Source organism: Prionailurus bengalensis, chromosome D3, assembly GCF_016509475.1.
Source record: "Prionailurus bengalensis isolate Pbe53 chromosome D3, Fcat_Pben_1.1_paternal_pri, whole genome shotgun sequence".
NCBI lineage: Eukaryota > Metazoa > Chordata > Mammalia > Carnivora > Felidae > Prionailurus > Prionailurus bengalensis.
In genome coordinates this window covers 64,938,614-65,515,329 of record NC_057356.1, presented here as the reverse complement: position 1 = coordinate 65,515,329, position 576,716 = coordinate 64,938,614, and the positions used below count along the sequence as shown (strand labels likewise).

At 41.5% G+C, this 576,716-nt stretch overlaps 1 protein-coding gene across 2 annotated transcripts; it reads right to left on the bottom strand.

Moving 5' to 3' along the window:
* Positions 1 to 133,139: 133,139 nt before the first annotated feature.
* Positions 133,140 to 510,386, bottom strand: SETBP1 (SET binding protein 1). 2 transcript variants are annotated; one of them, XM_043558706.1, is made up of 6 exons: positions 509,731 to 510,386; positions 489,078 to 489,734; positions 320,043 to 320,096; positions 242,914 to 246,373; positions 164,114 to 164,284; positions 133,140 to 138,580 (listed from the first exon to the last, which is right to left on the bottom strand). In XM_043558706.1, the coding sequence occupies exons 2-6, from the start codon at positions 489,561 to 489,563 to the stop codon at positions 137,958 to 137,960; spliced, it is 4,794 nt and encodes a 1,597-aa protein (XP_043414641.1). In that variant the 5' UTR covers positions 489,564 to 489,734; positions 509,731 to 510,386; the 3' UTR covers positions 133,140 to 137,957. The 2 variants fall into 2 exon arrangements, with proteins under 2 accessions (XP_043414641.1, XP_043414642.1); XM_043558707.1 differs by lacking the exons at positions 489,078 to 489,734; positions 509,731 to 510,386 and adding exons at positions 320,590 to 320,595; positions 327,627 to 327,670.
* Positions 510,387 to 576,716: the final 66,330 nt, after the last annotated feature.

Sequence of the window (576,716 nt, the reverse complement as noted above, 5' to 3'; positions counted from 1 at the left end):
CCATTAGCCTTCAAAACTGTCAAGGATATCCAAAAATGGAAGTGTGACCTTCTGTCACAGCAAGAGGAGGCTAAGAAGACATGATAACTAAATGTAATGTGGTATCCTCTGTGGGATCCTAGAAGCAAACAAGATAAAAAACAAGGAAATCTGAATAAAAGCATAATAACGTATCAATATTGGTTCACTAATTGAGATAAATATACCATACTGATATAAGATGTTAATATAGGGGCAAAAAGGATGGGCATATGGGAATTCTAGCTTTGCACTGTTTTATAAGTCTAAAATTATTCTAGAATAAAAAGACTGTTTCCTTTAAAAATGTAATTTATTTACTATACCCTAGGCAAAGCTTAAGTGTATGGTACATTGACTTTCAACAAATGTTTGTTGAATGTATGAAAATAAAATTTATTCTTTATTCTGAGTTGACCTTAGTAAATCACCTTCTATTCAGGAGGTCTTCTTTTATTTAATACCAAAATGACTTTGAGGGCAAAAGTGGTATATAAAAAAAAAAGGAATTCTATCGTGGAAAAATGAGAATTTCTTAGCAAGGAAAGTATATATGACATAACTTAAAATCTCCATCACAATAAAACATTAAAAATGATAACATCAATAAGAGGTTAAAATTTTTATGTTCAAAATACTTTCACATTTATTTGCAATGTCAATTCCTATAATAGTGAATTGAAAAAGGCAAAGTAGACATTACTTTCTCCATTGTAAACATCAAGAATCTTGACACAAAGGGAAAATATACAACACATTTAATGTAGAGAAGTGCTTCCTGATCTACATGTTGGCAATAATTAGATTGTAGCTTGGGTCAGTGGTCTCACTTCTCTGGGGTCCAGTTTCCCTATCTGAAAATGAAGGGTACATTCATGATAGAGGAAAGTTCATGTAGAATACAAACCCTCCTCCAATCCAAACACATAGAATATAATAAATTTATTGTAAAATAAATACATAAATGCACTAAATATTATGAAAAAAAAATCCAAGGACCAAAAAGGAAAGGAAAGTATGGTATAGGCAGAGGCTAAAGCCCCCATGGTCACCAAGGGGATAAGACTAGCTGTGTATGTATGGTCCAGGTGGGGCCCTCAGATGGGAATGTGTGGGCTCCAAATGGCTCAGACTATGTGTAACAGAGATTGAAACATCTTCTCTTGTCTGCCCAGGTGGCCTCTAAAAACATGGTCCTTCAGAACCTACTGCCAAGTCAAAATTCTCACATGAGCCTGCTTTCCAGGCTATTGTAGGCATGAGCACTGAGAGTATTGCTGAACTGATAAAATAAGGTTGTCTGTATCCAGACACCAAGAGGCATCGGCTAAAGCAATCATGAAATGGCCTTCCCGGAAAGAGGCATAGGGAGGAACTCCCCAAGAGATGAGTGAAACCAAAGAAATGGGAGAATTCTCATTCAAGGAAATAGAAATAATTGAAAAAAAATCTAAAAAGATGTTTAAAAATCAATTTCTTTGAAATCCTCAAAGAAATATGGGAGGATTGGGAGACTCGATAGTGTGTTAAGTATTAGGCTAACAACCAAAGAAATTGTGAAGTAAAAGCTGAAATTGAGAAAATATCCCAGGATGAAAACAGAAAGACATAGTGACAGAAAAAAAAATGAAAGAAACTGACATCAAGGCTATGAAGTACTAACATGTCTAATAAGAAATTCAGAAGAAAAAATATACAAAGAATGAGAGACAGGGTCAAAAGGAGTTAGGTAATGGCTGAAATTTTCTAGAATTAGAAAGGTAAGAGTCTTCAAATTGGGGAAACCATATTTGCCTAGCAAGACAAATAAAGATACATCCACATATAGACATTGCAATGGATGAAAGACTGTAAATCCCACCAAAGAAGAAAAATTACCTTAAAATAACAGTAACCTGGCTGACCCAGCTCACTTTTCCACTAATAAAAGAATGTGTCAAAGTGCTATGGGAAAAAAATTGTAAATGTAAAATGTTATGCCTTCAAGAATAAATGTAAATGAAGATATCTTCAGGACTAAGTTTATTACTAACTTACTGCAAGAACTATTAAAGGATATAATTCATCAAAACTAAAAATAAATTCAGAAATGAGGAGTGGGATTCAAGAAAATTGTTGAGCAAAGAAACTGGATATAGTGATAAAAATACATACTTACTGTAAACAAAAAAAGAAAATATGCTTCTTTTGTGTTTAAAACATGTTAGAATTAAAATTCTAAACAACAATAGCATGAATTTGAGAGTGAGGAGATCTAAGGAGTATGAGGTATACTAAGGTTCTTCCCTATACACATTGTTAGAAAATTAGTAATGGAATATGTATATTGAAAATTTGAGGGCAACCGCTAAGAGAACAAAAATGCATAATTTACAAACCACTATGAGGGAGAAAAGAACAAAAGACAGAAAATTATATCAACCCAAAAAGACTACTAATGAAGAGGGGAAAAGAAGTAAAGAAAAAGTAACATAAAGAGAATATACAAAATAAGATGATAGAAATAAATCCAAATACATAGAGAGCAGCAATTTTTTTTTTAATTTTTTTTTCAACATTTATTTATTTTTGGGACAGAGAGAGACAGAGCATGAACGGGGGAGGGCCAGAGAGAGAGGGAGACACAGCATCGGAAACAGGCTTCAGGCTGAGCCATCAGCCCGAGCCTGACGCGGGGCTCGAACTCACAGACCGCGAGATCGTGACCTGGCTGAAGTCGGACGCTTAACCGACTGTGCCACCCAGGCGCCCCAGAGCAGCAATTTTTAGAATAATACTTTATACATACCATTGATGCCTATTATGTAAGTTTTAAATCCCTAATACATTATAACGCAGATACATATTTATGTAACCAACTCTATAGAATGTTTTAAATAGACAGAAAGAATCAAACTCATAATAATGGTTGAATATTGAGTGAGAGGTCTAAGAAGACTTTATCTACATTTATTAATTATATATTATTAATATTTAAAAAAGAAAACAAAATATTCACACTTAGTAATTGGAGGTGATGCAAACCCAGGTATTATTAGATTTACGTTTGTATGCCTTACGTTTTTCCATTAAAAAAAATTAGGCTTAGTTATTCTTTCTATGTCTAAAAAAACGTATATATTTCTGAAAATACCAAAAAACAGCCAGGCAGCTACAGGAAGAATCAGAACTAGCACCAAGGTCTCCTAATTCCAAGTCCATACTTTTTCCCTTTACACCAATATTCTAGGTGTTCTGGTTATAACCAATGTTCGCTGCTCCCTGGGGTCCTTAGAGATGACTTTTGAAAGTTCATACAAGTCTGGGCTTTCATCACTTTTTCTTCTACTCTCAATGCCTAGATTGGCACCAATTTACCCTGGAGTGGTTCTTGTGAGCCTTAATTGAGGACCACAAAAGATAGCAAGATCTCTAAGTGAGTAGTCTGAATAATTTCCTCAAGCAGATCACTCTGTGGAATTTCATTTTCAACATGAATGGTCACACTTCAAGCAATGAATGAGATGCATTGTTCAGGGGGAAATGACGCACTCAATTCTGTAGTGCTGCTCAACTGTCCCAGTGCAACTTAGCAGTGCGTCAGCATTTTCATTATAAACCCATCAGCGGGATATAAGTGCCCAGAGGCTACCTCTGAAATCAATTTGCTGAGTCACTGCTGAGAAGGGTTGGCTGGATAGGACCCACAGGATTGTCACAAACGCAAACACGAACCTCTTCTAGTATGACTCTCCTGACCATATTGGTCCTCACCCTGACCTCTTTATAACCCTGAATTTTCCATCCTTCATGATTTGTCCAAGTCCATCTTAGAGAAAGCTTCTCCCTTTGCTCATTAGTTTCCTGTTGTCTTTAAACTCCTTTTGTACTTAATGTTATATGCAGCTTAGCAGTTATTTACAAGTTGTCTTGGCCTGAGTTATTTCAGGGATATTTGTTCTGTTTGCCAAGTAAACAAGAGAGGCCTCTGAAAGCAGCCCCTTGTTTCAGGGACTGAAACACAGTTTGAGAACAGTGCTGACAACTACCAGGCACTAGAGAATTAGCTATGTGTTGCTTGACTGCTTCATGGCAAGTCATATAACTCCAAGTCCTCTGTTGAGAGAAGACACCAGTTCCACTCCTCTGGATCAGCCCTCCTTAAAGTCTTGAAGTTGGTGGAGTAAGATGGGGCACAGACCACTCTCAAATTGTCTATATTCATACTTCTCCATTGTTCCACAAAGGTAGCAGTCTGTTTAAGAAATATTCCTCAACATTACCTTAAGGTTGGCAAACTCAAAGCAGATTTGGACTTACAGGGAGCACCTAAAGGGTAATCAACAATAGCTGTAAACCTTACCTTACTGCCACTTGAGAGAATCAGAGCCTCACAGAGGAAAAGTCCCTTAGCTCAGGAGCTTCAAATTCTTCAAATGTGATCTACAGTAAGAACTCCATTTTACATTGCAGCAGAGTGCATATGTGTGATTGAATGAGAGAGGAAGAAAATGAGAATTAAACAAAAGTTGTAGGAAATTCTAACTACTATATGTGGTTCAGTTGATATTATAGGTCTTGTCTTATCTTCTCCTATTCTATGATAAAATTCTATCCCATTTTAATTCATTTTTTGAATGTTGCATATGACTAAACATATTGAATTTATGATTCTAATACAGAAATTACTTTTCCTATATCCCAGATAAGAATTGCTTATTCTCTTACCATTCAGTAACTGCTTCAACCACTTTAGTGACCTCCTGATCAGTAAGGAGTTCTTTGGAATATTTGATAAGATCTCTTTCTTAGTAACTTCTGTACCTGGCCAGATACGTTTTTGGAGCTTTTCTTGTTGTCTTGAATTGTGTGTAAGGCCAAAGTCCCAACTCAAAATGAAATGTTGCAACTAGACACCTCCTTTTAGGGCTTTCTGAGAGGCCACAGATGGCTTCCCACTCAATAAGCTACAATCCCCTCCTCCTATCCCCAGTTTCAATAGGAAGAAGACTGAAATTGTAAATTAAAACTTAAAAAAAACCTTAAAATACCATAAAAAATGTGATCTTGGGGCACCTAGGTGGCTCAGTTGGTTGAGCATCCCACTCTTGGTTTTGGCTCAGGTCATGATCTCAGGGTTGTAGGATTGAACCCCAGGTCAGCATGGAAACTGCTTCAGATTCTCTCTCTCCCTCTGCCCCTCTCCCCAGCTCACACATGTTCTCTCTCTCTAAAATTATATATATATATATATATATATATATATATATATATATATGTAATATTGAGAGGAATATTTGACAAAATATTTGAGAAATGTACAGTGAAAACTACAAATTACTGAGAGATAGTAAAGAAGACCTAAGTAAATTTGGTCATGGGGTAGAAGATAATATTCCCAAGATGTCAATTTTCTCAAATTCATCTATAGATTCAATGCAATTCCAAGTAAAATCTGAGTAGGCATTTGTAGAAAATGGAAAACTGATTTTAAAATTCATATGGAAATACAGAGAATCTAGAAAAACAAAAACAACTTTGAAAAAGAGCAAAGTTGGATAACTAGCACTACCTGATTTCAAGACTTACTATAAATCCACAGTAATTAAAACAGTATGGTGTTGGCATAAAAGTAGACAAATATACCAATGAATAGAATAGAGAATTCAGAAATAGATCACTACATATATGGACAATCTATTTTCTAAAAAGGTACAAAATTCAATTCAGAAAGACATTCTTTCCTACAAAAGGTACTGGAACAATTGAATATTCACATGCCTAAAGTGACCTTGGATACACATACCATGTGCAAATATTAATTCAAAATAGATCACAGACTAAATGTAAATCCTTAAAGCATAAATTTTTATATATGAACCAAAAGTATAATCCATAAGAAAGAATTTGATAAATTGGACTTTCTCAAATTAAAAATGCTGCTCTTCAAAAGATATTAAGAGAATGAAAAGATAAGTCACAGGGAGAAAATACTGACACATTATATATATCTGATAAAGGACTTATATCCAGAATACATAAAGAACTCTGAAAATGTAATAATAAGAAAATAAGCAACCCAATAGAAATATGAACAAAAGATTTCAACAGACACTTGATCAAAGAAGATTAAAAAAAAATTAAATAAGCACATGAAAAGATACTCATTAGGGAAAGAAAAATAAAACCACATTGAGATACCACACTATACACCTAGAAAGGCTAAAATTAAAAGGCTGACCATATCCAGTGTTGACAAAGATGTAGAGGAACTGGAAGTTGTGTACGTTCCTATGGGGATGTAAAATGATACAAGCATTTTTGAAGATTTTAGTGTTTTTCAGAAAGTTAAGCAACACCTACTATATAATCCAGCCATTCCAATCATAAGTATTTTACCCAAGGGAAATAAAAAAAAACATATGTTTACACAAAGATTTGTACATGGATGCTCATAGCAGCTCTATTGGTAATAGCCAAGAACTTGAAACAGCCCATATGTCTATCAATAGGAAAACAGATAAACAAATTGTGGTATAGGCATATTTCAGAGATATTGCAGGTTTGGTTCCAGACCACTGCAATAAAATGAATATTGCAATAAAGCAGGTTAAATGAATTTTTTGGTTTCCCAATGCCTGCGAAAGTTTTGTTTACACTATGCTGTAGTCTGTTAACTGTGCGGTAGTATTATGTATAAAAAAATAATGCATATTCCTTAATTTAAAAATACTTTATTGCTAAAAAATGCAAACTATCATCTTAGCTTTCAGCAAATTGTAATCTTGTTGCTGGTGTAGGATCTTGCCTCCCTGTTGATGGCTGCCAACTGATCATGGTGGTGGTTACTGGAGGCTGGGGACGCTGTAGCAATTTCTTAAAATAAGACAACAGTGAAGGTTACCTCATCTATTAATTTTTCCTTTCATGAACATATGGTATATGATGTTGTCTGATAGCATTTGAGCACAGAACTTCTTTCAAAATTGGAGTTAATGCCCTCAAACCCTGACAATGCTTTATAAACTAAGTTTATGTAAGATGCTAAACCCTTTCTGGTCATTTCAACAAAGAATATTTATTAGGAGTAGATTCCATGTCAAGAAACTACTTTTTGTGCTCATCCATAAGAAGTAACTCCTCATTCATTAAAGCTGTATCATGAGATTGCAGCAACTCGGCCATCTTTTCAGTCTCCACTTTAATTCTAGTTTTCTTGCTATTTCCACCACATCGGCAGTTACTTCCTCCACCAAAGTCTTGAACCCTTCAAAATCATCCTAGAATCAACTTCTTCAAAACTCCTGTTAACATGGATATTTTGACCTCTTCCCATGAATCACAAATGGTCTCAATAGCATCCATAGGATGGTGAATCCTTTCCAGAAGGTGTTCAATTTCCTTTGCCTAGATTCATCAGAGGAATCAGTGCCAGTGGCAGCTATAGCTATAGCTTGTGGGGAACAAGCCTACAGTGATGGGTTAACAAGGCATAAAGAATTAGAAAGCCACAGATGTCCTCACCCAAGTTTGGGTAAACAAGATTAGGTAAATAAGAATAGGTAAGGCAGAAAAAAAAAAAGAATAGGTAAGGCAAGCAAAGGCCCTAGTATAGACAGGGTGGGGCAAAGGCCCAAAGATATATGAGGTAAACAAGATTAGGTATTCAGAGTGGAAATTCTCCCCAACTTAGTACTACAGCAGAAAGCTGCTTTCATAGGAAGGAAGGACCAAATTAGGTAAACAAGCAAATAGGGATATAGACTGTTGCTGGGAGAAGTTGCCCAGAGCAAGTTAATTAGCAAAAGAAAGGTGCCTTGTTGACCCTGGGGTAGCTTGCTCTTTCTTGTCCCCTAGACCAATTTAGGTAAACAGAGGTGGTGCCTCACATCTGCTGTAAATAACCTTCTGCTCAGTGCCAGGATTTTGTTTTGTATTAACCCAAACCCCTAACCCTGCATATCCTCAAAACCCCCTTTCCTTCATACCCATGAGTTAATGTTCACAGTTTGTCTCTTTGTGCACGTCCATCACCATGTTTGTAAGCTTCTGATCCTAATAAGAATGGAGCAAGGACCCTTAATCGGGACTCTTGTCTTCTCCCGGACACTAGCCACCTGGAGCATTTTTAATCTTGCGTCCCGCTTTCTTGCTGGACAAGAAAGAACTCCAGACTCAGAGTCTACGACACCTTAGAAAATTTATCTCTTAAATAATAAAACTTAAAAGTCAAAATTAGTCCTTGATCCATTCAGAATGGATGCTGTCAGCAAGCATGAAAACAATGTTAATCTTGTTGTACATCAGATCTCTTGGGTGGACAGGCACATTGCCAATGAGCAGTGATATTTTTTAAAATACTTATATTTTAAAAAATAATCTTTAAAAAATTTTTTTTCTGAGAAGTAGGTTTCAACAGTGGGCTTAAAATATTCAGCAACAATGTTGTAAACAGAGGTGCTGTCATCCTGGTCATGTTCCATTTATATAGCATAAGTGGAATAAATTTAGCATAATGCTTAAAGGCCCTAGGATCAGTACCAGCTTATATTTAAGGTCACCATTTAGCTGTCTTAGCCTGTAACAAGAGAGTCAGACAGTCCTTTGAAGCTTTGAAGCCAAGCATTGACTTCTCTCTAGTCATGAAAATCCTAGGTGGCATCTTTCAATATACATCTGTTTCATCATATTGAAAATAGTATAGGCACCTTCATTAATTATCTTAGGTAGACCTTCTGGGTAACTTGCTGCAGCTTCTACATCACCACTTGCTGCTTCACTTTGCACTTTGATGATATGAAATGGTTTCTTTCCATAAACCTCATTAACCAAGCTCTACTAGCTTCAAAGTTTTCTTCTACAGCTCCATCACCTCTCAGTCTTCAAAGAGTTGAAGAGAGTGGGGACCATAATCTACTGGAGGAGAGGACTGGAGTCATACAGGAATCTGGCTTAGAATGTGCCTTGGAGAGACAGACAAGGAAAGGGAGGCTCAGCAGAGATGGAGGTGGCTGTCAGCTGGGAGAAGACAAGGTTGCCCTCCTGGTTCCCCACTGAACTGTAAGCCCTTTGGTGCAAGAACAGTGTCCTCTCTCTCTGGACCATGTTGCATGAAAGCCAAAATTCCCTATCTGGAACAAGGTAAACATTATGCCTTTCCCTTCTAAACAAGGCTACGTGGAATACAGAGAATGGACATGGTTTATAACCTTGCACCTGCAGTTCTTAGCTATGAAGATTTGGACACAGTACTTACCACTTCTCAGTTCTTCATTTTTACATCTATACAACTTGAATAATAACAATACCTTTGCTTTTAGTTGATTAATTCAGTGATATCCTGAAGTTTGTGTGAAAAGTGTAGACCCTGTGTAGATGGCTGGCAGGGTGGACTTTCTTCGTGTTATGGAATTGGCAAGAAGATGTCTTGTTCCCACTGAGCTGGAGACAAGAGGAAGGGAGAGGTGGATTCTGGTGAATTTTATAACACTGCTGCAGCCCATCTTTATCTCTCATGGAGTTAGACCAGTTGACCAACTTGGTAATTGATTCAGTGACAGAAATTCCAAAGAGACTGACCTGAAATGATTCTCCAACCCAACTTCTTACACTAATAATATGGGACACCTATTAAAAATGCAGACTATTAGTAATCAAAATTCTGCCAAAAAACAAGAGTCCAGAGCCAGATGGCTTTCCAGGGGAATTCTACCAAACATTTAAGGAAGAGTTAACATCTATTCTCTTGAAACTGTTCCAAAAAATAGAAATGGAAGGAAAACTTCCAAACTCTTTCTATGAAGCCAGCATTACCTTGATTCCAAAACCAGACAGAGACCCCACTAAAAAGGAGAAGTATAGACCAATTTCCCTGATGAACATGGATGAAAAAATCCTCAACAAGATATTAGCCAACCAGATCCAACAATACATTAAAAAAATTATTCACCACGACCAAGTGGGATTTATACGTGGGATACAGGGCTGGTTCAATATCTGCAAAACAATTAACGTGATTCATCACAACAATAAAAGAAAGGACAAGAACCATATGATCCTCTCAATAGATGCAGAGAAAGCATTTGACAAAATATAGCATCCTTTCTTGATAAAAACCCCGAATAAAGTAGGGATAGAGGGATCATACCTTGAGATCATAAAAGCCATATATGAATGGCCCAACACTAATATCATCCTCAATGGGGAAAAACTGAGAGCTTTCCCCCTAAGGTCAGGAACAAGACAGGGATGTCCACTCTCACCGCTGTTATTCAATACAGTATTGGAAGTCTTAGCCTCTGCAATAAGACAACACAAAATAATAAAAGGCATCCAAATAGGCCAGGAGGAGGTCAAACTTTCACTCTTCGCAGATGACATGATACTGTATATGGAAAACGCAAAAGATTCCACACAAAAAAACCTGCTAGAATTGATTCAGGAATTCAGCAAAGTTGCAGGATATAAAATCAATGCACAGAAATCGGTTGCATTCCTATATACCAAAAATGAAGAGACAGAAAGAGAAATCAAGGAATTGATCCCATTTACATGTGCACAAAAAACCATAAAATACCTAGGAATAAATCTAACCAAAGAGGTGAAAAATCTATACACTGAAAACTATAGAAAGCTTATGAAAGAAATTGAAAAAGACAAAAAAAAAAAAATGGAAAAAGATTCCATGCTCCTGGATACGAAGAACAAATATTGTTATAATGTTGATACTACCCAAAGCAATCTACATATTCAATGCAATCCCTATCAAAATAACACCAGCAATCTTCACAGAGCTAGAACAAATAATCCTAAAATTTGTATGGAACCAGAAAAGACCCCGAATAGCCAAAGCAATCTTGAAATAGAAAAACTAAAGCAGGAGGCATCACAATCCCAGACTTCAAGCTATACTACAAAGCTGTAATAATCAAGACAGTATGGTACTGGCACAAGAAAAGACACTCAGATCAATGGAACAGAATAGAGAACCCAGAAATGGACCCACAAATGTATGGCCAACTAATCTTTGACAAAGCAGGAAAGAATATCCAATGGAATAAAGACAGTCTTGTCAGCAAGTGGTGCTGGGAAAACTGGACAGCAACATGCAAAAGAATGAACCTGGACCACTTTCTTACACCATGCACAAAAATAAACTCAAAATGGATGAAAGACCTCAATGTAAGACAGGAAGCCATCAAAATCCTCAAGGAGAAAGCAGCAACTTCTTACTCAACACGTCTCCGGATGCAAAGGAAACAAAAGCAAAAATGAACTACTGGGAACTCATCAAAATAAAAAGCTTCTGCACAGCGAAGGAAACAATCAGCAAAACTAAAAGGCAACCAAGAGAATGGGAGAAGATATTTGCAAATGACATATCAGATAAAGGGTTAGTATCCAAAATCTATAAAGAACTTATCAAACTCAACACCCAAAAAAAACAAACAATCCAGTGAAGAAATGGGCAAAATACATGAATAGACACTTCTCCAAAGAAGACATCCAGATAGTCAACCAACACATGAAAAAATTCTCAACATCACTCATCATCAGGGAAATACAAATCAAAACCACAATGAGATACCACCTTACACCTGTCAGAATGGCTAACATTAACAACTCAGGCAACAACAGATGTTGGTGAGGATGTGGAGAAAGAGGGATCTCTTTTACTTTGTTAGTAGCAATGCAAGCTGGGGCAGCCACTCTGGAAAACAGTATGGAGGTTCCTCAAAAACTAAAAATAGAACTACCCTACAACCCAGCAATTGCACTACTAGGCATTTATCCACAGGATACAGGTGTGCTGTTTTGAAGGGACACATGCACCCCCATGTTTATAGCAGCACTATCAACAATAGCCAAAGTATGGAAAGAGCCCAAATTCCCATTGATGGATGAATGGATAAAGAAGATGTGGTATACACACACACACACACACACACACACACACACACACACAATGGAGTATTAGTCAGCAATCAAAAAGAATGAAATCTTGCCATTTGCAACTATGTGGATGGAACTGGAGGATATTATGCTAAGTGAAATTAGAGAAAGACAAAAATCATACGACTTCACTCATATGAGGACTTTAGGAGACAAAACAAATGAACATAAGGGAAGGGAAACAAAATATAAAAACAGGGAGGGGGACAAAACAGAAGAGACTCATAAATATGGAGAACAAACTGAGAGTTACTGGAGGGGTTGTGGGAAGGGATGGGCTAAATGGGTAAGGGGCATTAAGGAATCTACCCATGAAATCATTGTTTCACTATATGCTAACTATTTTGGATGTAAATTTTTAAAAATAAAAAATAAAATAAAATTTAAAAAATGCAGACTATTAGACTCATGCAGAAGTTCTGTTTCATTCAACCTACGATATGAGCAGGGAAACTATATTTTAAATGCCTAATGCAAGTAGTCTAAAACAGCATTTGGAAACCTGTGCCCTTGAGGTCTGTCAGTTCCAACACTAAGTGTCAACATTCATTTATTTGTCTGTCCCCCAAAAGGGATTTGCCAACTTTTGTAGTTTGATTTCCTGCTTTCCCAAGCAAGATCTAAAGGAAGGGTTTGTAGAGAAAATTATTGTATAAATAAGGAAAATGTTTAGCCTGCTGAAGATTAAAGGTCAACAAATGATTCCCAAGAAATTATAAAAGCCACTTGGTATGCAAATAATGCCACCAAATGGGAAATGTGCTAATAACAAATTATATTTATCTCACTTGCAAAGCTTTTTCTGATATTCTGATTCATATTACAAACCTGTGCCCCCACTCAAGACCCAGGCATCAGATGTATCTTGGGGAAAACCAGGGCTGCCATCTCAGGCTCTGTGCCTTTGGAGGTCTTCTGGGGCCAGGAGGTGACACTCCACAGGGAACTACTGAGAGAGGAGGACTCTTCTAAATGTAAACTAAGTTGAATTAAGGAATGACACTGCTTGCCTACTTTGACACACACCCTGGGCTCTCCCTTTGTTGTTGGATTTGTGATTTACTTCTATGCTTACTTCCCTAAACAAAGATCCTCAGCTTTTTACACCTAGATTAAGACATAAATTGAATGAGGATCAGTGGCCTGGATGAATTAGCAATAATCATCATTGAACAGGTGCCCAGGGATTCTGTAAATTCTCACCTGTGGACGTTGGCAGTTGAGAAATGGGGATCTGAGCAATACAGAAGACTACTCTTGGTTGCCTACTTGGTTACTTCTCTCTTGTATCTCCTTCAAACTATATTCTTGGTCTACCAACACATTCTCCCCATCTTTTATCATCTCCAACTTAACAGTCTATGTCAGGTTTATAAGGACCTGTAGGTGGGAGCTACATCCAAATAGTTCATTTTTATACCTTCTAAATTATAGTCTCCATACAGGGAATATTGACGTTCCCAGGATATGTAAGCATCCTGTGAACTTTGGCCCAAATCTTCTCTTCTTCATGGAGACTGCTCTGAAGGTCACTTGGCATAAGCAGAGACTGCCTATGGCACAAACTTGTCTTTAGTGAGTTGGGAAATATCCTCTATTAGCATCGACAGGATACTTCCCTGTAGTCTCATGCAATGTTGAAGAAATGGAACCTACTCTCTTTCACAGACTTTTTAAGAAATTTTACTGACCTTGTAATACCCATTGGCATAAGATAACTCAAGCTTGACTCAATAGGATATATTTTCACAAAGATAAACATTTTTTCACAATATTCTCTAAGGATAACACCTTCCTATCACTAAAACAACTTTTTTTTTCCTACCAGAAGCAGAGACTGGGGTAAGAGCATAGTTATCAGAAGATAAGGAAGGAATGATCTGGAAACCCTACATTTGCCCTGAGTCACAGATGTTTTTCTTCAAGGGCATCATTAGTCAACCTCATTTTCTTTTTTGGCAACCACCTATTAATGCTAAAAAGTCCTAGTTTTCTACATTTCTTCCAACACCATAGTGCCAAGACTATCTCCTTCCCAAATTTCAGTGAACAATACTGTTTTTTTTTCCAAGGAGAGTATCCTAGGGAATGTAAATCTCAGTTCATAATTTGAGATCCCCAAAACCAAGAATCATTATTGTTCCACAACTTAATTCCAATTGCAAGTCCATTCTATTGGGGTTGGTGGCAGACATTTAACCTTATTCAGTTTGTCATTCCTTCCACTTCTTTCTCTAGATTATATTTAGATCTTGGTTACATATGCAGTCTCAAGTATTGGGAAGGCCCCATTTAAACTTTGAGGTAGTCTATCTATCCAGTCAAACACAGAACATTACAAATTTTCTCTGGTTCTTCATTATTGGTCTATATAAGTCATGGACTAGGCATTTCTTGTTTCTGCTACAGTTACCAAAGTAGACAAAAACATTTTAAGCTAAAGAAAATACATAATGCTCCCAGGTGGTGAGAACTTGAAGAGCAATCATGCTCTCAAAAGAAGGATTCTTTGGGACAGCAGAAGGGAGTGCTGTGGTGGGCAATAGTGATTTCTGAAGATAATCTAAAGGATCTCACAAGCAACTACAGAGGATTATCCCAGCAGAGGGAGTAACTGAGAAGCCATTTATGTCAAGGAATGGCTTTTAAGAAGACAAAGTCCTGGGATTATAAAAAGTTTCAGTTAGAGGAGACTGATAGAGCAATGAGAAGATCATTTTCAAAGCTTTACCATGGGAACCTGGTAGAAAGTAGAATTCCTGGGTAGAAAGTTCACAAAAATGTAAAGGCTTCCTTTTAAGACTGCAGCCCCCAGGAGTTTCTTACTCTCCCACTCATTCACACTCAGCCTCGAGCAATTCATTAGAATTGCTGGTAAGTATTACCAGGTAAGTATTCCTACCAGTTTGACTCTGGTGGCTTCTGCTCCAGTTAAGCAGACCTCAGCTATCACACTTGGGATGTGCCTGTCTCTTCAGATTTTTGGGTAGCAATTTACCCTGAAACTCCAGTTCTCTGATGGGTCAAAGAAAAATCCTTAATATTCAGTTTATCCAGCTTTTCCTGTAATAAGGAAGAGAGTGTTGAGTTCCAAGTTCTTTACGTGTGGGAGCTGAAATTGGAAGTCTCTAAAGGTTTTTCTCCATATTTTCTTCTGTAAGTTTTATAGATTTAGGATTTACACTTAAGTCTATGATCCATTTTTAATTAATTTTTGTAGTTGGTGCAATATATTAATTGATGTTATTTTTTGTTTCCCTTTTTTTTGTTGTTTGCATATGGATATCTAATTGTTCCAATATCATATATCGAAAAAACTATACTTTCTCCATTTAGTTGTCTTGCACCTCCATCCAAAATCAGTTGTCAATGTATAAGTGGGTCTCTATTTGGTTCTATTTTCCTTATGTCTATATTAAATCCAATGCCATATAGTCTTGGTTACTGTGGATTTATAATAAGTACTGAAATCAGATAGTGTTTCTCTGCAAACTCTGTTCTTTTCAAAGTGCTTTGCATTTCCCTAGGCATTTTAGAACCATCTTGTCAATTCCTACAAAAAAAAAAGACCTCTGGTATTTTGATTGGGATTGTACTGAATTTAGAGGCCAATATGAAGAGAACTGACATCTTAACAATACTGAATATTCTGACATAAGAGCAATGTATATTGCTCCATTTATTTAAATCTTTATTTACTCACAGCAATGCTTTGCAGTTTTCTGTGTACTGGTCTTACAATTTTTGGATCAGATTTTTGCCTAAGTATTTCATATATTTTGATGAAGCAAATACAATTTTTGTGAAACAACACAGTTTCTTATTTAAGCCATTTAACAATTGACTATGTTGTTAATTTCAGCTGAAAATATACTACCTATGCCTTGTTTAATGTTTCAATCATTATTTGTGATTTCTTCCATTACTTTTATACTTAAAAAGTGGCTTCCAATTGTGATATTAAATAAATACCTACCTTTTCCCCACCTTGGCTTAAAAGTTTTAAATTAAACTGCTTCATTTATGTGGATTGTTTTGTGTATATGGTGTGAGGTAAGGATCCAACACTATCTCCATTCCAAATAATTAACTATTGTGTCAGCACAAGTCATTCCTTCACTTTTTAAATTTATCCCTTGATTTGTGATGACATTTTTATAGACATCTCTTCATTATTAACTTTCATAAATAATAATCATGATATGTTCCAGAACAAATTTATGTCAACTACATCTGCACCAAGAGGTGCCATTAGTGGTCATCTGTGGTCATTTTAGTTTATTTACTAAATGTATTTGTATTTTTCATTGCTAATTTTGACTTATTTTACTAATATCATGAAGTCCATCATATAAAAGAAATGTAATTAGCAGTGTGAATATGGTAAAATGAGGACAGAAACAAAGTAGAGATCATTTTTTAAAGCAGAGTCTTAAAAAATAAAACATTACAAACATTTGAAGTTTCTCAGAAACTGACAAAATTGCACACATGAGTTCCACAGTTAGAAATGATTCTGATGGACAAAAACAAATCAATTCAATACAGGAAAGTGCTGGGTTCCTCTGCAATAAATAATAATTCACACTAACAAAGAAAACTAATGGGCAGAATTTTAGGTGTGGGCTAAAGAAATATCAACATCAGAAGCCATTTGTGAAATATTCTGAGAGGATAGGAGTTTGAGAACATAAAATCTCTATGGCAAGATTAGGCTGCTGATTCACTCCAGTTCAAGGCTTATTCATATCAGCACATCAAAATGAGCAGTAAGATAGCAAGTGACGTTATTTTAACTGCTGATGTCTTCAGGTCTCATTCAGGGATATTCAAGGAGACCTGTCTACCTTAGGAGTCTTTATCAGTTTCCACAAAACGGGTTTTCCAAAAGCATAATACATAAGCTAATACATGAGGAAGGCTATCCCTGGGTTTAAAGCACTGAAAGACCACCTCTCAATCTAATTTGGTAGGAATGTATTGGGAGAAGCCATCTTAGACACCACCTTCCTAATCACTTTAAGCTTATGAACAGATGAACCTGTGAACTATATTTCTAAATTTAAGAGGTCATAATTCTAACCTATACTTAACCTCTGTTTTTGGCCATTATACTGTTCCAGTCACCAGTCTATAAAGTCTGGCACCAATACCCTACTGTTGTAATTACTTCCTCATAATTTTTATTTTTTTTAAAAAAATCCTGGCAGTCTGCATCCTTTATTCTTCCAGATAAATTCTAGAGTCACTAGATTGAATTAAACTATAAGCTACAATTGAGATGAATTGTCATATTTATATTTAGTTTTCCTATATACAAACATAGCATATTTCTCATGTATTAAGGCATGTTTATACCCTCAGTCAATTTTTTTGACTTTCTTCATGTGACTATAGCACATTTTATATTTGCCTACATTATGTATTTGGGGTTTTTTTTTTGTTTTTTTGTGTGTGTTTCTTTTTGCTTTATGTATTTTTTTATTTTTTGTATTCATAAATTTGCTTTTTAAAATAATATTTTCTATCTGATTTTTTTTTCCAAATAGAGGCAGATCTGGATTTCTATGTCTTTTTTCTACATTATCAAATACTCATGTTGACTTTGGTAGTTTTTACATTAGTCTTCTTCCTAAATACTATCCATCTTTTTCTATGTTCTGGTACAAGAGGATTAGCTATCTTTCCAAAGTTTAAAATAACATATTTTTCAAGTCAGCTGGAGTCTGGTCTTTGAGGGCCTTTTTTCCCCAATTATTTTTCTTCTCTTTAAATCAATATGGAAAGGTATAGTTTTTCCAAGAAAACCACCCATTTCTTTGAGAATTTCAAATTACCTCCCTAAGGTGTTATATAGTAGTATGTTACTTTAAAAGTATTGTGTCTACATATTCAATGCAATCCCTATCAAAATAACACCAGCATTCTTCACAGAGCTAGAACAAATAATCCTAAATTTGTATGGAACCAGAAAAGACCCCAAATAGCCAAAGCAATCTTGAAAAAGAAAACAAAAGCAGGAGGCATCACAATCCCAGACTTCAAGCTATACTACAAAGCTGTAATCATCAAGACAATATGGTACTGGCACAAGAACAGACACTCAGATCAATAGAACAGAATAGAGAGCCCAGAAATGGACCCACAAACGTATGGCCAACTAATCTTTGACAAAGCAGAAGAGAATATCCAATGGAATAGAGACAGTCTCGTCAGCAAGTGGTGCTGGGAAAACTGGACAGCAACATGCAAAAGAATGAACCTGGATCACTTTCTTACACCATGCACAAAAATAAACTCAAAATGGATGAAAGACCTCAATGTAAGACAGGAAGCCATCAAAATCCTCAAGGAGAAAGCAGGCAAAAACCTCTTTGATCTTGACCGCAGCAACTTCTTACTCAACACGTCTCCGGATGCAAAGGAAAAAAAAGCAAAAATGAACTACTGGGAACTCATCAAAATAAAAAGCTTCCGGGGCGCCTGGGCGGCTCAGTCGGTTGGGCATCCGACTTCAGCTCAGGTCATGATCTCACAGACTGTGAGTTTGAGCCCCGCATCAGGCTCTGTGCTGACAGCTCAGAGCCTGAAGCCTGCTTCAGATTCATGTCTCCCTCTCTTTCTGTCCCCCCCTCTGAAATGAACAAACATTAAAAAAATAAAAATAAAAAGCTTCTGAACAGCGAAGGAAACAATCAGCAAAACTAAAAGGCAACTGACAGAATGGCTAACATGCAAAATATCATTTGCAAATGACATATCAGATAAAGGATTAGTACCCAAAATCTATAAAGAACTTATCAAACTCAACACCCAAAACAACAACCAACCCAGTGAGGAAATGGGCAAAATACATGAATAGACACTTCTCCAAAGAAGACATCCAGATAGTCAACCGACATATGAAAAAATTCTCAACATCACTCATCATCAGGGAAATACAAATCAAAACCACAATGAGATACCACCTTACACCTGTCAGAATGGCTAACATTAACAACTCAGGCAACAACAGATGTTGGCGAGGATGTGGAGAAAGAGGATCTCTTTTACATTGTTGGTGGCAATGCAAGCTGGGACAGCCACTCTGGAAAACAGTATGGAGGTTCCTCAAAAACTAAAAATAGAACTACCTTACAACCCAGCAATTGCACTACTAGGCATTTATCCACAGGATACAGGTGTGCTGTTTTGAAGGGACACATGCACCCCCATGTTTATAGCAGCACTATCAACAATAGCCAAAGTATGGAAAGAGCCCAAATGTCCATTGATGGGTGAATGGATAAAGAAAATGTGGCATATATATACAATGGAGTATTATTCAGAAATCAAAAAGAATGAAATCTTGCCATTTGCAACTACGTGGATGGAACTGGAGGGTATTATGCTAAGTGAAATTAGTCAGAGAAAGATAAAAATCATATGACTTCACTCATATGAGGACTTTAAGAGACAAAACAGATGAACATAAGGGAAGGGAAACAAAAATAAGATAAAAACAGGGAGGGGGACAAAACAGAAGAGACTCATAAATATGGAGAACAAACTGAGGGTCACAGGAGGGGTTATGGGCTAAATGGGTAAGGGACACTAGGGCATCTATTCCTGAAATCATTGTTGCACAATATGCTAATTTGGATGTAAATTAAAAAAAAATAAAAAATAAAATTGAAGTATTGTGTATCTATTATTTTTTCAATTTTGTATTGTAGTAAAATACACAAAACACAAAATCTACTACCTTATTCATTTTTAAGTATACAAGTTAGTGGTGTTAAAATATATTCATAATGTTGTGCAACCATCACCACTGCCCATCTCCATAACTCTTTTCATCTTGTAAAACTAAAACCTTGTACCCATTAGCTTATTTCATTTCTTCCTCCCCCAGCTCATGGAAACCACTACTCCACTTTCAGTTTCTGATTTTGAATACTCTAAGTACTCTTTTAAATGGAATCATACAGTATTTGTCTTTTTGTAAGTGACAAATTTCACTTAGCAAAATGTCATCAAGGTTCATCCATATTCCTTCCTTTTTAAAGCTGAATAATATTTCATTGCATGGATATACCACATTTTATTTATCTGGTTATCTGCCAATGGGCATTTGGGTTGCTTCCATGTTTTAGCTATTGTGAATAATGCTGCTATGAACATGGGTGTACAAATATCCTTTTGAGACCCTGCTTTCAATTCTTTTGTGTATATATCCAAAACTGGAATGGCTGAATCATATGGTAATTCTATTTTTAATTTTTTGAGGAACTGACAGTGTTTTTACAGTGGTTGTACCATTTTGCATTCCTACCAACAATACATGAGAATTCCAATTTCTCCATATCCTCACAACACTTATTATTTTCTTTTTTTGTTGTTGCTTTTGTTTTTGCTTTTGTTTTATGCTATCCATGATAATGGGTGTGAGGTGGTATTTCATTGTAGTTTTGATTTGTATTTACCTAATGATTAGTGATACTGAGCATTTTCTCATGTGCTTATTGGTTATTTGCACGTCTTCTTTAGAGAAATGCCTATTCGATTCCTTTGCTTATTTTTGATTTTGGTTTGGGGTTTTTTGTTGAGTGTTAGGCGTTTTCTATATATTCTGGATATTAATCCCTTATAACTTACATGATTTGTAAATATTTTCTCTGTTTCTATGGGTTGTCTTTTTACTCTGTTGACATTGTCCTTTGATGTACAAAATTATAAAATTTTCATGAAGTCTGATTTGTCTTTCTTCAGTAGATCTCTTTTTATAATACCCTTTTAATTTTTTGTCATATTTTTAAAATCATATTTTCCAGAGATCATTTATTTTGTTGAGATTTTTGCCCCTAATGTACCAGATATTGTAAAAATTCTGTTTATCTAATTTTTCTACTTTGTAATGTACTAATTTCTTTATTTCATATCTATTCTTATACTCCCTTTATTTTTTGGTGTATTAAAGCTTATTAAGCTGGATGCTTAATTCATTACTTTCATTCCTTATTGCTTAATTAAAAACACACACACACATAAAATGGTAGGAGTTTTCCCAGTGATTCTGTTTTGCCCACAAACCATACATTTTGATTAACACTGCTCTTGTTTTCGGTACTAACAATTTTATAATTATAGTTTTTATTTCCTCTCAAATCCAAGAAATTTTTATGGAAATTGCCTGTGTTAAAAAATAAACTCTTATTTAATCTATATTTATGCAACCTCATTATTATATTTAAATCTCTTAATTAGTCTACTTCATACATTAAAGAGTGTCACAGATTTATTAAGGTAAGGTTTGTGCAAATTTCTTCTTATTTCTTATGGGTTTTAAAAATATTTTGATATTTTTGATTGGTACATAAATCTCTGCTTCAGATGACATCTTTTATCAATTAAAAATAACCCTTTGGGGACTCAGTCAGTTAGCCATCCAACTCTTGATTTCAGATCAGGTCATGATGTCATGGTTCATGAGTTCGAGCCCTGCATCAAGCTCTGTGCTGACAGTTCAGAGCCTGCTTGGGATTCCCTCTCTCCCTCCCTCTCTGCCACTCCCCTGCCTGTACTTGTACACGCCCACATGCTCATGCATGTTCATGCACATGTGCTCTCTCTTTCTCGGGGCTCTAGGGTGTCTCAACTTACTTTTTAAAACTTGTTTTATTATTATTTTTTTAAATGACGCTTTGTCTTATTCTGTGTATTTTTTCTTTTTATTTTACTTTATATAAAATTAATATTGTCATTTATTTTTTTCTAATGTCTTAATTTGCTTGATACAGGTTTTTGTTGTTGTTGTTTTAGTTTTAACTTTTTTGAGTGCTGTTTATAAAAGAACACATATTGGAATTTTACAAAGAGAGTCTTTTACAAAAGAAGGGTTAAGATATTTTACATTCACTTTATATCTTGTTTGGCCCTCCTTCAGGGTTATGAAAAGACTATGCAATAATCCTTTGAGTTACATTACTTCCATCTGAAAAGCCACATTGCTGACTCTACTCATACCCTCCTTCCTGGGGCTTTGTACCTCTGCTGGGCTGAGGTAATAGGGCGAGGAAGAGAACTAGATATAGGACTAGACGTAGGAATAAGTAAATGGACTGATTTGGATCAGGCATCTGATCCAAAGAGGCCCTATGAAATTCCCAGACTCAAGAGTCAATAGGGCACTTATATAGTAATGGTGGGGCAGCCCAAACACTCCCTCACCTTACAGGAGTTTGAAAGCATGACAAAGAGAGTCAGCAGTCAATAGAGAATACAAACCTCTGAAATACACTGAGCATATGGAAAAGTTGTAGAAGAGATGAAATGACAGAGCAGGCAGTCCGTAGTATCTGGGGAGGCTGAGAGTCCAGCAGGTGTGCTGCAGTGTGGAACTGATGTGGGAAACAAGCACAACCAGGTCAGAGCTGAATGGCATTTCAGGTCACCATCACATGTGCTGGGTTGGTGTTCTGGGCTGCCCCACTTCCCTGTGCCCCCTTTTCACCTTAGGGAACCCAAGAGTATCTGAATTTGTAATCAAAGGGCCCCAAATAACACATTGCTTCCCACTTTCTATTCATAAACTTCTGTGCTCTTTCCTTTATTTTCTATATTTTGCTATGTGGAATATGTTGTTTGATTTTATATGCTATAATGACTCGAAGGGATTATATCCTGTTTTGAATTCTATTAGTGAATATCTTTCAGTTTTCCAAAAATATCATTTTATTAAGTGTTAGTTGATATTTCTGTAACTATTAAAATCAAGAATGGAGTCTCCTGAGTCTTATTTATACAAGGGAAGGGATTTAGCATCGTTTTATTGCTCTGACTTGATACTTCTTTTAAAATAATAAACTAGCATTTTTATACAGCTTGTTGATAAATCACTATTCTTTTTATGATACATGTATCATCTTTCAAATTCTTCAACATTTAAATTATTTTTAAGCAACTACTTTATAAGATTTAGTTTTAAGTTATTTTGAGAGAGAGAGCATGTCTATGCACAAGTTGGGGAGGGGCAGAGTGAGAAGGAGAGAGAGAATTCCAAGCAGGCTCCACACTGTCAGGACTGAGCCTGATGTGGGGCTCAAACTCATGAAGGGTGAGATCATCACCAGAGCCAAAACCAAGAGTGGGATGCTTAACTGACTGAGCCACCCTGGAGCCCCAAGAATTATTTTAATTCTATGTTTAAGTGAACCATTTCAATGCTTATTTCTCAATCTTTTATACCTCAATGTCCATATTCTTTATTATAATTAGCAAATGACTACATAGTGATCCCTTGGTACCAAGAATTGTAAGCACATAAGAATAAGGACTCATTTAACCCTCATAACAGCCCCATGAAATGAGTGCTAATATTATCCCCATTTTATAGATCAACAAACAGAGGTACAGAATTGTAACGTGCCTACAGTCACATGACTAGTTATTAACAGAGCAGGATGTAAAACTCAGGCAGTGAGGTGCCAAGCCCATGTTTTCAGTCGATCTGCTCTACTGCCTCTCACCTGTAAGCTCTTAATTTTAATTAATTTTTCCATAGGTTCTTGTACCTTTTTTCAAAAACAGTATTGGAGTGGTATATTTTCTGAGTCCCTATATGCCTGAGAATTATTTTTTATTCCTTTCATTTATGAAATACAAATTCATTTAACACAGAGCATATTCTTTAAACAAAAATATATACATATTTTTATTAACAAGGTAGAAAAAATATTCATGGAATAACTTTCAGGGAGAACCCTGGGTTGTTTTTGCTCTTTGCTTTTCTTTGTCAAGAAAGAATACTGATAAACTGCAGGGCCAAGAGGCAAGATTCTAAGAGCATGTTTCTGTGGCAAAGGAAGCTGGTTAGAGTAGTGTGAATGTAGCAAGGGTGGAGACAAAAGAGAAGATTGGGAGGGCAGAGAGAAAGGAAGTGAGAGACAGCAAGATGGCCTATGACCCTACATGATGCTCTGCAAAGGCTCCTTAGGACCTCTCCCAAATATCTAAGCTCATGCATGTGAACAGATGAATCAGCACTCATATCACATGTGGCTCTGTGAAAGCTAATGAAGGTCCTGGGTCTGGCACACAGATTGATAAAGGTAGAACAACAATGCCTGGGAAAGCACAGGAAGTAAGCAAAGAAGTAAAGAGAAGGTAATCTCCCTGGGAATTTTCAGAAATCACCTGGGAAGGCTTCAAACTATCCTAGGCAAAGGAATGGGAGATTGAAGTCCATTTACTTAAATCTGTCTGGGGAAGGAATGCCCTAGCTGACATCTTCAGTAAGTATCTATTTTATAATGTTCTCTGGATATAAACTCGTTGCAGTATTCTAAGTGTGAATTGTGCTGGGAAAGAGATTAATCGCTTCTACTTATGTGATCAGACATTTTCTTCAGCTCAAAAATATGTATTTTCTAATTAATCACAGTGAGCAAAGTTACAGGTGCCAGACTCAAATAGTCAGGGTGTGGGAACAGCTCATTGATGTGTGACTTGTGGAAACTTGTCCAAATTATATCTTCCCGTGCTCAGGTTTTCTCACCCGTAAAGCAAAGGTAAATGCTGCACCTACCTGCACTGTTCTGTGCAACGATGTGAAGATGCTTTAGCATATACCTGACACAAAGTAAGGGGCTTAATAAAAGTTAGCTGTTACTGTGGTTGAATATTTGACTATCAATTCTCTTCCAATTATTCTAGCACCTTCCTCAGGAATGTCTATAATTCTGTTGTTTATTCAGAAGCATTTATACTTACGTTTTTTTCATGATTTACTTTGGTTTTGCTTCATAGTCTGGTAAAACATCTCAGGTTTGCCCTCTAAATCACTGGTTTAATTTTCCATTATGTCTTCCTTGTTCTTTAATGCCAATAATGTATACCTTAATACTGCTACTGTGTTTTTGGTTTTCTTGTGATTGTTTTTTATAGTACCCATCTCTTTCATCTCATCCACCAATGTTTTCATCTCATTACTCTCCCTCCTAATATGACTTTCAATTACTTCTTTTATGGAGACTAGATCCTATTGCTTCCTACTAAGAATGCGAAACTGTTTTCAAATTTTCTGCTTTCCATAGTAAATGATTTTTCATAGCAGTTCACTTTTATTATATTTTGATATGAAATTCTGCTATTATTTTAAGTGTTTTGTCTTTTATGGACCTCAATAACAAATGAATTGTTTCTTCTTCATGGAAGAGAAGAACGGAGATCCTCTGTTGCCCACTGACAGGCTCTTTGCCTGGGGCTCTTCCCTTTGCCCTCTGGGTTGTGGGTCAAATCTTTCTCTTAGGTTTGCAGCTCAACACTGGACTGCAACTCTCAGTGTCTTCTTCTTCTTTAGCTTTGATAGTCTGAACAGATGAAATACATGAAAAAACAGAGGATATCTTGAGAGCAGAACCTTCCCTCTACCTTTACCTGCAGTGCTTTACTTTAGGTCATCCTCTTTCACTCATTCATTCATTCATTCATTCATTCCTATTTCATGTAGACAGGCATTTAATAACTATGAGTTGTATGTATATAATGAGCACTGAGGATAAAACAAAACATCCTTGGTATCTCTCAAGAAGCATACACACATAATATTAACAAGATATAATTGTAAATTTGTGAATACTGTGAGGAGAAAGAGTAATGTGGTGAACATATATATTTTAGAGCAGAAACAAATTCAGTGTCGGTAGCTATCAAGGAAGACTTCTCTGTGGAACTGACATTTAAGCTGATAACTGAAGGCTGAATTGAAGTCATTTAATGGAATAAGAAGAACAACATTCCAGATGGGGGGAACAGTATATGTAAATACACTGATGAAAGACTGAATGCAAGGGGTGTGTGGAATGCAGTGCTCTGTGAAAACAGCCAGGGGCCAGCTTAAGTAGAGTCTGCACATCTTATTAAGGACACTGGTCTCTATTTTAAAAGCAATGGAATACCACTAACCAGATTTTAAGCATTGTAGTGATATGCTACTGATATGGTCTTTAGAAAATCTCCCTGCTTGGAGAGTAAAAATTGAATTAGAGAACTTATCATTGACTCAGTAAAACCAGCTAGGGTTATTTTAGTGTCCTAAGTAAGAAAGAATGGCAGGTTAGTTGTATAGGGACAGAGATGGGTAGATTGGAGAGACATATGAAGGGCAAAAGTAACAGAACTTGGTGAAAGAATGGGGTAGAAGGAGAAAGGAGGTCAAGGATGTCCCCTACATCCTAATTTGTGCAATTTGGCTAGATGGTAGAGTTTTTCACTGAGATCATATTTTAAAATAGGCTTGAAAGAAAAAGCTTGAGATTATTGTTGATAATATTTAAGTTTGAGAAGCTATAGAGACATCTAAGCAACAATTTCAAGAAAACAACTAAAGTGCAGATCTCGAGCTCAAAATAAAGGTTTAGGCTTATTTTGTAAGCTTCGTGAGTCTTTGGTGAATAGGCAGCAGCCAATGCTGTAGATGCCCAAGAGATTTTTTTAAAATTTTTTTTAACACTTATTTGTTTTTGAGACAGAGAGAGACAGAGCATGAACAGGGGAGGGGCAGAGAGAGAGGGAGACACAGAATCTGAAACAGGCTCCAGGCTCTGAGCTGTCAGCACAAAGCCCGACGTGGGGCTTGAACTCACGGATTGTGAGGTCATGACCTGAGCCAAAGTTGGACACTTAACCGACTGAGCCACCCAGGGGCCCCGATGCCCAAGAGATTTCTAAGGAAGAGGAACTGGTGTGCACAAAGAAGCAGGTTAGGACTGGGCCTTGTGAAACCAACTCCACATTTACGAGCTGCGGGAAGAGAATAAAAAAGCAAATCAGACTACAATGTCCATAATGTAGAAGGAAAATCAGGAGAGTAGATGTGAAAGGAACTGAGGGAAGGAAGGGTTTCCAGAAGGACTAATGGCCAACAATGCCAAATAAGAAATTTGTCACCTTAGTTTTCTTATCTTTCTAGCTAGGATTATAAAAATGTTATTCTGGGGGTTTCCATCTGTGAGTACATATGGAAATGGAAGTACTAGCTGGGAGAGGGAGGAAGTGAAAGGAAAAATCTAGGCTGGACAACTAGTAGCTACTGTGTGGAAGCTTTTTGTATGATGCAGATCCTGTGTATCTGAACTAGGGAAGGGGGGCGGGTTCTACGGGGATGGGGAGGCAGGGTTTGGGGACTGGGAGGTAATGGTGATGTGGCAAAATCATCACACTGGTTCTGGAGTTAGACTGAGTTCAAATCCTAGTTCTGCTTCTTCACTAACTAAGGAATCTTGAGCAAGTTTCCTGTGCTCTTCTCCATCTGCCAAATGGGAATCGAAATATGACTTACCACCTGCTGTGGTTGTGAGCATTAAATGAATTAATATTTGCACAGTACTCCTGACAGTGCCTAGCACTTTGGAATACACATTGGGCATCAGCTACAATTTTTAGTTCAAGAGAACAAGCTTATTCTCTTTCCAGGGGGTAGCAGAGGTAGACAACCAGTTCTGCACACCAGTCTGACAGTCTCCCTAGCAGTCTACACTGCCAGGCTCACAACCTGCTTCACCAGGTTGCTAAGATATATTATCTACTCTGGTTCTTATATGAATTTTATATGGAGAAAATAGTAGGTTATTAGTCAGAGACTCTTTTATGCTATAATTTTTCTATTTTATTTATTTCAACAGGTATTTGAAGAAGAAATCAGCTCCTCTTAATAGAATTACTTGTCACATAGACTAACAACAATTAATGGCTCAGCAAACTGATAAGACCCTTATGTTTTACTCCCCTGAACAAATAAGTGTTCAAAGAGTGTGACCCCTTTCAAAAGTACACTGTCAGCACCCTTTACAGCAGGCTCATCAAGGTTGCTAACCCTGTGGTCCAATCATAAGTCAACACCACAGAATATTCCATAATGTTGTAACCCATCACAATGAACAGCTCGCAGTGTGACTTATTGAACCCAAGTCTTATTCCTTCTTGTCTGTCACCTTAGAGAACAGCTTACTCAAGAATTTAGGTCTGTGGTTCTGTTTTCCATGTAACACAACCTATTCTAAGTCACAAAAGTCAAACACTGTGAAGAGGCTCATTCCTCTTCCCTGCCTACCCAGCTATCACACACAAAAGTCTCAGTATTACCACAGGCAACCAAAGCTACAGTCTGTCAGGAATCTTCTGGAGTTGTCAGTTTGTACTACTGTTCCTCTATACCCATTTATTGATTATCAAACGTAGATAACCTTTTCACCTTTTTTTTGTTTTAATTTTGACAGAGAGAGAGAGAGAGAGAGAGAAAGAGAGAGAGAGAGTGTGTGTGTGTGTGTGTGTATGTGCATGTGTGCATGAGCACGTAAGGGGCAGAGAAAGAGTGAGACAGAGAATCCCAAGCAGACTCTGCGGAGCCCAATGTGGGGCTTGGGGCTTGATCTCACAAATCGTGAGATCATGACCTGAGCCGAAATCAAGAGTTGGACACTTAACTGACTGAGCCACCCAGGCACCTCAACCTTCCTTTCTTTTTAAATTTAATATATCTTGGGTATCTTTATATATCAAAATACAGAGAGCTCTCTTCTTTTTTAAAGCTCCATATTATGTCATTATATGGATATATGATGATTTATTTTAAAGGCCCTATTGACAGACTAGTGGTTTGTTTCCAATCTTTTGCTATTACAAACAAGGCTGCAATTAATAACCTTGTAAGTATATTATTTTGCACCTGTGCAAGAATATTTGTGGGATAAATTCCCAGAAGTGGTATTACTAGGTCAAAGCATATTTGCATTTGTAATTTTGACAGATATCACCAAATTGCCCTCCATAGGGGTTGTACTAATATAAATTCCCACCAGCAATGTCTGAAAAGGGTCTATTTCCCCACAGCTTTGCCAACAGGGTATGTTTTTGATCTTTGGATTTTTGCCAATCTGATAAGTAAAAAATGGGATCACAGTCTAATTTTAATTTCCATTTCTCTTATTATGCATGAGTTGTGCATCATTTCATATAAGAGCCTTTTGCATTTTCATTTCTGTTCATATGTATCCATCCATCAGGTTGTTCTTTTTCTCCGATTTTAAACATGTATAGCCCCTTCTTCATAATTTTTAACATACCACCCTGGGACTCAATCCTTATGTTTTTGGTCAGGGCCCTTTCCTGCCTTAATTCCCTACTAATAAACATGTAAGTGTATGTATGTGGTGAAGGGGTACATGAGACTATTATTAGAAGTGGAAAGAAATGAGGAATGGCAATTTATGATTGACATTCAAGCTCTGACTCTTTTTTTTAATGGTGATTCTGGCAGACTCTCTCCACTTATAGCAAGGTTTCATTTCTTCCCAGTTCTGAAAGAAACGTGCAAATTAAAGAATATGTGTAACCTCCCCAGAGTGGTCTTCCTAGAACAATTACTCTCAAGATAGTAGTTAGGAAAATGGTGGAGCAAAGAATGGGATTTGAGGGAACTTGTCCAGGAGGAATCACCTTTACAACCACCTGTCAGTCACCTGGAAATCCAGTAGCAAAGAAGAAAAATGGCCAGGACTCTGTCATCGCTAGGGGGAAGGTAGAGTGAGTGTCATTCTTAATAGAGATGCTGATGTGGTGGGAGAGATCTGCTATGACATGCTCACTGCCACGAAGAAAACTCATTCCCTAGGTGTACATATCTGATCTACCCTGTGCTTTAAAAATAGAAACAGCGAGCCCAGTTGAGGAGCGGCTCAGGGTGGGAAGGAAGCATAATCAAATGCAAGAATTGCCCTGGTAACACATCCATGAGGTAACAGAGTTTACTCCATAATATCATTTAAGGTGAAACTCAGAAAATGATTTGAAAAATGACCACCAACCTAACAGAGTAAAACCAGCAGACTAAGCTCTGTCAGAGCTTATGTGCCCCAGAACAAATTGTTAAAGTATTCCTGGGCTCAGTTTCTGGTTCTGTAAAATGGGGTGGGAGGAGGATGGGGCATCTCAGGACCCTTTGTCAACTTTATTATACTATGATTCCCTGATGGGGCACAGAACTAGGGTGCTATCAAACAGGGCCATGAATTTAGTTTCCAAGAACTTAAAGAAAATTTATACTTAAGTGATACTTATCACTGATTGAAAATAATTGACAATTATTTGTGGTACTCTGCTCATGCTTCAAGTTGCCAGTCAGTTACTAAAGTCTTCCCAGCTGCCACAGGCCAAAGGCCCTCATCTCTTCTACAACCCTCCAGGCCCTAAACACCTATGTTCACAGCAGACCTAGCAGTGTTAAATATCAGGACATTTGGCTGAGTCATCTTCCCACACCCATCCATGAAATTTTGCCTTGCTTTCGTTTTCCTTTACAAATACTTTCTCAGGTGATCTCTACTCTTGACACTTTAGCTCTCAACTGCATGCCAACAAGAGATAAAACAAATTGATATTGGCCTTCTATGTTGAGCAGGGACTACTGCTAGGCATCCTATGCAATGCCTCATTATTATTATTGTCATTGTTTCTAGATTTAAATGACGAGAAATGGGTTTTACTTTAAGACTTCCTAAACTTGATTACAGAATCTTAGAGATGGAAGAAACATTAAAAATATCAGTTGTCTCTCACCCATTTCAAAATTCCTTATGCAGCATTCCTGCCAAAGGGCCATCTAGTTGCTTAACACTCCTGCTGACAGAGAACTCACTACCTGACAGCTAATCGCATTAGCATCTTAACAATGACATTAAGTGGCTTCCCCTTTGCCCTTTTAGAAGAGATGTGACATTGATCCATTGCTCCTCTTGTCTTTACTCATTCTAAGTTAGGAGAGAGCATTTGGCAGTTTGATAGTACCAATTTAGTGTTTATTTAATAGTAAAAGTTCCAAATGCCAGCTGTAATCTTTACTAGCTGTTTTTGTGTTGGTGATACAATTCTAACAATTATATTTTATGAAGTCATTTCCATTAGGGTTGAGGCAATCTAGGAACGAATCAGGATTAGAAAGCAGAAGAACTAGGACTTTGTCACAGTTTTGCTCATAAGTGGAGACTTTAGGGAAAAACCAGCTCTCTTTCTGGTTCTCGATTTTCTAATATGTAAAATAAGGAGAAGAACATGGACAGTTTCTAAATACCTACCTTCCTTTCCCAGCTATAACTTTTTTTTTTTCAACGTTTATTTATTTTTGGGACAGAGAGAGACAGAGCATGAACGGGGGAGGGGCAGAGAGAGAGGAAGACACAGAATCAGAAACAGGCTCCAGGCTCTGAGCCATCAGCCCAGAGCCCGACGCGGGGCTCGAACCCACGGACCGCGAGATTGTGACCTGGCTGAAGTCGGACGCTTAACCGACTGCGCCACCCAGGCGCCCCACAGCTATAACTTTTAATAGGCCATGACATTGCTTTGCAAATGGAAGATACCAAAAATGGTAAATAAATGAAAGCACGAATTTCTATGACTAAGTGAATATGTAGACAAGGTAGATAATCCAGTAGATATAGCTCAGGCTTGCCAGAAAAGCTCCAGTTATTACCAATATCCGTGAAAATTAAGATAAAACAGGATTTCCACATGCTTGATGACTACTGAGATGACAATTCCACTTAGACTCTTTATTATTTTACTGCATTAAGGACATTGGCTCCTAAGAAATATCATCTCACCTAAAAGGGGAACTCTGAATTAACTTTATGGATGATTGGGCTCTTTTCTATAAATTATTTTGATGGTGGCTGGACATATTGGCTGGCATACAGAAGGGAGGAGGCCAACTTGGGAGATAGCCTCAGCCAAATCTCCAGTGCCAGCTTAGTGTGAAGGGAATGCAAGACAAAGGTTAGGGAGGGAGTGAGTAACTAAGGGAATAATTCTTTGAGTGAAGTCAAGACTTATTTACATGCTCAACCCAAGCCAATCACTGCTTACGACATTGATACACATGGAAGATTATTTTCTGGCACAAATCTGTGTGTGGAGAATTTAGTTGTCTATGGAAAATAACAACCACAAGAACTCTGAAGGAAAACAGCTTCTCTAAATTTAGGACGTCAGTGGCAATTTGCCCCCTGAGGGCTAATAAAAGAAGCTGTACCCTAGAGAAATCTGAACACCAGAGGAAGGTTTCCAAAACTGTTTAAGATGATTTGAGGGATTCATGGTGGAACTTTGCAAAAAATTTCATTATTTAGCTTTCACCACTATGTCCCAATAGATTGTTGGTTTGGGCCCACTGGTGGTTTGGAACTACTGGTTTATTTGAGAAATAAGAAACTATAGCATGGTGAAGTGAAAAGAACATTGGCCTGAGAATTAAGAGATCAGAATTATAGTCTCAGCTTTATAAATTTGGGCTGTGCTTTTGTTATCTGTAAACGAGGGGAGAGATGACTGTTAAGATTTCTTCCAGCATTAATTGTCCATGAACTTTCTACATTTATAAAAAATAAAGATTATATCTATCTGACTTTTATATCTTCAACTCTGAGGTCATTGGACCTATCAGTTTTAAATTCCCATGTAATTACAGTGGTGGATTCTGCTAGTCCACCTTTCTCTTCTATATAAGCTCTTAATTCTAGACTACCTGTTTTACTCACCATCCCTTTGCAAATGGTGGCCTCTTTTTAAAATTATACATTTCTTCATTTCTCCAAATATCCAATTATTTCTGCAGGTTTTCACATCCATCAAGCCATAGGAAAAACAGACTTTTTTTTTTAAGTTGACTGATAAAATGCACTACATCCACTTAAATTTGAATTTGAATATTTTAGTGTAAGTATATTTCATGCAATATTTAGGATATGCTTATGGTAAAAATTATTCAGTAATTTTATGAAATTCAAATTTAACTGGGCATCTTATATTTTTATTTTTTAACTTTAGTAACCTTACCTTTGACCAGAGTTCTTTCTCCTCATTCCCAAAGTCCCACAGAACTTCATTTGAACCATTTTATGTACACTTACTTATGTTATCATCCAACATTTTGACTGTATGGGTCCATCCGATTTCCCTAACTAGATTATTAGTCCTGTGAGAGACAGAGCTAGATGCTACACATTTTACATCTCCTCCTACCCCAAGTGGTGCTTCTTATTATTTCAAAATTGGCTGATTCCTTTGAGACTCCTTCACAACCCATGTACTTGCTCCCAATTATTAAGTCACAGTCTGCTTCTTCTTCAAGCTAAGATAACAGAATCATACCACATTAGCCCGGGCCCACAAGAAAATAGGATGGGACTCAATGAAAATTAACATTAAGGTCCACAACAGTTGATCAGTTGTTACCAATGATAATGAAAAATATAAATTGATCAAATTTCTTCTAGTGAATTGAAAATTACTATAAAGTCACTTGCAAAGCTGAATTCTTATTTGCCAGTTTGGTCTTACCTTCTCTTAACTTAAAAGATCCATTTTGCAAGGCACCAAACTTCCTAATGCTTTTGAACGTCTCATATGATAGTGAGTTCCTTTTGTGTCCATATAAAAACATTCAATATTGTGTATTCCTGCCCCTAGAAAAACCAAGGGTACCAACCGACTTCTCTCCGTAAAATAAAGTTCTTTACTTTAACTTCATTTCCATGCTGGTTCTGTTCTCTTTCAAGTCTTACCTACTTGCATGGAGCACTCACCACTTCCCAAACACACCCTGAACCTTTGTTTGCTCTTCTGTCTCCATCTTTAATGCTCACCATCTCTGCCTTTCTAAATCCTACTTATTCATAGTCCCTGCTTTGTGAAGACCTAGGAATCTAGTGTGACACTATCGCTTTAGATATGAAAAAAAGATGGACCTTGGATCTATCTATTCAATACTCTGTAGCAGAGTGAAAGAGCCAAGGCTCAAAAATGTCCCCAGTCTTTTATTTCTGCTTTTTCTTTTTTTTTTTTTAATTTTTTTTAATGTTTATTTCTGAGACAGAGAGAGACAGAGCATGAGTGGGGGAGGGGCAGAGAGAGAGGTGGACACAGAATCTGAAGCAGGCTCCAGGCTCTGAGCTATCAGCACAGAGCCCAATGCAGGGCTCGAACTCACAGACTGCGAGATCATGACCTGAGCTGACGCCGGACACTCAACTGACTGAGCCACCCAGGCGCCCCTATTTCTACCTTTTCTAAGTTCTTTCTTCAAGAACCACCTTGGGGTGCCTTGGTGGTTCAGTCGGTTAAGCAGCTGACTTTTGCTCAAGCCATAATGTCATAATTCTTGAGTTCGCGCCCTGCATCAGGCTCTATGCTAATGCCTGCTTGGGATTCTCTGTTAAAACAAGAACCACCTTTAGCTACCACCTCTTTTTTAAAGGCTTTCCTTATCATCCCAACCAGAAATATTCTTTCTCTCTCCTTTAACTACGGACAGCATTTTATTTGTAGCTCTCTTAAAGTACTTCATCCTTTTTAGGTTGTGTTTTTATTGTTGGCAAGTTTCTAAAATAAAACTATTCCTTTTGCTAAGAGGAGATTGGGTGTCCCTCTGGAGTACTATTTTCCTAAATGCCTGAGGGTTCTGTTGGGAAGAAAAATGGATAGATGGTGTCACCCATTTGCTGTACCCAAGGACTGAGGCTTTCATAAGCAAGGAAGTATGGCTGTACTTCACTCTAGGGAAAGCGTTCAGCACAGAGAAGCATCTGTGGAAAAAGGGAGAAGGAATGCCCTGGATTATTCCAGGGACACAGGCTAAAAATGATAGAAAAGAGACGGCCTTGTGAAGAACTTCACTGTATCTTGTTGTATTCCTACTCCATCAGAGTAACTTGTCATAAATAGGTTAAGAGAGACACATGAAAGAGGTATTATTATGCTAGGGGCATTTTAAAAAACTCATGTAACTGTGACACTGTGATTACAACCCTACCAAAGAGCTTTAGAGGTGACACCAGTGGGAGCAACCTTAAAAATGGAGTGAATCAGTGAGCAGAGGGAGAGGGCTGAATGAGGACCAGGCATGTCAATGTTGGCTGCCAGATCAATGATGGAATCAGCTGCAGAAGGTGACATGTGGCAGTCACAGGTCTCAATGTCAGAATGGACTGGGCTACCAAATAGTTTCAACAAAAATTCCATAGAACACTAAATTAAACTTGGTAGAACTTAAAATATGATATATATATATATTATATTTCATATGGGAAGTTAATCAACAACCAACCTTTTGGCAAATAATTTACTTTAAAGCATATGGCTTTTTATCAATGCCATTTTCTTTCAGAAAACTCTTTTTTTCCCCCAGAATTTTAGAATAAGAGGAATGTGCATAAACAGAGAAACTACATATGGTTAATTTCTTAGTGACTCAAACTCAAACCTTCACTGGTTGTATATCTACCTACTAACCATTTATGGGCCAGCTACTATGTGTCCAGACCTGAGCAGTGGCCCATATAGAACAGTAAACAAAACAGGCATGACCTCTATTCTTAGTGAACTTGGTCCTGTGATCCAACAACATAACATACTATTTATACACCATTTGACACAGGACTTAAAATATATAGTAAGTTTTAATAAATGTGGAGCAGCAGATTTATGCCGAAAATACATTTCTTCATTTTTAAGTCCATTCTATCACCAGAAGCCTTTTCCAAGGCACTGAATGCCTCATAAAAAGACAGCTCTTTTTTCCCAATACAATACCCTGATTAAAATGCTTCATCATCAACACTGAAAAACCGAATAATCAAATTAAAAATGGACAGAAGAATAGACATACAGATGGCCAACAGACACATGAAAAAATCACTCAACATCACTAATCATTAGGGACATGAAAATCAAAAGCACAATGAAGTATCACCTCATACCAGTCAGAATGGTTAGTATCAAAAAAACAAATAAGTGTTGGTGAGGAGAACTGTTACTGGGAATGCAAGTTGATGTAGTCACTATGAATAACACTATGCAAGTTCTTCAAAAAACTAAAATTAGAACTACCATATGATCCAGTATTCCACTTCTAGGTATTTACCCAAAGAAAACAAAAACACTAATTTGGAAAGATACATATACCCCTATGTTTATTGCAGCATTATTTAAAATAGCCAAACATGGAAGCAACCTAAGTTTCCATCAATAGATGAATGCATAAAGAAAATGTGGCATATATACATAATAGAATATTACTCAGCCATAAAAAAGAATGAAATCTTGCCATTCATGATGACATGGCTAGGCCTAGAGGGTATTATGCTAAGTGAAATAAGTCAGACAGAGAAAGATAAATACCATATGATTTCGCTTATGTGTGAAATATAAAAAACAAAACAAATAATAACATAAAAGAGAAAGATATTCATAAATTTAGAGAAGAAGTTTGTGGTTGCCAAAGTAGAGAGTGGGAAGACAGGCAAAATGGGTGAAAGGGATAAAAATAAATAAAAATAAAATACTCCAACAAAAGAAGATTTCTCATGATCAATTATATTCCAAGCACTGAAATCACAATAGGGTAAATTTCTAAAGGAAGTCACTTTTACCAAGATGTAAGGACTTACATGTGTAGGTTTTGTGCTTCAAATGTAAGTCCATGTCAAAAATATTATTAAAAACTATAACTTACTGAGTGCTTCTTATATGGCTAGTACTGTTCTAACCCTTCTTGGTTTTGGTTGAATTCAATCTATACAAACTATAAGAGGTAGGCATTAATTATTATTTCCATCTTACAGATGGGGTAGATGAGGCACTGAGAGATTAACAACTTGCTCATAGACACAAAGCTACCATGTGGTTCACCCAGAATTCAACTAAAAAATTCGGCTTTACAGATGATGTGCTATTGGCTATACAACGTGATAAGTTGTTTACCTTAACCATAAATACTAAAAGTCATATTAGGGTTTTTTTTTTTTTTTTGCCCTAGAGCAATGTAGGAAGTAAATAAAAAGCTTTAAGGCAAAATAGCTCATTTTTCTTCTATCAATTATGCATTACCTTAAACAAAGTTGCAATAAATGAGAAAGATAAAGCTTAACAACAATGACACTGTCATGAACCGTACAATTATGAAAGGGAACTATTCAGCATTATTATGAAGTAGCAGATCCAGGGCAATACCAAGAGTGCATGAACTCTCTACCAAGCTACTCAACAAACTGGCTGTTTGTTGAGCTAGCCATGCTCAGTAGAGGTAGATCTGCAATAACACCTCAGTCAGGCTCATTTAGTTATACAAATGACAAAGGAGCACAACAGCATGTAGGGGAAGCCTACACAGAAAATCTGAGCTCAAATCAGGTTATGACACAGGACAGCAGAACTTAGCTGGAAAATGACAAAGGCTTTTGTCTTAGCTTGTTTCCCATCTGAGCAGAGAGCTCAGATAACATCCCACCTGGTACAAAACCAGACACTACCTGGAAACCCTGAATCAGCACCAGCTGGAGTCATCAGACGGGTAGGCTAGCTGCTGCCAGGAGGGAAGGCAGGAAGGTGGGTTGCTTGGGGCGCTTCAGTGAAAGGTGAGACTTGGAGAAAAAGGGCCTAGGGTCTCCAAGTTCCACTGGCAAGCTCCTCAGCCAGAAACCACCCACTGGCTGTACACTCAGGCTGGTCTATTGTGGAGAATGGAGAGTGTAGATTTATTAATAAACATGCCTCTGGGGCGCCTCGGTGGCGCAGTCGGTTAAGCGTCCGACTTCAGCCAGGTCACGATCTCGCGGTCCGTGAGTTCGAGCCCCGCGTCGGGCTCTGGGCTGATGGCTCAGAGCCTGGAGCCTGTTTCCGAGTCTGTGTCTCCCCCTCTCTCTGTCCCTCCCCCGTTCATGCTCTGTCTCTCTGTCCCAAAAATAAATAAACGTTGAAAAAAAAAATTTAATAAAAAAAAAAATAAACATGCCTCACCACTTCCATAAAAGTAGTGACAGGGGCAGAACACAACTGAAGTCAGGTTACAGCCCCAATGCTTAACACAGTCTGCATACAAGTGTTTGTCAGCTCTGTCTTATCTGTGCCTTCCTGTTTTGAGCTTCTAGGAGAAAAGCATTAGCTCTTAAATTCATGGTTCTCCTTCTTTGTGGTTGTGGTCAGTTCAGTGGCTATTGAGAGGCATGATCAACAGTTTGTGGGGGGACTGACATCCAGGGCTGCGCCCAGGCTTGACATTGACCCAACAGCACATGAAGATTAACAAAGATAGTGACATTATTCAGTAGCATGTAGCATATAGTAAACAAGAAACTGTCAGTATGTTTGAAAGTCATTACATCTCATGCTGTCAACATAAAATATATCAAGTGGCCTATCAAAGAAGTAACCCCTCCTAGTGGAGCAGTAGCAAGTGCAAATAGGGATACTCTGTGGAATTGTCATGATGCAGGGCCAGGTGTGGCTACCTATTTTTCCTCAGTGAGTATAACATTCCCCTGGGAACCATAAGGGACAACCCTGAGTTACTGACACTATCCTAATTCACCACATTCAGAGGGTTATGAGTCAGAACAGAGAGTAACAGAACCCCACAGAGACAGACAGGCTGATGCTGCCCTCTTTGGGCCTTTAGCCAAATCAGTTTGGGGACAGGACCAAGGCCAGAGGCCTCAGAGAATAGGAGTAAGTAACCACATCTCATCTAGGGAGTACAGGACTGTATACTGAGAAAGACTCTCTTCACAGAGCACCCATATGCATTAGTTCATTTATTCATCCCAGGTGTTATGGAATGTTTGTATTGCTTTCAAGGTGACTGGTACAAACAGGGCTTGGCGGGGCAGGGTGGGGGGCTTATGTGAACTGCCTGATGGCACAAACCTATGAGTCATGGAACTGAAATTCAAACTCAGTCTGTGGTTATCAGAGCAGATTGGCGTCTATACCAGGTCCAGCCAATTAAACTCAAGAGTAGAATCTGGGCCAGATTCAGAAAGATCTTAAGACCACGTGCTTATGTTGAGTAATGTTTGTAGTACAGCAGATCACTTTTAAAACCCAGTTTACAAGAAGAGAGAAAGTAATTACAAAACATTTGGTCATATATACTGTGGGTCAGATAATAAATCCTATCACCTTCAGACTTAGGAAACCTTCTCCTCAGACATGATGAGCATTACAACAGGGGCTTGACATTGTCCAGAGTGTGTTCCAATCCTGGTGAGAGGAATCAATCCACGCCAGAGCTGCTGTACTGAATCTGCTTTCAGATTAATTTGCACAGTATTTTTAAAAAATTTTTTTAACGTTTACTTATTTGAGAGAGAGGGGTGGGTCAGAGAGGCAGAAAGAAAGTGAGAGAGAGAATCCCAAGCCCGATCCATGCTGTCAGAGCAGAGCCCAATGCGGGGCTTGAACTCACAAACTGTGAGATCATGACCTGGGCTGAAATCAAGAGTTGGCCACTTAACCTACTGAGCCACCCAGGTGCCCCCATTTGCACAGTATTTTAAACTTTAAACTAGAGACCTTCAAAAACATATATTCTCATCTGCTGGAAGAAATCAGATGGCGTTAGTCTGACAATTCATTTACCTTGACTCCAGGTATAATGTTTAAACACTTTCTAGATATGTATACCACCAAATGCTGTGTGTTCTAAAGAAGTTTTTCCAGCTGACCCAGATCATGACCTTAGACCTTAGTAACTGTTCAACATGCTTTATGGTTTCAGGAATTTGAAAGACTCTTTCTCAAAAGCTATTTCCCTGATTGCCTATTTTACCTTCCATGCAACTCATGAAAGAAATTCAGTTCCCCACTCAAATTCCCAGATGTGGCTCAGTCCTGCTTTATCTCTGGAATCTTCTCCCAAATACAGCAAATACAGGATGAGAAATAGCTAGACTCAGAAAAGAACAATTAGCCAGTGCTGAAGCAAGCCTGCTGACAAGCCTTCTTTAAGATCTTCAGCGTTTGCCTTCAGACACATGCTTCCTATTTTAATTCCCTTTCCTCCTCTTTATAAAAATCTATTCCCAACTGCCTTTATGAAATATTAGTTCTTCAGATGACAGTCATCCCATCACACCTTCCACATGCTTTGTTTGCGCTTTGTATCTGCTGGACCTTCTGGCTCTGGGATCTACTCCTGTGTTTGTGTTGCTGCTAAGGAGGGACAGCCAGAGACAGAAGTGAAAATGTGTCTGGTTGTCAGAAGTGGCCAGGAGAGGGTGTGGCTCAGGGTGGAGGGAAGGGGCCTGTGTGTAACATGCAGGCTGGCCAGACTCAAATCCATCCGGTCACCATCTTGTAAGGATGCTGCTCATTGCTTGTGTCCACTACAACATCGGCAGCTTGCCTCAGAGTGAGGCAGGACCATTCTGTATATAGCAGGGCTCAGAGAGATTATTTGTAGGATTTCATTATTTAGGCAAAAAGACTGTCAAAAATGAATGGCTAATGAGAGGTATACATTTCATTAAAAATTATCTTAAGCTTTTAAATAATTAGCTATAAATACTGTCCAGTAAGTTTCCAATATTACCTCCTAGTTCTTCCCCATAAAGAACACTTTGGTAAAGCATTCAATAACACTCCCCTCCTCTCTGGAACACCCCACAATGCCCTTCTGCTAACCCCACTTCTGTGAGCCATCACAGCCGATCTTCACTGCACTGACTTTTGTTGTTTATTCCAGAGCCCTTATTATTAAGTTTCCAATCTTTCCATCTGCAAATGCCCAAGCTTCCATGTGAACGTGTACTTCTGGAGCCATGAATTGCCTTCCTATGTTTTACAAGATGTTAGCTGCCTGCTTTGCTTGTAAATTCCAGAAATGACTTGATGGGTCTGCAGTTCCCTCTCCAGCTTCAGCATCCTGCCCTGCCTGGATTCTCTCTGCTGAGCTCTTCCTCAATCCTTCACTGTGGTAAAGGCAGGGGATCCAGCTCCTGATTTGGAGCAGCATTAAGCATCTTTCCTGAAGTTATCCATTGGGCAAGCCACCTCCATCTTATATGCAATACCATGTCAATGATAAATGTCAATGGAAACATGAGGTTTCCTCAAGTCACTTTTTAGTGCTGTTGGTAACTTCCTTAAATATTATCTTTTGTTAAGACATTTAGCATTTTCTAATTAATTTCATACATTCATTAATTGAAAATACTGAGTTAATTAGGACTGGTATTATTCCTATTTTGTAAATGAGTAAACTAAGTCCCAGAGAGGTAAATTATGTGTTTAAACTCAAAACTGCTAAGCATCAGAAGATACTGTCTCCTGAAACTTAGTTCACAATTTAGATGTGCTTATGGAAAACTATCGTGTGAAATGATTTCTGGAAAATAAAATCAGTTGGCCCAGGGGAAACTCGCTATTTAAAAGAGACCCATTGTGAGTCATTTTGTAAAGCAAATATTCTCTAATGCATCTATTTTACAAATCTGGATTTGTAAACAACATATACTTGCTGAAAGTGGGGTAGGTGTGAGCCTGAACATTTCAGGGTACTGAATCTTACTTGGAGTTTCTCCTGGCAAGAGGTAGTACACAGGCTGGCAGAGTCCATAATGTGAGTAAAAGGCAGCATCAGAAGGGGCAAATCCCCTACAGACACTTGAGCAAATCTAGCCCCTGAATTTGACCATTGGTTAGCTACTTCCCATTTTCTGTCTGGAAAACTGCTCTTACCAGGACTGAAGTATCGAACATCTAGGCCCAAGTCTGCACCTTGCTTTTGTCCATTACCTCTTTGCCTCAACCTGTCTCACCGTTCTCTGTCTCCTGACCTCCTGTGCCCCATGTTCAGCCCAAGTTGCAAATTTTGCTATTGATACAGCTCCTTGGTCACACCTTTGCCTCTGCTTTGTCTTACCCTTTCGCCCAACTTTCTTCCTCCTGGTCTTGCTACTTGAAAGGTCCTCAGCTCAGATAGATTAGGGATTCTGAGTCCTGGATGTATATGAGAATAACCTGGAGAACTTTAAAATTTCTTCTAATGCCTTGGCTCACCATCAAAATTCTTACTTAATTGGGCTGCTATAGGGGTTGAAGGTAGTGTGTGTGTGTGTGCGTGTGTGTGTGTGTATGTTTTACATCACCTAAATGATGTAATAAAACAGAGAAACCCTTGATCTACTCCATGGCCTGATGTTAACCTGTGACCCCTGGTTACTGGATGGTCTTTGTTATGGGCTTAATCATATCCCCCCAAATTCATATGCCGAGGTTTTAACTTCCAGTCCTTATTTAGAGATAAGGTCTTTACAGAGATAATCAAGTTAAAATGAGGTTATTAGAGTAGAACCTAACCAAATAGAATTGGTGTCCTCATAAAAAAAGGGGAAATTTGGAGATAAACACATATACAGGGAGGATACCATGTGAATGTGAGGATGGTCATCTATTAGCCAAGGAGAGAGGCCTGGAGCAGATGTGAAGGCCTAGCACCTTCAGAGGGAGAAAACACCTTGATTTCAGATTCCTAGCTGCCAGAACCATGAAACAACAAATTTCTGTTGTTTAAGTCTCTCAGTTTGTGGTACTTCATATGGGAGCCCCAGGAAACTAACATAGCCCTCAAGACGGCACTGCAATTGCCCTGATCCTGGAGCATAGCTAGAGTGACCAACGTGCTCCAATTTGCCCAGGATTTTCCCAGATTTACCACTGAAAATCAACCTAATGGTTAAGTGCATAGGCTCCAGATCCAGAAAACCCAGGTTTAAAACCCATCTCTGCTTTTTCTTGGCTATGTTGCTTTGAACCTCAGCATCTTCAGCTGCAAAAAGACCTCTCACAGTACTATTGTGTGGATGATGCGGGCTAAAATGGGTAAAAACATCTAGAACTTCTCCTGGTACAGTGAGCTCTCAATAAATATTAACTAAATCTATATTGTCATACACCATTAAAGTCAGAAAGTAGTCATGTACAAATACCTGCTTTCAAGACAATGAGATAGTTAAGGGGCTTGTTTCAAAAGATGAATGCAGTCAAAGTCCTTTGCCTGCCATTCATTCACTACAATCCTAGTTTTTCTTCCTACTGACTATGAAATGGCCTTGACACTTCTCAACATTTCTGCTATACAATGCACATTTACATCAATTGAAACAAAAATATATTGTTTTAAGCATTGTGTGTTTCTTTCCCATCTGCTTGCAAAACCATGAAGAAGGCAACCCCCAGGAAACAAGTAAAAATCAAGACATGGTTCAATGGTGAACCCTGTAACAAGTCATAACCAAAAGCGCTTATTCAAAAAGGCAGACAGACTTGTAAATGAGGAGGTGTAGTTCTCTGAAGACAGGTGAAGTGCGGAAAAGACTGCAAGAAGGACTGACACTGAAGTTGGGTCTTAAATGAGGCAAAGGCACTGGTGGGTTAGGACTAGTTCAAACAGAGGGGGGCACACCAGTAAAAGCAAGAAGATGTGAAACTGCCTGGCATGTTAGGAAACTAGAAGTCATTTGGTTATCTCCAGAGTGTAGGAGCATGTGGAGGTTTATTAAGAGAAGAATTCAACCCATCCTGATTTCCTCTGACTTTAGAATAATCAATATGAATGAGTTTTGCCTTCGAAGCCAGATTTTAAGTTCAATGACGAATTTAATTACAGTACAGTGGTTTTTACCTCTTGGTATCCTAGTAAATTCTGCCATAAAATTTTGCCAGCTAGTAAAATTTTGCCATAAGTTATTTACTAATAAAAGTAGCTAATTGTGCCAAGAGTACTTTGTAGGATGGATGGATGTTGTATACACATGTACATAGATGCATTAATTCTTTTTTTTAATTAATTAATTTATTTTGAGAGAGACAGAGACAGCATGAGTGGGGGAGGGACAGACAGAAAGGGAGACAGAGAATCCCAAGCAGGCTCCGCACTGTCAGTCACTCTCACGAAACCGTGAGATCATGACCTGAGCTAAAACCGAGAGTCAGATGCTTAACCAACTGAGCCACCCAGGTGCCCCTATACATGCATTAATTCTTAAATTTATTTTTTTGGAATCTATGTGTCACCTTATAGAACTTATTCTGACAACCCCATCCTTCCACCCCTCCCACCCTTGGGCTTGCTTGGAATCAGAATCTGTCTAAATCTACCATGTAGCAACAACCTCGGTGAGCCCTGGTTCCACCAAATGTGGCATATAAACCAAGTTCATACCCATGTTCCCATATACAGCCATTCATATCAGCCTCCTCATTATAGCTGCTCTTGTATTGCTTGATTTTGGATTTAGTTTTCTTTCCTGGTAACTTCTTTTCCTGGTAACTATGCCAACTTACTTTCCTGGTAACATCTTTGCTTTCTCTCTTCTGGACCCATTTGCTCTGCTCCAGTTTATGGATCCTCTGATCTGAAATCATGGCTCTCCTGGATGTGTAGTCATGCATAATCCTCTCTATGTAAAAGGTATGAGGGTTTCTCAAGCCTGGCTGTGCATGAGAATCACATGTAAATCACATGTGAAGTCAGGTGCATAGCCTCTGCCCTGGTTATTTTGATTTAGCAGAAATAGAAGGAGCACAGTTTCCCGTATATGTATAGAGATTATCCCATAGATCATTCTTATGCACAGGCAGGGATAAGAAGCATTTAATTGGACATTAAGTCATGGTTTCCTTAGGCTTTCCCTTTCCCATTGCTGCATAAGTCCAAAATCCTATTTGCCCATTATAGTGTAGCAAAGACAAAAACAGAGGAAACTATATGTTCTCAGGTGCAAGTTAATGGGGCCACTGCAATGACGCTAGTCTTTGCAAGTTTAGTGACAAGGCAACATCCATAGGAAGAGAGGACACAGACATCTAATGTTTCCATCTAGCCCCACTGGTTATACTCTTGATAATCATTAGGAGATATGGAGTAGGAGCCAAAACCCAACCCTAATAATAACTGGAAACCTGTTTGGAAATCCAGCTATAATATTCTCCTGTGAGCTGTTGTGCAGGTCATTGAACATGAACATTCTTTGAAGTCAGGGGCTTTCAATGAAATCTTGAGATACAAGTGTGTAGGCTTTTAGGAAGGAAAAACCAGAGGGTGTTATGGTTATCTTGGTGCCTGCAGTGGGGAACATGGTCCAACCACGGGAGACCATCCTGCTTCAACTGATGTCTCCAGGAAGCACAGCTAATCTCTTCTGCTGCCACATCCCTTTGGTGTGGGTCTTTAATCTCTGAAATGTGCTGACATTGTTCATTATCCCAGATACCAACAAGATTCAATTAGTTTCTACAGGGATGTCCATTTACGAAGCTGAATGTGAATGAAAGACCTTGGTGTAAGTGGTGCACTTATCAAACCAAGATTTTACCATGTTATTCATTAGGCAAATAAATTAATGTCAGGCCTCCTTATCTACCAGGCCATCAAGGGACAGGCCAGCTCCTTGACAGAATTCTTTTATGAACAGTCATTTGTGTGAGAAAGGAAATCTTGGTGAAAGCCCTAATGGAAATGCCAATGAATAAGGGTATTTTCTGCAAAGCAGATGCAGCGTGTTCAGGGAAGGGGAGCTATGGGACCTAAAATTTTGTTAAGACCTAAAATTTCATGTGCTGCCTTGGTATATTTGGGCCCCATGAAGCCAAAAAAGCCCAACTGTGAGTTCTTTTTCTCTCTCCAAATATACTCCCCCATCTGATAGCAAAGCGGCCACCCAGCTAGCTTCCCTATTAGCTGGACCAACTACACCATCTTCAGCCCTTAACCTAGTGGATTCACCTCCCTCACAGACTGAAGACTTATTCAAAGGAGCCAAGCATATCCTCCTTTGGGAATCAGAGGTCACCTCACCCTCTTGTTACAACAAGTCTTGCTTCCCTGTGCCTCTGCTTATTCACTCTATCCTAGGCACCACTCCCATGTGGCCCCACATTGTGTGCAATGTCCTCTCCCCTCTCTCCAATCCCACATTGTGAGTGTATATTACAAACTAACTTCTATCAACCTCATTTGTCCAGTGTCAAAGTGTCAGGTGCTCAAACATCTTGTACTATTTAGGGAGGAGGATCCCCCCTCACCAGAGGTGGTCAGAACAGAGGCTCAGCCCTCTCCATCTGTGGCAGAACTTTGGCCATGGTGATCACAGAATGGACAGTCAGGGCCCTAGATTCCAATCCTAGCATTTCCAATCAGACATGCTACTTAACCCCACTTAGACTCGGCTTCTCTATCTGGAAAATAGCTATAATAACATTGGTCTCCACCTGCTTCATAGGTTTTTATGACATCTAATGTTTTAGAATACTGAAGAAATTAAAAATCTGTGGGGTTGTGCTATAATTACTGAATCCTATTTTTAGAATAGTTTTTTTTCACTTTGTCTAAGATAAATGGGGTCACTAGTGATAGCTAAACAGTTCCTTCTGAGTAACTTGGAAGAGTTCCCCTTCATCCTTCCTACTAGTTCCCCTGAGATGCTACCTAAAAGAAGAGGAGGAGGGAGAAGAAAAAGGAGAGAGACGACAATGGAATCATTTGATCACAGAAATGACAGGGTAGCAATTTTTCTTTGCAATATTCTAAGACAAATATGCCAAATTGTGCCACCACATTTCTTCATCTAAAGCCCTGTTTGGGCATGATGTGTGGGGACAGGGAGAGAGCAAGAGTCAAGAATTAGAAATACCTGAGCTCTGCCTATAAGGAATAATAATATAATGTAGATAACAGACACCTTTAAGTGCCTTATAAAATAATATACAAACACGTAAAAATTGATATATCTTTTTTTCTCCCTTTTTTCCAAACCCCCTTATCCTTCAAATCCCTACTTCTACATAAACAGTCTTCCCTGAAGCTTCATTCCTCAGTGATTGCATAGAATGATAGAATCTTGGGATTGGCACAGACTTAAAGGTCAGTTGCACCAGCCCCAATCTCTGCCTCCCCGTTCCCATGATGTGGAAATGCTACAATAAAGGTTTGCCTGGGTGAGAATAAAGCACTTACAACTGGGGGCATGGAAGTGGAGGGGAAGTTTACATGATGGGTATCTAGGAGGGATTTGCCATATTAAGAAAGGGGGAAACAGAGCTTTAGGTAGAGGGAAGATCACTCTCAAAGTGAAGGAAGAAGCAGAGAGCACAGAACATCTATCTAATGGCAAATAAGTCAGGAGGTCTAGAATGTTAAGTCCACATGAAAGTGAGTTTGGAGGTAAGGTAAAAGGATGGTTGATCCTGGGATAGCATATTCCCTATTTTATTTTTATTTCTTAATTTATTTACTTTTGAGAGAGACAGACAGACAGACAGACATAGCATGAGCAGGGGAGGGCAGAAAGAGACAGAGACACAGAATCTGAAGCAGGCTCCAGGCTCTGAGCTGTTAGAACAGAGCCTGATGTGGGCTTGAACTCACAAGCTGTGATATCGTGACCTGAGCCAAAGTTGACAATCAACCGACTGAGCCACCCAGGCACCCCACGTATTCCCTATTTTGAAGAAACTTTAATTTTATATTGAAGGTAATGGAAAAGAATAAAGGAATTAAATAATGTGTTTATATGTATGCATGTGTATTATACACAGATCCATACTTCAAAAAGCTCCCAGTGGACGTAAGTAGAATGAAGTTGCACAGGTAAATTGCAAGCTAGGAGGAACTAGTGTTAAGACTTCAGATGAGAAATGAGAAGGGGTCAAGATATAGCTGTGGCAGCGATTAAGGAGAAAAGTGGATTTGCTTTAAGCTCTCTCCATGGAAAAGTAAAATTCGGTGTATGGAGTGTAAAGAGCCAATGGGCTCTTACACCAACCCTTCTACTTTGTAGCTGGGTGACCTGAGGCAAGTTCCTCTCTCTATCTAGGACTCTTTTTTTTTTTTTTTTTCATCTGTGAAATGAGAGGGTTGAACTAGATGTGTTACTATCCCTTCCAGCTCTAACACTCTCTAATACTATGATTCTGGTCCAATTTGAATGGCATCCAAGGAAATTTGGTTAGTGAAATTCCCAAAAGACCTCATTATAAAGTGCTCCCATAGATTAGAGCCCCAGGACAGCTATGGCAAGACTTCAGAAGACTATTATTAAAGATAATAATAGTGTTTTGTTTTTACACAACACTTTCACACCTATAATCACCTATAATCTATGTTAATCTTCATCATAGCATTGTGAGGCAAAGAGATATAATGATCGTTATCCACATTTTAAAGATGAGGAATCAGTCCTTGAAAGCTCAAAAGACTTGCCTGAGGTCCCAAACAAGTCCTGGTGGAGTCTGGACTAGCATCCTTGTCTCTGAACTTACCCTGCAGAGTTCTTTACATTACCTTGGGCTGCTTCTGGTCTGATCAGAACCTTTTAGATGCAAGCATAATTAGGACCTCACCCAGTCCACTCCAGTGCACTCTGAGATTAATGGCCACCAGGATCAACTTCCACTTGGCTTGTTAGATTGGCAGGAATGGACTTGAGTATTTGTGACCTACTCATACTAGAGAAGTATTACTGGGAAGAGGTTCCAAGTAGCTTGACTTTGACAGTAAGGGAACCCTCAGTTTGGTTTCATGCAAACAGAATCTGAGATTCCCTCATTTGCTATGTGAATTATAAGTCAAAAATGCAACTTTTAGGGTGTCCAGGCCTAGGAAATGAGATATTGTAGGAGAGTAATTATAGAAATATTTAAGATCAAAGATCTTTCCTTGCCCTATCTGCTGCTCCTCTACTGTATTGTAAGGAGGACCCATCAGGATTTGTGATGAAAGAAGATATTAAATTCCTCACAGAATTCTCACCCTGTAACAGATGGGCAAGATCATGGTAAATTGTTTTCTTGCCCTGCTGACTCTGGATCCAGCCAAATCTACTATTTATTCCACCTCCTCAATCCCCTGTCACATGTTCCATACTGGGTGGTTGGAGATTGAGTGATTTTTGTGGAATGAAGAAAAGAAAGGAGAGAGGGATGAGGGAGGGAGGAGAGATGTTTATATATTTATAACATTTAAAGAGTACCTGCTAGGTGCCAGGCACTTACTTTATATATATATTATCTTTCTTATCCTTATAATAATCCTATTAAATAAATTGCATATTACCATTTTAGAGATGAAATCAAGAAAGTAAAGTAGCTTATTTAAGATTACATGGGCAAATAAACCTAGAATTTGAATCCTGGAATGTATGACTCCAAATTATTTTCACCTCACTATGGTACTTTCCAATTCCATTGGTCAGTTTGCTGCTGACCTTGAAAGTTTATCCAAAAGGACAACCTCAATTTTGCACAGAATGGCTAAAATCTGGGAATCATAAAGGGTAGTAAGACAAGAAATGGGTGGGTGTTAAATAAGAATTTAACTAATAATTACATAGACTTTTACATGTTCTTCACATTATTTTATCTATATTTTCCATTTGTTATTTCTGATGAGAAAACTGAGGCCAGTAAAAGTTATATGCAACACAACCAGTTCATTTCAGAGCCAAGATTCAAACCCAGATTTCCTGGTCCATATTTTGGGGTCAGTTCCACTCCACACCATGCTCTCATATAGAACCCTTCATCCATGGTAAAGAGACAATGATGGCAAATGAAAGATTCTTCAACATTTTAATGATTCTGGTGATACTGACATTCTTGTTTTGCTAAGATCTCTATAAATGCTGTCCTTAAAATTCCCCATGATAAAGGTAATGACGTCACAGACAAAGCTGGAGAAGTACATTCATTGGCACCTTTACCAGTTTCCTTCTTTTTCCAGAACTGTTCAGATATTATAAGATTAAGAAATGTGTTTTTAGGGTGATTTGGTCCAGAAAGTTCCAAAAGGAAATGACAAGAAATGATTTCCACACTTTAAAATTAAAAATACTCATCTTACTCACTTTAAAAGGAAGTGAGGAGGTGGCAAGAGAAGCTGTAACAGACTCTTCACAAAAAAGACTCAATCCCTTGTAATTAATGGGAACCTCTAAAATCAGAAGGCAAGGCCATTAATCATTCAGCCAACTCTCCATGAGGTTGGCATCACCCACTCACCCACACACCTTTAATGACTCAATTCACAACGGGCAAACTTGAACTGCAGGGATGGTCCTCAGAGCAGCATTTTAAAACTACTGCCAGTGAAATGTGAATGCTGTCACTAAATCAATGAGTTTGTTCTCTTTCTAGACCATATATGTGGCTTTTTTTTAAGACTAGGCTGGGAGGTGTTGAAATTGCTTCTAGGATTAGAATTGCTAGGCAGGAAGGTTTTTGTTTTTGTTTTTGTTTTTTCACTATATATTAGGAATTCTTAACAATTAGATCTGAGAAGAGGAAGATGCTTCTTGTCAGACAGCAAGCTTAATATGCTGACAATTGTCCAAGGGAGGCTGAAGGTGCAGGAGGAAGGATATTTCCACTGGGTGGGAGGTTGGCTCCTGTTTCCTTTTAATTCAAAAGTATTTGTGTTCTTTTCTTCGTTATTTCTTGGAGTGACGTAATTAGTCAAGAAGACATATAATGGAGCAAACTCTTCCAGGAAACTCCCAGATGGACTGTAAGAGCACAGGGACTCTCCCAAGAGAAGACTGCCAGGAATAGTGGCCGTTTCCAACTAGATGATTCCCCAAGAATTGCATACAGGGATCACCACCAATCTTCTGGTGAACAGAAAAATGTTTTTCATCCAAATTCTCCTACGGTTTTGTTAAACCTTAATAAGCTAAAGTTCATCTAACTAGAATATTTAACTACTGGATCTCATGACATTGACTGAATATTTTAATTTTATCAGAAAGTGGAAGAAAAACATTATAGATGAAGAAATTTTTTTTAAGTATAGGTTATCTGGAAGTCAACACAGACTCAGCCTCCTCTGCTTCCAACAGATATTTCTGGGCATGGGCAATGAAATGGGATTTGTGCCAGGCAGTTTCCACAGGCATTGCTTCAGAAAACAGCATCATAAAACAGTTATGATATTTCTATTTTATAGTGGAGGACATGGGGATTCAAAGAAGTTCAATGACAATTCCAAGATGACTCTCTAACCTTCTCTATTATTTTAGAAGAAATATTTACTCCCAGACTCTGATGCCTCCTCATTAGTGGGGAAAAACAAGTACTGATACACAACAGACTTCAGTTATAAGGAAATAATGCGGTAAGACCACTGGGATTTCTACTTGTCCTCCAAGTACACAAAGAATTAAATTTAACAGAACTCCTAGCCTCCTAGTATATGAGGAATTGGCTATAATTTTTTTTCAATTCTATAGACGTTATCTGTTATGCGCTGCATTATGTTCCTTCAAAATTCATTTGTTGAAGCTCTGACCCCAGTACTGTATATAACTATATTTGGAGATGGGGCCATGAAATAGGTGCTTAAGTGAAAATGAGGCTGTTAGTGTGGCCCCTAATTCAATATGATTGGTGTCCTCATAAGAAGAGGCAATTTGGACATAGAGAGAGACAGCAGGGATGTGCACACATAGAGAAAAGACCAGGTGAAGAGGCCATCTGCAAGTCAAGGAGAGAGGCCTCAGAAGAAACCAACCCTGCCAGCACCTTAATCTTGGATTTCCAGCTCCAAGAACTGTGAGAAAATATATGTCTGTGATTTAAGCCACCCAGTCTGTTATTTTGTTCTGGAAGCCCTAGAACACTAACACATTATCTTTATGGAAGATGGAAGCAGTTTTATTATTCAGACAAAAATGGTTACAAGATGTAGTTGTTGTTTCTCCTGAAAGATGGAATATATAGGTCTTTTACATTACTGTGATCAATCCTGATTCCTTATCTATAAGGACAGGGAGGTACAAGCCATAGACAGCAATAGAGTTGGGACCACTCCAGTTGGAATTCTACCAGTGAGGAACTCACAGCCTATTCATATGGATAAGTTTTTAGCTAAAGGATCTAAATAAATATATTCAATATATTAAAGAACTATATTCTTGGTGCTTTGCTAGTCATACTCAATATCATTCAGCAAAGAAACTCAACGTTATATGTGAAATCACACAACCACATAAATATAAATACATATATTTGTAAAGACAAATTCTGTTTATATCCCTGGAACCTCAATGATTTAAATCAATATGCTGTCTAAAAGAAATTTCTGTGATGATGAAAATGTTCTATATTTGTGCTGTACTATATGGTAACCACTATCCACATATGGCTACTGAGGACTTGAAATGTGGCTAGTGCTGAGAAACAGAATTTTTAGTTTTTTATTCATTTTAATTAAGTTAAATTTAAATAGCCACATGTACTTAGTGGCTATCATATTGGATAGTACAGTTCTAGATCATATGAAAAAATTAAACATGGCTTTAGTTTTGTTTGGAAATAAACAGAAGTAAAGTGAAAACACAAAGAAAGAAAATTCAGTGTCTTGTAATATTTTACTACAGATTCTGTTTTGCTTGGCAAACACTGATTTGACCTTTTTAAGAAATGAAAAACAAAGACTTAAAACCTATACAATGTTTTTCAATATACAATTATATACCAAAGGGAAGTTAAAGAATTATAGAATTTCAGACCTATAAGAGACCTGAGAAACAGGCAGTTCTGGATTTCTGATTTTAAGAAAGTGGACTGAGCACTTTATAAATATATATACTTCTTGTACCAAATCATCACATGTATAAAAATAAATAAATTACTGCAAAGCCAAATTCAAGAATAAGAAACACATCTATAAAAGAGAAACACAGAATGACAGGAAAAGTCACTGCCATGGTGATAATGAGGACAGATACCTGCTACTTTGCCATCCCACAAAGAGTCTCATGGATAATGCAAACTTGTGTGGGAAAGTTGTGTGGAAAAATTTTCTTAATGACAAACATTTAATCAACAGCCACCAATTATTAGAGGAAAGCTAACACTATAAAAGAAATCAGAGAAACAGAGTAATCTGAAAACCTCTTAAAATATTTAAATTTTTCTCAGGAAAATGATCATATTCCCCCGAAAAGCTATGAAAGCAAAACAGGAGATTATGAAACAAGAGTAAGTGACTATGACAAGGAACCGGATTTTTAAAATGAAAAATATAATGGCAAGAAAAAAAAAGAAGATGAAGGTCTAGCCAAACAGCTAATATAAAGTTGAATTCACACAGACAGATGGCAAGGAGATAGAAAAATGTAAGACAAATATTAAGTGATAGGAAAACTTGATCCAGAAATTCCAAATCCATCTGAGTTCCAGAAACTGCAATCAGAAAAAAAAAAAAAAAAAAAAAAAGATGGGGAAGAGAGAATATTTACAGAAATAATGCAGAAAAATGTCCCCAAACTAAGAGGAAGGGGAGACGTGAGTCTTGGTTTGTACGGACCTGAAAACCTGGGGAGAACTGCCAACGACAACATACCTGGACACACAGCTGTAACATTTCGGAAACTCAAGGGAAGAATAATATCTAAAAGCTGCCAGAGAGGAAAGGCAGACTCCCTACAAGAGATGGGAATGGAGTGACATCAGTCATCTCATTAGGAAATCATGCAGCACGTTTGCACCGGAAGTGTCATTTCTTCTGGAGGAATAGACATTAGCCTCAGAACTTCAGGGGTCATTTGGACGTCTCGCTTCTCTGCAATGTGGAGACACGATGGTAACGCCCACCACCTGCACAATCTCTGTAGCGACAGTGACCCTCTCATAACTGGTTTTCATACCTAAATACTCCCGGAATACTCACGCCCTGTTCGTGGCTCTCCTAACAGGAAGTTTCTACTCCAAGAAAGGGAACTTGCTCACTTGCTCTCTCACACAGGCTACACCTACCCTGGCCTTGAGGAAGCCCCGCCTGCCACGTGTTCTTTCAGTGTTGGTTGCAAACTGCATCCCCGCACTTGGAAGGAGGGCGAGGAGGGCTTAGAGAGAGGACGAGCCCGCAGCCAAGGAGCGTTGGCGGGTTCTGGAGCCCGGAACTCACCCAGGAGACTCGCTCCTCCAGGCACCGCAGGACACGCACCTCCGCACCGCAGGACACGCACCTCCTCACCGCAGGTTCTGGGCGCTCACACGAGGCAGGACTGGCTAACTGCGCGCATGCGTCCAGAGGATCTGAGCACCACCGCTCGCTCCCTGCGTGCTGGAAATGGCTCCGCGGAGGCCTGGCGGGCAGAACGTACATTCCGACCTGCGGGAGAGGGTGAGGAGGTGAGGAGCCTCTGCTTGCAAGGGTCCAGATCCCGGGTCAGCCAGTCGCGTCCCCTCCGGGACCTCCTCCAGCTCTCCAGCCCCCGTGACCCTCTCGTAGTCCAACCACGCCCTGCCCCTCATGCCCGGGGCTGAGCAAGGTTCCCCTCGGGTGGAGGTGGTTCCTTCGGCTGCTACACAGCTGCACCTGAGGCGTCCGCCAGGGCAGCAATCGAGGCTCACGCAGGAGAAAACGGCATCCAGAGAATGATTCCCAAAGTAAGTAACAGTTTTCTTCACCAAGAGCCTCATGATTAAAACCACTGACTCATTAAGCCTCCTGGGCTGGGGTCAGATCACTCAGGTGTTCACTCGAATCCCTATGGGATTTAATGAAGACGGCACATTAGCCAAATCCTAGGGTGTGAACACAGTGTCCTGCTGCCAGTGGCACAGGTGCCTCCTTGTGAGGCAGTGATAGAGTCCAAGGCCATCCCATTTTTGAGGACAGCTTTCTCTGTTAGAGACATCTCAGTATTTGGTGAAGACAGGTTTTGTCAGCTGTCACTGAAGGTTTGCTAGGTGAAATATGTCCTCCAGGCCCATGGAGGGAAGGAAGACAGGGGCCAAAATGATTGATCAGTAGAAAACTGAATGTGCCCACCTGGCCTTGACAAGAGGGAGGTTGGCAGCTTTAGGAACCTGACAAGGTTGTGCCCCCCATACCTGTTGGTGGGGTTCTACACGTAATGGCTACACTATGCCATCTTTTATTTAAAAGATGAACTAATGAGGCCTAGGAAAACCAGTGATTTTTTTTTGAAGTTGACAGAGCTAGTACAACCTGAGCTGACATTTCAGACATTCCATTGCTTTTTCTGCCACCCTACTTGGGTTGCATTCCACTTAGATTTTATTGTACACTATGCATCATTGTTCTCTGAATACTTCTTGTGTCTGTATCATATACCCACAGTAAACTGTGAACTACTTCAGAGCAAGGACCATTTCTTATAGTTATTCTTGTAACATATACCATATGCTCAGGCATACAGAAGATTCCAGCACATGTTTCTTAATTTGAATGGAATAAGTTGCCCCATGACCCTGCAAGTACCTCTACAATAGCACTTGGTTTTGAGAAAACACCCATCTGTACTCATCCTGCTGGGAGTAATATGCCAGTAGCATCCTGCCAAGGAGTAATTCTGTCCTACTTTGGGTCTTTACTGATATCACTGGCTTCTAAATAGAAGCAACCCTATTTTGAAGGCATTCTTAGGAAATTTCCTTTATCTCTTTTTTTTTCCCCATACCAATTCCCTTCTAAAGCAGTATAAAAAAGATTTAAAGAATGACTGTGGAATCAGCCTCAGAGATTCCAAGAATAATAATTCACATATGTCTTGAAAGGTTTAGGTGTAAGATGAACAACATAAGCTCCAGGCATATTTATGGAGTCAAAAAAAGCAATATTATTTTACATAAATATATATTTTATAAAAGAATAAATGGAGGCTCCTAACAAGTCTCATGCCTGAGGTGCCTTAGGTTATGCTTCTGATAAGTGAAGGATCAGAGAATGGATTCCTGGTCTTTCTAACCCTCAGTCTGGTGATGCTTCCTCTCATTACAGCTGCTGTACCCTGGAGGGTGAGGGGAAATGCCATCAAAGGTTACTGCTAGAACATTCCTTCAGACCTATATGAAGGCTAAACCAGATGGACTCCAGGAAGTATGCAACAGGTAAGGCATCTTGGAGAGTTAAAAATAAATTGTCCTGATCATTCTTTAGAAAGTTAGAGGGAGAGATCATATCATAGCCAGGTGAAAGTTCAATAAAATCTTCCCACCAGCTAAGGAAGATGATCAAGAAATTCAGTTCTGACCCCGCTCACGGGCAATTGCAGGCATTCTCAAAAAGCTCCTGTCTTCCCAAAATAAATGTCTGTTCCACTTGAGTTAAAATTAGACACACATTAATTCTGGCTGTTGACATGAGGCCTCTGGCAAGCTGGGTGGAATCCAGAATCCTCTACAGAAATGACCAGGCTCTGTAGACATCTCCCAAGGCACCCAGCTAAAGGATTAAATTGTCTCACCATTTCTCCATCACCAGTGCCCTCTGTCCCTGCCTCACAACTAACCATGTTCCAGCAAATGCCAGGACATGAGCAAAAACTGCCTCTCTCTTTGTGGCTGAAGTTCCAAATGGAATGGCACAAATGTAGGTGGTTTTATTTTTTATAATGTCAATTCCTTGCCCTGACCTTATACTATTCAGTATATAATTTATCCATTCTTTGGACAAATATTTATTGATCATCTATATTGTGCTTAGTGTCAGGGCGTATGACTAGGTCCCTGCCCTCAGTGGCCCCATGACTAAGGTATAGAAATTATTATTGTTTTATGTTCTGCCTTTAATGAATAAGGAAATAGACACAGAAATGTTAAGTGACTTCCCAACACTAGTGTTGGAGTACGAAAAAGTCCAATTTTTTCAGTGTCTCAGAGATGTGACTTCCCTTTTATCCTTATTTCCTTCAAAACAGACAAACCTCATAGCAGCTTTTAGTACTGCCTTATTAATGCTGTTTTTATAGTTTTCCCCAAAAGATATTAAAGATATGTGAATACATGTAAGAGCATTCATGTTTAGATTGGTGAAAGTAATTTTTTATGTGTGTATAAGGAAAGGAAGAAATATAGTTTAACCAAAACTTCCTCTCAAACTGTTTTTTATCTCCATGATCTATATGGATGTAAAAAATTACCTACTGAGACAACTGTTTTAGTTTTGTGTTTGTTTACTATGATTCTGGCCCTCATTGTTTCAGGCCTGCATTCTTGCAATAAATATTCCTAGAAAAGTTTTCTATTTAACTCAGTTTTTCAAGGGACTTAATTGTTTTTTCTGTAGAACAAAGTCTTCCTGTGGGATAGAGTTAAAACTCCTTTGGACTATCCAGTGATCAGACCCAATATTCCTATTAATTCAATTCACTACTTTGAGTATTTAGACTTGGGATACAACAGTGTAAAATTCTGAGCCTTGTACCCAAGGAACTCCTCATCTGGCAATAGAAGAGACCAGTAAGCAAATAGTCACAATCTATGGGGAAATCCCTTGTAGGAGCCTATGGCAAGCAGAGAGACAGCTCCTTGGAGAAGTAACTGGCTCAGTTGGAAGATGTGTGGTCAAGAAAAGCCTCTTGGAAGAAGAGATGTGTGAAAGTTTCTGTAACAAAAGTCCTCCTTTTCAGCCAGGCCAGTCTCCTCACTGTTGTTTGTGCCAGCCATGTGCATTTCTGCCTCCTACTGTCTCTAATTCAATGACTCCTACTGGTCAAGCATTAACTATGTCCTAGATATACGTCACAGATACAAAATCTTACCACACTTGCTCTCAAGGAACTTAGAGTTATTGGGAGAACTTATTTCCTGTGTCTGCCATGCATTTGCTTGATACATTTAGAAGACTTCAAATATGTACAGGATATTGATTTCCAACATCATCATTTACTTTATCCAAATATCCATCTTCAAGAACATGTCTTCCATGAATTCATTCTATAATCTCCCAAGACTCAGAAATACTCCTACCTGCCTGGGATTCCCATTATATACTTTTTGTTCCCTTATGGTATTACATATATAGATTGTACTTTCATATAGTGTCATCGGTCAATGCTGAAGGGATCCACGAGAAAAGTCTCCAAGGATTATGTACTGTGTCACCACCCATCACTTTTGAAAAAGTGCTGTTTATTTTTTTACCAAGAGTCTTCTTCATGGTGCTCCATGAGAGACATTCCTAGCTGGTGTTAGTATTAGGAGAGTTCTGTGTCTCCCTAACAGTCCATATAATTTTACTTGATATGACACTATATAATTTGTGTAATTCATCAGATTTTCCTTTTTAAGGGAGACTAAATGTTTAATAACCAAATTGGTGGCCAACTCATAGGAAGCATCTGTGGGGTGTTTGGATCCATTTACTTCCTTCCTTCTCTCTTCTCACCTAATTTCTCTTTATTTCTCACCATTTTGCATAATTTGGTAAGCTACCTAAGTCTCTTCTAGACTGAACAATCCCTTCTGATTAAATAAGAATCATATTTACACTACTTTTTTATCATCTAAGCCTGTAGCCCAGGGTTAGCATGAGGCTAGGGTTACATTACAGCTTTCAGGGGTGAATTTCCTGAGAACTATTTGCCTGTTTTGCTGCTATACAAGTAGGCAGAGTCCCCTGAAGGAATACAAGAGAAAAATCTCTTCTTTTGTTTCATGATCTTAACAAATTGAAACAAAGCCAAGATGTGAATTTCAAAGACCAATACTGGAGTCTTCAAGTCTGAGCAACAAAAATATAATTTCAGGCCTTGAAGTTCTCATCTACTAGAAGGTAGGAAATGGGGAAAGCTGACCCTTATTTATGTTCCTGATTTGCCAAGCTGTAATGATATTCTTTTCCTTAAATTTTATCGATTTTGATAAACTCTGAACTCTGTCTTGCTTTAGGGAAAGCTATAGAGCTATAGATTTTTATGTCAAAAAAAATTTGTAAGATCAACATTTGTTCTTTGCTGAAGGCCTGTGGAGAATATGGAGAGTATGCTTAGTGAAAAAAAGGCTTCAGTAACCAGCATGCAGAAAAGCCCAGGAAACCACTGATTGGCTCCAGGAAGCTGGACTCAGGCCAAGTCTCAATGACCTTTTCTATAGAATGCATTCCAGCCAATTGAAACTCCCAGCCTAGTCCCCAAAGTGATAATGCTGTCCCTAGCCCAGGTTTCTACCCTCCATTTCTTAGACCACTTAGCAAGTTGTTGATCCAGCATCGAGCTGTCTTCTGTCTATAGCCTACATTGCAGGAATTGGTCTTCTGGGCCAGCTGTTACTTGTCTGTGTAAGAGAGATGGTTAATATCACAGACTGGAGGGTCCCTTGTAAGAGACCCTTTTTGTCTCCCAGTCTTCCACAGACTATTTCCTTTAATAATATGCAGTGAGGGTATGATATTTTATCATAAAAAATTTATTCTTTGGATACAAGTGTCTCATATTCCTGTGTCTTAATGTGTCAGTATGAATGAGACTTTCTGGAGTGTTTGATCCTGACAGCTTACCTTCCTAAAGCTGGGGGATAATTGCCTTGTTATCAAGGAGAACCAGAGAAAAGAGGGGAAATGAATGAGAGACAGAAAGGAGAGAGAATCAGTTCAATCCCAAGTCAATTTTAGTACTTAAAAAGTAGTAAAATAAATATGAACTTTTTCTGGAGGAAAATATCTTCATCCTACAAATAAATTTTCAAGGAAAATGACCAGCCCACAGTCAGTATAAACAAGAACACAAACAAACGAATATGTTTGCAAACTGGCAGAAACAACAGACAATAAAAATATAGTTACAAAGATGTCATGTTTTATAAATATTGCACAAATACTATCAAATAACTGTGTTTACTATATCTATATCTAAAAATATTAAAAGCTCTTGAAAATATCTTCAGGGAACAGACCATAAAAAGTAGGTTAGCAAACTAGACAACAATAAAAATAAATAGTTGGCATCTGTGTAGGATGTAGAAAGCTCAAAAAAAATCATTCTCACCTTTAGAACAAGAAAAGCTGAGTAAACTATGAAAATAAAATTTTTCTTGAAGCCATTAGAGAGCTAAGGTTTCAGGGCTAGCATAGCCTGAAACCCATGGAAAGAAGTATCCAAGAAGAGCAGGGCACCAGCACTTATGCATCTGGGGCAGGTGCTGAGCATCATACAAGCTGGTAGGAAGTACTCAGCTAACATCTGCAACTATTGCAAAAGGCTAAGTATGGCATAGCATGAGAATATGGAAACACCAGAAGCCTCAGACACAAAGAAAATGAGTACTTGTTTTCAGGCTTTTTTTTAATGTTTATTTATTTTTGAGAGAAAGAGGGGGAGAGGGGCAGAGAGAGGGAGGGAGACACAGAATCTGAAACAGGCTCCAGGCTCTGAGCTGTCAGCACAAAGCCTGACACGGGGCTCAAACTTGGGAATGGCGAAATCATGACCTAGGCCAAAGTCAGATGCTTAACTCACAAGAAAGATGGGAGAAAAAAAGATGGTAAGAGAGTAGAGGAAGCCCCCTTCCCCCCCCCACGCCCCCCCCCCCTCTTCCCACTGATGTGGTGCAGGCCTGGAAGGGAGAGCAGCACCAACTGCAGGAAAGGCAAAAAGTCCCACCTAGATTTGGCTCCTGTGTCTTTCCTACAGGACAAAAGGCTTAAGCTGCTAGGAGAATAGCTAAGACCCTGTAACTCTCAAGGTACAAGTGAACATGCATCATGGCTAGGGGAAGAAAACAGAAAAAAAAAAACAACCCTGTATTTCTGGGGAAGAGAGGGGGGACAAGAAAACATGTTTCCAGAACACTAGAGATTCCACACCACTGAGAGAGAGGCAGAGTCATGGAGAAAGCCCCACACATGAGACCCAGGGACAAAGCATCTGCCTAATACTGAGGCTGGTCCAGGACAACAGAGAATTCCTACCTGCTCCTCCTGCTTCCAACCAGGCTAGCAAGAACTGAGTAACAAATAACAGTAGTTTATGAGGAGGGGGCAGGATAAGAATATCCAGAATGACCCTCTCTCTGTGAGTCTCAGACACAAAGAGAAGACTCAGTGCTAATGGTGAATCAGACATGGAGAAAATAAGTCTGACAAAACCAGTTCCTCTCCCATGCGTAAGGTAATAAATGAATCTACAATTAAAGCTAGAGAGTTTAATACTTCTCTCTCCGTATCAACTAGAACAAGCAGGCCGAAAATCAGTAAGGATATAGAAGACATGAACGACATTATCAACCAACTTGATATAACTGAATTTTATTGAATACTTGACCCAATGATGACATATCTCTATCCATTAAAGAGATTGAATTTGTTGTTTAAAAACTGTCAAACAGTGGAATCTCCAGGCTCATCTCCCTTCACTGACAAAAACTTCGTAGGCTACACCAAAAAGATGATTTGCTGTATTTCAGGCCAGAAGAAAATTACCCCTGATGGAAGGGATGAAATGCAAGAAAAGACTGATGAATACAGAGGGGAACATATGGGTGTAAAGCTAAAAAAAACCTATTAACTTTATAATATAATTAACATATCTACTTGGAGGGAAAACTGGCTAAAACTAAGATGCTGGACAACAATGAAACAATGGAATATTAGTTCAGGAGGGTTGATCATATTTAAAATATTCTGAGACCTTTGTATTATTTAGGAAGTGGGCAAACATTTTAGTCATCAGACTTTGTTACAAATGCATGTTCAAATAGTTACTGTAAGCACATGTGTACACTCATACACATGCATACACACCAGAAAAATAGTTTATAAATATAATGAAAAAAATGACCTAATAAAGGGGAAAAGGGGAAAAAATCAACAGAAAGCAAGAAAGAAGGACAAACTGAAGAAAAGGCAAGGCAAATAGAAGCCATGATCAGATGATATAAGTAAGTCCAGATTTATCAGTAATCACAGTAAATTTAGGTACACTAAATTCTCAAAAGGCAAGGATTGGGGTGCCTGAATGGCTCAGTTGGTTAAGCATCTGACTCTTGGTCTCAGCTCAGGTCTTGATCTCAGGGTCATGAGTTTAAGCCCTGGATTGGGCTTTGTGCTAGGCAGGAAGCTACTTCAACAACAGCAAAAAATGCAAGGACTGCCAGACAGCATTTTTTTTATAAACACTAAATCTAGTTATTGACTATTTTCAAAAGATACACCTTAATAAGGATATAGAAAGTTTGAAAGATGATATAAGGGGGAAAAGAGGGATGTGTCCAGAAGTTACTAGCCAAAAGAAAGCTGATGTAGCAATATTGATACAATAATGAAGTCAACAGACTTCAAGACAAAGATTATTAGAAATAAAGTTGATCACAATTCAATGATAAAAGATTCAAAAATATTTAATTCACCAGGAAGATATATAACAATTCTAAATTCATACGTGTTCTCTAAAAGAGCCTAAAAAGATCTGAAGCAAAAATTTTATAATTCTCGAGAAATTGACAGATACATCATTAGAGGTGTGGGAAATTTCAATACATTTCTCTCAGAAATTATAAAATATTAGCAAAGATATTTATATTGCCGTTATTTCCTTTGGTCTAATGGATACATATTGAGTATCAAACTCAAAGTGTGGAGGCTACACGTTTGTTGTACGTGTTCTGGGTTTATTTTCCAGGTTTGATTATGTTTTCTTATTCCAGCTTTATTGAGATACAATTGACACATAACGTGTAAATTTAACGTGTACAATGTGGTGATTAGATAGATAATAGATATGATTGATAGATATCAAAATGTTTATCACAATAAGGGTAGTTACCACATCCCTCACCTTACATAATTGACATTTTGTTATTGTTGCCACTATGGTGAGAATATTAAGGCTCTACTGTCATAGAAACTTCCAAGTATATAATAAAATATTGATTATAGCCCCCATGCTGTACATTAGAACCTCCTGGAAATTATTCATCTTGTAACTGAAAATTTATACCCTTGACCAATGTGTCCCCAATTCCCCAACCCTTCAGCCCCTAGCAACAACCATTCTATTCTGTTTCTTCGAGTTCAGTGTTTTTAGATTCCACATACAAATGAAATCATACAGTATTTTCTTTCTTTGTCTTAATTCAATTAGCATAATGCCCTTAAGTTCCATCCATGTCTCATAAATGGAAAGGTTTCTGTATTTTTATAGCTGAATAATATTCCTTTGTGTATATATACCACATTTTCTTTATCCATTCACTCATCAATGGACACTTAGATTGCTTTCATGTCTTGACTATTGTAAATAATTCTTCAGTGAACATGGGAGTGCAGATTATCTTTTCGAGATAGCGATTTCATCACTAGATTAGAAAGAAAATATGGCACTAGACGGCAAATGGCAGCTTACTCTGGTGTCCTAGTATTAACATTTTTAGCTTGTCACACCTTAGCATGGCACTGGCACTTATACTCTTCTTTCTAGACCCCCACTTTCCTAGTGTCAGCTCTGAAGTCTAGCTTCGTATATAAAAAGCTCTAAAGCCTTCTAGACACCTGCTTCTGCCTTTGCCCATTTAACCATCTCTGTCTCTAAATGCTGAGGCTGATTATTCACTCTGCCTATTTTATCCTGTAACTCTTAGGGACCCCATTTCTGTTGTCCTGATGCTCACACATTACCTGATATCCTCTCTGGGAGCCAAGCCTTTTCCCACACACTCTCAACTTTGATTTCCTGCCTGCGCATCTTCCTCCATATTTTGCCAGCATTTTTGAACATGACTTTTTTGGTCCTTTCTGGCTCATGTCACCATTATACTACAGTAACCCAGTCCTGACAGTTTGAATCCTAAACCGCAAAATACTCTAAGGAGACCAACAAAGGGTTAGGGGAAGCACAGCATCCCAAAAACTTTTAATTATGATGAGATTATAGAAAAGTATAACATGGGCGGACAGTAATTTTGCCATTCAATTTTGCCAGGCCGCCTTTGCAGCAGTCAGTGAAGCATGTTTTATATTTATAATTGGTATGTGCTGCTGCTCAGGGGTGGGCGGTTGCATTCCCACAATACATCACAGTGTAAGTTGCTGACATGCCCTTCCCTCTGGCTTCTCTGGACTAGAAGAAACCCATTTATTATTATTATTATTATTATTATTATTATTATTGATATTGTTTGTGTCTGCCTTTGCTTTTAAGTTTTTCATTGGCATTAATTAAAGGGTCCTTGGGATTGCAAAGCAGGCAGACATCCCAGTCAAAAGGAGGGTTTTATGCAGGCCTTACTCTCTCTGACAGCACAAAAGCAGTTCAAATGAGGAAACATCAAACATCATCATTTTAATTTATAAGGACATGGGGTACTTTGTAATTGGACAGTTCCTGATGACAGGGAAGTCACTTGAAGACTAATCAGGACTGGTGGCAAAACAAGGCTCAGGCCAGATCAGGATGCTTGTCTGCCATGTCAAGGCAGCTAGCAATATAACTATCAGAGAAAGTAAGGTCTTCAGGCTCAGATGAGCAGAGACTAGAATGTGGGGAGATTCCTGTGTTTTAGAGAAATAAATGAGTGAGAATAAGACCCAGAGGAGAGGAAAGGTTTTCAAAAGGGTACACAAAGATTAAGAAACGAGACTAACTACTCAGAAAACAGGCCAGAATATATAATCAGTATTATCCTTCATAGGAGATACCTTAGGGTCTTGAAGAGGTAGAAAGAATATTTTTCTAGGGGTGAGTTCACCAGGGTTCTAATCCACACCGCATGCCTATCTAATTGTGTGTCATGGAGCAATCCATTTCTTCCTGTCTTTGGGTTGCAGTTTCTTCATGTGTAAAATTAAGAGGTAGTACCACACAGTTTCTTAGCCCTCCCTACCCTCTCACATCCTACCATGCTAGTCGACTGACTGTCAAAACAGTTCTAGAATATCTCTCTTTCCATTGCCTTTAGAGATGATTTGCATCCACAGCCACATGTATGGACACACATACATATACACATATACAAGCACACATGTGCACACAGACACATTCCACAGATGAGGCAATCATTTCAACGATACCTCTTGTGAATTTATAACCCAAATGATGTATGTAAGTCTGACTATTTACCTTATTTCTATTTTGGCATCAGTTGGCTTTTAATTTTCTTTAAAAATTAAATCACATATGGAATCAAAGAGCTTCTGTTGAAATACTTACTATATGCCAACATTTTGCCAGGAAGATTCATTTATGTCCTCTTTGATCATTCATATATTATCAAAGATATATAAAGCTAACAATATTATTCCCATTTAATAGTGGAGGAAAACAAGGCTCAATAATCTGCCAGAATTAGACAACTACAAAGGGTAAGCATATTTTAAATAATACTTTCTAGCTATAGTTTAAAGGATAAAGACTTGATCATTGGTATTTATCAAAATCTTAGCAATATTTTCATCCCCATCTAAAATTCTGTCTCCAGCATGATATTCTTCCTATCTATTCCAACCTCTCCCTCCTCAGAAATGATTATTCCACTCACTGGGAATTTCAGAGTCTTCTAATATCTCATCATGAGGTGCATGATTCTTACTTAAACATGAGCTCTTTGACAGCAGAAACCATGTCTTATTTTGTCCTGGAGCCTTCAGTGGAAATCATTAGACTAAGAAAATAGTAAGTACCCAATAAAAGAAGAAATAAATAACAATAACTATTTGAGTGGCCTAGTTGAATTCTATTTTTCCCATGTGTTCCTAGCATCTTTCTGTTAAAGATGTAAAAGAAGATAGAAGTCCCAGTGTATTCATTGCAAATACTTGAGGGAAGGTATCAAAGGCAAAGATTCTGATTGCCTCTTTCTCTCCATTAATGGGGTGGTGAAGGACAGAGCACAACATACTGTACTTAATGCAGATTCTGCTCAGTGAAACAATGATTACAATCAATTTGACTACTAATGTGACTTATCTTGTAAATTGCTGGGTCATTAACTTCAACAACATCAATGTGCTGTCACTATCCAATTCCACCAAATTAGTGTCCGAGGTAATAGGAGAACGAATGTATTAGTGCGTTATTGGTGGCTAATAGAGACAGCAAGTCTTTAATGTGCTACAGAGAGCAGCTGAGGCACCAGAGACTGAGACAACAAGACCAGGGGAATTGGATGAAGAGTCGGGATCCACAACACGGTGGCGCATTAGGGCTGCTACAGGCACTTGGTGCCTTTGAAGGTGAAAGAGCTGGGTACTAGGGAGATCTTAACCTGTGGCAGGGAAAAGTGTACATTCATTGACATTTGGGGCAAAAGTAACAAAACTGTAGCATTTGGATTATCAAAGGATGAAGGGCCTATCTTAAGGTCAGGTGCTTAAAGCAGGGACTTTTGCTGCTAGCCCTGAATTCACAAATGCAAAGGAACATTTATTCCGCACAGAAATGAAGACAATCCTTATAACCTGAATCTAACATTGGATCAATCTCAAGACCTATCCTAGAAATTACTTAGCAAATTGCATTCATATTCAATTTAAAAATTCCTTTGATTTCTAGGGGGAAAAAACCTGAAATATTTATGTCCATGTTCTATAGATACCCTTTACACTCTCACTTGCCATCCTTTCTAGTTGAGAAGCTGCTACTCCCATAGCCCCATGGGAGCAGCATTCAAACCACATGACCCCTCCCTTTTCACCATTCATTGAAGAAGAGATGAATACCTGAATGAGGTGGGTCAGGCATACTCAGATTCTCAGGAGAATGGAGATTGAACCAGTCAGAGATTGTTAGGCACCTAAATGTAACTCCTTTAAGTTGGAGTGGGTGCCAGAATGCCAAAGCCACATTCAAGCTCACATTATGGGGGAGCAGAATCTAAGAACCTTGTGAAAGATGTTCTAATGCAGAAAAGAGAATGAAAGATTTAAGTGTAGAGAGAAGCTGTCTCAGAGAGATGGAGAAAGAATGGCTGCCTGTCTGCTTTCCAGGTCCTGGGCATAAAACCCACTGCATATCTGACAATTGGATTTTATGCATGTTTCCTGTATCTTTTTGCTAACCTGGATTTAGTAGATTTCTGTTTCATCCACTCAAGAAACCTATAAGATACTCTAGTTTCTTCATGATTGTCAACAAACATTTATTGATCACTTGCTGTATGTAGCACATTAAATCCTGCCAGAGACACTCAAAACTGAAAGAAGGGGTTATTGCTTCTTAGGGAGTTATAACTTGAGTTGGAAAGATTTTTCTAAGTATTGGATAGAGTTGCGTCTTTCTTTATTGAAAGCGGGACTTATCGGAGCTCAGGGTCAGCAATCTGTATAGACCTTCAGGACTGGGAGCCAAGGTGGGAAATGTAAAGAGTACATGAGAGGCATCCTGTGTCAAGTTGGGATTTGACAATTCTACAGCCATCATTGCCACCACTACCATAGCCCGTCATTGACTGTAGGCCCCTATGAATGTGACTCTGGGCCTCCATACTTTTCATGGCTATACCATAAGGTAATTCTATGAATATGCCTTTTAAAGGAGGGAAACATGGCACAGCTAACAAGCAACAGAGCTTGAATTTAAACCCCAAGACTATTTCCAGATCCTGCTGGGAGCCATTTTTTCCATCTCCTTTCTGTGTCAGTCTTTCTTCAGAGGCCATGTCTCTTTTCTCTTTTCAGGTGATTGTTGACCTTCCGAATCAAACCTATAATTATTAAAGTGCCTTATACCAGTAACCTAAGTCTTAAGAGAAATTTAAGTCATCATTTATCCACCCCTACCCCTGGGTGGATGTGGGGGTGCTTGCAGAACATCTGATTCCTGCATCTGAAAGAAAAAGCATTGTGCCTTTTCTATGAAAGTTTAGGCATCTAAAGGAGCCGGGTGGTGTGGGGGAGGGTAGGTAAAAACATCTTTAGGACAACCCTGAAACCACACCTTATAAGCCTGCAAATGAAGATTGCTCTAATTTTACATATGGAATGAAACTCCAGGAGACTTCAGAATTTTCTTGAATTCATATATATTCATATGAAGTGATATCTTTTATCATGATATTGGTCAGAAAAGCATCTTTGTTGATACTAGGCTTCAGTTGGTTTATTTTAGAATGTGCTATATTATATTCCCTTCTCTAAAGAAAAGATGCATTAATATGTTGAGATTGGACATGTGGTGTATATCACTCAACATAATCAATGTGCATGCAAAAAAATGAACCTGGACCACTTTCTTACACCATACACAAAAATAAACTCAAAATGGATGAAAGACCTCAATGTAAGACAGGAAGCCATCAAAGTCCTAGAGGAGAAAGCAGGCAAAAACCTCTTTGGCCTCAACCACAGCAGCTTCTTCCTCAACATGTCTCTGGAGGCAAGGGAAACAAAAGCAAAAATGAACTATTGGGACTTCATCAAGATAAAAAGCTTCTGCACAGTGAAGGAAACAGTCAGCAAAACTAAAAGTCAACCTACAGAATGGGAGAAGATATTTGCAAATGACATATCAGATAAAGGGTTAGTATCCAAAATCTATAAAGAACTTATCAAACTCAACACCCAAAAAACAAATAATCTCACAAATGCTCAACATCACTCATCATCAGAAATACAAATTAAAACCACAATGAGATGCCACCTCACACCAGTCAGAATGGCTAAAATTAACAACTCAGGCAACAACAGTTGTTGGCGAGGATGTGGAGAAAGAGGATCTCTTTTGCACTGCTGGTGGGAATGCAAACTGGTGCAGCCACTCTGGAAAACAGTATGGAGTTTCCTCAAAAAGTTAAAAATAGAACTACCCTACAACCCAGCAATTACACTATTAGTTATATATCCAAGGATACAGGTGTACTGTTTTGAAGGGGAACATGCACCACAATGTTTATAGCAGCACTATCAACAGTAGCCAAAGTATGGAAAGAGCCCCAAATGTCCACTGACGGATGAATGGATAAAGAATGGAGAATCACTCAGCAATTAAAAAAAAATGAAATTTTACCATTTGCAACAATGTGGATGGCACTAGAGGGTATTATGCTAAGTGAAATAAGTCAATCAGAGAAAGACAAGTATCATATGACTTCACTCACATGTGGAACTTAAGATACAAAACAGATGAACATAAGGGAAGGGAAGCAAAAATAATATAAAAACAGGGAGGGGGACAAAACATAAGAGACTCTTAAATACAGAGAACTAACGGAGGGTTGCTGGAGAAGTTGTGGGGGGGAGATGGGTAAGGAAGACTTGTTGGGATAAGCACTGGGTGTTATACATAGGAGATGAATCACTGGAATCTACTGAAATAATTATTGCACTATATGCTAACTTGGGTGTGTGTGTGTGTGTGCGTGTATACACACACACACATATGTATAAAATTTATTGTTAATATATACATTGATTATGTATATGTATTGATTATGTATTCATTATGTATGATTATATATATATATAATCAATGTGCATTTCCCATGAACAATTCTATCTTGCCATGATCCATACTATACAAGATATGCAGGGAATTGTGAAGCCAACCATCATAGAACCTGTCACTTTGTCAAGGGTAACAGATGTACCCATGACATGTATTATGGCTTTGAACTATTGAATACTGAATAGATTTTCCACATCCTAGCAAAGAATTACCGACACAGAGCTACTACCAGGTGACAGAGATCATTGAGCATTGACACTTGGCACAATGGGTTGGACATATCAAAATTATAACACATGCATAGAGTTTTAAGAAACTTTTTATTTTGAAATAACTATATTCACAGGAATCTGCAAGGAAATGTGCAGAGAAGTGTAGTGCACCATTCTGTCATGCTCCCTCAGTGTTAACATCTTACACAACTCTACTACGTAATTAAAACCAGGAATTTGACATTAGCATAATCCACTGAGTTTATTAAAATTGTACCAATTATAGATACAATAATTTATTTAGGTGTGTGTTTAAAGTTCTATGGAATATTATCACATTGTAGCCTTGCATAACTGTCACCACAATCAGTATACTCAGCTGTACCATTATGACCAAAGATTTCTCTGATGATATCCCTTTAGAGCCATACTTTCCATGCCCTCCTCAATACCCCTAATCCCTGGAAACCACTAATCTGTTCTCCATCTCTGTAATTATGTTTTTGCATGAGTGGTACATAAATGGAATCATGTTATACTTCCTTTTGAGATTTTTTTAATTCAGAATAATTTTCTTGAGCTTCTTCTACATTTTGTATATACCAATAGTTTGTTCATTGTTATTGCTAAATAGTATTCTATGGTATGGATTACCACAGTTTATTTAACCATGCACCCATTAAAGGATACATGGGTAGTTTCCATGTTTCCAGTCAGGAAGTATCTCAAATATGCTCTAAACATTTGCATAACGTTGTTGCATGAAGATAAGTCTTCCTTTCTCTGAAGTAAATACTCAAGACTGAAATTTCTGGGTTAGATGTTCAGTAGATTTTTTTAGTTTTGAAAGAAACCATTTTCTAACGTAGCTGTATCATTCTACATTCCCACCAGTAGTGATCCAGTTTCTCTGCATCCTCACCACCATTTTTCATTTTAGCCATTCTGATAGGAGTGTAGTGATATCTCACTGCATTTGAAATTTGCATTTCTCTGGGGCGCCTGGGTGGTGCAGTTGGTTAAGCGTCCGACTTCAGCCAGGTCACAATCTCGCGGTCCGTGAGTTCGAGCCCCGCGTCAGGCTCTGGGCTGATGGCTCAGAGCCTGGAGCCTGTTTCCGATTCTGTGTCTCCCTCTCTCTCTGCCCCCCCCCCTCCGTTCATGCTCTGTCTCTGTCCCAAAAATAAATAAACGTTGAAAAAAAAATTTAAAAAAATAAAAAATAAATAAAAAAAAAGAAAGAAATTTGCATTTCTCTAATAGCTGATGATGTTGAACATCTTTTCATGTGTTTATTTGCCATCTGTATACCCTCTTCATTGAAATGTCTGTGCATGTTTTTGCCCATTTTGTAGTTGGATTTTTTATTAATGTTGAGTTTTAAGACACACAAGACTTTTTCATGTAACAAGCATTACTTCAAGCCTTCTACTTGGAGGACAATTTCTACTTTATATATATACTTTATATGTATATATATATATATATATACATATATATACTTTATATATATGCTTTATATATATATATATAAAGTAGACAATTTCTTTATATATGTATATATATATATAGTAGACAATTTCTACTATATATACTTTATATATACTTTATATATATATATAGTAGAAATTGTATATATATGTGTGTGTGTGTGTGTATATATATATAGTAGAAATTGTATATATGTATGTGTGTGTGTGTGTATATACGTATATGTATATGTATATATATACACTTTACATTCTAGGCAAGATTTACTCTTAACCGGGTTATTCTGCTAAAGTGATGCACAGTAGCAGGCACTTCACTGCTTTCCTTTGCATTCATTTAGTATATACCTAATAAGTACCCTGCTTACTTTTATAAATTAATAAGTCATATTTTCTAAATATATTTTAAGCATCTAATTAATTAGTATACTCCTATACAATCTACACCATCCTCCTTCTCCTTCATCTTTTACTATTCTGCCCATTGAATCCTATGTGCACTCAGCCCCAACTTCCAAATCCTCCTCAAATAGCCCATATTCTTCTTGACTCTCTACCTTTGTACATGATGTTTCCTCAGACTAGAATATCCCTTGCCTCCTCCTTCATGTAGAAAACTCCTACTCGAGCCTCAAAATCCAGTTCTAATACCATCACCTCCATGAAGCTGTCTCTAACTTCCCCAGCCAGTTAGACATTTCTATGCCCTTATTTCATTGTGCTGGACTTTCAATTATAGTACCTACTATCCTAAGAATTCTCCCAGCTTTTCAAATAATTAATTTGTCACATTAACGTGTTTTCCTTCTCCTATACAATAACAGATAGGGTACATTGAATGTGCGAGGCTGGCACTGTACTACCTAGTGCATTCTCATACTTTAGTTCCTACCAGCCTTCAAATGGCACACTTCCCAAAAAACAACCATGTTCCTTTCCGAATTTGTTTATGACAATCAAACTTTTCATTGTAATTATGTAATTTAATCATATATTATTTAAACTGATGAGATATGAGTGTGAAATACAAGGAGATATTGTTTCTATGAAAATCAAGTTAATTTGTTTAGAAAGAATTGATAAAAGCAAGTCAAATTAGGGATGGGTGAAAAATTATGAGTAAGAGCAAAAACATAAAATTCCAGAGGTGTTCAAAATTCAGATAGTTTTGATGTATTTTTAACTTTTCCTTTCTTTAAAACGAAAGAAAAATAAAATTGGAAACTGTATATAATGCATTATGGATATGATTTGTGTAAGGAAGACCATATGAAACTCCAATTAGTGAACCCATAAAAAAAAGTCCTTGGACTTACATTAAAACTAGTTAATTACATTTTAAGCAAAATGGATAGCATTTGTAGAATTAGTATTTTTTTATAGTTCTTCTCTTTAACTTTCCAAACATACAAAATACAGGTTTGAGTTGCATTAGCCAAGAAGGCTTTTATTATGTTTTCTATTGAACCTTATCATTCAAAAAACCTTTTTGTTTACATGCTTTCTGACTAGATTGAGAGCTTCTTAATGTCAGGAACCTGGCATTTTGCCTGACACATCATGAGTACTCAATAAATTATTGTTGAATGAATGAAAAGAAATCTGTAAAGCAAATTTATAAAAATCAAAAGGAAATTGTATCTTATGATCTTCATGCAATTATTTAATCCAATTCATTCAAAGAAGTTATCAGTCTTAAATATCAATAGTCAGTTTAGAGGAGTTCATTCTCTCTCCTTACACAACTACACATGTCCAACAGAATTTGAACCTTTTTAATGGTGTTGGTTAGTCTATAAATGTATGTATGTGTGTATATATATGTATATGTATATGTACATATATGTCTATACATGTGTCTCTGCATGTATATAAAATATGGTCCTATAAATTTACCTAGATTTCATTGTAATAAAAAATAAGCCTTTCAGCATGGAGATGTTCTATCTGTCTTAACTATTATTATTTTCCTGCATAGTTTTTGTAATATGGTCATGATATAGTCTACCACAACCTAGATAGCTAAAATGGAACATTTAAAAGGGTGAGCCCAAGTTTAACCCCAGGAATTTCATCCAGAGTACAGTATATTACTCATAAACCAAGTTTTTAATCTAGACATTTTCTCTGAGTAGCATCCATGTGAAATCTAACATGCAAGGTAAGGTGCTTTGCACCAGCTTTTGCCAAGTGTCTGAAAGACCTTAAAGGTTAGAGGGCTCCTCTTAGCATGATCCTTAGTCCACTTAACACAGAATGGACAACTGAGAGGGCTGTTCATAGCTCTACTTCTGCAGTTAAGTGATTTGACTGGTCAGTTATTTTTAGGGCTTCATCAGCAATTATGAAAAGAATCAGTTTCTGTATTGCTGATTACCTTTGGCTTAGCTCTCGTCCTTCCTTTGTCACTTTGGAGAACAGGTGACACAATCCATCTTGGTGCAAGTGTCAACCGTCTTGTCTCTCAACTGGGAAGCTAGAAGTGACAGCTTGGTGTATTAAGAGGTTTCTGCCTGAATAAATTGATGTCAAGTTTTATTACACATAGACCAAGCAAGGAGGCACAAGACAACCACTCAACAACTATGCATTGAACCAACAAATGGTATACAGCAGTATTACCATTTCTTGAAATAAAGATAGAGGCAGGAAAAGTCTGTGTTCTTTAGAATGCTAAAGTCCACCAAAGAAGACATATGATACACACAAACCAAGATATTGGTAAAGTCCTTATGGTGCTGAATGAAAGCACTTCCCTGTCCTTCTAAGCTGGAGCTTGTCCCATGGCTGGAGCTGAGGTTCTCCAAACAAATGCTTCTTGGAAGCACCAAGACTTCTGAAGACTTAAAGAAACAGAGAACTGGAATGGAGTAAGTAGCCTCAGGGAAGTGGCTCACACTCATAACTTAGTTTAAAAGAGAGAGAGATGGGTTAGGGAAAGATTTTTAAGTAAAAACCATTCCCTAGAAGTAAAACAAAAAGATATAAATCAATACCACTAGCATTTTTAATACTTAAGTGAGTAACTCTGTGCTAGATTTTGGAAGAGTACTTTTGAAGGTAAGAGTTGCAATCCAGTAGAGAATTGCAAGATCAGGATTTAAAAAAATATATGAATAGAATAGAATAGAATAGAATAGAATAGAATAGAAAATACGAGAATACCTCATATACTAAAGGTAGATGTATATTTGTTTCAGTTATGGGTGTGTAGAATATTGAGTCACAGTGTAACAATGTATTGCTTACTATTCATAGCAGTATAAGACTAAAATATTGCTCTAGAAAGTTCTTTCCAAACTTGACTAACAATCAAAACCATCTAGGAGCTGTAAAAACATACAAGTTTCCAGGTCCTATCCTAAAAGGAGGAATTCAGGAGCCTGTGGAAGCTGCCTCCGAAAAAGCTATGGTCCATGAATCACTAACTCTATTTAAAATGAGCATATGAAAAACAGAAAATTAACAAAAGTGAGAGAGTATTGTACAACCTGAGCATTCAGATCCACAAGCAGACATAAGGAATGATGAATATAGAAGTTTATCTTAGAAGACTGTTAGGGAAGATACATGGAGCATCTATTCTGAGCAGGATATAAAGGTACCCAAGGCATTGCATTTTGAGGAGGAAGAGATAGAACCCTTACATACAAAAAGCTTGATGCCTCCAGGCCCTATTTCTGACATAAGTACCAATAAGTGAGGAAAAATGATATCTGAGGATAGAGTCCACCAGTGGAAGACTCATGAGGTGAGGCTTGCCTTGGCTGAGCCCTGGAGAATAATTCAACCAAAGACTTCTGGAAGGAAGAGTGTTTTACTTGTGTTGGGCACCAATTGCTAAGAACATGATAATTGTGAATGAGTAGACAAAGTTAGTGGAGGGAAAATAAAAAGATAAGCCAAAAAGGTAGGTCTGAATGGTATGTTCTCATGTAACATTAGCTCCTGCCCTATATATTGAGAAATGTAAGACAGGTAGAATCAGGGGGAAAAATAAACCCTGACAGGACAATTAAGTTTTCCCATCCCTTCTCTTAGTCTCTGCAGCAAAGTTATACAGAGATGTAAAAAGAAAGCATCCAAAGATACCCTCTAAAATACTTGGCCATGGGGCGCCTGGGTGGCCCCGTCGGTTAAGGGTCTGACTTCGGCTCAGGTCATGATCTCACAACTCATGAGCTCGAGCCCCACGTTGGGTTCTGTGCTGACAGCTCAGAGCCTGGAGCCTGCTTCAGATTCTGTGTCTCCCTCTCTCTCTGCCCTCCCCCACTCACACTCTGTCTCTGTCTCTCTCAAAAATAAATAAAACGTTAAAAAAATTTTTTTTAAATAATAAAATGAGATAAAATAAAATACTTGACCATGTTCTTCTGGCTATAAGAGGCTGGATGCTCAGGTTTAAAAAAACAGATTTAGAAAAGCATTTTTGTTTTAAGACCATAAGGAAAGACACACAGTACTAATTTTAACTTCCTCCATTGCAGCTATGGTTCTTGACCCATTGCTGCACATTAGAATAATCTGGGAGATTTCAAAATTCTCAATGCTCGGGCTCCTCCCTCAGGAAATCAAAGCAGAGTTTCCAGGGGTGGATCCAGAGCATTTGTGCCTTTGAATAGTGCCCCAGGTAACAGGCCTGAGAACCATTGAAATGTGAATCCTAAAATCCAGACTGCTAAAGCAGAGCAGAGTTTACGCTCTTTTTTTCTTTGCTTTTCAACAAAAGAAATCAGACTGATATCTATTTTTTTTCCAACCTTGCCTCAGGCTGTAGCTGCAACAGAACCATGGACAGCAAGGATTCTTTTTCTTAACTCGGTAGGCAAAACCAAAGATGAGCTTTTAGGCTGAAGCTCCTGACAGCTGCTCCTGCTCAGTGTCAATTATACTAACCTAGACATCCTCTCCTTCCAGGCACATCTCCCCAGTGGCACACCATTGTTAGACTTTCATGTTTAAAAATTTTCAGTGGTCCTCATTTCTTTAATGGCAAAGCCCAAACTCTTCATCTAGGCATTCCTGGCCCTTCCTGATCTGGCTCTAAATACTTACTCAAGGTGGGGTCTCAGTATTCTGGCTGCACAGATTGCTACACTATTCTGTACTGAATGGAAATGCCACATTCTTGTTTCTACCCTTCTCTTTTACCACATCTGCAATGACAACAGTTCTGTTCTTACTCTCACTTTATCCATTTGTTGCTACTCAATGTCAAAGTCCAGTTTAAGTGTCTACTTGACTATCAATAATCTAACACCCTACAACTTCTATGAAGCTTCTTCCCAGTACTCCAACATTCAGAAATATGTCAGATTTAATGGCACAAAAAGAATTTCAAGATGTTCAGTGAAGAAGTTTCATTGTATTTACATCCTTATTCAGTTTAATGATTATGCCATCCAGCTGCCTGGGACTGAATCCTACTTTAACCAATTTATCATTTGATCTCTCTAAGCTTCGTTTTTTTTTTCACATGTAAAATTGGGGAAATAATTCACAGATCAAATCAGATAATGCAATAAAATTCTTTAGCACAGGGCTTGGTCCCCAGTGAATATTCAATGAATTCTAGGTATTTTTGCTTGTTTGTCTGTCTGTTCATATATTCTTGTCTCTCCAGCAAAACTGCAAGATCATCTAAGGATCAGTTCTATTTCTTAACTTTACCGCCTGGAATATAATACTATACTAAAACAATATGCAGTTTGAAATCAAAGCATCTTGTATGACCTTGGCATACAGTTTGACCTGTTTGAACTTCAGTTCTCTGATGTCTAAAATGGGAATAATAATAATAATAGTATTTCTTGTACTATAGGGATTAAAGAAAATAATATACCAGCAAGTTCTTTGTAATCTTCCAGGTACTATTAAAAAAAGGGTAGTTGTAGTTATCATAGTGAACCTATACATTTATTGAATGTGACATCTAAATTTGAGAACATCAATAAATATATTTACTTACTGAAAATATAGGTTCTTTGTGTATTTATTCATTTAAAATAAAAAAGTAGATGCAAAATCCATGTCTTAATTTCTTCATCTGTAATATAACATTAAACAAGGAGATCATTAATGTGTTGTCTGACTCTAAGTTCTAGATTTTTGGAAAATGCCTATGCTTTTATGTAAGCTTAAAAAATATAAGCAGGAGATTGTGTGTGTGTGTTTGTGTGTGTATGTATAAAGTACATATATATGTATATATGTGTATATGTATGTATGTATATATGGACTTTTTAAATGCATTTACTATACATAAGAAAGTAAATGGAAAAATACATAGGCATATGTTATTAGCGATTATCTCTAGAAGGTAGAATTATGGGTGATTTAAACATATTCTGCTATATATTTTTTGTGTGTGATTTCAGATTTTGTACAATGAAGTTGCAGTAACGTTAGATTTAAAAAAAAGTATTGTTGGGGTGCCTGGGTGACTCAGTCAGTTAAGCACCCGACTTTTGATTTTGGCTCAGGTCATGATCTTGCAGTTCGTGAATTCGAGCCCCACATTGGGCTTTGTGCTGATAGCGTGGAACCTGTGTGGGATTCCTTTTCTCCTTTTCTCTCTGTCCCTCCCCTCTCTGTCCATCCCCTGCTCTCTCTCAAAAATAAATAAATAAGTAAACATTTTAAAGGAACTATATAAAGATAAATAAAAAAATTGTTTAAAAATAATAGTCCTTGAGACATAAAAGTCTGTCCCCAAAATGCACATATATATGTGTGTGTGTGTATCTTTTGGGATGAGTGACTGGTGACATCCTATGACTGCTTCTTGCCAAACATACATTTTTGCTCATTGCTCATCATATTTAGGAAAATGAAAGGACAGAATAAGTAGAGTGGAGGCATACCCCTGAAGCCTTATTTAAGCTTTAAAATAAAATTATTACAATCACATTAAAAAATTTGAAAACACAAAAAATACAAAATTTAAGAATGATTTTCCCAGAGAAGCCTAGCATGTTCCAGCAGCACTTACTGGCCTGATGTAGTACAGTAACCAAGTTCCCTCAGATATTACCAGAGGCTAGGTGACTTTATAACTGTGTGTCAAGGAGGCCCAAAGGAGATCAAGGACCAAGAGCTTAGGTTGCCTTTTGAAAGTACTGAAAAAATAGAAATTTATGTCGAAAGTAATTACTATGCTTTTATAGATAGAAAAATATTTAACATGTTTCCCTAAATAGAAACAGATCTCCCACTTTCAAATGCAAACTATAGAAAACAGGATTTTCTCCATAGATATGAACTGTATAGGCATAACTTTGAAAGTGTATATCGGTTACAGAAAATAATCACTGTATATTGTTGTTCTGCTTTAATTTGGGGAACTTTGAAGTTCATTTTAACCCTTTCATGTGGGCTGTGAGTTACTGAAGGAGCAGCATACTCAGATGGACATAAGATAGTGTGGGTTAGAGATTCTCAGACACTGTATTAGACAGGATCTAAGGGGTTATATCCTATAACTTAAGGTAAAAATTTTCCATAGAAAGTACAGTTTCCATCCTTTTTCCAAGGAGTCTGTGACCCCAAAGGGTATCCAGGACAGTCCTGGCTTATGCCTGTTTCTCTGACATAATTTTTATTAGAATCCCCTTTCACTCTCAAAGTTGTCCCAACTCAGATGATGAATTATTTGGTCACTCTTTTTAAGGTCCGTGGGTCAAGGCATTGCTTTTTCTCTTTTTGTGGAATGCCCCTTGTCAGGAGGAACAGCTTTGAGAGAAGTTTCATGAAATTCTCTGAATATAAATAATACAGTTCTTGATTTAAACTCCCTCATTGTATATTCTGCTTAAATTTAGAAACACAGCAGCTGAATATCTGCCCAGTGGTTCATCCACCACTCCAAAATGTTTCTGTCCATCTCTTTCTTATTTGCATTACATCTGGGTAAACACTAGAAATGGCAGGTAAAGAAAATATTTGTTTTTTATTTTGTGCATTCATTCAAGTAGCATTAGTAAATACCCATTTAATAATAGTTCTCTAGTACTGGAGAGGAAAAAAAAGTAACATATGGTCTAATTTGTCCCTTAGCTTATAATTTGTTGGAGGAAATAAGACTCACACTTATTAAAAAACATGATAATAAAAAGATACTACCATATACCTACTAGAATAGCCAAAAGCAGGAACACTGATAACACCAAATGCTGGCAAGAATATGGAGCAACAGGAACTCTCATTTATTGCTGGTGGAAATGCAAAATGGAAGATAATTTGGTGGTTTCTTACAAAACTAAACATATCCATCAATTCCCTCAGTATTTACCCATAGGAATTGAAAACTCATCCATACAAATATCAGCATACTGGTGTTTATAGCAGCTTGATTGATAATTGCCAAGACTTAGAAGCAACCAAGATGTCTATCAGTAGGCAAATAAATAAACTGGTACATCCAGGGAATGGAGTATTATTCACTGCTAAGAACGAAATGAGCTACCAATACATGAAAGGACATGGAAGAAACATAAATGCATATTATTAAATGATGGAAGCCAATATGAAAAGGTTACATACTGTATAATTCCAATTATATGACATTCTAAAACTATGGAGACAGTGAAAAGATCAGTGGTTGCTAGGGGTTGGGGGGGGAGGGATGAATAGGTTCTGCACAGAGTATTTTTAGGGCAGTGAAGATACTCTGTATGTTACTATAATGATGAATACTATCATTATACATTTGTCCAAACCAATAGAATATATAATACCAAGAGTGAGACATAATGTGAACTGTGGATTTTGGCTGATTATGACGTGTCAATGTAGGTTCATCAGTTGTAACAAATGTACCCTCAGGCAGGGGATGTTGATGATGGGGGAAGCTATGCATATGTGGGAGTAGGAGATATATGGAAAATCTGTGTACCTTCCTCCCAATTTTGCCATGAACCTAAAACTGCTCTAAAACAATAAAGTCTTAATAATTTTAAATTTTTTTTAATGTTTACTTTTTGAGAGAGAGAGAAACAGAGCTTGAGCAGGGGAGGGGCAGAGAAAGAGAGAGAAAGAGAGACAGAATCTGAAGCAGGCTCCAGGCCTGCACTATCAGCATAGAGACTGACGTGGGGCTCAAACCCACAAACTGTGAGATCGTGACCTGAGCTGAAGTCGGACCCTTAACCGACTGAGCCACCCAGGCGCCCCAAGTCTTAATAATTTTTTAAAGACAACTAATGAATGCGAGGTAGATAATTAGTGGTCTAAGACTTTGTAGGGAGAGCTCACTGTAAGTTAGAATAGTTAAAAGGACTGATTGTGATGAGTTTTTGAAAAACCTTGAATGCCAGCCAGGGCTATGGGGAGAGATTATCCTCTAAACAATGGAACGCCTTTGGACATTCTTAAGCAAAAGCTAGAATGTACTAATGTAACTTGAGAAAAGACTCTAAGGCATGACTTCCTGAAAATAAATTAATTCCTTAGTTTTCCCAAAGACAGTCACAATAATTTTCAGGCATTATAGATCTTCCCAGCCCCATAGCACCTGTCTGATTGCTTAATCTTTCCATTTTGGCTTTCTGTAGGCAGTTATTTAAGTATATTTTGAATCTACATGGACTTGTTAGTGGTTCTGTTATCTTTCTAGAGAAACTCTTCAAGTCCAGGGACAATGTCTAATTCTATTGTGCTTCTCTGAATAATATTTCTGTTTCTCTGTCTCTGTCTGTCTGTCTGTCTGTCTCTCTCTCTCTCTCTCTCTCACACACACACACACACACACACACACACTTCATCTCAAATAGAAGCTAGTCCTGAGTCTTGATGCAAGTGGTGGATGAAGATTTGGTTTCATTTTAGTGGTCATTTTTCATATTCAAATTAGCAAGAAAGGCTATTGGTGGGAATCATAATTGTATGTGAGAGAGAAAAAGTCACCTGTGTCACAATGGAAACTCTAAGTAAAATCCCTCATCCTGTTGGATTTTCCAGCAGTATTTGACAGAGTTTATCATTCTCTTATCATCCTGATCTTTAAATATTACAGAACTCTAAGGCTCAGTTCTTGATTATCTTCTCTATTTTCTTTTACCTAGTGAACTCCTTCAGTCCCATGGCTTTAAATAACATTTACATTGATTATGCCCAAATTTATATCTTTACTTCTGACCTCTCTTTCTGATCCCCAAACACATGTCTTTAACTACCTACTTCTCATTCCTACTTGGATATTGATAGGCAACTCAAGCTTTACGTGTTTGAAATGAAACTCTTGATTCAGAGCCTTCCACCAAAGTCCTTATGCTCTCACTCTATTCCTTGTCTCACACATGGCAACTCCATTCTAACAGTTAGCTACTCAGACCAGAAAAACTTAGAGTCATCCTGGTTATGAGTCATCTTTGACATCTGCCTTTCTCTGGTGCCACAAATCCAATCCATCAGCAACTCCTGTAAGCTCAACCTTGGAAATATATTTAGATTCCAGACCACTTCTCTCCATTTCCATTACTGCTTCCCTATTCTAACAGTCATCCATTTCCTCCTGAATTATTTAAATTGCCTCGAAACTGGTCTCCCTGCTTCCATCCTTGCATTTGCATAGTCTGCTCAACACAAAACAGCACAGTAATCCTTCTAAAATGTAAATCAGATTACAACACTCCTCCACTCAAAGCCCTACAATGGCTCCCCTCTCAGAGTAAAAGGTCAAGACCTATCTTCCTATGATAAGACACTATTCTGTCTGGCCCCACTACTGCTCTGACCTCATTTCCTACCACTCTCCTCAATGTTCTCTTGGCCCTAGCCACTAGTTGCTTAGTTGTTCCTTAAACATCCCAGGTACATTGAAAATAGCACCTTCCCCATTCCTGACTGTATATCCTTATCCCACTTTGTTACTTTCTCAGATTATTAACCCTGCCCCACATATTATGTATTTCTTTGTTTGTGTGTTATCCGCCACTACTAGAATATTGGACTATAACTTCATGGGGGGCAGGATTTCTTATTTATTTGTATACAGCTGTATCCCCAGTGCCTAAAAGATTGCCTAGAACATGTTAGATATTCAATAAATATTTGTTGAAGAAGTTAATATGTGAATGAATGAATGAATGAATGAATGAATGAATGAATATACAGGCAAATAAACACATAAATAAACTTCCTGTCTTGCTCATCCACAGAGATTCTACCTTTGTTAGAGTTCAAAAGTTGTTGTACCAGAAACCTAATTCTAACACATAGGTAACTAACTACCCAGGTTTTTTGGTTTGTTTTCAAGAAAAATTGTAAGAGTTCGCATGCCTCCTTGACTGCTCCATACCCTCTTAGGACTATCTGTGATCTTTTCTACTGCAAATCGTCAAATAGTAGAACAATAAGGGTCACGAGACCATCTGGTCCAAATGAGCATTTCAGAAGAGCAGAAGCTGAGGCTCAGGCTCATGAAATAACTTCCTCAAGGTTACAGAGCTGGTTAAAAGCAGATAATTATAATCTTTATGCCCACTGCTTTTTTTCCTACCAGCACAAGGATAAGGAATCTCTCTATTCCGTTCTCTCATTGTCCTTGCTACCACTTTTCTGATGAAAATCCAACAGCAGTAGTCTTTAAAGAGAGTCAGAGTTTCAAGTGCATTTGAGGCTCAGTGATGACTTTCTCAGAGAGCAAGAGGCTGTTGACAGGGTCCCTTTACTTTCATAGAACAGAAGAGGCAGAGATTCATCTGTGGGCATTGGCAGAGCTGATGCTTACTGACAAGGCCCCAGAATGGAAATATCCTGCTTGTCCTTTTAACAGGATTTCAGCCAGAGATTTCAGGGAAAAGTACTGCAGCCTAGTGGGCTGTGAATATGAGTGGAAATGTCAGAGCTATGAATCAGTTAACACATTTTTATTTAGCATCTTCCTGTGAAAGAGGATGAGAAGACATGGCTCCTGCACTCAGATTTCTTACCATTTCAGAGCGGAGTCAAGAACAGAACAAGAACCTGTTAGATCTTAGAGGTTCTAGCACTTTAGACTTGGAAAGCATGACCTGGGTATCAAGAATGGGGATAGTTTTCATGGAGGACAAAATGCTTAATTTTGTCATGAAGGGTAACTTGGATTTAAGTAGTTGAAGAGGATTGTGGTGCAATGCTTTCTTCTGTTCTCTTTGGATTTGAGAAGTACGTTCATATCCTTCAGCTCATGGGACCCTGAAACTCTTTTTCCCAGAGAAATTGAGACTCCAACCTGTGAAGTAACCCGCATTCTCAAATCAGGTTAGAGCCAGAGTCCCTACATCTCCCTCCCAGGACACTTTCTAATAGAATGCTCTACTGGAAGACTGCTCCTCTGATTCTTTTTCTGTATTCTCAAGATGCAGGTACTGACTTAGTCTTGGAAATTCTCAAGGAGATCAAACTTGGCGCCTGTCCTAAGTTCCAAGACATAATTTAAAAAAAGAAAGTTTAAGGCATCCCAAGTTGTCAGTTTCCTCTTTGCTGTTCATAACCCAAATGTTTTAATAGCCCTGAGGTGCCCTCCACCTATGGGGCCCTAACTCTTTGAGGCCTATCTATGGAGGGTGCACAGTTGACCTGGCCCTGCTGATGAGAAAAGCACAGATGTCTACCATCTGGTCAGGGGTCCTTGTGCAAGTGCCAATTTCCTGTCACTGACAGCCAGCCCTTGATTGATGGAATTTGGTACTCCACCTTTTTTTTTTTTTCCTTAGTACAATATAACCTCATGAATTCAGATGGCACTTAGCCAAAATGAGAGAATTTGAACTTGGGCAGGGGTAAAGTTTACCATCAATGAAATGAGGGTCTGTTAAATAAATTACCAATGTAAACAGGATTGTAAAAAGGACAATTTAATCTACTTACAAGAATAAATTGTTTTCAAGCACTTAAATTGCATAAATTTACATACAGTGTGCTAATTACAAATGATTGATAGCCAGTCATTCAAACACATCTGGTAGGAACCCTGTTCTGTAATACATTGCTAGACACTAGACTGCATTACTTAAAGTACTTGAAAATAGTACAAATATATTTTATATATGTATATAGGTATTCACACACACTCATATAAGACAGTCCTTGTTTTTCATCAAACCATATTCCTGGAAACCACACCAGAAAGGATTATCAAACACAGATCACTGAGAGCCAAATTATATTTTCAGATAGGAACAATGTTATGATTGGAACTGGTATGCCAGACCCAGAGATCACACTAAGTAAATCATGTATTCAATCAGCATTTGGTCATAACAACCTAAAGGCTACGGCATCTGCAACTAGAAAAGGCAACTCCTATTTATTGAGCAGCTGCTACATCTGAGTGCCTTACATGTATAATCTCAGTTATCAGTACATGACCATGATGGAGTTACTGCCTCCATTTTCTGGAAACAACACTGAAACTCTAAGAGAATAATTAAGTTACACGCAATCCCATAGTTGTAATCAGTACAGTTAGAAATTAAATCTAGGTCTGGGGCGCCTGGGTGGCTCAGTTGGTTAAGCTTCTGACTTCGGCTCAGGTCATGATCTCACGGTTTGTGGGTTTGAGCCCCACGTCGGGCTCTGTGCTGACAGCTCAGAGCCTGGAGCCTGTTTCAGATTCTGTGTCTCCCTCTCTCTCTGCCCTTCCCTCGCTCTCTCTCTCTCTCTCTCTCAAAAATAAACATTAAAAAAAAAAGAAATTAAATCTAGATCTGATTCCAAATCTCAGTGCTTCCTTTCAAAATGTAATATCTATACTCCATTAAATTATTAAGTTGTATGTAGGTATGCAAAGTCTATATAACCTATTAAATGTCAATAAATATAATTGCTGTTTTCTATGGCCTGGATGAAAGTCCGGTCCTCTACAAAGACTCACTGTTAAACCAAATCTGCCTCCTTTTAGGCAAATATATTTGCCAAACCGTAAAACTTATTCAAATGTAAGATACTAATTTAAAGACATTTGTAGTATCTTCAACATGTGTTATTTTATACATTTTTTTCAATTATTGGTGTACATGTCTTATTGTCCCTAATAGATATTAAGCTCATTAAGAGTAGAAACTAATATCACTAATATCTTTGCACCTACCACCATTATTTATTTTACTCCCTAGAATACGATTTTGGCCAGTAAGGGCTTAGATGTGTTCGTGGCATGAATTAGTAAATGAATTAATTCTTTTTATTATATGTTATAATATACCATAAATTTAAAATCAATATGTGGCTATAATAAATATTTGAGTGCAGTTTTTAAGTTTACTTTAAATATTAGAAAGTTATTGATGGTGGTAGTGGGGAGAGGGAGGACTAGGGAATGATTTGGATCTCTAAGGAATTTGGAAAACAGACTTCTTTTGAAAAAGATTTCCTGTAGCTAGCAAATCAATCAAAATTAATCCCTTGACTTCAAAAGTTATTATTATTTAAGTTAAATAATAATAACAACAGTAGCTTTATTATAGTAAGACATACATAAAAGTGACTATTTTAGCCATTTGTAAGTGTACAATTCAGTGGCATTAAAAACATTCACAATGATGTGCAACTATCACCATCTATCTCCAGAACATTTTCATCTCAAACAGGAAAAATAATTCCCCATTCCCCCTCTCCTAGCCCCTGCAACCTCTATTATATTTTGTGTTTCGAAGAATTTGCCTGTCCTCATGTAAATGGAATCATGCAATATTTGTTTAATACAACATTTACTTCATCTAAATATTTGAAATCCTCATTATCAACTTCAAGATTGATAAATTAGAGTTCAGAGACATCTTGACCCTAGTCCTCTTATTTTTAATATTTGTTTTCTTCTCTCCTTGTATTTGGTAATATAAAAGGCAGGCTGACTGGTACGAATTCAGGAAAGGGAACCAGAAAGAGGTCTAGATGTACAAATAGAAACAGTTGCCTTCATGCTTGAACAAGGGCAATGTTCATATTCATCAATTGATTGCATGTGCACGAGGATCCGTTTAATAGCCTCCTTTTTCCCTCTCCAACTCCCCATGCCCACCTCTTGTCTTTTCCTTCCCTTATTTAATTATCACTGAGAAGATTCAAGTAAATAGATAAAATATCAAAATGGTGAGTATTCATTATGCCAGTGTTAAATAAAAAAAGAAAGAAAACAGCAACAGTGGGTGTCAACATGCCAGGGAATTATCAACATTTTTACTTATTCTGACTATTCTTTTTACTAGTTCACTCAAACCAATTTAAAAGGTGCTGAATGAACCATTAAAATCACTCAGTGTACTATGAGCAGGTCACTAGCCACAGGAACTTAAAATGGAACTAGCCATCAGCTCTTGCTATAAAGTGCCATCTTGTTTTTAACTGCTAAATCAAGGAGTCTCCATTTTCAGTGGAGCCTTTGCGTTACCTGTTCTCCCTACTGAAAAAATGCTCTCTTTGTTAATGTCATGCCATTACTCCTCATCACCTTTCCTTGTACTGGGTTGAATAATTCCTTTGCCTCCTTAGAAGTTAAACACTTCAAATATTTATAGGCTGTAACTTGAAAAGTTTTGGGCTAATGGATCATGTTTCTACCTGAGGGACTCCTTCATTTTCCAAAATTACTGTAGGCGCATAATCTTTAATCCTCCATTATTTCTGATTTCTCCAGGTTAAGCATCTGTGGGCGGCAGCGAATTTAACTGACACCTCCAAGCTGCCTTTTTAAGATAAAGACTTTTCTTCCCTACGTTTAATATTTGAGCTTTCAAGAGAACAAATTGGCTCTGTAGTTTCTGGCATAGGAAATCAGATTTGGCCAAACAAAACATTAAGACTGAGGAGATTCTTGCACTGGAATACAGGTAGATTTTATTACAAAATACTTCTAAAGTTTTATATTATTCAGTGAATAAGCAGCTGTGAATCATCAAATGAGAGATTATCCATGAAAGGGGTTTGAAAAATAAAAAAAAAATATTGTCAAAATAAAAGTTGTATTAGCATTGATATGAATTGTGCCAGATTGTTTGGATATTTGAAGTTTTATTTACTTTATGCTAAAACTTAAAAAGAGTAATAGTGTTGGATATATTCATAAAATTTATTGCACAGAATTTATTCTCTTATTTATAACATAAGGCCATCACACTGAACATTATTACTATAATAAGGGTAGCTCACATTTATTGAAGGTTTATTCCATGTCAGTATATAGAGCTAAGTATTTTACAAAGATTATATCCATGCCTACTATATCTCTCTGAAGGAGACTTTATTTCCCAAATGTTCAAGTGAGAAATATGGAGCTTACAAGGTTGTTACCTCAGGTCATTCTACTGGAGTTGAACCCTGTCAGTTCAATGGCAGTGCCTGGGTTCTTATCAGAGCTTTTTTCTTCTGTGATATTATGAAGCCCTGCAGGTACTGAAGTGCATCCACAACTTTTTGTTTACCTAAATGGGTGCAGCTTCCAAGTTTTGAGTTTCCACATGGGATCTAGGGAGTTTTGCCTTCCTCTTCTACTGTCAAACTATGAGATGTCCTGTCTTTCTCCTCTCTCTGTGACAGTCCCCTCCCTTCTCTTCTGATTTGATTCTGCAGGTCTCCTAAGGACTTAGAATCCATATGAACATGTGAAAATTGTGTAGTAAAAAAAAAGTCAATCTGCACTGAGTGAGGTACTAGGAAGACTGTCCTGAGTGAAATGAGCTACTGAATAAAGTTGTCTTATACACATGTAGCTTCAAGAATGCTGTAGGTGGTGTGGGAGCTGCATTAAGTAGAAATTGGACTAGAGGCTTTCTGTGGGCTTCTCAGTTTAGACATTTTATGAATCTATATGTGAAATTCTTATAAACATACCAGAGTAAACTACTTGTTCATTGATTCACTAATTCCTTTTTCAGTACCTTACTGAACACCTGCTCTGAGCCAGTCACTATTCTGGAAGTCAAACATATAGTGCATATATGGTGAGCAAAACAAAAATAGTCACTGTCCTCAAAAAGGACACTTTCATGGGACAGGAGGGCTCAGGCCACAAACACATAAATAAGCAAGATCATTGCTGAAGAAAAGTACAACCCGGGAATGTAACAGAATGTGGTAGGTCTTGGAAGTGTCTCCCAGGAGGTGGCATTAGAAGTGAGTCTTGAATGACAAGAAGGAACAAATACATGAGGGAATATCTATTTAGGCACTGAAAACAAAAAAGTAAAAAATTCCCAAGGCAGGAATAAGCTGCACTTCTTTACGAAACAGAAGGTCAGTGTGGCTGGAACTTAGAGAAGGAGAACACAGAGGCCAGATCACAGAGGGACTGATAGCTCAGTCTCCACACAATAAGAAACACTAGAGGGTTTTAAGCTGCAAGAAGGCATGACATGATTTACATTTTTAAGATATAGTTTGACTGCTATATGGAGAATAGATTTTGTTGCCATGTACAGCTTCCTAGGATCTATAAACAGCTTTCTTAAACTAAACTTTGATTAGGACACTCATTTTATCTGCTTGAAAAAAAAAAAACTCAAAAGAGTGAGTTTCATCTTATGTCACTTAACAAAGTCCTTCATCACCTCACTCTGGGTGTAGTAATATGCTCATCTCCAAGATACCTGGAGGCACTAAGGGCAGAAGCTTAGGATTTTAGCCATCTTGTATTCTTGGTCCCTCAGGCATCTAATTTAGGAGTACACAAGGACTTTTCTGCCTCACTCCCAAGTCCTGGCCCAATCCTTTCCGCTTTACTCTCTGAGGCTGGAAACACTACCTTTTACATCATTAATGTAAGATTAAGACTCCCTAGTTAAACACGTGTCTCTAAGGGGAGTAACTTGGAGCTTATCGCCTTTGGTCACTGTCATCTCAACTAGAGAATTAGAAATTGAGGGCCAGAGAAGTCAATGGGATATACATTGAGGACCTCTGGATCTACAAAGATGGGGCAAGACCAGATGTAGATGAGAGGAGACATCAAAATCAAAAGCCCCTGAACAGACAAGTTGCCTACAACTGCCATTCACTTTTGCTTTGTTCTACCCTTTTCTTCTGTCTGAATGTTAGTTCTCTTTTTCTTCACCCTGCTTGAGTGAGCAACAGTCTCTTTTGTTTATGGAAAGAATTAAAAGAAAGATTTCTGAAACTCTGTGCCTAAAACCAAAACAGAAAGATAAAGTTGAGTCTCCAGAGAGCCACTCAAGAACCTCTCAATTAGTAGCCAATACTCAATGCAGCAAGAAATCATGTACCTAGTGGAATGAAGAATACCAGGAAAAGACTAATGCCTTTTAAAAATAGATAGTTTGATATAGTGGAAAGAGAACTGGGTGAAACACTGGAGACCTGATCAGGAATGCCAGGTCTAGCATTTACCCATGTGGGACTTTACCAGAAGGAGAGCTTATTTCAAGGAATTTACAGTAAATGAATCAGTGGCCAATGAATTAGCCCTCATAAAAATTCTCAATTTACCAAATAAATCTCCAGTAGACTATCTGGCAGTAGGAAGGCAAACTTGTCATCACCCAAAGCTAACTCCGATGCATAAATTAAACCTCATTCATGTATGTGTGTGTGTATGTATGCATAGTTATAGTCATATATGTGAATATGCACAAGCAAACTTATATGCATGTGACATATAGATATAAATATACACGTTCACATGTGTACATATCTACACACATAAGCAAGCCTATATGCATGTATGTATCTGTGTATGAACATTTGAGTGTGAGTATACAAGTAAACTCATATGTTATGCATGTGTATATATGAGTTTGAACTTCTCTTTAGTAGGGAGACTCCAGCCATGATAGAGTAACTGGTACTTGACTCACCTGCCCACCAAATAACTATAAAACCAGAATAGATCATATAAAATAATTATTTGAATATTTTTAGGAACAATCACATGAAATGTTATGCTCTTTAAGAGAATGAAGGCGGAGAAAAGGATACCCACATTCACTCAGACTTTCTCCCTGAGGATGTTTTCTAGGCTCTAATGAAGGAAAGAGAAACCCAAATAATGAATAGTGATCTTTATAGGCAAAAGAAGAAAATTCAGAGTCTGGATCTACTACCATAACTGGAATTTTGGAGTAGGGTGTCAGAAAAAGGTAAACAATAGGAAGAGCATTTCAAAAATATATGTGGAAATAGGCCCCAGGTCCTGAGCCAATCTCCAGTCTTTGCAGATACAACATGAGACTATAGGAAGGCTGGGTGATAGCAGATGCTGGGGAGCTGAGAGCTCATCAGAGATCACAGAGACCCCGCAGAAGAGTGGGGGTACTTTGGGAAAGACCTTGGACAATTAAAGATCCTAAAAAAACCCTACTATGTAAGGTCCATGCCTTGACAATAAGGGGGAAAAACTGAAAAAGATCTGCTTTAGCAGAGCTTTTACCAGGCTCTGAACAGAATCAAGGAGATTCACCAATAATTTAATCACCTACCAGAATAAAATTCAACTCCTTTTAACAGAAGATAACATAATTCAAAACCTCTGCAAAACATTATTTAAAATGTCCAGCATATCATCAAAATTTACTAGACATAAAATGAAAGAGAAAAAAAGTGACTGACAATAGAGAGATGAGACAAGGAACAGAAGCAAATCCAGAGGGAATTAGATATTGGAATTAACAGACAAGGACATCAAAAAACTATGTTAAATTTAAAAACTAGAGTGGAAAATGGATGGAATGGATAAAAACAAAAAATATTTCCACAGAATCTATTTTTTAAAAATAATTACATTAACACTCTAGAAGTACAAAATACAGTATCTGAAATCGGATGGGTTTAACAATAGCCTGGACACAATAGAAGATAGGATAATTGGAGAGGTTGTTAGAATATACCCAAACTGAAGCACAAGAAGAAAAAAAAAACAGTAAGAAAGAGTGGAAAGAAATGTGTAAGTTGAAATAAACTATCTAACATATATGTGATTGCAATCATAGGAGAAGAAAGGAGAAGGAATAGGAAAAAAATGATATTTGGAGAAAAATGGCCAAAAACGTTCTAATTCTGATGAAAGATACCAACCCACAGGTTTAACAGCTCAGTGAGGCATAAGTGGGAAAATACAAAAACATCATATGTAAGTACCATATAGTTAAACTTTCAGAAACAAAATGAAAGAGAACATTTCAGTAGAGATAGACACTGGAGTAGAGAAGGGAGCTTAATTTCTTTAAATAACCTTTGTATGCCACATTGCTGAGAACCTTTGGCTAATTCTTTGACAATTCTTTAACTGTTCAGATAAAATAGGAGATTGGACTATATGCTCCTTTGGAAGTTACTTAAGAGCTGCCTCAATTTTACTTCTTTCATAAAGTCTTAAACCTAACCATTTCAGCTCCCCTGATTACTGGAACAGAACCAGGAAGTATCTCTTTCTTCTTGTTCTCTCAGTGATCATGCTTCCTCATTCCACTGCTCAGGTCCTTAAGGATGCATGAACATTTCACATAGCTCCTTAGGAATTCTATATCTCCTTAAGGATGCACAAATATTTCATATAACTCCTTTAAAGCTTAGCAATACTAGAATAAATTATACTCTCTATGAAGTTTTGTTACATTGAATTAATTAAATGTATTAGTCCTCATAACAAAAAAAGAATGTGAAGTTTGCAGATATGTTTTCACTCATATAATCCACATATTCTTTCTATCAATATTTATTATGCTCCTTCTATATGTGAAGCACTTGTATCTAAAAAACAATGTACCATTGTTCCATAAATTTTCAAAATGTACATAAAATAGGCCAAATAAATGCCAAATTCAGTATCCTGTTAAACATTATTATCCATTTACAATATCTATTACCCTTTTAAAATTTCAATACCTAAGTCTTCTATAATCAATTGCAATTGCATGAATACACAATAACTTTTTTATTAAATCTGAGTTTAAATATTTGTTGTAGAGCCTTAATTTAAAATCTGACCCTCTTTCAAATGGAATGCCTTTATGAAATTTAATAAAACATGAAGGTCATAAAATGTATTAAACTGTTGTACTTTCCATTTTTAATTCTGAACAGGCAAGATTAAAGAGAGTAGCTTGCTTTCTTATAGCAAGGCAAGGCAGATTGGAAGAAAGGATAATTTCTCTTTTTCTGGGCCCTCACCCTCAGGAAGAGTCCTATCAACTAGTGTGGGAAAGACCGAGTACAAAAAGACAGGGGAACATACCAGATGACCTCCCCAGTATCTTCAAGCCTGAAGATTCCATAACACATTCTCTTATTGAGCAAAATGTGTCCAGAGAAATTTTAACAAATAGCAAGATCCCAGCTGCTTATAGTTAAAAGATCATCAAAAACCATATGAAAGGTCTGTAAGAAACAAATATTCCAACTAGAGCAAGACGACCTCCTCAGAGCAGGACTGACCTGTTTATGAGACACTGGATTTTTGGGAGGGGATTTGAGAAAAAAAATCATAAGAGGTGTTAGCCTTTAAACTATGTTTATTCATTCCTTAATGTCCTCTCTAGCTGATTGTTATGGTATAAGGGCACTTGATAGACAGTTAATAAGTACCTATTGAAGGAACAGATATGCAGACCTCCTCTGCCACATTTTTCTCGTGAATATGATTCAAATCTGAAATGCTTCTGACAACAATTTTGGTTGCTTGAAAAACAGTGGGTTTTGTTTTATTTTTTTTAACATCTTGTAAAGAAGTTCACTGAATAGCTTGGTTCTCAAACATTGGTTATGACCCAAATTAAAGTTGCTGACGCTCTACAAAATGGCTTGGAAACCTCCCCAGAAAAAGAAACAGTCCACCCTCCCTGTTCCCAGCCTCCAGGGCAACTGCAAAAGAGCAAGGAACATGGAGTCTTTTATAAGAGGGAATCCTCTAGAATGTTCTCCACTCATACCACCTGAACTCTGATGAGGGGTAGGGAAAGACATAACACTTTTCTCTTATTAGATAATCACCAGCTGTCCCCAGTTGACTGGCAATGCCATTCTCACTTTTGGCCTGAGATTTTGAGGATAGGAGGATGGAGAGGAAAGAAAGAAAAAAGTATTAATACATTTTTTATTGATCATTTATGATATGGCAGGCATTGTTCAGTGGAATATGAAGACAAGTAAGACACTGCTGTCATTGATTTGGAGGAGTTACCAATTCTCTAGCAGAGAACTGTGCTGGTTAGCTTTCATTTACCCATCCTGACTCACCACCCACCCTCTTCAGTGTCCCAGAAGACTGAGCAGTATGGACCATATCAAGTTCTCTTGCCCTCTGTCTTCTGATTGGTTCCGTTTATGCAGAACCTTGCAGACGCAGTGGACTGGGAGTGAGAGAACTTGGGGAATATTTATTCCCCCAGCTCCCTCCTTGCTTGGTCACCTATGCTGGCTGCATTTCTCAACTTAAAGCCATATCTCCTGTTAGCATTGCTCCCAACATTCTCTCTCCTTAGGCGTCTTGTAACCACAACCTTCCCCCTTACTCCTTTAGGGCTGACAGATGGTAGTACAGCCCCTATCACTAGACCAGGGTGTTGCACTATTCACTGTAGTTCACTGCACCTTGCCCACACCTTTGACAATAGTTCTTTTATTATACCATCCTCAAATGCCCAATTTTATTGTGCCATCTGTGACTGATACAAGGACTTTTGTTTATTTGCTCTGTGATTTTGGCCAAGTTATCTGCCCTGTCTGTATCTCATATTCTGGACACAATAACATATATGTTATATAACTATTTTGAGGATTTGAGAAGTATACAAAGCATCCAATACACAGTAACAACCAGCTGCTTTACTCAGGCATTGGAATTACTCAAATTCAAATATATGTGTTTAGCCAAAATAGTGAGGAAGGTAGAGGGAAGAAGAGAATGGGAGAGGGGAGAACAAGCTATAAAATTTGGTGATTCTGTAGTCATTTCCCTTAATGAGTGTCTGCCTCAAGCTGGTCTTAGTTCTCACGTGACCCTTATTCTGTGAGAATCTTCCCATGTTGACTGGGATTTTGCTGTTTGAAGAGTTGTATTTCGTATTCCACATGACCCCTAAACAAAAGCCAACCACTTCTCTGGTGCCCAGCCAAGGAACAGTTCTCTGGTGGAAAAACTGGCTGAGTTGAATATATTGAGAAGTTGTAAATTGCTGTTTTCTTTGGGATTTCAAGATAATTTTTATTTTGAATCATGTTTTTAGGCTTTAGAAACCACTCTTCAAATAGGATGGCTCTCCAATGTGTTCAGCCACAAGGAAGCTGTCACTCTATCTTTACTGTTTACATGTTGGACTCCACCACCAGATTCCTGTCCTTTGTCCTTGTAGATCTAATCCAAATAGATACTCCATACAAATTTACTGAACAATTGAATAAAAACATAAAAGAGTAGAGTCAGACCACAAAATGTTTTACAAAATCATCAATCCCTAGGAAATATTTATTTTCTTTTCTCCCCCTAATGGAGAAGTGGAATGCATAGTGGATCCAGAGAAGTCAGTGGCTTACTTGGATGTTCACTTAAGGTCAAAATATGGGTGTTTCAGTTCACTACACCTCAAGGATGTGAGTTAGAGGTTTGGAGATTCACAGATATGAATGAGGGGTTCTTCTGTGGCTGCTCTACTATATAAACTAATCATATTTCCTAAAACTAAACTTTTGGCCTCTCCAAGTCTTGATTTATTATTTTTAAATGGAGTATTAAAGTGTTGGTACAACTAAGGTGGTATGAAAGGCTAACAATGTAGCTCTTCGTCTGTCTGCATTTCCTCTATCTTCTTGAGAGTAGACCTCTAGTTTCTTGAGGTGTTCACAGCTCTATGTCCACATGCCAGGGGTATTTTTCTTGGAATAGAGCAGTCTGAATACCAATTCCTACCCTGGAGCAAAGTACACATTTTCTCAATATCCCTTTTAATTCTTTCTGGGCCCCTGGTGTAATCTCCTAGTATGGCAAGCAGTTCTAAAGAGCCTGCAGTTTGTAAACGATGCTAACAAGAAAACCATGACAGAAGAAAATTTTAATTCACTTTCTTAACTTATTTATAGATTTCTCCTCCTACCTGCATTTGTAGCTAGCTGACTAATATATGTTAGCCAAGGAAGTCTGAATAAGCCATCAGTGTTAAGTGACAATGACAAAAGAGAATGTTCTACTCTGAAATTGGATAATTGGATCAATCCACTGGTCTCTCAGTGACCTCAAGACTTTGGGACATAAGTGTTTGAGTAAGTCAAACTTTTGGCCCTTAATAAATTTATGTAATCTTGATCTGTCTAGAAAATCAATTCACTTTATCTAGGAAATTAAACCTCATTTAATATTTAAATTACCTTTAGTTAAATTTCTGGCTGTCATGTGTCATTCATTTAATCATTCATGTATTATTCAACAAATATTAATTGAATTCTGCTGCATAGTACTGTTCTACATACTGGGGATACAGTCATGAATAAAACAAACACAAAAGCAAGTAGAAGTCCTTGCCCTCATAGAGTTTATATGCTAGGGGAACATATGAAAAATGGACAGCATACATAAATAACCATGTAGTATATTCAAAAATAGGAAGTTCTGTGGTGAACAATAAAGGGGAAGGGGGATAAGGATGGCTTGGGTAGAAGCTTCCGGTTAAAAAGGCAACATGGGCAAAGTGCCCAAGGTGGAGTGTGCCTGGCATTTTTGTTGTACCAGGAGGCCATTGTGCTATAAGGACCAAGGCAGAGAAAGCAGTTTTAGAGGTGATGTCTGAGAGGGGAGGGCTCAGATATGTAGGGCCTTGTGGATCTCTATGAAGTAATTTTGGCTTTTACCCTGAATAAAATTAGAAGGCACTGGAGGGTTTTGAGCAAATGAGTGACATGATTTGACTGATATTTTAACAGATGCATTCTGTTAAGGTTAGGATGAAGGGTCTAAGGTTAGAAGTTAGGGAAGTTTGGAGAGGCCTACTATGATCTGAGCAAAATATGAAGACATAATAGTGGTTTTGATCAGGAGGAAGAGGTACAGGTAGTAGGAAGTGGTCATTTGAGCCAACAATTTGATGATGGATAGGATTGGGGTGAGAGAGAGTGAGGGGTCAATGATGACACTGATGTGTTCTGCCTGCACAATCACCAGGATGTTCGTATCACTGTGAGGGAGACAAGTGCAGAGGAGTCAGTTTGGGGAGAAAGGTCAGAAGTTCAGATTTTGACATATCAGGATCTTCCCAGTGGTCCAGTGTTGGGCTGAGAAGGGAATATTGGGAGGACCACACCCAAGGAGTCCAAACCCTGAATGGGTAGTCATTCAATCCATCAACCAATATTTTTGAATGACTAGCATGTGCCAGGCAGGGTTCTAGTCTCTGGGTCTGCAGCAGTGACTAAGACAGATAAATCTTCCTTTATTTCTTTTATTCTTTTTAAGTTTATTTATTTTGAGAGAGACAGAGAAAGTACAAATGGGGGAGGGGCAGAGAGAGAGAGACAGAGAATCCCAAACAGTCTCTGCACTGCCAGAGCAGAGCCTGACACGGGGCTCAAACTCACAAAACTGCTAGATCATGATCCAAGCCGAAACCAAGAGTTGGACGCTTAACCAACTGAGCCACCCAGGAATCCCTAAATCCTCTTTCTTTAAGGGCCTTCGTTATTTTGGGGGTATACAGAGGTGATGGATGGTTGGATGGATAGATGAATGGCCAGATGGACTGATTGATATATATGTGTGAAATAAATTCCGAAAAGTGATAAGTCCTTTGAATAAAAATAAAAGTGTTTAAAAAGAAATAGAGAGGTCCATTGCAGCATTGCAGAAACTTTTTTTAGCTAAAGTGACCAGAAGGAAATGCCTCTCTGAGAAAATGACACATATACTGAGTAGTTCTGAATGATGAGAAAGAGCCAGCCATAGCAAGACGTGGGAGAAGACATTCCAAGCAGAAAAGTCATTAAATGAAGATCCTGAGCTTATGGTAACCCTGAAGTGTTCAAGGGACAGGAGGAAGGCCAATGAGGCTGAAGGGTTGTGTGTATGGGATAGAATGGTGGAGGGAGTTGGGAAGAAAAGTGTGGGAAAGATAGGCAAGCCCCAGGTCAGGTAGAACCTTGCAGGCTACAGAAGTTTAGAATTCATTCCACATTTAAATACAAACACAGGAGGGTTCTGAACAGGGGTCTAAATCTGATTTGTGTTTTTAAATATCTCTCCAACAGCTCTTCAAGTGACCTTATGGAGAGGTAAGAGAAGAAGCATGGGATCTGTTGGTAGCTATTAGAGTGGGTTGTCACATGAAGACAGAAAAGTGTTGGGATGTGGGAATATATTCTCAACCTACTCTATCCAATACAGTAGCTGATAGAGTGTCACATTTGACTATTTACATTTATGTTTAAATTCATTAAAATTAAATACAATGAAAAATTCAGTTCCTTAATCACACTAGCCATATTCCAAGTGCTCAACAGTCACATGTGGCTTGTGGCTTCCTTATTGTACAGCACAGCTATAGAACATTCCAATAATCACAGGAAGTTCTGTTGGACAGTGCTGCTATAAAAATAAAGTCACAAGACTTGATACTGACAAGCTGATATAGCTATAGATGAAGGCGATACAATGATTTGATGCCAAATAGGTCCTCAGGGAAGCGGGAATGGACTAAATGCATTAGATTCAAATAGTCCAGGAAAAGTGGGGCAAAAACTGCAGTGAATGTGATAATTTTCCCTGTTTTATTTGGAATATTGGATTTTCACAGACTAATGCATCCTGACCTCCACATACCATGTTCCTTCTATAAAATAGCCTTTTATCTCAACATATTCCTAATAAGGATCTAGACCTTTATTTTCCCTATATTAGTCAGTTATCCTTTGGTTACAAGTATTAGAAGTCCACACAAAGTAGTTTAAATTTTAGAAAGTGAGTTATAAAGGGGTAAATGCATAACTCAGAACTCAATAGCTACCATAATAGCATGGCATCCTAGGACCTAGAGGGTTGTGAGGTAGAGTTTCTTACTGCTGCTCCATTTTTCTCTACCACAGATGAACTTCTCTATTCATGTATCCATCATGTAAACCAGAGCAGTCCCCAAATGGCCACAACCCCAAGGTTACATAGCCTTCTAGTTGAAGCATTGAGCACTGATTTTTTGATGTATTTAATCTGTGAATTCTTTTTTATATCCCGAGAGACACAACCTGTGGCCAGATTTATGGAACCACTGATACTGGGACTGAGTCTTAAAGAGGAGACTCTCTAGGAGATGGGCATGAATGAGGAGAAAATGACAGGTGGAGGAGTGACTGGCATTTCTGCTAGTGTCTCCTGTTTCTGCTCTGTACTCATGTTAATACCAGAAGATTATACCAGAGCTATAACAAGCCAGAGAGCCATCTATTAATTATACATTTATTTAGCAATAAGTGTGGCATTCTAGAAGACATGATTCCTATGCTGCAGGTGTTTACCAAATGCTAGGCATTACTGAAACAGAATCTGTGGCTTGAGAGACAGGATCAACAGGAATGAATCAGGTAAGCAGCCTCTGGCCAGTGTTATTTACATAAAAAGAGAGGGCCCAACAAAATTGTAACCTCACAAGAGTCATGATGGAAATAGCTGTTCTTGTATCCATCATCAATCAGACCTCTGTCTCACTGATAATTCCTTGCACTGAGTTCGGGTGGCCTCCTGTCATTCCTGGAGAACCTGGGGTAGTTGCTCATTTCTTGATGTTTAAAGACAGAGACCATGATTTCTTTATCCTTCACTCTGTGGCACAGTTTTTGGCATATAGTAGCTATTCCATACATGTTAAATGACTGAGTGGATGGGTGTATGGATGGGTGCATGAATGTATGGGAGGATGGATGGTTGATGATACAGGGCTCAGTTGAAAAGTTTAGCATCACTATGAGCTCTGCCTCGTCTCCTGGAGAGGCCGGATCCTCCTCTTACTGCATGAAAAATCCTCTTTTACCAGTCTCTTTCAAAAGCCAAGGACATGTACTAGTATTACATGAGACTTTGACATTTGTATTAAGTGGTATCAGCAAAAGGCAAACAAAGAGACCATGCCCACATTGGCCTGAGGAGCCAAACAATTCTCAGTATTTAAGGCTAAATAAAATGTTTTCTTCTGGAGGTGGAAGTACACCTTTAATATCAAAAATATACCTTTCATGAAAGGTAGAGGAATTAAATTGTTTATAACAAAAGGCAGGGATTCCTGGTTTGGGTTTCTGTTCAGTAATGGCTATTACGTAGGTTTAGACCTGTGTTGGACTGTTGCTGAGCAGTAAGCATATCTTACCAAAGGCCAGGAAGCTGCTAACACATTTGCCATTCATTCAGCAAGTGCTGTTTAAGTGCTCCTTGTGAGCATGTGAGTATACTTGAGCTAAAGAGCTCATAGCCTAGGTATAACAGGAGCTCCACAGAAAGCCAGTGTGCCACCACCCACACTCTGAACGAATTTTCCAGGAAACAACTCTAAACTGGCCAAGTAGCTTTTAGTTACGGTGATTCCCTCCTACCCTAGTCCTTTTGGAGTTACCGACACTGAGCTTAAAACTCGTTCAGTTCATCCTGTGCAGTGCACCATGTGTACCTTCAGCAGCTAAGCTGACATTTGTTAACGTAATGTAAGACTGAAGCAAATAGGTGGGAAACACGCACTTCGGGTCATTGAATCCAAACCATGCTCTCACTTCAGCCTGTTTTCTGCACAGCAGGCCTTGGCTCTAATGACTCTGTTTCTCATTGAACTCCTAGAATAGCAGCAGTCTCCATTTCCTTTAGTGTGTTGCCCATCCCTCCTTGGGGGAAAATCAGCTCCTTGTGCTTTTCTCATTCTAATGAGCTTCTAGGAGTTGGGAACAAATGCATCTTAGAGACATGAAGAGGACAGAATGCAGCTACCTACATGGGAGGAGGCACAAAAGTGTACAAGTGGTGCTTAATGTAATTAGATTCAGTTCCATGAGCATTTATGGAGTGCCTAGGCTTGGGACAAGGGAGAATTGGGGGTATTAAAATTCTTTGAGAGCTTACTATATCTCAGGCACCAGGACAGGAGCATTACATGAGCCAGATGATTTTATTCTCCCCACTCAGTGAAGATACATTACAGCCTGCATTTTAGAGACAAGAAAGGAGAAGTTAAGCAACTTGCCCAAGTCACACAGCTAGAAATGGCCTCAAAGCCAAAATCTTCTGTCTACACCAAAACCTAATCTCACTCCGCTTTTCTGTCTCTTGGTGCTGACAAGGCAGAGGAAAGATGCAAAAAGATGCAAGTCAAACCTACAAGTAATGACAGCACTATGGAGTTTAACAGGAAATAAGGAGCAGAGAGCATCCCAGGGAACTGAAGGAGGCATGGGATAGAAGGGGCCTGGGTTCAAAGCCCAGTTCTGCCACTTTGTTGTCCTCTTACAAAGCCAGGCAAAGGTGGTACTGAGCACTCTGCCGGCTGTCCCTCCACTCATGGTTCCCACCACATGAGGCCAACTCTTCGGTGCACTAAAGGTTTTGCAGACTATCTGCCCCTCTCCCCTCAGAAGCTCCACCAATTTTTGTATTTTTCACTGAATTCAGCAAGCATTTATTAAATGCCTACTATGTACATACTATGCATGCCTCCTGCTTAAAAAAATTTGCAGCTATTCAGTGTCAAGGATTTATTTGCATGTGTGAAATCAAATGTATATCTGATTATTCACTGCAGCATTATATGAATACCAAACTAGAAAAGTGGATAAATAAACTATAGTGCCTCCATACAGATGACTGTTCTGTAGCTGTCTTTAAAACTGAGGGAAAAACCCCTCCAAACTATATCGTTAAATAAAAGAACAAGTGGCAGAATATTTGGCATGCTACCATTTGTGTGTCACACATATACATGTATGTTTGTGAACTGTGCAAAGACACACAAGAGACCAATAGCTTTGTTTCCTCCAGGAGGGAGCTGGATGGCTGAGGAATTGGAATAGGAGAGAGGCTTTTCACTATATAGCAGTGCTTTTCAAACTACCTGTGGCAGGAAGGGAGCCTCAATATTTTCCATCACATTCATCACAGCCCAGGAGGTAGTCTTGTTGTGCATGTTTGCATACAGCTTGCTCTGCATGTTGCTTACCACATGAATCTGATGACATCTAACTAGTCTCTGACCTTTTCCTGGACTGGAGTCCATTGGTTTTGTGCTTGGTTGACAATGTCACATTGCTATAAAAGTTTCTAACTCTCTAATTCTTACTCTGAATTTCTCTGATGCACCAGAAGCAAACAGTTCATGGACCAGCACTGCTTTCTAAACTTTGACTTTGGATATATTATCTATCCCAAGCAATCTGCTTTTTTTTTTAATTTTTTTTTTAACGTTTATTTATTTTGGGGACAGAGAGAGACAGAGCATGAACGGGGGAGGGGCAGAGAGAGAGGGAGACACCGAATTGGAAGCAGGCTCCAGGCTCTGAGCCATCAGCCCAGAGCCCGACGCGGGGCTCGAACTCATGAACCGTGAGATCGTGACCTGAGCCGAAGTTGGACGCTCAACCGACTGAGCCACCCAGGCGCCCCAGCAATCTGCTTTTTTAAAAAATGCTAATGACCTTCCATTAGCACAGCAACCTTGCAAGGAATGAGAAATAGATTTGGTGATCTTGGATTCCTTTGGATTCTCTCTTCCAGCATCAGCTCTCCGCAAAACTGTGAGATTGATCTAGGGTATAGTTGGCTCTTTCAATACTCTCTGACAGGTGAGCTTTGTAGCCACTCCCCTTCCCCTTAAGGGAACTGCCGTAAAGTCCCTCCCTATCCCCATCCTGACCCTTCCTGTGGCTACCAACTCACACTTACACAGATGTGCAGCCCTAATACAAACATAAAGATTTCCTTTCCCATGTAAACAGAGGAATTGAAAATACAGTTTTCCATACAAGGAAGAAAGGCATCCAGATTGGATGACAGATATCATTCTTGAGTATTTTTAGCTGGCCACCACTTGCCACTGGTCAGCCCCCAGGAAGAGACAGAAAAAACCTAGGGAGCTGGGGAGCTGAGAGTGGGAAACAGGGGTTCTACAGACTGTTCATGGCACGAACAGTATGTGGCATGGAGCTGACAAGGAGGAGACTAAAATGGAAGATTAAGGGAAATGAGACTATCCATTGTAGATTCACATAATCAATAAATTGGTGATTAAAAGAACTAAACTGGGCAGAGTCATCTTAAAAAGCCAAATAGTCACCAGGTCAAAAGAAATCAAGCTGAATATTTTAACCTCTCTAAAGGGAGAATGCATCTATCAGAAGCATACCCTGGAGTCCTGAGGCAGATGTTAGCAGTGTCCATGCAGGCCGTAACCATAGGAGAGACAGCTAGACTCAAGAACATAAACTTCTAGGTCCTTCTGATGTCAGAAGTGTCCCTACTGCAGAGATGGTAGCCTCATCCTTGACCTACCACTTGCCACCAAAGAGCTCATCCCCCTTGAACTCATGACATATGGATAAGCAATCTGTCAATACAGTTTGCATTGCCATGTGTTTTTGCCCAGAGGGAGAGAATGTGTCACCTTTTCTGTTGTATGCCTCATTATAAATCAGTAAGCTGGCTCTGTGCTCTGTATTCCAGGCTCATAAACCCGTATAATGTGAGTCTACTCTGGGGATGCAGATCCACGTTTGGTCAAGAGGAAGAGTCAAGAGTATGAGCTCATAAGGCTGAAGAAATAGCCATGAACTGTGGTTTTATCAACATGGTGTACACAGAGTAATTGTGGGAGCCAGAGAGCTAAAGGCTGAGGAATCAGGATCACAATGACTCTCAAATTTTTCAGGTTCTTTTGGTCAAAGCAGAAGCTGTGGACATAATCCTCATCAGGCTTCTGTACCAGTTTTGATTTGCCATGGCTCAACAATGGAATGGAGTGTATCTGACATGCAATTACACAGTTACAAAAGCTGTATATTTAAGGCCATGTTAAAATACCTCATGTTAAAACAGCCAAGATGAAAAGTCATATATTTGTTAAGACCTGTTTTAAATTTAAAGAAATTTAAGGGATAATCTATGTACATGTTTAAAATATTAAAATGTATTTTTAAATTACAGGCAGAAGTCTCCCACCCTTGCTATATTTGCCCAGTTTTCATTTCTCCCAAAAAGTAACTCCTGTGACTAATTTGCCATTCATTCTTATAAATATTTTGGCATGTGTAAGTCAATGAGGTATATATTTTTTTTCCTTTCCTTTTTACACAAAGTATCATACTCTAGGTTTTTTTTCTGTGTATCATTTTTTTAAGTAGGCTTCATACCCAGCATGGAACCCAATGTGGAACTTGAACTCACGACCGTGAGATGAAGACCTGATCTGAAATCAAGAATCAGACACTTAACTGACTGAGCCACACAGGTGCCCCATTTTCTGTATATCTTATCTTTTTATCAGTATACCTTGCTGATTTTTCCATATCAGTATAAAGTTTTCTCCTTCAGGAAGACACATTGTTCTCAGAGTAGATGAGATAGGAACACAGGATTTGGCATCAGATAGACCCAGCTTCATAACTTTCTATCCATGTGCCTTGAATGGGTTTCTTAACTTTCATAAACTTTGAGTTTCTAAATCTATAAAATAAGGGCAAAAAATATTCAGTTTACAAAATTTTTATGAAGACCAAATATATGTGTGGACATCACATATCCTGATTTCAAACTATGTTATAAAGCTATCATAATCAAAATGCCATATTATTGGCATAAAAATGAATGCATAGATCAATGAAAGAGAACAGAGAGCCCCAAAAAAACCACAAACATGGTTAATTATGGCCAAGGAGCCAGGAATATACTCTAGTGAAAGGACGGTTTCTTCAACAAATAGTGCTGGGAAAACTGTACAGCTACATGTCAGAGAATGAAACTGGACCACTCTCTTATGTCACACATAGAAATCAATTCAAAGTGGATTAAATACTTGAACATAAGACTTGAAACCATAAAACTCCTAGAAGAAAAAACAGGGGGTAAGCTTTGACATTGGTGTTGGCAATGATTTTTTGGATTGGAGATCAAAAGCAAAGGCAACAAAAGCAAAATAAACAAGAGGAATTCTATCAAGCTAAAAACCTTCTTCATAGCAAAGGAAGCCATGAACACAACAAAAAAGCAACCTGTGGAATGAGAGAAAATATTTGCAAGCTGTATATCTGATAAGGGGTTAATATCCAAAATATATAAAGAACTCATACAACTCAATAGCAAACAAACAAGCAAATTATCTGCCTAAAAAATGGACAAAGGAACTGAATACTCTTTTTTCCCCAAAGAAGAAATACAAATGGTCAACAGGTATATGAAAAGGTGCTCAACAAGAAAATGTAAATCGAAACTACAATGAGATACCACTCACATCTGGTAGAATGGCTATTATTGAAAAGATAAGAAATAACAAGTGTTGGCAAGAATATGAAGAAAAAGGAAATCCTCATATACTGTTAGTGGAATGTAAATTGGTGCAGCCACTGTGGGAAACAATATGGAAGTTCCTCAGAAAAGTAAAAATAAAACTAACATATGATCCTGCAATCCCACTTTTGGGTATATACCAGGAAGTGGAAATAGGGTATCAAAGAGATCTCTGCATTCTCATGTTCACTGCAGCATTATTCACAATAGCCAAGGTATGGAAATAACAGAAGTATCCATCAGTGGATGAATGAATAAAGAAAATGTGATACACACACACACACACACACACACACACACCCCTACATACACAATGGAATATTATTTAGCCATGAGAAAGAAGGAAACCCTACCATTTGCAACAGCATTGATATACCTTGAGGACATTATACTAAATGAAATGAGCCAGACAGAGAAAGACAAATACCACCATATATATGTGTGTGGTGGGAGTAAAACTTAAAGAAAGAGTAGAAAAGTGGTTGCAAAGGCTGGGGGTAGGGGGAAGTAAGGATAGGTTAGTAAAGGGTACAAACTTTCAAAAATCAGATAGATGATAGGTAGGTAGGTAGGTATATAGGTAGGTAGGTAGATAGATACGATAGATAGATAGACAGAGTGGAGCCTTAATTACAACATTAGGGACATGAACATTGAGAGGGAAGAGAGAAAGGAAGAAAAAAAGTAGAAGAAAGGGAGAGGATGAAGGAAAAATATCCCATATTAGCCTAATTTCCAGGTTCCTGCAATTTAGCCAACTGGGCACTAGACAGGTCAGTTCCCTCCAGTGGACTCCAGTTTTCTCATTAGTGGATGGTTTACAAAGTTTTGTTTGTACAATTAAGTTAGAATTTGGTACTATGAAAGAATTCATTAAACTTCCCAATTTTTAAATATTTATTTAACGTGTTTTATTGTGAGCCTACTTTGCAGAAAGGGATTAGGAAAACAAACGTAAGACATGTTAGACATGTTTCTTTTCCTCAGAATAATCTACAGGCTAGATATGGACAGAGAAAATAAAAAGAAGGGAGCCAAGAAGAGGAGAGAGAATGCAAGTTTTCCCTCAATTCTTTATCTGAAGGAAGCATACAGAAAGAAGGTTCCACTAGGAACAATGAGGTTGGCCATGAAACTTGTGCTAATGGTATGGCCAATGTCAGTTAATCACCGTAGCTAGTATGTGCAGCTGGCAGTAAAGAAGGCCTAGTGAATGCGATTTTAATTTTTATCTTAGTGACATGTTGGGTAGGAGGGATCATCTTGGATCTAAAGCAGTGCAAATAGTAACACATACTCTGAGAAAATCTGGCTCAGTTCATCCTTGAACTAACAATTCAGTTCAATCCCATGGTTTCACATGCATGAGGCATTGGCACATACAAGCTGTGTAAAACTTGGTTAAGTTGCTTAGTTTCTTTTTTTTTTTAATTTTTTTTAATGTTTATTTTCTTGAGAGAGAGACAGAGCGGGAGCAGCGGAGGAGCAGAGAGAGAGAAAGGGAGACACAGAATCCAAAGCAGGCTCCAGGCTCTGAGCTGTCAGCCCAGAGTCAGACTCAGGACTTGAACTCACAAACTGTGAGATCATGACCTGAGCCAGAGTTGGACACTTAACCAACTGAGCCACCCGGGCGCCACTAAGTTGCTTAGTTTCTTAATGCCTCAATTCCCTTATCTGCAAAATGGGAACACTAATAGAAGCCTACTTCCTAGGACTGTCCATAAGATTAAATTAGCTACTATGTGCAAAGTACTTAGAATAGCACCCAGCACATAGTAAGTAAGTCTTGTAAAAATACCTACCATCACCATAGCTATTGTTACTTAAAGCCAGAAACTGTGCTAATTGCTAGAGGTTATATGAAGATCTAGAAGGTAGCATCCTTGCTCTCAGAGAGAACGACCTATACAAAGGCCTGAAGCCGCTGTCCTTTAGACTTAACATTTATGATGTAGGCCTGGGGTCCACTTATGTTCTCTTAGATAAAGTACTTTTGATTTTTCCAGGCAACAAGTGCTCCCAGGTGATTAGGCTCTCTATATCCTTCCTGACTTTAGACTAACTTAAATCTTTTATATTGTATGTCAATCAGCTACTGTCCACGGGAGGTAGAGAAAGCTGATCAGCACTTTCTAAACTGACTGAAGAACCCCTAGACAAAATGATTAGATGTTCCTTGGTTTGATGCCAAAATGCTATTATTGCATCTTCACTTGGGAATCCAGGAAGATGAAACATTCAGTACATTCTTTCCAGGATGATACAATCCATACCAAGATGGGCACTGGCACACTCCTGTAGTTTTGAGTCATTTATAAATACCACCCCACAAAATTGAAAAGGGTAGTGACTATTCTCCTCAGGCAAACATTTTTTTAAGACTACTTTTTATGGCAATATTAGATTCACAGCAGAATTAAGAGGAAGGTATAGAGATTTCCCATATATTCCCACACATGCATAGCCTACCATGTGATCAACATCCCCCCCACCATCCCATCAGAGTAGTACATTTGTTACAACTAATGAACTTAAATTGACAGATTATAATCACCCAAAGTCCATAGTTGATATTTGGGTCACTCTTGGTGTTGGACATTCTATGGGTTTGGACAAATGTATAATGACATGTATCCATTATTACACATGTGTCTGTATATCCATGTACCCATTTTCACTGCCCTAAAAAGCCTCTTACTCTATTGGGCAAATTCTTGATGGGTCCTTTCTTGTAGATGAAATAAAATCACTTTTTGACCAACTCTAAGACAAATTGCCAACATCCCAACTCATAAATTTTTGTTCCTTCCTTTCTTACTATCTTCAGACATTTTTCCTAAAAATAAACAACAAGAAAAATGGACAGTTCTACATGTTATACATTCTAGAGCCCCTTTCAACTTCCACCTTCCCCCAAAACCATTAGAAACACAAAAATGATCAGGAGTCAACGAGAGCAAAACCAGCTGAAAGTGGTTGATTTGCAGTTGGGTTTTGGGGACCAATTGCTATGATAAATGTCCTTTTAAGTAGCCAGTTCTGCAAAGGATATAGACTGTTTACATATGATTAATTAAGAAATAATTATCTTTGACTGGGGGAATATGAGACAATAAATGGACCATAAAAACTAAATAAATACTCAGGCTGCTGCCTTTAGTTTCAATTGGTGCCAAGAATATTTATGACTTTTATAAAAGACATGATAAACTCTCCCCCCATCCACTCATCATTTCCAAAATCCAAAGGCATTGTGAAATCACTCTTGATAATTCTGTTTTTCCCATGTTCTCTGCCTGTGGATGTGTCACATCAAGAGAGTGAATTATTGCACAATCATTATAATGCTTCCACTCTTTTTCTCTTGGTGAATGCCGTTGACTTAGGGGTCATCACCAATGATCTCCTCCACCTTATCTGCATCTCTTACTGGCATATAGAAATGGCCCAGTAAAGTTTCCTCAGTGCCTAGCTCTCCCCATTACAACCCTTCTTATACATTGCTGTCAGTTGAATCTGCCTTGGGCATGGCATTCTCATGCTCAAAAATAAGCAAATGCCCCCAGAAGTTCAGTCTTTTTCCTTTTTCTTTTTTCTCTAGGGAATAAGATCCAGACTGTTTAGTCTGGCCTTCAAATTGCTATCTTTCATGAATTCAAGCATTTATCATTGAATCCTCACATATGAGAAGCACTGTCTTAAGAATGTAAATACAAGTAATATGTGTTCCTTGATCCATGGACCTTATTGTTCCAGTGGAGTGGGGAAGGACATGTAAATAAACAAATGAGTGCAGCAATGTTGGGTTCAACCAAAGAAATATGTACTGAGCATGGTGGATGCACACACACAAAAGAGCATGTAGCTGCATTGTTTTTGAAAGAATAGAAAAGTTTGCACCAGGAGGTTGAAACTTTCAATGAGAATGTTAAGCTGAAGCATATTGAATGGTGGTGGGTGATTCTCCAGAACACAAGGCAGGAAGGGGGACCCCAAGTGGAGGGTGTAGTGTGAAATAAGAAAATAACTTTGGGAGTGGCCCAAAGCTTAATGTGTGGAGTAGATGGGATAAGGCAAGAAAATAAGTTGGAGACAAAAGCAGATCACAAAGGAGACTATCTAAAGAGGTGTGAATTACCCTAGCATAGCAAAGGCAGTCCAAAGACAAGTTTTAAGCCAGGAAGTAACATGATTGAATTTTCATTTTATATACATTCTCTGACTACAGGTGTGAGAGAGGGATTAGCAGAGGACAAGGAGGATTGTAGGAAGACTGGTTAGAGAAACTTTTCAAGGGGCACCTGGGTGGCTCAGTAGGTTGAGTGTCTGACTTTTGGTTTCAGGTCAGGTCATGATCCCAGGGTCGTGGGATCAAGCCTGACATCGGGTTCCATGCTGACGGTGTAGCCTGCTTGAGGTTCTCTGTCCCCCTCTGCCCTTCTCCCCAGTTCTCTCTATCTCTCTAAAATATAAAAAGAAAAGAAAACAAAAAAACTTTTCAAGAGTCCATATGAAGAATGCTAAGAGCTCAAACAGTAAATTGCAACAGTGCATTTGAAAGAATATTGATTTAGGGACTCGATGGACCTGAGATACTACTTAGAAACTATGTGACCCATGCCAAGGTATTTAGCCTAGTCATGCCTTAAGTATCCTCAGCTATAAAACAGAAATAAGGTTGTCTACCGCCTAAGATTTTGTGAAAATAAACTGAAATAATTTTCAAAAGATGTTTAATACAATGTCTCACATACAAAGGGACTGAATAAAACATAGCCATTATAAATGCATAGCAATGAGGATGAAAGGTGTAAGGATGTATATAAGCACTAAAGAAGCAGAATCTACTGGATAGGTCTTGGTCCGTGATTTCATGTTGAGAGTTAAAGAAAGAGGAATCAAGAATTATATTTCTCTTTTTACAAAAATTGATAGGTAGATAACAAAGGGAAAGGGGAGATTTTGGGGAAAAGTGATTAATTCAAGTGGAAATATCCAAGAGGTGGCTTGATATAAGCCTATGGAATTCACTTTCAAAGCATTAATTTATAGTAAATATTTGAGAACCCAGAGTATACTGATGGCAATGGAAATTTCAGAATTGGGTGAGATTGCCTAAGGAGACAATATAAAGTGAAGGGAGAAGATGACCTCAGAAGAAACTCTTAAGAACTCCAGCATTTAAAGAATTGAGTGGGCTAGAGAGCCCAAGAGTGGCTAGAGGGATGGGAGAAATCTGGAAATAGGGAGGACATCAAACTAGGAGATAAGAGCATTTGAGGAAGAAGGGCATCATGGATAACATCAAATGTAAAAAAAAAAAAAGAGAGAGAAAGATTACGTAAGAAAATCATGGATTTGCATTCATTTGGGTCAGAAAGCTAGGAAGTCATTAATGACACATGGTGGAGAAGTTTCCTTTGGCTGTTGTGGGCCAAAGTTTCCTTTGGCTGTTGTTATGGTGATTGAGATGTGAGCAGATGAAGGAATAATAGAGACAAGTACAGAATATTATTTGGAGGAGAATGTGAAAAAAAGATAAAGAGATAAAGCATTGAGAAAGGATTTCAAAAGATGGGGGTAATAGAAAATTCATACAGGCTTAAGGAATGAACTATGAGGAAACAGCTTAAGAATACATGCTAAAGAGAAAATAACTGATGAATGAAGGCAGGAGAGGAAGAATCCAGATCACACACAGGTGAAGGGATGAGCTCTGAGGCATATTGAAAAAAATATGCCTGTATGCATGCTAGCTATGGCAGTCAGAATAATCTCCCCACAGAGGTCCAGGCCCTAATCTCCAGAACATGTATGTCATGGTACCTGGCAAAAGGGACTTTGCAGATGTAGTTAAGGTTACAGACCTTCAGATAGAGAAACTATCTTGATTATCCAGGTGAACACAATATAATCACATGAGCCCTTGAAAGCCGAGAACTTTCTCCGGCTGAAGTGAGAGATATGGAAGTAAAAGAAGTTCGGGAAATTTGAAGCATGAGAGAGGCAACACGGAAAGCATAAGAAGAAATGCAGGCAGCCTTTAGGAGGAAAGACCAGCTCGTGGATGACAACCAGCAAGGAAACAGTGACCTCAGCCCCCAAGTCACAAGGAACTGAATTTGGCCAGGGTTTCAGGAAGGAACACAACCTTGCCAATACTTTAATTTCAGCCTAGTGAGACTACCCAGAGGACCCAAATAAGCCATGCTGTACCCAGGCTGTAACATACCGAACTGACTGCTGAGTTTGTGATAATTTGTTAAGGCAGCAATAGGAAACTAATACATCAGCTGATAGTCTACAAAGGAAAGAGGGAGGGCGGAGGTGGCAATGAATGCCCAAAGATAAACATTCCCTTGCACCTGCTTTTCAGTTATTCAACCAGTGAGACTTTTGACCTGCCCTGGTCATCTGGGTTCTTGTTGCAGATTTATAGCACAAAGGTTCAGGCAGTCATTGCCCAAAGTTATGCTAACATAGGGAGAGCAAGAGCAGAATATAACCTTTCCCTCCAATTTTATCCCTCACTGCCCTCTGTAGCTGAGCACCTCCCAATACATCAGTCTCCTGAGGATTCCTCACTTGTGATTGTTATTAGTTCCTAGAATTCATGTTAGCTTCTTGTTTCTACAGCTTCTCAAGAGTTGGTCGGTGGGAGGGAGCCAAGGACTGTCCTATTTCCCTATCCTTGCAGAATGGAATCCTTGGATCTGTTCTATGTGCCTGGATATTCTGATCTCATTTAATCAGATACAAACTTCACACGATAAGCGTTTTACTGCTGTTTAACACACAAGCAAACTAAATCATAATATGTAAGTAATTGCCCGAGGGCCAACAGCTAGTCCATAACACAGACAGTTGGTCCTGGGCTTTCCTGAATGTGAAACCTGTTCTCTTAGGGTAGCATGCTGCCACAGAAATATTTGCATTTTAAGTCTTCTCATTTAATAAAGACAGAGATGTTGACCCTGGGCGAAGGTATTTCAAGTGTTGGAGATTCTGGAGGACTGACTGAGACGGTCCATCTTGTTAAACAGCTTCCTATTCTGCCAACTCATGGTGCTGGCCCAATGTGTGCAGAGGAAACACTGACAGTTACGTTAGGAAAGCCAAAGGTGACTACCTCTAGAACTTTCTCAAGCCCAGGGTAAAGAGTAATTCATTGTTGCCTGTAATAGTAACCCTGGATGACTATGGGTAAAAGTTCAAGACAGCTCTCTACTTAGGTTGAAGCCCCGGGTTTGAGCCTTTTGGCCACCACCTGTCAGCTGCATGATCATGACTAACTTGAATTTCTGTGCCTTAGTTTCCTCATCAGGAAATTGGGGATCATAATGATTCTTGGTTTTTGTTTTTGTTTTTTTGTGGGAGATGTCTAAAAAAGGTGATCCTTTGGGGTCCCTCTAGCCCTAAAATATGGAATTCTCTGAATCCCAGTTGATCTTTACCAAGGGTCTGGAACTGTGCCACAGAAGATCTTCCCAGCTGGAAATTAAGCTAACCTGCTTGCATTCTGCATTTGAGTAAATCTCATGTCTTAAACATTTCCCTTTACTTAATGCAGTTTGACAAGCAGCAGTGAACTCCCAAGTTACCTCCCTGTGAATAATGTTCTCTTGCCTATCTGTGTTGTTGTTGCATGTCGCAGAGGAACTCCATAAAGCTAACATATGACCCAGGTGTCAAAACACCATTTCAGGAAATAACTTGGAAATGAATTTTGATCACCAGGACACAGTCCATCCATTCAGCCCAGGGAGCCTTCGCGCTTCCTGTGGCTCACTCCAATCTGAAAATAGCATCCTAAAGCAAATGTGGAGGAAGTAATTAATTGTGTAAAATAACACAGAGATTTTACCCTGAACTGCAGAGTCGCCTGTATTCCAACCCTGCCGGGACTTTCTTAAGAGCTATCTTTTCCCATAGTGAGGAAATCTAAGCCAGCCATGAAAATGACCATTGGCCAAACTGCTCCTGACCTAGGGAAGTGGAGCAGGCAAGTCCTAATGAGACATTAAATATCATCTTTCTTTCTTCTTTTCTTCTCCCAGAGCTTCTAAGTCTAGGAAAATGTTCTCTTTTTCCTCTGTCTTGGCCTCTCTCTTTCCTTCCTTTTACTTTTTTTCTTCTCTAGGTTTAGGATCCTTGTTCTACTACTTTTACCATCAGGTTTTATTGACTGAGATCAGATCATTCCCTAAAAGCAGGTTTGGATGGGGGAGAATATGGAAGAGGATAGGAAGACATTAGTTTTACCTCAGTGAATGCCCTAGAGAAAACAGAATGGAAGAAGCATATAAAATAGTAATTATGATAATGAAGTTAATAGGTAATACAGTATTATATTTGGTGAGAAATTGGTCTTTTCTGACTCCAAGACTCTGGGATTCTATAAAGACCACTGCTACTCAGGTCACTACTGCTGCTACTACCAATACAAATACTATTATTGCCAGTAACAGTAATAATAAAAACCCATCTGAATTACTGTAACATTACATTTGTCACAGTGCCTTTCTATTTTTGTTTTATTTGACCCTCACAAGTATATAAGGCAGGTAGGGAAACTATGGAATTATTATCCCTCACTTTATTGACACTGGAAGCAGCTGGGCCTCAAAGAAGGCAAATGGTGCCACTCAAATGCACAATGAAAGACTCAGAACTGAACCCTAGCCTCTTAAATCACTGTTTGGGCTCATTGAATTATACATTACTCTAAGGCCTAATTAATGATAATAGGATCTTTCATGCAAACAAATTTTGAGGGCCCACAGGAGAGAGAACAATGGTTAAAGAGGTAGAGGAGGGAAAAGGCACACAGGGAAAATCTGTAACTGTATTGCAGTTGAACTTTCCCCACCAAAGGCTGCTTCTGCCGGGAGATACTTGTGGAGAGGTTTGGGGAAGACAACAGGCCAAACTTTGCAACCATTTCTCCTGGCTCAGCATTCCTTCTGTGTGCTGTCAGCAAAAAAGGAACAGACAGAGGTGATGTTTTCATTGAAAATCAATTTGCCCAATGTGCACAAGATCGCCACAACATGGCACCCAAATGGGCCAATTCTCTGTGATTTTCCGCAGAATTACCCTCCATTCGTCTTCACGGTCAACTAAGCTTATCTCTTGGAGAGAACAGAGTCCAGGGTGGCTGAGTTACACTCTGATGCCAACTCTAAAATTTCCCGTTGTCCTGACAGCTTGTGAGACATACAGGAAAATGCAGCATGTGCTGGTTATGCTAACAAGAGCGTCTGACATCAAAGCATCTGAAATCTAGTGCCAGGTAAAGAAAAGGATGTGTGTACCAGGCCTGTATCAGGCCAACTATCAGTTTACCAGGAAAAAGTTAAAGGCTTTGGGGAGAGAAATAAAACAAAACTGACCAAAAACAACAAAATTCAGTTCTTCCTTAGAAAGAAATTTCACACTTTTTGGTTGGTGCTGGCTGCAAACCTAGATGTTCTCCTGTCAGAATTTAAAAAGTCCTGATGTCTGAATAGTGCTTAAAGTCTACATAGTACTTCCTCCTTGGGTTCTACAATATCCCTAGGAGCAAGTTATAAGACACTTTATCACTATCTTCTTTGTGAGTAAACTAAATCAGAGTCTAGAAGGTTTTTCCAAAGCCACAAATGAGTTGGTTATGGAGTTAGGCCTTGAACCAGGCCTCCTGACAGCTGTACATTGGCTTTCTTTTCCTCCCATGCCCTGGATGTTTTGTGTCATGCAAGCTGGTTCTTTATTCGATCTCTGTAATGTATGTAGTTCAGTGACTTCTCAAAGGGCACTGGACTAGGCACTGGCAGGAAGTCACAATTCTTGGTTTTCAGGCATCCACTGCCAGACTACAGTGCAGGGAACATGGCACTGTTTTAAGAATGCATTCTGAAGGAAGTAAGGCCAGGGGCCATGAAGCATAAATCCTGACCATCCAGGGGCAACTCACTCTTATGTGTTCCAGGCCCATATCTACCAGTCCCAGGTCTATTCTCAGGGCTGCATGTCCTCCTCTGTTTTGGATGTGGGCATACTCTTGAATTCTTGAATCTTGAACTTGTGCCCTTTATAGCACTGTTTTCTCTTCTCACAATCTAGAACCTCTCGACCAGTTTGATTTTTCTAGCCTCCCTGTCACTACTTTTAATATTTTATGGTTACTTCTCTGACTTTTGATTATTTGACTGTCCAAATGCTTTCCCTGGACCAATATTTTTGGCTCTACCTTAGACCTACCACACAGTTTCTCTACCCCTGTTCTCTCTAGTTCTTAGTAAATGCCTGGATTTTAACTAGTTAGACCCAGGGACTCTAATTCATTCAACAAATCCTCATGGGACACCTACCAGGGATAGCTGCACAAGCCTGTGCTGTCTCAGCAATGTTTGTAGGGACTAGTGTCTTCTTGGTCTAGTGAAGAGAGAAGATACTGAGGCAACATCTTGTCCCTATTTCAGCATTTCCAAGGCAGAATAAATGGAGCTGGATAGCATTCCCCACTTGGAAGGATGTTGGTATGACTGCTTAATAGATTTGGAAGGAGGGCTCTGTTGCAATTCTTCATTTCCTTTGTCTATTATTGCAGGTTTTCATTAACCTTTGAGGTTTCTTCATTTTGTGGTTTGCATTTTAAGCATTTTCTGGTTTTGAAACTGCCTAGCAAATAATTCCTTTTGATCCAACTGCTTCCCTCAATTACTATTATATTTAACTCTTTTGTAAAATACCAAACTCCACACCCCCTGGATATCTCAAACTACCATCCCACCCATCTGTAGCCCTTATGGTTCAGGGTTTCATTTAAGAACTGAGCTTCATGCACTTGAGGAAATGGTCCACGAATGCTCCTCTCCCCAGCTGTTCAGTCCTCTTGCTTCTCTAATCCTGCCTGAAAAGAAGAAGAAGAAACAAGGAAGGAAGGAAGGAAGGAAGGAAGGAAGGAAGGGGGAGAGAGGGTGGGAAAGAGGATAGATGAGTGAATAGATACTTTGGATGTTTGCCATGTGGTTTCATAAACATGATGGCATACATCTCAGTAGTATACATCCTCCCCTCTACAAATCCTGCCTCACATGAGATTTCTGCATTTACTGTCCAATTCAGGATGATCTTTGATTCCCTCAGTCATTCAAATACTAGCACTTTATAAATTTTACTCAAAGACAACCCTGGACAAAAATATAAATGAGGCAATTTTGTATTGTAGTATTGGTAAAGTAGTTACTAACATTGATGGAGTACTGTGTCTTAGCAATTACAAAAAATCACTCATTATCTCATTTAATTTTTACCAGAAGAGTATGTGGTAAGCCTGTTATGTCCATCTTACAGAAGAGGAAGCTGTGGTTTTGAGAGATGATGTAAGTTGCCTTCTCAAGGTGGCAGCATCAGGAAATGGCAGAATGAGACTGAATCCAGGTGTCTCTGATTCCAGGGTCTGTGGTTTCTCAGTACACTAATGAAAATGGTACTCAACTCCTGTGAGCTACCTCCTGAACTTTGTAAATACTTCAGGAGCCCTAAGTAACCCCTGACAATCAGACAAAAGGACTGGATAAGGACCCTCTGTTGATCTGTACGTTGCTACTATCCACAGATTAATTTTCCTGTTTTTTAGAGAAATATATTCATGGAAGTTATAGTATTTCCTTCCCAGGGTTCTCGTCCTTTAAAGACCATGGTCTTAGCAACAGGGAGCCACTGAAGGTTAATCAACGAGTGGCAGGCTGTGAAGAAGAAGACTGTCATGGAGGTTTCATTCACAGGAGGGATAAGAGGGTTTATAGTGGGGAGGGCAGAAGGCTGTTGCAGCTGTTTAGATAAGATGTGGAGAGGCAGAGGTGATATGGAGGAAGAAGGAGATGGCCAGATGAGATTTTTGGAGGGTGAATTTTAGAACTGCTGGCTGCTTGAATGCAGGCAGTACTGTGTACTCCTGTCAGGAATATTTGCATTTTAAGAGAGGCTGCCTGGGGGAATTGCAGGCTACCTCCAGGGCAAGAGGAGATGTGTTTTAGGCAGGGGAGAGTTACATCATCCTGTCTGCTGTCACCTCTGCCTGGGTGCAAGAACCCTGCTGCTCACCTTGCAGAAGCTCCAAGTGGTCTTGGAAGCTTATAAGTCCAGCTCCCAGGATAGCCAGATCCTGAAATTCACTGGGAAAGTACAGCCAATTCTCAGCCAAGGAATGCTGCTCAGTTAGGGAAAGGATTCACAGGGATTTAGAGGCTCCTTCCATGACCATTCTCTACTTCCAGAGCTAGGCTGAAGGGAGAATCTACATGCAAGTCAAAAACAGATTGATTGTCCCCTTCTGTCCTCTTAATTGCACACCTGTGAAATCATAGTATTCTAGAAGACTCAGAATGATGGAAGCAATAAGAAATGACAGCCATGGCATAGCATCCAACCTCTACCCAATGCTCTGCTCTGCTCTGCTCTAATCTAATCTAATCTAATCTAGTCTAGTCTAGTCTAATCTAAGAGAGCACCTAAAGCACTGCCTGCCATTCAGTGGGCCATCCAGAGAGATTGTTGCATAAGTAACGTCTTTCCATAGAGATGTTCATTTCTTTCCACCTCAACATTTCCAAAGACAATGCCTTCACCATGTCCCAAGGTGGTATTTTGCATTGTTTGACAATTATATTAAGAGTAAATTCTTCTTGTCCTTTAATAAAATATTTCTCCTCGTAATTCTCCATTGTCTTGAGTTTTCACTGGAGGCACTCAGAACAAGGTTACCTCCCTTTCTACATTGCAAAGCTTCAGATCCTTGAAGACAGTTATTTTCCCACTGAGATTTCTGCTTGTGCCAACTCCAGCTGGTTTATTCAACTGTTCCTCTCAGGTATGATGTGGTTTCCAGATTCTTTACCCTTGTTATCCAGCCCTTCGATGAAAATCACTGGTAGTATTAGCAAGACAAGAAGTCATAGTGGTAGCAAGTTTAACAGTAGCAGCTTACATAATATTGCCAGGCATACTAATAATGTTTTCCACTTGTATTGTGGTTAATGAAAGATTTTCACAGCTATTGTCTTATTTTACTCTCATGGTAACACTGAGAGATCGATACTACAGTCTCTCATTTTACAGAAGAGGGAACTGACTATATTGCTTGCCCAAGTTCTCATATCTAGCACTCTGCCTTCAAGCCAGTATATAATACTCTGTCTGCTACATGTCTTTTTTAATGTGTAGCCAAACATTAAATGCTCCAGATGTGGCCAGGAACACCACAAATCTTGATGGCAAAAGAAGCAGAAGAGAAGGCAGAACCAAAACCAAAGAGCTGCCTGGTGTCAGGCGTGGGTAGTGTGTGAAGGAGTGTTGAGCAAGACTGATGCTGATGGCTGATGGTGTGTGCACATGTGTATGCATGTGTGTGCGTGTGTGTGAATGAGACAGATGGCGGGGGTGGGGGAGGAGAACAAGAACCCCAGGGAGTTTTCACTTAACTCCTCCCTTCACCCTCCCTCCACCTCCAGGCTGTGCACCAGACTTTCTTCCCCTTGGCAGCCAGGGGAGAGCCCTCAAAGCAGCCAGCTGGAGAGGTGCTCACCGAGGGCCCACTACAGATTCTTCAGGTTTGACCTGGGCCGTCCCTGGGCACTCGGTCTTCCCCACTTGCTCTCTTGAGTCACCAGTTTATGTTAGCCCCTGGGAAACACTTTCCTGGGTTTTCTCCCGGAAAATTTAACTTAATAAATTCATAATACATACTTCAGTTCACCAGACATACCACTGAACAGTGTTGGGCCATTGAATTTTTCTGCAGATTTCCAAAAGGCCAGAGCTTAGGAAGCATAAAGCACATATGACTTAACCGGCCGGCCCAGCCTACCTGCACTGGGAGAAATCAGCCCACAGTGGGCCTGGATGTGCAGAAACACAATGTTCCCTTTTGATGGGGGTTTCAAAGTGTTTGTTTCCTGGAATGGGGGCCAGCGGCCCAAGTGCTGCGGCTGGAAAAGGCCCTCAGGATTTATGAGCCTGCAGAAACTCTGTGTGCTGCTCATGTAATAAGAGGGAGACAGAACGTTCTGTCACCACGTCAGGTTCTCATGCACCAGGCCTTCTGGAAATGTTTCCCCAGTCTGAGAATTGAAGGCAGATGGAGGCGAGTGAGTTCTTTGGTTCACGTGCACCATCTTCTCTCCTTCTCAAATGCTATTCAAATCCAGCAAACCCAGAAGAACTCCAAGGAGAAAAAGCACAAAACAAACATTGCCCAAGGCAAAGTGTTCATACAAAGGCTTTTCTGATCCCTCTGTTACCCCAGGCTGACACCTCAATGGCTCAACTGCTCAGTCAATCGGTCAGTTAGTCAATCAACAAATACATATTGATCATCTCCAAAGGGGCTGTGACTAGCATTTGATAGAAGGGATAGAACAAAATCCTCAACAGAGGCTGTTGCTTCTAAGGAGGTGTTTACCTTAGGCACGAGTATTTACCCCAAGAGTGGAAATAATAAGAGACAGTTAATTATTAATCAGAACTAGATTACCTGGCTTTAGTGCCTAAAGGCTCCACAAGGGCAGAGAGGCACCTGCTATCATCTGGTAGAACACAGGAGGGAATTCCGGAGGCCAGGAGGCTTTAACTGGACTGGAAACCTAGACACAATGGAAGTATCAAAGGGCCAGTAAGAACTCTCCAAATATAGTTATCTCTTGCTTTTCAAAAGTTTGTGTTATACCACTTCACTTTTATGAAAGACCTACATTAGTACCTGTTTTTGCTAGCCAAAAGAAATTCGAAGAGGATATTTGCTTTTCTTAAAAAAAAAAAAGGAGAAATGCAAACAAGCATTCACTGTTTGTTCTGCAGCCAGCAGTTATGGTTCCAGAGGCAGCGCAAACCCTGAGCAGTGCAAGCCACCCCAGGAACCACAGTCAGCATCTTGGCATCAACCTCCAGAGCTTCACACTGTGCCCAAATGTTTTATCTCAATGGATTTTTGTGCATCCATTAGCAAGATGTGTCCTAAGGTATCAGAAAACCCTAAGAGAGGTTATTTTTGGGGTCTGGGAATGCTCAAACATTTTTCCATATAAATTAATGGTAGCAGCTTCTTCACTTTACGCCGTTTTGGCTTATGAAAGGTTTGAAAGGAACGTGCTTTCAGATAGTGGGAAACCTGTACATACAGCCTAATCTAGGAACTAGAAGCCCCAGTGATTGAGGGCCCCTGAAGCATGGGATGAAAGTGACTGGGGTAGGAAGTTATAAAAATGAGATGAGATTATTGTTCCCTCTCTGGAGCTGAGTAAAATGCTACAAGGCAACGTTCCTAATGAGCTGAATCACGTGCAGACAATCTGTTTTAACTTCCTGGTGACCAATAGTTAGGTTAGCATGCCAGAGGCCAGCACGCGTTTTCTTACAGGGTCAGGCAGTAAACATCGCAGGCTTTGTGGGCTGTATATTCTCTGTTGTAACTACTCAGCTCTGTGGTAGTGGGAATGCAGCCACAGACAATATGTTAATGAATGAGTGGAGCTCAGTTTAAATAAAACTTTATAGATAGACACTAAAATTTAAATTCCATGTAATTTTCATGGGACATGGGATATTATTCTTCTTTTGAATTTTTTTCCCAACCATTTGAAAATGTAAAAACCATTCTTAGCTTGTAGGTCATACAAAAACAGGCAGGAGGCAGGATTTGGCCATGGGCTATAGTTTGCCACCTCCTGGTCTAGGAGAAGCAGCATTGTACTTGTGGTAGAAAAGGAAGGAAGGAAAGGAAGATGGAGAAAAATAGCACTTTTTAAGTACTGACATTTACCTCTATGTGAGTTTAAAGTCATTTGCTCCTTGCTTTCTTCACGTAAGTAAGTCCTTGAAAATGATGTTCTTGAAAAGAACATCTCTTAAAAATATTAAAAAGGAGAGTATTGTTTTATTTTGTTTTGTTTTAATTGAGGGATGGTAATTCATAGCCACACTGGTTTGTGAATAGTTTATCTCAATTATGTTAGCCATCATTGGATATACTTTCCTTGAGGGCCAGCACCTGTGTTATGGCCACTGTATTTATATTGGCTCCCACAGACTTTTTTATGGAGTGGGCCTATGGTAATTTATTATTGTGTTGAATCAGCAAATTTGAGAGTATTCTATGTGCATAGTACTAAGCATTAAAGGGAGCACATAATGAAAATATAAGACTTGGACCATAAACCATAAACCAATCTCTCTGGAATTTTGAATCCTGGTTTATTGTTTTTAAAATGTATCATAAATGCTCAGCAATTTCAGGCCCAATTTTCTTTCTTTTTAACATTATGATGCTTTCCTATTTATTCACTTCTATTCCCCACTGATCCTTTCTTCCTTTTCTGTGATGCCTTCCCCCACCATCCAGTTTGATCTCTCTGTTCTATGATCATAGCATATACATAACCTGCAGCATGTTTGCTTATATTTTCTTCCTCCTGTTTATGACACATGCCAGGGGATGCCTCTTCGCCCTTTCCAGAAGCCTACATCCTCACTTTAGGGTCAGGCTGGGGTCTTATTTTCACTGAGATACATTCTTTTTCTCTTTTTAACTCCTCAAATACTGGTATCCTAGACGCATCATTTTCTTTCATTTTGCATATCAGATCCATAGACAAAGGTGGAGACTACCTTAACTTGTGAGCACAGATGGCCTGTAGGCCCCTTAAATTCTAGCCAGTAGTTAGCATGTGGCCACCGAGAATACACTTGTAAATATACTCATGACAAATCCTTGTGTCATTTAAAATGACATTAGAGGGGTGCCTGGCTGGCTCAGTTGGTAGAGCATGCAACTTTTGATCTTGGGGTTGTAAGTTTGAGCCCCACCTTGGGTATAGAGATTACTTTTAAAAAATTTTACAATACATATGCACTACAATATATGCAGGTGTTATATGTAAGTGATGAATTACTGGGCTCTACTCCTGAAGCTAAGACAACACTCTATGTTAGCTAAGTTGAGGAAAAAAAGAGAGAGAGAGAAAACATGTATAAATAAAAAATAAAACGACACTAGAGAGGATAGGGATAATAAAGAGGATGGAGAAAGAAGGTTCAGAGAAGAGTGGGTGAGGGAAACGGGCAGAATATCGTAGAACATGAACCAACACTATTAACATGATAGGGAAACAGAAGATAGAGTGATGTGGAATTAGAAAAACTGTCCTCACCCTCCTCTCTTTCTCTTTCTAAAAGTTTAGGAAAACTAATTTGAAATAAAAATTAGAAACAGAAAAGTATCAACTTTTAAATCCTTTAAAATCTGTTAAAGTAAAAAAAGAATTAAGAGGTAGAATAAAATATACTTCAGCCTACCATTTCAAAATAAACTAAAAGATATGAAGTAAATGTTAAAACACACAAAAGAAGAATAGCATGAATTAGAAAATCTCAGAAATGAAGTGACAGGGACAGATTTGAAATCAATGAAAATATGTCACAAGTGAAAATGAAAGCAAAAGGAATACCAGAGTGAATAAACACAAAACAAAAATACTTGCAGAGAAATTCAAGGTTAAGTGGAGGAAACAAATTTTAGATAAAAAAGAAGTAAAATCAAGAGAGAAAAAGGGTATGTGATATTGTGACTAAAATTGGAGCTACACAAAGAAAATCCTGGAAGGTAACAGGAGTCCCTGAAGAAGAAAAACAAAGAAACAGAATAAATACTAAAAAATATGATTCAGAAAAATTTTAAAAATTTAAGTCACATAAAAAAAATTTAAGCCACTTATTTATTTATTTATTTATTTATTTATTTATTATAATTTTTTTTCAACATTTATTTATTTTTTTGGAGACAGAGAGAGACAGAGCATGAACGGGGGAGGGGCAGAGAGAGAGGGAGACACAGAATCGGCAACAGGCTCCAGGCTCTGAGCCATCAGCCCAGAGCCTGACGCGGGGCTCGAACTCACGGACCGCGAGATCGTGACCTGGCTGAAGTTGGACGCTTAACCAACTGCGCCACCCAGGCGCCCCAGTCACATATTTAAAGAAAATATTGACAAACACCAAAACATATTCTAGAAAAACGATTGGATTTTAAGGAAAAAGAAAAAGCAAGTGACTTACAAGGAAAGAACATTAGATCATAATTTTCAAAAACAGCATTTCATTCCAGAGGAGATCTATTTCAAAGACAGAAAGAAGATTTGAGACAAGGATTTTGTAAACAACCAATGGACTTGCAAGTGTAAAGGGCATCGATCCATTTACCTGCAAGAACTGAGGAAATTATACTCCCAAGAACCTTTTCTTAGGAATTTACTTGATTTTGAGCTTCAGACACCAAAATGACTAGAGATATTGACTGAGTTCTGGTGGTAAGTACTAAATAGTCAGCTACTTTTTAGAACTAAGATTAAATGTATGTCAAAAGGGAGCAAGTATATGTGCTCCTTATGTTCTAATAATGTGGACATAGAACAGCTATAAAGATGAGAGGAGGAAAGCTCATGTTATTTTTCCCCCACCTTTTAGAAATCATATTGATGATGGTTTTAGGTTATTCCACTGACCTTGTTGTATACATGATGTGGAGTAGAAAAAAATGAATAATTACGGTTATTCTATTTCATTTGCCTTTAATGTCCTTAAGATTCTTGATATGAAGGAAAAACATGGACATAAGTTTTAATAAAATCTCTTCCACTTCACATTTAGGAATTTGAAATGAATTTGATTTAGAAGCATCAGTATGAACATACACCACACACACACACACACGCACCACATGCCAAGACCAAGTTCATACTGATATTTTCAGTTCAAATTTATTTCAGATTATCTATCTATCCCTAGCGCTCAGATTTTGGTCTTGAAATACCGTTTCCCACTTAAAAATGAAACCAGACAAAACAAGAGATCCTAGAGAAATGGCCCATTTAAGGCCTGAACAGAAAAAATTACAAGATAAGCTTAGAACATCTTGTCACATCAGATAGCCAAGAAGCTATCAAAGCCTACTAGGTTATATGAAACTGCTGGGGTTATACAAAAAAGGATTCAGGAGCCAACTTGAAGAGACTCCAACTGGCCACAGATGGGCTAATTTGAGCTTTAATAATGATAATAATTGGAATGGAATGAAACCCTTCAAATAAGTTTAAGTCCCTGAGTTCAAAATAATATTAAAAAAGATTAGTTGGTCACTTTTGGAGGGTGGTAGAGAACTAATTCATTTTCCTTAAAATAAAAGGAAGACTCAAATATTTATTTTTTTCTTTTCTTGTATAAACTGTACCATGAGGTAACTGAAAAGGAGACAAGGGAAAGCACCTCTTTATAAAACCATGCCAACTAATCAGTGAAAAGTAATGACAGTATTAAAATGTCACCACTCTTCAATCCCTAAAATTTAAACTCCAGGCATCAAGCATCAGTAGCTGTTAACATTACAGAGAGATAACAAGACAGTATGTGCCTCTTGATAAATGGATACATTTCCACCTACAATCTGTCCTAAGGGATCAGACCTGAATCCACCTATTTCTGGAATCAGCTCTGGATCTAGTTGCCAATTTGCAGGGGACTCTGAAGACAGAGGAACATGTTGAAGTACACCTGGAGTGTGCAGCATCCACACCATGGGCATCTCTGCAGGACAAATAGCCAAAATTCTTCAACATGAGCATGTTAAGAAGAGTAAGGGATGAAGGGGAGACATGTGGATTCAAAGAGACCTAAAAGACATACCAAATTAAAAAAAAATGGGTAAGACTAACTGTTCATGTCCAGGGATATACATTTGGATGATAAACCATAAAGAAGTGCACTGAAGTGATTTCTGTAAAAGTCCGGAGAATTTTGGAGGAAGAATTGACTGAGTTGGGATGAGGAACATGGAAGCACTTCTGGGGTAACCTAATAGTTTCTATTTTTTGACCTGGGTGGTGCTTATAGAGGATTTACCTTACAATGATTCAAGAAACCATATTTTGTGTGGTTTCTGTATTGGTGTTGTATTTTACAATACAAAGTTTTTTTTAAAAAATGAAATGTCCCCAGGGACCCAGAGTGTTTAGAAAGCCTTTGGGGTTTTCATGGTTATTTCAAATCATGTACATTTCCTTGGTCACCAAGAACACAACGTATAACTGACACTCTCCTAAGCCAAAGGCTCTAACTCTGGCAGAAAGAGAAACAGAGCCTCTTTCCTAGCTATTTGGGTCATCACTACTCCACCCCAGCCTACATTAAGATGTGTGTGTGTGCCTACAGGGTGCCTGGGTGGCTCAGTTGGTTAAGCATCCGACTTTGGCTCAGGTCATGATCTCGTGGTTTGTAAGTTCGAGCTCTATGTCTGGCTCTGTGCTGACAGCTCAGAGCCTGGAGCCTGCTCTGGATTCTCTGTCTCCCTCTCTCTCTGTCCCTGGCCTGCTCACATTCTGTCTCTGTCGCTGTCTCTCAAAAGTAAATAAACATTAACAAAATCTTTTTAAAAAGATGGGTGTGAGAGGGTAGAGGGTGGTGATAGAGCAATGGAATATATATACATAAACTGCTGCACTGAGGAAAATTTACTTATTTAAGAAAAATATATTTTAGTATTTTGAATCAAGAGAACAATAAACTATTAGGCACAAACAGCCTCTTTTAAGATTGTCACAGATATTTCAGGGAAATAAATATCTATTTGGGGATGCAGTGATAACATTCACAGGCCCCATCAGTCCCCTTGCATTCTCATAGGTGAAGCTTCCAAGGCTTCCCTATGTGCCCACATCACTGCCTTTAGTGCCATTCATTTTCTAGGACACTTCTCCACTTTCCCTCACCCATCCCAGGTGAAGAGCTCCTTTCTGAGCTCTCAGGTCGTTTGTTTTCCCTCCCCCTAAGCTCTTAAGATGTGAACATAACAATGGAGAGACTTGAGGAGTACCAAGGGAAGGTATGGTAGGACAGGGAAAAGATCAGACTGGGAGTCCAAGTCCTGGGCTCTAGGCTGGGTTCCATTATTAATTAGTAAACATGTGACTACGTCTGATTCATTTCATCTCCCTGTGCTCAGTTTTATCATTTGTAAATGGCAGGACTTGAGCTATAATCTTTCTCAGGTTTCTTTCAAAATAAGTCTATTATTAATTGAAAGGGTCTTTGGCATGAAGAAAGGGAAACACATTACAAGTGTGACATCACCAAGATTATGGTCTATTATAGAAAAGTACTTGGCTAAGAGTTAGCATGTACAAGTTCTAATCCCAGCTATGCCCTTAATAACTCTGTATTTAAAAAACAAGTCCTTTGTCTTGTTGAGCCTGTTTCCTCATGCTAAAATGTGAATAGCACTCATGTTTTAAGACTTTAAATATAAGTGAAAAGACAAATTACAGACTAGGAAAAAAATATTTGCAAGTCACATACTCAATAAAGCCTTATATTTAGAATATATAAAACATTCCCAAAACTCAGCATTAAAACAAATCTAATTAGAAAAGGGGAAAAATTCATGCATAGACATTTCACTAAAGAGGATATACAGATGGCAAACACATGAAAAGACATTCAGCATTTTTAGCCATTATAGAAATTCAATTTAAACCACAGTGAGTTATTACCATGTACCTGTCAGAATGGCTAAAATGGAAGGTAGTGATAATAAGCATCGAATGCCTATGAGGATGCAGAGAAACTGGATCATTCATACATGCTGGTGGGAATGTAGAATGGTATAACCACTCTAGAAAACAATGTATCTGTTCCATTCAAAACTAAAAATGGAGGGTACCTGGGTGGCTCAGTCAGTTAAGCATCCAACTTGATTTTTTGGCCTAGGTCATAATCCCATGGTTCCTGAGTTCTAGTCCTGCATCAGCATAGAGTCTGCCTGGGATTCTCTCTCATTCTTTCTCTGCCCCTCAGCTGCTTGCATGTATTTTTTTTTCTCTCTCTCTCTCCAATAAATAAATAAAGTTAAAAATTAAAAAAAAAACCCTAAAAATGGATTTACCACATATCCAGCAATTGATGCTTGGGGCAATTTTCCCAGATAAAGTGTATTTTCACCTAGTTATCTATATATCAATGTTCATAGCAAATTTGTTTATAATAGATCCAAATTAGAAACTACCCAAACATCCTTCAATGGGTGAATAGTTGAAAAATCCGGTATATCCATGCATTAGAATACTACTCAGCAATGAGATGAAACCCACTACTGAAACACACAACTTGGACAAATCTCAAAAAAATTATGCCATGCGGAAGACAAAAAGCCAATTTTAAAGGGTAGGTGTAAGTCAACCACTTTGATACTGGTGTACTGGAGTTAAACAGAAGAGTAAATGAAAGGCACATAACATGAACCAGGTTTTTCACTGTTGGAGTAGAAGGGTAGAGATGAACAAGGGAAGAAAACTAGAATGCTCCTGTGGTGACATATTAGACTTAGAGATACTGGTTTAGACTCATGTTTCGCTTAATGCAGATGGTTGCATATAAAAATATTTATATATAGTCTACATACACTGGTTGGTATACACATATAGATTTCTTTGTTTTGCCAGATAAGAGGCCCAAGAAGTTATGACACACCAATAGCAATATGCAAACCTAGTGCCGATATCTTGGCTTCTAATACCATTCTTTAATAAAAGGAGCTTAGATCCTTAGAGAAAAGATTAATTCTAGGACTGGCATAGGAAATACACAAGATGAGCCTGGAGCATCTTATAATGCCAGAAGATAAAATAGTGCTGCCAACCCCCACCAAAAAAAAAAAAATTGTGCACACGTAATGATGGGGATAATTCAAAGGAATATAGGAGCCAATTGAAAGAACTCCCAATAGTTATGATTCTAATAATGTAAGCAACAACAACAAAAAAAGGTGGTATTAGAATATAACCCAGAATGTAAAGTCAATATCCATGAGTCCATATCAATAGAAATAAATCATTGAGTAAATGAATAAATGGGTATAAAAGACAAATTCGGTATGGTTCCACCTATAAGAGATATCTAGAGTAGTCAGACGCAGAGAAACAGAAGGTAGAAGGGTGGTTGTCACGGGCTGGGGGGTAGGGAGAATGGAGAGTTGTTGTTTAATGGGTACAGAGTTTCATTTTTGCAAGATGAATAAAGTTTTGGAGATTATTTGCACAACAGTGTGAATATATGTAACACTACTGAAGTGTGCAGTGAAAAATGGTTGAGGGGCACCTGGGTGGCTCAATCTGTTAAGTGTCCAACTTCAGCTCAGGTCACGATCTCCTGGTTTGTGAGCTCAAGCCCCATGTCCCGAGTCAGGCTCTGTGCTAACAGCTCAGAGCCTGGAGACTGCTTCAGATTATGTGTCTCCCTCTCTCTCTCTGCTGCTGCTGCTCTCTCTCTCTCTCTCTCTCTCTCAAAAATAAACAGTAAAAAATTATTTTAAAAAATGGTTAAGATGATAAATGTTATGTGTATTTTACCACAATTAAAAATTTTTTAAAGATTTTAAAGGACATTTTCGGAAAAACTGATGAAATCTCAAGTCTATTTCAGCTAATAATACTATTTAAAAGTTAATTTCTTAATTTTGATAATTATACTATGGCTATGTAAGATATTAACATTAGGGGAAGCTGAGTGGAGGCATTAAATAGAATCCTGTACAGTTTTAGCAACTTTTCTGTAAGCCTGAATTATTTCTTTTTATTTTTTATTTTGTTAATGTTTATTCATTTTTGAAAGAGAGAGGCAGAGTGTGAGAGGGGTAGGGGCAGAGAGAGAGGGAGACATAGAATCCAAGGCAGGCTCCAGGCTTTGAGTTGTCAGCACAGAGCCCGACATGGGGCTCGAACCCACAAACTGAGAGATCATGACCTGAGCGGAAGTTGGACACTCAACCAACCGAGCCACCTGTGTGCCCAGGACTAAAATTATTTCAGAATAAAAAGTATAAAAAACTCACTCCTCTGTGCATAAGAATTTCAAATAATATATGTAGATACCCAGCCCTGAAGGAGAGAAGCATAATTCTTCATTTCTTTTTTTTTTTTTTCGTCCTTTTTAAAGTAGGCTCCACACCCAGTGTAGGGCTCCAACTCATTACCCTGAGATCAAGAGTCACATGTTCTACCAACTAAACCAGCCAAAAGCCCCCATAACTCTCTGTATCTTAAATGTGGGTTCTGTGTAGTGAATTCCTTCCAAAGAACAAAGTGTGAAAAAGGGTGGGGGGTGGAAACAACTTAACAGTGGGGAAACTGGACCAACACTTCCTCAGCCAGGTGGTCAAGGTTAAACTCAGCAGGGATAAGTCTTGATAGTATGTACACTTTACGTCTGTGATCATATTGTCAAAAACTTATGATCCCAGTCTAATGAGAAACGACATCAGACAAACCCAACTGAGGGACATACATGGCCAATACTCCTCAAAATGGTCAAGGTTATTAAAAACAAGGAAAGTCTGAGAAACTGTCCCAGCTAAGAGGAGCCTAAAGAGACATGACTAAATGTGATGTGGTATTCTGGAAGGGATTCCAGAACATAAAAATGGACATTAGCTAAAATCTAAAGACATCTGAATAATACATAGTCAATAATAGTGTAATAATTTGTTTTATTAACTGTGACATAGATGCCATACCATAATGTAAGATATTAATAATAAGGAAATTGGCCTTGTTACAGGGTTTATGGGAACTCTCTGTACTATCTTCACAACTTTTTGTAAATCTAAAGCTGTTCTAAAAATAGACTTTATTTTAAAAAGGCCACATATTGCACGATTCCATTTATGTAACATTCTTGAAAGAAGAAAATTATCGAGATGGAGCACACATTAGTGGTTGCCAGGGATTAGGATGGTGAGGGAGGGAGTGGTTAGCAGAGGGAAATCTTTGTGGTGATGGTGCTACTGACTGAATGTGGGGGTGGTTACGCAGGGCTGTACATGTGATAACACTGCAGAGATCTGTGCGCGCACACAAGCACACGCGAGTTCGTGCATAATTGGTGACATCTGAATGAGCTCTGCTAATTGTGCCAATGTTAGTTTCTTGGCTTTGTTATTGAACTGGGGCTACATGGCATGTTCATGTGGGGTGGGGGGTGGGTTGCACCGGACGTATTTCTGAGCATCCTCCCCTGAATCTAAAATTCTTTCCAAATAAAAGTTCCAAAAGTCTTTGGCATATTAGAAACCTTCTGAGACATCAGACGTCTACTAGTTTAGCAAATTATATTCATGGGGATGTGACTCGGAAACCACCTGACATGTTTGCACAAAGCTGTTGTCCGGTATATTAGTCAGGGTTCTGCACAGGAGGAATAGAACCGATAGGAGATTATATTTATATATAGACACAGGGAGAGAGAGAGAAATTGATTTATTATAGGAATTGGCTTACATGGTAATGGAGGCAGGGGAGTCCCACAGTCTGCTGTCTGCAAGGTGGAGGCCCAGGAGAACCAGTGGTATAATGCAGTCCACATTCGAAGGCCTGAGAACCAGGGCAGCTGATGGTGTGCATCCCCATCCTCTGACCGCAGAAGATACGCACTGAGGTGTTCATCTCGGCAGTGAGTCAGGAAAAAAAGAGGTGAATTCCCCCTTCCTCCTCCTCCTCTTGTTCTATTCAGGCCCTGGAGGCACCGGATGAGGCCCACCCACACCTGGGAGGGCCATCCACTTAACTCAGTCACTGATTCAAACACTAATCTCACCTGGAAACACCCTCATAGACACACTCGAAAGCAATGTTTCATCTAGGCCAGTCAAGCTGTGGCCAGTCAAGCTGACACATAAAATTAACCATCACATCTGGTTTCACTGTTTTCTTCCAATTGTTTAGTTTGGGGATGGATTTAGGGTCTTCTGGAGTACAGGGGGAAATCGTGGGAGACTGGTCTTGGGGGTCTCAGGGGCAAGGGCAGCATAGATGGTCTGAGAAGGAGCAACAGAGATCATGTCTACCTTCCAGAGATATACAGAGCTCGAATTTCTTTTTAAGTTTTTGTTTTCACAAAATCACTTTTGTGAGAATGAGAAGGAGATGTTGATCTGGGGTGCAGATGCCACACCGAGGGTGCACAGCTTGACAAGGAATGTGCAGGATGGATTTCAGCCCCCACTTCCTTTCTCAGCCAGGTCTGCTTGTGCAGGGAACAACCTGCCCAACCTGACATGGCAGCCCTGGCTGAGGATTATACTCTGTCACATTCGATATTATTAAGAACAGTAACCCAAAGAGTGGTTTTACAGTTTGTGGGTTGTGGCCATGAGACTTCCCAGAGGAGGTGTGGTTTCAATTGAACTTTAAAAGACAAGGAAAGAGATGAATCACTGGGTTCTACTCCTGAAGCCAAGACTACACCGTATATTAACTAACTTGAATTTAAATTAGAAAGGAATAAAAATAAATAAAAAGTCGAGAAGTTGGACAGGCAGAGAATGGGAGCAGGAAGTTCACGATCAGGATTTGCTTAAAGCTCAGCGAGACCTTGTCTTCCTTGCTCATCCTTACATTTTTGATGCTTGGCACTGTGTATAGGGAAGGAATTACGGAAGAAAGGAAGAAAAAAATGTGATTATATGTCCTCATGATTCTACTTTTTTTTCCCACTAATTTCTTTGATACCTCATGCCCTTCAATCAGATTAGCCTAGAATAGACTATGTTGAGGTGATGACCCCGACATATGACCATTACACAATGGTGGGGGTAAAAATGGAAAATAAAGGTGGGAGCTGTTTGGAAGGCACAAAATGACAGCATTGGAAACTTTAGACTTGGAAGGCACTGCAGATGTCCTTGATAGTTTAACCTCCCATTTGAGAGTAAGCAAGTGAAATGCCAATAAGTTTTGCACCTGGGCATAAAATTCCTTAGTGACCAAGCAGAAATACGTCCCAGGTCTCTTGACTCTTATGTTATGGCTCTATTCACTAAAAGCAGAATTACATTTTAAAATATCAAGCTTAATAATGAAAAGAATATGTGTGATTTCTAACTCTTTTGAGGTTTTACTATTTCTAATTTGTTACTTTCCAATTTTAGCAGATATAAATGTCAATTACACTTTGAACTAGTCTCTTTAATTAATTCTGTAAACAAAAGCCCTTGTGACACTTTTAGGGAAGTGTACCACCACCACCGTCTAACAATTAAAACCCAGATACGGGCTTTTCCCATAAAAGTGAAAGCATTAGTAGTAACAATGGAGGTGCACACCACTGCCTCCTTCTCAATCCCTTTCACACCCAGTCATTATCTCATATGACCTATAAAGAGCTTTCTATGACCTTGGGCAAATCCTTTAGCTTTTCATATCCCATTGTCCTCACTCCCGATCACGTGTGTGACAGGTTAAATTTTTTGAAGTCGTAACTGATTTCCAATATCCTCGCTCTGCTACTGGTGTCCTCCCCCCATACAGGCAACTAGGCTGGTTTGTGCTCATTCCCTCAGGGCATGTATCTGACAGCAGAAAGCAAAGGGGAGACCAAAATTAAAAAGACTTTTTTCCCTGGCTTTTCAGTTTCAAATGCCTGGAAACTAGGAAAATAGAAAGAACTTGGGGCACAGAGAAACAATTTGGAAGGAAGTTGGAGCAAGGTTTTCATAGTGACCGTTCCTTTCTTTCCCTCTAGGTTAGAAGAGGGACCCTTAGGTCTGTAACTAAGGTTCTGCTATGCTGGTGGAATGGGGGCTTAAAAATTAATGTTGAGCTGCAGAGAAATTTAAAAATGTATATTCCTTCCACCCATCTATTTGTAGACTGAGGTTCATACCAGCCCCATGTGTGAACACATCTGACTTTCCCAAGAATCATTGTCAGCACATTGCTATTCTGTGGGCTGATTAAAACCCCCAAAGATGGGCCAATCCATTCCAAGGCAACTGCTTTGTCCCTGCTGGCGGGAAGAGATTAGGGGCACTCTGGGAAGTCATTGCTGATTTCAGAAATACCACCAGCCTAATGAACCTGAGTTAGAAAGAGGACTGTATAATGCTTTAAATTTTCCTGGTTCAGTGCAAGATAGTTGGCAGAGAGGGAAAAGAGGGCAAATTCTACTTTGTTAGAAGTGCTGACTAAATTCTCTGAGTCTCAGGAGGCTACCCAAAGCACTAGTGCTCTGACCATCCTGAGGCTTCCCTAATAATCTACTCCTGAAGACTTCCATTCATTCCACCAGACTTCCGTTATTCCACTGTGGGTGCTCCACATACCGAAAGTCCTAATAAATGTCACAGCGGGACGGATTGATAGGGATGAGAGCTGCTCCTGACACTTCCTACATACCTTGTTGGATTTTGAAAGAAGTGCTCTGGAAGACTGCATAAAGAAAGAGAGTGAAAAATACATAAATATATGTATGTTTACATATTCTCAATGTACAATGTGCAAATTATACTTTAAAAGGGCTTTATAAACCAACTTGACTCTAAAAGCAAAATTGGAACAGAGTGGGAAGAGGAGAAAGTGCCAGCATGGGGGCTCCTCGCTTTTTCGGAGGCCCCATCACTCTTACCACTTGCCACATTCAGAACTGCTAGCTCATTTTTCAAACACAGGCCTTGTACATTCCTCCAGAGCAAGGACTTCTTACTCCTGGCCCTTGTCCTCAGGGTCTTGTTCAGACTGGTAGACTTTGGCTAGGTGATCCATAACTGTCTACGGTTGATTAAGTGCCCTTTCCTATCACTCCAAACTTTAAATCCAGCCGGGGATCTATCCTTGAGATATCTGACATCATGGGATATTTAGTAAGAAAGCTTAATCCCCATCCATAATGTTGTAAAAATTTAGGACAGGATGGGTCTCCAACATTATCCAACATACTTTGATTGCTTTCAGCAGAGGTCTGACTGGTTCTTTGAATCTAGCCCTTGGCTTTACATCCAGGTGTAATATATTCTGAACAGTAACCCAGTAAATCAGACTCAAATCTTGCCCAAGATGTACTTCCCAGATTCCTACAAAAGGCAGAAGTTTGGTTAGAATTTTCTCAATGATTCTATATCCAGTTGGTGTGAGCAAAGACCCCCCAAATACTATTAAACTCCTTAGTGATGTGAACCAGATGGAAAATAAAACAAAAGAATTCACAACTCATGTTAGACTGAATTGAATGTCTTTAATTTCACACAATGAATAACATATGAATAGGATTAACTTTTTTTTTTTTTTAATAGTTAAGTGCTCTATACTGTGCTAACCTGATCTGGTAGCGAAAAAGACTGAGCTTTCTTTTAGAAAAAATGTTTAAAACCCAACATCTAAGACCATGGAGGAGCATGACAGTAAAGCATGCCAGATGTATCTACGCCTCAAATAACAGCAAGTCCGTGTTCATTTTAAATGTACAAAAATGCTTTATGAATAAAAACTGTTACAAAAAGAACATTTCAAACAATGTACAATTTTCTTGCCTCTATATTCAATAAAATACAAATACATTTTTTGTTCTAAAATATGTTTACATACAATCAAAGTAGAACATGCAAATTACACTTTAAAAAAGGCTTTTAAAAACCACTTATGAATACAAACTAAAAATTAGCCAGCACGACTTGTAAGACAATCTTGTGCCCCATTTTTTCTTTTGAAATATATATATACATATTTAACACATCATGTGCATTTATTATTATTTAAGAAATAGATTTTTTAAAAAAGGAAGAAAAAGAAAGACACCAACCTAGGTTGGAACTGCCCTTCTGTGTTGACCAGTGGCAGCTCTTTTCAATTTTTCCCCCCTTTAGTGTTTATTATACCTGGGGAAGTGGGCAATAGATATCCAGGAAGTTTCTTCCTTGGTTGATATGTGCTTCTAAGACTGTTCCCCAAATGACTGAGTCCCACCAGAAGGAAGACTCATTAGTGGGGCAAACTCTCCAAGAAACAAGAGGCAGAGGGAGCCTTGTATTGTGGAAAGAAACTTTAAAAAACACCAAGAAAATGCTACGGTATATTACAGTTCGAGTTTCTAGGCACTGTGATGACATTATCTGTAAGCTCTGGCATTTGGACCATTGTGATACTATAGGGTAGTGTTGAGAATAATGTCTATATTTATCTACTTTTACATAATGAGAAGACTGAAAATCCTGCAATGTAACACTTAAATGGCTTTTGAGGCATTTCGGCTTCTGCCACCCCGTCTCTCTCCATGCTACAGTTGGCATTTAAAGGCTTTGGAAATATATGTATAGACTTTAGACAGTTCCCAGGTAAATCTTCCTAGTGGTAGGGAAAAAATATTCTCCAAAAACTCATTATCTGAATATTGTTGGGTAATAAGCTGTAGGAGTGGGATTTTCTACTAAAGTACTAAAACCAAATCCTTTATGATGTGCATGTAGTACATCACCTTATACTATAATTCTGTCACCACTTGCTTATCATATTTATAGAGCCAGCACTGTGCAGAACACAAATTCCGACTGCCATCCAACATGGCCTCCCACTCCGAACAGCAGCCAAGTTAACATGCTAATCCTCTGTCAGCCCTTAGTCACCTACTCTGGGCTGTCAGTGGCTGTTGAGTCCCGGTCCTGCCAAGTCACAAACCAGCTCCTGACATGCTCTCCTTTCTTTTGACCTGTCTTCCTTGGGTTGTAGCCAGAGCCATGCTATTAGAGGAAGTTAAACTTCTCTTTCACATGAGATGAGGGGTTGAAAAGCAAGTGGCTCCTCAGCCACTTAGGAAGTGGATCAGAGACCCATCATCACCTTCAAGGAGGCTTTTACATCTCGATTTCATCCTTTGCTCACCTCTAATCAGACTCCCTGTAAGTGGGTTCATGCCTGCTTGCTGAAGGAAAGTATTCCATAAAAACAAAAACAAAGAACCAAGAGATTTCTTTATGAAATAATTGCTGGAGGTGTTTATGGAGTCCCATGCATACCAAATGACATCTTCTCTAAATAAAAATGCAGCCTCCAGAAGGCAGTGTTGGCTGGCTAGAGACTCCTCAGTCCGGGTCAAGATTGCTGAGTTCTCATCCTGGTTCTGCATCCAATGAGGTGAAACTAGGCTGGCCCAGTGTTGAGCCAGGACAGGAGAGGAGAGACTAATGGAAAGGGGTTACTTAGAAAATAAGAAAATGGTTGTACCAATGAGATGAGTTAAGTTAATGGAAAGTATAAGAAAAAAAAAAAAAGTAACATGATACTGAGTGGGAGCTGGGCAGGGGAGAGAGGAAGCCATACCGTGCCTGGACTAGCTTCCATCTTCCAATGGCTATTTAGCATGTCTCAGTTTGGGTCCTCTGTGGTTTTCTAATCTATTCTTAGGGTCATAAATGTAGAGGATTTGCATTTAAGTCACATGGCAACTGTAGAACTGAATTTATGTAGTTACAACCCTGCTATATCCCTCCTGGATTACCTTACGCTGGTTTGGAAATTCTAATGTATCCTTAAGTTATTTGACATTTCTCTCCAACTAGAAGTTAATGTCAATTAGAGTTTGGGTCCTTCTTTAAGAAGCTTAGAGAGTGCCAGCTCATTCTCTTCTGCAGGAAGACTGAGTCTACTCACAGACCTGCTTGGGTAAATGGTACAACACCAGAAGGAAGAAGGGCAAAATAAAGAATGAAGGAAATGATTTTCAAAGTCTGGCAGGAGAGAAACCCCTTTATGGTTTAATTGGAATGAAAATGGTTGCTCTTTCATAGCCATGGTGGGGTGAACGGGGCTAATTTAAATCTTCCTCTCCGGTGACTTTGGAACCACTCAGACATGGCTTGGGAATGACAGATTGAAAGTGGCTGGTTTGATTTTGCTGTTCAACTTCTGTGAAATGCCAAAGGTCCACCTAGGTCACAAACGGAGTAGCTATGATATAAGCTTTAAAGTACAGGAGGATGCATTCCTTTAAACTTACATATTGCTAGGATTAAATGTGACTGACCTAGTGGGTAGCAAATGATGTTAAGTCCAAGGTGACAGTGCAGAATAGGATGACTCTGTGGGTAATTTCAACCATTGTTGGTGCCATGACAGAGCAGTGATGTTGGCAAGCATATTAACTTGGGATTTTTAAATTTACTCCCATAGATACCCCATCCCTTATTCTCCTGTGTTCCCAGCAAAAATCCATCTCTCTAAGGAAACAGTGTTGTGTTTTGAAGTGATAATACAATTTCCAGCCAGTCCCAACTTCCTGTAAAGAAACTTAATTTGGAGGTAAACCAGATATTCTAATTCCCATTAGAAAATTGAATTCTGTCTCTCAGTGTCTCTCTTTTTATAATCTACCATGCCAGGTGTTTGATGTCTTGGGGAAGGTAAGGGGAGGAGGAAGGGAGAAAATTGAAAATACTTATTTGAAATTTCCACATCTGACTTTTAGAAAACATCTACGGCAATGGAATAACTTCATATTCATTCTGAGTCTTCTTAACATGTTTTACTTGAGCTGTGGAAATGGGTGATAGAGATGGAATATTTGTCCACGCTAAACCAATGGCTAGAGTACAACTTGGATGAGAAATGTACAGTTGAAATTGACCATTTAAAAGACGATTTGTCACACACAGTTTGCATCCATGCAGACTGATAGATTTATAATTACATTATGTACAAAAATGTTTTAGTTTATTAAGGCAACCACAATTTGGATACTTTGTCCAAGGTGGCTTGATACAATTGGAGTGGTGATACCCTTTGAGCATTTTCTTTTCTTTCTTTCTTTTTTTTTTTTTTTTTCAGATAAGAACACTTACTCCCATTTGCTTTTAAGAAACAATTATCAAGAGATAATGGACTTATTCTATTGTCTTTTTGTTTCTTTTTTTTTTGTTTTCCAACAATCTATGATAGCTACTTGTTGAAGGTTCACATACCAAGGCATTGCCAGACATTTGTCTTTCTGGTGGGTCTGGGGTTTCAATTTTTGGTGATTTGTCAGTTATTCCATTTGCTGTGGGTTATTAAAACCGTTCTGTTCTGCCTATTCTCTGCTGATATGTTTTAAGTATAAAAATAACCTGATTGACACCCCGGCCAACATATCCTTGGCTGCTCTAAATCACTTATTAAAAAGGCTCTATCAATACTGAGTATCTGTTTCACAATGATTGGGATTCAAAGCCAAGTTCCTTGGGACAGCATGCCAAGGGTGAACATTACAACACACATAAAGTTTACATTATTTAGGTGTGTACCAAGGAAAAGAAGGCAGCAAGTAAGTTAATGAAAAGGTATATGGAAGTACAATGGGCAAAGGAAAGGTAGGAACAGACTATGCTAAGTATCAGTGTGTGATATAGCAGAGGCATACAGAAGAATATGAATCCATGTCTAAGGTTGCCTATCACTAGAATTCCACCTTCTGATGACGAATCCATCTGAGAAACTGTATGGTTAATGGAAAGATTCAGGTCACCTGAAGATGATGTTGGTGCCCCAAAGCCTAGCCAAGCTTGGAAAAACCAAAATAAAAGTAAAAACCAATTAAATGGAAATGGGTTACAACAAAGCCAGTTGAGAAATTTGCAGCTTTTCTCCCCTTGGAATGTTTCCTAATTGAGGGTGCTTCCCTTTCAATTTTCCTGGCCAGCAAATGCAATGGAATCAAAGGCGCACCTTGGATGCAGGAGGCCCGGTGGCTGTCAAAGAGCACCACCACCGGCTTTCTCCTCCTCGATGGGTCTTCTCGCCTGCAAAGAATCTAGCCATACTGAAGTGCCGCTTGGTTTGGAACTGCTGTAAAGCACAGACCAGCTTCTGTTGAAGGCGTCCCCCTGCTTTGCTTTCCCAAGAGCTACGGATGGCTCAACCCCGTCATCGGGCGCGATTCTGCCTGCCCAGCTTCTGGAGAGAAGGGCATCGGTGTCCCTGCAGCGTGGGATTCCGCCCCCACCCCGGCTCACTGCACTTCCAAGTGTCAGTTCCCCCAGCCCCAGGTTCAGACGCCCAGACCCACCCTAGGGAAGGCCATCGCTCTCACTCCCTCGGGATTTCCTCTGCCTTTTGGCCTTCACCTCCTCTTCCTGGGGCAGGGGCTGCTGCGGGGGCGGCTGCTGCGGGGGCTGGGCAGGAGGCTGAGGTTTGTGTTTCCTCTTCCCTCCTCCTCTGGGGGTCTTGGGCAGGGGCGGGGGCGGGGGCGGCGGCGGCGGCGGCGGGGGCGGGAGGGGCGGTGGCGGGGGCGGGGGCAGGGGCGGTGCCTCCCGGGCCATGTGGATGACCGCCTCGATGGTGGCCATGATGGTGTCTTGGGTGGCGGCCGGCTCCAAGACGAGCGGGCTCAGGCTCGGCTTCTGCCCCCTCTTGCTGGGAAGGTCGATGCATTTTTCCAGCACCGGCATTTGGTCTCTGGAGTCCTCATCGAACTGGGTGGGCTGCTTTCGGGGACGCCCTCTCCTCTTCTTGACGAAGTTGTTGCCTGTCTTTGATTGTCTCTGCAGCCGCTTGGCCTTCAGGATCTTGTTCACGTGGTCCAGGTTCTTCTTGGTGGACAGGATCTTCGTGTAGTTGCACATCTTGCGCACCTCGCACTGGATGGCCTCGATCTCCCGCCGCTTGAATCGCTTCTTCAGGGAGGAGCTGGCTGCAGGAGGGGAAGAGAGAAGATTGAGCACCAGAGGCAAGCTGCCCTAAACCCAGCTATCGCACTGACAACTGGCATTATATTTGGCCAGGAAGATTCTGGAGGAGCGATGCTATGGATGTGACCCAGTATCTAGTCTTCCTTTTCCTTGATGGAAACTGAAAATAGTACAAGTCAACATTGGTTGGCTATCTTCTGTGCACACAGCAATTCTATTTATACTATTTCTTGTTTACAACAATTCTGTGGAATGCTCTTGTTCCTCATGTCTAGGATTTAGAAACAGGCTTACTCCATGTAGGAAGATCTACCCTGGGAGTGAATGTCAGAATCAATATTCCCATTACCTGTTCCTATTATAACTTTTATTTTTTATTTAGCCCTTTGACATTTGATGTGATTCAATTTAGGATTAGGTTATGCCTTTTCTTTTTGTAGAAGATGTTGAATGAAAAAAAATGACAGTCCTTTATAACAAGCAATTTGGATCGTTCACATGTACTATCCACCTCAAAAAAGAGATGCCTTGACCTCACGGGGAGCATGTATGTAAGTGTGCCTATTTATTTCTAACCCTCCTCTACTGACAGGAGGGAGGATTATTTTCTGGGACACCATCTCTCTGATCCCCCCCCCCCCACCTGCTCCCACTCCGCCAATGTTCTAGACTTGTCTAGTTGCCTGATAGTGTCCAGTTGACCAAGTCCTTCTTAACCAATTCATCCTCCGAAAACCTCAAGGGAAACCAGCCGGGTGTTTCTGAATCACTCCCACTATTCCACTACTTGGCTGTGTTGTTTGTAAAGAGCTCCTTTCAGGTCCTGGTGGCCAGATGGACCTGTACTGTATGAGTCAAACCTCTAATCTCCAGAAGTCAGGTACTGCTACCGCTAAATAGCCTTCAGAACTGCTTTGTTTTGACGTTCAGACACTGTAAAGTGTGAATGGCTTCAAGACGTAGCAGACCTTTCCTCCTTTAGGTTATTCTTTCTCCCTGTGCTGTTCATAAGCAGGCAAGCATGTACGTCCATGTGTACACACACACACACACACACACACACACACTCAGGCACTCACACATACTCTTCTGCCCCATCTTCACACCGTCCCCTCCCTTTTTATGAACGTAAGAAGTGTGTCCTCACTTAGTTTTCTGCTGCTGTAATATACCCTAGATGCTCAACCCCAAAGATGCCTATGGAGAAGATGCTGACCCTACTAAACATTACAGGACCATGTATTATGGTTTTAGCATCATAGTTTCTTGTGTTATCCCATGTTTTTTCCACTATGTCCTAAGGAAATAAGGAGAGGGGGCACCTGGGTGGCTCAGTTGGTTGAGCATCTGACTCTTGATTTTGGCTCAGGTCATGATCCAAGGGTCGTAGGATTGAGCCCCTGCACTGGGCTCTGTGCCAAGCATGGAGCCTGCTTAAGATTCTCTCTCCCTCTCCTTTTGCCCCTCTTCCCTGCTCACATGTACTCTCTCTCTCTCTCTCTAAAAAAAAATAATTAAGGGAAATGAGGGGAAAATGCTGAAAACATGGATACCATTCTCACTTATTCTTGGGCACTCCCACTTTATTCCTTTCCCTGCTTCACCCCATTTCTCTTTCATGCTGTGGCTGGCACTGAACTCCAGGAGGGTATTATTTGAAGTTATTTACGCCACTAGCTTTATGGAGTGGGAATCTCTGAGTTCCATAGGACAGGTCAAAATGTTACTGCTTTTGGCCCAAGGTCATTGTAAGACTTACTGAGCAATGAATAACTACTGAACAATCTTTAAAATAAGTTATAAAGATCAAAATAGAACAAAGCCAGAGTGAGCTTCTGAGTACAAAAATAAAATGTTTGTAGTTAGTGTTGTGAAAGAAAAGCATTGCTCAATTGTAAGTTCTCAGATGCAGGGATCAATTTTTGTCCATCTTTATGTCCCTCACAGAGCATAGCGTGGTGCCTTGTCCATGGGCAGGATTTAAAAATTGTTTTTGGACTGATGAATCACACTAATCATTGTGCCTTGTAGTCAGAGTCTTCTCTAAAGGAGTTCAAGTTTGGATTTCTAAAGCATCCGCTACAAAAATAGGGACAGTAGGAGCTAGCAGGTCTCCATGTCCCAGCCAGGTGATCTATCTTGTCCACAAAGTTCATGAGTATTGAGAAGAAGTCAGAAAGACTCCACAAAACCTTTGGCATTATTCCAAGTACAAGTTTCATGTGAAGTTAACCCTTTCTTTGTATCATCTTTGGGGGAAAGAAAACGCTGTGTAGTATATAATACAGCATATATAGGTAGAAAGTAAAACATTTAGAAAATTAGTTGTCAACATCTGACTGACTAAAGATTGACTGGAAAACTCCATGAACTGCAGGTCATTTGGGAGAAATACAAGCATTGGTTTTGTTTCTCTCAGTGTTTTCTTTTTAGCATGAAGTGACAAAAAACAAACAAACAAAAGGAACCTGGTAGATAATACCGTATTCAGTAATTCATTGTATGCTGCATAATATGTTATTAAGCCCTTGTACTGAAAAAATGATTATGAAATAAGTTAATTCTGAGTTATGTAAACATACCTTTACTAAAAATATCATAACCAATTCCTTTGCACCCACTGTTAACATTTAATAAATGTTAACTTTTGCCATATATACTTTAATGTTTATTTATTTTTGAGAAAGAGGGAGACAGAGTGCGAGCAGGGAGAGGCAGAGAGAGAGGGAGACACAGAATCTGAAGTAGGCTTCAGGCTCTGAGCTGTCAGCACAGAGCCCAACATGGGGTTTGAACTCACGAACCTTGAGATCATGACATGAGCTGAAGCTGGACACTTAACTGACTAAGCCACCCAGGTGCCCCTATACATAATTATATTTTTTTAACAGTTTATTTGTTTTTGAGAGACTGAGAGAGCACAAGTGGGGGAGGGGCAGAGAGAGAGGGAGACACAGAATCTGAAGGAGGCTCCAGGCTCTGAGCTGTCAGCACAGAACCTGACGTGGGTCTCGAACCCACGAACCACGAGATCATGACCTGAGCCAAAGTCAGACGCTGAGCCACCCAGGCGCTCCCTATACATTATTTTTTTAAAGAAAGAAAATATTATAGATTCAGCTAAGTCAGACTCCCCTCTCAATTCCATTCCAGTCCTTTCCTTTTCCATGCTTTTATTTATATTTTTACTGCATATGCATGAACCCATATTAGTAAAAATTACAGAGCTGAAACTACCTAATGTTGGTGGTACTGTAAGGAAGTGGGGGTCCTTGTACACTGTTGGTAGGAGTGTAAACTCAACTAATCATATTGGTGAGCAGCTGGGCACTGACCACTAGCACTGAAGATGGGCTTGCTCAATGCCCCAGAGAACCTGTGTCCAGGCTGGCCCCTTTACTTATCTGTAGTGGGAGGCTAAGGATGTGCAAGGATGTTCCCTGAAGCCCAGAAGACTGAAAACAGTCTAAATGTTAAGGAGATAATCCGTTACAATAGATAGACTTAATCTATTGGTTTAATCCGTAAACAATAGAATATTATAGATCTGTTGAAAGGAATAAGCAACATATATCAACATGGTTAAAAGTTGGTAACAAAAGTGAATACAAGTACTTGCAAATATACCATTTGAAAAAGTGTAAAAACACACAGATCCCTTGAATTTTTATTTCATTTTCAGTGTGCAAATGTGGAGGTTTAAAGTGACAACAATGTGGAAGCTCAATTGTGAGCTAAGGATTAGGTGGATGAGATTTCACTCTCCTCTCCAAAGCTACCTCATACCGCATAAGCTTCTAGAGGAGTACCGTCCAGTAGGGTTTTCTGCCATGGTGGAAATGTTCTATATCTGTGCTGTCCCATTTGGTAGTCCTTAGACACATGTGGCTACTAAGCGCTTGAAATGTGGCTAGCGTGACTGAGAAACTACATTTTTAATTTGACTTAAATTTAAATAGCTCCATGTGGCTGGTGGCTACTGTACTGGGCAGCTCAGTTCTAGTCCTAACCACCATGAAATACACTGGGTTCATTCAGTAAAATACAGACTGTGGGAAACTCTGGGCAAACCACCTGGTGCCTTTGACAAATAAGATGCAAGTAGAGAAAGGCAGGGGAGGTGGTGGGACTGTAAATTAAAAGAAACGTAAGAGATAAAATGACCATATTTTGCTGCCAGTTTAAACAAACTGTCAAAAGAGATCTTATTTCATGAATTCATGGACATTTGAATAGTGTCTGGGCATTGCATGATATTATTTAATTCCTGTTTATTTACTTAGGTGTGATAACTGCATTATGACAATGTTTTAAAGTACTAAGCTTTTAGAAATACTTGCTATTTCTTTTTTTTTTTTCAACGTTTATTTATTTTTGGGACACAGAGAGACAGAGCATGAATGGGGGAGGGGCAGAGAGAGAGGGAGACACAGAATCGGAAATAGGTTCCAGGCTCTGAGCCATCAGCCCAGAGCCTGACGCGGGGCTCGAACTCACGGACCGCGAGATCGTGACCTGGCTGAAGTCGGACGCTTAACCGACTGCGCCACCCAGGCGCCCCGCTATTTCTTTTTTAAAGTAGGCTTCACGTCCAGCGTGGAACCCAATGTGGGGCTTGAATTCATGACCCTGAGATCAAGACTTCAGCTGAGATCAAGAGTAGGATGCCCAACCAACTGAGCCACCCAGGTGCCCCTAAAATATTTATAGATGAAGTCACATGATATCCTCTGGAATTGGCTTCAAAATAATGAGGAATAGAGGAGATAAGTAGAAGTACTGATGAAATAGGATTGACTCTTGAGTTAATATTACTGAAGCTGGGTGATGGGTACACTGTGGTTTATTATGCTATTCTGCCTACTTTGGTATATACTTGATAATTCCATAATACCTGGTTGAAAACATATACATGGCAAGTGGCAATAAAACATCTTTCTTTACATCTTAGGACTGTAGGGTGGTCTGGTTTTTCACCCTTTTGGGCTCTGTCACCAAAATAATTTTTGAAAGATAAGAAATGTCCTCAGCAAAAGGCATGTATCATCACCCTAGAAAATTCCTGCTGGTAGCTACCCTCCTGGCTTAATGGGCTGGGAGAATGATTAAGTGCTCTGGCTTTTATGCTGTGACCAACTGAATAAACATATCAGGGCCCAATCTCCATTGATGCCATCAGGGGCTAAGACTTAATATGCCTCTTTCTTTTTTACATTGTAAACTTTGGAGGTGGGGGGGAGGTATCCACATCTACTGAACATCTGAATTGTATTTTGTCCGTATATGTATAATCCAAATATTTCAGTTCAGGTTTGTTACCCCTGCATGAGAACTGCAGCAGAGGGCAGGGCAGTGGGAAGGACTCTGCAGGGGCAGCTAGAAACAAATCTGAACTAGGATGAACATCTTAGCCTCTCTGGATCTCTCCTCATCTATTACATTGGGCAGTTATACTAGATACTCTCAAAATTCCCTTCTAGATTTAAAGATTGCTGTAATTCTTTCCTATTCTCATTATCAGTTGGCTTCCCAAATGTGAGGTGGAATAATTTCAAATTATTTTGAAATCCTAGTGGTGGTGGAGGGGGGTGAGGACTTTGGTCTTGGCAGGATTCGATATTCACAAATCTTTCTCCTTATTGCTTATGATTTCATTGTCCCTCTAAATGTTTTCAGATTTTTCTCTCTTCAAATTGTTTCATTATTAGACAGTAATTTCTGGGCTCTTGCAGCAAAGATTGATTCCATATTTGCTCTCCTTCTTATAATGGGCCCATATCTTGCCTGCTCTTTGTTAGTTTTAAAAAATAATTATGAGTGGCCAAGGCAAAATGAAAATTCATGTCTTCATAACTGGAAAGCAAATCATCTTCTAGACCTTTCTCTGTATTTAAAATTGTCATGCAAATGGTTGACTTGGTTTTGGGCCCAGATGTAGCTTTTCTGTCTTTTAGTTCCCATTATCAGAGGATTGGCTCATCAGCATTTGTTGATTTGGTCACGTCTTTTATGATAATCAAAGACTGGACTTAGCACTGTGTTTTGCACACTGACTTTGCAGATGTAGGATAGGCACTGTGAGCAAGAGAGAGGCTAACAAAGCTTAGTTATATGTAAAGTTCCTCCAAAATAGGTGCTAATGATTTGGAGACTATACTTTGCCCATGTGCAAGACACATCTTAATTTGAGAAGAAAGTTCTGGGTGTGTCCGAAAGGGAAGCAAATTCATCTCTAGATTCGTTAGAATATTTCTTGCTGTTTAAATATCCCTGCAGGGAGGGAGGTAATACTGGGAGGACTGTTGAACTGCCTGGAGTTGCCTTCCAGGGTGGAAAGGGCTGGAACACTCTTTCCCTCAATCAAGGCAGACAGCTGCAGTATGAATTACATTGTATGGTGATCCAAGTTAAGATCCTTCAAAGGCAGAAGCTATGTCATTTCTTCGTACTCCCAGGATCCCCAGTCCAGGCTCATTCACACAGTAGCACATGGAACTGGCATATAGCAACACACGGTCAGCAAATACAAGCTCAAGGGAATTCACTTGTTTAATGTTCTCCCATGAAATTGTGCTTTTTTTTTTTTTTTGGTACTTTGTACTTAACTCAGTAATGATCTCTTGTTTTCCTAATGCAGCCTTTTATTTTTTAATGGGATGTATGAAGCAACTTGCCTTGGCATGCAAACGTTCTTCCTTTTTCCCTAGAATTTAAATTAACCTTATACAATCCTGGCCTTAAAGGCTCTTTTTAAAAAAGATGGCAAGTTGCCTCTGTTGGTGAGGCTTCTGCAAGGCAGGGCACATCTGAGTTGCTGTTGGTCATCAGCATAAGTGCCGTAGTACTGCTTTACAATTTCAAAGCTGTAATTTAGAATTAAGGGTTAGCAGATGTGGGAGATTTGTCATGATATAAAGGTGTCTCCATTCTATTTTTAAAGGCATAATACACTTTGGGGTTTCTTTGAAAATGTGACTGGCTTGTGTGAAGCACACAGTACCTGGTTGATTCTTCCAGGGCAGCTCCCACTTAGGGGTTTAAGGTAAAGCAACATCCTATCTTGGCTGCAGTGCCTTGGTGGTTGGGGGGAGCGGGGGGAAGGTGGGGATCCTGGTTTTGTTTTGCTCTTATTTCTCATTCTCCCTGGGACAAGTGAGGGTTGGAGGCAAAGTGGGCCTTTTGGGTGATGGAGAAAATGAAGCAGCGGGATGTACATGTTCACAAGGAGAGCTCTGAAGCAGCAAGGGCCACCAGGGTGCCTCCCCTACATTTTCTGGGAGACATTATGGCATTAGGGATCCAGGAACTTGTCTCACATTGTCCTTCTGCCTCTGCAACTCTGCCCACATCACTCATAGCCTCTGTGCCTCTCCAGCTCTGATCACCTCTTAATTCAGCCACTTTCTTAGTGAGGTGCATGTTCCCATGGAGGAAGCAGGACTATCTACCTGGCTACAAGAAAAACATATTAATAGTTTTTATTTATATTACTTATATTTGATCTAAAAAGTAAGAACTAAGCTAAGCATTCTAATGCTTAATGTTTGGGGTAACTGTGATGCCCTTATTTGGGCTGTACATCAGATGTGTCACCTGTCACTGCTGGGCAGGAGGTACCTAGGAGAAGGGGGAGAGGTCACGTTCATTTAAGGGGGTTGGCGGGCATATCCATCAGTTTCTTACTTTTGGGAAGGGCACGTCCTATATTCAAAATGCTATAATAGGTCAGCCCTTATGGTTCTTTTTAGGAAATTAAGATCTTTGAAAAGAAAAAAAATCAAACTACTTAGTCATAAGATCAGGAATATCCATGAAATATGTCACATGCCGTGCAGTTTTATTGGTTTCTCTTAGCAAACTATATAAGAGTTGCCATTTTCAGAGATGAATTTTGGCAGTTTCTTGTATAAAAAGACAAGGGTTCTAAATGTTCTCACCTTTGCTGTGCTGTCCATGGGCTGTCAGTGAAAAATACAAACAACTTAATGTCTCTTTAGGGTAAAATGGGAAATAATTTAACCGCTTTTAGGAAGAAACTCATACTTGAGACAGCATTTTTGACAACTGATTGAAAATGTTTCCATTGGCAATTTTGTTACTGAAAATGATATATTATAACCTATAAGATTCCTTAGATCTGCAAATTAAAAAATCTTGTAAACAGAGTTAACCTCCAAATGAAGAGTTTCAGAGATTTGAACTCATGAAACAATGCAATGCCTTTTGACATGCAAGACCATCTGATTGTCAAGGAAGTTGGTTAGACCAATTTCAACCACCTTTGCTTAACTGATGGATGGGACTGAAAAAAAACAGTGCATAAAACCTTGGATTGCAAGTAAGTAACTTGTTTTGGGAGTGTTCCACAAGACAAGCAAACACTTCTAATACATTTTAACTTGATAAACAAGCTATGTCTTGCAGTAGGAGTAGTACAATGTGAGGGTGAATGTCATGAGCCCATGGTTCTTTAAATTAGCTTTGATACACAAGTGCTTTGGATTACAAGCATGTTTCTGGTACAAATTATGCTCACAAACCAAGGTTTGTTATGCTCATAAAAACAAGGTTTTACTGTATTCTGATTTAAGCAAAATGCTGCACTTTGTCCTCTTGGATATATGTTTATGTGAAATACCCTTTCAATCTACAACATCTACTAATGAGTATTGAAACAAACTAAATTTGGAATCAGAGCTTCAAATTGGTTTATCACAAGTGTTAAAAAAAAAACACAAGGTTTTCAAAAGGAAATATTCAAACTCATTTAGTTGGCCCTCCCAAAACATTTTTAGAAAGAAATATTAAAATGAGTGTAAAATTTTGACAACAATTTTGAAATTTTGACAATTTCAAAAATTTGAAAATATTTTTGTTTTGAAATTTTGTTTTGTTTTGTTTCAAAAATTTGTTTCAAAAAAAAATTTGAAGTTTTGTTTTGAAATTTTGACAATTTCAAAAATTTGAAAATATTTTTGTTTCCTTAATACAAAGTTAAATGAAATTTAAAATTATTTTAACAATATGATTTCAGATTTAGCTCAACATTTCAAAGTTTATATTTAAAATTTTTTTTAATGTTTACTTACTTTTGAGAGGGAGAGAGAGACAGAGAGTGAGCAGGGAAGGGGTGCAGAGAGAGGGACACACAGAATCCGAAGCAGGCTCCAGGCTCTAAGCTGGCAACACAGAGCCCAACACGGGGCTCCAACTCACCAACGGTGAGATCATGACCTGAGCCGCAAGTTGGACACTTAACTGACTGAGCCACCCAGAAGCCCCCAAAGTTCATATTTTAAAATATGAGTGTGTATATTCTGAATAGTGTTTACATGGAATTAACTGTTCAAAAGTATGTTAGTGATATCACCACATGATCAAAAATTTGGGCTGCTTTAAAGTTGCCCTTTCTGTTTCTAAACCCCTGAAGAGTTTATTCACTCAGTTTTTAATTCTAGAAGATCTTAACTTTCCATGTGCACAGCGTAAGAAGCATTAAAGCTTCTCAAAGACAGACCACACGTGTTCTTCATACACCTTGTGACAAAGAGCGTGGTGTCTTTTTCACAGTAGATTCTTGCTTAATATATCTTGCTGGATTATTTCACATCATAAGCTCCTAGAGACTAAAGTCTGGGTATCAATAATCTTTATATTCCCTGGAGCAGCTTTAATTGAATTGCATGTAATTCCATGGCAGTTGGAACAGTGTCCTATCCATGGAGAGCTTCTACAGTAAGGTTGGAGGCAGACCTGGATGCCTCTTGGTTAGTCATTTCTGAGCTCCTGCTCCCTAGGTTTTCAGCATCCTTGACTTCTCTGACCACAGGGAAATAACGCCAGTCATTTCATGAGGTGAGCTTTGGGAGAACCACTTGTGGCTTTGGAGTGATAAAGGCAGTGGTAACTCATCTCCAGAGAGAAAGTGCACAGAGGAAGAATGCAGCTAGGTCCCTCAGAGAGCCTCTAGGGGAGGTAACCAGGACTTGGTCAGGCCTAAGAAAGCTAGGTGAAGGGAGAGAGCTCAGAGATCAGGAGATGAACAACAGAGGCGATTTTCTCTGTCTCTAAGGCACACTGGGCATATTCGTTAGTAGGAACTGCCCCGGAAGGGGTCACAGAAGAGTTTCAAAGCTGGGAGTCTTTCTGGGCATGAGGCTTATTAGGGCCACAGTGGCTTCCCAGGCTTTTGGCGAGGAATGAACTGTAAGTAGTGGCACCCTTAAACTGGGAAATATGAGGGCCATTTAGGCTTACTTTGTTTCTTTCAATTAACTTTGGCTTTTGTCTGTTGCATGTGGCTCAAGCCCCAGCAGACTGAGTAGACAACTTGAGAGGCTGGATAGAAATGCAGTTAACGCCAAAAAGTTTGACGCTACATCTGCTGAGTCTCACAGCATGCCAGGTGGTCACACGGCGGGGGTGGTCACACCCTCTCAAAGGCCTCTTTATATTTCTTTTTCCCTTCCTCTCCAACGTGGCATAACTGTATACTTAACCATAAATACCATCCCTTATATAATACACCAATTATTGTAGCTGTGTGTTCATACTTGATTGTGAGAGATTTTCTCGTTTAAATTTTGAAAAAAAAAACAAAGAAAAGAAAAACAGGGAACAAAGAATAATGTGGCAAATATGATTTCATGAAAACATTTACATTTTTAATATTTAGGCTCAGATAAAATAAATCCTGTTGACCATGCTAGAGCTTTAGGAATTCTGTCAAATGGTAGGTATCCGTGCTTTATTTTTCTTCCTAGTTTTAATAATTGCATTTGTTTACTTAAATCCTCAGGCTTGTTATTTATGATCTGATAGAAAACACTGCCTGGGATGTTGTAAGAATAAGGTTCTAGTCTAGACTTTGCACTCCTCAGTTCTGTGTTTCTAGACAAATTTTTGACTCCTTGGCAGGACCCTTACTTGTAAAAAAAAAATTAAAAAGTCATATACCTCCAAGTCTTCCCTGTTCCAGGTAAGACATCCTTACTTCCTTCATCTGTGTTTCATATGAAATGAATTCTAGACTATGTTCCATTTTGATCCTGTTCCTCTGGAGATTTTAGTGTCTGTCAAATCTCATCTTAAATTTTGGTGCCTGGTATTGAACTGATTTTCCAAGTATGAAATGATTATGCAGAAAGATTGGGTTGATTAATTTCTGTGATCAAGGCACTACTACACTTCTGTTAATGAGAACTACATACAAAATAAATAAATAAAACCTGCAAAGTTGTTTTTTTTTCCCCCAGCAACATCACACTGTTGGCTCATATTAAATAGAAGCTCAATTAACTCCCTTAAATGCTTCCATATAAACTGCTACCAAACCTGGCCATTGCTGTGTGGAATGGGTTTTTGAGCTTAAATACAAGCTTTCTATTTAAATCTGCAAAGTTTTATTTTATTGGTTTTCGTCCAGTGTTCTAGTCTGTTATGAAAGTTTTGAATCTTAATTTTGTTTTCTCGGAGACTGCCCAGATTTGTAAAATTTACAGAGGGTTTGAATACCCTCAGAGTTAATAACTGTCCCTTTATCTCCTTCTGGGCATGATTCGTGTGACCCAAATATACGCTATTGCTTTTCTCTTTATTTAAGTTTTTCAAGAAAAAAATGGTAATTTACACACACACACATACACACACACACACACACACACACACAAATCCCTGTATTCATCATAAAAACAACAAGGAATTTATACCCATTGCTTTAGACTTTCACATATTTTTGTGTCTGTCTGGTCAGTAGATGATGGATGTGCTACAGAAACAATGAATTTGCATTGCCTACAGGTGTGTGCCCAACTCTATTATTTCTGAGAGAGAGGATATTGCATCTGATGTTGGATTGGGTGGGGATGGGGAGTCTTACATTTTTCTTTTATCCACAGGCAATTCTCCTGCCCTAGTGAGAAAAGAAAAGAAAGGAAAAGAAAAAAGAAGAAACAAAACAATAGTCAGTATGCATCCAGTGCCTTCTAATTTCTGCTGGAATTCAGTTTAATTGGATATTCCTCTAAAAGCCACCGAGGACTCTCATTTCAATATTAATCTTTTTGGTCCCCTCTACATTGCTTGTATCTCTCTGACAGAATTTCATATAGTCTGTCCTGTGTTAAGATTATGGCATCAATCTGCATTTCTCTCTCCTTTTAAATTATGTTTTCTTAAGGAACAAGGACCATGCCTTATCCATTCTCATTCATTCTTGGAAGAAGCATTGACTAAGCCCACTCTGTGCCAGGCTCTGTGTTAGACACGCCATTCCATGGCTTCCTCCCCCATGTGACCAGTACAGAGTTCAGCTGACTTACTTGAATTGAAATCAATCTATGTGACTTGACCTAAACCAACACTTACTGTCTGTTTTGTAAAGGCTGTGTGTGAAATATGAAAGGATTTATTGAAGGGGATCCAAATCACTGTAAATTAAATTAGATCTTCACATATTTCAGCTGTTCCCTACTCTCCTCAGAGCACCATTAACTGTCTGAAGGATCTAAGCTATGACCATAGCACTGAAGTACTGTGAAATATAGACTGATATCCAAACCACTCCATAGACATGCAGATTCAATGACAAAAATAAGTTTGGAATTTATTAAGTGCCTTTAAGAAAAGCAGCTTGAACATTTAAGCCCACAGATTGATTAAAATGATGGGGCTCCTGAAAAAGGGAGACATTTTAACGTATTATATTTTACTTAGCTACCATCAAAAATAGGAGCCAGAGACAGAGAGGAACAGAGAGACAAGAGAGACAGAGAGACAGGAAGAGAGAGGATGAATGGTCTTTTCATTGCTGAACATTTGGATCAGAATTAAATGGTATATTGTGGGGGAGTGGTCATATGCTGTCTTGGCAAATACCTATACATTCAAGTTCTAAGCACTATGCCAGTAGTGTGTTTTTTTTTTTTTTTAATTTTTGAATTACCTTTTTTTTTTTTTTCCAAATATAAGCTTGGACAGACTCAAGACAGCAAATACTTCTTCCTCAGTTTAAGATTTGACAATTTAAGAGGAAAAGGCTCATTCATCATCTTTCCCTTTTAGAGACCATAAATTATTGGCTCATATACCATGTGGCTTGGATTCTAGGAAAAGTTAGTGTAAACAAACCCAAGTTACAATGCGTGGAGTAAGAGAGTGAGTCATAAACAGAACACAGACATATGCTCTCATATAAATAAGGGCTTGGATCATCAGCTTCCCAAAGTCTGCTTCCCATTAATTACACAACAAAATGAACTTTCCATATGTAAAGCCCAAATCACTTAACTCTGGCAACACGCATGAGACAAAGACCAGGATTGTGGCTTAATATTTAGGCACTAACAAACCTGGATTTTCAAAATAAGAAAAGTCCTCTCAAAATATCTTCAGGTATTGGAAGGCAAGAACATTCCTTGGAGGAGTGTTTTTGAACATTGAAACTATACCTTGCAACCCAGGAACACTGCATGAGGCTGGCCTGCACCCCCCGCTGAATTTAAAGGTAATATCAGGCTTACTCTCTTTTGTTCTCAGCTCTCTCATCTTTATGGGGCAAGCCCTGGGTCCAGGCCACACAGGGTGTTCAGACATTGCTGGGATCATTGAACAGTTGAAATTCCCTCCATTAGTACCTTCTCTCTGTCTTTTGAAACTGCACATGGCGTGTTTCCTCATTATTGTGAGAAGGCTATCTGGTCTCTCTTAGTTGAAAGTGCTATCAAGGAAACATGTAACAATTGCTGGGGAAGAGGATTCAACAGGTGGAAGCCACTGAGTTCTCTCCTTGTGTTCCTTTCAAAAGCAGACATCATAAAAAAAAAAAAAAACACTAACAGAGTTAGTTACAAAGGACATTTAAGTAACAGATGTCACATTGTAGGAGCCCTGGGTGGGGGAGGGGAGGGGAGAACAAGGACTTTCATTCTTTGCTGGGGAGGTGTGCAGCGTCTTTGATTATTCATTTACTCAACATTTACTTTGGTAACAACAACTTTGTATCATACCATGGAGTCTACAGGTAAGATGATACAAGGTAACATTCCTGCTATCATGTGAAAGAGAAAGGGGAAGAAATGAACATTTTTGGGGAACCTACAGTGCAGTTTGCAGTATCTCACATGCATCCTCATTTAATTGTGGTCGCAACCACATGAGAACAGTACTGCCTCTGCTGTACAGAGATGAAAACCGGGACCTCAGAGGTTAAATCGTTTTCCCAAGGGCACACATCTTAGATGTGATGGACTGAAGGATGCAAGCAAGGGCTGCCCTATTTCAAAGCCAGTTTCAAACCATATTTCCTTAAGAAAGTGAAGAAGACAGGGAGCTAGATAGAGTGAGAAAGCCTGGGTTTCCCTGTTACTTTTCTACTATTGACTGCATCAGAGTGCTAAATTTCTCTCAATTTCACAATCTCAAAGGCCTCCTCCAACCTCCAAATTCCATAGTTAAATAACACAAGATGTTACTACAGACTATTCCTGCTACTTCTGCTAGATTAGGAGTTCCTGCACATTGTTTTGATCCTGTTACTTTGTCCAGTCCAAATGCCTTTGATGGCTCCCTGTAGGGGGCCAGGCTGCCAGTCTAATGAGTGAAGTTGGTCAGGACCCTGAAGGAAGATCCGGGGAAGCGTGGGGTGGGCCGGGGGAATAAGAAATGAAAGAGAATATAGCCCATCTAACGGGGCTGAGGTTATTTTGTATCAATCAGTTGTTGCCAGGTAGGAACCTGAGCCCAAAGTTAACCAGATAGTCTGAATTTCAAAAAGCCAAAACTCTTGATTATTAGGTAAATCCGTTGTTCACAAACTGAGTTTTTAAAAATGTATAACCCCCTGTAAGCCAATCAGAGTACAACTGCAGATAGCTATGGGCCCATGGCTGCTATTTTGCGATCACTGCCTCTCAGAAGGTTTACTGTGCCTCATTCTAGAATTTCAGGTTCTCCATATTCTGACCCCAAATCTCTCTTCCAGTCTCACTGGTCATCATTTCCACACATACTCCTATCTCAGAGACATTGTAAACCTGTCCCTCTGCTCCCATCTGCTTATTTAATTCAATCCATCCCCAGAAAGCTTTCAGTCCTTCTCTTCCCAGATTATTTTACCATATCCCCCAATCTCCTCTAGTACCATTTGGTCGGAAATTCATAACGCATCCATTGCTCAGTGATATCTCTGTTAGGATCTGAGATTGTTATTCAGCCTCTTCACTTGTTAATATTATTTGGTCATGTCATGTTTTAGAGTCTGGCCTTCCCAAATAGCATGAAAGTTCCTTAGGGCAGGGGTTAATCGTCTATGTATCAGTGTGGCAGATACTTAAAAAAATATTTGACAATTGTAACAAAGCCTTACAAAAATTCCAGTAAGATGAACTTGATATAGCATTTAACACCCTCATGGGTAGGGAGGCTTTGTGCCCTGAGATATAAAGGTATTTGGAGCAGTGAGTGAGGAAAAAAATTCTAAAGATAGTTAAGGGATGTTACGATTTGAGTCATAACATGACTAAATTATGACTTAATATGCTTAAATCATTACAGGGCATGACTTCATTCTTGACATGAGAGGGGTCAAGATATAGTGATATATTGTTTCGAATATGTGATTGGTGTTTTCATCTGCTATTTCATTTCTTTTGCACCACAGCCTAAAGGTCAGAAATCCCTTTTCCCATTTCACTGATGGGGAAACTGAGACTCACAAGTCTCAGAAGGCTAAGCGACTTAACTAAGAGAATTAGTAAGTTCTGAAAAGCTGTATGATAACCCTGGTCCTTGAATTCCAAATCCACTTTCCACTACATATCCATGTGGTGGCCAGGAGTCCAGGTTTCCTAATTCCTACTCAGGCCAGATTTGTAGTTCAGTTCACCTCTCTGGGTTCAATTTTCTTATCTCTGCCATGAAGGGATTAGTGGAAAGCCCTTCCATGCGGTCTAACCCAGTCTTGTTTGGTCGGACTCCAGTTTATGCAACGAGAGAAGGAGATTCCCTGGGAGGATGCTGGGGCATTATTCTAGTTGCTCCCAAAGGTGGAATGGAGGGGGCTGACCGGTGAGGGATAGTGCGGTCAGCCTGTCTGTCTGTCTGCCACGTCTGTTTTATAATCCTTACTCTCTTTTCCCTCACTGCCTCCTTTCTCCCTATCCCTCTTTCTCTGTCTCTTCTCTGCTGTAGACAGACTATAGCCTGCCTGGACCACTAAAGATCATTCTTAATGACAGTCATTACACAGTTCTTCTACGTTGCCTGAGGCCATTTCCACAGCAATGAGCAGGAAAGACCTCGCCTCCGTTCTCAACAGCTGGGCACAGTATGCCAACTTCACTGGAACCAAGAAGTTTTTCAAAAACTCTCCATTAATTACAGGAAACCCAAAGCACTGTCCCCCCTTCTCATTAACACAGTTGCTTTCAGTGGCCACTAAATTATCTCGCCACCATTAAACCAACAATCTAATTAGACCTGTGGAAATGGAAAGAGCCCGTGAATGAGGCAGGCACACCACTTTCATCTCAAAACGGATCATAAAATATTTGTGCCCTTTCGTTCTTGGCCACATAAAATCTCCCCCTAGAAGAGTCTCTTTTCACTCTCTTCGATTTATAAAGAGGAGCTTGAATATTTGATATAAAATGAGTATCTTAATAGAAATCGCTTCATGTATGGGAGGTTTTCTTTCCCGCATTTCGCTGAGCACGGTGTCCTCATTACAATAATCGCACCTGACTCCCCCTGCGTGTGATGCCTCACAGCCAAACCTCCCACTGGGCTTCAATGGAGGTGTGAATGATACCATCACTGGGAAGAAGATAAAATGTATTATTATCATTACTCTATTTTTAAGAGGGTCTGACTGTGGCAAGAGGTGGTTGGGAAGCATAATCTGTACGAAGCATTCAGAGAAGATAAATTGAGTTAAGTTCCTCACAGACACAGCACTTTCAAACCTGTTATTACACCTTCAGTCTTTCCTAAAATCTCAACTCTGGAGGGGGGAAAAAAAATAGTTAAATCAAGTCCAGGCATGTTTATTGAGTATTTACGATGTACCCAGCACCTTGCAAGGTTCTTGACACCCAAATATGATTACAAGTTGCTCAACAGCCTGGCTTTTGCTTCTCTGATTTTCATCCCATATAACAACACAAGGTTCTGGGGATTTGTGAGATACTTGATACTCACTGAAGGGGGCAAACCTGAAATAGGAAATATGATTGTTGCTCTTGGGAAGCCAACACTCTGGGCACAATGCAAGACTATTATATATAAAATAATTAAATTACAGCCTAGCTTTCCATTGAGTGGCTCATCCCCCAAATATCATAGAAGAACTGAGTGAAGGGAGACACGTGTACAAGTCCCTCCTTCTCCTCTCGGAATAAAAACACACTCGTGTATTATGTATACTGTGCCATATAGGCTGACTCTTTAACTTGAAAATAATCTTGCCTTGTGAATATCCTGGTGGATTATCCAGGACCTGGTCTGCCATTACTGAACAAAAGATTCTGGAGGCCCTGGAGGTCCCTTTCAGGTAGCTGCTTCTGCTGACCATTCTTTGGATGGTTTGCGGTTTCTGGTACTAATGGAAAATAAAGGCAAATCATTGTCTCTCAACTTGAATGAATATAATTCTGAGGTATGTATTTTCATGCACCAGATGGTTTTATGCAGGAAAAAGTTGTTGTTCTGTTCATTTTGACTAATATTTAATGATTATCTATTGTTTGCCCACCTGGGTGCTAGGTACTGGGATTTTAAAGTTGAGTAGGATCTGACAATAGGGGAAGGGACAGTCCAGCATGGGGCACAGGCATGAGCACAGACACCATATTAAATACAGGAGTCAATTATCAATGGGCTTATAATAGGGGGTCATGGAGGGGCGCCTGGGTGGCGCAGTCGGTTAAGCGTCCGACTTCAGCCAGGTCACGATCTCGCGGTCCGGGAGTTCGAGCCCCGCGTCGGGCTCTGGGCTGATGGCTCAGAGCCTGGAGCCTGTTTCCGATTCTGTGTCTCCCTCTCTCTCTGCCCCTCCCCCGTTCATGCTCTGTCTCTCTCTGTCCCAAAAATAAATAAACGTTGAAAAAAAAATTAAAAAAAAATAGGGGGTCATGGAATATAGAAAATGTGGCATAGGGAAGGATTCGTAGAGTTGAAGTCACCATGCTCTGTATTGAAGAATGGTAATGAATTAGCCATCTATATCACTTGAAGGGTGGGTGAAGGGAGAGGGGAACATCCCGCATGGGGAACAGATAATCACTTAATGGCAATGACAATAACAACCACAGCAGTGGCAACAGTGCTCATTTGCTAAACTCTTGTTATGTGCCAGGCACTCTGCTAAGATTTTCACAAGGGCTATCTCATTTATTCTTCACCACAATCCTCTTACACTAGGTAGTATGCTTTCCTCCATTTTACAGATGTGAGCACTGAGGACCAAGATCAGCCAGCTGTTAAGTGTAGCACTGAGATCTCAGTGTAGATGATCTGAAGCAAGGATATATGCATTCAAGTAGAGCAGTGCATGGCCCATGTGTGGTGTGAAGAAAAATAGGCCAAACGTAGAAACAAGGCAAATGGAAGGGTGCATGTCTTTCTGGATTCCTAGAGTACCATTTTACAGGCCTGCCCCCATGATTAATTACCTAGGGAAATGTAGCTTTGTTGCATTTGCTACCCATTACTGATTACAGGCCCAGACTCTGCCAGGAAATATGTTAACTTGAAGATTTTTGCTCAAAAAATATGCAAATGATTTCTGACTGGTAGCAAAGATAAGCCCAGAGGTTATGGTTTTATTGCCCATTAGGACATTAACTGAGCCATCTCGCTTGATGTTCTTTCTTCAGTGCTTACATTCCTATAATGTCCTGTCCCTCTAATTCTTCTCTGGATCAGCTTTATCACCATGTTGGTTTCCTCATTAAAGAGTTGAGTGAATTTTTGACCTGAGTTTTTAGTTTTTTGAAAATCACACTCTTACTGTAGGATTCCCAAGGAATTTGGTGCTGGCTAACATTTCTAAGGAGATGTGGTTGGAGCAGAAGAGGCAGAGGGTAGATTCTGGAGTGTTTGGTGCTTCTCTAGGACGCTTGTAGCTTTGGCCATGGGGACAGCTCAGCTGCTCTAGAGGTCTGTATCAAATCAGAAAAGGGCTTGTTTCTTCCTTATGGGGCAAAAATAAAAATAATTTTTGGAGGTTTTTCGGAAGGCCTTTGGTGTGATGGGATCTTCAAGGAAGCGCAGAAGTTTCCAATCCTACTGGGTCTCTTCACGGCCCAGAGCCAAGGGGAGGGGGCTTTTCATGAGCCTCACATTCAGTAGAGGTCTCCAGGCAAACAGACTCATTCTGTGCTGCTTTAACATGGGCCCATAGGCAGCACTTTTCAGGCAACTTGAAGAATTCATTTTTTAATGACATTTAAATGTTTAAATGTCATTTAATTAATTTTTATGTTTACTTTTGACAGAGAGAGAGAGAGAGAGCGCGCGTGCACAAGCATGAGTGGGGGAGGGGCAGAGAGAGAGGGAGACAGAATCCCAAGCAGATTCCACACTGAGAGCACACAGCCAGATGCTGGGCTCAAACTCATGAACTGCGAGATCAAGACCTGAGCCGAGGTCAGGAATCAAACGCTTAAACTGACTGCACCACCCAGGTGCCCCCGAACAATTGATTTTTAAAAATAAAGCTTTATTTTCTCTACATCTTTTCTGAAGTTTTTCTACTGTATATTTTAAGTGATTAATCTGGCCTTATAGGAATTTATTTTACAATTTGAAGACTTCTTCAGTTTGTATACTTACAGCCCTTAGATGTTCCAAATCCTATTAACTTGCATATTTATTTGCTCTATTTTGGTTGTTTGAAAGACAAGGCTTTTGGCTGAATTGATTCGCTATTTTGGCTAGGAGCGTCAGAGGATGATTCCACGTAGGTTCAAAGCACATAAAAGAAATAGTTTTACAATTCTTGCAAAGGAATTTGTTGCTTTTTGCATCTGAATATTATTTCATTACTCTGGGACCCTCTCCACTGATAGCAGTTGGTTAACTGCAAAGTCAGAAATGCTAGAATTTGGTGGTCAGAAGCAATTTTCATGATTATTTTGCTCCAGCCACTAGAATACTGGACTTCTTTCTAATTCCATTAGAATTAAGAATGTATTCTTTTATTTGTGAATGTAACTTTTTTTTTTAAGATCTATTTATTTAGTTAGTTAGAGAGAGAAAGAGGGAGTGTGAGCAGGATAGGGGCAGAGACAGAGGGAGAGAGAGAGAGAATCCCAAACAGGCTCCATACTACCAGCACAGAGCTCAACGCGGGGCTCAGTCTCAAGAACTGCCAGATCATGACCTGAGCCAAAATCAAGAGTCAGATGCTTAGCCGACTGAGACACCCAGGTGCCCCTATGAAGGTAACTTTTCAGTCTTAAGGTTTTGCATCTTGATTACAGGTATCTGTCAGTTCTGATGGGGTTGATAGTTGGTTAAACGGCTTGCCTAATATCAGGCTTTGCCTTCAGAAGCAAAATGTCAAAGCATTTAATACACTTGTGAAATTTATTTTTTTGTCTTTACAGGTAGTTTGTTTATTTTTTAATTTTGTAATTATTATTAAAGTTTTTATTTAAATTCCAGTTAGATAACAGTGTAATATTAGTTTCAAGTGTACAATATAGTGATTCAACACTTCCATACAACACCTGGTGTTCATCATGGCAATCATACTCCTCTTTAATCCCCCTCACCTATTTTACCCGTCCTCCCACCTGATATTTCTGCTTAGGTTTTGGTAGGTTTTTTTTTCTTAATTTTTAAAGGCTTATTCATTTTTCAGAGACAGAGACAGACAGAGCATGAGTGGGGGAGGGGCAGAGAGAGAGGGAGACACAGAACCTGAAGCAGGTTCCAGGCTCTGAGCTGTCAGCACAGAGCCCAATGCAGGGCTGGAACCCATGAAGTCGGATGCTTAACTGACTGAGCCACCCAGGTGCCCCTAGGTTTTGGTACTTTTAAACAAAGATCACACAGTTTTAGAGAATAATGGATTAGCCTTGATAGGAAACAGATACAAACCAGGAGCTTTGCTCCTCTGCTTTCTCCTGTTAGCTCTAGCCCAGCCACACCTTGAACAGTTAAGATTTGATGATAACAACTGTGATAACAACACATCTTGTTTTTCTCCTGGGATTTAAGATGAGAGGCTATCTAGTATGAATCAGTGTGTGTGTGTGTTTGTGTGTGTGTGTGTGAAAGAGAAAGAGAAGGGCACAATGGATATGCTTGCGCATTTTTCCATCATTATGACTAGTCTTTCAGGTGCAGGACTACAGAGAATTTATTGGTGTTTTACTGAGTTTATAAATAGAGTTTATAAATAGATTATAATCTATTTAATAATATAGTCTCATGTTAAATACAAAGGTTGGGGGGTGTGTTTCAGTAGTGAAATCACACATTTTCTACACGTTGCATGACCTTCCTGAGAAGTTAGTTCAATATGTAGGAAAACAGAAAAATTAGCCTGACTTATTGAGGTATGGATTATCTGATATGGTTATTAAATCATGATTGGGACAGCGCAATAGAAGTTATTTCAAATTATGCATCACTTTGAACAAACTTTATTGAAGCCTTTACTGCATTAGCCCTAATTACTCACAATAATGACGCAGTGCTCCCTTGAATCAGACCCTTCACTGTGGCAGGGGACTGTGGCTGATCGATAGCTATTGAGCAGTTTGATCACGAAGGCTGACCTGCCGGAGCACCGGTGGCAGCCACAGCCATCTCTCCTTCCCGGTAGCTCACAAACTGACATGTTCTCAGTCTGGCCTCCCTCTCCCGCAGCTCGTCGTCTGCCTCTTCCTCCAAATCAATAACTTCATAATCAGCATGCTTCCCAGACTCCGAGAAGCTAAAAATTGCCTTAAACAAAACACACCCTCCCCCTTAACCCCCACCCCCATCCACCCACCCACACACACACTTGAGCTAGAAAAGACATGTTTTTTAACTTCTGACCATATGCATTTCTCCCACATTATAATGTTGATAAAATAAGGTGAGAAATGTCCCCCCCCCTTTTTTAACAAAGATCACCTATTTGAAAAAATACTGTTAGGACTATAGACTGATTAATTATTTGGCAAGTATTTACCAACAACCTACCACATGTCCGTCAAATGTTTTCCATTTGGCTGTTAACTTCCAAGATGGAGCATGTTTTTCTCAGATGTCTCCCACCATGTTTAGTGCTATGTAAGTACACAGCTACCGTCTCACAATGATTATTTCACTCAGTGATTACTTATTCAGTGTCTACTATGTGTCAGGGGCCTGTACTAGATAGGTTAGTATTTATTGTTATTATTTTTATTTCAGAGAGAGGCAGAGGGGGAGAGAGAGAGGGAGAGAGAGAGAGAGAGAGAGAGACAGAATCCCAAGCAGGCTCTATGCTCAGTGCAGAGCCTGATGTGGGCTCAATCCCACTACCTTGGGATCAGGACCTGAGTTGAAAGCAAGAGTTGGATGCTTTACTGACCCAGCCAAGCACCCTGTAGCATTCATTATTTTAAAAGGAAAGGAATTTCTAATTAATTGAATTCTTTCAGTATATATATTTTTTATCTCAATACAGGATTTCTCAAATTAGTTTTTTTTTCTAAGACACTTAGTTTTATTCTCCTTTCCTTTCTCCTCCCTCAGCCCTTGTCTGGATCTTCAAAACCATTCTGTGAAAAGGATGACCTTTTGAAAACAGGCCAGAAGTACGTCTAAATTCCCTTGCTTATGGCCAAAGATGAAAAAGGGACTCTAAAGAAAACAAAAATGAATTGTCTCATCACAAATATATATGACTAATGCAGAAGCATACAACTAAATGAAATCAAACCAAGATACTATTTACTGCCTTTCTACTGTGTGCTTTCCCGTAGTTAAAACATCAAATGATGAGTTTTCCCTCACTATTCCCTAAAAGAAGTAGGGGTCCATAATTAGGGAGAAAGAAATCTGCCTTTTCTAATGTTGAGCCTGTGATAGAAGTGAGATTCCACTGGAAATCAGGCAGTAAATCAAGAAGTTTGGGTTCTAATCCAATTGCATGACCTCAGGCAGATCTCTGAATCTCGGGAGCAATCATGTGTGAATCACATGTGAAACAGGGTATTGGACATGAGCCCAGGCTGTGTGACCCTAACTCTCTCAGGTTTGTGGGAATCCATTTATCTGTGGGGAGTGGAATCTCAGGAAGGTCTGGCCTCCAGCACCTGGGGAAATCTCTGGCTGGTTTTCTCCCCAAAGTTCTGCATCACAGCCTGAGACCCGGAAATGGACCAAATCTGTGAAATTCTCACGAGGGTCTCATTTTAGCACTGCCAAAAATAAACAGCCCATTCCCGCATCCTGAAACACGAGAGCTTTGGCTCAGCTCTGATTACCAGAGAGGCAGGTTTAAAAGTTTAATACCCACCTGGTTTCTACGCCTTTTTGGCATATTTGTAAACAACTGAATGCAAACAGAGGAGGCAAGCCCGTGGAAGCAGGAGGTCCCAAGAACACATTCTCTCACTCTGGATGGAAAGAGCTGAGGGGAGAAAAATGGTGGACCACCTGTCTTTTGCCCCCTGGGAAATATCTGTGCTTGGCAAGCAAAGGCGGAAACATACAGGCTAATTTCTAAATCCATGAAGGGAGGTCTCCAGAGCTTAGCCAACAAGGTTGCATAAGTAATTATCTGCGTGGATAGTGCAGACCCCAACCCAAATCTTTCACTCCAGCCAAGTGATCCCTTCTCAGAGTTCCATGCTTGACACCAGCTCCCGTGTCCTGGACTATGTCCACATCACTCCCTCTGCCTGGACGCTTTCCTGCAAAGGTAGCACCATCTGTCAAGTCTCAGATAACTTCTTCCTCATTCACCTACAACTTTCCCTCTGACCTCTTCCTGTTTCACTGCAGCCATCATTTACCTGGCATTTCCACCAAGAACTTTTCACTTCACACCTAGCGTGTGAAAGGTGGGTAGATTCATGATCACACTTAAGAGACTATCCCATTCCTTCTAAGCGATATTTCTCAAACGGCTGAGGAGAACAGCTCTTCCAAGAGATATTAAGAGCTCTTGCCAGAAAAATGGGTTTTGTGGTCAGACAAGATTGTGAAATTTGGTGTCTCTCCCTCCTGGAACCTCAGAGTACACACTGATCAATTAAAGGATCTGAAAAGCCCTATGGAAGAGAAGCAGGTATAAAGCAGCATTCCCTATATTCGCTTAACTATAAAAATAGCTTTTACCGCAAAACACCTACTAATACTTTGCAGAACTCAATTTGGGAAATGTCACTCCAAATATTTCCTACTGCTATTTCAACTGGGTGCATTTTCTAATTACCAATAATTTCCATGAAGGAGGTAGGTATGAAGACAAGTTGAGTTCTCTGTTCAAAGCAACCTGGTCACTTAGAAGATGAGTTTAGAATGAATACCACTAAAGAGTCTCCTTTTGGGCTTCTAAGTATAATAGGCACTTGTAAATACTATGATATGCTTAACATTTACCAATGCATTAATTCCACAATGTGCCATCATTCTGTGTGCCACGAAGATAGCAAGAACCTAAATCATGGCTTCTACCTCTGAGGTATGTACAATTTCATTGTGAGGGAAAAGAAGTTAATGGAAGACAGTTCTGCAGTCTCTGAGTAGGTAGCAAATGCATGGTGCAGACACTGGGTGCTGTGTGCACTCAGAGGAGGCTGGGCTTTGAAGTTCTGTGGGATGGGGAGATGGGGATGGGAGTTGAGGAAGGCTGTCCTCAAAAAAAGGTGTTAAGCCAAGTCCAAGGCCTGCCTTCTTGGAACAGGGAGGCGCTGCCAGGAGATTATGTGGGGAGCAGAGGAAGGCAGAGCATCTGGGATGCCTGAATAAAGATTTTATATTTTATCAACTGCTAGTGAGGAGTCTGGTGGCTAATGAGGAATTCATGACATCACGGGGTAGGATGAATCAAGGCCTTGGGGAAACTCTGGTTGCCATCTCTCAACCCCAGTGAGCCAGGGAGCAAATAAAATGCAGTGGTGAAGAGCATGGCTACTAGACCGAAGTTGGAATCCTAACTGCCCACAGGTGTCTGGGGGCAAGTTTCTTGACTCTTAGCTTCCTCTTCTGAAATGAGGACATAGGTATTTATTTCACAGACTTATTTCATGAGTTACATGAGATAACATATGTAAAGCCCTTGATGTGGAGATTAGGAATTACTAAGGCTTGATAAAAAATAATTAATACTGCTATCATTCAGTTGCCACTCACAGGCCTCTGCCCCCAGGTCCTGAGCTCATCTCCTTCCTTTCCTTCCACTTGAAATCCAGTGCTGAAGCATTCTCAGTGTCTGTGGGAGGTTGACTACACAGAGAACCTATATGCAACAGCACACGCCCAGTGGGCCTTCCTTCTCCATGCCCACCGTCACAGGGATGAACCGAAAGCATTTGAGAAGTGCTCACCTGCATCGGACGTTGCTGCAGAAGCAGCAAGGAGAGATAACACTGGGGTTGGTGGGATTGCAACACTGTCAACTGCGGCTGGCTTCTTCCTGGTCATCATGGTGGACGCGGAGCCCTCGTTCTTACTATGTGGTGCCGTTTGGTCCACTTTTAGGTGGGGACTTGGCATTCCTAAAAGATAATAACCCCAAAGCTTTCAGTTACTTGAAAGGAACAGGAAAACGGACAACAGAAAACCTGAAAGTGAGTTGAGGAAATGGTTAAATCATCTGACCTCCTTCTGGTCCAACAAGAATGAAATTTTAGAACGTGTAAAAAAAAAAATGTTAGCAGCATGACTGGTTTTGGTTTTGTGGCTGAGATTAGTGGTGACAACATTCCAGTTTGGCTGCCTGGAAGTGGGGGCACAGGTCCAACGAAGCAGTAGGATTTAGCAGGTACCCTTTGTCTTCCACAGGTCAAGGAGCGCGTCTTCACAGAGGCTGTGCTGTGTGCGGGGTGCGAAGGGGAGAAGCAGGCCCCACCCTAGCTTCTCATCGCACCTGGCTGGGGAGGCCAGACTAAAGGAGAAGGAAAAATTGGGTAACACATAAAGACAGGCTTGTGCGTTGTTCATCCTTGGTGCTTGGGGAGTGCTAAGGGGTTAGGGATTAGTGTGGGGAGAAGTTCCAGAGCTCACGCTAAAGCACAAGGAAGAGGGAATGGCTTTCTCAGTGCCGAGAAGAGCATATGCTAAGTTATGGCTGGGGAGGAAGTTGACTCAGATGAGAGGTCAGTCTGCTACAGCAGAAGATGCCCTATGGGGTCTGGTGTGTGACGACAGTCACCAGGCTGAGTGAAAGTTGATTTGGGGGCTTTTCGGGGTCTCTGGTCCTAATAAGCATCATAAGTCATGTCTTTGTGATGCGGAAAAGAACCCCTGTGAGGTGCCTCTGTAAAAGGGCCTGGACATTTACTCTATAACAAACTGTAAGAGCTATTCTGGAACCTTGCTTCCTGGGATCGGATCCAGGCTCTCTTATTTCTTAGCTGTGCGATCACAAGCGAGTTACTTAACCTCTCTAAGCTTTAAGGTTCCTTAACTGTACAAACAGGGCAGAACAGTATAACCTCACAGGGGTGGTTGAGAGCATCCCTGAGTCAATTAATGTAGAGTGCTTACCACAGTGCCTGGCACACAGTCCATGACATAGAAGTGCTTCCTGCTACTATTTATTATTCCTATAATTACTACGGCCAGTACTATAGCCTGCTGCTTCCTCAGGGCAACTGAAATCAGCTGGCAAATCTGCTCTCTTCTCTGACTTGACCAAGGATCTCTGGGCTCCTTCAACAGCGCTGGCTGCAGAAAGGTGAGTCTCCAACTCATCCAAGCCTAAGTCCAGAGGCTAGGGGTATCTGATCCAATGGTCATCTACACAGAGTTTCTTCATTTCTAGGCTACCTGCCACCCACAGCACCAGCAACAAATGAGGCTTTATCACAAGAGTTCTTGACCCTTTGGTTCCAACCCAACCAGCTTGAGCTGTTCAGTCCCTCTCCCAGAGAAACATTCTGTCACCACCACAGTAAGGCCAGCTCAGGTAGGCCTGATGGCAGCCCAGTGAAGTGTGTAGCACGGAAGTTACTATTTGCTTAATTTGGCAGGTGAGGAAAACACATTTCTGAGTGCTTAAGAGAAAACTGAATAAACCCACACAGCCCTAATGTCAGAGCTGGGATTTTGCAAGCAGCCAGATGCTAAATCCTGGACCCATGGATCATCCTGGCCCAGCTGGTCGTCTTCTAACACCTGTCCACCACACCACCCTAGTCTGCCGACAGCATAGTTCACACTGAGGGTGCACAGGCCCTAGTATCTCACCTGGAAAAAGCACCCACCTGTAACCATCTGAGGAAGAAAGTCATGATGACATTTTCATTTACCCTACTACTACCGTCCTCCTATTCTCCATCCCGCCCTCTGAAACTCCCCCTCTTGTGCTGCAAATAACAATACCATTTATGCTTCCTTGGATTTTATATTTCATAGCATTTTGACAGTGGAGGTAGACAGACATCAAATCCCATGACAGGAAGATTGCAAGGCATGACCATCAAGAAATCAGGAAGGGCAGCAAACGTGTATAGTATGCCCATCTGAGAGAAATGCAGGTGTGTCAGGGATAGGTTAGACACACACATATAACCCAGGTAAAATACATACAGAGTCACCCACAAGGGGATATATGCAAATAGTAAACAGTGGTTATTCTCAGGAAGGAGGGCACAGGCAAGATTGGTGAGGAAGAAGAAGGAGTTTTTACTTTTACTCCCTAGCCTTCTTTATCGTTACTGTTTTTTAAACCACAAACATCTTTTTTTTTAATATTTAAAAAAATTTTTAAGGTTTATTTTTGAGAGAGAGAGAGAGAGACAGAGCATGAGCAGGGGAGGGGCAGAGAGAGAGGGAGACACTGAATCTGAAGCAGGCTCCAGACTCTGAGCTGGCAGCACAGAGCCCAACGTGGGGCTCAAACTCACAAACAGTGAAATCACAACCTGAGCCAAAGTCAGACGTTTAATGGCCCCTAAACCGCACACAACTTAAATTCTTTTTCCTTTGAGAAAATAAAAAGACTTTGGGCGAAAATCTAGAAGTCTACCAGAGCATGGGCTTTGGGGTAGAATGATATGCTTGACCAACCGGCAGCTAACAATCTGAACTGGGGACAGCACACCGGGTCTGATGGGGATCCCCCATTTCGGTGCTCTCTACCACCAATGTCCTGCTCCCATTCAACAGATGCAGGTGTGCCTTTCCATAGCACGCCTCTGGAATGCTGAGCCATCAGAGGTCTGTTGGATAACAGGTCCTTTGGAAAAACCCACTGATATGTCGTCTTTGTACCTGTGGACACAGGGTGGGCAGGTAATTCTTTGCTCAAATTATGACATGCTCAGGGAACAAGCCATAAACAGGATTAGCAAGTGGATATTTAACTAACTATCACTTGGGAACAAACTGATTTCAAGTCATTTTCGTTGTACCCATTTTCATGCAAATGTTCACAATCCAAATTAGTCTCAGTCCACATCATTTCATTAAAGTTCATTCGATCATACCTCTATTGGGCATACTTTGCTACTCAAGTGTTTATGTTAAAAGTAATAAAATGACACTTAGAAACTCTATAATTCACATTGTCACTATTTAGCTGTCTTGAAAACCCTAGATAATTCAGGATTTTCTAGATTATAGTACTGTTTGTTAGTTGCCATCCAATGAATTTGAAAACCAATTAGGAAAAAAAAAAAAAAAGAAAGAAAAAGAAAAAAGAGCCATGACGTTTTCTCAGACATTTTTGGGTTTTGAGAGGATTATGGAAACAATCCCAGAAATAGCATACATGAGCAAGTATATTAGATAAGCTTTCAACAAAGACTAATCTAGCAGCATTTGTAATCCAAAAAACCTGCCTGAGAGCACAGGGCTTCGGGGACTGGAATGGGTGACCCCTCATGGGAGAGAGCATTGGGCAGGCGGGCCACCCCACATCTTTGTTTCCCTTCATTCCAGGTGGCAGCTGATGCCCCATGGAGAGGTGCCTAAATGTCCAGACAGGTGTTAAATAGTTCAGAACCAAGTTCTCAGAGATATGGGGTGAGGGCAGAGTGCTGGGGCATTTGGAAAGCTTCTTTTCAGCATGGGCTGGCTTCCTTCTCTCCATGGGAGGGAGATGTCTGAAACTGGAGGTTCACCATTAAGGAAACCCAGATATTTGCACTGTGCTGACTGAGCCACTGAGACATGTCACTGCGACTTACCCTGGGACCTGAGTAAAGGTGGGCATGGCTTTGATCTGGGGAGGGATTGCTTTTCAATCCTGGACAGCAGACTGTATAGAGAGCACACGTGGTGGATGTGTGTTCAGAACCTCCCTAAACCCCAACACAGGACAAACTGTACTGAGGCTCGCACATTTGGAGGCCAGTACGTTTTTAAAGGAGGAAGTAACAATGCTAATAACTGTGGATCCAACATCTGTTCATAATTAAAAGACAGAGCCAAGAGGAAATTTTTTTAAAAAGTTAAACCTATAGGAAAACATTCTGCTAATAACCTGTTGACCTCTATTGATACACTTTTTAAAAAGTCTTTGAAACTGTGCTGTAGTGTATCAAGGGACAGTCACTCATTTTCAAAGGTAATTTCTCATAGACTAGTTATCCCCTCAAACCTCTACCTGCACACCGTGTTTGCATTAGGGACTTGATTTATGGATTCCCACTCCTCCGATGCAGAACCTGACTTCCTGTTGCCTTGGTTACTTGGAGCTTAGTTCAAGGTTAAAGTACTCCCGAATCAGAATCAGTGGCAGGCGCTGCATCTAGCGGCCAGGTTATTGACTGCCCCAGGATGCGAAAAGGTCAGAGACCAAAGCACTGTTTACTGCCTTAAGGGTGAGTCAATAGCTTCAATATTTTGATTCTGTTTCCTCCAAAGTAGTAGTTGCTGTTCAATTACCTCTTCCCCAGGTTGTTCAAGGTCACTGGGGTCATGGACGAAAAGCAGGGTCTATGGTGGCTGACTTTCCCAGGATCCCTTTAATGAGCTCTGTGACCTTGGATAATAAAAACCAGCTTCACCTTAGAGTAATTTGTATGTTGCTCTAGGTTTATAAAGCTACTTTATCTTATTTTCTTTTGGGGAAAACAAACAAACAAACAAACAAACAAACAAACATAAATCTTAGTAGGATGAGTACAGTACAGTCCCCTTTTCTAGATGAGAAAATGGAGGTTTAGAGAGGTTGCGTCACTTCCCTAACATCACACAGCCAGTAGGAAGTGTTAAGAACTAGATTCTGACTTCTAGAAAGGTTCTCATCTCACAATTTCTTTAAAATAAAGGGGCAAATGGAATTATCACCTAGGGATTATATGTAATTCATTTTGTAACATCCACTGCAGACAGCAGTAGACCTAGAAAATGCTATGTGATTAATATGGTCTTGTTGAACACCTTCATTCATTTTTTTAATTATCTGATTTGCAGATGGAGATGTTTCTTGGTGACAAAGCTTAGCCTGGAAGAGCAGGAAAGCCTGACACCACTGAGATGGTGGTTGGATTCTTCAGTCACCTCCCTGGCCCCCTTCATGCTGCAGAATGCAGCTCTTGGCATGCAGTGGGAGGTATATGATATTGAGCAGTCATCAGCTTTTCTTCTTACAAAGAGCTTTGACATAGATAATGCTAGTTGCCCCCTGAAGCATCTCTGCAGATGACAAAAGGCAGGTGGTAAAACTCCAAACACACAAATATGGAAACTGAGCCACAGAGGACCAGATGATTTGCCCAAATGCACATATCACGTGTGCAGGCATGCACACAAGGCATGTGTGCAGAAGTGGAAAATCTTGCCTCTTGACTCAGTTCAATGTTCTTTTCTTTCCCTTTTGGGTAAACCAGTAAATAACGCATTTTTCATAAGACAAAACTCTTGAAAACTTGATAATAATTCCCATTCTCATAACTGGTTGTTGGATTGTTCCATTGCTCTTTTTTCTTGCTTACAAATGGACTTTACTCATGGTGCAAAGAGGGATATATGTTACAGAAGAAAATGAACCAAATACTACTTAATACCTGGAGCACCTGGGTGGCTCAGTCGGTTAAGTGTCCAACTTTGGCTCAGATCATGACCTCACAGTGAGTTCAAGCCCTACATTGGTCTCTGAGCTGACAGCATAAAGACTGCTTTGGATCCTCTGTCTCCCTCTCTTTCTGCCCATTCCCCCCTCATGCACGAGGGCTCTTTCTCACTGTCTTTCATAATAAATAAAAATAAGAAACAAAATTAAAGAAAAACCACTACATGATACCTTTAGTATTGGGGGAAATATTTTTCTGTGCCAAAGTCAATAAAAATGTTATTTTCCTATTTGCATTATCATATTCATTAATTCAGCAAGTATTTATTGCATGTTTACCGTACCAGGGACACAGCACTGGTCAAAACAGTTGAAATCCCTGTTTTCTAAGAATTACATTCTAATAACCTTGGCATAGCATAAGGGTAATTGTTACTTTTTATAAGGACACAGAAAGATCTTAAGGTGTTTTGTTTTGTTTTGTTTTGTTTTAATCATCAAAAGGCAGTGCCTCTACTACTCACTCATACAGTATCTTTGGGATAGAGTTCTAATGACCCAAATCTCAGCAAAGAGAGGGCAACCCTGTGAACATTAGAAACAGACATGGCTTCCTGTGCACACATGCATCTTCATTGCTTAAGGTTTGGAGGCAGAAGCATGGGCTGGATTTCAGCCCTCCCCTCCCCTTGAGCCAGTGCACTGGACAGTGAACAGCCTGTTCAGTCATAGTGACTCTATCAACATGTGTTTTATGTCAAATGAGTTTTACATTGTTCTAGGACCTTGTGAGGTGAAATTCAGGCAAGGTCACTCTTAAATGGAATGCTATTCAGTGAGTCTAGACTTAATAGTTTTAAAATTCACAATTATTTGAGTGCCTACTAGCACAACTTGGAAGATGTAAACCCTGTATTTGCAGAGAAAGTTTAGAAGTGGAGAGTGACATAGGACAGAAAGACTTATGAAACTGAAAACCAAACAAGACAGGAAACCAAATGAGTCCCTCAGGAATTAGGAGGAAGGTGAGATCTTGGTGGGATCTGAGGTGGTCTTGTGTTCATCCATTTATTTATTCAATATTCATTAAGGACCTGTGTGGGCCAGGCACCATTAAGCACGGGGAACATGAACACTCATCCACTCAGGAAGATAGACACAGATACAACAACCCAAGTGTTGAGGGTCAGAATCCATCATTTGAAGTGGAGGGAGGCTCTGCCAGGGCTGGGAAATGACAAGAGTGGAAGCAGGAATAATAAGCCGATATAAGAATGGTTGGGGATGTGTCATAAAAACCAAATACTGGGAGATATGTTTGGAAAGGCAGTTGGGAAAAATGAAACCCACAGCTTGTTGTTGGGTAGAGTTGGTGCCTCTCTCCTCTATGTCTTATCATGCTGGACAGACTTCTGGCTTCTCGTATCATTATTTGTTCATTTTTCTGACAATCTTGTAGGCAATTGCAACATTGCCTAGAGGTCAGGAACCATATCTTTGTTTTAATTCCCCAGCAGTTAGCTTGATAGATACTAGATACTCAACAGTGTAGGATGGATGAATGAACAGAGAAAAAACACCTCTATCCTTCTAGTCCCAAAGCTTCAGTCCACACATAGCCTTCTTTTCTAAATCTCCTACTTCTGTGTAGTAGAGAGTTGACACGAAGGATATGTTTTGTGCAAATAAGACTACCTGCTTCGCTAGCTGTGTGATTCAGGGGAACTTATATCAACTCTCTGTGGCTCAGTTTTCTCATCTGTTAAATGAAGCTCTTCTGAGGATTGAATGAGATTACACATTGTGGTAGACCCAAAATAGTACCTCAACTCCCCAAAGATGTCCATATCCAAATTCCTAGAACCTGTGAATGTGTTATGCAACATGGCAAAGGAGAATTGAAGTTGAAGATGGAATTAATGTTGCCAATCAGCTGCCCTAACAGAGGGAGAGTATCCTTGATTACCAAATGGTCAAAATGTAATAATAATAATAAAAAGTCCTTTAAAGTGGAAGAGGGAGGTGGAAGAGAAGAGTTCCAGAAAAAGATGTGGTGTTGGAAGCACTGGAGACGTTACATTGGTGGCCTTGAAGATGGAGGAGGAAGGTTATATATTAAGGAATGCACATGGTCTCTAGAAGCTGGAAAAAGCAAGGAAATGGACTCTACCCTACAGTTTCCAGAAAGGAATGCAGCCCTGTTGATACTTTGACTTTAGTCCAGTGAGGCCCATTTTGCACTTCTGAGCTCCAAGTGTAAAGTAATATATTTGTGTTGTTTAAGCCACTAAGTTTGTGGAAATTTGGTACAGTAGTGATAGAAACTAACACACATATAAAAGTCCTTACTAAGGAGCCTAGCTGTACAAGCACTCACCTGTATTAACTATTATCATTATTTCTAAGCACTATACTGTCTTAGCACTAATTTGCTCATTATAAACTTATTTCATATGTTCAAGTTATGTGTGTCCTCGTAAGATTTAAATTCTTTAGGAAGCAGAGACTTCACATTCTTTTCTTGTATTTTCCTAGTATACATCTGATACAAAGAAACTGTTCAATAAATACAGTCAATAAATTATATAGGGACAAATAATTTGTTGATATAAAAGTTAAGAGACAAAAGTTCTGAGACCCTGAACTGTTGCAGGATCTACCCCACACTCGCTGCATGAACTTGAACAAGACTTGGAATCTCACTGAACTTTGTTTTCCTCCTGGCCAGAATCTCTTCTAGCTCCACTATTCTGCTTCTAAGCTTTCCAGATTCAGAGACACTGCTAAACAATTGGATTCGTTCTTGCTTCTCTTAATTCAAGGGTGTAGAAATGGGCTGAGAGGATGATATTTTGTCCACTGGAACCTCACAGAGATTTATAACTTCACAGAGCCTTTATGCAGTAAATTCTAATGCTGCATAAGTCAGTCTCTCCTGATCCTATATGTGAAAAGTTCATGCCAGATGAAAGGTGTTTTCTAGAAGCACCCAGTGACATCATCCAGAACGGAAATATATCAGATATCAAAATTGCAAAGAGGAGACATACTGAGAAAGGGGTTTTTAACCTTCCTGCATTTATCTCAGACACCAAAACCTCTTCTTAGGGGGAAAAAAAGTACATATATACACAAACATACACAGAGAGAACACATTTTGTAAACAGCTTCATAGGTACTTATAAGCTCAGGTTAGAGCCTTACCTGCCTAAGTTGATTCCTACACACACACACACACACACACACACACACACACACATACACACACACACACACACACACACGTGCGCACACCATAGAAGGACAAAGGGCAGACAGACAGAACCAAACAGAATGCTGATGTAACTGTTCCCATGCTTTAAAAAATGCAGAGACAATAGAGTAGTAGCTGTTCTCTGACAAATATAACAAAGGGACTTTCAAGATGTATTAACTAGGGAAAAAACAATGCATACATGTAATTAAAACCAACTTAATGCTCTGATGCACCAAGTATGCTCTTGTTACATCCTTGGAGATCAGGTAGTTTAAGAATTTGCTACTGTAATGTACATAAGCATGTCTCAGGTTTCATCAACAGATAAACAAAATGAAGCTTCAGTACAGTAAAATCAAGGCAGTTCCGAGTTAGTCTGGTTCTTCCAGGGCAACTCATCCCAGACAGCAATGAGATTTGCCTTTGTCTAGTGTTGCACAGAGAGAATGGCAAAGCCGTGACTCTGAGCCTGGCCTTATTCTTGACCTGTCTCATGCTGGCATGTTGGCATTGAGCTGCCAGGGTTCCATTCTGAGACTTTCCAGAAGCCATCTTCTTGTTCTTCTGGTGCATGCCTGTTATTCTGCACTCACAGGGCAGCTTAAAAACAGATCACGCCAAAAACCAGAGATTTGATCCAAGCTATAAGACCATCGACCCTGGGAGTGTCTTCCCTAGATTCTCCCTAATAGCAAGGGCTTAGTAGTCAAGGCTGGTTAATCTAAGCATCTTTTGTAGTGTCTTCCTTTTTACCGTAATAGTGCAGAGTCGCAGAGCACATCTGCATGGTAATACAGATCTCGATGCTAACTGGGTCACCTTATTTGCATTTTGATTACTGCTTATTTAGAAGCCACACTGAGAAAAGAGCTTGATATCAGGAGCTTAAGTGCATGTGTGTCTATAAATATATGTATAAATAGATAAATGCATAGTTACTGGTTTGTGAAAGATCAGTCCAATATGTACTCGTTTCTCATGGACATATCTGTAGGAGTCTGACCATGTGTGGATGTTAGGATTATAATGTAGTTATAGAATCAAATTATTCTCCTCAATGCAGTTTCACCCACTGTATAGACACACTGTGTCAGCTAGAGAAGTCAGTTTCGCATATATCCCTTTTTAAGTAGTGATCGCTTTATGTATGGCAAAGTTGTATTGTTTCAAGACAATTGGGTGTCTTCCTCAAACCACCTACTTTGTTTCACTATTTAAATCCATCCTATAGAATGCAAATGCACTGAGATTGTGTGCAGGCATACACATATGGACACAAAATGTGTGCTGGAAAAGCTCTCTTCTTTGCAATAGAAGAAAAAAATCACAGAAACTCAGACCCATCATTAGATAGATCTCCTAATCTTTATCTCTAGTAGTTCAGTCAGACGAGCTAATACCATGATGATGGCTTTGAAATCTCTTAGGAATTGGATGAGGAGAAGTGATAGTGATGAACTCCCAGCTAATAAACACAGAGTGCTTATTTCGGCAGAATGATCAATTTCTAGATGTCCTGAGGCTTGTCTGATACAGTTGATTTACTCATCCTCGCTTACCTCACTAATAAAGCCAAAGTCTGCCATCAGATTACAGAGGTGCCGAGGATTTCTTAAAGGGGCAGAAGAGAGAGCTAAGGTAGCATTCATCACATCCCTATAAACATCCCTCCCGCCCACAGTCCTTGAAACTTCAACTGCTTCCTCACTGATACTCTGCACTCAATAGACTTTGGGCTAGTACAGTAATACAGACAATTAATTTGTTACCTTGTTAGTGGAAATTTAATGCAATGATCTAAAAGGATTCTTACATATTGTGATAAACTTTAGTGCCTCCGGGCGGCTCCCCTCGCATTGGGCTCATTTCACATCTCATCCATTATGTAAATGAGATTTGGAAATAGTTGAGTTTCACTAATGTAGCTCAATTCTGATGGATTGGAGAGAGTCAGTCCTACTGAAACTAATGAGGTTAAATGCACCTCAACATTTCTTTCTACTTGGTTGATTATGCAAGCCTCTGTTTAAGAGATGGGATGCACTGTACTTTTTTCAACCATCCTCTAAGGAAATTTCACTGTTGCCAGACTCCAAAGTGGTTCAGAATATGTCTGGTTTGGGTAATGCCTGTGTTGGCACCAGTGTGTGGTGCATATACAGAGCTAATGGACATGCCATTACATGCAGCAAGGCTGATAATATGATTTAAAATCAAAGAGGGGTATTTGGGGCGCCTGGGTGGCTCTGTTGGTTGAGCATCCGACTTCGGCTCAAGTCATGACCTCACAGCTCGTGAGTTCGAGCCCTGCGTCGGGGCTGTGCTGACAGCTCAGAGCCTGGAGCATACTTTGGATTCTGTGTCTCCCTCTCTCTCTGCCCCTCCCTCACTCGTGCTCTGTCTCTCTCTGTCTCTCAAAAATAAATAAACATTAAAAAAATCAAAGAGGGGTATTTTAATAGTGTAATCCGAGAGGTCTCTTGGTCATCCAAAGAAGAGTGGGGGGAAATTTACAGAAGTGGACAGTGGGGATGAAGAGCCCTGGGTGGGGCTTGAGATCAGAGAAGGAAAGTTAGTCATTGGGGAGGTTTGGAACTGGCTAAGAGACTACTGCTTTTGATTCAAAGACTCACAGGCAGTCAATCAAGTTACTGAGGACTAGTGTTTAGATAGAGATAAAGAATAAGGGCTTCTGCATTGTGCATTTCATTTGGAGGGCCAAGAAATGGGAGTTGCAAAGACTGAAAACTGCAGGATGCTATTAAAAAATCAAATAAAATAATAAGGAACCTGCATTTCTGAAGAAGCTGCCTCACATTATCCAGGGTCATGGAATCAGGAAGGTGAGGATGGACATGCTAGTTCAGAACCAAAAACATCTGTGGACTTTTTTAGCTTTTACTTAAAAAGGGGGAGATGCTGAATTAGGAAAGTAAAATAAAGACATGGAGGCAGAAACATTCTATATAAGAGGGAATCAGAATCCAAATGTAAAAGCCAGTAATCGTGCAATATGTTACTTTCAAGGAAAAGAGTTTTAAGCTAACGAATAAGGCTGTGACCTTGGAGTCAGAAGACCCTTGGTTTAAATCCCAGCTTTGTTGCTTAACTAGGTATTTGACCTTGTTCAAGTTACTTAACCTCTCAAAGTTTCAATTACCTTATTAAAAAAATAGTTTAATGAACCACCTACCTCAGAGGGCTATCATGGGGATTAAATGAGATAACATGTGTAAGATGCTTAGTACAGTGGCTGACACTGAGAATGTGCTCCCAACAAGCCAGCCAGGAACAAGAACAGAAAACGTGGGACATGTACAAGGTGATTGGGAAGGAGGCTACCAGACACCTGAGCGAATGACTAGCGATTTGGAGAAGATGTCGCTGGTCAAGTCATTGCTCCATTTCCACCATCCCAACTAACTCCCAACTCTCTCTCTTAAAGCTGGGATCCCAGTGAGAAAGCTTCTCAACTCAAATATTCCACCCAATGACACATTCTCAATATGTTGGTGGTGGCTGGCAGAAAGGAAGCAGTTTTGTTCCTGTGTTAATTAGTTCAGCAGAAGTTTCAGTGCCTACTGTGAGCACAGCAACTCCAGATCCTTTGGGGGACCCTTAAAATATAAAAAAAACAGTCCAGTCTTTGGGTAGTCAAATAGTTAGTTAAAAAAAAAACACCAAGACACAGGAACAAGAAATTTAAATAAAAATAACAATCTCCCCTGAGCTGAAAAGACCACCTATATTATCTTGTATTGTACCTGGGGCCATACTAGAGATTTATTGGGGATATTTTAACTAGCATATATTCTAGAACGATAGTTTAAGATGGAATGTATTACTTGTATAGTTCATATACAAATGTAAATAATTGATCAGGTTGATTAATAATAATAATTTACATTAATATAGACACCATAGTAAAAGTAACAAGGTAATCAGCATGATCATTTTTATGGAAAAAAGGGCGAGCTATGAGCCCATATTTCCTGTGTTCAAATCATAGTTCTACAAGCTACTGGTTGTCGGAAACTGGGCAACTTAGTTAACCTTTTCTGTGCTTTGGTTTTCTCATCAATAATAGAATTAATAAGAGTAGCTATCTCTCCATCCCTCCCCCCCAAGGTTCAATGTGAGGAGACAAAGACAATCTCCATTCTCAGAGAGCTGGAGGCAAACATGTAAATATTAATTTTTAATATTCTGTGATAAGAACAATAGGATCAGGTATAAGAGCCATGACTAAGCAGGGGAATGAGTGACTTCCCTGCTGGGTCAGAAGGGACATCACTGAGGAGGTTAACATTTGATTTGGGTCTTTAATAGTTTGGGAGTATTGGCTGAAAGGGGATGAAAAGAATCCCAGGAAGGAAGAGCAGCAGGTGCAAAGGCTCAAAGCATAAGATTGAATGGCGTGTTTGGGGAAGGGCAAGAGTTCTCACGTGGCTACAGTGTAGTGTCGAGGGTGGGCAGGGAAAGTATAATAGAAGAGACGGGCCTGGGTCAGGCTGGGAATGGTGCCAGGAGTCTGGATTTCACCTGAAGGTAGAAGAGGGTCATGAAGAAGACTTCATGTAGACACACAACACCCAACCATGGAGAAGAGGTGGCTTATTCTCTACCACAGCTTGGATTAGAGCAAAAGAAGCTGCTCCCAGGGAGTTTCTGAGCAGATCGCCAACAGAAGATAAGATATTTTAAAAAAAGGGTGGAAATTGAAGCTTTGATACAGAATAGTTAACCAGTGTGCTCTACTCTATACAATTCCTGCTTGCCCTCCCTCTGTTTCTTTTTCCCTTCCTCAACCTTTTGGGCAAATTCTTCATTAGACATTCCTTTCAAGGCACTATGGGGGAAAGAGACACTGATAAGTAGGTCATGAAGACAGCCAAAGCCATGTTTAAATCATGTTTTTGTAAATAAAATCTTGCTTTGTTCATTTGGACAGCTGGAGGTGAGGGCTTTTAGAAAGTTATAAAATGTTTTCCAGAAGCTAAGTCCCCACCTAATGGATGTGTTCTGCAAGTGTGGATTTTTCTACACCTGCACTGAAGTTTCACTTTTTCTTCCAGTCTTCATGGGCTGGGTATTCAATATTCATTTATGTTTTTGAGAGAGAGAGTGCATGTGCACACGCATGAGCAGGAGGAGATGGGCAGAGGGAGACCGAGAGAGAATCTTAAGCAGGCTCCATGCTCCACACAGAGACTGACACACAGCTGGATCTCACGACCCTGGGATCATGACTTGGGTCAAAATCAAGAGTGGGACGCTCAACTGACTGAGCCACCTAGGTGCCCCTGATACGCTTTTTGAAGGATTTTATTCCCAATACAAAAATCTCCTACTGATACTCAGATCTCAGACCAGTAAAGAAGCTTTGAATATGGGAAAGAAAATGGGAGGTTGGGAGAGAGAAGAGGAAATAACAGGAAGGACTAGGAGTGGACAGTTCATCAGCACAAGAAGACAGGAAAGCTGTTAGTTTAACCAGGAGAGCAGAGGTGGCCAGGCAAAAAAAAGCACAAAACCATGCTGGGTGACTGGTGTCAGTTCCTGAAGAAGCAGGTATATTACAGCTTTAAACCATGGCATCCTAACAACTTGTTAAACCACAGTCAAGATAGTTATTAGTTGGCATAGAGACCTCTAAAAATTCTTTTACTAAATTCAAATTTCATGGCTTGTTTAATTTGTAAACTGAAGTCAGTCTAGCAAGTTATAAATACCACTGGATTGATATGTGCTGGGAATATTCATGTATTTATTCATTTACCCATTTGTTCATTCAAAAAAAAAAACACAAAAACTATTGAGCCTCTACAATAAAGAAGGAACTTTGCCAGACTTTGGTAAAAATGCCAGCACTGTACAGCATAAAGATGGGCAAGAATTAGTACAATAATTGAGAAAGGGCAGTGACAATTATCACCCTAACTGAAGGCAAGCCATACAAGTTGAAACTCTGAGCATAAAGACACAGGAATAGTGAGCAGTGGGGGTGAGTTTAACATGGAAACAGCCCACATTTGTGGGCGCACATGCAATAGATAATGTGCCATGTTATTGTCTGGAACATTTTGCACACTGGCTCAGCGATTCATTTAGAACCATGCTGGGTGGGAGGTCTCCATATATGTGCTCACTTAAAGGATTCTGGTCACAAAGGAAATCTGGAGGGTGTGGAGGGGGAAGACCACAGAAGCTCCGAGGTGGGATTTCCAGGGCATGCCACTTCTTTTGGTTCTGAGTTTCTTTATGGTCTCTAAGTCCCTCCGATTCTGCATCTTGGGTAGATAGAAGGGTTTCCTGTGCCTTTCTTTCTTTCTTTCTTTCTTTCTTTCTTTCTTTCTTTCTTTCTTTCTTTCTTTTCAAATTTTTAAGTTTATTTATTTATTTTGAGAGAAAGAGAGACAGCATGAGTGGGGGAGAGGCAGAGAGACAGAGAGGGAGAGAATCCCAAGCAGGCTCTGTGCTGCCAGCATAGAACCTGATGTGGGGCTTGAACTCCCAAAACTGTGAGATCATGACCTGAGCTGAAACCAACAGTCAGACGCTTAACCGACTGAGCAACCTAGGTGTTCCTCCTGTGATTTTCAACAGGAGGGAGATCATTTGGCCATTGTAAGGAAAGATCTAAGAGCCAACAGTGGGAATCATTTCCATTTTTGAGAAGACAACAGAGATCTCATTTCCAGCGGATAAACTAAATAAAATTCAATAGTAACTGGACATGAAAAGCCCTGGGAAACAGTCAGGACCAGGCTCATCTGGGTGTTTGTGTCATGGGCTGTGGGTGCCCCAAGGTAACAGTAACTCTGGAGGGCCTACCTTAGAGCCACCTTGCAGGGAAGCTGCTTTTTAATGAAGTCCTTTTGGTTACTTCAGAACTGACTAACTGCCCTTAGCTGAAGATTAATTACATGTGTCACTTCTAACCTAAACCTCCCCATAACCCTATGAAGTAAATACTATTAACCTCATTTTATATGCAAGGAAAATGAAGCCCAGAGATGTTAAACGACACATCCAGGGTCTCACAACAATTAATGTTAGCAGGAATTTGAACTCTCTGTCAAGGGCTTTTCCTTAAACAGCCTGCCTTTCCCATGGCTATTAGGAATACAGATTGACACTTCAGTGTCTGGGCTCCCCAAAGTGACAGAAACAGTGAGAAGTTTTCTTTAGGCAAAGACTGAAGAAAAGAACTCTTGTTAGCAAATGGTTCCTTCTTAATTTTGTCTAGCTAGCCCTGGGTACAAGCAGATAATGGCCCAATGTGGGATTAAGAAGTCACAGAACCTGTTGGAAAAAAAATCTGGAATGAATGTGCAATGAAGCTACACCTGTGAAAAATATCCATGAACTCAGAGCTAAAAAATAGACATAAACATGAGAATTAAGCTTCCCTAAGAAGAGACAGGAGGCTAAAATCAGGATTCAGGGAGCAAATGGAGCCAAGAAGGGCCAACGAAGCAAATGCAAGGCTTTTAACAAAAGTTAAAAAAAAATTCCCAGACTGTATTTCTCAAACTTGGAAATTATTACATTTCCCAACTAATAAAACTGACAGTAAAACATTATTTTTCCAGCCTTGGTTATATAATAAGTGGAATGTGTTTGTTTTTATAAGCACCGTTTTTGAAATAATCAAAGTTATCTGGAGGCAGGTCTTTGTCAAGCCAGGAATTTGCTTGAAGGACATCCAGCATAAAAAGTGAGTGGGGTCCAGGGTTGGGCAGGTGGAAGCTGTCTCTTTCCAACAGTCTCATCATAAGCTTGCCCGTTGTTTAAGAGGATGGCAGGTAGCAAAGCAGGGCTCCTTTTAACATCTACGAAGGGCCCATATTCTCCTTCTCACCTCTGGACAGATGCCTTCTCCCCAGAGCCCAGGGTTAGCTCCTGCTTATACCTTTCAGTAAGAAGTCAAGTGGCAGGGGGGCACCTGGGTGGCTCAGTTGGTTAAGAGTCTGACTTCGGCTCAGGTCATGATCTCACAGTCAGTGAGTTCGAGTCCCACATCAGACTCTGTGCTGACAGCTGAGTCTGGAGCCTGCTTTGGATTCTGTGTCTCTCTCTCTCTCTCTCTACCCCTCCCCCATTCATGCTCGCTCTTGCTCTCTCTCTCTCTCTCTCTCTCTCCCCCCTTCAAAAAGAAATAAACATTAAAAATACTAAAAAAATTAAAAATAAGTCAAGTGGCAGGTAACTTTCCTTACTCAGAACTTCCACATCCCTAATCTAGCAGGGGGCACTCCACCTATACCACGGTTCTGTCAACCTTGCTTACATTCAGTTTGACACATAGTTATAGGACATCTGGAACGCATAGAACCAGTCAGGTACATCTTCAATCACTGCTCAGTTTTGGGCAAATGAATTAATTGAATCCTTACATTCCTTGTGGGTAAAATGGAAATAAAAGTAAGATACCTTATGAAAATTACTGAGGCTTCAGGGAAGGCAAGTTCCATCAAGTATCTAGAAGGCTGCCTGGCTCCCAACAGGCACACTGTTGTTAACATTGTTATTATTATTATTATTATTATGCACAGTAATCCTGACCTCCCAATAAGATAATTAGTAAGCTGAGAAAAGAGTCTGTGTCCCATATTTCTCATATGTTTCTAACAGTGCTTACCCAGCAAAGGGCTAGTAAGAGATCATGTGATCAATGAATCTGTGTTTAATGGAGCTGCATCCGTGCTTGTTAAGGGCATGAAAGAGACACACACAGGACCACACCACTAATACTACTACTTGAAGTAGAAACAAGATTTTTTTTTCTGGTCTACATAAGAAGACCTATAATTCTTTGAATATTATAAATAAGAGGATGCAATTTTTATGATTTGAAGAATCACAGCAGAAATAAGAGCTATTATTGCATTTCCAGAAAGTGAAACACAGAGAAGGAGGTGTTTAACTGTAAGTGTCTTTAATTCTTAAATACGGTGAGGGTAAAAGATGTTAAGGGGAAACCACTCAAAGTCTGCAATCCGGAAGTCAGAGTCACAGAATATCGGGGCTGGAAAGATCACTTAATGGATTCTATCATTGCTTTGATGAGGAAATGGAGGCTCCCAGAACTCATGCTGTGTGCTCTTGGTGATGCTCTTCCAGCCTGGACCTCTGGACCCTGGTCTTCATCCCGGGTCAGTAAGGGCAGCCAGGCATTTCATGCTATTGACTTCCAAGCTTCTTTGCTTCTTTTGCCTAATGACTGTGAAGGTCCCATCAGGGAATGTGATGAAATGAGATGAGGATGGAGTGAGGTGGGCAGACTCTCATACAACAATCTGTAATTTGCTTTTGACAGTAACTTCAAGAGAGTAAAAGCAAACGTGGGCTGCTGACATCAGTGAAAGTCACTGGTATTAATAGATCAGACTATGGTTGATTCTTTAAAAGGAGAAATAGGTGGTGGTGTTCTTAGCAACGAGGCAGCATCTGGCCACCACATTAACAGACGATGGCTTTGGAGTCACCTGTTTGTCACTAGTGGGAAACCATGACCCAGAGCCTAAAATCACCCCTCCCTACAATAGGCCCCCCCTTCTGAGGGGGTTCCTGGATTCCTACCCATAAAGGCCCTAGGTGTTCATTTTGACATCACACTTTGGAGTTTCAGGTTTTCAAAGCTGGAGGAGGTCCTGGTGGTCATCTGCCTGCAGAGAGAGGAGGCTGTGGTCCCCAAGTGGGGCCCATTTTGCAGATTCCTCAGTTTTACCCTTGATTGCCCATATTTCCTGGCAGGTGGGGTCTGGGAGATGTGTGACTCATGTCTGCTCATTCTCTTCCCCTTCATTCTGAAAAAGGGTGCCCTGCCTGGGACTACTTTTGTGGGTGTCCCTCTTCCTGTTTCCTCCCATCTCTCAAAAGCATGATGCACAGACAGGTTGTGTTGAAAATCAATTCAGGGTCCTTTTGTCTCCACTTAATTAAGCCCCCATATCCAAGCTCTTTGAAATGGAAGCCCTCCCAGGCTGGACCTGGTCTAGTGACCATTTGCAAAGAAACAAAGGAAAAGAGACAAGGCTCATGATGGCAGCTTTTGGTGGTGGGTACAGCAATTTCAACAGAGGGGAAAGAATTAAAAGATGGCATTTCCATGCAGCCGTGAAAGGAGATGAAGGAATCTTTCCTCTCCTTGAACAATAAAGGCTCCTGCTAATTTTAACCAGAGTCGGCTCTGAAAAACCTGTAGTTGACTGTGAGTCACTGGCCCTCCAGGGAACAGGAGGTGGGGACGTGTGTGTGTGCACGAGAGTGCACGAGCACGCACACCAGTGTGTATAATCTCACAGTGCCCAGAGCCCTGGAGATCCTGGAACACTTCAGTAGCACAGGCCAGATTCATTAAAAACCCTGGCTACAGGCCAGCAGTTAAAATTGAAGCAGCATATTTATTGCATTTTGTTCAAATAAATCTGAAAACGTGTGAATCATATTCCTTGGAGAGATTGGGAGAAGAAGTAAACAACATCAGGCTAATACTTACAAGCCGTGGCGGAGAGAGAACAAAGGTACAGAAGGCTCCGCCGCTCCAGGAACTCTGCTAGATGCTCTGTGAGATGGGGCGGGGGGGGGGGGGGGGGGGGGCGGGGTGCTGGGGAGGGCCACACTCTCCCGCCACTTTCTGCACCGGCTCCATGCTGCCTTTGGTACCACTTTAGGGCAGGTGGCTCTGCTCTCTGCCCTGGGATTCTCAGTTGCACCCGGCATTTTCCACCCTGCTCTGTGGGCTTCTGTTGTCCCCCAGATGCTGCTGCTGCCCGTCCTGCTTTCGAACGGCAGCTGCAGAAATTAGATTCAATTTTGGGCTCTCCTAAAATAGTATATGTAAGGGAAAATCTCCCCCATCCCCACCAGCCCAGTTCAGAGGAAGCTCGGCAAGAGCTCAAGCTAATTATTTGCCTCCACAAAGCAAAATAAGTAGCTGGTCAGCTTTATCACGCCTGGGCTGTATTTTCTTTTGTTGTTTGATATCTTCTGGTAATGCTCTGAGGCATTACTAAACCTGTCTGTTTTAGGGAGGAACTTCCTAGTGGGTGGACGCTGTGGGTTGGGCTGTGGGCTCCTTAAGTGTAAGTGATAATAATTCCTTTTCTATGGTAATTATGAAAACTGAATGAAAAATGCCTTATAAAGACATCTAACTCAAGGATATAATATTCCCGGGACCAAATGTCAAATCTCTTTACTTTCTCTCTGTTAAAGAGATGATTTATGGGCATAAGTATGTATATGTATACCGATCTATTGTTCTCTGTTCAATCCAAGATTGTTTCTATAGCATAATTTGGCAAACCAACTCCCTCCCTCATTGCCTTTCATTATACATGTACTCACTGGTGGGAAACATTGATAAATGTAGAGGGACACGTGTCAGTGTTGTCTAATACTCCTCCTTTACTTCACACAAACATGACTGTTAATATATCGTCAAAAGCCCTCTGAGCCTTCTGATAATTCTAGACACTTCTGAAGGCCTGGAGCATGGATGGGTTGGTTGGAGGCATGCTGTGATCACCCAGAGAAAATAAGTATGTGTCTGTTATAGTTTAAGGCCTTGGGAAAGGCAAGAGTGCTTCTTAACACCATGTAAGGGTAGATTCTTAGGTAAAGGTTTCATGGTGATAGTGGTGAAGGTAGATCAAAACCCAGGCATCAGTTTCTAGTATGTACAGCTGGGAGAGGGGGCAGGCTTCTGAATTGGGGCCAAAATGTCAGACGACCTGATACACCCACTTAAACATCCTATCTGGCTCAAACCCTCGAGACAGTGGAAATGACTTTTGAGAAGTTCATCTAATTCAAGCACTTGAATGCCTGCTCCATCGTAGTGCTGGGGCTCACATCGCTCCTTCTCTTTTGGTCTGGCCAGATTCTGAGCCATTCCTTTCCATTCACTCTCTGTATCCTGAACCCTGCAAAACCTGCAGGGAGGTTTACCTTCCAGAAGCTTCCTCTTTATGTCCTAGAATGCTCGGGTACTCATCAGGGAACCCTTGAAGCCAAGGCAGAGAGGCCAGAGAAGGCTTGCCCCTAGTTGTTTGAGGCACACATTCCAGTTTCTGAAACTCTTTTCTCACAACTGTGCTATAATAGTAATAGCAAATACTTAAATTGAACATGCGCTTTACTAGAACACTCTCCAAGACCTTTACATGTATTAATTCATCTCACATTTACAACAAACCTATGTGGAAGAGATGTTATATTTATTCCCATTTTACAGAGGAGGAAACTGAGACAGAGAGGGTAAGCAATTCGCCTTCTGTTATTACCACAACTAACAGGTGGGTAGGGTCAGAATTTGAACGCATGCAAGCTGGCTTCAAAGACTTAACCACTAAACAATGCCATACAATCCTGGTTTCTTGGATACTTGGATACTTGACCCTCTTAAGAACTAGACAACTGGATTCCCTTTATATTTTGCTTTCCTGCATGTGTGCAAGGAGAAAATTCAGCCAGTAGGTACTAGGCCAGATAGTAACAGGAAGCTAAACCAACTTTGCCAGTTCAATAAGAGCGTTATTTATTAATTTATTCCTAAGTATATGAACTATGCCTTTGCCTGGGTGGGCTTAAATTGAAATGTGCTGGCCTGACCCAGCAGCAGGAAGAACTACCCTGAATTACTTGCACTGTGATGTGGCGGATACGCCCTGGCTCATCAGCACACCGCCTCCTTTGCTCTTTCGCACAGAACGGCGGTCAGTGTGAGGCGATGACAATGGCCAGTGAAGCTGACCAGAACTAACAGGGTGACATGGGAATGAAACCAATTTCTTTGAGCCTTTAAACCTCCAACTCCCTGCCCTGGACTGTATGAAGTCCAGTGGTTGCTTAATAGATGGATAACAGGCTATCTTTACTAACTCCCTCAGCCTACATTCTCCCTGCTTATTGTACAGCAGACATTGGCTCTGCATGCCCCTCCCACTTTGGAGAATTTGAGTCTCAAAGCTCAGTGATTCATTTTGCTGTGCTGCCTGGGAATTCAGCAAAAAAAAAAAAAAAAAAATCTGCCAAACATCATTTGCTTGTTGAATGAAAGGATGAATGGATTATTGAATTAAGGCAGAACCTGAGAAGAAACCAAGTTGTTTAAACACATCTGTGTATTCCCAAGTGTTTTGGACACCGCATGCCTTTTTCTGAAGGCAAATTTAAAAACAGAGCAGGGAGAAACCTGGTGGGTGAGTTGTCTGCCAACTACAACCATTATAGCTTCAGACTACACCAGGGATGCCTAGTGACCAGCACAAGGGCAAGGGTATCCAGGGGCCGCTACTCCTAATCAGATACTGTCCTAATGAGGTGTGTCAGTGGATCCAGATCCAGAAACACATCTCTCAAAACACTCATTGGGCTGAGGCAACCAGATTTTCATAGGACAGTCATGAAATGAGTTATCTAAGGTAAAACAGGTAGGGAAGGTTGAAGGCCAAAGGGGTGAGCTCTTGGGTCTCCCCAAGCCATCTTGACCACTGGAGATGGTAGTAGGGTCAGGGCACCATGGCTAACACCAACCAAGCATCCTACTCCCTACTATGGAGATACCATGGTATTCCTTAATCTAGAAGCTGAGTTGGCTGTGAGCTTGACAAAAGCCATCATCATGCCTTTGATAAATACCAACCCTATTGTTACTATCCAGGATCGCAGTGCCACTTGTAATAATCATGTTTTTTATTTTCCTTATTTTGTTTTTATATTTTGAAATGTTTACTTATTTATTTTGAGACAGAGAGAGTGTACACTGGGTGGGGGTGGGGCAGGTGAGCAGAAAGGGAGAGAGAGAATCCCAGGCAGAATCTGTGCCATCAGTGCAGAGCCCAGATGTGGAGCTCAAACTCAGAAACCGTGAGATCCTGATCTGAGCTGAAGTCAAGATGCTTAACTGACTGAGCCACCCAGGTACCCCTATTTTCCCTATTTTATGATGCTTTGACATTTGGGGCCTTACTGACCCTGGAAGGCTGCCTCTCCAGGGCTAATTCTTAGAGATAGCAAATGACTTCCCAGACAGCATGGCTTTCATGTGCAAATCTGTCCATCAGAAGCTGGTCTCCTCCAATTGCATCCTTTATGGAGCTTCCACAGGTTGAGCCACTCTCCCCCTGCCCTAATAGTACCCCTGAACTAGGTACCAGACAACTAGGGGCAATTTCTACACCTCAAAGTCTGCTGAAATTATTCAAAGTAGCCAATACCAAATCTGCTTACCCTGCCTTGACTGTTCCTTCCCATGAAGACCACAGTAAAGGCTTTTGCTCTTTTGTTTCATGACACGTGGCCCTGCATGCCACAGGCATGGCATGATGTACCTCCTGTTTCTAGAGATAGTGAATATAAACTTCTTCCTTCATGACAGTCATTTTCCTGTCTCTGTGTCTTACCAAACCCAATGAAAACAAATCTTGTGTGCATTTTCATACACTAAGATTCATGCGTATCCCTAAACCTCTCAACTCCCCTGGATTAAGCTGGGGAATTAAAAAGAAGTCACTCTCTTACCATTCCTGGATCACTTAATATAAGCTGGGAGCTTTATTTTATTTAATTTTTTAAAAAATTTATTTATTTTTGAGAGAGACAGAGATGGAGTGCGAATGGGGGAGGGGCAGAGAGAGAAGACACAGAATGTGAAGCAGGCTCCAGGCTCTGAGCTGTCAGCAGGGAACTCGGCAAGGGGCTGGTACCCATGGACCGCGAGATCATGACCTGAGCCGAAGTCGGACGCTTAACCAACTGAGCCACCCAAGCGCCACTGGTATCTTTATCTTTTATTGTGTGCTAGGATATTTATTTTACTGGGAGCTTTTTTTTTTTTTTTACTTTATTTATTTATTTATTTATTTATTTATTTAGAGCATCAGAAAGGAAGGGGCAGACAGAGAGGGGGAGAGAATCCCAAGCTGGCTCTGCGCTGTCAGCACAGAGCCTGACGTGGGTCCCAACCCCACGAACCACGAGATCGCCACCTGAGCCAAAATCAAGAGTGGGACACTTTACCAACTGAGACACCCAGGTGCCCCTGGGAGCTTAATTTTTTTTTTTTTTAAAGTTTACAAGTGTTTCTAACCACATTATCTGAAGCCGCAGCAACAAGAACTAACAGGTATAAAGCATTACTATGTGTTAGGAATTTTCCATGGATTACTTTTTTTAATTCATTCAATCTCCATCTGTGGTCTCTGGAGAATAACTGACTGCCCAAGATGACACAGCTGGAGCTGGACAGAGGTGGCATGCAGAACTCTGCACTCTGACTCCTGAGGCCACACACCAGGCCAGTGCATACTGAGCGGCACCGTGCCCAGGGAAGCAGCGTTTCGGGAAAGCACTGGGACCTCAAACGTAGGGCTCTAGAATGGAGCTGAGCAAAGAATGGTCTGCGAACCAGCTGTTGGTCACTAGGCTATTTGTTACCTGGCTCCTGAGAGAGAAAGAGATTGTCACGTGTATATAAATCAAGTGTGACACTGAACATACTGTTTAGTTCAGCCTGTGTTTTTCTTTTTTCCACGTAAGACTTTGTGGACGAAGGCAGCCACTTTGTGGTGATTTCCTTGTCTTGCTGCTGTGCGGTGGCACTGTGAATGCAGTCCCCGCCAGAAAATGGAATGTGTACCCCACTGTCTGAGGCACTGGGGTTGCAGCTGTGAGTATTCCTGCACTAGAGAGATTCGTCTATATGGTCTTGCTGGTATATAACTTAACCGTTGGCCAAATCTTTATCAGGTACTGACACCATGGCGCACGGTAGGGTCACAACATACGTTCCTCTTCTACACTGGAACTCCGTGTCTCTAACAACACAGCCCTGTTCTAACCAAACGAGAATCCTCACTTGTGATTTATGTTTCCACGTGTGCATATCTTACCACCAGCATACCACAGAACCTCTAATCCTAGGACTGGGCTGCACATTTCTGTGGCATCCCCAGATGCCACAACATTCGTGTCAGTAGAGTGTTTGACTTGACTTGGTCACGTGAATTAAGTTTTCCTATTGGAGATATGTACTTCTTTAGCCTCGAGTTCTAAAATTAACATTTTCTTTTAAAATTATAGCCCTGTCAACACTACTATATTGTATACCTAAAATTTTCAAAGAAGGGTAAACCTTATGTTAAGCATTCTTATAACAACACAAAATAATGGCAAAGGGAGAAGGAGGAATTTGGGGAGCTGGTGTATAAGTCTGTGGCCTTGATGATCACAGTGGTTTCACCGGTATACACTTATCTCCAAACACAGTGAGTTGTATACATTGAATTTGTATGTTTTTTTTTGCATGTATACATTATACCTGAATAAAGTGGTAAAAACAAATAAATGAACAACAACTTGCTGTGAAGCTAAAAAACAAAACAAAACAAAACAACTAGAGCTTTGCCTTCCTTCAGATCCTAGCCTGAGTCCCCGCCAGCTAGGTCACACATGAGTTTTCATTTGTGAAAGTTAGTGGCAACCAAATCTAGGGGGTTGCTGTGAGGAAGAAATAAGTCATACATGCATCAGATTTAGCACAATGTCCGGCACGTGGCGAATGCTCACATAGTATTTGCTGGTATTATTGCTCTTGTTGTTATTTTCAGTAGTTCATTGGGAACTAAGGTAGAGGGGACGAGTCCCAGGAACTGCTTTCTTGGTAACGCTCATGAGAACCATCAGGGATGCCTGCCGTCTTAGGTCTGTGTTTCGATAAGCTTCTGGGCTGCTTTTGTGTGTACTTAGTTATATGTTTAAGGAATGACAACACATTTGAACTTCTGCCTAAGGCAAAAAATGTCCTGACACATATCACTGTTAAGTTCCTAAAAGGTTACAGAAAAAAGTTACAGGAAGTGCACGCGCGTGTGTGTATGTGTGTGTACATAGGTAATTTGGGGATTATCAGCTTTTATGGATTTCTCAGGCTCAGGCTTCATCCTATATTGAGAAGAATTAGGAGTGAGCAGTCCACTAGAATGTGAATTTACCAACATGGTGGGGAACCACATGATCTTTTTTTTTAAATTTTTTTAATGTTTATTTATCGTTGAGAGAAAGAGAGACAGAGTGTGAGTGGGGGAGGGGAAGAGAGAGAGGGAGACACAGAATCTGAAGCAGGCTCCAGGCTCCGAGCTGTCAGCACAGAGCCCGGTGCAGGGCTCGAACCCACGAACCTCCAGGTCATGACCTGAGCCAAAGTTGGACACTCAACTGACTATGCCACCCAGGCGCCTCAGCACCAGACGACCTTTAGCCGAAGTGTTTTGGGGCCCAGGTTACTGCTCCCTGGATGCCCCACTTAGCTTGAATCTCCAAGAGGTACGGCAGGCAGCTCATGACCAAACAAGTGGCTACAAGCAGGGAGATGGGGGCCTGCGTGCAAGGAGAGAAGCCCACAGAGAAGGTGAGTGTGGTGAAGGGGACAGGATGCTTTTATAACTCGGGATTTTTCCTTTCCTCTTCCTCCCGCCGTGCTCAGTAACAGAGCCTCAGAGGCAGGCGACTGTGGTTAGCAGGCATTGATCTGTGTACCAAAGGAAAGACCACAACCGATCGGAGGAAAAGACATGTGATTAAACAGTTCACTAGCAACTGGAAACAGAAACACAGGGGCCAGCAGGAGGCCGGAATAGCGGCTGGCTGCAAAGGATGTGGCACGCAACTCAGAAGACCTGAATGGGGGTCCCAGCTCCGTGACACGTGGTATATAACCGGGACAGTCACTCTCTGGGCCTTGGTTCCCACACCAAACAGACCAGGTTAGCAATCCCTAATCTATCTCACTCATGATTTCCTAGACGGCCCCAAATAAGATCCTGGATGTGAACATTTCTGAAAAGCGTACAGCAACTTGAATTATCATGTGACTGGAAGCAAGCCCTCCTGGAGTCGTAAACATATTAGCCAAGGGCCTGAGCAAATCCGTGAATGATAATGAACGGGGCTGAATAACGACAACAGAAACAAACAAACAAAATCCCTCAAACAAGAAACAGCAACAAGCGTGTTGCAATCTTCCATACCCTCTAAAAACCACTGCTACCACTGAGCCACCCACCGAGGTGATATTATGCCCCATAAAAACCAGCACCATCATTATCTTCCCACCGTGGGGGGACACAGCTCCAGTCCGTGCTCCGGGCCACATGCATCCGAGATGGAGGCCATTTCTCCGAGGCAGAGCTGCTAACCTGGCAGACACCTGGGTTGCCACGGGGAACCTGGCAGCAGGCACCTGCTGCTGCAGCTGCAGACCGAGCCTCCCCGTTGGCAAACACCAAAAAGCATTTTGTGAGGTTGGCTGCGGGGCCCAGTGTGCAGAGCTAAACTCCTTCTGGTGCCCTGTGGGCACGGTTGGCAGCTGTGAGGAAACACTGTTCTTCCTGCGTCCTCCCTTCTGAGAACATGACTTCTGAGGAGCCCTCATTAAAAGGAGTGTTGCCACCACAGCGCAAGGTGGCAATCGCTTCCCCTGTCTCCTCCAGTTTTGCATCTGTGGAAGCGGATTCTGGAGCGAGGCGTCACATCCTGCCCCAAAGCCAAGGAGACACTGGCTGTTCTGCTGCCTCGCCTTTACTGCTCTGCTATCAGAGCCGCTGCGAACACGCGTGACGCGTGAGCTACAAACCCAACCTGGACAGTGAAGGGGGAAGCGCGCCTGGCCGCCTCCTCCACGCCTGGCTGACCAGCAAGCCTCCTCAAGGGTCGGGGTCTGCGATTTGTAGCTTAGAGGACAGTCAGAACCTTGCCTTCGGCTGGGAGAAGGAGAACCGGGGAGTCAGGGCGTCTGTTTCTGTTTCCCTTTTCGTATCTTAAGGTGTTCATTATTTTTCCCATTTCTCTGAAGGGGAAATTTGAGGCTTAGCTCTTTCAAATATTCTGCCTGGGGTCAGGGCTAGTAAACAGTTGGAGCCCAAGCCTGATTTATCAAACTCCAAAGTCTTTGCTCTTTGAACAAAATCTTTGCTCCTCAAGCTGGGCTTTTGGGAAAGAAACAGGATGTGATTGATCTTTAGCATCATCACTTCCCTGACAACAGATTCTGAGCGGTCCTTCTGGGAAGTACATCTGGATTTAATCCTGACAGGTGGATGGGGGGTGGGGAGGAGAGAGGCAAACGATGATGAAAAATGTCCATTTGACCCCTAATGAGCATACCTGGCCCATGATCAAGGATACACATCATTTTCAGAGCAGGCTTTAGGCTAGACTCGTCCCCATCTCTGTGAGATATCACTGAATATATATATATATATATATATATATATATATACATATCTGTATATATCTATACAACTGTCAAATTAATTAAACAATATAGCCATAAGACTGAAGTGGCTTTAATGCCTTAGAAGCCTATGTAAGCAAACAGAAACCTAACCCTAAAATGCCTTGGGGCACCTGGGGGGCTCATTCAGTCCAGCCTCCAACTTTGGTTCAGGTCCCGGTATATGGGTTCGAGTGCCATGTTGGGCTCTGTGCTGACAGCACAGAGCCTGCTTCAGATTCTGTGTGTGTGTGTGTGTGTGTGTCTCTCTCTCTGCCCCTCCCCCATTCTCTCTCTCTCTCTCTCTCTCTCTCTCTCAAAAATAAATAAATAAATAAATAAGTTCAAAAAATGCCTCAAGATGAAGAAGAAATCAAAACCTAAGGACAACCAACTGCCAACAGCCAACTAGGCTTTCCCAAATAAGGAAACCACTTAAACTAGAACCAATCTTGCTTTCTTTGCTTCTGTTTCTTCTCTATAAAAGTCGTTCCCAAGGTCCTGTTGGTGGAGTGTCCCTAACCACTTCCGGTTTGGTACTACTCAATTAGAATTGATTTTTGCTCAAATAAACACTTAAAAATTCAATAAGCCTCAGTTTATCTTTTCACCCACTCAACACCCAAGAGGTCGATGAAGAAAACTAGAGATGAGATATAATTTGGTTTATGTTGCTCAAACCATAAGAAAAAGGGGGAAAAACACAACACAATCAAATACTGATGCCCAGAGAGCTACCCTGATCTCTCTCTGAGCCTTCCTTCTTGCTTGCACAAATGAGGAACTGTGGGTTTCTCACGAATTCGTAGGGAGATTCAGGGTCCAGTTGCTGGGATAATGTGGAGTTTTGATAACTTAGGAGCTCTAAAAGAGCCCTTGACATCCCCTCAGGAAGGTGTGGAGAGATTGCTGGATCCTCTCTAGAGAAAATCTGGGCAAACATTTGCCTTTCAGGACTTATGAACTCTGAATTGACAGATTCACTCTGATCTTAGGAGGTCCAGCATGGTTCAACCTGGATGCCTTTTGAATCCTCAGAATAGTTTCAGACTGTACTGGATCATGTTGGATTCAAGCAACAGCTTGGCCTTAATAAAGAGTTCATGGCCAGCCAACTTAATTTAGAAGACGGAATTCCTCATTTTTTAGTGTCTTTAATGATCAATATCTCCAAGCTAAATATATGAATAAATCCTAATAATGGCAGGAAAAATGGCAAAAAAAAATCATACCTGTGATGTGGGAAAGACTGGATGGGAGACATCAGGAGACCATGTCCTGATGCAAAAAATGTATGTAAGGACATAAGGCAAGATGGCTGACAAGGAGTGCAGAAACATCATCTTGATGTTCAAGCTAAGGAACGTAGGCTTTGTCTGGTAGGCTCTCTGAAGTCGATAAACAGGAGAAAAATAATCAAAGTGGGATTTTAAGCATTAGTGGACATCTTTTCTTCCTTCTCATCAATAAGCCCCCAAAATGGGTATTGTTTTCTAGTAAGCATATTTAGAGGAAGGCAGAAGAAGACAAATGGAAAGGAACAGTCATCTACTATAGTTTACACTATATAGGGTAAATCGAAGAGATAACAACAACTGTATAAAACGAGTGTGATCCATTGACTGGGATCAGCTGGAACTAGAAATATTCGAGAAAAGATAATGTGGAGCAGGATAGCTGTATGCTCGGGAATGGGTTGACTGGGATGGAACGCTAACTCTTCTACTAACAGCATGGTTAAGTCACAGAGTTTTCTCAACTTTGCACTTTATAAGCGAGGCGATACATAACTGGTGGAAATAGGACATGTTTTGGTGAAACTTTTTAAATGACTTCTTCCCACAAAGCACCCTCCACCAATCCTCCATAGACCAGACCCTGGACAGACCATGTATTCATGACTCACACTGCATCTCTGATCAACCAAAAAATTGGCTCTGTGCTGCACAGTTAGCCTGGTGTAATAGAGCCACACGAATATGACAATTCCTGTCTTCAAGACCTTAAGGTTTAGTTGCTATTGTGGGCTGAATTGTGTCCCCCACCCCCCAGAAAAAGACATGTTGGAGTCCTAACTAACCCCAGCGCCTCAGAATGTAACCTTATTTGCAGATAGTCTATATCAAGTTAAAATAAGGTCATTAGGGTGGACTGTAATCTAGTATGACTGAAGTCCTTATAAAAAGGGGAAATTTGGACACAGATACGAACACAGGGAGAACTCCGTATGAATATGAAGGCAGATATCAGGGCAAAAGGAGTACAGAAGTTTGCCAGAAAACCACTGGAAGCGAGGAGAGGCACGGAACAGATTCTCCCTCATTGTCCTCAGAAGGAACCAATCCTGCCAACATGTTGGTCTTGGACTTGTATTCTCCAGGACCGTGAGACAGTACATTCCTCTTGTTTAAGCCATCCAGCTGACGGCACTCTGTTACTCTGTTACATTTGTTGCCCCAGCAAACTAATGCAGCAGCAGAGACTGAACAAACCTACAAAAAAAAAAACCAGCTGAAAGGCACAGTAGCAGAAACAGATATATATTAACTAGGGGTGCTGAGTAGAAGGGGGGATATTCTGGTTAACAAAGTTTTTAAAACTTCATGGAGTAGGGAGGGCTTGAGTCAGGGTGCAAACAGTTTTAAAGCTTATTCCCTGATTTGGTGAGTCTCCAAGTGGTTTTGTATTTTGTCCCCTCAGGACCATGTTTATGGTACTTACATCCCTTTCCCTCAGTTTTATTTCACACTCTTCTTTTACCTACCTTAGCCCAGATCCAGTGTACATTTACTGGGAGCTGGTCTGAATGGTCTAGAAGTTCTTTCTCAATTTTAAGACTCTATTGGCCCTATAACCAGAACTCTATTAGGGGCCTCCTCTTAAAACAGGCCCATCTGCTGGCAGGTATGCTGGAGATTCTTCTGCTCAGTCTTCCCACCATCAGAAATACCACTATTATGCTTCCTTTCACTTACTTGATGGTGAGCCTAAGAATGTTTTGACAAGCACCTTAATTTGGAGGATTTTTAAAGGGTTGACCGGGGCGCCTGGGTGGCTCAGTCGGCTAAGCGTCCAACTTCGGCTCAGGTCATGATCTCACAGTTTGTGAGTTCGAGCCCCGCATCGGGCTCTGTGCTGACAGCTCAGAGCCTGGAGCCTGCTTCAAATTCTATGTCTCCCTCTCTCTCTGCTCCTCCCCTGCTCACGCTCGGTCTCTCTCTCCTTCAAAAATAAATAAAAACATTTAAAAAAAAATAAAAAATAAAGGGTTGACCATCAAGACTTTAGTTTTAGCAAATTTCAAAGACAAAATGTAATTAATTAATATCCTGAGGTTGTGCACTCTTATTATAATTTTTTTGTTTTCTTTAAAACATTTTTTAATGTTTGGTTATATATTTATACATATATTTATTTACTTAGAGAGAGAGTACAAGTCGGGGAGGGGCGGGGGGGTGGACAGAGGATCTAAAGCAGGCTCCAGGCTCTGAGCTGTCAGCACAGAGCCCGTTGCAGTGCTAGAACTCACAAACTGGGAGACCGTGACCTGAGCTGAAGTCGGACGCTTAACCAACTGAGCCACCCAGGTGTCGCCAAATTTTTCTTTGTATAGTGATAATGTTTGGCGTCTGTCTTGTCAACATCAGGTTTCATTCCTTTGCTGAGATTTTGTGGCAAAACCCTTACAGTACTTTGCAGATGACAGGTCTTCTACTGATTTACCTTTAAATTTTTTTAAATGTTTATTTACTTTTGAGAGAGAGAGAGAGAGAGAGAGAGAGAGGGCAAGGGGCAGAGAGAGAGGGAGACACAGAATCTGAAGCAGGCTCCAGACTCTAAGCTGTGAGCACAGAGCCCCACGCGGGGCTCGAACTCACGAACTGTGAGATCATAACCTGAGCTGAAGTCGGATGCTTAACCAACTGAGCCACCCAGAAGCCCCAACTTATTTACCTGTAAAATACCAATCACAATCCGCGAAATTCCTCTGTCTCATATCAGTTATATTCCTGATTTGTTCTCTGGTTATAATGATGGAGAAGCTTATCAGGATTGTTCCCACTATCAATTAGTGATGTTTTAAACATGACATGGGTAGCGAGCTGAAGAAAGAGAACTATTCTCTAAATCTCAGCAGAAAAGTCAGAGAATTGAACTTTACAGTTCAGAGACTCTGCAGGGTCCAGCGGCAGAGAGAAATATGTTCTCACCCTTGAGTGGAGTCCCTGATTTCACTGCCCGGACATGTAAAGAAATCTGTTACAAGCTGGGTACAATTAACCTGGGGCTGCCGCTCTTTATGCCTACAAGAAGGAAGTGCGGTAAAAAATAAGGTGGTGAGATAAACCCCAGGTTGGATCTCAGGAGACCCGATTCTCATCTTGGCTCAGTTTCTATCTACCAGAAGAATTGGCTGAATTCTCGAGATTTCTGTTTCCTCACAGGTAAGAAAACCAGAAGATATTTTTCAGTCCAAATATCCTGTGATTCTATACCAGGCATCTGGTTACACGACAGAAGATGGAGTGGAACAAAAGCATGGGTGGCAGAGATGTCCCGTGCCTTCTGCACAGTGCATGGAATAGGATGTGCCGTGGCAGGGTAAAATGAGGGTCTTGTTCGCACCAGACACGGGGACAGAAAAGATGACTTCAGAACGCCAAGAGCAACATCTATTTGGAACACTCTGATTTTCATGGCATGAATGGAAAAGAACCATTGTAAGCCCCTCTACTGAATCTTGCTCAAAGAAGAAGACAGCGTACATGGTATTTTGCCAGGGCTATGTTCATGCTTATGTCATGTGCTGCTTGATTCACAAGGTGAAACTGTTCCAGTGCAGGATTCCTCAACTTCAGAACTCTTGATGTTTTTGAGTCAAGTGTGTGTGTGTGTGTGTGTGTGTGTGTGTGTGTGAAGGGAGATGGGTGTCCTGTGCCTTGCAGGGTATTTAGCAGTGTCCCTGGCCTCTACTCTTTAGATGTCGGCAGAAACCCTTCCCGATAGTATGACAACAAAAAATGTTTCCACACATTGCCAAATGTCTTCTGGGGGACAAAATCGTGCCAAGGTGAGAACCATTTCTCTAGTAGGATATAATCTTTCCCAAAGATTATCCACACCCAAATCATAGAACACAACTTTAAGAAAGGTCACCTCTCCTGATTTTTCAAGGAGAGCCACAGCATTAAACTCTTCCTGTCAATAGACATTGGAGTCCCTGGGCAACTAAGTGCTGTGTTAAGATTTAAAAAGTGTGACTTTCAGATTATTGCTATTTTATTTTTCATGACATTGCTTATTCCTCAGGCATCTAATGTGGATGAGGAGGCAGGATCTTTGGCGAACTCAGGTGAGGATGCTTTGATGGTGAGGATGTGGGTGGTCCCTGTTTACAGGGAGAAGCACTTGTTCTGAAGCTGTGCTCAAGGCAGACATTGCCGGGGTATTGGACTCATGATGGAGCTGGAAGTCTTTGGATTGCCATGCTCCTTGAATAGGGCAACAGCTCGCTGAGGAGGCCTTGACTCACATACATAGATGGCTTGTGATGGGAGGGAATCATCACGGAAGGCAAATAATACATCCCAACAATACTGCCATTGTTCAAATGTTGCTCAAAGTTTGGAACCATTCGAACTAGATTGTGAGGCAACCAACAAAATCAGTCTCAGGATCCTGTGATAATCATGAATTGGGAACTAAAAACATATACTGATTCACTAGTGCTGTGGACAGAGGATGAAGGTTTTCCCTGATTCAGTATATGTAAAGGAAAATGCACCAAAGTCTCTAGAAGCAAGTCCAGGAATATTCCAAAAATTCTTTGAGGAATGGCAGCTTTATGGTATGGATATATCCTCTTAAGACAAAGACCTTTTCATTTGACTTGGTACATATCCTTATATTTCTTAAATGGTTTAATCTAATTACTTAATACTGATCCCTCATATATACCAAAGTAGGCATCCCACCTCACCCCTAAAACCCAAGTCTTTAACTACCAATCAATGTGCAAAGAAGTAGTGAGAATTAAGGCCCCCACAGCTCTGGTCTTCAGCCAAGTTTGTATGGTCCCCTGAGGATCACATTTCCAACTGACCCCTGACAACTGGCCTGAAAAGGTGAAAAGAAACAAAAGAAGGAAAAGAAAAGGAAAGAAGCTCGGTACTATCTTCTCAAGTGGGGTCCTTGCTGAGGTCTGAGCACTCTGGAGAAAGAACCACAACATACCAGCAAAAACTGGAGCCTACAGGTACAAGGGTAAAACCACCCACACAACGTAATAACAAGCAGCACTTAAAATTTGGCAGTGTCCTTGGAAACGTTTACAGGCTTACACACATAATTATAAAAGAGAGAGGGTGTGGAGGGAGAGATGAGGGAAAAGAGGGGATGAATAAAAGAGCTGTTCCATTCCTGGCCGCCATTAATAGCACCGAATTATAATAAATCCCAAGGGATAGGAAGAACAGTATTGAGACAAACACTAAATTCCAGGGGAGACCAGACCTGTGTTTTAAAAACAGGGCCATGTGCTTTGGAAGGAATGTTGTGTGCTTAGTCTTGTTTATAACATGGCAGAGGATTCAAGAATGTAATCTGTTTCTCTTGACAAAAAAAAAGAAAAAAAAAATCCCCTCAACTCTCACCCTCCACCACCCTTTCCACCCCTTACCACGTTCCGATCCCAGATCTGACAGATGGGATTCTATAGTGAATTTCTGGAATGCTTGGTTTGGGCCTGTCTTTCATCAGTGTAGCTAGGTGATGGAGTGGCTTTGTTTTTTCAGAAAGAGATCAATGTGCGGAAGTGAGGATTTTCTGAGGGAGTTTTTCAGACTTGCTGGATCTGAGGTATTTTTAGGCAAGGTTTTTGTTTTGTTTTGTTTTGGTTTGGTTTTTGGAGGCAGGGGCTTTGGCCGATGCACCAGATCTAGAGACGGAGGGAGGGGCATCACCCTCGAACTCTGTGGGGACAAAATCCCGCTCTGACTTCATTCTCTTACAAGTTTCCTGAGGATTCTCAGAACGAGTTAACTCAGAGTGAGTGTAGTACAGTCAAAGAGCATGGACCTGGGGTCTAATGTCTTTTCTAACTCTCCTTGGTTGCACCATCTTGGGCATGTTACTAGGCCCGTCTAAACCTCAATTTCCTTAATGCAAAAGGAGAGTAGCAAGATCTGCATTGCAGAGAGCTTGTGAGGCTCAAATCAGAACATAACTGTAAAGCAACTAGCGGTGGGCCAGCACACAGGGTGCAATCTGAAATGTTACTTCCTGTCCCACTGAGGTTCCCTTGGAACATGATGGGATGGAGAGGGCAGAGTTGGAAGAGCCTGTAAAGCACATCTGTCCCAGCCTCCTCCTCAGACAGGGATCCCTTCTACCACATCCCCAACAGATGGGAAATCCACGCTCTGCTTGGCAGGGATGAACGCAGCAGGCAGGGATGAAATGAGAGGCCCACCACCTCCCGAGGGGTCCATCCTGTGTGGACAGGCTCTCACTGTTGGGAAGCTCTTCCTGTGAGTCAGCATTTGCTTCCCTCCACTTTCTACTCACTTAGAATACTGACATTTAAAAGCAACAACAAGACCACTAACAGTTCTTGTGCACCTACTTCACATCATGCACTGGCCTAGGGGTTTTTCAGGCATTACTGGATTTGATCCTCACAGTTCCCAATGAAGCAGAAATTAATATTGCCCTCCTAATGCAGATGAGGAAACCAAGGCTTTGAGAGGCGATGCAACCTTCCGGAAATGTCTTGCATAGCAAGTGGAAGAGCTGAGACTTGAACCCAAGTCAGTCTGACTCCAGATTCATGCAGTGATCCTTAGACTACATGGCTGCCCTCGGCAACCTGAGCATGTAGTGTTGTGTTAGATTCAGAGGAAGTGCTCAGCAAATGCAGAATGAGTGAATGAATGAACAAATGAACATGTGCTAAAGAAGCATCCTGTTGCATGGGGCACCTGTGTGGCTCAGTCGGTTAAGTGTCTGATTTAGGCTCAGGTCATGATCTCGGGGTCTGTGAGTTCAAGCCCCGCGTCGGGTTCTGTGCTGACCACTCAGAGCCTGGAGCCTGTTTCAGATTCTGTATCTCCCTCTCTCTCTGACCCTCCACCATTCATGCTCTGTCTCTCTCTGTCTCAAAAATAAATAAACGTTAAAAAAAATTAAAAAAAAAAAAAAGAAGCATCCTATTGCAAAGTAGTCAGGAGCTGCAGTGCTACAAACTATGTTCTCTTGGGTCCTTTGGTACCTACTGGCTCATGCTGTCTTTGGAACTTAGCATCACATTTAAGCAGACACAAATATAAAGTATGCACTCTGTCTAGTGTAACGTTTCCTAGGGGTGTGTGTGTGTGTGTGTGTGTGTGTGTGTGTATGTGCACGCGCATTTTTAGTGGTGCACCCTGGATCTAGTTGTATAGATTTTTAGCAGCATATTAGTTACTGTTTAAGGTCCTTTATTATATTCCTAAAAACTACTCTGCTTTATCTTTTTTTCAGTGAGAAAATCATAAAATGGAAAAGATATAGAAATCTGAGAGATTTGCTTATCATGTCTAAAACATACATGTATATTTTTAATTTTAAAATTGCACTTAATAAGATTTAGATACATTTTGAATTTTTTTAAATGTTTATTCTTTTTTGAGAGAGAGAGGGAGAGTGCGAGCAGGGAAGGGCAGAGACAGAGAGGGAGACACAGAATCTGAAGCAGGCTCCAGGCTCTGAGCTGTCAGCACAGAGCCTGATGCAGGGCTCGAACTCACAAACCACAAGATCATGACCTGAGCTGACCTTGGAAGCTTAACAGACTGAGCCACCCAGGTGCCCCTAGACAGATACATTTTGAACAGATTTTGTGGCAGGTGGGGGAAGCTTTGTAACGATACACAGGGCTCTACCCAGTCTCCAACCCTATTCCATATCTTCTCTCCCCACCTCCCCAAACCCCTACTGTTTTCAGTCAGGAGCATGTACAGAAAACCTCTGGATGACACATAGGCTGCCCAGCATCCTGGCTGCCCACTGCAGCCCCTGCTTTGCTCCTGGGCCTGGTTCTCATCTCTGGCTCCTGCTTTTCCCTTGTGTCTGTGGACTCTGCCTTGTGACTTGATTCTACTGATCCAAGTGTACACTTCTCTGTCCAAGTCCAGTGTCTGCACTGGTTCCCTAATGACCAAGACCAACCTCCTGTTTCATCCTCTACTAGGGATGGGAGTTTTGTCTCAAAAGCCCAGTGTAGGCGTCCTTATGCCAAATTAGATCCCTGTTGTGTAAACACCATCTGAGGCCCATTGTTGGCCTTTGCGAGGAAGTCAGAATCCAATGCTAGTAGGGGAGGCAGGCATGCAAACATAGCATTGTGATATAACGTAACATCGGACTATGGACAAAGGAATGGTGGCAACTGTAATCTTTGGTTAAGTAAAGAAGGACTAACAATCCTTTTGTGTTTTGCTTTTTTTCTCTCTCTTGGTTAAACACTGTAACTCAGCTATATTTAATTTCACTGTGATCAGTCACAAACGCTTGATAAGAAAACTTGCAGACTGTAAGCGACTAGTGGCAGGGAGTAACTATTATCTTATTAGTTTCATTGTCAATTATTCAGCATTTCATGATGTGCAATTATGTCCTCAAAATTACTTGTGTGTCATGTTGAGGGCTGAGCATACATAGACAATTTGATTCAACCACCATGAAATGGATTAACCAGGTCAGCTAATTTTAGCAATGCAGGAAAACTCATCGCTATTATATTCCCCTTTACTATGGAGCATTGGTAAGAGGGTTTGTCACGAGTTAGGTTGTTCTAAGTCTCTATCCCATTGTGTATAAGTATAGACAAAGCCCTACGTTCATAACCCATTAATGTCAGATAAAAGATGCAAGTCATATAGATACACACTGAACATATCCCAGAGTTCTTTCCAGCTATCATTTAGCAGATAATATCAAGACTATAGACTTCTCACATTCCCACCCACTCATAATACAAATTAAAATAGTGAGAATATAAGAATGAAAATTTTATTTTTGGACTTTTAAAGTGTCATTCTTATGCTGTGTTCTGGATGCTCTTAAAAAAAAAAGTTTGTTTATTGGGGGAGGGGGTGGGTGGGAGGGGCGGAGAGAGAGGGAGAGAGAATCCCAAGCAGGCTCCACACCATCAGTGTAGAGCCTGATGTGGGGCTTGATCTCATGAGCTGTGAGATCATGACCTGAGCCAAAATCCAAAATTGGATGCCTAACTGACTGAGCCTCCCAGGCAACCCTAGATGCTCTTTTAAATTTTTACATAATCAGTGAATCAGAACTTATTGGAAACTTTTGGTTCTCAGCCTGAGTTAGCCCCTATAGGGCTCAAAAGTAGGATGGCACCTGAGGACTTTTCTGCTCTTGTATAATCAAGAGTTTGGTTAGGGAGACCAAACTTGCCTGGAGGATTCTCCTCAAACAACTTGAAACCATGCATAAGTAGGTCTCATTGATAATCAGAGCTATAGGAGTTAAAAAAAAATGATTTTTATGAGCTAGAATAAATAGGAGGAGCTCCTTTATGTAGGAGTAAGACCTTAGTGGAGGCTAGATGGATGCTCAGGATAATTGACTGTTTATTACATAAGAACCAGAAGATTCTATCCCCAAATATATAAGGTTGATGTTAATAGCTTACGGCATCATTACCTCTGTTTCACCTGGAACTGTCCTGTCCTGTCCTGTCTTTTTTTCTCATCAAGCCATCAAGCTCGAGAAGTCCCAGTTGTCAATTAACAAGTGTTTTCTGTTAGGATTATTTTAGAACTACTTCTCACAAAACAGCAATAAATAATATTGTTACGGCATTCTGGTACTGTAGGTGGGCACACCATAAACCGACGTCCCATGTCCAGCCCTCCCACCATTATCCCCACTGCTTGACTTTAGATTGCTCACAGCATGGAGAGGAGGGTGAGAGATACATTGGGGGGTGAGTGTATTTCTCAGCATCTTTCCAATGAGGCCTCGAGAGCTATCTACAGATCTAGCTGTATATGGAAAAGGAACGGCAGCCGTTTAGATCAGCGCTGGAAGCTGTGAATACAGTCAATATGTCTACTGAATGGTACATATGTTTGACTAGAAACAGACACATGGGTTTATGTGTATACAATTTCAGTCTGTGCAGGGCAAGTGAATTCTCTGGGGTCCTTGATGCTCACCACTCAACCTTGAAGAGAAAAGCTCTAAAACTGGCCCCAAATAAGGGAGAGGTAGCCATAGATTAGTGAAGACCGGGGCGAGTTCCTAGAATAACTAGACTCCCCTGTAAGTGGGCCACCAACCCCACTCACATGTTTTCCTTATATGCGGGTGCTGCTGGAAATGCCCCAGTGAAGGCACAGCACAGCCTCGGATTCCATGTCCCCTCTCTGCCCCTGAAATACCACACACACTTGCTCACCACGGTGCCCACCCATTACTGGCCTGGCTTCTTCAAAGCCCTGAAGAACTGTAAAGATCCCAATCTCCCTTCCCTTTAACTAGAGCAGGGGCTGCTAAACGGCCTCTTGCTGCCTTTTGCGTGTGGTGCTAATTAACACGATCCAAGTTACAATATGTGTTAAAGATTCCAGTTTTGTTACTTATTTAATGAGCTTTGTGGGATTTGAACATGAGGCTCGAAGTAGCAGGGGAAACCTCATAATTAGTTTCAATTACAAGAAGTTCCTACGCATTAAGACTATTTGATGAACTGCAGAAGGAAGGAACTACCGACCAGATACAAATCACTAATTTCGTTGCATTTATTATTATACTTATTTTCTTCCTAATTAGTACTGATTGGCTTATGATCCTAATTAATGCAAAGGAATTTGGAATGGTATACAATGGTATGGATTAGAAGACGCCAGCATGCACAACTGCTACATTATTGCTAATTGTTATTTACACGAGGCCTGGAAGACTAAGTAATGCAATGCCTAATTAGCATTAAAGATATGGTATCCATTTCCAATTTACACTAAAGCAATGGAGATCAAATTGTTAGTTTAAAAAGCTCAATCTTTAGATTCCAAGAATTGCACCATGGCATAGTGACCTCCACCTGAGGGGAGACTGTTTTTTCTTGTCTTCAACTGCATCTTGCCAGGGCTTGGCTAGAACTTTGCAAAAAAAAGTTACACTGGAATACTCAGCATCACACTGGCAATGGGCTGTGGTGCTTAAGGATTAGAGCTGGGAGCCAACTGGCAAAGAGGCCAAGCATAAGGCCTCTGTTTACTGCAAGTGGAGGTGTGTGTGCTTGCTGGAGAATGGGGTCTTGTGATGGTAGGCTTCTGGGAAGACCTCAGCCCATCGTGACGTCATGGTGACTGTGAGTGATGCCCATGGAATACTAGGGATGCCTGTTCTGGGGAGCTGGATGATCAGCCAGGATCAGAGGGGGCAGATGCGGCCTGCCTGATGCAGCTTGCTGAGAACAAAGAGAAGGCCTTGGAACAAACAGACTTAAATTTCAACTCTCACCCAAACACCCTCACGCAGCCCTGTTCATCTCTGATTACACCACTTTTCTTATGGCAAATGCTGGCCCCCAATCTAATCATCTGCACTCCCCTGGTGAGTGACAGGGCTCAAAGTAAACATGCCAGGTATATACCCTTTGGCTGAGACCTGCCCCTACTTCCTGTCACTGCTTCTGCATGGAAGTTTCTATCTACTTTGCCAGTTCCCTCTGCCCCTTTCTTCAATCAGCCCCTAATCTTTCCCCCTTTTCTGTCTGTCTTCTCCTTTGCTTCTGCCTTAACCAATCCCCTTTGGGATGAAAAGGAAGGATATTGAAGGAGCCAGGAGACCTGCCTGACTTGACCTTACAAGAGTCATTTCCCATCTCAGGATTTGAGGTTCTCTGTTGTATGAGGCAGAAATGCTAACATCTGCTGTTCTGTCCCTTCCTGACTGCAGTGCCTAGAACCTCGAACGGATAACACAGGTGAAAGCCCTTTAGAAGTTATAGAGTTGTAGATATGTGGGAAGGATTCTTAGAATCAGTTCAACCATTTTATCTTCACTGGGAGAGCTATCAGTGCCCCACGGAGTGAAGGTTAAGGCAAGAAGGTTAAGGCCACGGTGCTTCCCTTTCTCACTGTGGTGCTGACACAGCAAAGAGGCACTTCCCAGAGGTGACCTTAGAGCTGAACTGAGTCAAGGAGGGAAGGAGAAGACCCTTAACTCCACACGGAAGTTCCTTTTCTCCTCAGGTTCTGAGTGTGTTATACACTGATGGTCCCATGACACTGAAAATCTGGGCCAGTGTGAGCAGACTCTAGTTTATGTAATTCTCTGAGGGATTGTTTCGAGAAGACTTTTCATATTCCAGGTAAACATCCTTCCTGGCCATTAGGCTTTATTTAAAGATGCTATCCTCTGGAGCCTTGTCAGTATTTTACATAACATAAGCTCTGTATTGGGTTTTGGGGATCGCCTCATTCAAAGTTCACAATGGTCCTGTTGAGTTTTGATTTCTTAAATTTGGGAAAAGACATTTTCCTGACAAAAATAAAAAAAATTCATTTGCCAAAGTTACATGCCTGATATAAGCATATAATATAAAATATATACCATTTCCCCCCAAGACAAATAGTTATGGCCATAGGAAATTCATTATTTACTCCATTTTTAATTAGTTAATAAAATAACCATGTTAAGAAAACTTAATGTCACACACTTTACACAAATTTTTGAAATTGTATGATATGTCACACCTCATACATACTAAGCATATACACATACAGTATGCATGTATTCTATACATGTATACAAATTTGGACTGCAGACATTATATATAATTATCCGTGTATGTTGTATATATTTGTATGTATATGTACATTTAAAAATGTGCTCTTCACATGTTTGCTTACAAAATATAAACAACATGGCCAGTTATGTATTTACTACCATGTAGCTTAAGACACAGGGTATTGCCAATACCTGTGACCTTCCCATGTATGTTACCTTCACTCCCGACACAGTACCTTTGACTAAACTTGAAAAAGGTGACCCCCTTCCTTCGAGTTGAGATGCATTGTTCACACTAGGGTAAAAAGCTTGGGAGTAGCTTTCAAAGGTCTAGATTTTAGCTTCAATCACTCTCTTGGCTGGATATCCTTGTGTGATGTACAGAAATCCATAGGCAACCCTGCCCAATCTCCCTTTCCTTGTAGTTTTATCATATATACGCAGACACATGGACCATGAATGCCATATTGCTTCTTTTTTTATACTTTTGAACCTGATAGAAATAGTCATATGTTCTTCTTGGTCAACATCCTATTTCTGAGATTCATCCAGGCTAATACATGTAGTTGTGGCTGGGTTGCTAATTTTCTTTGCTAATAGCATTCATTTGTGTAAATAACCTACAATTTACTGATCCATTTACCTGTCAGTGGACACCCAAGTTGTGCCCAGTATTTTGTTAATGTTTTTTTTAAAATGTTTTTAAAAATTTATTTCTGAGGGGGAGGGGCAGAGAGGGAAACACAGAATCTGAAGCAGGCTCCAGGTTCTGAGCTGTCAGCACAAGCCCGATGCTGGGCTCAAACCCATGAACCATGAAATCACGACCTGAGCTGAAGTCAGACACTTAACTGACTGAGCCACCCAGGTGCCCCCAGTATTTTGTTATTAAAAAAAAAATGAGTGTTTGGCATATCTTTCCTCATGCATGTGTGCACGAATTCCTCTACAGGAGATACTTAGGAATGGAGCAGCTGCGATTTTACCAAATGATGTCAAATTGTTCTTCAAAATGATTGTAGCAACTGATACTCTCAATGGCAGTATTGCTGTATAACCTCTCCAACCCTGGGTCTTATCAGATTTTAATTGTTGCCAATGTGGTGGACATGGCTTTCATTTGCATTTTCCTGATTACAAATGAAGCTGACAATGTTTCTGGTGTCCTCTTATGTGAAATGCCCTTGCATGTCTTTCATCCAGGTTGTTTTGTTTGTTTGTTTTTGTTTTGTTTTTTGTTACCAGGTTGCTTGCCTTTTCTTAGTAAACTGTAGGAATGCTGTAAATATTCAGAATCCTTCACCTTTGTTGGTTATATGCAAAGCAAATACTTTCCCAGTTGGTAGTTTATCTTTACAATGTCTTTTGATAAACACTTTTTATTAAGAGAGATTTATCAATTCTTTATAGTTTTCACTTTTTTTTGCCTTAAGAAATACTTTCTCATCCTGAGGTCATAAAGTGTTTTCTAAAATTTTTTTTTTTTTCAACGTTTATTTTATTTTTGGGACAGAGAGAGACAGAGCATGAACGGGGGAGGGGCAGAGAGAGAGGGAGACACAGAATCGGAAGCAGGCTCCAGGCTCTGAGCCATCAGCCCAGAGCCTGACGCGGGGCTCGAACTCACGGACCGCGAGATCGTGACCTGGCTGAAGTCGGACGCTTAACCGACTGCGCCACCAAGGCGCCCCAATGTTTTCTAAAATTTTAAAGTTTCAGCTATCTCATTTAATTATGCACCTGAAAGTGTATTTTAATACATGGTGTTTTGTGTATTTGGATACATGGTGGGGTAAGTCTCTCCATCTTTTTTTCTTTAGGAGGACGTTACTTATTTATGAATCTGCCATTTATGTCCTTCATATGAGTTTTAGATTTATCTTATAAAGTTAAAAAAAATCTTCTTGTTGAAATTTTGACTGGAATTCCATCAAACCTATAGGTCAGTTGGAGAGAATTGATACCTTTATGATAATGAGTCTATCCATCAATAAATAGCTTCCCAATCTCATTTTTTGTGTACTTCAGTAAGTCTCAATTTTAAAAATGAAATCATGCACATATTCTTTTTATCTGTTTGTAGGTAACTTATTTTTGTTATTATGAATCTGCATTTCTAAATACCTGCAATAAATAGAAATATACACCAAAAAGGCTTTTCCGTATTTATTTAGTAATTTTATCTTATTATACTTTTATCAATTTTGATAACTTGTACATGTATTGTTTCTGGATTTAAATGTAATCATTTCATAAGCTATTCTCTTTTTACTTTTCCAAACCTTATACCATTTATTTCTTTGACTCTCCTTATCTTGCTGGCTGAGACCTTTAATGCAACTTTGAATACAAGGGTTTATAGAGGGCATCCTTGCCTTCTTCTGATATTAAAGGGGAGGCTTCTAATGTTTCACTGTTAGATATGAGGCCTACTGGAGGCTTTTCTCTTGATATCCTTTACCAGGATAAGGAAGTTTCTTTCTTAGATTGCAGAAAGCTTTTGTCACAAATGAATGTTGACTTTTATCGGATGACTTCTGTATCAATTGAGATAATCATCTGGCTTTTTCCTTTTGTTCTGTTAATATGGGGAATCACATTAATATATTTTCTAATGTCAAATCAAAATTGTATTCCTGAGTTAAATCAAATTTTCTCAGAATGTATCCTTTAAAATTCATGGCTACGTTAGTTTTTCCATTATTTTGTTTGGAATGTTTACATCTATGTTTATGTGTGGGATTGACCGTCTATTTGTTTGTTTTTCTTATTCTGTGTTCATCTGATAGTGATCTAGACTGCATCTTGGGGAGAGTTCCCTCTTCTCTGCTATGGGCAAGTTTATGCAATAATGGAATTCTTGGTAAAGCTAAATACAATTCTTTTGGACTGGGTTTCACTGAGAAGATTTTAAACTATTGACTTTATTTAACGATTAAAGGGAAATTTGGTTTTTTGATTTCTTCTTAAATCAATTTTGGTAAGTTATATTCTTCTCTAAAACTGTGCCTGTTTCATCTATGTTTTCAAATATGTTGGCATCTAGTTGTTCATAACGGATTAGTCTCTTCATCTTAAATGCTTTTGCAGCTGTACACCCTCCATAACTGGTTTTCATCTTTCCTTCTTTCTCTATTACATATATTTTTGCCTTCTGTCCTTCCTTTCCTCCCTCAATTTTCTTGTCATACATTCATTAGTTTTAGCAATCTTTTCAAACAAATGTCTGCCTTTGTTGACCTTCTCTGTTATATCTGTGTTTTGTATGTTATTGATTTCTGCTTTTATTTTTCTGATTTCCTTTCTTCTACTTTCTTTGGGTGTATTCATTTAAAAATAATTTCTAATTTCTCAAGTTGCATAGTAAGCTTTTCTTGTTTTAGTCTTTCATCGAGCCTTTTTTATTTTCTAAAATAAATCATTAAACTTCTAAAATTTTTCTCTAAGAACCAAGCTAGTCGCACTCTACAAGTTTTGATATGCTGTATTTCCGCTAATATTTAATTCTAAATATTTTGACCCGTGAGTTAATTAGAAGTGTGTTTTCTAATTTCCAGCAATTTGAGGTTTTTAAAATTGCCTTTTCATTATTGGGTTTTAATCTAATTGCCTTTTGTTAGAGAATATGAACTCTGACATGATTCTGTGAAATTTGTTAGCTGTGCTCTATAGTGTGTCATCAATTTTCATTATTGTTCTATGTGTGCTTTGTTGTATTTTCTATTAGTTGGAGGTGGCATTTATGTATATTTATTAAAATTAGGTTTGCAAGTTGTTTTTCTGCAATTTCCTATATCCTTTCTCAATGTGTTTTTGTTTGCTTGATCTATTACCGGGAACGATTGGTTGAAATGTTCCATTCTGAGATTGTCTGTCAATTTCTTTCTGTCTTCTTTGCTTTATATAGTCTTTATCTATGTTATTATATACATACAAGTTAGAGATTTTATTATTTTGGAATTTTTATTTATTTATTTATCTTATATAATTTATTGTCAAGTTAGCTAACATACAGTGTATACAGTGTCCTCTTGGCTTTGGGGGTAGATTCCTGTGATACATGACTTACACACAATACCCAGTTCTCATCCCAGCCAGTGCCCTCCTCAACACTCATCACCCATTTTCCCTGCCACCATCAACCCTCAGTTTGTTCTCTGTATTTAAGAGTCTCTTATGGTTTGCCTCCCTCTGTTTGTAACTATTTTTTTTTACTTCCCCTCCCCCATGGTCCTCTGTTAAATTCATGTTAGAGATTTTAAATCCTCTTGGTTTTAACTGAACAATAAATCATCAAGGTTGTGTTATGATCCTTTTGACCACCAAAAACTTTTTATAGGCAAAAGTCATTAAAGGCTATTGTGGCTTTTATTAAAGGCTATTATATCAGTATATCAGCTTTCTATTACTATTTATGTGGTATATTTTTCCTATACCTTTATTCTCAGTCATAAGTTTTCATGTATTTAAGGTGTATGTCTTATAACCAGCATATTTCTGGATTATGAATTTGAGGATCCAATCTGATCTTTTTTTTTCTTTTTAAAATTTGTTAATGTTTACTTATTTTTGAGAGAGAGAGAGAGTGAGCAGGGGAGGAGTAGATAGAGAGGGAGACATAGAGAGAGAGAGGGAGATACAAAGCAGGCTCCAGGCTCTGAGCTGTCAACACAGAGTCCAACGTGGGACTCAAACCCTTGAACTGTGAAATCATGACCTGAGCTGAATTCGGATGCACAACCGACTGATCCACCCAGCACTCGGGAATCTGATCTTTAAAAAAAACTTTATGTTTGCTGTGATTATTAATATATTTGGATTTGTCCTTTATATTGTAGAATTTTCAGTTTCTTATGTTTCTTCCTTTTTAGACTTATTTATTTTTTGCCATTCATTCTCCCTCCCCTGACCCTCCTTTACTGGTTTGTAAATTATACCTCTAATTCTACCTGTTTATGGCTACCCTAGACATTCTGAAATCCATATTTAATAATGTTGAAAATTAGTTATTATTAGCCTTTTCCAAAACAATAAACTTGGAGTATTTTAATCTTATTACTCCTAGGCATTTATACTATAATTATTTAGTATTTTCACTTCTATCTTTTTCTTAACATTGAAAACTAGACATTATTTTTATTGTTTTGTATAGCCAATATTTGTATATTTAAATTTATCCACCTTTTCCCCATTCTCTTTGTTCACTATATTTTCTCACAACTCAGATCTTCTTTCTGGGAATATGTAATATCTAATATATTTTTATTTTATTTATTTATTTTGAAGTACATACTCTGGAAATCTCTTTAGGGAGAGTCTATCAGTAGTAAACATTCTCAGTTTTGTCAGACTTAAAATACCTTTATTTTTGTTTATGGAAGATTGTATTGCTGTTAACATTTTTCCAGCCTGACAATTTATTTTTCTCTCAGCATTTGGAAGGTAGTTTGCAACTGTCTACTGGATTTCATTATTCCTGTAGAGAAGTCAGCCAAAAAGCCTAATGGTTGTTTTTTTGAAGGTCATTTATTTTTTCCTCCTGGCTGCTTTCTGATTATAGTGTATCTACCTGGAGAATTTTTTTTTACACATATCCTGTTAAATTTCTTGGGCTTTCTAATTTTGGGGGTCCTTGCCTTTAATCAATCCTGTACATTCTTAAGAATAATTCTTTTCCCTATTCCTTCTATGATGTCTTTTTTTGGACCTTCAATAACATATGTGAAAAATGTGCTCTTTAGCCTATGATTCTCTAAACCTTTGTTTATTACTTTCCACTGTTTCTATGTTACACATATTTTCTTTGGACCTGTCTTCCAGTTCAACAATTCTCTCTTCAGTTATGACTAATTGGTTATATCATCTGCCACTGCATTTCTAATTTAAATTACTACACATTTCATTTTTAGAATTATATTTGGGTAGATTTTAAATATATTTGTCCTATTTCACAGTCCATTGTACAGATTTTAAATATATTTGTCCTATTTCACTGTCCATTGGATTTATTCTTCTCTTGATGCCCTCCTTTATGGTATCAAACATATCAATCTTGCTTAGTTTATATTTGAGAGTGATTCACATTTTGTAGACTTGGTGGGTCTAATTGTACACTTTCTTGTTTCTGCTATTATAAAAGCTTGGTCCTTCATTCATTTTGGATATTTTATTATCATTCATGTTTTGAGCATTTTGTGTGTGAGAATTCTTTGAGTCCATGGTTTCTACCAAGACAGGAGCATTTTATTTTTATTTACTTATTTATTTATTTATTTATTCATTCATTCATTCATTCATTTAAAAGTTTATTTATATATTTTGAGAGAGAGAGAGTGCAAGCGGGGAAGAGGCGGGGGGGGGGGAGAGAGAGACAGAGAGAGAGAGAGAGAGAGAATCCCAAGAAGGCTCCACACCACCAGCACAGAGCCCAATGTAGGGCTTGAACCCATGAACCATGAGATTATGACCTGAGTCAAAGTTGGATGCTTAACCAACTGAGCCACTTAGGCATCCCAAGACAAGAGCATTTTAAACTAAAATTTGGCACAATTATTTTCACATCACACACAAAAATGCTTTTATTTTGGCTCTTATTCATGTGAGAAATGTCTTGTGGTTAAGATTTCTCAGAGGTGACTGGTCCCTCCAACCAGAGCAGGGGCAGACAAGATTCCTTTCTCTCTTTGTGAGGTCAGTTATATTAGTTATTGTTTCACTGAGAGTTTTATGTGTAAACTCTAGTCTTTATGAAGGGATTTTTGGCCCATACCTCCTGTATTGCGTGGGCGCTACATTTGTCTTCTATTCCCTACATGCAGCCTGATAAACCAAAAAGTTTGCACATCGAGGCATAAGCTGATGCCCCTTAAAATCCGTCAAATTTAAGATTACTTACCTCTTTGTATTAGTGTTTTTTAATCAGTTTTAGCTTCTCAGACCACCCCTTCTCCCAACAAACATACAAACCTAGGCATGTATTTAAAAAGATGCCTTGTGGGGACGCCTGGGTGGCTCAGTCAGTTAAGCGTCCGACTTCAGCTCAGGTCATGATCTCACAGTCCATGAGTTCTAGCCCCGCGTCAGGCTCTGTGCTGACAGCTCAGAGCCCGGAGCCTGCTTCAGATTCTGTGTCTCCCTCTCTCTCTGCCCCTCCCCCGTTCATGCTCTGTCTCTCTCTGTCTCAAAAATAAATAAACATTAAAAAAATAATAAAAAATAAAAAGATGCCTTTTGCACTTTATCCAGTTTTTAAAGATTTTTCTATCAAAAGATTTTTAAAGAATGTCTTTCCACTCTATCTTGAAAATAGAAATGTGTTTGTGATTTTAATTTCAAATGTTGATACAAAGTGACCTACTAACTTCTCTCCTTAATAGCATAACTAATTTTTTTGAGTTTATTTCTTTATTAAAAGAGAGAGAGCATGGGAGGGGCAGAGAGAGAATCCCAAGCAGGCTCTGCACTGTCAGTGTGGAGCCCCATGCGGGGCTCAAACTTATGACCACTGAGATCATGACTAAACTGAAATCAAGAGCTGGGTGCTTAAGTGACTGAGCCACCTGGGTGCCCTTTATCACTACTATTGATTATTTTTTTTCTTAGCCTTATTCAGACAATCTGAAATTCAGTTAATTAAGTGAAGATGGTATACAACAAATAAATTGCAGCTTCCTTTGAAAAGTAATGTTTGGGGGCGCCTGGGTGGCGCAGTCGGTTAAGCATCCGACTTCAGCCAGGTCACGATCTCGCGGTCCGTGAGTTCGAGCCCGCGTCAGGCTCTGGGCTGATGGCTCAGAGCCTGGAGCCTGTTTCCGATTCTGTGTCTCCCTCTCTCTGCCCCTCCCCCATTCATGCTCTGTCTCTCTCTGTCCCAAAAATAAATAAACGTTGAAAAAAAAATTAAAAAAAAAATAAAGTAAGCCGAGTGCTTACTTTAAAGAAAAAAAAAAAAGAGAAGTAATGTTTGACTTGTTCGTATAACTATATTCTATGATGCGGAATTTTAAGCCATTTTTCTTTCCAAATCCTAAAACAAAACTTGGGAATGTGGCATCCACATCTCCTCCTTCCCAAATCTCCTGAATGTGTGTACATTTCTATTTTTTTCTACAAAAGGGTCTATAACTTTTAGCAGAACCTAAAATAAGTATATAAACTTAAAAAAAAGGTTAAGAATTGCTTATCTTAGAGGAATATCAACAATGAAAAAGGTTCACATTTATAGGAGAATTCTGGAAACTATGTCTGGGAAAAGGGAATAAAAAATATCCCATGAGAAACAGCATATATAGCTATATCTATCTGTACATGTTTGTTTGTCTAACTAGAGACTGATTTGCCTATTTACACAGAATCAACACACATGCCCACACTATATATGCCTGTACGTGCTACTCTGCTAAAATGAAACAGTAAATTGGAATAACGAATGGAGTTACTGATAATAAATTTACTTTAATTATGTATGTTTTTCTACCACAAGCTTAAGGATAGTAAAGATTTTCACTGAGAGAACCAAATCAGTCATTGCTGGGAAAACCTGGACCGGACTTCCAACTAAAATGGGTAATTCTACACTAACATTACCCATCTTGACCTCCCTGCCAGGCTTGGCACCAAGTGACGGCTGTTTCCATAAATCACATCTTCCTCCCAAAGACGAAGATATTTCAGATATTCAAAAGAATGTGGCGGGGCTTTGAAAGCATTTCGAAGAGAGCTCCAAAACATTTTGAGCAGAGGCAGCTGCACGAGAAGCTGTGTCGTCTAGTCACTGCCGGGCAGGCAACAATCCTCGTGCAAGGGTTTGGCTGCCAGTGGCTCCGTGAGTCTCGTTATTCCCGTGTATCTCCAACATCATACATGACTGGAGAATGGTCCACAAAATAATTCAGAAGGCTGTTATGCAGAAGGATCTTTAAATATGTTAGTCTATGATTATGTCTCTGGGATAAGGTGACACATTGCCATCTCAAGGGGCAATGCCCACGGGGATGGAGATGTCTGCTAATGACACTAGTAGAAGCAATATCGCTTTACAATTGGTCCTAGGCTACGCTGTGCTTAATGTGTGTGTTTCTTCCTCACATTAAAACCAAAATCCTAGAAATTGCCTGTTCCTTTCCTCCGGCAATAAGACTCTACTGGAGTATTATATACTCCTAGTTTTCTGTTCCAAATATTGTTTTTTAAAACAGAAAGTCTTCTATAGTTTCCCCTGCAGGATCTCTGTGCCCATCATTGTAAATCTGGGAGGGAATCATGGTACTTTGAAAATGCATCTGGTTAAAGGTTGAACCCTGAAAGGAACACTGAAAATGAACAGTAGTCCTATAAGCTGATTAAACGTAACCCTGAGGATACAAAATGGTGGATTATAGAGTGATTACTGAACAACTCATAGGGCAACTACACACTATAAAAACAGAACAGTAGTAATGTAGATTTAAATTAAGGCCATTTAGAGAAGATGAGGAAGAATCATCACACAAGTCACTGTGGCCTTGGGTGAGGTTCATACAAAATAAATATGACTATGCTTCTTGATGGATTCCATGGCTTGATCAACATTAATCAATGCATGAGTCCAGAATTATTATTATTATTACTATTATAGTGTTAAATGCAGGGTTGTCTGGGCCACTTACAAGATAGGAACAGCAAACAGCTCTAGAGAAGCAGAATCTGGCCAATGTGAGACTCTAATGAAGTTAGAAGTTATTTGAAAGTGAAAGCAATGGTACCTGATGCTTATCTCAGAGTCGGTGAACATTCTCTGCAAACTGAGCGTGGACTTTTGAGCCTCCTACGTAAACTTTAAATCACCACAGGCTACATTAGTAATGACAACAATTAATAATGTAATAACCAACATGTGCCCAGTATGTGTCAGGCACTGTTAGAGCAAAGTACTTTAGATGTAGGACCTCCTAAATCTACTCCACACCTTTATGGTGTATAATCATAATCATAGCCATGACCACAACACCGCCTTATCATTGTACGCCATTTTGTAGTTATATCATATATGGTCTTGTGGTTCCACACCTCTTATAAGACAGGCAGGCAGGAAACAATCATCTTTTGATAAATGACAAAGCCTAAAATCAGAAAAGATGGGTCCCCTGAGCAAAGATGGACAGGAAACAGGGATTTACTGTTGTGGTTCTTCCCGTGGTTTCATACCATCACAATCCATTGGCAAAGGGTAGACAGTAAGGGGTTACTTAACCAGGCTGACAGCTTACAGCTGTTACTAAGCCCAGAAGAAGCCACTCAAGCTGGCTTGGGCGGATGGCTGTTTCTGGTGTTACTTGGCAAGAGGAACAAGGGCTGCTGTTGCAGCAGGAAGGATTGAAATTACATGTGCCAACCTGCTCCAACCGGAAGGGCCATGGGACGGTGTCTGTGAAGAGCACGGACTCTGGAGTCGGGCTGGCTTAGGGCAAATCTTTGTTCTACTCCCTGTGAGCTCTATGTCCTTAAAAGTCTACCTCACTTCTCTGGGTCTCAGTTCCCTGATCTGTGTAATGGGGATAACAGTAATATCTATTTCTTAGGGCTGCTCAGAGGAAAGATGAAGTTATACGTATAAAACACTTAGAATAGCACCTAACACTTAATAAGCCCTTAATGGTTACTTATTATTTAAAAAATTATTTCATACCTTTTAAATTCTCTAATCTTGCTTTGATATGTACAAAAAAAATACAATCCTATTATTCTATAAACTAAAATGACTTTATTCACATACTCCCTCTCCTCATTTTACTGTGTTCCTAATCGGGATTTATTCACTAAGCCTGACTCCCACCCAATAAGTTCCTTTTTTATTTTATTTAAAAAAAATTTTTTTTTAACGTTTATTTGTTTTTGAGACAGAGAGAGACAGAGCATGAATGGGGGAGGGGCAGAGAGAGAGGGAGACACAGCATCGGAAGCAGGCTCCAGGCTCTGAGCCATCAGCCCAGAGCCTGACGCGGGGCTCGAACTCACGGACCGTGAGATCGTGACCTGAGCCGAAGTCGGACGCCCAACCAATTGAGCCACCCAGGCGCCCCATCTTTTTTTTTTTTAATGTTTATTTATTTTTGAGAGAGACAGAGACAGAACATGAGTGGGTTAGGGGCACAGAGAGAGGGAGACACAGAAGCAGAAGCAGGCTCCAGGTTCTGAGCTGTCAGCACAGAGCCCGACGCGGGGCTCGAACTCACGAGCTGTGAGATCATGACCTGAGCCGAAGTCAGACGCTCAACTGACTGAACCACCCAGGCGCCCCCCCAATAAGTTCTTCAGGAGGCTTGGGAGTTTAAAGGCTGAGTGTCCACAGGAAATATTTGACAGGGGTTTTCAGTAACCCCTCAGAGAGCACACATACTGTCACTGCAACTATATAGTTGGCTTAAGTGAAGCCATCCTATGACCTTGGACAAGTCTCTCAATTGCTGTAGAACTTGGTGTTGCCATCTATAACATCAGGTGCAGAAACAAAAAAGGTGTCCTTAGCGCGTGGACTGGGTTTGCAGAGGACACTGCTACAGGAGCCCCTGACTCCTCACTAAAATTTGGATGTCCTCCGCCCACCTCACCCTTGTCCCACCAACGATGCCACCCTCACTTCCAAAGCCTTTAAAAGTGGAGGTCACAAAAGTCTTTCAAAGTAGCCTTCATAAGCCTGCAGGGAATTAAATGACACACGGGGAACAGGAATAAAATAAGAGGAAGAGGCAAATATTCAGCTAGAGGGGAAATACATAAAACATAGCACTTTCAGTCTCTATAATTACCTATACAGAGAATAATTTACCTTTTGCTCAGGAAACTTGATATTTTACTGGTATGGATACAACCAAAAAGTTGCATTGTTACTTGGTTAAATAGGCTTTTCAACAACTCATGCAAACTCAGAAGAGTTGGTGGGGGGTGGAGGGGTGGGGGGTGGGTAAAGCCAGAGCCGCAAATAAAGAAAAAAAGACTCTAGGCAGGGAATACCCTAAATGATCTAATAATCACAGAATCATCTAAATTAGATGTGGAGGGATGGAGCTTGTGCACCAGCCCCCTGAGAGGACTGCTCTAGAAAGCCAAGGTATGTGGATCCTCCAGGCCAAGTCCCCTGCCTCCCCAGGCCGACTCCCTGCCATATGCTTGCTTCCCAGGCTTTTTGCTTTTATGCATTTCAATGATGCTACCATTTTCCTCACCCGATTTGTATATTTTACACCTGTATAGGAGAATGTTATTGGAAGTGTCATTTATTCCAGAGCCGTGAAGCCACAAATGGCGATTCACTCCAACAGGAACTTCAATTCACACAATCAAGCAATTGAGGGGCTTTTACTACCTTTAACTCCACCCCACCTTCCTCAAACTTCCGCTTTATGGGGAGCTCTTTTTATGCTTCCTACAATAAGCCCGCTCTGAATATAAATGCACATTTCCGACGTATATGGCACTTTCGAACAGCGTGAATAGAAAATCTTGGAAAGATGCTACAGTGAAGCAGCCGCAAACGTAACACCCTGTTGTTTTTATTGCTAATTAGAAACAAAACACAAGTTCGACCTTATTGCAGGCTAATCAGCTATTAAAACTAAGCGCTTCTTTAAAAAACAAAAATCAAACTTGGTTGCCTCCTTTAGATGCATGAAAAGAAAAAAAAAAGCATCTCTGCGCTGATGCAAATTCACTGAATAGTTCCTGTGTACAGTGTGAAATGTGGGCAAGGCAGTCAGTAATCTCTGGGCAAAGACACGGCTGCCGTCATAACCCCTAGATGCTCGTCTCTTGGAAAGTCCTGCTATTGTCAGAAAGATGAATTCTAAAACAACTCTATATTGTGCCATCTGCAGATTTTATTGACAAAGGTGTCAAGTCCTGCAGAACTGAAAGTTGTTTCCCTTGTCATGAGATAAATAAGCAGGTTTGCTCGAGCTCTCAGCTTTATTCAATTTGCTTAGATACAAGGTGACTGTAAGCATTGATTCCATGTAAGACCGGATATAGATTTTTTAAGGGAGGTACATGTCCTGAGAGTTAGATTCACCTCTTGAAGCCGATGGCTTTGCAGCTTGGCTCACAGATCCAAGGAGAGAGAGAGCAAAGCCACTGGAACCTGAGAGATTATGATGAGACCCAGCAAACCGGGTTGACCAGCTTTCATTGCTGGGCCTTGGGGATTCACAGCCTTCTGCAGCTGGAATTGAGAGGCTTAAAGATCATCCAGGACAGTGGTTCTCTAACTTGAGCATGTGTTAGAATCTGGGGGGCTTTTTGGATCACAGGTTCCCAGTACCAGAGGTCCTAATTCAGCCCTTTGGGGCTGAGGCCTGAGAATCTGCATTCCAAACAAGTTCTTAACTGAGGCTACTGCTTTCTGTCAGGGGGCCTGGTCTAACACAATGCTCTTGCTTTACAGGTGAATGAATACACCGAGGTCCTGAGAAAAAAAAGACAGATTTGTAGAGGTTGCACCCACACAGGCCTAGAAACCCAGTGTTCCCTGCCTTCATATTCAGGGTCCTTGGCATTTCCCTAAACCATGCTTGCAGCCCTTCTGCCTGCTACACACAAACATAACCTCCATCTAGAGATGAAGAAGCAGTTTCTGAAGCTGGAGGCGGGAGTGGAGTGCTTTCTTCCTGCCAGAGACGTCTATGCGTTCATTCAAGGTAACAGCCTCCATGCTTGAGAAAAAAGGAAAAGGCCTTTGGAAATTCCTCTCTATACTCCTGCTGGTCAGAGGAGGGGAGGAGCCAGGGAGGCGTGGGGCTCTTCAGAAATGGGACTTGGTTGTCTTACACAGTAATGAGTTTCCAAAGACTAGAATTCTTTCCTTAGCAGAGGAATGTGGCAGAAGGTATTTGTGAATCAGAAAAGCTATTTGGGGTTGGGTGACCTCTCAGGTACCTTCTCACTCTGAGATTCTATGATCTATGAAATTGTCTTTTTTAATACACGTTGTAGTAAAACGTCCTCATTTCTACCTTACTAAACCATAGTTTGCAACGAGATGCAAGCTGTAATCGAATAATGCTGACCCCTGAACACTGTTAACTGTGCAAACTACTATTTCCTGAGTCTTATTTTGGCAATTTAGAAAATACATGTCCTGACACTTGTATTAAAACACACCCAGTCACTGTACATCCGCTTAACTACTTTATTGTCTTCTCAGCTTTTCTCGATATCTGAGATTATATTATAGACTTAATGCCTTGCTTATTGTCTGGGCCCATGGAGACCAGAATACAAGCTCTGTGAGAACAAAACTTCATGTCTCTTGGCCACTGCTCTAAACCCAGTGCTCACCTGTGTTCAGTGCTGGGCACACAGTGACACTGGATCAGTATCAGCTCAGGGAATGAAGTCTGAAGGTTGCTTATGTCCAAATTAGCCTCTACAGAGGTTTCCAGCAACGTTGAGTTTAGTAACCAGGAAGGAACTCCTATATTTACAAATGTATTAAATAAAGAACATGAATGGAGAAACAAGATGGTTTCCTATGTCTTCCCTGCCAGTTGGTATAGATATGTATATGTACAGTAGGTGGTGTTAAGAAAAATAACGAATATTCAATTGTCTCAACTGTGTTTTCTCGAAACCTAGACCATGTTTTGTTCCTCTTAAAGCCTCTCCATGTAAGAGCCCCGTCATCAGCTCTATCAGTACGGCTCAAAGTTTCAGATTTGGTCAACACATATACAAGGAATCACCCCATATCACCTATATGTAGTGGCATCGTGTAGCTTTGTAATCACTGCCATGGACCAAACTTTACTAAGTTGTTTTTGAAATCATGGAAGATAACGGCATTGAGAAATTTTCACTGATTTCCATTTTGTTTCAAGACTGTGCACTGAGCCTCAGGCTGAGTCAAAGTTCTAATAGTCATGCCAATAGTATGCTGAATTTGATGAAACTAAGGCAACTTCTTTGAAGTCGTCCTAGAACAAAGGGCCAAACAAATATGAAAGGCTTATGGATAAAGTTAAAAACAGGCAGTTTCCAGGAATACAGTTCCAAACAGAAAAATACTGAACAGACCGGAGTTGACTTCTTGGATTGCTAAGGGAGGCAAATGCAGATTTGGGTTGGGTCTGTAAGGTCAGAATTGTTTCATGGAGTTGTCCAGGTAGCATTCACCAGATGGGAGCCCAGCCCTGCTCTGTGCTCACCTTCTAGCCCAGGAGACCACAGGTGAGAGAAAAAGCCCACCTCGGGGGGCCTCACAGGCAACTCCAGTCAAAAATTGTAGAACAAGTGAGTTGTTCAAATCAGCACCTTGGCAGGTAAAGAAAAGCACTAACTCTGAAGTCAGACAGATTTGGGTTCAGCCACTTATTATATACATGACATTAGACAAATTTTTCATTTCTCGAGGATCATCGTCCTCAACTATAAAACTGGGATAGTTCTGGGGGAGGTAACACACAGCACGGTGACTATAGTTAACAATACTCTATTGCATATTTGAAAGTTGCTAAGAGAGTAGATTTTAAAACTTCTCATCATAAGAAAAAAAAATTGTAGCCATGTGAGATAATGGATGTTAACTAAACTTCTTGTGCTAATCATTTTGCAATACATACATACATCAAATCATTATGTTGTATACCTTAAACTAATACAAAGTTGTACATCAATAAAACTGGAAAATATTGGCATAATAGTACTTATTATCGAGAGATCTGGGATAATTAAGGATATTTTATGAAAAATGTCAAATGGCATAGCATCCTAGAGCTTAAACAAATGTCAACCAACAGCTCTAATTCACTGAGTGCCATCACGGGCTGGCACATGGGACTGAACGAGGCTTGGTAAACATGGATCGCCATATCCACCTACAAAGATTCACGATGCTTGGTTTTGTTCACTTTGTACAGTTTTCTATTTTGACATTCAATAACGGTCCTCCTTTAAAATTTTGTCTCCTCATCTGTTAAATGGGGCTAATCATAGTTAGCCCTACCCACATCAGGGGAACATTTTCAAGATCAAGCAGATAAAGGAGATGAAGGGCACTGTAAATACTGAGTGGTATGAGGCTGCTAGGATTAGATTTCCTAATGCTCATCCTTTTGGGCTTTAGTATTTGGGGGCTTTATGATTATTATCACTACAATATGTAAGATAAAATGACATTGTTTCCTCTGCAGAGACAGACACCTTATTACAAAGCTGAGCTTCTGGTTTCTCTCTTGCCCCCTTCTGCAGTGGGAACGGAAAAGAAGCTGGCTTGCAATAAACGTTGATACGATGCCCCTAGAAATCGGGACCTCTGAGGGTGAAGTTTGTATTGACACTCTTAAAATATGAGCCTGTCTCAGTGTTTTATGTCATCAATTGTGACTGTCAGTTTCCTTTGCAAGGGAAGGAATAATGGAGCTATTTTGTCCCTTGCTCTTTTCAAACTAGTGTTGGCCCACGGGCTGAGTGCAGCCTGGCTGTGGTGGGGGGTGGGAGGAGGGATGTGTTTTAGGGGTATGGAAGGTTTTTTGCTGTTGTGTCCTTAATCCCAGACTCAAGAATAGGGAGAGTGAGAGCATATGGCTCTTACACTAAAAGGTGTCCCATGCCACTGAGCTTTTTGGTATCTGAAGACTGTCCTCTAGAAGCTGGGGAAGATTTTTACCAGCTCACCAACACTTTTCGTTTGCAGTGGCAATATGTGGCTCGCTGGGACAGCCTCCTATTAGCTGGGCAGGCACTGGCCTGAAGCTTCAGTAACTAGTGTTTTCAGGCCGTAGTGGCCCCTATGAATTGAGCCTGGCTGCCGTAAGATCTGCCCCAGGTTACAGGATCTTTCTGGGAAGCCAGGTTTAAACTTCTATGAGGGAGATGTAAAAAAACACAGCTATCTACTAATAAATCAGAAGACAATTAAAGTTAAAAAGTCAATGTTCAGGAAACATCAAGGATCTGAATTAAATCAACATATCAGGGTAATTCAAAGGCTGGTGCCTGGAAGGCAGCATTTTATTCACAATCCAATTCATCTATCAAGCAGCATTTCCCCACTTGTGGGGCCGCCTTCTACAGAATGATTTGGGACATTTGCCAGCTACAGCCAGTTTTTCTGGCTGGTGCTCATTCCTGATTGAACACTGGCCAGAGTTTCTAACCAAACTCAGATTAAGCTTATCTGCTGTCCCTCCCTTCTTTGCTCCTTTTTTCCCCTCCCTTTCTCTTTCCCCAGAATATCAGTCATGTACATACGCTTCCTCTATTTCTTTTCCTATATCCAACCAAAACAGACCAGAACACGTCCAAAAGATATTTCTGCGGGCTCTTTCTATCTGGGATCTGAAAGAACATGACAGGCACCTTCTTTTCTTTTCTAGTACCTCCTTGAAGGAACAATTTTAGAACCATTTCGCTTGATGATTACAGGACATTTTCAATGTCCTGAGTTGGCCCCACAGTGAAAGCGAAGGAATCATTTCAGGGTTTGAGATAGGAGAAGTCTCAGAGATAATAAGAGTTGCCTGTAGTAGTGATTTACTACAGATTAGAAACCCTCATTCATTCTGTAAACACATCAGCCCTTTTAATCCTGACAGGAAGTTCTCGCATAAACACTATTTACCCCCATTTTACAGACAAAAAAACTGAGGCTTGGAGAGGTTAAATTTTATGGTAGCTATCAGAGGTAGTTAAGTTAGAGAGCTGGGAGTCAATTCTGTAAATTGAGGTTGCAGATATGTCTGAATCCAAAGGCCATATTTTCTATTTCAACCTCAGGGTCCACGAGCTCCAGAATAAAACAGCAACAACAAATACAGAGGTACTTTTTGAGCACCTGCTAGGTGGTAGACTCTGTTTTAAGCATCTTATACGAGGTCACTCCCTTCACCCTCATAGTACATCTCTGATGCACTGTATCATTATCCACATATTGCAGATGTAAGAGACAGACAGGACATGAACTACAGAGGAGTGTGCAATCGCCTGGACTACTCAGTTGGTAAGCGACAGAGCTGGGGCCCTGACATCTACTTATCATAATGGTGATGGATCATTTCCCTACTTATCCTGAACAGTACACCTTAGCCCTGAGGACATGTACCTCTCTCACCATCCTTCGTCTACACACACACACACACACACACACACACACACACGTGATGGCTCACTAGTGTTCTGGATGCATTCTGGTGCCCAGATGAGGCATAGAGGGGCAGGTAAAGGCCAGATTGCTTCTCTGCAGTCTGGCTTTCTGGAGTTTACACCAGATCACTAACATTTTTTTCAATACTGGCTTTTGTGTGTGTGTGGTTTAATTATTTACTCACTCAGGTTCATTTGCTTTGGAGCTTCTTGAATGTCAGAGCTTCAGATCTCAAATGCGAGCCAAGCTTTGGCCTTTGCAACAACCCAAGGTTAATGCAGACTGCAAACAAGGGACCTCCCAACCCACTGTGGTGTGGTCTGCTGTTCCCTGCACCTGCTTCCTGCTCCAGTGCACTTCCTGGGTTTGTGTGAAAGGAGCCTTGATGCTCCCAGGAGCTGTGGTGTATATGCATGTGTGAATATATATACATAACGCCTGCTCTTCCCCTAAAGCTGGACTCATTGCTGACTGGTACGCACACCCAGTCTACTGAAGGTGGCAGCAGGGACTTGGGCAAATAATTCCTCAAGGTAGTGGGAAAGTGGAAAAAGCTCGGGCTTGGCATCAGTAGACCTGTGTTCCAGTCCCAGCTTGGTCACTACTGCTTGACCTCAGCCAGGACCCTTGACCCTCTGAGCCTTGGTTTTGCATTTTTAATTTTAGGGGATTAAACTAGATTCATATTTTCCAAACTATTTCTTCAGAATGTTAGTATCCCTTGATATATGAGTGGGTGGATTTGGAAAAATAGGAGTTGTATCATCAGATACAATGGGAAAAAGTGACTTTTCTTCTATGGATGGATTCACATTGCCCACAAGTATGTTAAAAGTGATGAGATGTTATGTTGTAGATAATTATATGTTTTTTCTATTTTGAAATTTAATAAACGTATTTGATAATCAAACTTTTTTTTTTACAGAATACTTATGGATATTTCTTGGGGTGCTGGCCAGTGCCAAGAACTAGTTTTAGGACATCAAGCAGTCTCAAGCACATATTCCACATGCAAACTTTAGTAACAATAAATAGTTAGTGCATTTGTCAAATGATTGGATAGCTAACATGAGGAAAAACTGTAAATGGTATTTAAAAGTGAATTTATTTTTCTGCAAGGCAATCAATGGCAAGATAGTAGAACTGAATCTAAAATCCATCTCTATGGTAAATGGTAAATGAATGGTCCCCACAGGTGAAGTGGTGACAGGTTCTTTATGATAGATTTATTTTTAGTACAGGAGGTCTCTCAGGCTCAGAGAAATTCTAATGTTTGAAAGGAAGAGAGCTTCTTTCTTTGGATCTGAAGACTTCCAATCCTATTTATGTACCCCTTACTGATTTTAATACACCTTATGACACTGATAACAGAGCTACACACACTGACGTTAATAAATAGGTATTGGTCAAATCAGATTTCCACAAGTGCATTCGTGAGGTATATGTGTTCACGAGGGGCAAAAAGAATGTAATTTTTAAGGAGAGCCACTCACAGGCTAATTTAGCCTTTTGACTTAGGTATCTTTTATTGCTTTCTTTTTTCTCCACATAGCATAGTTTATATTTAAATGAAAAATGAAATTTATAAAAGGTCTGTGTTATTTAGATGAAACTGATCTACTCTTGACTCATCTTGCTCCTACTTGTGATGGTTTTGATTTTACATTTTATTTTATTTTAAAAAGATAAGGTACTACCCTTCTCCTTTTCTATGTATTTGTTGTTTGGTTGCGTTTTGTTTAACCAGACTTTGGTAGATCTAATCACTTCACCTGAGCTGGGCTCATGAGGTCACATCAGTCACTCGGAGCAGTGTACCAGATCTGAATCAGTGGAGAATCTCTCTGGGTCTTATTTTAAAACCTTAAAGCCTTTTATGTAGTGAAAGCACCATAGTATGCAAGGTGAAGAAATCTAGACACCTCTTTCTTCCTCCCTTTCTCTCTACACTTCTGGAGTCCTATAGTCCTTGACCACAGATAGGTTGAAAAGCCTGTTCTAAAGTATGACTCTGAGAATATCAATCACCTCACCCTCTACCCCCTGCCAACTTAAAACCTTTGGTGGTACCCTAAAGTGCAGGGCCAACAGTCCAAAGCCCTCTGCCTGGTGGAGCGGCGCCTCCTCTTTGTCTGCCTCTCCATATCACTCCTGGGCCTCCCTCACCTCTCACCCCGGAAGCCTCCTGTCCCTAACAAGGCAGGCTGTGTGACGAATCCAGTCTTTATCTCACTGCTGCCAACGCTTGGATCTGCTCTTCCTCTCTCTCCAGCCACCAGACCCTCAACGCTTCATTCAAATGCCACCTTTTCTGCCCTCCAGGGAGTACCGGCAACTGTCTTCATTTGCCCCCACTGAACCCTGGGCACAAACTATCTCAGCACCAAAAATATCCCAATACCCTTCTCAGTCTCCTTGCGCATCTCTCTCTTGGGATAGAGACCCCTGAGGAGCAGTGACTGGGTCATATGAGTCTTTGTGTATTAAGAGTCTCTGAAACAAAGTAGGTAGATGCTTAATACACTTGCTTAAAAACAATCACATTTATTTGGAATTATAGCAACAGTATATAATCTATGATTGAAAACCAACTAGAATCATTGTATACAAAATATGAAATAAAGGTCGACATACCATAAGTGCCTAATACATGCTTAATAATAACAATAATTATAACCACCAATATTTATTGCATTTTTTCTATGAGTCAGACACTATGGTACAACTTTATAAGTAGACATACCCTATGAGGTGGAATTTATTATTATCCCTGTTTGAACTTGAGAAATCAGAGGCAGAGTTCTCTCTTTGGCCAGCCTCTTTCTTTTCCCAGTTCCTTCCAATGATTGCTCATTGCTCTAAATCAGAAGGTGCCTGTCACTTTCTGGCCTGAGTTCCTAAGCAAATCTGCTGGGCCTGTTCCCTGAGGACATAATATGAGTTCTTAGCATATGGGGCTGTGATGATCAGGGAAAGGGCACAAATGTACTTTGCAAACTGTGAGTCACTGTTCCAAGGTGCAAAATAACCAGATGTGGAGAATTAGGATTCTCTGACTTAAGGCATCAGCATATTCAGGGCATCTGCCCGCCTATCTGAACCCAAATGGACACTATTTGGGACTCCTCCAGGTACAGCTACCCCCGAGGCCACACACATCTGCCTGCTGCAATGATGAGGAAGGGAGCATTGTGTAGGCAGAATTGGGAGGCCTGCTGTAAACAGAAGATGAGGAAATGCAAGGTGGTGATGGGGTTACCTTCAGAGCAATTTCATTTTCTAAACAATCAGGAGGATGTTATGAGGGGTTGGGTAAGACTTCCTCTGGGCACAGAGCTATTAAATCACAGCTTCCCAGAGTAGGGACTTGGTGTAGGAGGGACAAATGGGATTTCACAAGTGAAGTCAAACGAGCTAAGTATGCCTGCTTTTCTTGGGACCGTCCCTCCAGCAGGTAGCCAGCAGAAACGATGCCAAGGGGCCCAACCTAAAGTCCATACTTTATTTGAATAAAAGAGTCTCTACATGCTGAGATTTATAACTTCACAGGAAAGGTTTGGGAGGCGGGAAAAGCTTAAAAGAACATTCTGTGTGTGTAGCATTCTGATACTGCCAACAGTTTGCGGGTTGGACAGGGCCCTGCGTTCCTAAAGATTAGACATAACTGAGGGTTTCTTCTTCTTCTCATTTAATAGCAAGGAAATACAAATCCTCCCCTCATGTCAGAGTCTCAAATCTTCAGACTTTTTGTACAATTTTCCCCATTCAGGAGTAACATTTAGCTGAAGGGAAATCAGAAAAACTGTAGCTTTTTTTTTTCTCTTGAAACCAAAAGAATTTAAAGATATCAAGTTTAGCTTTCTAATTTAATTTCTGAACTTTCTTTTTTTTTTTTTTAATGAGAGAAAGAATTTTAGTGGATATAAGGAGAAAGCACATGTTTTTGTGATTACTAGAATTTTGGTGGTTGGTATTTTATGAAAATGCCACAGAGCTGTACTATGAGGAACAGTAAGCATTCATAACAACCCCCCCCACACACACACATACACTCCTGACCTCCGCCAAAGAGAAATGTCAGCAAGAAATCCAAGCAAGAGAGTTATTTTCCTTCTCACATGGAATAAAACACAGATTCTGAACTGTGAAAAGAAATTAAGAGTGAGAAATAGTTTGACTTAATACATGTTCTGAGTTACCTCCTCCTAGCGGGCAAGCTATGCCTGGATTACAAACTGAGGTTTTGGTTGCTGGTTAGCCCACCAAGGCACCCTCAAAGTGCAAGTCATTATAACTCAATCGTTCAGGCAGGGATTAGCGGGAGAGCCATTGTTGCCTGCTTATGAAGAAAGGGTTTGTTAAGCTATTCAGACATATCACAGAATTGCAAGATGGCCTGGAACTACTTAAATGATCAAGGTCAGTCATATCATGGCCAGACTAATCTGCAGAAGACACAGTGATTGCCATGACATTTCTTTGATCCTGGACGTCCCCTCTTGCTGGTGGCACCTAATTGAAAACTAGCACAAGACAAGAAGCTCTCTGATAAGACCACACCTACCCAGGCAGGCCTCTTCCCTAGCCCTCCACAAGGACGAGCAATCAAATCAAGCTGACCGTCATGTTTGTTCTCTCTAAATGATCACATTATTCTTTAATTATTTTATTTCTTTTTTTTCTCTTCCACATCAACCAGTTGACTATAAACTTTACAAATACAGGAGCCTTGTGGCACCTGAGTGGCTCGGTCCATTGACTCTTGATTTCAGCTAAAGTCATGATCCCAGGGTCATGGGACCCAGCCCTGTGTCGGGCTCCATGCTGAACATGGAGCCCACTTGGGATTCTCTCTCTCTCTCCCTCTCTCTCTCTCTCTCTCTCTCTCCCCCTCTGCCCCTCTCCCCTGCTCGCATGCTCAATCTCTCTCTCAAATTAAAAAAAACAAACAAACAAATACAGGAGCCTTATCTTATTCATTCTTATATTCTCAAAAGTTTTAAAATATATATGTAATGACTGAATGCAATATTTTTTTTGAAGAATACTACATATATATTTGTATTTCCCCCTAAGCTGTTCCTCTCTGTTCCCCATCTATCTAAATCCAGCCAATTCTTCCAGGCCCCAGTATGACAACACTTCTTTCATGAAGCATTGCATGTGCTACTGCAGACTAAAAATGAATGGTCTCCCTTCTGAGTTCTTTACCATTCAGTTTAGCAATATGAGGTTTGATAACTGACTTTATAAAAATCGTGTTTCCAAATTTATCCATGAGATAAACCTTTATCAGATCATAAGGAGAAATATACAAAGAACACAAGTAGTCAGTCATGAAGCAAATGTCAGTATCTTCCCCTCTGAAGGGTGTCCTGGGAGAAAGAAAGAGCATGTGAAGTCAGAAGGCATGGAAGCATGTGGTACCTGTGTCTAGGGAAAGGCAGGAGGGCATAAGGGGAGAGCCATGTCCAGGGGTCAGAGAGATGAGGAGGAAGAGAAAGTCAGAGGTATTGGACCCTCTGCTGATGGACAAGCCACATAAAAAGCATAAGGGAGGTGGGTAGCTTCCAGAAGCAAAGATCAGCCCCTGGAACAGCCAGCAGGGGCCATAGTCCTAAAAGCACAAGGAACTGAATGGATCAGCAACCTGAATGAGATGGCAGTTGGTCCTACTCCAGAACCTTCAGTAAGGAACAGAGCCCTGCCCACACCTTGATTTCAGCTCAGTAAGACTCTAAGCAGAGGACCCAGCTGAGTCCCTGGACCAACAGCCTACAGAAACTGTGAAATAATAAATCTGTGTTGTTTCGAGCTGCTCAATTTGTGATAAATTGTTACAGCAACAATAGAAGACGAATACAAATCTCACTCTCTCTCTCACTGCATTTTTATGTCTGGGGTTAGTAGATAAATTGGTCTACAAAACAGGTGCTACTGAATGGCACTAACAAACTCTCCCTGTGACAGACCAAATGCCAGAGGATTGAAATTGCCACCCCTTTCAAGAGAACTTTGGGTAAAATGTGTATTTTGTTACTTATTCACCATAACTGTATAATCCTGACACCTTATCTTTGTCATCAAATACAACTGTCGTCCAGCTGATGTCTGCCCCTCTGTGTGTGTATGTGTATTCGGAGAGGGATTTAACTGATCCCAGTAAGAGCATAATTGGGAGGGAAAGCCTGCTGTTTAAAGAAGACTTCTATAGCAATCTGCTGGCTTGTATTTTCTGTGCTTGAATATATTATCCAAAGTGGAAGTGAAAGGAAATGAACATTATTAACAATCATGTAGTAAGCAGTGTGCTGGATGCTCCTGTGTATATTCTGCTTTTATTTAGTTCTCAAAAAACTCTGCCAGGTAGGTATTAATAGCCTCATTTTTCAGATGAGGAAAAGGAAGATCAAAAATGCTAAGTTGCCCAAGGTCACACTACCAGTAAGTGGGGGATTTAGCATCCAAATCTACATCTGAGAGCCTTTAACTCCTGAGAGTTGTTTCCTTTTTTTTTTTTTGGCTCTACTAGGCTGCCTTAGAAGCTGCTGCATTCATTCTTAAGCTGGTGCTCCTCAAAGCGTGTGCCAGGAGCCTGTGGAGGTCTGCAAGATCAAGCTAGCCAATTGGTCCCTTAGTAAGATCTATGTATGCTCAGTACCATCTGAATGTCGTATAAGGTACAAACAGAGAAGATGGCATGATCCTGATCCCTGGCCCCCAACTCAAATTTTCTTTGGGTGAGTCAAGACATCCTTACCTAAAATAAAGGTAAATAATACAAGGCCATATATTAATAAGAGAAATGAAACTGAAGACTTTAGGATTGGTTATATTAGAGAAGAAGTAGACGCCAGAATGGCTAAGAAAATGACTCACTAAGATCAGAAGCCAGAGAGAAAAGAAGAGGATGTTCTGTGGAAAGGAGACAATGTGGTGGTTGGAGACTCAGATGAAGGGCTAATTATGGTATTTTCTGTAGGATAAGGAGGAGATTTAGCAGAACTCACAGCAAGGGAATAAGCTGAAAATGATCAGGAGTCAAGGCGAGGCTGGGACAGTAGATAATGGAGGCTCTTTAAAGCCAGATAAAGAATTTTGGATTTCATGCAATAAGATTTTATATTTCTACATCTGGCATCAATTATTCATTTACCTATGGTTGCCTTCCCAGATATTTCATGAGAAACTATTCCTTTCTTCTTTTTCTATGTCAATAATTAATATATTTACTTAGAGCTGTAAGAGAGGATAGATGAAATTAGAGTTTTTTTCTGAGTTGATTATTGCCAAAAGGATCAACAAAATGAAAAATTAAGTAGAGGAAAAGTGCTAGAGACCAAGATGGTGCAACTGGCCAGAGGCCAGTGGAAAGCCAGCCCCTATGAGTGAAGCATTTCTGGGGTCTGAGTGACTTCCCTGTGCAGGTGGCACAGACGTGCTATGCTGGTGGACTTCCTGGGAGGAGTCAAGGCTTAGAGTCCTCACCAGAAGAAGATGAAGAAGAAACCCAGAAACAAGATTATCCTCTCTAAGACCACTGGGACAGTTTCCACTATTATAATTATTATCAACTGGATAATAATTGTGTCCTATAATTAATCGCTGGCTCCTTCCCATTAAATGCTCTCAGTATAAGTGACAGCAACACTGACCAATAAGAGCAGCTCTAGTTGGAGTTGTTCTGTGTGTGTCTGTGTGTAAAGTGGGCATGGTATTTGTAACCCACCCCGACTGGTAGCAGTCCTCATTGTGGTGTGGAGTCGTGGATCTCAAGCTTTGGAAAAGTTACTGCATCCCTCCCCCTTGTCAGATTCCAATCTGAGAAGAAACACTCAAAACTCAGTGATTCTTAGGAAAACATTTTGGCAAGCATCTTCAGCCATGACTAATGTGTCCCTTCCTGGTTGTTGTCCTAGCACTTGGATTCTTGTGGAGATATTAAATAGGATAGTGTGGAAATATGGATGGTTTTCATGCCCAATTGCTGCTGCATTTATTAAAAAAAAAATATATATATATATATATATATATATATATATATATATAGTCTTTGGGCAATGATGTAGAATGCAGAAGGAAAAGTTATCGTGGTCAATTCTGGGAAAGGTACTTGAGAGAAAGTTGAAACAATCAGGCAACCAAAGTGATGGTGGGGACAATGGAGAAAAAGGAGGGACACTGGGGGAGGGGAGTATGGGTTGGCTTTCTCTAGCTTCTCCTGAGGAGAGATGGAAAGGGAGGGGGGCAGAAAGGAAAGACCCTAGCTGGCACCTGTGCATTTACATTATCATAATGCTTATTTAGTGAGATTATAAGTGACTTTTTTCATACATGGTTTCCTAAATTTTCGAAATTTTCTACACTAATAGGTATTTGTTTTTAGTTAATGAAAGACACAATAAATGTTTCTCCAAATGCTCATTTGCTTTATGCTATGGGTGGGGAATCCATTTTTATCGTTGTTGTTGTTGGGGTCTCAGAGAGAAAAATAACATCTAGTGTTAAAAGGGTTTGTTGTTTGTAGAAGTCATACTGACACAGAATCCTAGCACTATGACACCTCCACTGAAGGATGACAAGGTGTCCCCTACATACTTACAGTCATAACATTACCCAGTACTAACTATGTCTTATACATTTTAGCTACTTGATACTTTTCAATGGTGTAATTAGAGTAGATAAGTTAAGTATAAACATAACTAACAGTACAAAAAGTATATCCTATACAAGAACACTTCTGGCCTCCTGGTCTTGCTTGGAATATAAGACATGACAAATTGCTTTTGGAACAATGGTTCTTTCAGCCCACACCCCAAGTTCTCATGGACATTCAAAAGGGGATGATTAGTCTCCTAACTTAACAATTCTCCAAATTTTTGAGATACAGTCCAATCCCACTGTTTCCTTAAGGCCTTGTTCCACTCTGTTTTCATTTTTAGCATATATCACTGTCAAGATGAAAGTTTCTGTGTGTTTGCTAGGAGCTGTATAAAGTCCCTCAAACTGTGTAACACTTTTCCTTAAAACCACAAAGTTTTAATATTAGTTTTAGTGTTTTGTAGTTTAGTGAATAATCACAAAACACTCCTTTGTGATTTTCAGGATATTCATGCTCCATTTGGGGGATCTATTCCCCAGTCTCTACACAGAGAATCAGCCTTACACCGTGTGCCTGGCTGAACCTGTCTCCAAAGAGCTTCTTCTATATAAAAAACTAATTTTAACCAACACCAAATCGCTAGTGCTTTATTCTGCACTCCACCATTTAACCCACTGGCAACGGTTCTTTAAGGATAACTTAGAAGCTGAGTCATATTATTGACCTTGTCAACGACATAGAAAATCTAGTGGAAAAGGGAGTTGATGAGAAAAATCAGGAAACCTGGGAGCCAGCACTTTTTCTGTGCAAAACTGGTTCGGTGACTTTGGACAAAGACTTTTAACCCTCTGGGTTTTGATTTCCTTGCCTGTCAAGTGAGAGAGCAACATCTATCTGCAAACCTCAGTGGATTCTGGAGATCAAATAAAAGTAAGGAAATGCACTTTGAAGAGCATAGCACCCTGTTCAGATGTAAGGATGACTGGGATGCAGCCTCAGGGAAAGCTTTTCATCTCTGTGTGTCCTTAGATCCTCCATCAACGAGGGGAGCCCCATCTCCACATGGACTTACTCCCCACCTTCCCAGGCTCCCTAACCCCTTCACAGAAGAGTGCAAACACCACAGCAGAGGCTGCCTGAGGGATGTGCTACCGATCCTCTCTTAATACCTCTGACTTGCTCTGAGTCCTTATGCAATGGGACAAACACCAATACCAACTTGCTTTTACAACATGCAGGTTATTACTCTGAAAGTTATTTTATGGGTCCTTTCTTCCTGTAGAATGGGTTTTTATCTCTAGTCATTAAACGTATGGACTCTCACTATTGTGTCTAATTGCTTTGCATATGTGTATATATCCATCGCTTGTCTCCTGATAGCTTTACAAAGTCTTTGAGGATAGGCGTGTTTCCTGGCACTTGATCACTTTACCTGGCACCTAGCACCAAGCTAGCACCAAGCTCAAAACCCTTCATGCCCAGCACCCTTTAATGTCAGTGTGTCCTTCTCAGTGCATCCTCCAGGATGCAGTTTCACATCCTCTGCATGGCAGCTTTGCCTCTTAAAAACCTTTCCCACCCAACTGCAGACTTCAGTCAGCCAGGTGCCTTCCTGTACCCCCCACATATGCCCAACTGCACGTCTTTACCGCATGTGGCCACACTCATCCACTACACTTCCACTCTCCAAGGCTTGGCTCTAGGATTTTGTCTTTTGAATACTATTATCTTTCCTGATCCTGGATCCCTATGGCCCCCACTGTTGGCCACTGAGCATGGATTAAATTTGGTCTGCATTTATTCCCTGGTTGCTTTATGTATGCTAACTTAGCCTCCCTTCAGTATAGTATAAGGAACTTGAAGTAGGAGCCCTTCCTTGCTTGTTTTTCTTCTGGTCTCTCTAACTGCCCCTGGCACTGTGATATATATTAAGTAACTAAAGAGCTCCTGATCATTTTTGTGAATATAGGGTCTTTATGAGCCAGCATATATACTTCATTCGGCAAAGTAGTGAAGACCTCTGGAAGAGCAACAATTGGGCTTTAGTCTATAATACTTTGCATATAGTAAATGTTCAATAAAAGATGCATTTGTCAGAACTTGTGACAGCCAGGACTGATCTTCCATTTGTTCTCAGGATCACAGCCAACACCCACGGTACCACAGAGAGGAGTTTTCAAATAGATATTACCATGATCAAAAATTAAGTGCTCAAGTGTCTGTGGGGCAGGGAAGGGGGAGCTGGCCTAGACTCTTACCTCTTTTCAAATACTATAACCTTTATCTTTTCTATACATGGATTTCATGGGAAGGCAGAATGGCACAGCATGAAAGGTTCTCGCATTGTTTTTATACCTCCAGACGTGGGGACATTAGGCTTAAGACATACTAAGATTGGGTGCATCACCTCCCATCAAAGGCTGATAAGAAATAAAATCTCCTTAGAAGCTGGAGCATGGCTAGAACCACTTTCACTGTCTGCACCTACAGCCCCCATTTTCTCATTGTCCACTTGATTCTTTAACTTCTTATCACTTGTATTTGGCACATGGCCCACCAAGCCATAACCATATGAGGCACTAATTACATCATATTTAAATTTTCTGTTGTACCAGGACCACTGATATGTTCATACATATTCTCATCTCCCATGAACTCTCTGAAGCTTCTGGAGTTCTTCTTAAATGCATTCTTCTTTGGCTCCTTGGTTTCCCTCCAACATTTCCAGCATTTCTTCTCTGCATCTTTCCTGATTCCCTCTTATTCTGCTTCTCTCTTTAAGGTGAGCCACAGGGTCCTCTCTTCCACCCTCTTTTCTTTATTCTCTATAATTCTCTCTCTTGCTCTGCACAGCACTATTGACTTCTGCCTTAGCAACTCAATTTCTTGCACACCAACCAGATTCTTTCTTTGATTTCTATAATTCTGTTCATATGCTACCACTCTTCCAGTTGTCTGGGGCCAACATATTGGAATCATCTTTGACTTTAGCTAGAGAGGAAAAGAGATGAATTAAGAATGACTTACCTGAGTAATGATATTTTTATGCTACTTATAATGTGGGTGCTAGGGTAGGGAAGGAAAGCAGGGTGGTGGGCACAACCCAAATAAGACATGGATAATTAGCATATCGTATGGAAAGACCAAAGATGGAGCAGGTTGGCTCAACCCAGACTAGTGGGAAAGAGTGTTCAGGAAAGAAAGACAAAGTATAATTTGGTCATTTCATGACTTTTGCCCATTTAAAAAATGACTTCCCACTGCCTACTTCATTAAGCACAAGCCTCACAGTGCAGGGAAAAAAAAACCCTAACTCATGAGGACAACAGTCTTTTCTCGCCTTATCTGTCATGATCCCCAACTGCAGATCCTATCCTCAACAAAACTGGAGTAAACACCATTTCTCAAATGTTTCTTGGGTACTTCCACCTAAATACCTTTGTTTACATGGCTTCCTTTCCACATTGTGCTTGCTTCCCCACCTCACCTCCACCTCCCTTCAGTCCTCTACCATTTCCACTCTCCAAAGCTTCTTCCATCCATCAAGACCCATCTTAAATAGCAACTACTGCAAAGAAGCATTTCTGATTCCACTGCTGTACTTGTACTGAAAACATGGAGGTGGCTTACCCTCATTTGGGCAGCCCCAGCGCTTCCTCTGTGGCTTCTGATGGCGCTTATAGCCTGCCTTGTAAGATCAGCTTCATCCAGTTTCCTCCTCTGCATTAACAGGAGAGACTTCTGGACTGTAATTTCTTTGAGGGCATAAGCATCCAGTTTATTAATCCTTGAATTCCTCCCCCAGGACTGCACCAAACGTGTGTATGTATATGTGTGTGTGTGTGTGTGTGTGTGTGTGTACCAGCCACCAAAGAAATCCTTTTTTACATTTTCGCTTGTCATTATCACCCCCTTGAATTCAGCCAATTTGTACTAAGTGTTATACTGACACGAGCCTATGCCACAATCCAAGCAAGTATTCAGTCTCATTACCTTTTCATTTATAGAGTGAAAGAGATGGGTTTCTGGAAAGTCTTTCTGAAGGCACCATCCTCATCTCTGCCCCAGTGACACACCAGTCTTTGGCAAGCATGCTTTATTGATTTCTCTAGCCAAGAAAGGCTCCATGTTGTATCAAAGCCAAGTCTGTTGAAACTGTAAGCTCTCTGCACCCACACCTGAATCTGCATAATTCTCCAAAGCCACAAGGTATAAATAAAAACTTCCAACAGGACAGGGGAGCGTTTGCCAACTGTGGGAAGATAAATGGCCTGGGGACTTCTTGCTCCAAAGGCAGAATGGCTTGATTTCTGATTTTAATGTGGAAAAAGAGATGCTGGGAATCTAAGATTTTTTTCTTTCATTGCCAGAAAGTTATGGGTCACAACATTTAATTTGATTAATTCTTGGTTTCCAAGAGAAAACCTTAGGAGGAACCTTGGGAGGCCCAATAAAATAAGTATGTGCAATTGTTAAGACAGGAAAGGAAAAAAAATGACTTCCATCAGAGCCCACAAAGATTGTTTCCAGTCCCAAACATGGGTCCCCCGAGACAGCCTGGAAACCAAATTATTGTCAAATAGATGCTTACCTTTTACAACAGCTCACAGCAAAAGAAAACATATAGCTTAACATCACTCCCACAACTCACCTTTCTAGTTTTTTTTTTTCTTTTATTCCCTCTCCCTCTCCTTCCTCTCCCTCTCCCTCTCCCTCTCCCTCTCCCCCTTCCTCTCCCTCTCCCTCTCCCTCTCTCTCCCCCTCCCCCTCCCCCTCCCTCTCCCCCTCCCTCTCCCTCTCCCTGATGTTAAGCTTCTGGGTTTGAGCTCTTCTGCCAATTAGGTATGTATCACTGGATGAGTCACTTGACCTTATTAAGCCTCAATGTACTCATCAGCAAAATGAGGTGTTTATACTACATTGTTAAGATTCTTTTACTTCTGAGTCTAAATACAAATGCAAACATGCTCTGTCTCTTCCCTGGCAATGGGTCACACAAGTGCTCTAATCTTTTTTCGAAGGTGATGACTGTGGGTTCAGCACAGAAAAGGAATGAGCTAACTTGTTGGTGGGGGGTCAGGTATGGAGAGTTCCACCTTTTTTGAAAAGTGAAATCAAATGGCTAGAGGAAGTGGCTGGAGCCAAAGATGAATGGTGGTGAGTCATATAATTTAATACATAGACCAGAGGGATCTGTTTGGAAATTTCATTGCACAGCTAGTTAATTGGCCAAGTTGGCCAATAACTTGAGCACTTTCTTCCTAACTATCCAATCTGTATGTTTGTGCACATGCATGTGCGTATATGTTTGCATTCAAACTGCACTGTATAAATTTGAGACTTTTAGAATCTGAGACTATGAGATCTGGTCAGAACTTTTCCTACCACAGTCCCACTTGGGAAAACAGAGTGAAAAAGATGAAGAGGTCTTTCAGCTGAATAGTGGAGGAGACAAGACTGGGCCAGGTGCTCATAATCCTGTTAAACCACACAGCAGCCATTAGCTAATTAATCTTTCATTTCCTCCCACAGGATGACCCAGAATTCAACCTGGATTAAGATTAAACAGACTGCACTTCATCATCTTTTTATTTTTCACTTTCTTTTTTCCTGGTCTTAACTTTTTCTCCCATGAGACCTCTTCTTCCTTCTATTCTATTTGTAGAAAACATTCCTCACACATAGTTCTTTTATATAGTTTTCATGACATTTCATCAATGTGGCTAATTTCCTCATCTGGATGCCTGATTGGAGGAGGGTTTTGTATTATTCTTGGCTTGGGCATCTATTTCCTGCCTATGAGTGACAACAGAGACTGCCTCCCACAATGCCCCATGGCGCTAAGAAGAGGAGCTGGCAAAGGGCAAAGCAGAAGCCACAAAGAGAGGTGGAATAGTCCAGGCTCAAGGGAATCTACCTACCTACATGGCAAGATTCTGACATCTGAGAGGAGAGCCAGGGATTCATTCTCAGCATCCATTCATTGTGAGGAAAGTACTTGACATCTGTGGACTCAGGATGGCTACCTTGACTAATTAATGGCATTGGATGAAGAGGTAACATAGGCAAATTGACTCTTTTCACTGTGTCTCCAACATCATATGGGAGCCTGGATAGCAGGGCTCAAGATGTCTGAAGTTCCCAGCATAATATTAGGTCAAAATATGCAAAAATTGTTTCTAAGTGGTATGAATGGGGAGAACATCACTCACACTACAGACCTCTTCCACCACCTAAGGAGAAGTTGGCTTTGAGAGCATGTGGCATCCTTCTGACTATGTGTTATCAAACTTGGACAGGATTGCTCTTCTAAGAATCTGCAGCATGTCAGTACACTAAAGATGGTGATGCCTGGTGGGAGAAAGGTGCACATGAGGGCCCATCAGGCTCCTTCCAGCTTTGGGTATCTGTGGATGGCACCTTCCCACTGCTTATCCATTATTTCGTCCCAGACAAGCATTTTTATAAATGGAGATTTAGCAGATGGTATCCATTTAGAAAACAGATCAAAAGATCCACTGCCTTCTGAAACAAACAAACAAACAAACAAAGCAGAAGGAGTAAAATAGAGAAAAATGGTAAAGAGTCCATGTGACTTCTAAGCTCTAGGTGTGTTGTAAGGGGGCTAACAAGACAATGCATCCATCTGCTGGGCCAAGGGGGTTGGAGAAAGAATGATTTTCCAAGCAGGAAAGAGGAAATGGAGTGTGCAACTATTGCTATTGCTAAATGAAGTCTCTAATTTCTGTCTCCATAATGGTAATGACTTCCATTTATATGGTGTCTTCCATCAGCTCTGATCTCAGGGAATGCTCAAAGTCCTCTCTTGACTTAGCTCCTAAATCTGGTCCTCAACAGGCTAAAGAATGGCATCTATATTTATGTCATATCTATTTTAGAAAAGACTAGCTCATGTGAAATAGGACATTGGGATGCTAAGGGAATGAATCCAGAGTGGAGAAAGAAAAGGTGAGGGAGAGAAATTGTGAGGAATACTGATACTTTTTTCCAAGCAGGACCCTCAGTATCATCCACAGAAGAGACACCTTGACTCAGGTAAAGTCTCCTAAAGGTTTTAATGCCTCCAGTAACCTCAGTCTCACTCCACCTGCCTTCCACCTTTCAATGGGACTTGGTGTTCCTTCAAGTGTGTCACATTAAGGTGAGCACTCTTCAGGGAGTCTTGACAAACTCTGACATTGAATTCCAAGTGCTGCTAAAGGCATTTTGTCCCTGATGCTTTTGGGGTTCAGAAATAGCAGGGACATTTGGAATACAGGTGAGATGAGGCCAAGGTTTGGAAGGGAGGGGAGTGATAGAGAATCTGATCTCCTCCAGTAACATATTCAACAAAATGTGTAGGGACAACAGACATAACTCATATAGATATAGAAACCACCAACAACTATGATTCATTAAAAAGCTGAAGAAGAAAAAAATATAACACAGAGTAAGCACAAAGCAGTAGCAAAAATAACTCCGAGAACTGGATTGCAGTAGGAGCAGAGGTGGAAGCCTGTCCAGGTAGACATTTCCAGGCTAATGTCTAGAAAAGGTTGGGCCATTAGGGGTCCTTTTTCATTGGTTGGGAATTGAATACAGGGATGTGGTCTTTCCTTAATTACTCTCTTCTGTAATTATCACATAATCGCTGTGAAGATGCCTTAGGGAAAGGCATGTAATTGGGGGATGGATGGATATCTGAGAGGAAGGGCCATAGAGGAATACATGAGTACTGAGCTGAGGACCAGGACCAGTGTTCTAGACTTGGCTTAACTATTGGTGGCATGTGTTCAAGCTGCAATGCGATGGCCAAAGCCCTGGGCTTAAAATCATAAATAATGGCTTTCTAAACCCGAGCAGGTCACTTGATCTCTGAACCTCAATGTATTTGTAAAATAGAAATGAAAATACCTCTCTTCTAAGATTGTAGGGTGTCATCAAGAAATGCATGCGAAATGGCTTTAAGAACTGAAACATACTATATGAAAGAGGTCTGGCCCAACCCTGTCAGATACAGATGAGTAGACACTAACCCAAAGAAACAGAATGCCATGCCTAAGGTCCTACATCACAGAGTACCCAATTAATACCCAATTAGGTTGAACCCAGCTTCTTTTATGACACTTGTCATAATGCTGGTTTCTTTTCACCTGATGTGGCAGAGTAAAGAATGAATAAGAAGATAGGGACAGGAAGGGGAATTTTGAAGAAAGTAATGCCATCATGGGAATGCAAACCCAGATACAACTGTATGGCTAAGAGGGTGGGCACCTCCAGAGACACACAGGGATCAGAGATGGATCTCTATCTGGGAACCTTCATGAAGTCAACCAGCACCCAGAAATGTAGTCCAACCAGAGAAAAATCTTGGTATGACTGCTGAGAAATCTAATGAGCAATGATGGATAGAGATTTTGGCTTCTAAGATCTTGCTTCTCAGGTCTGTTAAGTTAGGATCCTTGCTTGTGGCTTCTTAGTAATAACATGGCAACATTACTGTTTTGCTAAATAATGCCAAGACAATACAAAAATGAAGAAAACCCTCTGTCCATGGCTGGTGTTGGACCTGTGGATCAATTTCACCATATTGAAAGAGAGCAATAGTTTTTCTCATGTAAAAGTTTAATCTAGCAACTCCGTCCAGGTGGGCTTAATTTGAGCTTTGTGTAGAAAAAAACAAATACTTTCAACAAAGTCTGATGATGAGAAACAGAGAAACTTAGATGAGAACATCCACTTTGGGCAATTTATCCACTTTGGGAAATTATGAAGTGTGGGCCATTTATCACCTTCAGTAGGAGACATGACTGCTAATTGGTCTCTTCATTAACCAAGGAGAACATCCACAATTACAGCAACTCACGAGCTAGTGGTAATTTGAGGCAATCTTTAAGTGGTTTCCAACTCATAATCATATTTCTTCTGAAGTCTGCTGGCCTAGAAAAATGACTCTAATTCCTCATGAATACACTGCCCTCACCTTCACTCATGATGGACTACCCAGGAGGGAAGAGGTACACATCACAGAGGAGAAACACTACACCCAAACCTGAAATAAAGATGACTAGTCTTTTAAAAGCAGACTGTGGCCAGAGTGCTTGTACTATCTGGGGGTAGAGGGAGCATGAGAAATCCTTTTAGTTTCTGTAGCTCCTAAAAAAGGTGCTTCTGCTGTTTTCCTCATAAACAACTGTTCTGTTCTACAAGAGTCTTATCACTTTCATGATGTCTGGACAGGGACAAAGGGATACTTACGCCGAAGTATCAAGTTTCTGTGGCAAGGAAGGTCTGTGTGGGTGGGAACGTTAGCAAGGAAATTCTGCCAGCAACTGACAAGGAATGAGCTCTTTCTAATAGCAACCAGTACTTTAAGTTTAGCAATCAGTGGGCAAAATCCCACTCCCAGCAGACATGCCAAGAGATGCAGCAGTAAGTTCCCGTAGGGGCAGGAGGCTTGCAACACCTTTCAGCCAGGCTCCCTCCCCTTCATGCGGGGAAATGATGAGTGGGGTCTCCTCAGGGAAGCTTATCAAATGCCCATGGACAAAATGAGGACAAGATAGCCTGGAGCTATGGCTCCCTCATTAGGTACACTTGAGGATGCACAGGTGGGCAGCTTCCAATGGCTCTGCTGTAGACTTCTCACCTAGGATGTGGGACTTCTGGAGGCAGCATGCCAGATGAACTAGATATCGCTCCCATCCAGCATTGACATTCTTGGGATCTTACTGGCATTCTTAGTGAGTTTTAGAGGGTTTATGCCACTAACAAACTGCACCATCAGATTGGATGAGGACTTCAGCATAGCATCTCTAATAGAAAGTATACACATAGTGGGTGTGGTTGTAGTCTAGGTAGCTACTGGGGCTGTCTCTAGGTTGATGGATCCCAAGGCAATGACTCTGAGAGGAAAGGCAGTAAATACCAAGTAACCCGTGTATAAATAGTGCTGCAAAGTCACATGTGAAGAACGCCCATTTCCACCTGGTCCCTACCTCTCTGCAAACTAGTGAATACAGTGTGTCAATGATGGCAGACTCCTGACGTGCAAAGCCCAGCAACGAAATAATAAGACAGCCTAGGTCTGAGGAGAAACACGGCCTTACCTGGAGACAGGGAGGAGTCGTAAGAACTTCTCTCCTTGCGGCTCATCTTGAAGGCTTGGATGTCCTTTTCCCTGTATGTCCCAAAGCCCTCATAGCTCCTCCTTTTACTCCCACTCATGTCACTGTCCCACTTGTCATTTGAAGGGGTCATGTCACTGAACACGTCCAGGCTCTCGGGTCGGGTGCTGCCACCATCCCCACCACTGCCAGAGTACCTCTTTGTGCACGAGTCTGCAGGCTCACTGCTCAAGTCACCTTTGTCCTTGGCCTGTGTCCAATGCTGGGCATCAGAAAGTGACAGTGTAGACAGGGTGTCCACCTCAAAGTTGTTCTTAGAAGCTTTGTGGCCGGCTTCACTGTGCTGGTGCTTCTGCTTCTCCTTATGCTTATTCTTCTCACTCACTAGTGGGAGCTCCTTGTCCGCACTACTCAGCCGCTCGCTCAGGATGTGGCTGGAGAAGCCTGTGGCTTTGCCTGCAAAGAGACCACTCAGGTTGTCATGGGTCCCCAGGATCCGGTCTTCCTTGTGCTTATGCTTGTGTTTGTGTTTTCTCTTGTGGAGCCGACCACTGGACAGACCGGCACTGCCCGCCTTGGGAGGATTCAGGGATGGCTGCATGTCGCCGAGGCCCATGCCGACAGGTCCCTGCAGGTGCACTCCATGCTTTGCTTTATGCTTAGCTGTACCAGACATCTTCACGTGGGAGCTTGTGTGGAACTGAGGTGGTGGCACTGTTGGCCTCATGAATGGGGAAGCTGCTCCAAGTGTGTGCGACAGGTACAAAGGAGCTGGGTACTGACTGTAATAACCAAGGTTCATCATAGGCATTGATGTGTAAGGCATTCCATAGGGTGCATAGTAACTTCCACTGGGAATAGGGTAGCTGAACCCTTGTAAAAAAGGCACCTTTGTCATGGTGTCATTGGTTTTTGCAGGCCTACCACGCTTCTTCTTTGACTTCAAGTCTGAAGTCCTGCGAAGATAGAGCAACGGGTCATACTGGATATATGGCACCGGGTAATAGTGATCGAAATTAATCCGAAAAATGCTGGGATACGGATTCTCGTGGTAGAAGGTGTAACTCCGGTGGGAGATCCTGAACACCTGGAACTTGGTGATGAGCTCTTCCAGGTCTGCCAGAAACTGAAGGTCATCACGATTTTGCAGGCTTTTCCGTTTCCTCTTGTGCTTTGGCTTCTTGAGGCTTTCATGGGCCAGGAAGTTGTCCACCATGAGATGCTTCTGCCGGTGGCCATGCCGGTTCTTTGTGCTGGTGTCAGACGGAATGGTCTCCGGGTTGTCCAGGGAGCAGAAGTCAAAAGAGTACCTCCGTCGGGATTCTGAACTCTTCTCTGCTTGGTCAGACGTGCTGTTGTTGTCCGTCCCAATGCCGCTGTCGCTTGGGATGGTCTCCTCACTGTGCGACTCGCTCACGGGGGACAGCGTTATTTCCTTGAGTGACCCAATCTCGCAAAGGTGGGAAGGTGAGTTGGCCATCAGCCTGGGGGGAGACAGCTTCCAGGCTCCACTGTGTATTCCCTTTTGGGTTTTGGTTGGAAGAGCACTGATAGGCTGGAGATTTGGCATAGTTTTCAACTCTGAAAAATTGGTTTCAGTGCTGGCGGGGCTCAGGTTGCCATTTGACCCACCTAACTGTGTTGAAAGTGGGTGCATAGCTGCTGGTGAAGACGCCACAAGTGACTGAAAGTTGGAAGGCACGGCTGGAACATCCGGCTGGCTAGAAACAGGCCTTGGGTGCTTGATGGCTGTTTTGGGTTCCTCAGATGGGGGTGGCAGCTCTGCTCTTGGCTTCCTGCCCCTCTTCTTGCCAATGTAGATGGTTCCCCTCTTGCTGACATTAATCTGCTTGCCCAATTTGCTCTCGATGGCTGCTGCCCCAGGGCTGGTCTCTGGGGGAGCTTTAGCCTTCAGAGCAATGTTGCTGGAGCAGGACAAGATCTGGTTCAAGATATTTTTTCTCTTGAGTGTTTTCATCTTATTGATAGTTTTGATGGTCTTCTTATCCAACACCCCAAGCTTTCCAACTTTTTTGTGAAATTTCATCTCACTCATGGGCTTGTCCTCTCCTGGCACTAGTTGGGCCAACTTAGCTAAACTGCGTCGTCTCTTTCTTTTCTTCGTGCCAGGGAACTCCCGGCTGATGGGACTGACCGGGCTGGTAGAAGTCCCCTCGTGAATCGTCTCAACCGTGAGCAAAGGCTGCTTCTTCGGCCGCCCCCGCTTCTTCTTGACTGGCGTGATCACAGTAAGACTGTCTGTGTTGGTGTACAGAGGGCTGGATGGGGTGATGGGATAGGCAGATGGCGGTTCCACCATCAGTTTATCGGAGGTGGCCATGACTGCCTCCCGAAGCATACTGGTGGGCTTTGGTTTGCTGCATGTCCACCTCCGTTTTGCAGCAAATTTGGGATGCTGGATTTCTGGCAGCTTTCTTGATGGAGAGTGGTCTGTGCACGCTGGAGGCGTCACGATCATGGGTGGCTTCCGCTGCTTAGACAGACCTCCTGGAACGACTTTCTCGGCATTTCCACTTGTTTCAAGGCCAACTGAGGGGGACTCGTTCTCTATCATTTTACTCAACTTAGGGACACGGGGATCTTTCTTATTTCCCTCAGGGTTGGAGAGTATCCTATTAACCACTTCACTGCTCATAGTGATTCCAGAAGCCAGGGCTTTCTCTGGCATGATCTTTTCCACCACTGCTTTGATGGACTGTCTCTTTTTCCTCTTATGGCTGGTTGGATCTAGACAGGGTGCCTTGATAGGGATAGTAATCCGGACATGACTTGAGTCATTTTCAGGATTACTGACAGAACTCGTGTTCTGCCTGGCTGGTGATGCCTCTTGGGCATTATCTGCAGAGTAGCCTTCCCTTTTCCCTTCTGTATTGTCAAATGCTTTCTGGGCATTCTTGACCCAGTCCAGGTCCGGGTTTGATATGGTTTGACTTATCACATCTTTTTTACTGGACTTTTTCTTGCTGCCTATAGTAGGTGGTTCTGGGGGCTCCTTTGCAACTCCGCCATCTTGATCTACCAAGGGCTGAAGCCCATTGCACTCGACAGAGCTGCTGGGTGGGGCTGGTGAGCTGTGGCTGCCTGGGGATGGGACCACGCCTCCCAAGAGCAGATCTTTGCTGCTGTTGGACAACTGACTCCATGTGCTCCCTGCACTGCCTTTCTTACCCTGGGCCTTTGCAAAGGAAGCCACGGGCTCAAGAGCAGGGATCTTGCTGGTGCTTGCAGTTTCTCTGCCAGACTCTGGACTGATGAAGCAATTCTGAGTGGCAGGTCCACTGTCAGAGTTGGTGGACCAGTCCATGTGGTTCTGGCTGCTGCTTTTTTGCTGGTGCTTTGGTTTTAAGGTGTCACTGGTGACGTCCTGTGGGAGGCCTGGGTCATAGTGGAGAGCTGAGTGTTTCTGTGGCCGCTCGTAAGCCTAAAGGTGGGGCAGGTGGAGAAGGAGAGAGAGAGAAACAAAGATGAGCATGTTGGAGATATTTAAAATTCAATGTCAAAAGGCTTTATTATTTGAAAGTTGGTAATGGCCACCTTTAATTCCAGAATGGTTTTGAAGGTTTTCTCATTTGCAGAAGTAAAAACATGTGGCACAGATTTGGAACATTAATAAGGATGCTTTGATCACCATCTTTATCCCCCTTAACAATAGGAACTTTTACCAATCTTTTGGTTGAATGCAATCTCAGCATAGAGGACAGGCCCTGCAGGTCACTTAGCTTGGTCACTTAGCTTAGCCCGACTTGTATGCATGAAAAAGCTGAAACTTTTCTAATGGTGAGTCCTGCCTATGGTGGCAGAGCCCAGGAGAGAATGTGAACTTTCCAACTCCCCAGTCCCTTTGCCTAACTCAAGCTGCCTCTTACTTCTGTCCCAGCTTCCCCTCCAACTCATGTCCTTCCTTTGCTTCCTCCTACTGAAGTTCATTTCTGTTTGCACTTTACCTGGGAGTTTAGCATCTCTGTGCTCAAACAAGTAGTTCACTGGGAACCACTGCAACAAGGAAAAACAGCACAAACTGAGGAACTAAGGGGGGAATTTGAAGACTGTGTGAAGACAAGGGAGCCAGTCAAGGACATGGAGAAGAAGAAATGGAGTAGGAAAGAAACTCAAAAGACCTTCCACCCTTCTGACTTTTAGGAGCGATGTGGTGTTGGGAGTTAGTATGCTGAGGCATCCTGAAACCCAAGTTAGGCACTGACAGCTTTCTTGAGAAAACTCCTGGACAATCTCAAAAGGAACCTTGAGTCTCGTGGACATAAATGGGTCAAAAAAAAATGCACAGTCACTCAAGATCACTGCTCCCAACTCTGTCAGCTGTGCTTCTCCCAGCATGAATTCTACAGGAAAGTCTCCAGACTTCGGCACCTTCCTGAGGACTGACCCTTCAGTCCGGAAAGGCAGAACCTGTGCTAGAGGCCAGACATAACCAGTGCCTACAAAGTCACAGAGGGAGTAGTTAATGAATGTCTTTTTGAGATATTAAAAGGTTTTTTAAGGTTGATTTATTTTTAATAGAGAGCACAAGCTGGGAAGGGACATAAAGAGATTGGGACAGAAGATCGGAGGCAGGCTATGTGCTGACAGCAGCGAGTCCAATGAGGGACTTGAACTCATGAACCGTGAGATCATGACCTGAGCTGAAGGTGGATGCTCAACTGGTTGAGCCACCCAGCTTGCCCAAGACATTAACCCAATTTTTTTTTAATGTAGATACACTAACATTATTGCAGATAGATTTTAAGCCATGCCACCAGTGTAAAGAAGCATTCTTCAAAGTTTATCATAAGTACTGTTTTATAAACACAAGCAGTAAACATACAGGATGCATTATCCTAAGATGTGTTAAAGAATGGAAAATACTAGTAAATTGAAGAAAGCTTTGGATAATATCTCCACTGAGAAGTAAATGATGGTTGGCTTAGTGGACTTAGGAAGTTTTAACCTGTAATATGTATCTGTCTTTATCTATGTATCTACCCATGTTTCTATCATCTATCTGTGCCTATTTGCCATTGATGTTCTAGCATTTACGCTTCATTAGAAAACACTGCTTATAGTCCCTATTAAGAATCAAAACACAGGTGTCAGAAAGCATTATGGGTAAAATTCAATGCAGTAAAGCAAGTAGGGTTTTTTTCACAGTGGTTCCTGGAATCCCTAGTTATTTTCTGCCTCCCTGATTTTGTGAAATCCTGTTTATACTTCCAGTATTGGACTCTGTTTTTTAAGTATCATGAGACAGTCTCCCCAGGCTAAGCCTATAAGTGCCTAGGAGAAAATTAAGACAAAAATTTACTTTTTTGTATTTACTTTTTCTTCATCTTGCAATGTTTTAGGGGACATCACTAATCATCAACATCTAGACTAATCCTGCACTTGGCTTTGCTAGAAATTACTGCTGTGGACATAAGCTGCTGTCCCATTTTTTAAAAAATACAGGAATCTTATTCATGGCATAAAATGTTGAATGCCACTTATCTTTTATGAATCAGGGCTCTGTTAATTTGTCATTTGTATTTCAGATTTTAGTTGGCACTGTGTGTGTACTCACAGGATGACAGGTCTACAAAAGGGCTTGGAAACAAAATTTCTCACTCTTTAGTGCAATAGTATAAGCGGTAACTCATACTAGAACACTTCTGAGAATTAGTGCTGGCACTTCTTAAACATTACAGTGCAAAAAAAAAAAGAAAAATCTGAGTTCCTAGTTTGGACTCCGGCAAAGCAGGACTTACAGTCACCTGTTTCCCCTGCCCCCCTCCCAACTTTCTTGCCACACCTCCCCACACTTTTCTAGATCTGATCACTGAAGTTCACACTGGGACTTCATAGTGAAACTGGAATTTTTGGTCTCTGATCCCACCAGTTTCCCTCGATTGCTCCGTCTTTTTCTTCTTGGAACCTAGCAGAATCCTTAATTATTACTCTTCACGTTTGAATCTCAGCTCGATTGTAGGGAGGCCCCCTACCTTAGAGAAGTACTCCTGTTAGAAGTTTTCATGAAAACAGGTATGTCATCTTTGTTGTACTTTTATTTTAGTTTTAATTTTACATTTTATTTGTGCATTAATTGAATTAAAGCCCATTTCCCTTTCTAGCCTGTACACACCATCACACGAGTACCAAGCACAGTACCTGGCGAGTAGTAGGCACTTTTATTGAATAAACATTTATTGAATAAATAAAGGAACACACATTTTGCTATGGGGATATTTTATTTTTTATCAATAGTGAGATTAATGGCCTGTATATTATAACATATTGTCTCAAACACAGTTACCCCCTGCAGCCTAATTCCTTATGCCATTCCCTTCTGCAAACACCATTGTCTCTCATAAAGGCATCGATCACAATCCCCATAATGCTTTGTGTCATTTATTTGTGTACTTTTCTGTCTCCCTCTCCTAGACTGTAAGTACTTTGAGGTCAGAGACTCATTTATCTTCTTATCCCTTATGCCTACTACAAAGCAAACCACCCAGAAAGTTCCCAATAAATGTTTGTTGAGTGAATAAGCAAAATCATGTTTGAGATGCCTATTGCCATGATAAAATATGTGGCTGCACACAGAAGATAATAAACTGCCAATCATTCATTTGATAATGCTTATAAGGAAATTGGAGCGCTCAAATGCATTAGGTGTTGAACAACAACAAAAAAATCTTTCCCAAATACTTAAGGACTAAAGGCATTTGCAAGGTAACTCCCCTTCAATGCAATTTTTACTTAGTTCTCTCTCATCTCCTGTTAATTATTTCACTTTCCAATTAACTCTGCCTTTGGGGAAGGCCATGTGACTGTCAGGAGGGTGGATTTCACTCCGGCAGTTGAAAGGTGGGGCCTGCTCACTTATACCCAGGGCAGACCGGCTGAAAGTAATGCAGTTAAGTGTGCCTGGTTCCCAGTGCCTCCATCTGGACACTGCCTGATCTCATTGTTTCTACCATTTCAGCTGCAATTTGCCCTGCTGGGAGAGCTGCACAATCAAAGGGCAGGGTGGACAAAAGGGAAGCACAACAAAGGATCAGGACTAATGGGGGGAAATGGTGCTTTAAACCCTGCACTGAGATGGGTTGCAGTGAAGGGGCAAAGAGAACTGAGGAGTGTTCTCTAACGGGTCCAGGAGAACACGGCTTTTCTCCAGCCTCGGCTGATGGCTATATCCCATTGCATTTCACGGAATCCCATTTCTTCATCTGTCAGCCATGACATATTATATACACAATGGTAAGGCTGTCAGTTCCAATATGTCCTTCACTGTGAATTGAGTACTTACTCCATTGAGACAGAGATGGACGTGGCAAAACAGGCCCCTAGCTCAATGCTGGCTGGGGCAAGCTAGGGGCTCCCCCTCCCACCCTTCCAGCAGTCAGTCTCCCCAGGGGGGTCTTTGACTGAGGGCTTTATTGACCTATTTAGCACATGTTTCCATCTCCCCCTTAGATTCTACATTTTTCTGGGAGTAAGACCTGAATCTTTTAAAGCCTCTTTGCTACCTTTCATCCATGGCAGGGGTGTTGCCTGAAATGGTTACTAAATAAGGCAAGTCCTGATGGAATTCTACATTGGGCTGATTATTTTGTGGAAAACTTTTAGTACCAACTAAGCCCAGCATTTCTCTTGGCTGTTCCCCCGCCCCCGTGAACTGTTTGAAAACATACAGTCACTTTGAAGGTGTGGCTTACTTTTATAAGAAAAATGCTTTCCGGGCCCCTTCAGCCTAGATGCCAAATGCTCATCACTGAACCACCATTCTGAAAACTACACAGATATCTCTTCTAAAGGATGTGTTTATGGAAGCAAGTTCTTCTGCAATGTGAAGAATTATTTTGTGAAGTGGATAACTTCACAATGTATAATAGATCATATACATTTAAATTTTGCGTAAGTTAGATTACCTTGTAAAAAGCACTTGATTTTTGTCTACTTTTAAGAACAAGCATGAGATCACTGCATAAAAACTTGAAAAATCCATAAAAATGGGAAGAAAATGAGTCACCCAGTCTTATCTACGGCTTATCTAAAGTAAGGGTTGTCACAATGAGAGAAGAGGGCTATTTGGGTCTGAGAAAAATCATATAACTCATCAAAAATCAAGCATGACTTTGTGGGAGATAAACTACTCTTTTGGGTTAGCTGTGTTTGTGCTACTTTCTGCTGACACTGATAATTTAAATTTACTGTTTGTAAGATATTTTGCTTTACAAGAGTAGGAAAATATGCCTGGGTATGAAGGAACGAGGGGAACTTTTGCTCTTAATTTGGCAATTGATGCTTCTCAAGATGAGATCCTGGGCCACTGTACCAGAATTACCTAAGGTACTGGTTGTTAATACAGATCCTTGGGCCCCACTGCAGATCTATTGATTGCAATCTTCTAGAGTGGGACCAAGGAATGTGCATTTTAACATGCTCTCCAGATAATTCTGAAGCACAATCAAGTTTTAAAAGCACTGATCTAATGTTTCAATACTATAATTCCTCTGGGGTGGGGCTCTTGTGTGGTTGCCATGACATCTGTAGCACATTTTGGTGGTAAATGTGCAGAACAAATCACCATAGGCCTGTTAGGACATGCAATCTGGCACCAGTGAGCATTCTTGTTTTGCTCTCTGAACTCTTTATAACTTACATAGTAAGACACTCTAACATTGTACCCTGTTCAGATATTCCAAGTACACTGCAAGGTGAGGTGGGCAGAAAAGTCAATGGTGTGGGTGGATGAGTATGTTGTCCTCCCAGAAAGACTTTGGAATGCAGATGTTCATGACCTCCCACCCTGGGATTTCTATTTCCCCAACTCATGCAGGCCAATACCCAGAGCCCTGGGGTATCCTGGCATTTATCTCTGAGGCTCAAAGCAAGTGCTCGAGCCTGAGCAAGAACTGAGTGTGGGAGACAAGGAATGTAACCAGAAACTGTCTGATGAAAGCTTCTCAACCCTGGCTGTACGTTAGAATCATCAGGAAGCTTCATAAAGAATACCATGCCTGGGATCTGACCTGGACCAATTAAATCTGCATTCTAGAAGTGGGGTCTGAACAGTAGTACTTTGTTCAAAGCTCTTGGTTATCCCAATGGGCAGACAAAGTTGAGAATCACTGGATTATATCAAAGACAGGGGTCTGGGTTAGGGACTAGGGAGGCTCTGATATTATCAGGATATGTTCTAGTTCAGTGGTTTTCAAATGTGTTCCATAGAGTCCTAGGATTTTGTAAAGACATTTCTGAACTATAGCCAGTGGATGGGGCAAGAGAGATGCTCCACATCATTCTTTTAACCCTCAAATAAACATAACAGCCCTGCAAAGGATTTCATTTATGAGTGTAGGAGTTGGGGAGAGATGGTTCTATCACTTAAAGAAAGACTTTGAGAATGACCCGTTAGGCTCATGAAGAGGAAAAATGTATATATCAGCTTCCATTGAACTTGACCCCAGAGGATCTCTCCTCAACCCAGTTCATTCCTGCACTTGCTAACAGTAGGTATAGAAGAATGCCACTGAGTACCTTATTTGAACCATGGTCTTATGATCCTCTGATTCCATGGGTGTGATGGACTGAATGTTTATGGCCCTCCAAAATTCATGTGTTGAAATCCTAAGCCCTAATGTGATGGTTTTAGGGAATGGGGTCTTTGGGAACACAGTGTGATTAGGTAATGAGGGCAGAGCTTTCATGAATGGGATTAATGCTCCACCCCAAAGAGACACCCCAAGGAACTCTCTTCTCCTTCTCCATGTGAGGCAAGAGACATATGAGAGCCATCTCTGAACCAGGAAGCAGGTTCTCACCAGACAGTGAATCTGCCAACACCTTGATCTTGGACTTCCTAGCCATAAGAACTATGATAAATAAATTTCTGTTGTTTATAAGCCACCCATCCATGGTATTTCATTATAGCAGCCTGAACAGAAACACTACTCAGCTACTAAACGAACATAAAGTTTTCAATTATGTATATAAAGTGAAAGTGTCCTCATTTCCTGTCACATGAATTGCCCTGGGAAGTCACCTTGATTTAGTTCCCATAGGAACTATTCCTGATATGCTGTTTGGGGGCTGTGAGCGATACTAACACACTCCTTTTCCTGGGGGTGATAACAGCTGGTGCAAAGACAGAGGCCCCTAACATATGTTTCCTTGAGTACAGGGCAATTCTGAATAATTTAAAATGATCGTTGACTTTATTCCAGCCACAATGTTGTAATAGGTATTAGACTTACCCTTTCCCTGGAAACAAATATAAAACTGAACACAATATATGAAGCAACTGTTTTCAGGCACTGGACAAGAGATAATATGGGCTGTGATTCTAGAGATAAGGAAACTCATGAGGCCTCCATATCCCTCTTTTTTTTTTGGCTGAGAGCACTTTCCGAACATGGACCCAGAAAAGTAGAAGCCAGAAATCTGTGATCTCACTGCATGGAAGAAACAGAGATCAGAGTATGGGGCTGAGGGAACTGGGATATGAGAGACAGGGTAATTGAGAAGAGGAAGCCATGTAGAAAAGAAATCCTAGAAACCTTTATAGTGATCTTCTTATGTCTTTGGCCAACTTTTAATCTGCACTTGAGGGCAAAACTCCATGAACCAGCAGAGTGCAGCTACTAGGGGTCCATAAGCTGAACACAGAGTTCTGAGATCACTAATACCTGGCAGTGTTGGATTTCTGCTTAGCCAGAGTGGGGTAACTTAAATAAATATTCCAGACATTTAGTTGATTTTACAGAAATGGTACCCCTTAAGTGTAGGATTACACTAGCCCCAGAATAGAAACTATGTTAATCCCTCTCTAACAAAGTTTAAAAAGAATCCTCAGTAGAATAAAGCTAATCTGCCAGTAAATTAACTACCTATCATAACAAAGTCAAACTCTTTAAAGGAAAACAACAAAATCCAGAATATACACAATATAATATCTACAATATCCAGGACAATAAAAGATGTATCAGACAAGCAACAAAATAGGCAAATGTGACCCCAAACCAAGAGAGTAGATACAGATCCAAGGCCCCCAAAACAACCGTTATGAAAATGTTCAAGTGTTGAAAGGAAAAGATGAACATAATCGATGAATATATGGGGAATCTCAGCAGAGAAACAACTCTACCAAAATAACCAAATAAAAATTCTAAACTGGAAAAATATAATATCTGAAATGAAAAATTCAAAGGATGTATTTAACAGCTTATAGGACAATGCAGAAGAGAAGTTCAGTGAACATGAGGGGGAGACAATAGAAATGATCCAAACTGAAAGAAGGGAGAAAGATGTAAACAAAAAACAAACAAAAATAAACAAACAACCAAGGCTTCAGTGCCCTGTGGAAAAGTATCAATAAGTCTAACATATATAGTTAGCTTCCCGGAAGTAGAGGAGAATAGTACATATGGATTCACATAGCTAAGATGCTCAATAGACAGAATAAACACACACATAAACCACATATAGGCACATTGTAAACACACTGATGGAAAGCAAAGGTAAAAGTTGTTTTTTAAAAAATGTTTATTTGTTTTTGAGAGAGAGAGTGTATGTTCACACATGAACAGGGGAGAGGCAGAGAGAAAAGAAGACAGAGAAGCTCAAGCAGACTTCATGATGTCAGTGCAGAGCCTGACATGGGGCTTGAACTCACGGGCTGTGAGTTTGTGACCTAAGCTGAAATCAAGAGTCAGACACTTAACCAACTGAGCCACCCAGGCACCCCCCAAAGATAAAAGTTTTAGAAGCAGCCAGAGAATTAAGACACAACATTATAGGGAAACAATGACAAAAATAACGTCTGACTTCTCATCAGTAAAAATCAAGCCAGAAGATAATGAAATAACATCTTCATGTTAATAAAATAAAAACAAAACAGTCAACTTAAATTTCTATAACCAGTGAAAATATCCTTCAAAAATGAAGGTAAAATATTTTTAGATAAATAAAAACTGAAGGAATCAATTGCTGACAGACCAAAATTATAAGAAATGTAAAAGGAAGTTCTCTAGGGTAAAGGGAAATAATACCAAATGTAAACCCAGATCTACATGAACAAATGAAGACTATGGAAATGGAAAATATGTGGGCACACATACAATTTAAAAGGCAAATGACTGCTTAAAGCATAAATAATAACAATAAATCATAGAATTTATGACTTTTATAGAAATAAAATGTAAAACAATAAAACAAGAAACAACAGAGTTGTATATGGAATATACTTGACCCTCAAAAAACATGGGTTTGAACTACATGGGTTTACTTACATGCAAATTTGTTTCAATAAATACGATACACTACTGTAAATGTATTTTCTTTGCTTTACGATTTTCTCAATAACGCTTTCTTTTTTCTAGCTTACTTTATTGTGATTATACAGTAAACATACAAAATATGTGTTAATAAACTGTTTATGTTATCAGTAAGGCTTCCAATTAATGGTGAGCTATCAGTAGAGTTAAGTTTGGGGAGAGTCACAAGTTATACACAGATTTTCAACCATACAGGGCTCAATGCTCCTAACCCCTTTGTTTTTCAAGGTCCACTGTATATGTTTATTAAAGTTCTTATATTTGAAGGGATGTAATAATAGTTCACAGTAGCTTGGTACTTGGTGCACATTGTAATCTCTAGAGCAACCTCTAAAAATAAAACAAAGTCATGTATCTAAAACGCCAATAGAAGGAAACTTATGGAATACTAAAGAAAGCTTAATTAGTCCAAAAGAGGGCAGAAAAGGAGGAAAAAGAATGAAAAGAGGACAAAGAGAAAACATAACATTGTAGATAAACTGAACACTACTGGTAATTACATTGACTCGAAATGTATTAACTCCAAAACAACAACAACAACACACAGGATAGACTGTCAGACTGAACAAAAATGTAAGACCCAATTGTAGGCTGTTTACAAGAAATACTTTTAAATGTAAGAATGCAGACAGCTTAAAAGTAAAAGGATGGAAAGAGATAAAATACAAAAAACATTAAGAATACTGGAGACGATTAATGCAATGCAAAATAGACACCAGGACAAAAGGTATTCTGATAATTAGGGGCATTTCAAAATGATAAAAAAAAAAGTCAATTCATCAAGAAAAGACAATACTACTAAATTTGTTTGCAACTCAAAACTTCAAATACTTGAGACAAAAACTAAGAGAATTAAAGAAAGAGACAATTCCACAATAAAAGGATTTGAAGGGGAACCTGGGTGGCTCAGTTGGTTCAGCATCTGGTGGCCTGCTTGGGATTCTCTCTCTCTCTCTCTCTCTCTCTCTCTCTCTCTCTCTGCCGTTCCCCCACTCATGTTCACTCCCTTTCAAAATAAATAAAATTAACAAAATAAAAGAATGTTGACACTTTTCTTGCTGGAACAAACTGACCAAAGAAATTGGAAAAAAACTGTATGGAAGACTGGATCAACATTCAGTCAACTGAACATTACCTACCAGCAAAACACCTTTGCCCAAATATTCTGGGCCAAAAGAAGTAGCAATGATCAGTGAGCACCTGCTAATGTCCTGAAAAATCATTTGTCATCAGGGAAATGCCAATTTAAACAACAACAAGATGCTACTATGTACTTAATAGGATGGCTAATATTAAAAAGATTGACAAGTGTTAACAAAGATATGGAGCAACTAAAACTCTCATCCATTGCTGGAGCAGGTGTAAAATGGTACAACCACATTGGAATTTGATTTGGCCACACCTTTTAAAGCTAGATATACTCTGTGACTCAGCAATTCCACTTCTACAGATTTACCCAAGAGAGAAGAAATTATTCATCCACAATCAGACTTTCATAGAACCTTCATAGCAACTTAATTCTGAGTAGAAAGCACTTGGAAACAGCCCAGGTGTTGATCAACAGGGGGATATAAAATTCATCAATAAAAATAAAAGTGTAGATATAGTCAACAACATACATAAATCACACACACACAACAATGCTGAGCTAAAGAAGCCAGACTCTCAAAATGTATATACTGTACAAATCCATTTATATAAAGTTCTAGAATAGCTGGTGGGGTTGTAAAGGGTCAGGAGGGAGGTTTCTGGGGATAATGGACATACTTTAAATCACGAGAGGATTTCAAATTACATTTGTCAAAATACATTGTCAAAACTGCTTAAATGTATGCTTCAGATCTGTACATTTCAGTATATGTAAATTTTACCTCAATTACATGAGAGAGAGAGACTATGTCAAACAATGATTAAGAACTCCTTATATCCGACACTCACGTACATGCACCCATACACCCCAAAGCCACTCTGCAGAACTTAGGGACTTTTTTCTCCAATGAACACCTGAGGCAGCCAGTTACTCACTGTTTCCCCTTCCCAGAGTCTTCCCTCTCCCCTTTGCACAAGGACAGCTGATGGAGTTGATCCCTAAACAATGGAGCCTGAATCAAGGAGGCAGGTGCTTGCGGCTTCTGCAGGCCCCATTCTTGGCAACATCCCTGCCCTGGGCCAAAAGGTAGAAAGGTGAAGCCTGCCTCCCTCCCAGCCACAAATCCACCTTGTTTGAGGTAAGGAAGGAAGCCTGACAAAAACCTGCTCACAAATCAAAGTTAGCGCTGCCCCGCCTCCTCTGTAAATCATACGAGATCCATCTGGGTAATGACTCCTCCAGTGTAATTCCCTATTAAGAGGCTTTATCTGGAGAGATAAGCAGCTGGTTTCCGTGTCACTAATTGCTGTCTGCTGTGATTTTAAAACATCTGCACCATTGTGCTCTTCATTTTCATATTCTAATCACCCTGAAACTTGAAAAAGGTACATCATTGATTGTTTCTATGGGTTAATTAGTACACAGTCTCCTTGTAGAGACAATTTAGAGGCAGCCAGAACCTCAATCAGGAAGTTTGTTTTAAAAATTAATAACATCGGCTGTGGCTGGAGGGACTGTCACGTTCAGGGACTAATCTGGACTCTCCTGGTGGGGGAGCCACCTTTTGTTATGCTCCACAGAGAAGGGAAGCAGACAGTGAAGGGAGTGGGGAGTGGGCGAGTGTAGAGTGGTGGTAGGCAGGACCCAGGGACCCAGGATAGGACTTGGTCCCAAGGGGACTGGACCGTTGGTCTCTGCTGCTTCCCTCCCTTCCAACTAGCCTGAGTCCCTTTCCCAGTCAGTAAAAATCAGGACTTTAATGAGGACTGACCAAAATATCTGGAGGTGAGAGCAATTTATCAAAGCAATAAGAGTACGGACATTACTTTAGATTTTAGAGTCTGTTCATTGTTCCCTCTACCTCCCCATCTCAACTATGGGAGGGAGATTAAGGGACAGGGCAGTCAGAGATGAAAAGAACCAGAGCAAACAGGTGAGTGACATTGGAATTCAGAACTTCTCAAATTTAAATTGAACAGGATTCACCTGGGTAACCTGTGCAACTGCAGATTCTGATTCAGGAGGTCTGGGGTGGACTGAGATTCTGCATTTCTACCAAGCTACAAGGTGATGCCCAAGGCCAACCATTTGAGATGTGGTCTAGTAGACCCTCTATTCCCAGGCCCTTGACCAGAATCACTATTCCTGAGATCCAAAGGACAGCTAAGAGGTGGCAGTGTAGTGAAGGAGCTTGGGCTCTATGCTGGACTCTTTTTCACAGCCCCACAATTAACAGGGCAAGTCAACGGCCTATTGTATCTTGTCTTCCTCATCTAGCAACTAACAGCAGTGCCTTTTCCCCTCTTAAAAACATACTCAATTTTTTAAATCTATAAGAAACAACAACAACAACAACAACAACAACAACAACCAACACTGCAACTATTTCTACCCCCACTGCTTTTTGAAAGCGCAAGTCAGGGATGGGTAGAGAGAGGGACCGAGAGAGAATCCTAAGCAGGCTCCACACTGTCAGCGCATAGCCGGACATGGGGCTCAAACCCATGATCTGTGATATCATGACCTGAGTCGAAGTCAGACACTTAACCAACTGAGCCACCCAGGCACCTCATTTCTTGCAATCCTGCAACTAATGTGTTCTCTGTATCTATGAGATTGTTTTGTTTTGTTTTCCTTTAAGATCCCATATATAGGATATCCTACAGTATTTGTCTGTCTGATTTACTCAGCATAATGTCCTCCAGGTCCATCCATGTTGTTGTAAATGGCAAGATTTCATTCCTTTTTGTGGCTAAATAATATTGCACTACAGGGGCGCCTGGGTGGCTCGGTCAGTTAAGCATCCGACTTTGGCTCAGGTCATGATCTCGTGGTCCGTGAGTTCGAGCCCCGCGTCGGGCTCTGTGCTGACAGCTCAGAGCCTGGAGCCTGTTTCAGATTCTGTGTCTCCCTCTCTCTGACCCTCCCCCATTCATGCTCTGTCTCTCTGTCTCAAAAATAAATAAACGTTAAAAAAAATTAAAAAAAAATAACATTGCACTACATATATATACATAAATGTATACATATACCACATCTTCTTTATCCATTTATCCATCAATGGACACTTATATTGCTTCCATATCTTGGCTTTTGCAAATAATGCCACAATGAGCATGGGAGTACATACATCTTTTCTAATTAGGGTTTTTGTTTTCTTTGCATAAATATCCAGAGGTAAAACTGCTGGATCGTATGGTCATTCTATTTTTTGATTTTTCAGAGTTAACTTCCATACTGCTTTCCATGGCAGCTGCACCAATGTACATTCCCACCAACGGTGAGTAAGGAAGGGTTCCCTTTTCTCCACATCATAGGTATGAGATGATAACTCGCTGTGGTTTTGATTTGCCCTCCCCTGATGATTACTGATGTTGAGGATCTTTCATGTACCTGTTGGCCATCTGTATGTGTTCTTTGGAGAAATGTCTATTCAGATATTTTGTTCATTTTAAAATTGGATTATGGTTTTATTTTGCTTTTTGTTTTTTGTTTTTGCTATGGAATTGTGTGTGTGTGTGTGCGTATTTAAAATTTTTTAAGTTTATTCATTTTGAGAGAGACAGAACAAGTGAGGGAGGGGCATAGAGATGGGGAGAGATAGAATCCCAAGCAGGCTCCACACTGCCAACACGGAGCCCAGTGCGGGGCTTGAACACATGAACCATGAGATCATGACCTGAGCCAAAACCAAGAGTCAGGAACTTAACTCATCCAGATGCCCCTATATATTTTTTGTATATTTTGTTCTTTATATATTTTGGATATTAGCCCCTTATCAGATACATGATTTGCAAATATTTTTCTCCCATTTGGTAGGTTGTCTTTTCATTTTGTTGATGGTTTCTTTTGCTGTGAAGGTGCTTTTTAGTTTGATGTAGTCCCACTTGTTTATTTTTGCTCTTGTTGCTTCTGGTGTCAGATTGAAAAAATCATCATCAAGACCTATGTCAAGAAGCTTTACTACCTATTTTCTTCTAGGAGTTTAGTGGTTTCAGGTCTTACGCTCAAGTCTGCAATCTGTTTTGAGCTAGTTTTGTGTACAGTGTAAATCTCATTCTTTTGCATGTGGCTGTACAGTTTTCTCAGCACCATTTATTGTCCTTTTCCCATCATATGTTCCTGGTTCCTTTGTTGTAAATTAGTTGACCATATATACGTGTGTTTATTTCTGGGCTGTATTCTGTTCCATTGATCTATGTGTCTGTTTTTAGTCAATGCCATACGTTTTGATTACTATGGTTTTGTAGTATAGTTTGAAATCAGGGATTGTGAGGCCTCCAGCTTTGCTCTTCTTTTTCAAGATTGCTTTGGCTATTTGGGGTCTTTTGTAGTCTCATACAAATTTTAGGATTGTTTGTTAGCAGTGCCTATCTCAAAGGGGGGGGGGTGGAAGGATTAAACGTTGGTATCAAATATTTAATCTAGTGCCTGGCCAACAGTGGGTATTATATAAATGTGGCTATCATAATTATGTGTTTTTCAGTAAACTGCTTTTCTGAAAAGCAACATCTGGCAGAAATGGAGATTGTGGTGGAGACATTAACCAAGGACAGCTCATTTAAATTGAGATGGTGCCTTCTTGCAATCACCCATTATAGAGACCCTCTTGGCTAAGTCTATTGCCACTCCTTCTCAAACTAAGCCAATGTTCAGAATTCAAGGTCTTTCTTCATGGCCTCCCTGGGAGCTACTCGACAATATGCAGTTATGGGGAGCTCACTTCTGCACAAAATACATTATTCTCTTAGGCAGTGCTTTCCTATTCTGAGCTGAAGTCTTAGATAGTTCTGACAAGTCAAGGAGACAAGCATTGCTTCATGCATTGGCCTAGATCTGAAGACCAGGTCCCTGCAACTGAGAGTAAATGTGCCCCTGGAAGAGAGCTCTTGGCGGCCCACTCCCACAACTCCCAGACTTTAAGGGGATTCCTCTGTGGGTCTGGAAATGTGTTACTAGTACAGGGAAAAATGACAAAAACTGGGATTTCAATTATGTGGCCCACAAAAAACCAGCCTCTCGCCAGTTGACTTAGAAAATTTAGAGAAATGGAGAAAACGGTACGGAGCTACAGGGCAGCCCCTTCAAAGGCAGTCATGGAACATCCCCAAAGGCAAGGGAATTAAAAGCAAAAATGAACTACTGGGACCTTATGAAGATAAAAAGCTTCTGCACAGCAAAGGAAACAACCAACAAAACTAAAAGGCAACCAACGGAATGGGAAAAGATATTTACAAATGACATATCGGACAAAGGGCTAGTATCCAAAATCTATAAAGAGCTCACCAAACTCCACACCCGAAAAACAAATAACCCAGTGAAGAAATGGGCAGAAAACATGAATAGACACTTTTCTAAAGAAGACATCCGGATGGCCAACAGGCACATTAAAAGATGCTCAATGTCGCTCCTCATCAGGGAAATACAAATCAAAACCACACTCAGATATCACCTCACGCCAGTCAGAGTGGCCAAAATGAAAAAATCAGGAGACTATAGATGCTGGAGAGGATGTGGAGAAACGGGAACCCTCTTGCACTGTTGGTGGGAATGCAAATTGGTGCAGCCACTCTGGAAAACAGTGTGGAGGTTCCTGAAAAAATTAAAAATAGACCTATCCTATGACCCAGCAGTAGCACTGCCAGGAATTTACCCAAGGGATTACAGGAGTGCTGATGTACAGGGGCACTTGTACCCCAATGTTTATAGCGGCACTTTCAACAATAGCCAAATTATGGAAAGAGCCTAAATGTCCACCAACTGATGAATGGATAAAGAAACTGTGGTTTATATACACAATGGAGTACTACGTGGCAATGAGAAAGAATGAAATATGTCCCTTTGTAGCAACATGGATGGAACTGGAGAGTGTTATGCTAAGTGAAATAAGCCATACAGAGAAAGACAGATACCATATGTGTTCACTCTTATGTGGATCCTGAGAAACTTAACAGAAACCCATGGGGGAGGGGAAGGAAAAAAAGAGGAGGTTAGAGTGGGAGAGAGCCAAAGCATAAGAGACTCTTAAAAACTGAGCACAAACTGAGGGTTGATGGGGGGTGGGAGGGAGGGAAGGGTGGGTGATGGGTATTGAGGAGGGCACCTTTTGGGATGAGCACTGGGTGTTGTATGGAAACCAATTTGACAATAAACTTCATATATTGAAAAAAAACAAAAAAACAAAAAAACAAAAAAAAACAACAAAAAAACCCAAAAGGCAGTCATGGAGCAGGCCTGGCAGGACTAATGGGAGAGTATCAAGGTGGCTACATCCTTCCAGAGGGTCCCAGAAGCCTTCTGACTGTGTCATTCAGGTGCTGGGGATCTGCTGAGCTAGAATCCTGCTACCAGCTCCAAGATCTGCCTTGGTCCAGCAGCAGGCTCTGCTCTCCCTGCCCCTGCCTCTCTACACCACCAGCTGGGTTCTGGGAGCCCTGGACTAGGCACCCTGTGCAGAAATCAGGGCTCAGTGCTGGCCTTGGACACATTCTGCAGTGAAGACACTGAGCAACAATTACAGGTGGCCCTAAAGAAGAAGTTATGCAGCAACAGTGAGGTTTTAAAAATTTGTTAGCTATCCTCCCTTGCGGCTTTGCTCTTCATTCCACTCCTTCAAAGGAGGAGGGAGAAGAGTATGTTTTTGCCTCTTCCTTGAAGATTGGTAGCATGTGATTAAGTGGCAGAATTAGCAGGGTGAAGTATTAAGGTCTGAATGCCATATGTATAAGAGAGTAACAACATTTTAAGTGCAATCCAGAGGCAAAGCCAGAATGGCAAAGGAAGAAAGTGCAAGAAAGTTAAATGCAAAAGGGAAATAGGTAGTTAACCTGCCCCTCACTCCCTCAAAAGGCATTTCCCAAAGCCCGGTGGGTAAGATTCACCAGTGGCCTATGTTAAATACACAGCTTGCCAAGCCTCTCTCTTGCAAGTTCAGAGTCATGGTTCTGGGCTGGGACCCAGAGATCCTTACTTCAGCCCAGGCTGGTAAACACGGTGACCTAAGGGTTTCTACAAGGAAGGGGAGTTTAGAATTGCTCATTCTGTTCCAGGGTGGGGAGCAGCAGAGAGACTGATGTGAGGTTGTCAATGCCAGCAAGAGCAAGACAGGGCTCAAAGATGAAGCCCAAAGATGGTATCTAGTTTTGCTTCTTGGGTGAGGGGGAGGGGAGGGGAGAAGAGGGGAGGATGGGGGAGGGTGGAGAAAAGGAGAAAAAGAAGTATTTTTTTTCCTCTTTACCTCATGTTTCCTTTTTTCCTTTTCATAAATGCTTTTTACTGCAAAACTGGTGCTTTTTGCCATTAGAGCTAAAATAACTGTTGATTATAAATTGAGTCTAAAATGTCATGAAGATGCTGAATTTGCCTGAAAATTCAGCTTTTAAAGATTCCCATTCACACTGCAAACTGCGGGCATTCCGCGCATCATTCATCTAGCATGAGTCTGGAAAGATGACAAGGCCTCTCAAAGGCCAGCTAGGGAGAGCGAGGATGGGGGAGCTGGCCTCATGGGTAGGGGCTGACTTGGATTCACTCTTTCCCCTGTCATGCTGCAGGAACAAGCTCATATCCTGGGTGGACAAGTATGGACACAATGATGGTCGTGGTGTGAAAGTCACATGGGTCCCCATGTCAACGCATGTTGACTGCCCTTGGAATGTCCTATTCAAACTGTGCTCTTGAACTTTCTCTAGGAGGCTTCTTGCTGAGGGTAACGTGGCATCTGTCACTTGTGGATTGTCTTCTATCTATTTTCTGAGAGGCAGTGGAACAGAACTGTCTAGCGCTTAGGAGAACAGAATCTTGAGCTAAGACAACTGGGTTTGAATCTCAGCTGAGTACAAGTCTTACTAGCTGTGTATCCTTGGGCAAGTGGATTAACCTCTGTGCCCCAGTTTCTTACCTATAAAATGGGGATAATAATATACTTAATACATAAAGTCAAAAGGTAAATCGATTATATCAATCTATGTAGAGCGCATCAAACAGTGCCTCGGTCATGGTCAGGGCTATCTCAGTGTTTACTATGCAGTGGAGGATCCTGAGGGCACACTCAGGCTCAGGAATCAGAAGGATCTAAGTTCAAGTCCCAGCCTCACCTCCTACTACCTCTGTGACCTGAGACAAAGGGCTAAAATGGGGGAAAATGGGGGAAGTGACACAGACTACCTAATAGCATTGTTTTAAGAATTAAACAAGATGTTGGTAAACATGTTATCACAGAACACATTGTAAGTATTCAACAAATGCCAGTTATTACTAACATTATGATGTCATTATTAATTATTGCTGTTACCACCTATCAGAAACATGGTTCCCTGGTAAGAGGGGTCAGGGGTCACTGCACCCTTTACCCCTCATTATCCCCATGGCCTTTTTGATAAGAGTTTTAGCTAAAATTCCTGGGGTGTGGTGCCAGGTCTGGGAGGAGATCTCTGATAACCACAGTGACACTAACTAATTTGAAGGAGAATCCAGTCCAAGCAAACTCACTGGTCATGATTCTGTGGGGTTATCCTGGGCCAAATGGTTTGGCCCTGGTCTCTCTAGTTGTACCTGATGCTTTCATGGAATAAAAATATCTCAGAGTGTTAGTCAATTGTCTAGACATTGTAAATTGGACACACATTCGCCCACTTGTCTTTGACTGTCATGATTAACTTAATAGGGGTTTTAAGCTCTTTCTACACCAAGAGAGAGAAAGCTAGACATTGTATGGAGTCCTCATCAGGGTACTCTGGGGTGGGGTGCCATCATACTATAAAGTTATGGGGCAAGATGTACCACATATCACCTATGGGTACTGGTGCCTGTCTGTGAGCAGTTGGCATCATTGAATGGTGACAGGGAAGTTTGGACATGGGCTGAAAATCTACATTTGCCTCTAACAGGTAATGGTCAAATGCATCTGACTCAATTCATCCTAGAATTATTCATTAAGCAAGCATATATTTGGTCTCACTATAGATGAGAATATGGTGCTCTCACAAAGTTATAGAATCTTAGAGTAGGAGGGATGTTGGAGACCCTCTTGTCCTTTTGCAGATGAAGATACTGAGTCTTCAAAGACAAATGGATTGTTTAATTTCACATAGATAATCAGGGCCAGGGTTGTTCCACAGTTTATGGACTTTTTCTATTTCCCTTGTGAGAACCTCTTCCACAGGGAGGCGAGGTGCAAGGCACTGTAATGAAACCCTTTGGTCGAACATTATGCTCTGGGGCTCCTGCAAGCCCATGCACTTTGCTGACCCTTTTTGTACCTGCTGGACCTTCTCTCAAAGCTCTGGATTCTTGAACCTGTCTCCAAGGTGAGGCCCAGCTGGAGCTTCTGGCCCAGCCTGGTTGCTGCACTATCTCTTTCAGACTTTGTGCCTGCCTTTTTGTCAGCTCCTTGTCAACCCTGGTTAGAGAGCTTGGCCTTGATCATTTCACTTGCTTCTTAAGTGGGGACTCCTGTGTCACCAATAACTGTTCTAACAGCAACACCCCAAGGACTTCCTTCCTTGGCCCATTGGCTTCACCATGCCTCAGGCCAGGTAATTCCAGGCCGGTTTTCAGTAATTCCTTGCATCCAAGAAGAGATGGGGGCTGAGGGAGCCAGGGCTGCCCCTTAGAGACCACACTGTTATTCAGTGAGGCCACTGAATCTCAGAGAGGGCAAGCACCTTGCCCTGGTGCTTCCTGACGATGTGGCATTAACTATCAGATAAAAATCTTATGGTGAAAAGCTTTCTTCTATGGCCTCATGGGTGTTTAGGCATGTTAGGTCATTTTCTCCCTGCCTTTGCTGATTTGCATCAAGACACAAGGCTTTTAAAGTCCAAGGCACATCCCACTGGCATCTGCAGGTCAACAGAAATTCACCTTCTATAACACCTACATTCACACTAATGTCTTAGCCTTACCTAGCCTTCATTTCACTACCCTGACAAATCTCCACTTACCAGGTAAGGATTTTATTTCCCTTTTATTTAACCAATCTGGGTTTTGGTTTTTGTTCAACCCTTAACTAGTGGTGTGACCTTGGGCAAGTAACTTAACCCTTTGAGCATCAATCTTTCTTTTTCTAATAGAGAAATGATCACCCCCGGCCTGCTTGTCTCTCCAGGATGCCCTGAGGATCTAATGAAAGTGAAAACATTTTGGAAATCATAAAGCACTATATAAATGCAAGTTACTTCCATTGCATGGGTGAGAACTCTTCTAATGATTTTGGAAAGTCAAGAACGCTGAATGTAATCCCTGTAATATCAGCCTGAGATGCAGGGATAAGTTAGGATAAGTTTAAGTATCTTTAAAAATCATATTCTTCCTATACACTTACTAAGGACTCCTCAAACCTCACCAACCATCTTTCCCTGTCTTAGCTAAAAGGGAAGGAGGGGAGAAGAAAGGAGGGAAACAGAAAACAAAAACAACAGCCCTCCCCACTCTGGCAATAAACTTCCAGCTCCAAAGCAGGTTTTATTTAGTGTGCTATAAAAACAGTCGTTTCTCCCATCATAAAAGGATCCTGACTACCCAGCCTCATTTCTTTGCAGTGAGTGTACAGCTTGAGTGGGTCCCAGTTCTGGAGCAGGCTATAGCTTGCCCTCTTCTCCTCACCCCTACTCTCCTCCCGCACAGCTCTGCATAGATTGGGAAATGAAAAGCATTTTTAAATATTTTATTATGTGTGAATTTACAGGGGTGGGGGAGGTATACATTCTGGAGATGGAACTAAGATTTAATTGTCTCTCTCTTTTATGGTTGCTGCCTCATGGGTATGTACCAGACAGCTTGGGCACTGTGGTTTTGAAAATAAAAAAATCCAGGCAAGATTGTAGCAACTTTCTCAGCCATTAAATGGGCCCTGGAAAGTTTAGGTCATTCTGGTGAAATTAAAAAAAAAAAGAAAGAAAGAAAAGAAAAAGAAAACCTCACACAGTCTCAAGAAGGAAAAGGAGCTAAGCTGAGCCACCTTTCCTTGAAGTTCTGTTGCTCTCTTCTCTCATGGTTCTTGAGAGCATACTGTGCTCTTCTGAACCACCTGGGAAAACATTTGATGCCATACATGAGGTGATTTACTAAATGGGTGCTAGATGAATCGACTCTCCTCAAGTGGCACGAGCAATGTATTTTGGGAGTCTGTTTCTCACCAAATGAGCAGAGGAGTTGGCATTGAGACATCCCTGGGATGTGGTGTGTTTGCAGGTTTCTTCTGAATGACCCATGTCCTACTCAGCTGGTGAAGCTGGCTGCTCGCATGCAAGGGAAGTCCGAGCATAGTGGGCATAAAGCATTAGGGTGAGTGTCGGGAACCCTGATTTCTAGTGCATGCACTGCCCTTCTGGGCGTCAGCCTCTACATCCAAACAACAAAATGGATAGTGTGATAGAAGATGTTTGAGGTTCATCTGGGCTCTACTATTGTAAACTCTAAAATGAAATTATTCTTTAATGTTTATTTATTTTTGAGAGAGAGAGAGAGAATGCCATGAGCAGGGGAGGTACAGAGAGAGGGGGTCAGAGGATCTGAAGCAGGCTTTGCACTGACAGCAGAGAGCCCAATATGGGTTTGAACTCATGATCTGTGAGATCATGACCTGAGCTGAAGTCATATGCTTAACCAACTGAGCCATCCATGTGCCCCTAAAATGCAGTTAGTCTTAATTTAGGATTAAATCCTAAAGATTCTTGAAAGCCCTAAAAACAGCTTAAGTGATTTTTCTCTCTCTAGCCTTTTCTTATAGGGTTTGTATGAGCTGATTCTACAAAAACACCCTAGGCTGTGGATGACATTTGACTCCCTGATCCCAAAGCCTGTTTATCAGTGGGAAGGACAGAATGACAAGAGCCTGGGGAACTGGGAGCTCAGAGGTGCCTAACCTCCAACCTGTCATCATTTATTAACTAGATGGCAGTTGCCCTCTTAGCACAGTAGAAAGGAGGCCACAGTCTCAAGGGTCCCACATATATGACTGGGTCATTTTGAAGTTTTCCTGTTTGTGTCTATCTACAACCAAATAAAAAGTAGGCTTATAGGGATTTCCTGAAAAGCAGAAAAATTGGCAGGAGATGGAAAAAAAATGTCTAGAGAGTGGGTCTCTTTGGCAGGTATAGAGCTTCTATAAACACAACCCAATACCTTAGTTTCTTAACCCTCAAACCATCACCACACTGGCTTATTTCCTTAATGGTATCAAAGATACTTCCTTGTATCTTCTGGATTGCATTAGCTCTTCCAGGAGGCATTACAGCATGGTGGAGAGGCAGTATGGGTTTTAACTTACTTGGTATCTCATCTTCAGTAACAACAAATTCTTGAAACTCTGGCTAATAAGAAGGGGGAGGCTAAGGATTCCATCATGTCCATAGAAGAGAAGCAAAGTGGATAACTACTTACTTACTGTTCAATGCTTAGGACTCCATGTTCAATAGTGTGTCAACCAGTTAACTTTACTCAATTCTGCCTCCCAGTGTCAGCTAGCTCACAAATGCATACTCTTGGCCATAAGGATGATTAATTTTAAAGAGCATGATTGGCTCAGGACAAGTGTATCCCAAGTAAATGGCCAAATAATTGTGAGTCGATGCCATGCAAAAACTCAACTGCACCAGGGACGCCTGTGTGGCTCAGTTGGTTGAGTGTCCTGCTTTGGCTCAGGTCATGATCTCACAGTTTGTGGGTTTGAGCCCCGCATTGGGCTCTGTGCTGACAACTTAGAGGCTGGAGCCTGCTTCGAATTCTGTGTCTCCCTCTCTCTCTCTCTGCTCCTCCCCTGCTCATGCTCTGTCTCTCTCTCTCTCCTTCAAAAATAAATAAGAACATTAAAAAAAAAACCCAGCTCAACTGCACCAGGACATCTCCCTGGTGCAGACTGCAAGCCTAACCCTTTGGTGAGATGGGCATACATATTTCTGAGTTCAGTTCGTTTGCCAGTTAAATAGGAATACTGTCCTTGCCTATTGAGTGCTCAGCCATATTGTGCAGGAGTAAAGGAGTTAATGCCACACAAATAGTACTGAGCTTAAATCTATACTTTTAGGGGAAGTTACATGTCCTCCAGATGCTCATGGTGTCATAACCTTTGACCTTCAGTGACTCACTTCACTTTCCTGTGTCCTCCAATATAAAATCATTTGGTGAGATGAATCGATCTCTAAATTTCTTCCCAGCATCCTAGAAATCTGCAGCATCATGACACCACAGTTCTTGCTACACACTAACCAACATGGCAGCTGGCTTATGGCAATTAGAAAAGTGGCTCTTTTCAAGGCTGAGATAATCCATGGTTTGATGATCAACCTGTGGAGTCTCTGAGCTCTGGGTCAATTACCCTCCAGAGAGATCCCAACACTCTTCTCAATACTCAGAGGACTCTATCATCTCTGGTAAGTGCCTTCCCTAATGCTTCTGCTCCTCCAACATTTTATAACTGGCAGTATCTTAAGATAGAACATGTGCCATGTAATTAGACTTCCTTCTTTATGGATACTGTGCCCCTTCAGCTCGAGAGAAGAGAGACACTTTACCTAGTGGTGAGAGCTAAGCAATGCTGTCTGTCTGCTCATAGGGGCTCACTTCAGCTAGGCAAGGAAAACACTGTCATTAAAACAAGGCCTTTGTCCTTTCAATAGCTGTTCCAAAGAACTGGAGAAAAGAGATTTTTAACTGGGCCACACAAAGCTAAGATTCTAGCCCTGGTGGCTTGGGGGAGGGGAAAAAGAGATAATTACTCTAACTCTTTATAAAAGTAATTTTTGCAACTTCAACACCTTACATTCCAACAATGGCTGTAGTTCACATGGTAACACTTGATAGAGCAGAAAAAATTTCTCTTCCTAGGATTTTGGTGGGGGTTCATAGACATGGCCAAGTATGTACTTTACTAAAAAGACCATCAGTTTTGTGATTCTGCAGGTTCAAGTCCTTGTTTCAGCTCTGTAATTAGTATGTGAGGGATTCTGGGCAAGCCACTTACCAGAGTCTCTATTTCTCTATTTGCACATATGGATACAATGGACATGAGAATGCCTTATACAGAGTTACAGTGAGGAAGAAATAAGGTAAGATTGCTTATGTTTTCTTTTTTTTCAACTCTTCATATGTATGTGCTCCTTACTATAATAAACTATAAGTTCTTGGAAAACAAGGTTACTTTAAGCTTCTTTATTTTACTTTCACATAGCAAAGTAACTCCTTATGCTTATAAGTCTTTTCTGGTTACTCTTTGACTCATGAATAGAGTTCAAATTCCTCTGCCAGGCCAATCAGTCTTTCCAAACTGACATCCTAAAACATACGCACCACGGCAGACCCCATCATAAAAGATCCTCCATGTGTGATGCTGGTCACATAGTTCCTTCCACCCTGGAAAGCCATTCTCTGTTCCCCTTGCATGCCTGGTTTCCATCTGGCAAAAGTCAACTCTAATGCCACCTCCCTCATAAAGCCTCACACTGCCATTTATCCCTCTGTCTGCTGGGCTCCCATGATATTTGCTCTGCATATTCTATAGGACTTAGCACAGCTAGCCTTATGGTGTAGTTGCTTGTTACTATTCTCCCTCCTCAACTGTAAATCCTTTGAGGGGATCCCTTACAACATTTAGCACCTGCACTGACTATGACGATAAAAAAAATTGTAGTGACATATCAGAAGTTGTAAAGTACTGTTGAAAGCAGAGCATTTTTGTTCTTTTGATTGCAGGCTTCCCCTAGTGCACAAACCTTAGTTTGGAAGGGCTCAATGTGTGCCTTCTGCTTTTCCTTTAGCCCCTCTAACACAGCTGCTCCAAGACCTGCTGCCACTGGAACCCCTACTCTGTCCCATCAGATATGTCCAGCCCCCTGCTCAAGGCTCACAAGGCCAGCCTCAGAAGAATTTAGCCCTTGATGCCCACAAGCCAGTGATGCTGAGGACCAGCAGTGGGGCAGTCAACTACCTCAACCTTCAAATAGCCTGTGCAAATTTCGCTACTAGCTTGGGAACTTATCCATCATTTATTACATTTTAGGTAGTCTTCACAATGGGCCTGATGGTAGTGTTTAGAAATTGCCTTTGTTTATAAGTCAAGGTTTTACTTTAGAATTTGAGGCTTAGTTTGAGAATTAAAGTATCTTAAAATTGTTGTAGGCCAATCACCTCCCTTTAGGAGTAAGGAAACTGAAAACTAGAAAGGTCACCCAGTTAGTTAATGATAGAGCAAGGACTGAAACATAGACCTCAGACTTGTCAGTTCAGCTCAGTCTCCACCAGACCTTATCCCTGTTATTAGCAATGTTCTAGTAGATATATTTTAGTACTTATGAGAACAAAGGGGAAAGTTGAAGAACAATCGGTAAACAAGCAAGTCATTTGCAAAAAGTTAAGGTGACTCTCTCAATGCTGGGAGCTACTTTCTAGCTAATCTATTATTATATTCTCAAGACCTAAGTTCTAGAGAAGCCTGAGTGGAGGAGTTTTTCAGACTCCCAGTAAGTGGCTGCTGTCCTTGAGGGCCCCAACACATGTGGCAGGGACCTTCACGGATGGTGTTGGCAGAAGCTGCAAACCACATTGGACAACCGCTGACAGCTGTCTGCCACCCACATGATAATAAATAAACACAGATATTATTTTTAAATCACTGGACTCTTGCTATGTTTCTTTTCAATAACCTGCTTTTGATCTTGCCACCCCTCATGTACACGATTCTCCCTCTCCTGGGGGCTTAGTAAAATTGTAATCAGTTTTTAAGACTCAATCCAAGTCCATCTTGTCTTTTAAACATTCATTTAGTCATCCATCCATCCATCCATCCATTCATTCAAGAGACATTTTTTGAGCAACTACTAGATGCCAGATCCTATTCTAGGATGTAGGGATGAAGCTTGTACTCTAGTGGGGAGAAGGGAGAAGAGAAACTAACAGAAAACTATACAGACATCTATATGTGTTTATACCTACATATACATACACATACATATATCTGATATACACATACACATGTATATTTCCATCCAAGCTCATGTAGTATATACACATACATGTATATTAATTAATCGATGACATTAATTATTAAGAAAAAATAAAGCAAGATATGAAGACAAGGTTTAAAGACAGGAGGATTTGACTGAGACAGGCTGGTCTCTTCTGAGGAAGTGACATGAAAGCAGAGACCTAGCTGAACTGAACACTTTTCTAAATAACTAGTACACGTAGAGTCAGACCCCTACTTCTTCATTCTCCTAGTGTATTTTATTTTTATTCAATCAGTGTTTACCTGGCACTAACTCCATGCGAGACTTTGTGGGTTAGATGATGGGTACACAGTGGGGAATGAAGTCGGCATGGCTCTGCTCACGTGGAGGGCAGGGTCTAGTGCAGGGACAGGTGTCATTACACACATGGACACAACAAGGGGTGCTGGTTCCAGCTATGCTGCCTCTGCTGCTTCTTTATCTCGGACAAAATCCAAAGTAGGGCTGGAAGGTATCAGGCCCTAGGGGAAGAGTCCAGTGCTAGCTGCCATAATCTCAGCTAATTGATCCAGAAGAAGTGGAGTTTCTGCTAAGACAGAGATGAGGCCATTTGTGGGGTCCTGGCCAGTGGCAATGCACCTCAGATATGAACTTGGGTTTAAAGCTGATAGCTAGAGCACAACCTCACACATTCCCATGCCATGTGACAGTAGTCAGGTATTTTTCTATACATCATTTTGTTTATTCTAACAATTCTGTGGATTAGGTAGAGTTGAACAAAATATCCAGAATGGGAGATGTTCAGTTGGAAAGAACTTTTGAGGCTACTTGGTCCAACCATTTGACTACTGCTGGGTTCCTTTCCTCAGCAATTCTGAGCAGTGGCCAACCATCTCTGCTTCAACATTGCCAATAACAAAGCACCCATGACTCACAGCATCTCTTCCATTTTTTGGCAGCCCAGTGGCTTGTTAGTGGTCAGACGGGTTAAATTCCATTTCTCCTGACTCCCAGTCAAGTGCTCTTTCCACTGGGACCCTCTCACACCAGGATTCACCTCAGGCCTGGGCTGAGAAAGCCTTCCATGGAGGAGCCCTGGCCTAGGGGAAACTGAGCCCCAGGCCATTCCACCAAAGCCTGGGCCCCTCTTCCTTAGGCAGAGGCTTTCACTCCACCCTGGTGTTCCCTACCCATAAGTGCATGCCCCCAGGAAGCACAACCAGAGCACAATGACCAGATTCAAATGCAAACACACATTATGCAGAGGTACATGGTGTCCCGTGGATTATTATTTTGAAATAGATTGTGTGTGGGGGTTCACTTAATCAAATTCTGACAACTGTTTATTGAGAAGAAAATATGGATGGCTCGGCAGCACTGGGAAGGATTTTTGGCTTTCAAACATCTCATCTACTTTACTAAGCTCTCCAAAAATACAAACCTAGGGCAGAATGTTTCAGGCAGGCCATGGTGAACAAGTCCATGTAAGGGCACGTGAGCAACATGAGGCTTTCTAGGCGAGATGCAAGCCCACAGCAGCAGGGGCTGACATTCAGAACTGCCTTTCCTTTCCTACTTCCCTCTCTACACCTGGCTCCTGGGAGTCCCAAAAGTCATGCTGACTGCTGCAATCATCCTCTGGAAGCACAACACCCCAGAGCCCTCATGTGCACTGGTTTTGAATGCACACAGAGAGAACAAGGAGATCCAGGGCACCTCACAACCTCTGTTGCAGGAGTCAGATGCTAGCAGCCTTGGGAACAAGCAGGAGAGGGTAGAGGGTGTGCTGGGGGACTCAAAGCCCTGAAACTAGGAGTCAGAGTCCCAACCCTCCTGCTGGGAGTGGCTGGGGAAAAGTCAGAGCATTGAACCCCTTGCACTTACTGATGGTTAGGGGAAGGGAGTCGAAGATAATTCACTCATTAACTGGATTACAGAGCCAGAGTGTTATTAAGGCATTTAAATATCACCTCACTCTATGGTTAAATTTTTGTTTTGTTTTGTTTTGTTTTGTTTTGTTTTGTTTTGTAATTCTTGGTTTATGTGAAATCTCAGCTAGAACATAAACAAATAAAAAAGATAAGACCTGAGCCACCCTGGGATCAGAGGGATGGAAATGCTCCCAATTATTCTGCTCTAAACCACCTCTCTCCAGGCAATGGCCCTGAAGTAGATGCTATAGACCCCTTGGAAAGCACCATTCAAGATCACCAAATCAGTTAATCATCCTTCATTTTACAAATAAGAAAACTGAGGCCTAAAGAGAAAGAGTAGGTGCGAAGCCACCTGCCAGATGAAATGGCTTACAGGTATCTTGGTCCAAGTGCTTTCTACCCCACACAGCATCATGAGAAGGGTGTCCTTCTCCTGTTGTCCGCTCAGAGGGACATTCAGGAAGTTCTCTGGACAATGGGGCTACCTCCAAGCCATTACTATCTATTAGTTTCTTCCTTTGATAGGGTTACCTAGAGTCAATTAATAGAGCATGGTGTAGTCAATGAGTTGGCAAGTTGGCCAGTAGCCATGTGTTGATGAAGTCTGGGAACAAGGAAAGCAGCTCATTTGGGAAGTAAGTGTCACTGGGCCCAGGGTGGTCTATACTTTCTGAAACAGTTTTTACCCATACATTATTTCTCATGCCTCCTAACATCCTTGTAAAGTTCAAAAGGGAAGAAAGGAATTCTGAGTCCCATTTTATACTTGAAGCAAGTGCAGCATAAAGGGCTCAAACAACTTCTCTGAGGTAGAGGGAATTCATAGAAAAGTTGAGAGTTAAATATAGATTTCTTGACATAGTTTAGTACTCATTCAACCTCATTATACTGCCTGCTCTGAAAATATGCTCTCTACATCTGGGTTGTTTCTTGGACACTTTATCCCACATTCCCCAAATAGGGCAACACCGATTCATGCTTCATCTTCAGACATGAGGTAGAGTCTCAGTATCAGATTCACTTGTGACCTGAACTGGAACCATATTTACATTTACATCCAAATTATATTTAGGAAATTTGAATGTTTGAAAAGAGCTTAATAAATATTTGTGCAATGAAAAAAGGAGACAGAAAGGAAGAAAGAGAGGAGAGAGAGAAGTAAGGAAAGAAATATCTGGGGGCAGTAGGCAGTGGATTTTTCTTCATGAGAAAACTCTGAGGAATGTTTCATCATGGAATCAGGATTCCTGGTTGCACAATCTTCAGTCAGTCTGGAAATGGGAAATCAGGGGGAAAAAACAGGTTTTGTTTGCACTTAGAATAGTACTGATGGGATGACTGGAAGGGGGAAAGAGTATGGCTAGGGGAAACTTCTTGGAGTCGTCTAGGCATAGGTTGGAATCTTAACTCTTACATCCTAGTGGGATGATGTGGAACAAGCATCTAGTCTTTTTTTCCCATTTCCCCATCTGTAAAATGAGGATCATAAAGCTACCTCATGGGCTTATTATGAGGACGGAAGGAGAGGAGACGAGTGAAGTGCCTTGCCCAGGGTGCTCAGTAAATTGAGCAGGTGCTGGTGCATGACTTTCCCCAAGCTTCCCCTTCCTCTGATATAACCACATTCTATTGAAGTAAAACCCAGCTCTGGTGTCTGCCAGAAGCTTACCCTGGATTCTTGTTCAACTATATCTTATCTCATATGTCTAACATGTGATTGCTACTATTATTCAGTACTGAACGTTTGAGCCCTCTGATGGTGAATTTTATGTGTCATCATGACTAGACTAAGGGATGCCCAGGGAGGTGGTGAAACACTATTTCTGAGTGTGTCTATGAGGATATTTCTAGAAGAGATTAGCATTTGAATCCTTAGACTGAGTAAAAATCACCCTCACCAATGAGAATGGGCCTCATCCAATCTGTTAGGGGCCCCACTAGAACAAAAAGGCAGAGAAAGGGTGGATTTGCTCTCTGCTTGACCTAGAACATCCATCTTCTCCTGACCTCAGACATCAACACTCCTTGTACTTGTACCTTTGGACTTGTATTCAAACGTACACCATTGGCTTCCCTGGTTCTTGGCCCTTGGGTTTGTACTACAACTCCACCACCAGCTTTCTTAGGTGTCCAGCTTGCAGACGGCAGACTGTGGGACATCTCAGTCTCCACAATCCACATGAGACAATTCCACAGAATACATCTCCTGTATACGATGTATACCTTATTGGTTCTGTTTTTCTGGAAAACCCTGACTAATGCAAACCCTTAATAATCTGTTATTATATTTATGGGTTTATATCTTGTTTTCTTCTAAACAAAGCTCTGAGCCCCTTGAGGTCTGGGGTCATATTCACTCTTAAATTCCCACGGTGTTTAGCATAGGGCTCAGCCCACTATTAAGTACCTGTGTATACTTATTAAATGACTCACTGGTTAGTTAAGTGTCTTGTATCCTCCACATGATACTGTCCTTTTGACTGGAAAAAAAAGTCGTTTTATAATGCTTCCCTGAGTCACCAAATGAAACCCATACATCCTTCAGGGATTGGTCCTTGAGTATATTTCTGAAATTGAGAGAGCTGCTTGGACAGCAGTCATTTGGTGATTAATGGAATGATGGGGGAAAAAAAGTGGGCAAATGTTTCTTGCAAGCTCCTCTGCAGACGCCCCATATATCAAGGATCTTTGGTTGCCAACTTGAGGGTGCAGTAGACAGTATTTCTTCATCATGTGTTTCCACAATTATATTCAAATCAATTTAATGCACACATTTACAACCCAGTAATGATATCAGTCACAACCTGAGCAATTTACTTAGTAAACTTTAATATTTTTTTAATGGACTCCTTCACTGTCTATGATCCGTGAAGGAATTAAAATAGGCCTTGATTTCGAAAATCAGAGGCTCATTCCATGAGCCAGGTGCTAAGGCATCTATTCTCAGAATGTGTGGCTGGGTAGTCTTGGCATAATAGTGCTCAGAGAAAGCTTACTGTCAAGATCACTAGTCTGGGAATTGAATCCCAGTTTCTAGTCCTGTTTCTGTCACTAAATACGTTGTCTGTAACATTAAGGGATTGGTCATGATGAAATTTGAGTCTCCTTCCAGATTTCATGTTCTAAAAACAAAACAAAACAAAACAAAACAAATAAAAAAACCTCACCTCAGAAGGTAAACCTCAGTCCTAACTCTGGTCTAATCAATAACATCTGATAGCATCCATTCTTATCTTTCCCTATCACTGCTACCATCATCTGATTACACAGACTCTTAGGGAAAAAAAATGTCTCTCCTTCTGTTTGAGTCTAGAAGGTGATAGTCATTCAAAGAGCAAAGACAATACCAAATCCATTCATTTACTGCCAACCTTTGCCTGCCATATAGAGAAACTGTGACCTTGATCCTGCCCAGGAAAAACAAACTGAACCAAACTAAAAATCAAACTTCAAGCCTGAGTGTTCAAAAGGCAAAACAAAATATGATGCATGATTTCCCCAGTCACTCAAGTATACTCTGTGTTGCCTAGGAGCAGAATATTTCCTAGAGGGCAGGGCCTTGCTTCATTAGTCAAATTCCTGTTCTAGTCTAATGTTTTCATAATTAACAGCTAATAGTGATGGTCAAGTTTTGAATGACAAATATTCTCATCTCAGGTAACTCATGACACTGCAATTTACCTTGAATTGACATCTGTGTAAAGCATTTACAAGTAGCCAAAGGAAACTATACACAAAGAACATGAAAGAAAGGCATGTCTTGGGCTGGGGTAGGGGAGATGAGAATGGCTTCTGCAGCTCCAGACACTCTATAATGAGCCTACGGTCTGTTCCCCATCTAAGGACAAAAGCTATAGACACCAAAAGGACAGGTCTGGGAACCCGTCCTAAGCCCTGTATTGTTTTGTTAAGCTCACCAAAATGGCATGCAAGTCCTGTATTGCAAAGGTTGAAAAAGGAGCAGAGGGAGGGTGTAAACAGAAAATAAACCAATGGAAACCAAGACTCCTTCCTTCCTTAGTAGCTAAAAATGGAATAGGCTCGGCCATAGTGTTATGTCACCTCGACTTTTACATGACCACCTGTGGTTACCATGGGCCATTCAAGGATTTCTGAGAGAGCACACTGGAAACAACATACAGTTCTCGGTTGACCACGGCAGAGACACACATTCCACTTACTATTCCAGCGGCACTATGAGGCTCTAATTTAGATAGGTAGGGGCAGCCAGGGCAAGTTCATGGTCTAGCTCTGACCTTGCTGGAGTGCAGAAAAACACTTTCTTTCCTGCCCTACTCCTTTCCAAGAGCATTCTTCTCTGCTCTCCAGACCCTTCCTTCTCTACATGTTCCAATCACACACACCACCCGCCAGTCCTAACCTACCTCCATCCTTGGTCTTCCATGAAGTTGATACTGCATACTCCCTCCACTTCTCTCTTTTCTCAGAACACCCACAGTGCCAATGGTTTGAATTAGGGAGTTTACACTTGAATCTAACCCTGACATAGCCTTGAGAGCAGGAGTCTCAAGAAGCTCAAGGCAGGAGCCTTGAGACTTGCCTATAAATCTTTGCCTTGTCCATGGCGTCTGTCCCAGTACTTGGGGTAGTTAGGCACTGGTGAATATTGGTTCATTGTCAATTACAGAAGAGATATGGGAAGCTGAACCGTGTTTTACAGGCCTTTTATGATGAAGAATTTCACTGGAGAGCTCAGACTCATAGTAAAGTCTGGCTGTGCTGGTAGAATTTAAACAGGTGAAGGAGAGCCAGGAGAGCATTACCCCCTAATGGAGGGTGGCATCATTCCCACATCTTTAATGAGATGCTGTTCAACTTCTTCAAATCAAACAATGCAATTGCTTTGCTTTAACATTGGGGAGATAAAACTCTTTGTTTCTGAGCCCACTCACAGAAAGGGGCTGAGGGGAAGCTAGCTTTCAGGAAGGAGCCATTGTCAGCCTGAATGAAGGTCTCCTGATCTGTTAAGAATCAAAACTAAACTTGCACGTGCTCTGAAAGCAGTTGGCTGGTAGGCAGCAGAAACATCTTTTGGGTTCTAACCTGGATTCTGTTGAGAGTCTTTGAAAGTCACTTTAATTTTCCTCATTGGAGAACATCATTTGTAGGGCAATAGGGCAGAGCAATGGATCTCTAAAGGCCCTTCAGCTCTCAATTCTCTGCCTGCTCTCCACTCTAACACAGGTCCCACTTAAGGAGCTGGGGGTATTTCGGTAATTGCAGCCACAGTGAGATAAAGATACATGAAAGAAAACAGGGGTGATTGTATTAGACCTAATTGCCTCTTGTCACAGTTGCTAAGTTTCCCTCACCCTCACCTCAAATTCAGGGCCAGGCCCAATGGTGCCTTGGTTTTATGGAAACTCTCTTTTTTCTTCTCTTTTCAAAAGAAATCACACCTTTGGATAGACTTGTGTTACAAAGCATTAACACAGGTACACACTCAGGGAAGTGGGGAAACCTAAGTGCCTCATCAATAACCACAACTTGCCCGGACGTCACCTTCCCCATAACTTCAAAGAATGACAAAGGCCAATCGTGCTGAGTGGGTAGGAAGGGGGAAGGGGTGGGGGGAAGGAACCCTGAGGCCTGTAAACTGAAAAAACGCATAGGATTCAGAGGCTAGAATTCTCTGTGAAGAGGCACTAGATGGGATCTAAATGGAGAAATAACCCCTTCTGGCTACCAACAACATCAAATCAAACCATGAGCTCTTGTGTATACTTACAGAACAAAACAAACAAAAACCCTGCCAGTTTTCATTCAGCAAGAGATTTCATTTCCTTTGAGAGAAGAGGGTCGCCAATAAGGACAGGAAGGCTTTGACACTGACCTTGGCAGGACACCTGCCTGTATCACTGATATCTGGGCATTGCGCTTTAATTAACAAACATGGGGCAAAATTTCAATTCAGTTTGGTTCACTTAGGGAGGAAATCAGTCAAGAGGCATGTGCTTTGGATCATCCATGAAACAGCTTCTTTCATCTTCTTGACTCCATCAAAGACACAAAGGTTTGGGAAAAGCAGGTTTGGCCTGAATGAAGCTACAAAGGGAGGAAAAGTGCCCCAAGGGCATCTCCCCTTCCCTGGCCTTCCCTTCCTCTCCTCAACTCATTGCTGTCTCTTGAATCAGCCCTTCACCATTAGTCACCATGGTGGGTGTCCTGTGATTCTAAAACAGTAATGGTGTTGATGGCAGGTTACATCATGAAGGCCATAGAATAAAGTCTGCTCATCTTTATTGAGAGCCTACTGCTCAACATAGTAAACATTCTTGGAGAGGATGAGGCATTGTCAGCAACCAGAAAGCAGGTGGGTCATAGTCTCCAGACAAACTCGTTCAATGGTTATAAAATCAGTGCTAACTTGCTAGGAATTTACCCAAGGGATATAGGAGTACTGATGCATAGGGGCACTTGTACCCCAATGTTTATAGCAGCACTCTCAACAATAGCCAATTATGGAAAGAGCCTAAATATCCATCAACTGATGAATGGATAAAGAAATTGTGGTTTATATACACAATGGAGTACTACGTGGCAATGAGAAAGAATGAAATATGGCCCTTTGTAGCAACGTGGATGGAACGGGAGAGTGTTATGCTAAGTGAAATAAGCCATACAGAGAAAGACAGATACCATATGGTTTCACTCTTATGTGGATCCTGAGAAATTTAACAGAAACCCATGGGGGAGGGGAAGGGGGGGAAAAAAAAGAGGTTAGAGTGGGAGAGAGCCAAAGCATAAGAGACTCTTAAAAACTGAGAACAAACTGAGGGTTGATGGGGGGTGGGAGGGAGGGGAGGGTGGGTGATGGGTATTGAGGAGGGCACCTTTTGGGATGAGCACTGGGTGTTGTAAGGAAACCAACTTGACAATAAACTTCATATATTGAAAAAAAAATAAAATAAAATCAGTGCTAACTTTTTATAAATACAACAGAGAATTTAGAGAAAGGAGAGCATAGTGTGGTCTGGAGGAGAATTGGAACATGCTTCTTTGGAGCAATGGGATTTCTTTTCTTTTTTCTTTCTTTTTTTTTTATAATTGAAGTACAATATACTATGTTATGTTAGTTTCGGGTATAGAACATAATGACTCAAAAATTCTATCCATTACTCACTGCTCATCATGGTAAGTACTTGATCCTCTTCACCTATATTACCCCACTCATCTCCCCACTGGTAACCACTAGCTTATTCTCTTTGAGTGTTTTTTTGTTTTTCTTCCTTTTTTTTTATTCATTCGTGTTGTTTCTTCAACTCTGCATATGAGTGGAATCATATGCTATTTCTAATGTATTTCACTTAGCACTGTATCTTCTAGGTCCATCCATGTTGTTACAAATGGCAAGATTTAATTCTTTTTTATGGTTGTGTAGTATTCCGTGTGTGTGTGTGTGTGTGTGTGTGTGTGTGTGCCCATTTACCTATGCATGGACACTTGGGTTGCTTCTCTATCTTGGCTATTGTAAGTAATGCTGCAATACACACAGGGGTGCATATATCTGTGTGAATTAGTGTTTTCATTTTCTTTGGGTAATACCCACTAGTGGAATTACTGGATCATATGGTAATTCTCTGAAGGAGCACATTTTTCAAGTGCTAAATTGTAATATCTGTCAAGCCAGTGAAAATATATTTTTTAGTATATATTGTCAAATTTGCTAACATACAGTGTGTAAAGTGTGCTCTTGGTTTTTGAGGTAGATTCCCGTGGTTCATTGCTTACATACAATACCCAGGGAGCAATGGGATTTCGACCTTGAGAGTCTTGTAATTTCTGAGAGCTGAAAGTTGACTCTGATCACCATATATAGATAAACTGATAAAATTTCATTTGAACCAAAAGAGACATGAAAAAGAAGAATTCCTGGCAGACTATAACATAGTGTCTTTCATATCAATCCCAGACATGCCTCCTTTAAATCTCTATAATGTTGACATAAGATATAACCTGGCTGTGCCTTAGTTTTGTCATCTGTAAAATGGGGATAATAATAACTGTGCTGACTTTATAGGGCTGTGGTCATAATTAAACAGTATATTGCATACAAAACACATAGCATAATGTCTTACCTTCAATAAACTTCATTAATATAACTGTAATGGTAACATTAGTGACTCTAAATAGTAGAAAGGGGAAAGGAGAATGAAGAGCTGTTGGGATTGCTGTCTGCTTCAGGCCACTCTGAGCCCAGCCCCAAAGCAGGAAGGCTATGCTACTCCATCCCAAGTTCAGAAGGGCAGTCTGCTTGAGAAAACCTCATGGCTGCAGACTTTGACCAAGATGGTCTCCCTTGTCTCATTGCTCTGGGTTGCATTTAGGAGCCCACAATTATAATGAAAGGCAGCCAAGCACACGCACACACAAACTGGATCCCTGGATTTGGATCAACTCCAATAATGGGCTTTCCCACCAGAGGTGGGGTGGAGTCTGCAGGGAGTAGAGAAATACTCTGTCCTCAGACCTGCCCTCCAGATACTAACCTCTCAAGAGACAGACCACTTGTGGTCTAATTCTCTATGCACTGCCAGCAGCCAAAGAATCTCTCCATTTCTTTTCATTTTTCTTCCCCTCCAATTGTTTCTCCCTTGTCTCTTCTGAAAGTAACCCTATCCCACCTTCAGATAGGTGAGGCCATTTCCCTTTATGGACTCAGAATTTTGTGATTCTAACACAGGGACCCAGCAGCATCCTGGCCCCTGTGTAAACTCGAAAGCCTCGTTGTTTCCATGGAGTCCAGAAGCAGGACAATGATAACACTAGTCATGACCTAGCAAAGCTAGGATAACAAAAAGGGCAAAAGAAGAGGAGGATTTAAATTAGTTTAGTGTTTTTTTAATTAGTTAATTTTTTTAAGTTTGTTTATTTTGAGAGAAAGAGTGCATGTGTAGGCATGAGCAGGGGAGGGGCAGAGAGAGAGAGAGAGAGGGAGAGAGAGAGAATCCCAAGCAGGCTCCATGCTCTTAGTGGGGAGCCCAATGTGGGGCTCAATCTCATAAACCGTGAGATCATGACCTGAGCTGAAATCACAAGTTGGACGCTTAACTGACTGAGCCACCCAGTCACACCTAATAGTTTAGTTTTTATTTATTTTTTTTTAATTTTTATTTTTTTTAACATTTAAAGCAAGTTTATGTCCTTCATGGCTACACAAAAACTCCACAGTGCACAGATCATCAATCTTTTTAAACAGATGAGAAAACAGAGGCCTAAAAGATGTAGGATGGTCCTTTTCTTGCAGAAATTGACAAGCTGATCCTAAAATTCCTGGCAAAATGCCAGGGACCCAGCATAGCTAAAGCAATCTTGAGAAATAACAAAGTTGAAAGTCTCATACTTCCTGATCTCAAAATTTACTACAACTACAGAAATCAAGAAAGAACGGTATTGACACAAAGACAGACTCATAGATCAAAAAACCAGAATTGGCTGTCCAGAAACAAACCCTTACATTTATTACACATTGACTTTACCTAAGCGGCTAAGATAATACAATGGGGAAGAAAAGTCTTTTCAGTGAATGGTGCTGGACAACTGTATATACTGTCTACGGAGAAGAAGTAGTAGGATCCCTACTTCACACCATATACAAAAGTTAACTCAAAATGGAGCATAGATCTAAATGTAACAGCAAAATTGTAAATCTCTTAGAAGAAAGCACAGGAGTACGTTTTCCTGATCTTTGGTTAGGCAAAGCCTTCTTAGGCATAGCACTAAAACACAAGCAACAAGAGAAAAAGGAAATAAATTGGGCTTCATCAAAATTAAAAATTTTGGTGTTTCAAAGGTTACCATCAAGAGAATAAAAGGATGACCCACAGTGACAGAAAATATTTGCAACTCATATCTGACAAGGGACTTGTATTCAGAATGTTTAAATAATTCCCACAAAATAGTAAAAAGACAAGTAACTGAATTTAAAAATGGGCAAAAATTTGGGATGCCTGGGTGACGCAGTAGGTTGAGCGTCTGACTTTGGCTCTGGTCATGATCTTCCGTTCGTGAGCTCAAGCGCCGCATTGGGCCCGCTGCTGTCAGTGCTGTCCTCTATCCCCCTCTTTCTCTGCCCCTCCCAACTTGTACTCTCTGTCTCTCAAAAATGAATAAAAACACTTTAAAAAATGGGTAAAAATTTGAATAGGCATTCCTCTCCCTAAAATATGCACGCAGCTAAAAGCAAATGAAAGGATGCTCAACATCATTAGCAGTTAGGAAAATGCGTATCAAAATCACAACAAAATGCTACATAATATCTATTAGGGTGGTTATAATATAGAAGATGAACAATAGCAAATGTCGGTGAGGATATGGAGAAAATGAAATCCTCATACATTAGTATTGAGACCGTGCAATGCTACATCCACTTTAGAAAATAATTTGGAGCTTCTTTAAAAGCTACACATAGTTAGCATACGACCTAGCAGTTCTACTTCAAGGTACATATCCAAGAAAGCTGAACACACATGTTCACATAAAAACTTGTACATAAATGCTTACAGCAGCATTTTTAATAAAAGCCCAAAGTGAAAACAACCAAATGTCCATCAGCTGATGAATGAATAAAATGTGGAGCATCCATATGACGGAATATTATTCAGTCATAAAAAAGAATGAGATACCAATACATACGACAGCACACACACACAAAAAACCTTGAAAACATAATGCTAAGTGAAAGAAACCAGACACAAAAGGCCACATACTGTGTGCTTCCATTCATGTGAATTGTCCAGAATAGGCTAACTTAGAAACAGAAAGTAGGTTAGTAGCTGTGAGGGACTGGAGACAGTAGAGAAGGAAGAGTAATGGGTTTTATGAATATAGGATTTGGGGGCGGGGGAAATTATAAAAATGTTCTGGAATTAGTGGTGTTGACTGCACAAATCTGCAAACATACTAACAATCACTGAATTGTACACTTCAAAAGGGTGAATGTTATGGTGTGTAATTATACTTCATTAAATCTGTTATTAAAAGCAAAATAAGAGCTTAAGAGAATTACCAAGGTCACAGAATCATTGACCTGACAACCCAAACAGGATTAGATTAGTCTAGTCACTTAAATTAATTTATGTCCCCATTTTCCTTTTCCTTTTCTGTGTCTTTTCATTTTTCCTACCTTGTTAAGTTTTGCCTGTCATCGAAACCATTTACAATCAAGTCTAGAATAAAAACAGCTGTAAATAAACATATAAAACTAACCAAATTTTACTTTCAAACACAACTTGGGACATTTATTATATTGCATTTCTTCATTCTTATAAAAAAAGGAGGCCATTTCTTTCTGTGCTCTGGCAGTTTCTCTCTTGATGCAAGTGAGATCTGAAGAGTAGTTTGTCTAAAATTGTATCTTTGTGGAAGTATTTTCTCCCTTCAAATCTGTAAAAAAGTCACTAAGAACATGAAGAATACTAAGATAAGACAGAGTGGATGCCAGTCACTTCAGTTGTTGCTGAGGCCATTATTGGAAGAGGGAGAAGGTGGCTCCTCGCCACTTCCCTGGAGCCTTCTTAAGAGTACAATTCTGGTGATCCAGGCTCTGTTTTGTTCCACGGATCACAACCAATCTCCAGACTCAGCTGGAAAGGCAAAGATTTCTAGTGTCTCCTGGAATCTTGGTGCTAGTGACCCCATCTACACAAAGCCTGGCTATTTCCTAAGTAGGATTCAGAGGTTTCATCATGCAGTGACTGACCTTTCTGGTCCACAGGATTGCAGCAAAGGCACGTGAAAAGGAAAGGGTGGCCAACTGCAGATTCTGACCACTGGCTGTGAGTGTTCCTATGGTGAAGCAAAAGTCTGTACTTTCCTAAAACTACTGCCTCTCTTACATATTTCTGCTCTAATATTTCTGCTCATGGGGCTTACATTTTCCTTTTATCCTTTTCATTTTGAAGTCACCTAAAACAGTGTCAAAGATTGCTAGCTCTTCATTAAAAATCCATCTCTTTCTTCGGCATGCTGCTAGATTATATTTTCCAGATTCCTCTTAGTTAGATTAACGACCAGAATGAATTCTAGCAAGTGGCATATGAGTGGAAGACATGTGTGCCATTTCACAAACAAGTCCTTGGTGAAATGATGCTCTCTGCCACGCCCCTTTTCCTGTCTTTCTAATTTGAATCAAGGAGACAAGACTCTAGCAAATTGCAGAGCCACAGATGGGGAGAGCTTGGGCCCCTGAATCACTATATGGAGAGGTACTAATCACTGACCAGAAACATTTGGCCTTGAACTAGCACAGACTTGTTAAGTCCATTTATCCTATTCTAACTAATATAACCAGGTCTTCTTTCAGATTCACAGTCATCAAGTCAGACCCATTCCAACCTGTGCTTCTGCACCTAGCTTATTTCAAATAATTATAAGATTTTGCATTGCTAAGTTTGTACAAATGAGTTTAAATTTGGGGAAGATTTTTTTGTAATATAAACGTCGTTTATAATTCAATATTGGCATCTTTGAACATGATGAAAACGCTTTAAGGAGGGCATTTAAACCAACAGCATTACACCTGCAAAAGTCAGGTATTCAAGGCAAAATGAATAGAAGCTACAAATGCCTGGACAAGAAGAGGTAAGCGCTGACCCCCAGGCATGGAACAACAGGTAGCTTTGTGTTTATGTTGTGTTTTGTGTACACATGTTGTCAGAAGTCCAGAAATCTTATGCATGAACAAAAAATTAGTCACAGAGGGGCTATTCATTATACCCTTATCTTTTAAAAAGAGATAGTATCATAGATTTCATAGCATGGATCCACACTAAACCCAGTCTCTAAAGTAATTATATTTCCTGTTGGTAAAATTCAATTCTGCTTAATTCATTCATTTATTCATCCATCCATTCATCCATTCTGTAAATGTGTAAGGATAGTCTGCTGTAGACTTAGCACTGTAGCAGGTTTTATGTAGGGTAATAAGAATTAGAAGATATGGCTCCTGGCCCAACAGACCTTATAATTTAATGTGGAGGCAAGCTATATATAAGGAAAAATAAATGAAATGTCAAGGATTAAATAACAACTTCAGACCATCAAATGAGAAGTACAGGTATTAAGTGTCAAAGAGTTTTCAGAAAGGAGATTGATAAATCAATTCAATTAAACTAATATATTCATTGGGCATCTAACAGGTGACATTAGATGAATTTGTTCTGATGGCTATTTTAAGATTTTAATTTTAATAAGCATTTATTTTGTTTCTAGTTTGTGCTAAGCACTGAGGATAAGGATGATGCAGGAAGCTGACTGAAGAGAAAAAGAAAGGGCATGAGGTGTTATGATAATCATGGCAATGATATTTGTCCACTTCAAAAGCCAGGCCTATTTCATAAAGTCTTTGAGGGCAAGTGTTGCTCCTTACATTTCTTCATTTCGCCCTCTCATTACCTGAGTTATCTCCCTCAAGCCTCCCCTTGGGCTGGCTCCCTGTCGCTTGGTTTACAAGCTCTCTCACAGGATGGCCAGTAAGTGAAGGGGATCCACGTTGCTGGCAACATCAGATAGTGATGTATTTATTCACCTTCTCCTTGACATCTAGGGGCAACCAAGGGAAGAGAAAATCCTCTGGTCTCCTTGAGTGAGACAGCAGGTGTATACATATCAGATAGGCACTGCCCAGAGCAGAAGGGAAACAAAATCCTCATTGTGCACCCAAAATTCATTTCTCACTTGGGAAAGAATGGATACAATGGAAGTATTTACTGTGTGTAAATGTTTAACTGATGCGGAATTAGTGTTCATTTTGTGTGTGTGGTGATGGTAACGTGGTTATATATGGGAATTCCCTTCCTATTCAGAGATGCATGCCGAAGTAGGGTAGCAGTAATTGGGCATGCTGCCTGCAATCTACTTTTCAAACAGGTCATCAAATTTGATAAATTTTGATGGTAAACAATACATGAATGTTCATTGTATTATTCTTTCAAATTTTCTGTGTTTTCCAACATTTTCCAAGGAAAACATTGGTTAGAAAATGCCTATCATGTGTGATTTGGGGCAACTCCAAGGCCGGGTTGAATGCTCCCCACCTCCCTCTGCCCACTTCTAGTCCACTCTGCCTCTGCCTATGCTTTCTCTGGCTCCAACCCAATTTAGCTGAAGGGTTTTATTCATATTAAAATGCACACATAGCAAACAGTGTTAGTAATTAGTCAGACTATATTATGTACAAATGAATATCTAATACACACGCTGGTTAGAGGTGAAGGGAGGAAAGAACATGAGAGTTTACATGGGATTCCTGAGAGAGAGAGAGAGAGAGAGAGAGAGAGAGAGAGAGAGAGAGAGATGGTAGAGGTAAAAACACAGCAAGAGGGAGACGGATGGGGGTGAGGGCACTGCTGTTCAATAGAACTTTCCACAGTAATATAAATATTATGCATCTACACTATCCAATGTGGTAGCCATTAGCCACATCTAACTACTGGGTACTTTAAATGTGTCTGGTGTGACTAAAGAATTGAACCATAGCTGACCCTTGAACAGCACAAGTTTTAACTGCATGGGTTCACTTATGCACATATTTTTTTTTGCAATAAATACAGTACATTACTGTAAATGTATTTTTATTCCTTTTGATTTTCTTAACGTTTTCTTTTCTCTATCTTTATTGTAAGAATAAATACATGTACATATGCATACATAAATACATACATACATAAATACATAATACATATAACATACAAAATATGTGTTAATTGTCTTTATGTTATCTGTAAGACTTCTGGTCAACAGTAGGCTATTTGTTGTTAAGTTTTGGGAAGTCAAAGACTATATGTGGATTTCTGACCATGTGGGGATTAAGTACCCTTAACCCCTTGTTGTTCAAGGTCAACTGAAATTTTATTTAATTTTGATTAATTCAAATTTAAATGGCCACATGTGGCTAGTGGCCACCGTAGTGAACTATTGAGCTCCAGAGGGACATGAGCCCATGAAAGGGATGAGAGTCAGGATAACTGGCTTTTACGAGTGAGTTGGTAATTGGAGAATGAACATTTCCTAAGAGAATTAAAAAGATATGTTAAGATATATAATCGGTGGGGAAAGATTGAAAGTGGAAAAGTGGTGATTCTTAATGTATTTACTATTAGGAATGCTTGTCCTTGGGTACTATTTTTAACTGGTCAAGTCACAATTATTGCAGAGCAGATCCGCTCAGTATGAAATCGCTCCATATTGTTTATACACACAGTATGTTTATGCATCAAGTATAGTAAATGATAGGCTATTACGACAGAAAAGGTGGATTCTAGAAGGTGGGGTACATCAAATCCCCAGGATCTTTCTAGGCCCATTGAGTGGGTTAAATGCCATGGCAAGGGGTCATGTCACCCACTTCTCTACCTTCCTTACTCCCATCTCCACCAAAAGCTTCAGCCAAGAGGAAAAGGCTGCTTCCCACATAAAGGTGAGCTAAAGTGCTGCCCCTCCTGGGCACAGAAGTCACTCCCCTGCAGCAAAGATGATGCTAGAAACACAAAGAACCAGGAAAAGACTCAATTCATGAGACGGAGCTGTTTGGCCTCGAAAGCTAGAATATCTGAAGATTATCTCCCGTAGACTTTATGTACTAATTTTTTCAGCTTTGCAATGTCATGGCTTCTGCCTGAACAAAGGACAAGAAGGTCCAGTCTCATCCCAGCACAGACAGAAGAGCACAGAACAGTCAGTGCTGCAACAGACCCAGGGATGATTCCTCATGCTGGGAGGGCGAAGGAGGGGACCTATCAAAGTGAGAGGCAGCTAATTCCCCCAAAAGAAAGAGAATTAAACTAAAATAACATTATTAGCTCAAGTGAATTAGAGGAATCTTCTCAGGGTGTCAGATGTAACAGTTTTACTCGGTTTTATATATTTAAGACCCATGTGCAGTTTATGGCCTTTGTGGAGTTAAGTAGATTCATATGTTAAATTAGAAGGTGGGGGCGGAGGGGGGATTTTGTTTGTTTCTAGTATTACTTGGCAGGAGTACAAGGGGCCCTGGACTCACAATGGGAAGGCCTGGCCTCAAGTCCACACCCTTCCTAGTACTGTCCAAGTGCCTGGAGCAGCCACTGGGTGGTTGTGGCTGCCCTTTGTAAGCAGGGTTGGGAATTAAGCCTTAATGTGATAACCTAGTGGCTCTCCAACTTGAGTGTGCTCAGAATCACCTGAAGGGTCAGTTACAACTCCGACAGTGGGCCTGGAGTGGAACCCAAGGATGTGCATTTCTAACAAGTTCCCAGGTTACTGCTCGTCTGGGGACCACTCTTTGAAAGCAAATGCTCCATGGCATTCATTGTATGTACTATATTAATTTTTCTCCTAAGCTGTGTAATATCTTTGGGAGAATGGAGAAAAATCAAATCATTTTCTGTAAGACTTTATTCTCATTCTCTTTATTCTCTTATGAATCCCAGGCTGGTTGTGATATTGGAGTTGTGTTCAACACCATAGTGCAGCATCAGGATACATGCCTTTGTGATAATCAATAATCTGTTGCTGGGGTCTTCTTACATTTGCTCTTTGCTGTATATTTGGACTATTGGATTTCTTTATTTTAGGAGAAGTGGTTCTCAAACATGAGCCATGCATCAATATCAACTGTAATATTTGTTAAACACAAATTTCTGGATTCCTGGGCCCCATTCCCACATACAGCATCTGGGGTAAGACCCAAGAACGGGCATTTCTAACAGGTGGTAGTGATGCTTCATGTCCTGGGACCACACTCTGAAAGGCCTGGTCTATTCGTCTCGGCTTTCTTTGTCTTCTACTTTCCTAGCCTCTAGTCCAGAGGTCAGCAAATTATGACCATCTGTTTTACTAAATAAAGTCTTATTGCAACACAGCTGCTCCCATTCATTTATGTATTGTCTGTGGCTGCTTTCAAACTACAATGGCAGAGTTGAGCACTTGCAACAGAGACAGAATAGCCTGCAAAGCCTAAAATATTTACTATCTAGCATGTTATAGAAAAAGCCGGCCATCTCCAGTTCTAGTCTTCTTTCTTTCCCTTGCACATAACATTTATTAATCATCTTCCATAAACAAGGCACTTAATATACATTTTTGTATTTTACCTTCACAATCATATAGATGGATTCTGGGTCCCTTCTAGATCACAGGGTCGAGTAATTTCCCCAAAAGCACACAGAATCTGAATCAAGACCAGCTATGTGGTTCATGGAGCTTAATGCATAACAAAATTATGCAGCTTCTTAAATACTTGTGATGAATTTCAGGATGATGAGAGCAGAGCATCCAACCAAGTGTGGGGCTTTCTCAGTGCGGAGCCCCGTGTGACCACATATGCCACATGCCTATGACTTGAGCAAGTGTCCAGTCCTGACCTGGCCAACTCTGAGGTTTGGAACTGTCTCCCACATGGCTGATCCACCAGGCTCATACACCATGGCCAACATGCACTGCCACAGCCAAGTACTGAAGTTATCCTTTGGAGATGGAATCTTTTTTCTTGAAAAACCACACCAAGTCTATTTCCAACATCCCTATACTATGTTCTCCCTTAGACCCCATTATCTTCTTTTTTAAAAAAAAATAATGTTTTATTTTATTTTTTGAGAGATGGAGCGTGAGCAGGGGAGGGACAGAGAGAGGGAGGCACAGAATCCAAAGCAGGCTCCAAGTTCTGAGCTTTCAGCACAGAGCCCAATGTGGGCTTGAACCCACAAATATGAGATCATGACCTGAGCCGAAGTCAGACACTTAACCAACTGAGCCACCCGGTGCCCCAGTCCCCATTGTCTTCTTGAGGGTGAAATGCATTTCTGTATTCCCAAAAAAGCTTGGCATGTGGAAGCCACTCAATAAATGTGATTATTTATATAAAAACATTGCTCCTCTTGTCCTAGAAAGGCTTTAAAATAGCTTTTCAACAAATTATTGTTGAATTAGTGGATATCAATAAAGGCTAAAAGGAAGCCAAACATTGCAGGGATTACTGTTGTAATTCTACCAAGGAGAAAACAGAGCAAAGAGACAATATACCTTAATTTGTCACCGCCCAAAATTTAGTGGAGGACCCCAAACTAGAACCCAGTGTCTCCCAGCATGAAACCTGGGGCTGTTTCCCCAAATTTGCAGCAGAGAGCATTTCCTTTCGGGCATTCATTCCCTCAGTATTGAGGAGTGACAGCAGTTCAACAACACGTGCAAAGCCAAGCCAGCGATCATTTTAAAGAATGCAGCATCTCATGTTATTTGATCACTATATTCTCTGAGCGTTTAATCCTTTCAAATATTTTGCAATCACTTCCTCTAATTACAGAGAAAACACATTGGAGTGATGTGCGTGCTCGGGAGCATCCCCTCCTGTTTCCTTCTCTCTGTTTAATCAAGAATTTGAATCACCTTTCAGCTTCCTAATCCTATAATCCTAAAAGGAATTTACTCTGCTCCAAACTCTGCTCGGCAAGATTCTGTACAGTAGAACCTGGAGCATTTTCACAGACTGTGAGAAGGGGAGATGAATCCCAGAGGTAGGTTTCTTTCCAGAAACTCAGGAAACTGGAGCCCCTGGAGACAGCCCTCTTCTAGCTAATATTCTGAAGATGTGGACCTTGGAGCCCTGCAGCAGATTTACCTGGAGGGCTCATTAAAATCCTAACTTTCTGAGTCTCATTCCAGCCATAGTAAATTGGAGTTTGGAGACATGGAATCAATCTATCATCTACCTATATTTTCCCAAGTGATTCTCATGTGTACCAAAAGTGAGAATCAAGTCGCTAGCTAGCCACATCCTTAATGTATGTTCATTGTATTTCTCTGTTACTTCTAGAAAACTCACCAGTAGTTAGTACTATACCCCACTTTAAAGATTATGATTTATAAATATATAAACTCAATTAATGGTGTAGCTGAAAAGGCCTTTGATCACTATGGGTTATTGCTGTTGGACCCAGAAAGAATGTGAAGGGACAATAAAATGGGCATCTCTAGACTTCTAGCCATGCCAGGGAACAGGCAAAGGTGCCTTGAATTAGTAGCTCATCTGAGTTTACAGTCAGGATGTCCACTCCTCAGAAGTCTGGGCACTCTGACTAGGGTTTATCCACTAGCTTTCCTATAACAGCCTGTACTTCCAATGTTCTCACTATCTCCAAATACCACTGGCAGATACTAAAAATCTCAATGTTTTAATATCCAAATTATACTAATTCACCACATCCTTTCTCAGGCCATGGGTCTGTGTTTCTTGTTCAGTGAATATGGTCACCACAACTCAGAGGAAAAGCTCACAGCTCAGGACTAGATTGCCTTCCCGCATTACCTCCGTCTAAAAAGATGACCTTGTTTTACTACTGCACATCTGCTCTTGTTCATCTGCTGCCAGTTACACGTCTGCTCACTCTCTTCTATTTACCTATTCTCTGAGAGCAGGAACAGTGTTTCCTCTTTTTCTCCCTCTCACAGATGCACCTGCAGTGTTTCTCACACAACTCAATTAATGCCATAAACTGGTAAGAGATGATGGCCCCTGCTTGATTCGAGGAACTCATCAGTAAAATGAGTCGATGTGTCCCAGACCACATGCTGGGAGGAATACGGATTTGTAACACACCTTCTCATCAGCCCCGGGTCGCTAAATAGGGCAGACTTTTTTTCTCGGAGCCTCCATATGTTCAACTCACATGGATCAATAGAAACACCATATTGTCTCCACAAAAGCTTTAGATCTTCACCCTTTCTAATATACAGAAAGTCCCAGATTGTTTTTTCTCAGATGCAGTGATGCCCTGAAGCTTCAGCTTACATTTTGGGAGCGGGAAGCAGCCCACAGTGAGGTTCATGGCCACAGACTGGGATATAACTCAACAATTTGGGTTTCAAATAGCCCCAAATGGACTTTGTAGAACTTAAAAGTAGAGAAATGCAGCAACTCTGGAGCTCAAACACAATCTCAACCTCTGCAGCTCTCTTATGCAAAAGGCAGAAAATCAGAAGTTAGGAGTGCACAGCTGCCCAGGCAGAAGTGAAGCAGAGTCCCAACAGGAGTGAGCCAACATGCTCTGAGCGACAGCTGGTTAAACATTTCTGATAAAGCCTCACAGTTTTGATAGAACCTTGTGTGTGTGCCTGTGTGTGTGTGTGTGTGTGTGTGCGCGCGCGCACACGCGCGTGTGTGGTGATACATTCAGGTGGATTGATAGGTGCTTAAATATCTGTAACCAAAAGAGTGTTGAGTAAGGACACTGACAAACCAGATAAGAGGAGGAGACGTACAAATAGGGATGGTGATGGAAGTGGTACGATGCAACAGGAGGAAGAACATGGATATTCAGCCTGGAGAATCAAAGTTTGGATGTAGAGTAGGGACAATGGAGGATGACAGTTCTCTTCACATATATCAAAGACCAAGGCGTGGAAGGATTGGACTTACCCTGTTTGTTTCAGTGGGCAGAAAGAAGTCAATAGGTGAAAGGTACCAGGAGGCAGATTTCAGCTAAACATGAAGTGTTTTTTTTTTTTTCCTGAAAATCAGAATGGTTCAGAAATGGAAGAAGCTATTGGAAATTTTAGAAGAGGCAGACTGTCCTTTTGTCACAGGGAGTTCTTCATTAGATGGAAAGTCGGAACAGGGGATCTCCCAGATACCCTTCAACTCTGATTCAAAGATTCCATGTGCTGAGAGCCTGCTCCCATCATCTCTCCCACACCACCCTGTTCATCCCACCTGCCAGGAGTGGTCAGTGAAGTACAATAAGCCATGGTAAGAGGATCAAATGTTCCAGGAATGTGGTATCCACAATATTAAGTACCACACCAAATCTCTTTAAAAAGGTCTTTGAATTTGCCACTTGATATTAATAAATAGCTTATAATGCATCTTGTATGTTTTTTTTCTCATTGGCTGAAATAAATAAAACTAAATATTTTAGTTTCCCTGGAGAGAAGTCATTTGGTCCTCAAATGATATGGTAAACACTACGTTGTTAAGTTTAGAAGTCATCCTAAAATTCTTAGCCACTTGTCCAGTTGGAATAAAAAATGGCGATTAATGGAGTGATTACATCCTAACACCACTGCCACCTTCCCACTTGGAGGCAGCATGGGGTTGTGGAAAGAGCACTCATGTGTGAGTCCAAATACCTTCTCCAACAACTTGCTGTGACACCTTGGGCAGCCATTTCACTTCTGTCAAAGGTTATTGCCATTTCGTACCCTAACCATAATCAGAGAAGACTGAACACCACTTGAATAATACCTAATTATATTTGAGGACCAAACTCAGAGAGGGAGTATAGATTCAAAATTCATGATATTTTCTTCAGGTCTTAATTTTTCAAAATTCTCCATGACTCGGTTAAAGACTTCTATCTACAGTGTTTGTTGTGAAATCATAATTATTCACTTATGTTTTCAACGGTGAATTGGGTCTAAATGATCTGTTCTCAGTAGCTGAAATCCATCTAGATTCTCTTGATGGCCCTTTGTTGATTCGTGGAGATTTGAATAGTGTACTTGCTTCATTCCTACACATTATTTAATTGAATGAAATGGGAGAATGTGTTTTTTCAAATGCCTAAGATGACTCTGGAAACAACCATGGAGAGTTAATACATTTAAGTCTACAATCTACATATCACTGTGGACATAGCTGACAGAAATTCTATGTGCCTATAATTAATCAACATAATAATTTTCTTTTCCTCCTTATGATTCGTAACTGAGCATCAAGGGGGTCTTTTACGCATACAAATGAAACTTCATGACAATCCAACAAGCTCAGTATTACTACCTCAATTAAGGACAGTGCTATACAGAGAGGTAAAAAAGAAAAAAAAAAGAAAAAGCGATCCAAGTAAAGTCACCAGGGATATGAGGAGTCTAGGCATCCCCTGCTTGCTAGGGAGGCAAACTGCAAGTCTCCTCTGGGAGGAATATGTAAAATACATTTATATTTACAATTGCTTCCTGCATGGCTGGATAAATTAATGTCATTTTGCCAAGCTTCACAAAGGAAAAGAATAGCATTTCCTGAATTCTCTGGCTGGTTCTGGCAAACAGCTTGTGGAGAGAAGTGACTTACTTGAGGTGATGAGTTAGGAATGTATGTGGCTACTGAATGGAAACTCAATTGTCATTAGAACAACTTTTTATTTTTAATTTCAGTCCCCAATCACCTCTTTGCTCTCCAAGGTTCTTTGCTTAAACTTTCAGCTTAGTTGCAACTTTACGTTCTCACTGGCTGCAGATCTAAAACTTAGGTGTGCCCTATTGTCTGCTTGACCTTGTAATAAAGAAATGGGCAGTCTGGCATATATAATACATAGGCGGCACCTCCCTAACTGCTTTGACCATAGGAAACAATAAAAACTACATTTTTTATTGTGACTCTATATACACATAGCAGTGTATATTTGTGTGTGTTTCATGTACAATAAAATTTTTATGAAACAAAATTTCCTTAGTATGATGCATTTTGATATCTCCCATCCCCCACCTCTCTCCATCCCCCTCTCCTTCTCTTTCTCTCTTTCTCCCTTTCTCTTTCTTTCCTTTCTTTTCCTTCCTTCCTTCCTCTCTTCCCTCCTTTCACAACTAGTAACCCACTAAGTTGAATTCACAATCTGCTAATGGATCACGAGTCTCCATTTGGAAAAAAAAAAATCTAGTATAAGGAACAAAAGTGAGAGACTTTGGACACTACAGGAAGGCGACTTTGGGGTGAGGAAAGAACATAGCTCTAGTAGCCAGGAGACTGAGGGTCTATTTCCGTTGACCACCAACTGTGCACCAGCGAGACAGCAGGATGAAGGCTCTAGGCCAGTCTGTTTGAATCTCACCTCCCCTAGTCAGAGGTTGTATGAACTCGGGCAAATTACTGAACCTCTCCATGCTTTAGTCTCCACATCTTTCAAATAGAGCCTTCACAGTACCTACTCTCAGGGGTTATTTTGAGGATTTGATGAGTTAATATAGGAAAAGTTCTTAGAATAGTACCAATGCCTAGGTTTAGTAAGCAGTCAGTAAGGTTATCTAATCCTTCTAAAATCGAAGTGATAGCATCTGTTCTAACTACCAAATTGTTCAGTGAGGTTTTTTTTTTATTTGTTTTTAAGAAGATGGAAGGAATTGAATGGGGAGAAATGACTCCAAGTTGTTCTGGGAACAAGACTGGTGATGTCATTTGACCACAAGCTCTTTCTGAGTTAGCAATGGTTCCTGAAATAGTCATGATAATCCTAGATGGCAGAAGTTTTAAGTAGAAAATTTCAGTGGATACTGCTAACAATCACATAACATTGGCCAGAGTCCATTTAAAATAATGTGCCAAATTCTGAGGACCTTGTTTTAGAGTCACAGAGACACCAGAAGAGTCTATTCTAGGGAAAGGTGAACTGGACTGAGGAGGAGATGGAGACTGTATCATTTAAGGCTTGCCTGAAAAAAACAAGAGGTATTTAGCTTGAAGATGGGAAGATTTAGGGGAACCTTGATAACTGCTTTCAAATGGCTGAAAAATTATTGTGTGGCTGAAGAAGACAAATTAGTGTGTAGGAGTTACGATAGAACAGTAGATAGAAGTTCCAATGAAATAGACTTGAACTCTATATAGAGACTAATTTCCAAACAATAAAAGCTGTCTAGCCACAAAATAAGTTGCCTGGCCCAACAGGAAGTTCTTCATCACTGGAAACAGTCAAGCAGAGATGAGATGACCTAGTAGGTGTGCCTAGTTGAATTCCTGAATTAGTAGAAAGATCAAATCAGATAGAGCCTCTTTAGAGCTAAAATTCTATTATGATGCACAGATAAATGGGCTTTAAAAGAACCAAAGCTACACACATATGCAAAGTGACGTTATTTCAATGCTGCCTGCACCTGTCTACACAACCCAGAAAGTCTGTGTAGGTGTCCAGAAGACATTTTGCTTCCCATCCTTAATTCCTATACATGGCCATTCCTAAAGCTCCCCACAAAATCAAAACTTGGGCAGCCATATAACTCTTCACTGACAAAACAGCTTGGTCTTTGTGCAGTAGAACTTCTTCTTGTCTACAGCGAAGAGACAGGGGAGTTTTGTTTTGCTTCATTTTGTTTTAGCTATTTAATAGTAAACAAACAATTTGGAGATAATTTGGGCTCCATGTAAACTGCTCACTCCCTCTCATGCCTAAAAACTGTCAAAATGTTTGAATGTAAAAGGATTATTCAGGACTCATTTTATGAGACATTTGAGCTTAATTTCTGCTGTTTTTTTTCTCGCACTGGAGTACCCAGGGTTTCCCCCTCCCCTCAGCTTTGAGTCTGGGTTTCTCATCTCGTAGGTGGGTTTGATTAATATGTCTTTGTCGATCATGTGCAAACTCCTTTGAGAAAATGAAAAGCAATGTTCAAATGTTCAAAAATAATGTCTTTTACAGTTCCCATCTCATGATGTCTAAGACAAAAATTGCTGTGAAAAGACATGTGACCTAAAGAAGAAAAAAATGCCTCCATTATACAGAACCAAGATCTTTTGGCATTTCTGAAGTAGGACTCTTAATCGGTCAGGTAAACAGGGGGAAGAAAAACAAAACAAAACAGAAGCCTAAGCAGTAGCCCATGAAATCTGATAAATACTTACAGTTAATTGGGATCACAGAGGCTTCAGACATATAATTTGGTCTCAGGAATAGGACATTCATAGCTTGTGTTAACTGCACAGTTATAGGAACCTTGGCTCACTTAGGTAGAATAGACCCACTCAGGACAAGTCAGGAAACTGCAGTTGGAATAAAACCTCACTATATGACTTCCTCTCAGGCCGAAGTTGGGTTATGTTATAATGATACCCTATCCCACTCCTGCCTTATGCTCACAGGTATCTGGATAGGAGGAGGAAGACAGGTGGGAAGAAAGGATTATGAGGAAAAGGATCAGGAAGTGCTTGGCAAGAAGTAGTGCAATGAACACTACATTTATACTTGCATGTTTCATGTCTGTCTCTGACTCCAGTATTAATGTCTGTTCTGCTCTGGGAGGCCAGGCATCACATTAGAATATTAAAAGTCCACCATAGTGTCCAGACCAGAGAAGATACAACACGTATTTGTTATAAATCTCTCCTCCTCATCTCACTCTCCCTTTCCATTAAAATCCTGCTCTATCTTCAAGATCCAACTCATCCTGCTTTGCTTCTGCACACCTTTGCTCTGACCTGGCAGACCCAAGGGCATTGCCTATAGTGTAGGATTGTGTCCACATCTGTAAAGAGAATAGGATATAGAAATGAGCATTTCTACCTGCAACTAAGTCTACGGAAAGAAAACAAATAAATTAGGACTCCATTCAACTGAAGGTCTATTTCTCGAACCAGTTTCCTTGAATGCCTCACAAACAGCAGGCACTTAATAGAATTTGCTGACTGAATATGTGTGATAAAGTGTAGATCAAACACAGATGACCAAATGAATGAGTACATACAGTGCTTTTGTTTTATTTCATTTGCATTGATGTGCTTCTCCTTCTTTTCAACATGTTGGCATTTTGTGTTTGCCAAGAACTCTAGCCTTGGAATCAGAAGACCCATGTAAATTCCAAGCTAGTAGGGTTGCTAACCAATACTGGAAGCTCAGGAGAATCTTTTAATCTCTTGATTTTCAGTTCCTCAGTGTTAAAATTTGGATAAATAATTACCCTAACTAGGCTGTGGGTTTGATGTGAAAATTAAATGCAACAATCATTAGGAAAGTGGCTTTTTTAAGTTTTTTAATGTTTATTTATTTTTGAGAGAGAGAGAGAGACAGAGCTCCAGAGGGGAAGGGCCAGAGACAGAGGGAGACACAGAATCTGAAGCAGGCTCCAGGCTCTGAGCTGTCAGCACAGAGCCCGATGCGGGGCTCGAACCCACGAACCACGAGTTCATGACCTGAGCTGAAGTCGGACACTTAACCGACTGAGCCACCCAGGCGCCCCGGAAAGTGTTTTTTTAAGCAACAAAGAACTATCAAATGTAAGATAGGATGGATAAGTTACAGTCTAAAGGTCACCCCTTCACTTTTCTTTTTCTAGCTTCAGGTTTAGGTTACTTTGGGGAATTCCCTAAACTAAAGAACAGAGAAAAATGGGCAAATGTGTCCTAATAACAACTTGTTAATGTATCATTTTTAACAGGATCTACACAAACATCTCAGAGTGCTCTAAGATTCCTGTGGAAGTAGCTTCCCCATCTTGCTAAAATTTCCTCACTGGGCAGAGAGTAACAGAATAATCTCTTAGATGGAGCAAAATCCAGAAAGAAGAAGAATCTGGTAACATATAGAAGTAATAACCATTCTATGTTTTACAAAAGTGTTCTCCTCCTGCTTTCCACATAAAAAACTACTGGAATAAGAACACATAAAACAACAAATCCTCTATTAAATGCTGGGGGAAATTATACTACCCAATAAAGAGGGAGAAGATTTTCAGAGAAATTGGAATTTTAGAAGAGTTTCTAATGACCAGTTATTTGTCAAAATTGTGGAATAAGGCTTCTCTACATAGACAATAAATAAATTAGACAATAAATTAGACAATAAATTATTGACACCTATCTGTCCTTTCTATGTGTACCTAGACACACACACACACACACACACACACACACACACACAGATTTCATTTATACATGCAATCTGTCATGTGTCCCGGGTTAATTGTATACCACAAGGCCCCACTTCAACAGTTTAAAGTAGCAATCTGCTAAAATCTTCACAGCAGAATGTAACAAATGAGGACCTCAGTTTCATCTCCTTCAAGTGAAGAGTCAGTGCTTTCGTATCTTGGAGTCACTCTTGCCACCCCTTAGTGATGCTTGGTGGTCTCTGGGACAGACAATGACTTGAGCATCTATAGACAGCATTTCTTAGGTACACTCACCACATGACTGGGGCCAAACTGAGCTCTGCAGAGAATCAAAACAGTCTAAGTTAACTGATCAAGTCATTTTTTGGTTGTTTACTGGTTTTCATGGCAAGCATGAGTAGGGGTGATAAATTAGGCTTTTAATGACAGCTCTTAAACTTTTAGAGGAAGAACGAACATCTCTGTACAAAGTTAACTTCCTCTTTTGATTCTTTTCCTCCTAGTTTGGCAAGAAAATGGAACATTTTTAAAGCCTTTAGAGACCTATTGTTGTCCCTGGAGATTAATGAAAGAATCAGAGAAATCCTAAAAGCATCAGCAGAATTGTTTATCTCTGTTTTGAAATGCTAAAGGGAAAAAAGGTGGGAAAGATGCAGCTTTACAATAATAGGAAAAAAATCAGAAGTTTGCTAGGGAAGATATTCAACTTTCAAGTCAATTAAGGCCTACAGGCAAATGAAATCAGCTGGCTATTCTACTTCTAGAATAAAAAAGTACGAGAGAGAAAAGCTTCCACTGGTTGACAAGTGGCCACGGGTGTTATTTGGGACTTCTTACACATTGGGAGAGAATCGGGTGGGCATCACTTGGGACATGGATCAAGCCATCTCCCTAGTCCCCAAGGAGAAAGTTTCGAAACTAAAGCAGTCAGCTGATTTGACTCCCAGGAAGGATTGGTTGTCAACTATTTCCAAACCCTTTTTCTTTGTATCTGTTTCTTGGACCTCCAATTTACTATCAATCAGTTTCTATGCTACAAACCCCTGGGCAAGCTGTCAGTGGCATTGATGTTATTAATCTTCAGTGGCCATGTCAATGACAGTCACTGCTCGTATAAGTCAACATGAGGGATAAACATAATAGAGGGGCATTAGGCCTTGAGTAGACAAGGTAAGTCTGAGGAAATGAACAGGCTGATTGTCACCGTTTTAATAAAAGCACAAAGCTCCTTTATCTGCTCTATAACTTTTTATTTTGCACCAATGGGATACCTATTCCTTTTGGTATGAATTCAATTCATAAAGCTTTAGGGAAGATAAATCTTTAGCTAAAGAACAGAGAGAACTGTATCAGCTTCGAAACACTATTTCAGGGGGATCCAGTAAAAATATCCCTCCAAGCACTGGCCCGAACCAAACAAAACCCCTGAGTGTGTTCTAAAAGTGGCCAATATGTGACATTTGACAAGCTGCTAAGAACACGCCTTCATGCAGGCAGAGCTAACTCGCTCACGAGGGGATGAAATCCTTGGTTTGGGTTTCATTAGCTCTACTTCTCATCAACTGAAGTGCATGGCTGCAGCGTCAACCTATACAACTCAACTCCCTGGGAGCTTGGTGTAGAAACTGATCATTTTCCCTGACAGAGAATATGACCAGTACTCTGGACTACTCCATGAAGGAAGAGGCTGGGGCTGCCTGTCATCTAGAATGGAAACCAGATGTCCCTTTAGTGTGTAAGTTCCTTATTAAGCCCAGAAAATGATTTTATTTGTTGGTTAAGATCTATTCTAGTTTGGCTTTCCTATCTTGCACCCAAGAAACCTACCTTCTTCCTACTGAGCCCTTATATTTCTTGGAGCCTATGTTCTTGATATTTGCAATTGGATGTCCTGCTGCCATTACTCTATGTGATCTATGTTTGACCACCTTGGATTAGGCCTTTGTCGTCCACCTATTTTTCCCAAACTTGGTTAAGTCCTGGACATCCTGGAGAGGGTTGGCTACTGGTTCATTGTATTTTTTTGCCTATGACTCCTCTTGTAGTTAGCAGTCCAAGAATTTTACCCACCCTGGGTGTTCACCCTAGAATAACTGATCCTAGCCAGTACTTGCTACTGTCTTCTTATCCTGGAGACCTGACACAGCCCTTGGCCTCAGTCTTTGCACACTCCACCTTGCTTTCCCATACTTGAGCCCTAGGTGAGAACAGAGAAAAGTCCTCTGTTCTGTCATCTTATGGGAGCTGCTTTTATTGCCCTAAAAGTAGGAGTCTCTAGTCTTTTCAAGAAGGGAAACCCCAGGTAATCTTTTTCATGCTCAGGATAGACAGAGAGCTATAAACACATGGTTGGTTTGACTGATGTGCCAATCAGGAGACTGGGGACTTCCCCAACTGAGAATAGCATCCCAGTTGATGAAGGAGGTGTGACTTCTGTATGCCGATGATTCATGGCCTCAGATGAATGGTGCTAGGCTCTCTTCAGTCATCAAACACTTCCTAAAGGCTCACTGGGTGCCAAGCACTGCATGAGGTAGGAGAGTTTAAAAAGCCTTCTTTAAACGGCATCTCCCTTGTATCAGGCAGTTTACATTGGTTGTTTCTAATCCTTCTAGTAACACTCAAAGGGAGTTCATGTCCCCACTTGACAAAGGAGCAAACCAAAGTTAAGTCATTTTCTCAAGATCATACACCTACTAAAAGGAAGAACAAAGTTCAGACCCAATTGTATCTCATACCAACTCCAAATTCTTCCCAAATACCATATCTTGACACTACTCACTCATTCTCCTATTTATTTATTTATTTATTTATTTATTTATTCATTCATTCATTCATTCATTCAGCAAATGTTCCTGAGAGTCTACTGCAAACCAAGGGTCTTTGCTAAGTTCAGTGTGGAAAATCTTTCACCAGGAATTAGAGGGTCACTTTGGAGGTGCTTAATGGGAACTTTTCGGGAGTTTTAGAAAGCTGTCACTTATATGTGGCATTAAACAGAATAGCTGGCATCCTTTGAATTAACAACAGTAGTAAAATGTACAGTCCAGTATTTTCAAAAGGAGAAGAAGTTGCCAAGCTAATGAAACTCCCAAAGATGAGGTTTTCTCCATATTTGGAAAGGACGTTCCAAGCTTAAGAGGAATCAAATACACCTGAAAAGTGATAGGACTCTTCCCACAAAAGGCATCTATGCAGACCCAAGGGCTACAGATTCTAATTTTAAATTGAAACCACGTCTACATATGAATATAAAAGTTCATTTAAAAAGTACTGGGAAAAATATGCAGGCATCAAAAAGTAAACAGGAAAGGTTTTGATCCACGTGGGTCAAGGAACATCTTGGACAGAGGAAATAAAAATATAAGCAGTCAGTGCTCCCAAGCAGTGAGCTATAGAAGAGCTATACTTATTCTTAAAAACGTTCATTTATACTCTTTATAGTCTCTGGAAGTCTGACCTCTTAAAGGCTGGGATGGGATGGGAAGGGATAGAATGCAATGGGATAGAATGGAAAAGGGTAAAATAATAGAGCTGGAGGGAAGACTTCTAAAGCATCACACTCTTTCATTTGGCAAGGAAACTGAGACATGTGGCCTAACTAACAGCTGGAGTGGAAGCTGTATCTGTGGCTGCTGGGGGTGCAGATGAAGAGGTGAAGGTTGATTTGATTCCACCTGTGCTCAGTTGTCATCTGGAGGCTACAAAGAAACTGAGACACAACATACTAAGAGGCAATGAACTCACAACATACTAAGAGACTCAGATTACCCACATCATGTATTTTTGTAAAGACTTCTTCAAGATGCCAGCAGGGTCTAGCATAATGGACTGGAAGAAGTTTTATTTGAACAACAGTATCTCCACTAACACATTTTCCATGTATCATCCTTTGGCACACATATAAACTATTTTCTTAATGGTACACTTTGAATTACTCAGAATTTCTGGAGATTCCAGTTCCATTTTCCAATGACCTTCTGGTTTCTGAGTCTAAAGTGAATTTAAAAAGGTTCTGAGCCCCGATCTAGGAGTGGGGCCTGTGGCCCGTAGGCTCTCAATGCTGCCACTGGAAGGACCTCCCAGCGCTGATGTTCCTCACCTTGCAGTGCATGTTTTCTTGGAAAGGGTGGCAGGGAAAGAGACACATAGGAGGCAATGACTTGGGGAAATTCCAAGCTGGAGAGGTCTCATAATCACATGTATTGAAAAAATACTTTATCCCAGACAAAGTGCTAGGTCCCTTACATGTGTACTTAAACATTCTTAAAGCCAGGTAGGTGAGCGTTACTCCCACCATTGTACACGTAAACAAACAAACAAACAAACAAACAACTGAGGCTCAGAGAGGTCAGCTAAGATCACAAAGCTAGGAGGTGATGAAGCTGAGATTCAGTCTCAGGTCTCAAACCTGGATCTGGACATGTAGAACCCCCTGCTACACTGCCTTCCTTTCAGATGTCACTCAAAAGCATCTGGAGATGAGGCACTAACTGGGCACAATGGGTTAAGTTCCTTCCCTTGCTGGGAAATTCTTCCTAAGTAAACCAGAAATATGCCTCTTTCAACAAACTCCCATTGGGTTCTAGGTTTTCTGTTGGGAAACAATTAGTTTAGCAGAAATTCTAAATATCTTCTTTATATAAAACAGAAATGCATAGAAATGCACTTACGGGTAAACAATACCAGCTGCCCTACCATCTTATGTCTGTGGACAAGAGGGCAAAGAACAAAAGGGGAAAAGGGGTTTCAGAATCTGAAGGTCTTGGTAAATCCTTGCTGTCACTTTACCACTAAACAACTGAAGACTTTCAGCAAATCTCTTCACCTGCCTCAGCCTCTACTTTTTTCTTCTGTAAAGTGGAGTTCATTATCCTTGCCTGTTTCACAGGATTCTGGCGCTCAAGAAGGTCTATAGAATGTCAACATACATAAATACAAGCTTTTTTTTATTGTTTCATATCCTATATATGGGTTTAGAACCTAACTCCCTTAATTTCACAAGAGTGAGGAATTAAATATCTTTTTAAAAAGTCTCTCTGGCCACAGATTTTGGTAAGATGGTCCTGTACCTAGTGAGGATGAGTTCAAACATCAACAGACATCCTGATGAGCTAACCTAGACAGATTCAGGTTTAAGCAAAAGTAGAATCACTAAGACTGGCACAAGAGCCAAGTTCTTTACCATGCTGGATTGTTTATGGCATTGAAAAAACAAAGATATTCTAGAGGAAGATGAGAGATGATTATCTGCTGCAAGAGGAGAGTTTAGTTTCTTGGCTGAGCTATGTTAGTGACTCTGAGACTAGCTCAGGCTCAAGGGGGCAGACACACAATCACACCCCCACTGAGATAACTTTTGATGAAGTACGTCTTGGAGCACCCTGCCCATGGGGGAGGCTGTGTCACCAAGCCAGAGCTGTCCTCTGAGTTCCCTTGTGAATAAACAATCTCCCCAAAGACAAACAGATTCCTGAATACTTTCCAAGTTGTGCTGATGAGGAGGCCGGACATGGCAGCTTTCTTTGCCATTGGGTTGTAGTGTAGCTGAGGCTGCGTACGCATGGCATGATTTGATGCCCTCACCTCCATTTAATGCTTTGTATGTTATCTCCTTATTTCCAAGGGCCATTGCCATCCCCAGGGGGTTGCGGGAGACAAGCTCTGTCTCTTATCTGAGAGCCAGGGACGTTATCTAAATAGCTGCCACCTGCAGAAAGGCTGGTGTCAAACCAAATGCACTGGTTCAAGTACTGTTTTTAGGGGAAACAAACATGTGTACACACATGTGTCCATGTGTGTACATGCATACACACACGCACGCTCTCTCTCTCTCTTTCTCCTGGAATGAATTATCTGCAAGGCTGCCGAAGCCCATAGCATAAGCCATGCCATGCAAACCTGACATCCTACGGACCCATCCCCTGTCCCCGCCTGATCCCATGTCTGCCTTCCTATCTGAAATAGGACCTGCCCCAATGCTGGTATTGTGGGCAGGGAGCCTTCAGCAGCAGCTGGGAGAGGGAGGGTTTGGTGAGCTCAGAATCACTCTCTTGGAGTCAATGGCAGCAGTCTTTGAATTCAGGAGAATCCTTACTTCCCCAGGCAAGGGAACCTTTATCATAGTTAGGAAGGAGGAAGAGGCAGGTTTAAAAAAAAAAAAAACAAAACAAAAAACACCAAGATGACACAAAGGTTGCTTGTCACAAAGCAGAGGGAAGAGAATAGCTTCCCATTCTCCTCCAGGCTCTGGCCTCAGATGACAGCTGAGCACAAGTGGAATCAAATCAGCCTTTAGCTCTTCGTCTGCACCCCCAGCAGCCACAGATACAGCTTCCACTCCAGCTGCCAGTCAGGCCAAAGCGCTCAGTAAATGCCCATGATTAGCGCCTTCCTCAATTGGGAGTGTAAATGGAGAATCACAGCTCACTCCCCAAAGTAGCTGGAGCCACACACCCATTAATTTCTATGGAGCCAAATGTAAATAGAAAATCAATGTTCCTGTACACTCTCCAAATTTTATTTCCCTTGCTAAAATGCTGCAGGGAGGAGGGATATCTTCCTCTCTGATGATCTCTTCTCATATTTGAAATGATCTGTATGTTTGACATCCAACCAAATGATTCTCAAAGGGAGACAATGAAAGCCCCCGCACCCCCATTTGTCAGTATTTAAGGCTTAATGAACTCTTGGCGAGTTCTCTCCTCCCAGAGCTTCACGTTTGTTATTACTGTTTAATGGTGATCTGTCCAACATTCCAACATGCCAAGAAGCCTCGCTTGTAATCAGAAAAAATTTATTTATTTACTGGTTTCATAATCTAAACAGGTTTTCTGGAGATCGCCACGCCACACTCACTAAGAATTACCACACCCAGCTGTGCTCTTTGTATTTAAATCCAGGCATTTTCCGGTGAGAGGGGCACTGGGTCCAGCCTGACCAGCCTGCTCCTGCCTCCATCTCAGAGATAATCTCCCTCAGCTGTGTATGAATCTGACCGAGAGGAGTAAGTACATTCAGAGCTCGAAGCCTTTGGGTGCACAAGATTCGCTACAAATGCACATTCACAGTAAACAAAACCCATCAGGCCCCTGCAAGAGTCCGACGCCTGATTGCACTAAACACATCACGGTGGAATCTGCAATTGGCAAAGTAATTGGCGTTATTACAGCTGATGGGGAATTTCTGATGCTGCCCGAGCTCTCCTTTGAAATAATACTCAGCCATTTAATTTGTCCAGCTCTCGTTTGGCTGATTGCTCTTTTCTGCTGGAGTTTATCAAGAATGAAATGCGCTGTCTCTCCAGACGCCTGCAGGCTGAGATTTTACAGGCCTTTCTTTTTTCTACACTGTCCCCACTTCTCTCATGGGCCCCTGGCCTTAGTCTCTTGTCACAAGACACCAGTATTGCAGGAGGTTGGAGGTGGAGCGGGATCAAACTTCGCTTTAATTCAAAGCTGCGTACTTCTGGTCCCAATTCCAGAGGTGCCTGAACACTCCTGTTAGACCATAAAGCAATGGTGAAAGAAGAGCAAACCTCCAACGATTTGGTTGTACTAAAGAAGGCTCATGAAATCTGTTAGCTCCAAAAATCAAATAATAGAAGACATCTTCACTATAACCACAAAGTTAGATGGCATTAGAGGAATATACAAATTTGGATGCATGAATTTTTGTTTGAGTGATCTCTTTACACCCTTGGGGTGCACACATGCATACCTAGAATGGGTTCTACAGATACTGAGCGTGGAATTTTTTGTTAGAAGCATGTGGATTCTTTGCTTTACATAATACTCATCCCCCACCCCAGTCCTCACTTTGGCATTTCTGCTGCTATCCAGAAGAAGGGCAGGAAAGGCAAATTTAGCCAGCTGTGTTTTCTCACAGTACAGACAAGGCTGGCGTCTGGGCACAGACCTCTCATTTCCATCAGCAAGCTACTTGCCCTGTCAGCGATAGACTGCTTACCAGAGACAGGAGTCCTGTGGCCAGGGTGGCTCTCTTCTGCAGGTGCTGTGTCAGTCTGAAGGCCCACAAGATCTAGAACCCACAGGCTGCTTGAATCACCCCATGCCACACTTTTAATATAGAAACAATGGAATTTATAGGTATGAAAGGCTACACATAAAATCCTCCCAAATCCCCAAGCCCTAACACAGTCTCTCTGAACAGCCCCCATCCAAATGCCTTTTGGTACAGTTCCTCACTGCTTTTTCCAGGCAATAAGTCACTGTGTCTACGATTCTTCTACAGGGTGAGAGCCAAAGTGGACATCCAGAATTGTGCTGAGGATCACTAAACCCAAAGGAGTGGGTTCAGATGAGGCAATACTCTGGTGGCTGAAAAACCTCTTGAGACATTTGTTTAAGATCATTTTAATAATTTCTGGCTGGCTATTACTTCAACAGGGGGAAGAGAGAAAATGTTAATTCAGAAAGTGTCATGGGTGGTAAGAGAAGGAAGCAATCAATGAAGGCATTTCTGGGTGTTCTCATCTCCTAGCAATGGTCCCTCGCCATCCCTTGTCCATTCCTGTCCATCTCTATCCTCCTCCCTCCCCTGTGAGGGTCACTCATTCAGGGCCAGAGTGCCTACCATTGCTCACTTGGATTGGCAAGCATCATGAACAAATTAGTGAAAAGATTAAGAGAGATCCACATTTTTTGTTTTTGTTGTTGTTGATGTTTTTTGATTCTTTGGTAATCCCAAATTGTAGCCTACAGCTGCAATTTGTGCTCGAACCTGACTTCAGAAGTCCAGGTTCCATTCCAAGTATGTAACTTATGAGAGTAATAAGTACTATAGCACACACTGATGAAGTGCTTACCAGATGCCAGACATGGTCCTTTGGGTCTATCTATTCAGTCCTCCCCAAAATGCTATTGGATAGGTACCCTTCTTTCACTAGTGAGGAATCTGGGCCACACAACAGTAACATAACTTGTGGAGGTCACCCAGCTAGTAGACAGCAGACCTGTGATTCTACCTTAATCAGTTTGGGCCCAGCATTGGTGCTCTTAACTATTAAATGATAAACTGATAGGAAATGTTCTCTGTGTTAGATATTGGATACAGAAGGGGAGGTTTACGTTCTGTTTTTAAATAAGCACCCCTTTTTACTATTTATAATAATAAAGATTATAGCAACATCATATCAGGTTTTTCTGTCACATGCATCATTGGCCTGGGATACCTATTGGTGGTTTTCCCAGAGGTTCTGATAAATATTTCCAGGAAGGTGGAAGATGCGGAAGGAAGCTCATGTGCAGAGCTAAAGTGGGGGAAGGAGATGGTCATTATCAGGGAAATATCAGAAAACTGTGGTGGAGGTTGTTTGCAGGCTTAATACAGCCTCCAAACACAAGCCAGCAGATGGCTGGAAGGCGCCGCTTGAGGACTGCAAGCTGTTCCACTAGGAGGGGCCCTTCTCCTGCAGGGTAGGGGGAGTCTCCCCAAGCCTCTCAGTGGATCCCTTTTGTTCCGAACAAGGTGGTAGGAAAGGGGTTGGGTAGATGGGTGACAGGATAAGAGGGTTGAAATGTGAGCCACGCAGTATGGTTGGAAAGCATTTAAAAAAGGAGTTGGAGGGCTGGGCCTTCTTTCTCATGAGCCTGGCTTGAAAATATCCTGCTAAAGTAAATATGAAGAGGACATCTTCTTTCAAGTTCTAAGGTGGTCTGTGAATTTGCATTTCCTGCATGTGAGTCATTTCTAGACCTAAAAATATAAAGAACAAAATGATGCATCATTTTAAAATCTAGACTCAGGGAAATCTGATGCTGTGACTCAATCCACTAATAAACACAGATATTTAAGATACATCGTCAAACATCAATGAACCCCCGGCCGTAAGTGATTAGAGCTACAGGGCAATTTTTAAGAAGCTCACACTGAGGCCCCATAGCCAAAGGACTGGAGAGAAAAAAAAAATTGAAAACCAGAAACATGAAGACAGTGGAAAAAGTCACAGAGTGATTAATGGCTTCAGTCTCAAGGGAGGATAGAAATCATCCAATCCTACACCTATGTTGCAAAGTTTTTTCTTTTGTTTTCTTTTGTTTTGTTTTTAGATGAGAATACTACAATTGAAAGAGAAGAGAGTCATTTTCAAAGTTAATCCCCACTGGTTGGCTTCACTTTGTTTATATTTCTATTCTGAAAAGTTGAGCTTAAATCAGATTTTTAAAAGGCTCAATCATTTTTTAATATACTAGCAGGGATAACTTATGTTGATTCCTCTAACAAAATGGGAAAACTTGCTGCATATGAATAACCCCTCCTTTCCCAACACCCACCTGCCATCTATCAATTTCCTGGTGTGAACTTCTGCATATTAGGTTTGTTTTAAGTTCAGCCCACCTGTGTGAGGCCTTCAGATGGTCAGAGCATCTCGGGAGAAACAAAATATTCACTAAAGAGATTTAGTATCCCAAGAGAACTTATTAAGACTTCAGAATATTCCACTGAAATGCCAGACACTCTGGAAACACCTGGAGGACTTCCCTGTCCAGGACCAAATGCCAATGCTGGTTTTGTTTGTTTGTTTGTTTGTTTTTTAACAAAACAAAGACAGTGCAAAAAAGGTATACCTATAGTATGAAGCTGCTGATTTCATGTAAGAAAAGTTTTAACAGTGTCAGCTGAGTACAGGGTAGGCATATGCACGTGAGCAAAAACTGTTAAAAATGCTCTCTTATTGTCATAGATATCCATGGCTAGTAAGATAAATAATTAAGTGGGTTGTCTTAGGAATTATGGGAAAAGATCCATGTTTTGTGTAAGTATCCTACAAACAGAAAGACAGCTTTACAGGCAAAGCCATTTTGCGGGGAGGATGGGGAAACATTACTCATAATATAAATATATTCACATGAGCTCACAGAAAAAGGCAAAGATAAAAAGAGACTTAGATCGTACACTTTTGATAAAATTAGAAACTGCATAATTAGAACAGAGCTTCTCAAACATTTATTGATTAATGACCAGATGTTTTTACCCTGACCCATATTTTTGTACGGTTACTTTGGTAAAATACTGTGAAGATAAATTAGTAGGCAAATGATCACATGCTTGGATATCATGGAACCATCAAATGGCTATAAAAGTTTCTAAATATTCTGTTTCTAGATGTATCTCATGGTGTGCCAGTAACACACACTGGCCAGCACTGTTCTGTAGCCCATGCTCTGAATAGTACTGAACCAAGGAGAAAAGGTCCACAGCAGCTGACAGGAGGCAAGCCAGAAGAAAGGCCTTGAGAAAAAGGCATCCATTTATCAAACAAGAACCTGAGCAATGAGGACTTGTGGTGTCAGCCTCGCTGCTGATGCCAGGGGATGTGGTGTGCTGGTCACCTAAATGCATTCTCTCCTGGGGTAGTGTTATAAAGCCATATCTGTTTAGATATCTTTTTTGAGTTCAGAAAGAATGTCCAGGTAGCAGAGGAGACCAACACTATAACTAACTAGTTTAAAATACTGGTCAAATCTCAACTATTGAATGGAAATAGAGGATGAGCAAAGGTATAGGCTTTACAGAACCCACGGTTAGCTCTACTTCCTCTGCCTGGGCCTCGGTTTCTTCCTGGTTAAAGGGGAAGAGTGAGATGGCTGATAAGGGGCCTGATGTGGAGATTAGGTGCCACGGGCCAAGTGAAGCACATGGCACCTTTCTGACACAGGGGAAACACTATTGGAATTTGGGGCCTTTACCTTCTCTCCTCTTCAAGACTTCCTCTGTGATGCAGCCTTGTCTAGAAAATGAGGAGGTTGATTTGGATCCTGGTGGGCTTCTGAAAACACCAATATCTAGACTCCACCCAGACTAATTGATGGGGTGAGGCCTGGCTCCTGTAGTTCTTACAAGCGCCACCCCTGCCCCCCCATTACTCCCACCTGCAGTCAAGATGGAGAGCCCCTCCTCTAGGTGCTCACTAGTGTGTCTTTCAGTTTTGCAATGGAAGGAGGGAATCAGCACCACTTGTGGGACTTTCTTATGTATCGTCTTGCTTTGGAAGGACTCTTCCGCAAATGGCAGAGCAGATATTACGTGGTGAACTCAAAACAAGCCAACCTGTTTTCCCATTGCTGTGTGTCTGTGATGAGAGACTACACTGTCTCCTTCTGCCTCAAATCAGTTTCCATCTCTGTAAAAGGGGAAACAGCCACCACAATTCTGCACTTGGGAGTTTGTGAAGGATGTGGATGAGAACAGAATTCTTTGCCTAGATGGAAGGGTTCACAATGCTCTGTAGTGATTCCCTCTACTACTCTGAGATGTGCAATTTTTTTTTTTCCTGGAACCTGGTGAAGTTTAAGAAAACTCAACACAATGTACCAAAAGTAAAGATGAGGCTGCTTATCCTTGTATTATCAGTGGTCAGTCTGGGTTTGACTTACCTTAACAGCATGGATAAGTTCTGATTCAAGGTGGCATAGCAGAAGTGGTTTAGGACTACTGATCTAGACTGCTTGGGTTCAAATCCCAATTCTGCCACGTATGGGCTTTGTGACTTTACCTTCTCTGTGCTTGTTTGTAAAATGAGGATGTTATTACTAATCTCACAAACATATTGTAAAGATTAAATGAAATAATACATGTAAAGTTCAAAGGACACTTTCTGGCATATAGTATACTCTTACTAAGTCCTCATCATATGTACACTTAACCAAAGGCAGTGTGAACATGTATTAACACCAACTCCTGTTGAGTCAAACATGAGCTGGATGCTCTGGATTTTCCAAAGCTTCCATTTTAATCTTTAGAACTGTTGGTGCTGAACTTGTAGGCAGCGGGTATTCATTGGAATAGAGTCAGGTCATTGTGATTCTGTTGCGAAACACATAATCACATGAAACAACAAGCAACTTAGGAACTCAGTAATTTCATGCCAACAAGAAAGTACCTAGGAGGAAGGTCTAACTCTCCAACCTGCCCTGCTACTTCTCAGTGTGGGGCACCCATTCATAACAATCGAAAACATGGAACATCATGGAGCCATAGACTACTGTCATGGCTCCTTCTCTGGAGAGATGCACAGCTAGGATATCTATCTACTCAGAAACTCCATAACCACACCTTCCTAGAAAGCAGCTTTTCCTCACAAAATATTTGGGGTTCTTGCATTAAAAACTTCTGAAGCCCAGGATGTTATGCAGATGATTCTACATCCCCTGATGACGTATGAGCAGAAATGACTATGGGGCCCGAGGAAAATGGAGTAAAGTTTATTTAAGGATGAAAAAGCTCTTCTCTTTTGAATACTGGGCCATACTTATTCTCAATCCAGGGATGAACACGGCAGCTTCTCAGCCTGCACTTCCTTCTCGGCCCCCATTTTGCTTAACGGTACTGCTATTTCTCTAATCACCCAACTATTTGCCAGGTCCACTGATTGTGCCTCCATAATTTCTTTGGAATTCAATCCCTCAGCAACAGTCCCACTAACCCCAGTCCAGCTGCATTCCCTGTGTCTCAAATGGACCCATGGCACAGGCTCATTACTGGATCCCTTCTTCACTTCATCCCACCTACTACCTATGTCAGCATCATCTCTGCCACAGCACCAGCTCCTCCCCATCCTCAAACCTTCAATGGCTCCACCTTCAGGTGGATTTTAAGATCTAAACTCTGGATCCCGATTCAAACAAATCAACTGTAAGACAACATGTTAGGGTAATCAGAGAAATCGGAATATGGACTTGGTATCAGAAAATACAAAGGAATTACTGTTACTTTTGGTAGGTGTGATAATGGCATTGTGACTGTATTTTTTTTAAAAAAAAAACTATTTGTTTCTTCTTACTGAAGAATTTATGAGTGAAATAACATAACTGGGAGTTTTTAAAAAATACTCCCCCCCAAAAATTAAAATTAAAATTAAAATTAAAATTATAGTTATATACATATAAAATCTATATGCATATATAAAATTACATATATGTGTGTATATATTTATATATATCCATAGATATCTATATACATATCTATATCTTGCAGTATAAAGTAAGATTGGCAAATAGTAATTATTATTGAAGCTGGCCCAGCAGTGTGCTGGGAACCAATCATATCAGCTTCAGAAAGCTGACTGTCAAGGACTTTGCAAAGAGTTTGTTAAACCATTGGCAGCTTAGAATTGGTCATGATGGGGATATTTAAAGCACAGAAATTAGCAAATGCTACAAACCAGGGCTTTAGTGGAAACAAACCACTGAAGTTGGATAATAGATAATAATAGTTGGGTAATATATGGAGGTTTATTATACTTTTATGCCTACTTTTGTATGAGTTTGAAAACTTCAATAACTGCTCACCTAAAAAAAAAAAATCCAACTATTTCCCCAGATATTTAAGACGTTCTTGCAATTTGGTTCCAACCTAATTTGCAACTATTATCTTCACTCCAAGTCTCCAGAACATTCCCAAGCATCTCCACCCTTCTTTTGGTCTTCATCTGGGCTTCCCCTGACCTGGAATAAGTTCACTACTTCACTATCACTCATTTGGCTCAGGTACAATGACACCTCCACTTGGAAGACTTCCCAGCTTACTCTATATAGATAAATTTTCTCCTTCTCCTGAATTCTTAAATAACTTAACCAGTAGTTCTCTAATGGAAGAAAAAAATTTAATTCACTAGGCTGGCAGTCATCACAGTAGGCTGCTTTCACAACATTGTATCATTTGATCCTTACAACTATCTGTGAGATTAGCTACACAACTTTTGTTCTTTAATAAGGAAAATGAGGACTAAAGACATTAGGCAACTTTCCCAGGGTTGCAAAGTTGGTATCAGTGGCAGAACATTACAGAACTGAGGAATTCTGGGAAAGACTTTGCACAGCAGGGAGTGCCACATAAAGGTCCCCATGGGTGCCTTTGAATAAAATGGCAACTTGATGACAGAAAGCCCTGTTTTCTTGACACTGAAAAATGTCTTCCTATATGTTCTTGACTTACTTCCTTCTTGCCTTTCACTACATTGTACCCTTAACCATAATAGCAATGGACCTTTTAGAAGTTCCTTACACATGGCTACCCCTGATAGGACAACTATTACACCTGCCCCACAAAATTCTGTCATGAGGCACACTTGAAGTAAAACTCCATTTTTTCTACAGGAAGTATCCTCCTCTCCTCTAAGACCATGGGGAGTGTATAAAATAGGTGAGGAACAAGCCCTTTAGTGGGCTCTTTCCTCTGGAAAGAATGGGTTTTTTCAAGGTCACTTTCCCAGCATAGACGCTGGGCATGTGAAGCCCTGCATCTGAGTCTGGACCCTATACTATGGTTATTTCTTTACCACATCCCCCACCCCTTGTAAGTGTGCACACAAATGCCCATGGGCACATTCACATGGACACCTCGCTGGAAAGTTTAACAAGTCTTCACATCCCTGCAAGAACTGAGAAACAAAAAAACTAAATGCCAAGTAGCCTTGGACGCTAGATTAAGGGCAGTGGAGTTAGTACTTGCATTTGCTCCTGGAGATCTCAGTCTACAAAAGTAATGTGATGTCTAGCAAGGGGGAGGTGGTAAATATATGATGGGACCAGCAACTAGATCAAAAGAGCCAGCTGCTAGAAGATTCTTCAGTGACATGGAAAGCATGCAAAGAAGGTAACAAAAAGCATATAAAATATGGTTATCACATATTTAAAAATCCAACAGATGCATATTTATTGACATACAACAAAGACTGTAAGACTATCTCCCAAAATGTCATTATCTATATTTCTGGGGTGGAGTTAGAGGAGATTTTTTCTGTTTTTTCTGTACTTTTGAGATTTATTTTTTAAGTTATATATTTTTTCAAGGTTTTTTTTTTTTAATTTTGAGAGAGAGAATCTCAGGTAGGCTCCACTCTGCAGTGTGGAGCCCGACACGGGGCTCGAACCCAGGAACCATGAGATCACAATCTGAGCCAAAATCAAGAGTCAGACGCTCAACTGACTGAGGCACCCAGGAACCAAACTATGTTTTTTAACAGTTAATGCCCACCACTGCACAGGTTACAAATATTTTTCTCGTGGTAAGAACTTTTAAGACCTAGTCATCTTAGCAACTTTCAAATATAATGTATTATTAATTATAGTCACCATACTGTACATTATATCCCTAAGACTTATTTATTTTATAACTGGAAGTTTGTACCTTTTGACATCCTTCACACATTCGAAAGTTTCTACAGTGAATACTTACACCTTTTATATTGGGGGTGGGGTGGGGAGAATAAAAAGAAAATCAGAGAAGAAAGCATTTGATTGGTGGATTTTGCTAAAGGGAATGAGATGCCTGCTTTTATTCTCATGGAGGGTGGAGAGGTATAGTCTGGCAAAAGGGAATGAGGGTCCCCATTTCCAACTATCCAAAGACAAGAAGAAAAGGAAACTCAGTGCATCTGTTTCTTCAAAAAAGCAAAAGAACAAGATAATGGAAAATAAAAATGCTTGGGGCTGGAACCAAATGGAAGGGAAGGGTCTGGGGGGGGCTCCAAGTGTGGATTTCAGAAGCTTTTCTGAAAAACCCATGCCTTTAAAACTAGCTAAGAATGGCAGCCACCTGTCAGCCCAGGCCTGACTCTAGGAGACGGTTCCATCCTGTGCAGTCCAGAGGCCAAGTACACCAGTCCAGGAAGAACACTCATCATTATCCTCCCAGACTTAGAACCTTAGCATCCATCATCAGGCTCGTCCTTGGAAGTAATGTGTCTGTTTCCAGGAATGAGTATGGTGTCTTTACAAACCAATAATTGTGGGGAGAAAGACAGTCACTTCCTTACCCTCCTTTATCTGGATGCAGAAAGGACAGAGACAAAGAGACAGAACAGTTTAGTTCAATACAGTTGCTGCCCCACACTTTGAACACTGAGAGCCATCAAAGATTACGGAGGGAATTGTGGCTATTTTCCTTACACAGCTGCAGCAGGAACAGGCACCAAGGAAAAGAAAACCCTTTACATGCATGTGATAAGTGTGAATCCTGTGAAAGCTGACAGCCTGTCAATGCAACTGGGGGGGGGGGGGTCCTAGATGTCTTAGTGAGGTCCCATCCTGAAAGTCCCCCACAGTTCCTGCAAGGGAACGTGTCTGTAAATTATTGCAGACATCAGGATGCATGGGGCTCAGTTTCATCTGAAACGAAAAGAGGAAAATAACAACAGAAACCGACAATTTGGTGCAGTGGGGCTGGGAGAAGGCAGCCCAAAGCACGTGGGCAGCATTTGGTTTCTGTTCGGAAGAGCACCCAAAAGGTGGTGTTGACTTGAGACACATCCGGGCCTTTTTGATTTAGGAATAACACTGGAGAATTAACTTTGATCTGGGCATTACACTCTGCCCACAAGATTCCCAGGGCTTCCTGGCCTCAGGAACACACATCCTGAGGAGTGAAAAATATGCATTTATGTCTCCAGCCTCAGGGGATGTCACACAAATGGAATAATGTGGAAAGGTCAGACAGAACCAGGAGAGTGAGCCATCTGCACCAGCTAGTGTGGGGTTATCCGTGGGAGCACAGAAGCAGCCTTTCTAGAATCACAGCCTCAAATATTATAGACATACCCCAGATATATCTAACCTTTCCTTTCCTTAATAGTTCACTTTAAATCTAATATCTAGAAATGTAGCTCAAAAAACGTGGCAAGAATATGACCACCTCAGAAAGAATCAGTGCCAAAATCATAGAGGCAAACATATACACACACCCCTTCCGTAAACTCAGTCTCTACTATGTGCCTTTCCAAGCCATGAAACATCAGAGGCCTTTTTTACCCTGTTTATTTCTATAAATTTTCAGATAAAAATGAACCTTTAACTGGGATGCCACTGTGTGTGAGTGTAGCCGTGGATGGGGTATGGGTAAATGTTGATTTTCTTTCGTCTTTGTTTCACATCCCTTAGCTCACCTGGAAGTTTGTATGAATATGTGAACGAGTGATTATCAGTTTTCAATAGTTGTCAAAAGGCTTGTTGGTTATCTACTTTTAAGACTTCATGCATCAACAATGGATAACAAGGATCAACAGAAGGGCACCAAATCCCAAACCAGTGCAAGGATTCATCTTTGACTCTCACCCATGGAGCTCTTCGTTTTGTTCCATCTCCTTCTCAAGCCTCTCATTTTCTACCTTTGCTCTTGTCCCCAGCTCTCTGTGTGATCTGGGGCCATTTCTTATCAAGACCCCCATCCTTGGTTCCCTTGCAGGATGAGGGGACATAGGATGTACCACATGTAGAAGTATAGTGAGGGCATGGTGAGCTCTTGGATATGAAACAGATTTAAAGAAGAAAACATTACCAAATATATGGAATTCTTGCTACTAGAAAATTACTTGCTCTGTCCCAGATGTTCTCTTCTGTGAGCTACAGTGTCTCCCCACAGAGGTACAGAACAATGGGGATCTTAGGAAGGACATTGGTTGGGTAGTGACAGAAAGGTTTATATTAAAAGAGGGATAGGGGCAGAGATGGAGGACCACAGCTGTCACTCTTGGCTTTACCTCTCTTTGTATACACGTTGCATCTCCACTGGGGTCTGTGGAGGAACAAAAGGATCTCAGCGTGTCTGCTCTGTATATGTGTGTATGTGTGTTGATGCTTATGTGTTCCTGTGGTACCAGTAATACTCTTCCAGGGACAGGGAGGGTGATTTTCCATCTTTACCGCTGCCAAGGGGGTTTTCAGAGAGCCCTTGCCTGCTCCCTTGTGTGTTCTGCCTGTGATGACCTCCAAACAGCACTCTGGCCAGAGAGAATGGTGGCCTATTTCCTGCCCATGGTCAGCAAAACGCAACCATCTCTCTGTGCACGAGTCTGAGCTGACCTGGCCACCAGCCCATGACTCCAAGTCATATTTGCACAACGTTTTCAGAAATGTGAGTATTGTGTCCCCTAAAAGGGAAATCCAGGGGAGAAAGCCAGCCCCACCCCATCCTATACCTCCCTGGTTTTAGCCTTTTCCTGTGCTAGACTGTGCACCACCAAGCATTACTGCCATCTTGGCCTACGTTTTTTCCCTGCTATAAAATATTAAGAAAGATAGCAGAAAAAGATACTTTGGTTTACAATGACATGAAGCAGGAGCTCATTGTCAAGGGTGACAGAGTCAGTCTGATGGAGAAAATGTAAATCCGAGATGGGGGTTTCTGCCCTGGCCCCAACTTCATGTGGTCATGACCAAACTAGAACACTTCACTCTCCCGAGCTTCATAAAAGGATTGGTGGACTTACCTGTGGCTGAAATCCTTTGAGGTCACTGGCTGCAAGGTCACTGGCTGTGAGGAGCTGGAAAAGAACAGAGGGGTTTTCTGAGTTTGCACACGTTTGCACACACTGTCCTCAGGACAACTTATCAGTGATGGACTTACCACCATCTAGATCTGGAGCTAAATGTGGTATTTCTGGGCCAGGAACCTGGACCCAACAGCCTTCTCACTTGGTGTCCACCACAGCTCTGACTTCTTCACCTCCCTCTGCAGCACCCTGTCCATGCACCTCCAATTCTACAAAGGGTCTTACATTACAGATGGAATTATGTATGCCCTTCAGCAGGTCCACAGCCTCCTGAAATTGTCAGTACAATTATGTGTGAATTTATAGATGTAGAACACTTCCTTAGGGAGAGGGTCCCTGTCTTCCTACTATCAAAGTAGTCTGTGATATCATAAGCTAAAGAGACAGTTAAAGACTGTCTCCTCCGGGAGGGCTGATTCTTCCTCTTCCTCTTCCTCTTCCTCTTCCTCTTCCTCTTCCTCTTCCTCTTCCTCTTCCTTTCCACCTCCTTCTCCCTTCCCCCTTCTTCTCTTTCTTCCTCTTCTACTTCTTCTCCTTCAGTTAGACCAGTAAAAAATAACCCTCCCTTTACCCACCTACATGTGACTCAGTTTCCCTTCATCATATATTACCTTTGATCTTATATACTATGTAGGTATTCACAGCTTATGCCTCAAACTGCCATGCACAGTATTAGAAGATAAGAGTCAGGTTTATATAGTTTCTGTGTTTAATCAATATTAAAGGGTCAAGTTCATGTTTTGATATTTTTGCATCCTCTCCAGAAAGCACCAAATAAAAGCGTACGATTAATTGCTAAAATAATCACATTCTTTATTGTTGCACAAAAATGCTGGGAAATTGTAGGATAAAGAGAAAAAGGGCAGATGCTTATTTTGATTCAAGGAGTGTGACTGCTAGCTTTGTTAGGCCTAGAGAGCATCTGTGAAAAAGAGGAAAGATTTCATGTTTGCTGTAACAATATTTTGTTCGGTTCAAGAAAGAGAGGGAGTCATGCTGGGCTCCAATGCCTCTAGCCTTCAGGAAAGCTCAACTGGGCTGCTTAGCTTCTCTAAATCACTTTGCCAAAAATGATACATAAAGTGGCGTTAACTCCGGAATAGAGCAGAAAGGAGGTAGACAGTGTACACACTGTACCTTTCTCCCCACACCCAGTCCTGAGGGCTAGATTCCTCATGCTGAAGGTGCCTGGAGAAGGTGGCATCAGTCCTGACAGACAGACAGTCTGGCCCCTCTGTTTGTTATGAAACAACCAAGCAACAAGCCATTAGGGACCTGACTAGACACCGAGGGCCAAACCTAATCATAAGACTTGTTAGTCCCTGCCTTTAAGGAACCTACAGATTGGGCAAAGGAGGAGATATGTTTATGTCAGTGCAAGCAGAGGGTAGTAGAGTGTAAGCATCAAACTGTGTGCATAAAGCAAGAGAGGTCAGGGCAGGGTTGCTTTAGGAAGATGGAGATGGAACTGAGCCTTGCAAACGCAAAGGTGGCAGGGCAAGGGGCTTCGGATGGGCAGGTGGAAGAAGAAAGACATGGACGAGGGATGTGCCAGTCCCAGCCCAGCTCCCTTTGCATGTGCTCATTGCCAGCCACGGTGTACAATAAGGAGAAAGGAGGGAATTAGGAGACACCAAGGGTAGAGAATAGCCTAGGTAGCCAGCAGTGTGGTCCCTGCCTTACATACTTTATTAAGCTTCATGACTGTCGCGTGAGATCAAAAGTATCTCCACTTTATGAATGGGAAAACCGAGACTCAATGGAGGTTAAATAACATTTTCTAGGTCACACAGGTAGTACGTGTATGTATCCAAAACTATATTTTCCCAAAGCTCGTCCTCTCCCTTCTATGCTATGATGCCTCCGGATTATAGCACATTGGTGATAATTTGTGGAGGTGGAGTAGGAGAAAAAAAAAGAGTGTTACTTTATTAGTCAATGAGCCACAGGCAGTAACATAAAGCATATCCCTATGAATGACCCTTCACTGACCCTTCTTCCAGACATTCTTTCATTTAATTGGTAATGACCATCTACTCTTCAGAGCTTATCAGTGCAGTCTAAGCCTTTAACTTGAGCTGAGCAAAGGTTAGGGTAGAGTTGGGGAGGAGTGACAGAAAGTCTGGAGTGAGGTATGGGCATGGGAGTGACCTTTGCAAGGACAGAGCCACCAACATGTGTTAACACATAGGATCAAACCTCGAATTCTCTAGGCCTTGGGAATCCAACAGGCAGGGATCTTTCTTTCCCTCTTTTAACAGGGTTTGCCAGAGAGAAAGCATGAGACAAAACATCTACTTCCTCCTATCATGAAATGCTTCATCTAGAGTCAACCATAAGGGTGTTCACAGCATCATAACATATGCACTATTCCCTCGTGTCAATGGTTTTGGGATTGAGAAGTTACCAGATCCATTTGTTTCGTTGGATATAGAGATAATGGCATCTTTGGTTATTACTTGTTATGTCCCTAGCTCAACAAAATTAGGATCTATCCCACCTTCCTGGAAGCCTTAATATCTTCCTTCCTTCTCTTCAAAGGAAATCAGATGCATGTAACTTAGTTCTTAATTATTTAAGGCTCTGTTTTGTGTTGTCGTGTGTATTTTTTGTTTTATTTTTTCACTTAACGAGACCAGGCCCAACAAGACATGATTTATATCTTATGTAACTTCTGCATTCCTCAAAGTGATGAGAAGAGTCTAAACAGGTGATTAGTCAATAAATACCTGTTGGCCAAATGACTTAAAAGGAAAGTGGTGAATATTGTCAACCTAGAGGTGAAGACTAGAACGGCTAAGTTGCTGAGCCTGGAGAAAAGAAGTGTGAGAGACAGCTTATGACACCCTTCAAGTCGACAAGAGGAAAGGGCACTCAACATCTAGAGCATTTCCTGCATGAAGTAGGCACTCAGATATTTGAATGAATTAATTAACTTACATGATGAGAGCAAGCTCTTCTCTCCTTGCTGTAGGTTTTATGAGTGAACACTTCAGTGTAGGAGTCAAAGTTAAATTGAAGGAAAGCCGGTATGAAAGAGAAAGTGGTTGAAAAGTGAATGAACCCACTACCAGAAAGAGAAGGCAAGCTCCCTTGCCTGTGGATGAAACAACACAGTGAGCCCATGGCCATTCAGATGTGGTCGTTTATCTGAGCTGGGTTTGGGGGAGGCAGGAGGAGGTGTCGGGTATGGTTACCAAGTACTTCCAGAACTTCAGAATGTTTTACCTTGGAAATTCTGAACTATTTCCATCACAATCTAGCACAGAGATAATCTAGGTGTTATCTGACATGGAAACAGCCAAAGGCAAGCTTTGAGACTTCCTCCCTCAATGGTTCCAGAATGAACAGTGTGCAGAAGTCTGCTTTTCCCAAAACATCCAGCTAGGACTCCCTGCCTGCCTGGCTCCTGGATTCTACCCTTGCTCTAACCCAAATACATGAACTCTTTGGCAAAACACAGACCCTGCTCCTTGGCCACTCCCACTGACAAAGCTGATTATTTCCTAAATATCTACACATTCCACACGCAGGAAAGGAGAAAGGACTGGTCCTCAGCACTGAAGCCTGGTGCTCAGATGTAGATTAGAAATACAGGATAGGAAGTCCTCCTGCATTCTGAAATTGCAGCCCACCCAGATCTGTACCCCAAAAGAGTTCTAGTCTTAAAGACTATCAGAACCTGAAGGAGACAGCTGAAGCTCTCTGGGTGGATAAGAAAAATCACCATGTCTACAGTGGGGTCAGGAGCCACTTCTGTTAGGGAACTGGAGCAAGGGAAGGTAGTATAGTCAGAGAGCTCCTACTGTGTCCACCTCTCCCTCCCTTCAACCAGAGTGGTTCTGTTTTTCTTTCTTTCATGTACACAAATTAATTTAGAGTCAAATGTTCTGCCACTGAAATGAATTTCAACCTTCCAGACTAAGTCCTTATTTTGCAGAAGAAGTTGATAAGTGACTTCTTTAAAAAAAATTTTTTTAATGTTTATTTATTTTTGAGACAGAGGGAGACAGAGCGTGAGTGGGGGAGGGGCAGAGAGAGAGGGAGACACAGAATCTGAAACAGGTTCCAGGCTCTGAGCTGTCAGAGCAGAGCTCAATGCGGGGCTTGAACCCACGAACTGTGAGATCATGACCTGAGCCGAAGTCGGACGCTTCACTGACTGAGCCACCCAGGTGCCCCAATAAATGACTTCTTCAAGATCACATGGCTGGTTAACAAGAAGCCCGGGTGGGTCCTATAATCCCCAGTCCCTCTGCAGAAACCCCCACTAGTGACCATCTCAGTCCAGTCCAACCCTAAGTCCAGACACAGCTGGCTGCCTGCCTCTGTGCTGAAAGAGAGGTGCATATGCTCAGAACACAGGAGAAACTGAGGCCTGGGCAAGAAGACATTCAGGTGTCCCTCCACAAAGCCAAAGCCACTGCCCTGAAAAGCACTGATCTAGACCCTCTCCAGACCATCCCCCTACTCAGAGACTGGCCTCATTCTGTCCCACTGGAAAACCGTTCACTGCCCAGAGCAGCCTGGCTGTGCGGGGAGGCATCCAAGACAGGCAGGCAGAGAGGGAGGAAAATGCAATCTGCTATGGCTCTGGGGACTTCAATCAGGCTGAAGTTAATGAAAAGGATCCTGCCTTTTCCCAGGACTGCTAAATGTCTGCACTGCTCCCAGTGAGAGGGTTGAGCGGGTGTTGGGGGAGAAGGGCAGACAGAATTACATTTAAAAGGCAAAGGAAGGAGAAAATTCTTTCATCTCCCTGGTGGAGTGGGCAGTGTTCCTGGGGCCCTGTCTCAGACCATTCTCATTCCTGACACGTCTTGCTGTTCTCTGGAACAGTCCACATTCAAAATATTAGGATGATGACCCTGCTTTCCATTTTTGAGGAGCTGCAATTTCTCTCTTGGCACAAGTTCTTTTTTTTTTTTTTTTGTCTCTCCAAGCCTGAGGGGTGGGTTAGGGAGCAGGTAGGAGGGTGAAGGAAGCTGTGAAGCTCTGAGGGGGCGAGAGAGGAGTCTCTTCACCTTCGGGTGCAGAGGCATTCTGCTCTCTGCTCTCCTGCCACCCAGCTCTCTGCATGGGGGTCTCCCTCTGCTTGCCTCGCCAAAAGTCACCTCCATCCAGCTGCAGCCAGCCTCACCTTGTGCCCTCTAGGACTGTCCCTCAAGCAGCTGCCCTCCCACCCACTAACTTCCACAGTGTCTAAAGCTTCCCTCAGAAGATGACAGGAGGCTACTCCCTTTTCCTCCCTGTACCCTCCTTCCCCAGAAACAGTATTTCCCTTCTGCTGGCCCTTTACCAAAAGGACACACCTCATTTGGGAAGAGTGGGGCCTAATATATCCCCACTGATCCCCCAGGGGATCATGACCTGGGGTACATGTACCTGGGAAGGGAGTCACTGACACAAAAGGGAGGGATGTGGGTCACCCTGGACATCTATCCAGAAGGATCTCAACCTTACAGACATGCAGCTGGACACACTGAAGCCTCATTGTACTGAGGACCTTCTAGGTCATTTTCTCTTTACAGATATTTCTTCCCTTGTGGGCCTGGGAAATAAATGATGGCATGGGAGATGGATGGATGGATGGATGGATGGATGGATGGATGGATGGTTGGATGGTTGGATGGATGGATGAGTAGGCTGATAGATAAAAGAACAGAGCAAAGATGGCTTTGGGGTAATAAATGCTCCAGTTTGAAATTGTCCTTAAATATACCATCCTTTCATTAAATAAAACTTCTAATTAACCCCCTTCACACACACACACACACACACACACACACACACACACACAACTTTTCAATCTGTTCCCCTTTTCTCTTTCCTATTTTGTAGGAAATGGATCAGTTTCGCCCCTTCACTTTGTAAAGTGTCATTTGCTTCTTCCTTTGGCTACAGGATGGAACCTGAAACCCATCCCAATCCAGGCCCTCAATCCACAAAGTTCAGGACAGCCTTTATGGAAGGCAATGTCCCAGCAAGCCAAGACAAAAACAAAATCAAATGTGTGACTGGGGTTGTTGAAAACTGACTAGCCCCACTCTTTAACTTGGCAGAAAGGAAACAGACTCAGAAAGATTGTGAGTCACCCAATGGATAATCTGGAACAAAGCCAACCATATGTATGCAACTGAAAGAAAGTTTTAGATGCCCTAACACAGAAGACTGGGAGATTCTGAAAGGGCCAGGGAGAGGTGCAAGGTAAGTCAGGGGTTAAGACAGAGAAAAAGGAAGAAGCTGAAGGTGATTTCCACCAAGCAGCAGGCTCTGGAAGCACCCACCATAAGTGAGCTCACTACTTCACCAGGACCACAAAAGACAATGTGGAAATTGGAATAGGGAGGTGAAATGGTACCATTAGGTTCCTGCTCCTAACAGGGCTGGTCAATGGCCATTGCTATACAAAAGGGCATTAGTTAGACTTGGAGGGAGAAAACTCATGTCCTAGCCCTGGTTCCAGCTCAACTCACTATAGGATCTGTCACCAGCTCACTTCACCGGTCCAGGTCTTCTTTTACCGCCTATAGAATGACTTCTACGCTCTCTCTGGCCGTACACTTCTAGCACCCTAACATGTCCTTCTCACCTCAGGGACCAAAAAGAGACGGAGCAGACTCTTTCTAGTTTTCTCCCCTCTTCTCTTTTCCAGCAACTCTCCTCCCAAATACATACCTTTAAGAGACTGTTTACACTATCTGGAAGTATCCCTAATCAGAAAGACAAAAAGGAGGGCAGTGGGATGGTCTTGTACTGGTGTCTCCATTACTGGACTGGTGTGCAATCAGGAACTTAGACAGATGGTCACTCAGATTGCTACATGGGTTCATTATCCCAGTAAGCCTGCAGTCACATCCACATCTGAGCTCAAGGTAAAAAACCTTACAATTCCAAAAGCATTAGTCTAGCTGCCAAGACATTTGGAGTGTGTGGTATAGAAGCCAAGCACCTGGCTTCCCACCAGCCAAAGAAGCAAGTTACACACTTAAAGCTGCCATTCTGGTTGGGCTGAGTGTCCTTTTGCTAAATCCTTTCAGCCTTCATGGAATTTTAAAGGTTGAATCTGAAACCACTGACAACTCCAGTCTTAGCTATGGAATCCATTCCAAAGAGCAACAAGGATGACTAATAATAACTGAATATAACTGCAAGCAAGCCTGGTCTTGCAGTAATATATATATACGTGTATATATATACATATATATATGTATATATATATGTGTGCATATATATATACACACGCATATATATGTATATATATGTTTATATGTGTATATATGTGTATATATACATACACACACACATATATACACATACATATGTATATATATATATATATATTATTTTAATGAAGGGGTTCTAATATTTACAGGTGAGATTTCTAACAAAATGCCCTAGGTATGCAGCCAAAAGAGCTCTACTTTTTTTTTTTTAAGCTTCCATGTGTAACCTTGCACATACAACCTATGTTCTAATGGTGGTATTCATATTTGTTGCCCAAATCACAACTGTTTCAACTTTTGAGTGGAAATGTCTTTAATCCTTCTTCTTGTAGATTAGAGCTATTACTACAGAGACCTAATGACAGAAAAGGTCTCTTATGCCTTAATCTGGAACTCACTGAGACAATGAGTTTTGTTTTATGTTACTTCAAATTGGTGAACTTATAGAAGCTTGTCCCACCCTTTTTGAAATACCCATTAGAATTATTTTTAAATTCCTTGTTCCTTAGACCAAAAAAAATGGATTTCACGGACAGCATCTTGTGTGGTATTGGGTGGGAAGTTAACAAAGGTACACCTGGTATACACGGGGACGTGGATGTTCACATCCCCATTTATTATTTCGGTAAAAAGTAGCTCAAGTAGGTTAAGTCATTTCTGAAGGTATACAACAAGTGAGTGGTAGAATGGCATCAGAGCCTCGTTTGGCTGACTCATGTTCTTTTTTCACTACATCATGATATTCTATGAGCCATGCTATTTTTGGAATATGCATGATCAGGTTCTAGCACATCCTCTTATGATGCTTCTGACACCTCGGAATGAACCATGCATAACAAACTTAGAGAACAGTGGTTTTCAAACTGTGCCCTATGGAGCCCTGGATTCCACAGAAGGGTCCTGGCGACTGTGAGTGGATGAGAGGAGAGAGCTGAGTTCCAACCCCAACCCCCTTTATTCAGGGCAGCACAACTTCTATTGTTATTTCATATTGGACTTCTCTGTGAAGATGATTTAAAGCTTTACAAAAGAGAAATTTTGGAAATTCATACCTTAAAAGAGAAGACCCTTAGACAGGTGAACATGCCATTCACAGTGCTAACTGAATATACCTGGGGAAAGGAGAATTAACCTTTACAACTCATTCTAGGAACACATTAGACCTCATTTTAGGAACACAGCCTTTAATACTTGCTATGAGTTACTCATCAGGAAAATCCTTTCTCTTCCTTTCTTTACACTTTCTGTAGGCAGTGATGTCTGCTCTCTTCTCCTGAAGTTCAGCAAGCTACACGCTTAAGGAAGCATAACTAATTTACCAGGAAAGGAAGGAGCTAAAGATACGTTGCTTCTCAGGAGCACAATCTGGGCTGTAGGTCCTTTCCTTTGAACAAAATGAAGAAATCACATTGCAAGCATCTGTGGGCTGTTTCCAAAGTCCGTAAAAGGCCAATAAAGGAGGTTCCCCTCATTGAACATATGCCAAGCAAGGCTGGATGCTGAGGGGAGGGGAGGAACCCATTCTTATCTCTCTCCTCATCATTTTCTGAGTTTCTGCTTAGAACTGACCAGATGATCGGCTCACTTGGCTCTACAAATCATATTAAAGCTTTTAAATGCATCCCCTTGGTGAACCCCAGAAAATTGATTCGCACCCTTAGGCTCACTCTCAGCAGGAAATGGAAAAGTCAGAAGGTACTTGCTTCAGAGAGGGTCTGAGCACTGGAGTCAAAAGCTCTGCTCCTCACCTCAGTGAAACCAGTTTGGCTGGTAATCTGGGTCCCCTAGGCTAAATCTGGAGCAATTAATCCCAATTACAGGTGAATTTCTAAAAGGGATAAAGTCAAGCTGGACCTTGCAGGTGCCAGGAGCCATAGCTTTTCTAAGCCTCAGGTAAAATAGAAGGATCTCCTCCAGGAAGCCTACCCTAAACTCTTGGAAATTATAATATGAAAAACAGTTTATTTTTCAGGAGCCACCTTTTGCTTGTCATTGTACCAGGTAGATGCTTTAACTTCATTATCCCTCTTCATGCTCACATTACCAATGCAGGGCAGTATTATTTTGAACAATTTATAGTTGAGCAATCTGAGGCTCCAATTGGTTGAATAATTCAGGGTTATGGAGGCAAAAAGTGACAGAACTGGGATGTGACCATGACTCTGAATCACGACAAGTCCAGACCTCTGTCTAAGCCATCCATGACCCCTCAGTCGTCCCTAAATGGATTGGTGCTTTCTCCCTTCCTACGGTGCCAGGGAGTCAGTCCTGGCTCCAGGGACATTTTTATCACTGCCAGCTGTGCCCCAAATGACTTGCCATGCAGGTAGGAGCCGGGCTTCTCATCAGCCCCAGGTGGCCTCACAATGCAGGTATCTAAGGTAATGCCCACTCTCTTGATCTTCTCCTCAAATTTCTCTGAACCAAGATAACTTTTTCCCAAGGAACTTTGTTCATGAATTCTAGCTGACCAAGGACTCACTAAAGCCTGCACTGTACATTTACACGGCCATAAACTTCCTAACCAAGTTTATACTCTCTCCCCACCTCCCACCTTTCTCTCCTCCATTCCTTTTTCCTTCCCAGCTAATCAGGGCATGCTAAGTTCCAGGCATGTCACAGATGCTGGGAGTCCCCATGAACTACTAAATGCTTTCCAGGGATCAGCTCATATCATTACATTTTCTCAAGAACCTCGTGAAGCAGTACCATGAGTACACCCATCCTACAAATGAGAAAGCACAAACTTAGCTACAGGAAATTATTTATTCAAAGTTGCAAGACAGCAATTGACAGATCCAGAGAATATGCTCAATTCCACCTGAAACCATGGCCTATGTTCATTCTTAACTACTCCATATGTGTGGGGCTGGCAGGCAATCTAAATGCTGTCACAGGTCATCTCATCCCGGTTAGAAAAGATCTCTGTCTTTTAGAGATGCTAACTAAGACAGAATGAGGAAGGCATTTATTTAAAAAAATAAATAAAAGGTAACCAATAATGGGAAGTGGGTAGTTGCATCCCAAGAAAGAATAATATCATTATGACCATAAAAGTGGGCACTTTAGATAACACACAAAAATGGGAAATCCCAAGTACTCCATCTCTGTTACAACAGGCATGAAACATGGTTTATGTACTCCTTGAATTCAACATAGGATGAGGACTAGGAGGAATAAGTAGTAAAGACAGTTTTGCACCTGACGGAGTGATGAAAATGGACAGCAGTAGGTACAATCTTCAGGAGAGACAGGCAACCATCTTTATCAAATATAAGAGATATGAAACTGGAGTTCTTCTCATTTGCAAGAAACAGCCTTCACAAACTAAAATTTGAAAGATAGCTTTTGTTTACCAAATACCTCTGCTTGCAGTTTTCATCAGAAAGATTAGTTAAGTATTTTTAAGGAAGTAAGATCTGGTTATTTGCTTATTCATTTTATTTAATTAACCAAGTAGAACTTGCTTGTTTATATGCTTTGCTTTCAGTTGAAATGAAAATCTCTTTGAACTGCTGTTTGAAAACTGCACAACCAGTGTGCAGTCTCTTTCACAAATGGCCCTGCTTTTGCATTAGTGTTACAGGCCTTGCAAAAGTGCTGAGTACTCGCTTGGTCCTGCCACTCCCTGGGATGGGAGTTCTCTGAGGACCAAGACATCTGGCTGTTTCCAGAGTGGTTCTTCACCATTGAAGATATTCTACAGGGTCTACCACAGCTTGTAAAGATGTCCCCCAATATATTAAGGGAGTAAAACACCTTCAGAAAATAGGACTAGACTCTAGCATGACAACTTTGAAGGATGCATGGTTCCTTGACATATACACACACACCTGGGTACTGTGTTAAAAATCTGTCCCTCTTATATTTTATACAGGATTTCTGGAAACAGTTGATTCAGCTGTTCGCTGGGGTGTGCATATACCTGTTTTGTGTTTCAGGCAGTCCTTACTTGACTACAGTTTGCTAAAAAAAAAATGTTCTCTTATGATTTCACTCTAAAGAACAAGATCATCTCACAGGAGCATCTCAAAAATGGAGGTTTCCTATTTATCAAAATGGCTCAGTCAAATGTTGATTATATCTCCCTGGACCTCTTCTCCAAATAAAGTGTCCTTTAATTGTTCTCCCTGAAATCTCCTGTATGCCTGACTCACAGTCCACCCATTTTTGGACACACTTGCCCATGATTTCTGGCTGGCTCAGTTGGAGATGCCTCTCTATATACTGCCCACTGAGACTGAACAAAATGAATGAACAACACAGATGCTACATCAGCAGGACTGGATGTAGCTGCTAACTAAGTCTGAGACCCCTTTAGTAATCATATGCCCAAGCCATTTATTTATAGCACAAATACAAAGGGCCCACCACAGGGACTGGTGATGTTCACTTTTGCAGCCATATTTGGCAATTCATTGGTAGTGTGACCTCTCACAAGTAACATCTCTACCAGGCTCTTAGGTAGTTCCCCACCTCTGACGTGAGGAACTCTGCAAGATCACCTCATGATCAGACAGCCTATGAATCTGGGAAAGGCTATGCAGAGCCCCACCACTCACCCGGGCATTATCAGGCTTCATACAAACTATTACTAAAGGTACTCAGGGGTGGGATATCATAGAAAATGATGGAGTGGTAGGATGATAAGGAGAAGCAGGGCCCTTGGCACAACTGAAGAGTTAGTGAAACCTAAGTTTGTCTTCAGAATAATCCATGCCCTCCATCTCTCACTCACCGTGTAACTATTCTCAGGATAGCTGTCTGCTGTGTTTCACTTCTAACCAGAGAAGAAAAATCAGAGCCTTCATGTCTTTTGGTAAAAACAAATTCCATATCTAAGGAATTGTAGTTAAGAACAGAGATGAGAGAGGTCCGTAATTTGGGGGGCAAAGGACCCATTGCTACATGTCTATGTGAAGCAAGCCTGACTCTGGGTTAGAAGAGGGGCAAGAAGGGGCGCCTGGGTGGCTCAGTCGGTTGAGCGTCCGACTTCAGCCAGGTCACGATCTCGCGGTCCGTGGGTTCGAGCCCCGCGTCGGGCTCTGGGCTGATGGCTCAGAGCCTGGAGCCTGCTTCCGATTCTGTGTCTCCCTCTCTCTCTGCCCCTCCCCCGTTCATGCTCTGTCTCTCTCTGTCTCCAAAATAAATAAACGTTAAAAAAAAAAATTAAAAAAAAAAAAAAAGAAGAGGGGCAAGAGGGCAGGGAGGCCACAGCTAGCTGTGCCCAGCTGCTCACCTTTGCTGTAGCTATGGGAGAGGCATGTCATGTCAACAGCAGGGCCTGATCTCTCCAGTCACCCTACGGCTTTCCTTGACCTCATGCGATATTAACAATAATCTCAATTCTGAGACACACAGCTTATTTCCACAAAGAATTTAAGAGTTTGACAATAGTGCTGTCTTTTAATTATTCGCTCTATAATTGACTAGATGAAAAATGGTGGGTATTCTTCATCGCCAAGTCATAGGGAATGTTATCCTATTTCAAGATATAAAGTGTTTCTATTATAACAAGAAGGAAGTAGGAGATGACAAAATACCTTTACTCCCTAGACCTAAAAAATTTCAAATGATGATCTCACTTAATCATCCCGACAGCAGCACAAAACAGAAAGGGGCAGAGACTATCCTGCTTGTTTGACAGATGGAGGAAATGAGGCAAAAAAATCGGTCAGTGACTTGCCCAGGGACATGTTCTTGGCTGTAGAAGACTTAGTGTGGAAGGGATCTTGGGGGGTGATTATTCAGATCAGCCTCCCTCCAATGCAGGAATCCCCTTCTCTAACTTCTCTGACAGATGGACACCCGGCTTGAACACTTTGGAGGAAGTGGCACTTGCTATTTTAGGGCCACAGCAGTAGTCTTTAGCAAGTTCAACCCTTATGCAGTTGAAATGTGCCTCACTGAAACTCATCCCCTGAGTCCTGAGAACAGAAACTAACTGCTTGCTTTTTTAAACCATCATTATCTTCCTATTAAATAGGGAATGGGAACCCCATTTTACAGATGAGGAAACAGATGGACTAATCAACCCACTGCAGACCCCGTATCTCAAGTTAGAGCCATACACCAAACCCAAAGGATTTTAGACTCCTCTCTTCCCCTATGCATTCTCCAGCTCTGCCCATGTGCACAGACTACATTAAGCTTAGTCCTCCTGCCACGGGCCTCCCTTGGTACTTTTGGTTACAGGTATCAGATCTGTACATCTCCAGGTGGGATATCCCAGTGCTTTCAATTCGTCTTCTCTGTATATGGTTCCCAATGTCATCACCAGGTAGCTTATATTAGTTTTTCTTTTTTTTATGTTTATTTATTTTTGAGAGTGAGAGAGACAGAGAGTGAGTGGGGGAGGGGCAGAGAGAGAGGGAGACACAGAATCTGAGGCAGGCTCCAGGCTCTGAGCTGTCAGCACAGAGCCCGACATGGGGCTCGAACCCATGGACCATGAGATCATGACCTGAGCTGAAGTCAGACGCTTAACTCACTGAGCCACCCAGGTGCCCCATCACCATGTAGCTTATAAATGCCTCTCTCTTACTGGCTTTCAGATCCTAGCACACTGTATCAGTGGGAAGAGAAATTGTTACTAGTCTTGTGCTGACTAGTACCTTTAATACTAGTGCTTTAATACCTGACTCTTGGAGGCAGGGTAGCAAAGTCCCATTGTAAGGCATTTGGCAATTAATTCCCATAAGCACTCCTGCTGTTTCAAGCTACCAAGTTGAAGATGCTGATTGCAGAGTTGGGAATAGATGTACCTAGCTGACTCATGCTACCATAATCTGGCTCCATCCAGCACACTGCTGGTGTGCCCATGAACCCATCTACTAAAGACCACTGGCAGCTGGACTGGACCTCAGGCCAGGCAACTGGTATGGCATGGCACATTCCAATGAGCTCAGGAGTTAAAATGTCCTCTGTGCAAATTTCAGTGTGCAGTAAACCAGGCTAATGAATGGAGTAAATGTGAAGGGTGCCAAAACTCATCTAATGATTTCAGGCAATAAATATTTATTTTTCTAGGAACTGAGGATATAATAATGAAAATATAAAACAACTCCTTGTTTTCACTGAGGCAGACAATACGGTAAAATGATAACAATAAGAATATTAATAATGATGTAACCTGCTGATTGTAATAAAAGACAAAACTAAAAAAAAGAAAGGGGATGGGGAATGAAAGACTAGGGATGTACTGCTTTAAATAAGCTGGTCAGAGAAGTTTTCTGTGACCAGAGGATATTTGAGTAGAGACCCAAATTAAGTAAGAAAGTGAGCCATGGGGTATTCGGGAGAATTCCAAACAGAGGAAACATGATGGGCACAGCTACGGACATGAGCGTGTGCTCATTGTGTTGGTGGAACAGCAAGGAGACCAGGACAGCTAGAGCAGAGTAAGCCAGGGGGACAGTGGCTAGAGGTTAGTGTGGAGTCAGGCCATGTCACATAAAGCCATTAAATATTAGTCTCGAGGTTTAGGCCACAGTAGATTGCTGTGTGGAGAACAGCCGATAGTATTTGTTGATGGGTTAGCCATGGGGTGAGAGGGAAAGACACAAGTAAAGGATGATGCCAAGGGTTTTGGCCTAAGAAGTTGGAAGAATGGAGCTATCATTCGTGAAGACTGGAATGCATGGTGTGGGTGATGGTGTAGGTGTGTTTAGTAGCCCAGGAACATCTTGGTGTGGCTGGGAACTGAGAGCTTCAATGCAGAACAGGAGGCACACGGTGGATTTGTGGGCTAATGTGCAGCTGGTCCTGCAACACTGGGTATGCTGAGGGTGTCCTGGGCAAGGAGATTTGAGAGCACTTTGGGGTTTATCCACGTGTAGGCCATGTTGAGAAATCTCCACTATGCAGAACTCCAGATGTACCTGAGGAAATCCTAGATAAATGCAGTAAATCTACTTGCTAAGGACTGAATACTCGTGTGCACCAAAATTCATATGCTAATTCCTAACCCACAATGGGACAGTATTTGAAGATGGGCCTTTGGAAGGTGATTAGGCCGTAAGGGTGCAGCCGTCATGCACGGGATGAGTGCCCTTATCAAAGAGACCCCAGAATACTCCCTCAACCCTTCCTCCACGAGAGGACACAGTAAGAAGACAGCCGTCTATAAACCAGGTAGCAGACTGTCACCAGACACTGAGCTAGCCAGTGCCTTGACCTTGGGCTTTTCAGCCTCCAGGATTATGAGAAATAAATTTGTGTTGTTTATAAACCACCTAGTTTATGATATTTTGGTATAGCAGCTGAACAGACAAGGCAGTGTTGAACCTGGACTTATTTCATCTCTTAATTTTGTTAGGTGTGAATTTGTTCAGACCAGTAGACTTCTTGTCTGCTCATTCTACTCATGTCTAAATTTTAATTTTGTCTTATTGAAACCACGTGAATGCTAAATACCCTGCATTCTACAGATACTGTAATGAACAAGTAAGATAAAGTCCCTGCCTTCACGGAACTTGAGAGTCTAACTGGGGAAGGCATCACTACTGCTGAACAACAAAAATAAATGTAATTTAGAGTTATGATACGTTCAAGGAAAAAGAAATATGAGAGAAAAGCATGGGTATGACAAGAGAGTCAATGGAGACCTGATTTACAAGATGGAGCTAGTCAAGGAAGGCTTTCCAGAGGAGGCAACTATAAGCTGAGCCCTGAAGGATGAGCAGACATTGCTAAACAGACACCTGTAAAAATGGCACTTTAGGGAGACAGAACATCAGACTCAAAGCCCTAAAGCAGGAGAATGGCTTGCAAATCAGAATGGCCCCTACAATCTATAATGTGAAAAGAAAGACTGAGATTAGGACTCCTGAATTCAAAGCCGAAGGCTGGCATTACTTAGCGCTAGGAGCTTGTTCCAGTCACACATCATCCCTAGAGCTGAGTTACTCATCTGTGAAGTGGGAATGTAGATGAGGCAATGACTGCTGCAAAGTAATACATGCCTGACGGTCAGCCAGGGTCAAGTTCAGCTATTAATTCTTCCATGCAGCTTACTCCTGAGCCTCTGTTTTCTTACCCATAAAAAGTGGATAATATTAGCCACCTCCCAGGGATGTTTAGATGATGAAATAAATGCCTGTCAGGAGCACAGAAAGGCAATGCTTCATAAAGATGAGTTGCTCCCTCTTCCTTAGATCTTTCAGAGGCATGGTGAGGCTAAACTTGGGCCACTCAAGTGAGAGAATGGGGAGAGTATCCTGTGCCACATCAACAGACAGGATAGCTGGCATGGCATTAAACTTTGAACCCCTTCTTCTCCCTTCCCTGCCCTCAAGACTATGATCCTCCAAAATTCTCTCACATGAGAGGGTTGTGGGCACTGTGAAGGGATTTGGCTGCGGCTCTGCTGTGGCCAGGTTTTAAGTAGACACCTCAGCATGAGACTGACACTGTGCCTTCCTGGGCTGAGGGCAAGGGTGGGTGAGAGGTGGTTAGAAATGCTGCCTCTTCTCTGGAAGCTTTTATTAGAAACCGGGGATTCCCCATTCCTATTTCAAACTCTTTTGGCCAAACATGAAATGCCCCAAGGTCAAATTTATTAGTGCATCTTATAGCCCTGAGAACGTTTGGCTTCGGTGCCGAGTCCCTCTTATCTCCCTTCCCTCCCTGGAGCCTCGTAATTTAGCCAAAGCAGCTGCTCATACCCCACCAACCCCAGAGTGGTTCAATCTGTATACAAAAATAGACACACAGGCGGTCACTGCTGTCATGGGGCCATGATCAGAAACTAGATATACCCAGGACATTCTCCAGTGAGGGGAAAGAGGAGCTGGTAGATGATTACATGGCAAAATGACAGAGCTTGGGCTGGTCCCCAAAGATCCAGAATGGGTACACGAAGGCACCTGAGAAAAGGTCTGAATTTTACCTGTCTGAAATTTCACTTCCTTATTTCTGAAAGAGGTCCCAAAACTCCTGGCCAGCTCACAGGATTTGTGGGAAAATAAAATAGGATGGGGGGGCTATGAATGTCTACCTCCGTCCTTCCTGTTCTACATGTGAAGGGTACTACCGAGGACATCATTATTTATGATAGTAGAAACGATACTCTGTCTTTCATTCAGCTCTCAGCAGACACTTGTTATGGGTCTCTATCTGAGGGCTGTGCTGGTCCCCGATATACCAGTGGCCACATAAGGGACATACTTAGGGGCAGGGGAGGAGTCACTGGACCCTTTGTGGATTTGACTGTTCCTGAATTGGACTTGGGATTCCTCTCAGTAGAGCGGCTGCTGTGTAACCTGTGGTTCCATACCTTGCCCGGTGGGAATGCAGAGGGAACAGGCTGGGTTCCCTGCAGGTGAGGAACATGGCTGAACAAGTGGCAAGGAGCACAGCCTGCAGGGAGGCTACAAGGATAGCTTGAATGAAGCCTAGGGCACCACTGAGGCTAGTGGAATTGCCTTTGTTTCCCCTGTGTCTGTGAACAGTGCCCCCTGCCCAGAGGTGGCCCTGAAGGATGCGGAATGGGGGTTGGGCAGGACCCGTGGCTACAGCCTCCTAGCCTGTGCCTATGCATCTCATTATTGAGCAGGCCTGAATCAAAGCAGCTCTGTGCAGCTGCTGTCCTGTTTAATCCATTTGTAATCAAAAGTGATTAGCATGGATGCCTCAGTGCTGAGGTTATTGTGTGTGTGATCAAAGCCATGGCTCCTGCCTGCTTCCCAGAGCTGCCTGCACCTGGGAGGGCATGGCAGGCCATGAGCCTGGGCCACGGGGCAGGCAGCCCCTGGCAGTCTGAAGGAGGGTGGGTACCCTGAGTAGAACCAGGGGCAGCAAGTGCAGCCTCGCCTATGTGAGGCTCAGCAGCCTTGGGGAAGGCTGGCATTCCCAGTCCAGAGGCTTGGGGGAGCAGGTGGACCCAGGGGTGGACCGAGGACAAGCAGAGCTCATTCAGCATTAGTTACACTCCTAAAAAATTCTTAAACTCTGTCACTTTATAGGAAAGGACACTGAGGCCCAGAACAAGGAACGCATAACATGCCTGGCAGGCACTTGCATGTGTGTGTGGAGGGAAGGAATGAGACTGGGAAGAGGGAAGGGGCCAGGAGAGAGGATGAGACAAAGGAGGTTTGCCCCAAGTGATGCACAGCTGGGAAGGAGACACAGATGCCAACAGAAGAAAGAATGCAACTGCTAAAGAGGCAAAGTGGGAACAGCTAAGGAGTCAAGATGTTCTGGGCCTTTCATAGTTTATGTATTCCTTGCCACATGTCAGCTCCAGTAACTTCCTGAGCCACATCTCCCTAAAAACAGCGAAATCCCAGACCCACCCTTCCCTCTATAAATTCTGCCTGAGTAAAGCTTGATATCCACTTCTCTCTGGTAGTCCATATTATGAACATCATTCAGATCCAAACGGAGACTCAACTCCTTCAAGAAGCTTTTCCAGAACCCCCTACCCTAAAGTCTTCTACCACGTTCTCTGTACCACTCATGTGACACGTAGCATGCGTTGTCCTCATAGCTCCTGGGTTGACAGGGGACATAATTCCTTTGAGTATTGGAAGAGGATGAGTATATGAGTCCTGCTCCATCATCCAGATTGAAGCTCCCAAGGGCATCTATTGTGTGGTACACTCGAGGACACCCCTCCACACCCGCTTGGGTGGAACAGTTCCTGAATCTTTGACAGGAGACTGGGGAGCTCCATGAAGTCAGAGTTGGACCTTCAGACTTTGCATCTGCCTCCAGACCAAGTACAGTCCTTGGAGAGAGACCTGTAGCAAATGCCTGCTGAAGGCTGAATGAAAGACACAGTGAGTGTTGCATAAACATGTGTTTCATTTTGACCTGGTCAGTGAGACTGCCTCTATTTCCACCTAAACTTGAGCACCATTCTCAAGGGGCAGAAGAGAGGAAAAGACCTGGGGTTGGTGGGGAGGGGGAGTGGACAAAGTGAGGAGAACAGGCCAAGAAGCTACTTTTTCACAAAAAAAGTTTTTCCTAGAGAATCTGAGGGCTCCTCACTTCCGTTGGGGATACAAGGACTTAATGGTTCTAATTAATGGTTTGCACATATGACCATTTGCACAGTAATGCTGGATGGGACTGGCCCCTTGAGTTAGGGCAGATTCTAATCTCCCAGCATGGAGAAAAGTCTTTGGGAGTTTCATGCATTTTTAAATATCACAATGGGTGCCCAGGATACAAATTCCATGGTATGTCTTGAGTTAATGCCACAATTTTGGGGAATAAAGGAACACTCCAGATCCAACTTATGTACACTATTGTGGGGTCCTTCACACCAAGAATGATCAAGTTTGGGAGGGGAATGCTAAGTGGGAAGATCCAGAGGCAATTTGGAAACGTTTACAACAGACCCAAATACTAGGAGAATGGATCTTTCTATTGCTGAGTTCTTCATCACTGTGGGAAGATAACCTCATTCTTCAAAAGGATGAGTAATCAATAATTACCCAGTACAGAATAGGTGACCGATGGTAACAGTCAGCCTTTCTGTGATAGGTTCTCGTGTGTTCTGTGTGCTCCATACAAATCTCATTTGTTTCTCAACAACTTTCGTGAGGAGGCATCAGTTATCCCATGTTGAAGATAAGGAATCTGAGGTTAAGTCATTTGCCCGAGACCACACCTCGGAAAGTGGCTGAGCTGAGGGCTGACTTCCCTCTCAATTCCACTCTCTCTGCCTCCGAGCCTGTGCACTCTTCTCTGTGGCCTTCTGCATGGCTGGCTCAGCCCCACTCCAGAGAGGCCGTAGCTGAGGTCCTGCAGCTGTGTAACAGGCAGAACCAAGGCACCACCGCACCCTCCTCACCTCTTTGCCCACTCACACTTCAGTGCCTCGCCAGATAGGCAAACCATCCCAGATTCACGCCATCCGGAGATTCAAATAGAATCCTCTCATTTTACAGATTAGTGAGTTGAAGCTCTAAAAGGTTAATCACCTGCTCAACACCACCATGCTAGCTTGTGATAGGCCCAGGCTTAAAAACCAGCTCTCTGACTCCCAGTTCAGTGCCATTTTAGTTGAATTGCGGTATCTGAGAAGAGAACAATGGCTGGGGAATGGGGGCATGGGGACACAGGGGTGGCTGTCTTTTTGGCACTGGTGTTGCAAGGGGACAAAGCTCTACTTAAAATGCTCAGAGGTATTTTACTAATATGTTGCCAACACGGACACATGGGCCCCATGCCAATCTCCCCGCCCAACAGCAGCAGATCAGGGTGGCTCTGGCACAGGCAACCAATCAGGTCACAGTGTGCTGCATCCATGGGGCCTTTACAAACTGCAGAGGCCTCAATGAATGCAGGAGACTGGGGAGAGCAGGTGGAGATTTTCTTCCCTGATTTTTGAAAATCCACAATTTCAGCTTAATTTGTAATAGATAGTGAGCGTAAAGAAAGTGACAACAGGGCCATCAGCTATTCTGTGAGCAACACTTGAGGCCATGGTGCTTCAATATGACTGGAGCCAGCTGTCCAATGCACAGAACGACCTTTGGCCCCATCCTTGGAGAAATGTAATTCTCTTCATGTCTCTTTCTGTCCGTGGGGAGTTAGGAACCAGAGCTGCCAGAATAATCAGAAGGCTTCCTAATGGCAACGCTCAAACAAGCAGAGATTACGCATTGTCAGAAATGTAATCTGCAACTCTTCTCATCCTGTTTCATTGTATTTGCATTTTTTAAACCACCTCTTCAGGAAGAAATGAGACAGTTGGAGGCCCTCCTTGTTCGTGCACCTAGAGATGTATTTATCTTCTTCATCTTATGTGCCAGGGGAAAAATTAGAGTGTGGTGAGTTCAGAGGCCTTCTAGTTTTGAGACTACTAGCCTATAATGTGGGTAATACATGTCTTTTCTAGACATATAACCGAACATGGATTAACTGTGTGTACAGTCTCTGTGAGCAAAGCCAGCTTCTCTGTGTGCTACTTCCCAGCCTTTGGTGAGAACTCCATACAGAGAACACTTGTCCCACGTGTGCTGATCTGCCAAGAGCAGGGGTGATGTTCACTGTTCCCTCTGCTCCAACACTGTCTGGTGGCTTTCCATTGTTTGTGATAACACCTACACTCCTTACCGTGGCCTCAAGGCTCCTCACGAACTGGCTGAGCTCTGCCTACCTCTTCACATAAACCCCCAACCCCTACACTGTTGGCTCACTCAGCTCTAAGCCACAATGGCTTCTGACACTCCTTTTATACAGTGGTTCACAATTCCAATTGTACTACAGAATCACCTGATGCATTTTACACACACATACACACACACATTAGAGATTTTAATTTAATCTCTCCAGGGTAAGGTATGACTCTAGAGAATATTTTAGAGTTGCCAGAGTGATCATGTTGAGCCATGGTTGAGGACTGAGGCTTTAGTGCTCATTCTCTGCTATTCTTAGAATTCTCTTCCCTCTAACCTCATGCAGGTCATGATGTGTATCAGAAGCCTTCTCTGGCTCTTCTCTCTGCATCAGCACCTCCTTCTTTCCTCTGTCACTCTCCATCCTCTGGGCCTGTTATCTTTCTTTGTGCATTTATCTCTGACATTTTATTATGCACGTTAACTGGTTTATTATCTATCTTCTCCCACCCCCTATCCCATCCTCCTTCACTGTAAACCCCCAAAGTGCAGAGACTGGTCTTGTTTTAGTCACTGCTTTATCCCAACTTTGCCTGGCACACTGTAGGAAGTCAACAAGAATCTGCTGAACAAAGCACTGCATGGATCTCTCTCTGTGCCACTACTAGAAGGGCTCTGCTTTATGTTCCCAGCACTGGAGATGGGTTTGCAGTAAATCATTCCCACTTTGTCACACAACTACAGGCCAAATTTGGACTTTCAGCCAATGGCCCTGTGTACCCACTGAGAGGGTAACCCTGGACTACTTAGCTCAGTGCTGTCATCCCAGAAGGCACAGAGCTGAGCGTGCAGATGCTGAGTGATAAATGACCATACAGGCACCATAACAGAACTGAGTAAGGCACTATGCAAACAGGAGTGGCCTGAGTGGCCTCTGGCTACGGCAGGCTCCTTTGGAAAACAGGACTTGGAAGTAGGGAAGCAGGACTCAGATTGCTCAATAGTCCCCACAAACATCATCTAGACTGGGACCCTAACTGGGTTGTAACCACAGTGGTGTCACGTCTGTTCTTTTCTTTTATTTTTTTTTAACATTTATTTATTTTTGAGATAGAGAGAGACAGAGCATGAAAAGGGGAGGGTCAGAGAGAGAGGAAGACACAGAATCTGAGCTCAGGCTCCAGGCTCTGAGCTGTCAGCACAGAGCCCAACACAGGGCTCAAACTCACAGACCGCGAGATCATGACCTGAGCTGAAGTCAGATGCTTAACTGACTGAGCCACCCAGGGGCCCCTCACATCTGTTCTTAACTTCCCTCCCCACAGTGCTGCCAACTTGGTATCTGTTACAGGCTGTGTCTCATCTCCTCTGTGTAATATCCATCTAGCTTTGTTCTGAGGCATTCATGAGAACCTAGGATGGCCATTTCAGTTAAGTTCTTCTGAGTGACCAGGACTACCCTGTTAGAGTTCTCTGGAAAGGACAGCACCTCTCATGAGCTCCCAGCCACAGCCCCAGGAAGGGAAGTTCTACACAAGTTGGGGAGATGGTAACAGTCATTGAGACCTATTCAACTTATTGATTTGGGTAAGTAGACATGAGAGTGGATTCCGGCTGAGATTTCCAAGCAGTAGTGATGGAACTGTTAACTGCAGAAGTTAGGACTAACCAGTGACTTTGGGGAAAGACATCCTAATCACACTGGTTTGTGAGAGATTCCTCTAGAATGTGGGGGCTTGGTCATTCAACAACCATTTCCAAAGCAGTTACTATTAGAGCCAGTGGGGTGCTCTTGGTCAGGGCGCTTAACCATTTCTTGGCCAGGGTCCTCAACCCTGGCTGTGCCTCATCATCTGAGGTTTTTTGTTTGTTTGTTTTTTTCTTTTTTTACAGATAATGCTCACATATTTCCATTCACAAGGTTCAGAATGAGGTGGGGCACATATTATATTCCATTTATAAGAAATGTTTGGAATAGGTAAGTCCATAGAGACAGAAAATCATCTCTAGTGCTACACCTGGTGGTGATGGTTAGGGGGTAGAGAGAGACTGCTAATAGGTATGAGTTTCTTTTTGGGAGTGATGAAAATATTTTGGGATTTGGTAATGGTGATGGTTGCACAACTCTGTAATATACTGAAAAATCACTGAACTGTTCACTTTAAAAGGGGCACCTGGTTGGCTCAGTTGGTTAAGCGTCTGACTCTTGATTTCGGCTCAGGTCATGATCTCATGGTTTGTGAGTTTGAGCCCTGTGTCAGGCTCTGCGCTGACAGTGTGGAACCTGCTTAGGATTCTCTGTCTCTCCTTCTCTCTCTGCCCCTCCCTTGTACTCTCTCTCTCTCTTTCAAAAATAAATAAATCTAAAAAAATAAAAATAAAAGGGTGAATTTTAAAGTATATGAATTATATCTCAATTATTAAAAAAGATGCAATGGGAACATTACATTTTAGAATATGAAGATATAGGACTGGGCATCTGAATTCCACAAGCCACTGGGAAGCACAGGTAGGGTTGAGAATCACTGTACTCACTCCCTGATCCATCTCAAAAGACACTGCAGCGAACTAAGAGTTAAGCTCTCCCCGGGTCACAGGCAAGACTCTTTCTGTAAATCCTGAACCTGCCCCTGAGTTTCTAGGAGGAGGCTCAGAGAGGCTCATGCTCTCAGGCACCTCCAGGAGATCCCTCTGCTAGACACTGGGACACAAGGAAAGCCAAATTCAGATGCAGCTTTGAACAAAGCTAGATGCTGTCTTCTCATTTAGCCTGGGAAGAAGTATTGCTGCCAACAACAGGCTGTGCTAGCTGAAGATCTTGATTGAATTTCTACATGTATCCCCCCACCCTCCCCCAAGCCGGCTTCCCTCTTGAGTGTAGAGGGTAGATGGTAATTAATTAGAGCTGGGTTCCCTGGTGAATATAGATAAATGAGAAAGCAGCGGCTGGGGGGCTGGCCTTGCCTGGAACGAGCCTAAGAGGGAGCAATGAGCCAGCTGCCGCGGGGAAGGTCCCCAGAGGTCCACACAGTGCTGGGTGTGTGAAATGGGCCATTCCTAAGGGGGCCTATGGTCCTGGAGACCCCCAGCTACAGTCTTCCTCCTCCATATTCAGCACACTGTGCAAACTAACAGGGGAATTAATCACCCAGAGACCAAAGCCTATCTGCTGAAGAACATCAGAACATCTTGGGGCCTTGAATGGGAATTCAGCTCACGGGTGCCCATGTAGGTTAATGAGATGAAGTGTGAAGCCTCCTGCTTCTTGGAAAGTTCTGTGTGTGTAAATGACTGCAATCAGGCAGCTCTGAGGGGCCAAGGGTAATGAGGAGAGTAAAAGAGGTTGGATGGCTGCCTGAGACTCCTGGAGGTGTCCCAGGCCTCTGAAAAACCATGGTCCAGAGAGGCTATTTAACTGTGGGTGGGAAAACCAACACAGTTAGAAGCAGCACCATGTAGTACAATAACCACACTCAATCAAACGTCCTCAGTTCTGGGTTTTAAAGAGAATGGGGTATTTGTCTCTTTTCTAATCACTACAGCTGAACTTTCTGGCAATTGCCCTATAGTAAAAGAAAACAGCCAGGTATAACTCTTTTCTACCAGTCAGAGAAAACTCTCCCTCACGTGATCAGATCTTATCCATCACAGATTCATATCAAGACTCTTCTTCCCACAATGCCAACCTCCTTCCTGGCCCTACGCATAACTGTGACTGTTACATAATGGTAGAAAGCAAACTTTTCCTAGGCCATATCCATCAGCCCTTCTGACAACCTTAGCCCTCCACATAACCATCCTGATTGTCTGGTTCTGGGAGCTTCCATGTGCCTTGTAAGGCTTCCCCCGCCATCAAGACCCTTCAGCAACTGCCCCTTCTGAACATCTAAACTCCCATTACTGAGCAGCCTTATGGAAATACTCAGTGTCTGTGCCTTGTTGAGTTGGTTAACTGAGTCATATTTTTACCTGCCCCTCCAGCTGGATGATAAGAGCCTACAGGACAAAGCCCATGGTTTCTCTCCCCTTGCTGTGTGATGAGTGGAACAGACCTACCTGGCTTCAAATCTCAGTTCTGGACTTATTAACTGTGCACACTTGAGCAAGTAGGAAAACTTCTGTCAGTTTACACTCTCCCACACAGACTGAGGTTCCACACATCTCATGGCTGCCAGAAGCAGAGGCCACCGTGTGAGAAAGCAAGAAGCAGAAAATGTGTCCCTCTAACTGAAGTCACAGCAATGCAGCAGCAGCTTAACAGTTTTCAGTGTGTGTGTGTGCGTATGCGTGTGTGTGTGTACGTGTGTGTGTGTGTGTGTGTGTGTGTGCATGTGAGAGAGAGAAAGAGAGAGGGAAGGAGAGGGACACAGAGAGAGTAAGGGGAAGGACAAATCCACCAAAGAGAGGGAGAGAACTATATGTGGATGGGGGAGGCTGATGTTCCTGACAGAACTTAGACAAACTATAAATCAAACAGCACATAACTGCTGATATCAAATATACTCTCTTTCTGTACTACATCAAAAAGCTTTAATTAACAACTCATTTATTTCAGTGAGAAATTCCCTTATCACAAATAAGTGTATTATAAGTCAAAGAATAGAATCACACACACACGTAGGGGAAAAAAAAGGAGTGAAAATTGAACCTTTGGAAAGAGAATACAGAAGAATCTGGATCAAAGACGAAAAGTGTTTGTGGACTTTGGAGGTCAGCAGGGCCAAAATGGAGACTTAATCTGTGGAAAATAACATCCTATCTCTGTCTGCTATGGGGACACTCTAATGGAGGTCCTTGTGAAGATGAATTGTTCCTGAATTTATGAATGACCGTCAATGAGGATGCACTGAGCCTCTCCATGTACAAATTTGCTGCTCATTTCTGAAGTCCCACTGTGTGCCCAGACTCACATGAAGCACCATGATGGATAAACAATCAATCCTCCTCCTTGTCCCCACAACAATACCTTTGAAAGGCTTGCCCTCTGGCAGCAGAGATATGTGACCTTTGGCAAAGTACCAAGGAGAGACACATGCCATAGAAGTGTGTGGACGCTGAGGACTGTGGCTGGCTCCAGTAGGCAGGGTTTTCAAGCAGGATCTTGAAAAATGGCTATCAGGAGAATTCTGCTCTGGTCCCTCTTCTGCCACTAACTTCGTTTGTGCCTTCATGGATGAGACTCAGTTTTCCCATGTGTCAAATGGGAGAGGCTACAAATTCAAACAAGTCATGTGAGTGTAGTGGGTCATCTGAGGAGCGAGGAGTGAACCCGAGTACCAAAGCCGGGACTACTTTACAGCAGAAGCCCAAATTCTCACATTGATGTGGTATGCGTGGATATGCATGTTTGTGCATGTGAGAATGTGGTATGTGTGGATCTAACATGCATCTAACATTGATGCATGTATGTGCATGTGAGAAATGTCCTTACTTTCAAATGTTGGCCAATTTTGGTCAAAATTTGACCCAAATATTTGGATCAAAAAAGATGTCTGTGGGATGAATCTGTCCTGTCCCCCACCCCCACCCCATCTCCCCCCATTGTGTGAAGCCTCTGGGCAAAATGTTATCAGAAGCCCCTTCCATTTCTCACATCATGTGACTGCCTAGTAAGATGCTCTCCTACCTCTCTCCTTCTCAAATTCCTGATACAGATATACCACTTCTGAATAAGAGAAGTGAACCAGTGAATGAAGGGTGGGCTCACCAGGGCTCCCTTGCGTTTGGAAACAGCTCTGGCCTGAGTGACCTGGCTGCTGTCAGTCTCCTTGGTAAATCAGTTGGTGGACCCTGGGTCCTCATGTATAGAATGAAGGGGCTGTCCTAGGAGGCCTCCAGGGTCCCTACCAGCTCAAAGGTCATGGCTGATGACTTCAGCATCTTCAGGTGGTTTTGAATAAACAGCCAATGGGAATCCACATGAGAGATCAGGGCCTACCCTATCTATACTGGTTCCCTGATTCAGATGGGAAATGAGGACAACAGATGAGCAGGGCAGCCAGACCAAAGCACACTCATAGAATGGGGAAATGTTTATTTTGTGTCTTTCCTTCCAGCTTCTTTCTCTACCCATCCTGTCTCTGCTACCCAGAAGGCATCCTCACCATTAGAGGCCTAACCTCCACAATCCATGTGATAACTTGGTAAACTGAAGACAACTTCCTTTTGGGAATTCATAGTCTGTGCAGTCTTCCAAATCAAAAAAGTTGGCTCTTAAATGGTATTTCAGGCACCCTGAGGGTGACTGTGAGATATTGTTAAGGGAGGGCCCCATGCTGGTGCCCTTCAGATCCTATGACTGGGGTAGTCACCTGCTCCACCTGGTAGTAAACCTGTCCCCAGAGAGCAGTGTTGTGAGGAGTGAAGCTATAGGGCTTTCCTGTTCCAATAAAAATCGACAATTTACTGTAATTTGGTTGTGATTTAACAATGCTTTTAAAAGAGGAAGTAAATGGCTCATAAAGTCTGGTGACCTATTCACTCTTGTGTGCTTCATCAGGCCCTCCCTCTGAGCTGGTGCCCTTCATACCCCAGCCCTCCCAGGGAAAGAACAGGGATGAGTGAGCTCCAAGTGCAGGGAGCCTGATTTCCACAGTCCAGGTGGCGACCTGCAACATTCTTCATCCCTCCCTCTGTCTTTCTGTCCCTCTCTTTCTTTCCTTTCCTTTCTCCCACTCCCTTGCTCTTTTCTTTCCTTTTCTTTTTTCTGAACAATGAAAGTTGAATGGCAATGCAAATCTCAGTCTCTCCTTAAAAACCCGGGCCAGGGAGGCAGCGTCTCACCCATATTTATGAGCTTTAAATGGCTTTTATCAAAGTGAGGTCGCACTAAATCACGCCCGAGCTGTCATAAATACAAATGAGTCGACATAGGCTGCAACAAGCCTTCGGGGAAAATTATATGATGTGCTGTTGCAGTTATGGTATATCACACAGGGAGCTCATATATTTCCACTGGCAAGGTAATCCGATCCTCCAGAGGACTCTAATGGGTGAAAAGAGGCAGCAAGTGGGAGTGAATCTCACAAGGGATGGGATGGTCGCATGCCTGATGAGTGAGAGACCTTTCTCTGGATGCTGATATTTTAAAGAACCAGCCTGTTCACAGGAAGGAGGTAATGGATGGAATCTTAAATATTTTATGGGAATTTCCTTATTTAGAATCAACCAATTAATTATAAGACTAGTGGAGGGGGGCCATGGACTAGCAGTCAAGAGACTTGTAGCTCTGGCACTAAACGTAGTTACCTCACTTTGGCCATGGGTGGTTTTAAAATACACCCGTGAATTCTTTGATACTCTTCCTTTCAAAAGATGAAACCTAATCCCACTTTCCTTCAGGGTGGGCTGGTTTTAATGACTCATTCTTAATGAACAGACTGTAGCAGAAGCGAGGTGTGTGACTGCCAAGGCTAGGCCATAGAAGGTATTGTGTCTTCCTCCTTGAATCACTTACTCTAAGAAAAGCCAGCTGCCATGTTGTGAGGACACTCAAGCAGCTCAATGGAGAGTCCACATGGTGAAGAACTGAGGCCTCCTGCCAAGAGCCAGTGCTAGCTTGCCAAGCATGTAAATGAGCCTTGGAAGGGGATCCAACAGCCCCATCAAGCCATCAGATGACTACGGTCATGGCCAACATCTTTCTTGACAGCAACCTCATGAAACTGAGCCGGAATGATGTAGCTAGGCTGCTTCTAGAGTCTTGACCCACAGAAAATCTGAGAGGTAATAAATTTTTATTGTTTTAAGCTATTAAATATTGGGGTAATTTTTATACAACAATTGATAACTAACACAAGGGAATAAACTAAAACTCTCTAGGTGTCAAGTTCCCTATTTTTATGTAAACGATGGACTAAATCAGAGGTTCTAAACCCTGGCTACATATCATCTGTTTAAAAAGCATTTGATGCTCAGGTTCTATACAGACCAACTGGAACTAAGTCCCTCGGCCTGGTGAGGCCCCAGCATTGGCATTTTATAAAGCTCTCCAGGTGATTCTAAATGTACTGCCAGGATTGAGTTCCACTGAACTAGATGCATTTTATGTTCTAAAATATTTTTTACAATTTTACAAAATCTCTTGGCAGGTCTGGGAACTGGGAATGTGAGAGTTGGTCTATTTCTTCATTCCCAACTCCCTCCCATTACTCCAGATGCCTGGACACTGTCCAGGAGAGCCAAAGACAATTCCCTTACTCCAGCTGGTGAAGCCTGGCCTGAGACAAAGAAGTATATTTTAAGATGTAAAATGTCATTACGATAAGAATGAATCCTGGGGAACAGGATGCATCCTGGGGAATATGAAACAGCCCACATTTGAGGAGAGCAGGCATTGATCAATTCCCTCAGCCCACTGCATGAAGAGAGGCAAAGGTGGGCCATGCTTGGCTTAGCAGAGTCCTTCTGAAAGAGAGGAGTGCTGTAAAGCATGAATCCCTCTTGGTGGAGTACCATGTCACTGCTGGTCTAGCAAGGGTGCCTGTGGTGCTGAGAAGCAGTAACACACTGGAATTTGAGCCAAAAGACTTACTGCTCATTGGCTGCAAGACCTTGGATGGGTCAGTTCATGTCTGTGACTCAGGGTCTGCATCTGTAAAAATGGAAATTATATACCTGCCATATGGACCTTGTCCTATGGAGTAATGAGACAATAGAGGTGAAAAGCCTTCTAGATAGTAGTGTACAGGTGTCAGAGTGCTATATTCCTGAATCATGGAAATCCATGGGCAGAATTCCACTACCAGCCCAGGTCTCCTTCTCTGAGGAAAAATAAACACTAAATCCATTAATAAATAACAATATGGATCCAGAGGATAATTTTCCCTCAAATGGCCAGAGACCTTCTCATAGTCTACTAATAGTCACATGTTATCATGATTGTTCTTCACCTGTTCTTCCTAAGGATGCTTCAACACAATCTTCTATGCCATTCCTGGGTATCTAGCAAAATGTCAAGTCTGAGTCCCTCCTTCATTCCTCCATCTGTTCATTTAGTAAGTGTTTACAGGTGCCTTAAAAGCCATATGGGCAAAGAATGCTCATCACATCTACTTTTATCTCACATCTCCACTAATCTGGATGCTCCACTTTGGTCCTCAACCCCTTGCTATGGCCTCAGACAGCCTGGCCATGATACTGCACATTTGCCTCAGCCTTGGTGTTATTTCTAGTGGTGGAGACTCATTTTGGAAACTTAGGGCTGGGCTCCCATGAGAATGGATGATGCTTACGGGCAGGACCACCCCCCACATTCTCTGTATCACCGATACCAGTAGCTGAGAGCTGGTAGGTGCTCAAAAAGCCAGTGTAGGCTGATAGGCAGTGCCACAGTGGCAGTGCCAGGTTAGCCAGGTATCTGAATCAATCTCCTCCTTCCATATCTGCACAGCAGCCTGCCCATCCCCTGAGGAGAGAGGGGATTAGACTTGCTGGCTGAGTGGAATGTCTCCCACCTTGCTGGTAGCCTCTTTACCCTGGCTTCTCACTTCTGGAGCACAATTGCTGTGGCTCATTCGCATGCCTGAAGATGCTGCCAGATGAGTATTCCAGGCTCCCCAGAAGTCCTTCCCAGGTCTCTCATCTGTCTACTCTGTAATACTTAATTCTTTGGAAAGAAGCAAAAATAAGGCTGGGTTTTTTTTAAGATATTAAGAAAATCATTCATTGCTGGGAAGTCACATCAGGGTCTCATCCTTCAAACCGACAGTTGAGTGTGTATCAGCCTGAGAGAGAGCCTGATTATTAGTTTTAAAGAGCTTATTTCATTCTCTTAAAAATGGGATCAGTTCATCTTCGTCACATCTGTCTGTGCGTGGCTCCTGCATGCCACAACAACTGTCAGCTCCAGGCATTATGTTATTAAGGTGTTAGGGGGGTGGGGTCTGCCTGGGTATGTGTGTATGTGTGTTTTCCAAAGAAGCAAACAATGAGACTTAGAGTAGGAGTAATTAATGGGGTTGGTTTGCTCATTTGCATTCAGGAAGGGGCTGGAAAGACAATCACCATCCAGCCCACTCCATACCCCAGTGGCCAAAGATAGAAGAGGAACCATAGAAGACAGCTAGGGCTTACTTATCTAAGTAGCAAGAGTAAGGCCTTGTAGTAAATCACATTATGAAGGGATGTGGCAAAGGCAGTGCAACTGTTGCAAGTGTGCGTTTCCCTCACACCCCAAGGGCCACCTAATTTCAGCCAGGTGACCCATCACAACTGCAGGAACGGTTCCAGATATCCCCAACACCTGTTCAAAACTTTTTGTGGTGCCCAGACTCCTTCCCATTTTGTTAGAAATGAAGGCAAGAGCTAAGTGAAAACATCAGAAGAAAGAAAGAGTAGATTCTTCTAGTGTTTTGCTCTATATTGAAGTCTACCATTCTTATCAATGGGAAGAAACTGCACAGTGTCTGCAGTGACGGTAGCATAGTCCTAAATGTCAGTACAAGAGGAAGAGATAAGTAGGGAGAGACTTGTATGTTGAAATACGTGGTGGCTAACATGGGGCAGATAATGAAATGCCAAACTGAATGCAGCTGCGTGTTAAACATGGCTCACAAAATATGTTTCACGGATGACTAAGAGAGCCGAAGGGCACAGCCAGGCACGGGACGCTTCTAGCAGAGGAGACCTGAAAGAACCCTCCAGACTGAGAGCATCTTCATTAGAGAAGGGAGAAGGGAGGGCCCACCAGGCACAAGCCAGCAAGAGGAAACAAGTACAGGCAGCAAAGAGACTTGAGGATTCTGGAAACGTGAGGCACACAACCTATAACAGGGAATGGTGAGCAATTCAGCGGAACAGATACTAACTGGGTGTGCCTAGAGAAAGACGTGTGTTTGCATATGTCTCTGTGCACTCTGAGGACTCTAGGGCAGATAATCTGAAATGACAGATAATCAAAACATCATTTAGCATGTATCTATGTCCTGGAGTTGATATGGATGTGTGAGGAGATACAGGGCTTGCAACACTTTCCATGAAACAATAAAATGCCTCAAAAGATGTGGGTCTGCTGTCTACTAGTCCTATGAATGCATCTGTTTCTCCTAGTTCCAGCCTCCAGCAAACAGACAGCATCACCTTTCAGGCTGAGGCAAAACATCCATCTGCACTGTCCAGTGTGCTTGAGGCCAGGCCTTTCCTCTGCGTCCCCATCTTAAGGCAAGGAAGCCAGTTAAGTGATGATTATGGACAAAAGGCACATTCTCTTAAGTTTCTGCAGAACTGAATATATAATAACCCCATAGTTATTATCAAGTAAAAGATAGGCTATACTGAATAAAATATATACTGTGTTAATAAGTGACTAACAATGAAATAAACCTGCTGTGGATCACAATGCTGATAATTCACTTGCAGATAATTGAGTTCCCATGCAGGGGGAAGGCCTGTCTCCTCCAAGAAGCCTGGTTGACACTTTTTGAGCCACAATGAAGCACTGCTGCTCTCTCCTCAGATCATAATTTCTAGTTCTCTTGTGCAGTCAGTGTTGGTTGAAGGAAGAAGTGCATATCAAAGACCGCCCTAGTTTAACAGGGACCTATATCCAGGGCACTTACACAGTGACCTGCTAGTACTGCTGGTTTCCAAGACATCAAACAAGGTTCTTAGCCTGTGGAGGAGAGCTTGTCATGCCCTCTGGCAATCCTTTGTGGGGGCTGGGGGTTGGAGAGTACAAACAACTCAAAAATTAATATGGAAAGATCCTTAAAGGAGAAATGGAAATGGACAGTGAGAAAATCCTGGCCACATATAGTTACTGGAAAATAGGGATATAAGTGACAGGGCCAAACAACTGCAAGTGGCTCATTATATATAGGGACACAACAAGAATTCCATGGTCCTCACAGGCTGGGTGTGACTAGAAAACCTTCCAGAGACAGATCACAGTGAAAACTAAACTGGGCAGGAGTTGGAAGAGCCAAGGACAGTGGGATCTGTCACATACTGCCCTTCCCTTGGGAAGTTCATAAACCTGGTCTTTCTTTTTCTCATCTGCCAAACTGACAATTATAAATCTGTACTAGCCCAGAACTACCCAGACTAATATTGAGAAGCAAGAAAAAATATGACAAAGAAACAGAGGGCAAGCCATGGCTATCAAAGCATTGTTTTAAAACAGGAAAGAGGGACTATAAGAATCCTAAAAAAAGAATGGGGTAGAGTGGACAGGGGAGGACTAGAGTGGAGTACAATGAAATGGAGTGGAGTGGAGTGGAGTGGAGTGGAGTGGAGTGGAATGGAGTGGAATGGAGTGAAATGGAATGGGGTGGGGTGGGGTGGAATACAGTGGAATGGAATGGAGTGGAAGAAAAATGGAGTAGAATGGAATGGAGTGGAGTGAAATCGGGTAGAGTGGAATGGAGTGGAGTGGAATGGATTGGAATGGAGTGGACTGGAGTGGAGTGGAGTGAAGTGGAGTGGAGTGAAGTGGAGTGGAGTGGGGTCAGGTAGAGTGGGGTGGAATGAAGTGGAGTGGAATGGAATGGAATGGAGTAGGATGGAGTGGAGTAGAAAGAAATGGAGTGGAGTGGAATGGAATGGAGTGGAGTGGAGTGGAATGAAATGGATCAGAGTGGAGTGGAATGGAATGGAATGAAATGGAGTGGAGTGGGGTGGGGTGGAATGCAGTGGAATGGAATGGAGTGGGGAAAAAGTAGAGTAGAATGGAGTAGAGTGGAATGGAGTGGAGTGGAGTAGAATGGAGTTGAATAGAGTAGAATGGAGTGGAATTGAGTGGGGTCAGGTAGAGTGGGGTGGAATGGAGTAGAGTGGAGTGGGATGGAATAGAGTAGGATGGGATGGAGCAGAACAAAGCAAAGTGGAATGCAGTAGAATGGAGTGGAGTGGAGTGGAATGGGGTGGAGTGGAATAGATTAGAATGGAGTGGAGTGGAGTAGAATGGAATGGAGTGGAGTGGAATGGAATCAAGTAGAGTGGAGTGTAATGCAGTGGAGTGGAAGTGGAATGGAATACAGCAGAATGGAGTGAGGTGGATTGAAGTGGAATGGAGTGGAGTGGAAGTGGAATGGAGTAGAGTAGAATGGAGTGAGTGGAATGGAGTGGAATGGATTAGAATGGAGTGGAGTAGAATAGAATGGACTGGAGTGGAATGGATTAGAATGGAGTGTAGTAGAGTGGAATGGAGTAGAACAGAATGGAGTGGAATGGAATGGAGCTGAGTGAAATGGAGTGGAGTAGAATGCAGTGGAGAGGAGAGGAGAGGAGTGGAGTGGAGTGGAGTGGAATGGAGTGGAGTGGAATGGAATGGAGTAGCATGGAGCAGAGTGGAGTGGACTGGAGTGGAATAGAATGGAGTAAAATGAAATGGAGTGGAGAGGAGGAGAATGGAATGGAGTGGAGGGAGTGGAGTGGGATGGAGTAGAATGGAGTGGGGTGGAGTGGAGTAGAATGGAATGGAGTAGCATGGAGTGGAGTAGAGTAGAATGGAATGGGGTGGAATGGAGTAAAGTGGAGTAGAATAGAAGGGAGTAGAGTGGAGTGGAGTGGAGTGGAGTTGAATGGAATGGAGTAGAGTGGAGTGGAGTGGGATCAGAAACAGTGAGGTGGGGCGGAATGAAGCAGAGTGGAATGGAGTGTGGTGGAGAAGCCTGTGGACTCCACACCTGTGAGCTCCATCATTAACATGACCTGGTTGGGCCTAAGTACACTTCCAGCTCTTCCATTTCCTGAATTTGACAATCCAACACCCTTTCTTGGATAGCAGAAATACCGAAGCTGAAGTGTGCTGTTAAACAAGACCAAACCAAGGAGAAGCTATGGCATTCTTAAAAAATGAAGTTGGGTGGGGGGTGGCAGGGGGAGGAAAAGAATGAAAATTTGACTGCAGTGTGTTTATAAAAAGCTGGTATGTAATTCAGTGTTTGTGGAAACTTTTCTGGTTTGTTTGGTTGCAGAAACAAAATTGGAAACATGTAAAGTACATAAATATCATTTACAATTAAAAAAAAAACTTGTAAAGATTAAGCAAAATGATGCCTGTGATTGTGCTCTGAAAAGTGTGGGGTATTATTCCAATAGAAGGGATTGTTGTCCATGGCCAAATACTTCACATGGTTATTTGTTGGATCAGAGGCCAGAAGGGCTCCACATGGGCTCCCCTGACTACCAGAGCAGACAGTGAGAGGCACTCGCTGAATTCCAAGAAGGAACCAGGACCAGAATGCCTTCCCACACATCTATTGTTTAAGACCTGCATTTACATTCTTAAAGATTCACACTCTTGGAGTTTTTGCCCTAGGCCTTCTTTTAAAATGCAAATACCTCTGGGAAGGCTGACACTTTTAACTAATTCATTCCTAGGTGTGGAGAAGAGGTTGTGAAGTGGACAGCTGGCTGGTCTGAAGTCACAATTTGGGGGAGCCTAAGGGTGGTATGAACTTGGCAAATAAGCCACTTGACCTTTTAGGCCCTCAGCACCTTCATAGGAGAAAGGGACACAGGGCAGGTAAATAAGATGGACCTCTCTAAACCCTAAAATGAAATTACGTGATGTACGAGATGCAGCGTTGCCAGATAAAAGGGCAAGCAGTTACATTTGAATTTTGGACACAAGACAAATACTTTTTAGTGTAAGTATGTCCCATGTATACTTATACTAAAAAAGATATTTGTGGGAGTCCTATATTTTTACCTGCTAAATCTGGCAACTTTAATTAGAAAGGCTTTTCTCTCCAGGGGGGAGAATTTGAGAGAGAGCAGGGCAGTGAATGGAAAGGCAGGGAACAAGGAGACAGGGGAAGTAGGGAAGCAGTTCCAAGCATAATGCTGTCCCCCTCACAATTCTTTGAGGGCTGACCTAGCATGATGACATTCACAAAATGATCCTCACCCATGGGCTTCAGTGAGATGCTGGGACTGTCATCCCTTGGAAGGCAGTGGGCCCCAGGGAGAGCTGTCCTGAGCAATGAGTGACCAGTTCTCTGCCTGTGCCCTGAGCCTCCACTGCTCCTTCCAACACAATGACCTTCCTAAAACAATTTTTCTCACCTCCCTCCTCCATTGATACTCTTCCATGGCTCCTTTTAGTTGATCAGTGAAATCCAAGCTCCCTAGACGCTCCCAGATGGTCCCCATCTGACCTGCTATAGATTGTCCCCCAGCCCCAACCCAGGCTGTTCTCTGGTCTCTCGCCTTCTACTTTCTAAGCCAGCCATACCCCTTCCTCCATCACCTGCCTGCAAAAATGCTTGTCTCTCCAGAGACTGTACCCTTTCCAAAGAACTGGCCCTGGCTCCCAGCTCTCTTCTTTGGATTTAGCTCATCACCTTCCACTCTCCAGTCTGCGGCAGGGGGGGGGGGGGGGCACTCTGGTAAGCAGGGAACTGCATGGTATTCCCACTGTGCGCTCCCACTGTGGGTCACTTCCTACACAACTCCTTGAAGGCAAGCACTGCTGTCTTATTTCATCTCTGAAACTCTTGTCCCTGCCACAGCACCTGGCATTGATGAGTACAGTAATTATTTGATAGATTATTACATTAGGACAGTTGCTGAAGAAATGATAAGTCCCTTTCTCTCCACCTCTGTGCCTCTCCTCTAACTCCTGGGGGGTCACAAATCATCTCTGGAACTAGCCACTTTCTACCCATCCCCATATTCCCCACCTGCACTCTGGTGAGAGCACTGAGCAAGCCTTCCTTTGAATTCACAGTTTTGAGCTAGCGTTTACCATTTTATAACCTATGCTCTCAGTCTAGCTTGTATTTATGTAGCAATTAACCATCAATCTCCTTGTGCCACTTCTTGAACTATTTTCTGTATTGCCATTCCCATCAACAATTATGTCCTCAGAGCTGTCTCTAAGCAAGGCCTAGTATCATGTTCTTGGTGAGGAAGGAAGCCAGAAAATGAGGTCCCAGCCTTCTGGAAGCTTCTATGTATATGGTAAAATGCAAGGTGACCCACAGGTCAGCTGAATCATCCTAGAAGAGCTGTAGACAATGGGTGCAGTCCCATTACTTTATGTTAAATGAGAAGTCTGATGCCTGCCTCAAGTTTCTACAAATTCTTGGAGTCCAATCTGTATTCCTATTTTTCATTTTCTATTGTGATATGAATCAAGATCTTCCCCCCCCACCCCGCCCCCTGCGGCCCAGCCCTGCACATACCTGTTTTTCCACTTCCTACTCTGGTCTCTTTACACATTTTCTTTTCTCTTTTCTTTTCTTCTCTTTTTTTCTTTTTCTTTTCTTTCTTTTTTTTTTTTTTTTTTTTTTTTGCAGAACAGTTTCCTTTCATGCCAAGCCTTGGAGGCCTCACCTTTCATACCCCAAACCGAATTATTTGTTAACAAAAAACCCACGCACTGTCTCAGAGACAGAATCAAAGGCAAATCTCATAATTTGAAAGATTCGTCTTTCCCATTTTCTAACTATAGTAAGTAATACACAGAGTGTAAGCTATACGCCAGGAGAGCTTGGAGTAAAAAGTGACCATTTTCGATAGAGAAAATGTAACCTTGGTTAAACCAGGCTCTCGGGATTGAACGAGACTAACCCATGCATGCATGTCACCCTGGTGGGCAGGAACACAGGGCTCACTATCCTTCCTTCCTGGGAGCTGCCCTGTGACCTGTTACTGCCTGGGCTCTGAGTGCTCGGTCCTATTTTCGTGCCACTGCCCATCCAGTTCCAAGGCGGACCTGACCCAGGCAGACCATGGCACATGTGGGCTCTGGTGCCCACACCTGCTCTCCTGGTCTTCCAGACTCTTGTCTAGCTTATTCATCACCCTCCCAGCTCTCTGGCCACAGCAAACTGCCATGCTTTCATAGAACACTGGAGGAAAACTAACCTCTGCTAGGCTCTCAGCAAGTTTTCCTCTCTCCAGAAAGATAGGCCTAGCCCAAACTCAATTGCTCCTTAACTTCAAAGACTCTAGAAGCAAAGGTTCTCAAACTGGAATATGTATCAGAAACATCTAGGTTGCTGAGCCCCATGTTCTGAGCTGAGGCCCAAGATTTTGTATTTCTCATAAGCTCCCAGGTGCTGGTGGTGCCTAAGTATTGGCCCAGACCCTGACTTCCAGAATGCCCAGCTTGAGTGCTCTTAGACATAAGGCCCAGCATCATGGGCCCCTGATCAGAGCCAACGCTTCCCTTCCACCCTGAGGGTCCCCAGGAACACATGGCAGTGATGAGTTGGGAAGGAGACTGCTCTAAGGGGCGGCCCTAGCCTGCTGCAGCCATTTGTCCGATGTGATTAAAAAACAAATATGACATGCTTCAGAGGCCAGAGAACTGGGAGAGCTGGGACCTGGCTTGCAGAACAGCGTGTATTTTGTGCAACCAGCCTAAACAGAGTGGGGGAGGGGCGGGGCAGACAGCTGTTTCTCATTCAGGGACCAGCAGGGCCCAGGGAGTGGGAAGCCTAGCACAGCACGGCCCCACCAGGCCCCTGTAATCAGAACCCAGAGGGCACATGAGCAGTTCCTCAGAGGGGCAGGGTGAGGGGAGGGAGCCCTGGGAGGACAACCCAGTAGACAGTGAGTTTGCAGACATAGGCTAAATCCAGCAAATGTCCTGATGTTTAAGGGAATGGGTGACGACTGCTATCTAGTTCTGTCATGACTCATTTGCATCCTGGGATTCTGAGGAAATTCAGCCTTACCAGAGAAAGGGCTGGAGGGGGCTCTGTGATGGGGCTTTTTCTCTGATGAGGTGTTTTTCAGAGAGCGGTCAGAAAACGGGGGTGGGGGGCATTAGGATCTCCTGAGCACTTAGGGAATGTCTAGATTCCCAGACACTCTGAGATTTGCAGAGTCAGCATCCCTGGGGGTAGACCCAGATCTGGCCTGGGCATCTGCATGCTACACAACCTCCCCAGTAACTGTTGTGTTGGCATGTGTTCCAGCAGAACAAGAACAGCTTGGGCTGCAAGTGCACCGGAAGCTGAGGGCCTCTCCAGTTCTTTGTCATCAAATCCATAAAGGGTGTCCAACTTCACCTAAAAGCTCTGGCAGTCAGGGAGCCCCTGGACCGGAAGGAGGGCTCCCTTCTATACACTGTCCCCCAAAGACCACATTTCTCCAGAGCCAAGGGGAGCACTTCGTTTCTAGTTCTCGGCATTTTCTAATCTATTTAGTAATCAATAAATACTTATTAAATACCAATTTTGTTCTTATTACCCCACCAGGGAAATACAAAGAAGTATGAGCCACAGTCCCTGACAGCCTGAGAGGAAGTGCAGACAGATCAAAATGGCAACTCAGTTCCAACGGACACTCTTAGGAGGCCAAAAGCACAGCACAGTGACTGGAAGAGATGGGGGGTGGGGGGAGGTGGTGGTTATTTTAAAATCTGTTACAACCAGTATCACAATCACCTAGATGTTATTAGTTTTAATTCAGAAAATCCCTATGCCTGTATAATCTAAAACCAATAATAACAAAACCCTCCATTTATGGAATACCTACATAGTACCAGGCACAGTGCAAACTTAATCCTCTCTGAAACCTGATGAGGGAGGTACAATTATTTTTCAATTATAAATGAGGATTCTGAGCCTTGTGGTTATTAGCTACTTGCCCAAGTTCACACAGCTAGCAAGAAGTGGAGTTAGAATGTAGGGTCAGGTCTGCCTGGCTCCAACAACCTGTGTCAGCCTCTGGCATATCCATTGTGAATAATCTAGATATAAGGTAACTAAGTGTCAGAAATGGACAGGATAATTAAAAGACATAATGACACTCAAAGAAAAGAAAAGGTCAGAGAAGTTGGTAAAAGGAGTAAACTTCATGGAAGAGACAGACCTTTGGAAGGGAGAATCTGAAACTTTGTGAACCGAGAGATCTCCCCTGACCACATGCTTTTCTACAGAAAGGAGAGAGTCAGTAAAGCCTTGGGCATCCCTGCAGGACAGGTTAGGTCTAAGATGATCCACCAAAACAGGTGAAACTGAGCTGGCTTTCCTCTGTGTGTGATCCTGCACCAGGTGAGGCCAGGATCAGAGAAGCACATCTCTGACAATGTTCACAAACAGCCCTCTGCTGCATTCAGAAAATGTGCAACTAGCCTTGCTCTTCATTTTCTTTATTTTTCTTCTCTTTTTTTCTCTTTTTTTTTAAGGAGGTTTGGGAATAAAAACAAAAAAGGAAAGACGACTCTATACAAGGCCTTACCAAATAAGCACTCTGGAAAGTCACTGAGCAGAAAATTGAATTTAAGTTACCCCAAACGATACATATTCCCTATCCTCCCAATGCTTTGTGGAATGATCCACTCCCTCTATAAGAGACTCATGAAACCAAGGAAACATTTCAAACTGGAAAAAACACAATGTACTGTTTTGTGAATCCAGACTTTTGGAATCAATTCAAATTCTCCATGTATAAGGTTTCTTCCCCTCTCCTCCCTCAAAAGTACACAGTAACCCCAATCTTTTTGCAACAGTATGTTTTAAAATTTGTGCGTGGTTTTCCTGTATTCACTGCTTACAGAGGGATGGGAATAAAACTGTAGTAGGGTCAGTAAAGCAGAGGAGTAGTCCTAGTAACTGTTCTCTGACCACTGCTCTGCCAGGGCCCATCTGATCACATCCCCAAAGTTGGCAACACACCGATGATAAGCAGAAACATCCTCCTTTGTATAAGCAAAATGGGGGTGGGGAACTTCAGTGTGATTGGAGAAGAGCAAAATATTTTTACACGACTTCCCTTCATCTGAAATTCTCCCCTTAGAGATGCCTCTAAGGTGTTTGTTTTTTTTTTTATAATAAGAGAGGTATAAAATTGCAATCTGGGGAAAGCCTTTGCATCAGCTAGGCCAGTCCCCAAATTTTACAGTGGGGTAAAAGAGTACCTACATAAGGTTACTGCCTTGCATAAGAATTCAAGTTTTAGGGGCCACTGGGTGGCTCAGTCGGTTAAATGTCCGACTTCGGCTCAGGTCATGATCTCGCAGTTTGTGGGTACAAGTCTCGCATCATTGGGCTCTGTGCTGATGAATCAGAGCCTGAAGCCTGATTAATTCTGTGTCTCCCTCTCTCTCTGCTTTCCCCCGCTCATGCTCTGTCTCTCTGTCTCTCTCTCTGTCTCTCTCTCTCTCTCTCAAAAATAAAAGTTAAAAAAAAAAAAGGATTTAGGTTTTAAATTGCAGAAGCATTTCCCAAATGTGAATTTGTTTTGTATAATGTTGATCCATTCTGACCTTGGGTCAAAATAAATGTCCCATGGTCAAATCAGTTTGGGAAATGCTACACATATTACATCACCTCCTCTGTCCTCCCTTCTGTAGATTCGCAATGTGGACTTAAGTGCTGTATTAAAGATTCTAAGAGGTTCTACCATTAAGCACCCAGCTGTTTTCCCCCCAAAACTGATTGAGCTATCTAAAATTTTTACCATATGATTTCTACTAACGTGCAGGCAAATGAGTGTCCCGGTGTGAGCCATATGGGGAATACTGCATGATTTCATAGTATGTTCTCTTCTTTAAAAGGAAAATAACTCAGAGGTAATATTTCATAATAATTTATATTCAGTTATTTAGGGCATATCCAGTCTCAATTCCCTTTTGACAAGATGGGCTAAGCAGTAGTAAGAATTTGGACACACAGAAGGATCTGAGATATTCTAAACTTTGACCAAAAAAATGACATTGGGCATGTCCAAATTTTACAGGGGGGACTGTGTCAGGCCAAAGGGATCAAAGCCAAGGACAAAACCAACTGACCACCTTACTCTTCTGCCATAGAAATTCACTCTAGTTTAATCTTTAGGACTCTTGTTTGCTCAAGACAACTACTTTCTACTACAAGACAATGTTCCCACAATTCTGGAACTCACTTGTCATAACAATGGCAGACACACAGTAGGCATCTTAATGATGGTGTGAAATCTAAAATGGCATGCTGCCAAAACAGAAATCTGATGGTGGTGATTCTTCTTTCAGCAGAATGGAAATTGGGGTATGAATAGCTGCAGAATTTCACTTTACTAATTATTTCTCCTATGCAGTTAAAAGAAAAGCTAAAATATTTTCACTTGTTTGATTGACTTAACAAGTTAAATAAACTCAGTGTAGATCCATTTTATCAGCAGAATCCAGTCTGATCAGTAGAATTATACCTGACCAAAAAGGAAAAAAAAATCATTAAGAGGTGCCAGTGCAATAGAGCAAATCAGTAACATTTGTAAGACGTGCTGAATTGGCGATCACAAGCAATGAGAAGGTGCACTGGCAACCAAGTTTGTAATAACACCTTAATGTCTCATCCACAGCTTCAAAAATCCCAAATGGATCCAAACAGGGCCTTGTAGTGGGAGCCATTTCCATTCATTCTCTAGGTTAAATTAAATGAAGATTCAGCCTTCTTCAAGAAGTTAGGAAAGAAACTTCCACTATTGTTCATTATTTTTTTTCACTTATCATAGATGTCACTGGATATAGGGTTTGTCAGCCCAGTCAGCTCCAGCTGCCATACAAGACACCAAACACTGGGTGACTAAAATGGCAGACATTTCCTTTTCCATAGTGCTGGAGACCCCAAAGTCAAACATCCAGATTCTAAGAGAGTTCTGCTTCTGGTTCAAGTTCCCTTCCTGACTTGCACATGGGCACCTTCTCAAGGTGACCTCACATGATGGAGAGAGCGAGCCAGCAAGCTCTCTGGTGTCTCTTCATAGAAGGGAACTAATCCTATTGGCTCAGGGACTCAAACTTGTGACCATTTTTCAACCTTATATAGTTTCTTTCTCCAAATATAGTTACATCGTGGGCTAGGGTTTTAATACACAAATTATGAGGGGACACAATTCAATCCATAGCAGGTCTGAAAATGCAAAGCATAAGTTTGTGGAGGCCTCCTTTCTTTCTCTCATCATATTCTCTCTCTTTCTATCCACCTCCTTTCTGTCAAACTCTTCCAATTACACAGACTAGGAAAAACAGTCAATGCTCAAGAAATAATTTTCAAAGTGACTGAAAACAAATCAGAATGAATCAAAAACACCTCATCTCCTCAGCTGCTGCTGGAATCCCCATACGCAAGGATGTACCCAGTTCAGTGGTATCTGAGGGCTCATCCACTACATTGATGATGACTTATGATTCAAGAGCCAGGATCGGCAAGTCAGGACTTGCGGTAGCTCACAGACATTGAGCCCCACTGTTTTCACTGCCATGTTACAAGGCCATGCTCCACCACATTTCAGCATAATGGAACTTCCTAAGTATAGATCCCCTGGGCCCTGTTGGGAAAAGTCAGCTATGTAAGTTACAAACTGCTGCGATGATCTCTTTTTTTTAAAACCAGTGACTTGAAGACAACAAAGAGATATTTCAAACGTATTGTGAACAATGACAATATTTAGTGCATAGCCTCTTTAGAAGAATACTTTGAGAGGTGACTACACTTACTTGGAAGTATAATAAGGCCCAGTTTGTGTTTTGAAAAGTTACTCTCTTACTGTTTCATGCTCTGGATGGCAGCATGCCCATCCTCCTTCATTTGGGGCCATTGATAAAAAGTGCTAAGCTTAACTAGGGCTGAATTTGCACCGCTTTGTCGAATTTCCACTATTCTTCCTGCTCTCCATCTCCCTCCTATTAAACCTCAGAGAAAGTGGGCACACTCATGGAGGAGCCAATTGAGGCTCACAAATATGGCACACAGGGCGTGTAATGCTCAACTCAAGGATGTGCCATTCACATGAACTATATTGTAATGATAATGTTTGGTTCCCCCAAGGCCTCTATTAACTGTGCGGTTACTCTTTGTGGTATGAACGTATGAACTTAGTTGCCCAGGAGAGGAATAGTTTGTTATGTCCTGTTGAAAATGCTGGTCATCTATGGATTGATAGGCTAGGCTAAGACCCAAGATACCTGTATCTTCCCAAACCCTTGCATGGGGCTGGGCCACAAGGGGACTTTAGTGGAGAGTTGAGATATATATGCTGCAACGAAGAAATGTGTGAATGAGCTATTGTTGAGATCTCTGGCTGCTCAGCCCTCACTGATTTATCTATTCCAAAGTCTGATTTGATCAATTATTTAATTATAAAGTCCTTGATTTCCTACCATAGAATCCAGGCAAGATTTTCACAAATTTCTTCTCTACAAAAACAAAACAAAACAAAACAAACCCAGAAATTTGTCACCAAACAGAAGATGCCATCACCACTGGTTAGCCCCATGCTTAGGTCATCATACTATTGTATTATGAACTGTAGCTTATCAATAAGTATCTCCAGGACCAATGAAGTAAGAGAGAGAAGCTCTCCCAAAAGCATTCTCAGCCTGCAGTGGATATAAAGAAGAAAGCTCAAGAAATTGTAGTTTCCCTCCTTGGCCCTTTTGTGAGTCCAAAGCAGCTATTAGGGAGCATTGGTGTTCCTGGATTCTGTGTTAAACAAACCAATATTTGAGCCCCAGAAGGGCCGGGCTGGGGCTGGGCTCGTCTACAGGGGCCTCCTTTGTCTGGGGTTTGGAATCATTCCTTGGTTCCTTTTCACTAGTCCTCCCCACCCCCAGCTCCTGCCCCTCTCCCAATTCACTCTTTAAGAATTTATCCTGCTGCTTCTTTAACTCAGCATGTGTCTGGGCAGATGTCCAAGAACGCTGGCTTCAACAACGACAACAACAGGACCAGGAAAAAAAAAATCCTCTACTTCAATTCAGTCCTCCCTGCTCTCCTAGCCCTCCCGCTCTCTCCTGGTTTTTCACAGCTCATGATTGATAATGTCCTCCTCTCTCTCACCCTGGGACTCCACATGCCTTTCTATTGGACAACACGGCCTCTGTGAGGCGACCTGGGAGTCCAGCCACTGGGCCCTGGGACCCCCTTGGGGTCTTTTGAGAGAGGAAAAAAGAAAGGCCAAAAGGGCCCCTGGATGGGGGCAGGCCCAACAGGTACAAAGCAACTGGAGAGCTGAATGCAGTGAACCTTTGTGCCAGGGCCAGGGCCTGGCAGCTCAGAGAGAGGGTGGCAAGGGGGTACCTCCTTGTCATCCTTTTCTTTGCCCTGTAAGAAAGGCAACAACACTGAGATTCCAAAGGACCAAGTATATTTTGAACCAGTGAAAATCCCTCTACCAGAACTTTCCTTTTGGACTCTTATTGGCTTCCCTTGAAATTCCTTAAGAGAAGATATCACATATTTGATTGTATTTTGATACAACAAGTTTCAACTAACAATTATTGAGCACCTATGAAATTCCAGGTACTATGCTAGTTGTTTGTTTATGTGTAATTCCATTTAATCCTTGAAACAAGGTAATATTGATTCCTTATTAACAGGTGAAGAAACGAGGCACAAAGAGATTAATTCCCTTGTCCTGGGTCACACACCTAACATGTAGCAGTATTGTAAGTTAGGCTCAGGTCCTGTGATCCCAAGGGCCATACTATTCCTATTCTATTCTGCCGTTCTAGTAACCTTTGAGAAATGAAAGAATGACTGAATATGACTGAATAAAAAGTTCCTAGAAAAGGTGGGGACATTATTATTATTTCTTCTATTATTATTATTATTATTATTATTATTATTATTATTATTTTCATCATCCAGTAAATCTGCATCAGGAAATCTGCAGCAGCCAGGAAATTATTTTATTCCTTATGACTGTCTTGGGATAAATGGGTCAGATGAGGGTTACCCCAAAGTTGATGAACCATATCATCTTATTCTACTTTGGAAATGTTTTCCTGGATTTCCAATTTAACTTTATATCCTCTACATTTCAAGGAGGTCAGTTTGAAAGCCAGCTTGCTTGATTAGTGTTTATCTTTTCTAAAACTGGACCTGAAAATACTGTCTACTACATAAGAAACAATTCTTGTTTAAAGATACTTTGGGAAATATTCTGCAGGTAAATGTGTGCATTTTGTTAAATGGAAGTGGTCATATAAAATATTTCCCTGTTCCTTGTAGCTTCCAGCAAACCTACAGCCCAAGTCAGTCACCCAAGGTAGATGATCAGAACTTTGAAGGAACCAGATAGCTATCACTCTGTTCAGATGATTTCTGCTTTGCCCTTCCCATAATAGCTGGATTTTGTATTACGCTTGTAAACCTCTGAAATTCCTTTAGAAACAGACAAGGTATAACTTCTTGATAAGTAAACAACCGATATGCATTCCTATCCCAGGCTATCACCATAATATGAAAAAATCTTACTTAATGTCCACACCTAGAGATCAAACAGAGTAAGACAGAGCATGTTTCTGAATAAAAGATAAAAAATAACTCTATGACTGGGTAAGCAATGTCCTGGAGAGGCTGTGCCCCTCTCTCCTGGAAGAAGAGCTGAGAAGCCACTAACCCAAGTCCAAGTAGAACCGAGGAACAGTGTCCATGCAGAAGAGTGCAGTCCCCATGTCTCCAGCAAGACCAAGACTCTTCTTTGCTCCTTTTTCTCCTAGCACTGGGGCCAGGACCCTTTACCTACTGTCCATAGTGATCCACCCCATTCTCCATTGGATTCCTAGCCACTATGTCCCTTTCTCATTGCCCCCTCCTCCTTCTTCTCTCCCCTCTTCTTTTTATGAATTGCCTCAAAATGGCAATGCTCTTGGGGGAAAAAAAGGATGAGAGGTAGGAGATAGCCCAAAGCTGTAACTTCTCATTTAGAAAAATACTTTGCTAGTGTTAAATATTTAGTGGGTTCTTTAGAATAAAAGCTAAGGGCGTACCCATGGAAATGTTTTGTGAAACCTTCAGAAATATAGAAGAGCAATCAAGAAATCCATCAACAAATACCTACAGAGCACTGACTTTAGGCAGGCACTGGGTCAGTAGGGTATGACAATAAAAAACAAATGTGAATGGAGAAACCTCCCTTAGAAAGGATATAATCTAGTGTACCTGCCACATTAAAAAGCCATACAAGTGAATCACACAAATCATACAAAACCCTTTACATGATGTTGTATGAAGCGAATGACCAGGTATTAGGCAGAGTGTACCAGAGATGAGACGTGTACTGGCTCTTAGAGACAGGTTGCTCTGTGAGGGATCCAGCAGAGGGGAGGCTTGAGATGAACACTGAAGGATGGGTGGACTGTAAGAGCAGCCAAGAGGCAGGGGGGCTGCCATCTTCAGATCCATACTCTCCTCCCCTATCCCCCACCCTCCACCTTCCAAGGCACCACAACTAGTCTCAGGATTTGTGCAGGGGTATAGAGATGGGACCTGGGTGGAGTTTGGGATGACAGAGACATTGTCAGGACACTGGAGAGTCATCCCCTCAGCCACTTGGAATTATTGCCATAGTTGCTCTTTTTTTTTTTTTTTAATGTTTTATTTATTTTTGAGACAGAGAGAGAGACAGAGCATGAGCAGGGGAGAGGCCGAGAGAGAGGGAGACACAGAATCGGAAGCAGGCTCCAGGCTCTGAGCTGTCAGCACACAGCCCGATGCAGGGCTCAAACTCATGAACTGTGAGATCATGACCTGAGCCGAAGTCGGATGCTCAACCGACTGAGACACCCAGGTGCCCCAGCCATGGTTGCTCTCCAGCCAAACTGCTTTTGCACTGAAGATTCATCAAATATTGTTCTCTTTTGCATTCAACTAATCCCATTGCTCACCTCAAGAACATGTAACAACTAAGCAGTATGATGAAGAGAAAAGTCAAATTGCTTCTTACTTGTGAATCAAGGGCACTGGCCTCCAAGATCGTTTTGGTTCTCATACTTAACATTATCTGCATTTCTACTTCTTTGGCACTTGGCTAATAAAGATCATTCCTATTTCCCTTTTGCACAAAAGCCCCCATTTGAAAAGCAATGAATCTGTGTTTTTGCAAGGTTTCAACTTCCTTGACCTAAGAGTGACCTCTTAGGCCCTTCTGTATTGCTCTTGCATGTTCTAGAATGGCTTCCTGTTGGTATGTGGTACTGACACCCCCAACTCATAAGCCTTAGTGGATACAAGTCCTGATCACAAAGCAAATGTTTTCAGCACAAAATAATAAGGCTAGGCATAAAAAAAAATGCCACCTATGTCCTGCTAAATAAAAGATGTGTTCTTCAGTTATTCATTTTCTTAAAATAGAACCACAATTACTAGAACAGGGAGGGAGAACCTAGCATTGGTTTTTGTTTTGTTAGGTATTCTCCCCCAGATGGATGGAAGCATGTATCTTTTTCATTAATATCACCTGCAAGAAAACAAAGCTAGGAATGTTTATTTCTTTTTAGGCTATTAAATGCTAACAGCTTTCAGGTAACCAATATCTACTCTAGGATTTAGAGTCTGCTTGATATTTTGTGTAGGCAGCCATATATTCTAATGAATATCTCATAAGGAGCTAAGCAAAGGTAAAGTCTTTTTTATTTCTATACTCAAACTGGAAACAATTGCATAGTTGGTGACTCTGGGCCATAGCCATGCATGTACCTGTGAGGAAGAGCATTGGGGGACATCTCATTCAGAGACCTAGGTTTTCAATGATAGACCAGCCATTGTCATGCACCACCTCTGTCACAGTAGGGAGTGAGCTAGAGTCCAGTTCTCCAGGCTGACACCTGTAGTATCTTCAGCGGGGGCAGCTGGAGGGTGAGGCTGGTTGGACAGGAGGGTTATTAGTAAAGGAGGTTGCAAAGAATTGCAGTCTCGTAGCCTAAATGTAACCTAGTCACTTTTTTCCACAGCAGGTGGTGGATTCTACAAGGAATTAGGGAATCAATACCTGAAGAATTGAAACACCTATGACATTTTGATTGGAATTTGTTTACTAATCAGTGGTTTAGTATCTATCAACTGTCAATTATTTTAGGATGTAAATTGAAATTGGTAAGTATTCATATTAAAGACACTGCAAGAAGCTATGAAAACATGCTAGAAGATAAAAAAGGGAGCACAACATGATTGTTTTTCTTAAGAAGCTATAATTTTCCAGATTACAATTCATCACCTGGACTGCCTGGTGATGAAGAAGTTGGGGATAGGTAGCCCTGAACTTAAATAACTCTTCTCACACTCCCTATAAGAAAAAAAGGGATGCTAGGTCAAACTAAAGGTCCACAAAGGCAAATATTCTCCCCAAATCAGTCATGCTTCAACCTGGATCACTCCACTCTGCAGAGCCTAAGTCACTGTCATACTGATAAATGCAGTTACTCAACCGGCAAACAATGATTGAACAGTTACAAGGAAATCAAAGAAATAAAAGGAGAGATAGTGGATTTTAATCAGTAGAGGTATATCCTTTGTATAGTGGCTCCAGAGAACCACAGCCCATTCTGCCTTTCTGCTCTACACAGAGCCACACCAGAATGAGCTGTGCATCCACAGAGGTGGGATACAGCTCCCCAAGACAGGTGTCCCTAGCGAGGAACAACACACAAATCCCCAGATATGCCGATGGGATCCATATCCTTGATGATCAGCCCTGATTCTGAGGACATTCTTTTGAACGCTCAACTGAAATATGCTTCTTTTTATTTCCACCCATGGTTCTTCCCCACCCACTGCTGTGAAAGACCAGGAGCCAGTCTATTCCAATATATTCAACAATACTACAAGCACTTACTTAACACAGCCATGTGTCAGGAACAGAGGAGTAGGAGGGGAGTCCAAAGCCTTTAAGAAACCAAAGCAGAAGAAAGACAGGTGCATAAACAGGAAAAGGGAAACAGGAAAAATGAATTCTTTATTAGAAGGATGGCTGGAGCATGGGAGCAGCTATAGGTGAGGATGCAAATCTTCTTCTGGAGAAAGCAGAGACAGCTAAGCTTGGAAAGTCTCTGAATAGGTCAATTCTAGACAGAGGGAGCACTGCATACAAATGCACAGGGGTAGAGAAAGATAAAGAATGTCTGAGGAAATTCAGGACAATGCCAGGTGCAAAGGAAAGAGACATAAGATTGTAAAGAGCTTGGATTCTGCTTTACAGAGTTTGGATTTTATTCTGTAGGTGTTGTGGAGCCAGTAGGGGTCTTTAAGCAACACCTTTCTGGGCGGTGGGCAAAGAAGGAATAAATGTCCTGATTTTATATATGAAAACAATTGCAGCACATAGAGATTATGTCTGAGGGCAGTCAGCCAGTGAGGTTTGGAACATAGGTCTCCCTACTCCTAACCCAGACTGCTTTCCACCAACACAGGCTGTTTCCAGAGTCAATGTATCTTTGTGGGAAGCAATATATCTCTCCGGACATCCTGTGGGAAGCAGAATCCTTACCTGCCAATAAGAAATTGTAATCCTCTTACTTCTATGAAAGGAAATGTTACTTTGATGGCTCCCAAGCTACCAGGTATACATTTCTCTCAAGTCACTTACCAGAATGTCACTGTGACGATACATCCATCTGTCTTACTGTACTAAATCGTGAGCTCCTTGAAATCGGAGACTGTGTCTTCAGTCAGTCTCTGAGACAAGTGTTAACTGAGCAATCACCATGTCCCAGGCACTGTGCTAGACACGCAGTATTTCCCTCTAAGTGAACTAGACATGGCTTCTGTCCACCAGAGCCATTTCATCCCCGTATTTCCAGTGCTTGGGCATGGGGGTCGATGAAAAAAGTGTGTGTGAATGATGGAGTGGGTAGAGCAGGGAGTGCTATTTTTTCCCTCAACATCACAGAGGTTTCCTGAAGTTGTGCCCTGTGTGTGCACAGCTTGCAGAGGACAAAAAGCCTGAGTGTAAAGCCCTGCCCACATCCCCACCCCCGCCCCTGCCTCCCCCACCATTCAGAAACGCTGGGCTGAGGATGGAGGCACACACCAGGCTAGACTTCACAGGCCCAGGCCAGATAGAGGATAAGCAGGTGCCAGAACTCCTTCTGTCTGGTGGCCAGGAAAACACCGCATCAGAAGCTCCAAGACTTAGGAAAGTAAGGAGCGGATGCCTTCACTGCCTTCTAATGTCTTCCCCTGGTCCATTTATGATTCTTACCTACCTTGCGTGATCGAGGAAGAAACTAAAGCCCTGAAACAGGGAAACCACTGGGCTGTAGGTTGAGCACTGGGCTCCAGAACCCAAGCTCCAGTCATGTTACTGCCCACCTGCCACGTGGCGCTCAGCTGGGTGGCTCTAAGCCCAGCTGGGGCTGGCCTGGTGAGGAATGTTCTCCTGCTGAGCAAGCCAGAAAGAGCCGCCAGCAACTGCTGCCACTCCCCCACGAACCAGCCAGCCTCCTTAAGCCCCATGGACTAGCAGGCCTGGTACAGCTTCCAGCTGCCAGCCCATTCCACCACCAGCAGTGACTGGCAAGTACCACAGGGCACCCCTTTTTGTGAAAGAGTAAGCCTGCCTGCCCAGACCTGGCCATGGTCTTTACCTTTTGCTGTTGCTTGGGATCAGTTCAATTTTCCTTGTCCTCAGGGTGTACACGTGGGATACATGCAAACCTACTTCATTCTGGAACAATCTTTCTCAGTGGAAATTCTTAGTATCCACTTCCTACCTGCTGGCTGTATTTTAACCCGAGTGCAGCATGATCACCTGAGCCAAGGCAGATCCAGGCAGTGTCCACTTTCTTTTTCTTTTTTTGTATCCATATGAGATGATGGATGTTAACTAAACTCACTGTGAAAATCATTTCACAATACACACAAGTCAAATCATTACACTGTACACCTTAAATTTAAACAGTGCTTATATCCTAATTACATCTCAGTAAAACTAGGGAAATAAAAGAAAAACACTGGATCCCCAATACAAGGTTCTGACTGTGAGTCTCACTTCTGCAGCCTGCTCAGTACCTTGAGTAGGCTATTAACCTCTGGACTATAGTGTCCTACTACAATACAGGGGTGCCCTCTGTTACCACTCAGGAGGCTGTAAAGATTGAGAGAAAGGGCTTCCATTTCTGTTTGCACCTCCACCTACTTCCAAAAATGTTTGTGTGACTGTCTGAAAAGAAGGAAACATAAGCTAGTAAGACTTACTATAAAAAGAAAAGCTCCACTGCTATGCAGAGGAAGGATGAGAAGGGAAAATTATACCCACACTCTCAGATGACGGAGTGGTGGGTGAGTGTTCCTCAGTTCTCATGGGAGAGGGCATGAGCTCTGGCCGTATCTGGTGCTTGATCTTGGTGATCAAAGGAAACCAGGTGATGGCCCACCCCCAACTAAAGGTGACATTTTGATTCATCTTTGGAAAACTAACATGACACAAATATCAAGAGGTAAAAGGGACGTCTATTTCTCACTCTCAAGTATCTGTCCTAATGAAACAATCCCAGAGAATAAAAAGCTACCTACAAAATTATTTGCCTGCTTTCAAAAGTCCAATAATAGCAGACTATTAAAACAAATGTGGGGCATGTGTGTGTGTGTGTATGTGTATGTGTGTGCTCAGTGAAATATTATCTAGTCACTAAAATCACTAACAACAAATGGAGAAGTATTTGTGACAATATTTTTTGAAAATTTTTTATGTTTTTATTTTATTTTTGAGAGAGAGAGAGAGAGAGAAGTTGGGGGCGGGGGGAGGGAGGGAGGGGCTGAGAGAGACACACAGAATCCAAAGCAGGCTCCAGACTCTGAGCTGTCAGCACAGAGCCTGATGTGGGGCTCGAACTCACTGACTATGAGATCATGACCTGAGCTGAAGTGGGACGCCCAACCGATTGAGGCACCCAGGTGCCCTGTACTTGTGACAATATTAAGTGAAAGCAAATTCACAGGGATAGAAACAATGACTGGAGCACTGAAGCATGTTTTCACAGACAGAGATGGTTAGAAGGGCACTGTAACAACTGAACATAATCCCATTAAATGTGTGAGTGTGTGTGTGTGTGTGTATTTCTTTTCTTTTCATGAAAAGAACTCTCAGAACGTTCTTATAAATGCCTTTGTGAAAATAACAAACATCAAAGAAATAATCCTTCATGTCCCCTGGGTCTCTGTGTAGGCCACCTTTAACTTTGCAAGAGGTAGGCAGGTATGATTTCAATCTTCTCAAAAGTGATTCACATCAGTGGAATGGGGGCAGGAGTTAAGACACTGAATGAAACCCACTAAGGACACTTGTCACCTTGGCAACCTTTGGTCACTACCCCAATGGCCATGGACACCAGCTGTAAACCAAAGGAGTCCGTGCATCAGAGTGGAAAGCACGCTGTTCTGAGGGTCTTGGGCTCACTACTGCCTGACCTTGGCCAAAGTCATTTCATAGTTCTAGCCTCATTTCCTCATCTGCAAAACAAGGAGGCTGAGATCAACAAAGTCCGAAGTCCTTCTTTTTTTAAGGTTCAGTGATTTTATGATCCTCTGCATTGCCACTGGAATAAATTTCTTTTTTTATATATGAAACAGTTTGTAATGAAATATCTCTATAATTAAAAAAACAAACACCTGCCTCTCAAAAGACAACACAGACTAACAAAAGAGTGTGTAACATGGTGTTAGACAAGGTTTCAAATCCAGGCCTGCCACTTCCTGTTTAGGAGATCACTTAACACTGGGGTAAAAGAGGATTAAATGTGATAATTTACAAAACTCAACATGGATGCAGAGTGATGGAGACACCTGCTTGAAACAGGTAAGTCTGCAGCAAATAAACAGCAAGATATAGAAGTCCTATGCAATAACCCACCTATTCTTGGAAGATCTGAAGATGCTCTGAAAGGTTGTAGATTTCCAAGAACCATAAAGGTTATAGATTTCCAAGAACCAGAAGAAAGGTCATAGATTTTTCAACACAGTTCGGATTTCTCAGTTCACATAATCTGATGGCTCACTGTCCCCAGGACACACATGTCCCAGGTTTTGTTCGGAAGTGTGGCTGCCCACAGTGCACCTCCTGGCTCCGCAGAGACCCACAATCATCCAAGACCAAGATGACTGATTTTAAAGTGGTTATAGTCACCACACACTTTCCCCACGCATGTATAATGCTCAAGTGCAATGCTCATTATTTGGCCAGATTCTTGCCTGGGTTCTGCGTTAGGGTAGTCAAATGGACAATGACAGACACTGGACATTATATTTTTGAGTCCCCAGTATTTAACCATGTGACCCTAGGAAAGTCACTTGCCCAGTCTGGGCTGTGGTTGCCTGGTGAGGAGGCTGGTCTGCAACATAATTAAGCCTCCAGCTTTCTTTTTTTTAAATTTTTTTTTTCAACGTTTATTTATTTTTGGGACAGAGAGAGACAGAGCATGAACGGGGGAGGGGCAGAGAGAGAGGGAGTCACAGAATCGGAAACAGGCTCCAGGCTCTGAGCCATCAGCCCAGAGCCCGACGCGGGGCTCGAACTCACGGACCGCGAGATCGTGACCTGGCTGAAGTCGGACGCTTAACCGACTGCGCCACCCAGGCGCCCCAAGCCTCCAGCTTTCAAATGCAATGTTTCTTTCTTACCAGCCTGCACTCCTAGCAAAGTCTCTTGGCTCTCCCCTTACCCCTACACTAAGTCATTTGGATCCATGGCCTCTTGGTTTTACCCTCAAGGATGCAGCTGGGCTGGTGCTGTGTGCAGATTTGCTACTTGTCAATTGAGGGAATGCACAAAATGAGCCCGAAGATTCCTAAATGCTGTCTGGATTTAATCCAGGGCAATATTATTATCTGACCCCAAACAGAACAAGCCCTGGAAGATGGTCAATTTCCTTAAGTCGGTGGCTGGATCCATGTTTAATGCGTTCTTGTCAGCTCAAAGCAAGACACACAGTATTCTGGGTCAGGAAGAGGTGAAAGGACCCACTGGGGAAGAAGGGAGTGTGGAGAGTAATCAATTTAAAAGATATTTTGTAAAAAATTCTAAGTGCTTTTTTGTTAAAACTCAGTCTAGAAGAATAAAAACTTAAAGGGGAGGGGGACAATGTGGGTGATGAGCTGAGGGGCCCTATTGCACTGAACACAGGCCTCTGACAGATTGTAAAAGCAGGCAGCTGAGGACTCATTCAGAGAAAGGCTGTACTTCTCTCTGCAACGCCCTGGTGTCCACAGAGGGGCTGTGTCTTGTCTTGATAACTGGACATCGATGGGAAAATTCCCTTCCAGTAAAGGTAGGCAGAGAGGTATCACTGAAGTACAAAACTCACCACTGGCCTTTTGTAGAATTTGGCCAGCCCCTCCCCAGAGGGCTCCCTCCTTCCTCCTTCTGCACCTTCTCCCCTCAGCCAGCTGCAGACCTCTGTCCACATTTTCCCAAGATAATGTTTTCACAACTGCCCCTGCAGTCTGGCCCCTGGGTCGTTCCCAAGTATTTGCAATGTAACCTTGGCCTGCACCTGCTACACAGCCCCTCTCCTTCTCTCCCCCTTCAGGGGTCTACCCTGAAGAGGGTCTACCCCCTCCCCCCACCCCCACCCCCCATTAGCGGGTTCCCAGGCAGGTGACACCACAGAATGAAAAAGGCCAGTGAAGGCTGCAATCTCCTGGCCTGCCTGCCCTGCCTGCCCCTGCCTGCCCTGCTCTGGCTTTTGCAGGAAGCTCCCTGGGAGCCCCTCCCACTTCTCCCCTCTCTAGGCCAGGCCTTCTCTCATCTGTTGTCCCTCGGTTCCCAGGCTCTCTCTCTACTGTTTCTCTAATTTGTTTATTGATTTGGGGAATCAAATCACTTTTGTTCAGCCAAAGAGACAGCCTGGTGTTACAGAGAGTGCATTCACTTGGAATCAGGGAAGCTGTATTAGACACAGACTCAGGCCACTGGGCTGGAGGGTCCTCCTAGATCATGTCTTTCAAGCCTGTCACTTCACAGATGAAGACACAGAAGGCCCAGAGAGGCTACAGCCCTGTCACTAAGCATGTGTGTGTCCTGAGGCTGTCTTTTTGCCTGTCTGGGTCTCAGGGTCCTCACCTGCCTGGCAACAGAAACATATGTTTCAGCTTCAAAGAAAATCTGGAAGACTGCAATCATATCGGTTGACCAAAGCGGTAAATGTGTAATCCTGGCTCCACCTTCATTCTTTCCAGCAGGGTTCTATCTGTCACCCTGCTGACTCCACAAGCTTGTAAGACAGGGATACAAGAGACAGACACAGACTAGAAGCTACCAGACGCCCATATCACACAGGGATATTAAACACGGGTATTAGTAGCAAAAGGCAGTGTCAACCATAACATCAGCAACCAAAAAATGGTGCTTATGGGAGGTAAGTATCTGTTAACTAATCTTACCCTGCTAAACATTTCAGAATATGTATGTGCAGCAAATTATCACATTGTACACCTTAAATGACACAATGTGTATACATCAACGGTATCTCAATAAAATGGGGGGGGGTGCTATCAAAAAACCTCAAATTTCTGGAACCCCAGCCCCAAGAAAATGACCCAAGTAAACAGTGGCAATAAGTCTTAATTGGATAATCTGAATTTCTATTGCCCACGTCTGCCTTCTTTGACCCTAGGAAGCAGGTGTGGACCCATCCTTAGAGCACTCCCTCAAATCTGACTCACAGTGTCAAGTTCAATTCAAACCCCTGCTAACAGCTCCCATCTCTGAATTCTGAAGCCTCGATGACTTTTACCACACACCTGAGTGTCAGATTGTGCGGTCTAATTTTTGTGTCTTCATCCAGACAGAGATGCGTCCTTAAGGACCGGAATTACATACTCCCCTATCATACCTCAGTACCTGACACTGGGCACATGGTAAAATCTTAGCAAGTATCAGCTGACTGATTTCCAAACTGAGGAGAGAACAGGAATCCAAGTATACACTGAGCTCCTGGCACTTTCCATGTCAAGCCCAAGAGCTCCGCATCTTTCCACCCAGTCCTCCCTGGCCAAAAAGATACTTCCGATGCCAGCAGCAGAACACATAGCCCAATTTACGAGATTTCAATTCACATTAAGTGCTAAACAGGATTCGACGTCCCTGAATTCCATAGGTTTCTTGTTCGTAAGCCACCCTCACACACCTGTATTCCTGCTATATCACCAATCAGGTGAACCTTTTCTACAAATATGATTGTCAAATGCAATCCAATTTAAAAAATTCTGCTCATATTTTGACCTCCTGGAATACCATGCACAGCTGCACAAGTTGTACACTGCACAATATCAGGGGCAATAGTTCACAGTGCAGCAAGCTTGCATCTGTCTCCTCCCTGAAGCTTCAAGTACTTCTGCTCAGAGGGTCTGACTCTAAAGGACTTAGCATTGGGTCCACTAATCAAACATCCAGTTAAATAGGAAGGAAATTTTATTTAATCTCTGCTTGCCACTGGACGCTCCTACTTCCTAGGCCGCCTAAAATTTGCCATCATTTAAGCTAATAGATAATATTTCTGCTTTGCCAATTCTGAGTGTGTAAGAAGCCACAGAGAACTCTTACCCTCTTTATTGTAATAAATTAACCTTTACGGAACCAGAGGCATTTGACTTCACCCTTGGGCTGGGATTTTTATTAAATTTCTTCTGATTCCTTTGAGCCAAAGGTCCTCACAACTGTACACAGCAACCTCCACTTCCACTTGCACTACCTTGAGCCTGAAGAGAAAGGAAATCTTAGCCTCTTCTCCATCCTCTGCCTCCTGTGCTTCCTATCTCAACCCAGCAGGAGGGCAAATGCAAGACTTATGGCTGAATAAAGAACGAGAAGCCTTGGGGCACCTGGTGGCTCAGTCCATTAAGTATCTGACTCTTGCTTTCGGCTCAGGTCATGATCCCACAATTCGTAGGTTCGAGCCCCACATCAGGCTCCATGCTGACAGTGAGAAGCCTGCTCGGAATTCTCTCTCCCTCCATCTCTGCCCCTCCTTTGCTCATGCCAATGCACACATGTTCTCTCTCTCTTTCACTCTCAAAATAAATAAACATTAAAAGAAGAAGAAGAAGAAGAAGAAGAAGAAGAAGAAGAAGAAGAAGAGGAAGAAGAAGCAGCTTTACAACTGGTGTGTCAGTGGAACCCCTTCTAGAACTCAGACACAGAAGGAGTGTTGAATCTGGACCCTCACCGATGAGGGTGAGCAAAGTGTGCTGAAAGAGCGAGGGGGAAGGAAGAGAGGACAAAGCTTGGGGTGGCCTTCATAACCAGGGAAAGGCCCTAGCTCCAGAGAGGGATCAGTCTACCTTAAGTCGAGCATATCGTCCGGAAAAACATTCACCCATGTTCTGAGGATGAAGGACTGACTTCCTGGTGTGTGGAATCCAACCATCATCTAACCTGGAGACAGAGCCACTCCAATGAGCCCCTCCACCTCCACATCACTAGAACTCAAGTCTCATACCAACTTCAAGAGGCAAGAGTGCCCTCCCTTACTTTACATGTAAGGAAATGGAAGTTTGAAGACTTTCTGTTCTCAGCTAGAGACCTCAGAACAGAACTAAACTCAAGTCTCAGTGGCTCTAAAGTTATTTCCTTTTACCTCATTCTGTGGTCAAATGCTTTATTTTCCTGACCATCTGAAGAATCTGCTATCAAAGTCATCACTTTTCTCTTTGACTACCCTTCACTCTTGTGCATGTCTCCATTTTGGACGAAGAACCTGCCTCTCCAACAAAAGGGCATGAGTCCCGAGGGCAGAAAACAGGTCACTACATGCTATGGGGCCAGTCTGATCTCTGAAGCTGATCTCCTCTCCCCACACAGAAACCTCTATTTCCACAAGAACTATCTTGCATCTGGTGCAGGTTTAACATGAGGCAGATTCTGGATGTATTTTTATAGAACTCTGCCCAAACCAAATACGGCAGAGGTAGCTTCTGGAAGATGCTATCCTCTCCTTTTGGGTGAGGTTCTCTGTTCCCACTTTCCCCACTACCCCTATACTTGCATGGGGTTAGGTGCCCCTTCTTTGCTCCTTCAGGCTTTGCCTCAGGCCACTTTCTGCCTCGATCTCCTGCAAGGCGGGGGGTTCCTGGAGAACAAGGAACCTTGACCTTACTCATCATTGTACTTCTAGCCTATGGGACTTGGAAACTTTAGCACCTGATCAGGGGTGTTTCTAAACTCCATAAGGGAACCTGACCAAAAGGACTTACGGATCTGACTGGCAGAGAAGGCCACCAGCACTATTCTAACACCCCAGCAGATCTTGGGGGCCCAGGTTAACCTGTGAGCTGAAAACCCATTAGCATCCCCATGTCCAGAAACAGATGCAGACTATTTGGGTGTAAGCTCTCAGATGACCCTGAGGTTATGACTAAAATCTTAAAATCCACAGATCCCAGAACAGAGTATCTGGCACACTGTAGAATTACTATGTGTTTATGGAACAAATTAATTACTAAATACAAGTTGGATCGATCCCCACGTAGTCTCTCTTTCCTCAGAAGGCAAAGCTGTGCAGTTTCCCTTTTTAATGATTGGCAACATTGTAGACATGTAGAGCCTGCTAGAGCTGGGGGCTGATTCCAGTTTCTCATCTACAGATGGGACCACTGAGGTCCAAGATCTCACAGAAGGCTTTCTGCTCTCCGTCTAGTACACTGTCAGTGAGGCCACACTGTCATGCTCTGTAGGAAATCCGAGAGCCTGTGAGGCCTGTGGCTGAGACACGAAGCTCTTGGCTTCTTTCTTTGCATCTCCATCCAGCGCTTGTCTCTGAATAGAGAAGGAGAGCTTCCTCTAGGAAAGAGAAGAAAAAGCTTTCCCCCGCCCAGGCAGCAGCCAGAACTTTTTACATACTCTGACATTCTAGGAGAGAAGCCATCTTCATAGGGTATCTTCCAATGGTAACGCCTCAATTTCAAAGACAGTCTGAAAGGACACAGCGACAGAATGGACTGTTCAAGTTGAGTTTTGTTTGACTGTAGGGAACATCAGTGGGAAAGGATTCTCAGAGAAGCAGTTTAGTGCCTTCCTCCCCTTTTACAGCATGTCCCCTCTCTGTTCTCTGGGTATCTGATGCTCGAAATGAACACATCATTGACATGGGCCCAAAGAGACCTCCTGGAGTCACCCACTGTTAATGCCACAGAAGTGACAGTCTGAGCACCACCCCTGGCCAGTGGGATTTTCACATTAAAGAAAACAGTCTCAAAACAAGGGAAAGCCTAGGCCTGCTGAGTGTGGCATCCCCACACGCTAAGGCTCTCCTCCAGCTATAAATGTTTAGAAACACTGCCCCATGACTTGTCATTTTCCAGCTCACATGTTGGATTCATTGCAACTCACCTCTAGAAACTTGGTTTTCAAGGTGTTGGCAAGAGGCAATTCAAAGTGCGGTTGGGGACAAGCACCAATGTTGCCAAGGAAGAGGCAACTGTCCTGAGTCCAAGAAAAGGTGCTCAACCAGGCACCAGCAGATCCCTCTGGGCACCATGCCAAGCTGATGTGAAAAGCCAAATACAATGATTGGGAGAATAAAAAGTAGTGCTCATTTAATGAAACAATTCACCCCACAGGGGCGTTACAGACCATTTCTTCTTGCTCACCTGTTTTCTAGAGGAACCAAGGACTAAAAATCAATCAGAATTCTAACCAAATCATAGATGTCCAATGGGATCCTGTGTATCAATACAAAATGATTGAATCTGGGGGAGAAAAAAAACGAACTTATTCAAGTATTTTTAGGAATGAGACCAGTATCACTGTGGTACAAGGCACAACCTCTGCAGGTGTGTGTGTGTGTGTGTGTGTGTGTGTGTGTGTGTGTGTCTCCGTCTGTGTGTTTGTATGTTGGGGAAGGAGGAGTTTGAGAATTGAGGCAAAGAGTGATGTTGGCAAAGGCTCACACAGAGGCTTCCTCTCACGATCCTCATGACAACACTGCCCTCCATTCTGTGCCTCCCACAGTCCTTAACCCTACAAGCCCTGGGTGCATTGATGGGGCACCTGTCAGGCTGCCCAGTTAGGTATTCCTGGGCCTCCTAGAGCTCATTTCTATGGGGAACAAGACCAAGCTGTTATTCTCTGCTGAGCTAGCCGGTCATCCTGCTCAGAAAAGTCACCACACCAGCCTTAAGGAGCATGAGAAACGAATGACGTCTATGTGTGTCAGCTCTTGGACCAGCCATCCCAAGAATGCCCATCCCTGTTGGGACCCCCACCAACAGACAGTGACTGAAGGTCTCTTGCATACTGCAAGCCATGATAGGTTTGCACCACCGTATGGGGGCATGAGCTTCTGTGCTGCTTTAATCCTCCTCATGGCAGAAGGAAGAAAGACAAAGGCTGATATTCGGTGTCAATGCAAGGTTTAACTGCAGCTGTAAATAAAATTACTTTCTGTCCCCATCCTCCTTAGATCTGTTGGTTTCTTCAGCAGTCATGGTAAATGTTACATTTCAAAAATACAAACTCTACTTGGTAAGGTATGCTCCAAACACAGTGGGTAGAAGTTAGTATCACAGTCACATGACCGCACTGCAGAGGGAGGGTAAAAAATGATCAGGCTGACCGGAAAACTGTAACCTTTTTTTTGTTAGCCAGTTAAAAAAACGCACCATTTTCACTGGTGTCTCCCTCTTTCCACAAAGCATGTGAGCCACTGCCACAGGGACATACGTGGAATAACACATGTGCATGTCCACACATGTGAATGTGTACATGCATGTATTTATTTAAACATCTGTCTGGATGAGTGTCCAGAGAGACATGGGGCCAGATGGGTGGATGAGTTAAGAGTTGCAGCCCGGAAAATCTCTTGCTAGATGGGTTTTGTCTCTTCATAAGTAAATGCAGTATGCTACCTTTTCAAAGAATTTAAAATTTAAGGCCTGGTCTAAAATGCTGATAGCAAGTTGTCTGCAACAGACCCAAACAAAATAAGCAGAAAGTAGAAATCTATGTTTAAGCCCTGGCTCTGAGATAGACCATGAGCTATCGGGCACTTCCCCTTGGGGTCTCAGCTTTCTAACCTATAAAATGAGAAAGGTGGAAATTTGCTGGGGCAAGGACCCCTGCTCACAATTTTTTTTTTAATTTCATATGTCTCTCTTCAGAAAATACATATATTCACATTTGAATACAATTCTGTACAACATTCCAAGAGATTTATCACTTGAAGCCTCTCCCTGAATTAGGTGATACCCAGGATCCCTTCCGGCTTTGAAAAATTATTCTTTATATTTCTGAGCAAAAAAAAAGGGGGGGAGGAGGGGCCTATAGGCTTCCATTCAAATGTTTCTTTTCTTCAATCCCTCAACACAGTGATCTACATGCAAAGTTACATCAAATGTTCTAAAGTTCTATAAAACTGCTTCCCAAATCCAATGGACATGACATGTTAGGAAGCAAAAGATATTACAGTTAAGGTTTCCAATCCCTAAATCAAACCTTATTCACTCAGCTGTGAAAGTGATGGTCTATAAAGCCTTGGGAACTGGCATCTCCTATTCGACTCAGTTGGGGGGGGGGGGTCTCCTAACTGAAGTGCTGCTTGAATCTGATTGTGAATGGACACCAGGAAACCATGAAGACAGGGGCACATTTCTTTCAGCCCGATATTATAAAGTTAGTCTCCCTCCATCTTTGTAAAGGGGTTCTAGTATACTTTTCATTTCCAACCTTTACATAATTTTAGAATTTGGAAGGCACCTTGTACATTATCTAGTTCAGTATCTCCCTTGCAGATGAATGCTCAGAAAGGAGGACATTCACCAGATAGGGCTGGGACTCAAACTCAGTTCTATTGACTCTCAAATCTTTATTTTTTCCTTCCCTCGTCCCTTGCTGCCTATTTGAGAGGCCTCACACAGGAAAATAAAGCAGGTTGAATATGTGTTGGGAGGAGAGGAAAGGTGGAGATATTTTGTGAAATGAAGAAAAGGGTACCCAGGATAAGAGCTCTCCCGCTGTTTTCCTTTCCAACAAATGCAGTGATAAAATCCATTAAATCCATGGGGACCTGTACAAATGGGGGAGAAAATAACCCTTGCAGGGAGGCTCTAAGGGCAATTTCCCTTTTGCACAGCAGATGGGAGCCTGGAGGACTGTGTCAGTCCCAACACTGGCTGTTCTAACAGAGCATAGGGACTCTTGCTTTCTGCATTAGATTCTTTCCTGAAAAGGGTTATTCTGAGTGTTTCTATTTTATAACCTGCTTATTATCCCCTGACCCACAGGCTCCAGAGATTCTCTTGTCCATTTTGGCCAGATCTTTCATGAATCATGCCTCCTAACACTTGGGTTTGAGTTTCCTCCACTCCGCCCACCCCTCAGCTTTCCCCCCAACTTTTGGACACCAGGGTAATGAGCTGTGGCCAATGAGAGACAAAGCTCTTGTTTAAAGGAACAATATTATCTGTATGTGAGACTTCATTAAGGACAAATTGCCTGATGGAGTCTCTTCCCTAGATCCAGCAAAATGCTGGAGGCCATGGGTAACCCCTTGACCCATTTTTATGGGCCGGTTCCCTTTATATCCATTTCCCTCATAGAGCCAAGGAGTCTTTCAGGATGGCAGATTAATTTTCCTTTTAAAGTCTGAGATTAGGAACCACACACACACACATTACTTTTCCCTGAAACATGTTAATTCCAGACTGGGACACAAAGGTAATGTGTATTTATGGGATTCATATTTTGAACTTTTGGTTTTTCCTGGAGCTGACTTTGTAGGAGAATGAAGAGAAGTCTCATGTTTCTAGGGTCATCTAATTGCAGTTTTGAAAGTCAGATTACCCAGCGTCATCCAAACATTTCTTGCACACTCCTTCAGTCTGGTTCCCCAAACTCCTGCTACATCCTCCTGAATGTCCCCATCTGAACCTTCCAGTGCCTCAAAAGAAAAGCACAATATTCTCACTGGGGCAAGTGGAAACCTTCATGCCAAAAACTGTCTTTCAGGATTCTGCTGCCAGCAATTAAAACAGAGAAGCAACCGGCCCCACAGTTATATACCACCACAGGGCACCTAATCCTACTTGGCCTAGGATTTGCATCCTACTGGTGTTTAGGATGGGGAAATAAAGGATTTGTATGGATTCACAGTCACAAAAAGCTGGTTAATGACAATTTATTAATTAATTTATTTTTTAAGGTTTCTTCTGTGGTCAGTTTCTGAAACTTCTTTCCCAGTCTTAATGCAGCAAATGATCAGGGGTTAGCAAAATCATGTTAAGATTTGCTGGGGTCAAATGTAATTAGAAAGGGAAATAACTTGGGAAAGGAAACAGGGTTTTTCAAATGTACTTCCTGCTGATTCTCCACACAGCCCACCAGTGCGTTCTAGGAAAGCCGATCTCCTCTGTGGTCCCCGTAAGGATCTTTCCTGCTTTCCTGTTAATACATGTGCTCATGTTCTTCTTAGAACTGCCCTCAGTTTCTCTCCATATATCCCAAACAGCAGATCCATTCCCATTGGTTCACTTCAAGTCTCCCCTTCGAAAGCTTCCCTGAGCTAACCTGTTTGACCCTGACCTTTTCGGCCTCTGAAATCATTGTTTCAAACAAAACTTAGTTAGCAAATGACATATTTCAGTCGAAACGGTGAAAACTTCAAAATGAATGACACATGGCCGCCCTCTGCATTTCAGATGCTCACAGGCCAGTGGGGAGATAAACATAGATACAAGCAATTATAAGGAAGTGTGAAGAAGGGTGTATCAGCCAGAGTCTTCATAGGAAACAGATGGTGTACCCAAACCGGGGCAGTTAAGGGGAATTAATTTACAATGATGTAGATGGATGCAAGAGGAGCACAAACAGTGATTAATGGAGAAGCTGTTACTACCTCTAAACTTAAGGTACAGTAAGGGAATGACTTTACTGGAACCACAAAAACTTCCAGAGGGTTGGGGGGTTTGCAATGTCTTCTACCTCTGATCTAGTCTCCATTCTGTCACTGGAAAGGAACCTAATTTCTTTTTTTTTTTTCCTAACGTTTATTTATTTTTGAGACAGAGAGAGACAGGGCATGAACGGGGGAGGGTCAGAGAGAGAGAGAGGGAGACACAGAATCTGAAACAGGCTCCAGGCTCTGAGCCATCAGCACAGAGCCCGACGCAGGGCTCGAACTCACGGACCGCGAGATCATGACCTGAGCCGAAGTCGGCCGCTTAACCGACTGAGCCACCCAGGCGCCCCAGGAACGTAATTTCTAAGGGGCAGATCCGAAGATCCAACTGCCTTATTTCTAAGCTCTGATGGCTTCTGTTTGCCCTGAGGGTAAAGTCCAAACTCCTTGCTTCTCTAGGCTATTCGGCATCAAGACCCAGCCACCATTATGCAGCTCACCACTTCCCCACTCCAGAGCTGTCATCCTCTATAGTGCCAGGCCCCAACTGGAATGCCATCTCTAACTAGCCAAGGCCTACTTGTCCCTCTTCCCCTTACACCTTGCCTAACCCTCCTGAGTGAAATTGCTGATTTCTTCAGCCTCCAAGTCATGATCCCCTGTATCTCTGATCAGTGCCAAAACAGTGAATGCCAAAGAAGTTCTGAGTTTAGGCAGAGACAGAGGGACAGGGCCAACTAGACATGTATTCTGTCTTAATCTTGGACTTCTTCCACATTACCATGTGGTCACATCCCAAAGGACCCATTTCTTCTTTTTGTGATCAGAAGGTCAAGATAATTCAGGAAAGATTCAGAAATAACATTTGTTGCTTCCAAAATTGGTTATAACCATACACAAAAAATTTGGAAAGCAACTTAACTATATGAGGCTAGCTCAATGAGAAGAAATAATTATAATAATGAAAATGACTTCAAGTCCTCTTCTGAGGGGCTGCCCTGACCTCATGCCCTTTTGGACCAGGAGCCCCTGTGGATCCAGAGAGTGCTAAGTTCCAGCAGGTACAGAACACCCTAAATCAGCAATATAAACCTTTTAGAAAGGAGTGATGCCATTAGTTCCCCAACATCAGGAATCATTGGAAAATTAATCAAGAAGGTATAAAGGGCTTTCGGCAAATAAATTCACAATGATAAAATGTTGACTCGCCCAGGGGATTCTGGATGTTATTACCATTTGGGGGTTTTTTGGCTTTCAAAGTAAAAGTGAAACTGCCAAGTACTCTTGGCTTGAAGTGTCTCAAAGGAAAAAAAAAGCCACCAAATATGAATGGAAATGTCTCTATGATGGTGCATGGATAATTTAAGATAGGATGGAAAAGGTTCCATGATTCTAAATTGAGTAAAACAAATTTAAAATGCTTCTTGGTAGAGTAACTACTAAGATCTTAACAGAAAACAACAAAAAATAAACTCGTAAGATGGAAAGATGAAATCCGTGGACATAAACTTAAGATCTACAACATAAGTATGCAATCAAGAAACAAACTCTATGTAGAAGCTTAAAATGTGGTTTTAATATATACTTTTCCCTGTGTCGTGAGCCTTGATCAGTCTCAGCTCACATTATACTGCCAAGACCATGCTATGCAAAGTTGTTGTCACAGAAAACATACAAGATTCCTATCATTGCCTTGCAGAGCACACAGTGTAATCAGGGGGTAGAAACTAACACACTTGCAATGGTTTTGTGCCCAGTTCTGCACTGGCTGCAGAGAGCCTACTGGAAGTGATAGTGGAATCCCTAGATGGAAGGTGTCAGTTTGGATGGATAAAGCTTCAGGTAGGAGTTAAGATATAAAAAGATGGGATGCCACTGCCAAGGTGGCAAGGAGGAGGGAAACTGAGTCCTCCCACTGTAAGGTCCCTGCATTAAAGCACCACTACCAGAAAGGAAAGCTTCCTGTCATGAACATGGTGCAAGCACAAAACTTACTAGAAAGATGTAGGCTTGTTTTCAGCATGTTTAGAATTTAGGTGTTACTACTAGTCACATAGGTGGCAAAACCCAAGCAAACTGGGATATCAATATGTTTAGATAGATATACAGAGATCATTGTGATATCAGAGAGAAACACCCTTGACACGCAGACACACACACACACACACACACACACACACACACACACACGCACACACGCACATACAGAACTCAGAAATAACTTTTCCCCAAAAGGGAGCAGAAGAAGACAGTATTGCATGGAGACTCAGACATGATGCAAGGGACAAGCTTTTGTGATCATTTCTGCTGCTAGAAGACAGATTTGCAGTTTAAAAAAAAAGTACCATTTGAAAGGTATCCATAAGGAAAACAATTTTAAAAAACTAATGAAGCTCTCTTGCTTTTCTCACAGGTACATCAGTATTCCTTCCACATTTTTATTTTTCTTCGGCTCCCTAATGTGGCATCTTTCTCATTCGACATTCTGCATGCATGTGTGGAAAGATATGACACTTCAGAATAACGGAGATATCTACAAGTATGTAACCGGGCAAAGAAAAAAGGAAAGTTTGAGGCATGATTTCAAGACTGCCCACTACATTCTTCAGACAAGCATGGAGGACCTGCCAGCCTTCTGCTTGGATATCTGGTTCAGACACTTGTATTTGAGTATAGAGGGATAAGACTAGGTGAGCTGGTTCTCTTCCCAGCCCTATCATTGCTTCATCTGGTTGACCTTGGCAAGTGGAGTAAATGTTCAGCAACTTATTTGTTGAATGAACAAGTTGGGCCAGTCAATGTCTTTTTGGATTCCCAAACGCAAGATGTTCTAACCCTACAATCTCAGAGCTGAGCTCAGGGTCTTGCTGAAGCTGTGGGGAAACCCAAAAGAAGGACAACTCATACCTTCAAGCAGCAAGCAGTCTTGCTCTCCAACATGAAGAAGAAAAGTAAATGCCCAACATGAAGTCAGAACAGTTCAACAGAGCATGCAAATGCATAAAGGGTAATAAGGACAACAGAACAGCATGAAAGAAGTGCCTCCACCCTGTCCAGGGTGATTAAGAAGACCATGATGGAGTAGGCTAATATGACTTTAGGAAGGGGGGTGGATTTGAGTAAGAAACTGAAGAACTGGTAGGCTGTGAAATACTGAAGGAAGAGGAGTATGCACACACACATGCACACACATGCTCTTATACACATGCACACACATGGACCCACAATCAACCCCACAGGTGCCTGGCAGCTGTTATATACACAAAGCCTCAGGTACACAGCTGATAAGTAAGGATCAGGTTTTCCATCTAAGTTTCCAGTACCAACTTATAGTATCCTGAAAATGCTTCTATTGCTCTTAATCTATTATTTCATTCCTCAAGGGCTTGAGGGATGTTGATGTTCAAATTATTCTATACATTAAAATCCCTGGAGAGAGGAAATGTCCTATATTAGTTGTCCCCAAACTTTAGTTCTTTTTTTAAAAATTTTTTTTAACATTTATTCATTTATGAGAGACAGAGAGCACAAGCAGGGTAGGGGAAGAGAGAAAGAGGGAGACACAGAATTGAAGCAGGCTCCAGGCTCCGAGCTGTCAGCACAGAGCCCGATGCAGGGCTCGAACTCACAAACTGTGAGATCATGACCTGAGCCGAAGTCGGACGCTTAACCGACTGAGCCACGTAGGCGCCCTAAAACTTTAGTTCTGTGGGTCTTGAGGGAATACTACGTCCAAGAGTTAAAGTACATACAGCATGACCTCCAGAGAAGGCCAGGATTCCAGAGCAGCCTTGTGTCAAATGCCTACCAAAGGGATATCCAGTCTTTAATTATGTCTCACTCTATTTTCCTAGGAAAAGCAAGTCATGCAAACCAGTAAGTAACAACGTCTGGAGAAGCTCAGACTGGGCCACATAAGAACATCCCATAATAGGACTCTAATGAGGGTAGAGTGGATGAGGCTCACTAAGTCAGAGACCACTGTTCCACGTTCAGGTCAGTTTCTTCACTTACAAGGAAGGTTGAATTTCAAGGTCCCCACGGTCCTTTCTATAGTCAAGTTCTGTGTCTGTATGTTTGGGGCAAGTTGAATCATAATTGTGGGCTTTTGCTTTCCTCACAATGGATAGAACTGAAGATTCTCTCACAGACCATGAGAGTTACAAAAATACTTTGAGATCCATTAGCAAAAACATTGAGTTTTTTTAAGGTAACCATTAAAAGGGGAAAAGATATCAGACACAAAAACCAGTCCTTATAAAATAAGTTCACCACAGGATTGCTTTTAAGCAGCTGTCTTACCCCATTTTACATGTAATGATCTTCCACAATGTTCTTCCTCAGGCTCTCCACTGACTCTGTAGTTCAATTAACAAAAATGCACTTTATGTATCTCTTCAGGAAAATATCTGCTGCTTGAAATGAGGTACACCAGATTTTGAAGCATAGTACAATATCCCATGATGAGGAACCTAGAATATATTGGTTTGTATCATCCACTGGTCCAAGCCAACTTATTTATTCTTTTCTTTCTTACCCACAACACGCTGCTTCTTAGACTCACACAAACATGTGCACAGTACATCCCTCACTTTAAGGCATATGAGGTTTAGCCCTTGAATTCTATACCAGCTTGGTCCATTTGCTTGCTTCAAGTGTCTCTATTCCTTCAAAATCATGCATATCTAGGCAACTTGTTCCCCAAGAGATACAAATACCAGAAGGCAATCTACGTATCCCAGATTTTGTCTCTTTTCTTTTCCAGAATAAGTTATTAGTCAAAAAGAGTGGTGTATGGAAAAGGAAAAGGAAAAAAAATTGTTCCAATAACACAACATTCTTCTCTGTCATCTTCCAAAAATCATGAGAAGATATCATGACTTAAGGAAACAATGAATAATTGTCTAAATCTGTGAAGAGTTTTCTCTCTGAAAACAGTAAATCATATCTAGGATATAAGGAGGCTTCATTTAATGAATTACCCTGTTTAGACATGGATAAGATGAAGGAGTTCTGGAGAAAAATACAGGAATGTAAAGAATGAGAACAAGTAGAGGGCAAAAGAGGTGAAGAAGAAAGACTCAGTGAGAAGAAGGGGAATTTAAGAAGGTTAGGAAAGAGTTGTCCAACTCCTTGTTTTCACTGTGGAGGAAAGTGAGACCTAAAGGGAAAGGCAGGAATTGGAAAGTCACAAGAGGAAAGAGGGAAAGAAAGAGAAGAGATGGAGGAGGAGAGGGAGCATCTGAATCTGAAAGCAGCCCCTGTGGAGACATGGTCTAAGAAGTCCACAGCCCTGAGGAGCACATTCCTGTCTGCCTGTCACATGTGATCTTGTGTACATGACAGCACCTGCTATTTTTAGTTCCAGTGTAACTCAAGTCACTAGTGTTCCATTGGGGAAGTTGCCACGCAGTCCTGAAGAGATGTTTTACTACTTACTCCGGAATAGCCGTGCCAAGGGCCTGGGCCTTCACAGCTACAGAACTCCGCTGTGTTTATTTACAAAAAAGCAGCATTTTGACCATAACCAATATGACTATTAACACAGTTCAATGGTCTGCTGTATAACAAAACACCATTTTCAGAAGACCAAAGTCATTAATTCTGGTTCCTAATGATGCCCCTTACCCCTGACCCCTGCATCTTTTATCTTTTATCTTTTATCTTTTATGGTGTCCTTTATCTTTTATGGTGTGTTCTCTCCTGAGAATTTCCCTTATTTTCTAGCCTTTAACTCCTCATAGGGCTCTGTGCTTTGGAAGAATACCTCTGGTATCTACTTAAGCATGCCCAGGCCTAGCTGACCCATCAAAAACCTATAGATTTCCTCCAATGCCAGGGGAACAAGGCTCACTTCTACTGAAAGAAAAAAAAGTTTGGCTCTTCTTTCTTACTGAAAGAAAAAAAAGTCTGGCTCTTAGAGTTATACCAACCTGTATACCTTATGGCCAAGAAATGAACACCCTGATACTACACAAGAGAAGTGCTAAGTGTGGGAATAGTTTAGAAAATCAACGGAGCTTGACCTGAATATTAAGTAATTATGAATCATTGTTCTGGGTAGGGCATCCTGGTTAGATTGTATGGGACAAAAATCACACATAGCTATTCCCTTCCCTCTCAAGGAGATTCAGTTTGATTTGTGCATACCACCAATCACACAAAGTAATACGGGGAGGAGAGGAACAGGTTCGAGATGAATCCTGAGGGAAGAAGAGGAAGTTGGAATCTGGGAAGCCCAGGAAGAGTTTTCAGAGGAGGAGACACTTTTCCTGAAGAATGACTGGCATATTAATACGCACAGAAGACAGAGGAAAGAACTCCAGTCGGGAGAGAAAAAATCAGCAAAGATGCCCCTTATTCTTCAGTTGTGCATAGTCTGACACCATTGCAAAACTAAAGCTCCCAAGCCTGCACCTTGACAAATATCAGTAAATTCTCCATAATTAATTCCTGGAACAAAAGACATGTGCACAAAGGTATCTGCCAAGAAGCAACTTCCTTATCTACAAACTGGAAGTTAGATGCCTCTCTTCCATGAAACATGATTAAGAAAGGTAAGCAGAAAGTAGCTTAGAGAAAGTCTGGGTCCTTGGAAGAATGATGGTCTCTGCTGCAAAAGTAAATACAGGCCCAGTGACATTGATGGGGAAAAATGATGGAAGTGCCTGCCTCGGTCTGAGCCTTGAAAAGAAGAAACCCTGGAGGGTGGTGCAGGCCAGTCATTCCTGCCTGACCAAGCAGCGGAAGTGAGGAGGCAAGTGCCAGGTGGGTGAAGGAGCTCACTTCAGCCAGAATTCACCTACTAGCAGTCTAGTTCCTTTAACCTGGGCTGGACTGAAGGGCCAAGAGAAGGGTATGAAATGGATCATCTCCATCTCTTTAGGGAATGAAATGGATCATTTCCAGTGGCCAGATGGTTCCCATAAATACATTAATGACTTTATATGCATGTCTGCCTGGAAAGGTAACAGTTTAACAACCACACTGTGGGAAATGCTCCTTTTGGGTTCTGTGTAAACTGAATAAGAGACCAAAGAACTATAAAAAAGTATGTGTTAAATTGTCCCCTTTCTACACCTCATTCTTTTTAAATGGCAAGCTCAATAAATAATCCCAATATTTGGTTTAAAAAAAAAAAAAGAATACATCCAAACCTTCAGGACATTTGAATATGGATGGTCTCAATGTTGGGAAACTCTGGTATACATGTGCGTGTGCATGCACACATGTGCGCATGCACATACACACTCTCTCTCACTCTCTCTCTCTCTCTCTCTCTCTCTCTCTCTCTCTCTCCCTGAGTGGTAACAAAATCAAGATTCCTGCAGAGCATGGCTATGCAGTGACAGGGCTCATGACATACTTCAACTGGATAAACCCCCAAATGCAGTTATATATCTGCAAGAAGTCCTTTTCTTCCTCCTCCAAAACAGCTTCCAAACACGTGTGATACTTTCTATCTAATCTCTCATCCCCATCCCTCACCCAAACTACCACAAGAGCCTTATAATTCATTTCTGGTTTCCCTTCTATCCCTTCTCCATAGAGCTTCCAGAAAGACCCCTTCACAAGCAACAGCAAGGTGCCAGGTGCCCCCTCCCTTTCCAGTCTCATCTCCTCCTACTGGCTATCGCTAGCTTACATTATCACGTCATCGTGGTGTGATATGATATCACGTCCTGTGCTCTGCACAGCTACACGATGCTGACCTTCCAGCTCAGCAGCACTGCCCAAGCCACCTTCACTTCTTCTCAGGGTCTTGACACAGAACCTTCCCCTTGCCTTCCAGGCCTTCATGGCACCTTTGTTTCATAGTCCTTATCAGGATTGAAATTGTTTACATTTTGAAGGTCTGATCAATGCCTATCACCACTAGGGTTGTCATAAAGATCCAATCAGAGATGGAAATCCGTGAAGAATTGTAAGCAGGATCCCCATGGAAATCACTGCTTTTCCATAGCTACCTTTAAAGAACGCCCTGCCCTCAAAACAAAATGTAAATGAAAGAGCAGTGTATCACTTTCCCCAAATATCAAAAGGAAATGACTTCCAAAGCAGGTTCTTTTTTTTTTTTTTTTTTTTTAATGTTGGACCAAGACAGTAGCAGGCAGGACGTGGTGAATGATTAACCTTGGGATCTCCTGGCATCAAATAAAAACCCACCTCCCTCAGGCTAAGGGAGTCGCTGACAACAGCCAGCCAGAGTCTTGACCATCTCCCTAGTGCTGGAGCATGTCCCCTGGACCCAACACACCTGGTTCCTATGGTGCCAGTGGCCAAAGGAGAGTAAATATTAACTGTGGTAGGGAATGATTACTCAGTTGTGGACAGCTTTCCATGGTTTCAAAGGTGCTGACCTGAACAGGAGCTGAGAGGAAAGAAGACTGGGGTAACTTGCCTGCAGAGCCAGCCATCTTCCACATGCCTCTCCACGCCTGCTCCACATCTACTCTAACCTTGCTTTTTTCTGGGGATACTGACCTCTACGGAGTCATTTTCCTTTACCCTCTGGCCTCAGCCAAGGAGGAGCCACGAGCAGGAGATGCAGGTGGGAAGGTGAAGAAAGTCGGGAGTATTATTTTCCTGGCTTCCTCCCTGCTGGATCATCCCCAGACCAGCCGTGCCCCTTGACCCAAAGGCTCTGGTCAAGTATTCCCCCAGCACAGGCTGCTTATCTAGCTTACTTCCCTTCCCCAACAACCCTACATTCTCAGAATGGTCCTTCCTGTTTCAAGTCCAGAGTGATCCTAGTTCCCCTGAGCTACTACTACTCCTGGGAGACTGCAGACATCATTGGTGGTTTCCCTACACCCGGCTCACATCTGGAGGCACAGACACACCACTGCAATGAATGTCAGAGCACAACCACGTAGAGTCTAAGGAACTCAGGGGTGTGTTTTTTATGAGCGCCTGCATTTCTGTGATCTGAGGTGGCTGAGGGACAACAGTCAGGAAAGGCTTCCCTGGGAAACATGCTTAAGCTGACATCGCATCTAAGCAAGTTTGGGTGGGATGTGGGCAGGAGGTTAGTGGTAGGAGCAAGGGAATCCCAGGAAGCGGGAACCACCTGTGCAAGGCCCTGTCACACATTGTTTCCCTCACACCAACTGACTCTCACACAGTCTTAAGCCTTTTTTCCACATTTGATTATTTAAGCATTTGTGGGGAACACAGTTTGCCATTTTAATGGCTACACAGATATAAGATGTTAATGGTAATAATAATCATGTTCATAAAAATCCTGGAGTGTCAGATGTCAGTTTTACTTCTCGAATTAATCAGTGCTTATCAGCCAAGACTTTGTCCACAGTGCCCAGCACAATGGCAACTATATATTTGAAGTCCAATAAGCAAAATGCAATAGGCTAAATAAATGATGGCATTCATTGCCAATTCATATGTGAAATTCCTAACCCAAAATGTGATGGTGCTCAGAGGTGGGGTTTCTGGGAGGTGATTCGGTCACAAGGGTGGAGCCCTCATGAATGTGATTAGTGCCCTGCTAAAAGAGACCTCAGAGAGGTCTCTTGACCCTCCCACCACGCAAGGACAGGGCGAGAAGGCAGAGGTCTGACACCCAGAAGAGGGCCTTCTCAGACTCAGACTCAGATGTCAGACCTCCAGACTCCAGAATTGAGAAATACATTTCTGCTGTTTTACACTACCCTCTCTATGGTGTTTTATTGTAGCAGCCCAAACTAGGACACAGAAGCAACTGATGGACTGAGGAGGGCAAAGCCTGGCAGCGGCTGGGCCCTGCCTCAGAGGGACCTCCCTTGTGCTCCGAGGAGGGTGTTTACAGTGCGCAGGTGAGCTGACTTCCAGCTAAGTCTGAGGTTGACCTTGGGCAGATTACACTTATCTGCAGATAATGTTGCTCAGGTCTCAGGCCCCAGGATAGGAGATAAGTGAGAGTTATTTTGGTCTCCTGACGCCTGGAGAAGAGCTGGGACATACGTGGGGACCTCTGTTTCCAGGGTGACAGGTTAAATTCAGCCTGGCTGTTGGGTTTCATGCTGCCCAGTCCCCACGAATATGCAACTCGTCAAAGAAGACTGGAGGTACCTTTGTTGAAAGCTTCTGATGCTTGATAAAATACGCCTTTTCTCTGAAAGATGAAGTGATAGTTTAGATTAGACTCTTTTTTTTTTAATGTCTTTTCACCTCAGGCTGTATGTTAAATTCCTGGCTACCTCCCTATACCTCAGAGTGATAAAGAATCCAAAAAGGAGTCAAAAAGTCAACTTTCACTTTACTGGAAGGCATTTTATTGTGCCAGTTAGAAAAAGTGAATTTTGGGACAGAAACCCCAATTCAGTCCCATTTCTGTAACAAACCGCAACGTGGTCCCAGGGAGACACCATCCCTCTCTCGGGCTCGATTTTCTCATCTGTAAAATGAATAGCTTATATTAAATGATCTATGAGATCCTTGGACTTTATGATTTTGAGCTACATTTTTTTTTCTAGAAAATGTGTCTTAAAAGTCAGTATGTTCTCAACGTTGTTACTTCTTGGGGGATAACATGCCATCTATCCCCCCAGAGGGTTCTTATTGTGTGGTTAATGGGCCTCCTAAGAGGGTCCATGAATCTCTTGATAAAGCACACACCATTTTGTGCCTATGTATATCTTTCCTGGAAAAAAAGGTCCATGGCTTTTAGGCCCCATATATGGATCCTATGTGCTTCCAGCAGAAAAACACAGGAGTGAATGCTCAGATGTTACGGGAAGTATTCAAGGGAGACCAATCCCAGGAGCTGCCACACCCATCTAACCACTGTGTGCTATGGATTCAGACGAAGAAAAGCCCTTGGGACCTCACAGTTGGGAAGATTTCAGGAAAAGGATGCGTACTGATTTGGGATGGGATCAGGGGACGGGGAACACGGAAGGGAGACAGAGTTTGGGAACCGGGTGCAAGAGTATAATTGTACATAAAAAAACAATTTTTTTACGTACAAATGCTGCGTTCTTAATTAAAACAACCAACCAACACTGGCTGCTGTGCTAATTTAGCTCTCTCTCTCTCAATCACAGGAGAGCAACACATTTTTTCCCACCTGCCTTCCATTAGCACCAGCCCCTAGAGTTCTGGGTTTGAGGGAAGAACAAGGCTTGGTTTTGCAGGTGGGAGTTGGCCCCAGATACTGCTGCTCCTCCTGCCAGGAGAACACTGGGAGATCCCAAGTCTGTATCAGCAATTCAGCCTGGATGGGGAGGCCCCACACGAGGCTGTACAGTGGGTAGGCACAAGGGAATGTCGGAGGCGTTTCCTCAGGGTAACAGGGAATAAGCCACCATAGCTTGGAGATTATGTGAGAGGGATCTCACTCACTGATTTCAAGGAAAGTTTGAAACATAACGGCAGAGTGGAAGTCACGCCATATACAGTTAGTAACACACGCACGTGAGAAAACATAAGCATGGTCATGTATGCGGAAATTGAGGCTTTGGACTTACAACTTATAGAATATACGCTATTATTCAAAAGTTTAAACATATGTGAGACAACTCATAGCAAATATGCTGGCACACGGCCTTGAAACAATATGTCAACACTTATAAGAAAGCATCTATAAAAATAAAGTCAACCACATCCCTCTTTACATTTAGGCCACAAAGAAGACCACTGCTGAGCATCTCTGGTTAAGCATTAACACACACCAGGAGCTGCCTGTAACCTGTTTGTTAAGGTGCACTGCACCAGCTAATTAATACATCACTGGCAGATCAAGTTCAGGGAACAGTATTGAGCAAGTGCATTCCTGAGGCCATATTTACCCTCTTTCAGGGGGGGAGGAAGTCCAAAAGAAAAGAGCAGAGAAGGAGAAAGAGAGGAAATGAAAGAGGTGATCATTTTGCCATTGCAGAACATCCCACAGTTTATCGAAGTGGAGTGTGTGTGTGTGTTTGTGGAGTGCGTGTGCATATGTGTTGGCCAAATCCTGAAACCAAGCCACTTGAGGAACAGTTGAAGGAGTGAGAGCTGTTTCCACAGGACTGCATGTAAAGAAGCTACCAGAACAGCACTCTGCCATTTGTAGGCCTGTTGGCTGCCTGCGAGCAGAGACAATGCTGTCTTGCCTGCCACTCCACTCCCTGGGATTTATATTCTTCATCTGTAACAGGAGATGCCTGGCTCTCAACTCCTGCTGCGACTGGAATCACAGGAAGAGTTTTAACAAATACAGATCCTGGGACTCACCCCAGATAAGAATCTCTCCAGGTGGGAAACAAGCAATGGTGCTTTAGTAGCTCCTGGTCATCCTAATGCACACTCAGAGGCTGGATAAGCCTTCCCCTTGGTTATCGCCAGGTCTCCTCCGGCGTGACATTCATGAACTCTTCCAGCTCTGAAACTGTGCTTAACTCAGTCATATGTAATGATCGTCCATGTCCTCTGTGGCCCTGGGAGGAATCACAATCCTGAGGGAAACTCAATCCATAAAATATCGATGTTCGCTTTTCAAATACTCAATAAGTGAGTTCACCGAAGCCGACTAAATAAGAAAACCTGTGGAAGGTAAGTTCCACAGTAGAGGAGCTGCTCAGGTCTTGGATCAGAACGTATTTGCTCTTTTGGTACATTTTTTACCAGCTTGGCTATGTTGTTTTCCATTGACGGCGAATCGGAAAGCACAAATTGGAAGGTGGGTTTGGTGAAAAAAACTGCTTATGTTTATTAACAGTGGAAAAGGGAAGGACCAGCATCCAGACAGGGAGACAGAAAGCTAAAACACTTTAAACCACAGCACAGGGCTCACTGAAAATCACAGACTGGGGACATCTGCTGTGGAGGCAAATGTTCCACTTATCTTAAAAGACCCTGGTGATCTCTCTTGCATTACTAACAATTCGGCAGACAATTGTTCAGAGTTCAGAGAACTCTATTTAATAGAGCAAGGGCTTGTGTGTGTGTGTGTGTGTGTGCATGTGTGTATTTGGTGGTTTTCTAAACAATGATTTCAATCTTTCAAAATGTGCGGGTCAGCACAGAGCGTGGTGTATTTGTCTCAGGCATTTCATTTTATTGATTTTTAAAATTTTATTTATTTAGAGCAAAAGAGTACAAGTGAGGGGAATAGGGGCAGAGAGAAGGAGAGAGAGAATCCCAAGCAGACTCCCTGCTGTCAGCACAGAGCCCGATGCGGGGCTCCATCTCACAAAGTATGAGATCATGACCTGAGCAGAAATCAAGCGTTGGACGCTCAACCAACCGAGCCACCCAGGCGCCCCCAGGCAGGTCTAAAATAGACCTGCTATCGATAGCCTACTCCACTTCAAAATAGCTCCTCAGGGTCTCATCAGGTTGTGTCATCCCTGGATGTGACCAATAAACAACTTCAGAAAAGCCCAGAGTTTGCAGGTGGGCAGACTGAGACACAGAAAGAGGAAAAAAATTCCCCCCGCCCCTGGGAGTCTGCAACACTCTATTCCTAATAAAATCTGTAGTGAATAAAAGGAACCCAGGCCAGGCCATGAGAAGACCTGGTTTTAAGTGTGCTTGAGGAGCAACGCATGAACAACAGGACTTTAGGGACCACTGACATTGTGGGCCTCAAAGAAGAACCTGAGGCTGACTAACCAAGAGACCGCACATGGTCTTTTAATAATCATGGTTAGTGATGGCGCTTTCATAAGCCATGGCATTCCAAGAAGGGAAAGAGAGTGGGTGGCAAAACAGCAATGGGACTGTGAGAAGATTCACTGGTATATCAGTAAAACGCCATGGCAAGCAGTGACGTTATTCACAGTAACATCTCCTGATAAGACCACTCTCTTACTCTAGATGTATTGCACTTAAGTAAGAGTGACTTGCTTTTCTGCAGCAGGGGAATCATGTACAGTTTTTGAAACCAGAGGGTAGGACCTCTGCTAAATCTGGGAAAGCCATGATCCTCCATGGGAGTTGAGCTCTGCCTATCATTTCAGTTAGAAGATCTTGTGTCCATCTACATTTCTTTGTTTTACAATCCAAGGAATTTATGACACATAAATCTTGGACCCTAAGAAACATTTTGTCTCCCATGGTACATCCCTAAAAAACTGAATCAGGATCCCAAGACACATCCTTCCTCAACATTGTCTACTTAACATAGCCTGAGGTGGATGTGAAGATAAGGGGATCAGCAAATCCTCTATTTTGGCGACTTTAAAAAATAATGTGGAGTGCCAGATGGAAGGAGCACTGGAAAAGAATGGCCTCGCAAGGACTGGGATCTGTTTCGGCACCTGTCACCTTCAGCAGGTGATTTTCCCCCATCCGGGCTCCCATCTCCCTTTCCATAAGATGAGCAATTTACTGGAAAGTCTCTAAGGCTCCTTCCCTTCGCCCTGTTAGCCTGTCGGTCACTCTGTTAGCCTCCAGGATCCTCCCCAATTGTGTGCAAGTTCAAACCGTCCCGGAAGCCCGCTTATTCTTTCTAACCCCTAATACTTCAGCCTGGGTGTTAGGAAGCCGAGGTTCTAATCCTAGATCTGCCTCTTGTTGTTGAGTGCTGTGAGCAAGTTCCTCGTTAATCTAGAGGACAATCAGATAAAGCTGCTTCTTAAGACATCTCAAATTCAGCCCTAAAACTCACTCCAGACCCTGCTGAAGAACATCTTTTTTTTGAAAACTATTGTAACCGCTACTGAGAGTGGGTTTTACAAGACACAGTACAATGACGGCAATCGTAGATGTTTTTGCAGAAAAGCTCAAAGGAATCACAGCTGTGTCCTGAGAGAAAGGTGCTGCGCCTTGGCCACTTTCCCTCCTGTTCACTGCTCCCCTCTTCACACTGTGCAGGCTGTCCTGTGATCTTGATACTCACCTGCCAACCAACTTCAACACAAACCACTTGGTCACAGTGGTTGCAGAAACCAATAAACGGGCCAATAATTCCCAAATAGATCACCCCTTGCTACATGCCTAAGAATTAAAGAATAATTTCTCTTTACAACGGACATATCCTGCCTTGCAGGTACCCCATGAGCTAAAAATAACATTTTTCTCCACAATCCTGTGGCTCACAGGATTTAGAAGCTAAATCCAGAGAGAGAGAGAGAGAGAGAGAGAGAGAGAGAGAAAGGAACAGAGAACAGAGAGAGGGAAACATGCCATGAATCCTAAACATTTTCCTAATTGGATAATTAAAGAAGCTCTGGATGGTAGTTGAAAGCAGAGATTCTAGTAAATACTCCACCACCTATTTTGCAAGCTGTGTGGCCTTGGCTTGATCTCGCACCCTATCTAGACTGTTTATAGGATTATAGATCTTAAAACCTAGTAAGAACCCTTAAAAAGTTACCCAATCTACCGCTTCTTCAAACTTTTTCATGCATAAGAACTACCTGGAAAATCTGACAGAACACATTGCTGGTCCCAACCATTAGTCTCTAATTCCGTAGGTGGGTGGGTGGGGGTGGGGTCCAAGAATATGCATTTCAACATTTATTTATTTTTGGGACAGAGAGAGACAGAGCATGAACGGGGGTGGGGCAGAGAGAGAGGGAGACACAGAATCGGAAACAGGCTCCAGGCTCCGAGCCATCAGCCCAGAGCCGGACGCGGGGCTCGAACTCACGGACCGTGAGATCGTGACCTGGCTGAAGTCGGACGCTTAACCGACTGCGCCACCCAGGCGCCCCAAGAATATGCATTTCTAATGAGCTCCCAGATGCTGCTGCTGCTCTTGGGGCCACACTTTGAGAAGCACTTGACAGTGATTGTCAACCATAGCTAGAAATGCGAATTACCTGAGGAGGAGCACTGAGAACACGCCAAGGTCCAATGGGCACCAACCAGACCTTGTAAATCAGAATCTCTGGTCACACAGCAGTGGTGCGTATATTCTTTTTTTTTTAATTTTTTTTTTTTTTTTTTTTTTTGAGACAGAGAGAGACAGAGCATGAACGGGGGAGGTCCAGAGACAGAGGGAGACACAGAATCCGAAGCAGGCTCCAGGCTCCGAGCTGTCAGCACAGAGCCCGATGCGGGGCTCGAACTCATGGACTGTGAGATCATGACCTGAGCCGAAGTCGGATGCTCAACCGACTGAGCCACCCAGGTGCCCCAGTGGTGCGTATATTCTTAACAAGCTCCACAAATGATCTCAACGTGCAGTGAAGGTTCAGAGCATTAAGTCCAGTCCCCTCATTTTACAGATAACAAAACAGGTCCAGAGGGTCAAGCGGTAGGTGCTTTGACACAGGCCTCTGCAGAAAGGGAAGCACTGGACACTAAACCATTTGGAGATCCCAGTCTTTAATTTTAGGTTCCTAACAGTATAGAGCTGCTGGTCTCCTCATCTCCAATCCTATCACTCTCAAATAATGATGGCCAGACAGACACTGTAGGCTAAGGGGGACTTTCTTTGTCTGGCCGCTTCAAGTAAGCAGAAGGACTCAAAGAGGACCACTCATTGTTGGAAAGGCTCTGAGCATTCTTCAAGCTGGCCTCTGCGTAGTTTCTAAATATAACAGGCAGTCAGACACTCTGAATAACTCTTGGCTGACTTGGCTTCCCTGGGATAAACTTTTTTTTTTTTTTCCTCCTTAGATTATGCTACACCAGGAATAGAGCCCTAAGGGGAGAAATTCCTCTTCAAAGTCAGAGCAAGATAACACCGTGTGTGGTATTCAGGTTGTTCTCCTTTGGAAGGAGAAAAAAAAAAAGGTGGGAGGCAAACTTCTCACATCAGCCAACATCAAACACTGGCATTCATACTTGATACGTGTGGTGTCGGTGGAGGGGAGGCAGCGCATGAGGGGGAAGTGGTCAGGCAAAGACAATTAACACATCCCGGTGCCAGGTTGGCAGGGGGGGACGAACTCGGGCCGTAGGTTCAGGTGCTCCAGGTAGCTGTGGGCAACACGAAAGTCCATGTGCCAGCAGGCACTGGCAGCTGTCCCTGTGTCAGCTCGGCCGGGACACAGAGCGCACGTCGGGTGCACAGCATGCTCCCTGGGAGGTGGCTCAGGTACAGCTCTGGCCATTTCTCAGCCAGACCGCAGGCACTGTACCTTGTCCTCCGGCTCTTGCCGCTTCTGCTCGTTTGGGAGGAGGAGATAGGATTCGATGTGACCTAAAAATTGCATGGAACACATGCAGACATTCATATCTTCGCCTTCACACAAATATAAAACATTTCCTCCTTATTTCAGTGTAAGCCAAGCCTATTTTACAACATGGCAATATATTTGAGTATTGGAGTTGGATGGATACTGGTATCACCCAGTCCTGTCCTCTCCCTTTACAGATAATAACACTGTAAAAACTACCGTTTATTAAGCACCTCCTATGTATCAGGCACATTATATACATTAAATCTAATGCTCCCCAAATGAACAGCACCTTGCAGAAGACAGAACAGAGTCAGAGATGAAGTGATTCACCCCAAACTGCAGGGCTAAGGGTGTCAGAGCTAGGATTCATATGCAGGTTTCTGGCTCCAAATGGATGCCCTGTCCACAGTTAGGGAGAGGAGGAAGAAGCAATAGCTAATGGTTTCCTGTCTCCCCCACCCATCACATTAGAGCAACTGACCCACCCGCCTCAGCTGACATCACCCTGTGCTTTTAAAGACTGGAGTCAAAACTTTATTTAGAAGTTCTAAATTTCTCAGTGTCCAGGGAAGAGTTTGTTAGCTATCAATTGCCCCCAGAGGGAAAAAAAAAAAAAAAAAAGAACACAATGTTTCAGTTTCAACCCTAACCAGGGCAGAGGCCCAGGTGCTGGTAAAACAGAGCAGGAAAACATATGGGCAACCAAAGGGCACTTCTCCACCGGAATTTCTCCAGTGTGGTGAAAGCACAAGGAAACAATGTGCTTTAGAGGAGGCATGGAGACCCTAACTATGGCCCCACCCCTGGAAGATGCAAGTCTCCCCCAGGGGTGGTGGGGGGCCCACAAAGCAAAGCACTGATGTGCATGTGCACAACTATGCACAGAGATGTGTGGGAGGGGGGAGAGGAATACCCACAGGATGTCTTTTTCCCATCTTTCTTCCTTATCTCCAAAACAGGGTTTCTCAACCACTGCAATTGTGACATTTGGGACTGAATCATTCTGTGCACTATAAGATACTTAGGAGCATCCCTGGCTTCTACCCAACCAGTCATGACAATCCAGAACGTCTGCAGACATTGCTGAAATATCTCCTACTGGGCAGGGGCAAAACCACCCCGAGAACCACTGTTCTAGAATGTCTTAAGCTGCCAATAGACATTAATAGGAAAAAATTTTCACTCAAAGGGGTGTGTCCGAGGTCCTATTTGAAGGAGCTAAAGACTCATAATCTTTATATTCTCATCAGAATTCATGTATTTTCTATTGTGAAACATAAAAAAGCAAAGTCACATACTCAGCACCTCAGTGGTCTGATGTCTGATGGCCGAGTCTCCTATCTTGTTTGTAGTGCCAGGAAAGGGCCCCTCTCTACCCTGTTTTTCTCCACCAATCCCACCAAGCCTGCCTCCAGGGCAACCAGTTCCTCAGAATCTCTGGAACCCACTGGCAACCTTGAACTCCACAACAGGCAGATTCCTCACTAGCTCTGCTCCCTTGGTGCCCTCCATGTCTGCAGCGGTGCTTGGCACATACTAGGTGTTCAGTCAATCTTTCTCAAAAAATACATTACTGAATAAGTAAATATTATGCTTGAGGAAACAAATACTCTTACAGCTTGTCTAGGCCATACACTTCTTCAGAGTACTTACTCTCTTTCAAGGGATGTTCATTTTATCTCACCCAAGAAATTGTAAATTTCTCGGAGGCAAGAAGTTCTAGGCAAGCAATACTCAACATGGACTGCATACCTCTTGAAAACCTCAGTGTCCAGCTAGCACCTCCATATCAACTAAACAGACCCTGGGGGAGTCAGATCCAGGCATCCTAGGTTTTAAATTTTTTTTTTTTTCTTTCAACGTTTATTTATTTTTGGGACAGAGAGAGACAGAGCATGAACGGGGGAGGGGCAGAGAGAGAGGGAGACACAGAATCGGAAACAGGCTCCAGGCTCCGAGCCATCAGCCCAGAGGCCGACGCGGGGCTCGAACTCACGGACCGCGAGATCGTGACCTGGCTGAAGTCGGACGCTTAACCGACTGCGCCACCCAGGCGCCCCCAGGCATCCTAGGTTTTAAGAGTGCCTCCCTCCAGGTGATTCTGCTAAGCAGCCAATGTGGAAAGCCTACACCCTACTGCTCTGTGAACGAATCGTGGGAATCAACTTCAAAAAGCACAGAGGAGGCTTACACGTACTGGGGATGATGCTGCCCATGTTAACTAAAACAGCAAAGTTCTCAGCTTGTATATGGCTTTATAGTGTCTTATACGATTACACTGGTTATTATGGATCAGAAATTCTGGTTGGCTTTGATTAATCAAAATGAAAAAATTACTGAATGATTATCTAATAAATACCTTCTGCTCAGAAAAAAACTTTGTAAACATGAGTTCATGTGGGACTAATAAGTTGGATGCTATAGTATTTAGACTTGCCTTTTATCTTTCCAAGTGCCTGGTAAAGGGAAAGACCTGAATAACACTTGCTGATGAGCACAATGGTCCAGTTGAGGATTCGTTATTATTACTTTCGTTGTGTTGTTGTTTAGGTTGAGCCCCAAGTACCCAAATTCCCCTTTCTGGAGCAAAAATAATCCCAAGATTAAAAGGACAGTGGGATATGTGGCTATTTCTTCCACAGAAAACACAGGCTGTTCTTCTTGCAGGGATCCTAGAACCATAATCCAGGCAGCAGCTACCAGGACTCAAAGGAGAAGGGAGAAAAATATCCTAATGGGTGGAGATTTGGTTTGAAGAATAGATCTGGGTAAATTACATCATTCCTGGGTTTGTCCAGTGAATTGGATCACACAGCTTGCCACACAATAACTTCTGACTCTCCCGGGGCCAGCAAAGCAGCCCCAGGCAGGCCTTATCAGGAGGAATCAGTGTGGAAAAGTACTTTCTGAAATAAAACTAACATAAACCAGGCGTGTCAGAGTTGGTTTTGCTAAATTTCAGGAATGTGGGAGGAGTTAGTTTACTATGCATACAGGTTGGGACAGACTCAGGCTGCTAAAAGCCCACTGTCCATCTTACTTCCTTCTCCGTTAACAGATAAGAATAGAGGATCACCAAAAAAAATCAAATCTTCTGTTTGTTTCTGAAGAAGACAAGAAGAGAAAAGCAGGAGCAAGAGAGCAAGGAGGTGACGGGCTGCTGCCCGAACATGAGTCTCAGGGTGAATGGAGAGAGTGAAATGGACACAGTCCACCGCAAACAGACTCTGCTCAGCGGCCCCCCACTTACTTTCTGGACCAACACTTAGATCATGTCCTTTTCTCCCTCCATCTTCCAATAAACTGAATGAAGTCAGACTCAAGAGAGCATGCTTGTACTTGCTGAAACACAGGAAGGAAACATCATTTCAAGAACTGGATTTGACGGCAGCTTTACATTTTTGAGCCTTAGAAACACTGAGCTGGAAAACGTTCCTATGATCATTTTGTCCTTCATTTTACAGAGGGAAAATGAAGCAATGGGGTGTTAAATGATTCCTTTCAGGTCCCAGGGCTGTTTTTGGTAAAGCAGGGACAAACCCCATGTTTTCTTTTCTCCTCTTAGCCACGGTCACTATATATGAATGAATGTTCACTTTAAAGCCAATGGATAGAAGACTTGCTTAGCCAGCTTTAAACCACAAGGAAAAATAAGTTTCTTGAGTGTCGTTCATATGTTTAAATGATCATTTTTATGAATGATAATTTTCCTAATTAAATTAGTGTGGGGTGCTTGTCTTTTCCATAAACAATTCCACTCCCTTCTTAGTAGTGTTTCTAGCAGAACTAATAACAACATAAGGGAGCCAACATACTAAAAAGATAAGGTCTTAAATCTCCACAGAATATTGTGGCTTCCGGGCACGTGTTCCCTTCACTCTGCTAATGGCTCAGCCATCTAAAGTCATACCTTGAGACCTTCCATAGGATCCTCATCCAGAAGAAACAGAGGCTCGACTTGAGTCGCTCTGCCAGTGAACACGCCAGCTTCTATACAGTGACATCATAACTTGAAAATGCATCGAAAATTATATGCTGTCCCCTAAAGTCACTGGGTAAGTCCCCAAGGATATATTTTTCCCCCACCTCTACCTTCTGCTGCTGGGGGAAGGCATTGTGAAAGGAGGCAGATTCCCTCCCCTTTGCTAAAGAGGAGGGATACCCTTTCCACCAACACGACTGGCTTTTTCAGGAACCAACCAGAAACTAAGATTCTACATTCCTGAGGGTGAACTTCTTTCAGTAGCTGGAGGGTTTTTTTCTACCCAACATCATCTGGGAAATTACCCTCTGGGGCTGCATTTTGCCATTGATCTTTAAAGCATAACTTAGTCCCTGTCTTAAAAACAAACTAAACAAACAAACAAAACCTTAATGTATACAAGTCCAAATGAGTGAAACAGACAAATCAGAAGGTCTTTATTCACATTACAAGAAATGTTTGTTTCTTTTTTTCTTTCCATTCTTTTCTTAAGGATTTTCCTGCACTATCTTTAAACGGCCAATACCTAAAGTGTTAGTATTTAGTTTTGAAGAACTGACTTCCGAAAAACCTCAATTTCTACATATATTTTCATTAATTCACCTGTTTCATAAAAAGAGGGGTACCCATTCCCAGGTTGTCTACCACAATGGGCCACTCAGTTACATATTTTGTTGGAGGTTCTGGAGCTGGTCTCAGTTCCATCTTCAACTCAATGGCATTTTTTTTTTTTTTTTTTGAGAAGGAAATCAGTGCCTGTTTGTGGAGATTCTGAAAGCACTTCAGGCTGACAGGTGCTATATAAATGAAATATCCTTCCAATTATTGCTACTGTACTATATCGAATTAAGCTATATCACCATAACTAAGGAAACAAGCCTGCCTACACAGCAGTGCCCTTTCTCGTCCTGGCACTATTCATGCTCATCTCCTCATAAATAAAATCATTCCTAAAGAGAAATCTAAATTACCTTCAAAAGCATTATTGTTCCTTGTACATTACTACACACCATCATGATTAAATTGACAGGCCTTCAAAGTCTGTAGACGGATTCCCAGGTAACAGCTCAAAATGCTCTCCCTTCTTGGTATCCAAAGTACCTTTCGTCTGTTCTGCTAGCGGATAGACAGCAAATTTGAGAGAAGAATCAAAAACTGAAAGCTATTGACAGCATGACAGGAGCATCTCACCATGACAGCTGATGGAGAAGATCACATTTCCCCAGACAAACTCAATTGCTTGAGTAAATCAAGTGAAAGTCAATACATCTCCTCACTCCTCTGGTCCCATGTGGTCCTCCAACTCTGTGCCACTGAACTTCTCATTGGCAGGAGAGGGAAAAGAAGGAAGCCCCACATCTTCAAGGGACACTTGACTGATGACAAAGGAAGCTTGCTTTCTCTCATAGATAGCTTCTCTTTGCCAAACGGAGTTGATGTTGCCTTAGAGCTAGAAACACATGCTCTCCTCCCCGTAGGTCCTAGGTGGGGTCTTACCCTGCCTTCTTCCTTTGGTCTTTACCATGAAAGCTTATTTGTCCAAAACTCTGATTTCTAAGTTCCACACGATATATCTGCCTTTTTGCTTTGGCCAATGACTTCTGCTTATAACTGTATAAATGGCACAGTAATGCCATAAATAAGTGGTATGGAAAAGCATGTAATCCTATGGGGAAAAAAGTCAAAAAGCCCTAAAATCACATGTTTGCATTTCTACGTGTGCTAGAATATAGGTCTAAATCTGGGCTGATATCAATACTAACCCAAAAGTCTGGGAGGCACATTTTCTTTATGAGCCAATAAGCACATATACAGGGAAAATCAAGAATGTCAACTCTGTAGCTTTCAAAATCTTTGGAAGAGACATCAACCAGGAACTACTCAAATACTGCATTTCCAAGGAAAAGGAGGTACTCTGTCAAAGATAGGAAGATAGCTTACAGACCAGAAATAAAGGGTGGGAGGAATGGGCATATCTCTGCAAGCTTCATCAGTGAAAAATCCATAGTGGGGCTGATAGACAGCAATGATCCAGGGGAATAAGTACCCCATGAAATATAGAACTATACAAGGTCATTTATAAAAAGAGGGGAAAACTCTAGGAAGAGGGGATGAGAAAAAAGAAAGAACTAAAAAGTGTTTAGCTTGCACACAGATAGGTAATACTTTGATTTAGGGTGAGTTATTGGACAATACTTAAAGGAGAATGACAACGTTCTTTCAGTTAGGAGTAGGTCACACTCACAAAATCCAAGGTGGCAAAACTCTGGCAGGTCACTAAAGACATAAGAGAAAATGGCAATGCTGACTTGTCCTTTTACAAAATCATACTTGGCCTAAACTAGAAATGCTGTGTGCTGCTGGGGACATTCTATCTCAATAAAGAGATAACAAAAGGGAAAAACCACAACTAAAATCAACAAGGAGAGGGGACAATGGTCTTAAAATGATGGAATAGTAACATTTATTCTCTAAAGGGAAGTAGAAGGCTGAGTGAAGATTCAAGAAAGTCCAGAGACTGGGAAATCAATAAACATGGCCTTGCTCACCAACTCTCAAAAATTTTCATCCTTAGGGAATTTCCTTAATGCCCAAAAAGAGGAAACATAGGGCAAACAAAAGACCATTTGCTTCCCAAAGCAGTAAATAAACTATACAATTAAGAGGTAACCTAGGTGGTACTCAACTCTGCCTGATCCCCAAAACAAGTTCCAACAAACTGACAGATTCATAGTGGATGACTGAGGAAAACTAGACCATCAAGGAAAGATGTGTAGGGGTGACTGGGTGGCTCAGTCTGTTGAGCATCCCACTCTTGATTTCTGCTCAGATCACAATCTCACAGTCATGGGATCAAGTCCCATGTCTGGCTCCACGTTATGCGGATGCTTGGGATTCTCTCTCTCTCTCTCTCTCTCTCTCTCTCTCTCTGCCCCTCTCCCACTTGCTCTCTCTAAATAAATAAATAAATAATTAAACTAAAAAAAAAAAAAAAAAGGAAATACATGTACTGTAACCTCTGAGTCTGATTTTAGAGGGAAGAGCCATGTCCTGGCAACTTCATGTGTTTGATGTCTTACACTTAAAGCCCTCTGAGATTCTGTCAGAGAGAAAATCTCTGCAGTTTGACAGGGAATCTAACCCATACGTCACTGTTTATGTTCTCTCGCGAGTGTGTGTGCGTGATGGTGTGTATATATTTTAAAATCCAAGCGTCATCAATAAAAACTATTGAAAGTGCTCCTAAAATAAGCTTCCTTTTAAAATGAGTTAAAACAAATATGGGATGATTGATGTTGAATATACAAAGCACACAGATTATAAAGTTCTGTTATCATAAGCTAAAAGGTAGAAGCCTCAGGGATTTCCTCATTTCCCTTAAGAAATGCATTCGGTTTCACATAAATGCCTCACCATCATTCTAAATTTTATCGGTAGTCATCAGGAACTCCTAGGTATAAATATGCATATATCTTGGCTGCATAATATCAAGTGGAAAGAACTGTACAGGAGTAGAGAGATGGAATTCTGATCCTAGCTCATTCACACCTTGAGTATGTAATCTTGAACAAGTTGCTGAATTTCCCATAACATGTTTATTTCAGCCAACAAAGATTAAGCTCCTATCATGTGCTAATAAGCACTGTTCTATAATACAGACCAGGAAAACAGCTCTACTGAAATTGAAATTCCAGCATGGAGAGACAGATAATGTAAAGAAATAACCTTCACAATTCAGGGGGCAATAAATACTCTGAAGGAAATAAAGCAGGTCAGTGTGATAAGGAATAACTGGGCCATAGGGACTTTGAGTGGGAGAATATGCAAAGGCCCCTCTGAAGAAGTGGCATGTGAGCCCAACTCCAGTGACAAGAAGGAGCAGGTCAAGTAATGGCAGAGAACAGTATTCCAAACAGAGATAATAACAAGTACAAGGATCCTGATGAAGGTCTAGGCTAGGTCTATTTAAGGAACAGAAAGGCAAGAATGGTCAGAAGAAGTCATAAAAATCATTCATTGGCCAACCTGTCTAAAGAAAATTGTGAGAATGAATGAAACAGGATGGGTAAGCCCTTGAAAAATTTAAAGCACTCTACCAAATAAAATGAATTATTAGAACCAGCATACTATGAAGAATAACTCCTATCCTCCATATTATATCTTTAGGAAAGGTTAGAATTATAGTTCCTTTCATCCATGTCTCTCAAAACATAGTATTTAGAGCCAGAGGGAAGAGTCCAACCCATTCATCTTCCAGATCAGAGAACAAAGACACTAACTTAGCCAAGACCATGTCAGTGGCTTTCTAGGATGCAGCCCATCAGGTCAGGGTGCCCCACCCCTCACCCCTACATTGGGCTGCTTGAACAAAACTGCCCACTTCTTTTCTAGGGCTGACTAATTTCACTACAAGAAATCTGCAATATAGGCAAAATAAACCAATTGTCCAAGGCTTCATGTACACAACTGGTGGCATTAGCATCATGGAGATAAGAATTTGAAGTCTCAACAAGACTTGACTCTAGACTCACCACTTATAGGTTTTACGACCTTAGATAAGTTATTTTAAACTCTCCAAGGCTTTAGGTTCTGTATTTCAAGTTGGAGGATAATAGAGATGTCTTTCTTCCCTATATTATGGAATTCTGAAAGGATCAAATATTCTACTATACATGAAAGTCTAAAGAAACTTTAAAGCACAATAGAATATCATTACCCTTGTCATTTCTTTTCTTTTCTTTTTTTTTTTTTTTTTTTTTTTTTTTTGGATATAGTATCTCCTTGGGTCCCTGACCAGGCACTGTCACTGACATTCTACCATGTGGCACAATCACCACTACCTTGGATCGGCCTTGGGAATAACTTTCTATTTTGTGGGTTTAAAAAAATGCATCCAAGGATCTCCGTGAACACTTGATGGTTTATGAAATCTGCCTCATGGTTATACTTCTCACTGATTTCCTCTTTGTTTGAATCCCACCGTGAGAGAAACAATCACAGGTGACATTGGAAATACCCCTTCCTGGATGAAGATCCAGGATTCTGCTGAAGACAAGCCACAAGACCCTGGGCAAGTCTCTGGCCTTTAGGTTGCCATTAACATCGTGTGTTTTCATTCCTGGAATGTGCAGAACACTTATTACCTGCCCATCACAATGTGCAGGGTATCTCCTATTTGTTGAGTTTCCCACCATGTAAGGAACAATTTCAAATCCATTATTTTATTTGATCCTTTTAATAATCCTGGGAAGAGTGAGAACAGAGATGAGGAAAGCAAATTTACAGAGGAGAAAATGGAGGTTTTTGTGGTTATGTGACTCGTGGAAAATCCCAGAAGTCTGACTAGTCTAACTCTAAGTCTAGCGCTCTTTCAAGTTTACTGAGACTCTTTCAGGTAAGGATCTAGCGAAGATGAGATCAGGTCATGTATATGAAAGCCGTTAGGGCTTCCCAGATATAATGATCCTAAGGACAAGGTGGTCATGACATGCCACCTTCCTTTGTCTGTCATGGTGTCTGCCTACCTAGAGTACAACCGAGTGGAAGAGGAGGGACTGGTTCAGGGCATTTCTGCTCCCCCACGACATCTGGAAGAGCACACAGTATGCCTCTATCCATCCCTGTGGATTCACTGCCTGAGCTTAGCCCAAAAGATTATCTAGCTTTCTCCACTGGAACCATACCAGTCCTTTAAGAAAGGAGCCCCCTCTGGAGTCCCAACAGGAGGAAAAACAACACACCCAAACTAGGCAATTTCCATACAGTCATGAAACATTATTTGAGTTAGCACTCTTGACAGAACTTCTTTTCTGTTTCTTCCTGAATTTTCTCTCCTTCCCCTATGAGGTAAATAAATATTTTAAAAAGAAAGAAAGTTGTGTGCTCTTTTGTTCTGTCTGATCTACATATTGGAACCAAAAGGCTGTATTTCTTTTCCTCCCAAAGTAGTCATGTTGGCCAAGGAGCAAAAATGCATTTCTCTAAAAAAAAATAAAAGTTTATTTTACATGTTGTAAATACCAGGAAATTCTTATCAGGATGTGAAAGTTCAGGTCTTGTTTTTCTTTTATCCCCTTTCTTTCTCTTTAAGGGAGAGAAAGAAGCAAACAAATCTCTCTATAATGGAATCCCTTCTTTCTGCCTATGCCCTGCTGGAAGCAGCCTGACTCTCTAAGTGGCTTCTAATGTTCTGGTTGAGGTCGTCCTGCATTCCTAAAAGCTACTTCATTTTCCTTAATCCTTTAGACCAGAAGGAAATAATGCAATACCCCATGATAAAGTGGTCCTGGTTTTCTGACATCCCTCTAGCAAAGGACATTTTATGACAAACTCAAAATGCTGAGGGTTGTCAATAATAAGGGTTGTGTTTGATTTAAACAGTATTACAGTGCCTTAAGTTATAGAATTACCCAAACTAGGTGATTAATAGACTTTCTCCAGTCCAACTCCTTCATTTTACACTTGGAGAACCAGAGTATCAAGAAGCCGCAGTGTGGCCCCACTTGCTCACTTCTCAGAGGCAGAGGTGGGGTGAGAACCCAGGCTCTCAGTTCAGTTTTCTGCATTCCTTCCTTCTCCCTTGCATTCTGTCATGTACCTCATTTGGATATCAAGGGAAACAATAATGGGAAAATTCTTTCAAAAGGGTGTCTAATGAGGGATTACGCATTTCTTCATTCATTCATCAATTTGGCAAACATTCACTGGGCACCTTTTATTGCTAGGCAATGGGGGATGCGTAAGTGAAAATGATGTGGACCCTTCCTGCAGTGTGTGTGGGTGTGTGCATGTGTGTGCACACATGTGCAATTGTCTCAAGAAGTACACCTGAACATTGTGGCTTTAGTGATTTAAAAAGGGGGCACATTAAAAAATATCAGAGTGGGAGTGGTGCCAATCAGAACAATGTGGGCCAATTCCTTTGTGTCTCTAAGAATTTCAGTTAGGTAAGCATATCTTCCATAGCCACCCTTATTAGCTACAACCCATTCTCCACAGAACAGACAGAGCAATCATTGAAATAATTAACTAAAGTCATGTTGTTTCCATGCTTAAAATCTTGAGTGATTGTCCATTGTCCCCGGGAGGAAGTCCAGGAAGACCTCTACCATGAGGCCCCCTTCATCTCCCCACCCCACCCTCTAGAACTCCCTCACTAGCCCTTCTGGCTGCATATTTGCCTTACTTGGCCAGGCTTGCCATACTGGCACTTATCACTTCCTCCAAACCACCAGATGTATTCCTGCCTCAGGTCATTTGAACAAACTGCCACTCCTTCTCTTGACCCAGCCAGACTTGTCACCATCTCACCCAGTCCACCATTCATCTAGCTGACTCCTTAGTCTTCAGCTCTCACCTTGGACACCACTTCTTTAGGGAGACTTCTGTGATCCTCAGTACTAGGTGAGAGCCCTTTCTGGGCTGCCATAGCACATTGCTTCCTCGGCCTTACATTCAACAGCTTTATCATGTTTCCTTATTAAAGTCTCTCTTCTCTGGCAGACTCTAACTCTAAGATGAGGCCCAGTATTATGCTTGTCTTGTTCACAGTGAGGCCAAGGTCTAGAGCAGTGCTTGACACATAGTCAGTTTTATATAAATATCCATTGTTTAGATAGAAGGATGGATGAATGGACGAGTAGATGAATGAATGGATAAATGTATATATGAAGGTGTGAATATGGACATTTCAAATGACAAATGCCACAAAAATCATGACTGGGATGAAAAGTTCCAGCTTGGACTTAATCAGTTAATTCTGGAACTTAAGAACAAGTGGATATGTCCTAAAATATAAAAAAGGGAACTTTGGAAAAAAACAGACACTTGAGATTCATGATCCTTAAAAGTGATAGGGACAGGGGTGCCTGGGTGGCTCAGTCAGTTAAGCAGCCGACTTCGGCTCAGGTCATGATCTCATGGTCCGTGAGTTCAAGCCCCGCATTGGGCTCTGTGCCGACAGCTTGGAGCCTGGAGCCTGTTTCAGATTCTGTGTCTCCCTCTCTCTGACCCTCCCCTGTTCATGCTCTGTTTCTCCTTGTCTCAAAATAATAAAACGTTAAAAAAAAATTTAAAAAAAAAGTGATAGGGATAATTTAAAATCGTAAGTACCCAAAGGATGAAAGGAAGAGAGAAATGACAGCTCTAAAATGGGAAACACAATTCAGAGAGGCAAGGATGGGACTAGTCATCAGGGACCTGAGGCCCCTCACCCCTGAACTATGCATCTTCTTCCTCTGTAGGAAATTAGGAGGGTAACTGAAGGAAGGAGGAGGAACAGGAGCCTGTTTTCTGGAGCCTTTTGAAGCACATCATCATGGAGTACAACTAGGTCTCCTGCAACACGTGTCTTCCCGGGAGAGTTGGAGCCCAGCTCACCTGAGTGTTTCGTGTTTCTGAATAACAAGATGACTGCACACTGCGGCACAGGTCATGCCAGGAGTAGACAGGCTGTGAGTCCTTGACTCTCAAGCAAGGAAGGAGCTCTCTCCTGTAGTCCCAAAGTGGTGGTAGGAAAGTGTGGTGTTGCACGCAAGCATGTCTGTGTGTGACAGACGGTGGTGCTTGGTAGAATCTGTAGATGCTATGATTTAAATTTTACTCTGTTAGACTATTGGACAAGGAGAGAAGAAAACATAACCACAGAGAAAAATAAAAGGCAGCAGGAGGGCAATGTAGTAACTTAGGAGCCGATGCAGAAGAGTGGAAAGGTGAGGTGTTAGTAAAGGTAGGTAATTAGGTGACCACCCTTAGAGAGGGTTGGATAAGCTCACACACAGACTCCAAGCGTGTTTTCAGATTTTTCCTCAAAGCCTGTCTCTTTACAAAGTCTCCCTGCAGTTAGCAGTGGGCAGCCTGGACAAGCGATCTTTCTCTCTCTCCCTCCCTCCTTTTCTCTCTCCCTCCCTTTCCCTGTCTGTCCTCTCCTGCCAACTTTGTCCCCAAAGTAACCACTGGCAGGCCATTATTGTTGTGAAAGAAGAAAGGAACTGCAAGACTCACCTCAGTCACCAATGGAAACTAATACACACCTAGGCAGTTTATGTATTTTGACATCTGTAATGCATGAGGTGTTTCTAGAACTCCAGGAACTGATACTCTTGGTTTCGGGGGTGTGCTATGCTATGTTCCATCTGAGGCAAGCTTTCCCAGCTCGAAGCACTTTGTGGGAGCTCCACACATGCCCTTAATCCTTTCAACATCCCCACCAAGCGCGAGGCTCTGATGACGATGACACTGTGCACATTTCCAGAGAACAGAAGCTTTACACCCGCCCCCACCCTCCCTACTCTGACAGGGCTGTGCTTTTCTCCTGGTGGAATTCTGGAAACCCAGCCTCTTCTAACTTGTCTAGCGACTCTCTCAAGTCACAAAAGCAACATTGTCCAGCCCTGTCTTAAGGAAGATTAAACTGCATTTAACAATCCAGGAAAGGTAATGATCTCACTACAAAATCAACACACAGTGATGGCCAGGAGGCTGCTCCAGCCACTGTGCAGTGGCCACCCAACACCTCACGCCTCAACCAGCCATTCATCCTTCTTCTTCCACTCTGCTGCCCAGCTCCAAGGCTCTGACCCAGTGACATCACCCCACACTGAACAGGATTAAACTTTCTGGGGCTAAGTAAATAGACCTCAGCAGGCAGCTCAGTCCCTGCAGGGGCTCCAGTGGAGAGATCCCAGGTCTGCCCCAGGCTCTGGGCAGGAATGACAAATTCTACCATTCCGCCCTCCATGAGAGCCCTCCACAGGCTCCCAGCCCTTCTCACGGCACCCAGATAGCAATGGTGGGCAGTGAGCACAAAAGCCACACTAGACCTTTGGAGAGCAAAAGCAAAGGAGTCACTTAACGGAAAGTACACTGTCTCACCACTGGATTTGCTAACTTCAAATAATTACATTTTTGACCTCAGAAAAAATAAAACATACGCTTTTTTAGGGGGTTGCATTCTTAATGAACTTCATGCAATGAGGTCAAGAAAATCAAGTGATAACAATAACGAATATTTAGGATTCAGTACCTAAGAGTTCTGTACAGATATGCCAAACAGTGACACCAAATTCTCACTGGTAAGCTTCTAATGAACTTTTCAACACTGAGCCCATTTACAAAATGCCCAGAATAAAACTCGAGGCAGGAGATGGTGAGTGATTAGGGGCCCCCTGCCAGCTTGAACAGTTTGCTGAGCAGGTCTTCAGATCTTGGGGTATCAGCACCCTGCAGGCTGAATGACAGAGGGATGGAAAGGAGGGATGCCTCTCTGTCCTCCAGAGGCTATTACACTTTCCAGTTTCAGATGAAAAGAATCAGCAAGTGGATTTCATACAAGGCCAGCTCAGTATCAATGCCTCTAAACTCAGCCAAACTAAACAGCTCAAATCTTGGCACTGTCTCCTTCAGGGAGAAGGGAAGGAGGGGCTCCAGCAGATAAAGACAAAATGCCAGCTTGCCCCTCAGCCCATGCACACACAAGGAACTTGATTTCCGTGCCCCAGGGAATCTGTCGGTGAAATTCCAGAAATTTGCTTAGAGATTGTAAATATAACAGTCAAATTCAGAAATGGGAAGGCTGTTCCCCAACTTCTATTTTTCCATGGAAAGTACTAATCAGTGCCATTCTGATCCAGCAGACAAATAAAGTGCTTGAGAAATCAGATTTTTTACCACTGGCCCCAAAATGTACCTATTACAGCTTGTCACAAGCCCCTGCTCTCTTCCTGACTGGTGTCCAGAAGTCCTCAGTTCACCTGCTCAGAAGCCTGGGGGGAAAGGAGGGTGGTGCCTGCTCTGAGGGAGAGAGTAGACCTACAGGAGGCAAATAGGTAGAACACTCCCCGCCTGACAAGAACATACTAGATGGTACCAGTGCAGAGAGGAAAGTCAGGTTCACAAGGAAACGCAGCATAACCATGAGGATGACACTTACAGTCACAACATAATGGTCCATGCTGATGCGATGACTATTTAGCGCCAGGCACTGAGCTGAGTGCATAAACCAGTTCTGCTACTTACGAGTGGGGGGATATTGGGCAAGTTATTTCACATTTTGATCCCTGGTTTCTCCTCCTGTATTTGGTAGGAAAGGAAAGACAGTGCTCCCTGTAAAAGAACACCAAGTCACACACCAGGGTCATGCTGGCACTGAGGAGACACCAACTTCTATCTGACCTTCATTGCCCAACTTTGACCGCTAAAGCACTCCCTCCCAACTTATCTAATATTTATCCTCTGGCTATCCTGGGAGACAGCCTAAGGGGAAACTTTTCTCCCCACTTCACAAGTGGAAACTGAGGCACAAGCAGACAAAGTGTAAACAGAATGTTCAGGGCTAGCCCCCAAGCCCTGCTGATCCCATATCGAGTATTCTCCTCTACAAAACAGGCCAGCAGCAGAGATGAGCATCTGTGCGTACATTCATGCAGGTAAGGACATCTGAGTGCTAAATGCCCCCCCACCCCCAGGATATTATCTCTCTGTGGCATTATTTAAGGTATTTTATATTTCTTTACAATTTTTTTTCCCCTGGCTAACAGATTAAAAGGCAGGACTTCTTTAGGCATAAAGGATAAACCCAAATGGCACAGCTCAAGTGATGAATACGGGGAATTAAAGGGAAAGAGGAAAGCTTCTTAACACGTACTTTCCAATTGCCCTGGAGCCCAGGAGCTTAAATATTTACCATGAAATTTCCTGTCCCTCTGGCTTTGGGAGTTTCTAACTTGCTAGATAGAGTCTTATCCTGACAGTTCCACCTCACAGTGCTGCTAAATAAAATGAGAGTAGATTCTGTCTGGTTTGGAAATCATATTTTCTTTGGCCTTTTAGGAAAAATCAATGGAGGCTGGGTCTGAATGGCCATCCTCATGAAAAGCACGGGCTGTGCTGTAGAGTGAATCAGGAATAGCTAAATGTGAGCACTGGCTGGGTGAACAACTGAGCCGTGGAAAGAGATGGGGGAGAGGGCAAGGAAAAAAACGCCCCAGTGCCAAAAGTGCCCTAAAAAAAGTGCTTAACTTAATATCCAGGCCTGGACTGTCGGTCCACACAACACCCTCAGGAGGGGATGACTGTTCACAATTACCACCTCCTAACCCACCAGGGCCGCTCCACATAGATGACCATACATTACCACCTCACAAGAGATAAAAGAGAGATACAAGTAAATACCAATTAAGTTAAAATGTCCTTGTTCATTGAATGTTGAAAGGCTATTAAGAGGCAGAAGCAGGATGGGGTCATCCTGGGGTGATGTGAACTGAGCAGTGTAGGCAGAGATCAAAGCCCAAGGAAAGAGGTCTGAGCCGAGATCTGCCCAAGCCTACCAGGCTGGGCGACTGAGACAGACATTGCTCTAACTGGGCTACAGATGGAAGAGGGACAACATGCAGGCAGTCGGTGAGATGACTCTTAAAGTCCCTTCCAAATCGGGTCATCTTTATTCCCATCATTCTAAACCCAGTCTTTGCCACTTGCTATTTTTTAGTCTAAGATAATGAAAGAAATGACCAAAAATGGTGCTTTCCGAGCCTGGGAATTCCTAAACTGCGTTAAATTTGAAAATTATGCTCCATCTTAATTACTTGGATTGAGTGAAGGAATTATGAGGTAAAATAAAAGTACAGGCATACCTCAGAGATATTGTGAATTCAGCTCCAGACCACTGCAAAAAACCAATGCTGCAATAAAGTGAGCCAAGTATATCTGTTGGTTTCCCAATGCATTTGAAAGTTAGGTTTACCCTACATGGCAGTCTATTTTTTTTAAGTTTTTATGTATTTATTTTCAGAGAGAGAGAGAGCAAGCAGGCAAAGAGAGAATCCCAAGCAGGCTCCGTGCCATCAGTGCAGAGCCCAACATGAGGCTCAATCTCACAAATCGTGAGATCATGACCTAAGCCAAAATCAAGAATTGGATGCTCAACCGACTGAGCCACACAGGCGCCCTTATACTGCAATCTATTAAGTGTGCAATAGCTTTAGGTCTAAAAACCAAAAACAGTGTATGTACCTTAGTTAAAAAAATACTTTATTGCTAAAAAACGCCAACCATCATCTGAACTTCCAGAGAGCCACAATCACTGATCACAGATCACCATAACAAACATAATAATAATGAAGAAGTTTGAAATACTGTGAGAATTACCAAAATGTGATACAGAGACATGAAGTGAGCAAATGCTTTTCGGAAAATGTGCCGACAGACTTGCTCAATGCAGGGTTGCCACAAACCTGAATTTGTAAAAATAAAAACAAAAAAACAAAAAAACAAACGCAATCTCTGCAAAGCGCAAGTTAAGTGCAACACAATAAAATAAGGTATGCCTCTACCAGGAAAAAAGAGGTCAGAAACTAGGAGGGACAAAAGTTATAGTTAATTCATTTGTTGGAAACCAGACTATGGGAGGAAGTCATGGCAGAAAAAAAAAAATGTAAGCAAAACTTAAGCACTGAATTCTTGCAGGAGCACAGTGAGAAAAAGAGAGGAGTCCAGACATCATAACCTTATATTACCTCCTCTGGAAACCTTCCTGACTTCCCCAGCTATGTTACCATAGCACCTTCTGCATTCTGCTAACGGCATCTGTCACACAGAAATATCCACATGTTGATTTAGTTGTCTGTGTCTCCTAGAAGAGGATGAGTTCTTTGAGGATAGGGAGAGCATCGTACTCAAACATGTATGTGTCAGATCTTGTACAGAGCCTTTATAAAATAATGGTCAAAAAACATATTGAATGAATAAACATTGAAAAATTTTCTCCCCAATAGCAGTTAAAAGAAAAACAAGAAAAAGAAAAGATTCAGGCCAATGGCTAAAGGTTTTCCTTTCTGGTGAGAAGGCTTGGGAACTGATTTGAAAGTATCAGCATTCTTAAGACTTTCATTAGCATTTTCAGGAAAGTTTAAAAAAAAAATCTAAATTTACCTCCAGGGACCTTGTCATTATCCTTTCTGCAAAGCATTATACCAACTTTGAAGTGATTTGACTTAGAATAAAATCCAACTAAAAATGTAGAATCCCATGAATCTATTGTTAAGTATCTAGAGACTCCTGACTCACTCAAATCGCGAGGTTACTGTCATTTGTCTGCATGCCTAAGTGTCAAGGGTGTGTGCTCTGGGATCAGATGACACAGGTTCAAATTCTGGCTTCCAGACTGCATGACATTTTCAAGCTGGGTGAAGAGTATCTTCCAGAATGTCCGTAAAAGGGTTAGGTTAGATGACCCTCGATTTACCCTCAACTCAAAGTTCCCATAACCCTAGGTATTCACACCCTCTCCTCAAATAAGCTACTGCCAAGTGACATTCTGTATGACAGCTCCCGCTAATCTCTGATACACATCACAGCTAGTGACAATCATTGGTAACAGGGTTGTCTAATTCCCAGTTTGGTATGGGGTGAAGAGCAGGGCATACACATACACACATACTCTTGAAGGACACTTCAATAGATATAGGTCAGGAATGTATGTGTTTTTTTAATGTTTTATTTATTTTTGAGAAAGACAGAGTGGGGGAGGGGGCAGAGAGAGAAGCACAGAATCTGAAACAGGCTCCAGGCTCTGAGCTGTCAGCACAGAGCCCAATGCAGGGCTCGAACCCACAAACTTTGACATCATGACCTAAGCTGAAGTCAGACATTTAACCAACTGGGCCACCCAGGCACCCCAGGAATGTATGTTTCAATGAAGTTCTACAGATAGAACAATTTCCCATGCCCTCACCGCTGCTTTAGTTGAGACTGACTCCACCTGACTATGCAGAGGCCCATGCCTACATCTAAAGAGGCAGTAAAGACTATCATCCTTTTAAGAAAAACATCTTCAAAACCATAGCAAACCAGGAATTAGCACAAGAATCTTGGGCCTTCCTTCCTCCTTCTCACATTACCCTTCAATAACTATGATCTACCTTTGGCTCAAACTTCTGTTTTTAATCTGATTCGATGGCAGTGTTGTCCCTAGATACTCTAAGTGTTTGTGGCAGGAGAAAGGAAGTATGTTAACATGTCACCTAGGAACTACATGCTGCCATGCCAGGCCATGCCAAGAAAGAAATGAATACACCCCTAAGAGAAGGGGGAGAGGGGAGCAGGAGAGAAAAGAGAGAGATTAGTACTGTACTTGGAATCTGACCACATGCTCTTTGGCTGAGCGGAGATACTCCACAGAGCCCTAATAGTTGGATTGGGTATTTGTTTACTTGTTTATTTGTTTAGGTTTTGGCTTTGGTTTCCATTAATCGGGAATAAGCACTTACAGAGTGAGGTTCCAAACATCCGAACTACGACTTCTCTACATTCTAGGATCAAGAAGGCGGCAAATTTCTGTTGGCATAGCAAAGATGTACTCAGGCAAAACCTCAATGTGCTGCCTGCCGTGCAGGAGTGGGCAGGTGACCTGCAGACCCCAGTCCTGCCAAGTCGGCCCTGCAGCGTCTGCCAGAGTTCCTCCTTACCCCTGTCTTTGTGCCTGGCTGTGAGCTGACCTTGCCACGAAGTCTTTGGGGGCATATCTGCAACTAAGACTCACTGCTTAGAATCACAGTCATTGAGGATCCTTTCCATGGACATCCTCTCTCTAAAATGTAGTGGTGAAGGGAGGTTGCTCACAGCACACATAACACCTGCAGGGAAAAGCTTTGCATGTCTACACCATGGATGGGAGGTCTAGAGGCACCCTTAGTGAGCATGCTTCCTCTACAGACATACTCTACATTTATCTTTTATAATTCGCCATAGGTCATAGCTAGATAATTATGGGCTCTTATTCATTAGGAGTAGGTATGGAAGGAAGATGAGGGACAGTAACAATCCATTCCATGGACGTGAATAAAGAAAATGTCCTGGTCTTTAACATATACCAAGAAAGTAAAAGGAACAAAGAACAAATGAACCTCTCCTAGATATTTCCACACAGAAGGGCACAGTTCACCTTCAAAAGTCCAGTTTCTGAAAATACTATGGAATAAAGATTCTTTCAGATAGGAGATACTTAAGAAGTCGTAACATTAAGTTATAATATCTTTTGGGTATCTATTTAATGCCGGGTATTATTCTAGGCATTTTTATACGTTCCATCATACTTAATTCTCAATATGAGAATTAATTAATTCTCATTAACTTAATTCTCAATGATTCCCCATAAACTCCAATCATTAAACAGATGAGAAAACTGAGGTGAAGAAACATGAAGTTACCTAAGGTTGTCCAGTGGTATTCCACAGAGCTGGCTTCAAACCCAGTCTGAGGGCAGAGCCTGAAAACTTAAGTACAACACTTAGCAGCTGGGGAGGATGACCAAGAACAGAAATACCAGGCTGCCCAGGAGTGGAATTTTCCTTTAGTCCTGGGGTTACACTCTCATGAAAATACCCCCAGGACCTGAAGAAGCTTCGGAGCCAAGAATGTTCCTTTCCCTGACAAGCACCAGTATTCCCAGGGATGGGCTCCCCATCCCCGCTGGGCCCGAGGCAGGACTCTAGAGGAGAGGCAGGCCTTCTCCAGCCAATGCAAGAGGCCCAGCCCTGCACTCCCCAGGCAGATGTGGATCCGGAGGTGTTTTCTTTTCCTTTTCTTATTTAAAGAAAAAACAAAACTCTCCACACTCCCCACACGTAAAATGCCTCTCGTGCTGCCGCCAGACAATAATTTTACAGTCGCACAATGACCCTTGCACAGAAAAAAGAGGAAAAGGCTGCACCCCACCCAATCCAAGCCTGGGAGAGTCAACCTCTGGAAAAGCCCAGGTCGCAGAAGATCAAACTCACTCACTAGGAACAACAGGAGGTGGGGAGGCAGGCGGGGGTGGGGGGAAAGGATGGCGAAGGAGGAAGCATAAAGTTTAAAGGTCAAAACAAATGTCAACCTAACACCAGTACTGTATGAACAGCACACAGCCTCACTGCTAGACAAATAAATGTTGCCGGGGAGGCAAGGTATCAAGAGGTTTTATTAACTCTCTTCCTGGAATCGTACACATAGGAAGTCTGTTCCATCATATAAGCTGCAAAGCACAATATTTATCCCTTGGGGGGGAAATCACAGAGCTGATATTGAATCCACAATACAGAGTTTCTCCCCCATTCCCTTCCCAGCCGGCCTCTGTGCTTACTGCACCTCCAGGGGCCTGTCAGCAGGAAATACCCACGCAGATTTTGATAAGACTGGAAAGGGTCACATGCTGATGAAAACACAGGGCACAACCCTGCCTCCGCCTTCTGCTGCCTTTCCTGGGCATGACTTGGTTCCACTGGGCCCGAGTGAGGCCTGAGATGGATGGTGTCCCCTGCATCTGCAGCACTGTGGGGGTCTCTGTGCCATCCCTGTGCCAGTCCTGTGAGGATCCCACCTCTCTCGGGGACTCCACCATGAAAAATGTGCCTTCACAGAGCCCAAGGCAGTAAAGGAGATGGCTGGACTTGGTTTGGTTCACTTGTGCACAGTAAGCTCTCTGTCTATTCCGTCTGTGCTTCCCATGTGGACTGCTCACCTGGGTCACCTGGGGAACTTAAAAATGTGTGAGTGTGAGCTCGTCCATGTGCCTGTGTCTGTTCCCCAGGCCCACGCTCAGAAGTTCTGATTCAGTTGGTCTGGAGTGGACCCTGAAAATCTGTATACTTAAAAAGCTCCCAGGTAATTCTGATGCAGTTGGTGACCCCCAAAGCAGCGTGCAAGTGAGCGTTAGAGGAAATGAGACATCACGATGTCACCCTCCTTGCAAGTGGTCCAGGACAGGCAGGCAGCGCAGTTTGTAGTGGACCACTGTGATACTCACTGTGAGCACAACTGACTCAGAATCCCTCTTCAACGTGCCATGCAATTCTCTTCATTGCGTTCAAGTGACAGTTGTGCATCTGGAGGCACACCTGCATCCTTCCCCGATTGCTGGGAATACCTTCTCCAATCCATCTTTACCCTTCACCACTCTCCTGTGATATGAAATACGTGACTATTTTCTGTTCTATAATGCCTCCCTTACCTTCTGATAAGATTTGGTTTACTGAGCTCCCTGACATCTGTATAGTTATCATCTGTAACGTATCACTGAAATCTTTTGAAGGAATGACTCAAAGTATTTTTTCCTTGAGCTGTTCATGAACAATTGAGGCTGGGGAATGTTTTGTTCTGGCAAGTGCTAAAAAACAAAAGCAAAAATAGTAAGCTACTTTGCATGTATCATCCAAGCATAAAAGATAAAATGATGAATCCACTGGCAATCCCAAGGACACAGCAAAAAATACCAAATTCTAGGATAAAAGGATAAGCCAAGGCAAGTACCAGATGAAAAATAGGTAAATGCAAACAAATTAAACAAAATAGGTAAACTCAGAACACGCTGGATGCCAAGCTGATCAAGAGTCAAGGGAAGTGAGGTTGTTACTTCACCATCTCACCGCCAGGCTCAGGCAAACCAAGGAGATGCTGTGTTTTCCAGACTCTTGGCCTTCACTCAGCATCCCTTACTTCTGGTTCTGTGCTGTCTCTTACCTAAACATGCTGGACAGCAGGCCTTCCTACTCTCTTCTTCCTCTATTATTTCTATAGAAACTCTTCTCATGGACTCATCAGTCACCAGTCACTGACACCTCAGTTTGAATACAAACCAGTGGTCTCTCTCCCACAGAATTTGCATTTTATTTCTTCAGTGGGCTGAGGGTAGGGGAAAGATGAAGTGGGAAGAACACTTTCCTTTTTAAAAAAAAAAAAGTCTTCTGAAAAAATTTCCAGATCCGCTAGCAGTAAGGAACAGTCTAGGGCTTCCTTTCGATGGTGTAGTTGAGAGTGAAAAATCTGAAATGTCTGCAATTAAGTGCCCATAGTGAGCCACAGAGAAGATGGTGTGCCTTCACCTACACTGCCTAGAAGGTATACGGGCACATAGGTGGTGTCAGGTCCCACTGCTGAAAGAGGATCCTCACAGCTGCTGCATATAGATACACATGTCTAAAAGGCTGCCAGGCAGCCCTCAGCTGTTTTCCATTCCACGACAACAGAAAAATGGCCCTCTCTGAACTTCTGTGACATAACGCGGGGAGGGAAATTGGCTTCTTTTGGGGTTGCTTGTACTAGATTTCTTCATAAGAATAATCATGAGGAAGAATAAAAATTTTAAGTTTTACTCCCCATTTTCGCTTTTTTCCCAACACCTACTTCCAGACACGGATTTCTACATAAGGTAGAAAAAAAGGAGGAAGTATTTAGAAAATTAGAGTCTCCAGAATAACTTGATTTGAGCCAAGGTCTTCTAGGTGGGTCTCTTCCAATTAACACCAGTCTAAGAAATCTCCACCCATGAAGAACAGAGATAAAGAACACACTTTAAAAAGACCTTCTTATATAGTTTGAAGAACGTATCAGGACTTCTTTCTTTTTTGTGCCCAAGGGACTTGTGGTTTTTAGAAACTGTACCAAATAGTAAAGATCAGCTTCAGGGTAAGCGAAAAGTGTCTAGGGTTGAGCTACCATGGAAAGAAAGACAAAAATGGTAAAGACCACACACACACACACACACACACACACACACACACACAGAAATAGAGAGAGAGAGAGAGAGAGAGAGAGAGAGAGAAAGGGGGTTGGGTTGGGGATGTGTTAAGGGGAAGGGATCTATCCACATTCCCATGGGAAGTGTCCAACTGTAGGGCCCCTGAACTCTTCATGGATAAGAATTCCTTTTCTGGACCAGCCCCCCCCTCACCAAATCCTAGGCCCAGCACCCTCAGGCTTGCTGGCACAGTTCTGACTGTTCACCTGACCTTCCAGCTTGTTTCTTCTCCCTTTCCCCATTCCTCATGAACCTCCTTCTTCTGTCACTTAAAGAAAGAAAGTCAGCAGCAGGTATATTATACCCTACAGGTCACACAGCCCATCTCTCTTCATACAACCCTTTGGAGACAAAAAAGAGTCTATCAGCCTACCACTGTATCACCCTGTGGGTATAGGGAATGACTACAGAGATGAGGAATTTATTAAACAACCAGGAGTAACTGTCAAAGTAACAGTCTTTGGTAAAATATACTTCTCTATATACTTGATAGGGTTTGGAACAATTTGGAAACTATAGGTTTCTTGTGTAATTCATTGTCCAATATGGTTAAGCTGTGATCACTATAATCCACTAGTGGGAAGTTCCAATCTCTTTAGAAGGAAAAGAACAAAACACTTGGTAGTCACCAAAAACTTGGTAAATATGAACAAAATCCTTAGCTAGTTTTGACAGATCCCTAATGGAACAACTTGTATTGTAAGCAGCCCAATTCCTTCAAACTAGAGAAGCATTTAATAGAGAGTTAAAGTGAGTAAAGAAACTTGAAAACATTATACCTTATCCCAAGCTCTGCAACATACACCACACTACATAGACATATACCATGAAAGCATTTGCTAATGTTTTAAGTATTTGCTCATGTGTGTTTTTCAGAATATTCTTAGAGAAAACTTGCAAAACAGATAAAGAGCAAAGCTTCTATGGTTAGGTTTATTGTCCTCTCCTCTTTGTCCCCAGCATTGGCCCCCCAGTGCATTAAGAGCTCCTGAAATCACATCTTAAAACCACTATCCCAGTTACAAACAACAGGTATGGGTTCTCTTTGTACGGGATGATTACAGACTTTCACCATTCATTCTGAGGTTCATTTACTAAATACCCACTGTACTTATATACAGAGATACCGTGGTAAAAGAGACATGAATTCTAATCTCAAGGAGCTCAGAGAAATCATCTGAATATTCCAAAACATTAAGGTAAATAATATGATAAAGGTAGTGACAGTATGCTATGAAATTCCAGTTTAATTTTACCAAAAGTTTTCAGGGCACTGAGCCTGTTTCAGAATGAACTGACTCTTGACTTTAATTATCAACTCATTAACTCTGGGACAAAAGACTGGCTAGCTCAAGAAATGAGTATATTAAAGGCTTATTTGAGACAGACTTTATGCAAGGAAGTTATTTCATAGTATTCCCAAGAATTACATAAAAAGCACCTGTTATCAACCCTGTAAGTAAGCGATGATGATGCCAAAATTTAAAAGATATAAGAATAACAAAATTTTTGCACTGTGTAAAAAAGCATACTTCTAGCTGAGAATTATGATGCTGTGGCTGATATGGTGTCCTCTGTTGGCACTAATCACAAAGATTAATGTTATAAGCATGTATAACACTGAACACAATTTAGTAGCTAATTAAATCTTTTTCCTACAGGCATTTAGCATGGCCATTTTAAGGAGGTAAAGTGTTCCTAAGCTTAAATTCACTTCAGTGAGTTGAGTTTGCCGATTTCCTTCCCTTTGGTGAACTGGAAACCCTTAAGTTTGAGGTCCAAGTCACAGTTGGTGACTCCTCTGAGAACAAAACAGTTTCTTACAAGTGGATTTGATCTGTCTCTAGATAATTCAATTTACTCCCACGGAACCTGTGGAGTCCTTAATAACTCCAGGGTTATTTTTCTCTTTTGTAGTAATAGATGCCGTTATTTAGGGGAATGAAAGGAAACACTCATGCCAGTGACAAGAGGAAGAAGAAAGCTACAGAATGTGGGAAAGGAAAACAATGTAGAGTTATGTCATCCAGCATCCCACGAGAGTATGAAGGACTCTGCACATGACCATGGCATTTGCTCAGACACCCCTGTGAGAGGGAGCTGACTACTTCCTGGGGAAGCTCATCTCTCTTACACGGGCTTTTTATTTATTTTTAAAAGAAAAATTTCCCTACATTAATATGAATTTCTGCCTCCCTATCACTCCTACTTATTGGATCTAAATCTGCTCTGCGGAAGCATATGCCACTAACTCCCTCTCATAGACAGGCCTGCAAATACACATCCTGGTGGAAGTGTGGGGCTCATTTCCAAATCTGTTGGGACCCTGTAGATTGGCCTCCGATGCTTTCGTCATTTTACGCACCCCTCACCACTCTGAAGAGACATAATAGATAATAAACTCAAAAACATAATTTTCAGAGATGATTATTATTCCATTTCTAATCTTTAAAAAATTTCTTGGCAAAATACACATAATAGAAAACTTAGCTTCTTAACCATTTTCAAGTGTGGCATTAAGTACATTCACACAGTACACCACTATCAACACCATCCATCCACAGAACTCCTCATCTTGTAAAACTGTGCCCACTGAACACTGATTCCCTAGTCCCTCCTGCCCACTTCCTGGCAACCACCATTTCACCTTTTATCTCTGTGGATCTGACCACTCTAGGTACCTCATATGAGTGGAATCCCATAGCATCTGTCCTTCTACGAGTGGTTTATTCCACTTAGAATAACGTCTGCAAGGTTCATCTATGTTGTAACATGTGTCAGAACTTCCTTCCTTTTTATGGTTAAACAATGTTCTGTATTATTATTCCATTTTACAGATGCAAAAGTAAAGGTTCCGGGAGGTTAAGAGCTTTCCTAAGGTTTCACAACCGGAACTGAAGCCAGATCCCCTGACTCCCTGTCCACTGCCTGCCTACTGTGTCCTTCCCTATTCTCCAAATGTTCTATGTTTCCATTTGGACTGAAGCTGAAGAGGAGGCTTCTTTATCAACATTCCCAGCCAATGAACTTGCCTTCTTCTTGGAAGTCAATACACACACACACACCCCAGACAGGGAAGTGCTTTTCAGATGGTAAGCAGCTTAGAGGTTTAGCAACTGCCAGCCCCAAGATGCAAACGCTGGCCAAGGTACCAGGATAGGAAACCTGTGGATTTAGTCCCACTATAATGAACACTACTTCCTTAAGACTTATTATAATTACTATTACATTTATTAATTGTGTTCCCCTTACAGGGTGGGGGGAGCATACTGCAAAGACTGTTTTCCTTTTAATATTGCAAGTTAAATTCCTCTGGTGGGCAGTAGTAGCAGGGAGAGAGACACCTCATGGGAATTTGTTTGTTTGTTTGTTTGTTTGTTTGTTTGTTTGTTTGTTTTAATCTGGATAGGATTAAATCCGGATTTAATCTCTCTTGCCAAGATATGGGGAAAGCCCCATACACTCAGTGTAACCAGAGTGGGGCTCAGAAATCCCTCACAGCTATTCCTTCTTAATAAAGAGGAGCCTTTCTGCAAGGGATGAGGTTACTGTCAGAGAAGGCATGACTAATCATGATTAATTTGATCTGTGCCAACATAAACTGGATCCACCACTCACTAAATAATTATTCTGTAGCCTGGATACCATTTCCACAGGGTTCAGGGAAGTTGCTGGCCATTTATCACATTAAAACAAAACAAAACAAAAACCCTACATAAACAAGAGGATAAAATAAGAAACCATCCCCCAAATAAAACCAAATGTCTTCACATCCACCCACAAAATGCCTGCTTGAAACTAGAAACAACAACAATAACAACAAAAACCCCTACATTGCTTTCTTGTGCCAAAGGAAGACAAACAGAATTGACTGGACACGTACCCTTCTCCAAGAAAACAAGAGGAGCCAAGTCTGATTGCTTTTTCGGGGCAGGTAAATGGCAGAAGTACATCCATGCCCTCAACTGATCTTTACTCCTATCCTGTTGGTAAGATATCAGCACCGATTCAACATAGGAGGAAATTGTGGCCTGGTAGATTTATTCCCAAACTGCCGAAAACCAGAGAGCATGTTTGCAGCAAAACCTGGTCTCAATCCAAGACTTCTACCATGAGGACTATCCTTGGCTGTGACCTTTGACCAAGTGCATCCTGGGCCAGATCCTAACCCAGACTGTCTCTTCTGAGTTCTCTACCTAGAGGAGATGATTTCATGAATCATTTTACAAGTATTTATTGAACACCCCCTTATGTACCAAATACTGTTTTAGGCACAAGGACACACAGTGAGCAGAGCAAAGTCTCTGACCTTAAGGTGTTTTCATTCTGCCAGCTAATGAAAGGCAGCTAATGAACAAATAAGCAAGAAAATACATAACACATCGGGTAGAGATAAGTGTGAGGTATGAAAATGAAGTAGGTTAGGAGAAAGAGGGAAAGTAGGAAGGGATGGAGTGTGTTATTTTATAGAGAGTGGCCAGGAAAGGCATCATGGATAACTGATATTTAAGCAGAGAGATCAAGAGCAAGTACTACAGATACATGGGGGAGGAAACAGCAAAAACCAAGTACCTGAAGTTGACTGGTGCTTAGAGAATTCTGTAAGGTGGATGGAGCACAGTGAGATGAGGCCAGGCGGGTAACAGGGCCCAGCTCACTCACAACTCTGCAAGCCATTGCAAAGAGTTGATTTTTGCACAGAATGAAATGGGGAGCCATTGCAGATTTGGGGCAGAGGAGCGTCTATGGTGGAAAACAGAATGGATATTCGAGTTTGGAGTTTCAGCTGGTACGTCCAGGCTAGAGAGAAACATTTGAGTATCTTATGTGTATAGATGATAATCAATGTCCTGTGAGCGTATAACAGAGAGAAGAGAATGCAAGGCTGAGTCATGGGGCACTCCAACGTTTAGAGGTCAGGGAGATGACAAGGATCAGCAAAACTTTCAGAAAAGAAACAGGCAGAACTGAGAGGAAAACAGAGAGTGCGGTCCCAGAAGCCAAGGGAAAAGTGGTTCAAGGAGGAGAGGATCAAATGTGACAAATGTGGCCAGGAGAGTAGATAGTAATTAATGTTATCAGAAGCTTAGGAGCATCTCTCCAAAGATTATTGAAATTCTGGCTTCCAGCATGCATCAGAAGAAAACTGGAGAAAGGCTATGTCACTTACCAACCCTCTTGGGTTTGCGAATTCTTCACAGAGAGAGTTCAGAGAGTCAATATAATAACTCTCTGCCTCAATAACCAAGCTCCATGCTGTATGTAGCCGGTGGTGTTTGCTTCCAGCTAAAGGATGCAGATGCCTCGATGCCAGTTCACTCCCTGTTCCTCACCACAAGCAGGGGGCTGAGAGGGAGCAGTCTGTTTACCTGGCCTCATTTTAGATGGGAAGACACCAGAACATTAATTTGGATGCTATGCCACAGTAAAATGTCCCTTCGGTCCAGGAAAGTTTGATTTCCATGACCTGGCGTTCAACGTCCTCTATGACTAACTGTTTCATAACCCCAACTATTGACTCCAACCCATGTAGCTACTCACTGGTCCCGCAACACCTGGAATACTTCCCTACTTTTGGACCAGGATGCTTCCCTCCCTACCTCTGCCTATTCAAGGTAGTTTTTAGGCCCAGTTAAATTCATCAGTGAATATTTCTGTAAATGAGGCCACTTGCAGGTCTAGAATAATTTCTCCCTTCTCTTTATCCGACTCATAAGCACTTATTATATACATGTTAGCATTTCTACCCTGCTAACTTGATATATTTTTGGTGACAGGCACCATATCTTCATTATCTCTGTTTGTGTATCACTTAACATTTGTGCCTTGTCCCAAATAGGTACTCAACAGTTAGAGACTGAGTGAATGACTCTTAACAAGGAAAGATGGGGCTTAAGAGCAAAAAGCATTTCAATGGTTGAGTTCAATTCAAGATCTTTAAATTCTGACACCCAGATCCATTCTTCAGAAACATTGGTTCCTGGTTCTGCCCACGCCAATTGTCGACGGTGACAGAATTGTTCAATATGCTCTGAAGGTCTTGGCTCAGCCACTCCAGAAATGGGCTTGCATATTCTTTCCTTCTCTGGGGACCACTCCCACACTCCCAGGCTCAATGGGAAACGCTTGATCCGTTCTGACTTTAAAAATAATTACTTCTTTCCTTTCTTTTTCACAGAATACCCTGGCAGCCATTGAGATAGTACTATATACTACACCAGAGAAAAGCGAATGGTCAGTGTGTATCTGTTAAGGTCCACTAGGTCCACGAAGCCACACTTAAGAACCGCTACCCCCAGGGGCGCCTGGGTGGCGCAGTCGGTTAAGCGACCGACTTCAGCCAGGTCATGATCTCGCGGTCCGTGAGTTCAAGCCCCGCGTCAGGCTCTGGGCTGATGGCTCAGAGCCTGAAGCCTGTTTCCGATTCTGTGTCTCCCTCTCTCTGACCCTCCCCCGTTCATGCTCTGTCTCTCTCTGTCCCAAAAATAAAATAAACGTTGAAAAAAAAAATTTAAAAAAAAGAACCGCTACCCCCACGTCCATCCCTGTACTTAGCATATAGAAAAGAATACATGGAGGCACCTGGGTGGTGAAGGTGGTTAAGTGTCTGACTATTGATCTTGGCTCAGGGAGTGATGTCATGGCTTGTAAGTTGGAACCACACATTGGGCTCTGGCGCTGATGGCGTGGAGCCTGCTTGGGATTCTGTCTCTTCTCTCTGCCCCTCCCCCACATGTGCATGTGTGCTCTCTCTCAAAATAAATAAAGTTAAAAAAATTTTTTTAAAAGAATAGACAAAAATATCTCTAGCTTTACGTATATTTGAGGATCTGAACGAAACTCAGACCTCTATGTGCTAAGTGCTAAGTGAGTTGCACTGTCTGGATAGCAACATCTTAGGAACTCAGGGCCTGGGGAGATACCAAGAACTGGCTGTAATCATAGAAGAGATCCTGATGGGGGGCGGTTCTGGAACTGAAAGGTTTATCAGAGGGTGACAGGACAGGAGAGCATGTCAAGAGTGAGAAAAGAAGTTAGCTGACCTTGAAGCAGGAAAAAAAAAGTGTTTAGAAACCTGGTACAGGGGCACCTGGATAGCTCAGTCGGTGAAGCGTCTGACTCTTGATTTCGGCTCAGATCATGATCTCACAGTCATAAGATCCAATTCCAAGTCAGGCTCTGTGCTGGGTGTGGAGTCTTGAGATTCTCTCTCTCTCCTTCTCCCTCTGCCCCTCCCCTGCTTTGCTTTCTCCCCCTCTCTCGCTCTCTATCTCTCAAAAAAAAAAAAAAGAAAAAGAAAAATTAAAAAAAGTAAAAGAAATAGAAAATTATTTAAAAAGAAGCAGCAGCAGCAACAGATTGGTAGAACTGTGAATTGGCCAGGGTGAGAGATGAAGCTGGAAAGACCAGTCTGGCTAGCCAGTCCAGTTTGTCACCTAATGGTCCTAATATAGCTGCTCTGCGTCTTTGACGACCTGCTCAGCCAGGACACAACAATGAGGCCAGGCTGTGGACAAAGATCTACCATCAGTCACAAGTGATGGAAAGAGCACTGTACACTTCTGACTGTACCAGGAGTCAGAAGGACCGCGTCCCAGCCCCAGCTCTGACACTGAAGAAGCTTCTAAATATAAACAAGGCAATCAATTTCTCCTTGCTTTGGTCTTCTTCCTTAGGGGAATAAAAGGGTAAAGCAATGGCACTGTCCACCTCATATCATTATCATGTGGCTCATATGCAATAATGATTATCAAAGCTCTATTCAAAATCAATATGCATAGGACATAAATCTCTAACAAAATATGGTGGGTTGTCTTAAGATTTGTATCAGTAGAATTTAACACAGGCTCAAGGATAGCACTGTAACCCATCATTGCCCCTCATTCAAAGAGTATTCTCTTGAGGAGGGACCATATCATCAGTTCTTCAGAATCAGAGGGGTGCTGGGAGAACACTAAGATCAAGACCAACTTGGACTGATTCCTGGCTTTCTTATTTGCTATCTTGTGTGACCTTGGGCAAGTTTTGTAAACTTGCTAAGCCTCGGTTTTTGTTTTGTTTTATTTATCAGTAAAATTAAAACAACATCGCCTATTTGTGGTAAAGATTAGAGATGATTCCGTGTGAAGTTTCTAAGTCGGTTCCTGGCACACTGCAGATACAAATGTTGTGGCCATTTTCATAATTAGTTTCAATATCAAAGGCCTCATGCACAACAGATATCATATCAAATTCATCAGCCATTTGCAAAGGATTGAAATGTTTCTAATACCATAAACATGATTTAAATCTTGTTTGAGACTCCATGCTTCTTTTTGCATGTCCTTTATTTGTGAAACTGAAAATGATATGGTGGAAATCGGCATATGATGTTTTTTAAATACACTGTGTATTAGAAGATGTTCTAAAGACTTCTCCCTATCTCCTCACTCACCTTCAAAAACAAAAGCAAAAACAAAAACAAAAAAAGCTCACATCTACTGACTGCAAAACAACTGACAAATAAATTGTTATCGCATACCACACTTATAATTTGGATTAGATTCTGTGCTTCTCTCACACTTGGGTAGGCAAGGGACTGCAGAGGATGAAGAGAAGGGAAAGAGGAGGTGTGTAAACCAGAATGGCTCAGAATAAGCATTTAGGCATTGAAAGTTAATGAAATTCACTGGGTTTCAGTCAGAGCCTTGCTCCATTCTTAGATGTTAGAAATGAGGTCAGTTGACTGAGATTTAGAATTTAGCTTTGCAGGCCATTACTATGTTGCCAACTTGGGTTACCAAGGAGAGGCAGGCTTCTGGACCCGCCCTGGGTGATCACTCAGAGGCTGTGCTGAGCCTCCTGGAGCACAGACACAGAGTCAGCGCTCTGCAGAGACCCCCCCCCCCCACACCAGCTTACTTCCCTCCCATCCTGGGAGAGCTCTATGAGGCCTGATGAGGGAGAGCCTCCCTTCCTCTATCGCAACAAGGAAGTAGTAAGAAGATAAAGGTGAAATGTTCTGGATGATCACCTTTAAAACAAATACTACTTTAGTAACAGTATTTACCAATCTAGGAAAGGGAATTGTCAAGAGACACATTACACCTGTTCTGTTGCTGCTGCTATGACAAAGGTGCCACTAGCATGATAATCCTGACAAGTGCTCAGCTAAGAAGGCACCAAGATCCTCAGCAAGCATCCAGGCCTGTGGTTCCCACCCTGGCTGAGCATCCACATCACCTAGGAAACCTGACATGCCAGTGCCTGGAAGGCATTTCTAGATTTTCTAGTTAACTGGCATGGGATAAAGCACAGATATCACGGTGTTTTCTTTCTTACAAAAATTACCAGTGATTCCAACATGCGGCCAGAGTTAAGAACCATGGGAACCAAGATCTACTTCAATTCCATTAGGCATAGATGAGTAATAGGAAGGTCAAATATTTCCAAGAGCGATTTGTTCTTAAATCAAATTGCTTTCCACTTATTGTCCAATATTTTGGTCATATTTCAGGGATATCTCCTTATTTTAGACTTAATTATGAAGCCCACCACCCCCCTTGCCACCCAGCATGCACTCTATATGGGGAAACGAAACTCTACAAGGCTGAGGTGGAAGAAGGGAACCGAAAGGTGAAACTGACTTTAAATAGGAACGAAACTGACAAGAGTCAGCTCAAAGGCCAAGAGCAGAGAAACGAAGCAAATGAAAACAAACCACCTCACTGAGAAAAGCTAGTTAAACCCTGAAAGTTCTTTCAGTTTGGATAATTTAAGGTTTTAGTGAGGGATTATGTTCTACATGCTGAAAGTATTCCCCCCACGCGGTACAGCTTAGCAGACACGGCATTTCTCGGGGGCAGCTGCAGAGCTGTAAACAGTCTGCTGATTGAAAACAGTCCCCTGAGATAAAACAGGAGAAGGCAGTGATCACTGCCCATGGACCACCACAGATAAGACCAAAGGGCTGCCACCTTCCCATGCCCTATGAACAGCACCCTTGTGCCTAATCCCATCATGGGTTCCATTTGATAATTAAAATAAATATCACCTCCCTTCCGTATCACAAAAGAGCCCAAAAGGACTTAATTCACCAATTATAAACTAAATGGAAGAAAGATGTTCTCCATCTTTGGAGATGACTAAGTTTAGATTTCTGATGGAGGTTGTTACTTTGAGAACCTGGTTATAAAGGGAGTTTGAGTTTGGACCATGAACCGACATCACACAAATACAGCATCTATGACGGTCCCTGTAGGCATCTCAGGAACCCACAGGGTGCCTTCCATCAGTGGACAATGGAAGAAAGGCCTCTTAATCCAAGCCTATATTTTCTTACATGGAAAACATAGATGGGAGCTCAGGTCCATAGTTTCCCAAAAGACATGATAATGATCAAATCAGAGACAGGACAGAGGCAATTAGAAAGACTGGGCTGTCAAAGATATGCAATGGATCATTGATGCAAGTTATTAAATAAACAGCAAGATCTTTAAAAATATCTATTTTAACCTTACTACTTTTAGAGTCTCAAGATTTAGGGCCTGAGATCTATTCTCAGCTACTGCTTGCTTTTTAGCCCCAAGGAAAGTGCTGGTAAGTCAAGCGAATGATCTGAGGACTGACCTATTTGATCATCCCCTTAACCTGGCTGAAGCTCAGGAGTGTGTTCTGTACTGTCCCTGTGCTCTGTGGTGTCCTGACAGTATCCTCTACTTCAGTAGTCTTTGTCCTCAGACTATACTCCCCTGGCTCAGAGACCAAATTCAAACAGGACTCTCAGTGGGTGACAGATGGGAGAGGAGGGGGTCTGGAACTTCCCAGTGCTTTCTCAATAAAGTGGAGAGTCACACACAAGTTCCTCTACTCCTCAATCTTAGGTCCCTCATAGACCATCTCCAACCAGAAATGGGGTGGTGAGAAATGCATTCCCCTAGCAAACATCAGTGATGTGGTTGTGGTGCCTTGGGACTTTGATTCTCCTCATTATCCTTTGGCACATTTTGAATTGTGAGAGCGTTAGCAGCCATAGAAATGGTCCCTGATCTGCAGAGCACTTTATGATTTATGAATTGCTTCCCTTACTTTATAACAGAGTGGAAAGCTTGGACTCTGGAGTCAGGGTTTAAATCCCAGTGGCATGGCCTCAGACACCCTGTTTAACCTCTCTAAGTCTCCATTCCATCATCTGCTAAATGTTTCCTTCAGAATTGTAGGGAAAACTAAATGAGGTAGAGCAGATGAAGCACATAGTAGAGAGAAGCACAAAGTAAATGTTGAATAGACATTAGCTATTATTATTAGCAGAATGTTATTTAAACCTCCTAACAACAGCCCATCAACTACAGTGGAGCCTCGCAGGGGATATAGAGCATGCAGACTCATGTATCGCTGGGTGCATGTGTGCATGCATGTGCCCATGGCAGGTTGGGGGTGGGCAATGAGGGTATGTCTAGATAACTGGCAGTAGCAGTAAAGCAAGCTCCAGATAATGCCATGCTTGACGTGTTCCAGCAGGATTACAGCTGTATTGTGGGCCACAGATAGTTGAAAAACTACTAACAGAGACTAAAGGTATTTAATTCAGATCATACTTCCTTGACAGAAATAATCAGAGACCAAGTTTCTTATCCAGGATCACCCAACTTGCTGGCAAGTGGCAGGACTGAGATGTCAACCCAAACTATCCAGCCCTGAAGCCAAACTCACTGCAGACGGAAGGGGGCCGTGGATTTCAGAAATGAACCCAAGTCCTCTCCCCAGCTGCCCTATATCAACTGGTACTTCTGAACAAAGTCAAAGGGGCCTATCCTAATAACAGTTTCTTACCTCAGATGGTTCAGGACTCAGATGTGTGACTCCCCCCCAAAAATGAATTTTACAAAATGTGACGTCTGCCTTTTGTCAAATGGATTTAGCACTGAATCGATCTTCAGGGCACCAGAAGGTCACACTTGTGCACCAGTAAAGTCATTCTGAAGATTCAAGAAATCCACCAAACTTTCCCCTCGTGCTCTCCTAAGCATGTCCCCATACCAGAAATAGAAGAGCCATGAGTGAAATCTCTCCTCCTGGAAGGCACTGAGAGTGGCCAATTTTCAGGACCTAGGTTTATATGGAAAAAGGATATTGCATCATTAAAGAGGTTAATGAGCTTCACAAGGCAGATGCCCTGAGTGCTGGGGAGGGGACAGCAGAAGGAGGGGAGGGCATGGTGGGAGAGACATGTACAGGGAATTGCTCCATTCTTCAATGTCAGGCATGGTCAGGAGGTGCCCTCCTCATGGTAATAACTGCAACAGAAGGACAAGCTCTCCTGGTGGGCACTGGAGCCTGGCTGATGGCTGGGCAGTGACCTGCCCTTCACATCCAGCCCTGGGCTCTCTGAGTGAAGAATGCACTTGTCAGCACAGAGATCCCTAAAGATTCTGCCAAAGCTAGCTAGTTCACTGTTTTTCAAAAGGGTTACCCACAGAATATCTGTCCCAACTGAAAGTGTTCCATGATCAAATAGTGTTTGGGGGAAACTGCATATGAAGCGTCATTCTTGGAGCTTCATAAGACACACGGACATGTGAAAGGTTCTGAGAGATGCTTTATAAAGAAACTTGTTTAATTTGTTAACAAGCTTTTAGAAAACTTACTTAATCACTAAAGTTTCCATCTATCCTCATTTTTTAGCCTAACACCTAGCAACATTTTGGAAAACATTCTCAGAAAAGCTGTTCTAGTCCAAGATCCCTCATTTTACAAAATATGAAACCGGTACACGGAGATTGTAGTGACCTACTAAGGGTCACAAACAAGTTAGTGGTTCTTCTTTCTCCTAGTGAGCTAAGGTCATGTGACATTTTGTGAATAGATCCAAGAAAATCAGCAAAGATGCCAGAAAGAATATTGATCAACAGATCAATATCACTCTATTGAGCACATTCTCCAATCAACAGTAGGCTGAAGGAGTGTCTTTTACTCTTTTTGATGAGGTTTGAGATGTCACACACCAGAATCATACCCGAAGGATGACTGTGAGTTCGAACAGGAAAAACTTATCTGAAATTGTTCATGAAGGCCAGTGATTGCTGTGTGAAGTTGACATGCAGGATCCAACATGAAATGGGAGAGCCAAGTAGAACCACAATGACAAAGTTAGCACTAGTGTGGCTGACTGGGTCTAGATAAATTCTTGAGATGGAGTTCTATGTCCTGGGCTGGTTATTTATATGTTCTAATTACTGTGAGTATGTTACTCATTTTAAAAGATCAAGACTACAGGGGTGCCTGGGTGGCTCAGTCAGTTAAACATCCGACTTTGGCTCAGATCATGATCTAAGAGGGTTCATGGATTCCAGCCCTGCCTGAGGCTCTGTGCTGACAGCTCGGAGCCCGGAGCCTACTTCCGATTCTGTGTCTCCCTCTCTCTCTGCCCCTCCTCTACTCACATTCTGTCTCTCTCAAAAATCAACGTTATCAAAAAAAAAAAAAAAAAGTCAAGACCACAGACATAAAGGGACTTCTCTATGCCCAGACTTCTTTTTATTTTTAATTTTTTTTTAACATTTACTTATTATTGAGAGACAGAGAGACACAGAGTGAGAGTAGGGGAGGGGTAGAGAAAGGGAAAGACACAGAATCTGAAGCAGGCTCCAGGCTCTGAGCTGTCAGCACAGAGCCCAACGCAGGGCTTGAACTCAAACTGCAAGATCATGACCTGAGCCAAAGTCGGTCGCCTAACCAACTGAGCCACCCAGACACCCCTCTATGCCCAGACTTCTTAGCTAAACCTTATTCTATTCTCTATCCACTTAAATAAAGTCATAGAACTTTTTTTTTAAGTCAACTCCACTGAGGACATAAAATGGAAAAGAATAACCAAAGTAATGGACAACAGAGAACACATTGAAATCATCTTCATAGATGATTTGGACACTGATCCAAAATTGACTTAGCATTGATTAAGCTAGTTAGGTTTACATTACAGGCACAGCATAAGGAGTCAAGGTGGTTACGAAAGTACCTTCACAAATCCCACTGTGTTCTGCACTCATCAGACTGCATCTGGAGGAATGGATTCCACTTTATTCATACTTGAATTATATTTAACTAAAGCATTCATGGAGGGAATGTTTCCCACTCAAGAAGCATTACAAAGAATGACCTACAGAGTGAGCAGAAACTGGAGAAACTAAGGTTGTTTAACATCTAGAAGACTAGAGCTATGCATGACCAGTCTTCTGTGGAAGAAAGGAAAGACCTGGTTTATAGGGGTTTTAAGAAACTGCACAGTGGCAATATATAAGGAATGCAAGAATACAATATTTCAGTGTAATATAAGCACTAACTTTGTAAGAGTTTGAGCTGCCCATGAATGTGGGTAGCCGGATACCTAGCACCCTTCAAACAGCCACCTCTAACCAGACTTCATCTGTCATAACTAAGTGGGAAGGCCTCAAATTGCTCCCAGAGTTTGGCCATGCTTCTTCACCCTGTTTCCCCCAAAGCCCTGACTTCCTTCTCATTCATGACTACTATTTGGCTCTCTTCTCTTCCTCCCTCACCTCCCTGGTCCACCACACACCATCCTCAGTGTTCCACTACTCTTTCCCAGACACTTGACCCTGACTTCCACACGGGACGTGTGCCTCACCATACTACATGCCTGGCCTCCAAGAAAAAGCTCACGTGCAGCTAAAGCATCACTGCCGTGGTCACACCAGTCATTGCGTAGCAAGCCAATGCCCTTGTATTGAGGAAAAGATTTCCTTGTATTGAGGAAAAGAGCCTGAAGCAATTAGCACTAGTTCTAATACACAAGATGCTCGTAGGCTAGGCAAAGGCATTTCTATGACTTTAGATAAGTCAGGCTAAGTTTCTATTCCCTATACTTAGGTCCTCAACCTTGGGTGTAAGGCTCCTCAAAACAATGTTCACCAAGGGTGGAGGAGCATTTTCACACCTGCTTTCTAGGATCTGTCCAGATCATCCTTCCAGGGTTCTGTGATTCATTGCACAAAATCCCTATTCTGTGGTGAGCTCGTGGTGGGTTTGCATTGGTTCTAATACAACAGTTGCCTTGGTGGATTAGAGGCCCTGGCAGGAAATCAATCTCTAATCTGTTTTTAGTGGCTCATCCTTCTCAGTAGGATTCTGAAAATAATCCACAAGCAAAGGTGACTTCTTGAACTGTCAGGGAAGAATAGTGGAGAGAATGCTTTGCTGTTAGACTAAAAGTCTGCATAATCGTCCCAGCTCTGATGGACCCTAAGAAAGTCAGTAACCCTCTTTAAGCCTTGGTTTCCTCATCTGTAGATCTGAGGAGTTTGAATCTGCAGTAGCTCCTAACATTTCTGGGTCACAGATGGTCTTAAGAATCTGATGAAAGCTGTAGATTCCTTTCCCATAAAATGCTTAAATTCATATACAGACAAATCTGTGCATCCAATTCCAGAAGGTTAAGAGAAAACCTCAAAACCACTTACAGGACTCTATAGCAACCTTGGACCCTAGATTCAAAACTCTGTGGACCAGTCATAATATTCACTGATGCTTCTCTTTCTAGCTTTCCATCACACCTTCCCTGTAAATATTAATTTTATTAAGTACATTTCTGCTTTGGGGTGTCTGGGTGGTTCAGTCAGTTAAGCATTTGACTCTTGATTCCAGCTCATGTCATCATCTCATGGTTCATGAATTCGAGCCCCATGTCGGGCTCTGTGCTGACAGCGCAGAACTTGCTTAGGATTCTCTCTCTCCACCCCCTCCCTGCCCCTCCCCCTCTCACTCTCTAGGTTTCTCTCTCAAAATAAATAAATAACTTTTGAAAAAGTATTAAAAAATTTAAAAAGTGTATTTCTGCTTTTTAGCCCCCAGTTACACAGAGTTCTCTTGACCCATATAACCCTTAAGGTAATATACAAAACGTGTCATGTGTACTCATTTTAACAGACAACATAGAAACAGCAACAAATAACCAGTGAAGTCTGCAGTTGTCACTACTGGAGTACAATCTCTATTCAACTAAAAACTGAAGTACCCACCAACACTCCATTTAGATCATTCCCCGAGAATTGCCACATTTTTCAGAAGCCTGTCTGTAGCTTGTCTACGTCTCTCACCATGACACGCACTTTGCATCTTATGATTCCAGAGACAGTTATCCAGGCTCTTTGTCCATGAAAAAGATGGTGGGCCCACTTAAGCACTGACCACCAGCCCACATTGCAATGATCCAGGCATTCAAATGCCACTGGGGTCCTGAAGTGTCTCATAATGTGACTGGTAAATCAGCCGGATTGGGAGTGTAACTCATCAGATAAATACAAGCCACATAAAGAGACGTGGATTGTATATATATCTTTATTTTTTTCTTTTATTTAAAAACTGCATCCTATCTATTTCCCCAAAGTATTGAAGTCAATATTATTGAGTATTTACTAAGAAGAAGAAAACATAGCCCAACACTTTCAGAAATACAAAAAGGCAGTTTCTGCTTTCAAGGACCTGGCATTGTAATTGGAGAGAGAAGAAATGAATCAAATAACAATAAATTTTTAAAAAGCAAGGAAGAGATAAGTCAACAATACAACCTGTAAATAACTATAAACCGCAATAAAACAGAGGCCACAGTCCTATAAGGTGAATTGCCAAATAATGGAAGAGAGGAGGAAAGGGCATAGAAAGCAAAGAATGGGCACTAATCCAAGTATGAATGCCCTGCCCTTTCCATTCTGATAGGCTCTCTCATTTATTGTCTCTCCTCCAGCTCTCTGTTCCTTTCTTTGAAACTCTCTCAAAATCTTGCTGCTGGGTAAGCAGGAAAGTTTTTCCAGCTTAACAGTGGAAGCTGCGAACCTCCCTCTGTCTCTCTCTCCATAGACTGTGGGGAACAGCAAGGCTGATGTGGAAGGTGCTTTCCCTTATCTTCCTGGCCCTCCCCTTCCCCTTCTAGTCCTTTCATTGGCTATACCCTGGACAAATAAACACAATCAACAACAAACTGCCTTGCCATGTCCAGCATGAAATAGGTAAATGCTGGATGATGCTCATATGGCTAAAGACCCCCAAATATCTGACTCCTCCACATTCTCATATATTTACCCATGCCCTTCTCCACTCCACCAGCCCCACTCCATAAGCCCTGCCACCTTCAAGGTCCAGCACAAACCCACCTGCCCCAGGAAACCCTGTCTTACTTAACTAGCCCACAGTGATCTCCTATCTGTTCACAATTTATAACAGATTGTCAGTACCCCTCACACCTTCCATCCTACCTGGCCTTATTCTTAAAGTCTTTCATAACTTTAAATTTTGCATGCCCTAAATTTTATAGCTAAGCCTCCTGAGAACAGAGGTCATGTGTTCCCTTCACCTTACATCCTCCACAGAGCAGAACTCTGTGACAGCTGTATGGAACAGAGATGTAAAACCGAGAAGAATCCCAGTGGCATTTGGTTTGATTAAAGCAGATGTCCACAGTTCCTCAAAACATAGACCTGATAATGCTACTTTACTCAAGCTCTCAAAATTTGTATGTTAAAGCCCTAACTTCTGGGGCGCCTGGGGGGCTCAGTCAGTTAAGCGTCCTACTCTTGATTTTAGCTCAGGTCATGATCTCACGGTTCATGGGTTCGGGACCCGCATTGTGCGCTGGGCTGATGGTGCACAGCCTGCTTGGGATTTTCTCTCTCTCCGTCTCTCTGCCTCTCCCCTGTGTATGCACACTCTCTCTTTCTCTCAAAATAAAATAAAATAAAATAAAATAAAATAAAATAAAATAGCCTTAACCCCAACGTGAAGGTATTTGGAGATGGGGCCTATGGGAGTTAGTTAGGTCCAGTGGAGATCACAGAGTACCCATGATGGGATTAGTGCCCTTATAAGAAGAGGAAGAGACACCAGAGAGTCTCTCTTTGTCACATGAGGACATAGTGAGAAGAGAAGCATCTGCAACCCATGAAGAAGTTTCTTACCAGGAGCCAAACCTGCCAACACCTTGATCTTAGACTGCTCATCCTCCAAAACTGTAGGATATAAATGCCTACTGCCTAAGCCAACCAGTCTGTGGAATTTCGCCATAGCAGCTTGAGCTAAGACACAATACTTTAATGCACCTATGACTAAATTAGTGTCTCCATGATATTCTTTGGCAATTCACTCCCCAGACTTGAACATCCCCCACCACATCTTCTTCCTCTCCACTCATTCGGAATCTCCCCTGTTCTTCAAGGCCTCATCCAGTGTCACATCTTCCGCAAGTCCTTCCTTTAGTACTGAGCCCTACTGATGTCCCAGGCAGCCTTCCTCACTGAGAACTCACAGCAATGACTATCTGTACCCTTCCTCGGCTACTTCCTCATGCACTGGTGTATCAGCAAGAAACAACTGGTAAGTGAACACATATGGACTCTAGATAATCAACTTTTATTTTCATTTACCTTTCGTATTACTACCATATCCCATTGATTTGGGGATGCATGATTTTTTTCATTCTAATGGCTCTGAAGTTGTCTTACTGTCTGTGGCATCTTAGACTTAATGATATATGGTATTTCAGTTTTCATATGTATGTCTTTATTCCTCAACAGACTGCAAGCTCTTTTAAGAAAGGGCTCACACATTATGTATCCGTTTTCCTTCACTTGCTCAGCAAAGACACTGTGGATAGCAGAGATCCTCCATGCTTTCTTCCTAAAGGAAGGAAGCTACTTCCCTGAAATCCAATAAGAAGCTCAGCCTCCTGAAGTCTGGATTCTCCAATTATTCCTTCTATCCTGAAAAAGGATAAAAGCAACCAGAAATATGGCTATTTTGGGTGGTGAAGGGGCTTAGTCATTTCTTCCCCACAACAGTATAGAATTTTGGAATTGGGAGCACACTCTGACTCCACTGTGATTTCCCTCTCTGAATCCCAGAGTAACACTTGTTTCTTTGTGCCTCATTTTCGCTTTTGCAAAATGGGTCCAATTACACTTACCTCCTCAGAAAGGGGTAATGACTGAAACATAACTAAATGATCATATCTACTGCAGAGGAGGTCATGAATATTATTAGATGCCTGCTCTGGGGACCTGCTGCTTCCAAGGATGGAAAGGGGGAAAGATACTTGGTAATCCCAAGGTTGTTGCTCTGTATATACACAACATATTACCACAAGAACAATCTGTAAGCTTGCCGTCTTTCTCTCCATAATATCTACCCCAGGAAATACTCTGCTGATGAATAGAAAAGACTCAGTAGTCACGGAGAGAATTAGGAGATACGGATGGTGAAAAGAGCTGGCAGAGGGTTCCATACCAGCTCTTGGGAGACACTTGCTCACCATCTTTCTTCATCAGTCTGTGTCTACTTGTGTGTCCTCCCACATGCCCAGGCAGCAAGTGCAAATATATCTTGTTACGTGATCCATCCTGTGTTGCCCAATAAATAACAGACACAATCTAAGTTGCCAAAAGCAGCTTATCAGAGGCTGATCTTTATGTCTGGATGCAAGGTCCTGGAATACCAACCCAATTAGGTGGAAGCTAAATGTGCTCTGGACACAATTCCCTTTACCCACATTGCTCCTTCGAGGTGCGTGCATGAACATGCATACGATGCCAGCACACAGACAATCTTCCTTCTGAGAGGCATGCTATCAATCGACATTTGGCAAAGTCATGGACTCTTCAGCTACTTGAGGTATGACCAAGACCAGGAACCATCCTGATGTTTCCTTAATAAAAGAAATGAGGCCAAAGTTGCTAAAACTAGCATGCTCTGATATCCCCCTTGTTCTTTCCTCCTCTGGAAATGTAAACCAAGGTTCTTGTTTGTTCCCTCTTCCCCTTTGCTTTTTCAGGCCTACATTTCTAAACTGTGTTCTCCCTGAAGAGACAAAGAAATCATCTTTTGTTCTAATTCAGAGAAAGGCATCCATGGCCCTCTTCTTCAGGTTAGTTGTCTGGCCCTCCCTTCCTTGTTTCCTTCCTCTCTCTTTTGGTGATGGGGGCCAGAGGTGGGGACGATAGTGACAATTAATGGAATTGGTGTTCCACAAAGCTTCTTTCTCCAGAATCTTTTCCGTGTGTCTCTCAAACCCATCTAGCCTCCCAAGGCAGAAAAATTAGTGTGACATCTTTACAAAGACCCACTGACCCAAAAATCTATGCCTCTCTGCCAAGAAGGCTGTCTCTACACAAGAATCAAAGTTGGGAGTGGTCCAGGGATAAGTGGTCTAGTAGGCATCAGTTTGTGACCTAATGAGTTTGTGAAACACCATAAACTCAACCACACTTGGAGATCCATGATGGTCACTAACACATTAAAGGCTTTGAGGCATCCTACTGCAAAGACATCTGCTTATATAGCTTCCTTCCTTCAGCCAGGTGTTTCCCAATCTTTTTTTGCTCATGGAATCTTTGTCAGCCTCTAATACCTCTTTATGTTCTGAATACGTGTGTTCCACAGACTATACGCTGTAAAGTGCTGACCTAGTCCAATAGCTTATTTTTCTCATGGGAATAGTAAGAAAGAGAGAGGGGCGTTAACTTACTTAATCTCACACACGAATAGCAATATGAAGCAGTACATAAAAGGTAGAGCACATTCGGAAGTGGGAGGTCAGGATGTCTGTGTGGAATCCTCCCCGGCCATCCCCTGGCTATGTGGATTGGGCCAGCACCTCTCCTTCCTAGAGTTACTTTTGTTATCAGTAAAAGGAGGATAATTTTTTCCTTCCAAGGATTTCTAAGGCTCTTTTCAGTTCCCTTTTCTGGGATACTGAGAGAGTCTAGTACTTGCTATAACACCTTCTGGAGCAGGTCCCAGAAGTGTGAGCCTATAGTTGTTCTAAATTTAAACTTTAAAAAGCTCATGAGGATGTCAAGCCACATGAAGGAGAAACCAACAGCAAACCCCCCTGTGGGTCATGAAGGTACATCTGAAAGCAAGCATGGGGGAGATGCAGGCCTTTGGTGTACAAGCCATGACCTCTGTGTGAAGGCGGCCACAGTTAATATGGCTGATGCTGGAATCCTCAGGAACTGGGAAGCCCCACCCACCTGCTGCTTCTCTCAGCACTAGGAGTGCAGCTTTAGACAGTGGCCATGCCTGGGGCTGGCTTGTGACAAGCCCACTTGCCAAGATCTGGCTCTGACCACTGAGCACTAGACAAAAGCATGGGGTATTTCAGCATAACTTAGATGCCTCCTGCATCCTGTCCCCCACCCCTACTCCAAGGTAACGCCTAGACAGCCAGGGACAATGTTGATAGTCCTCTCCAGTCACATGAGCACGTAGCTTTTTGGTCATCCTTATAGCCACTTTAGACTACAATCTCCGTGTTGGTACATACCCACCTGGTTCTTCCTCACTGTGTCCGTAATGCATGACACTTACTGGTGCTCTTCAGTATCTGCAGAGCAAATGATTATCTCTAAGCTGATAGTTCCTGATTGTTAAGACTCAGGATATACGTTATTCTATAAATTCATCAAACAGCTTTAATGTGCCTTGCATATTGTGAGTACTAAGCTACCCATTTTGAGGGAACCAAGAGGTAATTACAACCCAGACTCTGTCCCCCCCTCCAAAATTACATCCAATAACACCCATGAAGGCTTAACTATGCCCCAAACTTATCATCCCAGTCGTCCAACTACTCCCATCCAACCCCCCAAATTTGTTTCTTTTTCAAAATATATTCCCCATTCAGGGACATGGCCTGGAAGCAACCACTCACTCAGCTACCTAAAAAAGCAATAATAATCATCATCATTAGAGATGACATTTATTGAGTGTTTATTATGTGCCAGGCTAGCAGTGCTATGAGCTTTGTATTGTTATTTGCCCTAGTTTACAGAGATGTGGGTACCATTGCAGACCCATGCTTTTCTCTCCAACCCTGGACATCTAATCAGTCTTGAGGTCAGTTGTACATCATAAATGTCTCCTCCCCCTGCCTTGGTCATCAGTCCTGTTATGAGCCAAACCTTAACTGCTATTTTGCTTGAACTATTAGAATAGTTCACCTTCTAAATAGTCTTCTGGCTGACTGACAACCTACCCACCCTCAAATCGCCCAAAACAGAAATGGCAGAGCAACCTCTCTACCCTGCACAACTGATCATGTCCCCCACTCCATTCAAACACTCTCCAGGTTCCTTGGTGCTTAGGAGCCTCTGAGATCAGGGAAGGCTGCCCAGAAAGGGATGGCCACTGAGGCTTCACAGGATAACTTTCTCAGCCCCTTCTCATACAGACTACCTTGAACTTCAAAATAATCCTGCATCACCTCCTCCAGGAGGCTTCCCTGAGCACCACCTGTCATCAAAAGCTTCCTCTTGTGTCCCCCTTTGACGTCCAGTTAGCACCTCCAACAGAACATGGCCTTAGTCAGGAGAGGGCCATGTCATGAGAGTCTGAGATCTCAGGGCAGCGGAGTCTGGATGCTGCCTCCTCAAGCACCTGGCATGTCACCTGGCAAGGTTGAGAGACTTTGGTCGTTTAGTAAAATTCCCTGCTCCCATTGCCTGGTGGTTTTTCTTTTCACTGAATAATGCTTTACAAAAATGTCAGAGTCATAGGACAACCTCCTTTCTTTTTCCCCATGGCTTTAAAATACATTAATATTCCAAGAAGTATATCCATACTTTCTTCCTGCCGAAAAGAATGTTCTCATTTTTTTTCTGATTAAGAAACCGAGGCACTGACAGATCAAGTGACTTGCCCAAGGTCACACAGCTAATGAGGGGCAGAGCTCCCAGTCTGGCAGCTTTCTCACTGCCTAAGCCTCCAGCCCCCGATTAAAAAACAAACCCAAAAAGGAATGTTACGTATCTATGCGCATACACATATGTATTTATGCACATAACACAAATCTGTAATATGAATAGATACACACATAGAATGTGAATATAGCCTAAGTGTTTAAAGAAAGGGGTGGGGGCTCTGAGAGCTTCAGAAGGGGATGCGGTCCCCCAGGAGGGGGCCGGCAGAGGCAGCCGCACAACAGACAGCTGGTGTTTGGGTGGTAGTAAATCACCCTGAAATGAGCCTCTTCCGTGGACTCAATGAGGCCCCCACAACAAAGGGAGGCCCAGCTTGCAGCCGGACAGCCTGCCCGCCAGCCCCAGACGCATATAACAGCTTCATTCAGGAGCCCCACGTCCACACAAAGGCCCCGAAATCAATCCGACATCCCGCCACCCTGGACAATGCCCCGAATCTTCTGAGAATCGAAGGCTCAGATGAGGGGACAGCATTCAGGGGAGATCAAACTGCCGGCCTGCCACTAAAAGCAAGCACGACAGAGACCTTTTTTAAGAGGAGGCCTGGGGGAGGCAGGAGGGTGCCCGCTTGTGCTCTGGCTCACACGGCCGGGCACACTCAGGCAAAGGCTGCATCTGGCTCAGCTCTGAGCAGCCGTGGCACCCGTGCTGCTTCGAGGGTCCGAGTGTGTGACATTCGCCAGCGAGGGCCACTGCGCGGCTTGGCCTCGGAGCTTTGTGCAGCAGTGGCCCGTGTGAACCTCCACCGCAGGCATTTCCCACTGGCAGCAGCGTGTAGAGTAGGGCACACACATGCAAATGCCCCGCCAGCGGCAGCAGCTCAGGGTGTTGACAGTGGCAGCGCCACGCCAGGCCAGGGAGCCCCTGCTCCCAGGCAGGGCCCCTCGGGGTGCTCATCTCCCCATTCTGCTGCCTAATCCGGTTATCAGCTGCTGCACGAACGGGCTGCCTGCTGGAGCTGGGGAGGCTCCTGCAGGGAAGGGGGCAGGCTGATGAGCCTGGATTGTAGTCTTCTTTCTTTCCTAAGGTCATTGTTAAGGCTCCTAGGTCTCTCCCAGTCCCTGAGATCCCTGCTTCCCTGGATGGTAGGGCTCAATCTGCTACTGTGAGAAAGATCGTCCAGCAATGGCAGAGTGGAGCTAGGCTAAGCCACAGAGTAATTCAGGAACACGTGCCCTGGGGGGACCAAGGAATGGGCCAGAATCTCTCCAAAAAACTCCCAGTAAAGGAGTAAAGGCTGACATTCTAGGCAGCCACCATGAAGGTTAAATAAATTCTGATGAAAAACAAAGGATGTCTGCCGAAGGGCCATTTCTTGTGGTCCCTATACCCTGTTCTCCGAGAGCCTGACTGGACTTTTCCATGCAGGTACAGGGAGTGGACAAGGTCCACAGGATGAGGTGTGGTTCTGTGGGCAGCTACCCATGAAGAGCTGAATCAAAATGAGAAGGCACATTAAACCAGGCAGAAGGCTCAGAGCAAAGGAAGGACCAGGTTAACTGGGGGCCAGTCTTGCCTCAACCCCTACTGTAGGCACGGACACCTTTATTTTCTTCTGTCCCTGAACTGCTGGCCAGACTTCTGCCTGGAATTGACATACAAACAGCCATTTACCATGTCACATAAGAAATCCTGCCCAGCGCCCACTGCCCCCCACAGAGCAGCCCCCCAGAGCTGGAGCCCTGGGGAAGAGGGAGAGGGGGTGCAAGGGGTGCTAACTGGAGGAGGGGACTGAACCTAGGAGAGGCACAAAGGGTACTTTCTGCCTTAGATTCACTTCATTCTCAACTGGCTTCACTAGCCAACAATAGTAAATTAAATCCAATTTCCCCCTTGGAAGGGTCAGTTGTTGTGGTGGTGGTTTCTTATTTTTTTTTCTTTCTTTTTTTTTTTTTTTTTTTTTTTTTTTTTACCCTCTCCTTTCCATTTTCTGCTTTTTAGCTCACCTCCTCCAATCTACTTCCCTACAGGAGCCGAAATTAAACAAGCTCCCCATATGCCATGCCTCACTTGTTGTCTGTTCCCCTCACCGCCATCTGGCCTATTTGCTCAGCCAAAAAGAGAAAGAGAGAGAGAGAGAGAGAGAGAGAGAGAGAGAGAGATGGAGAGAGAGAGAGGGAGAGAGAGCAAGAGAGAGCAAATAGAGGGAGGAGGAAGGGAAGAGGGGAAGGGAAAGCAGGGAATGGGGGAGGGGAGGGAAGGGAGAGGAGGGAGAAAAATAAGGGAGGGAGGGAGACAGAGAGAGAGGGAGAGAGAGAAGGAGGGAGAGCCAGACACAATGAGGAGGCAGGGGTGAGGATGCAGCCTCTCCCATCTGCTCCTTGGCCAGAGTCCCGGATGGAGCAGTAATGGAGAGCAACAGAACCAGTGATAATTAACCCAAACACAGACCTGTTTATTTAACCTGCTCAGATAGATCAACTCTGAGGCGGTGCTCGAGCAGAGGGCCCTGGGACACACTTAGGGAGACACCCTGGAGGCTGCTAAGGACACAGAGGCAGCCCGGCCCTCCCCACAGACATCCTGGAGGCTGAGTGTGAGTCGGGTGAGCAGGAAAGAAGAGGAGAAGGGGGCTGCTGAAAGAATCAATCACACCCACTCAAATCTTCTGGTAAGAAATCCTTTTGTCATCTTGCCTCTACCTCTGCCCATTATCCTATTTGATGGCAGTAGCTGCTTCTGGATGGCCAAATGTTGCCAAACAAAGCTAGCCAATAAGATACACTCATTTCCTGCATCTTCCTGCCCCACGGTTCCCTCTGGACCACTCCCCATGTTGGCATAAGGACACGGGGCTAGGAGACAAAAAGTTAACTAGAGGACACAGAGGCTGGATGGAGTATAATCACCTGAACCTCAGACTAAGATAGTCAGTAGCCAAGGACAAAAGCCAGTGGCATTGACGGAGGCATAGGGGGAAAGGAGCCTGAGGTTCAAGGCCTAGAACAGCCACTTTTGCTCCATCAATGTATCTGATGACTTTCTTCTCCCTGGGCTTCAGTTTACCTATTTTTAATGGGGGCAACGAAGCTGACCTCTTAAGATGTTTCAGTCTTCAAAAATTAAAGTGGAAAAAAGGTCATTGTCATCGGTCCCTGTTTTCTTCCCCAAGTTAGGGAGGAGGGTACAAGCTTTGAACAAGACCAGCAGGGACTATGACTTGCTTGCCATGGACGATGAGCAGTGCCCAGAGAAGGGGGTGCACAGGCACACTCCTGTGTGCTGCAACCCCCTCCAGCTTCACTCTTGCAGGCCCCCGAAATCAAGGGCAAGAACATTTCCAGGGCTGAATAGCAGCAGACAGGAGTTGTGAGTCTGGGAACTGGAACCCCAGGAAGCTCTTGGCTGAGCACTGAGGGTTAGTGAAAGAGTGCACTAGCTGGGTTGAAAATAGGAAGCGTCAGGGGTGGGTGAGGAGTTGGCAGGCACCGGATTCCAAGTGGCTTCACGCTCCTCAGTGGAAGAAATGCAGAGATAATTTGAACATGGCTATTTTCAAGCTCCACAGCTGAGCTCCCTTGCTCTCCCACCCCACACCTCCCACCCAGCCCTGCAATTTGGCAAACCCTTTCTGCTGGCTGCTCTTATACCCAATATGTTGGGTTGCCTTAGCAACTAAGGCAATTATCTCCTTGGAGCAGTTAAAACAATGACCGTCATAAATAATAACAATAAGAAGGATGATGGCAAAAAATAGATCTTAGGCTTCCAGGGTCAGAGGTTGGCAAAGAACTGAGAAGGAAAAGAGGTCCTGATGGGGCAGGCAGTGAAAACTAGTCCCTCATGGACCCAGTCTTATTTATCTAGAGAAAGAGATGGGAAATACTTAGCCTTTCCTTACCGTCCCACCCCCACCTCCAGGCAATCTTCGAGACAGGTCCTATTTGTTGTTGGTCTATCCTGCATAGCCTCCTATCAGCCAGACCCAGCACGAGCACTGAACACTAATTGTTTAATGCCCAGCTCCTCTCTGGACCAAGGACTCCTTACAGACAGGCACGGAGTCTGTCATCTTGGTGCATTTAGCACTTAGCTCAAGGCCTGGCACAGAACAGGTACTCAAAAACATTCATTGATTGAATGAAAATATTATAGTGAAAAAATGCCCAACTTTTGCCATAATGTTTTTTTTTTTTCTCTTTTAAAAACCCTCTGAGCCAGACCATTTAGAAGCCACCTTTATTTCTAACATTTCATGCTCCTAGAATCTACTGGCCTCTAGTCGACGTTCACAAGAATATAGAGAAATCAGGATGGAAGGTTAGTTATCCAAGTACAGGCTTCTGTTTCCTAGAGAGACATCCAATAATGTTTTGTGAATGTAGAGCATCATTTCAGACAAAACACTAAAATAAAAACAATTAAAGCTGAGAAATAAACTGATAATGGATCCCACAGCTTGTGCTCACCCACCCCCAAACATATATGCCTTCCATTTAACACTCCACGAACTCCATCCCATGAATGATGTTCCACTAATTAATGAAACATCAATTAAAGTGCAGGGTTTGTGACTCAAAACAAAAGACAACCTACCTTTTCCCATTGTCCATGGAGATGTGGTTAAAAAATAACAATAACAAAACAATGCAGCATCACAGAATTGAATTGGATAGTCTTACCTCTTACCTTCCCTTTCTGTTCCAGTGTCTTTTGAAGTGTTGGAAACTCAGTACTTGACAATTTGAAAGTACATCCACATCATATGTAGTCTTTATAATAATTCTTGAGATAGATTGGGCAGGAATGATTATTTCCATACCAAACATGAGGAAATGAAGTAATTGATCACAAGTGTGAAAGAGTGGCAGTCCTCAGCTCTCCTTACTAGCTTTCTTGCTATTTCCTTTCCTGGTGTAATGGCCACAGTGTGTAATATGTAATGTGGCCATTAGTATAAAGGTGAAATGTAAAATCTTTCTAAGCTGTCAGCAAAACACTAAGCATATGCCTATTCTCACTTCAAAATGCCAGAAGGAGTTGATGTAAATTTACCATCGAGTCCTTGGAGCCCCATCATCCAGAGCCCCCTCTCTAGAATAATAACCAAAACTTCAGCATCTCCATACTCAAGACCAGCAAAACCCGTAAATACTTAACCTTGGCAAGTTTCTTGGGAGGGTTCCCTGCCAGGGACTGGGGAGACAAAGTCCAGGGAATTGTGACGACTCTCAACAGATAGGAATACCCTATCCTCTGGCATATTCCAGAGCAACTCCAGACAGACTTTCTGTTTTTCTAACCAAAATCTATTCTTCAGACTCCCTATTCTTTGGATCATCATGGAAGATCACAAGGCCACTCCTTCACTCCCCATGTGTGCACCTGCAACTCCATGACAGTAAAGTCTTTTCCTAGTACCCAGAATTGCTCCTATCTGGGCTTCAGACACCTGGTAAGATGTGGCAGGCACTCGCTGGACTATAATCTAGTATGTTGGTTTTGTGAATTTAATAAACACACTGCCAATCTCTTCTATATCCTTTGTCCATTTGATTAAAGTAGTACAGCCAAATTATCCTTTTCAGAGTACTTCAAATGTGAAGGACCTGAATCCAAATTCAGGTATCACTAACAGTGAAATGCAGATTTTCCAGAACCTCTGATGAATGGAAATATTTAGTCAGACTCTTTTACAAATATATAAATGTCTTATTATTAAAATATATCTTAAAGGTGTTACGATGCCAGTAGTTCTACAAATTATAGCAAATTTGACTAAACAAAAAGCAATTAGCTTCATTTCCAAGTATAAAGGATTGTGCTTGGGGAAGTACTTGCAGATTACAGAGTTAAAGGCAAGTTATCTGTTTTTTAATGTTTTCTTAATCCAAATTATCATAACTGCTAAAATAAAGTGTGGTAAGCAGAATAAGGAATGGATGTCCCATGTCCTAATCCCTGGAGCCTGTGAATACATTATGGTGCATTGTAAAGGGCAATTAACATTGAAGATGGAATTCAGGTTGCTATTCAGCTGACCTTCAAATAGGGAGAGTGTCCTGCATTAGGCAGGTGGCCTCAATGGATTCACAAATCTCCTTAACAGTGGAAGAGAAAGCAGAAAAGGTAGAACCAGAGAAACAGAAGTATAAGGAAGATTTAGCATAAGTCCCTAGCTTTAAGATAGAAGAATGGAACCATTAGCCAAAGAATGTGGGCAGCTTCTGGAAGCTGGAAAAGAAAAGGAAACAGTCTCCCCTAGACCTTCAGAAGGAATACAACTCTAAAATCACGTTGATTTTAGTCCAGTGAGACCCATTTCAGATCTCTGACCTCCAGAACTAAAAGATCATAAATTTAGGTTGTTTTAAGCCACCAAGTTTGTGGCAATTTGTTACAGACGCAACAGGAGGCTAATACAGAAGTTGTGACTCTGTGTGTGTGCGTGTATGTGTGTGTGTATACGTATGCGTATGCCCTCCATAAAACACAGTTATAAAAAATGTGAAAACATGTCCTCTCATGGCTTCAGGAAAATGACATCAGGTAAAACGGAGGTGACATAATTCTCCTCTCAGGACTGTGAAGCTTCAGAAGCATGTTGATGTGGATAAAGATCTCTAGCAGCATAGACACTGGGAGGACTGCACAGAGTGAGTGGAGACAGTGACAACAGGACACACATGACTGGAGAGTGGAAGTCATTCTCCAAACAACGGCAATTAGACCATTAGGGGCTGCAGAGCCTCCTGCAGAGAGGACATGGCCAGCACAGGGCACCCTGAGCCCCCGGCTACAATAGCAGCTTCTATGGCAAGTCCTAAGGGACTCCAGGTGCCAGTTTCTCAAAGGAAGAAGAGAAAGGGCATGAGCCTGTGAGCAGATGCCCAACAAATAACAGGCCTGAACAAAGAGGATTCAAAATGGTGAGCAATGAGGATAACTTTGTTACCATCAAAATAGCCATGGCGGGTAATTAATTCACTTGTGGCTTGCACACAAAGAGTGTAATCCCTCTCTCTCCTCTGATGTCAGTTTGGCTCATGCTGATGTGATTTCAAATCAGCTGAAAGTTGCCCCATCAGAGTCTCAGGCTGGAAAGACACTCATGGTCATCTAACAAAGCCACACCTCCAAGGCACAGAATTCCTGCTATGGAACACTCATTGCCATAAAGGCAACTCACTCTACCTCTGAGAAGTCCTAGTTTTGGACTCCGAGATAATGAAGTTCAATGCACGCATCCTACAGACAGAAGTTGGGAATGGTGAAGTGGCTTTTCTAAGGTTACACACTCAGGAAAGACCAGAGTTAGAAGCAGAATCTGTGTTATCCAATTTCGGATATGGTGGATTTTACACTGCACCATGTGGCCTCTCACAAATAAGCACAATGTACTCCCAAGGCAAATCAGTAGTGTGTGTGTGTGTGTGTGTGTGTGTGTGTGTGTGTGTGTGAGTCTACATATCATGGGGAAACCATGCTACCAGTGTTTCCTCTCATAGAGCAGGTAACCGAGTACTGACCATTTGTGTCCAAGTAGGCTATATTTACCCACCTCAGCCACCAGCCAGCTCACACTTCTAGAGACTAACACTTCATTTTGTTCACAGTAAGCCAAGAAAGGTGGGCCCTATAGTATAATGAAAGCTGTTCCTGCTGGGTCACAAAAGTGACCTAGAAGGCCTGACCCAAACAAATTCAGTGCAGGATTCCAGCAAGCCAGGCCTGCTGGCCAATACCCACCAAACAACTTGACAGACTTGCAACTGCATTTTTCTCCCTTCTCACCTTGATCTATCACATCTGAGCTCCCAGAGCTCAATACTCAGTCATTACTTCACTAAGCATTCATTCATTTACAAGGACGTATTAAGTGTCTACTGTGTGCTAGGCCCTACCTCCTGAACTGGACATATAATTAGGGAGGCAAACACCTGCAGGAGGGCAACCACGGGTGTAGGGAGTACAGAGAATACAGTGGCCACATCTGCCTCGGGCACAGTGGAAGTCAGAGAGGCTTTGCAAAACAGTTCCAGATAAACTTCTCAGTCCCACGAGGCCCGTCTGCCCCAGTAATGTCACTCCCTTAGAAGAACTGCAATCCATGAAAACTCCATGAGAAACAAAATGATGGTGGCAATGAATCAATCAACAAACAAATTCCTGGTCAGCACTTGTGTGTCTGCATCTTATACATGTGGTATGGGTTATAAGAGGAAAAGAAGTCAAGACTTCTGCTTTGATACATTTCCAGAGTTACTGAAGTGATAAAAATGTGTACATAACCTTGCCTATAATTAAAATACATGCTGATGTGAAAGAAGCATGAACATAGAAAAAGTGAGATATGATAGAATCTATATTACCAATGATCAAATATAGGCAATATGGAATCAGAAAAGGGAAATATGCAATGACTTGTTATCAGGGAAGGTTTCCAAGACAAGATGGTAGTATACCCCCAACTTAGGGTAACGACACCCTCAGGTATGTAAGCCTGGTCTTTCCAACAGTAGTGTCAATTCTGGGCTATTGAGGACCACATCTTGTGTTTTTTTGTACAGTTTATAGGGCCTACGCAAACACAAGGGAGACAATTTATACTCAAGAAGAAGTTGTTCCTGACTCTCTTAAGGAATATGGCATTTTCTTTACTGTCCCAAAAGACCAGTAGAGTGATCTGCCTTTGGAGGTAAAAACATTCTTCTTTATTCCAAGGCAGCACCAGCTGACAGCTACTAAAATGGAATCCAAGAAATACGATCTTTCCTCCAGCCAAAGTGTCTGAGGATGGCAGTGTACATTCTTAAGACTGAATTCAGCCCAGATGTTTTATGGGAAAGGGCCCCACGAAGAGCCAACCCTAACATCTCTCTAGAGGTTCCTTGAACCCAAGAGCAGCAGTCATGGAATACCTCATAGCTCTCTGTTCTCTGTGGAGCGTGGGTACATGGGTGAGGTTTTGATGAGAAAGGAAGGACCATGCTACCTTACAGGTTTCATCCAGAATCTCTTCTAAAGGTGTTCACAATCCTTCTGTTCTCATCCCAGAAAAATGGCACCACTCCGGTATTTGACCCTCACTGTGCCCATTACAACCTATCATGGCATGTCTATCTCAGCCATTGTCAATCTGCCTTCTTTCAGATATTTGGCACCGGTTTCTGCAATGTCAGTTCAGTTGAGTTTTTATTTGCTAAAATGTATCGTGTGACGGCAAGCAAGGTTAATCTTATTAAATAATGGAATCAAAGAATTTAGATATATAAAGGAAATTTAATAGATTTTAATATAGGTTTTGACCTCTAACCTCAGGCAGTTAATAGAACCTTAATTGTAAGGAAGGAGCAAGTGAGCTAGGAAATAACGTGACTTGCCCGAGGCTGAGCTGCCAGCAGATGGAAGAGGAGGAACTGGAATTCAAGTCTCCTCCCTCCTAACTCAGAGCCTCTTCTCTACATCCTGGCCATGCATCAATGCATCATTCAGATTCAGCTGATCCCTGTTACAAAATGGTCCATAACTCCCTATTTCAGAGATATTTCAGAAATAGGTTAAAGTGTATATTATCTCCAAATGAAAACTTAATTCAGCAAACCCCAGATTGTGCCCCTACAACAAATATTATTAATCCGGTTCTCTGGTTCAAGTCTTGGTAAAGAGTTTGATGCTATTAAATACGGAGGGGTAAAACACTTTTAAAGGCCTTTAAATCTATCCCCCTGCTGCTAGGAAGCCATCCACCTGAACCCATATAAAAGACAGTCATGTCATCTTAGCTCATAGCCTGATATGCAACATGCAATTCTGATCCCACCAAGACCATGCTTGTGCTTTGGTTGGCACTGATGACTTCACCAGAAGGCTTCCTTGCACCTCCTGGTTCTCTGTAGCCTGTCCCAATACCTTCCAGTTAGCTGTTGAAATCATTTTTTTCTTCTAGTGGGACATTGGTGTGTCTGAGAGTTGTCGCCCATTGGGTCATGTTCCTGAATTTCAACATTTCCTTTTTCCAATCAATTAAATGCCTCCTTTTCTATAAGGGAACATGTTCTCCTAGGGAAACTGCAGAATGCTTGGGGAAGGCATTGTTGAATTCAACTCCTCAGTAAATCTGATCACCTTGATGGCCAATTTCAACCTGTAATCTCTCTTGAGTGCTCACAACCACAGGTGAATCTACAGGCACATTTTCAACAGGATTCAGAAACGTGTACTAAATCCTTTGCCCTTATGCCAAATTTCCCTTCTCTGGTGCTCTTCTCTAATGACTATTGAGAAATTTAGCTTGGGTGTCCCAACTCTAAAATGTTTAACTAAAGAAGATCTCTGTGTGGGATTTCTATATAGACTTACAGGTAACCCCATCTCCTCTCACTTAATGGATAGCAAAATACCTCTGGAGAGTGGAAATAGCATAGAATATATTCATATATTGTCCAGAGATTAATCATATAAAGTCAATTAGTATTTATTGAGTACTTGCTATGTGCAAGGAGCCTAGTGCTATGGGGAGTGCCAATAAATTAAATCCTTTATATCCAAAAGAGATTTCATAATCTAAATGGGAGAGAATGCAAAAAGCAAACAAATAAATAAAATTTAAGTCCAAAAGAAGAAATGTGACAATGGGGACATATTTGCTACTGAGTAACTGGTGATAGAAGATTAGGGGAGACCAGAAAGGGAGGGGATTGTTAATGGACAGGTGACTATTGGCTAAATGAAGGACAGGGAGGAAGGCATTTAAGGTCACAGCAATGTGAAGAGAAGAAAGGAAGTGGGAAAATGGAAGCCTGGTCAGGCAGTGAACAGGCCACTCAGAAAGTCGTGAGAGATGAGTCTTTAAATAGCAGTTTGGGTGAAATTGGAAGCACATTTCACTGTCTTTTTATGTCTCGTAAGAGCCTTGGCATTTACAGGGCCTAAGTCAATCCATATACACTCCCAAAGTATATAAGAGAGTTCACATAGCCGACACCTAGTAGGATATACATGGAGTCTTGGGCAAGACCAGGGAGGAAGCTAAAACTAGCACAGAGTAGGTATTTAATTAGCTTATAAATGACACATCTAGATGCACAAAAGGGGAAAGAAACTCTCTCAAGAAATAAGCATCACATCTTGTCCTCACATCACGTTTACAGTTTTAAAATTCTTACACAGCTTGTGTCCAATTTTGTTTGTTTACTCTTTCTAGAAATGTCTCAACTTAGTGTGCTAGAAAGCCCCCTAGAATAGGCTTCAAGAGGTCCTCTGGTTTTCAGTCAGTCCCAGCTTTTGTCCTCATTTGCTGCAATCTGGGATTTGCAGCCCCAACATCACTCACTCCTGCCTCCAGCTCCAGGGAGGCCTGGGGTTGTGGTGGGGGGTGAGGGAACTCTCTGACCCAGCTGGTCCTGCGGTGGATGCCTTGAGGGCCTCTCAGCCACACATCTGTGGATTCGCAAAGCATTCAGAGACCAATCAATTTCCTCATCTACACATGAAGTTGGCAGCGATGTCGGAAGGAACAGAAGTGGAGACCAGTCATTCCCCAGTGGACAGGGTCAGGGGCTATCCCAGCCACTCCATCCAAAAGCCGATTAATCTTTAAAATTTCCAAGGACACCATGTAATTCAAAGGCCACAGTCCCGTTGATGAGGCACTGAAAGAGGGTTTTGTTTTCCACAAAAAGGGAAATTGAGGTTTTTGCGGTGAAAGAGAAGGATGTAGAATCAGCCACGTAATGGTTTATTCACGGCCTGACCCCTCCCCAAACCCACAGAGATATTGGAACCGAGACTCATCTCTCTCATGAGTCATGCAGACTTGCATGGGCCTGGTGGACTTAGGAAAGAAAACACCAGTCTGCCCAGTGTGCACAAGCATTTGGGGACAAAGATGTGATTCAAAGATGGACAGATATAGTTCCTTGACTTTAATGCAGAGAGACAGGCCGGAAGACAAGGCTGTCCTGGTCTAATAGAACCGGCAGGTCTTCTCTCAGAGGGCCAGAGAGTGGCTATCACATTTGGGACTTGTTATTTGAGCCCGTCACAGCTGACTTTTCCACTGACATCCCCAACTTCCAAATTAATTATTTACTGACCCGAGTTTCAGCTTGGCTATGTCAGACGGAAATAGTAGGGGGTGTTGTGTAGCTCATGTGGGCTGGCATCGAAATGGTGAGAGAGGACGCTGTTCGGCCCACATGCCCATCTCTGGGAGAGAGGGAAGCTCCTTGTGAGTCCTAAATGTCTCTGCGACCCCTACATCTTTTCTTCTCATCTAGGTCTGGAAACAGAAACAGAGGGATGTGCTGATCCTAGGACCTCCCCTGGGAGTTGTTTTTCTAATTAAATATTTTCTTGGCCTAAAATCAGAATCCTGGGGGGATGTGTATTCTCTGGTTCTGGTTTGTCAGGATTTGAAATCATAGGTTAAAGGGTGCAGAGCCACTGCAGGGCTGGGGCAGGAGGGGGCTCAGCCATCACTGTGAGCTCTGTTTGCAGGCAGAAGGACAGGTGTTAAGTTACATGCTTGGGGAATGTGAGCGCCAGGGAGGGACCTGGTGGGTGCCGGCCAAAGTAGCCAGGTCAATACCTCCTTCTGTCCCAGCTCTTCCTGGAGACCAAAAAAACAAACCATCCCTTGGCTTCAGGTTCCTGAAAAGACCTGAACTGTTCTTGTTTACTGTTCTGAGAGGCTGCACAGCACTTCTTTTTAAAGTAATTTATTTCATTGAATTAAAGACCTCAGAAAAAGCAGCAGTATATGCAGTGAGGGCTAAATAGGGCATGTTTGCAGAGCACTTACCCTTAGCAGTAAGGGTCTAAATAAATGCAACATACAATATGCTTGCTCCTGTCAAAAGCGCAAGGGTGAGAAATAGCACTCTATGCATTTTGACAAACATCTTTACTTATTTATCCTTTGGGACACAGGCTTTGGGTTTCCTCCTTCACTGGATGCCTGCTCAGGGCTCCAAGTTCCTGCAGCTAGGAGTTTGTGATTGTACATGCAGAAGACAGCAGGGGCTTCAGGGCAGGCAGCCCCCGCGGTCAAGTTGCAGCACGTTAAAGAAAATAGAATCTCACAGCCCTGTTCATCTTGAGAGTGGTAAGATAAACTCCTAGAATATCATATTTAGATATAAATTTCAGCCAATTCAAGACTCACAATGAGGATATGTGATCATCTACTTGAGTGGTAATTAAGTTCCTTAGGTCAGCTTTGATTGTAAATCCTTCATGCAGAGTCCAACACAGTGGTACATTTGCACGGCACATCTTTCATCAAATAAGTCTAGACAGCCCCGACACAAAACCTGAGAACCCACACCAAACCACACACACACACACACACACACACACACAGACACACACACACACACTGGTATTTCGTAATGAAGAGTCCAGCCAGGCGTTATGGGAATTCTGACTCTTATCAGTGCAACTAATCATAATGATTATGATGATTCTTATGGAGAATCTACTCTAAACAGAAACGGAATGTATTATTTCATATTAGCTACACACTGGCCAGGTAGTAACTAATATTGTCCCCATTGGACAAAGAAAACGAGGTTGAAAGATCATGTGTCTGTTTATTAAGTGGCAGAAACAGGAACTGACCAACGTCTGTGTGAGTAGTCAGTCATTCAACCCTTTGCCCAGTTTATAGAGAATATAAGAATTTGTGTATGCCTGGCGTGTGTGTGCTTGGCGCATGTGTCTGCCTGGTGTGTAAATGTGCTTGGTGTGTGTGTGTGTGCATGTGAGAGAGAGAAAGAAGGAGAGGGGGAAAGGGAGAGAAAGAGAGAGAGAGAACTATTCGCTAACTTCTACACTCAATCTCACTCCATGCAGTCCAGGGTCTTGGTCTAATAGTGTAAAATATAAAATCAATACGACCAGTATCTTAATTCACAAGTCAAAGGTATTCTAGTGTTGGTTAGATGGAGATGAAGCCAGAACTAGAACCCATGACTCTCGGCTCCTAATTCAGGGCTCTTTAAACTACTGTACAAACACCTTCTCAACACAGATTGTGACACTCTTACAAACTTCTCCGTGGACACCGGTTTACTGTCAGGAGCACATCGTTTAAACAAGTGGTGCCTTTCTCTCCTATGGCCATATAGAAAAAGCAGGGCTTATATAGAGTCTAACAATCTGGACTGGCCTTAGTGACCTGCTTGACCAATAGAATGTGGAAGAAAGTGATGTTTGGAAATTTTGAGGCAGGAACAGAAGCCACACAGCTCTCACCAGATTCTTTTGGAAGGATATCATGGAAGAAGTCCAACTACCCTGAGACTGCCATGCTGTGAAGAAACTCAAGTCAGCCATGTTGAGAGGTTGTGTGGAGAGAGGGACACCTAGGCAGCCCCAGCTTTTCTAACTACCCCAGGCCCCAGACGTGCACAGCAGACACAACATGAAAAACAGTGAAGAGACCCCACCAACAGCTAGGGCTAAGGTCCTGGTCACATTTCCAGCAAATTCATGCTGTCCCAGCCACTCCAACTGAGTTCCTGGTCCTCAAGGAATGGAGATGAGCCATCCCCACTGTGCTCATCCACAAATTTGACAGCATAATAAAATGGCTGTAGTTTTAATGCCACTAAGTTTGGGGTAGTTTGTTATATGGCAGTAGCTAATTAGAACAATGTCTGCCTCCTCGGTAAAGGGCTGCCAACATGATCCAATCATACAACTCCTCTGTCTCCCACTCTCACCCACAGCTTTTCTCACGGTTTCCCTTGATATCCACTGGGATATCTTGTACCACTGGGAAATTCTGAAATTAAGAAAGATCTGGGGGCACCTGGGTGGCCTAGTCGGTTGAGCATCCAACTTTGGATCCGGTCATGATCTTCCAGTTTGTGAGTTCAAGCCCCACATTGGTTTTGCTACTGTCAGTGCAGATCCTGCTTCAGATCCTCTGTCCCCCTCTCTTTGCCCCTACCCCACTTGAACTCTCTCAAAAATAAATAAAACATTTAAAAAAACAAAGATCTGTTGAGGAACTAAGAAAAGTACAAGCGTAACAGGTAGCAGATGTCAAAATGCGTCCCCCTTAGTAGGCAGAAGTGACATGAGAGAGCCTCTTGGATGGAGAGACCATGCAACACAGGTTTTGAGCACATGGAAAGTTCCTGAAAGAGGAGTCCGGACAAAGGCATACACAGTTAAGCAGACTACTGGAGAAAAGAAAAGCCTTATATCTGAGAGGCATAGCTGGGCTCCTGCCTGCCTCCCTCCCCACCTGCGCATGCCATTCCCATGCATCTCTGCGTCAAAGCTCACACCATGTTCCCTGATCCTTCCTGGCTCTATCCTTTAGGATAGAGTTCACTCTTGTATCCCCAAGGACTCCAGAAAACTCTGATCTCTCCCTTCTGTGATAGCCTATTGATTGGCAGCTTAGCAAGTTTTTTCTCTTGCTTTCCTATGTTTGTCTTAGCCCTACAGCAAGAATAAAAATTATTTGAGGGCAGAACTTACACCATATAATTTTCCTTCATATTCCATCATATCGGGCCCACACCTGGACACAATAAAACAAGTCCTATTCAATATGTGTTTAAGGGTGGAAATTCAGTACTACATGCACCAAGGGCAGAGTGTCCCAGCCTCTCTATTCCAGGTATCTTCAAATGTTCCATGATGTATGTTTAAGAAGTTGACTCACATTGGTGCAGGGCTATGTTTCACTCAAAGGCAAGCTTCTGGGAGGATTGTTCTATACTATATTTTCTTCCACCCCTTCTTCACTAGCTTCTGATCTCACCACAATTCCACTGAAAACACTCTCCAAAAATCACAGCGACCAGTCTTGCCAAAGCCTATGCTATGTAAACCATACACTCCTGGGAACTTCTTGGGGTTTCTCCTGCTCTGGCAAGATCAGCCTTTGAAAACATTTTCATTTCTCCCTTCACTTATCTTTTAAATGCCTGTGATTCCCCAAGGCTCTCTCCATAGTCCTCAGACACTACATGTTACACCAGGCAAATTAAGCCACACCCATGCTTTCAACTATTAACAGATGCCAAGCCCACAACATTTTGCAGAACTCAAATATTTTCAGCCGCCTATTGGGCTTGCTACATGGGTATCCCATGGGCCCTTGAAACAACAGGAATCACACTGAATTGCTTTAGCATCCATTCTCCAAGCCTTCCTTTCTTTGTGAATGGTGGTATCCATTTACCTAAGGGATAACTTAAATTCCACCTTCTCACTCAACAACCACATCCCATTAGCCACTGAGTCCTGCAGATCCTACCTGCTTATGTCTTTTGAATCAATTCGCTTCTGATGATGTCTCCTGTCACCAGTGTGTTTCAGGTTTTTATCACTTCTCACCTAGATTATGTCAAAGGCCTCCAACTGGCCTCCTTTCCTCCAGCCTTTCTTCCCTATGATCTTCTGTCCACATGGCTCTCCATGCGGCCTTTCCAGAATGTAATTCTGTCCATGTCATTCCTAGGTCTAAAATAAACCCAAGTTGTTCAGATAATGTCCAATCTCCTCATACTCAAGGCCCAAAGAACAGTGATTCAGAGTGAACTTTAGAGCTAGTCTTCAAGGGTTCAATTCCAAACTCCACCTCTTTTTATCTCAGTGACAAATGAGTTCATATTTCTGTGCCTCAGTTCCCTCATTTGTATTGTGGGGAGAATAATGTGAGCTATCTCCTAGTGTTTTATGGGGACTGGATGATATATACATGTGAAGGGCTTAGAATTCTCTCTGGCACATTAGCAAAGATCCAATAAATACCAGTTAGTTCTTATCTGCATTCTTCCCATAGCTTGCCCTCATCTGTGCTCCCAACACACTCTCTGCATCACTAATTTGAACAGAACTACTTGTGTTTCCTATAATCCAATTGATCTATTACTCTATCACCCATTCCTCTACATAGGCCATCCCTACTTTCTGGAATGATCATTTTCCTTCTTGCTGCAGCTGATTCCTCTTGCTCCTGAAAACTTTCAAGAGTTACCTCACCTCCATCCCTGCCGCTTTCTCTCCTCGCCCCAGTGTGATTTAGAGGAGCATCCCTTCCGTTCACTGCATTTAATACATTATTTTATAATTTCCACTTTGTTTGCCTATCTCACTCAAGTTTGCATGATTCTTCAAGGAAGACGACATGTCCTATTTGATTTTATATTCTTAAAGTGAAATACAATGACTACCTCAGAATACAAACTCATCAAATGTTACTGGAACAAATAAATGATCACTATGGGACATTAATAACAGGTACCCAGATGTACCTTAAATTTGATTGCTTGCACTTGAAGCAAAACATCAACTTTTCCCCCAAACATGCATGCCTTCTGTGATTTTTAATAGACTATAAATAATGTAGTAGAGAGATGTGATGATACCCAGGGAGATGGCCAGTTCTGAGAACCACCAGTTTCTAATAGTGCACAGTCACTAAACACCATGAGGGCTTCTACTTCTCCCTATTTCCTGTCTGCCCTGCTATCTGGAATAAATAGACAGTACAACACAGGAATTTGGATAAAGTAGCCAAGCTGTGGTAAAGTGATCACCATAGAGAAGAAGTGCATTATTCACTCTCTCAGAATTAGAATATTTCTAAGTAATGAGTCTTAAATGAGGGAAGACTTTGCTTTTTCTTCCTGAGAGACCCTTCATTAATTCTTTAGAGTGAACCTAATAAGTGACAGCAGAACAAACAAGGGGATGCATGAATGGTACTTGTAAGGACTTCCCCTCAAATCAGGTCTCTTTTTTATGATGCAATCTGGGTTTTACTTTGGGGTTTTAGAAAACTGTTACCAACTCTCTCGCATAGCTTCTGTGTTCTAGGGTTGGATAAGACTAAAAGGTAGGGTTACAAAGAGGATTACTTTGACCCAATAAAGAAAGCAGCATCTAAGCCCAGAACTCTCCAACAATGGAAAGGCCACTCACAAACCACAGATGAGGCTGGCTAAGTGTCTGCTGAGAATACCAGCATGGGTCCCTTTCACAGGAAGAATCTAATTTTATGAAAGTGTTTGAGATTTCACATTTAAGGCATTTGGGGAGCTTGGTGAAGACACAATAGAGGTTGCTTAAATGACACCTGTTCTTGTTGAGGTTGGAGGGAACATTCTGGATACCTCAAATCACCCAGCTGAAAACCTCCAACAGTGCTCACACAAAGAGAGTGTCTCTCTGCTTCCTACTCTCCTGGACTGCAAGGTGATGCTGGCCATTTGGCACAGGCTGCCTCTAGAACAGCAAGCTTACAATCACATTTGAATGCATCTTCAGGAACCACATAAGATATCTGGCAACAAATCCTTAAAATGTTTTCAAATGAAAAGAAAAGGATGTGAAGGTCTTGAAAACAGAAATCTCCACAGATATCATTTATCATAATCTCTTACCCCAAAGTGGGTGAGAGGAATAAGGACACTGACAGTAAAACCAGAAAATATGGTTCTGTTTGGGTGTCAAAATATGCACACACAAACGCACACATTCCTACGCACATCCTGACCAAATATTTGAGTCAAATATATATAACTGTTCCTAAGAACCAGAACACTGAGCTACCCAAACATTCCAACTAAACTAGGCTTCATTCTAGTTACCCAAGTGAACGTTCTGGAAAGGGATCTCAAAGAGAACGATCTGGAAAGTGAGACTGAAGTTTGTTTAGAGTGTTAAACAAAAAATAAAATAAAATAAAAGCTGTTAACATATTCTCTTCTGGCATTTGGATAACACTTTAAACTTCCCAAAATCCTCTGGTGGCCATCATCTCCACAGTCCTCCCTCCTGCCCACTGAGACCCACGGCAAAGGGATTTGTCTTCCTGTTGATCCCAGAATGTGAAAGGAACAGCCAGAGTGAGACTATAGCTGATACAAAACAATTCAGCCAGGTTCTTTCATCTTGGGCTCTTCTCCACCTATTATTCTAAAACCAAATAATGTAACAGAATACACAGTTTGTGACTTAAGGCATTTGTTAAAACAGGGTCTTCATGAAGTCTTTGTGTGCCTTACAAATTTAATAAACTTTAAGTACACGCCATTTGGACTCAAACACTTAATGAAATTTAAAAGCTATATTATTACAGTGTGTGACCTCCAAACTGCAAATGGGAGGTCTTATATAGCTTCGTGATTAAGAGTATGAATGTTAAAATCATATTGACCTGACTTCAAGTACTAACTCTCATATGCACTTGCTATATGCTAGCTGAGTCCCCGGGGCCACAGTTTACTCATCAGCAAAATAAGAATAAGATGACTAACCTCTTAGGGTTGTTGTATACATTTGTATGTAAAGGGCTTGGCTTGGAGCCTAATATACAAAATGTTAGAGATACCAATTATTATTAGATTATTAATAATTTCTTTAAGTGATTTCCAACTTTAGCCCTGCAACAAAGAGAAGTTTCTACCTTCTTGGAAAAGAAAGAAATATGTACCTAGGACTACTGGAACTAAAATCCAGAAGCCTGGAATGTCACTTATAAATTATTTGTAACTGCTCACATGAGTTAGTTGTGAAAGTTTAAAACTTACGTTAGAATTTTATTTAGTTTTAGGAATGGGCCTTGAATTGGCAGGTGGGGAAGACTCCCTTCTGAACTTAAAAGCCAAAGGACTTCAGAGTGGAAGGGCTCTTTCAGAGACCAACTCAAGGTTCCATGAAGGTTCTGATTTCCTCCAGGTTACCTGACAACCAGGAAAACCCATCCCCTCCGAAGCTTATGCCTGCTTCCCCCAGCCACCATCACCCCTCACTAACCATAGATTTCTAAGTAAAAAAGGAAATTGCCTAAAATTGAAACTGTTTTTGGTCTATTATTGGCTTTGGTGGCTGTGGGAAGAAAATGGAGGGGGGTTGGGGTGAGAGATGTTGATGAAAAAAATCTGAGTCATCACTTCCTGAAAGAGGCAGTAGTGTACCCAGAGCTGCCTGGGGAGTCAGGGGGCTGAGGGCAGGGTCCCGGCTCTGCCACAATCTCACAAGGCACGGTGGTGACCTCACTTAACTCCTGTGGGCTCCACTCGGCAAGGGATCCTTCCCAGCCTTTCCAACCCTATGCTCTTGCAATTCATAAATATCTGAGTGAAGAGACCACCGGTGCTTCTGACCACCAGCAGGGAAACTCAAACACACTCGCTCTCCGGAACACCGCAGCCATTTCTTACAAGAAAGAGCAGGCAGGACAGAGAAGGAGGGGGAGCAGCTGGCTCTGGTTGAGTCAAGAAACAACTGCTTTACTTCCTAACTACTTCTCCACACCCAGACTCCCCCATCCACACAGACTGCGGCCCTGCTACCCAATCCCTTGGGCTGTGCAGGCAACCCCACTAAGCATCAACTCCCTTTATATCATCTCTTAGATGCAAGATTATCTCAGATTATTCACTAAACTGCGCATAGACCCAGGTGATATAAAATTTAGGTTTTAAAGAAAACAATAGTAACAACAGCATCGAATCAAGGGTCACAGATTGTGTTGGAATTGCGTGCTTACATACCTGCCTAGCCTTGAAAGGGGGGACTGGCCTCTATTTTGTTTATCTGATTCTAATGCCTATGGGCAGCCACCAACCCCTCCATCTAAAGGAGGGCCTCTGTGACCATGTGCTAAACAAGTGGGTAAAGAAATGAAGGCTGAGCTGGCCAATGAGGAGCCAAGGGAGGATGGCACATTTGCACAACTCCTTGAACTCTGTAGTCACTTCGGTCTTCTGTGGTAATTTAGTAATATTCTCTCTCATTCATATTCTCTCTCTCCATCTCTAGCCCCCACCCCCACTCATTATGCAGTCTGACTGAATACCACTCAAAATATTTTCTCAATTAGAAGAGAAAATAGGAATTTGCCACTTGTCTGACTCTATTCTGTTGCCTGTCAGCCTTCAGCAAATATTTCAATCCTGGGTCTTCGCCTGCTGCTAACCTTTCTCCCTTAACCTTTGGCCTTGCCCTCTTCAAACCCTGCAGACTTTACCTTCTCATCTTCCCAGCTCCACAATCCATTCCAGAGCCAACTTCTCTGACCACTATGTTTAACTGAGGGGAGATATGGTGACACCCCCAATGCAATTAAGTCAGAGGAAGGCTGTAGGGATTTGCTTCTAGATTAAAAGATGATTCGAAAACTGCCCATCATGGTGGACAGGACACTTCCTATAACTGGCCACCATTCTCATGGGCTTCTCTACCTTCTGAGCCTTCTTTCTACTCTAGCTCCCCACCCCACTCCCCATCCTAACTACCACAAGTGGGCATGCCATTGAGGGTAGAGGCCCCCATGGACTATCAGATGCACACACAGGATGGAAATCCTGTCCACCAGAGCAGTGGAAACGTAGAGCTCCTGGTTGACTTTTCATGTTCAGTCAAATCATAAGACAATTCCCTTCCAAATCCCTGGCCCTGTCCCCCATCACTGCAACCTCTCTAGTTCCAGGTGATCACCCATCCTGCTTACATCCTATACCCGGACCACTTGCCCTCATCATTTCCCCATGCTTGCCTATGTCCACCAATATGTGAGCTGTGCTATTTCTGTGTGTTTCTGACAGTTTTTGAGGAAGGTAGGGAATATTTAAGGACCTTTTCTTTTGCAACAACTAGCTTGCTGTCTGATAGCGTTCCTTCCCATGTAATTAATTGTGCTGTCTCTTGGCTCGTTAGAAACGAGACCCCCAGGTCCCAGCCAGTATAATGCAGGGTAAATCATGTTTAAGTAACCGCATAACTAGTGGGTCAGTTTTATCTTTTGTCTTGGTGGTGGCCATTATTTAGCTGGGTTCTCAAAGTGCCAGTCAGTGAGGCTTTCATGTCAGGCCAGTATTGAAAGACAAATGTTTTCTTCCCCACCCCACTCCCACTGCCAGGCCCTCTTCTCTGAATGCTGCAAGCACATGGAAACTAGGAAATAAAAGGCTCCTTTATCTGATTCTCCTGGGCAAAGCCATGGTGTGTTCAGGAGGGTTCAAGAGAGAAGGGCCAACCTGTCATAAGATGGGCCACGCAAATAAGCAGGGAAGAATTCCATGCACTGACAATAAATGGCCACAGCAATCAAGTATCCAGTCTCATTTTTAGCCCCAAGCATAATGATAACTGGACAGACTAGTTTTTTTTCAGATCATCACTAACTGACCATATGATCCTAGACAAATACGAAACATCACTGATCTGGGCTGTTTCCTCATCTGCAAAGGGGAGAGTGCTCTGATGGTCTTCAAGGCTTCCTTCATCTTTACTATTCTTTGTGTGTAGCCATCAAGCAATGGGAGGCAGTGTGACCATCTTAGATAGCTATGAAGAATGCCACCCTAAAAGGCAGAAGTATAAAAAGAGGTCTTCCACAGAGATGAAAGTGCCAACTTTCTTTTTTGTCAGAGTTTGCCTAGTATAAAGGGAAGTGAGAAGAAGGAAAGAGCATGATACCCTTTATTCAAGGGAGACATTAGGGTGCAGTGTGGCCAAGTAAGCTGCTATCAAGATAGGGAGAATAAATTGCTGGTGCTGCTAGAAACAAATACTGAAGAACTCCGACTCTTATCCCAGATTCTTCTCCTATTATATCATCCTTCCCATTGGATGATGGGATGATAAGCAGAAGGAACATTTTTAACTTTCACAGATTTGCATTTGCCAATTTTTTTGGCCAGCCGGGGCATCTTAGGAGTCTAGAATGACCACCCTCCTGACCATGCACCCTACACAATCATCTGTCTTGCACAGGCCCTTAAATGCAAAGCCTTCAGTGGCCGCTGGACCACAATGACCAATCCCTCTACTCATGACCTCCAGAACTGTGTTCATCCCATCCACAGAGCATGAGCTGCTTATCACGCATCACTTTTACCCCATAGAAACTCTCCGAAGACAGGGGTAATAAAGGCCATGCAGCCATTAGCCCCCTAGAGCATCTGGAATACCACTCGTCTACAGGAGATCCACTGTAAAACACGTCTAGAATGAGTGGAGATAAAACAGCAGTATCTTTGACACAGAACGATTTGGTCACGCTGGTGGCATACACTACCCTAAGACATCTCTCTTGGCTTATAACTCAGACAATAAGCTGCCCTAAACATGTTCTGCTTCTTGCAGAACACACACCACTAATTAAGAACTCGGAAATTAAGGCAAATATGGGAGAGGAATCAGGACAACAAGGGACTCAGGAGAGGAGTGAGGGATGGAAGCACGAGAAGGCAGTTGAAGATGTTGACTAGAAATGTCTAAAAATAATACTAACAGGACCCCCAAGGCTCCTTCCTCTCCTCCTAAGCCCAGAACTCAGTCAAAGCCAGCCACCTCCCCCCCACCCCCAGGCATCTATTTCAACAGCAGCATACCAACAGTGGGTTCTTTTCAGCACACACATACATGTCCACACAGATGCCCCCTCATATACACATGTCCAGACACCCTCCAGTTGGCAAACAAGTGACAGTATGCAAATTATCAGAAGCCACAAAGATTTGCTTCGGTGGGGAGGCTGAACAAACAAGGAACAATTTTGCAAGTGGCCACAGATGGCTTAGCTTCTCTGCTTACAATGGACACTAACGAGATTTGCCATAACTAATTCATTCTTTCACACCATTGCCCTGTTCCCCCCATCTTCTGAGGGTGGGGGAAATTCCCCATCACAGCCATATGCATTTTCACTCCTTTCTAACACAAAAAAAGTGCAATTTGTTCCTCCACATTGTGTATGGGTGGGTCGCATTTAAAGTTTGGTTAAAAAGGGGTTGGAGAAGAGATGATAGTGGAAGCAAACATATGCTGGCTTTTCCCCCCATTTCCCTGAAAGCTTCGTGGGAAAGAAGAGATTTACTGAGCCCCGAGCCAAGCTGGGGAACTCTGCAGTAGCAGACGAATGAGTGGCAAGGCAGAGCAGAAAACAGAATAGACCAGAAACAGTGAACCTTCCATATGAAATCTGAACTCCCCACACCATGAGCGATGACCCTGAAGTACAGGAAACCTTGTGTTTGTAAAGGGACAAGAAGATAGATCTGATGAATGCCTTCCTTTTAGCATTCCTGCACTGGGCATTGCTAGTGGAAACAAAACCCCAGGATAAGAAGGCAGCATCTGAAGCCTGTGCTCATGCCTTAAGCTCTTCTCTCAAGGCACTTTCCAATCAACTCTTCGTAAGTGTCAGTAAGACACTTAGAAATTCCTCAGAAAATGAATCAATGAATTGTTAAGAAAATGACCAAGCTTCTTAAAGTCCCAGGAATGAAAATGTTAGAGGCGGCACCTTTTCACCTGCCTGATGGCTCTCTAGGCCTCTTCAGTGTAATACCAAGGGTCCTTCCTCACCTCATTGGGTGCTACAGTTCACTTCTATTTCTTTTCTGCCTTTGGGCTTGCTTCTCTCCAATGCAGGCTGTAGTATAACTTCCTAAAGCAGCCCCCATCCCTGCACACTCTGCCATCCTCTTTTCCCCAGTGCCAGAGTGGGCAACTCTATTTCTTTCTTGTTGCCCTCAGGAAAAAGTCAGATCTCCCTAATCTGGCCTTCTAAGACTTCTCTGCATTCCAGATTTTCCAGGTAAACCCTGCCAGCCAGCCAATCAGCCTGAGGTGCACCAGGAGCACTCTGCCCTCCATCAATGACTCAAGAAAGGCCACGGGTTACTTTTCCCTCCTGCCTCAGTCCTTTGCTTTCTTCAAGGTTCATTCGAGCATCCCATCTTCTTCCATCCTTCCCTGGGCTCTGCACATACCTCAGCATCTGGGAGAACATGGGCATCACACTCGGATCTCCCCAACAAGATACGAAGCTCAGAGGTCTCTCTGGAGGCCAGACAAGTCCATATAAATTAGGAATAATGGCTCTGTACCCTTTCACTTGCCTGGAGGCTCATGTGACTTCCCTCCTTTTTAATTCCTGGTCATCTTTCATATTAGGTGTGGCTGAATATGTCCACTTTTTCTCAAATAAATATGTATTTGATACTTATAGACAGTTATTTAAAAAAAACTGTGCACATCATTATACTGCTGATGAAGGAAAATCCTGTCTATATATTAATATGCCTCCTGGTTACATGTGTAAATGCCCAATTATATGAATCAGTGTTTATATGGGTATTTCTTGGAATATCAGAGCTGAGAAAGACTTTGAGGTCTTCTGCTTAATTACCTTCATTTCACGATGGGCCCCTGAGGAACAAGAGGCACATGAGGAAACACAGGTTTAGGGTTTAGGTTAAGTTCACAGACCTAATTTCTTGCTTCTTGGGCCACGGCTCTATCACATCATGTGCAACATCTATCTAGCCGTACACACACACACACACACACACACACACACATACACACACACACGTATATTCATCTACCACTAAATTCTCTCTAGTAGACACCAGACCTCACTACTTTCTCAGACACAGCTTGTCAGAGAAATATGATGACAGAAGGATATCTGTGCCTATGGGTCCCTCTCTGATGTGTATTGATTTGACCTGGCCCATCACCTTGAATATCTGTCCTCTCTTCGAGCCCTGCCTCCAGTGCCTGCAGACTGAAGCCCCATAGCTGAGCTGTCCTCTTTCTGAGAAAGAGAAGCTGTAAGGATGGACAATTATCTTCCTGCATTAAATGAGATGAGCCGCAGCAGCCACAGGCCCTCCACAGTCAGGCCCAGACAGAGAAGAATCGGCTAAAAGCCTAAAATTGGGAGCAAAGGTCAGCTGTCATTCAGCAATGAGGCCAGAAGGAAAGCCAGGCATCCAGAGGTTCAGCACCTGCTCCTCCCCGGAGGCAGAGGGGCACAGCTGGCCTGGCCCACAGCCGCCTCTCTCCAGACCCAACTGTACTGCTGCCCCTTGAAGGCTATCATCACTGGCTTCCATGCCAGTACCAACCTGCCAGTACCTGGGGTGAAGCATTAAACAATTTTGAGAAGGTCCAGGACCACAAGCCAGGCTTCTCCAGGAGTACCCAGTGTCTCCACTGCTCCATCCCTCCTCTGCAAAGGTCACCTGGACCAATAGAGCCTTTCAGAGACAGCCCCTTCCCCCAGACCTTAAAATGCCAACACGGCCCATATGCACATGTGATTTCCTACCCTTCATCCCCTTGCATACCTCTTCTCCCATATGTTGTCCTTCCTGTCCTCCCCTGGGAGTGGCCAGCTCTCTGGTGGCTTCTACCCTTGCACCAGATTGGCCCCAAAACACCAGCCTTTTCCACTTCTATCCCCACACCCCCATTATTTTTCCTGGATTCTGTCCCTTGTACCAAAACACGTGACATGTGATTTTTCAGAACCAACCTTGCCATTCTTTTCTCCTCTTTCTCTGCTGACAATCCCAAGGACACCCCATAGATTAAATACGTCAATACCATAAAGCCACATGTGTCTACCAGAATGGACACCTTCAACTCACATCTCATTTCACGAGGTGCTTCTTGTGAACCTTTTTAATTTGCCACAGACTGTTCCTAACAATCAAAGAACCAGTCAAGTACAAGGTATTTTCTGAGAATTTTGGCATCCTTCTTCCTAGCGGCAATACTATGGAGAAGGTTTTCTGTCTCATTTTCTACATAGACACAGAGCTTGCAAGTAAGGGAGACACATTACCCCACTTTGGACATTTGAGAAATAATGCCCAGTTACAACAGTGCTTGGCATGCAATAAATAGTTATTGAAGAAAATATCTTTGATTAAATGAATGCATACAGTAGTGAATGGCTCAGTGATGCAGAAAAAAGAGAGTACACTAAGTGGGATGGTCCCCATTAACAGAGGCACCCAAGTTCTGCTCATCTTCACTCTGTGTCTCTTTGTTAGGGTATCTTGCTCACGTCCAGCAGAGCACACTGTTCTGAAGTCAACATTTTCCGTTTCCTACTCCTCTCTGCCTCTCCTGCTCTCACAACTATGGGATCTGCAGCCTTGGGTGAAACCAGGCTAGAAAGGGACCCTGGTTAACCCAGCATGCAGCCCATGTCAGCTGACAGAGCTGAGCAAGAGGACAATTCCTCTTGACCCCAGGCCCACTGTTTGCCCAGTCTGTGGGCTTACAACCTCCCTCACCTGGTCTTATGTCTCTCTCTAATTCCTTCAGGTGAGATTTGTGTTCACGTCTGGACTGTACTGGAAAGTAAAGGAGAGAACATTTACTAAAATTACCTCATTTCATAGAGTAAGATGCTGAGCAAGAGTCTATTAGTTTCTGGAGACCAGATGAGTATATTGCTCAGTTAACTTGCTACATTTCTTATAATCTACATTAATAGGAGCCTACAATATATTTTATGATATTAAAATCAATACAGACACATGCACATATTTTAAGTATCTAGGAAAATTCTATGTCCTCAGAAGAAAGCAAAAGAGAAAATATTAACCTTTCTCTCTCTCTCTCTCTCTCTCTCTCTCTCTCTCTCTCTCACACACACACACACACACACACACACACACACACTTGTTTTATTTTATATTCCATGCTAAGGGAAGCCAGAGCACCCCCCCTCTCCAACTCCTGGGTTCTGGGTCATAGCCCCGGCCCAACAGTGAGAAGAGGGAGGAGATGGCATGTTTCAAAGCTGCTTTATGGATTTTATGGATTTTCACCAATTTATGGAATTCATCACGTGTTCACTTGCTGACCCCTCTTCTTATCACCATAAAGGAGCAAAACACTCTTTTGTTTGTAAAGGGCCAACATCTAGCAAAGGCCTTTGGCTAAAGATGGGAGCGTGTACAGGGAGGGCAGTCCCCAAAGTTGCAGGTAACTTGAGAGGATGTGTCAAAGCATGTCCTAAATCTGCTGAGAGAAGTTTTACCCATTTTGTGGAATGTGATAGAAAAAGAGGATAAAGGCAAGCTCTAGCTTCAGAGATTGATGCACTTACAAAGCTTTCACAAGACTTGCCCAACTCTCTCTGGGATCCCTGGCATCTAGCTATTGTGGTTCCAGTTTTACAGGCAGAGAAATGGAAGCATTGAGAAAGCACCTCACCCACAGGTGTTCTAGAAGGCAAGCTCTGAAGGTGAGGACCTCTGACGTCCACGCTAAGTTCAGTCCGCCTGAGCACCCTGTGAGCTGTCATGGGCCTTGGAGCTCAGACGGTGGACATGCTGGGATCACAGCTTCCTGACTCTGAGACCTGAGGCAAGTAACTGGAGGTGTCTGAGCCTCATCTTATACATCTGGAAAATGGGGATAATAACATCTCCACTGTGATTGTGGGGAGGATTTAGTAAACAATATGTGTCAAACACTTGGCAAAGTTCCCAACTACTCTAAGCACCAAAACAGTAGACGTTGTTATGACCAAGAAAGCAGCCTGCACAGCCTTTCTCTGTGATTCAGGTTTTCCATGAGAAATGGTTCTCCTATGCCTCTAATGGGCAGTTCATATTCTTCAGCAAGAAATCAGAAAACATAAGAGGCTAGACACCAAAGACACTTCAAGAAAACCTTAGAGCCAGCAAGTTCTTGTGAGATTAAGCAACTAGTAGGATCTTGTGTGACTTAGGGGATGAGACAGGAACAGGAAGAAAGATTTTTGTTAGCGTTGGTTTTAATGTTTTTCTCTGTTTTGTTATTGTGTTTTTGTTTTTTTTTTTCCTCCCCCTGCCAAAGGATTAACGTGTAGGTTCTTAAACAAGGGGGTTCCCTATTTACAGCTGACAGCAGCAGCTGCAACCCCTGATTCTCCTGCAGAATGGCAGGGAATCGAATCAAAAAGAAAAGCAAGTGGACAACCTTTCCTCCGGGAGCACGAAACACAATACCAGCCTTTCGCCAAACCCAGCAGACCCCAGCTCTGATTGGAGGTTGCCTCGGAACAAAGGGAAATTGGTATTTAAAAAAAAAAAATCTTCTGAAAGCCAACTCAGCAGATGGTTTTTTCCTGGGCTCCAGGAGAAGGGGGGCGGAGGAGGGGGGTAGGGGAAGGATACTGGGATAACACAACTGCCACCAGGATACAGATGACTGAGAAGTGACAAAGATGGGCAAAGAGGGCTGACCTCTCACCCCGGAATTTCACAAAGGGCAATTACACCATGTGGCGGGTATCTGGACTAGGCTGCTGACCGCTTCCAACCCGCAGCTGCTGTTCATCACAGCCACGTCTGGGGGCTTTATTCAAAGCAGGGGAAGAAAGAGGCCAGGCGCTGAGGGGATACTGGAGGAAGCCATGGAAAAAGTTTAATTAGAGACTATAGTTTGTTAGAAATCGACTGCGGGGCAGTTGCACAGAAGAGCACCTCATATTTCCACTGCACTTTTAACATTTCAGAACCATTTGTTCAGATTATCTTCAAAGTGATGTGGAAGGAAGAGAGACAGTACTAATCCCTTTTAAGTATGAGGAAACAAGGATTCATTCGTTAAGGGCGGAACGGGGGTTCGGACCCAGAATCCCTGGTGTGGGGTAGCCACCCTCCCTTCATTTCTCAGACCAGACAGAGCTCCTGGAGTCCTGTTTTGGAGGGGCTCTTTGTGAATCCCACATTTTCGGTCTAAACCGGGACACTTTAGAGTACACTGTCAATAGCTTCTAGATTAAGTCACAGCGAGCCTATTATCCCACAGCCCTGTGCTGTGTTGCCAGCCATCACTGTCTACCACACCTCACTGCTGGGGTGCCCTGCTGAGTGTCTTTCAGTGGGGAGATGACTGTGGGCAGTCGAGAAAGGGGCTGTGAGTCTCTGGGAAGATGCCACAATGCCCAGGTTCCCCCACAGGCTAGTCCACGGGTGTGCAGCAGGAGCAAGCAGGTGGATGGCACAAGACTCAGTGATTCTCTCCTGGAGGATGTCTCAGCAGGACCCGCTAGAGTGCATCTTTCAATGATCACTTCTCGCTGCTGGAAACCATGAGACCTGAGGGTCTGAGGGGGGTGTGAGGCCCCCCACCCCATAATTACCTGTAATTTCAGGGCAAGCCATTTAAAAGCTTTCCAAGTCCCTTCCTAAGTCTCTAAAACATGGAAGAACAACAGCTACTTCAGTGAACTAGCCTAAGGAACAAACTGGAAAGAGGCAACAGTTGGGCAGATGTGAACACTGTGTAAAGGTGCTGGTCAGGTGTGATGGTTGCTACCAATTTTTCACACTAGGCACTATCTGGAACACGTATTTGGACAGTTGGTTATGCATACTGCCCTGGGTTTTTCCCTAAATGCCCTGAGATCGATTCTTTCTAATAAAGGTCTTTCTATACCCCACACAGCACTTATGCTGAGCACACCATACAATTCTGTAGATTCGTGTAGAATTTAGATGTCTCAGCTCTGCTACGGTGTATCTGGATGAGTGCACAAAAAAAGGCGGCATGATGAAAGATTTAAGATGTTTCTAAGGAACCAATGCAAAATACACAGGGCTAACTAGGGAGAAGGTGTTTTGATAGAAAAGAGTGTCTTCCATAGAATTACCTTCATTGGCACACAGTGAACATGAACTTGTTTAACATCCAGGCTGGGGAAATAAAATAAGTGAATATTATATTAACAGATATAACACCTGTCCTCAGAGAGCTTACGCAGTAACTGGGAAGAAAATAACCTGCTTCTGACAGCACACTTTTAACAACCCTTTCTGTTAGAACCAAGAAGGCCATTATGTAAATGAGAAAGCATGTTCGCCGTTGGTGGACCCATCTAGAGATATCCCACCAGAGAAAGCAGGAAAGAGGGATTCTGAGTGAGATGGCCATCTACATTTCAAAGCCGCCTTATTTCTGTGCCTTCTGTGTAGTCCACAGACCCAGACGAGACTGTCTGACTAGCAGTTGATTCACATCTCTGCCTAGAACTCTGCACAAAGAGATGAGAATAAGGATAATGCAAACACCTGAATTTTGGTCCAAAATATCCACTGAATGTAGGATGTGATCATTTAGACCAGCAAGAGTAGCATAAGACAAAATTAAATTAGAGAGTTTCCTTGACCTTGAGTTCAGTGCATACCAACAATTCTGAAGCTGCCAAAAAGTTGGGACAGCCCAGAGTCCTGTTAATAGAGGTGGTGTGCTTAGAGCAGGGGAGGTCACAATCCCCTGGTGCTATGTAAGGCCAGACCACCTTCCAGGCCTGGGTCCTGTACTCTGTTCTGTGAGTACCCACCTCCTCATCTTTGCCTTTTAGGAGAAACAATGACAAACCAGCATCCGTAGCATAGGAACCAAGGTGGTTCGGCACCAGGAAATCACGGACTCCAAGGAACAGTTTCGGGAACTGGAAATGTTTGAGCTTTAAAAGGATGACTTCAGCACAACGTAAAAAAAAAAAAAGAGTTCTCCTAAATCCAGGGCTGCCTCAGGAGGTACCAAGTCTCTTCCCTGAGGGCCACTGAGCGGCTGCCAAATGACAGATAACTGTCCACGAGGGATTTTGGAAGGTATCTTTTGTCTGTTTAGTAGGGGTGCTAAATGAAAATACTCACTCTCAGTGAATTCCATGATTCTGGAAGTGTGACCCAACTGTGGACCCTTCTTTTCTTCTGACCTACAACTTCTGTGGTCAGCCTTCCCCTGTTCCCTGAGCTGCTGCCAAAGTCCAGCCTATGCCCTCAATGGATTTAACCCCTAGTCTCAGACCCTTTCTGGATCTCCCACTCTTTATTTCCTCCATGACCCACCAGCATCCAAACCCCAGCCTGATGCTAACCCACCACCCATTCAATGTCAGCAATCCAGTGGGCAGACAGGGACTTTAGGAGCCTGATGGTACAGGGAAGAGCCACACACCCAAATTCATTGGTTTTCACCTCCTTGCTCCCTAAAAAAGACAGGGATGGAAAAATGGAAATTCCCATCATAGGTTAAAAATAGATTCCCTTTGGCTGTACTGCTATAAGAAGCCATAAGAAGAAGCAACTCCCTTAGGGTGGTTCTCTGGGGGTCCAGTCTGTCAGGCAAAACACTGCAACTCCTGAGCTGTGTTCTCATTCACAACACTAAGCCAATGAACCAACTGGCCTAGCATAAAAAGCTGCCCACGCTCTTGGGCACATTCATATTTGCAAATGAATACTTCTTAATGGCAAGGCATGTGGCATACCTTGAGGTCAGTCTGTCTGACTGCTGTCAGTTTGTCTCCCTTTGAGAATTTTCTCCTCCTTCCCTACTTCTGATCCCCCACTGTGAGGCTGGCTAGAAACTTGTGGGAGGCAGAGAAGAAGGTCTGGGGAAAAACACAATAAACAAGGTCTAGAAAATACACCGAAGTGACCTGCATTTGATACTAATGATGATTATCAAATGGCCTCACGGGCCAGGTAGCAAGATGGGAACTGCTTGGACATTTCAGGGTAAATAAAGGCCTCCATTGTTTCCCCTGGTGAGGTCACAGGCTGGTGGGGAGGTGAGAGAAGTTGGCCCAGGGAGGGAGGGGTAGGCAGAGAGGGAAAAAAATAGATAAATAAAAACCTGGGACTCCAGAGAGAAATGCACATTCAAAGTATACAGGGAGGCCCCTTGCCTTCATAGGGCAAGATCCCCTGGAATACCATGGAAAGCTAGAAGGAGCCCTCGAAGTTCTGTACTCCAAACCTGCCCACAACGCAGAGCTCTGACTGCCACGTTCTGACATGCTCAGACAGCAGCCTCAGCTTGCACAGAGGGCTCGCTGCTTCACCAGCCAGGACATATAATTCAGACTCTTGCACATGCTGGGTGCAACTGTGAATCCATGTGGGTGTTTGCATGCTATGTCTGTCTGTATGCCTCCCGGGGAACTGGCTCCACTGAATTTTTGCCCTCCCCACTGGCAGCCTATCCCTCTGGCCACTGGTTCCTCTTTGGGGGAGGGGGGGTGGTTCCCAGAGTCTCCATGGCCACCTTCCAATTGAGGTTACCCTGAAGACCATCCAAGTTGAAACCCCTTCTTCAAAGCAATTAGGCCATATGCAAATTATAACATTGAATTTTTAGCTTACTGTCAATAAACAACCCTCCCACCCCACAAGACTTCATTGGCTTGTGCTGTTTTCTATATATAATGCAGTCAGGAGCCTGAACCAAGGCCTGGGACCCAGGCTCTGAAAACCTCCCTGCCACATCCCTTTGCTCTCGGCCTATGCCCTCATCCAGGCCCAATGACTTCCTGACCAAAGCCACTCGTGTCTCATGCACAAGCAAGGCAGGCGGGGGTCATCCTGAGATGCCTGGGACATCCTGCATGGGAGTGCTTTGAAGGCAGGACGTTTGAACTTAAAGTTGCAGGAATCAGAAGAATCAAAGGAGGGGTAGAGCAGAGCAAAAAGGGATTGTTTCTCTCACCTTTTATCAAAAATAAAAAAGGCCATGTCATCGAAGATCAACCGGAATTGCAGCTCTGAGAGAACTTTTTGAGGATGTGAAATTGCAATGATGGAGAAGAGGGAGATTCTGCAAACGCTGACAACGTGGCCAGGGGAGAAGGCAGCACCCACTGAACCCCAACTGGTCGTTCTTATGACACGGCTTTAACACTTTCATTTTGAGTCAAGCTTTGAGCTCAGCAGCAATCCTGGTTTGGCAGATAAATGACCACAGAGATAAAAGACCTTTGAACCATCTCTAAATAAATCCCCATAGCAATCCTCACCACTGCCAAATAAATAAATAAATAAATAAATAAATAAATAAATAATAAAAAAGAAAGAAACCAACCCACCAGTGATACTAGTTGATGCTTGTGCAGCATCAGAAATGAGACAGCAGCACTGCCGTCCACGAACACAATTCAACACAGCCTGTAGCAATATGAAAGCAGAAGCAGCCTAGAGAAACAGAGGCTTCTGAGACAACCCACACCCTCAGGAGCCCAGCACCACTGCAAGTCACTGTGGGTCAGCTGTGCCTGCACGGAGGATGGTCCTGTGGGTGGTCCAAATGTGCTGGATGCTAGCACAGTAATCAGAATAATGCACACTGAGTGAGGGGTTGTGCTAAGTGCCCACAGGCCCTTCCATCGCCTCAAGACACTAACAAGAAGGTGCTGGTATCCTCCCTGATTTTCACACAATCAGGACACAGTCTCAAGAGGTTAAGTAATGTGCCTGAGGGGATACAGAGCCCAAGGTCTCTTCCTCCAAAGACAGTGAGAACCCAGTCCAGAACACAGGGGATCTGACTTCCAATTCACTCTCAGGGCATGGACTCTTGCTAACAGATCCCTTATTCCTCACTTCAGGGAATGAAGGGCTCTCCACTGGAACAGAACACAGTTTCTCTGCTTCATTACTCTGCCAGGTTATCTTCAATAGTATGGAGTTCACCAAAGAATATTCCTTGGAGAAGTCCAAAGTCAAACTGACTACCAAGGGAATATCAAAACCAAGAGGAAAAGAGCCAGCATGGTGCTTAAAACCCCTAGAGAATCCCAAATACAGAAGAAAAAAAAATACAAGAAAGGGAAGAAAGAACCAAACTTTCCCAGAATATCGTCATGGAACACAAGTTTGATAAATCTCACCACTTTTTAAACTCAACTCTGACGCTTGCTCCCACAATTGTGGGCCTTTTGACATTGGGGCAGAAAGGAAATAATCTGATGATGGAACAGTGGGTCCAAAGAGAGGTCAAAAATTTTGTTTATAGTAACTAGTTTTGTTAAAGAGAAAGACTTGCCCCATCTAGCAGAATGGTTCTTAAAGTTTCCAGTTTTTAGAACAGACATAAGGCTGCAGAGGTCAAAAGCTGTTTTTAGTTCATCCTTTTTTTTTTTTTTTAAACATGCAGAAACTGAGACCCAGGAAGGTGAAGCAATCTTGCTGAAATTAGTCTCTGTTAGTGACAGAGACAGAGCTAGTGCCCAGGGCTCCCGTCCCCAAGTCCAGTGTTCTGTCCAGCACACCTTCAGCTCCAGATGTCAAACATTACTTGTTGCCCCATGAAGACAAATACTTTGTGGAGAAGGTCATTTACCACCTTTCAGGCAGCTGTAGCTATAAAATAACAAGGGAGAAAGAAACCTATCAGGAAACAAAATTTTCAAGCACACTGATGAATAAATAGGAATGCGCTGCTTTAAAAAAAATCTATAGCGAGAAAACATAAAACTAAACAAGAGGGAAATTCAGCCTCTTGCAAAGAAAAGCTGGTGAGACCTGCTCTCTTATCAGGTTGAGGGTGCTGTGGGGGAAGAAGCTCATACTCTCAGGAGTTGAAAACACCACATTCTCACCCCCCAGAAGAAGGGAGGGCAAACCCAGGGATACATGTAGGAGTGACCGGAGAGGCTGCTGGGCAAAATGATGGGAAGGGAAGGACACCTGAGCCACAAGGAAGGTGGAAGGCTCTCTGCTGGATGCCCAGGGCCACCACCACCATGGAGGAGATGATGGGTACAGCACCCAGACATCAGGCATTCTGAGCTAACTTTTTCTCCTGCCCAGCACCCCCTCCCAACTATCTGATATGCCAAACTGCTACAACCACAGAGAGTCAAGAGAGAAATGTGCCCCTTAACACCCTATGGAAAAATGGAGAACCCTAGTATAGGCCTCATCACTGACAGCTGTATTACCTAAAGACTCCCCTTTTAAGGTTCTTTGCTCTGCATCACTTTCATTATATTCCCTGGGCCCCCAAACCTTCCCTTTCCCCAGTTCAAAGCCCACTGAGCATTCCCATTGCTTACAGAATTAAATACAAACCCATTTATTTATTTGACATTCATCATTCCTTGCAATCTGATGCTAACCTCGCTTCCCATCTACATCCATACTTTGTGCGTTCGGCACAAAGAAGGTGCTATTTAAAGAATGGGCAAATGAGTGCATGCCCCATTGAACTTCCTAAGAGAGGGTTGGCAGTGTTCAGAGAAGAATGCTGAAGTTTTTCCATAGACACATGAAGATGGTATAGGTGGGATTGTCCAGGACAAATCCCAAGCATGGTTCCAGGACCACGGCAGGCACGTGACAAATGTGAGGTTGAAGTTCTTGCTATTGGAAGAAACAGGTTCTCTTGATGAAGCTGGGAAAAGGGAAAACTAAATCCAAAGAAATGAAATAGAAGTTGCATTTTGGTTAAAGGCAAATAAAAATCTGTAAGCACAACAAAGGAAAAGAACAAGACTTTAACTCATGAGGATTTGAATTTTCCTTCAAACAACCTGGAACACTTAGAATTAAGGGCAATATACCAGGTTATGATCTCGTCACCCTAACTAATGTTGGAAGGTGTAGAGGAAATGTCCCAGTGCTTAGAATCTTTACCTTCCAGCAGTCTTTTAGAGTGTGGCCACTTCAGGACTGGAATACAACATTAGCTTTGGAGTACAGAAGAACTGGCTTCAAAGACCAACCCTGCCCATTTCTGTTCCTGCTCTCTTGAAGCAAATGAGCCTCAATTTCCTCATCTGTGAAGAAGTAGTATCTGCCTGGCAGGACTGTTATAAGGACTAATAGTGAAGGTAAATACGTGTAAAACAGCTAGCACAGGGCTTGCCACAAATCCAAACTGGTTATCATGATGTGTGCTCTGTAAGTTACCCATTTTTCCTAAAATTTTCCATTGAGTTATACAATGTGGAAATTATCATCTCTATCTGGCAGATAAAGAAACTGGGGCTTCAGCAAGGTTATACTCCGGATCCAAAGCCACCGAGCCCGTTGGTACAGATTGCCACCCACATCTCCTAGCCTGGGTCACTGAATGGAGCTTGGGTAAAAGTCCCCTGTCCTTCTCATCCTGTTGAACCTCGAGAGGAGTTCCTGATTCTCACAAAAAGTTCTCAGGAAAGAGGAGAGCTGCTAAGCTCTGCCCAGCTGCGAGCCTTTCAAAGACTTGTCACTGTTGGAACATTCTACGCTCATGTGCTATACTTGAATTTGCTTCTAGAAACTCTGTCTCATGTTCTCTATTGTTTTCACTGAGTGACCTAGAAGGGAACTACATGAAGTTTATGTTATTTCATCACTTGCCTGAGTAAGTCTAATATGCAACAATGCCGGTACCATGGTAAAGAGCAAGTTGCCTTTCTTTAATGAGATCATCTGCAAAGGAGGTCCATCCACAGCACAGTTCTGAGGCCCTGAAATATGTTCAGAATTCTCTTCTCAGCCTCTACTTCTCACCAAATGCTACTCTTACACCTCACATAAATTCATTCATCAGAAACCCACTGCCATATAGCACTTCAGTTGCCATCTCAATTTCATATGGAAGACAGGTGACCTGTCCCCTGGTTAGAAAGAGTCCATGCAAACTTGAGCCAGTGAGGGAGTGTCTTCATGGGTCCCTCCTACCATCCTACCACTTTAGAGGCCATGTTGCCTCAACATCTATAATGCCTCTCTGGTTTGGAGGGTTGGTGTTAGGTTTCAGTCTTGGAATAAAGCCCTTGAGGATGCCACACACACACGTCTTCACACCAAAGTAGTAGAACATACTGAAATACAATTAGCCTAGCAAAAACCTAGCTCTGTTATGTAAGGAACGCTATCATTATCCTAAGGAGTATTCTTTTTACAAAAACCAATGAAAAAGAAAATCATTTGGGATCCAATATAAGCTGTCTTTGCCTAAGGCTGTCAAACAATGACTTGAACAAAATTAATTGGTCTACAAAAAAAGGAAAAAAAAAAGTCAGCACATAATGATGTAACACCCAATTTCCCCCAGCCTCCAAGTTTGGAGGCTGAATCCTTAATAACAAAACGAAACAAAATCCTTGTTATCCTGAAACTCTATGTCCTTTCCCTAAAAAAAGGCTCGTCAAATAATAGTAATAATAATGGTGTATATATATACACATATATGTATATATATACACACATATACATGTATATATACATAATTTTTTCCCTTTTGGAAAGGGCCAGATAGTACACAGTTTAAGCGTTGTGGGACATACAGTCTCTGTCACAACCACTCCACTCTGCCGTCTTCGTGCAAAAGCAGTCATAGACAAAATGTAAACAAATGGATGTGGCTCCGTTCCAATAAAACTGTATTTATGGACACTGAAATTTGAATTTCAAACAATTTTCACATGTTACAAAATATTATTCTTTGTTTGATTTTTTTCCAACCATTCTTTGCTTGTGGGCTGTATAAAAACAGGGAAGGAGCAAGATTTGGCCCACAGACTACAGTTTGCCGACCCCTGCTCTAAGCCAACACGTATATTCAGGTGACCCCCAAGTAGGCATCTCTACCAACTCAAGGATCAGGTCAGCTGAGCCTCCCTCCTGGCTTCCAGTCTAGGACCTGAGTCCCAGGGGCCACTCCATGCACACTTCTCCAATGAGTGGCTTGCCTCATTAAAAAAAAAAAAAAGTGGTGGCAGGGCACCTGGCTGGTCAGTCAAGTAGAGCTTGCGACTCTTGATCTCAGGGTTGTGAGTTTGAACCCCACATTGAGGGTAGAGTTTGCTTTTTAAAAAAAGACCCAGAAGACTGGATTTTAGAGTCAGACTCTGATCTGTTGCTTACCAAATGCCATCCTCATCCTTTCCCCCATCCGAAGTTACTGATCACATGTTTCACATTCCTACAAATAAGTAAATTCTGCAAGTTCGTGGCCCTGAAACATCAAGCAAGGTTCCTACCTCTCCACCTCAACTTCAGCTTTTACTAACTCCCTCTTTTCCAAACAACAGGAACTCTGGAGAGTAAGAGAGTTAACATTCTAATCCAATAGAGATCAGAGAACGTTTCCATCATCTATCAAGTGATTAAGACTCAGTACTGATAACTTTATTCATTCATTTCTGGGAAGTAACTGCTCTAGGCATAAATAAATTTAGGACGGATGGAGAAGCAGAGTATGAAGCAAGCCCCTAACAATTTAAAATTTTTGTAGCTACTCCCATTACAGTGTCAGCATAACCAGCATAACACAACACTGTGAGCTGAATTTTAGTCCTTCCCCTCCCTTTGCCTCCCTTCCAATTTCTGAGACTTAGAAACACTCACTTGGGGTGTCACACATTGGGAGAAGTGATGTCACCTCTCTTTCCGATAAAGCACAAAAAGGGCATCCAGCTTTTTGGTTAATGATGACCAGCCTGAGAATTTCAGAAATGAGAATGGAGGTCCACTGCACACTGCAGCTTCTAAATCATCCCCATGTCACAAATTCCAGAGTTTTATTCTGGGGCATTCCAAGAGGCAGAGGACTATCTTTGGGAACACTCCTGTGGCTTTATGGAAGGTCATAACTGATCAGGACAACGTAGCTCTTTCTAGGGTAATGAACTTGGGTTTGCACACCCCAAACTGTGGGCTGTTGCTCAAACCCTGGCAGTGATGGGGATGGAGGGAAAACAGTTACCACAGTTTTTGAGACTGCCCACCCACATAAAAATCCAACAATGCACAAAGAACTGGCCGTCTCAATGGCCACAGACAAAGATACTCATTTTCAAAGCTGAAGAGACCCAACTCCAAAGCAAAGCCTCACTTTCCAAGTGGAGCCTAATGTGAACTGTTCCATTTTCTGGCAAGAATTTCAAAAGTTTCCAAAGGCACTTAGGTAATCTTTTATGACAGAAACCCCAGAAATCACTGCAACTTGTAATGGGGACAGGGGAAGGAAAGCACAACCTCTGTGCTCTGTGAAAACAAGCTGATTTCTAAAAATTATTTTATATTCCAAAGGTTAAAATAAGATGACCAACTGTCCTGGCTTGCCCAAGACTGAAGGGGTACCTGGCTTCAGGGCTTTTGGTTTTAAAACTGGGATAGTCTGAGCAAACCAGAAGGCACTGGTCACCCAGAAAATCTCCCCTCATCTGGGTCTTTGGATTTTAAATTCAATATATCAGCCCAAACACTTAGCATGAGGGAGGACACAGGCTTACACCAATGAAAAAACATGAGTCTTAGCAGTTCTACTGAAAATGATTACAGAAAAGCTCAAAAACCACTAGTAAAAAAAATGCTACAGATTATCTCTGAGCCATAATGGAGAGAGGGTCATTCATTTGTGCTATTTTTAGCTAATCCATCATGTCTAGAGCCCAAGTAAATAAGATGTGGGGAGAAAGTTACAAAGACTCTGATGAACTCCTACCACCCTGAACCCAAAACCTCTGTCAACAAGGGGGCTCCTTTCAGAGGCATTTACAAGCCCCAGAGAGTTTTGGAATGCTTTCGAGACTAGGGCAGTCCTCTGCTATTATAGCTGAGTGCCATACCCCACCCAAGAAGGGAAGTCACTGTAACCCCCTGTGATATAATTACAATGAAACCTGGTCCCATTCATTCCCAACCAAATACCACCACCAATCACCTAGAGGGCTGCTTTCCACCAGTTAGGCCTGCAGGAGGAAAGTGACAACCAACCAAGTTCAGTCAATACCCAATCTCAAAACATCTGTGATGTGTTAGACCAAGATTCAGGTCAGTTATCCGCCCCTTCTTCTTTCTCCAGTTTGAGCTCCAGGGCTCACCACTGGCTTTCAGAGCAATGATCTCTCACCTTCTACTGGACTAAATTACTATGAAGGTGACTTCCTTAGTCCAGTGATTAACTTGCCTATTTTAGACAGGCTTAACAATGGTGGTTGAAACCAAAAGAAGGTTATAAAGGTTCTTGACTCTTCTGATTGACCAAAACTCTCCATATCCCACACTTAACTATAACAGATGCAAATATTAAAGCCAAAAAAGAAAAAAAAAACCCTCTAATTTTGTCACAGCTTAGCCAGGTCTGACCTACCCAAGAGGCTGCTACACAATAAATAGAAATGTTCCAGAATTATAATTCTAGTAGCTGTTGATTTTCATGTGGGTAGAAGATATAATAATAAATTAGACACTGTACCAAGATATCAGAGGCATTTCTTCTGGAGGGTGTTAAGTGTTCCATCAAAGAGATTGATAATTCCAAAATAAATAAGTAATAATCAAACAGACCTTTAATAGCTGGGGGGGGGGTGGCAAAAATGAATTAACAAAAAACCCTACAAAACGGGGCTCCCTACCTTCTTTTTGGAGTGGCTTCTTTCCTCCTCCTTCGTGGCTTTGCTATTTTTCCCAGCACGGGACACCTTCTGGTCGCCAGACTGCTTAATGGTGATCTTGATCTCAGGGGGGCATATATAGTTCTCCAGATTCTTTGGGGGTTTCTTAGCCCGCTTGGTGGTCTGAATCTTCAGCTTCAGACTCCCCTCTGTAAAGTTTGCCTCCTTGATAGAAAATTCCTGTTCTTCCAGGCCATCTCCTGCAACCCATTTCTCACTGTCTGCATTTGAGTTGGAATCCACATCCTGCCCTGAGCCCAGTTCATCCTCCTCCTCTGGCTCCATGCGTTCTCCGCCCACTGGGATCCCCTTCCCAGGTCCTGGAGCAGAGAGCAAAGATTCTCCTGCACAGCCGGGAGCAGTCGGTGGCTTGGCTGAGGAGACAGGCAGGAATTCCGACTCGTCCCCCCTTTGCCGGGAGGTGCTTAAGATTTCCCTGGACTCCATGACAATCCTACAGTCTTCAGGAGTTCTCAGGAGGTGGGAGAGAAGAGGGGGAAAGGGAAAGGTGAGAAGCGAGGACACCCGAAATCCCAAGGACAAAGTGGTCCAGCTGCTGGGTTCAGAGTCCCAGGAATGGAGACACGACCAAGTGTTCAGAAGAGGTCAGATCTGCAACTGAGAAACAGAGAGATAATTAGTCATGGCAGGAAGGAAAATGACCTCAAAAGTAACTCAAGTTCTAGAAGCCCCTTCCCCCTAATCTATGGCATCAGGGGGGAAAAAAAGATGGGAAAAAAACCAAACCAGAACATGCACATCCCCAAATTGGATTATATTGGATTATATTACGCAGAGACACACACACACACACACACACACACACACACACAGCCCTTCACTGAATGGTTAATTTTTCTGGCTATGGGCCCAAGAATAAAGATACGAGCAGCCAGTCCTCCAGTTCAATACAAAGTTACAAGTTTCTTATACTGAAGCCACAGCTAGCTGAGTCACCATCAAAACCAACCATGACGAAAGGGAAGTCTAAAGTGTTGAGGCAGGTCTGTGGGAACCACGTTTGGCTGGCTTCTTGCACCACTTCCCTCTGACATGTAAAGAACAGTTTGCAAAGCTGAACACAACCCCCGAGCTGCCCTCCGCTGTCTGGTTGGAAGGACATTTAGCTAACCTCCTGACCATTCTTTCTTTATCATCTTCCATGGCAAATTATTTCAATTACACAAAATTAGCTTTATTTCTTAAAACAAATGCAAAGCTTAGATGCAGGCTTGAAAGAGGAAAACATAAAGAGTTCAGTGGAAAATCACTTCTAATGCTGTGATTAATACAAAACAATCACTAAAAATGTTTCTGTCCACACAAAAGATATTTAATCATTATCAATTATTTAGATAAAAATAGCCATTCGAGACAGCTTTCATTCCCCTTCTGGTCCTTAAATAAAGTGGCATTCTGTCTACATGACAACAAAAAAGGGAAAAAGAGAGAAGGAGCATTTCACAGGCCTTTGGAGGTATCAGCAATGACTCTCCCCACCCCCCACCCCCAGGGTCTTTGAGTCTGCCTTCCTTCCAGAGGAAACCAGAAACATCAGTCAGGTTCTCTTCAGACCATCATAGGAGCAGCTAAACTATCCCTCACCCTTATTCACTTTATGTCCCATTATTCCCAGTTTCAGACTCGTCATTTTCAAGACCCCAAAGGAAATGCAGTGCTCATCCTCAAGAGAAAACAGAGAGCCCCAGGGCTACACAAAATTTCAAGACACTATCTTCTTCCATCCCTAGGCTGTAGGTGAGATCACACTCAAGCCTTAAATAGCTCAATGGGCTGGGGTTTCCTGGCAGAAGACATTACTGCACACCTTCTACCTTGGAGCCCAGCAATTCAAGGTAGTAACCAGCAAATGTGCCCGCCAGAAAATGCCTAAGAACTGCAAAGACACATTGAGAACAGCCAAAAATGAAGCCTGGAGACTGGGCATGTCTTTTCTCCCTCTGGAATCAGTACATTTTCGGCTGACATGGTGTGAGGAAGCTGGCCAGCAAGGCAGCCATTCTCTGCTCCCCAGAGAAGCCCAGGAGCATACTCGGCTCCTGGAAACCGCTCAGCCCTGCAGAAAGACACATTTACAACTGCTTCCTCTAAGGGGAAAACCCAAGGAACACAGAATTTCTGGAAGAGAAGAGGCTGCCCTAGTGAGAGCAAGAGCATCTTCACCGAATCTGTCACAAGAAGACTGGGCAGCCACCTGTGCCCCAGGCTACAGAAGGGACAAAGTCCCCACTTAGGGGCAGGGGAGGGCAGTTAGACCAGGTGACACTTGAAGTTTCTTTTACTTGTAAGATTATTTGTGTCATCCAGACTGATCTACCTTCCTAAAACTTTATATAATTATTAAAAAGTCATATTCAAGTCAACATTCATTGAGGCCCCTCTTACTGGTTGTCGGGTACCACACTAGCTGTTGAGGAGACATCAAGATGCCTTAGAATGTGTCCCTGTGTGTCAAGCACCAATTGTCCAGTAGATCTTTCTCAGCTCGTACCCCGGGTCCATCCAAACTGCAAGCCATGTTTTCACAAGGCAGTAGTATTCAGTGGTTTGCTTCCTCTGGCAGGAATTTTCAATGTGACATTTAATTCCCTGGTACGTACTTATGAAGTTATTCTTGTGTCAGGGCAAGAAAGTGAGCCATGTTCTCCATTAAACGTTCCTAACCTAAACCAAATCCACCTGGACCTCTGAATGTCTATCGCAGGTTCTGTGCTGTGATAAAAGAAGATGAAATCTAACTTTAGAGGAATGGATAGTAGTGTGAAATGGTATATTATTAAGAAAATCTCTCCCATCAAAAAAAAAATTCCCTTCAGAGTTCCTTATATTGAATGGTATAAATCATGAGTTAATTGATGTTGAAGACAACATTTTGAAACTTAAAACTCAAGTTGTGAGAGGTCCACAAAAAAATGAAAATTCAACAATTTATTTTTCAGTGTTCCTCCAGTCAAGATCCTAAGATAACAACTGAAATACAGTCCCTTTCTTCAAAGAGTTCGCATTCTTGAAGAGAGATTTGGAAAACAACTACAACAAAGTAGATATTTATATGTCCTATAGTAAAGAAAAGAAACAAGGGAAGAGAAAATGTTTCCCGCTTCAGTGAGGTACAGAGAAACAGATGGGAAACTACACAGGAAGGCTTCAAGGAGAGCACAGAATATGGCTTTGACCTTCAGGGGCTTCAACAGGTGGAGTGGGAAGAAGGAAAACATGGCAGACAGAGGGAACAGCATGCAGGGAGGCCTGAAGCAGGAGCCTGCAGGAGGGTCACGCTCAGGAAAGAGAAAGTTGACGCTTGGCCAGGAGATGTGGCACAAAATGGGGACTGGTGAGAGTTAAAGCTGGAGATAAAAGGTTACAACCAGATCACAGGACACCCTTGAATGCTATGCTAATGAGTTAGATTTTATCTTACAGGTAATGGAAAGCCATTTAAGGGATGTTAGTAGGAAAGAGGCACTATCAAAGCTGTGCGTTAGGAAGATAATTCTGGCATGTAGTGTAAGGGGTGAATTAATGGAACCTGATATTAGAGGCAGGGGGACCATAAGGAGGCTCAACTGAAATTCAATTCTTGTGGCATGAGGACCTGAACCAGGGCAGTCTGAGTATGACATGGTAAATAACAGAGATCAAACAGTAACACAGTTTCAAATCATCCCAATGTTCATGAACACATCACTTCCAGATTTTCTGTACCGGTCTTACTTTAAGAATCCAGTCTTAGGGCTCATTAGCCACCAACCTGCATTGCCTTTTCAAGTCAAACCAGTCTCCACTGTGGCATTACAAACACAGAATTCTCTCCGCCTTGGTATTTTTATAGAATCTTTTCTTATATGCCCTTCTACCGACCCATGCAATAACTGGCATACAACTGGTCCTCTCCAAATGTTTGTCGCGCGAAGGAATGAACAAGCAAACACACAGATCCCAAACCTTTCCATAGTTCAAGGTCATGCCCAAGCCTTCACTTCTTCACGGCAACATTTTATAAACTCTGGACCACAGCATTCACTCCCTGGCCTGACTTACACTGCACCCAGCTGTATAGTTTGCCACTAAATACTAGTCTTGCATCGTCTTCTTGCTGTTTCGAGCACACGAATCTTATTTTCCTTACTCAATCGCAATTCAGTCTCAGGCTAAGACCGACTGTGGTTGTACAACCCTTACATTTGCTTCAACACCGAGTGCAGGATTGGGTACTTGAAGGGCTTCAAGTTCTTTCTGAATGAAAATGAATTAGCCCCCTGACAGCTATTCAAAGTCCTGTGGTTCCAACTACTTTGACTGCAGCTCTGCCAGCCCAAGCGCCCTCTGTGAAATTCACTGCCTATGCTGAGGATTATAATCTAGCCCCCCATGTCCACATGCACCCCTCACCTTAAAAAAATAAAGAAGCTTTCAAAAGTGAAGAGCAAAGAAACCTAACCTGTCTGTTTACTTCCCCAGCACACAAAGCTGTTGTTCTCCTTTTCCCTTCTCCCAGCACATACCTGCCACCCCAAATTCACCGTTCACTTTTTTGGTGAATCTGGGAGACAACTGAGAGTTCTCTTGTGGTGTACCCCTGCCAACATGTGAGCGTGAGCACACGCACCCACTTGTGCACTCACAGAGGAGAGGAGCCAACGCAAGGTGAAAACCTTTTGCCTTGTCACATTCCAGCAGTCAGCGACTCCTCCAGAGGGGGCGGGTGCACAATGGACACTCTGTACTTGGCTCAGGCTCCTAGTCCAAATAAAGTTAACTCTTTGGTGTCTTCCTGTAGGACCTGGTGTCAGGGCACAGGAGTAATAAAACTTGCTTAGGAAATAACTGCCCAGCAGGTCCCACGGAAACAGAGGGGCAAGAAGGGTGGTGATGTACTTGGAAAGAACACTGGGGGAGAAGTCCAGGAACGTGCCCTCTACCCAGGGCTCTCCCTTTTACAGTGACTATTTGAGAGGCTGCTTTGAGTCCTTTACTCCACACTTAACTCAGCAATGAATAGAACAAGGTCTCTTCCAGACACAAGACTCTAATTTTACCCTGCACAGCCACAGACCTATGAGGACACTCCACATTAGATAGTGTGGACCTTCAGAATTATTTCTCTGAGGGACCTGGGGAATCCTAGTTGGCTAGATGTGTCTCAGAACCCAAATGAGTCCCAAGGAACGCATCCTCTCTACCGTTCAAATCTGCAAGATGGAAGTTTTCCTAATCCTGAAGCCTTGGAAAACTCTTACTAATCCCAGAGTATAGCAGCATAAATGCAAATTTTTGAAGCCTCACTTATTGAATCAGGACTCCCAGGGTGAGGTCCAGCCCTCTGGCTTTTCCCAAGCCTTCCAGATGATTCTGATGGGCTTAGGCTTTGCCTAATGTATGTACTTACCCCTATCTCCTGCCTTGACCAATGAACACGATTACTCTGTGTTTAAAGGTATTTCTCCCTTACATCACTATTCTGAGTCTCTGAATATACAAAGGTTGCATTTTTATTCATGCATGCAGTCCCAATGCCTAGCACTGTACGCAACACATAATGGACACTCAAGAAATGCTGGTTGACTGAATTAATAAATGAACAACCCAACACGGCCTGGGTTTCCCAACATCATCCACCTCTCCCATCTGCTCTGCTCCCATGGCACTACCCACATGCAGGCCATCATCAGCTGGACTGTTGCCTTCCAAAGAGACAATATGGTGGAGCTGGCAGAGCCCTTGGCATATTTAACAGGAGTCAAACATGTAGATTCCGTACCTAGTTCTGTCAAGTAGGAGCCCTCATAAGTCCTCTTTCAGCCTCAATGTCTCATCAGCAAGATGGAACAAATGCCTTCCTGGTCTACCTTATTAGGTTATGACTATTATCTTTTTTTTTAATAGAACTACACATGCTCTTTATTAAAAAAAATTAAAAACATGCACCCCATACGGTCTTAAAGGCAAACAATCTACAAATATACAAGAGTCCCCTGCCTCATTCCTGACCTTCCCCCTCTCACAGAATTCTTCTGTGCCCCCCACAAGCCCCACCTCAGCTCTGTGTCCTGCAAATCCCCATAAGTCATTTCTTCCATCTTTACCTGTAAAAGCATAATCCTCAGACCAGAAACATTTCCACCTCAAAACTCTGTAGACTGTCTTCTAACATTTGAAATAACAGAAGAGAAAATGCAGGCCAGCCTGGTTTGTTTCCTTTGTAGGCAACTTGTTTTACGTTGTTATAGTTGAAGATCTTTCCTCCATTGTATTAGAATTTTATGAATGACAAAATTAGTACAGTGCAGATCCCTCTTCTTTTATTTTTCCTACAACACGATGAGCCTTTTGGATCTATAGAGGCAGGAATATCCCCTGCGATCGTACCTCTTTAACTATTTCTTCTACTCAATGGTTCTGGCTTCTCTCTCAGTTTTTCCTGTAATCCTCACTTTAGCATTTCCATCTATGTCCTCCATTTCCCTCATTTTCTCTCTTACTGTTTTTATTTCTTGATTTTGCATTGTGGGAGAGCAAACCCCAAACTACCCTCCATGATACCAACTTAATTCTATTTTCCGTGTTCCCTTTGTCTCTATTGCAGATTTTTAATTCTGCTATTACACAGTTTGGATCCTTGCAGGCTTTCTTTACTTCATGCATCTTCCTTTCAGCTGATTCTGATGTTTTTCATCTCTGCACACTCCCTCCCTGTGACTCTGTGCTCCTATCCCACCGGCAGTCATGCTTCTTCCTGATGCAGATGTCTGGCAGCTTCCTGAAATTCTTATTTTGCAGTTGTAGTAAATAATTTTCATGATACTGTTCCTTTTACCTTATTTGGGTGTTTTTCCCTCTAAGGCCTCCTGTTGGTTCTTGCTCTTTGCTCATGCTGTAAAGGAGAAGAGAGTCATACCAGGTAGTGTTCATCTACAGAAAAAGCACCGGGCAGCTTTTGACTCTACCTTCAGTCCACCTGGAAGGCAATCAAATCCTCGTCTCAGCGCTACTGCTGTTATCAATGATCTCATCATCTAAGTTTCTCTTGAACAGTAATGGCGGTGTGCTGACAGCAGCCTCAAGGGGATCCTGAGAGCCTATCCTGTGTCTCTCTTCCCAACTCCACATTCAATGGGGTCAGGCTGGTAGTTTGAAAATTGGCTATGCTAAGAGTGTTTACACCACCGGAATTAGCAAACTTCACAAATAATGGCTTCAAATCAAATCTGCAGAACAGGGTGTTAAGCATTTACTAGAACACCATTGACAGTAGACATCTACCTACTACTGTTTTGCTGGACGATGAGGGCTTCTTCTGCCAGATTCTGTGAAATTCTGAAGAGCTGAAATCCCCAATATGCACTGTGACAAGGGGTCTTTGTGTCCACCTTAGAGCTGAACTTGAGGAGCCATCTCTGCCCAGAAGTCAATGCCCTGCTTCCACCCCTCTCAAACCTCCCTCCTTCAGACTTTTCCATTTGGTTTCTGAAAGCCATAGACTTTGAGGATATGTATATAATGATGGTAGGGAGGAAATTATCTTCAGTTGTCTTATTAAAGTTGCCCATGCAGTAGACCGGATGACTGCCTATTTTTCTAGTTGACAGAAATTAGGAGTTTCTGATCTTAGAAGGCAAAGGGTGTAAAAGGATGGAATGTGATCCCACCTAACTACAGATAGGGAAGCTAATGTATGTTAACCTAGGTTCACTGGCCTAATGCTATAAGAACCCCTACTCAAATTCTTTTAAGAGAATTTAAACCAGTCACGATCTGACTGGTTTTGGAGGTGATTCAGTGTTCATCTTTCTTTATGTCACCTAAGGTATTTAGGTGGGGAGTAAGAAGTGGCCTTTCCCATTTGAAAGACTTGGCATGAACCTAGGGTCCTCCTCCAGCCCCCTTGAGTTAATAATGCCTCTTCATTACTCAGGCCCAGGTCTAAAGGCACTTCCCCAAGCTTCACAACCAGATCAGGACTCCCTATTTTGTGCCTTAACAGCACAGAGGTTTTCTTCACTAGCATTTATTATATTTTATAAATGCATGTGCCACTCATGGGTGCAACTCTGCACCCCGCCTCCTCCTGCACTAGACAGTATGCCCCTGAGGGTAAAAGCTAGTCTATTTGGCTCACCATGGAGTCCCCAGAGCCTGGCACAGCTCCTGATCCATGGAGCAATACTCCAAATCATTCACTGAGGAAATGCTGAATACGAGAATGTGTCAAAGGCCACCAAGCACCATTTGACTCAGGTGCCCATGACTCTGAGTGATCTGCCCCTGAAATCCTTCCTGCTGCAGAAATACCCAGATTAAATGCACCATAAACTCTGATAAATTGATCAAGTGACCCAACCCTTACCCAGCTCTCAATCAGTGAGGGCAACATAACTCTGCTACCATGGCTCTCTCTAACCCTGCAAACACACCAGTGGTCTACAGTGAAAAATGAAGGTCAGACTCAGTGGCTTTTTTATACCACATATCTGGATGGTACCTTCCTATCCACAGATCACCTCCTCCAAGCATTGCTCCTGAGTTCTGCACCCACCAATTTCCCCCAACAGTGTCTGCTGAGCTGTGGCTTCCCCAAAGTCCCCTGATTTGCATTGATTCATGGGATTCCCTACTAATTCCTCCAGCTGACCTTTCTCCTCTCTCCACACTGTAACCTCTAAGTCATTCTTCAGGATTTGCCTCAAGTTTCACATTCTTCATGAAGGCCGGCTGAAACTTCCTTTTCTATTCCTTTCCCCTTGTATTTATACACACACACGCGCGCGCGCACGCACACGCACACACACACTTACACTCACAGATGGTCTTGCTCTCACTTCCCTGAGCATTCTGCTACAGAGCATTTGGCAAACTACTGCAATGTTCCATGTACTTATTTCTCTCTCCCACCAGACCAGGAACTCCACAAGGGTCGGAGCTGGGTTTTACATGGATCTCTGACACAGTTCAGAGCACAATGAGCATACACAGTAAGGATCCAACAGCAAGTGTCCAAGCTATGTTTCCGCTTGAAAAGAAGAATGGAAGCAGCACCAATCTGATGTCACATATTTAGATTACTTAGCCTCTCTTTCCCACTTAGTAACTGTTCCTAGAAAATATGTTTACACTGTTCAAGTCTCATTTGGAAATTGGGTTATAATCCTACCTCAAGGGTTGTTTTGAGAAGTAATTGAAGATTAAATAAGATAATTATGAAAGAACATGTTGGGATCACCATAGTGGACACTCAAATATTTTGTTAAATTTGATTTACTTCCATAGCCTGTGTCATTTAAGCTAGTGTTTGGCTAATTGCTGCCTCTCTTCACAGATCCCAAGTAAAGCCTGAGGGGACAGGGGTTGGAGGCCAACCTCCCCAAACTCCCTATACAATAGGAAGCACATACAAATAGTTTAATTTGCACCTGGTAACTTAAGTGTTTGCTGTTGTTTTGACTATTGCTTTTCTTCTTCTTCCCAGTTTGTCTTATGGAGGAAACTGACTTGGTTTAGTCACAAATTACAGGCTCAATTCCCTGCTCTGCCATCTGGTGCTAGGTGGCCTTGGACAAGTTCCTTTTTTTCCCTGGGTCTCCCCATCCCTGTCTTCAGAATGAAGGGGTGCAATAACGTAAACTGTGGCTCCTTCAGCTCTGACATTCTCAGCTGCTAAGCCTTATCTCCTGAACTTGACAACCAGAGTCCTTCAAAGTCTAGGCTGGTTCTGTCAACTTCCTTCTAGATCCTGCTGGTTCTATGGCTCCATCTGACTGAACCTCATGCAAAACTAAGGATCAGTCCCTGTGTTCAGGGATCTCCATGATAGGGAGAGAAGCAGAATCAAACTTCTGAGGCCTAAGGCTGGCACATTTTCCATTAACCAACAGTTCCAGCTCTAGCTTCAAAAATAGTGCCTCCTCTGGGAACCAATAACACAACACAACAGCATGAGCCTTAGAGCCTCTGGAGAGAGATCTGTATAGCTCTGGCTGGGCCAATCCCCAAGTTCGTAGGGCAAGTTCTACCTCTGGCATATCATCTGTTGCCTGTGTTTCTCCATGCAGTCAAGGAAAGCACACACTCACCGTGAGAGAGGTGGTAAATATAACCAATGATCTCAACAGGTATTATGAGTTTAATCAAGACAGCAGCCCTGCAATACAGAAGACCTATTTTCATTTTACAGATGTAGAAATAATGGCCCAGAGAGGGTAATACTTTGCTCAAGGGCCCATATTACCTACACCAGATCCACAATCAAATCCAGGGTTTATAAGATTCCAAAGCCTGTACTCTTACATTTACATGATAATGACTCTAAAACACAAAGTGATACCCCTAGCTACTTCTACAGGTACGAGCTTCAAGACCAGTCTGCCACCTGACTTTTCATTTTATTTCCAAATCCTGAGTATCAGTTTTCTCACCTGCCCTCCAAGTCGTTTCACCAAACTTTACAAAGACAACAGTAAATAGCATATGCAGAATAGCACCTAAAAGGTGAAATACGGCAAAATGTAAGAAGTAACTGTAGTCATAGTATTTCCTGTCCAAATAGAGTAGAGAGAGCCACCTGGCAAAGAAAATGATCCTACGTTTTAACATGCATCTAGTTAGTATATAACGAGTGCTTTAAGTTTTTTATTTAACCCTGAGATGCGCCCATTTTAAAGAAAAGAAAACTGGAGTTGAGAAATTAATTAAAGTCACTGAGATGGTGCTCTTTGACTCCAAATGTCATTTGCTTTCCACTCACTCATCATGCCACCCGTCTTCAAATACCCAGAGTTAGCAGCCACTTAAACTCTGGTCCTCCACCGTGCCATTTGTAAACTGGGGATGAAAATGATAGACTTACGTGAAGGCAATGGAGATAAACTAAACAATCCAGCAAATAATAAACTCGACAGTTTTTCTCTCAAGGGTCTCTAATTCTGACCCCACTACCTGTTCAGTCCTAATTCAAATTCCTCTACTTCTCAACCATCTGATTCCACAATCGCTTTGCTTACTGTCATTTGAACATAAAGTATAATTTGACACCTACATGCTTGTGCTTCTTCCACAAAGGAGATGTTAGGCATACCAGAGCTAAACAAATATTAGCTCCATTCCCTTCCTTTATGATATTTCTCCTTCAGGAATCTTGAACTGCCATTTAATACCGCATTGTTACCAAAACTTGTATGTCTTTCCTCCAATTATACATTAAACTCCTGTTGATAAATGCCAGTATCAGAGCATTTTTATTCTCCAGAGTGGCTGATTCCTATTCTAAATGCTCGTATATAGTTTTATTTTTTGTTCTGAAAATACCTCTTTTGAATACCAGACTGAAGAGTTGGTAGCTAACAATACCAATGGTAGATGGGACAGTCAGATGTCAGGGTTCTGTCCTGTGTGTTATGTGTGAAAGTTCTCTGACTGGCACATCCTTCTGCTCCCCACATCTATTCCCCTGGCATTCTGAAAACTCTGGTCATGGTTCCCATCTCAACATGCAGCCTTGGCCTTTTTCTCACAGGACCCCCATTTCATCTGTCTGGCCATCTGACATTCCACAGAACCCTGGTCTCTGAGAAGTGATCTTCCTTCTGCCTCTATATTCTCAAGTTGAGCTTCTTCTCTGCAGATCTGAACCTATGCAAGACTGTCCCATTGTTCAGGACTCAGCCCAAGCCCCACCTAGTCCCTGAAGCTTTCTGGGATCTGTCCAATGCCAGCGGTTCTGGCCTTCCCTGCACTCCCAATACAGTTCAGTTAGCCTTAGATAGCTGCCTTTCATGAGTTCTTATGAAGTCTTCCACCAGACTGAGGGCAGAGACAATGTCCTCTCCATCCCTTGGTGTCCTTGCCTCCCCACCCCCAGCACCCATCAGAGTCTCATCACATTCATATTTAAATGTCAATGAGTGTACAAAGTCGGTTGAATCGGAGGGCTGAAAATGAGTTTGAATGAAAACTATGGACAGCTAGATTGGGTCCAACTTAGAGACCTTGTCCTTCCCACTGAGAAGTCCTCAGACCATCAAGATGCCTCCTATGGGTGATCAGCCCCTCAATATCAGCCAGTTGGACCTTGTCATCAGGGGCACCCTGCTCCTGCCAGTTGCAGTACTTGTTCATGATTAGCATCCATTTGTGTGTGTGTGTGTGTGTGTGTGTGTGTGTGTGTGTGGCAATTCCAAACTTATATTTGAACTTTGTCCCACCTCTGCTCCTGTGCCAAAGCTATTTTATCCACTAAGAATATCCCCTTATTCCAATGCTACTGTCAAACCCAACACCACATCCTTCTCAAAGCCTTCCCCGACTGCTCCTGATCACACAAATAGCATAATTCCATTAGATCATACTCCTACTTTGGCTGCAGACTGAAGCTTTCCTTTTGAGCTATGCATGTCTCTACAGATATACTATCCACTCTCCAAGGGCAAAAAGCCATGTCTCATGGACCTTTTCCACTGAAAAGTGTCAGGAACAATGGCTCACACAGCAGCAATGTTGAGATTTTAATAGATATTTGTGGATCAAAAAACTCACTGTAAGTGAGCTCTTGAGAACAAAGTGATGAGCAGAAAGAAGGCCCACATGGCTCTGACATCATATTATTGTTTTTAGCCACCATTATTAACCAAAGTAAGTATTAATTTAATACTTAAAAAAATCAAGGTCTCATAGCTCAAATAACAATAGGTCACAGAAAGAGCCACTAACCACTGCAAGGAACTTGCCATCCAGATTTCATTATTCTGCTACAAACACAACATTGGTGCCCCACGGCTTCTGATGAGCATTCTCAGGCTACTATGTTGGATCCATCAAGTTCAGCATCTCCAGTCTTCCCATCTCTCCAGCTCCAACCCCAATTTCAAACCCAAGCAGTTTTTTCTACTGACAGAATTGCAAATCTTTGGCAGACAGAAGGAAAAATGAAGAAATTGTTCTTCACCAAGTTAGGCTAATAGTGTTGCCTGGTTTTCCCCCTATCCCAAGTAAATCCTAGAATAAAAGTAACTGCCACGTCTTGGTAGCTTATAGAACCTCCCTCTTCCTAAATATCCAACCAGGTGTTCCTTGGTGAGTAGGTAAGAATTCCCACTGAACTTTCAGAGGGCTTCAGATCAAAGCACAATTTTCCTAATCCCACCCCACCCCAAATCACAGAGGCTTCTGGCTTCGGACAAACTGGGGATCGTTCCCTTTGACCTCAAAATGCACAGAAACCAATCATCCGCTGTTATGGAACCCTGGCCAATGCAGGACGGACTCTGCTGTGGGGATGGAGAGGACATCCCAGAAGCACAGGCATAGCCTGTGCCCAGCCTACATGCCCAAAAATAACACCCAGCCCCCCAGATCCATGAGGGCTGTGGAGTAGCCACAGCAGAGATTCCAGATGCTTACTTAGCACAGGAGGCAGTAGCAGAGCCCAGATAGGGAATATTACACTCCAGGTTTTCTAAACTGTCTGCATCAGCTCCCTCTACTCCACTCAGTTATCTCACCAAAGGGGGCCAGTATTCAAAAAAGATGTAGAGAATCAATCTTTTTCTTCCTTACACATGATTCTTTATCTTATTCTTTATGATATTTCTTCACACTTAGCTCACCATCCATCTCAGCCTCTCCCTGTCCCTGTCCTCCAAGTCTGGCTCTCTGGTTCTAACTGGGGAACTTCTGCTGACCCTATTTCCATTTCTAGAGCTCTTCTACCACAGCAAGCACTTAGCAAAAGGCACAACTCCTCAGTGGGATTGGTTTGGATGGTTGCTGGGCTGCCATTAAATGGGTCTGAGAAGCTCTGAGCTTTAAAAAAAAAAAAAGCTTCAAAACTCCTAGGACACTTCTAGCTATAGAATCACAAAATTTCAGAATGGTCCCCTGCATCCATAGCAACCAAACTCATTCACTTCGAGGTGCCCCAAGCTAAGAAGGTGTCCCCCATCATACGCTAACGGGTGGCCAGCCCAGCATGCAGTCTGCCTCTCAGGAGCCCTTCCCGGAACTGAGCACATTTCTCTGCTCTGGCTTCCTTTCCAGTGCGGCCAGCCTCACTGTCACCGAGGAGCAGGGAAGCACTGGGATTAAAGTAACAAAGAAGATTGCACGGTTAAGTACCAAAAGAAGTGTGGTGGACAAAAATGCAACCGGAATTTTCAGAGAAAGTCAAGAGCTATGTGTGCTAGTGTGGCAATGAGCCTCTAGTAGGCACTTAATAAATATTTGATGATTGAATGAATGAGTGAATCAGTGACTGTTAGGATGTGCACATGGTAAAACATCATTATCTCTTAGGCTTCGAGGGAGAAACAGAGTGGGTGACTGCCCCTGAAAGATGGCCAAAAGTATAAAAAGCCATTAACATAAGTGGTTATTATTCACTTTGTTTAAGAGGCCCTCATTGTGTTGCTTGACAGTGCAGAGCTTTGGTATACCTTAAACAACATTTACTTTTAATATCCTATCTTTGCATAAATTCTGTGATTCATGCATGCAACAGAAATCACTCCTAAGTAGGGACAGGGCTTTGTGGGCAAACCTGGCTCCTTTCTTTAAGGATTCACACAGCCTAGGGCGGTAGTGACAACAAACAGCAAAGCAGCATGAGCTGGTTGCCAAGCAAGTGCTTTATACCTGAAGTGCTCTAGAGACCAGGGTGCAGAGCTGAGAGCTGGTCTGATATCCTAAGAGGTAAATGCTCTGACTAAAAGGGACCAATCAAGACACCTTCCAGAGAGGAGGCAGAAACAAAGAGTGAACTCAGGTGCAGAGGTGGACTCCTGTACAGAGGGCCCAAGGTGAGTGAAGAAACCAGTCTGATGGGAGCAGAAGCCAGCAAGTGTTGTGTAAAATGGGGTTCACTGGAGAACACTACCAGGTGCTTAGTGCAGGTTGCTGGACAGGACAAGCGGGGAATCATGAGAGAGAGAAAGAGAAGCAATCTAAAGGAGGCAGGGAGCAAATGGACTGTGAAAAGCTTTCCTGATTCTAGACAACCTACATGGTTCTCTGGGACAGAGGCAATCTTGCTAGGAGCTCTTTTCTTGAGAGAGGCTAAACACTGTCCTGAATGTCACTGCTCAGCCACTAGGGCTCCCTATGGAGAACCTCCCCCTCACTCTCTCCAGCTTGCCCTCTCTGTGCACCTCCGTATCTTTTTTCTTTTCTTCTTCTCATTCCTAATGCTAAGAGCATTTCCTGAGTGCCTATACACCTGCGAGTCCAAATTGCATCTTATCTGAGACTTTGAGTCTTAGATATGCATGACATATACAAGGCCTCCAATAATTCAACTGATTTATACACACACACACACACACACACACACACAATTTTTCTTGTGAGTCAACTCAAGAACAGAAAACAAGTATTCCCTGACTGTCTTAGAACACAAGGGCCCCTGTTGGCATTTCTGGTCACACCAAAGGGTTATTAATCTCTGGGCTATGGTGACAATAATCCCAGGCACCAGTTTCCAGGAGGCAGCATGGAAATCCTCTCAGAGTTCAATTACAGAAATTAGCTGGTATTATTTAATCCTTACAATGCCTGTGAAGTAGGCAAGCTAAGCATCTTTATCCCTATTTTCCTGATTAGGTTACTGAGGCTCAAAGAAGTTAAATAACTTGCCAGGGGCCATTTAACTGGGAAGTAGCAAGGACAGGATCCAAAGCAGATCTTGTCACTTCAGGTGTAATGCTCTTCACACTTTAACACAGCCATCCGGTCACAGGTGGGCCACCACCTTGTGTCATTTCAGCAAGTCACTATGTCAATTGCCTCATCTTCTGAATGGGGATAAACTCCTTATCTGGCCTCCCCCCTTAGAAGAATCAAGGGGGCTGATGTGATATGAAGCTATCTTGAAAAGAACAAAGACCTATGCATATGAAAGGGAGTACTTTTGATGGGAGAAGTTGGGTAAGGGAAACATTTCTCCAAGCTGGCAAAGTTCTGCACCTGTTATCTGTTTACCATTCATCCTTATCCCTCCCCAACACTTGGAAGGGTAGAAGCCTCAGCTTGCCTGGGGTCAGTTCAGCTGGCTTTACCTACGATTATTTCTCATGGGTCTGCTGATCACAATCCATCATCAGTTCCTGGGAGGGCTGACTGCTTCCTCTCCAGGTGTTCTGTGGACTTCAGGGCTGTTCACACTCTCTGCTTCACCCTGGCATCATTCGCTCTGAACCGGATAGGAAGTCAACTGGGAGTTTCTAAGCCAAAGGCCACTGAAAAAAAAAAGTGTTCCTTCAACTTTGGAGGGTATCCTCTATGGATAAGGAAAAGAAAAAAAAAACACTCTGAAAGGGACTCTGCTCTGACCAGAAACTTTGAAAGATGGTTGGAACTTCCATTTGAGAACTCTAAGGGCCCACTAACTTGCACTCAGCCATCTAAGGTTACCAGTTCCCCCCCAAACTTCATATTGCCCCAACTTGGTATGTCTAAGTGGGCATCAGAATCTAGTTGAAGGCTAAGGGAAAATGGAAATGAAAACCTGCAGCAAAACAAAACTTTAGGTTGGCATCTATCCCCCAAATTCATGAAGTAGTACATTCTGTGGACACCTTGCTATTTCCTTTTCTGCATTTATCAAGTGTTAGGTTGATGAAAGTGACTGAAGCTTGATGAAAATTTGGTGAAATACCAGGGTTGCCTTTAGAAACAGTTCTAGACGAATCTTAAACCTATGTCTACATGTACGACGGTAATCCTGGCCTCAACCATTTTGAGAAGCTCACCAGGTTTCATAATAGACCACAGAACAGGAGTGAAGTTGGATACTTGTTCCCTTCATTGCAAGAACCCAAGGACCAAGCACAGTGGTATGCAGCAAGGATTCTGTGAGGCTTCCTTTTTTCCAGGGAAGGGCTGTCCCACTTCAGGGCAAGAGCAGCCCCCATCCTGCCCCCCACCGGCCCCCCACCCATAGACCTCTCCCACACAGTGGGTCCCTGAATAAACTCAATAACATCATCCCATTTTTTAAGGCACTGCTACTCCTGACAATGCTAATGTGTTAATAATAATTTACCCCATTCTTCTGGCAAGGGCAGAACTGAAGCAACTTGAAATGCCATCAGCAAAAAATTATTTATTTCCCATTCCTGAGCAGAGAGAAAACAAGGTTTCATTGGCTGGGTCTGCCTTCAATAGCTTTCTGGTTTCAATTAAAACTTCAAGTCTCCAAGGGAAAAACTGGCATTCTGGGAGGCTGAGGCCCAGCCAAGTTTCAGTGTCTCTGCAAGAATCAAGAAAGGACATCCCATCCATCTAGCCACTTCTCATCTTCCTCCTTTTGCATATTACAGAGAAGCTTCGAAGCAGAGATTGAAGTACAACTAAAAATAATGACTGGCTTGAGAGAACTCTCCTAGAGGTATATTTTTGTGCCAGAGAAGTATTGATTTGGTCCCTAATGGAATTGAAAGTCAAGATAACAGCAGAAAGGGAATCAGGGATCCAGGGGAAATGCCTACCTATTTATTTCTTCTTCGGCAAACTCCTGCCTCCTGCCTCTCCCACCTACCTTTGTCAACAAAATTCTACAAAGATTCCATGCACTGTTTTCTGTCTCCCAACCCTCACTGAGGTTAGGTGATTTACAAAGTAGCTTGCTGTGAATAATGTGAGTACATGACCAGAAGCCCTGATGGCACCAAAGAGGCTCCTAGGTTCACTCAGGGATACCCCTAGGATTCCCCCGTGTGAAGTCCAGGACTGGGCCTGCCCAGCAGCGCCTTCCTATGTAACATTATGATGTTAACGTACAAAAGATCGGATTACAGCCCTTCACTTGCTTAGCCCATTTATGAACATATAAGGCAGTTGATATTTTCTCCTAAGCCAGAAGTGGCCCTCTCCTACCATACCGCTGCTTCTCAGCCACTCCCCCTTATGTTCACTACAAGCCCTCCCCTCCCCCACCTCCAGTTTGTTTATTCCAGTGACACGTCTATTTTCCCAACTCCGGGAGACGAGTCCGTTTCCCTCCTCTGGCTCCCGATCACATTCCCTCACCACCTCCTCCCCAGCCCAGCTCAGGTTACTAGAGTGGCTAGCAGCGCCCACAGCCCAGCTTTTGCACCAATTCTACTTCCCAAGACGAGGAATTTTTTTCTTACTGGGGGAGGGGAGATCTAGTGCAAATCAGCACTTTCAGAGTACCTGGTCTCCCTATCTTCTTAGACCACCTTCCCTAAGTTTACAAATACTCTGTGCTTAACCACACTCCTCGGATCTGTCCTAACGCCCGTCTCTGGTAGGAGGCAATCCCATTAAGCACAGAGGAAAGCAGAACATCTTCAGCTACACTCTGAAGCCTTGGACAACCGTGTCAGGGCAGGAGATCAAGCCTCCCCGCGGGAGTCTTGGGAGTCTGGGATGGTGGAAGCCACAGAAAGGAGAAGAAAGGGGGAGGGAATGACCAGGGATTGTAAACTGGCTACATTTTAAAGAGCTGCAAACTTTCTCCTCCCTCACACGCCCCTGGCCAGTTTGGCCCCGCCTCCCCATCCCAGCCAGACAACATCTAACTGGGGTGAGCAAAGGAAACTCTCCCAGAGGGTCCAGGTCTGGCCCCAGTGTTGCAGATGTGGCCTGCACAGAACAACACCCTTCCTCTCTACGTCCCTCTTCTCTACTACACTCCTGTCTCCACCTCCCAAGACACACACACGTTTGCAAACGAAGATGAGTTTGAATGGGGGTAAATCAGATTTACCTGAGTGAACTACTAGAGGGTAAGAGGTGGGGCCCCAACAGCAAGATAGTTTTAGTGACAGCTACTTTATAAAACTAGTTTTTTGTATGAATCTACAGGAAAAGAAGAAAAACAGGAAACAGAGTAAAGGAATGAAAAGGAAGAGAACAAAAAAAAAATGTTATTGAAAAACAAGTAGTATTAGATTTCCTTAAAGACCACGGACTCCAACCAAACTTTAGGGGGAAAGGTGTGGATAGTGGAGGGTAGGGGGTGAGGGCGTGGAAAGAAAACTAGCTGTTGTAGAATTCCAGAATAAACTGCCCTTTTGGAAGAGTTTCCGAGGCGATAAAGAGACACACAAATTGGCCTTTTAGTATTAGACGCCAACCATGAGATTATCAGGACAGTTTATTTGAAGCGGAAACGAATCGGAAATCCTTCCCTCAACAGTCCTTTCAGATGGATATGCACACCCTCAGAACCCACACAGACACACAAAAAGAATAAATGCAGCATCAGGGGGCAATAAGAACCCCCTCCCCACAACTCCCCCAGTACCTCTAGCCTCATCTTCTACTTCCAACTGCACAACTTTCCGATCTCCAAAGAAAATATTCCCAGTTGGATCCGATTTCAGAATTGTTGTAAGCGTGTGGGTCAAGGGAGGAGGGGTGTTTGCAGCGTGTAGGGGAGGGGGACTGGAAGACAGCATTTAGGCAGTCACTTATTTTTTTAGAAGCAGCATGCTCTACCGATCAGAAATTGCTATTACCCAGCAAGGCTTCCATCACAAACAGACACCCCAAACAGCATCACCGTTATCACCATCTTGCTAAAGATCTGCCCAGTCCAGTTTACCTGACTTTGTCTCTGTGGAACTTCTCAGACAGTATTTTAGCCAAAGAGATAATGGTTTGAAAGACAAAAAACAATAAATCGATACTGAAGGGCTCCCTTTCCGGAGTGATTTCCCACTGGAAACCACCGAACGGGGAAGCCTGCCGTTAATTCTCAAGCCCAGGGCTCCTCTAGAAACACACACAATGCGTGCTTTCAAAAAAAAAAAAAAAAAAAAAAAAAAAAAAAAAAAAAAAAAAAAAAAAAAAGGCATTCGTCTGCTTTTAAGGGAATTCCTGTCTTTTCAGAGTCCCAAAACCGGAGAGCACGAGACAGAGACTCAGATCCATTGATTAAGATTTTAAGAGAAAGACTAACACACAGCCACAACACAAGCACACACCAACCTTCGCCGGCTGGACCACTTCTTCCCTGTTCTTCTTTCTATTAACGACACGTTAGATTCTGATACATGCCCGCCCCCCCCCCCAATATCCAACTAGGTTACAATGTAGCTCTCTAGCTCCACTTAACCTGCAAGTTACAAAGAGACCCCCCAAAATAACATATATGTCTACCTATCCTGCTGCCTTCCCACCTCTTTCCCTACCCCCTCCCCCTCTCGAGTCCACTCCACCAACGCCAAACCCGCCAGCCCAGGCAGCCGGCGGCAGGACCGAGGGAGGGTGCAAAAGGCGGGGTGGGGGGGTGGGGGGGGAATCAGATTAGGCGAAACTCAATAAGCGACCAGCCCTCCAGCCCGACGCTTCCACTATCGCCGCCGCCAACGGGCCACTCCAAATGAGCCAGCATCGCTGCCCACCCGCGGGCGGGCCGGAATCGCGCCCATCCTCCGCAGCCTGGCGGGGACCGGCATCCCGCCCCCTCGGCCCCGTCTCCCCCTTCCCGCCCGGTGCAAAGTCAAAGCCCCGGCGAGGCGACGTTAACTTTTGCATACAGGGCACACACACCGCCCCCGGCCCCGGGCGTGCGGGGGCCCGGGGCGCCGCGGGAGGCTGGGCGCCGTGCTCCCGGGCCAAGGTCGCCGCGCGTGCTCACCCATGTCCCGGCGGCTCCGGATCCGCTGGCCCCGGTGCTCGCTCAGATCCCGGCTCCCGTCGCTTGCCCGAGCCCCCAAAGGTGCTGCTGCGGCAACTCCATGGCGATGAGCATCTGTCAAACCGCGAGCCGCGGGCGGGCCGCCCTCGCTCGGGGGGCGCCGGGGCCCCCGGGCGCGCGGAGGCGGCGGCGAGCGGCGGGCGCCCCGGCCGGCCCCGCGCTTCCCGCCCGGCGCGGCCGCCTCCGCCGCGCCACCGATTTATGGAGAGAGATATCAAGGGGGAAAATGGCGTCTCCGGAGCCCGAGGAGTCCTGGAGTAATCACATTCACACACACACACGCCCGCACGCACACACACTCGCACACACTCGCACACAGGCGCGCGGCGAGCCCGGCTAATTTTAGCAGGAGCCAAAAAAAAAAAAAAAAAAATTATATATATATATATATATCTCAGTCTCTCCGATCAATGCTATTTTTTCCCCCCCTTTCTTCAAAGGATGGATTGGAGCTTTAAAAAATGTTGCCGGGTTTGGGCTCGCAGGAGGCGGCGCGCGGAGGGCGAGGGCGCTTTTGCTGAGCTGTGCAGTTCGGTCCGCGGCGCCGGGCGGCCCTGCCCGCCCGCTCGTCCGCCCGCGGTCGCTAGTGCTGCCGCCGCCGCCGCCGCCGCCGCTCCATGGCCGCGCCCGCCCCGCGCCCCCGCCGCGTCCCCTCGCCGCCCGCCCGCGTCCCCGGCGAGCGCTGGAGTGGGGTCGGGCCCGTGTGCCTGCCTCCCGCGCCCTCTCCCGAGTCCCGGAGTCCTAGTGAAAGGAAGGGGGAGGGCGCGGGCGGGGGAGGGGGGAGGATCGGAGCGGCAGCGCGGCGAGCCGAGCGGGGACCGCCACCCCGCGATCTGCCTCGGAGGGGGCGCGGGCGCCCACACAGCTCGCCCCACGGACCGGGGGCCGCTTCCCCGGCTCGAGCCGGGGGAGGCGCAGCCACTAACCAGCGAGCGACCTCTCCCTACACCCTCCCTCTCTCGGTGAATTTCGGTGAATTTTCGATCAATTGGAGGGAGTGGGATCTTGCTGGGGGAGGAGGAAAACAGTTCGTGGAGGCCGACCGGTGACCCCTCGCCGCCCCTCGCGCCCCTCCCGCTCCCCAGCGCCCTCGCGGCCCAGTGGCTCCTGCGCGCCGGAGACAGACGCGGGGACTGGGCGGCCGCGGGGACCACCGCGGGCTCGGAGCGGGTTCCCGGGCTCAACACTGCCACTATCTGACACAACAGGAGCAGTGTTGGGGGGGAGCAGCGCGACGAGGCGCGAGATGTGATAGGCTCTGGAAACTGGGTGCATTTTTTTTAACCTGGCAATTACATTTCACTTTCAGGGGGTTATTTTTTATTTTATTTTACTTTACTTTACTTTTTAATTTACTTTAATTTAATTTAATTTTATTTTATTTTATTTTACCTTATTTTATTTTATTTTATTATTTTACTTTATTATTTTGTTAAGCAACGTATATGCACTCAGTTGCTTATGTGCATATTTTTATTATTCACAAAAATTGGACACTTGATGAAGGGAAAGACACGGAGAGATGGCACATGAACGTTGGCATGCAAGTTCCATCTTTAGGGTGGTGGAAAGAATAAGATGAAATATCTTCAGTTCATACAAAATATGGTGGCATTTTAATCCCTTTGAATGTTTGTATTTGGGCTGCAAAAAAGGGAGCTTTTCCAGCAACTCACTTGCAACTGAGGAATGGAACTCCTCGGGGACATTTGTATTATAGCACAATATAGGACACAGGATTCAAGATTTGAGGAAGGTTATTCTTAAAGACCTCTGGGTAGAGTGTACTCAGAACTCAGATTCTGGGAGGACTATGACGACTCCCTTTTATACAGGCGTTTTTGAACATTTGGATTGAGGAATTAACTTGGTAATGAGTGGGGATGTCCCCCTACCCTCCACATCAGCCACTGACTACTCTGGTCGACTGCTGGTTTGCATTTTACCACAGAGGATCTTCATTCTCATCACTCTGGTCACAGTACTGCTGCAGTGAAGGGGGACAAGAGAGACTGTGTCTTGGTGGGAGGATGCCCCTAACTCCTCTCCTGGTTCACGTCCCTGGATGAGCTTCAGTCTGGTTCTGAAAAGATAGTTCACCTGCCTCTGACCCAACTGTCCTTGCTGTCTTCTTTGTTTCAGAGGAAGGTTCTGATTGGCCCCAGACTTGTCCTCTGTTACTCATCACTGCAAGACCTCTGTTGTGACAGCATTTCAATAGGTCTTCAGCTACCCTTTATATCGGAATATTGTTATTGGTGGGCAAGCAATGCTTAATTAGAAAAAAAAATCAGCAGGGCAGAATGAGCTGTTGATAGAAGTAGAGATCAAGGCAGAAAATACAATGTCAAAACAACCGTTCTCTGTAATCAGATGACCTTTGCCCATTTCCTTGTGCACACAGATTTCTGAAATCCTATACCAAAGCCCACAGAGGACTAAGATAGCATGTGGGCCATTTCCAACACTTTCCAAATGGAGAAAATGAGCCCCAGGAATCAGAAGGGTTTGCCTATGAGCATATGGCTGGCTGGTATCCTCGGATCCAGAACTAAAGCTTGTTGCTCAAGTCCCTGCCCTTCTCCAACCCAGGCTTATTTACAGGGTCTTCCTTCCTTTATTGTGTTTGTGTTTTTGTTTTTGTTTTGTTTTGTTTTTTGAAGAGCAGCTCAAAGAAGCACATGCCTTATTAAAAATTCACTATAATAGCTGCTAAGTAAGTCTACAGAATTATAGTGCAGGAAAAGTTCACCTGAGAAGTTCTTACCTGGGAATTCACCTGGGAGATCACCTAGTCAAACCTCATTATCTTAAAGCTGAGAAAACAGGGATAGAGATGCAATGGACTGTCTAAGAGTCACTAAGTAAAGGCAAAGCCATGAATAGACTCTCGGTCCCTTGACTTCTTGTCCAATGTTCCTTCCTTGCGTGTAGCTCATCTTTTCAATCCTATGAGGTTACAGGAAGGGGAGGGAAAGGAAACCCTCTTTGTTTTATATATTAATATATAAAATACACATACATATACACATGTATACATGCATGTATATATACACCTACACATAATATATTACATATATTTGGATATACTTTTAATTTTTAATATATAATAATATTTAGTATATAATAACAAAGTATTGCTAAAAACTAAAGACCCATACCTGAATGACATGTTTATTGATATAAAAGGACCTGTATTCAAATCCTGGCTAAACATCACAGCAATTCCTTCTTTCCCTAGTAGGGCAGTTTTGGTTATCTGAGAACTGGACCCTAAAACACAAAAAAATCTGAAGCTGGTAAAGAAGTCAGTCTGAAAATTACTACTATGTAATTTTAGGAAACCTATTCCCAGGCCCCCAGGATCCTGGAGAAAATAATGGGACACCCTGACAGCTGATGGGCATGCATACAACACATATCTCTTAGTTCTAAACAGTCTCCAACGATAACATCTTTCAGTCGTTCAGCAAATAATTATGTAGCATGGACTATGCAGGACACAATGGTAGTACAACTAGAGATTCCAACTCAGAATTCACAACCTAGTGGGGAAAATTGGTATGCAGACTTCTAACTACATCTAATACAGGGAAATACCAAAAAGGAGACACTTACAAAGTTCATGGAACACAGATGCAGATACTAGGGTGAGGTCAGAAACCATATCCTCTTTAGAATTACTGCATATTTATTGTCTAATATATATATAATATACAATATATACAAATATTTTATATATATATATATATATATATATATATATATATATATTTCCTTCTCCCCTTTGCACACATACACTTTTTTTCAGTAACCTGTTTTTCCAACCTAAGATAAAACTGTTGAGAATTGAGCTGTGTCTTGCATGGACAATGTCCACAAGTGTGGATAAGAAGAAATGTTCCTCTGATATCACCAAATAGCTGACGTTGTTGCTTTGTGCTGTAGACATCCATATACCTGGCCTGTAAATTAGCCGTCATGAAACCCCCATTTCCGTGCTGTAGGCCCCACATCAGAGATACTGCAAAGATCTGCAAGATGATCCTACATGACTTGAGAACCCGATAAAGGGCATGTATGCAAGTAAGGCATGGCTCAAAGTACAAGGATAGGTTATGTCATTTTCACCACTCTGAAGCTAATGGTAGAAAGAAGGGTCAAACCCATCCACTCTTCCTTTATAAGAAGTTGAGATCAGAATGTATAATCACATGCTCAGAGCCAGTCACCTCCACTTTTGGGGTTCATATAGAATATTAAGTCTCACCTTTTTTGGAAAATGAGCTAATGCTATCTAACATTGTGCTTCTCAACACTTACTGTGAATCAGAATTACTTAAGAGAATTACTGATGCTTGGGACATGTGTTGATTTAACTGTTCTTGATAATAAATACACCAGATACTTCTAATATGCAACCAACTTCGAGAATCACCAATCCAATTGAAAGGTCATGCCCCAAAATATGATCAGGATAAATAGAAAGCTCCTAACCTCCTAAGTTAGGTACATGAATAGAATGTGCGCCTAACCAAAGGAGGTGACAGTCACGATGAACTGCAGAGTGATTGGGCCATGTTTGGAGTTTGGGGGCAATTCTGGAAATGTAGAGGTTGGAAGTATGTTTGAGGATCAAGCACAATATATAATTTTCTCCATATTTGATTCCCAGACATAAGAGAGTCCCAGCGGGACAGTGAGAACATATTGGAAGCAATTGAAGTAGAACATGAAAGCTGCCCTTAAATGTAAGGAAGGTTCAGGAAAAATAGGAATTAGTTTGCTTGACTCTGCTCTGGAGGATATAACAGTCCCAATCAGTTCATGTAATGAGGAGGCAGATCTCAGGTCTATATAATGGAAAACTCTGTGATTGGATCTGAGATGAAAACAGATGGTCTTAAATAGTAATGAACTCCCTGTCATGAGAAGTATTCTAGAAGACATTCTGTGCGTTTATTTTTCACTTCCCTCCAGCCACAATCTGTGAACTCTTTGAGGTGAAGGGCTTTGCAATACTCTTCTTTATCTTCACTGTATACATTTGTTCTTGGAGCCCACTGTATGTTTGATAAGGGTTAGTGGAATGCCAAAAATACTAAACTAAACAATTGATATGACATAGGGCTAATTGGTCAGAATGAACACAGACATGTGACCTTATTTATTCAGGTGGTATCTCTTTAGTTTTTGGATCATATGGAGGTTCAGGAGAAACAGGGTGATAGAGTGAAGGGCATGGGTGAGTTTGGAGCAATAATTAAAAATTCTAATATTTTAATATCATCATGCTGATCTATGCATATTTGAAGAATATCAGTCCTATATCATTCATTCATTCATCCATTCATTCATTCTTGAATCAATCAATCACCCAGTCAATAAAAGCTACAGTTGGGAGATAGAAAATGATAGATTTGGATTCCAGTCCTGCTCTACCATTAACTGGATAGGTGAAATTGAGCACATTATTTCAGCACCCTCTACCTGAATTTCTTCATGCATAAGCTGAGACCTATAATCCTGTCCTAAGGTATCAATCATCATGAGCCTTACAGGAAATATCAGATATGAAGTTACATTGCCAAGTTAGATAATTCTGTTCAAATATTGGCTTTGATTACTCAATACGATGTGGATATTTAAATGACTGTTTCCAGATGCAGCCTAATTCACCCCCTCTGAAGTCCACATCATATCTTTCTCTCTTTAGGAAATGAGAAGTTAATTTCCACTCGTGATTACTCCCAACCCAGCCCCACTTTGGAAAGGGATCTCTCCAGTGGCTTCCCTGATGCTACTCCGGTTGCTAAGCAACAAGGAGCTAAGCAGGAGCAAAATGTAATTGTCCCAGGAAGGGAATTCCAGGTCTGACAACAACTGGATTGTAGCTTAGGAAACTTTGCCTTTCTGGCTTCAATAAATTCAGTAAAAGAAGCATTCTTGGCATGTGGTTCCTTGTGGATGCTCCAAGAGAGCAGTTTTCACTACTTGTAAGGCAACAAGGTAGGGGGAGGGGCATTCTTCTGAGTTTTCATTTTCTGGCTCCTTGGCAGATTTTTTGTCACTGTGACTTCAGAGTGCCCCAAATCTGCAACAAGATTTGGAATGTCCCCAATTCTAGCTAAGCCTTAGGAGCCCAGCTATAAAGACTTTATGTTTATATCAGTGTGCATGACACAGGAGCCAAAAGGAGATCCCAGAGAAATATCATGGGAAGATACTGGTTCTTCATTCCCCTCCCCAAGAATCTACCTCCTTGGGCTATAACAGGTAGAAGTATGCACAGAAATGTGTTATAGAGACATTTTGTTTAAATTGAGGGGAATTTATGGAAAGGTTACAGGGGAACCTCATGGAAAGCAGATATATGAAGTATAGCTAGGCCTCCTGGGAACGGGGAAGTTGCCAGGCAGCTCCTCTCTCTCTCCTTCTCTAGGGTCACATTGACTCTTTCCTGTATCTATCTATTCTGTCCTTACAGGCACACATTTTCTCTGTAAGATGCTTGGCTTTGCTCCTTCACAACTTTGGCATAGATCTGTGTTTGGTTTCTTTTATACTCCACGATAGCACTCAACTGCAAACTTTTGTGTGTGTGTGTGTGTGTGTGTGTGTGTGTGTGTGTGTGTGTGTGTGATTCCATTTTATCATAGAAAAATACTTGATCACCTCCCATGAATCTGAGGTGCATTCCTGGTACCTACAACTGAGGCCAAGGGGCTGGCACACACACGACTCTCCAGCCTTAAGCATTTCTTCAGGAGGACCACAGGAAATGTGGCTACAATGGGGAATGGGCTGGGCTGGCACTCCAGGTGTGTTTAGAATTAAGAGCTAAAACTCCCAGGAAATGTACGTATTTCCAACACTAAGGTCATCTTGTCACATGGGAAGAACTTGAGCTTTGAAGTCAGGCAGGCCTGGGTTTAACTCATCCTGAGAAAAATCTCTCTGAGCTTCAGCTTCTTCATCTGAAAAATAGACCTACTGATAGTAACTTTACCTCTTCAGAGCATTAGTGAAGATTAAGTGCAGTTAAATGAAATAATGTATGATAAGCACCTATATAGCCAAGATTATGTAGATGCTGTAGGAGTACAGGAGATATATGCATACTTATCAGTAAACTTTCATTGAGAACCTACCATATTCAACCTGTACTTAGTATTATGCATATAGAAACCATTAAGAATGTTCTTTACCTTGGCAACTTTCAGACTGGTGAAAGAGATCCATGCAATGTTAGAATCAGGATGGTAATTCTCCTTTTCTTTCCTAGTGGTTGAACCTGAGGAAAAGAGACATTATGAGTTATTCTTTTTTTTAATTTTTTTTAAATTTACATCCAAATTAGTTAGCATATAGTGCAACAATGATTTCAGGAGTACATTCCTTAGTGCCCCTTACCCATTTAGCCCATCCCCCCTCCCACAACCCCTCCCCTAACCCTCAGTTTGTTCTCCATATTTATGAGACTCTTCTGTTTTGTCCTCCTCCCTGTTTTTATCTTATTTTTGTTTCCCTTCCCTTATGTTCATCTGTTTTGTCTCTTAAAGTCCTCATATGAGTGAAGTCATATGATTTTTATCTTTCTCTGACTGACTAGTTTCACTTCACATAGACCCTTCAGTTCCATCCACATAGTTGCAAATGGCAAGATTTCATTCTTTTTGATTGCTGAGTAATACTCCATTGTATATATATACACCACATCTTCTTTATCCATTCATCCATCGATGGACATTTGGGCTCTTTCCATACCTTGGCTATTGTTGATAGCACTGCTATAAACATGGGAGTGCATGTGTCTCTTCGAAACAGCACACCTGTATTGCGTGGATAAATGCCTAGTAGTGCAATTGCTGGGTCGTAGGGTAGTTCTATTTTTAGTTTTTTGAGGAACCTCCATACTGTTTTCCAGAGTGGCTGCCCCAGCTTGCATTCCCACCAACAATACAAAAGAGATCCTCTTTCTCCACATCCTCACCAACATCTGTTGTTGCCTGAGTTGTTCATGTTAGCCATTCTGACAGGTGTAAGGTGGTATCTCATTGTGGTTTTGATTTGTATTTCCCTTATGATGAGTGATGTTGAGCATTTTTTCATGTGTCGGTTGACTATCTGGATGTCTTCTTTGGACAAGTGTCTATTCATGTCTTTTGGCCATTTCTTCACTGGATTATTCGTTCTTTGGGTGTTGAGTTTGATAAGTTCTTTGTAGATTTTGGATACTAACCCTTTATCTGATATACCATTTGCAAATATCTTCTCCCATTCTGTTGGTTGCCTTTTAGTTTTGCTGATTGTTTCCTTCGCTGTGCCGAAGCTTTTGATTTTGATGAGGTCCCAGTAGTTCATTTTTGCTATTGTTTCCCTTGCCTATGGAGACATGTTGAGTAAGAAGTTGCTGCAACCAAGATCAAAGAGGTTTTTGCCTACTTTCTCCTTGAGGATTTTGATGGCTTCCTGTCTTACATTGAAGTCTTTCATCCATTTTGAGTTTATTTTTGTGTATGGTGTAAGAAAATGGTCCAGGTTCATTCTTTTGCATGTCGCTGTCCAGATTTCCCAGCACCACTTGCTGAAGAGACTGTCTTTATTCCATTGGATACTCTTTCCTACTTTGTCAAAGATTAGTTGCCCATACGTTTGTGGGTCCATTTCTGGGTTCTCTATTCTGATCCATTGATCTGAGTGTCTGTTCTTGTGCCAGTACCGTACTGTCTTGATGATTACAGCTTTGTAGTATAGCTTGAAGTCTGGGATTGTGATGCCTCCTGCTTTGGTTTTCTTTTTCAAGATCGCTTTGGCTATTAGGGGTCTTTTCTGTTTCCAAACAAATTTTAGGATTATTTGTTCCAGCTCTGTGAAGAATGCTGGTGTTATTTTGATAGGGATTGCATTGAATATGTAGATTGCTTTGGGTAGTATCAACATTTTACCAATATTTGTTCTTTGTATCCAGAAGCATGGAATATTTTTCCATTTTTTTTGTGTCTTCTTCAATTTCTTTCATAAGTTTTCTATAGTTTTCAGTGTATAGATTTTTCACCTCTTTGGTTAACTTATTCCTAGGTATTTTATGGTTTTTGGTGCAACTGCAAATGGGATCAATTCCTTGATTTCTCTTTCTGTCGCTTCATTGTTGGTGTATAGGAATGCAACCGATTTCTGTGCATTGATTTTATATCCTGCAACTGTGCTGAATTCATGAATCAATTCTAACAGTTTTTTGGTGGAATCTTTTGGGTTTTCCATATACAGTATGTCATCTGCAAAGAGTGAAAGTTTGACCTCCTTCTGGCCAATTTGGATACCTTTTATTTCTTTGTGTTTGATTGCAGAGACTAAGACTTCCAATACTATGTTGAATAACAGTGGCAAGAGTGGACATCCCTGTCTCGTTCCTGACCTTAGGGGAAAAGCTCTCAGTTTTTCCCCATTGAGGATGATATTAGCGTTGGGTCATTCATATATGGCTTTTATGATCTCGAGGTATGCTCCTTCTATCCCTACTTTCTTGAGGGTTTTTATCAACAAAGGATGCTGTAGTTTGTTAAATGCATTCTCTGCATCTATTGAGAGGATCATATGGTTCTCATCCTTTCTTTTATTGATGTGATGAATCATGTTAATTATTTTGCAGATCTTGAACCAGCCCTGCATCCCAGGTATAAATCCCACTTGGTCATGGTGAATAATTTTTTTAATGTATTGTTGGAGCCCGTTGGCTAATATCTTGTTAAGGATTTTTGCATCATGGTCATCAGGGAAATTGGTCTATAGTTCTCCTTTTTATTTATTTTTTTAATTTTTTTTCAACGTTTTTATTTATTTTTGGGACAGAGAGAGACAGAGCATGAACGGGGGAGGGGCAGAGAGAGAGGGAGACACAGAATCGGAAACAGGCTCCAGGCTCCGAGCCATCAGCCCAGAGCCCGACGCGGGGCTCGAACTCACGGACCGCGAGATCGTGACCTGGCTGAAGTCGGACGCTTAACCGACTGCGCCACCCAGGTGCCCTGTATAGTTCTCCTTTTTAGTGAGGTCTCTGTCTGGTTTTGGAACCAGGGTAATCCTGGCTTCATAGAAAGAGTTTGGAAGTTTTCCTTCCATTTCTATTTTTTGGAACACTTTCAAGAGAATAGGTGTTAACTCTTCCTTAAATGTTTGGTAGAATTCCCCTGGAAAGCCATCTAGCCCTGGACTCTTGTTTTTTGGCAGATTTTTTATTACTAATTCGATTTCCTTACTGGCTATGGGTGTGTTCAAATTTTCTATTTCTTCCTGTTTCAGTTTTGGTAGTGGATATGTTTCTAGGAATTTGTCCATTTCTTCCAGATTGCCCATTTTATTGGCATATAATTGCTCTTAATATTCTCTTATTATTGTTTTTATTTCTGTTGTGTTGGTTGTGATCTCTTCCCTTTCATTCTTGATTTTATTTATTTGGGTGTTTTCCTTTTTGTTTTTGATCAAACTGGCTAGTGGTTTATCAATTTTATTAATTCTTTCAAAGAACCAGCTTCTGCTTTCACTGATCTGTTCTTCCGTTTTTGTTTTTGTTTTTGTTTGGTTTTTTTTTTTTTTTTGGTGTCGATAGCATTAATTTTTGCTCTAATCTTTGTTATTTCCTGTCTTCTGCTGGTTTTGGGTTTTATTTGCTGTTCTTTTCCAGCTCCTTAAGGCATAAGTTTAGGTTGTGTATCTGAGGTCTTTCTTCCTTCTTCAGGAAGGCCTGAATTTCAATATACTTTCCTCTTATGACCGCCTTTGCTGTGTCCCAGAGGTTTTGGGTTGTGGTGTTATCATTTTCATTGACTTCCATATACTTCTTAATTTCCTCTTAAACTGCTTAGTTAACACATTCATTCTTTAGTAGGATGTTCTTCAGTCTCCAAGTATTTGTTACCTTTCCAATTTTTTTCTTGTAGTTGATTTTGAGTTTCATAGTATTGTGATCTGAAAATATGCACGGTATGATCTTGATCTTTTTGTACTTACTTAGAGCTGATTTGTGTCCCAGTATATGGTCTATTCTGGAGAACATTCCATGTGCACTGGAGAAGAACGTATATTCTGCTGCTTTAGGATGAAATGTTCTGAATATATCTGTTAAGTCCATCTGGTCCAGTGTGTCATTCAAAGCCATTGTTTCCTTGTTGATTTTTTGATTAGATGATCTGTCCATTGCTGTGAGTGGGGTGTTGAAGTCTCCTACTATTATGGTATTACTATCGATGAGTTTCTTTATGTTTGTGATGAACTGATTTATGTATTTGGGTGCTTTCACATTTGGTGCATAAATGTTTACAATTGTTAGGTCTCTTGGTCTATAGACCCCTTGATTATGATATAATGCCCTTCTGCATCTCTTGATACAGTCTTTATTTTAAAGTCTAGATTGTCTGATATAAGTATGGCTACTCCAGCTTTCTTTTGTTGACCATTAGCATGATAGATGGTTCTCCATCCCCTTATTTGCAATCTGAAGGTGTCTTTAGGTCTAAAGTGGGTCTCTTGTAAACAGCATATTGATGGATGTTGTTTTCTTATCCATTCTGTTACCCTATGTCTTTTGATTGGAGCATTGAGTCCATTGATGTTTAGAATGAGTACTGAAAGAAATGCATTTATTGCCATTATGATGCTTGTAGAGTTGGAGTTTCTGGTGTTCTCTGGTCCTTTCTAATCATTGTTGCTTTTGAAATATATATATTTTCATCTTTTTTCCCCTCAGAGAGTCCCCCTTAAAATTTCTTGTAGGGCTGGTTTAGTGGTCACAAACTCCTTTAATTTTTGTTTGTCTGGGAAACTTTTTATCTCTCCTTCTATTTTGAATGACAGCCTTGCTGGGTAAAGAATTCTTGGCTGCATATTTTTCTGATTCAGCACACTGAATATATCCTGCCACTCCTTTCTGGCCTGCAAAGTTTCTGTGGATAGGTCTGCTGCAAACCTGATCTGTCTTCCCTTGTAGGTTAGGGACTTTTTTTCCCTGGCTGTTTTCATGATGCTCTCCTTGACTGAGTATTTTGTGAATTTAACTATGTTATGCCTTGTTGATGGCCGGTTTTTGTTGAATCTAATGGGGGTCCTCTGTGCTTCCTGGATTTTGATGTCTGTGTCTTTCCCTAGCTTAGGGAAGTTTTCCCCTATGAGTTGCTCACATAACCCCTCTACCCCTATTTCTCTCTCTTCCTCTTCTGGGACCCCTATGATTCTGATGTTGTTCCTTTTTAATGAGTCACTGATTTCTCTAATTCTTAAATCGTGCTCTTTTGCCTTAATCCTCTCTTTTTTTTCTGCTTTGTTATTCTCTATAAGTTTGTCCTCTATATCGCTGATTCTCTGTTCTGCCTCATCCATCTTGCTGCCGCTGCATCCATCCATGCTTGCAGCTCAGTTATAGGATTTTTAATTTCATTCTGGCTATTTTTTTACTTCTTTTATCTCTGCAGAAAGGGATTCTAATCTATTTTTTAACTCCAGCTAGTATTCTTATTATCGTGATTCTAAATTCTGGTTCAGACATCTTGCTTGTATCTGTGTTGGTTAAATCCCTGGCTGTCATTTCTTCATGCTCTTCCTTTTGGGGTGAATTCCTTCATTTTGTCATTTTGAAGGGAGAAAAGGAATTAATGAAGTAGAAAAATTAAAATTAAAAAAATTTAAAATTAAAAATATATTGAAATTAAGAAATTAAACACATACACATACACACAAAAATAGAATAAATGATACTAGATTCTAGGTGTGTTTTCTCTGGGTGTCGAAAGTGGTTTGACAGATTAGAGAAAAAAAGGGGGAGGGAAGAAAAAAATTAAAAAATTTAAAAAATTTAAAAAAAGGAAATAATTTGAGAATTTGAAAAATGAATACACTGAAGTAGACTAAAATGAGATGATGGGAGTAAAATAGAATTTGAAAAAATATACACAAAAGTAAAGAATAAAGTAGAAAAAATTAAAGAAAATTAATAAAAATTAAAATAAATATGAATCGTTTCTTATTCTGTATTCAAGAAAAAGAAAAATGATAAAGAAAAAAGATTTAAAAAAAATAAGGAAAAGAAAGGAAATTGTTTGAAAATTTGAAAAAGTGAATACACTGCAGTAGACTAAAATAAAATGATGGAAGTGAATAGAATTTGAAAAAAATTACATAAAAGTAAAAATATAGTAATAAAAATTAAAGTGAAATATTTTTAATAAAAATCGAAATTACAATGAGTTTTTTCTCTTTCTGTATTCAAGAAAAAGCAGTGTAAAAGAGAGAAAAAAAAGAAAGAAAACTGAATAGAGGGGCCTGTTAATAGATTGAAGTAGGACTGAAATTATTTCATTTTCCTCTAGAATCAGTCTATGTAGCACTTTATAGTCCATAAACTAAGCCAGCAGCGAGACTTGTGTACTTGAGAGTGAAGTTGGCCCAGTTGGGCGGGGCTCAGTGTAATGGTTCCGTTCTCCACTAGATGGCGCTGCTAGCCAACTGGGGTGGATTGTTGCGGTGCTCATCGGTGCGTATGCGCATGCACGGGACCGGTAAAAATGGTGCCACGCAGCTACCCACTCTCTTCTGGATCAGCAATCGCAGACCCGTCCTCTGTCTTCAGCTTTCATCCACTCCCCACTCTTTCACTCTCTGTGACCAGACCCCAGGCAATACCTCTCTCAAGTTTTGTCTCAGATGTGGCTGTTTTCCCTGGCCCCTTACTTCTGAAGGACTGTGGCTTTGACCTGCTCTGCCTCTCTGTGGGAGGGTCCCACCGAGCAATGGCCAAATGAGCAATAGCCGAATGTCGGCTGCACCCAGGAACACTTGCTGGACCCTGCTGCTGCTGGTGCCCCAAGACTACAGCCAGATGCCAGTCCGCCCCAGAAAACGTTCGCGAGATAGTGTAGCAGTAGCACTTCAGGGATTATGGAAAATCACAACACACATCTGGCACCAGGCCCCACCCTCAACGATCCTGTTCCAGCACCAAGTGTGGCCATCCCCTGGGGTCAGCTGGGACCAGGTGGCTTCAACAGTCTCTACCAAATGTCCTTCCCGCAGTGGAACTGCTTTTCCCCGTGTGGCCTGAGAACCTTTGGGACCCCACTCTGTTCCTGGGGATTTGCGCCTCCCACCAGAGCATCGCCAGGTATCGAGCTGCGGAGTTGCAGCCTTTGCACTCCCCTTGTTTACAGTCTTAATGGAATTTAAACTCTCTCCTTTTTCCTTTTTTCTTTCTCGCTTTTTAGTTTAGTCCCTGCAGCTGTTTCCAATTTTCTACTTTCTCTCCAGCTGCTTTTGGGGAGGGGTGCTTTTCCTGTATTCTCCACCCCCCCACCCCATCTCCGTCCTGTCTCCACTCACAAAAACACCTGCCTTCCTGCACCTTCTTGCTCCCCAAGTTCACTTCTCTGTGCCGCCTACCTGCTGAATTCTGTGGTTCAGGTTGTGCAGATTATTGTGTTAATCCTCCAGTCAGTTTCCTAGGTGTGTAGGATGGTTTAGTGTTGGTCTGGCTGTATTTCATGGACGCGAGACACAAAAAACTTCCATGCTGTTCCACCATCTTGGCTCCTCCCCCATTACGGCTTATTCTTAACCTCTTACTGAAGACCAGCTGTAGCTCTTAATAGCAGAAGAGTCCTCTATATACAGCTTTGTCCTACCCTCACGCACTTGCAATCAATTTTGACAGACAACATTATATGTGAACCAGTAAATTCAAAATATAAGAGATAATGCAAACTGTACCTGCTACTCACAAATATGAAGATGTGGAAAGGATTCCCTCAAGTGAAAGAGATTAACTGAAATGATCTTGAATGTGCTGTATGTCCATACAATGCTATGAAACTAAGAGTTGAGAAGAGAAATCCAAGTAAGCTACAGTTAAAACAGAAGCTTTTATGGTCAGTTTAAACTCCCCAAAAAGAAATATAGGACATAGAAAGTTGGGGCATCCAACCTGAGTAGCTCAATTTTACCACGGAGTATTTTATAAACATCTGGAATTGTCAGATGGGTCTTGGCTTGACCATTGTCATATGAGCATTAGAAAGACCTAATGGTCACAGGGGGAGGACAGATTTTAGAACGGTAGGAGAATGGCCATGAGCAAACATTAATTTGAACCCTGCCTCTTGGCTAATGGGCTTATTCCAGACTCTGGGATTGGAATCCACAGAGTCACTCTTGATCTCTTGATAGTTAAGCTATTCCTAGCAAAATAAAGTACTATGGATATGGAAGCTAGATAGATATTCAAAAATGGTTTTATATCAGACCCAGTTGCAAATGAGTACAAACAAGGGCCGTGAAACTCAACCAGCTGAGGAAGCTGAGACAAACTGCTTAAAGTTACAGAGCTTTGAAGTTTACAGAGCTTTGAAGCCCAGTAGTCTGACTCCAAATCCTGCCCTCCTATCCATGGTTCCATACAAACTCCTCTATTACAGTATTGCCTAGCTAGTATACAGCACAGAGACACCTGGATGATCCTTATATCACTCACCTCTTTAGAATGTACTCAATGAACTTGTTGATTTCAGTCAAAACTAAATGAATCACAGTAACATTGAAACTTCAAATTATAGAGCTGGCAGTTTCGTTAGAAATAATTTGGACCAAGCAAGTCATTTTAAAGATGAAAGAAAACTGAGAACCAGAAAGATAAACTGACTTTCCCAAATTTTCATGCAGGTGACAAAGCCAGGTTTAGAAACATTTTGGACTCCAATTCGAGAGCCTTTCTCATTATACACAGCTGCCAGGGCTTGGTTGTGCCCTCTACAGACCAACTCAGATTAAAAAAAAGAGAACCAAGAACTAGGAGGTTCAGCAAGTGAGCACCCTTATAACCTTCAAAACAGGGAAACTTGGGGATGTTCTGTTTGAGAAAACAACTTGACCCACATTTTTGTGATTGCTCATTTTTATCCTGAATTGTGGCCCAAAGGAAAGAAAATAAGGTTCAGTGCTTCACAATTAGACCAATATTCTCTCAGCAATTACTCTAATTTTTATCTTGTAGTAACTAGTGGTAAGAAGACATACTGGAAGAAAAAGTAAAAGAAAAAACATTCTGAGAGGTTAGGAATACATTTTAAATATGAACTTGTATATGGGGTATTTCGAAAATAGTTGATAAATTTTTTTGTAAAGCAAAATAAATTATTGTAATGTCATATATTCATAATGAAAGATGTAGGACTGATTTATCCATCCATCCATCCATCCATCCATCCATCTTGCAAGCCACTTGGTATAAGGTGTAATGATAGGCACTATGAGAAGTGTAAAGAAGGGTAAGATATTATCCGAGCCTGGGAGACACTCTTATTCCAGACAAGTGCTCATAACCTTTAGTTTCAGGTCTGCAGAGAAGTAAAATGAAGATCATTCTAAGTTCAGTCAGAAATGATGACATAGGACAAGTTGCAGGTTTGCTTATGCAGACCCTTAGTTAATTTTACCAAGGTCACGGACTTCTGGACATATCACATAGTATTATAAGTAAATGAAATCCCTTATTTACAATATTTTGGGTATCCAATTGTTGATTATATTGTTTGTAATCAATCTGTATCATCTGCACTTAAAATTAGGGAAACTGATATGCATAAAGGATGTCCACCAGGCCCTGAAACTTTCCTCAGTTAAACTATGTGCATATACATGTATTTCCCTCCTTGTCCTCAGTTTCTCAACAGTCAATTCCTTCTCTCAATGAGATGGTGTGTGTAAGACAATGAACACGCGGTTGATACATAGGATGGTGTAGAAGAAGCTTCCAAATTATCTTACCCACTTAGATTTTCTTTTTCTCTCTTCTGTAGGAACTATCATTTCTTCAGGTCACTCAAAATTCTGCTCATGGTGACATGTCATCATTTGGAGATTATTGCTATCTATGCCCAATGCTTTAACCACTGGAGCAACCTGTATATGGTTGCAAAATTGTGATACATAATGCAATTATCTCAAGCCAATATACCCAAGTTTCAAAGAACAAAGGAGAAAAGAAATGAACAAATTAATAAAATTTAATTTTGTTTAACCTTTGTGCATACAATAAAACACTAGTTTGTTTACCTAATACTATTCTTTAAATAAGACTGCCTCCCTATGAAAGTGGTGACTAAATTTTTTCACTCATGTGAAACATAAAACTGATAAAAGGCAATTATATTTATTATCTAAAGATTTATATATTTATTAGTTGTGCCGGGGTAGGTGTGAAGAGGGTCAGAGCTTAGTGCTATATTTGTCCTGAAGGTATGGCAGAGTGGGGAAAGCACCCTAAAAGCAATGGACCAGCCACATAAGGGAGGGTAAGCTTCCAACAGTGATATCAATATTTAGTCACCATTTCAATAAAGGGTCAAAGGTAAGAAGGCAGAGAATGGTGATAGTGAAGCCAGGGTAGCAAAACTCTGCAGGTAGCATCTGCAAGATCTGTTCACGGACTGGGAGAAAGGGGGGATTGTTGGAGTAAGACAGAAACCCAGATCTGGGAAAGGGATACAATGCAAGTCAGGCCACTAGAAATGGTGGTCATAACAGAAGTTGAGCAAATGTGGAATCTTTTGAACTCCTTAAATAGTGGTGATGTGCAAGAAGGTCTGAAACTCAAGTGGAATGGCACTGGTGGTCAGAATGGAGCCCTGGTCAGGCAGTGAGTCATGTCCAATGATCAGTAAAAGAAATAAAATATTTAGCAGAAGGGCATGTTAAGCTGCTTTAACATTACTTACACAATGACCAGGCTCTAAGAATCACCCTACTGGCTCAAGGGGAGAATAAAGAGACTACTTGAATCCGTCCTTAAATCAGATTGCTTTGATGACTGGAGCAGGATTGAATTTTTATGTGGAAATCAATGTGCCTTTTGTGGAAAGGTGAGGAAGACACCAACAGAAGAATTGAGGTGGCAGGATGAGGGGAGTTGTTTAAAAAGTCGTTATACATTATAAAGATGGTTTCATTTGTGTTAGAAAATAGCTTCTACTTAAGGCCCAGCTTTTAGTTGGTTTAAAGATAAATAATGGAAAATTGGTTCACTTAAAAAAGTCAGAATTATTATGTCACTTGTGTGAATACAAGTGTTCCTTGCCCAGTGGATTTTAAGTGAATCAGGAAAAGAAGCACTTTGCTTCAGAAATTTCAAACTATTTGTTGGATACCAACAACTGCTAGAGATTTTTCTTACCATATATTTCTCTCTTGCTAAACTCTTCCTAGCAAATGATACCTCCTGAAAACTTCTGTTTAAACTATTTTCTGTATTTTTCACCAATTCCTTCTACAGTACCTAGATAAGATACTTGTCTGCCTAGCTCTTACCACCCTAAAGAAGGGCTGCCAGAAACATGGGGTCCTACCTAGCCTCACACACTAAGAGTCAGGATACTCTGCCATTGGTGAAAAGGGGAAGCTAAGCTAGGACATTCAAAAGTTTTGGCCAGGGGGAGCAACAGCTAGTTTACTCACTGTCTATAGTGGTAGATATCAGATTATTTGCAACCTACAGCCAGGTGTTTCCCCACCTGTATCCCTGTCTACTTAGTTATTGATATTCCCAAGCTCTCTTTATCCTTCTACATGTCTAATGACTAAACAGAATTTAAGGTTAATATTTAGGATGCCTTACGGTAGGCTTTCAGTTACATGGCAGGATAAATAGACTTCCACTTCTGGCTGTAATGAAGTGGCTTGTATCATACCTACCTACCCACTAAAAACAAAGAACATTTGTTTGAAGGCATTTAAAAGCAACCAAGGAAGCCAAAACATGAAGTGCCAGCATCCCCCAAAGAAGGAAAATGCATTGAAGCAAGACTGATATTTTCTATTGTTTTCTCTCTCAAGACATTTGCTGATTCAGAAGCCCTGCAGAGAGCAAGAGTCTGAGAAACCAAGTATAAAGTAGTACCTAAAAAGTAGAAAAGTTGAGTAGGGTCTGAAGACATCATGGGCTGGGAAAACAAAAAATGTAGTGTAGGACTTCCAAGACAGCTGGGACTTGAATGGCCAGAATCACAAAGAGAAGTACAACAGAGAGCAATAACTCTTGTACTACTTTTCCTCTTAAGAAATGTGATGATCCTTAGGCAGTATGTAGCAAGAGGTTGAGAGGTCAAGAAGAAAACACACTAAGAGGCTAAGAAGCTGAACAGAGCTTTCTGAAGCCAAACTTATGAGAAAAAAATATTATGGTTCAGGCTCTACCAAGAATGAAGGGTCTGGTAAATATTCCCAGGCTTTCATTTGGAATCCTTGAAAGCCCTCATCTTAGGAGGAGTCAGGGTAAATTAAAAACAGACAAGGCCTTACAATAATAGAAGCCCAACTCCAAATGAATTCACTATCTGATTAAATAAAGGTGAATTGAATATAAGAATCAAAAGTACATTCTACCTAAAGAAAAGTAACATCAATCAGAAATTCTGTAGTTTGGGGTTCCTGGTTGGCTCAGTTGGTTGAGCCTCTAACTCTTGATTTTGGCTCAGATCATGATCTCACAGTTCATGAGATCAAGCTCCGAGTTGGGCTCTGCACTGATAGCACAGAGCCTGCTTGGGATTCTCTCTCTCCTCTCTCTCTACCCCTTCCCTGCTCAAACACTTTCTCTCTCTTTCTCAAAATAAATAAATAAATAAACATTAAAAAATAACTTCTGTAGTTTTTATACACAATGTCTGGCATTCAATCAAAAGTTACTATGTATTTGAGGAGGTAAATAAAAGAAAAAAGAAACAATAAAGACTGAGTAAAATTTGATCCAGATTTTGGAGTTGTCAGGCATGGCCTATAAAATAATTGGAATTAACATGTTTAAGAAAAGAAAAGTTGCAGAATTTTACCAGATCAATACTTTTCATTTAAAAAAGAAAGAAAGAGGGGCGCCTGGGTGGCGCAGTCGGTTAAGCGTCCGACTTCAGCCAGGTCACGATCTCGCGGTCCATGAGTTTGAGCCCCGCGTCAGGCTCTGGGCTGATGGCTCGGAGCCTGGAGCCTGTTTCCGATTCTGTGTCTCCCTCTCTCTCTGCCCCTCCCCTGTTCATGCTCTGTCTCTCTCTGTCCCAAAAATAAATAAACGTTGAAAAAAAAATTAAAAAAAAAATAAAAAAGAAAGAAAGAAATAAAGAAATAGAAATTCTAGAAGGAAGAAAGCTCAGTGACAGAGAGGTAGGTCTCTATAAATGGGTTTAATGGCAGATTAGATACAATTGAAGAAAGAATTGGTAAACTGGAAGTGAGGTCAATAAAAGACATCCAGACTAAAGCATAAATCAATAATACAGAAAATATATGCATATAACATAAACTATATAGCATTATTTAACATAGTTCAAAAGGTTAAAACATTTTAAAGGTCAGAAAATGATCTATGACAAAATGGAATTAAGTTGAAATTTATAGCAAAAGAGATAACCAGAAATAACATATAATACCCAATGTTGAAAATTAAGCAATATACTTCTAAATAACTCATGAGTCAAAAAAGAAACCACAATGATAGATTAGAGCTAAGTAAGAACTAAAATACAATATATTGAAACTTTTGGAATGCAGCTAATGTCAAACTTAGAGTCAAATTTATAGTCCTAATTGTATGTAATAGAGAAGAATAGAACCTGAAAGATTATTGATCTCATCATTCATCTATAGAAAGTTAGGAAAAAGAACAGCAGAATAAACCTATATAAGTAGAATGAAGGAAGTAAATAATAAAGAAAAATCATGGCAGAAATTAAAAAGACATCAAATATACAGTAAATTAACAGGCCCAAAGATGGTATTTTGAAAAAGGGTGAGTAGCCTCTCATGCAATCACATGAAGGCTCATGATTCATAAATTTGAAATAATTCTACCAGGTAAAATATACTAGGTCTTCTTACCATTGACCTGCATACATACATGCATTTCTGAGATGCTTTGAATCTTTGTTTAAATGAGGAAACAGGGGCGCCTGGGTGGCTCAGTCGGTTAAGCATCCGACTTCAGCTCAGGTCATGATCTCACAGTCTGTGAGTTCGACCCCCCACATTGGGCTCTGTGCTGACAGCTCAGAGCCTGGAGCCTGCTTCAGATTCTGTGTCTCCCTCTCTCTCTGCCCTTCCCCTGCTCATGTTCTGTCCCTCTCTGTCTCAAAAATAAATAATAAAAAAAAATTTAAATGAGGAAACAGGTGCCTGGGTGGCTTAGTTGGTTAGGCATCTGACTCTTGATTTCAGCTCAGGTCATGATCTCACAGATCATGAGTTTGAGTCCTGCATGGGGCTCAGCACTGACAGTTCAGGGCCTGCTTGAGATTCTTTCCCTCTCTTTACCTCTCTCTCTCTCTAAAAAATAAATAAATAAACTTTTAAAAAAATGGGGAAAAAGCACTGGTTTTTACAACATAATTTTGTTGATGAACTTATTTTTAATTATGTATGTTGGGTTTGTATATATGTGTGCTACATAAATAATATTATTAAATGTATACATACATATTAGTGAATAACATTTCAATTCAATTCAACAAATATTTTTTGCATTTTCAATGTGTTGAGCACTGGAAGTAGAGCAGCAAGGAATATAGATACAAATCTGGATTCTCTCAAATTTATAGTATAATAGTCATGCTTATGTGGAGAAAAACAAAAAAGAAGGAACAAACTAAGGGAGGGAGGAAGGCAAGAAGGAATTTGTTTTTCATATTTTAGAGACAAAGGCAAGAGGGAATAATTATCTAATTTAATCAGACTTTTATTATTTGTTTTTAACCTCATAACCCTTTTCTCTTTTCTGATTAATTCAGATTAATTACCAAGTTTGATTTTGTTTGGACTATACTTCTCAAATATTTCCTATCTTTATTTTAATTTTATAACCTAAACATTTTATTATTTTATATATTCCCTTAACATCCTCATTTGAACAGTTTCATGATTCTCAGAAGGAAGGTTCTGAATTGAGTCATGCCTTTTAACATGGTATTAGGTGCAGATTGAAGATTAAATAAACATTTGAAATAAGTAAATATCTGATAATTTTGTATCACTTTATATGCTACACAAAGTACAGAAAACACCTTAGGAGTTAAAATAAAAATTTTTAACATAAATAAATAAATAAATAAATAAATAAATAAATAATTGAAAAGACAGGAAGTGAAAATGGAAAATGCTTATCCTGCACAGCATAGTAGGGATATTGGAGCCTGACTAGACCTACCCTCCCTTCTATGCCATTGTTTACCTTATGTTGTTTCCAATGGGATCTCTTGCTTCCCATGTCTTTTCCCACTCTTCTCTGCCTACCTATGAATGTCAGTATTCTTTTGGGTCTTGCTCAAATCTCATCTCTTCCCAGAAGCCTACCACTGAAGCCATAATCTTCTGAAGCAAAACCATTGTACTTCCCATTTTATCATTTAATGGCTCTTCTAATTTCCTACCTGTTTCTCTATGTATCTTTCTTCACATATATGTCTTGTCTATAACTGAAAGCCCCTTCAGTGAAGAAGCACGTATATGCAATGCATACCCTCCCACCCACCCACATACACACATGAATCTCTGATGGCTTCTAATCCAGTATTGCCTAATTCTTTTTTTTTTTATTTTTTTTTTATTTTTTTTTAAATTTTTTTTTTTCAACTTTTATTTATTTTTGGGACAGAGAGAGAGAGAGCATGAACGGGGGAGGGACAGAGAGAGAGGGAGACACAGAATCGGAAGCAGGCTCCAGGCTCTGAGCCATCAGCCCAGAGCCTGACGCGGGGCTCGAACTCCCGGACCATGAGATCGTGACCTGGCTGAAGTCGGACGCTTAACCGACTGCGCCACCCAGGCGCCCCAAGTATTGCCTAATTCTTAATAGGACTTGTGACAGATACTGCTAGTTGTGTCCTGTTACCAATTCACTCATTAGTCCTCAACATAATAGTATCTTCACATTTTTTATGAATACTGGGAATAAAGATGGTACTTCCAGCCTCCTTTGCAGCCACATGTGGTCAGGTGATGTAGCCAATGAATGATGGAATACGAAATTTCAGGAAATGTCTTTACTAACATTCCCTTTCTCTATTCTAATACCTAGAATGCAGATGCTGACATCTTGGACTATGAGGTTGAGACTACCCACTGTAAAGCAATAGGTAGAAGGAGTCTGACACTTTGGAATACTATATCAGTACAGAATCATCTACTGGGATTTTACATGAGCAACTACTGTCTTGAAGTTTCCGTTTGTTTAGGGTTTCCTTTACTCACTGCTTAGCCTACTCCTAACTAATCAGCGCTCTTCAGAATGTCATGCTATTATTTCTGCACCTCAATAAGCTCATATGACTTCTTAGTATTTTAATGACCACATTAGATGGAGGTAAAATTTTGTTGTGCTTGAATTCCAAAGTCAGTATACATCTCTTACTTTTGATCTGTTTTTTAACGAGGAAGAATTTATATTATTAAAGGGTCCTACCTAGCCCAAATTATGTTCCTCATCAAATGAAATGACTATCCATAGGCTGATTTAATTGTGTTAAGATACTGTCACCAGAGGTTTCTTGTTAAAATATTAGTTTGTGCCTGAATGAATATCTAACACTTACACATTAGGTTAATGTCCCAGAGGATCTAAAATTGCCAAATAGGGAATATCACTTTTGGTTTTACTTCTAGAATAGTTTTAGTTCTAGATTAAATATATCCAATAGTTAGCTAAATACATCTCTTATGACAAAGTTTTATGGTGCAAATCATGAGTTATTCTCTAGGGTTTTTCCAAGAATCGAAAATAAGATTTTTAAGCAACATGAGACCCACTCCATACCCACTCCCAGCCTCTTTCTTTAGTTATTATTTTCCCACTTTCTTTTATGTTCCCCAAATTCAAAATTTTTCAAGAAAAAACTGGTAATTGTGTTAATTCATTTTATACTGTTAATGACTGTCCTTTGATTCACATGATGGTGTTCATTCCCTCCTCTTATTGCATACCTCTTACAGTTGGAGTGATAGCACCATCTGCCCCTACTGTGGTTTAGTAGGGAATTGTTGAGAGTTTTCTTGGAACAGTCTCTGGGTTCCCAATTCAGAGCACTTCTCTTGTATCTTGATAGCATTCTTTTTAGGGACACTCCTTGGGAAAACCAACATTGGGAGGGGAAGGGAAGGGGCAAAACTGGGGTCAGATAAAACCAAAGCATCTGGCCTTGCTGTTCAGGAAACACATTGATTTTCATCAACGGTAGGAAGGGAAACAATAATTGGAAGTGATCCAGCCTTAGTTCTGAATAGGGTAAAAAAGGCCTCTGGAGCCGCCTGGCTGACATGGGTTTGTCATTTAATGAAAAACTCAAAAGTCTTGGGTGGAGGCTAAATAGTTATTGAAAGTGATGGGGAACTGGAAGTTTGTGCTAAACCACCTTTAACATTTATGCTTTATGCTTTTAACTCGCAGATGTTTTAAAGAGTGAATAAAATAAAAGGTAGGAGAAATTCTGGAAGCGAATTGAAGAATTGAAGGCAATGATGAATTGCCATTCCATCCATATGTTGTCTTCATGCTTTGGGTGAATATCATATTGCATAATATGATCTTTATAGAGACTGACCTAAAGAAAAATGTCTCTGAATTTCCCGGATTCATTTGCATCAGTGATAACTGAGTATAATAGAAAGTTCTTCAGGGCTGTGTAGGTCCAAATTTCAACTTTGTTTCTGACCCTTTAGTAGTTGCATGACCACAAGCCTATTATTTAACATTTTTGAGATTTGGTTTCCTTTTCTATAAATAATATCTGCCTTCATCATACTTATGAAATTTATATAATAAAGTACAGGCAAAACATGTCTAGTACATTGTTCATTTCTAACCCTGTTAAAATGTCTGATTCTCAACCAGAAGCCATTTAGAGCAGGTGTAGCACTATCCCGTTATTCTATCAACAACTCACCAGCCAGGAACATGCAGAAGCACCAGTGATGATGTCAGGAGTTTTCACCATGGTTCTGAGGCTGGAACATCCAAGGCCATCATCTTTAAACCTAGCATTGTGGGAAAGGCAGACGTCTCTCTGGGCACATCTAAGACTTGGATTGGCAAGGGATGGAATAGATGGTCTCATGAGGTTTCATGTGTCCTATAATTCTTTACACAGCAAGCTTTTGCTTTTGTTATTTTGTTCAAGCCACTGCAGCAGATCTGACCCAATTTAGCTGTTACCATTTCCTTCTTGCAAAAAAATGAAGCTCAGAGAAGGCCAGGGCTGTTGTGTTCCATAACTTGCTTAATGTTTGCCTACCTTCTCCCAGCTCCTAAGAACCTTAGACCCAGGCCTACCCAGGCCCTCTCCATAAGTAGTTTGGTTGGATCTTAGAGCTCTTTAATCTCTTCTTCTCGCTGTCTGACAAACTGATTTAATGTTACTTGCAACAAGTGATTGCCTATTCTGTGTGAAATGTAGGTCCTGCCCCTCACCCTGAGAGTACTCTTCTGACCTCTACAGTGACCTATATTCCCATTCAAGTCAAGTTTCAGAGTTTGCAGAAAGCGTATCACAACTGAGGTGTACAGATCACACAGACTAAAGGGTGGGGCCGTTTGGACAGTAGCATCCATTAATCAACACATTAATTGTCAAAATGGGTTATCAGATCAGCTGTCTGTATCTTTGGAAATCTGAATGTCAAAGATAGAGGGGAAGGAGCAGAACACAAGGCTGGCATGGTTAGATAATGGAGAGATGGAAGAAAGACATATGGATTTTGAAGTTCAGTCCCAGGTGAGTCTCTGCAGAGGGACATGTAGAAAGAACCAAGATCAGCATAAGCCAGCTGGTTTCTAGAGGAAAGGACCATAAATATATCATGTTAGTGATTAATTATGGGTGATAGGCCTATGGAAAAATGCTCCATTCTTCTTTGTATTTTTCTTTTTTTTTAAGTTTATTTATTTTTGAGACAGAGAAAGAGAGAGGGAGGGCAAGCAAGTGAAACAGGAGAAGAGGAGAGAGGAAAAGAATCCCAAGCAGGCTTTGTGCTGTCAGCACAGAGCTCAACATGGGGCTTGATTTCACTAACCATGAAATCATGACTTGAGCCGAAATCAAGAGCCAGACGTTTAATCTGAGCTACCCACGTGCCCCTCTTCTTTGTACTTTTCAAATTCTCAAAATATATAATGTGAGAAATACCATAAGAAAGATAATAACTACACCCTGTAGGAGTTTTAAAGGTTGAATTTCTATGATTCCATGCTTGACCTTTTGTGTTGAGAGGAAGAACAGAGTGACTGTCGCAGATATGGTCACAGCCTATGTAGGCTTTACTGCCTTCTTCCTGGTTTCTGTATACTAGAGTCACCTTTATTTGTTTGCCTTTATGATACATGTATGTCTATCATTCCACTTTCACCCCTTGAACCCACTTTTTACTCCTTGAGATGTCCCCACTGTAGCATGACACCTTCATTTCACCTTCTATAGCATCATTCTGAATACAATCATGGTTATTTAATTAAAAGACTGTTTGTAGAACATTCCTTTTTCTTGGAAGAATATCCCTACATCCACGGATTGAAGTAGAGCCTTGGCCAAGTTTTAGTGATTCAATGCAGGTACAACCCTCAGCCAGAAAGTATAGTTAACTGATTCAGTTCCTCACTATCTTTTGGCTCTATAGAGACACACATTGCCTGAACAACCTTGATCAGATAATTCTGATAATAAATACACATGATCAGACGTGACTAGTGTAACTATCCACTTGGATCCAAAGCTCCTTGTCCTTTCTGCAGCAATTGCCTGAAGCCATGAGTTTCTGACTGGCAGTGGTTGAGTAAACCATGCTATTTCAATCAGCTTCAGGCTGAATCTAGGCAGCTGAAGCCAAAATAATCAATTACCAGGAGGCCCAAGACATGAGCTGGAGTTCTACCTTGGATGCCAAATGTCTGGACCTCTCCTATCCACAGTTACCAAAAAGTTGAGTATGAACGTAAGTACCTACTATTAAGTACCCACTTAATTACTCAACTTACTGTCAGGATCAAATTAGGCTGTGAATGTTGCAGTTCTCTGAAATTTAAAGTGTGGTATATGTGGATAAGGCAATTATCAACAGATTGTCCATTTCATAGTCTCATCAGATCAGTTAATATCAATCAGATCAACCAAGCCTCAGAAGGAGAGAGCTGGTTACCATGTAAAAACAGTCTGCCTAAGGGCCATCCCTGGTGTCCAATTTACCACTTTTCCCCATTTTTACTCCTGTTTAGCCTTGGAAACATTGCAAGTGATTTCCATCTGATTTAGGAAAGTAATGGAGCAAAGAGACTATCTGTAAACATAAAGAATACAATGGGAAACATTATGTGTGTATATAAAGAAAGAGAAATAAAACCAGGCGAAAAAACTTTACAGCTTGTCTCAAAAGAATTATAAAATTAGTGGATGAAGGGTATGTTGTTACATTTTTATATTTGCATTTTGCCAATGGAAGGCCTCATAATATTTTTACTGTACTTGTAGATTTGGCTCTTCTGCCTGTCACATGGATTGAAAGCTGAGTCTCCAGAACTCTGGGCTGCTGGGAGGTGAGCCGATTCAAGGGATGGGAGAAAGTCTGAAGTGGTGATGGGCCAGCCTCCTTCAGCATCTTTGCCTGGTGCAGAGCTGAGCAGGTGCATGGCATCAGGTCTGATGATGCTGTTCATGGCAAAGCTTTAATCAGACTCTCTTAAAGATGCTTTTCTTTGGAACACAGTCTCACTCTCTATTCTACTCATTTGCACACCATCTCAAGAAACAAAACAAACCCAAAACAAAGCAAAAGTTAATTAAGATAGGGCTTTATGATTCCAAGCTTGATGCTTATTCTTTATTGCTCTGATTTGCCATTCTAATTCTTTTGAATGATTTATTTCTCAATGTGTGGTTTATATTTGAAGAAATTTTGTTTCTGCATTGCAAAGTCTGTTAATCTCTTTATTTGGTTTGCTATGGACTGGGTTGTTTACCCCCAGTTTTCATACGCTGAAGCCCTAACCCCCAATGGGACTAATTTTTGGAGATAGGGCTTCTAGGAGGTAACTAAGGTTAAATGAGGTAATAAATGCAGGGCCCTAATCTTATCAAATTGGAGCTCTATAAGAAGGGGAAGAGATCTCTCTCTCTCTCTCTCTCTCTCTCTCTCTCCCCCCTCCCTCCCTCCCTGTCCTCTCTTTTGCATATGAGGACACAGTAAGAAGGTAGCTGTCTTTAAGCTAAAAAGAGAGCTGTCATCTCGATCTTGGACTTTCAACCTCCAGAACTGTGAGAAAATAAATTTCTGTTATTTAAGCCATCCAGTCTATGGTACTTTGTTGTGGCAACCAAAGCTGACTGACACACAGTTAAATTGCTTAGGCTTATTTGTTCTTAATCAATTAACAAGAATCAACTTGGTTATTCAACTATGAAGCCCCTTCTGTTTCTCAAATAAGCTGCTTATACCTTCAGAAAACAAGAGGGTAGTTTTTAGTTGATTCTGTAGCTTTGTACCCTAAGGGGTTGTATAGCTTGACAATGTTTGCCCAGTGATGAATATCAAGGTAGGCCTAGTGCCTGAACCTTCTGAATCTTATTCTAGTGTGCTTCACTCTATACCACAAACTCAGACATCATCAAATCCAGAGCCTGGTCTAAAGTGCCAAAATAATCCATCTAACTTATGATGCAAAATCCAGAAAACATGCAGAAAGGATTGATAATTTTTTAACATGTTAGAAAAAAAGGGGAAAAAATGATTTATACACACCAAAAAAAAAAAGCAAAACACAACTCTACCATAGGCAAAGTCATAAAACAAATGGCAGACCAGAAAAAAGCACTGAGCGACTCGTCATAGATCAATAACTTGATAGGAAAATGGTTAAATCAAATAAGAAGACAGTTCATAGTTAAAGAAATGTAAAAGTCTTTTACATATATGAAAATATTTACAAATATGAAAATATTTTCTCAAAATAAGAGAAATGTAAATATAAATGTCACTCAGATGTTATTTTTCACCTATCAGATTGGCAAAAATCCAAAAATTTAACATTATATTCTATTGCAATGCTATGGAGAAACAGACAATCTCATTCACGGTGGGAAGGCAAATGAGCCACAAGCCTTTTGGAGAGCAAGTGAAAAATATCTAAAATGACATGTGTATGTCCTTTTTTGATCCAGATTTTCATATCTGAGAATGGATCCTATAACTTGCAGAAGTGCAAAATGGCATTTGTCCAAAGTTATTCATTTCAGCATTATTTATAAGAATAAACAAATGGAAAAAACCTTAAAGGTCCATCAATGGGAGACTGCTTGAATGAATTGTGATGTAATCATACAATAGAATACACTGAAAGAAGAGAAGAATGAGCGTCCTCTCCATGTAGTGATATGGAAAGATCTCCAGGGTATACAATTAGCTGAAAAAAAAAACAAACAAAGAATGAATATTATGCTAACTTTAAAATATGAAATACTTCTATAGAGCTAAATGAAAACTAGAAGATTTATAAGCTTGTCAATGGCCTATTGGGATGGGTGGAGATGGGACCAGAGAAGGATAAGTAAGGCAGCGAGACATTTGATTCTATGTATTTTCTTAAGACAATTTTTGTTTTTTGAACCATGTGAATTCATTACCTACCCATAATTAAATTTAAAAATAAATAAAACAATAAAAAGAGAGAGAGAGAGAGAGAGAGAGAGAGAGAGATTGAGAGAGAGAGGGGGAAAAATCTATGAGGAGAATTGCAAATTCCTCTCTGTAACCTGCAACATTTTGTTCTATATCCTGATGTGAAGGAATTCTTTATAATGGGTACTTTCAGTACTTTCTGAGTAATAACTTTATTTGGCAGTTAAAAAAATACATAGAATGGTTAGTCACCACAAGTTATTAAAGTATAATATTAAAAAAAAAAACTTTAGCAAAGCGACAGGGAAATACAATCTCAGTATAATCTTGCCACAGTTTAAAATGTTTTCAATTACTGACTGTGGCAAGGTCACTGGAAATAACTCAGGCCTTAGAGACAAGTCACATTTAGGTTCAAATATCATTTCTGCAACTAACAAGCTCTGTGTTGTTGGAAGAATACCTTCACTTCTAAAACTTCACTTACTTCTCTTAAGGTTGTCATAGTAACATTCTTAGTTGTAGTAGTGAGAATCCAGTGGGATCATTCAGTTTAAAGATCTAGCATTGGTGGATGTGTCATAGATGGTAGGTATTATTAGATGATTTCTGTCTTGTCATTGTGGAAACTCCACAAAGCCAGTAGGTATTTGCAAAATAAAGATAGTCTAGAGAGGTCAGTAACATCTCACCTATCTGGGATTTCACTACCTTTAATCTCACTCACCATCAGAACACAGAACACAGAAACAGAAAGAAGCAAACAATTGCTCTCAGTAGCAACACAGATTCCACAAATATCTATATGTACATTTGAGCATTTACCTTTTAGAAGAGTCCCTTTGAAGGTCCCCTGTAGAGCCAATTTGGCTTGGATTTCATGGCAGTGGTAAGAATAGAAATAGACAAGGGACTGTCATAGTTGAATATGCTGCCCAGTGAAAGTGACAGATCATGGCCCGAGATAAGAGCTGTATAAACCAAACCAAGCACAAGAATCTCAGAGCACAACAGTTGAGAGCTTTTAATCTGGGAACACATCTACATAACCCCAATAAGTTGTGAAGACCCTGTTTTCTCACATCAGGTCTGTAGCAGGTATTTGTACGATTGGTTTGAAAGGATTGGAAAGAATACTTTCATTAAAAATGGTTAACATAAGAATGAACGTGGATGCTTAAATACCTACTTGTGTAGATAACTCTCTTGAATTATTTGTTTCCTGCATTTATTTTTTTTTTACAAATAGCTAAAATTTCACTTCTTTCAGTACCTAAAGGCTCATTAGAAATAGAAACTCTGGGACATCTGGGTGTCTCAGTTGGTTAAGCATCCGACTTTGGCTCAGGTCATGATCTCACAGTCCATGAGTTTGAGCCCTGCATCAGCTCTGTGCTGACAGCTTAGAGCCTGGAGCCTGGTTCAGATTCTGTGTCTTTCTCTCTCTCTGCCCTTCCCCCTCTCGCACTCTGTCTCTTTCCCTCTCTCAAAAATAAATAAACATTAAAAAAAAATTTAAAAAAAGAAATAGAAACTCTGATGGAAAAGTCTGGGCTGAGATGAATAACAACATTTAAATATAACTTGAAACAAGAAAGCTGTACAATAAATGGGATATTGTTCTTATGCGCTCATGGAAACCCCAGTAAACAAACAGAACCAACTTACCTGTCCTGCCTTTGATTTAAGGCTTATGCATGCATAGAGTGTAGCCTGTAATATTTTCCACCAGGCTCTCTACTGGAGTTATTCCTACTTGTTTAGATTTGGGGAAATCCAAGAGCTGAACAATAACTTTTGCAAGTTGCAAATTGCTTTAAGGGGAAACACTTCAGCTGTTGTGTGTGTAGCTTGGAAAATGATACCCTCTTTTAGAGCCATGTAACAGAGATCTTAATTCCTTTTGAGCTTTTGTTTATAGAGACACAAGCATGATGGGGAGGCGTGCCCCCAAAACTTTGCTGACACCCACTTGGGATAACTACAACTCTCCTCAGCAACAGAACCACAAGAAATCCTGCCACATTTTCCAAACAAGTAGCAATCAAACTGCCAGTGGGCCCTCTGCATCACATATTTTGTGGATGACATATGTGGCTATGTTCTTTGGGTCAACATTCCTCCTTTATTATGTGGAGTCCCCCAGTCACTCTGCAGTCATGCCAACTGCTGTGGCTACTAACCAGAGAAATTAATAGGACCATATCCAAAGTGTGTGTTGATAACGGAAAGTGGCAAGTCACTTTTATTATTTTATCATCATCATATGAACAAAATAATAACAAAGAATCAATTTATGCTTGTTAATTGAATTCTACTTCAGAAATAGAGTACTGATCATATTGTCTGGGTTCCTTGGATCAATAGTAGGAGTTGTGTGTGTGTGTGTGTGTGTGTGTATGGAGTGTTTATAGGGGGTGGGCAGGGGAGATGCACCAGAATTATCTGAGACTTATTCCAAATCTTATTGTGCATCTTTATGCCTGTTCTCTTCCTCCCCAATTTGTTTGAATACGTGTTTGAAAGGATGTTTTGTGAAATTAGGGGAAAAATAGCTTCCCACATGATTCTGATATAACAATAATAATAATAATAATAATGGATCACAGTGTCACTATCATAGCCAATGAAGTTTACCTGAGGCATGATTATTGCTAATAATAATAAATAGGTATAATAATAATACATATCATATAATAGAAAATATTTATTGAATTCATTCTATGTGCTGGACATTCTCCTAAACTCTATCTTTTCCCATGATTGAGACTTTTTCTCTGTGATTAACACACTGAGTTGCTATTACAGTTTGAAAATTAACCATGTGAGGTCATCCACATTCTTTTCCTTATCCCCTTTTTTTAATATTTTCATGAGAAAATAAAGGTGTGCTAAAAGAACACTTTCATGTGTGCTGTAAGTGGCTTTAGATAGGTAAACAACCTGAATCTTATTTGCAGCACATGGGGATAATAAAAGATTCTTTGTACTGATACATAATAATAGTTATTTTAGTGAGATGATTAATTAGATTCAGAGTGTGGTTAAGAAAGCGGGAAATTTAAGACCTCCACCAGAAATCAAATTTTTATATGCCAAGAGGTTTTAGCTATACCTAATCTAAATTGAATACCATGAAGTACAAAGAAATGTAAAATACGTCTTTTCTTCTATAGGTTTACAGGGATAAACTACGTGAAACAATCAGTCAAAAGTACACGTTTGTATACTAATGTAGTGCAAAATTTCTGGGTCAAAGATTCAAGAATAGAGTATTGTAGAACAATAGGAGCCCAAAGTGTTAAAGACAGCAGAAAGTGACATGCACTAGATCCATGAAAGAGGTTTGATTGAGTCAGATCTAGAGGGCAGCCAGGTAAAGAGGAAAGGATACATTTTCAGGAACAGCTCTCGTGGAGGTAGCAGGGTGAACTAGTAGTCCTGAGTGATCCTTATGCTACAACTCCAAGAGTGAACCCTTTATACAAAAATAGAGAAAATAAATTCATAGCTACATTATGCAGTGAATATCTTTGTGCAAGTTTACAGTGTCAGTCAAGTATATGCTTCTGTAGAATGTGTGTCTCCAGAGAATTACCTGAGGGGAAGGATGAGTGTTCTGTATTATAATTCCTGTATCCTTATAACATCCAACATCATTCCTGGTACATTGTGAAGAACTCAGTTCACATTTACAGGTGGATTGGACACATAAAGAACTTTGATAGGTTTGGCAGGTGAGATAAGGTGATAGACCAAAAACTCCAGGCTTTGCTGGTACTGGCCAGAGGCAGAACTATGGGTCAAAGCATAGGAGGAACAGAGCTGTGGGGAAGGAAGTGGGGATCATCACAGAAAATCAGTGCTGCTAACCCATCTTCCCAAAGCATGGCCCCACCATGGTTGCATTACCATGAACTACCCACCTTAAAATGTGGGAAGTCTACATGTTTCCCACCCACCCTCCCCCAACCCCAAATGTCTCTCCTTAAAAGTAGACAAAAGTTGAGGCTGGGGTGTTGTGATTAATGCCAATCTGTCTAGAGTGTACCTCCATCAACCCACGGTCTTCCCATTTTTCTTAGATGCTGAGAAAATGCTTTTCACAGCTATGATGACACAGCCAGAAATATCACCTTTTGAAGACATCATAACTGTGAGATATGACACTCTTTCGGCCGTTAGAAGGTTATTTGCTGTAGCCATTAAATACAGCCCTGTCACTCCCACTCACCTGAGCCATATTTCCTCCCTCAATAGATTATCCATAAATATAGGCTCAGGTACAAATAGAAATAATGAACATTCACAGCTAAAGAAGACATGCACAGTCAAATCCTGACAAAGGGTAAGGTTTTCCCCTAGGAAGGCAGCAATCCTTCCCTACAGCAGGCTCAGCAGAGCCCAGAGGCCAGGTCTCTTGGAGGGCTCTCTGAGGTTCAGGTCAATGTGACTTCTCCAATATCCCAGTAATGCAAAGCCTGACCTCCTAAATGCCAAAGATGCACCTGACTGCTGACTTGGTGGCCCAACCTACTTTCTTAACATTTGGCAATTAGAATGAGTTATTAGTAGTAGCTTGTGTAGTTTGTCTAGTACTTAACTCGATTTAATATTAATATAGGTAACAATGCATTGCACTTGTATAGATTCCACAATTTCCAAAGTACATCATAGGCAGGTAGCATATCCATTTAATCAAATACATATATTAATATATTTAATCTTAGTATATAATATAATGTTTATAATCTAACATTAATATTAATATATGTAATCTAATATTATATCTTAATATATGTAATATTAATATATGTAATCTAAAATATGTATATATTTGTTTTTGCTATTGTTTTTCTAATCCAGATGCTTTATTATCTTATATGTAATTAGCACTTTACTAGGAACCTTTTACTAGCACTTTACTAGGAACCTGGTAAAATACAGAAAAGATGTAGAAAATACGTAACAATTTTGCATCAAATTAGTGTCAAAACTTTTACCCTATGCAAGAGAGAACAATATTGTATAATTAAATGTGAGATTGCATAGCAGAGGTGACTAATTTGGAGGCGTTAGAGAGAAGGATGACCAACAGTCCCCTAGGGTTGGTAGGATTTTAGCTTGGCTCAGAATAGGAGGCCTGCAAAATGCCTTTATCTGGATTTTGAAATATAGGATCCCTGCAGAGAATTCATCTGGTCATCCCAAGGAATGAGTAGAAAATTGATAAGGTAGGAATATTCTCAACATATATGGGAGTTTGTGCTGCAAGAAAGTATAACATCTGAATTGCTCATGAGATTTTCCACATTCAAGGAAATAACCCTGAAGAATTAGGCCTTAGAAATAATTTGTAGGGGCGCTTGGCTAGTTCAGTTGGGAGAGCATGTGACTCACAGTTACGAGTTTGAGCCCCACATCAGGTATAGAGATTACTTAAATAAATAACACTTAAAAAAATAAAGAATTTGTAGATTTGTGTCAGAGTGATTTAAATGTAATAGATTTGTGATGTAGTGATTCTCAAGAATAATCTGCAAATCCAGAAAGTTTCCTTGTTTACAAGGGCTTGTGTCCCATATCCTGAAATATATACTTGCCCACGTAAGGTAAAACACAAGGGAAAAGCCTTGAGTGACCCAAGACTTAGTGTCACTTCATGGCTCAAGATAGATCTGCCTGCTACAAAGAAAAAAAATATTAGCCTATCTATGAGTTGTGTTTTTGTCTGCATGCCTGTTCACAAAGTTGATGTTTAGCCAAGAGGACACATCTCATATGGAGGCTCTTAGTCAATAAAAGAAAATTGTCTTTCACAAATGTGTTAATTTTGCAAGTTCATACCTTTCATTGGTCAAATATTTTCATGTAGCAAATAGTTCTGTTTGTAGAACAAAATGTTATTAAATTCCTTTTAACACTAGAAGTACATGAAACCACATATGTAGGCTAAATATTTTATACACTTCATTAGCTTCCAGATTTTTAGTGTATTATCTATTGAAACTATAATATATGACTATCAATATGCTTGTGAGTGTCTCTTTCTCTCTCAAAAAAGAGAGAGAGAGAGATAGATTTGTTTATATACATATACAAGCAAGCAATTTTATCTTGAGATCTGGCCACTAGCATGTCAGTATTGGAAAAGAAATACATACAGCGGTGTGTGAAGAGATTTGGTCTTGCTCAATTCAGACCGTCAAAAGTCTATTCACCACACAGTGGACAAGAAGATCCTTTTGAAAGGTAAAGCAGTTCTTGTCAATTCCCTGCTCAGAGCCTTCCAGTGAATTCCCACCATAGCTAAAGTAAGATGCAAAGTCCTCACCACAGCCTTGAGGACCCTTCCTGATTGGGCCTTTCTCCTCTTATTTAATTTCTATCATTTTTGTTCATCCCACCTACCTTGTCCTTTCACTATTCTTTAAGGATGACTAGCACATGTCTGGCTCAGAGATTTCCCCTTGATGCTCTTTCTGCCTGGAGCATGCTTCCCTCAGACCCTCACATGGCTTGCTCCCTCATGTTATTCAGGTCTTTCCTTAATGGCCACCTCTTTAGGGAGGCCTTTCCTGATCACCCCACCTGAGATTGCGCCCTTATCCCTCTCTGGCCCACTGTCTTGCTTTATTTTGCTTCATAAGAGCACAACTGACGTGTAACACATCTGTTTTGTTTTGTTTATTTTCCTCTGGCACATAGCAGAAATCCATTAAATGCTTGCTGAATGAATAAATAAAAATCATAGGATGGTATTAGTAATAGGCTTATTTATTTGCTTATTTAATTATTAACTGAATCGTGATTACCACTGTAGATCTATTATCCAACCTGATAACTAGAACATTATCAGAAACTCTCATCTGCCTACTGGCCCCTCCCTCCCTTACACACATTGTCCTCCCACCTGAGGTACTGGGTATCCTGAATTGTGTGTTATAATTTCCTTCCTTTGGAAATATAGTTTTACTATATATATATGTGTGTATCTAAAATTGCATATTGTTTAGGATATATTGTTACATTTCATCTGAAACTGAATATCATTTTAAAAAAGTATTCTTAAATGGGAAAAAAAGTATCATTCTACATATAAGCTCTTGGACTTTCTTTTTCACTCAACTTTATATTGTTTAGGTTCATCAGTATGATTTTCTTTTGATTTAATATTTTATTTATATCTGATTTATATTATTTTGATAGATGTCTGTGGTTCATTCATTTTCACAGTTTTATAACAGTATTCCATTCTTTGAGTGTATCACAATTTATTTTCACATTGTCCTCTAATGAGTCTTTCTTGTACTATCTTCTTCCTCAACATTGAGGAGATTTGGAACAGTGCTTATGCAGTTTGTATAAGGCCACTGAAATAGTGAGGATCTGGGCTCAGACTCTCTATTAAGGGTCCTTTAGAATGCATAGAGACATTGGGTGTGATGAGATCTTGAGTGTGATGCCCTCTATTCAGTTGCAAACAGTGTGTTCTGCCATCTTTTGCCTGTTTTCCCCTGAGGCTGCCTCTGGCTCTTAAGAGCTGGGCTCGCATCTGCTTTCTCACTTGTAGGCTCAGTTCTAGTTAGGTTTCCAAAGTAAATATGGTAGAAGAAACTATACTAATGACTTAAGTTGATATTTTGAATGAAGTCTTCTCAGGACCCAGTGGAAGAGTTTTTGTTGCTAGATAGATGTAGAAGTTAGTGCCCCACTCCCTAGTTCCAGCAGTGCTATCTATTGCCAGCTTCCCTTTCTCCCATATTGGCCTGAATCCATAGTAATCGTTCTTTGAGTGCTACTGTCCTCCTGCCCAGGTTTCTTTCTTTCTTTTTTTTTTTCTCTAGAAATAGTCCTCTTTTATAAAATGCAGCCCAATCTTGTAGCCTTGCCTTAACCTTCCGCATCTTGTTTCCAAAATGCAGGGAGACAAGACAATCTTCCCCCAATATGAATGATAAGACCTGACAGTATTTGTATTGATTACTATAGAGCCTTGTTTGCTTGGTCAAAACTCTAATGCAGATCATTCTTGGAATTACGACAGAAACCATTGTATTTACAGACACATAACTTTCATTTCAGCTGTACATCAGGAATTCATCTATATAGCTAGAACAGATTTGCTTAATTTGTGGGAAAAAAAAGACTGAAAATAAAGGTGGGATCTGTGACCAAAGACCAAAGAAGCTATAAGGTGTTCATGGGTTTTGGCCCTATACAGTCACTTCTGGAAACATGCTGGGAAGATAATTTTAAACATAGAAAAATTTTATGCACAAAGATGTTCACAGCAGCATTACATAGCTACCAAAAGAAAGGTAACAAAATGTCCATTAGGATAATAATTAAATTAGTTAAATTATAATAACTATTATTTAAATTAGAAGAATAGCATAAATCTTAAACCTTCTATGCTAACTGAAAAATATTAACATTATAATATTATAATGTTATATGAAAAATTAAAATCATATATAATCACAAGTGTACAAAACAATCCTTTACCCCCACCAACTATGCTAGGAAATAAGACTAGTGGAAATGCTCCAAAAAACTAAAAGTAGTAGAATGATAGCTGTCTTTTAGTTTTCTAGGTTTTCTGTATCTTCCTTAGAAATATGTATCACTTTTATAGGGAGAAAAAATAACCAAACTAAAACAAATCAAACACAACACCTTGTCAATTATGAACACAAATAAAAGATACACAGTAGAGAGTGAAAAAAAAAGTAGCCTGAAAGAGCTTTAAACTGTATCCTTCCCTGGATAGATCTCTCACCCTGTTGAGATCAGAGGAGGTAAACCCTTTCTAGCTGCCTGTGTAACATCTGCTTTAGACATCAAATTCCAGAGAAGAAATAGACCCAAGACATAAAATAATTTACTTGATGGTAAAAATAGGCTTTCAAATTAGACAAAATCAGAGGAATCAGTTAATGTATGTAAGTCTTTAGAACAATATCTGGTACATTGCAGATACTGGGGAAAAAGGTAAGCTATTATTATTATTGTCATTATTTAGTACATGACATTGAAAATGTTGATAAAACTTTAAACATTAAATTTTATATAAAAATAATTTTCAGGTAAACTAGAAATTCAAATGCTAAAAAAATGAATCAATTAGCAAACTAAAAGAAAATTCAAGATAAGTTTTTTCTCAGTGTAACACCAAATGGAGAGCCAATTGGAGATTAGAAGAAAAATTAGTCTAACCATTAGCAATGAAATTTTTTTGTATGTGGGAGTAGAAGTTAAGGGAAATAACAATCTGAGGTAAATATTTATAAAATAATCTGTTTTATCCAGTTACAGTTTTTAAGATATGCTTATTTTTATTTTTTCTCATTACAAAAGAGTTAAATTTATTATGAAAAAGCTCTTTCAAATCTATAAGAAAAGAAGCAGTTACTTCAATAAAGAAAATAGAGCAAAGGCCCCCATGAATTAGCAACATGGCTGAATAAGGTGCCCCTCATGTGCAGCCATCCCTCAACAGCAATAATTTGGCATCCATCCATGGACAAAAGTGTCTTCCTGGGAACTTTGGGATCCAGGAAGGAGATTGTGAAATTCCAGTGTAGTCCAAGACTAAGGAGAGCTGTTTTTAGAAGGCAGGCTTGCAACCAGGCAGCTGATTCATTGACTGTGGTCTTGGCTACAGACACAGAAACAGCTCTGTATCCCTGAGGATTTAGTTACAGCCCTGTTTGGCTTTGAGTCTAAAGTAGATACACAAAATATAAAGAAAAAGGAATTAAAGCATGCTATCACAAAAATAAATCACAAAAGAAGACAATAAGAAAGGAAAAAATGACAAAGAAACTTAAAAAAGTCAGAAAACAATGAATGCAATAATAGTAAGTCCTTACCTATCAATAATTGCTTTAAATGTAAATGGACAAAATTCTCTAATCAAAAGACACAGTAGCTTAATGTATAAAAAAGCAAGATGTAACAATATGTTGTCTATAAGAGACTGACTGTAGCTTAAGGAAACATATAGGTTGAAAGTGAAGAGATAGGAAAAGATATTTCATGCAAATGGTAACCTAAAGACAGTAGGAGTGGTTATATGTATACCAGATAAAATAGACTTTTAGTCAAAATTAGTCACAAGAAATAAGGAAGGTCACTTTACAGTGATCAAGGGGCCAATTCATCTAAAGGATATAACAATTATATATGCACCCAACACTGGAGCAGGTAAACATTTAAAGCAAATATTAACAGAACTGAAGGGAAAAATAAACAGCAATAAAATAATAGTTGGGAACTTCAATACTTCATTTAAACATTGGATAGTTCACCAATACAGAAAATTCATAAAGAAACAGCAGACTTGAATAACACCATAAACCAAATGGACCTAACATATACAGAATATTCCATCCAATATCAGCAGAATACATGTTCTTTGTTTTTAATTTTTAATTTTTAATTTGAGAGAGAGAGAGAGAGAGAGAGCGAGGAATGCAGGGAAGGATGAAGTTTGAAGTTCTTTAAGGCTACTGTTTTTCACTCTGTATTGTGTATAATTTATTTGTGTTCATAATTTTACACATGCATGTAAATGCAGGAGGGGCAGAGGGGAGAAAGAGAGAGAGAGAGGTTATTTCAAGCAAGCTCCATGTTCAGTGTGGAGCCTGACTGGGATTGTGACCTGAGTCAAAATCAAGATTTGGGGGCGCCTGGGTGGCGCAGTCGGTTAAGCGTCCGACTTCAGCCAGGTCACGATCTCACGGTCCGTGAGTTCGAGCCCCGCGTCGGGCTCTGGGCTGATGGCTCAGAGCCTGGAGCCTGTTTCCGATTCTGTGTCTCCCTCTCTCTCTGCCCCTCCCCCGTTCATGCTCTGTCTCTCTCTGTGCCAAAAATAAATAAACGTTGAAAAAAAAAATTAAAAAAAAAATCAAGATTTGGCCACTCAACTGACTGAGCCGCCCAGGCACCCCCGGAATACACATTCCTCTTAAGCACACACATGAAGGAGTCTTCAGGATAGATCATAAGTTTGGCCACAAAGCAAACCTTAACAAATTTAAGAAGACTGAAATAATATCTGATATATTTTATGACCATGATGGTGTAAAACTAGAAATCAATAGAATCAACTGAAAAATTCACAGTAGAGAAACATAGGTGGAAATTAAATTGGTCACTCCCAAACAACCAATGAGTCAAAGATGAAATCAAAAGGGAAATCAAAAAGTATCTTGAGAGAAATGAAAACAAAACCACAATATACCAAAACTTAATGGGAGGCAGCAAAAGCAATTTTACGGTGGAAGTTTATAGTGACAAATGCCTACATTAAGAAAAAAAAAGCTTTCAATAAAAAACTTAACTTTACACTTTAAGAAATTAGAAAAAGAAGAGCAAACTAAGTAAGCCCAAAGTTAGCAAAAGGATGGAAATTATAATAAAGTTTATAGCAGATATATGGGAAATTGAGACTAGAAAGACAACAACAAAAATCAATGAAAATAAGTTAGTTTTTTGAAAAGGTAAACAAAATAGAGACATCTTTAGCTAGACTAACAAAGAAAAAAAGAGAGAAGAATCAAATTAACAAAATTATAAATGAAAGAGGAGATATTATAACTGATACAATAGAAATACAAAGGATCTTAAGAGTCTACTATGAACAATCATATGCCAACAAATTGGATAACTTAGAATAAATGGATAATTTATTAGAAACATACAACCTACTAAGACTGAATCATAAAAAAATAGAAAATCTTAACAGACCACTGATGACCAAAGAATTTGAATCAGTAATCAAAAAATTCCCAACAAAGAAAAGCCCAGGACCAGATGGTTTCATCTGGTGAATTCTACCAAACATTTAAAGAGTTAATACCAATCCTTCTCAAACTACCCCCACCCCCAAGTAGAAGAGGGGGTACACTCCCAAATTCATTTTATGAGGCCAGTATTACCTTGATACCAAAGCCAGATAATGACACTACAAGAAAACTACAGACCAATACTCCTGATAAATATAGATGCAAAAATTCTCAACAAAATTTTATCAAACTGAATTAAAAAGCACATTAAAAGGATTATACACTATGATCAAGTGGGATTTGTCTCTGGGATGCAAGGATGATTCAACATATGCAAATCAATAAATGTGATACACCATAGTAATAGAATAAAGCATAAAAATCATCTGAACTTCTTAATAGATGCAGAGAAAGCATTTGACAATATTCAACACCTTTTCATAATAAAAGTTCTCAACAAATCAGATGTAGAAGAAACATACCTCAACATAATAAAGGCCATATGTGACAAGGCCCACAGCTAACATCATACTCAATAGTGAAAAGCCAAAAGCTTTTCCTCTAAAATTAGGAACAAGAAAAGGGTGTTCACTTTCACCACCCCTATTCAACACAGTACTGTAAGTCCTCGTCAGAACAATGAGAAAAGAAAAAGAAATAAAAGTCACTAAAATAGAAAGGAAGAATAAACTTGATTCTGTTTGCAGATGACATGATCATATATAGAGAAAACCATAAAGACTCTATCCAAAATTGTTAGAACTAGCAAACAAATTTAGTGAAGATGCAGGGCACAAAATTAACATGCAAAAATAAGTTGCATTTCTATACACTAACAACAAAATAACTGAAAGAGAAATAAAGAAGTTAATTCTGTTCACAATAGCATCAAAAATAATAAAATACCTAGGAATAAATTTAATTGAAGTGATAAAAGATTTGTACACTTATAACTATAACACATTGATGAAAGAGACTGAAGACACAATTAAACAGAAAGATATTCTGTGTTCATGAATAGGAAGAAATAATATTGTTAAAATATCCATAATACCCAAAGCCATCTGTAAAGTCAATTCAGTCTCTATCAAAATTTCAGAGTAATTTTTAAATAGAAATAGAAAAAAATAATCCATACAATTTTTTTGGAGCCTGAATAGCCAATGCAAATTTGAGAAAAAAAGAACAAAGCTGAAGGCATCATACTTCCTGATTTCAAACTATACTGCAAAGCTATAGTACTTAAAAGAGTATGGTACTGGCATTAAAACAGACACATATACCAATAAAATAGACAGTCCAGAAATAAATCCATGAATACATGGTCAACTATATTTGATAAGAGAGCCAAAAATACTCAGTGGGAAAAGATAGTCTTTTCAATAAATGGTATTGGGAAACCTACATGCAAAAGAATGAAATCAGGCCCCTGTTTATACTAGTCACAAAATTGACTCAAAGTGGATTAAAGGCTTATATATGAGACCTAAAATTGTAAAACTCCTAGAAGAAAACTTAGGGGAAAAATACCCTTGATGTTGGTCTTGGCAGTAATTTTTTGGATATGACACCAAAAATACAAAGAACAAAAGCAAACATAAATGAGACTACATCAAACTAAAAAGCTTTTGCACAGGAAAAGAAACAAATAGAAAAAATAAAAAGACAAATTAAGAATGGGAGAAAATATTTGCAAACCATATATTAGATAATTAGTTAATATCTAAAATATATAAGGAGTTCATACAGTTCAAAAACAAAAATAATTCATTAAATAAAAACCTAAAAAAATAAAAAATAATAAATAATCCAGTTAAAAATGGGCCTTGGACCCAAACTGATCCTCAACATCATTAACCATCAGGGACATGCAAATGAAAAACGCAGTGAGATATCACATCACACCAAAAAGACAAGAAATAACAAGTGTTGGTGAGGATTATTTACAATAGCCAAGACATGGAAATTACCTAAGTGTCCATTGACTTATGAATGGTGAAAGAAAATGTGGAAACATTCATTGATTTATGAATGGATAAAAGAAGTTTACATGTGTGTATATATATGCATATATAATGGAATTCTATTCAGCCATAAAAAGGAAGGTAATCCTGCAATTGTAAAAATATGGATTGACCTTCAGGGTATTATGGTAAGTGGAATAAGGCAGACAGAGAAAGTTTAAAAACTGTATGATATTACTTACATATGGGAATATAAAAAGAAAAAAAATAGCCCAAACTCATAGAAACAGAGTACAATGGAAGTTGCCAGGGGCTGGTGATGGGGGGATGTTGGTTGAAGGGTACAAACTTCCAGTTGTAAGGTAAGTTCTGGGTATATAATATTCAGCATGGCGACTATAGTTTACAATGTTATATACTTAAAGTTGTTAAGAGAGTAGATCTTAAATAATCTCACCACACATGTAAAAAATTGTAATTGTTTGAAGAAATGGAGTTGTTAACTAATCGTATTGTGTCAATTGTTTCACAAATGTATATCAAATGATCATGTTATATACCTTAAACCTACGCAATGTTGCATGTCAATTATCTCTCAGTAAATTTGGTGAGGGGGAATGGAACATAAGATAAAACAATAAAACAAAGTGTGTGTGTGTGTGTGTGTGTGTTTACACATACATTTACATATGTTTTAATTTTATTAATAATTAGAAAAATATGAATTAAAACAATATGAAATACCAGGTATGTTTTTTTCCCTCAAAGGACTGGCAAAAATAAAAACAAAGGTGATGCTAATATTTTCGAGATCAGAGTTTGTTAATTGTGTGGAGTTTAATAGATTACTCTTCTGGAAAATTTTTGTTATTGCTAAGAATTATGGAAACCACTATGGCCTACCTCATGCCTATGAGAAATGTATTATTTCTTTTATAAAAGGATACGGGGAACCAGAACGTGGATTCTAATGAGAAAATGGTGCACAGTTTTTTGTTGGGTAATATTTTTGTTTTATTTTATAAGAAAAATGATTCTTTGAAAATAGTTTATATTTTAGAATGTTCATATTCATAAATCACCATAGAATCTTTCAATTAAATATTACTAAATTGATAGGTTCTAAAAGTTAAGCATCAACTAAAATGAAAATTAAATAATTAATAGAAACAGATTTTGGTACACTCCAGAATCAATCTCTCTTTCTCTCTCCCTCCCTTCCTCCAAAAGCTCATCAGGGTATTGCCCTTGATTAAAGAGAAACACACTGTCATAGCAATGTAAATTAGTAAAAGCTTGTGGCAGAATTTGGCAATATGTAAAGTACTTGAAATTATAAACATGGTTTAACCAAGAAGTCTCAATTTTAGAATTTATCCTGAAGAAATAATCAGACAAATGTTCAAAGATGTTTGTACAAGGATGTTCACTGAAGTGTTGTTAATAGTATTGAGAAATTGGAAATAAACAAAATATTCAACAGTGGAATTAGTTTAAAATTTGCACTATGTGAAGTAGAATATGCTATGTAAACTTTAAGTATTTGAATTTATAAATATATTCATTGAGTTTCCTGAAAAATAATATGCTTGTAATATATTAAGTGAGAAATCAGCTAAAATCTAGCATGCGTAGTATGATTCTTTTTGTGTAAAATGTATACATACACACGTACCAACATATCCAAGCAGACTCAACTGCTAGTAATAATATGTATCAAAAGGCTAACAATATTTACTTCTAAATGTGAAATTACAGATAACTTTTTCTCTTTGTCTTTTATTCTTCTACAACACATTCAACTTCAAACTTCAAAATAGTCTGACAGCTTCTCATCTGAACTACCACCCTCCTGTCACCTTTTGCACTTGGATCCCCCCAGAAAGTAGTGTTGAAAGAAATGGAGGGAAAGTAACTAGGTTTGGAAATGATTTAGGAAGCAGAAAGGCCAGAAAGAAGAAAAAGCAGTAAAGTGTGTGTTAGCAAACTGTGTGCAAATGGGGCTCAGTCGCATGGTGGTCTGTGTGAAGGAGCCTCAGAGCTGTCCCACAGAAGGACAGGAAACCCAGGCATCCATCCATCAAGTTACATCTCTCCTTGATAGAGGGTTGCCTCAGGGTGTCAAATTTCTGGTCACTGGTACTTTTAAGCAGCCCGGTGTATGAGTTGAACATACTTCCCTAGCTCCAGAGGGAAAATCCTCAGGCAGAGAAATGGAGCTGAATGTATTTCGTCCTAAGTAAAATAGCAACTCTTGGATTCTATTGACCTCTATTCTTATTTTATTTTTCTCCATTTTCTCTGACAAACCACACATTTTTCTTTACTTTAAAAAAATTTAGGGGCGCCTGGGTGGCGCAGTCGGTTAAGCGTCCGACTTCAGCCAGGTCACGATCTCGCGGTCCGGGAGTTCGAGCCCCGCGTCGGGCTCTGGGCTGATGTGATGGCTCAGAGCCTGGAGCCTGTTTCCGATTCTGTGTCTCCCTCTCTCTCTGCCCCTCCCCCGTTCATGCTCTGTCTCTCTCTGTCCCAAAAATAAATAAAACGTTGAAAAAAAAATTTTTTTAAAATTTATCTCTGCTTGTCTCGCCCACTAACAGTGGACTGTAAGCTCTGTTAGGACAGAGCTGTGCCTGTGTTTTTGTTTTGTTTTTATTGCTATTTCCCCAGTGTCTGGACTATTACAGGCACATAACTGGTGCTTAATGTTGAATAATGAATTAATGAATGGATGAATGAACAAGTCAAGGACTATTCAGCTTCCAGGGGGAGGACAGAACCAGGTAGAGAACATTTCTCCAATATCAGATTGCTTCTTTGGTATTTTCTGCTTTTGTAGGATCACTTTTGCTAACCTTCCATGACCTGGACAATTCTGCTAGTCCTACTGGTTGCTTCGGAGCTGACATTCTGAAATGCAGCCTTCTGCTTGCCCAAGTATGTAATGTCTGCCAGTGTTCACCTGGTTAATCAGATCCTCAGTTCTCCAGACTGTCTGCTCCCAGGACTGTCCACACCCTGGGCTTTCAGGTGAACTCCCATCTTGATGACCTGCCCTGGGCAATCGGTTCCAGACGACAGAGTCAGTGTTCTCAGTGCATTCCTGGAGCAAGTTTTGATCAACTCTGTGCTTGTCTCCTTGTTAGGCCAAGAGAAAGAACCTGGAATGCTGGCACTTAGCCTTGGAGCCCAGACTTTCTTGACAACACACCCTCACATAAGCCAAGGCAGAATCATCTCTCTATCACCACCTTTCCCAGCCTTGCTGGTCCTGGATCCCTGCCTGACTTCCACCCTGAATCCCTGCTGTGGCTGCTCAAGAAACATGAGGCCCACCCACAACTCTCTTCTCCCATGATTCACTGAATTAATAACAAGGCTCTACACTGAGAAGTGATAATATCTTCTCTCCAAAGAATGTGGAGTGTTTGGAAATGTGCCTGGACTACCCATCCCCAACATCTAGAGACACCTAAGATCATTCATTTACCCAGGAGAACAAAATGAGGTTGCTTTTGAAATTCCCATTGTCTCTCATTATAGAGAGCTGCAGAATTGAAATTGTTGCTTAAGTCAGTAACATTTAAATCCTTTTGATCTTATTTAGATCTGTTCTATTGCATCTTATCCCATTCCACAGGTAATAAATGTCACATGTAAGTATAAATAGCATTTTCTGATTTATTGTAATATACTTCTATTTTGAAGTCTTGAGACTGAATTTTCAAGAGATTGCTAGCATAATTTGCTTTTTCCTCTACCCTTCATAACTAAATTATTTGTTATGTGAATATATGGAAATATTAGAAAAAATAAATATTTTTATACTTGTTACTTAACTATAGTTAAATGCCCATAAAGGAGACTCCTAGGGACTTGAGATGGGTGTTGAGATGCCTTCCTAATACTCCCAAGTCAGAAATGTTCAATGGATATCTACATAGGTTTATCCTCCAATAACTCGAGATTTGAATGGAGTGGTTCCATGTATTTTTATTCTATCTTGGACCTTACAGAGATTTAATTACAGCAATATTCTGACCTTTTGCAATTTTATGCTCAGTTTTTGATAATTAACAATAAAATTAACAGTAAACATTTTCTTAATGTTGATTCAAAACCACAACACTATATTTCACAGAAATAATAAATCAACAGCATTATTTATTAGCATTATCTACATTCTCACTTTTGTATTTCTTTTTAATATAATTCAAATGATTTCTCTTCCTTGTCCTTTCCATAGAAGGCAATTCACCGTTACCTACAGCTCTCTGTGTAAGATTGTGCTTGAGCCAAAAAAAAAAAAAAAAAAAAAAAAGATTGTGCTTGAGCCTTTGGAATAACACAACATGAATGAAATGCAGGATTTAATTTCAGGAGAACAACTGCCCCTCTGTTCTCAGAGACATGGTTTGTTGTATCTAAGAAACCACTTTATGTGGAGTTCGCAGCTTATAATGGAACAGCGTACTAAGTGCTCATTTTGTGCTCAGCATTGTGCTAAGTACTTTTCATCTATCATATAATTTCATTCTCAGAACATCCCTATGAAGGAGATATTAACCCCCTTGAGCAGATGAAACAACTAAGGAGTCTTCCCTGTTTGATTTGATTAGGGGAATCCCCATCCTATACTCCAACATTCTAATGTAGCTGTCTTCACTCACGTCTTTGGGTATTTATTGAAAACATATTTTTTTGTCCATCTCCTGCTTTGTGCTGAAGCTGCATCAGGAACTGTTCCAGGAGCTGCAGGAAACAGAAGAATAAAATTCAAACCGTTTCCCCAGCATTCAAAATAAAGTTTTATGTATTATTAGGTGTCACAAAGTTCCAAACAGTGACATCCTAAAATCTTCATGGCTTAACACAATAGAAGCTAATTTATTCTCACCCCAATGTTTAGTGGGCTGCCTTCTACATGATGATTTTAGGATCCAGATTCTTTTCATCTGGTAGTTTTGCCATTTTTTGTGCTTTAGAATTTTTAAATTCTGGCTGGCAGGTTGCGGGGGGTGGGGGAAGGTAGGCAGGGAAGATGGGCTAAGCCAGGTCATGATATACATCATTTTATTCTATTGACCAGAACTCAAAGCATGGCCCTGTGCCATTTCGAGTGTGGCTGGAATAGGTAGTCTCACTATGTGCACAGAAGGGAAAGGAATGGACAGTGGTGAGCATGGAACACTCTGTCAATCAGCCCACTCTTCTGGGTTTCAAATATCCCTGCAATTCTCCAGAAAACACTTGTCCCTGCCTCATGGAAGTCAGCCCAAAAGATCCATCCATTCAGTGCATCAAGCTCAACATGCAGGAACTCTAGATCGTGCACATCCTACCCATGAGGTCCCTGTGTGACTCCCTATGATCTGGTGACTTATGCACTCTAAGGACAAGTTTTCTGCCCTCCCAACCCCACTGACACACCAACCCAACCCTCTATCTCCAATATACGTTGTAAAGGAGGAACAGGATAATGACTAAAGTAAGTCCCATCTACAAAGTTCCCCAAGAACTACGAAGTCTTGCTGGGCAGTCCTTGTAAAGGGAAAGTTTTGGATCAGACTTTAATTACGCATCTGGGAGAAACTCCTTTGTGCACTGTTTTTGGTGGCTCCCTTTTGAACATTTTCTCTGAACATATGTGAGGTTGGTGTTGGGGAGTTTGCCCTCCTTGAGGGCTGCCCATCATTTATTGCTTATGGTGCCAGTTTGAGAACTCAAAGCTTGCTTTAAGTCTGAAGTAGTCAGTTTTATTTCACAATACATTTTCCTCAAAAACATGGTAATCTTCAGGTCTATTTGCTTCTAGTCACTTCCATGTGTTAGTAGCCAACCCTCAATCTCTTTTCTAGTGATGAGTCTCAAACCCAAATTCTTTCTTCCTCCTCTCATGACTTTCTTTGTAAAGTAAATGGACAGTAAGCTTTAGGGTAAGGTGGGAGAGAGGACCTACATCCTTAATGTGATCTTTAGGAGTTGTCTGAGATTCTTTGAGTTACAAATAGAAAGACACATTGGGCCTTGCTGATCAGCAAGCTTTCCTTTAAAAAACAAAACACAGGGGCACTTGGGTGGCTCAGTCGATTAAGCATCCGACTTCAGCTCAGATCATGATCTCCTGGTTTGTGAGTTTGAGCCCTGCCTTGGGCTTTGTGCTTACAGCTCAGAGCCTGGAGCCTGCTTCAATTTCTGTGTTTCCCTCTCTCTGCCCCTCCCCTGCTTGCACTCAGCCTTGCTCTCAAAAATGAGCATCAAAAAAATTAAAACAAAAACAAAAACAAAAACACAGCAGATCAGAACAAAACTCAGACCAACAACAACAAAAAAGAGACACTGGCAAAGTTTAGAACAGGGTCATCCTCTAGTGCATGCAGTGACTGCTATTGAGCCAGTGTCTCTCACCTGCAGTGGGAAGGATAAGACCCACCTTGTCTTAGTTAAAAAAAAAAAAAGCCATGTGAAATAAATGAACTTGTGGAAAACAGGAAGACATTAACTGGATAATTTTGGAAGCCATTCATTCTCATTCATTATCATCTTGCATCTTGTAAGCCTGTAAGTAAAAAGTTACCTAGTCGTCTTTGCAGGAAAGAGTGAGTGTACTAATTCTTACTGAAAGCTTCTGGAATATCCATTCCTTTCGGTTAGTAACTCACAAATGGAGCCTACCATTCCTCAGTCTTGCCTTCATGTACCTTAGATTGCTCTCCCTGCTAAATTCTCTAAGTTCTGCCATATTTTTATATAATTTTGCATTTTGGCATACAACAGACTTTTGAAAGATAGCACTTGAAGACACTGTCATCTAAAAATGCATTATAAAAGAAAACGGATTTTACCAGATGACCTCTAAATCACATACACACGCATTGGAAGTGAATGTGGTTGAGTTCATGGGCTGCACATTACCAGTTGCTTACTGGGTTTGCTTTGGGCCCTGTTCATAAATCTGGGAAAGTCTGGGTGGGTGGTCGTATGAGGGCTCAAGGAAGTATAGACAGAAGTGATGGAGGTGATGGAGAATTTTACATTTCTCTGGAAATCATCCCAGACATGACTCTCCTATTTTTGGAAAACTATACAGCGCAATAGAAGCAACACTGATTTCAAAGTTGGTACGTTTCGTTTGAAGACCAGATCTGCTATTTATGAGCTATATAATACTGAGCAGGTTACCTAACCTCCCTCCAGCTCATTTCCCTCATCTGTAAAATGTGGGATAATGATGATACATTCTTCAGAGCATTATTAGAAGGAACAAATGGACTAATGGATAGGAAAGTGCTTTTCAAATGGCAAAACATTTTCAAATATGAGTAGTTATTATAATTGGCCCTCAATAAATGCTCTTTGAAAATAATGGTCACTTTCTAATCCCATTATTCCTTGAGGGATTGTGGATAAAGAACATTAATCCTACAGGAACGGGGCTTGTTGGCACAACCTCAGAAGAGTTGTGGAGAAGTGGGAGCAGGACTCACCTTAACCTGGCACTCTTTCTCCAAGTACTATGTTACCAGGTTAGAACTGATACAGAATACAGTATCAGTAGATGAAGTGCAAAGAGCATTGGGCTGAGAGCTCCAACACATGCTTTCATTTCTTAATTATTTCTTTCATTCATAGATTAATTCATCTAATATTATTGAGGGTCTATGATTTATCAGGCACTGTACTAATTTGTCCTAACTGTGTAGCTGAGTATTTTAGCCCCCTTTCATATTTATAGGAACTTGGGAGTCATTAAACTATTCATGTATTGGTTAACTCAGCTGCCCATAGTGATCAGCCCTGCCCTGTCTTTCTCATATAGTTTTTATGAGAGTAGCTTGGAGACTGCTTTGCAGAAATAAAAAGACTAGACAGTTATGAGGTGTTAGTGTCTTACTGTCATTTTTTGGATAGCCATTGGCATATAGCCTAGCTACTGTGCTTAGGTAGGACAGCCACAAAAGAAAGCTGATCATAAAGAAAGAAGGAACCTGGTTACGGTTTAATGACATTTTGTGGAATGCTGATGACTGGACCAAACATCTCTTCATAATTGAATATGGTGTGAAGCTAAGGCCGTGAAAAAAAGATGAAAAAGTAAATTCAAGGAGAGCAAGAATAGGTGTGGGAAAATGGATGTGGTGGTGAGTTAGTTTTTAATATGCTGCTTCACAGAAGTGGACAGGCAGGCAAGGCATGTCTGATCAATACTGTGAGAACTTTGACATGGCATAACAACATGAAGCTGGCTTTGGTAGTCATATTAGCGTTTACACCACATTTTTTCAAGGTACTTTACAACACTCAATTGGGTAATTCCATCCCCACAAATTAGGTCAGCATTGCTATTTCTCTCTTCTCCCCCCAACCCCCTCCTTTTCTTAACTAGCTGAGGCTCTTAGTCACCAGGTCAAACATTTAGCCCTCAGTTATATGTGTCCCCACGAAACAATACATTGGCCTTAAAGGACAGACATAAGGAATGAGCCCGTGATGCTCTAACATCTTTTCAATGTTAGATGCCATCTTACTTATTACACCTTAGCCTATGGAGAAATAGTTATAATACCTTTAAAGAGTCACTTTCATGCCTCTTCTTGGCTTCTAAAAGGAAGTAAACCAGTTATCTTCATCCTACATGGACTACTAGAAAAACGCTTGGATGCGTGACCCAGACAGTGTGTTTTGGTGTGGGTCCTGCCACATATTAGTTTAGTAGAAGTGATCATTTCAACAAGTTACCTGCAATTCAACACACTTTGAAGATTTCTAAGCTTCAGAGTTCACCTTTGTAAAATGTGAATAATAATATCTGGACTGCTTTCCTCCCTGGTGATTTTTGAGAATGACATAAAATCATAATTTAGAGAAAACTGTATGGACAAATGTGCTAACTTTTATTGGTTAGCAAGGTTTTCATAACTAGTCAAAAATATGGCAACCGTATAGCGTTACCATCTCTCCTCCTGGCTTGTGGTCTGACATTACTAATTGATCATGTTACTTTCTCCCCCCTGAGCTAGGCCTTAACCTCAGAATGCTTTTTAACACAGCTTTCTTAGCTACCACTACTGACTAATTGAATTGGTACAGACAAGAAAAACATTGGCTGAACCCAAATCTAAATCTCTTCTATTTGTATTTATTTTATGTTATTTTTAATAGGTTATATATCCATATGATTCTAAAAGTATTTTTTTAAAAAGTGAGCAATCTTCCCTAGTCTTCTTGGTTTCTTCTATTTCTAAAATAAAAATTTCATTCTTTGGCTTATCTCAGGAAAAAGAGAAAAATACAGTTAGATAGATCAGGAGGTGTAAAGTTATGAGCCAAGACAATTCATTTCATTCTAATTCTTGGTAACACCTTGCCTGGGAAATCTAATCTGTTAAAATCTAATTGTTTAGCCTATATCCCATACTAGGTAAACTCTATGTAAATAAAAAATGCCCTTGAGTACAGTTAAATTGAATCTAGGTTCTCATGTGACTCGGCCATGTTCCAAATATTAGCTTCTGTTTTCAGCTTCTGAATGTCTTTCTAGCTTGAAATGAACAAAGAAAATTCATAGAAATAGTATTAACATCACTAACACCTGGGATGACTAAAACACTTAAAACTTTTTTTTTTTTTTACATATTTTTAACAGACTCTTTTTTGCAAGGCTGGACTGGAAAGGCAGGTAGGCAAGGTGAGTGGCTGAGAAAAATTCCCATGTTCAATGGGGATGCTTTGGTAAGATTTAGACCGATGAAGCAGAGTCAGTGAAAATTCTAGCATACAGAGATCCATTTTCTAACTCCTGATTTAAAGGTATATCATGTGAAAGTGATAGACTACCGTGTCATGCTGTCTGTGGCAAACTTGGTATAATTGCTATCCCCTTCTATGGTGTCTTCTGCATTGTTGAGAGGAAGTGAGAGACTTCTCTGTGGTTTCAAGTTAAAGTTTGTCAATGAGAGATTTTCACATGTTATTTGGTAACAAGAAAGTAATGGCATGTCACTATTTTTTGGAGGTTGTTACAGCCAGATTCAGGGGCAGATGAATTACTGAAGGTTAGGTCTTGGTGAGGTGTAGAGAAGTCACTTGGTTTACTTCTGAGAACTGAGAGATTTGGGACAAACTTCTGAGGGATTTTTGAGAATTGAAACAGTTCTCCAGAAAGTTCTTGAAACTCTCTGCGTTGGTGCTTCAGGTAAGATCTTTAGGGTCAGCTTCCCCAAACTGTGCTTCTAAGTTCTTCTGATAAGCCCCTATTTCCTGATATATTCTTTATACATGGAATAGAGTGGCTTGTATTTTTTGAATGAATTCTAACTAGTAGATTTTTTTTTTCAAATTGGTTCTGGGATAATTAAACATTAAGGATGAAACTGTCATATTGATTCTCCCATAGGATTATAATTGGAGGCAGTAACAACTTCAGTGCAGGTGGAAGATGGGTCATAGATAGTCCATAATATGCAGTAGCAAAACACTTATTTACATTATCATTTCTAATTTACTGGAGTTATGTATCCTCAGGAGGCAAGACTTTGGTAGGCTATGTAGCAATAATAGTAATAGTAATAAAATTCATGGTGGAAATAAATAGTATAAGAAATGTGGAATAGAGCCAGCTTCTTTTGAGTGCAATGTAAAGCTTGGAAAAAGAAACTCAATACCATGGTTTTAAATTAGTTATTCAAGGAATGGGATAAGAAACAAAGACTATGACTTTAGTTACAGTCTTGAGGAATTCTTTATTTCTTGTAGCCACTGGCCAATATTTCTGAAACCCAATAAAAAAATATAATCCTGTGAGTGGGTAATTTGAAATTCAAAGTGAATGTGTAGACTTATCAGGTCTCTTATATTAAAGTTACAGCATTTACCAAGAAGGAATGGAAACTTGAAAATCATGAGGAGAAATCTGGGCAGATTTCAATGAATTTAAGTATCAACACCCCAAACCTGCTGGGCCTCCCTTGCCAGCAGAAGCATCGCTATTTCTTTTCCTACGTGACCACACCATAGTGATTTTAATTCAGGCACTCACCTTGCAAGAAATGCAGACTCTCTTTTAGACCCATGGACTACCTTTCTTTACTTCCAGAACCATAATTAGACTTAAATCCTAGTAAAACCCAGGAGGATAAGAATAAAGCATAACTTATGATTAGAAAGTTCCATATACCCAAGAAGAATTTCAATATTTTGTCAATTTATAGTGGTTTGTATGTAGAAATAGATTATAGGTGTTAGACCAGGGAATAAAGAGTTTAAGGTTGAATTCGCATAATCACAGTAGAAAGTCATAGCCCCTGACCCAATTCTCAGACTCAACTCCACAGATCCTGTGATTCTTAAGTAAAGGAAAATTTGTGACCATAGTGAAGAAGGACTCTGCTCCAACATTTATATCATGTATCCTCCTCCTGCTCTTCCTCAGATTGAGTTGTGGTCATTAATAAATGTGATGATGCACTGAGGAATACCTAGAATTCTGAGTGATTTCTTGACATCTAAATTAATGCCAATTCTAGAGGATTCAAAATGTCTTTTTAGTCTACAGATGTAAAAAGCAGAAGCTTATACAGGTAAAATAATGGAGTTTTGGCTTAGGTTCTATTTCAAAATAGGTTCAGTGATACCCGAAACACCACTAGTTATGTTCCTAGCTTCTGAATGAGTACTTGGAATAAGCACACTCAGAAAGTGGCAAAATCTTCCATGTTGGCTTCCTGACCTCTGGAAAGATAGGTACAATGATGAGAACCAAATGGTAGTTTGGTAGAAAACCATAATCAATATAACACACTAGGAAAAATTTCAGAGATTAGTGATATGTTCAGAGATTTGGAATATACATTCCTGCCTTGCCCAAAAGAGATAGAATTTGGAGAATAAACGTCAATTTTTGTAAACTTAACCAAGTGGCTTCATCAGACGTAACTGCTCTTTCAGTTGTAGTTTTTGTTATTATTGTTTTGCACTTGAACAAGCCAATTAAATCCCTGATGTCTGGCATTCTGCTATTGCTGCTTTGGTGATTATTTTTATCTTCTATACCTGTTAGCAAAAAAAAAAAATTCTATAAACAGTTTGCTTTTGCTTGGCATGGATAACAGTATAGCTTCTCTGTCTTACCTCAAATGATACCAACTCTTTGTCACAATTTAGCATGCAGGGACCTTGATTCTGTCACCATTACACAGGGAATGATGCTAATCTGTAACATGAATGATATTATGGTGCTTAGAAATGGTGATCACAATGCAGCAAATACCCTAGATAGATGTCTTAGTAAATCATATGGAAGCCACAAAGGTGGAAAATAATGGCCGTAAAAATTCAGATATCTTCCATTTTCAGGAAGTTTTTAGGTGTTTAGTGGTCTGGGGCATATTGAGATTTCCCTGCAAGGTGAAGAAAAAATTCCTGCACCTTGTACCTATCACCTCTAAGAAAGGGGCACAGCATCTCTGGGCCTCTGAATTCTAGAAATAGCAGATAGACATGAGTGCATGCAAATCTGACCCATATATCTGTTACCAGTATTGAGTTGGGCCCAGATAAACAAACATAAAGCTTTCTAGAAGGCAGGAGGTGCTCTGCTTCTTGAGTTATAGGACCAAGTAGATCCAGTAGTGCTCCAAGTGTCTTTAAGAGATAGGGGATACTATGTAATATCAACAGGAGAATCATGCCCAAATCTTTAGGAAACTGGACAAAGTTATGCTGGGATTTTTTTTGGTGGGGGGAGAACAGGGGCACATACTATGATTCTTTTGGAAAGCAACTTCTGTTTTCTACAGGGCTCTGGCAGCGATAGACACTTAATCATGGGATACTAAATTGCTGTGTGACATGATCTACCTTTAATTGGTTACTATGTGACTTTCAAAGTCATTAATCTGGGCATACTCAGAAACATGGAAATAAAATATACATGTTCAGGCTTGATAAGACTCTGAATACATAATTGAGGTATATGAGTATATGACCAAGACTGTCAGTTAATTTATTTTTTTATTTTTTTAAACGTTTATTTATTTTTGAGAAAGAGAGGTGGGGGGAGGGGCAGAGAGAGGCGGAGACACAGAATCTGAAGTAGGTTCCAGGCTCTGAGCTGTCAGCACAGAACCCAATGTGGGGCTCGAACCCACGAGCTGTGAAATCGTGACCTGAGCTGAAGTTGGACGCTTAAGACTGAGCCACCCAGACGTCTCTATCTCAATTAATTTTGCTTCATAGCAAGGAACCTCCAAATTTAACAGTTTAAGGGGTGCCTGGGTGGTTCAGTCGGTTGAGCGTCTGACTTCAGCTCAGGTCATGATCTCACACTCCGTGAGTTCGAGTCCTGCGTCAGGCTCTGTGCTGACAGCTCAGAGCCTGGTGCCTGTTTCAGATTCTGTGTCTCCCTCTCTCTCTTCCCCTCCCCTACTCATTCTCTGTCTCTGTCTCAAAAATAAATAAAAGCATTAAAAAAACTAAAAAACCCCCAAATTTAACAGTTTAAGATGCAACCATTTATTTATCTTACATCTCTAACGATCTACAGATCACTTAAGTCTTTTTATCTGTGGGCCAGCTTCACTGATCTTTCTGCTGGGTTTGCTCATATGTCTTCTTCTGTCACCTGGCAGCTGAATGATCTAGGTTGGCCTCAGTCACCCGTGTAGCTGTTCACAGGTCATCAGCTGGAACATTTGAGGTGACTTTATTATATATCTCTTATTCAGGCTAGCCCAGGATTTTTCACATGGAGATTACAGAATTCCAAGAAATACAAGTAGAAGCTGTGAGATTTCTGGAGGCCTATTTTCAGAACCAAAACAAAGTTATTTCTGCCACGTTCTATTTGATAGCAAGGATATTAAGTTACCCCAGATTCAAGAGATGGGAAAATAGATTCCACCTCTTAATATTAGGAGCTTCAATGTGTCATTGCAATTTTAACAATGTACCTAGACTTTCATGGCACTTCTTTTTGCCACATTAATAACTCTTCCTCAATCAACATGTATGGCTTCATGGGAAGTTCTCTACTTCCAGCCAATTAAGGAAGAATAAAATAGACCTGCTTTATAAATAATTCTGCACAGTATGGTAGCACCACCCAAAAAATGGGTGAGTGAGTACAGTGGCCAGTCTCAGGAGAGTAGTTGAGGATAGTGGTGAAGAGAAATTCTACAAGTGGGCAGAAGTTTGAGTATTTCACTTCTTTGTTCACTTTTTCTATAGGAAAGATGATCAAGGATACACATTTATTCAGGCATGATTAAGCTAGGTGGTCATGGACTTAGTAGGAAGAAGATCAGAATGTTGGTAATAACAAAGTCTGTGGGAGAAGTTGGTGGAAAGGTCTCACAGATGCACAGAAAATATGGCGATATTTATGTACCAATAAATGCTCACCAGATAGTAACTCCTGGTAAGATGTTCCCCAAGTTCAGGTGGCTGAGAAGACCTACGCTGCTGTGTCAGTTAGCCTCCTTCCTGATACCTCAGTGTTGCTCAGTGATTTCATGAACAATGGGCCCATAGTGGCAGGGGTGGAGTTATATATGATGTCAACAATATGGCCTTTATTCATTAAGCCTGATCTGTCTGCTACATAGCTGAATGCCAAACCTGCCTATAGAAAAATCAACAACGAAACCCTTATGTGGTTTCAAACAGGTGATTAGATTGAACCTCTTCCCCACCAAGAGTAACAAGGTATCTCTATTAAAATAGATGTAGCCTAGGTTTGTATTTGATTTCCCTGCCCTCAGTGGAATTTCTATAACCATCATTTTTTTTTTTTGACAACCAGTCATAGAGTACCCTGCCAGGTAAAGATTCATCAAAAGCTGAGGTGCTTGGGGTGCCTGGGTGGCGCAGTCGGTTAAGCGTCCGACTTCAGCCAGGTCACGATCTCACGGTCCGTGAGTTCGAGCCCCGCGTCAGGCTCTGGGCTGATGGCTCGGAGCCTGGAGCCTGTTTCCGATTCTGTGTCTCCCTCTCTCTCTGCCCCTCCCCGTTCATGCTCTGTCTCTCTCTGTCCCAAAAATAAATAAACATTGGAAAAAAAAAAGCTGAGGTGCTGAATGAGGACAAAGGAAACATGGAATGTATGGTGTAAGAAGGAAATTATTAAGTCAACCCTGGATATGTGATCAGCATCAGAAAGGAGAACTTTGGAGTTATGCATATTTTCTTCCTTGCTTTTATGTACTTTACATGTTTACCTATCCTTTCCTCTCACTTTCCCAATCTGCGATTTCTAATATATGTTAATTGTAGGTTAACCTATAATTCAGGGCTTAAATTACAAGATACTAATGGAAATTTTGTCTGAGTCTTAAAATGGAGGGCATTATTGAAAGATGAAAGGACATATAGGGTTTTGTGTCTACTTTTTGGGCAAAGAGTGAGCAAAAGTTGATGATTGTATGATATATAACTGCACTGTGACAGGTCACAATGATGCTAATACTTTATTTGAAGGTTAAAGTGGGCAAAATAGGCATGTAGGAATGGATGCTGGGTTGACAAATGGTGTCATCTGTCTGTAGTACCGGACTGTCTATTGTCAACTTGGTACCAATATCACACCCTTCTAAGGTCTCTTTTGCAGAGGAAAATCCAATGTCTGCATTTCCCAGGATCTTTTCTCGTATATAATTTTAGTTTAGCATTTTCCACTTACATAGATTTGGGAGACAAAAGAGAAGGAGAAGACACTATTCTCTGGAGATCATTGCTACCAGATCTGTGAATAAATGTGAGATCTGCAGGAGTTTTCCGGTGAGTTCTTCAGAACTACTGTTTACTGCTGCAGATTGAGATTGTTGGTGGGAGCTTCAAGGAGACTGTTGTGGATTTAATGGAGTTTCTGGCAAGCTCTTATAAATTGTATTTTGGGGATTCAGGCTGAAATTTTCAGCTTTGGCTTCAAGGAACTTTGTTCTCCAAGCTCTTACAAAAGCTGTATAAGCTCATAATTCTTATATAAAACTCTATATTTCCAGAATGGCTTCTATTTTCTTCCCTGAAACAATTGGAAGGATCTATAGTGACTGTTCAGACTGATGATTACCAGTATTGATGAAAAGGAGTCTGTTAGTATAGTTTGTATCCTATAAGGGAGAACATGCATAACAGCAAATACTCTACATTTAGTAAGGTTTTCTTAAAATGAATTTGTATTTAATAAATATAATAGAATCTCTACACATTAAAATACATTGTTGAGATGCTACTCATTCAATTTACTGGGAAATGAATCCTTGTATTTGATCCTTGTCTCTCTTAGCTGCCCATGTAACACCCCATCCCAGGGAAGAGAAATAGAAGATTGTGTATTTGAAAACTAATGTTGTAGCTCAATATCGTCACCTTTTTGATAAGAAGTTTGAAATTTAGGGAAAGTGATAGCCTTTAATTACTCATCTAGGACCAAAACAAGGGCATTCTCAGTTATAATAAAAGACAGTTTCCAATAAAAAGTATCTCTAGCCAAAAAAGTCCCAAGTCTACAATTCTTTACGACTATTTTTCCCATCTCTGAAGATTTCTTTTGGGCTAAAAAATATTTTTGAAAATGCAGACACCTTGTGAAATATAATAGAAGTATGTTAGTTACACATGCTTCTATGTAATGATTTTCTCTCCAAAACTTGACTTAGCTGAGCCAATGCAAATGGTGGACCTCACTGGGCTGAAAGGCAGTGATCTCTCATTCAAAGTGATACTTTGTAGGATAAGGCCAGCCTCATGCAGGGAATAGTTTATGTAGCCAGGTTTAATTCCAGGAATATAGATACTGGGCTGTTAAGAAAAGGGTACAGAAAGGAAACTTGGGAGAAACTTCCCAATGGTATATTCAGCCTAAATTGGAGGTTTGTCCACGATTGGCTTTGAAAAGAGATAGGAACCATTATAAATTATCAAATCAAAGGAACTGTAAACATTGAATAGTAAAACTACATTCTCATGTTACTACCTTCATATACAACAAATGTTCATTTGCTGTCTATCACATTTCAGGAAGTGTTTTATGTGCTAAAAGAAGCCTAAGAAGACCATGCAGTGAATAAAACAGCCAGCCCCTTGTCTCATGGAGTTTACATTCTAGTTGCTATGCTGGATGTATGAGAAGCAAAAGATAGGGTGTCCATATTCAAGAGGCTTATAATTTTCAGGGGAGACAAAGATAATATGACCAAAAGAAAATACAAGATTAGGTTCAATGATTCAGATGATATGAGAAAGACAAGGGATAATTTTTCCATGAAGAAGGCTGTGGAATAGTCCAGAAGAAAAACCTGCATGAGTACATGAAGCAGTTGTACAACTGCTATGAATACCTTGGTTTTCATATTTGCCATAGCAGCCCTCAATATATTGGGGCAAATGGTTTCAAAGTGGAAATTTAAGTACCTTGTCCATGAAATAAGTATACTGTCAGTTAATTCTATATAGATGCTCAAAATCAGTTATTTCTCTGAGGCATTGGTGGCACCTTGGAGGCTCTGCTAGGTATAGAGACCATGCCTAGAGTCTAACTTGGCAGTCTGGTCAACGTCTGGCAGGTAAGAGTTGCTTCCAGAGGAAACTGGGAAAGTTGAGGATTCTCTCCACACTCCATGGGCTAACAGAGGAGAGAGGTGAAGCTCAATGTGAGCAGTAAAGACAATAGAGGCCAAGAAGGTATCATCTGGCTATCCAGGTCAGATCTAGAGTCCAGGAGGTCAGAGAATTGATGAGAATGAATTCTCCAGAATGCAAGAGATATTGAAACTGGGTTGGTATCCTTGGCTGACTTTCTTTCATTTATTCATTTGTTCTTCCAGCTATTCAAAATGCACTGGGCACTGTGCATACTACTGCACCATCTGTTGGGGGAAAATGAAGAGGAACACATACATTGCCCTACACCTTGATAAGCACCTGCAACACGTGCATGTGCGGGCTGCTGGAGGAGTGCACTGGAGGAGCTTTCATTCTTACCACTGTGTGGGTGGGCGAGGAAGAACAGGTGTGAGCATTTGCCAACAGAGGCACCCATAGAGCCCCCCAGGTGTTCATGCTCCTGCTTAATGTCAGGGCCAAGGAGAGGCCTTTTGGGATTTTCTTTTGGTAAGTAATTAATATACGTTTCAAGTTAAATGCCAAGAGCATGAAAAGACCTCGCAGGTGCTAAGTGTTATTATAACATATTAAAATAATGAAAGCCTTACTCATCTTGCTTTGCCTAGCTTAGTGGTTATTCTCAACACCGCCTGCAGGTTAGAATCACCTAGGGAACTTTGAAAAAAATGCCAATGCCCAGGCCTCATCTCTAGATATTGGATTTAATGGATTTATGGTGATGCCTGAGCAAGGGGGAGGGGAGGGAAGTGAAGAAACTTCCCAGGTGATTCTAATGCACAGAGTTGTGATCCAGTGCAAGCAACTCAAAGTATTCTTTTCATTTTCTCCTTTTCCTAATAGTTTTCTGAGACTCAGCTTAATTCTCATCTCCTCTGTGAAGTCTTCCCTGATGTGTTCATCTCTTTGTAAACTACTGAACTTCACCATCTGTAATACTCAAGAACTTTCTGACCAACATACTGAGCTACTTAAAAGATCAGGGGCTATAACTTTTATTGCTCTTGCATCCCAGAAATTTGACTCTTAGATTTGGTTAAATTATCCAGACTGTGGGTCAGAAGTATAATTGTTTTTAATGTCTGTTGATGCTTTACACAGAAATTGGAACATTTCATAGAATATTAGTGCTGCAAGGGAACTTAACGAGCCCTAATCAGATCCTCCTCGTTCTATAAATGAAAATATTCAAGGGCAAATCATTTCTCTAAGTCCATAGCATTGCTGTGTCCCTAGTCATAAATTCTCTGAGCACATTTTTTCTGATGCCTCAGAGGTTCTCAGGTCACACTTTGTGGCATTAGAAGAAAACTGGCACAATATTATACTTTTCCTAGAGTCCTAATGATGATAAAAAACAGAACAGAAATCAGGCTATCTAAAGCTCAAGATTTAAGTTGAATGAATACTTGAGTCCCTAGAAATGCAAGTAAAATGAAGAAGCTGATGTTTAGGTTAAATAGTTCATAACCATGGGCAGTTTCATCCCCAGAGCAGCATTTGACGTGTACAAACATTTTTTGTTCTCACAACTGGAATGGGTCCTATCTGCATCCAGTGAGTAAAGGTCAGAGAGCCTGCTAAATATTCTGCAATATGTAGGATAGCCACCCACAACAAAGAATTGTCCATCCGTGAATGTTAATACTGCCAAGGTTGAGAAACCCTGCAATAGATATTTTTGCCGCCTTAGGAGAGAGGGCAAGGCCAAGGACAAAGAAGAGAGAGCCAATGTTAACTCCAAACAGAATGGCCTGCAAGTATGATAAGCTGGGGTGAGGCCTGAGAGAAGCATTCTGTGATAAGATGGAGGTCTTGACGGATGCAGTGATATATGCATCATGTTAATAAGAATTCTTACAAGGAGGCTCTGAGTCTGTCATTCAGAAGAACCCATTGTCTTATGCCCAAAGTCCTCTGCAGATTACTTGTGATTCTTTTGCATCTGAAAGCCATCCACCTGTTCTGGAGCTCCAGCATTAAGCTCAGTATTACGGACTGAATGTTTGGATCTCTCCCAAATTCATATGTTGAAGTCCTAACCTTCAATGTGACTGCACTTAAAGAAGAGGCTTTAACAGAAGTAATAAAGGTTAAATGAGGTCATAAGGGTGGGGCCCTGATCCATAGAATTAGTGTTCTTATAAGAAGAGACACTGGAGAGGCAGCAGGGTGGCGCAGTCAGTTAAGCATCTGACTTTGGCTCAGGTCATGATCTCATAGCTTGTGAGTTCAAACCCCATGTTGGGCTCTGTGCTGACAGCTCGGAGCCTGGAGCCTGCTTCGGATTCTGTGTCTCCCTCTCTCTCAGCCCCTCTCTTGCCCCTCCCCGGCCCCTCCCCTGCTTGCAGTCTGTCTCTGATTCTTAAAAATAAATAAACATTAAAAAAATAAAAAAAAAAAGAAGAGACAATGGAGCTCCATCCCTCTTTGTGCACTCAGAGGAAAGGCCATGTGAAGATTGCTGTATAAAAGCCAGGAAGAGAAGCTTCATTAGAAGCAGAACCCTTCCAGATCCAGATCTGGGACTTGCAGCCTCCAGGACTTAGAAGAATGAATTTCTGTTGTTTAAACCTCTCTCTACCCTCCTGTGTGTGTGGTATTTGGTTACAGCAGCCTGAGCAAACTAAGATATTCAGGAAGTCTGGACAATTAGAAAAAGAACAGAGCATTATTATCATCTCTAAAGTTGCAGAAAATGTCTTATGGGGGAAACAGCAAGAGAATGAAGTCCTGGCCTTTTCCCAATGAATACTATTAGTGTGAGACCTCTACCCCAACCCCTTCACCCAGCTCTATCTCCTAACGACCCCTTTCCAGTAACACCCATTTCCAAATGACTGTGGTCTTATGCTAGTCCTCTTAGATGCTCAAGCCTATTTTCAACAGAAGCACAACATATTGAATAATGCAATTAGGAGATATTTAAATAAAAGAAGGGTAAACTACTTTCATGGCCTAAGGATAAGGTATCAGGAACCAACCATTAATAATATTAATTTGTTTTCTTAAAGCCTTTAGTGCAGTGTTTTTAAAAACTGGGTTTATGTAAGAATTATTTAGAATGTATGTTAGAGATTCAGATTTGTGGATCCATCCATTACCTGGTCCTGGTTTAGTGGATTTGAAACAGGGGCCCAGAATTTGTTAATAAAATCATGGGGATTTCAAAACAGGGGATCCACCAATCACACTAAGAAACACTGTATTCATATTTCACAAGGGATTTTTCAAGGGCTGTGGATTTTGGAAATGGAGAAGAAAAAGAAATTAGGAGGTAGAAGAAAAGGAAAGGGACTGGGAAAGACTGGGAAATAAAAAGGAAAGTGAGATATAGTTCTGATATAAATAAAGAGTGAGGGCACCCATGGGGAAGAATTGCATTTTAGGGCAAGTCACAGTGAGAAGGGATGAAAGCTACTGGGACTTTGTAGCAAGAAGGTCCAGTTTATTTGGTCTTATAACTTGCTCCTGAATTCTGGCCTTGGCATTTGCAATTGTTGGCAGGGAGAGCTATTATTTCATTCTGTCTCTCAGTTTAAAACTTAGAACCAGCAAAAAGCCCTCTATAGATCCTCTCTTTGGTTTACTAGGAGTATTCAGGAGAAAAATTTCAGGAAATGCAAGTGCAAGTGAGAGGATGGGAATCAGGCCAGATGAAGATATGTTGGCAGACATATTCCATAGACATATCCCATAGACATATTCCATAGGATATCCTATGGGCATATCCCACAGACATCTGCAACCAGACTGTGCCAAGAGAATAAAACTCTCAAGGAAAACTATACTATGTATCCACACATTCTGTGTTCCTTAATGTTTGTTGAACCTAGGTGAAATCAGGTTTAAACAAATGTCAATCACTAAAGGGAGGTGGTTGTGTTTAAATCTGGGAGAGCTGTGGATGTCTGGGGGAAACCCACTTCCTGCCTCAGTGATGGTGGTGATGGGACAGTGGAGAGGGACTACAGAGTAGATACAAGTATACTGGATTTCTATTGCCAATTTTGTTACACTAGAAACTAGATTTCCCAGAATCTCGGGGAATGTCTAAGGTTTTCTGGGTTGGGTTCAAAAGTGAAGTTGCATGAGATTTGGGAGGTGGATATGAAACAGAAAATGAAGGTTGTCAGTGAGAAGTGATGAAAGATAGACACAGAGGTGCACGTGGGTTTCAATTTATTCTTGATCTCAACTGGTGGACTTGCTGACCGATAGCATCCATGGTCTTCCATCTTACCCTTTCCTGCAAACTCACAGAGGTAGTACTTACACAGAGCCAAATGCCTTCTGCAGACATCTACAGCCTTCTTCACAGTTGGACTCCAGCATCTAGACACTCCTAACCTCCAGATGTTCCTGTAAGCTCCAATTCATTCAGGCATACCATGCTAGTTAAGGACTTTTCTCTCTGACCCTTCCACTCTAAACCTTTACTTTTCCAGTGACTCCCTCAATCACATAGGGTCTAATCCTTTTTTGGAAATTCCTTATTCCATGACAATTGTGATGATACTATTTCCTTCACTAAACCCCGATTAATACAACCTCATATCACTCCCCTCCACTAACCCTCCCAACATGCACAAGCCTCATGGGCCTTCAAAGCACAGAAACCATTGGGGAAGGGGCAATTTCCAAATATCCTAAAGAGAGCTCTTCCTGTAAGTAAGAGTGTCTGCATCTGAGAACCATCTCTTAGTCAGTGCTAGAGAAAGGTAGGCTGAGTAGAGCTATTACTTTGTAACAATATGAAATTAGAGACAGCCCTCAGTTTATAAAGAACTTGGATTGAGACACACAGCCTTCAGAGATAATTGTAAAAGCTGCTGAGCCCACATAACTGAATATAACCCTGAATATAAGCTTGGAACACTAGGTGAAGAAGCCTAGTGACAGACAGGTGGATGTGCTCTGTCTGGACAAGCCACCCAGACAGAGAAAATTGCTTTAGAGGAATTATTGTAAATGCAGGTGTCAAAGAGACTATCAGAGGGTGTGAAAGTGGCAACTTAAAAGATAATCCAAGGGGCATCTGGGTGGCTCAGTCTGTTAAGCATCTGACTTCCACTCAGGTCATGATCTTGCGGTCTGTGTGTTCGAGCCCCATATCAGGCTCTGTGCTGACAGCTCAGAACCTGGAGCCTGCTTTGGATTCTGTGTCTCCCTCTCTCTCTCTGCTCCTCCCCCGCCTGCACGCATGTGCTCTCTCTCTTTCAAAAATAAATAAACATTAAAAAAATTAAAAAAGAAAAGGTAATTTAAGATGCTCCAAAGACAAAGAGAGACCTTCTACAGGGCAGATAACACATTACTTTCCCTTTTCAAGGGACTGGAGATTTCAATTGCAGCATGCTCACAGCCAAAGGAGACTATGGAGAATTCTCATTTTGGGTCAGTAATACCAGAGGTTGGGGGTACTGTGTCCCATCATTCTCATGGGGTCAGTGCTAACCAAACTCTGCTTTGGATTGGTAGTCTGTGGGACTTGGGACGTTTCAGTATCCTTCCCAGACAGAAGTAGATGAGCAAAGAGAGTAGGGATAGCCACAGCTATGACTGAACTTTAAGTTAGTAAGCAAAATCCATCCTTATTTTGTTGACAGAGCTATTTCTATTCTTTGCCTTTTCCATTTGTTTTATAGAAAATGCTCTATGTGAGGATTTTGAATTGTACTGAGGCCAGGCTGATGAGAAAGTATATTTTTCCAGCTGCAGACCAATGGGTAGACAAGGATCTGGATCTTTCCTGAAGTTCTGTGGCAATAGCATCATTTGCCCTTCCCATAATTGGTGGGCATCATGACTGCACTACATGTACATAGAGGGATGAATATTCAAACTCAACAAAGGGCAGCTGAGAGTTCCTTCTCCT

Coding starts and splice junctions, on each gene's coding strand:
- SETBP1 (XM_043558706.1), bottom strand. CDS start 489,563: ATGGAGTCCAGGGAAATCTTAAGCACCTCCCGGCAAAGGGGGGACGAG. Junction 320,097..489,077: donor GAAGCCACTCCAAAAAGAAG/GTAGGGAGCCCC, acceptor GTTCTTTTCCAG/CTCCTCACAGCCAGTGACCT. Junction 246,374..320,042: donor TCAAAGGATTTCAGCCACAG/GTAAGTCCACCA, acceptor CCCCACCTTTAG/GCTTACGAGCGGCCACAGAA.